The sequence below is a fragment of the Scyliorhinus torazame genome, chromosome 7 (genome assembly GCF_047496885.1).
Source record: "Scyliorhinus torazame isolate Kashiwa2021f chromosome 7, sScyTor2.1, whole genome shotgun sequence".
Classification (NCBI taxonomy): Eukaryota; Metazoa; Chordata; class Chondrichthyes; order Carcharhiniformes; family Scyliorhinidae; genus Scyliorhinus; species Scyliorhinus torazame.
Genome location: NC_092713.1, coordinates 180,825,793 through 181,402,508, shown reverse-complemented (window position 1 = coordinate 181,402,508; position 576,716 = coordinate 180,825,793). Strand labels below are relative to the sequence as shown.

General features: G+C 48.2%; 2 protein-coding genes and 2 long non-coding RNA genes across 4 annotated transcripts; 3 read left to right on the top strand and 1 right to left on the bottom strand.

Moving 5' to 3' along the window:
• The first annotated feature begins 126,076 nt into the window (after positions 1-126,076).
• Positions 126,077-232,771, top strand: LOC140427419 (uncharacterized). Its single transcript, XR_011948479.1, has 3 exons — positions 126,077-126,188; positions 158,093-158,182; positions 232,714-232,771. It is a non-coding gene; the product is annotated as an uncharacterized lncRNA (long non-coding RNA).
• A 79-nt stretch (positions 232,772-232,850) lies between these two features.
• LOC140427372 (putative ammonium transporter 1) lies at positions 232,851-381,961 on the top strand (the record flags this gene model as incomplete). The annotated part of the gene is made up of 8 exons (XM_072512919.1): positions 232,851-232,935; positions 234,632-234,705; positions 235,859-235,984; positions 239,467-239,691; positions 257,682-257,820; positions 279,684-279,763; positions 295,307-295,430; positions 381,592-381,961. Coding segments are annotated over 8 exons (933 nt in total), but the record flags the coding sequence as incomplete, so codon positions are not given.
• An 80,262-nt stretch (positions 381,962-462,223) lies between these two features.
• LOC140426732 (uncharacterized) lies at positions 462,224-556,188 on the bottom strand. The gene is made up of 3 exons (XR_011948287.1): positions 556,081-556,188; positions 502,151-502,302; positions 462,224-462,767 (listed from the first exon to the last, which is right to left on the bottom strand). It is a non-coding gene; the product is annotated as an uncharacterized lncRNA (long non-coding RNA).
• On the top strand, positions 550,791-574,246 carry LOC140426731 (E3 ubiquitin-protein ligase TRIM7-like). Its single transcript, XM_072511853.1, has 6 exons — positions 550,791-551,156; positions 554,949-555,044; positions 563,304-563,534; positions 564,212-564,234; positions 568,110-568,243; positions 573,634-574,246. The coding sequence occupies exons 1-6, from the start codon at positions 550,833-550,835 to the stop codon at positions 574,146-574,148; spliced, it is 1,323 nt and encodes a 440-aa protein (XP_072367954.1). The 5' UTR covers positions 550,791-550,832; the 3' UTR covers positions 574,149-574,246.
• Positions 574,247-576,716: the final 2,470 nt, after the last annotated feature.

Genomic DNA, 576,716 nt, shown 5'->3' with positions numbered 1-576,716 from the left:
TGTCAGAGATAGGTTCTTTACTCAGAGAGTAGTAAGGGTGTGGAATGCCCTGCCTGCAACAGTAGTGGACTCGCCCACACGAAGGGTATTCAAATGGTCATTGGATAGACATATGGACGATAAAGGAATCATGTAAATGGGCTTTAGAGTGGTTTCACAGGTCGGCGCAACATCAAGGGCTGAAGGGCCTGTACTGCGCTGTAATGTTCTATGTTCCTGGAGCAGCACATGGCAGTGGGCAAAATAGGACTGCACCATGCTACCACCGGAGCAGCAGCAGGGCCCATCCCAGATGACGGCCGCCACAGGATAACCAGATCACAGGGCGGAAATCACAGCAAGCTGCCTCCACTCCTGATGTACCATCTGGGGATCCAGTTCAGCGTAGCGGTAGGGTCCGTAAGGCCAGAAAAGTAGACAACAGTTAAGTTGGCACAGGTGCAGGGCACAGGTTACCGATAGGAGCTAGGGTATGAATCTGTATACATGTTTTCACATTAAATATCTGTGCGCGATATTACAACCTGACTTGGCGCTCTGTTAGATGGATGAGGGGGCTGGGCTGGGAGCAGAGCGGGCGAGGTGGGGGGGGGGGGGGAGGAGAATGGGCAGACGCTGGGGGTTGACTTGGCCCAGCGCTCACCACTCAGGTGCCACCCCCCCCTCATCAAACCCCCCGCCATCCCCACCCCAGGGATTTGATGGAACAGTGTGATGGAATGGCAGGGATCACCCAGGTGGACGGTGGGATGTGATCCTGTGGGCAGAAGTCAGACATTGTCAAACGGTGCGGAGAACCAGAGCTCATCGCAGAGTGGGTTGTCAGCATCCTCCATCCCATGGACCATACCCGCTGTTACTGCCAACCCCGGGCCCGCACCCTGGTGCAGAAGGTATGTATCATGGACGGGATAGCAGGGGGTGGAATGTATGTGGTGCGGGGTTGGGATGCCCTGTCTGTGCCCCAGTTCAGTCCTCCCCCAGTCGGTGAACATGGTGGCGATCAGAGCTTACCTTGTGCATTGCCCTGGCGCACACATTGTGCGGCCTCCTGTGCCTGCCTGCGCCCCATGTCCTGCCCATCCACACCCTCCCCTGCATCCTCCTCGTCGGACAAGGACGGCCGTTCATCCTCCTCCAGTACATCGCCCCTCTGCTGCGCGATGTTGTGGAGGGCACAGCAGGCCACCAAAATGTGGGAAACCCTCCTAGCGCTATATTGGAGGGCCACTCCAGAGTAGTCCAGGCACCCGAACCGCATCTTCGGCATGCCAAAGCAGCACTCGATCATATCCCGGTTCGTGGCATGCACGTCTTGTAGCGGGACTCCTCATCAGTCTGTTGGGCTGCAAGCTCTCTATTTTCACCAGCTGCCACCTGTTCCTCTAGTGCAGGCCCCGGTATCTCCAGAGCCCTGGCTCCATCAGCGCCTGTCCCTGCTGCCAGGGGTACCATTGGCCGGCCAAGCTCTTGCAAGCGTTATGCTCTGCAGGCCCCGTCCTACACCCCCCGTAGGGGCTACTGTGGGCTTTGCCCTTGGGTGGGCCCATGATGCCTTGTCGGTGGCGATGGCCAGTTTGGGGAGGGGTGCTATGGAGGAGGGTGGGGTGCGAGGGTGGGGGTTAGAACGCAGGGGTGGTGGGATGGAGGCTGGGGTGCGAGGGTGGTTGAGTGGGGGCACCCATACGACTGGTGGCACTCTGCAGAACCAGGAGCCAACATGGGTGGTCAGTGCGGTGTGCAACACGATGGCTGCCTCGCAGGCCACGGCAATGCCTGGACACCGCCCCAGGTCCCGTGTGGGGGGTGGGGGGCCAGCCCCATGGCCCATCCCCGGCAACAGCATTCACCCCCCCCCCCCCAAATCCTCAAGCCCTGCCACGGCCACCCCCCCAATCCAGCCAGCCTGGTCAGTGTAAGGATCAGAGCCCACGGTCAAGCCTCTGCATGTCCTACCTCCTCTCTCCCTCATCAGCCATGGCACCTGTGTGTTGTTCCTTGTGTCTGAATAACACTCATAGTCTTGAAGTTGAAGTAGATGCTTTATTGTGAGTTCATTTTCTCTTCAGTGCTTAACTTTAAGTTACATTTGAGCTGCCTGTCTGTGTCTTGCTACTAGCTCCCGTTCCTGTGAAGTGTGTGCTGACTTCCTGTTTGTGTGTTTTTATACCTCCCGTGCTCCCTCTAGCGCTTGCTCAGTTGTACTGCATCTACACAGATATACAATCACCACATCCCCCCTTTTTTCGTTACATATCTTCTGTACAGTGTTAAAGAAAACAGTTAGATTACTTATGATATGTGTATCTGTACAAGTGATGATGATATTGGATATTTTACAAAGCCAATTAATATTTAGGAGTCCAATCTTAATGAAGACATTTATGACTCCAAACTTGATGACTTTGTTCGTTGAGCTTTTTCTTTTTTCGTTGTTGACGTGGTGATATTGATATTGCAACTCTGTTGTGAATGTTGTCGGTGTTCTTGTTTTTGAGTAACCAACAAGTCTTCCCGAGATGTTTGAATGGTCGAACCACTGATGTTGACTGACATGGACTTTTTTCTGTGCTTGTGGTATCGATTTAGTGTGTCACCTGCCTTGAAAGCTGGTGTGCTTGTTTGTTCTGGAGCCGAAGTGAAATTGTACGATTCATTGTCATGCCATGGCATGTTTGTCGTCTCGTCATTGTTTTGCCGTGTGCTGTGGCATTGATCTTCATGTGCAGAGTTGTACCATCTCGTACAGGTTGTTGTTTCATTGTTGTTATTTCTGTCGTTTCTGTCTTTGCTGTTTTCGTTGTCATTCTTGTTGTTTCTATTTTTGTTGTTTTCATTGTTGTTCTTGCAGTTTTTGTTGTTGCTGCTGTTGTTCTCGTTTCTGCTGTGCTTCTTGCGGTTTTTGTTTTTCTTGTTGCGCTCAATGAGTGTTCCTTGTGGATAATTTGCGTAATTGGTGCGAGTGTCCTTTGTGGTATCTGTTACCTTGAGCGTTTCGTCTCGAGAATGGTCTGATGTTGCATTGATGTTGGTGACATCAGTCATTTGTGGTGGATTTGATTCCTCTTCTTTGCTTTGTTGGTGCCCCTGTTCTGGAATCATTTGTGGTGGATTTGATTCCTCTTCTTCGCTTTCTTGGTGCTTCTCTTCTGGAGTCAAAATCTTCACGATTTAATTTTCTTGTTGGTCTTGGTGGTCCTCTTCTGGAGTCAAAATCTTCAAGATTTCATTCTCTTGTGAGTCTTGGTGCTCCTCTTGTGGAGTCAAAATCTTCATGATTTCATTCTCTTGTGGGTCTTGGTGTTCCTCTTCTGGAGTCAAAATCTTCACGATTTCAATTGACGTGGTCTCTCTGGACTCATGAGTAGCCCTACTCTGATTGTTGAGTGCTTCTGTGCAGACGAGCTGAGATCTGTCAGTCGCGCTGTGATCCTGCACCTCCTGTATGTCGAGGTGATGACATTGTCACTGTTTTCGCATGCAGTGGGTAGACTTACATTGTCTTCTTCTTGATTATGTGAGCTTGGTAGATTTTCATAGTCTGCTTGTGGTTGCTCAGATACGGTGGATTGACCTTCATGGTCTTGCTCATGCATGGCGTTCGCAGTGGAGTGTTTGTTTGCTTCCATTTTGGAGTCTGTCAACAAGCTGTCCGTGGAGGCTTGCGTCGCTCCCTCTGTGGAGTCTTTCATCGTTCTCTCTGTGGAGTCGTGCAGTGTTCTCTCTGTGGAGTCTTTCTGTGCTCTCTCAACTGAGTCGTTCTGTGCTCTGTGTGTGGCGTTGTCTTCTTCTTGGGTATTGCTGTCATCCAATGTCTCGACGATCTGCCATGGCATCATGGCATTGGATTCATCTACCATGAGTAGAGTCATGTTGAGCTTTGCAACCATGTTGCTGATGCTGTGATCGGCATATCCGAATAACTCAGCCATGTCTAGGTAGTATTGTTCGAAAAACAAATCATCTGTTTTTGTTTCGGATTTGGAATTGTTCTCATCTTTTTTTGTTTTGGGTTTGTTATCGTTCTCGTCACTTTGGGTGATGCAGACTGCACCAGGTTCCAGGGTGTTGTGAAAGTTATCTTCCCCTGCTGGTATAAGTTCAGGCATTGTTCTGTCTTTTGAGGTAAGAAAATTGGATTTTACAGCTTTAAGTTTCTTGTTTTCAATTTTCGGGCATTTCCCTTTTAAGTGGACGTGAACCGGGTCCTCTGACATCATGACGTTCGTGACGGCATGCGTTGGGCTCGATTGCGCATGCGCAAATCGATCTTCCTTTACTCTCCGGTTTTTTGTACACTGTGCATGTGCGACTTGCGCATGCGCAGAACCATCATCGAATGGTGCGATCTTTTCTTTGAACTGGGCATATGTACATCGATCTTCCTTTATGGTGTGCTTTTTTGTGCACTGCGCATGTGCGGCTTCGGTTTCCTGCGCATGCGCAGACGCAGATTTTCGTCTTTTGTTGCCCGCAGACTGTACAATGTGCTCAGACGCCATTTTGGAGTGGATTTCAGCGTTTTTGCTTTGTAAGACATTAAAGTTACTTTTTCCTTTCGATCTGGACTTTTCAATCGCGATTTTCAGAGTTAACCCTTTCTGAAGAGCCGGTGCAGACTCAAACGGCCGAATGGCCTCCTTCTGCACTGTAAATTCAATGATAATCTATGATTAATCTAGGACAAAGGTTCGGCACAACATCGTGGGCCGAAGGGCCTGTTCTGTGCTGTATTTTCTATGTTCTATGTTCTATGTTCTGGTTTTGATTGTTTGAGTTTTGCATCACTCATTCCCTGTGCAATTTGGTCTCTGAGCATACAGTACTGTTCAAATTCCATACAGTGCTCTTCAAATGTATTTTAGTACTACTTCTAATTTGGTGCTGTCTTCGCCTTTCAAGTATTTAAAGCAATTATATATTTCTCTAGCTTCATGTCCTGCGATGAGCAGAGCTATTTTCATTTCTTCTGAGGCTGCTTTTAAATCATTAGCTATGATATATATATCGAACATTTGTTTAAATCTTTTCCAGTCATTACTTAAATTACCGGTTGTGTTCAGCTGAGGTGGGGTTCCAACAGATATCATCGAATTAGCGAAGTCTTCCCACGTCGAATGTCCGGTAGGAGTTTTCCTTGCCATTTTGGTCTTTTTGTGTCTGCTGCTCGTGTAATCTTATCGTAAGCTTTCTGAAGCCGGTCCTGGTACCATGTGTCTTGAAGTTGATGTAGATGCTTTATTGTGAGTTTGTTTTCTCTTCAGTGCTTAACTTTAAGTTACATTTGAGCTGCCTGTCTGTGTCTTGCTCCTCGCTCCCGTTCCTGTGAAGTGTGTCCTGACTTCCTGTTCGTGTGTTTTTATACCTCCCGGGCTCCCTCTAGTGCTTGCTCAGTTGTATTGCATCTACACAGATGTACAAGCACCACAACCTGTTTCCAGGTTTTTAAAAGCACAAGTGAACCTCATAACCGGGCATTCCCCCAATGGAGGCAGAGAATTGCGGAGGCACCAGAGAATATGGGGCAGCCCCGCTAATGACATGCAAATGCCGTTTACTGCACGTGCGGAGTGCGGAGTGGAACGCATTGACCCCGCTGTCGAGGCACCGGAGAATTGCGATTTGGCGTGTACCCGGCGTCCGCCACGATTTAGACATCAAACCAAATCCTCCGCCCAAAATCATTTCCCGATTTCGGTGCCAGCCGACGGAGAATCCCGTCCATGATTTGGAAAGTCATGTGTTCAGCAGATTTCAGTCAAAATAGTTGGTCCCAGACTATGAATGGGACTGAAAAAAATCTTCAAAGTTGGAACTGGCTGGCCTTTGGAAATGCTGGTGGAGCAGTGGGAGGAGGGGTATTGTATCCAATCTAGCGACATCAATATGAAGCAAATAGATGTATCAGTGTGAGTTTTATATTTACTGCAGCAAATACAAGCTGTTGCAAGTTTTGGCATTAATTATAAATAAAGAGGAAATGGCGTGGCAGTTTCTGGGCAATATCTGTCATACTACATTAGTTCAGTTGAACAATCTGAGTAACAGTGAGTCACTGAAAATCTGCACACCGTGAAGATAATCCATGTATGGAGAATGTCGAACTACATTATATTGACCACAGGCTTTAGAAGGATTGTCACTTGGAGAATCAGCCACGGTGTTCCAAATAGCGGGCAGCACAACAAGTGGCTAGCACTGTGGCTTCACAGCGCCAGGGTCCCAGGTTCAATTCCCCGCTGGGTCACTGTCTGTGTGGGGTGTGCACATTCTCCCCGTGTCTGCATGGGTTTCCTCCGGGTGCTCCGGTTTCCTCCCACAGTCCAAAGACATGCAGGTTAGGTGGATTGGCCATGATAAATTGCCCTTAGTGTCCAAAAAGGTTAGATGGGGTTATTGGGTAACGGGGACAGGGTGGAAGTAAGTGCTTAAGTGGGTCGGTGCAGACTCGATGGGCTGAATGGCCTCCTTCTTCACTCTATGTTCTATGTTCAATATTCACAATCTCAAAAGTACCAGATACTGTCCCATGAAACCCATATTAAAAAGTCATTCAAGGTGTTTGAGGGGGCTCACATGACAACCTCCCAGAGAATTGTGGCAAGGAAGGGATCTAATTGTACAGTAGTCTGTCTTGAGATGTAATCGGTTCTGCCAACTATACTGAATCCAAGACATAGGGCGTTATTGAACTAAATGGCAACAAAGTTCCATAGCGAACGCATTTAGCCGTGTGTTTCCTGGTGCTTGCAGCATCGAGAAACACACCTTGGCAATGTGAACCTGGCACTGGCCCTGCCAGCTCTGTCATCTGGGCACCTTGGCAGTGCCAGGCTGGTACCCAGATGACACCTCCAGGGTGCCAGGCTGGCACTGCCAGGGTGCCCAGGTGGCACCAGCAGTGCCAAGGTACCACCTGCCCAAAGGGCATGCACCTGGGGGCCTCACATCCCTTGGGAAACCCCCACGGGTGCCAATCCATCTAGTCCCCGTTTATGGAGACCAGTACTGAACGGCGCTCGCCTGAGGTCTCGGTGGCGAAGGAGATTGATTCCACATCTTGGGTAAATCGGGAATCTGCACATTAAAATTAGATCAGCTGTCTCGTTTAATATGCAGATTTAGTAAAAGGTGATGCCGTCCACATCTCGCGAGATCACATTAGATCTCGCAAAGCGTTGCGAGCCGGGTAGATCCCAGGTGCGGGGTCACTCGGCTTTTATTGATCATGCTGCGCCGTGGAGAGCTGCTTTTCAGGTGCAGCCTGGCTGTTCGATCGTGCCTATAAGAATAGCACAGAAGGGCACATTGACACCCTGTTACACTATACCTGAAATCCAGTTCCAGCTGGTGGGTCACAGACCTGTTTGATTCAATACTGCCTAATCCACACTATCCTCCAGGATGAGTTTCTTCCTCTAATTGTTTCAAATATTCCAATCAATTTCCTTTCATGTTAAATACAGGGGTGGAGGATCCTGATTTAGTCTCAGATTTTTTTGTGATTATACAGTGTGAGTGAGGATGGAAGTTGTGATATAAAAGATATGAATGATAGCCTTTCAGTCACTGTGGCTTTTGAGCTTGACCTAATTTAAGTGACCAATGCTCTTGCCGGAAACAGGTCAGAGCCTCGTGTGCAAATCAATGACTGAGATTTTCCAGCCCTGCCATGGCGGAGCCAGCCACAGGGATGCAACAGGGCAGCCAAAATCCATTACGTTTTGCCTGGGCTGGAAGATTCTGGTGGCAGGCAGGGCCGGAAAATCCCAGCCAATGTCTGGATCCTAAGATGCACTTCACTGAATCACAGAATCATTACCGAACAAGAAGCCTTATGACCCATCGCGTCTGTACCGGCTCTCCAAATAAGCAATTCACCTAATGCTATGGGGGAATAGCATTAGAACCTCCCCATAACCCTGCACATTTTCACTTTTCATATAACTATCTAATTCCCTCTTCCGTTCTTCGATTGAACCTGCCTCCATCATACTCTCAGACAATGCATTCTAGACCTTAACCACACGCTGTATGAAAAAATTTCACCTTATGCTTTGTTACTTCTTCTGTCAATTACCTGTCAATTAAAAATCATAATAATCTTTATTGTGTCACAAGTAGGCTTACATTACACTTTAATGAAGTTACTGTGAAAATCCCCTAGTTGCCACACTATGGCGCCTGTTCAGGTACACAGAGGGTGAATTTAGAATGTCCAATTCACCGAATAGCATGTCTTTTGGGACTTGTGGGAGGATACCGGAGCACCCGGAGGAAACCCACACAGACACGGGGAGAATGTGCAGACTACGCAGACAGTGATCCAATCCAGAAAATGAACTCGGGTGTCTGGTGCTGTGAAGGAACAGGGCTAACCACTGTGCTATCATGTCGCCCCTTAAATCTGTGCATTCTTGTTCTCTATCTTTCCATTGGTGGAGGCTGTTTCTCTTTATCTCCTCTGGCCAGATCCCTATATACTGAATACCTCCACCAAAACTCTTCGGAATCTTCACCACTTAGTCACTCAAGGCAAGAAGCTTCTTATGGAAAGTTTCAAATGTTCCGTTAACATTCTCCAGAGTGGACACTAGCCCACCATTCGAGTCTCTAACCTGAATAATCTCCCGAGAGGCCGTCTGCCGCCTCAGCTGGTGAGGTAAAAGACGGCTGGCTTTCTTTCCCCCCCATATTCGTAAATAACCCCCTCGAACGCTACAGGTAGTGTAACCCCTTACCCGTTGACAACAGATCAAACTGTTCTGCAGCTTCTTTCTGCTTGCCAGGAGCTCCGGGGTTGGGTCTTTCGAGTACCTGCGGTCCACCTCCATAATCTCGTCCACTAGCTTCTGGTGCTCCTCTCTAGACTCCTTATCCACATATGTTTTATGCGATATAATCTCCCTCTTAATACTGCCTTCAGTGCTTCCCATAAAATTCCCATTAAATCCTACGTACTCGTCTATAGCTTTTGATATACACCCACAGAACCCCATGTCCGTCAATAACACCACATCCAACCTCCACTCCGGGCACTAAACCGGGCCTATCTCCATTACCAAGTCCACCAAATGTGGAGTGTGGTCTGAAATTACTAGAGCTGAGTACTCTGCTTTCCTTACCCGGGAAGAATGGACCTTCCCACCATGAAAAAGTCTATCCTAGAACAGTATTTTTCAAACTTTTTTCCATGGGACCTACTTTTACCAACTGGTTAACCTTTGGGACTATGGCAGCCGACTTTCACGACCAATGGCGGTTGACCTTCGCAACCCAGGCCAGCTGATCTTCGCGGCACACATGGGTTGACCTTCGTGGCCCACCAGTATTTATTACTTTCCATGCAACAGGTGAACCTGCTTGATCCTCATAACCTCACTTGCTTTGTCATTCAAGGTTACATTTCTGCTAAGTGCTTGAGCTAACGATTTAAGTTCGTGCTGCATCTTATGAAAAAAATCAAGAGGTTTGTCCTCGGACTCGTCATGCTTTTGAGGTTTTCAGGGTTTTAAACTTTCATTTACCAGTACCTCCTGCATATAACACACGTGGGCTTTGCATCCTGATTTTCACTGGCACAATTAAGAAGGCCACACCTCAATAAATTATTTTTAGACTGCTTTGTAGTTTTTTTCTTTGTTGGGTGTTCACCAGAAGCCCTTGAGCTCTGCATGCAGCTCACACCAGCGCTGCTTTGTCTTTCCCTGGACCCTCCTGAGACGGTCTCTCCAGCAGATTTAGTTGTGAGAACCTGGCCTGTTTGTGACTCTGGCCCTCTCTTCCTTAATACAAAATGCCTATCTTCAGTTTTTCATACAGTCCTGTTGCTTGCTTGCTGGAAGCTACAAATGAAGGAATCTTTCTTCCATGATTTTGTGCCCAAATCACGGACGTACAGGGCGTTTGGCGTCAGTATACGTGCCGCGTTCGTGACTTGCTCTCTGCCACCGCTTCTGCCAGGAAGACTCCATCGTTTGGATTGAAAGGCCAATCGCAGCCAGCATTCTTAAATCCCGATCGCGGCCGTTGGAGGCTTCTCCCTTGATCAGAAATGCCGCGACTAATTGTTCGCCGACCCTCCCGACACTCACCCACGACCGACCCACAGGTCGCGACCCTGGGTTTGAAAAACCCTGTCCTAGAATATACCGAATGCACTGGGGAAAAGAATAAGAATTCTTTATCCCCAGGGTGCATAAACTGCTACGGATCTGCCGCTCTATCTTCTCCATAAATGTCAAAAGCGCCTTTGCCACCCCCCAAGGGGCCAACAACTTTGATTTAGAAGTCAAGTCTCGGGTCTAACACACAATAAAATCGCCCCCCCAAATCAGCTGATGCATGCCCAAGCCCAGTATTGAAGCCTACAGCTTCCTTATAAATGCCACATCATCCCAATTCGGGGCATATACATTTACCAGTATCACTAGCTCACCTGTCAGTGACTATCACATATCTACCACCCTGATCTGCCACCACCTCATCCACCAGAAAATGGACCCTTTTGTTTACAAAATTGCTACCACCTGAGTCCTATCGAAGTCTGAATGAATTACGTGGCTCACCCACCCCCTCCGGTGCCTGGTCTGGTCACTCACCCACAAGCGAGTCTCCATATCAGCCCCTAAATTCTTCAGATGAGAAAATACTCTTCACCTTTTCACCGGATCCCCCAACCATGTTCCAAGTGACAAGTCTCGTGAGGGGCCTCTCACCCCCCAGGTCAGCCATTTCCACTGTAGGTGTATCCAGTTCTAACGCCAAATACTTCAGCCCAATGCCCACTCAAGATGGTCACCAACCCCACCCAAAAGGCGAGACAAAGTAAAACCCCTGGTCACTTTCAGATCTCTCTCAACTCCAACCATACAACATATAAAAAATACAAACCATCTCAAACAAACCTTACCCTACCGCCCCCATCTAAGTTACAAATGAACCCTTTTAATTAAGTCCAAGTCACTGTCCCTTGACAAAAGCCACCGCCTCCTCCGATGCATTGAAAAAATGGTCTTTCGACCCAAAAGTGACTCTCATTCTCTCCGGGTACACCACTCCAAATCTTACTTTGCTGTACCAGCCTCCCCGAACAGGCACCGGAACGTGGCGACTAGGGGCTTTTCACAGTAACTTAATTGAAGCCTACTTGTGACAATAAGCTATTATTATTAATATTACTGACTTTGCTTTATTAAAGGCCACTCACCGCTTCGCCAAATCTGCTATGACATTCTGGTATATCCGGATAGTGTTTCCTTTTCACCTCGAGTCCAGAGTCTCTTTGGCCCATTGCAGAACCTGATCCTTCTTCTGGAAGCTGTGGAATCTAATAATCACCGCCCATGCTGGCTCACTTACTGGGGCTGCTGACCCCACCCCCAGACTTGGAGAACATCTGAGAAAAGTACTCAGTCGGCTTTGGGCCCTCCACCCCCTGCGACAACCCCATGATTTTGAGGTTCAGGGCAGCATGGTAGCCTTGTGGATAGCACAATTGCTTCACAGCTCCAGGGTCCCAGGTTCGATTCCGGCTTGGGTCACTGTCTGTGCGGAGTCTGCACATCCTCCCCGTGTGTGCGTGGGTTTCCTCCGGGTGCTCCGGTTTCCTCCCACAGTCCAAAGATGTGCGGCTTAGGTGGATTGGCCATGATAAATTGCCCTTAGTGTCCAAAATTGCCCTTAGTGTTGGGTGGGGTTACTGGGTTATGGGGATAGGGTGGCGGTGTTGACCTTGTGTAGGGTGCTCTTTCCAAGAGCCGGCGCAGACTCAATGGGCTGAATGGCCTCCTTCTGCTCTGTAAATTCTATGAAAATCTCCTCAGCTTGTTCTCCAGGTCATCCACCTTTGCTCTCAGGTTCTTGTTCCTCTCCTGATCTAGCAGTATCTCAGCATCCAACGAGGCGATTTGATCATGATGCCATGACTAGGCCAGCTCTGCGCCCTTCAGCGCCTCTCCATGTTCCTTCACAACCTCTGAGGTTTTCCAGTTTCCCCTGAATCAGGCCAAGTGTCTCCTCGATTTACGTTTTGTAGGTTACCATCATCACATTTCCTTACTTATCAAAATGTTTCTCGGATTGCTTTACAAATTCTTGCACCGACATCCCAGTCAGCATTTCCACCGTAAAGGACCGAGCTGTCCAAAGACGTGCAGGTTAGGTGGATTGGCCATGCTAAATTGCCCTTAGTGTCCAAAAAAGGTTAGGAGGGGTGATTGGGTTACGGGGATGGGGTGGAGGTGAGGGCTTAAGTGGATCGGTGCAGACTCGATGGGCCGAATGGCCTGCTTCTGCACTGTATGTTCTATGTACACTCGCTAAGGCCGTCCTCCAGCTTCTCTCCCAATCAGCCTTATGAACTTTCTGGCTGCATCGAAGGATTGCCACCTGTAGCCTTCTTGCCACCAAGCTTTTTTGTAACTTTAGACATTGTTTCAACGACAGATGCCTAATACGATTAGATGGGCCAGGTTTGATCACCAAAATCCCCTGGAAACAGAGCAAAAAGGATCAAAAAACAAGAACCCTGGCTGGAGCATAGATAAGATAGAATCATAGAATTTACAGTGCAGAAGGAGGCCATTCGGCCCATCGAGTCTACACCAGCTCTTTGAAAGAGCACCCTACCCAAGGTCAACACCTCCACCCTATCCCCAGAACCCAGTAACCCCACTCAACACTAAGGGCAATTTTGGACACGAAGGGCAATTTAGCATGGCCAATCCACCTAACCTGCACATCTTTGGGTTGTGGGAGGAAACCGGAGCACCCGGAGGAAATCCACGCACACATGGGGAGAACGTGCAGACTCTGCACAGTCAGAGACCCAAGCCGGGAATCGAACCTGGGATCCTGGAGCTGTGAAGCAATTGTGCTAACCACCATGCTACCGTGCTGCCCAAATAGATAGCGTGCTCTTGAGGGACAATTTTATCACACAGAGTGGGGAGTGTCTGGAACGAGCTGTCAGAGGCAGTAGTAGAGGCGGGTACAATTTTGTCTTTTAAAAAGCATTTAGACAGTTATATGGGTAAGGTGGGTATCGAGGGAGATAGGCCAAATGCAGGCAATTGGGGCTAGCTTAGGGTAAAAACTGGATGGCATGGACATGTTAGGCCGAAAAGCCTGTTTCTATGCTGTAAACCTCTATGATTCTAGGAGCTACCTTATGTGCGACCTTCTCTTGTATGCCACCACCAGAAGTCCATGTAAAAGTAATATTTACTGTGTAAATATAATCTTGTGTTGAAGTTTTCATTTCTTAATATATATAGAACATAGAACATAGACCATTACAGCGCAGAACAGGCCCTTCGGCCCTCAATGTTGTGCCGCCCTGTGAAACCACTCTAAAGCCCATCTACACTATTCCCTTATCGTCCATATGTCTATCCAATGACCATTTGAATGCCATAGTGTTGGCGAGTCCACTACTGTTGCAGGCAGGGCATTCCACACCCTTACTACTCTCTGAGTAAAGAACCTACCTCTGACATCTGTCCTATATCTATCTCCCCTCAATTTAAAGCTATGTCCCCCCGTGCAAGACATCACCATCCGAGGAAGAAGGCTATCACTATCCACCCTATCCAATCCACTGATCATCTTGTATGCCTCAATTAAGTCACCTCTTAACCTTCTTCTCTCCAACGAAAACAGCCTCAAGTCCCTCAGCCTTTCCTCATAAGATCTTCCCTCCATACCAGGCATTCTGGTAAATCTCCTCTGCACCCTTTCCAATGCTTCCACATCCTTCCTATAATGCGGCGACCAGAATTGCACGCAATACTCCAAATGCGGCCGCACCAGAGTTTTGTACAGCTGCAACATGGCATCATGGCTCCGGAACTCAATCCCTCTACCAATAAAAGCTAATACACCGTACGCCTTCTTAACAACCCTCTCAACCTGGGTGGCAACTTTCAGGGATCTATGTACATGGACACCGTGATCTCTCTGCTCATCCACACTGCCAAGAATCTTACCATTAGCCCAGTATTCTGTCTTCCTGTTATTCCTTCCAAAGTGAATCACCTCACACTTCTCTACATGAAACTCCATTTGCCACCTCTCAGCCCAGCGCTGCAGCTTATCTATGTCCCTCTGTAACTTGTAACATCCTTCCACACTGTCCACAACTCCACCGACTTTAGTGTCATCTGCAAATTTACTCACCCATCCTTCTATGCCCTCCGCCAGGTCATTTATAAAAATGACAAACAGCAGTGGCCCCAAAACAGATCCTTGTGGTACACCACTAGTAACTGGACTCCAGTCTGAACATTTCCCATCAACTAGCACCCTTTGTCTTCTTCCAGCTAGCCAATTTCTGGTCCAAACTGCTAAATCACCCTGAATCCCATGCCTCCGTATATGTTTGGATTTAAGATTTTAAAATCTAAAAAAGCATTACGGAATTAATAGCTCCTAACTTCAGTACACATATCTTCTCATCGTCAAGTACACATAGAACATAGAACATAGAACGATACAGCGCAGTACAGGCCCTTCGGCCCACGATGTTGCACCGAAACAAAAGCCATCTAACCTACACTATGCCATTATCATCCATATGTTTATCCAATAAACTTTTAAATGCCCTCAATGTTGGCGAGTTCACTACTGTAGCAGGTAGGGCATTCCACGGCCTCACTACTCTTTGCGTAAAGAACCTACCTCTGACCTCTGTCCTATATCTATTACCCCTCAGTTTAAAGCTATGTCCCCTCGTGCCAGCCATTTCCATCCGCGGGAGAAGGCTCTCACTGTCCACCCTATCTAACCCCCTGATCATTTTGTATGCCTCTATTAAGTCTCCTCTTAACCTTCTTCTCTCCAACGAAAACAACCTCAAGTCCATCAGCCTTTCCTCATAAGATTTTCCCTCCATACCAGGCAACATTCTGGTAAAATACTGGTAACATACAAAATAGTTGTGCTAACTTGTGAAGTTTCCTTTTGGGATTTGGTTTGTACAGCACTCTCCATCTGCCAATTCATTACACGAGGATCCTGTATTCTTTATTAACTGTTCTGTCAACCTGCCCTGCTGCCTTCAATGACTTATACACATATACAACCAGGTTCTTGTGCTCCTGCAACCCTTTTAGAAATGTACTCCATAATTTATACCAACTCTCCTGTTCTTTCTATCAATATTGATCACCCACACTTCTCTGTATTGAATTTCAGCTGACAGAGAATCCCAATAGTAGAGGAGGACATTCAGCCCATCGAGTCTGCATCGATCCTCTGAAAGAGCACCCTGCCCTATCCCCGTAACTCCAACTAACCTGCACATCTTTGGATACCAAGGGAGAAATTTAGCATGGCCAATCCACCTAACCTGTACATTTTTGGACTGTAGAAGGAAACTGGAACACCCGGAGGAAACCCACAGGCAGAACATGCAAACTCCACACAGATAGTCCCCCAAGATCGGAATTGAACACATGCCCCTGGTGCTGTGAGGCAGCAGTGCTAACCACTCTGCCACCGTGCTGCCCATTGTGCCACTTGTCCATCCATTCCACCAACTTATTTTTGTCCTTTAAGGATGAGGACCTCAACACAACTCACTTTTTCCATTGCACAAGCCCCATCCTGCAGAACTGATCATAGAGCTTCAAATTGACCATTAAAAACTACTCCAAAATTAGGATTGGAAGATTATTTTCATTATTTATGTTGCCTCTGGGGCCCTTCCTACTGCTATCTGCCTGCACACTCCTGTCAAATTTTCCAGCTATTTTGCTCTGCACATTAGCCACCCTGTTCGACCTTCCCCTCACCCCTTTGTCATGATATTCAAACACACACATCATGATAGACAGACCAACAGACAAATTAGCACACATAACACGACAGCCAATCACAGACAAGGACAGAGACAGTATAAGACAAGGAGCACGACACCTGGTGGCCAGTCCATCTAGAGACCAGGACAAGGACAGGACCTGATTAACAACACACTCAGGGAGTCACCACGTGCAGAGTATCAAGACCAATTTGTAAATAGCAAGTTGGAATAAAACAGCGTTGTACCAATTGCAACCGTGTTGGTTCATCTGTACCTCAGAGCACCCAACACCACATGGTACCAAGTGAGTGGATCGATACCTGCCGGCAAATCTGCCATCCTGAGCCATGGACATCAACAACAAACCGCAGCAGTAGCAAGTCGCTGGGAACCTGGGCACCAACTGGAAGCTCTTCAAGCAGCGATTTGAACTGTACATGCGAGCCAACGAAAAACAGGGTGCCTCGGATGAAACAAAGATTGCCATGCTCCCCACTACCGCAAGTCAGCACGCCATCGATGTATACAACTCCTTGGTGTTCGCGGAACGCGAGAACCAATCCAAATATGACACGATCCTCCTCAAGCTCGACCAGCACTTCAACGTTGAGGTAAATGAAAGCTTTGAGAGGTATATCTTTCAGCAACGCCTGCAAGGTAAGGGTGAGCTCTTTCAACCCTTTCTGACGCACCTCCGCATACTCGCACAGTCCTGCGGTTACGGCAACACCTCAGAGTCCATGATCCGGGACCAGATCGTTTTTGGCATTGCCTCCAGTGGCCTACGCCAGCAGCTTCTTAAAATTAAAGGCCTGACCTTAACATCTGCGGTGGAAGCCTGTGTCCTCCATGAAAATGCGACCAGCCGCTTTGCCCAATTTCAGGCGACCGAATCGGCACGGAGGGGGTCCCTAGCGATCGAATCGGCAAGCCAGGCCGCCTACGAAGCCGAACGCATCCAGGCAATCGAGTACCTCCCGGCCCGCGGCCCGGACGAGGGTGGCCGTTTTGCGTGCTTTTCGAGGTCTCCCGCGCTTGTGCGCGCCAAAACCACGGCAACATCGAGGGACGCACTGCGCAGGCGCGCCCGATGCAAGACCGAACTGTGCATGCGCAGTGGCGTAACGAACGCCGTGACGTCATGACATGCGGCAACTGTGGAGCTGCACATTTAAAAGGGCAATGTCCTGCAAAAAACCGACAATGCCTACGCTGTGGCAAGATGGGCCACTACAAAGAACAAAGAAATGTACAGCACAGGAACAGGCCCTTCGGCCCTCCAAGCCCGTGCCGACCATACTGCCCGACTAAACTACAATCTTCTACACTTCCTGGGTCCGTATCCTTCTATTCCCATCCTATTCATATATTTGTCAAGATGCCCCTTAAATGTCCCTATCGTCCCTGCCTCCACTACCTCCTCCGGTAGTGAGTTCCAGGCACCCACTACCCTCTGCGTAAAAAAACTTGCCTCGTACATCTACTCTAAACTTTGCCCCTCTCACCTTAAACCTATGCCCCCTAGTAATTGACCCCTCTACCCTGGGGAAAAGCCTCTGACTATCCACTCTGTCTATGCCCCTCATAATTTTGTATACCTCTATCAGGTCGCCCCTCAACCTCCTTCGTTCCAGTGAGAACAAACCGAGTTTATTCAATCGCTCCTCATAGCTTATGCCCTCCATACCAGGCAACATTCTGGTAAATCTCTTCTGCACCCTCTCTAAAGCCTCCACATCCTTCTGGTAGTGTGGCGACCAGAATTGAACACTATACTCCAAGTGTGGCCTAACTAAGGTTCTATACAGCTGCAACATGACTTGCCAATTCTTATACTCAATGCCCCGGCCAATGAAGGCAAGCATGCCGTATGCCTTCTTGACTACCTTCTCCACCTGTGTAGCCCCTTTCAGTGATCTGTGGACCTGTACTCCTAGATCTCTTTGACTTTCAATACTCTTGAGGGTTCTACCATTCACTGTATATTCCCTACCTGCATTAGCCCTTCCAAAATGCATTACCTCACATTTGTCCAGGTTAAACTCCATCTGCCATCTCTCCGCCCAAGTCTCCAGACAATCTAAATCCTGCTGTATCCTCAGACAGTCCTCATCGCTATCCGCAATTCCACCAACCTTTGTGTCGTCTGCAAACTTACTAATCAGACCAGTTACATTTTCCTCCAAATCATTTATATATACTACAAAGAGCAAAGGTCCCAGCACTGATCCCTGTGGAACACCACTGGTCACAGCCCTCCAATTAGAAAAGCATCCCTCCATTGCTACCCTCTGCCTTCTATGGCCTAGCCAATTCTGTATCCACCTTGCCAGTTCACCCCTGATCCCGTGTGACTTCACCTTTTGTACTAGTCTACCATGAGGGACCTTGTCAAAGGCCTTACTGAAGTCCATATAGACAACATCTACTGCCCTACCTGCATCAATCATCTTAGTGACCTCCTCGAAAAACTCTATCAAGTTAGTGAGACACGACCTCCCCTTCACAAAACCGTGCTGCCTCTCACTAATACGTCCATTTGCTTCCAAATGGGAGTAGATCCTGTCTCGAAGAATTCTCTCCAGTAATTTCCCTACCACTGAAGTAAGGCTCACCGGCCTGTAGTTCCCGGGATTATCCCTGCCACCCTTCTTAAACAGAGGAACAACATTGGCTATTCTCCAGTCCTCCGGGACATCCCCTGAAGACAGCGAGGATCCAAAGATTTCTGTCAAGGCCTCAGCAATTTCCTCTCCAGCCTCCTTCAGTATTCTGGGGTAGATCCCATCCGGCCCTGGGGACTTATTTACCTTAATATTTTTTAAGACACCCAACACCTCGTCTTTTTGGATCACAATGTGACCCAGGCTATCTACACCCCCTTCTCCAGACTCAACATCTACCAATTCCTTCTCTTTGGTGAATACTGATGCAAAGTATTCATTTAGTACCTCGCCCATTTCCTCTGGCTCCACACATAGATTCCCTTGCCTATCCTTCAGTGGGCCAACCCTTTCCCTGGCTACCCTCTTGCTTTTTATGTAAGTGTAAAAAGTCTTGGGATTTTCCTTAACCCTATTTGCCAATGACTTTTCATGACCCCTTCTAGCCCTCCTGACTCCCTGCTTAAGTTCCTTCCTACTTTCCTTATATGCCACACAGGCTTCGTCTGTTCCCAGCCTTTTAGCCCTGACAAATGCCTCCTTTTTCTTTTTGACGAGGCCTACAATATCATTCGTCATCCAAGGTTCCCGAAAATTGCCGTATTTATCTTTCTTCCTCACAGGAACATGCCTGTCCTGTATTCCTATCAACTGACACTTGAAAGCCTCCCACATGTCAGATGTTGATTTGCCCTCAAACATCCGCCCCCAATCTATGTTCTTCAGTTCCCGCCTAATATTGTTATAATTAGCCTTCCCCCAATTTAGCACATTCATCCTCGGACCACTCTTATCCTTGTCCACCAGTACTTTAAAACTTACTGAATTGTGGTCACTGTTACCGAAATGCTCCCCTACTGAAACATCTACCACCTGGCCGGGCTCATTCCCCAATACCAGGTCCAGTACCGCCTCTTCCCTAGTTGGACTGTTTACATATTGTTTTAAGAAGCCCTCCTGGATGCTCCTTACAAACTCTGCCCCGTCTAAGCCCCTGGCACTAAGTGAGTCCCAGTCAATATTGGGGAAGTTGAAGTCTCCCATCACCACAACCCTGTTGTTTTTACTCTTTTCCAAAATCTGTCTACCTATCTGCTCCTCTATCTCCCGCTGGCTGTTGGGAGGCCTGTAGTATACCCCCAACATTGTGACTGCACCCTTCTTATTCCTGATCTCTACCCATATAGCCTCACTGCCCTCTGAGGTGTCCTCTCGCTGTATAGCTGTGATACTCTCCTTAACAAGTAGCGCAACTCCGCCTCCCCTTTTACACCCCCCTCTATCCCGCCTGAAACATCTAAATCCTGGAACGTTTAGCTGCCAATCCTGCCCTTCCCTCAACCAGGTCTCTGTAATGGCAACAACATCATAGTTCCAAGTAGTAATCCAAGCTCTAAGTTCATCTGCCTTACCCGTAATGCTCCTTGCATTAAAACATATGCACTTCAGGCCACCAGACCCGCTGTGTTCAGCAACTTCTCCCCGTCTGCTCTGCCTCAGAGCCACACTGTCCCTATTCCCTAGTTCTCCCTCAACGCTCTCACCTTCTGACCTATTACTCCCGTGCCCACCCCCCTGCCATACTAGTTTAAACCCTCCCGTGTGACACTAGCAAATCTCGCGGCCAGGATATTTATGCCTCTCCGGTTTAGATGCAACCCGTCCATCTTATACAGGTCACACCTGCCCCGGAAGAGCTCCCAGTGGTCCAGATAACAGAAACCCTCCCTCCTACACCAGCTGTTTAGCCACGTGTTTGTCTGCTCTATCTTCCTATTTCTAGCCTCACTGGCACGTGGCACAGGGAGTAATCCCGAGATTACAACCCTCGAAGTCCTGTCTTTTAACTTTCTGCCTAGCTCCCTGAACTCCTGCTGCAGGACCTCATGCCCCTTCCTGCCTATGTCGTTAGTACCAATATGTACAACGACCTCTACCTGTTTGCCCTCCCCCTTCAGGATTCCCTCTACCCGTTCGGAGACATCCTGGACCCTGGCACCAGGGAGGCAACATACCATCCTGGAGTCTCTTTCACGTCCACAGAAGCGCCTATCTGTTCCCCTGACTATAGAGTCCCCTATAACTATTACTCTTCTGCGCTTTGACCCTCCCTTCTGAACATCAGAGCCAGCCGTGGTGCCACTGCTCTGGCTGCTGCTGTTTTCCCCTGATAGGCTATCCCCCCCGACAGTATCCAAAGGGGTATATCTGTTCGAGAGGGGGACAACCACAGGGGATTCCTGCACTGACTGCCTGCCCTTTCTGGTGGTCACCCATTTCTCTGCCTGCACCTTGGGTGTGACCACACTTACATAACTGCGATCTATGACGCTTTCCGCCACCTGCATGCTCCTAAGTGCATCCAATTGCTGCTCCAACCGAACCATGCGGTCTGTGAGGAGCTGCAGTTGGGTGCACTTTCTGCAGATGAAGCCATCCGGGACGCTGGAAGCCTCCCGGACCTGCCACATCTCACAGTCAGAGCACAGCACCCCTCTAACTGACATTGCGTCAATTAATTAAAATTAAAATTTGTCTTTTTTTTTTATAAATACTTTTTTTTTTTAAATTACAAAGTTACTGTCAACTATCTGTTTCCTAGCACTAGATTTAGAAATGCGATAGCTAACTATAATATCCTCCGATCTCTGGCTTAGATATCCTCTAAATTATAATTAAGTTATTATGTTTAATTAGTTCCCAAATACTCAAAAAAATTTAGGTTAGAATCCCAACCAGCCACTCAGGTCACAGCTTTTCTGTGATGTCACTTCAGTTTCCCCCCGACACACACAATTTGAAAAAAAGGTATAAAAGTAAAAATCACTTGCTTACCTTCTGAGATGTTCTCAGGTTCTCTCGCTGACAGAGACTGCTCCTCCACCTCCAATCCTTGGCCTGCACAATGCTAATAATATATAATATAATATGGCACTTACCTTACACCAATGGGTCTTATTATTAGGTTAGAGGAGGAGGGTGGGTGGGAGACACTACACGTGTAGTGTCTCGGGTTTCCTCTCCACCAGAATTTATTGGGGGGGGGGGGGGGGGACTTGCCAGAGGTCGAACTTCCGGTTCCCGCCGAAATCCAAAGGGCTGCTCCTGTAAAGGTAAGGTTTTTAAACTCACTACTCACCTCCAAGAAGGCCCCTGCGCACCGCTGCTGCCGAAATCCAAAGGGCTGCTCCTGTAAAGGTAAGAGCTTTTAAACTAACTACTCACCTCCCAGAAGGCCCCTGCGCACCGCTGCCGCCGAAATCCAAAGGGCTGCTCCTGTAAAGGTAAGGTTTTTAAACTCACTACTCACCTCCAAGAAGGCCCCTGCGCACCGCTGCTGCCGAAATCCAAAGGGCTGCTCCTGTAAAGGTAAGAGCTTTTAAACTAACTACTCACCTCCCAGAAGGCCCCTGCGCACCGCTGCCGCCGAAATCCAAAGGGCTGCTCCTGTAAAGGTAAGGTTTTTAAACTCACTACTCACCTCCAAGAAGGCCCCTGCGCACCGCTGCTGCCGAAATCCAAAGGGCTGCTCCTGTAAAGGTAAGAGCTTTTAAACTAACTACTCACCTCCCAGAAGGCCCCTGCGCACCGCTGCCGCCGAAATCCAAAGGGCTGCTCCTGTAAAGGTAAGGTTTTTAAACTCACTACTCACCTCCAAGAAGGCCCCTGCGCACCGCTGCTGCCGAATTCCAAAGGGCTGCTCCTGTAAAGGTAAGAGCTTTTAAACTAACTACTCACCTCCCAGAAGGCCCCTGCGCACCGCTGCCGCCGAAATCCAAAGGGCTGCTCCTGTAAAGGTAAGGTTTTTAAACTCACTACTCACCTCCAAGAAGGCCCCTGCGCACCGCTGCTGCCGAAATCCAAAGCTGCCTACTGTCGAGCGGTTCAACCGATGGATCCTACACATCTCCGACGACCTCGCAGACACGCGAGGACCATCCAGCCCACACATCAGGACATCCAACCCAACGACACAGATGACCAAGATGCCTTCCGGGTTGCAGTCATTGATGTGAACTGCGTCAACACCATTAATCCGGCCGATGAATGGAGTGCCACCCTGACGGTCAACTGATCGCAGATCACTTTCCGCCTGGACACAGGCGCATCCGCCAACCTTAAAGCGTATTCAGCATTCCATGCCATGAAGGTCAAACCACCTATGCAGCCATCCCGGTGCAAGATGGTCGACTACAACGGGAACGTTATCCCGGCCATGGGATCCTGCCAGCTCCAGGTGACACACAAAACGCACACGGCCACACTCTCGTTTGAAATAGTTGGCTTATCGAAGGATTCCTTCCTGGGCGCACAGGCATGTAAGGCTCTCCACCTTGTACAGCGAATTCTGTCTCTCTCTCCAGACGACACATCTGACTTCCCGGATGCTGAGTTCAACGCAAATCTACAATCGCTCCTCGCTCACAACCAGGAGACATTTGAAGGCATGGGAGCACTGCCATACACATACAAAATTTGCCTCAAACCGGACGCCATCCCGGTCGTTCACGCACCTCGCAGGGTTCCTGCGCCACTTAAAGACCGCCTCAAGCTGCAGCTGCAGGATCTCCAGGACCAAGGTGTCCTATCCAGGGTCACGGAGCCCACGCCATGGGTCAGCTCCATGGTGTGTGTCAAGAAGCCCTCTGGCGAGCTCCGCATCTGTATAGACCCTAAAGACCTAAATAATAACATTATGCGGGAACATTATCCCATACCTAAATGGGAGGAAATCACCAGTGAAATGGCCCAAGCCAAGATATTCACCAAACTGGATGCTTCTAAAGGATTTTGGCAGATCCAACTGGACCCGTCCAGCCGAAAGCTATGCAACTTTAACACCCCTTTCGGCAGATTCTGCTATAACCGGATGCCATTTGGCATCATCTCGGCATCCGAGGTCTTCCACATAATCATGGAGCAGATGATGGAAGGCATCGAAGGGGTGCGCGTATATGTGGACGATGTCATCATCTGGTCCACCACACCGCAGGAGCACATACATCGTCTCCAACGTGTTTTTGCCCGCATACGGGAAAATGGCCTGCGCCTCAACCGAGCCAAGTGTGCTTTTGGCCAGACCGAATTGAAGTTCCTGGGGGACCACATCTCCCGGTCAGGGGTCCGTCCGGATGCAGACAAGGTGAGCGCCATCGCAGCCATGCCGCGGCCGGCCGACAAGAAGGCTGTACTACGATTCCTGGGCATGGTCAACTTCCTCGGGAAATTCATTCCCAACCTTGCCTCCCACACAACGGCTCTGCGCCATCTCGTAAAAAAATCCACAGACTTCCAGTGGCAACATACACACCAGCTGGAATGGGAGCAGCTCAAATGCAAACTCACCACGGCACCAGTGTTGGCGTTCTTCGACACGTCTCGTCCCACACAAAAGAAGTGCAGACGGAGGGCCCGAGAGGCGGTATACTGGCCGGGCATCAGTGACGATATTGCCAACATGGTGATCAACTGTACAACCTGCCAAAGGTTTCAGCCGGCGCAACCTCCTGAGACGCTTCTGCCCCATGAGCTGGTGATGTCCCCCTGGGCGAAGGTGGGTGTCGACCTATTTTACGCGCTTGGCATGGACTAAGTTGTCATCATCAACTTCTCCAATTACCCAGAAGTCATACGCCTACACGATCTGACGTCGTCTGAGGTCATCAGGGCCTGCAAGGACACCTTTGCTTGCCACGGCATTCCGATGACTGTCATGTCGGACAATGGGCCCTGTTTTGCCAGCCATGAATGGTCGTCCTTTGCCGCCTCATATGGCTTCACACACGTGACGTCCAGCCTTCTGCATCCCCAGTCCAATGGAAAGGCGGAGAAGGGCGTTCACATTGCCAAGCGACTCCTCTGCAAGGCTGCTGCTGCCGGATCGGACTTTCACCTCGCCCTGCTGGCCTATCGCTCGGCCCCGCTAGCCACGGGTCTCTCGCCAGCACAGCTGCTGATGGGTCGCACCCTCAGAACAACTGTGCCTTCCATTCTGGCACCAACAACAGACCATGCTACGGCACTGCATAAGATGCAACTGCAGCGTGATCGCCAGAAGAGTTTGTACGACACAAGGGCAACTGATCTTCCCCCCCTGGCCCCTGGAGACAAAGTCCGCATGCACCTACCAGACGGTGACTGGTCAGCACCTGCCGAAGTTCTCCGACGCGTGGCTCCCCGCTCATTCCTAGTACGCATGCCGGATGAATCCGTGCGTAGGCGCAAGCGAGCCCTTCGCCTCCTTCCACGCTCGCAATGGAACAGTACACAGACGCCGGGTCCTCCACTGGTTCCTGATAGTGTCTTCGTGGAGCAGCCACAGACCATGCCCCTTCCATCGCCACCCGTGGCCAGGCTCGCACCTCAGCCGGTGGTTCTCGACCCACCCTTGAAGCGGTCAACCCGAATTCGTCGCACACCTACTAGACTGGACTTATGAGACTGTTCACACGTCAAAGTTTAGCAACTATTGTATTGTAACATGTTACTGTTTTATCATTCCAGATCTCGTTTGACCGGACCACACTTCAAAGTTTTTTTCTTGTTTTGTTATGATACAACCTCGTTAGCATGACACACCCAACATCGCCCCATGTATATAGTTACGACACATGTACATGCTGTAAATATCACGCACACACACTTTTAGCTGCACTCAGGACACATTCATATTTATAACCACGTAGGCACATAATCTTGTAAAAAAGGGGGGAATGTCATGATATTCAAACACACACATCATGATAGACAGACCAACAGACAAATTAGCACACATAACATGACAGCCAATCACAGACAAGGACAGAGACAGTATAAGACAAGGAACACGACACCTGGTGGCCAGTCCATCTAGAGACCAGGACAAGGACAGGACCTGATTAACAACACACTCAGGGAGTCACCACGTGCAGAGTATCAAGACAAATCTGTAAATAGCAAGTTGAAATAAAACAGCGTTATACCAATTGCAACCGTGTTGGTTCATCTGTACCTCAGAGCACCCAACACCACACCCTTCAGCACTGATGATCTTAGCAATTTTATTGAAAACCGCTTAATTAACAAAATTGATGGATGTCATTTCCTGGATGTCAATCTGAAGATGTTCTGTCTCAAGGATCCAAGGAAACGAAACTCAATGACACCACATCCTGAAATAATATTCAGGGAAACTGCTACAAAAGAAGAATGGGGACCAAAGCACGGTTAAAAACTGCAAATCTTGACCTAAAACAAAATGTATTATTGGGACCTCTTGACATTGCAGAATTGCAACAACCCACTAAGCAACAGCAACTAAGCCCACAAAAACCAACATGCATCACGTGTGTCATGATACACTGCTCTGATGAGATAAAAGAAAGGATGCTGATAAATACTGCCACACTGTTAATTAAACCAGCAAATTATTAGGTTAATAAAAGGTGTTAGCTGTGGGTCAGTGACTCCCATTTTCCAGTGCTAGTCACTCTCACCTGAGTCAGAAGGCTTGTGGGTTGTAGTTTCATTCCAGAGACTTCAGCACAAAATTAAGGTTGACACTTTGGTGCAGTATTGTGGGAGTGCTGCACTGGTAGGCTTAGTCCCCAAGAGGTAGAGGTAAGTAGCATAAATAGAGTGGGATGGCAGGAGTAGAGAGAAAATGGTGGGGGAGGGGGGGGAGGGAGCAGAGTCCAGGGATCGCAGTGAGATTAGAGATCAGTCTCAGTGTGGGAAGCAGCGACAGGTTACAAAGTGGGTGAGGTGCAAAGGCCCACGGATGCAGTTTTGAGACCAGTTATTTCACATTATGAAAAGAAAACGGGGGTGGGTGTTGCTATCAAAATCTGGGCAGTGAACCAATGCAGGAGAAGCAAACAGATTGGGTAGGATATGGGTATCAGATGCAGCCAGAAATGGGAAGCTGGAAATGATAAGGGAGGGTAGCAGACAAGAATGGTTCAAAATGCTCCATCTGTAGGGTAAAATATAGAATTGAAGTTTTAAACAACTGACAAAAATCTAAAAAATGAATTAACAAAATGGCTGATGGCGTTGGGAAACATAATTGTCAATTTAACAACACTACACCAGCCAATATTGAGAGACTACAAACTAACTACATTAGGACAACTGATTATTTAGTGACAGGATTTCAATTAAAATATTTGCATATGGATTTGTATTAGACTTCAAATATTTACATTGGCAGTTCCCATTACAAATGCTCACATGGAAAGCATCACAGGGAGCATTCTAGATAGAGGCTGTCCACCACATGTAGAGTCTTTAATAATATATAAAAGTACACTAATAGTCATAGAATGCTACCATGGCAGCAAAGTTCAGAATGTTCTTAGAATGCACGATGCTACTGGAAGCAGCTGTACACCTCCTTAGCTGAATTACTGATGATAGGGAAGTGAAAGTGTTAATAATACCCGGACAGTAATCTGATATCTGACCTTGAATATCAAACCACTAACTTGTGCAGTTTCGCTCTGGTGAGCATCCACTGTAACTGAGAGGTCTACAGTCAGCATTGCATGGAATCCGAGCCCCGCAATTCACGTTCATATGTTTTGGTCCTGTCCAAAGCTGGAGGGGTATTGGAGGGAGGTTTTAAGGGTAATTTCGAAAGTGGTACATGTGAGACATGACCATAAGACATGGGAGCAGAACTTGGCCATTCGGCCGATTGGGATTGCTCCGCCATTCAATCATGGCTGCTATGTTTCTCATTCCCATTCTCCTGCCTTCTCCCCATAACCCCTGATCCCTCTATCTTTTGAGTGGTCGCCGTCCGAGGGTTAAATGCTCCTCTTTCTGCCTGGTTTTCCAATGATAGTGTCAAACTCAGCCAACCTGCATGAATTTAAAAAAGAAATATTTTTATTCTCCTCCCTTTTCACAATTTCATCCAAACCCACCAACAAACAATCAACAATGACAAATACAATGTCAAACCCCTGGTCAACAATACCGTCCTCCCACAAGCTCCCACACAGCCCCCAACATTTTAAATACAAACATCAAAGGAAAGAATCAGGAATCCACCCATACATAGTCATCAACAACATACACAGTCCCAACACCCCCACGCGAACCCCTAATGTTCGATGTCATCCAATTCTTGAAAGTGCATAATGAACAAAGCTCATAAATTGTAGAACCCTTCCATCCTTCCCCTCAACTCAAACGTCATCTTCTCGAGTGTTAAAAACTTCAACAGATCCCCCCCGCCACGCCACGGCCCAGGGTGGAGAGACTGACCTCCTCCCCAACAAGATCAGCCTTCGGACGATCAGCGAGGCGAAGGCGAAACATCTGCCTCCAACCCCGGCCAATCCGATACCCCGAATATGGTCTCCAGAGGACCCGGTTCAGGTCTCACATGTGCCACTTTCGAAGTTACCCTTAAAACCTCCCTCCAATAACCCTCCAGCTTTGGACAGGACCAAAACATATGAACGTGATTGGCGGGGCTCCCCCCGCCACACTCACAAACATCCTCTACCCCTCAAAGAGTCGGCTCATCTTTGCCTTTGTGAGGTGTGCCCTATACACCACCTTCAGCTGTATCAGCCCCAACCTCGTGCACAAAGTTGAGGCATTCACCCCCTGAAGCACCTCACACTACAACCCCTCCTCCATGCCCTCTCCCAACCTTTCCTCCCACTTAATCCCCTCCAGCGGTTCTCCCAGAAACGCCCCATAAATCGCCCCCTTCTCCATTCCCCCTGGCGTCAGCACCTCCTCCAACAGTGTGGAGGCCTGCACCACCGGAAAGCTCTGTATCTCGTTCTTCGCGAATTCCTGGACCTGCATATCCCCAAACATTTCCCCCAGCCCCAACCCATATTTCGCTTCCAACTCCTTCAGTTCCGCAAACCAGCCCCCCAGAAACAAATCCTTTACTCCTTTCTCCTCCCATCTCCGAAAACACCCATCCCACTTCCCTGGCTCAAATCTGTGATTCCCCCGAATCGGCATTTCCCTTGACCCCTCCCCCAGCCTTAAGTGCTGGCGCAACTGCCTCCAGATTTTCAACGTGGCTACCACTAGTGGACTCTCCCAGTATTTTCTGGGGCCATCGGGAGCGGCGCTGTTGCCAACGCCCTCAGCCCCGACCCCTTGTACAGACTCTGCTCCATCCTGATCCACTGGGAGGCCCCCCTCTAACCCAGCTCCTCACCTTCTCCATGTTCGCCACCCAGTAATATTGTAGTAAATTCGGAAGACCCAACCCCCCCTGACCGCCGTCATCTCTGCAACAACACCTTTCTAATCCTAGCCAGCTTCCCCCCTCCCATATAAACGAGGTGATCATCTTTTAAACCTCCTTGAAAAATGCCTTTGGCAGAAAGATCGACAGGGACTGAAAAATAAACAAAAGCCGCGGCATACACATTCATTTTAACTGCCTGTACCCGACCTGCCAGCGACAGAGGGAGACCATCCCACCTTGTCAGATCTGCTTTCACCTTCCCCACCAAACTAGTAAAGTTATACCTATGGAGCGCCCCATATCCCATGTCAACTGCACCCCCAGATATCTAAAGTGAGTCCCCGTCATACTGAATGGTAGCCCCCACCCCTAGCCGAGACACCACAAAATATTCACTTTCCTATAAATTAAGTTTATATCCTGAAAAAGACGCAAATACTCGAAGCAACTCCAATATGCCCCACATGTTCCGATGCATACAACACCAAGTCGTCCGCATTCAAAGATACCCTATGCTCTACCGCCAAACCCCCCCGCCCCGCCCCCCCCCGCCCCGCCCCCCCCCGCCCGCGCGCCCCCCCCCCCACTCCCGCCCCGCCCCCCCCCCCCCGCCCCGCCCCGCCCCCCCCCCCGCCCCGCCCGCCCCCCCCCCCCGCCCCGCGCCCCCGCGCCCCCCCCCCCCCCCCCCCCCACTCCCGGCTCAATTGCAAGCTCGAACAACAGGAGGGACATAGGGCATTCCTGCCTGGTCCCACGTTGCAGAACAAAACATTTTGAATTCCTGTAATTCGTGCGGATACTCGCCCTTGGCTCCCTGATTGCCGTGGCCCAATCTACAAACCGTGGCCCAATCCCAAACTGCTCCAGAACTGCCATCAAATACCCCGATTCTACTCGGTCAAACGCCTTCTCGGCGCCCAATTCCACAACCACCTCTGTCTCCCTCCAATCCACCGGTGCCATAACCACATTACCAAAAGGATGTGGATGCTTTGGAGAAGGTTCACCAGGATGTTGCCTGGTATGGAGGGCGCTAGTATGAAGAGAGGTTGAGTAGGTTAGGATTATTTTCATTAGAAAGACGGAGGTTGAGGGGGGACCTCATTAAGGTCTACAAAATCATGAGAGGGAGAGGCAGGGTGGATTGCAAGAAGCTTTTTCCCCAGAGTGGGGGACTCAAGGAGAGTGGGGGACTCAAGGTGAGAGGGGAAAAGTTTAAGGGAGATATGCGTGGAAAGTTCTTTACGCAGTGGGTGGTGGGTGCCTGGAACGCATTGCCGGCGGAAGTGGTAGAGGCGGGCACGATAGCATCATTTAATAGCTATCTAGACAGATACATGAATGGGCAGGGAGCAGATCTGGATCGGCGCAGGCTTGGAGGGCCGAAGGGCCTGTTCCTGTGCTGTAATTTTTCTTTGTTCTTTGTTCTTTGTTCTCTTTGTTCTTATTCCCTCCTAATGTTCGAAAAGAGCTGCCTCCCCTTCACAAACCCCGCCTAATCTTGCGCCTGTCACCTTCAGGAGGCACTCCTCCAACCTACCCGCCAATACCTTTGCCAACATCTTTGCGTCCACATTCAAAAGTGATCTGGGCCTATACGACCCACATTCTGTCGGATCCTTATCCTTCTTGAGCAACAGGGAGATCGATGCCTGCCCCAAAGTCTGTGGCAACACCCCCTTCCCTATTGCCTCCTCAAACATCCTCACCATTAGTGGCGCCAACTAATCTTTAAATTTCTTGTGATACTCCACTTCCTGCTTCGCTATCGCCCCATCCAATATGTCCGTCCCGTTCCTCCACCCCCCCTCCCCCCGTCCCCGTCCCCCCCCGTCCCCCGTCCCCCCCCCCAGTGGCTCCAACCTATACAATCTCTCGTTAAACTCCTCAAACACCCTATTAATCTGATCCGGAGCCACCACCAACTTCCCTGCCTTATCCCGCACCTGAACAATTTCCCTCGCCGCTGCCACCCTCCCAAGCTGGCCTGCCAACATGCGCCCTCTCCTGCCTTCTGCCCATATTCATAAACCGCTCCCCTTGCCCGTCTCAATTGGTGCTCCGCCTTCCTTGTGGACAGCTGGTCAAAACTCGCCTGTAGCTCCTTCCTCTTTTCCAACTTCGCTGAATTCCCACCTTATGCATAACTCCTGCCTACCTCCAGTATCTCATCTATTACCCTTTGTCGCTCCACTCTCTCCTCCTTATCCACCTTTGACTTAAACGAGATCACCTCCCCCCTCACCATTGCCTTTAGAGCTTCCCAAATCACCGCCTGAGAAATCTCCCCTGTAAAATTGAACCCCACATATTCCTCGATTACTTTCCCAATCTTATCACAGAACCTTCAGTCCCCCAACAGCCCCACATCTAATCTCCACCCCAGCCCCTGCACTGCCCTCCGCTCCAACACCATATCCACCCAATGCGGCGCATGATCCGATATCGCAATTGCCAAGTATTCTGAACTCTTAACCCCTGCCAACAGGGCCTTCCCCACCCCAAAAAAGTCAATTTGCGAATAAACCTTGTGGACCAAGGAGAAAAAAAGAGTACTCCTGCTCCCCGGTACAGAAACCTCCAAGGGTCCATCCCTCCCATTTCCGCCATTAGTCCAGCCATTGCCTTTGCCCCCACTGACAGGACAGGCGAGCATGGCCGTGACCTGTCCAATCTCGGCTCCTGCACCAGGTTCCAGTCCCCCCCGCCCACTATCAATTTGTGTGAATCCAAGACGGGGAAAACCCCACACACCTTCTTCACAAATCCTACATCATTCCAGTTGAGACTATACACACTTACCAGCGCAACCTGCCTCCCCTCAAATGCCCCTCTCACTATCACATACCTGCCTCCCTGGTCTGTAACCACTTTCTCCATCTGGAACCATACTCTTTTACTAGCCAGGATCGCTACCCCTCGAGCCTGACCATCAAATCCCGAATGAAATACATGGCTGACGCAGCCCTTTCTAAGCCTCACCTGGTCCTTCACACTCAAGTGAGTATCCTGCAGCATCGCCACATCGGCCTTCAAACCTTTCAGATGCGCCAGCACCCTTGATCTCTTGACTGGGCCACCCAACCCCCTTAGCTATCCTAACCGGGTTCTCTCACCCCCCCCTCCCTTCTTATCCACCATCACCGTAACACCGGGCCCTGCTCCATGAGCCTGACCCACCCCTATCTATTGTTAACATCGAACCCCCTCCTCTCTCCTAAAATCCCCAGCGCATGAGGAGGATCTTTTGAACTCCCTTTTCAAAAGATTCCATCATGCAGGCCCAATGTTCATGACTCCTCTGAGGGGGCCATGAACCACAAATCTTTCAAAACCTGGCCCGACTCCATGAACATTGTGGAGGAGTAGAACATTTCTGTCCTCCAATGGCGTTTTCAGGAGTGCAGGTTGTGGGCTTTTGACAGGAATCATTCTGCACACTTTAAAGGCACTCCCAAAAATGAGGAATCCAGGAATGGTGTCGGAAATCCTGTCCGTCATTTTTAAAAGGCTCCCGAGTCATACGAACTCAGTGAAAATTCGGGTCTTGGGTTAGCAAATACTTTGGATCGAATCCGCCTGTAAAATACATTGGGCGCAAATTGGCATAGACATCGGCGGGGCTGTAGCCAATTGCCTACACGGCATGGGTTGGGGTGGGGGGGGGGGGGGTGGGGGGGCTGGAACGCGGAGAATCCTGCCCAATGTGTGTAGTTTGTTTCTAATTATTGTGTAAATCACACTGCAAATAATGGCAAGGAAGAACTAGCTTGAATGTTTGTGGTGTTTCGCTGTTAGCTTCACACAAAGTGCGGGTGGGTGGGAGGTGGTTTCTGCCCCCATTTCTGGTGGGCGAGAAAGATGGTGGGGGTGGAGAGTCCAATTGGAGTCCCCAAACAGCTTTTACACCTGCAGGATTTCCCATTCAATTGCCCTCACCCCCGTCAATGAAGTAATTGGCTTCCGCCATGAAGGGTCGGGAAGTCCTTTACCATGCATTAGTGGGTTTCCTTTCTGTATTATCCTCCATGTTAGGAATTCTTCCCAACAGGGATTACAACAGGTCCTGACAAAATGACCTGGCTACGAGAACTCTCCAGTGGCACGGAGGTAACTACAGCCCCCAGGAAGAGAGGGTCTTGCCCTGGCAGTACCCCCAGCAGTGCCCCAGCATTGGGGTTGGAGACATTCCATGGAGCGTGAGGGGTGTGGGGCCGTGTCTGTCAGTGGAGGGGGGTTCCCTTTCTATTTTTGATTACGGAGGTCATTCAGAACCAGCATCTTGACACCCCTTCCATTTCTTTTCTAAGTGTTTGGAAACACGCCAGTGAAACCTGGCAAGGCAGCCGGCAGGCTGCCCCCTGGAGACACAGAAAACAAATCGTAAAATCCGCACAAAGAATGCTTCATTAATTTCCCTGTTAGGAATTGCTGTATTAATAACACATTAATTACAAATTAAGCACACCACAGAGAGTTTGGGCTGGTACTTTAACAATATTAGTACAATTTTAATGAGAAGATTCCTGTATGAACACCCAAGCATATGAAATAGGAGTAGGAGTAAGCCATTTGGCCTTTTGGCGCTGCTCCGCCATTCAAACAGGTATGTTTGTGGTGAGCCTTGCATTCCCATCTGCCCCGGATAACCTTTGATTCCCTTGCCAATCTTCCATCTTAAAAATATTTAATGACCCCGCTGATGCTTGTCGGGTTTCAGAGCATCCTCCATTATAACTGTCGTGTATTAAATTGATGCACTAAGCATCAAGAACCACAAAGACATGTGAGACTTTAACTAAGGCTTTAATACACTACATAGGAAGCTTACCTGGCACAGATGACCCCAGACAAAATGGGTCCGGTCTCAGAAGTTGGTCTTATACTTAACTCCCGGGGGAGTGGCTAAGGCGGAGCTCTCCGTGGCCAGGTCAGGTTACATACAGGTGACCGAACCTCTACAGAGCTACAGTACAATACACAGTACCATACACAGGATTACAGGGCCACGTTACACACAACTATTATATAACTCTGTACAATGCTAGGGAAGTACAGTGGTGTATCACCACATTCACCCCTTGTTTAGAAGGAAGTCCGGGGTGAAAATATGGAGTAGCAAACACAGTGAACAAACAGGGAGTAATGAACAGAGTCCATCAGGAGGTTCCGTGTCGTCAGAGGTCGAGACGAACGATGGGTTTGGTCGGTCTCTTTGAACGTCGGAGCTGCGGCGCTGAGGTAGTGTCCGGCGGTATCCGTGCAGTCGGTGGTGCTGGGTCGCGAGGCGGCATGACGTCCCCCACCGCTTCGGCTGGCTCGAGGTAAAACTGCGGGATGACAGCGGCTGGCACGGAGTAGTAACAGGCCGAGGGATCGACGGGAGCAGAGAGGGAGCGGGGTGGAGGTTGCGGGGCGGGTGCGGCAGGTGCCCCAGAGGGGGCCAGGTCCTTGATGGAGACGGTCTCCTCACGCCCGTCGGGGTACGCTATGTATGCGTACTGTGGGTTGGCGTGGAGGAGACGGACTCTCTCCACCAGGGGCTCCGCCTTAGAGGTCCGCACGTGCTTGCGGAGCAGGACATCTCCCGGGGACAGGAGCCAGGACGGAAGCGATGTCACGGATGCCGATCTCCTGGAGAAGAGAAACATCCGCTCATGAGGGGTAGCATTCGTTGCAGTACACAAAAGGGACCGGATGGAGTGGAGTGCGGCAGGGAGGGCCTCCTGCCAACGGGAGACTGGTAGGCCTTTGGACTTGAGGGCTAGCAGCACGGCCTTCCAAACTGTCGCGTTCTCCCTCTCCACCTGTCTGTTCCCCTGGGGGTTGTAACTGGTCGTCCTGCTCGAGGCAACGCCCCTGGCGAGCAGGTACCGACGCAGCTCCTCACTCATGAAGGAGGAGCCCCGGTCACTGTGAATGTAATTGGGATAACCGAACAGCATGAAGAGGTCGTGCAACGCTTTGATGACGGTGGTGGAGGTCGTGTCGGGGCAGGGAATGGCGAAGGGGAACCGCGAGTACTCGTCGATGACATTGAGGAAGTACGTGTTGCGGTTGTGTGTGGGGAGGGGCCCTTTGAAGTCAATGCTGAGACGTTCAAAGGGGCGGGTAGCCTTGATTAGGTGCGCCTTGTCTGGCTTGTAGAATTGCGGCTTACACTCCGCACAGACTTGGCAGTCCCTAGTCATGGCCTTGACCTCCTCGACTGAGATGGGCAGGTTGTGGCCCTTGATGTAGTGGTAGAACCGCCTGATGCCCGGGTGACAGAGGTCATTATGTAGTGCCCGCAGTCGGTCATCCTGTGCGTTGGCACAGGTACTACGGGACAGGGCATCAGGAGGATCATTGAGCTTACCTGGCCGGTATAAGATACTATAATTGTAGGTGGAGAGTTCGATCCTCCACCGTAGTATCTTATCATTTTTGATTTTACCTCGTTGTTTGTTGTCGAACATGAACGCAACTGATCGTTGGTCAGTAACGAGGGTAAATGGTTTTCCGGCCAGGTAGTGCCTCCAGTGCTGGACGGCTTCCACTATGGCCTGTGCCTCCTTCTCAACAGAGGAGTGGCGGGTCTCGGGGCCTTGGAGTGTGCGGGAAAAGAAGGCGATGGGCCTGCCCGCCTGGTTGAGGCACCCAGGGCAAAGTCGGAGGCATCGCTCTCGACTTGGAATGGTGCAGACTCGTCTACCGCATGCATGGCGGCTTTGGCGATAGCGGTTTTTAGGAGGTGGAAGGCCTGGCAGGCCTCGGGCGGGAGGGGGAATGAGGGGGAATGGAGGAGGGGTCGGGCCTTGTCAGCGTACTCGGGCACCCACTGGGCATAGTAGGCAAAGAACCCGAGGCATCGCCTCAGTTCTTTGGGGCAGGTGGGAATGGGGAGTTCGAGAAGGGGGCGCAGACGGTCGGGATCGGGGCCGAGGACACCGTTCTCCACCACGTAGCCGAGTGGGTGGTGCCGAAAACACATTTTGCCTCGTTGTACGTGAGATTGCGGCGATTGGCAGTTTGGAGGAATTTAGTGAGGTTGATGTCATGGTCCTGCTGGTTGTGGCCGCAGATGGTGACCTTGTCCAGATACGGGAAGGTAGCCCGCAGTCTGTTCTGGTCCACCATTCGGTCCATCTCCCGTTGGAAGACCGAGACTCCATTGGTGATGCCAAAGGGTACCCTAAGAAACTGGTAGAGGCGGCCGTCCGCCTCGAAGGCTGTGAAGTTACGGTCCTCCGGGCGGATAGGGAGCTGGTGGTAGGCGGATTTCAAGTCTATGGTGGAGAACACCCGGTACTGTGCAATCCGATTGACCATGTCAGATATGCGGGGGAGTGGATACGCATCAAGCAGCGTGTACCGGTTGATGGCCTGACTGTAGTCAATGACCATGCGGTGTTTCTCGCTAGACTTGACTACCACCACTTGGGCTCGCCAGGGGCTGGTGCTGTGAGCAATGATATTTTCCGAGAGAAGGCGCTTAATCGCCGCTCGAATGAATTGCCGGTCCCCGAAACTGTAACACCAACTTTTAGTAGGCACGGGCTTGCAGTCGGGGATGAGATTAGCAAACAGTGAAGGGGGGGGATCCTGAGCGTGGAGAGACTACAGGTGGGACCCGGGGGGGGGATCAGGGAAGAACTGGGGGTTGGAGACCGTGAGGGGGGGGAGGGGGCCGTTAAAATGCAAGGTGAGGCAGCGCAGGTGGCATTGGAAGTCCAGGCCGAGGATCGCGGCGGCGCAGAGGTGAGGGAGGACCATGAATTTGAAATCCTGGAACACCGCGCCGTTCACTGAGAGGGTGACGATGCAGTAGCCCGAAACCTCGGCCGACTGGGAGTTGGAGGCCATGAAAATATGCCTGCGCGTGGGTAGTACCTTGAGGGAGCAGCGGCGCACGGTGTCCGGGTGGAGGAAACTCACCGTGCTGCCGCTGTCGAAGAGGCAGGTAACAGTGAAACTATTTACCTGAACCTCCATGGTGGATCTGGCGAGCTGATGCGATCGGTCCTGGTCGAGGACGATGGATGCGATGGTGGAGCTGTTGGAGAAGGGTGCCGGATCCGGGGAGCGGCCTGCGGAAGAAGGTGGCGGCGCCCAGGCGTCGTAGGCTGCTGTTGGAGGACAGGTTGCTGTCGCTGGCTGCATCTCACTTGTTTGCAGCATTTCGGTCGAATGCGCAGGACCGGAATTGACGATCGGCGGTGGACCGGAAGTGACGTAAGTCGGGGTTCCGGGCGGCGCCCATGCAGACCACGCGGAGGGGGGCCAGAGGTCGAGTGCGGAGGACCGGAAGTGACGATCGGCGGCGGGGCGGACCCGGAAGCGACGATCGGCGGCGGACCGGAAGTGACGTGCGTCGGACCGGAAGTGACGTCAGGCGGACCGGCAGTGAAGGAAGCCGGGCTGGGGATAATCAAAGATGGCGGCGCCCCTGCGTCGCACATGTCGAATAGCGAGCCGGGAACGGAGGATGGCGGCACCCAGGAGTAGCAGGCCGCGGTGATGGACCCCGAGGCAGCAGTGGAACGGTATAGAACATAGAACATAGAAAATACAGCACAGAACAGGCCCTTCGGCCCACAATGTTGTGCCGAACCTTTGTCCGAGATTAATCATAGATTATCATTGAATTTACAGTGCAGAAGGAGGCCATTCGGCCCTTTGAGTCTGCACCGGCTCCTGGAAAGAGCACCCTACCCAAACTCAACACCTCCACCCAACACCAAGGGCAATTTTGGACATTAAGGGCAATTTATCATTGGCCACTTCACCTAACCTGCACATCTTTGGACTGTGGGAGGAAACCGGAGCACCCGGAGGAAACCCACGCAGACACGGGGAGGACGTGCAGACTCCGCACAGACAGTGACCCAAGCCGGAATCGAACCTGGGACCCTGGAGCTGTGAAGCAATTGTGCTATCCACAATGCTACCGTGCTGCCCTTAAGAACAAATAAATCTGCACTATATCATTTTACCGTAATCCATGTACCTATCCAATAGCTGCTTGAAGGTCCCTAATGTTTCCGACTCAACTACTTCCACAGGCAGTGCATTCCATGCCCCCACTACTCTCTGGGTAAAGAACCTACCTCTGATATCCCTCCTATATCTTCCACCTTTCACCTTAAATTTATGTCCCCTTGTAATGGTTTGTTCCACCCGGGGAAAAGGTCTCTGACTGTCTACTCTATCTATTCCCCTGATCATCTTATAAACCTCTATCAAGTCGCCCCTCATCCTTCTCCGTTCTAATGAGAAAAGGCCTAGCATCCTCAACCTTTCCTCGTAAGACCTACTCTCCATTCCAGGCAACATCCTGGTAAATCTTCTTTGCACCTTTTCCAAAGCTTCCACATCCTTCCTAAAATGAGGCGACCAGAACTGTACACAGTACTCCAAATGTGGCCTTACCAAAGTTTTGTACAGCTGCATCATCACCTCACGGCTCTTAAATTCAATCCCTCTGTTAATGAACACCATAGGCCTTCTTCACAGCTCTATCCACTTGAGTGGCAACTTTCAAAGATGTATGAACATAGACCCCAAGATCTATCTGCTCCTCCACATTGCCAAGAACTCTACCGTTAACCCTGTATTCCGCATTCATATTTGTCCTTCCAAAATGGACAACCTAACACTTTTCAGGGTTAAACTCCATCTGCCACTTCTCAGCCCAGCTCTGCATCCTATCTATGTCTCTTTGCAGCCGACAACAGCCCTCCTCACTATCCACAACTCCACCAATCTTCGTATCGTCTGCAAATTTACTGACCCACCCTTCAACTCCCTCATCCAAGTCATTAATGAAAATCACAAACAGCAGAGGACCCAGAACTGATCCCTGTGGTACGCCACTGATAACTGGGATCCAGGCTGAATATTTGCCATCCACCACCACTCTCTGACTTCTATCGGTTAGCCAGTTCGTTATCCAACTGGCCAAATTTCCCACTATCCCATGTCTCCTTACTTTCTGCATAAGCCTACCATGGGGAACTTTATCAAATGCCTTACTAAAATCCATGTACACTACATCCACTGCTTTATCTTCATCCACATGCTTGGTCACCTCCTCAAAGAATTCAATAAGACTTGTAAGGCAAGACCTACCCCTCACAAATCCGTGCTGACTATCCCTAATCAAGCAGTGTCTTTTCAGATGCTCAGAAATCCTATCCTTCAGTACCCTTTCCATTACTTTGCCTATCACCGAAGTAAGACTAACTGGCCTGTAATTCCCAGGGTTATCCCTAGTCCCTTTTTTGAACAGGGGCACGACATTCGCCACTCTCCAATCCCCTGGTACCACCCCTGTTGACAGTGAGGACGAAAAGATCATTGCCAACGGCTCTGCAATTTCATCTCTTGCTTCCCATAGAATCCTTGGATACATCCCGTCAGGCCCGGGGGACTTGTCTATCCTCAAGTTTTTCAAAATGCCCAACACATCTTCCTTCCTCACAAGTATTTCCTCGAGCTTACCAATCTGTTTCACACTGTCCTCTCCAACAATATCACCCCTCTCATTTGTGAATACAGAAGAAAAGTACTCGTTCAAGACCTCTCCTATCTCTTCAGACTCAATACACAATCTCCCGCTACTGTCCTTGATCGGACATACCCTCGCTCTTGTCATTCTCATATTTCTCACATATGTGTAAAAGGCCTTGGGGTTTTCCTTGATCCTACCCGCCAAAGATTGTTCATGCCCTCTCTTAGCTGTCCTAATCCCTTTCTTCAGTTCCCTCCTGGCTATCTTGTATCCCTCCAATGCCCTGTCTGAACCTTGTTTCCTCAGCCTTACATAAGTCTCCTTTTTCCATCTTAACAAGACATTCAACCTCTCTTGTCAACCATGGCTCCCTCACTCGACCATCTCTTCCCTGCCTGACAGGGACATACATATCAAGGACACGTAGCACCTGTTCCTTGAACAAGTTCCACATTTCACTTGTGTCCTTCCCTGACAGCCTATGTTCCCAACTTATGCACTTCAATTCTTGTCTGACAACATCGTATTTACCCTTTGTAGAGGGTGCCATCTCTGCTACTCCACTACTGGGCCGATATCTGGGGTTTGAGTATCTGTGTGTGTCTCTCTCCAGCTGGCACTGAAACTTCAGAGGCCAGGGGATGCCGCACTGGGACACCTCCACGGAAGAGAGCACTGAATCAAGCCTGCCGTTTATCCCTAACCGGAAGCCTGAGGCTTATATCACACAGATATCCAGACCCCCACCAATGCCCAGGTGGTTCTCTCTCTTGCCGGTGGTGCAACACCCACCCGGTTCCTACTTCGCTGGAGTAGCTTTCCCAAGAGAGAGAATAGGACACTGCTGTTTATTACCTAACCAGCAGCCTGTCCTGAGTGAATCGTTCAAGATGACCCTAGATTCTCGAACCCGGAATTAAGGTGAGGAATATCTTAACAATGACTTGGTCAGAGATCGCTGGTGAGAGATTGAAGAATTTAAACGACTCCAATTATCAGCAAATCAAGGTTTATTGCAAAACCCAGGTCAAAATCATCAAACAGAAGAAATTATAATAAAATCTTAAACTCTAACACAAACTAAGTCTATTCAGAAAGTACTATAACGGACACAACGTAAAATCTTATTGTTACACAGTTTTAGCAATGACACAGAACACAAATCAAGTCCCCTTCCCCAAAGCCTCAACCACTATCAAGGTCAAGGGAGTTTCGCAAGCTGCTGCAGGGTACTTACAGTCACAGGCTGCAGGAGGTCAAGTCAAAGGTGGAGAGGTCAAGCCAACAGACCCTCAATCGAAACACAGCCCCTTTTATATCCGTTTTACCTGGCTTTTTCCTGTGTTCGGCCAGCCCCTTTTGCATTGAATTGGTAAGGTTTAAAGTTCCCGCTGGTCCCGCCCCCTTTGAGCCGGTCAGAGCTGTCGACTTCCGGGTTTTCCTCCCCCTTTGCGTTGTAATGGTCCAAGTTTAAAGTTCCCGCTGGTCCCGCCCCCTTTGAGCCGGTCAGAGCTGTTCGCTTCCGGGTTCTCCTCGCAGGTCCGCTCCTTCCAGCCAGGCAGACCTGCCGCGATTTGAATTTGGCGCCGACTCCGCCCCCTCCACCCAGTGAGTTCCTGCCGGTGGCTTCTGTCAGGATTGGAGTACCTCCCCCAGGTCCGCCTCCAACTTGGTTTTTTCTACCGTTTATCTTCAAGGGGCTTTTCCAGCACAATATACTGAGCCCAGACAGTCTGCTTTTTGGGATAACAAGGTTAAGCTCTCTTGTGAAGATTTTCAAAGTCTTCCAGCTGCTCCGGAGATGGCTGCTATTCTCACCTTGCTATGTTGATGGGGTGTTAATTGGATTCTGCTCTGGTGGAGGCCAAGTCATTTACATCTGCATGGGGCTATGACCATCCCATTGTCCTGCTTGCAGGCAGGCCCCTTACAGCATTACCATGCCCCTTTGTCTGTGTTTTAATCTCATCTAGTTGTCTGGCTCCTTCTTCCTTGTAGCTCCTGGGGGGGTTTGTAAATACCTATGCCCCTACTCAGCTCAGCGGACCAAGCCTGCTGGGAAATTTGGTTACGTTCCCTTGGCTGAAAAGTGTCCAGTTTACAGTCTCTGGGTTTTATCCTTGGGCAGTCCAAAAAGGGCCGAATTGCCCGAAAACCTTACACCTTCCCCCAATTGTAAACCATGCCCTGTTGCACGTACCTATCCCTCTCCATTACTAAAGTGAAAGTCACAGAATTGTGGTCACTATCTCCAAAATGCTCCCCCACTAACAAATCTATCACTTGCCCTGGTGCATTACCCAGTACTAAATCCAATATTGCACCTCCTCTGGTCGGACAATCTACATACTGTGTTAGAAAAGCTTCCTGGACACACTGCACAAACACCACCCCATCCAAACAATTTGATCTAAAGAGTTTCCACTCAATATTTGGGAAGTTAAAGTCGCCCATGACTACTACCCTATGACTTCTGCACCTTTCCAAAATCTGTTTCCCAATCTGTTCCTCCACATCTCTGCTACTATTGGGGCGCCTATAGAAAACTCCTAACAAGGTGACTGCTCCTTTCCTATTTCTGACTTCAACCCATACTACCTCAATAGGGTGATACTCCTCGAACTGCCTTTCTGCAGCTGTCATACTATCTCTAATTAATAATGCCACCCCCCCACCTCTTTTACCACCCTCCCTAATCTTATTGAAACATCTATAACCAGGGACCTCCAACAACCATTTCTGCCCCTCTTCTATCCAAGTTTCCGTGATGGCCACCACATCGTAGTCCCAAGTACCGAACCATGCCTTAAGTTCACCCACCTTATTCCTGATGCTTCTTGCGTTGAAGTATACACACTTCAACCCATCTCCGTGCCTGCAAGTACTCTCCTTTGTCAGTGTTCCCTTCCCCACTGCCTCATTACACGCTTTGGCGTCCTGAATATCGGCTACCTTAGTTGCTGGACTACAAATCCGGTTCCCATTCCCCTGCCAAATTAGTTTAAACCCTCCCGAAGAGTACTAGAAAACCTCCCTCCCAGGATATTGGTGCCCCTCTGGTTCAGATGCAACCCGTCCTGCTTGTACAGGTCCCACCTTCCCCAGAATGCGCTCCAATTATCCAAATACCTGAAGCCCTCCCTCCTACACCATTCCTGCAGCCACGTGTTCAACTGCACTCTCTCCCTATTCCTAGCCTTGCTATCATATGGCACCGGCAACAAACCAGAGATGACAACCCTGTCTGTCCTGGCTTTTAACTTCCAGCCTAACTCCCTAAACTTGTTTATTACCTCCACACCCCTTTTCCTACCTATGTCGTTGGTACCAATGTGCACCACGACTTCTGGCTGCTCCCCCTCCCCCTTAAGGATCCTGAAGACATGATCCGAGACATCCCTGGCCCTGGCACCCGGGAGGCAACATACCTTCCGGGAGTCTCGCTCGCGACCACAGAATCTCCTATCTACTCCCCTAACCATTGAATCTCCTACAACTATTGCTTTTCTATTCTCCCCCCTTCCCTTCTGAGCCCCAGAGCCAGACTCAGTGCCAGAGACCTGGTCGCTAGGGCCTTCCCCCGGTAGGTCATCCCCCCCAACAGCATCAAAAACGGTATACTTGTTTTGAAGGGGAACGGCCACGAGGGATCCCTGCACTGTCTGCCTGTTTGTTTTTTTCCCCCTGACTGTAACCCAGCTATTCTTGTCCTGTACCTTGGGTGTGGTTACCTCCCTGCAACTCTTCTCAATCACCCCCTCTGCCTCCCGGATGATCCGAAGTTCATCCAGCTTCAGCTCCAGTTCCCTAACACGGTCTTTGAGGAGCTGAAGTTGGGTGCACTTCCCGCAGGTATAGTCAGCGGGGACACCAGTGGTATCCCTCACCACCCACATCCTACAGGAGGAGCATGCAACTGGCCTAGCCTCCATCCCCTCTTACCTGACAGAATATAGCTGCCCTGTGGACTAACTAGATCTCCGCCCTCCGACTCTGCTCCCAGTCAGCTACACTTTCTGTAAACTCCTGGCTCTCTTCTCACTCTTTGCGGAAATGTCGGAAACAAAATGAAAGGAGCACCTTACTCCCTCCTCACCTAACTCCCTCGGTCACCAAACTCTCACTATAGCACTCAAATGCACCAAATTCAGCACTCCCTCAGACGTTTGCAAAATGGCCTTTCTTGCCACAGGCTGAACAGGTAGCATCTCTAGCAGGGCAGCATTTCCTGGGGTGTTTTGCCTGGCCACAAAAGTAACACTGGGGTCCAGGCATTATTTTTACTGCTGGTGTGGCTGGGTGGGCCGTGACTTGCAGGGGTTGTTGCTGGGAGGTAGCGGTCACGTAGGGAACGTGGGCAGGCGTATAGGAAGTTTGTGCAGGCGTGTAGGACGCCTTATTGTCATAGGCTGCCTGTTGGGCCTCTGCCATAGTGACTGCCGTGTCCAGAGTCAGGGTAGTTTGTGCCAGTAGGAGTTGGCGAATTGGGACGGAAGCGATGCCAGCTACAAAGGCTTCCAGCGCCAGGGCCTCAGTGTTCTGCTCAGCGGAGACTGCTGGCGCGTTGCAGGTGAGCGCGAGGGCACGGAGGTCCCGAATGAACACGGATAGGGGTTCACCTGGCTGCTGGTGCCGGGAGGCGAGGCGGTGGCGGGCGTAAATAGAATTAACAGTTCGTGCATACCGGCTTTTGAGCTTCACGATGGCGTCAGCGTAGGTCGTAGTTCCCATGATGAGGTCGAAAAGGCCGTAGTCGAGCCATGAGCACAGGAGGTTGAGTCAGTCAGCGTCCATTTTGGCGAAGGCGGAGGATGCTTCCAGGTAGGCCTCGAAACACCGGAGCCAGCAGGTGAAAATGTGATCCGTGCGTGGAGCGTGGGGGTCGCGCGAGAGCTTGTCGGGTTTCAGAGCATCCTCCATTATAACTGTAGTGTATTAAATTGATGCACTAAGCATCAAGAACCACAAAGACATGTGAGACTTTAACTAAGGCTTTAATACACTACATAGGAAGCTTACCTGACACAGACGTCCCCAGACAAAATGGGTCCGGTCTCAGAAGTTGGTCTTATACTGAACTCTCGGGGGAGTGGCCAAGGCGGAGCTCTCCGTGGCCAGGTCAGGTTACATACAGGTGACCGAACCTCTACAGAGCTACAGTACAATACACAGTACCATACACAGGATTACAGGGCCACGTTACACACAACTATTCTATAACTCTGTACAATGCTAGGGAAGTACAGTGGTGTATCACCACACCCGCCTCCACTGCCTTCTGAGGCAGAGAGTTCCAAAGTCGTACAACACTCAAAGAAAAAAATCTCCTCAAATCTATCCTGTAAGGGTGACCCCGAAGTTTAAAACAGTACACCCTGGGTTGGATTCTCTGGTTGACGATGGCGAAATCGCGTTCGGCGACAGGCCGGAGAATTCAAATTCATGACAGAATTCGGGGAGGCGCCGCTCCCACGATGCACCACCCCCTCCAAAGCAACGTACTCGCAGAGTACGCTGCGCCACGTATCCACGGCCTTAGGCCATTGGTTGATGCCCGATCCCGATGCTCTGCCCCCAACCGCCGGAGTTCCCGACGGCAAGGGACTCATGTAGTCTCACCCATCAGCAACTCGGCGTGGCGGCTACAGACTCAGTCCAGCGCCGCCGCCACAGTCAGGGGAGGGCCGATCCACGGGCAGGGGTGGACATATTCGGGGCTGGGGGCACTGTGGTGGGACGGTCCGGGTTGCACGAGCTTGCCGAAGGGGGGGGGGAACTGTTTTGTGGGCCGGGTCCGCGAGTGGCATCCGCCGTGAAGCACGGCTACGGCCCTGGCAATTCTCTAGGTTGTACCAGCAGCTAGAGCCGTGTGCTCTAGGCTGCCTTCCTGCTAGTCCCCAGCAAAACATGGAATCGGTGGTCATTTTACACCAGTTTTCCTGGCGTAAAACGCCACTGTTTCCACGCAGGAAACTGCTTTTCAGTTCAACTCCTCTTACAATAAAGGATAGCATTCCAGTAGCCTGGTTGATTCCATGCTGTACCTATATACTAATGTTTTGTGACCCATGCACTATAACACCTAGATTCCTCGACATCTTAGAATTTTGAGGTCAATCTCCGTTCAGATTTTTCATTCTTCTTGCCCAAGTGAAAAAATTCACATTTTCCCACATCTGCCATATTTTTGCCCACTCACTCAACCTATCTGTATGTGTCTGCAACATCTTTATGTTCTACTCATAAGATACTTTCCTACCAACCTTTGTGTTGTCTGCAAATTTAGCTATCTTGCCTTTGTTCGCCTCATTGAAATCATTATATAAATTGTAAAATGTTGAGGCTCCAGCACCGAACCCTGTGGGGTTCCAGGGGCTGGTTTAGCACAGTGGGCTAAACAGCTGGCTTGTAATGCAGAACAAGGCCAGCAGCGCAGGTTCAATTCCCCTACCGGCCTCACCGAACAGGCGTCAGAAGGTGGCAACTAGGGGCTTTTCACAGTAACTTCATTGAAGCTTACTTGTGACAATAAGCGATTATTATTATTATTTGTCACATCCTGCCAATCAAACAAAGGCCCATTTATGTATACTCTTTCTTTTCTGCCGACCAGCTAATCTTCCATCCATGCTAATATGTCACCCCTACACCATGAAGTTTTATTTTCTGTAATAACCTTTGACAGAGTATCTTATCAAATGCTTTCTGGAAATCGAAGTACAGTACATTCAGAGGCTCCCCATTATCCACAGCACATGTGACACCTTCAAAGAACTCCAATAAATTGGTTAAACATGATTTCCTTTCACAAAACCATGCTGACTCTTCCCAATTATCTGTTCTGCACAGACAATTTAAATCTGAATGGCCTTGAATGATCGCCAAAGCTAAGCAGACTTGGTGGGAGACTTCCTGGGAACATGAGGTGCAGTTGAATTTACTGCAGTGTTTCTGTGTTGTCGGAAAAACCTGGCTCACTGGGACAACAAAAATGCAATTAACTCAGAAATGAAAACCACACAGCTGTCTTCAACAGCGATGAAGTCTACAAAAAGGAATGGAACCGATGGACCACCAGGCATCGACCTAGGTGCTGGATACAATGACAAACCTGTTGACTATGCAAAGTCCTGCTTTACTAACATCTAGAGGCTTGTGCCAAAATTGGGTGAGCTGTCTCACAGACTAGTCAAGCAACAGCCTGACATAGTCATATTCATGGAATCATACCTTACAGACAATGACTCAGCCATCAGCATTACCATTCCTGGGTTTGTCTTGTCTCACTGGCAGGACAGACCAGCAAAAGTGGTGGCACAGTAGTATACTGTCGGGAGGACGTTGCCCTGGAAGTCCTTAATATTGATGCTCGGCCCCGTGAAGTCTCATGTCTTCAGGTAAAATATGGGCAAGGAAACCTCTTCATGATTGCCACATACCACCGATCGCTCATCCACTGAAGGAATCGATGTGCAAAAATGCAGAAAGACCTGGACAATATCCAGGATGACAAGTATCAAGTAACATTTGTGCTACATAAGTGCTAGGCAATGATGATCTCTAACAAGAGAGGATCTAACCATCGCCCCTTGACACTCAATAACATTTCCATCACGGAATCCCCCACTATTGACATCCTGGGGGCTACCATTGACCAGAAACTGAACTGGGCTAGCCATATGAATACTGTGGCTACAAGAACAGATCAGAGGCCAGGAATCCCATGGCGAGTATCCTTTTGCGGCAAGGAGTTCCACAGATTCACCGCCCTCTGGCTGAAGAAATTCCTTCTCATCTCAGTTTTAAATGATTGTACCTTCAGTCTGAGGCTGTGTCCTCAGGTTCTAGTCTCTCCTACTAGTGGAAACAATCTCTCCATGTCCACTCTATCTAGGCCTCTCAGTATTCTGTAAGTTTCAATGAGATCCCCACTCATTATTGAGTACAGATCCAGAGTTCTCAACTGCTCCTCATATGACAAGTCTTTCATTCCTGGGATCATTGTTGTGAATTTCCTCTGGACCCCCTCCAAGACCAGCTCATCCTTTCAGAGAGACAGGGCCCAAAACTACTCACAATATTATAAATGGGGTCTGATCAGAGCCTTATACAGCCTCATCAGTACATCCCTGCTCTTGTATTCTAGCCCTCTTAAAGTGAATGCTAACATTGTATTTGCCTTCCTAACTGCCAACTGAACCTGCATGTTAACCTTAAGAGAATCCTGCATTAGGACCCCTCAGTCCCTTTCCAAAGCCTTTCCCCATTTAGAAAATAGTCTATGCCTCTATTCTTCCTACTAAAGTGCATAACCTCACACTTTTCCACATTGTATACCATCTGTCACATCTTTGCCCACTCTCCTAGCCTGTCCAGGTCCTTCTGTAGCCTCCCCACTTCCTCAATACTACCTGTCCCTCTACATATTTTTATATCATCTGCAAACTTAGCAACAGTGCCTTCAGTTCCTTCTCCCAAATCATTAACGTATATTGCGAACAGTTGTGGCCCCAACACTGACCCCTGTGGAATACCACTAGTCATCGGCTGCCATCCTGAAAAGGACCCCTTTATCTCCACTCTCTGCCTTCTGCCAGCCAGCCAATCCTCTACCCATGCCAGTATCTTGCCCCTAACACCATGGGCTCTTATCTTATTTAGTAGCCTCCTGTACGGCACCAAACGCCTTCTGGAAATCCAAATAGATCACATCCACTGGCTCTCCTTTGTCTCACTTCCGTTTTACCTCCTCAAAGAATTCTAACAGATTTGTCAGACATGACCTCCCCTTGACGAATCCGTGTTGACTCAGTCCTATTTTACAATAGTCCTCCGCAATCTCATCTTTAATAATGGGCTCTAGACTTCCGGTGGCGGCAATGGAGGAGTAGGTCGCACATTTGATAGCTCCCGCCTGTAACCGACTTTTGGACCCTTTCCTCACGTTTTTCCTTGGATTTTATTGGATAAATCGGTGAAGAGTGAGACAGTGAAGAGAACCCCCCCTCCAGTGTATGGAGAATTGGACCAGAAGTGGTCGTGTGAGAAGACAAGTCCTACAAGGAAAACGCGAGCAGAGCTGGCAACGCGGGAAAGCATGGCTGAGAAGTAGGGCCGTGGGGAGACGGCACAGGGTCGACAGAGCATCTGGTGAAGTTTTTTGAAGATTGCTTCGTCAAGCTTAAGAAGGACATACTGGACCCGATCAATGCTTCGATTGATCAGGTGGTGCAGAATCAAGAAACCCACGGACGTGCAATCCAGGAGGTGGAGAAAAAGGTGGCCGAGCATGAGGAATACATAACCGTGCTGGAGACCAAGGTGGAGATGATGAATGACGCCAGAAAAGAATGCAGGAGAAGCTGGAGAACCTGGAGAACAGGACTAGGAGGCAGAATCTGAGAATCATCGGCCTCCCTGAAGGCAGTGAGGGACCAGATACGAGGGCCTATGTGACGAACATGCTGGAGAAGTTGATGGGGGCTGAGGCGTTCCCTCGGCTCCTGGAAGTGGATAGAGCGCACAGAGCCCTCGCCAAGAAGCCCCAAGTGAAAGAGGGCGATGGTGGTACTTTTACACCGATTCCTGGACAAGGAACACGCTCTGCGGTGGGCCAAGAAAGAACGGAGCAGCAAGTGGGAGAATTGTGAGCTGCGCATTTATCAAGACCTGGGCGCGGATTTGGCCAAGAGGTGAGCTGGGTTAAATCGGACAAAAACGGCCCACTTTAAGAAGGGGGTGAAGTTCGGGATGTTGTACCCCGGGGAGGCCGGGGGCGTGAGCTGGAGGCTGGCCTAAAAAGGGTGATGGCTAGTCGGCGGGAGGAGGAAGCCCCGACCAAGCTGATTACATGGAACGTCAGAGGGTTCAATGGGCCAGCCAAGAGGGCTCGCGTGTTTGCGCATTTGAGGGGGCTCAAGGTGGAAGTGGCAATTTTACAAGAGACACACCTAAAGGCTGTAGACCAGATGAGATTGAGAAAGGGGTGGGTTTGCCAAGTATTCCATCAGGGCTGGACTCAAAGACCAGGGGGGTAGCAATCTTGATCAATAAATGAGTGGCATTCGAGGCAGGGAGAATTGTGTCAGACATGGGGGGGTAGGTACATAATGGTGAGTGGGAAGTTGGAGGGGGTGCGGATGGTACTCGTAAACGTATATGCTCCGAATTGGGACGATGTGGAATTTATGAAGCGGGTGTTAGGTAAGATCCGAGACTTAGAGTCATATAACTTGATCATGGGGGGAGATTTTAATAGTCATTGATCCGGAATTGGACCGGTCAAAATCCAGGACAGGGAGGATGCCAGCCGCGGCAAAGGAATTGAAGGGGTTTATGGAACAGATAGGGGAAGTAGGTCCATGGAGGTTTGCACGGCCACGGGCGAAGGAGGTTTCTTTTTTCTCCCATGTTCGCAAGGTATACTCTCCCACAGTCAAAAGATGTGCAGGTTAGGTGGACTGGCCATGATAAATTGCCCTTCGTGTCCAAAATTGCCCTTAGTGTCCAAAATTGCCCTTAGTGTCCAAAATTGCCCTTAGTGTTGAGTGGGGTTACTGGGTTATGGGGATAGGGTGGAGGTGCTGACCTTGGGTAGGGTGCTCTTTCCAAGAGCCGATGCAGACTCGATGGGCCGAATGGCCTCCTTCTGCACTGTAAATTCTATGATACTCCCTTTATAATTGGTCACGATGTGTGACTCCCTCATTTTTTTCAAAAATCGAATTTTAGGACAAGACACACTTCCCAATAATGAACTAGTGCGAGCCGTCTCGCAGACTGCGCAATTTACCATCCAAATGTTTCAGGATGTAAATAGCATGTGGTTGGCAACCTAAGGGTTACCTGAAACAAAACAAAACTTATTGAACGAAAAGTGCCAAAATGAGGTGCGTATGGGCCGCGACGGGTAAGAGGTGGATGGAGTCCCCGGGTAGGACGGCTACCAATGCCGTGTCTTTCCTACCCGAACGTAGTTGTCGGGGGGGGGTTCCCAGGCAGGGCGGGTCCCAAGCCGTTTCTCCACATCAACTGCTTTACTCTCATCCACCTGTTTGGTCACCTTCTCAAAGAACTCTATAAGGTTTGTGAGGCACGACCTACCCTTCACAAAACCGTGTTGACTATCTCTAATCAAATTATTCCTTTCCAGATGATTATACATCCTATCTCTTATAAACCTTTCCAAGATTTTTCCCACAACAGAAGTAAGGCTCACTGGTCTATAATTACCAGGGTTATCTCTATTCCCCTTCTTGAACAAGGGGACAACATTTGCTATTCTCCATATAATTTGTGAACAGTAACATGCCACAAACAGCAGAGACAATCACCAGATATCTGCTCCATTGGTGTTGGTTGAAATATAAATATTGGCCTGGGCAGAATTACCTTGGTCCTCTTCGAATAGGACCAGGAGATCTTTTAGAGAGAGCAGACAGGGTCTGGGATTAATGCTTTTCTGAAAGACAATCGGAATCTACAATCCAGCACTTCCTCAGTACTGCACTGAAGGGCCAGTCTAGATTTTGTGCTTGGGTCTCTGTGCTGGAACCCACAACATTCTGACTCAGATCTGAGCATGCTACTCACTGATCTCATATTGGGCAATGAGCAGAAATTAATTTCCGCGTAAGGGGAATTTCGAGCTACTCAACACAACCTAATAATAATTTGCTCATTGAGAATGCTGAAAAGAGACACACTGTTGAAGCTTTCCGTCTTGCACTCATCGTGACCGATGCAAGAATACCAAATCTCAAAAGGATGAACAATTTATATTGCAAGAGAAAAGTGGTGATTAATTGGCAAATTGGTCAGGACTAGAGAGCTATTGTTTCCCATGCTTCTGTTTATTCAAAAAAGGTGTCTGGACATATTCTTTTCGCCTGCAGAGGGAAAGTCCCTGCGGAGGAATGTATGTAGCCTCCAGTCAGCGTAAATGAGCTACATTGTGAACTTGACTGATAATCTACAATTGTTCTTTAGTCTAACAATAATAATCTTTATTGTCACAAGTAGGCTTACATTGACACTGCAATAAAGTTACTGTGCAAATCCCCTAGTCGCCACACTACGGCGCCTGTTCGGATGCACTGAGGGAGAATTCAGAATGTCCAATGCACCTAAGAAGCAAGTCTTTTGAGACTAGTGGGAAGAAACCAGAGCACCTGGAGGAAACCCACGCAGACATAGGGAAAACGTGCAAACTCCGCACAGACAGTGACCCAAGCCAAGAATTGAACCCGGATCACTGGTGCTGTGAAGCAACAGTTCTAATGTGCCACCCAATTCTTAGTACACTCGGGATAGTTCAGCAGATGCACCCCAATCAGTTAATTGCACCTAATCATAGATGTCCAGGGTCTCCTGCTCCAGTTGCTTAGGGCGGGTTTGGTGGCGAGAGCGAAAAATATTATGAGGAGGTCAAAGGTGCATTTCATGATGATGTAAAAGCAGGAAGCAATTGTCCCCTCCCCTAGTCAGTGGTGGACCGCGTTTCCTGGCTTTCAATGTCGGGAACCTCATTTTGACAAATTAACATGAAATTATCAAGTCCATTAATGCACTATCAATTACAACGCGACGAGAGTAGAGAGTAATCGAAGCTTTATTAAGCAGAGATGTGTTGCCTCCTACAGCTGCTACCGAAATGGCGGCAGCTCGGTGAGTACACACATTTATACTCTGCCTACTGGGTGGAGCCAGCAGGTCGGGATCTACCCCCGTACCTGTAGTACAGGAGCATTACCGTATTGCCTCTTATACACGTATTATACAAACAATGGAGACTACCACATTCACCCCCTGTTAAAAAAAGGAGCCCAGCTGGGGTGGTGGAAAAACTATTTACAGGTATGTGAGAATTTTTAAAGTGCACAATTTGGTGGAAGTTGACAAATGTAGCCGGTCGGGTGCCTTAATCCTCCGCTGTGAGCGCCGCAGTCCAGGTGGTGATGCAGGCGCCGGCTTGGTCGCCTGTGACTCCGGGAGCATGTAGTCCACATCTTCATCCCCGGGTGGAACGAATGGGAGGACGGATCGTCCTGGGGCGGGGGATGTAGTGAGGTGCTGGGGGGAGGATGGGTGGCGCTGAGGCAATTGGAGGGGGGGATGGGGAACCAGCTAGTGCCAGGTCCCTGAGGGAGACTGTGTCTTGGCGGCTGTCGGGGTACACCACGTAGGCGTACTGTGGGTTCGCATGCAGCAGCTGTACCCTTTCGACCAACGGGTCCGCCTTGTGAAGCCGCACATGCTTGCAGAGGAGGACGGTTCCTGGGGCTGCCGGCCACGTTGGGAGCAAAACCCCGGAGGTGGACTTCCTAGGGAAGGCAAGGAGACATTCATGGGGGGTTTCATTAGTCGCAGTGCAAAGTAGCGAGCAGATGGAGTGGAGGACTTCCTGCCAGCGGGAGACCGGGAGATTTTTAGACGGTGGGGCCAGCAGGACGGCGTTCCAGACCGTCCCGTTCTCCCTCTCCACCTGCCCGTTTCCCCGGGGGCTGTAGCTGGTCGTCTTGCTTGAGGCAATGCATTTGCTGAGCAGGAATTGATGCAGCTCATCACTCATAAAGGAGGATTCCCGGTCGCTGTGGACGTAAGCGGGGAAACCGAATAGGGTGAAGATGCTATTGAGGGCCTTGGTGACTGTGGCAGATGTCATATCGGGACATGGGATGGCGAAGGGGAATCTGGAGTATTCGTCGACCACGTTAAGGAAGTACGTGTTTCGGTCGGAGGAGGGGAGGGGCCCTTTGAAGTCCATGCTGAGGCGTTCAAAGGGATGGGAGGCCTTCACCAGGTGCGCACGGTCTGGCTGGTAGAAGTGCGGTTTGCACTCCGCGCAGTCTTTGGTGACCGCCCTGACTTCCGCAATGGAGTAGGGTAGGTTGCGGGCCTTTATTAAGTGAATGAGCCGGGTGACCCCTGGGTGACAGAGACCATAGTGTAGGGCCCGGAGTCGGTCCAATCATGCGCTGGCACATGTACCGCGGGAAAGGCATCGGGGGGCTCATTGAGCTTATCGAGGCGATACAAAATCTCGTAATTGTAGGTCGAGAGCTCGATCCCCCACCTTAAGATTTTATCATTTTTGATCTTGCCCCGCTGTGTATTATTGAACATGAAGGCAACCGACCATTGGTCAGTGGGGAGAGTGAATCTCCTGCTGGCCAGGTAATGCCTCCAATGCCGCACAGCTTCTACGATGGCTTGGGCCTCCTTTTCGACGGAGGAGTGCCGAATTTCGGAGGCATGGAGGGTGCGGGAAAAGAATGCCACGGATCTACCTGCCTGGTTGAGGGTGGCGGCCAGAGCGACGTCTGATGCATCGCTCTCGGCCTGAAAGGGGAGGGTCTTGTCGACCGCATGCATCGCGGCCTTGGCGATGTCGGCCTTGATACGGTTGAACGCCTGGTGGGCCTCAGCCGTCAGGGGGAAAACTGTGGAGTGGATGAGTGGGTGGGCCTTGTCCGCATAGTTAGGGACCCACTGGACATAATAGGAGAAAAACCCCAGGCATCGTTTGAGGGCCTTGGGGCAGGGGGGAGAGGGAGTTCTAGGAGGGGGCGCATGCAATTGGGGTCGGGCCCTAGAACTCCATTTTGCACAACATAGCCAAGGATGGCTAAGCGGTTGGTGCTGAACACGCACTTCTCCTTGTTATACGTGAGGTTCAGGAGTTTGGAGGTGTGGAGAAAATTGAAAAGGTTTGCGTTGTGGTCCTGCTGGTCGTGGCTGCAGATGTTGACGTTATCTAGGTACGGGAAGGTAGCCCGCAGTCCGTACCGGTCAACCATTCGATCCACCTCCCGTTGGACAACCGAGACCCCATTAGTGATGCCGAAAGGAACCTAAGGAAGTGGTGAAAGCAGCAGTCTGCTTCGAACGCAGTGTATTGGCGGACCGCCTTGAGGATGGGGAGCTGGTGGTAGCAGATTTCAGGTCCACTGTAGAGAAGACCTGGTACTGTGCAATCTCATTGACCATATCAAATATGCATAGGGGGGGGGGGTTACGCGTCGATCTGCGTGTACCAATTGATGGTCTGACTGCAGTCAACAACCATCCTGTGTTTCTCCCCAGTCTTTCCAACTACTACTTGGGCTCTCCAGAGGCTGTTGCTAGCCTCAATGATGCCTTCCCGAAGTAGCCGCTGGACCTCCGACCTGATGAAGGTCCTGTCCTGCGCGCTGTACCGTCTGCTCCTGGTGGCGGCAGGTTTGCAATCCGGGGTGAGGTTGCAAACAGGGAAGGTGGGTCGACCTTATGGGTCGTGAGGCCGCATACGGTGAGGGGTGGTAGGGGTCCGCCGAATTTTATAGTTAGACTTTGGAGGTTGCACTGGAAGTCCAGGCCGAGTAGCAAGGCAGCGCAGAGGTTGGGGAGGACGTAGAGCCGGAAGTTGCTGAACTCTACACCCTGGACAGTGAGGGTGGCGATGTGGTACCCCCGGATTTCCACGGAGCCCAACGAGCAGGATGAGGTGCCCAACGAGCAGGGTTCCTGAGGCGCCATCCAAAATGGCACCGAAGATGGCAGCGCCCACCGGGCGCACATGGCGGGCGGCGTTAAAGGTGGCGGCGCCCACGGGCCGCACAAGGTCTGATGGGGGGGGAGAAGATGGCTGCGCCCATGGGTCGCAAGTGGGGGGTGCAGGAACAATGGGCCTGGGGTACAGCGGCGATCGACTGGGCCTGGCACACTGCAGCGAAATGTCCCTTCTTCCAGCAGGTCTTGCAGATTGCACTCCACGCCGGGCAGCGCTGCTGGGTCTACCCGCAAAAATAGCACTTGGGCCCCCCGGGGTTGGCTGGCTGCCGCGCGGCGCAGGCTTGGGGTTGGCTGGGGGCGGCCGCTGGTGGGGCCCACGTTGTCCATGAAGGGGGCGCCGTGCGGTCGGGGGCGTATGATTGTACATTACGGGAGGCTACCGTTAGTGAGGCTGCGAGTTGCTTGGTCGCCGTGAGGTCAAGCGTACCCCCTTCTAAGAGGCACTGGCGGATGTACGCCGACCCCATGCCCATAACGAAAGCGTCCCTGATTAAGAGTTCAGTATTATCAACGGCCGAAACTGCCTGGCAATCGCAGTTCCTCGCCAGAATGTGCAGGGCACGCCCAAAATCGTCCAATGACTCACCGGGGAGTTGTTGCCGCGTGGACAGGAGGTGCCTGGCGTAGAGTTTGTTGATCGGCCGGGTGTAGTTCCCTTTCAGAAGCGCCATGGCCTCAGTGTAGTTGGGCGCATCCCGGATAAGGGAAAAAATATCGGAGCTCACCCGTGAGTGCAGGATCTGGAGTTTCTGTGCTTCTGAGGGTTGTTCTGTCGCTGATCCGATGTAGGCTTCAAAGCAAGCTGGCCAATGGTCCAAGGCTGACGTGGCTTGAGGGTGCAGCTGCAGGCGATCCGGCTTGATGCGTAGTTCCATCGCTGTAATATCTCTGCTTAATAAATTGATGCACTATCAATTACGACGAGACGAGAGTAATCGAGGCTTTATTACGCAGAGATGTGTTGCCTCCTGCAGCTGCTACCGAAATGGCAGCAGCTCGGTGAGCACACACATTTATACTCCGCCTCCTGGGCAGAGCCAACAGGAAGGGATCTACCCCCGTACCTGTAGTACAGGAGCATTACCGTATTATCTCTAATACACGTATTATACAAACAGTGGTGACTACCACACCCATACGTCGGAATCATCATTCCATGTCAAAATCTCCATCCATGGGGGCATGGTGCCAGAATGGCGTTTAGCACACCTGGTCTCAAAAGACGTGCATTTGGCAAGCCGTACTCCCAGGGACCTCTTGAGGTGAGTGCAGTGCTCAAGCCGGAGAGAGCAGTGCTCAGGGTGGAGAGGGCAGTGCCCAGGGTAGTGCCAACTTGATGCCAGCTGAATGCCAGGGAGTGCCAGGTGAAGATTGTTTCCTGCTTTGCTCGCTGGGGTGGTCTTTTAAAACGGCGCTCGGAACATTGAGTTGCTGTTTTGATGGCGGGACAGGTGAATCAGAGGCCGCCTGCTAGCGACACGTCACTGAACCCGTACTTCAATTTATTTTCTGTGTCCCAAAACATATGGTGGTAAAGTCCCCATTGCCATCGACAGCCTTAATACCGCTTTTCTCGCCCGATATCGGCTTTTGCCAATTTCGGAGAAAATCTCGCCCATTAACTTCTGAGTTTTGCAAGCATTGTCTGGTTGAGTATGGACAGTATTCTGCCGATGTGAACAGCTGAAGGGACGTGTTGTTTGATATGATGCAAGTCATTAATATACACGGCTTCTGTACTTGGCGTCACACTGGACTGAAATTCAAATAGTACATTACTCATCTGGGTATAGACAGAATGTCTTCCTGGCAGCATCTGGCTCGTGACAAACCCAACCTTATTGCCAATGTAAGTAACAAACTGAAACTGCTAGCTGCACCTGTTGTTTTAATTTCTGAGACTTTCAGCCGGAGTCTCCTTTTCTGTTGACGCCGGGGCAGGATTAGTGGAGTTCCACAATAGCAAAACTGGTGCCGCACCTGGACCAATTCAACGAGCGTTAAGGGGCTAGCACCGGCGCCACGTGGAACACAAATCAATTCCAATCAGAAAAGGTGCCGGATTTGCTTGGTTCAGGATTGAAATTTAGGAGGCTGACAAGCTTATACACACTTCACTCTCCACACACACCATCCTAGCCAACAAGATAGCAGCAAGATTAATGGCACTGTGGTTTACCGATGTGGAACTGGAGACGCTTGTGGACGACGTGGAGGAGAGGCATGCGACCCTGTACCCCGGGTGGGCTGTTCGCCAGGCCGGGGCGCAGGTGGCAGAAGACATCAGCTCCGTGGATGTCTGGGCCGGCCAGCAATGCCAAAAGAAGCTGCACTACCTCCTCAGGGCGGCCAGGGTGAGTAGGCAGCACTATACTCCCGGCACCAACCCCCACCCCCACCCCACACACCCGTTAACCGCCCCCCCCCCCCCCCCTCAGGAGTTGGCCAAACACTCACCTTGCTCCACATGCTGGCACCATACCAGCTGCCATGGCCCGGTGCCCTGGCCAATGAAGCCACCAACCACCCACCCCACTGGCTGCATTCGTTCGAGTGTCTAACACTGTGCGTTTTCTGTTCCACCCCCCGCCCCCGACCAGGAGAAGGCTGTGCACAACCACCAAGAGCATGACTGGAGGGGGACTGCCGGACCTGCAGCCCCTTACCGCAGTGGACAGAGGGCATTGGAAGTGGTCTAAGGGCCTGAGGAAAGAGCAGTCGCTGGGGCGGAGGTCGGCATCGGGCGAGGAAGTGACACCCCACTAAATTGCGGTTCTCCATGACACGTGTCACCCCTCCCACCACCACCCCTCCACCCACACACACACACCACCCTCATACCCCCTCTCTACCACCCCTACACCTCCTCACTACCTCCAATCCCCCACTGCCCACGATGTGATCATGTGTCTTGACTCGTGTATTGCAGGAGCTGCTGGTGACAGCGCGGGCCCTTTTGGTGTCCCCTGAACCCAGCCACAACCAGAACCCCATGTGTCGACCAGCGACAAAGACAAGAAGGGGTGGGCTGGACTGGGCTGGCCGCAGAGGGGGTGGGGAATAATGGACAGACGTTGTGGGTGTGGTTGGCCCGGGGACTGCAGTTCAGCTTACATCTCCAATGTCCGTCCCCCCACCGCCCCCCAGGTGGATGGTGGAAAGTGCTACTGTGGGCAGGAATCAGATGTTGTCAAACAATGCGGAGCACCAGAGCTCATCCCAGAGCGGGTAGTCATCATCCTCCATCCTATGGGCCAGACCCGGTGTTATTGTCAACACAGGGCCTACAACCCGATGTTGCAAGCAGGGGGGGCTCGGACGAAGGCTGGCGTTAATTCTCCTGCTCCAGGACGTCACTCCTCTCCTCGATGTTCTGGAAGACACAGCAGGCCGGCACAATGTGGGAAACTCTCCTACCACTATGCTGGAGGGCCCTTCCTGAGCGGCCTAGGCACCTGAACCGCATTGTCAAGATGCTGTAGCACCGCTCGATCACACTCCTGGTAGCTGCATGGGCGTCGTTGTAGCGGGCCTCAGTGTCGGTCTGTGACCTCTGAAGAGATGTCATCAGCTTGGACCCAGCAGATAACCCCTGTCACCCAGAAGCCAACCCCCCAGCCGGAGGCACCTCGAAGAGGCCAGGAATCATCGAGTGTGCCAGGATGTAGGCGTTGCACACACTGCCCGGGTATCGGTCACACACCAGCTGCACGTTCTTTAAGAAGAACCCCTTTCAATTTGTGAAGAGCAGGTGCTCCTGGGGCGATATGCATCTCGTCGATCACCCCCTAGACTCAGGGCATCTTGGCGATGGCAGTGAACCCTGCTGCCTAGGCATCCAGATGGGCTCCATCCATATTGAAATGGATGTATTGTGCCGATTGTGCATATAGAGCCTCTGTGACGACCTGTGCACCGAGCTCTGTGAGATTCTGGACAGGTCCCCACCTGGAAGGACCCCGTGGCATAAAAGTTCAGGGTGACCGTCACCTTGACAGCCACCGTAGTGGGTGTTCCCCCCATCCTCCCGAGGTGCCAGCTGCACCATGATCCGGCAGATGTGTTGCACCGTGCCCCTGCTCAGCCGGAGTCTTCGATGGTATGCCCAGTCTGGCAGGTCCTCGAATGACAGGTGCTACCGATACATGCAAGGCCTCATGCGGTACCTCCTTTGCATCTCCTCTTCCGCCTCAGCCTGTTGGATGGCTGGCTCCCCATCCTCACCAGCTGCGTCCTGTTGCTACAGCGTCATCCTCTTCGAGCAGCTCCAGCTCGTAAAGCCTCAGTGCATCCCCCAGGGCCGCGGCGACTAGCAGGATAGCCACTATTGCTGGTTGAATTCCAATATCCATTGTCTGCAGGGGGAAAGGCAGACATGTTCGCATGGTGCGTACCCCCATGCCTAAGCAGGTCCAATGGGCTGCACGGTGGCCTCAACTGGCACTGCCAGCCCTCCCCCTGCATGTCCCTCCTCCCCTGCTCCCCCATCCCTGGCCCCGTCGGGGGCTTCTGGCCCTGGTGCCCGTCGCTGCTACCAAGGGTACCATGGGATGGCACTGCCCTTGCCAGCAGTGCACTCCATGGCCCCCGTCCGCTGTGCTTGGGTGGGCCATGTGATGCTCCGCCGACGGATGGTCTGTGGAGTGTGCAGTAAGATGGCTGCCTTGCAGTATGCAGCAATGGCAGTCCGTGCCTGGACAACACCGCAGTCCAGTGGTTGGGTCACCCCAGGCCAAATACCGGTCCCCTGGTCACCCCCCCCTTCCGGACCCTGGCAGGCCCCTCAGCCAACCAGACTGGCAGCTCACGTTTGCGCCTCTGCATATCCTATCTCCTCTCTCTCCCCCTCATCAGCCACGCCCTTTGTTTCCTGATTTTTAAAAGCACCAGTGAACCTCACTGTCGGTAATTTCCCCCCCCCCCATCCCGGTGGAGGCAGAGCATTGCGGAGACCCCAGAGAATATCAGATCAGGCCCGCCAATGGTATGCAAATGGAGTTTACTGTACATGTGGAGTGGAATGCATTTACATCGCTGTCGAGGCACCAGAACATTGTGATTTTGCGTGAACCTGGCGCCGGCCACAGTCAGCATCAAGACCAATTCTCCGCCCAATTATCTTTCCTGATTTCGGTGTCAGCCGACCGAGAATCACGCCCTTTATTCTTTGAGGGTAATTTGATGTAGACTGTGCACCGTTCATGTCAGAAATTGATGGATTTTGGCCTATTTGTGACAATGCATAATACACAGTGAGCTGATCAGGGTAATCCTTATCTCACAGGATAGCTTTAATACAATCTTTTTCAACATCAAGCTTTTCAACATCAAGCTTGTGCAGCATTTATTGACCAGTGAAGTAAGCTTAAATAAATGAGTAAAGGACTGCATTCCATTGTCTTCTTAATTACTTGCTTTGCCTGCACGTTAATCTCATTCGATTCATGGATGACACCTAAATCCTTCTTTATGCAGTATTGTGAAGTTTCTCTCCATTTAGGTGATATTGTTTTTCTATTCTTCCTGCTAAATGGACCTCACATTTTGCTCCATTGACCAAATTTTGCCCAAACGCTTAAAACTATCTATATCACGGTGGCACAGTGGTTAGCACTGCTACATCACAGCTCCAGGGACCCAGGTTTTATTTTGGCCTTGGGTCACTATTTGTGTGGTGTTTGCATTTTCTCCCCGTGTCTGTGTGGGTTTCCTCTGGGTGCTCCGGTTTTTTCCCACAGTCCAAAGATGTGCAGTTAGGTGGATTGGCCATGATAAATTGCCCCTTCATGTCCAAAGGTTAGGTGGGGTTCCTGGGTTGTGGGGATGGGGTGGAGGTGTGGACTTAAGTAGGGTACTCTTTCATGGGCCGGTGGAGGCTCATTGGGCCAAATGGCCTCCTTCTGCACTGTAAATTCTATGATATCCCTTTGCAGACTCTTTGCATTGTCTGCAAATCTTGTTTCACTATCTATCTTTGTATCATCAGCAAATTTGGCTACAATAGCATCGTTCCCTTCATCCAAGTCATTACTGTAAATAGTTGAGGCCCAACAAATCCCTGAGGCACTCCACTAGTTACAGTTTGCCAACCCCAAAATGATCCATTTATTCTGAATCTCGATTTCCTCTTAGTTAGCTAATCCTTGATATATGCTAATATATCAGCCCCAATGCCATGAGCTCTTAATTTGTGCAATAACCTTTTATGTGGCACCTTATCGAATGCCTTTTTGAAATCCAAATTTGCTACATCTACTGGTTCTCCTTTATACATCCTGCTGGTTAGGTCTGCAAAAAACTCTACTACATTTGTCAAACATAATTTTCTTTTAATAAAGGCAGTCTTATTGTCTTATGATTTTCTAAATATCTTGGTACCACCTCCTTTAAGAATGAATTCCAGCTTTTTCCAATGATAGATGTTAGACAATGATTTCCTGCTTTTGGTCTCCATCCTTTCGTAAATGGAGGTGCTATATTTGTGGTTTGCCAATTCGCTGGGACTTTTCTAGAACCGAGGGAATTTTGGAAAGATTACTGGAAATTATTGCCCATCCATAGTTGTTTGTTGGACCACTTCAGAGGACAATTATTAGTTAATCCCAGGGAGACTAGTAACACAAGGAGGCCAGGCTGCATCAGACAGCAGATTTCCTTCCCTGAAGGATATTAGTGACTGGTTGGGCTTTTTGAACAATGTAACAGCTTCATGGTCACATTTAGTGTCCCAGCTTTTTATTCAAGCTGAATTCAAAGTTACAAACTGTCAGGATGGCACTTCCTCTGATTGAGTAACATAGCCCCAACACCACCACACCACTGTTGCTAGGATATATTGTGCTTGGTATTTTGTGCTATGAAGTTGTGGTCACCTTTGCCATCCGGCTGCAGTTTTTAACTAAGGGCACACAGCCAGTATGTCGTGTTGGACGAGGTTTTGTCAGCTTGCTGTTTTGTAGATGTAGGTCAGAGTAAAGAACTTTTCCCCTCCCTGCAGAAAGGTATTTTCTTTTGCAACGAGAGGGAGGCATTTCTAGATTAGTTGTGGTAGGAACTTGTTCTTCACTAAGCCCAGGCTTCTTGTAACGAGTGGGCCAGTGAATTATATCTCAACTGCTGGGTGATTAGAGATGTTGGTGAAACAACTGCAGTTATATTACTTACTGTAGTGGTGGCAACTTTATTTAAAATGAAAGCGTGAACAGGAAATGTTGCCACACGTCAGGGAGGAAGAGGAAGAAGAACGTTGACTTTCAGAATGTGAGGCAGATTAACAAAATGTTAGGACACCCCAATAACTTCCTTTCTGAAGTTAATCTTACATACTTGAGGGCAGCACGGTAGCATTGTGGATAGCACAAATGCTTCACAGCTCCAGCGTCCCAGGTTCGATTCCGGCTTGGGTCACTGTCTGTGCGGAGTCTGCACATCCTCCCCGTGTGTGCGTGGGTTTCCTCCGGGTGCTCCGGTTTCCTCCCACAGTCCAAAGATGTGCGGGTTAGGTGGATTGGCCATGCTAAATTGCCCATAGTGTCCAAAATTGCCCTTGGTATAGGGTGGGGTTACTGGGTTGTGGGGAGAGGGTGGAGGTGTGGACCTTGGGTAGGGTGCTCTTTCCAAGAGCCGGTGCAGACTCGATGGGCCGAATGGCCTCCTTCTGCACTGTAAATTCTATGATACAACTACTGTATTCTCAAATAAATGCCTTGTTGAATCATTAATCTAATATTCTTCTAACTAGTAAAATTTCCATGGCATCGGTTGTGGAAATCTTCAGGGTATATTTTAATGGGCCAAGGAGAAACAGAAATTCTGATTCTGGCTCATAAGTTAAAACCCCCAGCCTGCTGCCAATGTGTTTGTGGCCCGGGATTACCAGGATCATCTTCCTTCCCCACACCCAGGACTCCACAACACCTGCCCTACTACCTACCGTTTTCCGGTTTCCCAACCGGCGAGCAACATCCATTTGACACCCACTCGCTGCTAGGATTTAGATGGTACGAAGTCTTACAACACCAGGTTAAAGTCCAACAGGTTTGTTTCGATGTCACGAGCTTTCGGAGCGCTGTTCCTTCCTCAGGTGAATGAAGAGGTCTGTTCCAGAAACACATATATAGACAAATTCAAAGATGCCAAACAATGCTAGGAATGCGAGCATTAGCAGGTGATTAAATCTTTACAGATACAGAGATGGGGTAACCCCAGGTTAAAGAGGTGTGAATTGTCTCAAGCCAGGACAGTTGGTAGGATTTCGCAGGCCAGATGGTGGGGGATGAATGTAATGTGACATGAATCCCAGGTCCCGGTTGAGGCCGCACTCATATGTGCGGAACTTGGCTATAAGTTTCTGCTCGGCGATTCTGCGTTGTCGCGGGTCCTGAAGGCCGCCTTGGAGAACGCTTACCCGGAGATCAGAGGCTGAATGCCCTTGACTGCTGAAGTGTTCCCCGACTGGAAGGGAACATTCCTGCCTGGTGATTGTTGCGCGATGTCCGTTCATTCGTTGTCGCAGCGTCTGCATGGTCTCGCCAATGTACCACGCTTCGGGACATCCTTTCCTGCAGCGTATGAGGTAGACAACGTTGGCCGAGTCGCACGAGTATGTACCGCGTACCTGGTGGGTGGTGTTCTCACGTGTAATAGTGGTATCCATGTCGATGATCTGGCACGTCTTGCAGAGATTGCCATGACAGGGTTGTGTGGTGTCGTGGTCACTGTTCTGAAGACTGGGTAGTTTGCTGCACACAATGATTCGTTTGAGGTTGCGCGGTTGTTTGAAGGCAAGTAGTGGGGGTGTGGGGATGACCTTGGCAAGATGTTCATCGTCATCAATGACGTGTTGAAGGCTGTGAAGAAGATGACGTAGTTTCTCCGCTCCGGGGAAGTACTGGACGATGAAGGGTATTCTGTCGGTTGTGTCCCATGTTTGTCTTCTGAGGAGGTCGGTCCGGTTTTTCGCTGTGGCGCGTTGGAACTGTCGATCGATGAGTCGAGTGCCATATCCCGTTCGTACGAGGGCATCTTTCAACGTCTGTAGATGTCTGTTACGCTCCAAGCACAACGCAATGCCATCCGCGCTCTCAAGACCAACCACAGCATCGTCATCAAACCAGCAGACAAAGGGGGGGCCACTGTCGTACTGAACAGAACGGACTACTGCAAAGAAGTATACCGACAACTGAACAACCAAGAACACTACAGACAGTTAGCCGCAGATCCGACCAAGGAACACATCCGCCAACTTAACAGACTGATCAAGACCTTGGATCCAGATCTTCAGAGCACCCTACGTGCTCTCATCCCACGTACTCCCCGCATTGGAGATCTCTACTGCCTCCCAAAAATACATAAGGCCAACACACCAGGCCGCCCTATCGTTTCAGGCAATGGGACCCTGTGTGAGAACCTCTCTGGCTACATCGAGGGCATCTTGAAACCCATCGTACAAGGTACACCCAGCTTCTGTCGCGACACGACGGACTTCCTACAGAAACTCAGCACCCATGGACCAGTTGAACCAGGAACATTCCTCGTCACAATGGACGTCTCGGCACTCTACACCAGCATCCCCCATGACGACGGCATTGCTGCAACAGCCTCAGTACTCAACACCGACAACTGCCAATCTCCAGACGCAATTCTGCAACTCATCCGCTTCATTCTGGATCACAACGTCTTCACCTTCGACAACAAGTTCTTCATCCAGACGCACGGAACAGCCATGGGGACCAAATTCGCACCCCAATACGCCACCATCTTCATGCACAGGTTTGAACAGGACCTACTCACCGCACAGGACCTTCAACCGATGTTATACACCAGATACATCGATGACATTTTTTTCCTTTGGACCCACGGCGAAGAATCACTGAAACGACTACACGATGACATTAATAAGTTCCATCCAACCATCAGACTTACCATGGACTACTCTCCAAAATCAGTTGCATTCTTGGACACACTCGTCTCCATCAAGGACGGTCACCTCAGCACTTCGCTTTACCGCAAACCCACGGATAACCTCATGATGCTCCACTTCTCCAGCTTCCACCCTAAACACATTAAAGAAGCCATCCCCTATGGACAAGCGCTCCGTATACACAGGATCTGCTCAGACGAGGAGGAGCGTAACAGACATCTACAGACGTTGAAAGATGCCCTCGTACGAACGGGATATGGCACTCTACTCATCGATGGACAGTTCCAACGCGCCACAGCGAAAAACCGGACCGACCTCCTCAGAAGACAAACATGGGACACAACCGACAGAATACCCTTCGTCGTCCAGTACTTCCCCGGAGCGGAGAAACTACGTCATCTTCTTCACAGCCTTCAACACGTCATTGATGACGATGAACATCTTGCCAAGGTCATCCCCACACCCCCACTACTTGCCTTCAAACAACCGCGCAACCTCAAACGAATCATTGTGTGCAGCAAACTACCCAGTCTTCAGAACAGTGACCACGACACCACACAACCCTGTCATGGCAATCTCTGCAAGACGTGCCAGATCATCGACATGGATACCACGTGAGAACACCACCCACCAGGTACGCGGTACATACTCGTGCGACTCGGCCAACGTTGTCTACCTCATACGCTGCAGGAAAGGATGTCCCGAAGCGTGGTACATTGGCGAGACCATGCAGACGCTGCGACAACGAATGAATGGACATCGCGCAACAATCACCAGGCAGGAATGTTCCCTTCCAGTCGGGGAACACTTCAGCAGTCAAGGGCATTCAGCCTCTGATCTCCGGGTAAGCGTTCTCCAAGGCGGCCTTCAGGACCCGCGACAACGCAGAATCGCCGAGCAGAAACTTATAGCCAAGTTCCGCACACATGAGTGCGGCCTCAACCGGGACCTGGGATTCATGTCACATTACATTCATCCCCCACCATCTGGCCTGCGAAATCCTACCAACTGTCCTGGCTTGAGACAATTTCTACCTCTTTAACCTGGGGTTACCCCATCTCTGGATCTGTAAAGATTTAATCACCTGCTAATGCTCGCATTCCTAGCATTGTTTGGCATCTTTGAATTTGTCTATATATGTGTTTCTCGAACAGACCTCTTCATTCACCTGAGGATGGAGCAGCGCTCCGAAAGCTAGTGACATCGAAACAAACCTGTTGGACTTTAACCTGGTGTTGTAAGACTTCGTACTGTGCTCACCCCAGTCCAACGCCGGCATCTCCACATCAGGATTTAGATGGGGCAGAGCTGGGCTGAGAGGTGGCAAATGGAGTTTAATGTAGAGATGTGTGAGGTGATTCACTTTGGAAGGAATAACAGGAATGCGGAATATTTGGCTAATGGTAAAGTTCTTGGAAGTGTGGATGAGCAGAGGGATCTAGGTGTCCATGTACATAGATCCCTGAAAGTTGCCACCCAGGTTGATAGGGTTGTGAAGAAGGCCTATGGAGTGTTGGCCTTTATTGGTAGAGGGATTGAGTTACGGAGTCAGGAGGTCATGTTGCAGCTGTACAGAACTCTGGTACGGCCGCATTTGGAGTATTGCGTACAGTTCTGGTCACCGCATTATAGGAAGGACGTGGAGGCTTTGGAGCGGGTGCAGAGGAGATTTACCAGGATTTGCCTGGTATGGAGGGAAAATCTTATGAGGAAAGGCTGATGGACTTGAGGTTGTTTTCGTTGGAGAGAAGAAGGTTAAGAGGAGACTTAATAGAGACATACAAAATGATCAGGGGGTTGGATAGGGTGGACAGTGAGAGCCTTCTCCCGCGGATGGAAATGGCTGGCATGAGGGGACATAGCTTTAAACTGAGGGGTAATAGATATAGGACAGAGGTCAGAGGTAGGTTCTTTACGCAAAGAGTAGTGAGGCCGTGGAATGCCCTACCTGCTACAGTAGTGAACTCGCCAACATTGAGGGCATTTAAAAGTTTATTGGATAAACATATGGATGATAATGGCATAGTGTAGGTTAGATGGCTTTTGTTTCGGTGCAACATCGTGGGCCGAAGGGCCTGTACTGCGCTGTATCGTTCTATGTTCTATGTTCTAAAACTAATAGCTTGAAACCTCATCTGGTCACGGATTAGGGCACAGAGTGTTCGTTTCACCAACGTTATGTCCAAGAGTTGATCTTTCCCCAGGCCAATGTGAGGTTGCAGCCTTTACAGCAGCTTTCCAACAGCCTATTAAAGGACCTTTACTGACCTACATTTTCAGAATCAGTATGATTAAGTCCTTTATATGATCCATTGGAAGCTGATCGTGATCCTGTGAATATAGTATTTGATGTGCCTGAGATATAACTTGCAATTATACTGACTGATTCAAAGCAGTGTGAGGTGTGAACCCGATTTCTGGGTATTAAATTGAGATTACCAGTTGCATGTAAGAATTGCATTACTGAAAGACACCAAGAGGAGGATAGAGGTTGTCACACCTCGAGGTGAAGGGGAAGAATAGATCAGGAATGGTTTCTTCCCTTTCGGGAGAGAGTTAGCTGGATCGTTCTTTCACCGTGCTAGAATCAAAACAGAAACCAAACTCAAACCTTGAAACTCTGAAAAAGCATCCCAGTGGAATAGGATCTAATCACACCCCGTTATTGGGCAAAGCACAGCCTTTTGAGCCAATTACATGGCCACCAGCCAATTAATCGTACTGAGTCCCAACCCATCTCTCTCTGTCACTAATGCCGGCAACTCTAGTTTAAACCAGAACAGCCTTCTGGATTCTTCCTGTTTGAATTAAAAATACAGGGTGCTTGCCTTAAAGTGGCATGTCCATTAATCATCCATGGATCAAAGATGTAACAGAAAAATTAAAAGAAAGAGGAAATAAAGGAACTATTCATTTTTGAATTCTGAAAGTGCTTCTCATTGTGGGGATAATCATCAAGGCAACCTTCCTGCAGCATTATTCTATTTTCAATCACAAAACGTTACATCGCAGGAGGCCATTCAGTCCATTGTGCATATGCTGGCTCATTGCAAGAACTATCAATGAGTCCCACTCTCATGTTCTCATTGTATCCTCCTGCACTTTCTCCCTTTACATGTGTCTGTAAAATTCTCTTTTGAAAAGAGCAGTCAGATCATAACTCGCTGTACGGAAATAAATTATCTTCCCCTCACCAGTTACTTTGCCAAAATAATTAAATCTGCATCATCTGATTCCTGGTGTTGCTGCCAGTTCACTTAATATGCTGGACGAGACAAAAAGATTTGATTTTTAGGCAGAAAGGGTATGGAGAGGCAATACAGTCTTAACAGCTCTCATGTATGCACAGGAACAGAGGGAGCTGGGGTTCAGGTGCATAGCTCTTTTTAGGTGGTCAGATGTATTGCATGATTAGCAAAGCACTTCAGATCTTGTGCTTCATAAATAGAGGCATTGAGTACAAAAACTGAGAAGTTATGCTGAACTCTTACGAAGCTCTGGTTCGGCCCCACCTAGAGTACTGTACCGCATTCTGGTCACTGCACCTAGGAAGGACGTGAGGGTCTTTGAGAGGGTTCAAAGGAGATTTACCAGAATTGTTCCAGGGATGAGGGAATGTAGTTACAAAATTAGTTTGGAGAAGCTGGTTGTTCTCGTTGGAGCAAAGGAGATTGAGGGAAGATTTGATAGGATTGTACAAGATTATGACAAGATTATCTGAAGGGACACAGATTTCAGCTCTTGGGCAAAAGATCCAGGGGTATTGCAAGGGAGAGTTTTTCTACACAGTGAGTGGTAATGACCTGGAACTCACTGCCACGAGGCTGGCAGAGACAGAAATGATCAATTATTTCAAAAGGAAATTAGATGGAGGCTTTGTCAAAGTCAATATTTTCGCTTCTGTGGTAGAAAAAATCAACACACTCGTTAACACAGAATAACAAGCTTTATTGTCGAAAACAACTGCATGCAGTAATGCCTGAAACTTGAAGTAAGAGGGCAGTCAACAAAACTGCTCAGTCTTTCACAAGTTCCGCGCTTTTCGCGGAGAATTACTTCAATATTTATACATTAACTTTATCAAGATTATGTGACAACAGTATGGTCAGGAGTTTGATTGGAAATACAAATGGAAGCAAATACCAGACCATGTTTGGTCATATCACTCATACCATTATTTACTCCTCGGAGGGAACATTGAAAGGTCAGAATAGACTTGTTTCTTCCTGAACTTATCTTTGTTTAGAATTCCTACGGCCCTGGGTTATGACGAGTTAGTTTTATCAGGAGTTGCCGAGGTCCGGTGTTTTGGAATGGCTCGTCCTTCGCTGATCTTTTCAGACTTCAAGTTATGCAGAGTTGGCCTACGGCCAAACTAGTCTGAAAATAGTTAGGGCAGCATTCTTTACCTGGGCCTGGGGAGCTGGAATGAGTAGTTTCAGTCTTTCTGGTATTGTATCAAACCTTTTGACCAGTCTTCCCATTGACCAGTTTTCCCATTATGCCATTACTTAATTCGTACCATATCACATTCCCTCCTTTTGTCATATCATGACAACTAGTTAAATAGGTATATCCATGACTCGTTGAAAAAGGAATTAAAAAAGCAACCAAGCAATCCTATCCCTAGTAGAATTAGTAGTAGTAGAATTAAGGCCTTAAAGATCCAATCAAATAATCCGTGACCCAACCATCCTAGCCAACCCGGCGGGTTATAGTCATGAAATTCACTGCCAATCTCTTGAATTTGAGCAGCCTGTCTCTTAATATGGTCGGCCAGGTTAGTGATATTTTCAGAGCCATCTGGAATATAAGTACAGCACTCCTGACCTATGATGGCGCACGTTCCTCCCTGCGAGGCTAACAGATAATCCAAAGCCAGTCGATTTTGTAATGCCACGGTCCGGACAGCTACTAGCTCAGCTGAGACCTCAGCCAGTGCCTGTCCAGCTTCCCTGGCTTCTGCTGCCGTTACGTTCGCCAGTTGTTCCAATGCTGTGGCCATGTGGATCAGTTCGTTGGATGCCTTGCCCGTTCCGTACAAGGGAAAGGCCATCATAAAGAACTGTTCCATTTTAGAAATAGTCCTTTTTGCTTGCGAGGGGGAGTGCTTAAGGGTGGGTAGGTGACGCATTTGAGGTACAACATATCCCAAAAAGCAGGATCCTGTCCAATCAATGGGGAGCCATGGATGTGCTTTAGTGCCGCATATGAAATAGGTTCCATTTTAGGCCGTAAAATCATCAGTTGATGTCATCCAGGGGATTGGGGATGTCTGTCACCATGAAATGTTAGAGGTTATATTCCATACCTTGGACCAATCCCAGTTAAACATGCCCTTGTTGGATATGCCTGGTACCGGTCCTTGCCAGTCAACTGTGAGGTTGCACCTACTTTGCCCCATTTCCTTTCCCTGATTTATTAAAACACATGGAACCTTGAACATTATACGAGTGGACAGTGAGGGAGGGTGGAGTCAAGGCATGATTATAGGTAGGTTGATACGAAGCTGAAAATTTAGTCACGTCATTGCCAGCAGATCTCCATATTTCCATATCTGCCCGATTTCCCCTGCTCCCTGTTTGATTTTGTCGTAAAATTCATTCAACCGTCTCTGCGATATGAAAGGGGAGGGATTGGAGAGGTATTCCTTCCCTTGAATGGACGGGGATGTGGGTACAAACCCAACACTTGCTTACGTTCAATTTTTTGGCATAAAGATATGACATATATAAATAGGTATTGGAAGGCAGGTCTCGTTTAGGTCATTTTTTTTTACTACCGAGTGGCCATTAAGGCTAAATAGTCCAGAGAGTCCAAAAATTATAATGAAGATCTTCATCCTGTGTTCTCGTCTGGGTTGGAGACTATCTTCTTGCAATCGGATAGATGTATCCAACTTGAACATCCTTCAAGTTTGACGGAAGTTGGTGTCGTCAGCAGTACGAGGAAGGGACCCTTCCTCCAGCGTTGTCCGAGTTCCTTTCTGTCCCAGTTTTTCACCAACACTTGATCTCCGGGTTTGATCACTGGATATCGAGGGACAGCTGTCCCTGCCGTTACTGGGAGATGTGCCTGTTTTACCTGTGAGTGGAGAAACTTCAGAGAAAGTGTTAATTGCTTCAAATAGTTCTGCATTTGTTCCCCCATCACGTGGAGGTCTACTCCCTCTAGGGGTTTTTCATGGGCATCCCAGGGAGTCCTCATTGGTCGACCATAGACTATCTCTGCAGCTGACAGTCCGGTCCGCGAATGGGGAGTCACTCGCATGTGAAACAGTGCCAAGGGTAATACTTTTCGCCAATTTCACCCAGTTTCTTCAGTTCATTTAGATAATTTCTCTTTTAAAGTCCCGCTGGCTCTTTCCACAATTCCTGCAGCCTGTGGGTGATATGCGCAGTGCAGTTGCTGTTTAATTACGAGTGCTTCGCACAATTCAGTATTGATCCGAGCTACAAAATATGGTCCACTGTCTGAGCTCACCATTTTGGGTACCCCAAAACGAGGAATGACTTCCGTTAACAACAACTTCACCACTGTATGTGCCGTACAATTAGTGGTGGGGAACGCTTCAATCCATTTACTAAACACATTGATTATTACTAAACAATATTTATAGCACTGTGCTTTTGGCAATTCGATAAAATGAAGCTGTATACAGGCAAAAGGGCCATCTGGCAAGGGAGTGGTTCCTGGAGGGCATTTAATGCCTTTACCCTTATTATGTTTCATGCAAATAATGCATCATTCCAGCAGCGTTTGCGTTGCTGTATTCAAATCTGGGTGCCACCAACTTTTCAGGAGTAGCTGTACCATTTCCTCCTTGCCAAAATGGGTACAAGAATGCAAATAATCAATAAGTACCGGCAATAAAGAATTCGGAATACAAACTTGACCAATGGGAGTAAGTCAGAGGTCTCGTGTCAAGGAGTGTGAACACCCCATTGACTTCCATAGTGTGCGCTCGGAATCAGAGGCGTCCCTCTGTAAATTTGGAACTTCAGTTATGTCTGGCATGCCCTTCGTTCCTAATGCAGGTCCCTGGTTCAGAGCCTGATTTGCCCCACTGGGAACAATCAGGGAGGCTGATATAGCCGCAGCCTTAGCAGCCGAATCAGCACGGGCATTTCCTAATTGAACAGGAGTGTCCCCCTTTGTGTGCGCAGCACATTTAAGAATTGCCAATTGATGGGGAAGCTGAATAGCATCGAGGAGATTTTTAATCCAAAGAGCATTTTGAATGGGAGCTCCCGCAGAGGTGAGAACGCCTCACTGTTGCCAGAGGCGACTGAAATCGTGGGTCACGCCAAAGGCATACCTAGAATCAGTGTAAACATTAGTACTTTTACCTGTGGCCAAAATACATGCTCGAGTAAGGGCAAATAGCTCGTTTTTTTCTGCGGAGACAGGGGTCTCGAAGGCTGCTGCTTCCTGCACGTCAGTGTCGGTTACCACAGCATATCCCGACTGTGGGATGCCAGTGAGAGAAATGGAGGAACTGCCATCAACATAAAAAATTAGATCAATAGGCCGGTCCGTTAAATCCGGGCGAGGCGCGGTAAGGAAGTAATTGCGAAGCAAACAATCGTGTTTCGGGTCCGCAAGGTTATTGGGGGGCTGTTCGAGGAACACAGCAGGATTTAAGGTAGAACAGTAATGAAAAGAGAGGTAGGGGTTTTGCAATAGTGAAACCTCATAGCGGCTCAAGCGGGCTTGAGTCAGATGCTGGGTTTGCTGAGGAGAGCCACAATAGAGTGCGAGATATCGACTTGTACTGGCTGGTGAAGGGTCAGATTAGAGGCTGCCTGTGCTAACAAATGGACAGCCGTAAGAATTTGGCTGCAGGGAGGTAGACCGCAAGCTACAGGATCCAATTTTGTAGAATAGTAGGCGACCGGGCGACGCCGGTCACCGTGTTCTTGTGTTAGAACACCAGTGGCACATTCATCAAGAACATTAACGTACAACTGAAAGGGTCTGTTATACATAGGTCGTCCTAGCGCTGGGGCGGTAGCCAGGGCGTTTTTGAGAGTAACAAAAGATTGTTTTGCTGAATCAGGAAGCTCAAACTTAAGAGGAGCATTTTGAGAGGAGTACGGAGTTAAATCTTTAGTATGGACAGTAACATTCAGAATCCATTGTCTGCAAAAGTTCACCAATCCTAAAAAGGCTTGCACCTGCTTGGACGAATTAGGAAATGGGGTCTGCAGTATAGGAGTAATGAGTTCCCGAGTAAGGGAGCGATCCGTAGCACTTATTAGGACACCCAAAACTTTTACCTGCCGTTGGCCTTTATGAACTTTAGTGGCCGGGATCACATATCCCCATGAATGGAGACGGATGAGCAGGTAAATGGTGTCACGCTGGTTAGCGTTGAAGTCTGGGCTGGCAAGGAGTAAGTCATCAACATATTGGATGATGGTGGAGCCACCAGGAGTTGATAATGTCGCTAACTGGGAGTGCAATGCTTGTGAGAAAAGGGTTGGAGAATAACACTCCGAATGGGATAATTTGCAGGGGGAGGTGGTAGCGGAAAAGTTTCCTCCTCCTTAGGTTGAAGTGATAAATCAAGAAAAGCCTGATTAACAGAGGTGAAGGGTTGTTCCATATTAACGGAGTGCGTGTTGCTACGGGGGATGCGTTAGCAGGAGTTTCATTGGCAGTGGGACCATAAGGGGGAGTCTGGACTTGGGATGGTGGAATTGTGGAATCAGGGTGTGCAGGATGAGGGTGGGGTCCAGGGGTTAAATCCTCCTCCTCTTCCGTATCGCCTGAATAGGGAAACATCGGCATTTCAGAGCAACTGGGAGGATCCTCCTTTCGTTAATTTGCTGGGCTAGCCCTCTCTGCATATTGGTTGGAGATTTTTTATTTTCGCCTTGTTGTTTATGCTTTCTATCCCAAAGTTCACATTCCAATTTTAAAGTCTCCCAATTTTTTGCTTTACCATCCACACAATCATCAATCCCTTTTCCATGGGCGTTATCTCTCCAACTCATTAATAGTGATTGTTTGTGGCGCTTACTGGACTGCTTCTTCCACTCTGAGATTTAAAACTTCCACTTAAAACCGGCGTTTCGCTGCCAAATGATTTTCGCAGCAGAAATGCAATTATCGTAGTTCCAAGTGCCCCCTAGTGGCCAAATATCGTTACCCAATTTATTGTTCAGCGCTGCAGATAATTTACGTAAATTACGTTCGTAGAGAAGGATTTTCAGAGCACATGAAAAATAGAGGGGAATTGCCCCCGGTTTTGTCTAAACTCTGTCCCATAATGTCACTAAAATGTGCCTCTGGCAATCAAAAAAAATCCCCGGTACCAAATCAAATTGCAGGGTCCATGACCCAAATTTAAACCTGCAAAACAAGCAAGAGGTCCCTGACCCCTAAGGCTAACCACAATTGGGGTCCCTGACCCGCAGTGCTCTACTAACAATTTAATAAGTACAATTTAGATTCGAGCACCGTCACCTGTTTAGTTACTTCTGTCAGGGATGAGGGGTCGAACCACTAATCCGAGAGAGAAAGAGAGAGAGAGACCAAGGTTAATCTTACCTTGTGCCGGCGTCTGTCTCTTTCCTCCGGGTCTGGCTCGATCACTTCTTCAGTCCCCCACGAAATTCACTCAGGATATTGGTAACTGCTCGCTTGCGCCAAATGTCAAAGTCAATATTTTCACTTCTGCGGTAGAAAAATTCAACACATTCCTTAAGACAGAATAACAAGCTTTATTGTCGAAAACAACTGCATGCAGTAATGGCTGAAACTTGAAGTAAGAGGGCAGTCAACAAAACTGCTCAGTCTTTCACAAGTTCCGCGCTTTTCGCGGAGAATTGGATCAATATTTATGCATTAACTTTATCAAGATTATGTGACAACAGTATGGTCAGGAATTTGATTGGAAATACAAACGGAAGCAAAGACCAGACCATACTTGGTCATATCACTCATACCATTATTTACTCCTCGGAGGGAACATTGAAAGGTCAGAATAGACTTGTTTCTTCCTGAATTTATCTTTTTTTAAATTCCTACGGCCCTGGGTTATGACGAGTTAGTTTTATCAGGAGTTGCCGAGGTCCAGTGTTTTGGAATGGCTCGACCTTCGCTGATCTTTTCAGACTTCAAGTTATGCAGAGTTGGCCTACGGCCATACTAGTCTGAAAATAGTTAGGGCAGCATTCTTTACCTGGGCCTGGGGAGCCTGAATGAGTAGTTTCAGTCTTTCTGGTATTGTGTCAAACCTTTTGTCCAGTCTTCCCATTGACCAGTTTTCCCATCATGCCATTACTTAATTCGTACCATATCACAGCTTAAAGGAAATAAACCTGCAGGGTTATGGGAATCGAACAGAAGAGTGGGACTGATTGGTTTGCTCCATGAGTGTCAGCATAGACTCAATGGGCTGAATGGCCTCCTTCTGTGCCATAAATGGATTCACTGTCTTTATGACACTGAGCTTCAATTAAAAAGGGACGACGTGCAGAGGAGATTCAGTAATGGTAAAATGCACTATTGAGTGGGAGCTGATGAAGAATTTGAGAGATTCCATGACTGTCAGTGATAGCGAATAACTATAGTTGTAGTCATACCTCTGAGGTGTTAAGCACTCTAAGAAATTTTGTTTTGGAGTCCTTAGGGGGCAAAGTCATTTTGTGAAAATGCTGAGTACATTGTGTGGGGCTTTGAGAAACTGTGTGACAGTAAAAATGGTGCTGACGGCATGGGTAAGTAAGAGAGGGTCAGTGTGAAGTTGCAGTGCAGCATGGCTACCTTTGAAGATTAGTTACTTTAACCGTCACTAAATGAGAAAAACTGAAACTCCATTAGCTAAAAATGTGAATTAACAAAAAAATGACCACTGTTTCTCTATTACATGTTGCATGAAGCACATTTAAGGCAAACTGCTGTTTAAGATACAGTCCCGAGAATACATACACATGCGCCTTGCCTCACTTTACATATTAGCTATCAGTTTGGTAATATCATGGATATTGGTGACTGTACCTGAATCATAGATTCATGGAATCCCTACAGTGCAGAAGGAGGCTATTCGCCCATTAAGTCTGCACCGACCCTCCGAAAGGGCACCCTACCTAGGCCCACTCCTTGCTCCATCCCCGCAACCCCATCTAACACTTTGGACACGGATGGGGCAATTTAGCATGGCTAATCCACTTAACCTGCACATCCCTGGACCGCGGGAGGAAGCCGGAGCACCCGGAGGAAACCCACATACCTCATCGAGTTGATATTTGCTCTGAATGAAATCTGTTAGCAGTTATATAGTACACTACTTATTTTGCCCACATAAACCAATAACGATGCATAACTGTAGTTGTAACAATGCTTCTGAAGTTCTTCTTTGGCGATCGCTCGCTAATGAGCATGATTGTCCACCTCAGAAACAGAAAATGGGTTTTGTGGATTCTTGCACGGCTGATGTGCATGATCCGAGAGCTGCATCTTCAACCACAGGAGTTCTGAGAAGATGGGATCAGTCCTTGGACAGGGGGAGGTGGTGAGGTAGTGGTATTGTCACTGGACTAGTAATCCAGAGACCCAGGATAATGATCTGCGGACCGGTGTTTGAATCCCACCATGGCAGGTGGTGGAATTTAAACTCTATAAAATATCTGGAATTAAAAGTCTAATGGTGATCATGAAACCATTGTCGATTATCGTAAAAACCCATCTGGTTCACTAATGTCCTTTAGGGAAGGAGATCTGCCCGAGGTTCCTTTTTGTATTCCAGTGCCTTCCCATCCTGATCCCTAAGGCCTTTTTAAGCGGGTCAGCAGGAGCATCATGGGATTCGTGTGGGCGAAAAAGACCCCGAGGGTGAGAAGGGTGTTTCTGGAACGGAGTAGGGACAGAGGAGGGTTAGCGTTGCCTAATCTGTGTGGGCTACCAATGTGGCGATGATATGCAAGTGGGTAATGGAGGGGGAGGGGACGGTGTGGAAGAGGCTGGAGATGGCGTCCTGTGTGGGCACGAGTCTGAGAGCGCTGGTGACAGCACCGCTGCCACTTCCGCCGACAAGGTATACCACGAGTCCGGTGATGGCGGCGACTTTGAAAATTTGGTTGCAGTGGAGACGCCACAGGGGTGGGGTAGAGGCTTCGGTTTGGTCCCCGATCCGAGAGAACCATCGGTTCGTTCTGAGGAGAATGGATGGAGGGTTCCTGAGCTGGCACAGGGCAGGAATTAGAAGGATGGGGGGCCTGTTTATGGATGGGACGTTTGCGAGCCTTGGGGCGCTGGAGGAAAGATTCGGGCTTCCCCCCGGAAATGCCTTCAGATACATGCAGGTAAGGGCGTTTGTAAGACGGCAGATGAGGGAGTTCCCACGGCTTCCAGCACGTAGGATCCAATATAGGGTGCTCTCGGGGGTGTTGGTTGGAGAAGGCAAGGTCTCGGCGATCTACCAGGAGATGCAGGTGGAGGAGGAGGAGCTAACGGGTAAATGGGAGGAGGAGCTTGGGGAGGAGATAGATGAGGATACGTGGGCGGACGCCCTGGGTAGGGTTAATTCTTCCTCCTCTTGCGCCAGGCTTAGCCTGATACAATTTAAGGTTCTTCACAGAGCGCATAGGACAGGGGCGAGGCTGAGCAGGTTCTTTGGGGTGGAGGACAAGTGTGTGAAGTGCTCGGGGAGCCCAGCAAATCACGCCCATATGTTCTGGGCGTGCCCGGCGCTGGATGGGTTCTGGAGGGGCGTTGCGAGGACGGTGTCTAAGGTGGTGAACACCCGGGCTAAGTCGAGCTGGGGGTGAGCACTATTTGGGGTATCGGACGAGCCGGGAGTGCAGGAGGCGAAAGAGGACGGTATTCTGGCCTTTGCGTCCGTGGTAGCCCAGCGGAGGATTCTGCTACAATGGAAAGATGCAAGGCGCCCAAGCGTGGAAGCCTGGGTCAGCGACATGGCAGGATTCATTAAATTGGAGAGGGTAAAATTTGCCTTGAGGGGGTCTGTGCAAGGGTTCTCCAGGCGATGGCAACCGTTCCTAGACTTTCTAGTGGAGCATTAGGAGGTGGTCAGCAGCAGCAGCAACCCAGGGCGGGGGGGGGGGGGGGGGGGGGGGGTACTTTGTGTTCACTACTGTGTTTATTATTGCTTAATGGGGGGGTTTGTATATTGGGGGAATTCGTGATGTAGTTGTAAGATGTTTATTTATGTGTTCTTTGTTTTTCTTTTTTCTGTAAGGTTTGTTGACAATATGTAAAAATTTGAATAAAAATATTTTTTTTAAAAAGGGAAGGAAATCTGCCATCCTCACCTGATCTGGCCTACATGTGACTCCAGATCCACAGCAAAGTGGCTGAGTCTTAAATGCCCCCCCCCCCCCCCCCCCAAGCCTCGCAAGCCACTCAATTGTATTCAACCGCTACAAAAACACAAAAAAGAAATGAAACCGGGCGGACCACCCAGCATCAGGGACTGCAGCAGTTCAAGAAGGCAACTCACCACCACCTCCCGAAGGGCAACTGGGGATGGACAATAACTGCTGGCCTGACCAGCGATGCCAACATCCCGTAAATGAATTTAACATTCAGGCTCCTTTTCCGGGCCTCCTCCTGCCTTGGATGGGGTGGAGGTGTGGACCTTGGGTAGGGTGCTCTTTCAAAGAGCCGGTGCAGACTTGATGGGCTGAATGGCCTCCTTCTGCACTGTAAATTCTATGATAAGTCCTATGAACACTTGTACTCCCCCAATCACCAGTTCATCGGGGGTGCCCTTCATCCATAGGAATGGCTTCCACTCCCTGACTGTGCAGTTGGTGTGTGACCACCAGCTGCACATCATGCAGGTCTGCGCCAGATATCCAGGCAGCGTGCACACCGCATACATCCTGACACACTTTTGAGGCTCTCCCTCAGGTGAGGGCTTGACTTTTGGGTGACAAGAGTGATAGAATCAACTATTTCCTGATAGATCTGATAGGTAAAAGGGCTATTTTAATGTAAATATTAAAACCCAGTTTTAACACCCATTTTAGAAAGAGGATTTCTGCACTCAAAACTTCAGGTCATGACAAAACACATAGCTTCAAAGAGACACAAAAAACCTGACACATGCATAAACTGATTAGAGATAAAAGCAACATTTTCACTAAGCAAGATGAAAAAGCTATTGACCTGATGAAAATATTTTCAAAGTCAGTTTGACATTAAGAAATGAGCTGTACCAGTAATCTAGATTAAGGTCGAAGCAAGCACCATAGCACCATGGAGGCACCATTGTTCACAATGTGGATAAAGCAAAGTCAGCAGAAAACCAGTAGGAACCAGTCTTTATAAAAGCACAGAATCACATTCCATAACATACACAAATATCCAAACATGAAACATTCAGAACTTATGTTGCACATTAAGGATTGACAGTTAACCATCGAATCAAATGTATTTGATTCTAACCCAAACCAATTAGGATGACATAGAGGTGTAGATAGATGCCTAAAGTCTGATAAAATTCTCTTTAAACATGATGGTCCGTACGGCCACCTTTAGCCAGGATCATCCTATACTTTGATCTAACTACTCGCTATCCTTATTTTCATATTTTCACTTTTCCACTCTAACTCTTGAAGTAAATGCAAGCTGTTTTGCCATAAGCAAACCATTTCTGTATTATTTTGAAAGTTAAATTGTTTATAAGTTACTTCTCTTTAAGTCATTTTGCTAGCCGGACTTTATTGAGAATAGATTTATGTTTCTCTCAATTGTAATCAAATAGAGGCAATAAAGATTCTTGTTTGTATCCGAGAAGTTTAACTCCAATTTCTACTGAGTTTTAGTGTTGCAAGACTTCACTAATTCCGCATGGTAGATCTCATCAATTTGGCGTAGTTTGGCAAAAGGGGAGGAGTGCAGAGTCGAAGGAAATCGGAAGACCGAAGAGAGACCAGAAGGGCGGAAGACCCAAAGACATCTATCCAGAAAACAACTAAGACTGGGGCAAGAAAATATCTTTTTCACTCATTAAAAGCCTTAAAGCCGCATCAAGTAGTGCTTCGACCCTTTAGAAAGGGCCTTTTTTTCAGACTGTGTTATTCAATCGGGCGCCAGCCGTTTAAACTCAAAATAACACATGACTGAAAGGTAAATAGTCGCGGTGGTGTACCAAGATTACACATACTGTGGTTGGCGACCAAAAAATTGAGTGTAAGGCTAAGTTTATGGCGGACATAAATCCTAAAATAATGAAATGAATGAAAATCACTTATTGTCACAAGTAGGTTTCAATGAAGTTACTGTGAAAAGCCCCTAGTCGCCACATTCCGGCGCCTGTTCGGGGAGGCTGTTACGGGAATTGAACCGTGCTGCTGGCTTGCCTTGGTCTGCATTCAAAGCCAGCGATTTAGCCCTGTGCTAAACAGCCCCAAGTTTCTCTCAATTGTAATCAATCAAAAATAGATTCAGAACCTTCAAATGGTAGAGAACTACTTCCCACTACTTCCAAGGGAGGTCGCTCTGTACCGGATGTCTCTATTGACGATATATTGGGAGATCTTAGATCTTTGATTTATAGACATTTTGGACTGTCTAAAGTAGCCCCAAACATTGAATCAAAATATGACATCCCCAAAGGGCAGTGGTCCCTTGACAAGACAAGAGGGCATGGGGAAAAACCACACACTTAAATAGGGGAAAACGTATGAAATGGTCTTTTGCAGTAATGGCACAGCTCCGCAGGCAAGAGACAATCGCAAAAACTAAAAGCGATCATGACCTTAAGTCCACTAAAGACCAACTAGCCACAGTTGTTGAAGAACTACGAGATGCAAAATCTAAACTTAAAAATGTGACCAGATTAAAACATCATTGGAAAATGAAACCTTTAAAAGTTCAACAACAATCATTTCAAATTGGTGAATTACAATAGTGTATCAGAGTCCAAACTTCAACAGTTAATATGAGAAAATGATGGTCTTAAAAGTCAAAATTGACAGTTACTTGAGGAAAAATGTATTTAGAAAGTGACATGGACAGCATGAAATGCCATAACAAATTACTGACAGACAAATTAACAGCGCCACCAATGGAAAGAGTTGAACTGATTTTAACTGAGGCCCAAGATGTACCAGTGATATCTAAATCAAATCCTACATTACTGCAAGCTGCTACTGACATGAAAACAATGAATACACTGATCGAAGTTCCACAGGGGGAGTCTGGCCAAATGGACTATCTGTCCTTTCCGGGTTCAAGGACACTTTTACCCCAGAATAAACCATTATCTTACTCTGAGACTGACCACGACATGCTGCTGGCCCCGATCCAAAAGCCTCTCATGGCAGCTTTAATAGACTGTGAATCTTTTAAACAAGAAAAGCCTGTTTGGTTCAGAAACGAGCCTAGTGGCAAACAAAGTGTAATACAACTTAACCCATTAAGCACCAAACAGCTTAGAGTTGAAGTGATAAAGACAACAACCTGGGTTTTAAACCATTTAAAAGATCTATCATCAAAAACCCATTTTGTCACTGGTTTAAAACCAGAACTGTCTGCAGCTTTAAACTTGATCCTACCCAGACCTCAGTCCGAAACTGCAACTGCTAAAAATAGCATGTCAATCATTGCTTCTCCTCCTCCATTAACGACAAATCTGACCCCTGTACGCACTTCGAAAAAGAATTCCAGAAAAGATATGAAATTCCTTTCTCGTGTTGAAGACGGCCATTTTGCGAATTTCAGGTTTCATGATTACAAACTGGACTCCGATGATGAAGGCCCGCCTCCTGGCTACAGGGATACGCCCCAAGTCACACATCGCTAAAAAAAGTTGTCAAGAACTGTTAAACTTGAGAAAACTGTCATTATTTTGAATGTTGCTTCATTAATTTTAAGAAATTAACAAATCTTGTTAGCTGTGCTTTCTTTAACAGAGTCGACGAATTCATCTACAGAAAACCAAATTCATTCAGCGTAAGATTGGTTCAGTCAGAAATTCAATAAGTTATTGCGTTTGTTATTTTAAAATAAATGTTTAAAATTAGCTTGGAAATTAAAACTTCAGACAATGTGGAAGCTGTTTTTAAGAAAAGCAACTCTGATTAAAAGCAAATCCATGGAGAAAACACACCGTTCTAAGACAATTGATAAAGGGAATTTGGCAGCAATCCAACTTTTACTCCCAGTCCATTTGAGTGACATATATTAAAAAAGTTTAGAGATGCAAATGGCATCATTCCAAGTTATCCATCCACTATACGCCCTCTTTTATCTCTGCAGGAAAATTAACCCTTTCAACAGGCTTTTGTGTATAATCCAGAAGATGTCAAATCTTGGCAATTCACATCCAATACAAAGTTTTTAAAAACTTGACCAACCCTTTCATTACACCCTTTGGGGTCGGCTTTCCAATTGGTTGGGTGGCACAGGAATTAACATCAATAAGGGACTTTATCTATTTTGCATATTTGGACTTATCATTTACGTACTAATGTTGCTGATCAGATACTTTGGCTAATGCATGCCTACCCATAGTGCCCCACCAATCCACATGGTTCATGTTTATTCATATGCACCACTAGCCAATAACATCAAAATTGATAGCTTTTGTTGAACTATTATTTACTGCATTATTATTCATTTATTAGTGAATTATTATTAATAATTTTATTACTAAATTACATAATCAATTTTGATAATCATTTTACCAATTATTACTAAATCGTATACTCAACTTGTTATTTTACTGTATAATCATTTTATTTGTATACATGAAATTATTATTATTGGTTTATTACTGAATTATGTAATCATGATATCAATTTTTAATCAGTATATCAATGTTTTAAGCAATACTAAGGAAAGAAAAGTTGGATCCACGCATCACATGTGAAGCGCACGTATAAGTATTAAGATCTGTAAATATGTTTGCTGTCATATTCATTTTCAGTTGTATAATTGACTTTGTAAATGTTGTACCAGAACTGAATGAGAACACATTCCTTTACACATCTAAGATATATGCTAAAAATTTCAACATTTCCAATTGGTATGCATTGCAACCCCATCTAACTCGGGAGAAGGTAATCCCTTCCTAACTATCCCCGTTAATGCTTCAGAAACAGCAGAATGGTACATCGCTCTGTAGTGGTCCGTTCTGGAGCATATTCATGAGAAAAAGAAATGTACAAGATTTATGTAAAGAAATTTATTAACTTATGAAAATCTGCAGGCTATCCACTAAACACCTTTTCAGGATGGCACTAACTTAAATATAACCCGAACAAAGATCCTCAATATATTAGCCTCCCTACTAATATTAAACAAAAAGGATCAATATGCCTCACTAGTAATCACTATAAAGGGATGAAAATGGGCAATAGTGTTTGTACAAATTATTTGGATGTTAACACAGCTTATAAATGTACTCAAAATTTATTACAAAGAACTGAATGGTCCTCACCAGTAACAGGCATACACAACATCACAAATAATAAAACATTCTCAGATCATTGGTACTTAGAAGATATTTACTTATCATAGAATTTACAGTGCAGAAGGAGGCCATTCGGCCCATCGAGTCTGCACTGGCTCTTGGAAAGAGCACCCTACCCAAGGTCAACACCGCCACCCTATCCCCATAACCCAGTAACCCCATAACCCAGTAACCCCATAACCCAGTAACCCCACCCAACACTAAGGGCAATTTTTGGACACTAAGGGCAATTTATCATGGCCAATCCGCCTAACCTGCACATCTTTGGACTGTGGGAGGAAACCGGAGCACCCGGAGGAAACCCACGCACACACGGGGAGGATGTGCAGACTCCGCACAGACAGTGACCCAAGCCGGGAATCGAACCTGGGACCCTGGAGCTGTGAAGCAATTGTGCTATCCACAAGGCTACCGTGCTGCCCCATATATACTCTGCTTATAATCAGACTTATTATATTTGTCATGACAACGCATATTCCTGGCTCCCAAAATATTTGTCAGGATCTTGCTACTTAGGATATATAGTACCTGCCATCCGTCATCTTCCTCATCTCCCTTATGTTTCAGATCCAACCACTCGAAGAAATAAACGTACCTTAACATTACGAGATGCAATTTATGCTAAAATTATTCCTTTCTATTGGGAAGTAAGGGTGGCCAATGAATTAAGTAAAATAACAACCATCATACAAAACGTAGCCGATTACACCGCCACTTCCTTAGATAGAATTTCTGACGAAATGCGAGCAATTCGAACCGTGGCATTACAAAATCGAATGGCACTTGACTATGTGCGAGCCGATAAAGGTGGCACCTGCGCCCTGATTGGTGCGGGGTGTTGCACTTTTATTCCAGATAACTCCAATGAAGTTAAAGATCTGGCATCACACATCCAAAAGGAAATCAAGAAACTTGATTCACCCCCAGATACCTCTATCTGGGAGAAACTTTGCGGGTGATTGGGGCCCACTGGAATGTCCACAGTAAGAATAATCTTTTTCTCCTGTGTAGCAGGATTCATCATTTACATAACCTACCAGTGTATCAAGTGCATTAAACAACTATTCACTAAACGCAAGGGGCCAACAGTCAGAATGATTCACACTAACCGCACTGCCACCACCATTAGATGAAATAGAACTGCAATATTATTGTTGAAATGTTACTGATCAATCAATTATTTGACTGTATTATTAACATATTGCTAATAGATTAATACTGAATCAGTCGAATCAAATTTGATTAATTGATTAATTCTTATTTTATAATAATGATTCTTTAAGAATTATAATAAGTTTTGCTGTAATGCCTGTAATGCAAAGCTTGCCCACTCTATTGTTTAAAACTGGAATGACAATATGAATGAGTTCTTCTTCGCGCTTTTACCTATCCTGTCGCATTTATCTTCTTGTGATATATCTCACTTGATCTTTCGATTCATCAAGGGCAGATAGATAGAATCAACTATTTCTTGATAGATGATAGGTAAAAAGGCTATTTTAATGCAAATATTAAGACCCAGTTTTAACACCCATTTTAGAAAGAGGATTTCAGCACTCATAACCTCAGGTCATGACAAAATACATAGCTTCAAAGAGACACAAAAAACCTGACACATGCATAAACTGATTAGAGATAAAAGCAACATTTTCACTAAGCAAGATGAAAAAGCTATTGAGCTGATGAAAATATTTTCAAAGTCAGTTTGACATTAAGAAATGAGCTGTACCAGTAATCCAGATCAAGGTATTGAAGCAAGCACCATAGCAACATGGAGGCCCCATTGTTCACAATGTGGATAAAGCAAAGTCAGCAGAAAGCAGTAGGAACCAGTCTTCATAAAAGCACAGAATCGCATTCCATAACATACACAAATATTCAAACATGAAACATTCAGAACTTATGTTGCACATTACGGATTGACAGTTAACCATCGAATCAAATGTATTTGATTCTAACCCAAACCAATTAGGACGACATAGAGGTGTAGATAGATGCCAAAAGTCTGATAAAATTCTCTTTAAACATGATGGTCCGCACGGCCATCTTTATCCAGGATTATCCTATACTTTGATCTAACTGCTCGCTATCCTTATTTTCATATTTTCACTTTTCCACTCTCACTCTTGAAGTAAATGCAAACTGTTTTGCCGTAAACAAGAAACCATTTCTGTATTATTTTGAATGTTAAATTGTTTATAAGTTACTTCTCTAAGTCCTTTTGCTAGCCGAACTTTATTGAGAATAGATTGAAGTTTCTCTCAATTGTAATCAAATAGAGGCAATAAAGATTCTTGTTTGCATCCGAGAAGTTTAACTCCAATTTCTACTGAGTTTTAGTGTTGCAAGACTTCACTAATTCCGCATGGTAGATCTCATCAAAGAGCTACCTATTGAGGCCATGGCTTATGATGCCAGTCCTGATGCACCAGACCGACGTGGAGATAATGGCCCCAATGCAGCAATCAGGAGAGTCACTGACTGGTGCATAGACATCCTTAAGATGCGCTTCCAATGCCGCTCCAGTGGGCTCTCCAATGTAGCCCCAGGAAGTCTCGAACTTCGTGCTATCCCTCATTTCTTCCCTCCACCTGCCCTGTAACTCACACCTTCCTTCAACCTGCCCTGTCCTTCATTTATTCCCTCCACCTGCCCTGGTCCTCACTCCTTCCCAAAAGTTACATGTCCCTTACTCCTTTTCTCCATCTTCCCTGTCCTTCACTCCTTCCCTTAACTTGTCCTGTCCCTCATTCCTTCCTTCCATCTTATCCGTTCCTCATTTCTTCACTCCACCTTCCCTGTGCTTCACTCCACTTCCCCCTATCCTTCCATTCTTTCCCACTACCAGAGCTCCTCCTCCCCTCTCCGAGGGTGATCCCTGCGTATTTGTTGGCCAATTCATCTGATAGGCCCATAAATACTTGGGGGAAGAGGTTCCAGGAGATGGTGAATGGTTAGGGCTCACCCATTGGGTAAGCTGTCATACAAGGCGGGCTCACACTTCTGGCTCTGTGCTCTGCCACGTACCGCTGAGGGTGCTACCATGTGGGACATTAATGTCATGGGGGCCCTGCCCCATCCTCCAGCAACACCCACCCCCCACCAGCATATCATCTACACCCAGACCCAGCCCATTCCTAACACCCGTCAGACAGAGGTTAGAGTCAGGTCGGACTGTTCGTGCAAAAATATAAGATGGCGAGTACATACATGGTTGTGTCTGAGCCCTAACTATCATCCATGTGCTACACCTATGCCAACTCAAGTATTATCTAACTTTCATATCTTCTGTGGCCTACCGCTCCTTCTAGATGTAACACCAGGTAGTACATCAGAAGTGGAGGTGGCCTGTGTGTCTCGCCCTCTGACCTCTGATGCCCTTGTTGGCCGTCCTCTGGGGGGCCTGGATGGACATTCGGGTCTCACAGTTGAAGATGTGCCACCCTGTTTTGCCCGCTGCCCATGAGATGTGTCAGCGTCATGTGGTGGGTGGGGGGGTTCGAAAGTTAAGTCGGTTCCAACATCTCCCCTGCGAGAGGTACAGGCATGGGTTCCATTACTTCATCCTCCCTTGGAGTGCTCGATGGCCCCTGGCGAACTCCATGGGATGGAGGTGAGGTCAGAGTGAGCCCCGCCATCACGTGGTGCTGCCATCCTGGAGGCCCACTCTCGTCTGAGCCATGGTCTTGATATCCTCAGCGATGAAGCACTGAGACTGGGACATGTACCTCAGCGAGTGAGACATGTCCCTCACTGCCTTGGTCTCGGGGTGCCACAGTGGTTAGCACTGCTGCCTCACAACGTCAGGGACCCAGGTTCGATTCCGACCTCGGGTAATTGTCGTGTGGAGTTTGCAGTCTGCATGGGAGTCCTCCGGATGCTCCGGGTTTCTCCCAGAGTACAAAGATATGCAGGTCAGGCGAGGTCATGGTGAATTGCCCCTTAGGGTGTGGTTGCAGGAATAGGACGAGAGATTGGACCTGCAAAAGGTCATTCAAAGGGTCAGTGCAGACGCGAGGGGCCGAATGGTCTCCTTCTGCACTGTCGGGTTTCTATGTCCCTCTGTGCCTGCGACATGTCCCTCTGTGACTGGCTAAGGTCAATCAATACCCGGTCAATGCTCTTGATGGCCTCAGCCTTGACCCTTTGTGAATGGGCCAAGCTCTGGAGCACTGCATCAATGTCCTTAGTGACCAAAATGGTTAGGAGGGGCAGCTCCAGCTTGTCAGGCTCTTCAGCGCTAATTCTGACTCCAGCAAATTAGATGCCAGCATGAATGGGAATTGCTCTCAATTCACATGGGCAGAGTGTTGGCCTCTTTGCATGTCCTGCATTGCTGAACAAATACTGCCTCCAATGGAAACGTGAATTGCATGTTATTCAGTTCCGGCGGGAACACTTATCTCCCAAACAGAGAATCTTGGCCAGTGTATTTGTAAATAAAAGCTTGTATCAAGACTTCACCACATAACTGTCTGAGTTATGGCATCCCATCCAGCATTCATCCCATAACCAGTATCATCAAAACAGGTTCTGTAGTCATTAACTTGTTGTTGATTGTAGAATCTTGCTGTGCACAAAAGTGGCTGCCACATTTCCATTACAGCAGTGACTGCACTTCAAAAAATACTTCATTGATTGTACTTTGTAACATTTGCAAGTGATGAAAAGTGCAATAGAAATACAATCATCTTATGTGGTTCCATCAGATGCAAGTGCTTAATATGAGTAGTGTGCGCAGTGTTCACGTTGCCTCCTCCTGATGGGGCACTGGACAAACTGATTCTCATGTCAGCATTGCCGAGCGCTCAGATAAAATAAGGGGATGCCTCCGTGTTTGAAAAGGATATATAATGTTCTCCCAACATGAAGTTTCCCCAAACTTCGACTGTCAAGCTGTAAGTGGTGTGATGCCATAAAGTTAAACCATATGTGAACAGCAGTCACTTGACAATCTCCTGAAAGCAAACACAATTCTGACACATTTGCTCACAGGCCGTTAGAACATAGAACATACAGTGCAGAAGGAGGCCATTCAGCCCATCAAGTCTGCACCGACCCACTCAAGCCCTCACTTCCACTCTATCCCTGTAACCCAATAACCCTTCCTAACCTTTTTGGTCACTAAGGGCAATTTATCATGGCCAATCCACCTAACCTGCGCGTCTTTGGACTGTGGGAGGAAACCGGAGCACCCGGAGGAACCCACACAGACACGGGGAGAACGTGCAGACTCCGCACAGACAGTGACCCAGCAGGGAATTGAACCTGGGACCTTGGCGCTGTGAAGCCACAGTGCTATCCACTTGTGCTACCGTCAGCATTCAGTTGCCTTGCAAGTTGCTGGAGAATGATGATAGAGCATTACAGAGTATTTGCAGTCCAGAATCAAGCCATTCGGCCTATTAGGGTCCCTTGTCAGAGTTCATACTTCGCAGGAGTATCCTTCAACATCACTTCACCTCATCATTCTCTTCCTTCCTGCTTTGTGTACCTGCCTAGATTCCTCTTAAATCCATTAATATTATTCACCTCAACTATTCTATATGGTAGTCAAGTTTCACATAACCACACAAAGAAATTTCTCCTAAATTCATATATATCCTATCCCACCTTGTCCAACACCAGCCTGTGGAGCTAAAGCTGCCAGGTTACCCTCTTGGTAGAAACTTAGCCCTGCTTTGGGTAAAATAGTAGCAATGGGGGGGGATGAAGAATTCAAGTGGCCACAATATGACCCGCCTCCCTTAAAATGGGGGAAAGGTTGAGGGCTGGGGTTAAACGATTGGGCAGGCCACATGCTGACTTTTACAGCATCCCTACCTTCGAGCACGTTGATGGCGTGTCACAGTAGATGGCATCAAAATATACATTCCAGTCAAATTGATGTCGAAGTGACTATCCAATTCAGATTTGTCTTTGGGGGGGAAAAAAACTGTCACTCTGTTTTAAAAGCAAATTACCACAGATGCTGGAAATCTAAAATAAAAACAGAAAATGTTCGAAATGCTCCACAATTCTGGGAGGATCTGATAAAGGGGTATCAACCTGAAATGTTAACTCTGTTTCTCTCTCCACAGATGCTGCAAGAATCTAAGCACACAAGTTTCAAATTGGAGTCACTTCCTATGATGCACATAAATATTTACTTTCCATTTGTTTCTTCATTATTCAGCTTAGTACATTACATAACAATGTTCCTTACAGTAGCTGGTTGCATTGACTGTTAACTTTCACTTCCAATTATTTAATCCCAAAAGCAGTCCTTAAAATAATTATAATGCTGAGTCCAGCAGAATTACAGAAACTGGAAGCCACAATTTTGGGAGAAAGAACTTGCCTTCCTATAACGCCTTTCATGACCTCAGGACATCTAAAGTACTTTAATGCAACTTTTGAAGTGAAGTAATGGTTCTAATATGAGAAATGACAGTCAAATTCTACATGCAGCAATGTACATCAACTGTAACCTTGAAGTCAGGTGCCAAAGAGAAGCAAAAACAGAAAGTGTTTTTTTTCGATGAGTTTGGTTTTGCTCCACCGCTTGGAGATGAGTTTCAGATGGAGTGAAACTGCAGATGATTTTCGATCAGCTCATCTGCCTGTTATGCTTGTGATTCTCTGATTATTTACCATTCAAAGAACTTTACAGAAATTGAGTCAGGTGCCCACAAGCTGTGTCACTATTACAATCTCAGGAGCCATGTACTTTCAAAAAATTGTGTGCTATAACTGGTGAAAGGAAACATATAGAGGGCTACGATCAAAATGTTGAAAATTTTCTTTCAACCTGAGGAAGGAGAAAAAAAATCATGAGCCAGATTCTCTGATTTTGAGGCTATGTCTTGAGGATCTATGGCGTTTTACGTGGGGAAAAAATCGGTGCCGCTTTCTGATCGATCCTCCGACCGGTGAGGGGCTAAGCAGCTGCATCACATAAAATGTCCGGCCTCCACAAAATAAATGGCTGGAGGATTGCCAGGTCCGTGGCCGCGCATGGCAACGACCTGCAGCAGTCGCACCATGCGTTGACCCTTTTGCCAGATTGTGCCCCCCTCGAAACTCCCTGGCCACTCCCCACCAGTCCCTCCAGTCCTCCCCGGACAGCAGCATGGTTCCAGCCCGACTGTGGTAAAAATAGATTCTCCGCCCGATCGGCGATTACGAAATCGGTGTCCGGAAACAGAGAACCTCGCCCCATGTTTCGGTCTCAAGATCAATTAAATATGGGTTCATCAAACCACTCAGGCTTGTCAGCTCGCTCCTAGGATTTCTAAACTTTACAGGCAATCTTTGACTTTACCACTTTCGAGTTACAACAGATGGCACTTACAAAGTTTATAAATGGACTCGAAATTTCAACTTCATGCCGCCAGGTCAGCAAGTTCATACATGACTTTCTGTGCCACCCATTTGTATGACTTGACAGGTCAACCATCTTTATTAGGTTGGAAAAAGTGTTTTATTCTGTTAAATTTATTTGGCGTAACCATCACAATTTTAATTCATTTTTCACTCGTATTTAATATCCGCTCAGACTTGCATAAGATCAAGGTTAAACATGCAACTGGCAGTGATCAAATGGCTTCTTTATTTAAAAAAATAAATTTTAGAGCACCCAATAATTTTTTTTCCAAGGAGCAATTTAGCATGACCAATCCATCTAACCTGCACATCTTTGGGTTGTGGGGGTGAAACCCACGCAGACACGAGGAGAGTGTGCAAACTCCACACGGACCGTGACCCAGGGCTTGGATTAGAACCCATGCCGTCAGCGCCGTAGGCAGCAGTGCTAACTACTGTGCCATATGCCGCCCTTAAATGGCTTCTTTCTATCCCTCACATTAACTGAGGAATTCAGGCTAAGGTGTGCAGAAATCACGTCACCCCAGCATCTTGACAGGGCAAGAGTTGAGAGCATTTTACACTGCCTGGAGCCCAATCAGTGATTTATAACCTGGAACCAATCCACTACTTAGATCATTGTTCCTATGGGAAAATCAGTCCCAACCTGTGATATTTTGACTTAAAACGCACTTTTCAGGAACCAATTCCGAGGACTGCCTGTAGTGGATTATGTAAACAATTGCAGTATTGCGGTAGAATGTACCATTGTTACAACCTCAGCTAGGGCGCAGTCAATTCCAGCATCCCTTGACCCAGAGTCGCAACTTAAGTGAATTAATCAATAATTCTTATAAACGTTTCAAGCCCTAGGCTGCTCCAATGACTTACAGGCATCAGATTTGTAAGTAAAAACACAATAGCTGTTTATTTATAACAAGAAAAGAGTTGAAACATACAATAATTGAACTAGAATAACGGCCTATTACCTTCCCCTTTGACCAGCCCATCTCAATCCCAAAACACACAAGAACGACGCACAGAGGAAGGGAAGGGATAAAATGATAGGGGATTAAAATATGAAAGATTTTTGTTGCTGATGTTGAATTCCGGGGACTCGACTGGCTCTTGGTGGTGGTGTTCAGGAATGTTCTGCCAAACTCAGAGGGGCCCCATTTTGTAGAGTGAAGTTGGCTATCTTCTCAGGACACAAAAGTGTTGAAAACCACCAGTTGGATTGGAACTTCTGGTATGTGCATTCAGTTAGAACTTGCAATTATCAGCCTTACCGAGGTAAGATTCGGGTTCTCCAATTATCTGATTTTAAAAGGAGGTTTTCAAATCACTCAGCCAGCCTGGTGCTGGTCTGGATCTTCCTGCAAGTTTAACTGGTTCTGAAGAGAGAATGACCTTTTCTTCATAACCTTAGGGAAATCATCAGGAGTGAGAGAGAAATGAGAACTGCGGCTCTCCAAGCCTCTTAAACATAAGTGAACTTCACTCTACAAAATGGGGCCCCTCTGAGTTTGGCAGAACATTCCTGAACACCAGCACTGATCACCATCAAGAGCCAGTCAAGTCCCCGCAATTCAACGTAGCCGACTGGCTGCCAGCCAAGTCCATCAAAATATGTCACCACTGGGCTAGACCAAATAGCACTGGTACCAGGGTGTTCTGAGGTCAAACCAAACAGCACATCTGCCGGGGGGGGGGGGGGGGGGGGGTGATTACCATCTTCAGTAACCATCCAGATACAAAAGTTACAACAGCCAAGATAACAAAAAAAAATCAGGTTGAAATAGAAGGATCCTTACACCATCAGCAATGTGACAATTTTAAAGATGCAAGGCAGGTGTAGTTATAGATGGTGGTGATTAGCAAAAGGTAATAGGACAAATAAACAAAAGATGGGTCTAGAGGAGGGGTAAATGGCAAGAGTGGAATCATTACCAACACTTGCTGTTTGAAAACAAAGAAGAAATGGTTATGATGTGAAACTGTCAAACGCAACAAGTGTTTGGCAGGTTGTAAAGCCTGAAACCAAAAGATCAAATGTGTTTCTCTGAGCTTTTGTTGAGCTTTATTGAAAGAGTCTAGTGAGCTTTATTGAAAGAGTGTAGGAAGGCAAGAACAGAGAGGTCAGAGAAAGAGTGGGTTGGAAAAATAAGCAAGTGACTGGAAACACAGGGTCATGCTTGCAGAATAAACGGATGTGTTTCACAAAGTAGTCATCCAATCTGCATTTAGTCTCCTTATGTAGAGGATATGTAGAGGAAATTGCATCAGAAGCAGCAAATTTTATATTGAAATAAGTACAAATAAATCACTTTTCGCCAAGGAGTGTAGAAGGCCCTGGATAATGGATTGTTACCACAATACCCAATGAGGTGAACCATGACAGATATATTTGCTATCATATCTTTCATTTATCCTGTGAAAATTATTTGTTAAGATCAATCATATTATTTTTGAATTTGAAAGGTACAATGAGAAAGAAACTGTGGATATGCAGAGAGAAACAGGGACAAGAATAGGCTATTCAGCCTCCGGAACGTATTATTTTCCTTAACAAGATTTTGGCTAATCTGTATCTTAATTCCTTCTATCCGTCTTGGTTCGGTGACCCTTAATACCCTTACTGAACAAACAATTCAGTTCTGAAATTTTCAATTGACCTAGTCTCAACTGTATACCATCAACAAGATGCACTGCAGCAACTCACAAAGGTTTCTTCAACAGCACCTTCCAAACTCCTGACCTCTACCACCGAGAAGGTCAAGGGCAGCAGATATATGGGGGCACTATCCTGACTTGGAAAGATATCGCCGTTCCTTCACTGTTGCTGGGTCAAAATCTTGGAACTCCCTCTAATAGCACTGTGGGTATACCTGGCCAACATGGATTGCAGCGGTTCAAGGCAGCTTACCACCACCTTCTCAAGGGCAATTAGGGATGGGCAACACATGCTGGTCTAGCCAGTGAAGCCACATCCCGTAAGAAATGAATTTTAAAAAGTCTCTAACATCATCCCTGATTCACAGAAAGAACCACTGTGGTGGTTTTACCAATCTACCCGACTGTGTTCTCAGTTCTCTCAGAGGATATTGAGAATCTGAATTCTCCATGTATTCCCTCAAACTCTGCTGGCAGAATGTGAATTGTCAGAGGCTATCAGTTCACGATCCAACCCATGTGCCTGACGAATTGGTCAATTCTTTTTGAAGTTTGCCGCCTTGTAGAAATGAGCATTCCTGTTCCTTCACACTCTTAACATGTTCTGTCCCTGCAAGATATCATCGTAGATGTGGTGTTTCCTCACAAAGTCGGCCTTGACAAGTTTTATTATGAATCCACACAGACTCTCAAGACTCTCCTGGGTATTCTGTGGTGATTATTGTAGTTTGGCATTTGACTGGAATGAAACCCATCCTCCTTTTCCTTCAGATCCATTCTCACGGTCTGGATGGAAATGATGATGCCAGCAGAGATTCCCTCTGCTCCTGCCAATGGATAGCGCGCATATTGCAATTAAATATCATCTCTTCCAATGATTTGAAGAACCCTGGCCACCAGATAGTATTTTTCATTGTGGCTCGACATTTCGTGATACCCAGGTGACTTTGGTGTAAGCTCTGAAATAAATCGAGTCATAGGACTCGAAATATAACCAGCTGCTCTTCATAAATTAACATATCAACAAGATATTGCCTCAGAAGAGGATTTTGTGGCATGTGAGAAGTGGTAAGGTGAGAGGCAGCATGGTGGCACAATGGCTAGTATTGCTGCCTCACAGTGCCAGGGACCTAGGTTCGATTTAATCCTTGGGTGACTATCTGTGTGGAGTTTGCAAGTTCTCCCCGTGTCTGCATGGGTCCAATATTATGGTTCATTCATGTTTTCTAAGTTGCACAAGAACTTCCCCATTTGATTCTCCCCCCACAAAAAAAAAATCGCTGGAGTTCCATGACATTTTGAAGAGGTGGAAATTCTTTGATCACTCTAGCTTAATGAGGATCTGCACGGACCTCCATTAATGTACAATATGTTCTCAGAATTTAAGTCAGTTGTGAGAATTCACATTTGTTCTTAAGGGTACGTCCTGCTTCTTGTGGATGTTGTAGCACAGATCTCACTGGTATTATGCTTGATTAAAGTGCAACCACGGGCGAGGACGTCATCCATGTGGAAAATTACTCACTCCAATCTTTCAAGGATACATGTTATTTGTCTGTTGGAATATCTCAGGAGGAGAGGTGAAACCAAAAGATAATCCATTAAAGCAAAATCTCCCAAATGATGTAGTAAAGGTTGGAAGTAATTTTGGTGCCTCATTTCTAAGGGCAGTTGCCAAAAAACAAAATTGTATCTAGCTTAGTAAAATTGGATTATTTCCCAGCTTTGTGTTACGATCCCAGTTGATGTTATAACTGGACGGCAAGATCCAAGAATGGAACCTTGGTTCAAAAGATCGTAACTTTTATTTTTTCTGAAGAAAACGTGGAGGAACAGAGTTACAGGACTGCCAATTGGTTTTAGCAATAAAAAACATTAAACATGAAAAGTTGGATTATTATACAACACCCGTCTTAGTTTAACAAACACACACAGATTTAAAGATTAACATGGATTACAAAGTACATCCTAAACTACACTGGTTTCATTGAACAGTGAATCCAGTCCAAGATTTCACACCAACCCATTTAGGATTTCTTTGTCTTCATTGTTGTGCAAATCACCTTTGATTCTCAGACGGTATTAAATTGACATCAAATGTTTGTCTACCTGAAGTCAGCTATCTCACTTTAAATTTAATTTAAATTTAGAACTCAAGACTTCTTAAAGATTCTTTCTGTCCCAATTCCCTGGTTATCTGGACTGTATCTTGTCCTTAGAAAGCCTGCATATTTGCAACTTCTGTCCAGCCTCTGCTGGCAGAGTTAAGAGCTGTTCACTTCTCCATGACATGGCTCCACTGCCTTGATTTCCAGTTAAAACTAAGAATAAAGGAAAGACCTTCCGTCTGGGCAATGGGCCCCTGTTGCTAAGCAATGCTCCTGCTACTACTATTTATTCTTCACACCGTAACCCTCTCTAAGCACAATACAAACACAGTTGGAACTTAACCAACTGCCATACATATAAACACCTTTTGTCCAGCATGAATCTAACTATAAGTTTTACCCTTCCAGGCACATAAACATTAAATTAAACCCACTTAAAACTACACCTTGTTTCTAATGTTTACAATACAAATATAAATCCCTTAAAACTACCTTTATTTCCCCAACATTTGACAAACTCTCAACCACAGACAATGTTGGATGAATTTGCCTTCCAACAGATTTAACTGTGCGAGATCTACATAGATCCTTTGGGATACATTAGATTTTGGTATTGGAATCATATATGAACAACAACTTGTAGGGAGTGTGTCAGATGAGATTATTCCGTAACTGCACTGTAAATTCTATGATAACATTGAGTCAACATCCTGCTTTACCTACTACAGAAACGGATGAGGAACCTTCCTCAATACACCGGCTTTGCCTCAGCACGAAAGGTGATGTAATGAGCTGTTTTCAGTTTCTCAACCCCTTTCAACAACTGTAGAAATTCAGCTCTAAAATCTTACGGCTGCCTGTGGTTTTTCAATTCCTTCACTCCATGGATCAATTGCAAATCTGTACTATCTCTTCTACATAAGAATGAACAATCCTGGTTCTGGATTACATACAAGATTTCAGTGATTCTCCTCTCCTTATATTAAAGTTTTAGAACATAGAACATTACAGCGCAGTACAGGCCCTTCGGCCCTCGATGTTGCGCCGACCTGTGAAACCACTCTAAAGTCCATCTACACTAATCCCTTATCATCCATATGTTTATCCAATGACTATTTAAATGCCCTTAATGTTGGCGAGTCCACTACTGTTGCAGGCAGGGCATTCCATGCCCTTACTACTCTCTGAGTAAAGAACCTACTTCTGAGATCTGTCCTATATCTATCTCCCTTCAATTTAAAGCTATGTCCCTCGTGCTAGACATCACCATCCGAGGAAAAAGACTCTCACTGTCCACCCTATCTAATCCTCTGATCATCTTGTATGCCTCAATTAAGTCACCTCTTAACCTTCTTCTCTCTAATGAAAACAGCCTCAAGTCCCTCAGCCTTCCCTCATAAGATCTTCCCTCCATACCAGGCAACATCCTAGTAAATCTCCTCTGCACCCTTTCCAATGCTTCCACATCCTTCCTATAATGCGGCGACCAGAATTGCACGCAATACTCCAAATGTGGCCGCACCAGAGTTTTGTACAGCTGCAACATGATCTCATGGCTCCGAAACTCAATCCCTCTACCAATAAAAGCTAACACACCGTACGCCTTCTTAACAACCCTCTCAACCTGGGTGGCAACTTTCAGGGATCTATGTACATGGACACCGAGATCTCTCTGCTCATCCACACTACCAAGAATCTTACCATTAGCCCAGTACTCTGTCTTCCTGCTATTCCTTCCAAAATGAATCACCTCACAATTTTCTGCATTAAATTCCATTTGCCACCTCTCAGCCCAGCGCTGCAGCTTATCTATGTCCCTCTGTAACTTGTAACATCCTTCCCCACTGTCCACAACTCCATCGACTTTAGTGTCATCTGCAAATTTACTCACCCATCCTTCTACGCCATCCTCCAGGTCATTTATAGAAATGACAAACAGCAGTGGCCCCAAAACAGATCCTTGTGGTACACCACTAGTAACTGGACTCCAGGCTGAACATTTCCCATCAACCACCACCCTTTGTCTTCTTCCAGCTAGCCAATTTCTGATCCAAACTGCTAAATCATCCTGAATCCCGCGCCTCCATATTTTCTGCAGTAGCCTACCATGGGGAACCTTATCAAACGCTTTACTGAAATCCATATACACCACATCAACTGCTTTACCCTCATCCACCTGTTTGGTCACCTTCTCAAAGAACTCTATAAGGTTTGTGAGGCACGACCTACCCTTCACAAAACCGTGTTGACTATCTCTAATCAAATTATTTCTTTCCAGGTGATTATACATCCTATCTCTTATAAACCTTTCCAAGACTTTGCCCACAACAGAAGTAAGGCTCACACATCTATAATTACCGGGGTTGTCTCTACTCCCCTTCTTGAACAAGAGGACAACATTTGCTATCCTCCAGTCTACTGGCACTATTCCTGTAGACAATGATGACATAAAGTTCAAAGACAAAGGCTCAGCAATCTCCTCCCTAGCTTCCCAGACAATCCTAGGATAAATCCCATCCAGCCCAGGGGACTTATCTATTTTCACACTTTCCAGAATTGCTAACACCTCCTCCTTATGAACCTCAAGCCCTTCTAGTCTAGTAGCCTGTATCTCAGTATTCTCCTTGACAACAATGTCTTTTCCCTGTGTGAATACTGACGAAAAATATTCATTTAGCACCTCTCCTATCTCCTCGGACTCCACGCACAACTTCCCACTACTGTCCTCGACTGGCCCTACTCTTACCCTGATCATTCTTTTATTCCTGACATATCTTTAGAAAGCTTCAGGGTTATCCTTGATCCTATCTGCCAAAGACTTCTCTTGTCCCCTCCTGGCTCTTCTTAGCTCTCTCTTTAGGTCCTTCCTAGTTAACTTGTAACTCTCGAGTGCCCTAACTGAACTTTCACGTCTCATCTTTACATACGCCCCCTTCTTCCTCTTGACAAGTGTTTTGACTGCTTTAGTAAACCACAGTTCCCTCACTTGACCACTTCCTCCCTGCCTGACAGGTGCATACTTATCAAGGACACGCAGTACCTGTTCCTTGAACAAGCTCCACATTTCAATTGTGCCCATCCCCTGCAGTTTCCCTCCCCATCCTATGGATCCTAAGTCTTGCCTCATCGCATCATAATTGCCTTTCCCCCAGCTATAGCTCTTTCCCTGCTGTATATACCTATCCCTTTCCATCGCTAAAGTAAACGTAATTGAATTGTGGTCACTATCACCAAAGTGCTCACCTACCTCCAAATCTAACACCTGTCCTGGTTCATTACCCAGTACCAAATCCAATATGGCCTCGCCTCTCGTAGACCTATCAACATACTGTGTCAGGAAACCCTCCAGCACACATTGGACAAAAACGGACCCATCTAAAGTGCTCGAACTATATCGTTTCCAGTCAATATTTGGAAAGTTAAAGTCCCCCATAACAACTACCCTGTTACTTTCGCTCCTATCCAGAATCATCTTTGCAATCCTTTCCTCTACATCTCTGGAACGTTTCGGAGACCTATAGAAAACCCCTAACAGGGTGACCTCTCCTTTCCTGTTTCTAACCTCAGCCCATACCACCTCAGTAGATGAGTCCTCATCAAACGTCCTTTCTGCCACCATAATAATGTCCTTGACTAACAATGCCACCCCTCCCCCTCTTTTACCACCTTCCCTGAGCTTACTGAAATATCTAACCCCCGACACCTGCAACAGCCATTCCAGTCCCTGCTCTATCCATGTCTCCGAAATGGCCACAACGTCGAAGTCCCAGGTACCAACCCATGCCGCAAATTCACCCACCTTATTCCGGATGCTCCTGGCATTGAAGTAGACACACTTTAAACCACCTTCCTGCCTGCTGGTACACTCCTGCAACTTTGAAACCTTACTCATGACCTCACTACTCTCAACCTCCTGTACACCGGAGCTACAATTCAGGTTCCCAACTCCCTGCTGAATTAGTTTAAACCCTCCCGAAGAGCATTAGCAAATTTCCCCCCCAGGATATTGGTACCCCTCTGGTCCAAGTGTAGACCATCCCGTTTGTAGAGGTCCCACCTACCCCAGAATGAGCCCCAATTATCCAGGTATCTGAAACCCTCCCTTCTGCACCATCCCTGTAGCCACGTGTTCAACTGCTCTCTCTCCCTATTCCTCATCTCGCTAGCACGTGGCATGGGTCACAACCCAGAGATAATAACTCTGTTCTAGATCTAAGTTTCCACCCTAGCTCCCTGAATTCCTGCCTTACATCCCTATCCCTTTTCCTACCTATGTCATTGGTGCCTATGTGGACCACGACTTGGGGCTGCTCCCCCTCCCCTTAAGGATCCCGAAGACACGGTCCGAGACATCGCGGACCCTGGCACCTGGGAGACAACACACCAAGTCTCTCTCGTTCCTACAGAATCTCCTATCTATCCCCCTAACAATGGAGTCTCCAATGACTAATGCTCTACTCCTCTCCCCCCTTCCCTTCTGAGCAACAGGGACAGACTTTGTGCCAGAGACCTGTACCCCATGGCTTACTCCTGGTAAGTCCCCCCCCCCCCCCCCCGAACAGTATCCAAAGCGGTATACTTGTTACTAAGGGGAACGACCATAGGGGATCCCTGTATTGACTGCTTCCTCCCAGTCCCTCTCACCGTCACCCATCTATCTTTATTCTTCGGAATAACTACATCCCTGAAGCTTCTATCCATGACCACCTTTGCCTCCCGAATGATCCGAAGTTCATCCAACTCCAGCTCCAGTTCCCAAACACGGTTTCTGAGGAGCTGGAGGTGGGTGCACTTCCTACAGGTGAAATCAGCAGGGACACTGATGGCGACCCTCACCTCAAACATTCTGCAGGAGGAACATTGCACTGCCTTCCCTGCCATCCCCTCTAGATAAAACAAGAAAAAGAAAGGAAGAGCTTACCTGAATTCACTCAACCCCTTAGGTTAGAGGAGGTGGAAGGGTGGGGGACACTACAAGTGGAGTGTCTCGGGTTTAGCAACTGCTCAACTTATTTTCAGGTACTAACAAATCTTCCCAGAAATTCCCACGGCCGACTTCCTGCAGCTCTGAAGGTAAGTTTTTTAAGAGGTAAATTTACCTTCCCGACAGACCCCTGGCCACTGCTCCCACCGAAAATCTGAAGGCCACTTCTCCTGCAAGGTAAGTTTTTAAAGGGTAAACGTACCTTCCCGACAGACCCCTGGCCACTGCTCCCGGTGAAAATCTGTAGTCATCTGTCCTGTGATGTTAAGTTGTTTGCCTCCTGCTCCATGGAGTTGTACCCTTGATTGGAGTGAGCAGCTCTCACTCCAATCATGATTCAGCATGAGAGAAAAACAAAACTCCAGTATGTAGTTTAAAACAGGTTTTATGCCCGTTCAATAAACTTTCAGCACTCCAATAATTTCCCATTGCCTCTTTCATCTCGCCCAGCAACAGCATGTGTAAATCATTAACATTTTCAAATGTTGAATTTTATTTACCAACATACATGAGAAAACGAAGGGTAAGTATGGGAAGTTTAGGGAGCCTTGGATAACAAGGGATATTGTGAACCGCGTCAAAAAGAAAATTGAGACTTTTGCACGGTCTAGAAGGGTGGGGACAGTCGAAACCCTTGAGGAGTATAAGAACGTAGGAAGGTACTGAAGCCGGAAATTAGGAGGGCTAGGAGGGGTTCATGAAAAATCCTTGGCAAATAGGATTATGGTGAATCCCAAAACCTTTTATTCATATGTAAAAAGGAAGAGGGTGGCGAGGGAAAGGATTGGACCACTTAAGGACAGTGGGGAGAAGCTATGTGTTGAGCCAGAGGAAATGGGCGAGGTACTAAATGAGTACTTTGCATCAGTGTTCACCAAAGAAAGGGACTTTGTGGAAGATGATTCTTGAGTAGGGTATGTGGACAGTCTGGATCATGTTAACATCGAAAAGGAGGTTGTATTGGGTCTTTTAAAAGATATCAAGATAGATAGTCTCCTGGCCGGATGGGATTTAGCCCAAAATACTGAAGGAAGCAAGAGAGGAAATTGCTGGGGCCTTGACTGACATATTTGTATCCTCATTGGCTACAGGTGAGATCCCAGAGGACTGGAGAATAGCTCATGTGACACCGTTGTTTAAGAAAAGTAGCAGGGATAATCCTGGAAACTATAGGCCGGTGAGCCTCATGTCGGTTGTCGGTAAATTATTGGAGAGAATTCTCAGGGACAGGATTTATACCCATTTGGAAACAAATGGACTCATTAGCGATAGACAGCATGGTTTTGTGAAGGGGAGGTCGTGCCTCACTAATTTAATCAAGTTTTTTGAGGAGGTGACAAAGATGATTGATGCGAGGGGAGGGCGGTGGATGTTGTTTACATGGACTTCAGTAAAGCCTTTGACAAGGTGCCTCATGGCAGACTGGTACAAAAGGTGAAGTCACAGTGGATCACAGGTGAGGTGGTAAGATGGATACAGACTGGTTCGTTCACAGAAGGTAAAGGGTAGCAGTAGAAGGGTGTTTTTCTGAATGTAGGGTTGTGACAGTGGTATTCCACAGGGATCTGTGCATGGGCCTTTGTTTGGAGGAAAATGTAGCCAGTCTGATTATTAAGTTTGGGGATGACACCAAGGTTGGTGGAGTGGCAGATAGTGTTGAGGATTGTCAGAAGATACAGCAGGACATAGATAGGTTGGAGACTTAGGCAGAGAAATGGCAAATGGAGTTTACTCCGGACAAATATGAGGTAATGCATTTTGGTAGGTCTGAGGGGAAATATACCGTCAATGGGTATATACTGTAGGGGCTGGTTTAGCACACTGGGCTAAATAGCTGGCTTTTAAAGCAGACCAAGGCAGGCCAGCAGCATGGTTCAATTCCCGTACCAGCCTCCCCGAACAGGTGCCGGAATGTGGCGACTAGGGGCTTTTCACAGTAACTTCATTGAAGCCTACTTGTGACAATAAGCAATTTTCATTTCAAATGGCAAAACTCTTAGAAATATAGAAAGTCAGAGAGATCTGGGCATGCATGTCCACAGATCTTTGAAGGTGGCAACACAAGTGAACAAGGTAGTCAAGAATGCATACGGAATGCTTGCCTTCATTGGACGGGGCATCGAGTATAAAAACTGGCAAGTCATGCTACAGTTGCACTTGGAATATTGCGCACAATTCTGGTCGTCACACTACCAGAAGAATGTGGAGGTTTTAGAGAGGGTGCAAAGGAGGTTTACCAGGATATTGCCTGGTCTGGAGGGTGTTAGCTATGTGGTGAGGCTGAATGGACACGGACACTTTTCATTAGAAAGATGGAAGTTGAGGGGTGACCTAATAGAGGTCTACAAGATTATGAGGGGCATGGATTATAGTGGATGGGCAGGCACTCTTTCCCAAAGTGGAGGGGTCAGTCATCAGGGGGCATAAGTTTAAGGTCCGTGAGGCAAAGTTTAGAGGAGACATGCGAGGCAGGTTTTTTTACGCCGAGGGTGGTGAGTGCCGGGAACGGGTTGCCAGGGGAGGTTGAGGAAGCAGATACATTATCGGCGTTCAAAAGGCATCTTGACAAATACATGGATAGGATGGGTATAGAGGGATACAGCACAAGGAAGTGATGAGGGTTTTGGCAAAGCTTGGTATCATGACCGGTACAGGCTTGGAGGGACGAAGGGCCTGTTCCTGTGCTGTATTGTTCTTTGTACATCCAAACAAAAGAATTAGGAGCAGGAATAGGACACTAGGCCCCTTGAGCTTGCCAAAACTTTCAATAAGATAATGGCTCATATGACTGTAACCTCAATCTCACATTTCCAACTACCCTGATAACCTTTCGCCCCTTGTCTATTAATACTCTATATAGCTGTCTGAAAAATATTCAGACTCCACTTCCATTGCCTTTTGAGGAAGAGTATTTCAAAGAACAAAGAACAAAGAAATGTACAGCACAGGAACAGGCCCTTCGGCCCTCCAAGCCCGTGCCGACCATGCTGCCCGACTAAACTACAATATTCTACACTTGCTGGGTCCGTATCCCTCTATTCCCATCCTATTCATGTATTTGTCAAGATGCCCCTTAAATGTCACTATCGTCCCTGCTTCCACCACCTCCTCCGGCAGTGAGTTCCAGGCACCCACTACCCTATGTGTAAAAAACTTGCCTCGTACATCCACCAAAACCTTGCCCCTCGCAGCTTAAACCTATACCCCCTAGTAATTGACCCCTCTACCCTGGGAAAAAGCCTCTGACTATCCACTCTGTCTATGCCCCTCATAATTTTGTAGACCTCTATCAGGTCGCCCCACAACCTCCATCGTTCCAGTGAGAACAAACCGAGTTTATTCAACCGCTCCTCATAGCTAATGCCCTCCATACCAGGCAACATCCTGGTAAATCTCTTGTGCACCCTCTCTAAAGCCTCCACATACTTCTGACAGTGTGGCCTAACTAAGGTTCTATACAGCTGCAACATGACTTGCCAATTCTTATACTCAATGCCCCGGCCAATGAAGGCAAGCATGCCGTATGCCTTCTTGACTACCTTCTCCACCTGTGTTGCCCCTTTCAGTGACCTGTGGACCTGTACTCCTAGATCTCTCTGACTTTCAATACTCTTGAGGGTTCGACCATTCACTGTATATTCCCTACCTGCATTAGACCTTCGAAAATGCATTACCTCACATTTGTCTGGATTAAACTCCATCTGGCATCTCTCCGCCCAAGTTTCCAAACGATCTACATCCTGCTGTATCCTCTGACAGTCCTCATCACTATCCGCAATTCCACCAACCTTTGTGTCGTCAGCAAACTTACTAATCAGACTAGTTACATTTTCCTCCAAATCATGTATATATACTACGAACAGCAACGGTCCCAGCACTGAACCCTGTGGAACACCACTAGTCACAGCCCTCCAATTAGAAAAGCACCCTTCCATTGCTACTCTCTGCCTTCTATGACCGAGCCAGTTCTGTATCCACCTTGCCAGCTCACCCCTGATCGCATGTGACTTCACCTTTTGTACTAGTCTACCATGAGGGACCTTGTCAAAGGCCTTATTGAAGTCCATATAGACAACATCTACTGCCCTGCCTGCATCAATCATCTTTGTGCCCTCTTCAAAAAACTCTATCAAGTTAGTGAGACACAACCTCCCCTTCACAAAACCATGCTGCCTCTCACTAATACGTCCATTTGCTTCCAAATTGGAGTAGATCCTGTCTCGAAGAATTCTCTCCAGTAATTTCCCTACCACTGACGTAAGGCTCACCGGCCTATAGTTCCCTGGATTATCCTTGCTACCCTTCTTAAACAAAGGAACAACATTGGCTATTCTCCAGTCCTCCGGGACATCACCTGAAGACAGTGAGGATCCAAAAATTTCTGTCAAGGCCTCAGCAATTTCCTCTCCAGCCTCCTTCAGTATTCTGGGGTAGATCCCATCAGGCCCTGGAGACTTATCTACCTTAATATTTTTTAAGACGCCCAACACCTCGTCTTTTTGGATCTCAATGTGACCCAGGCTATCTACACACCCTTCTCCAGACTCAACATTTACCAATTCCTTCTCTTTGGTGAATACTGATGCAAAGTATTCATTTAGTAAATGCTCAAAGACCTATGCACTTCCAAGAGAAAAATAATCTCTTCATCTCTGTCTTAAATGGGTGAGCCTTTATTTTTATTTTTAAACACCCTAGTTCTAGATTCTCCAACAAGAATAAACATTTAAGGGCGACACGGTGGACCAGCAGTTAGCACTGCTGTCTCGAAGTGCCAGGGACCAAGGTTCAATTCCAACTTTGGGTGACTGTGGTGAGTCTGCACATTCTCCGTGTCTGCGTGGGTTTCCTCCGGGTACCCCGGTTTCCTCCCACAGTCCACAAATGTGCAGGTTAGGTAGATTGGCAATCTAAATTGTCTCTTAGTGCCCAAAGCTTAGGTGGGGTTGAGGCTGGGGAATGGACCTAGGTAGTGTGCTCTTTCAGAGGGTTGAGGGAGACTCGATGGGCCAAATGGCCTGCTTCTGTACTGTAGGGATTCTAAATTCCAGGGGATAAAAGCCTAGCCTGACCAACCATTCCTCAACCCACGCATTCCAGGTATTAGTGTAGTAAACATTCTCTGAACTTCTTTCAACGCATTTACATCCTTCCTTAAATAAGGAGACTATACACAGTGCTCCAGATGTGATTTCACCAATGCACTGTCCAATCTCCCTACTTTTGTATTCAATTCCCTTTGCAATAGACAACAGTATACTATTATAACATAGAACATAGAACATAGAAAATACAGCACAGAACAGGCCCTTCGGCCCACGATGTTGTGCCGAACCTTTGTCCTAGATTAATCATAGATTATCATTGAATTTACAGTGCAGAAGGAGGCCATTCGGCCCTTTGAGTCTGCACCAGCTCTTGGAAAGAGCACCCTACCCAAACTCAACACCTCCACCCAACACCAAGGGCAATTTGGACATTAAGGGCAATTTATCATTGGCCAATTCACCTAACCTGCACATCTTTGGACTGTGGGAGGAAACCGGAGCACCCGGAGGAAACCCACGCAGACACGGGGAGGACGTGCAGACTCCGCACAGACAATGACCCAAGCCGGAATCGAACCTGGGACCATGGATCTGTGAAGCAATTGTGCTATCCACAATGCTACCGTGCTGCCCTTAAGAACAAATAAATCGACACTATATCATTTTCCCGTAATCCATGTACCTATCCAACAGCTGCTTGAAGGTCCCTAATGTTTCCGACTCAACTACTTCCACAGGCAGTGCATTCCATGCCCCCACTACTCTCTGGGTAAAGAACCTACCTCTGATATCCCTCCTATATCTTCCACCTTTCACCTTAAATTTATGTCCCCTTGTAATGGTGTGTTCCACCTGGGGAAAAAGTCTCTGACTGTCTACTCTATCTATTCCCCTGATCATCTTATAAACCTCTATCAAGTCGCCCCTCATCCTTCTCCGCTCTAATGAGAAAAGGCCTAGCACCCTCAACCTTTCCTCGTAAGACCTACTCTCCATTCCAGGCAACATCCTGGTAAATCTTCTTTGCACCTTTTCCAGGTTATCTTTTCTTTTTTTTCTTTTCTTATCCACCTTATCTTTTCTTTTTTTAAAGAAATGTAGAGTATCCAATTATTATGTGTTTTCCAATTAAAGGGCAATTTGGTGTGGCCAATCCACCTATCCTTGGGTTATGGGAGATGAAACCCACGAAGACACGGGGAGAATGTGCAACTATTATCTTTCCTAATTGATTTGATTTATTATTGTCACATGTATTTGTATACAGTGAAAAGTATTGTTTTTTGTATACTATACAGACAACACATACCGTACATAGGGAAGGAAGGAGAGACTACAGAATGTAATGTTACAGTCATAGCTAGGGCGAGAGAAAAGATCAACTTAATACGAGGTAGGTCCATTCAAAAGTCTGATGGCAGCAGGGAAGAAGCTGTTCTTGAGTCGGTTGGTAAGTGACCTCAAACTTTTGTATCTTTTTCCTGACGGAAGGTGGAGGAAGAGAGTATGTCCAGAGTGCGTGGGGTGCTTAATTATGCTGGTTGCCTTTCCGAGGCATCAGGAATTGTAGACAGCGTCAATGGATGGGAGGCTGGTTTGCGTGACAGACTGGGCTACATTCACGACCCTTTGTAATTTCCTACAGTCTTGGGCAGAGTAGGAACCATACCAAGCTGTGATACAACCAGAAACACTGTTTTCAATGATTCATCTGTAAAGGTAGCTGACATGCCAAATTTCCTTAGTCTTCTGAGAAAGTAGAGTCGTTGGTGGGCTTTTTTTACTATAGTGTTGGCATGGGGGGACCAGGACAGGTTGTTGGCAATCTGGACACCTAAAAACTTGAAGCTCTCGACCCTTTCTACTTCGTTCCCATTGATGTAGACATGGGTATGTCCTCCTCTACGCTTCCTGAAGTCGATGATAATCTCCTTTGTTTTGTTGGCATTGAGGGAGAGATTATTTTCGTCGCACCAGTTCACCAGATTTTCTATCTTATTCTTGTACTCGTCATTCTTTGAAATCCGATCCACTACGATGGTGTCATCAGCAAATTTGAAAATCGAGTTGGAGGGGAATTTAGTTACACAGTCATAGGTGTATAAGTATAGTAGGGGGCTGAGGACACAGCCTTGTGGGGCACCTCTGTTGAGGATGATCGTGGAGGAGGTGTTGTTGCCTATCCTTACTGATTGTGGTCTTGAGAGTTTGGCTCAAGATGGATTGGAACTTTATGGGAAAACAAAATGTTAGATAAAGCTTTGTGTGCTGGAATGTCAAGACAGGCTTTTGTAGCAAGCTGTAATCACTTCTGCTTTTGCACCAGACAAATTGCAGTAACGGCCTTGGGAATGGATGTATTAACTTTAAAGATAACTATAGCTAAGACTGAAAGCCAGGGGGCTGTTCTCAGAAATGAAACAGTGTCAAAATGTATATAAACTGCTGTTGGATGTATTAACTTCGGCTTGCTGTTGTAACTCTCCGAGATACAGTGGTTTAGCTCTGGCCGAGAATAAACATATGTTAACGAAACTTGGTGTTCGATTGATCATCCGGACTGAAGGGAAACAAAAATTAACATTTGGTGGCAGCGGTGGGATCTCAACGAGCCTCGCCAGGAGCAGTTGGTGTAACTGACAGATTGTGTCCGGAGGCGAAGGAGGGATCGGGCCCCCAAATGTGAGTATCCTTATTACCACTTTGGTTTCCCCCTCCGCTGTACCGAGCGCGACCTAGTCCTACCGTCTGTTTCTGGAGAGACTCTTAAGAGATCCAGGTCAGTCTGGCGAACCCGTTAGAGACAGGGTTAGAGGCCCGTAAGAGATTAGAGTCCTCTTCGAATCAGGGTTAGAGGCCCGTAAGAGGTTAGAGTCCTCTTCGAATCAGGGTTAGAGGCCCGTAAGAGGTTAGAGTCCTCTTCGAATCAGGGTTAGAGGCCCGTAAGAGGTTAGAGTCCTCTTCGAATCAGGGTTAGAGGCCCGTAAGGGGTTAGAGTCCTCTTCAAATCAGGGTTAGAGGCCCGTAAGAGGTTAGAGTCCTCTTCGAATCAGGGTTAGAGGCCCGTAAAGGGTTAGAGTCCTCTTCGAATTAGGGATAAAGGCCCGTGCGCGAGGGTTAGAGGCCCTCGGCCGAAGAAAGGTGCTTGGCTGTTGATGATCCTTCTGGTTGCTTGATACCTTCGCGATAAAAGGTTGCCCTTAAAACAAGTGATTGTCTCAACCGGTGTCTTGACTTGTTCGACACTCCGGGTTGACTATTGGCTACAGCGGAGAACGGATAACTCCGTCCAAATTATAGCACTTCCCATCAGGTGCGGATGACGCCTTAAACTCCACAATAAACAGGATTTCACCGTTGCGTACCCTGTCGGAACACTCAAACAATTGCCTAAGCCTCCTGATTGGGTAACGGGGCAGGATAACCCCGTTTAAATTCTTGATTGAATAAGCGATTTAGGATCGCCATCAAAATTAAGTAGATAACCACAAGGATCATCCGAGGATAGGAGACAATGGGTAATACTCTGGATAGCACCTCTGATAGTGGAAGCGCACTTCAGACTCTTTGCGAACAGTATCCGGAACATTCTAAGCAGCTGCGGCAGTTGTCGGGGTAACTGCACAAGAATTTGGGAAAGGGCCAATGGCCCCTGGGAGGATCAAAAAATTTGCCCACGGTTATGGAGGCACAGCAGATTATTTGGCGACATAACCGTAGCTCCACGGCTAAGAAATTGATTGAGTTATGGCGGGAGTACTGCCAAAAATTAAAAGATACATCTTTATTGGCTAGTTGGCAGGCTAACGCTTTAAAGTTGGGTATTGAATTAACAGAAGGGGGAATTGTTAAGACTGTGGAGGTTTTGAGAAAGGAATGTGCCCACCATAGAAAAAGGCCGAAGTCTGTAAAACCCCCTATTTCTAAATCGGGACCGTGCGGACAAATGGCCGGCCTTGCCTTGACCGAGGGAGACGATGAGGATGACCCTGAAAATTGGCAATATAGGGGACGACCGACCGTTACACCGCCACTACGACCGCCTCCACATTACATTCAAGCCCTTTATCCACCGCTCCCACCGCCACTACCACCACCTCTGCCGTCGCAAGGAGGTTCGGCGACTCGCACTCGTTCTAAAACCCGAGCTAATCAATTCCCACAGATGAATCAAGAGTTAGTCCCGGGAAAAGAGGGGGCACCAGAAGTGGATTTCCCCGATTACCCAGACGATTATCAGCCGCAGTGTCAGTTCCCCGTCCGGCAAGTTCCCAATATAGCATACAAGCCTGCCAACCCCCGGGGCCCAACAACCAGGCATTTCAAAATAATTATTATAATTAATAAATTAATCAAATTTGATACTACTGATTCAGTATTAATAAATTATACAATATGTTAATAATACAGTCAAACAGTTGATTGATCAGTAACATTTCAATAATAGTATTTGAGCTCAAACTCATCGATTGGGGGTACAGTTGGGTTGGTTTGAATCATTCTAATAGTTGGTCCCCTGCGTTTAGCGAATAGTTTTTTTATGCACTTAGCACATTGGTATGTTATGTAAATGATGAATACAGCTACACAGGAGAATAAGATTATTCTTATTGTGGACATTCCAGTGTGTCCAAGCCACCCACACATTTTATCCCAGAGAGAGATAAATTGGGGTGGATCAAGTTTTTTGATTTCTTTTTGGATATGTAATGCCAAATATTTAACTTCTTTAGAGTTATTGGGAATGAAAGTGCAACATTCTGCACTTTGACATCTTCTGGATTATACACAAAAGCTTGTTGAAAGGGTTAATTTTCTTGCAGAGACAAAAAGAGGCGTATAGCTTGGAATGATGCCATTCGCATCTCTAAACTTTAAAAAAAATATTTGTCACTCAAATGGACTGGGAGTAAAAGTTGGATTGCTGCCAAATTCCCGTTATCAAATGTCTTTGAACGATCTGTTCTTTTGGAATATAGGTTTGCTTTTAATCGGAGTTGTTTTTTTAAAAAACCAGCTTCCACATTGTTTGAAGTTTTAATTTACAGGCTAATTCTAAACATTTATTTTAAAATATCAAACGCAATAACTTATTAAACATATAACTGAACCAATCTCATGCTGTCTCTTGGTTCTCTGTAGATGAATTCGTCGATTCTATTAAAGAAAGCACTACTAACAAGATATGTTAATTTCTTAAAATTAATAAAGCAATATTCAGAATAATGACAGTTCTCTTAAGTTGACAGTTCTTGACTATCCCGCCTTCACTCAGATCCTTGCTTCTCTATTTATAACAGCCTCCAGTCGGCGGCTAACCTTACCCTCCAGCAGGACATTGTGGTTTACAGTTCCCACTCTGTCACGGCACTGCTCGGACAGCTCCAAACCCAACATTTAATCATGGCTCGGCAGAACAAATACGAGATTTATCTCCTGAATAATCCCAAGCTCCAATTTCGCCACTGCACCACTATCAATCCAGCAAGTTTTCTCTCCGAACCACCCTCGGAATGCTCACAGCCGGGCCACGATTGCCTGATGCTCCTCAGAGAGGAAGCCTCCGTGCGCGATGTAGACTTAACTGTTTTCACCGACGGCAGTGCTTCCGTCGGCGAAAGGGGGGATAGATTATCAGGGTACGCTATAGTTAATCGGCAGGGCGAAACCCTGGAAGCAGCAGCATTTGAAACACCGTTCTCCGCCCAACAAGCCGAGCTATTTGCACTTATCCGAGCGTGTTAGGAGAGAATAAGAAAATAAACATTTACACAGACTCCAGATACGCATTTGGAGTCACACACGACTTCGGTCAATTATGGAAGAAAAGGGGATTTCTTACAACTGCAGGCGCTCAGATATCCCACAAACAGTTAGTTACACAATTACTACAGGCTTTAATGCTCCCTAAACAAATAGCCGTAATAAAGTGCGCTGCCCATACGACAGGCAAAACCCTGGTGGACGCGGGTAATCGGCAGGTGGACCACCAAGCCAAAGAGGCTTCTTGCTTAAAAGACATGGTGGTACCAAAAATGATGAGCCAGACTAAAAGCTCTAAGGGTCAGTCTCCCCCTGAAAAGCCAATGCCGACCATCACTGACTTCATTCAGTTACAGGAGGATGCTCCTGCCTGTGTAAAAAGACTATGGGAAGAATTGGGATGTTGTTATGATCCTGTAAACAAATTGTGGGTCACCCCGGCAGGGCAAACTTGTATGCCCGATGCATTAGCAGCCTGGGTCACCGAATGTGTTCACTTTGCAACTCATTGTGGTGCGCGAGCTACGGGTGATGTATTGCTCAAGACTTGGTGGCATCCAAGACTGCAGGACATAGCGCAAAACATTAGCAGTCGTTGCCTCGTATGTCAGCAGTATAATCCTGGTAAAGCAATACCCTGTGAAATGGGTAAAACCCCGCTACCGGAAGGTCCCTTTGAGACACTCCAGATGGATTACATTGAGTTGGAAAGATGCCAATGTTATAAACATGTATTAGTTATTGTTGATGTATTTAGTAAATGGATAGAAGCTTACCCCACTGGAGATAACAAAGCTTCCACGGTAGTAAAAGTTTGAATGCGAGAAATTGTTCCTAGATTTGGGATTCCATATCGATTAAGCTCTGATAATGGACCTCATTTTGTGGGACAGATCAATGAGGAATTTTGTACTCAGCTGGTAATAAAACAACAATTACATTGCGCATACCGACCCCAAGCAGCGGGAATGGTAGACAGGGCTAATCAGACATTAAAAACGAAACTGGCAAAGCTACAGGCAGAGACTGGAGCCACTTGGCTCAAATTATTGCCGATTGCCCTCTTCCAAATACGTGCAACCCCAGCTAGAAAGACACGACTGAGTCCCGCCAAAATTTTATACGGAAGACCCTTGCGTACTCCTTGGGATCAAGGGAAACATAAGGAAGTACAGTTTCACCATATGACCACTGAAATGGCCAACTATGTGATAGCCTTGACTAAAGTACTAAAAGGCCTCCATTCACGGGTACGAGCCGCTTATGAGGAGATATCTCCCTTGAAGACGGATTCATCACCTGTGTCGAGGAGACACCTTACAATGCACCAGTCAAGGCCCAGGAGAAGGACCTTGGAACGCGACTCCTGCGGACGGATGTTCGGTCTATGTACAACGATGCAATCGGACCATACTCATCAGTGGAGTGACTAAGGGCAACCTACCCTGTCATCGGGTCAACTGTAAATGGGGCTATAGCTGCAGAAACAAAATTAAGACTTTACCCTTGGGATGCATTGCCCAAGGGAGGGTAAGAACAAAGAACAAAGAAATGTACAGCACAGGAACAGGCCCTTCGGCCCTCCAAGCCCGTGCCGACCATGCTGCCCGACTAAACTACAATCTTCTACACTTCCTGGGTCCGTATCCCTCTATTCCCATCCTATTCATGTATTTGTCAAGATGCCCCTTAAATGTCACGAACGTCCCTGCTTCCACCACCTCCTCCGGTAGTGAGTTCCAGGCACCCACTACCCTCTGCGTAACAAACTTGCCTCGTACATCGACTCTAAACCTTGCCCCTCTCACCTTAAACCTATGCCCCCTAGTAATTGACCCCTCTACCCTGGGGAAAAGCCTCTGACTATCCACTCTGTCTATGCCCCTCATAATTTTGTAGACCTCTATCAGGTCGCCCCTCAACCTCCTTCGTTCCAGTGAGAACAAACCGAGTTTATTCAACCGCTCCTCATAGCTAATGCCCTCCATACCAGGCAACATTCTGGTAAATCTCTTCTGCACCCTCTCTAAAGCCTCCACATCCTTCTGGTAGTGTGGCGACCAGAATTGAACACTATACTCCAAGTGTGGCCTAACTAAGGTTCTATACAGCTGCAACATGACTTGCCAATTCTTATACTCAATGCCCCGGCCAATGAAGGCAAGCATGCCGTATGCCTTCTTGACTACTTTCTCCACCTGTGTTGCCCCTTTCAGTGACCTGTGGACCTGTACTCCTAGATCTCTTTGACTTTCAATATTCTTGAGGGTTCTACCATTCACTGTATATTCCCTACCTGCATTAGAACTTCCAAAATGCATTACCTCACATTTGTCCGGATTAAACTCCATCTGCCATCTCTCCGCCCTAGTCTCCAAACAATCTAAATCCTGCTGCATCCTCTGACAGTCCTCATCGCTATCCGCAATTCCACCAACTTTTGTGTCGTCTGCAAACTTACTAATCAGACCAGTTACATTTTCCTCCAAATCATTTCTATATACTACAAACAGCAAAGGTCCCAGCACTGATCCCTGTGGAACACCACTGGTCACAGCCCTCCAATTAGAAAAGCACCCTTCCATTGCTACTCTCTGCCTTCTATGACATGGCCAGTTCTGTATCCACCTTGCCAGCTCACCCCTGATCCCATGTGACTTCACCTTTTGTACTAGTCTACCATGAGGGACCTTGTCAAAGGCCTTACTGAAGTCCATATAGACAACATCCACTGCCCTACCTGCATCAATCATCTTAGCGACCTCCTCGAAAAACTCTATCAAGTTAGTGAGACACAACCTCCCCTTCACAAAACCATGCTGCCTCTCACTAATACGTCCATTTGCTTCCAAATGGGAGTAGATCCTGTCTCGAAGAATTCTCTCCAGTAATTTCCCTACTACTGATGTAAGGCTCACCGGCCTGTAGTTCCCTGGATTATCCTTGCTACCCTTCTTAAACAGAGGAACAACATTGGCTATTCTCCTGTCACCTGAAGACAGTGAGGATCCAAAAATTTATGTCAAGGCCTCAGCAATTTCCTCTCCAGCCTCCTTCAGTGTTCTGGGGTAGATCCCATCAGGCCCTGGGGACTTATCTACCGTAATATTTTTTAAGACGCCCAACACCTCGTCTTTTTGGATCTCAATGTGACCCAGGCTATCTACACACCCTTCTCCAGATTCACCATCCACCAATTCCTTCTCTTTGGTGAATACTGATGCAAAGTATTCATTTAGTACCTCGCCCATTTCCTCTGGCTTCACACATAGATTCCCTTGCCTATCCTTCAGTGGGCCAACCCTTTCCCTGGCTACCCTCTTGCTTTTTATGTACATGTAAAAAGCCTTGGGATTTTCCTTAACCCTATTTGCCAATGACCTTCCGTGACCCGTTCCAGCCCTCCTGACTCCTTGCTTTCCTTATATTCCTTCTTACTTTCCTTATATTCCACACAGGCTTCGTCTGTTCCCAGCCTTTTCGCCCTGACAAATGCCTCCTTTTTCTTTTTGACGAGGCCTACAATATTTCTCGTTATCCAAGGTTCCCGAAAATTGCCGTATTTATCCTTCTTCCTGACAGGAACATGCCGGTCCTGAATTCCTTTCAACTGACACTTGAAAGCCTCCCACATGTCAGATGTTGATTTGCCCTCAACCATCCTCCCCCAATCTATGTTATTCAGTTCCCGCCTAATATTGTTATAATTAGCCTTCCCCCAATTTAGCACATTCATCCTAGGACCACTCTTATCCTTGTCCACCAGCACTTTAAAACTTACTGAATTGTGGTCACTGTTCCCGAAATGGTCCCCTCCTGAAACTTCTACCACCTGGCCGGGCTCATTCCCCAATACCACGTCCAGTACCGCCCCTTCCCTAGTTGGACTGTCCACATATTGTTTTAAGAAGCCCTCCTGGATGCTCCTTACAAACTCCGCCCCGTCTAAGCCCCTGGCACTAAGTGAGCCCCAGTCAATATTGGGGAAGTTGAAGTCTCCCATCACCACAACCCTGTTGTTTTTCCTCTTTTCCAAAATCTGTCTACCTATCTGCTCCTCTATCTCCCGCTGGCTGTTGGGAGGCCTGTAGTAAACCCCCAACATTGTGACTGCACCCTTCTTATTCCTGATCTCTACCCATATAGCCTCACTGCCCTCTGAGGTGTCCTCCCGCAGTACAGCTGTGATATTCTCCCTAACCAGTAGCGCAACTCCGCCACCCCTTTTACATCCCCCTCTATCCCACCTGAAACATCTAAATCCTGGAACGTTTAGCTGCCAATCCTGCCCTTCCCTCAACCAGGTCTCTGTAATGGCAACAACATCGTAGTTCCAAGTACTAATCCAAGCTCTAAGTTCATCTGCCCTACCCGTAATACTTCTTGCATTAAAACATATGCACTTCAGGCCACCAGACCCGCTGTGTTCAGCAACTTCTCCTTGTCTGCTCTGCCTCAGAGCCCCACTGTCCCTATTCCCTAGTTCTCCCTCAATGCTCTCACCTTCTGACCTATTGCTCCCGTGCCCACCCCCCTGCCATACTAGTTTAAACCCTCCAGTGTGACACTAGCAAACCTCGCGACCAGGATATTTATGCCTCTCCAGTTTAGATGCAACCTGTCCTTCTTATATAGGTCACACCTGCCCCGGAAGATCTCCCAGTGGTCCAGATAACGGAAACCCTCCCTCCTACACCAGCTGTTATGCCACGTGTTTAGCTGCTCTATCTTCCTATTTCTAGCCTCACTGGCACGTGGCTCAGGGAGTAATCCCGAGATTACAACCCTAGAGGTCCTGTCTTTTAACTTTCTGCCTCGCTCCCTGAACTCCTGCTGCAGGACCTCATGCCCCTTCCTGCCTATGTCGTTAGTACCAATATGTACAATGACCTCTGCCTGTTTGCCCTCCCCCTTCAGGATGCCCTCTACCCGTTCGGAGACATCCTGGACCCTGGCACCAGGGAGGCAACATACCATCCTGGAGTCTCTTTCACGTCCACAGAAGCGCCTATCTGTGCCCCTGACTATAGAGTCCCCTATTACTATTGCTCTTATGCGCTTTGACCCTCCCTTCTGAACATCAGAGCCAGCCGTGTTGCCACTGCTCTGGCTGCTGCTGTTTTCCCCTGATAGGCTATCCCCCCCGACAGTATCCAAAGGGGTATACCTGTTCGAGAGGGGGACAACCACAGGAGATTCCTGCGCTGACTGCCTGCCCTTTCTGGTGGTCACCCATTTCTCTGCCTGCACCTTGGGTGTGACCACATTTATATAACTGCGATCTATGACGCTTTCCGCCACCTGCATGCTCCTAAATGCATCCAATTGCTGCTCCAACCGAACCATGCGGTCTGTGAGGAGCTCCAGTTGGGTGCACTTTCTGCAGATGAAGCCATCCGGGACGCTGGAAGCCTCCCGGACCTGCCACATCTCACAGTCAGAGCACTGCACCCCTCTAACTGACATTGCGTCAATTAATTAAAATTAAAAGTTTTTTAAAAATTTTTTATATATATATTTTTTTTAAGTTACTGTTAACTATCTGTTTCCTAGCACTAGATTTCTAATATAAATGTGAAAGCTAAATATAGTACTCTTCGATCTCTGGCTTAGATACCCCTCTAAATTATAATTAAGTAATTATGTTTAATTAGTTACCAATGCTTAATTTTTTCAATTTAGTGTAGATTCCCAACCAGCCACTCAGGTCACAGCTTTTCTGTGATGTCACTTCAGTTTCCCCCCGACACACACAATTTGAAAAAGTCATAAAAGTAAAAATGAGTAAAAATCACTTACTTACCTTCTTACCTTCTGAGTGTCTTAAGGCTGCGGAAAAAAAGGGAATTACATGTAAACACGTATCTGTATATGTCATATGTGTATGCAAAGGATATGAATGTTTCTGGCTGCTGGGTATGCACACATATCCCGACCCATGCTAAGGGAGGGATCCCCCTCAGACCTGTTCCGCTTAACCTGTCAGAAACAGTAGAATGGTATATTTACCAGAATGGTACTCGTCAATCCCCCAGGACTATAAGAATTGCATCTATGGTAAGACACCCAAACGGTGGGGCAACTTCTAGTTTATCGTTTCTCCCCATATCCCCAAGACCTTGGAAAGAGGGGGGCTATCCAATGAACACCTTTGCGATGTGATGCCAACCAAGTTATAACAAATCCCACCAGCCTCCGTTTCTTACCCTCACTAATACCACCAACATGGGAAGACCACTGGGAATAATATGTTTAGTAAGGAATGTGGTTAAAGGGATATTCGAAGGTGCTAGTCAATGCAAGCACAAATTTGTACTGGCCAACATATCCGAGGTCTATCCCGTATATACGTCTCCTCAGTTTTATGGGTGTACACTGGACGTCCCCTACGCTAACGGGACAGGTACCTTCAAGTACTCCTTGATGGCTGAAGGGTTTGATGTGGACAAACTCACTTCGTACAATGAGACGTATTTTATTTGTGGCCACAAGGCATAGCCATGGCTGCCAGAGAATTGGACGGGATCCTGTTATCTGGGGTATGTAGTCCCCTTTATACATCACCTTGCCAATTTAGGCAACCATTACCAAATGATGAAGCGACAAAAAAGAGAGAAATAACCAAAACGCAACGATACTTTGGGATCCTGCTTCCCCCTATCGGGGCAGCTCTTGCAATGAAGGAAATAAGGAAGATAGCAAAAATCCTGGAGGAGGTAGCAAACGGCACCACTGAAGCATTGACTGAGATAAATAATGAAATGGTGGCAATAAGAACCGTAGCCCTACAAAACCGAATGGCCCTCGATTACCTCCTTGCAAACAAAGGTGGGACTTGTGCCGTGATCGGTTCGGAATGTTGCACCTACATCCCCGATAGTTCGGAGAACATCACCCACCTCGTGGATCATATCCGCAAAGAGGTTAAGAAACTGCATGAAATATCAAGAGATGGGTGGTTAGATTGGTTGTTTGCCGGATCATGGGGGTCTTACCTAGTGCATGGATTAATAATCCTGGTAGTTGTAATACTTGTAATAATAATAATAATAATAAAGTGAGCCTTGAAGAGTTAATGGATGTGAAAGAAAGTGCTGAGGAACATAAGAAAATGATAGAAGTACAGATAGAATGGGAGCGACTGAGACGAGTAGCTATGGATTAGAAGTTATCATGAAATGATTACAGGGGGGAATGAGAGTTTGGCTCAAGATGGATTGGAACTTTATGGGAAAACAAAATGTTAGATAAAGCTTTGTGTGCTGGAATGTCAAGACAGGCTTTTGTAGCAAGCTGTAATCACTTCTGCTTTTGCACCAGACAAATTGCAGTAACGGCCTTGGGAATGGATGTATTAACTTTAAAGATAACTATAGCTAAGACTGAAAGCCAGGGGGCTGTTCTCAGAAATGAAACAGTGTCAAAATGTATATAAACTGCTGTTGGATGTATTAACTTCGGCTTGCTGTTGCAACTCTCCGAGATACAGTGGTTTAGCTCTGGCCGAGAATAAACATATGTTAACGAAACTTGGTGTTCGATTGATCATCCGGACTGAAGGGAAACAAAAATTAACAGTCTGTGGTCTGTTGGTTAGAAAGTTCAGGATCCAGTTGCAGAGGGAGGAACCGAGGCCCAGGCCACGGATTTTGGAGATGAGTTCTAATGACTTGCTGTGTACTACTCATGTACCAGGACACCCAGATAGATCCCTCTGCATCTTAAGAGTTCTGAAATCTCTCACCATTTAGATATGTTCCTTTTTTATTTTTGTTGCCAAAATAATTACATATTTTTCCACATTATAACCATTTGCATTTTCTGCGGCCAGGGAGAAGATCACCTCTGGTGTTCTCTCCCCGGATGGGGTAATTATTACATTCAGCAGCCGCCTGATGTTCACAGTTAGCTGTGTATCCTTGACAAAGACCGTCAGGTCCTCTGCGGCCACCTCTGGTGCACAGTTGGATAGTCAGAGACTTTTTCCCAGGGTTGAGCGGTCAATTACTAGGGGGCATAGGTTTAAGGTGTGAGGGGCAAGGTTTAGAGGAGATGTACAAGGCAAGTTTCTTTTACACAGAGGGTAGTGGGTGCCTGGAACTCGCTGCCGGAGGAGATGGTGGAAGCAGGGACGATAGTGAAGTTTAAGGGGCATCTTGACAAATACATGAATAGAGGGATACGGATCCCGGAAGTGGAGAAGATTTTAGTTTAGACGGGCAGCATGGTCGGTGCAGGCTTGGAGGGCCGAAGGGCCTGTTCCTGTGCTGTACTTTTCTTTGTTCTTTGTTCTCCAGTCTCCTAGCCAGGACTTTTGCAAATATCTTTGTGTCCACATTGAGCAGCAAATGGGTTGGTATGACCTGCATTGTCTTTTTTGGGTATCAGCGGTATCGTGGCCTCTGTTAGCATTGGAGACAGGGTACCCCTCGCTAGCGAATCCACGAACATTTCCCGAAGGTGGGCCTGGATTGGTGCAAATTTTTTTGTAGCAGTCCCCTTTGCTGCCTGCATGGAGTTGATATTCTTCATGATCTCCACCAATCCTATTAGTGCTTCCAGTTCCCCTCGCCTATCGTCCCCCACGACTGGCATGTCTAGTCCGTTGAGGAACCATTTCATCCCCGGGTCCCCATCGGGGGTTCAGAGATGTACAGGCCTCAGTAGAAGGCTTCAAATGCTTGGTTCACCTCTTTGGGTTTGGCTACCAGTCCACCTCTGCTATCTTTCATCTGTGCTATCTCCCTCGTGACTGCCAACTTTTTCAGCTGGTGAGCCAGCAGGTGGCTAGCCTTCTTTCCATGTTCGTAGAAGGTTCCCCATGTCTGGCAGAGTTGGTGCACTGTTTTCCTGGTGGATTGCAGGTTAAAGTCCATTTGTAGCTTTTTCTATGTTGAGGTACTGGAGTGGTTTGGGCTAGGGACAGGGTTCACCTCGTGGGTGAAACGTCTGTAAAATACCCTCAAGGTGAGCGTTCGGACCAACACCACTAGCTCTGAATATTTCCAGCTGCACATAGGCACCAGGCAGGGATGCTCACTGTCCCCACTCCCGTTCGTCCCAGCAATCGAACCCCTGGCGATCACCCTGCGAGATGCGAAAGACTGGAAGGGCATCCAAAGAGGAGGCACTCTGTGCGGACGACCTGATCCTCTATATCGCGAACCCACAGAACGGCCTGAAAGTAATCATGAAGGTCCTGGAAGAGTCGGGGCTTCTCGGGCTACAAACTCAACCTGGGCAAGAGCGAGGCATTCCCAGTGTACCCGAATGGGGGAGGGACCCAAGCTGACACTGCAAAGGAGGAAAAACATGGGTGGCCTGGCCCTCCCGAACCTGCAATACTATCACTGAGCAGCCACAGCCGAGAAGGTGAGGGGATGGCTACGACAACCGAACCCGGAATGGGCGAGGTTGGAGGTTGGAGGGGTCCTGCTGCAACGGAATGATCCTCCGAGCCCCAGCCACGGCAGCGCTCCCATCTCTGCCGGCAAAATACACATCCTGCCCAGTGGTGGTAGCCATATTGAGGAGGAGGTGGAACCAAATGAGGCAACAGTTTGGTTTGATCGAGATGTCCTCCATCCCTTAATTAGGGTGCTCTTTCCAAGGACCGATGCAGACTTGATGGGCCAAAAGACCTCCTTCTGCATTGTAAATTCTATGATACTGGAGGGACTACTAAACATGGACAGCAAGGAAGGGGAACCGTGGGGACATCTTAAATAGAGTTAAGAGGGAAATCAGGAGGGCAAAAAGGGGACATGAAATTGCTTTGGCAAATAATGCAAGGGAGAATCCAAAGAGATTCTACAAATACATAAAGGGGAAAAGAGTAACAAGGGACAGAGTAGGGCCTCTTAAGGATCAACAAGGGCATCTATGTGCAGAGCCACAAGAGTTGGGTGAGATCCTGAATGAATATTTCTCATCGGTATTCATGGTGGAGAAAGGCATGGATGTTAGGAAAATAAAGGAAATAAATAGTGATGTCTTGAGAAGTGTGCATATTACAGAGGAGGAGGTGCTGGAAGTCTTAAAGCGCATCAAGGTAGATAAATCCCCGGGACCTGATGAAATGTATCCCAGGGTGTTGTGGGAGGCTAGGGAGGAAATTGCGGGTCCCCTAACAGAGATATTTGAATCATCGGCAGCCACAGGTGAGGTGCCTGAAGATTGGAGAGTGGCGAATGTTGTGCCCTTGTTTAAGAAGGGCAGCAGGGAAAAGCCTGGGAACTACAGACCGGTGAGCCTAACGTCTGTAGTAGGTAAGTTGCTAGAAGGTATTCTGAGAGACAGGATCTACAAGCATTTAGAGAGGCAAGGACTGATTCGGGGCAGTCAGCATGGTTTTGTGCGTGGAAAATCATGTCTCACAAATTTGATTGAGTTTTTTGAGGGGGTGACCAAGAAGGTAGATGAGGGCAGTGCAGTAGACGTTGTCTACATGGACTTTAGCAAAGCCTTTGACAAGGTACCGCATGGTAGGTTGTTGCAGAAGGTTAAAGCTCACGGGATCCGGGGCGAGGTTGCCAATTGGATTCAAAATTGGCTGGACGACAGAAGGCAGAGGGTGGTTGTAGAGGGTTGTTTTTCAAACTGGAGGCCTGTGACCAGTGGTGTGCCTCAGGGATCGGTGCTGGGTCCACTGTTATTTGTGATTTATATTAATGATTTGGATGAGAATTTAGGAGGCATGGTTAGTAAGTTTGCAGATGACACCAAGATTGGTGGCACAGTGGATGGTGAAGAAGGTTATCTAGGATTGCAACAGGATCTTGATCAATTAGGCCAGTGGGCCGACGAATGGCAGATGGAGTTTAATTTAGATAAATATGAGGTGATGCATTTTGGCAGATCGAATCAGGCCAGGACCTACTCAGTTAATGGTATGGCGTTGGGGAGAGTTATAGAACAAAGAGATCTAGGAGTACAGGTTCATAGCTCCTTGAAGGTGGAGTCGCAGGTGGACAGGGTGGTGAAGAAGGCATTCGGCATGCTTGGTTTCATTGGTCAGAACATTGAATACAGGAGTTGGGACGTCTTGTTGAAGTTGTACAAGACATTGGTACGGCCACACTTGGAATACTGTGTGCAGTTCTGGTCACCCTATTATAGGAAGGATATTATTAAACTGGAAAGAGTGCAGAAAAGATTTACTAGGATGTTGCCGGGACTTGATGGTTTGAGTTATAAGGAGAGGCTGGATAGACTGGGACTTTTTTCCTTGGAGCGTAGGAGGCTTAGGGGTGATCTTATAGAGGTCTATAAAATAATGAGGGGCATAGATCAGGTAGATAGTCAACATCTTTTCCCAAAGGTAGGGGAGTCTAAAACTAGAGGGCATAGGTTTAAGGTGAGGGGAGAGATTCAGAAGGGCCCAGAGGGGCAATTTCTTCACTCAGAGGGTAGTGAGGGGACTGAAAGGGGATTCCCTTTCCACCCCCACCCTCTCCTCTTCCACTTTTTCCCATGACACTCTCTGCTACTCCCCTGGGTTCTTTCCTTGCCTCCCCCCCCCCCCCCCCCGCCTCTGCTCTGTGTGCTCTTGTCTCCCCTGATCGGTCTCCCCCCCCCCCCCCCCCCCCCCCCCTTTGTTCCGAATCACAATTGGCTTTGAACAGGCTTTGTGGAAGCTCTCATCCACCCTCAGATGGTGTACTTGATCGTATCTTGGTGGCGAAACTCCGATAGGCCTGCCAGCCAGTCTGCAGCTGTGGTTGGTGTTGCTGATCGCCAGCTGAGCAGGATTCTCTGTTGTGCAATTAAGGAAGCATCTAGATAGGAATAATATGATCAGGGATAGTCAGCATGGCTTTGTGAAGGGTAGGTCATGCCTCACAAACCTTATTGAGTTCTTTGAGAAGGTGACTGAACAGGTAGATGAGGGTAGAGCAGTTGATGTGGTGTATATGGATTTCAGCAAAGCGTTTGATAAGGTTCCCCACGGTAGGCTATTGCAAAAAATACGGAGGCTGGGGATTGAGGGTGATTTAGAGATGTGGATCAGAAATTGGCTAGCTGAAAGAAGACAGAGGGTGGTGGTTGATGGGAAATGTTCAGAATGGAGTACAGTCACAAGTGGAGTACCACAAGGATCTGTTCTGGGGCCATTGCTGTTTGTCATTTTTATCAATGACCTAGAGGAAGGCGCAGAAGGGTGGGTGAGTAAATTTGCAGACGATACTAAAGTCGGTGGTGTTGTCGATAGTGTGGAAGGATGTAGCAGGTTACAGAGGGATATAGATAAGCTGCAGAGCTGGGTTGAGAGGTGGCAAATGGGTTTAATGTAGAGAAGTGTGAGGTGATTCACTTTGGAAGGAATAACAGGAATGCGGAATATTTGGCTAATGGTAAAGTTCTTGAAAGTGTGGATGAGCAGAGGGATCTAGGTGTCCATGTACATCGATCCCTGAAAGTTGCCACCCAGGTTGATAGGGTTGTGAAGAAGGCCTATGGAGTGTTGGCCTTTATTGGTAGAGGGATTGAGTTCCGGAGTCGGGAGGTCATGTTGCAGCTGTACAGAACTCTGGTACGGCCGCATTTGGAGTATTGCGTACAGTTCTGGTCACCGCATTATAGGAAGGACGTGGAGGCTTTGGAGCGGGTGCAGAGGAGATTTACCAGGATGTTGCCTGGTATGGAGGGAAAATCTTATGAGGAAAGGCTGATGGACTTGAGGTTGTTTTCGTTGGAGAGAAGAAGGTTAAGAGGAGACTTAATAGAGGCATACAAAATGATCAGGGGGTTGGATAGGGTGGACAGTGAGAGCCTTCTCCCACGGATGGATATGGCTGGCACGAGGGGACATAACTTTAAACTGAGGGGTAATAGATATAGGACAGAGGTCAGAGGTAGGTTCTTTACGCAAAGAGTAGTGAGGCCATGGAATGCCCTACCTGCTACAGTGGTGAACTCGCCAACATTGAAGGCATTTAAAAGTTTATTGGATAAACATATGGATGATAATGGCATAGTGTAGGTTGGATGGCTTTTGTTTCGGTGCAACATCGTGGGCCGAAGGGCCTGTACTGCGCTGTATTGTTCTATGTTCTAGATAGTTACATGGGTAAGATGGGTATAGAGGGTTATGGGCCAAGTGCGGGCTACTGGGACTAGCTTAATGGTAAAAACTGGGCGGCATGGACTGGTTGGGCCGAAGGGCCTGTTTCCATGCTGTAAACTTCTATGATTCTAAGGACGACTGTTGGAAAGGGCAAGCACACCATTGGACGAAGCTAGGCAGAAATGCGAGGACGGACTCAGGACGGAAGTGAGTTGGGGACTCTGGAGCGAGGCACACCACCTCCTCCTGCGCAAGGCTAAACCTCATGCAGTTTAAAATGGTGCACAGAGCTCACCAAACCAGAAACTGAATGAACAGGTTATTCCTGGAGGTGGAGGATAAATGTGAACTGTGCCAGAGATGCCCGGCCAACCTCGTCCATATGTTCTGGGCCTGCCCCAGACTTGTTGAGTTCTGGACAACCTTCATCGAGGCGATGTCCAATGTTGTGGGTGTGAGGGTGGAGCCATGCCCAAGAGTAGCAGTCATCAGGATATCGGACCAGGATATTGCTTCCTTAATCGCACAACAGAGAATCCTGCTCAGCTGGCGATCAGCAACACCAACCACAGCTGCAGACTGGCTGGCAGGCCTATTGGAGTTTCGCCACCAAGATACGATCAAGTACACCATCTGAGGGTGGATGAGAGCTTCCACAAAGCCTGTTCAAAGCCAATTGTGATTCGGAACAAAGGGGGGGAGGGGAGACCGATCAGGGGAGACAAGAGCACACAGAGCAGAGGCGGGGGGGGGGGGGGGGGGGGAGGCAAGGAAAGAACCCAGGGGAGTAGCAGAGAGTGTCATGGGAAAAAGTGGAAGAGGAGAGGGTGGGGGTGGAAAGGGAATCCCCCCCCAAAGCAGAGGAGAGGAGAGGGAGCCCCCCAAACAGAGGAGAGGAGAGGGAGAGGAGAGAGACCACCCCCCAAGCGAACTCACAAAGACAACAGGAACTGCATAAAAGAGCGAAATACAGCAATATGACATCCAGGGTGTGCCAGGAAGGAGCCTGACTACCAACAGGGGGGTGGGGGGAGGGGCAAGGGGTGGGTGTAAAATTGTCCATAAAGAACATCATACCTTGTAAATATTGCGTGCTCTATACGTTAAGCTGTTATACTGTTAAAATTGGAAAATGCCAATAAAAATTTTAAAAAACATTTGCCAGATCTTTGCCCACTCACTTAACCTAGCTATGTCCCGTTGTAGCCTCCTTACGTCCCCTTCACAACTTACTTCCTACCTATCTCTGTATCATCAATAAATCTAGCAACCATTCCTTCACTCCCTATATCCAACTTTGAGGCCTGGGCCTTGATCCCTTGTGTCACACAACTCATCTTGCCTACCAGAAACAGACCCATTTATGCCTCCTCTATTTCCTGTTAGCTAGTCGATCTTCAACCCATGCCAATGTTACCCCTATGCCATGAGCTTTTATTTTACTCAGTATCCTTTGATGTGGCACCTTATCAAATGCCTTCTGGAAATCGAAGTTCGACAAAACATTGACAGGTTCCCTTTAATCCACACACAGGTTTTCTTAAATGATTCTGTTTTCAGGATCCTAAAGGTCACTATAAGCAGTTTCACTCAACCTTTGACCAATAAGCAGAGAACAGAAGTTTGAAGAGGTAAATTCAAAACTAATCTGAGAAACCATGATCTCAAAGACGGAATAATCAACGGCTGGAATCTGGGTCATTAATAACTTATGTTGAGAAAAATCTACATAAACTTCAAAATGTAAAACTTGGGCTTTAGAGTAGGACTAAAAAATGAACAATGAAGGTGCTGGCCTTTGACTGTCACGTGGTGCTGGCTCCGGGCCGTTGGGCGCGGGTCACGTGGTGCTGGCTCCGGGCCGTTGGGCGCGGGTCACGTGGTGCTGGCTCCCGGCCGTGGGGCGCGGGTCACGTGGTGCTGGCTCCCGGCCGTGGGGCGCGGGTCACGTGATGCGGGTTCCCGGCCGTTGGGCGCGGGTCACGTGGTGCTGGCTTCCGGCCGTTGGGCGCGTGGCGCGCGGGCATTGTGAGAAGAGGCGCCATGAATGTCACGATTGACAAGGAATCGCTCAATGACAGCTTCGTCACCCTGTGTGGGATCTGGGTGCTGTGTGAGTCTGAACGCTGCTGTCTGTCCCTGGGAAACAGAACCGACACTGAACTGTAGCCCAGGGTTAAGGAGAGGGGGAAAGGATCGGGGAAACCTCTGTCCCATGGGGAGAGGTGCGAAGGGGAGAGGGCACCTCGATCCCCAAGGGGCGGTTGGACCACCATCGCGGGGGGCGGGGGGGACGACTTCAGTTCCGTTGTGGACAGGGAACCATATTCCTGAGGTAGGCGGCAGCGCAGCCATGTCCGCTCTTTGGGGAGAGCGGCACAGTCGAGTCATTGTGGGTGGATAATAATTATATAATTACACTGCAATGAAGTTACTGTGAAAATCTGTGATAACAGCTTCGCACTGCTCAGGAAAGAAGACCATAGTCACAGCTTAAACAGGGGCAGGGGGGTATTTTTCAGGATCTCATTCAGCCTTTACACAATATGTATTCACATGTACTTTCCAGGAAAGCTCTGGATGGATTAGAGTGATGATTCCCTTTTTTTACGATCGGTGTACCTGTATACACCCCTGCTGAGATTAGTAACCTGAGCTTTGGTTAGAATCAAAGCTACAGTTTTCCTGGTTGCACTTAAACACTGCTATGACATGTTTCATTTCCATATCTCCAAGGCTATTTCCAGCATAACCTTTTTCTACAGCATTTTTATTTTCACATTTCTGAACTATGTGACCATTCCGAGGTGTGAGAATAAATTCAGTCAAGGCCTCCATCTGGTTTTAGTAGTAACTAACTGGACTTAAATAGCAGTCAGTAAAATTGTTGTCTTTGATCGCTGCTCTGCAGGTATAACCTCATGTTTGCACCAGTATAAGTGGATCCCTCAGTATGTCTTACAAACAGCTCTCAATGTTCTGGCTGCTTGAGCATACAGTAGGGGGGAGGGAAAGGAATAAAAATAACGGATTGCGCAGCATGGTGGCATAGTGGTTAGCACTGCTACATCACAGCGCCGAGGTCCCAGGTTCGATCCCGGCTCTAGGTCTCTGTTTTCACATTCCCCCCATGTTTGCATGAATTTTGTCCCCACAACCCGTAGGTGGATTGGCCACACTAAATTGCCCCTTAATTGGAAAAAATGAATTGGGTACTCTAAATTTATTTTTAACAATTAATAATTAAAAAAAAAACAGGGATTAAAAGAGTTTGAGGATCGTCACTGCTGAGGTTGAGGTCCTTGAGGTTGAGGCGGTGATCTCTTCAGAATGCAAGTTGTTGCAAACCATTGGTGAGTTGAGATCTTTTAAGGACCATCATCCATTAGAACTCCCAGACTACGGGCTGGATTCTCCATCCTGCTGCGCCACATTTCTGTTTCAGCACACTGGCAGGATGCTCCGTTACGCCGGCTGGTCAATGGCGTTTCCCATTGTGAGGCAGCCCCAAGCCATCGGAAAACCCTTAGGCTGCTGGCAAAACGGAGCATCCCGCAGGCAAAGAATCCAGCCCTCGGTCTTTGTCTGGATAATCACCTTCACACAGGAGATTCAGGTCTGTGTAATTCTATCATGTGACCACCAGATGACCTCTAGGGTTGTAATCTCGGGATTACTCCCTGTGCCACGTGCCAGTGAGGCTAGAAATAGGAAGATAGAGCAGCTAAACATGTGGCTAAACAGCTGGTGTAGGAGGGAGGGTTTCCGTTAACTGGACCACTGGGAGCTCTTCCGGGGCAGGTGTGACCTATATAAGAAGGACAGGTTGCATCTAAACTGGAGAGGCATAAACATCCTGGCCGCGAGGTTTGCTAATGTCACACGGGAGGGTTTAAACTAGTATGGCAGGGGGGTGGGCACCGGAGCAATAGGTCAGAAGGTGAAAGCATTGAGGGAGAACTAGGGAATAGGGCCAGTATGGCTCTGAGGCAGAGCAGACAGGGAGATGTTGCTGAACACAGCGGGTCTGGTGGCCTACAGTGCATATGTTTTAATGCAAGAAGTATTGCGGGTAAGGCAGATGAACTTAGAGCTTGGATTAGTACTTGGAACTATGATGTTGTTGCCATTACAGAGACCTGGTTGAGGGAAGGACAGGATTGGCAGCTAAACGTTCCAGGATTTAGATGTTTCAGGCGGGATAGAGGGGGATGTAAAAGGGGTGGCGGAGTTGCGCTACTGGTTAGGGAGGATATCACAGCTGTACTATGGGAGGACACCTCAGAGGGCAGTGAGGCGATATGGGTAGAGATCAGGAATAAGAAGGGTGCAGTCACAATGTTGGGGGTTTACTACAGGCCTCCCAACAGCCAGCGGGAGATAGAGGAGCAGATAGGTAGACAGATTTTGGAAAAGAGTAAAAACAACAGGGTTGTTGTGATGGCAGACTTCAACCTCCCCAATATTGACTGGGACTCACAGTGCTAGGGGCTTAGACGGGGCAGAGTTTGTAAGGAGCATCCAGGAGGGCTTCTTAAAACAATATGTAGACAGTCCAACCAGGGAAGGGGCTGTACTGGACCTGGTATTGGGGAATGAGCACGGCCAGGTGGTAGAAGTTTCAGGAGGGGACCATTTCGGGAACAGTGACCACAATTCAGTAAGTTTTAAAGTGCTGGTGGACAAAGATAAGAGTGGTCCTAGGTTGAATGTACTTAATTGGGGGAAGGCTAATTATAACAATATTAGGCGGGAACTGAAGAACCTAGATTGGGGGCTGATGTTTGAGGGTAAATCAACATCTGACATTTGGGAGGCTTTCAAGTGTCAGTTGAAAGGAATTCAGGACCGGCATGTTCCTGTCAGGAAGAAGGATAAATACGGCAAATTTCGGGAATCTTGGATAACGAGAGATATTGTAGGCCTCGTCAAAAAGAAAAGGAGGCATTTGTCAGGGCTAGAAGGATGGGAACAGACAAAGCCTGTGTGGAATATAAGGAAAGTAGGAAGGAACTTAAGCAAGGAGTCAGGAGGGCTGGAACGGGTCACGAAAGGTCATTGGCAAAATGGGTTAAGGAAAATCCCAAGGCTTTTTACATGTACATAAAAAGCAAGAGGGTAGCCAGGGAAAGGGTTGGCCCACTGAAGGATAGGCAAGGGAATCTATGTGTGAAGCCAGAGGAAATGGGCGAGGTACTAAATGAATACTTTGCATCAGTATTCACCAAAGAGAAGGAATTGGTGGATGGTGAATCTGGAGAAGGGTGTGTAGATAGCCTGGGTCACATTGAGATCCAAAAAGACGAGGTGTTGGGCGTCTTAAAAAATATTACGGTAGATAAGTCCCCAGGGCCTGATGGGATCTACCCCAGAATACTGAAGGAGGCTGGAGAGGAAATTGCTGAGGCCTTGACATAAATTTTTGGATCCTCACTGTCTTCAGGTGACAGGAGAATAGCCAATGTTGTTCCTCTGTTTAAGAAGGGTAGCAAGGATAATCCAGGGAACTACAGGCCGGTGAGCCTTACATCAGTAGTAGGGAAATTACTGGAGAGAATTCTTCGAGACAGGATCTACTCCCATTTGGAAGCAAATGGACGTATTAGTGAGAGGCAGCATGGTTTTGTGAAGGGGAGGTTGTGTCTCACTAACTTGATAGTTTTTAGAGGAGGTCACTAAGATGATTGATGCAGGTAGGGCAGTGGATGTTGTCTATATGGACTTCAGTAAGGCCTTTGACAAGGTCCCTCATGGTAGACTAGTACAAAAGGTGAAGTCACACGGGATCAGGGGTGAGCTGGCAAGGTGGATACAGAACTGGCCATGTCATAGAAGGCAGAGAGTAGCAATGGAAGGGTGCTTTTCTAATTGGAGGGCTGTGACCAGTGGTGTTCCACAGGGATCAGTGCTGGGACCTTTGCTGTTTGTAGTATATAGAAATGATTTGGAGGAAAATGTAACTGGTCTGATTAGTAAGTTTGCAGACGACACAAAAGTTGGTGGAATTGCGGATAGCGATGAGGACTGTCAGAGGATACAGCAGGATTTAGATTGTTTGGAGACTTGGGCGGAGAGATGGCAGATGGAGTTTAATCCGGACAAATGTGAGGTAATGCATTTTGGAAGTTCTAATGCAGGTAGGGAATATACAGTGAATGGTAGAACCCTCAAGAATATTGAAAGTCAAAGAGATCTCGGAGTACAGGTCCACAGGTCACTGAAAGGGGCAACACAGGTGGAGAAAGTAGTCAAGAAGGCATACGGCATGCTTGCCTTCATTGGCCGGGGCATTGAGTATAAGAATTGGCAAGTCATGTTGCAGCTGTATAGAACCTTAGTTAGGCCACACTTGGAGTATAGTGTTCAATTCTGGTCGCCACACTACCAGAAGGATGTGGAGGCTTTAGAGAGGGTGCAGAAGAGATTTACCAGAATGTTGCCTGGTATGGAGGGCATTAGCTATGTGGAGCGGTTGAATAAACTCGGTTTGTTCTCACTGGAACGAAGGAGGTTGAGGGGCGATCTGATAGAGGTCTACAAAATTATGAGGGGCATAGACAGAGTGGATAGTCAGAGGCTTTTCCCCAGGGTAGAGGGGTCAATTACTAGGGGGTATAGGTTTAAGGTGCGAGGGGCAAGGTTTTGGTGGACGTACGAGGCAAGTTTTTTACACAGTGTAGTGGGTGCCTGGTACTCGCTGCCGGAGGAGGTGGTGGAAGCAGTGACGATAGTGACATTAAAGTGGCATCTTGACAAATACATGAACAGGATGGGAATAGAGGGATACGGACCCATGAAGTGCAGAAGATTGTAGTTTAGTTGGGCAGCATGGTCGGCATGGGCTTGGAGGGCCGAAGGGCCTGTTCCTTTTCTTTGTTCTAGAGGGACTCTCAGTCTCCCTGAGATATTACTGGAGTTTTCTACCTGAGAATTTACAGCAGATTTTACATTCACTCTGCCCTTCAACCACTTGTCTGATCGCTGCAGAGATTCTGGCTGTATCGTGAAGACAGTTCTCAGACTGGGCTTTTCCCAGCCATTCAGACAGAGGATTAAACTGCTACAGACCTGTTGGAAGAACCTACTCACAGTCTTTCAAACCAGTAGTCCCCCTCACAGGTCTGGTTTTGCGCCTCGTAAATCGCCTGGCTGAGAAAAAGCTGAGAGTGTGTGTCTTGAAGCTGCTTGGTGCTTGGATCTTTCACGTAACTAACAAAATGGGTCTTGCTTCTCCTGTTCCAGAGTTTCTGAAAAGCTCCATCAATCCCAAATGTGAATCGGTCCAAGGCCCAGATTTCAAACGAGCTGATTGGCTGCATACCAAGTCCATCAACATGACATCATGGGCTATGTCACAGAGCATACTGAATCAGAGGTGATCTGCTGGATCAGTCCACATAGTTTGTTGGAGATGTGGGGCGGGCGGGGGGGTTTCAGTTCAAAACCAACGGTCTTGTGATTTTAAAACCAGCCAGCAGGATAGGCATTGAACGAGAAACGCAAAACAGTTCTGGATTTAGCAAGTTCCTTACAAGATGCACCTGTTTTATTGAGCAGAAGATGGCAACTCTGCATTACTTGGCTGTTGGGGTGTGTAATGAGCTGTTAGCATATGGGAAAGTACCTGGCCTTATATCTTTGCCTCCCACTGACAATCAGTCAGACGCTGGAAATATGTGCTGTGTGTGAGCTGAGGAGAAAACCATTTCATCAGTTTGAAAACAATTTGTTTCATAAAAGTTCAGACATGATTCATTTATGTATGTGAGTAACATGGGAGCTTCACTATTGGCAGGTTATTCATACGGGTGTCTGTGACATAGTTACACAAAGTTCAGTGAGAAATGGCTCTTCAGCAGTAAATATACCAATTTTAGTGTAGAGGAAGATTGTGGCAAAAATTGTTGGGTGTCTCACCTAATGGAGAAAATGCTGCAATTGGAGATTTGGGGCAGCACGGTAGCACAAGTGGATAGCACTGTGGCTTCACAGCGCCAGGGTCCCAGGTTCGATTCCCCGCTGGGTCACTGTCTGTGTGGAGTCTGCACGTTCTTCCCATGTCTGCGTGGGTTTCCTCTGGGTGCTCCGGTTTCCTCCCACAGTCCAAAGATGTGCAGGTTAGGTGGATTGGCCATGATAAATTGCCCTTAGTGACCAAAAAGGTTAGGAGGGGTTATTGGGTTGCGGGGATAGGGTGGAAGTGAGGGCTTAAGTGGGTCGGTGCAGACTCGATGGGCCAAATGGGATCCTTCTGCACTGTATGTTCTATGTTCTGGCACTCCTATTAAATTTGTTTATATTTTGGTCACCATTTTACTTACTCTTGTGGTACATGCATCACTGGTCTGGCAAGATCAGCATTTATTGCTCATTCCCAATTTACCTAAGAAGATGATGCTGCAACTGGCTTACTGGACCATGTTGATGTGGGACTGGAGTCAGATAGACCAGACCGGGTGAAAGGACAGAATTTGCTTCCCTGAAGGGCATCAGTGAACTAGTTGGGTTTTGTGAAACCAAAATTCAAATTGGTAAACTGCCATGCTCATGTTTCACCTCTTATTCTCTGGATCATTTGTCCAGTAAAATAGCAGCATATTACTGTATCCCCACCTCCATGTTGGTAGTTGTCTACCTTTAACAATCCAGTTTGCATTAACAGTCTACCCTGATTCATATAGGCACTCTTTTTCCTCTCCCACATTCACACTTTTATCCCTCTACCCACTCAATTCACAGTGATGCTGTGCCCGTTTAGTTCCTGTCTCATGCTGCACTGAGGTTCTCTTGCCTTGACCTCTTGCTGACTCTCTGTCTTTGTGCTGTAAGTGCCTTGCATTTTGTTGTGTTCCCATTCATCTGCCTTTTTCCTTCTAGGTGGTAGAGGTCATTTGTTAGGATAGGTTTGTTGAAGAAACCTTGGTGAGTTGCTGCAAGTGCATATTGTAGATGGTACGCACTGTTGCCACTGTGTGTTAGTGGTGGAGGGTGTGAGTATTTAAGGTTGTGCATTGGGTGCTAGTCAAGCAGACTGCTTTGTCCTGGATGATGTTGAGCACCCTGAGTGCTGTTGGAGCTGCAAGTGTAGAGTATTTTATCATAGAGTTATTGAGTTTTACAGCACGGAAAGTGGCCTTTCAACCCATCAAGCACTTTTCTACTCTAATCTCATTTTCCAGCACTTGGTCCATAGCCTTTTATCCGTTCCAAGTGCTCATCTAAATGCTTCTTAAATGTTGTGAGGGTTCCCACCTCTACCACCCTTCCAGGCAGTGAGTTCTAGATTCCGACCACCCTCTGGGTGAAGAAGGTTTTCCTCACATTCTCTCAATCTATGCCCCCTCATTATTGACCCATCCGTTAAGTGGAAAAGTTCCTTCCTATCCAAACTATCCCCTTCATAATTTTATACACTTCAATCAGATCCCAACTCAGCCTTCTCTGCTCCAAGGAAAACAACCCCAACCTATCTTGATGGCTGAAATTCTCCAGTCCAGGAAACATCCAGATGAATCTCTTCTACACCCTCTCCAGTGAGTTTTAAAGTACTGGTGGACAAGGATAAGAGTGGTCCGAGGATGAATGTGCTAAATTGGGGGAAGGCTAATTATAACAATATTAGGCGGGAACTGAAGAACATAGATTGGGGGCGGATGTTTGAGGGCAAATCAACATCTGACATGTGGGAGGCTTTCAAGTGTCAGTTGAAAGGAATACAGGACAGGCATGTTCCTGTGAGGAAGAAAGATAAATACGGCAATTTTCGGGAACCTTGGATGACGAGTGATATTGTAGGCCTCGTCAAAAAGAAAAAGGAGGCACTTGTCAGGGCTAAAAGGTTGGGAACAGACGAAGCCTGTGTGGCATATAAGGAAAGTAGGAAGGAACTTAAGCAAGGAGTCAGGAGGGCTAGAAGGGGTCATGAAAAGTCATTGGCAAATAGGGTTAAGGAAAATCCCAAGGCTTTTTACACGTACATAAAAAGCAAGAGGGTAGCCAGGGAAAGGGTTGGCCCACTGAAGGATAGGCAAGGGAATCTATGTGTGGAGCCAGAGGAAATGGGCGAGGTACTAAGTGAATACTTTGCATCAGTATTCACCAAAGAGAAGGAATTGGTAGATGTTGAGTCTGGAGAAGGGGGTGTAGATAGCCTGGGTCACATTGTGATCCAAAAAGACGAGGTGTTGGGTGTCTTAAAAAATATTAAGGTAGATAAGTCCCCAGGGCCTGATGGGATCTACCCCAGAATACTGAAGGAAGCTGGAGAGGAAATTGCTGAGGCCTTGACAGAAATCTTTGGATCCTCGCTGTCTTCAGGGGATGTCCCGGAGGACTGGAGAATAGCCAATGTTGTTCCTCTGTTTAAGAAGGGTAGCAAGGATAATCCCGGGAACTACAGGCCGGTGAGCCTTACTTCAGTGGTAGGGAAATTACTGGAGAGAATTCTTCGAGACAGGATCTACTCCCATTTGGAAGCAAATGGACGTATTAGTGAGAGGCAGCACGGTTTTGTGAAGGGGAGGTCGTGTCTCACTAACTTGATAGAGTTTTTCGAGGAGGTCACTAAGATGATTGATGCAGGTAGGGCAGTAGATGTTGTCTATATGGACTTCAGTAAGGCCTTTGACAAGGTCCCTCATGGTAGACTAGTACAAAAGGTGAAGTCACACGGGATCAGGGGTGAACTGGCAAGGTGGATACAGAACTGGCTAGGCCATAGAAGGCAGAGGGTAGCAATGGAGGGATGCTTTTCTAATTGGAGGGCTGTGACCAGTGGTGTTCCACAGGGATCAGTGCTGGGACCTTTGCTCTTTGTAGTATATATAAATGATTTGGAGGAAAATGTAACTGGTCTGATTAGTAAGTTTGCAGACGACACAAAGGTTGGTGGAATTGCGGGTAGCGATGAGGAGTGTCTGAGGATACAGCAGGATTTAGATTGTCTGGAGACTTGGGCGGAGAGATGGCAGATGGAGTTTAATCCGGACAAATGTGAGGTAATGCACTTTGGAAGGGCTAATGCAGGTAGGGAATATACAGTGAATGGTAGAACCCTCAAGAGTATTGAAAGTCAAAGAGATCTAGGAGTACAGGTCCACAGGTCATTGAAAGGGGCAACACAGGTGGAGAAGGTAGTCAAGAAGGCATACGGCATGCTTGCCTTCATTGGCCGGGGCATTGAGTATAAGAATTGGCAAGTCATGTTGCAGCTGTATAGAACCTTAGTTAGGCCACACTTGGAGTATAGTGTTCAATTCTGGTCGCCACACTACCAGAAGGATGTGGAGGCTTTAGAGAGGGTGCAGAAGAGATTTACCAGAATGTTGCCTGGTATGGAGGGCATAAGCTATGAGGAGCGATTGAATAAACTCGGTTTGTTCTCACTGGAACGAAGGAGGTTGAGGGGCACCTGATAGAGGTATACAAAATTATGAAGGGCATAGACAGAGTGGATAGTCAGAGGCTTTTCCCCAGGGTAGAGGGGTCAATTACTAGGGGGCATAGGTTTAAGGTGAGAGGGGCAAGGTTTAGAGTAGATGTACGAGGCAAGTTTTTTACGCAGAGGGTAGTGGGTGCCTGGAGCTCACTACCGGAGGAGGTAGTGGAAGCAGGGACGATAGGGACATTCAAGGGGCATCTTGACAAATATATGAATAGGATGGGAATAGAAGGATACGGACCCAGGAAGTGTAGAAGATTGTAGTTTAGTCGGGCAGTATGGTCGCCACGGGCTTGGAGGGCCGAAGGGCCTGTTCCTGTGCTGTACATTTCTTTGTTCTTTGTTCTTGTTCAGTGCAATTATTTCTTTAACGTAGTGTGGCAACCAGAACTGCTGTGGCCTAACCAGTCTTTTAAACAGTTCCATCATAACCTCCCTGCTCTTGTATTCTATGTCTCGGCTAATAAAGGCAAGTATCTCACATGCTTTAACCATCTTATTTACCTGTCCTGTCGCAGAGATCAATGGACATGCGCACCAAGTTCCCTCTGATTCTCTGTACTTCCTAGATCCCACCATTCATTGTATATTCCCTTGCCCTGTAGTCCTCCCATTATCTCACACTTTTCAGGGTTAAATTACATTTACCACTGTTCTGCCCATCTCATCAGCCCGTGTCTATCGTCCTGTAATCTAAGACTTTCCTCCTCACTATTTACCACACTACTATTTACCACACCACCAATCTTTGTCTCATCTGCAAACTTACTGATCATAACTCCTACATTCACATTCAGATCATTAATGTACACGACAAACAGCAAGGGACCCAGCACCGATCCCTGCGGAACACCACTGAACTCCGGCTTCCAAGCACAAAAACAGTCTTCGACCATCACCCTCTGCCTCCTGCCAATAAACCAATTTTGGATCTATTTTGCCAAAGTGCCCTGGATCCCAAGGGCTATTACCTTCTTGACCAGTCTCCATGTGACACCTTGTCAAAAAACATTACGGAAGTCCATGTATACTATTATGGGCCAGGGTTTAGAAACTACAAAGTATATCATGGAGTTCACCTGACCCATGACTTTTAATAGATTTTGGTTATGGGGAGCACAAGGGACCACTCTCCAGGTGTTATGCAACAGAGACCTTAAGTATTTTTAAAACAAAACAATGTTTATTCTATGAACCCAGTTAACATTTTATAAACATGCAGTAAACATCTTATCAACTACCAACACACGTACCCCCACAGATACAATACTCTATAGGTAATCCTTAATACCTTTCCGAGCAACATCCATAAGCCAAACCCATTTTTAACAAAGACAGTGGGTGGGATTTTGCGATACCCCGCCGGGTTGGAGAATCCCCGGGGGGCGGTGCGAATCCCGCCCCGCCGCTCTGACGCCGGCTGCCATATTCTGTGGCCAGTGAAAATGTCCACTGACGGGAATCACGGCGCGCGCCTCGCAGAATGGTGAAAATTGGCGCGACGCGATGATCCATGGGGCTGCTGCAAATCTCCAGCCCGGATGGTTAGCATAAATCAAAGTAGGTCTGAAACGGCGTCAACCAGTCATGCTGGCTGACGCAAGCGAGTGAGGAGGTAGGGGTCGGCTTGGGGCGGCTGCCGGAGAGGAGACGGCATGGCCATGGCTGGGGGGGTGGGTGCCGGTAGAGGATGCTCCCCAGGGCCGGGGGTGGGGGTGCCGGGGATGGGAGTGCCGGGGGTGGGGGTGCCGGGGATGGGAGTGCCGGGGAGGGGATTGCCGGGGACGGGATCAGGGGTGCCGGGGAGAGGAGCGTCGGGGATGGGAGTGCCGAGAATGGGGGGGGGGGGGGGTTTGCCTGGCCAGGTGCCAGCTGGCAACAGTCGCGACCATGCAGCCCATGGCACCTGGCTGCGGAGGAGGGTATGGGCAATGATGACATGTCGTCTACCCCCACCCCCTGCAGACCATTATGTTTGGGCATCACCCAATGATGTTGGCCGCCGTAGCGGGAGCCACCCTTCTACATGTTGCCCTATGGCGCTGGACCAGGAGCGTGCCAGGGAGGCGGCGGAGGCCGCCGCAGAGGGGCAGGTGGCATCCGCCCAGGCTGGAGAGCCGCCCGCCCGACAGGACAAGGCGGAGGAGGAGGAGGTGGTGGTGGTGCCACAGCGACAGAGGCACCCGATGAGGCCCCGTGTGTACCGGCGCCGCTCATCGTACCAGGACCTTGCTGCTGACTTTTGCCTTAGTTTAATTGCTCAGTTTTATCACCTTTGCTCTTGAGTCGCCAGGTATCTTTCTGAAACTGCCACGTGGTTCAAGTCCGAGTAATGATCAATAATCCAATACACCGCTTTAAATCAAAGCACATTTATTATACACAGTAATCACTACTCATGCATAAATTCTACATCTAAGCTACTTCTACGACTAACAGGCCAATACTTAACTCTGAACTGGCCCACCAGGTCAGTGAAACGAATGGCCTTTTGTTCGGGTTCTGAGCCTGCGGGATTCGAAGTTGGTACAGATTGGTAGCTAGGAGCGCCTATCTCGTTGCGAGCGTTGAAGTAAGACTTACGGGATGTTTCGCAATGGCTGGACCGGTCACTGTCAAGGGTTGGTCTGCGTTGCTGAGTGACCCGGTCAGGAGAAGAAGCAGGAGGATGCAGAAGCGGTAGCAGAAGGGTCGATTTGAACTTGGACTCTATTCTTATAGTCCCCAGGGGCTTCCTGCCTTTCGGGGTGGATCCTGTACCTGGTTCCAAGTGATTGAACTTTGTCCCAATCACTTGGTTCGATATTCTCCAATGCTGGAGCGATTCCTTGATCGATGGGCGGTCTTGAGGTGATCGTTCACCTCCCTTTGTGTAGGCTTCTGCTGGCGCCGACGAGTCTGGGTTGGCTTTGTGTGTCTAAAATGTTGCACATTGTTCCCGGGGATTGCTCATTAGTATGCAGATGGCTGGTCTTTTGTTGTGCTGATGGTTACCGGTATCGATCTTGTCTGGCCTTCCCAGAGGTGAATACACAGTTTACCTGTAGCTGCTTGTTTTAGTCCTGTTGGCTGATTTTCCCATCAGCCTTTGCCGTTCGCCATTTTAAATTGGGGTTAACCATTCTAAATCGGGAGTTAGCCATTTTAACTGGCTACAACCTCACGGACCAGGCATGCAGGAGGAGACTCGGGATGAGCCGGGAAATTGTCGCCCATATCTGCCACCTGATGGCATACCTGGCACCGTGTGGGACTGGGGGTGGACACCCTTTCCCGGTGGCCGTCAAGGTGACGGCGGCCCTGAACCTCTACGCCACGGGGTCGTTCCAGTCTCCGAGTTGGGACCTGTCCGGTATCTCCCAGGCATCGGTGCATCCGTGCAGTGACTGACGCCCTGTACGACATTGCGCACCGCTACATCCAGTTCTCTGTGGACCGCGCCCACTACGATTCCCATGGCTTTCCTGCCATGGCCAGGATGCCCATGGTACAGGGGGTGATCGATGGGGTACACGTCGCCATGCGGCCACCAGCGGATAGCAGGGCCGTGTTCATGAACAGGAAGGGGTACCAATCCATGAAGATTCAGGTGGCCTCCGCATGAAGATCCTGCATGTCTGCGGCCGGTACCCGGGCAGTGTGCCTGACTCGTTCATATTGGCACAATCGTTCATCCCCGCCATGTTCGAGAGACACCCCCCCCCCCCCCGGCTGAGGGGCTGGTTGCTGGGCGACAAGGTTTACCCGTTGTGATCGTGGCTGATGACGCCTATACGGAGGTCACAGACTGACGCGGAGACCCGCTACATTGATGCCCATGCAGCGGCCAGGGGTATGGTCGAGAGGTGCTTTGGGCTGCTAAAGATGCGCTTTAGGTGCCTGGACCGCTCTGGAGGGGCCCTCCAGTACCCGTCGGAGAGGGTTTGCCGCATCGTTGTGGTCTGCAGCGTCCTGCACAACATTGCCCAGCAGAGGGGCGATGTGCTGGAGGCAGAGGAGGGGGAGGGGGAGGAGCAACACGACGAAGGGCAGGCCTCCCCAGATGAGGAGGGTGGGGGCAATGTACGGGACAGACGGGCTGGACAGGGACGGGAGGCTGCCCACAGTCACCGGCTAGGCCAGCGTGCACGGGACAGGTTGATAGCCGCACGGTTCACAGACTAGCGGGGGTGTGGGAATCGCCCAGTATAGACACGGACAGCACAGTACGGCACCAGCCCACCACCCTCACCCCGCCCACCACCAACCATTACCACCCTCCCCACCACCCTCACCCCGCCCACCACCACATCACCCGCATGCACACCACCTCTCCATTGCACATCCACCTGTGGCACAATGGGCAGGGCTCACAAGGTGGAAGTGGATCTATTGCATGCCATGGAGGATGATGACAACCCGATCTCCGATGAGCCCCGGGCTCTACATTGTTAGACAATCTCTGACTCACCCTCCACAGTAACACCCTCCACCTTGGCAGTCCATGCATGCGGCCTGGACACTGCAGCACACGGTCCCGTCCTCTGCCCGGGGGCAGGATGGCGAGGGAGACCCGGTGGGAGGGGGGGGCAAACTCACCTGAGCTCGACGTCCTACCACCCCTCACACACACGCACTGGCGCTCACCTCACACCCACCCATGCATGCATCGGACAGAGCACAGAGGCAGCTCCTGTAGGTGTGATAGTGATTTTAATGACAAACAGTTCATACATGTGCCCTAGCCCCTATAACTAGTCTGTGCCTTGCACCCGTTTCAACTTACTCAGTGTCTAATTTTTTGGCCTATGACTACATCTAGATGGTTCTCCAGACGGTACAGCAAAACTGGAGGTGGACTGCTGTGATTCCTGCCCTGTGACTATGGTCCCCTTTGGCGGCCTTTTCCTGGGGCGGCCCGGCCTGGATGGGCAATGCTGTGCCTCGGGCGAGCGGGGTGGCGAGCTGCCCACCAGATGCACCTGGGACGGCAGGAAGGGGAGTCCGAGTGTTGCCTTTTTTCCCCTGCTATAAATATGGCAGTCAATAAGGTTGCCCTTCTTTCTTTAGATATCGATACTATATTGCTTTCAGAGTCGCCAAGTATCAAATGATACCACCACAAGGTTCAACCGGATATCGATCAAAGAGCCAAACACCAGTTAGTTAGTTGAAGATCAATGGTACTTTATTTACACACAAGGTTAACATGCACATGCAATATAAACACTACTAGTTAAACTACACCTAACAACGATGACAACCTGTACTTAACTTCAGGCACCCAGGCTTAGGTCAGAGGAACAGTGGCCTTTCTTCGAATCTGGATCTACAGGGTCAGGAGAAGTAACTGCTTCTCAGCTGGGCTCATCCGTCTGGTAGCAGGCGTTGAACTTGAACTTTCTTCTGGCGGTGCTGCAATTGGAGATGGACGTTGCCGGTGTGCCAGGTCCAAAAGAGATCGAACACATGGCAGTGTCGCTCTTTATCCTTGGGGAGTTACGCACTCTTTTGGGCGGTCCTTAGGTTTGGATCCCATTAATTGGGCAGTTCTCGATCACTGTCTTCAATCTGAGCCATTAAATCTGAATCAATAAATCTGAGCCTTGATGGCTGGGCGTGTCCTAAGCGGTCATTGACCCTGTTGTTTATGCTTCCTGAGTAAAGGGAGTGGCGCCGAAATGTCTGGACTTGTATCGGTTACCTGAGTATCAATCCTTTGTCTTATGGAGATGAGCCATCAAAATGCTAAGCGGTTGGAGGTTTCGATGCTGTCTGGATTCTTTGCTCACAAATATACATTCAGGCTCTGTGCCTGCCTGAATCTTACATATTCCACATTTCCCTTTAGGCTTTGCAAACATCCATGTTTCTTGTAAATGGCCATCCCAGATGGCTACACGAGGTGTCGCGGTGTTCCGGGACCTTCCCTGCAGGGGGGCCCGGAACGGGTCCCAGCACCTCCTCCTCCCTCAAGGTGCCCGTTGGCTTCCGGGCCTCTCCATGAGTCAGACATGCGAACGGATGCAGCACCCGAAGCACCACCGGCACCTGGCACTGCCAGTCCTGGAGGCCCGCCCTGGTATCAACAAGGGCCTGCAGGTTTGGAGCCATGGAGCTCAGGGAGGTGTCCATCCCTGCCTGTGTCTGGGCGACGCCGGCCAGCACCTGCGCAATGGTGCTGATGCCCTCAGCGATGACTGGGCCACGGCGTTGATTGCCGCTGCGATCTGCAGCTGGCTGTCTCTTGGCTTCCTGTGAGAGGGCAGCCATTTCCCAGGCCATGGACGCCGCCTGCACGGAAAGCCCCAGGCCTTGCATACTGCGACCCATGTCTGACACCGTTGCGCCCATTGCCTCCACCGCGGATGCCACCCGTGCGGTTTCGGCCTGGGTGGCACACATGACTGACGCCACTCACTGCTCCTGCACAGGGGTGGAGTCTTCCACCTGTGTCTGCAGGTGCTGTAAGCCAGCAGTCACCCCCTTCGATTGTCACTGGGTCCGTGACTGCATCGGGTCTATGGATGGGTGTGGAACTCCAGGAACCCGGGACCCGTCTGAGCGGCAGCTGGTTGCTGACCTCCGACCATCCGGCCCCTCGGTTGCTCCTACCTCCACCTGCTGTACCGGGACGGTTGTGTGGTGCGCAGCAGTGAGTGTACCAGAAGCCCCATCGCTAAAGTGACCACCCAAGGTGAGAGTCTCTGCGATGGTGGAGGGTGTAGGAGATAACAGTGGCGTAATGTTGAGATCCTCATCGGACCCAAAGTCCGGGGTCCCCTGGGGTGGTGTTTCCTGTTCGTCCGTCCCCTGTCTTTGGGTGTCCTGGGTGTGTGTGTGGGTGTCCTGGGTGGTTGAGTCCTGTATGTCACTGTCCTGGGTGGGTGTGTTCTGTCTGTCAGTGTCCTGGGTCGACTGGGACAGGGGCCTGTTGGTGTGGCTGCCCTCCCCGTCACTGGATGTGGCACTACTGCGTCGGTGCACTGGCACTAGATGAGGGCGGCAGACACCTGATGGTCTGGGTCTATCCCTGGCTCGTGGGCGCCCCGGCACTGGGTGGCGGCGTCGTATGCCTGACAGCCCAGGTCGGTCCTGTTCCGTGGGCGCCCCGGCACAGGATGGGGGTGTCGTTTGCCTGACGGGCCAGGTCGGTCCCTGCCCTGTGGGCGCCCTGGCACTGGGTGAGGACGTCGTATGCCTGATGGCCCGGGTCATTTATGGGCGCCCTGGCAAGTCCTGGGGGCGGTCGGCATCCGCAGGGATGGGTGAGTCGACGTTTGGTCCTGCAATACACAATACAGCATGCATGCTTAGACACGCAGACGGGGGAGGGGAAGGGGAGATGGGGGAAAGGAGAGATAGGGAAGATGGAGGGAAGGGGAGATTGGGGGAGGGGAGAAGGGGGGCAGGCAGTGGGGGGTCTCACTTGGTGCTGCGCCCCCGACCTCTGCTTCCGCAACCTCCCGGTCCTCGGGTCCGCCTGCAAAGTCCAGGGCCCTCTCCTCATGAACGGTGAGTGGGCGCAATTCAGATTGATCCCCTCCGGTCCTCTCACGCTCCCGGTTGTTATGGGCATGCTTCTCCTGGGGGGGTGGGGGGGGGGGGGGGGGAGGGTGACAGAGATAAAGGACAACAGTGTTAGGTGGACATATACTTGCAGACCAGCGGTTGTGTGTATGTTGGCATAGGTTCACAGCCCATCCAGCCAATGCAGCCTGCATGGGTGGGTACAGCCATGTTGTTTTCAGCTAGGGCTGTGCCGCCATCCTGGGGGAAGGATGGGGCGGGGGGGGGGGTTACTCACCCTGGCTGTCGTGACTAGGTCATTGACCTTGTGGCACTGGCTGCCTGTCCTGGCTGTTACAGCCACGGCGCTGACGGCCTCTGCCACCTGCCTCCACAGGCGGTGACTGACGTGTGGTGCGACCCTGCAGCCGTGTCCCGGGATACAGGGCCTCCCTCCTCTGCTCCACTGCGTCCAGGTGCGCCTTGATGTCCCGCTCCTTGTTCCTCGGTGCTGCGCGGCAGGCGGCCATTTTGCCGAGTCTCCGGCGGTGGCGTCTTTTGTGGAGCGATGTCGCACGGGTCTGTGACTGGTCACGCCGTCGTGATTGGCGTCATGCCGGTGCTAGCCCAATACGGGGCGGAGGATTCCGCAACTTCCGGGTGGCCCGATGCCGGAATGGTTCGCGCCGATTTTGACGCTGGTGTCGGGCCATCGCGCCTATTTCAGAGAATCCCGCCTAGTAGGTTTGAATTCTCTACAGAAATAGGTATTACTTTGAAATCATCAAGTGATCTGAAGACATTCTTTAGCTCAGTGTTCTTCAAAGTTAGGGGCGCGACCCGCGGGTGGGTCACGGGCGGGTGTCGGGAGGGTTGCGGAGCCATCCTTTGTGGCGCTCCCGATCGCGCAAATCCCCGCGCAGCAGCCAGCTTTTAATAACGCCGGCTGCAAGCGGCCTTTAAAATGGCCGCGAACATGGAAAATAAATTTGGCCGCATTGCACATGCGCGCACGATCATCGGCGCGGTGCATGCGCAGTGCTGCCGCTATTTTTTTAAACGGTCGCAGCTTTTTGTTTTACAAGTTCGGGGGGTTTTATTCATTTCATTTTTATCTTTTTCATTCATTTTTTTTTTTTTATTCATTTATTTTATTCGTTTTGTTTTATTTTATTTTTTTACAAGTTCGGGTGGTGGGTTTATTTGATACAAGTTTTACAGGAAAAAAATGCAGAACTTTGGACAGATGGAGACTCCGTACTTTCCAACACTGGAAGGTTTCACCTTTATCCAACAGGTTCCATTGGAGGAGCGTGTACGAGGGCCAAAGGGACCCAAAACCATTTCCTCCATTTTTATCAGCAGCAAACAAGGTAAGAGAAAATGGTGGGTCGCTCAGGTCGGCCGGAGTGGGCCGCGAAGGTCGGCCGGGTAGGGTCCCGAAGGTTGGCCGGTTGGAAAAATGGGTCCCCGGAAAAAAAGTTTGAAGAACACTGCTTTAGCTTGTAGAGAGAGAGATTACACATCTGCTTGCTTTGAACACAGCTCTCCAACTCTGAAAACGAAACCAAAAACAGAGCCACAAAGCAGCTTTTCAGCTCAAAACAAATGTAAAAGACAGACAGACCAGCTCCACCCACACAATGACATCACTGCAGCTATTTGATAACATTTCTTAAAGGAACATGCACATGACAACACTACATCGACTGCATTACCCTCATATACACACCTAGTCACCTCAAAATTGGATCAAATTTGTATGACATGATCTCCCTTTGACAAAGCCATGCTGAGTTTACGTGATTAATCCTTGATTCCCCAAGCAGTGATTAATAATAATAATCTTTATTAGTGTCACAAGTAGGCTTGCATTAGGGCAGCACGGTGGCGCAGTGGGTTAGCACTGTGGCCTCACGTCGCTGAGGTCCCAGGTTCGATCCCGGCTCTGGGTCACTGTCCGTGTGGAGTTTGCACATTCTCCCCGTGTTTGCATGGGTTTCGCCCCCACAACCCAAAAATGTGCAAGCTAGTTGGATTGGCCATGCTAAATTGCCCATTAATTGGAAAAATGAATTGGGTACTCTAAATTTATTTTTAAATAAGTAGGCTTGCATTAACACTGCAATGACGTTACTGTGAAAATCCCCTGGTCGCCACATTATGGCGCCTGTTCGAGTACACAGAGGGAGAATTCAGAATGTCCAAGTCACCTAACAGGCACGTCTTTAGGGACTTGTGGGAGGAAACAGGAGCACCCGAAAGAAACCCACGCAGAAGCGTGCAGACTCCGCACAGACAGCGACCCAAGCCGGGAATCGAGCCCGGGTCCCTGCTGCTGTGAAGCAACAATGCTAACCACTATGCTACTGTGCCGCCCATTAATTCTGTCCCTCATAAATTTTTCCAATACTTTACCACTAAAATTAGACTCAATGGCCTGTAATTACTTGGTCTCTCCCTACCAGTCTTCTTGAATAATGTCCAGTCCTCTGGCACCTCTCTTGGGCCAGAGAAGATTTGAAAATTATTGTCAGAGCCTCTGCAATCTCCTCCCTTGCTTCCACAGCAGCCTGGGATACATCTTATCTGGGCCTGGGGATTTATCATAGAATCATAGAATTTACAGTGCAGAAGGAGGCCATTCGGCCCATCTAGTCTGCACCGGCTCTTGGAAAGAGCACCCTACCCAAGGTCCACACTTCTACCCTATCCCCATAACCCAACACTAAGGGCAATTTTGGACACTAAGGGCAATTTAGCTTGGCCGATCCACCCAATCTGCACATCTTTGGGCTGTGGGAGGAAACTGGAGCACCCGGAGGAAACCCACGCACACGGGGAGAACGTGCAGACTCCGCACAGACAGTGACCCAAGCCGGAAATCGAACCTGGGACCCTGGAGCTGTGAAGCAATTGTGCAAACCACAATGTTACCGTGTTGCCACTGTAAAAGTGGATAAGTGCTTCTCCACTTTTACGCCCACTAAAACCATTAATACCTCCTCTCTCAATGTTTAATTTGTTCAAATACATCACACTCCCCTTCCCTGATTTCTATACCTCCATCATCCTTCTCCATAGTGAACACGGATGCAGAGAACTAATTTAGAACCTCGCCTATGCATCGAGTTCCACACACACATTACCACGTTGGTCCCTAATGGGCCCTATTCTTTCCCTTGTCACTCATGTCCTTAATATACTTACGTTACACCTTTGGACGTTCCTTTATTTTACCTCCAGTATTTTTTCTTGCCTCTCTTCACTCTCCTAATCTCTTTACAACTAACCCCTTGCACTTTTGTGCTCCTCTAGATCTTCTGCAGTTTTGAGCCCACTGTATCTGCTTTAAGTCTCCCTTTTTTTCGTTATCCAACCCTGGATATCCTGTGACATCCAGGGTTCTCTGGACTTGTTGCTTCCTTCACATTTACTGGAACATGTTGGCCCTGTACTCTTTCCTTTATGAATGAATCCCACTGCTCTGATGTAGATTTTCCTCCAAGTAGCTGCTTCCAGTTGACTTTGGCCAGATCCTGTCTTACCCAATTAAAATTGGCCGTCCCCAATTCAAAACCTTTATTTCCAGTCCATCTATGTCCCTTTCCAGAATTAGGGGCAGCACGGTAGCATTGTGGATAGCACAAATGCTTCACAGCTCCAGGGTCCCAGGTTCGATTCCGGCTTGGGTCACTGTCTGTGCGGAGTCTGCACATCCTCCCCGTGTGTGCGTGGGTTTCCTCCGGGTGTTCCGGTTTCCTCCCACAGTCCAAAGATGTGCGGGTTAGGTGGATTGGCCATGCTAAATTGCCCATAGTGTCCAAAATTGCCCTTAGTGTAGGGTGGGGTTACTGGGTTATGGGGATAGGGTGGCGGTGTGGACCTTGGGTAGGGTGCTCTTTCCAAGAGCCGGTGCAGACTCGATGGGCCGAATGGCCTCCTTCTGCACTGTAAATTCTATGATTCTATGATTCTATACCATAAATCATATTGAGTTATGGCCACTATCACTAAAATGTTCCCCCACTGAAACGTCTACCACTTGTCCGACTTCATTCCCTAAAGCTAGGTCCAGCACTGCGCACTCTCTTGTCGGATATTCTGTGTACTGGCATAAACATTGGGCGGGATTCTCCGACCCCGTGATTCTCCACTCAACGGCCGCCCCCCCCCCACCCGGTGATTCTCCGTGCGTGATGGGCCGAGTGGCCGCCGAGATAGGCCGAGTCCCGCTGGCACTGTTCACGTGTGGTCCTACCCAGCGGGACCTCTGCGTTCATCCTGGGGGAGGGGGATTCCGACCCTGGAGGGGGGTGGGGGGCGGCCTCCACCGTGGTCTGGCCCGTGATCGGGGCCTACCGGTTGGTAGGCCGGCTTCTGGTGGGGGCCTATATTCCTCCGCGCCGGGCTCCTGTAGCTCTCCGCCATATTGCATCGGTGCCAGTGCGAAGAAGGCAACTAGCGTGCATGCGCGAGTTCGTGCCGGTCGAAACCGGCATGCGCGAATTTGCGCCGGCCGTAACGGGCATATGCAAATTCACGCCGGCCGTAGCGCGCATGCGCAGACCCGTAGCGCCGGTTCTGACGGCGTATCGGCAGCTGGAGCTGCGTGAGTCGCTCCAGTGCCGTGCTGGCCCCCTGTGCGGCGCAGGATCACTGCTCCTCGGGGCCTGTTGACGCTGTCATAAAACACGACAGGGCATCAACACTGACGGCCTCAGAATCAGAGAATCCCGCCCATTATTTAAAGCACTTTTATTCAGCAAATTTCCAACACAAAAACAACCCCACAACTCCTCCAGCACCACCTCTTCAACAGTCAACGGTAACCAACTCCTGAAAATGCATGATGAACAAGCCCCAACTATTGTAGAACCCCTCACTTGCGCCCCCCCTCAGCACAAACCTCACCTCCAGGGTCAAAGGTCAAAACTCCAGCAAGCCCCCCCCTCAATAACACTCACCTACGGGCAATCAGCGAGGCAAAGGATAAAACATCTGCCCCCACACCCGCATGCAGCTCCGACTGGTCCAACACCGCAAATATCACTTCTCGGCGATTGGGCTCAACATGTTAAACCGCCAAAATGGTGCGGAACAACATCCTCCAAAACCTTTCCAGCTTCGGTCAGGACCAAAACATATGCACATGGTTCGCAGGGACCCTCCCACACTGCTCACAGATATTCTCTACCCCCTCGAGCTTCCGGCTCATCCTTGATTTAAATTTTTTATAATTTAGAGTACCCAATTTTTTCCAATTAAGAGGCAATTTAGCGTAGCCAATTCACCTACTCTGCACATCTTTGGGTTGTCGGGGTGAGACCCTGCAGGCACTGGGAGAATGTTCAAACTCTACACGGCCAGTGACCCTGGGGCGGAATTGAACCTGGGTCCTTGGCGCCATGAGGCGGCAGTGCTAACCAGTGCACCACCCAGCCGCCCGATCCTTGGTTTTGTAAGGTGCGCCCTTACAGTACCTTCAGCTGTATCAACCCCAACCTCACACATTATGTTGAGGCACACACCTCAAACCACAGACCCTCCTCCAGCACAACCCCCAAATCTTCCTCCCATTTCGCTTTAACCGCCCTCCCCCACCCGCAGACACCCATCCTCCATAATCCTCCCATAAATCAGCAAGACGATCCCTGTCTCCAATCTCTCCACACAGACAGCATTGCCTCCAACAATGAAGAAGCAGACGCTATCGGGAAGGTTGGAAAGACCTTTTTCGCAAAATCCCATATCTGTATATACTTGCAACTTTCACCCTGAGCCAGTCCAACTCCTCCAAACTCGCAAACGCCCTCCCAGGAACAGATCCTTCATATCCTTAATCCCACTCTCTTCCCATCTCACTCATCCTATCCCTGAAACCTTGCATCCATCCTCCCTGGCTTGAACTCATGATTCCCCCTAATCGGCATCCCTCAGCCCTCAACCGAAATTGCTGTCTAAACTGCCTCTAAATCTTCAATGTGGCCGCCACCACCGGACTCACAAAATACTTCCCTGGGGCCATCGGGGGCGGCGCCGTTGCCAACGCCCGCAACCCTGACCCCCCCTGCAAGAGCCCGCCTCCATCCTCACCCACAGAGCACCCCCCCTCCCCTCGACTCCAGTCCCGCACCTTCTCTGCATTTGCCGCCCAATTGTAATATAACAAATTTGGGAGTCCTAACCACTCCCATGATGCCGTCCCCTCTGCAGTATCACCCTCCTAATCCTGGCCACCTTCCCTGCCCAAACAAAAGAAGAGATCAATCTGTCCATGCCCTGAAAAGTGCCTTGGGGCAATAAGACTGGCAGGCATTGAAATAAAAACAGGAATTGTGGCAAAAAATTCATCTTAACTGCCTGCACCTGGCTCGCCAACGACAGAGGGAGATTGTCCCACCTCAGCAAACCAGCCTTTACCCTCCCCACTAAACTGGTGAAGCCCTCCCTTATCCTGGGTCACCTACACCCCCAAATACCTAACATAAGACTCCGCCAGGCGGAATGGCAGCCTCTCTTTCCCCCCCCCCCCCCCCCCCCCCCCCGCCCGCCCCCCCACACACACACACCAGAGGGGAGACCACAAAATACTCACATTTCCCTAAATTCTGTTTCTACCCAGAAAATGCCCCAAATCTCTGGAGCAACCCCATTATACTCCCCAGTGAAGTGCTCGGCTCTGAAATATGCAGCAACAAATCATCGGCATATAAGGAAACTCTATGTTCCACCCCTCTCCCCATTATTCTCCTCCACCGAGTTCCTCAGCACAATAGCCAAGGGCTCTACAGCCAATGCAAAGAGAAGGGGGGACATGGGGCCTCGTACCCCGATGTAATACAAAATACCCTGAGTTCATACTGTTTATGCACACGCTCGCCATCGGCTCCTTATAGCAGCTGCACACATGCTACAAACTTTGGCTCAATCCCAAATTTCTCCAACAACACCATCAAATAACTTCACTCCACCCGATCAAACGCCTTCTCCGCATCGAACGCCACCACTACCTTTAATTTCCCTTCCCTCTGCTGGAGAAAGCACCACGTTCAGCAACCTCCTCACATTCGAGGGTAATGGTCTTCCCTTTACGAACCCGACTGGTCCTCCCCAATCATCTTTGGGAGACACCCTTCCAACCTTAACGCCTTTGTCACTATCTTGGCATTCAGCAGAGATATGGGTCTATACGACCCAGACTACACTGGTTCCTTGTGCTTATTTAACAACAGCGAGATGGAAGCCTGCCTCAATGTTCACGGCAAGACATCCCTACCCATCACGTCATCAAACATTCCCGCCATCAACGGCATCAACTTGTCTTTAAATCTTTTCTATGATTCGACCGGAAATTCATCGGGTCAAACCTCCTTCCCTGCCTGCTTCCTCCCAATTGCCACTTTAACCTCCTGCTTCCCCACCGGCACTTCCAACCCTGCCCTCTCTGCCTCTCCCAACCTCGGACACTCCAGCCCACCCAGAAACTCCCTCATCTCCCGCAGCTCCTCCGGTGGCTCCTACCTATACAGATCTCCATAAAACTCCTCAAACACTTCATTAATCTGTTTCGATACCACCACCAACTCCCCCGCCTTATCCTGCACCAAACTGTCTCCCTTCGGAGCTGACCTGCCAGCTTCTTCCCATACTCATGGACAGCTGCCCTCACCCTCCTCAGCTGATACACTGCTTTCCCCGTGGACAATAGATCAAACCTTGCCTGCGACTCCTTCCTCTTTGCCAGGAGACCTGTGTCTGGGTCTCCCATGTACCTTCCATCCACCTCCAAAATCTCTTCTAGTTGTCATTCCTCCCTCTCCTCCCTATCCATCTTCGCTTTAAACAAGATCACCTCCCCCCTCACCACCGTCCCCCAGACCACCGACCGCAAGACCTCCCCCATGCAATTAAACCCCACATACTCCTCAATCACCTTCCCTATCTTGTCACAGAAGTTCCGGTCCGCCAATAACCCCACATCCATTCTCCATCCTGGCGTCTGGGCTACCCACTTCTCCAAAACCAATGCAGGAGCGTGACCCGAGATCACAATTACAGAGTACTCCAACCTCTTAAGCTCAGCAAACAGGGCTTTCCACACCACAAAAAAGTCAACTTTCGAATACACCTTGTGCACCTGGGAGAAAAACGAATACTCTCGATCCCTTGGGGTGTAAAAACATCAACGGGTTAGCCCCTCCCATCTCCCTCATGAGCCCATCCAACGCTTTTGCAACCCGCCCACCTGCCTCTGCGACTGGGTCAGCGTGCTCGGCTCGCACCTGTCCACCCTTGGTTCCAACACTACGTTTCAGTCCTCCTCCCCATCCTACTATCAGCTCATGGGTGGCACGGTAGCACAGTGGTTAACACTGTTGCTTCACAGTGCCAGGGACCTGGGCTCAATTCCCGGCTTGGGTCACTCTGTGTGGAATCTGCACGTTCCTCCCGTGTCTTTGTGGGCTTCCTCGAGAGACTCTGGTTTTCTCCCATTTGTCCCAAAAGACGTGCTTGTTAGTTAATTTGACATTCTGAATTCTCCCTCAGTGTACCCGAACAGGCGCCGGAGTGTGGTGACTAGGGGATTTTTTTTCACAGTAACTTCATTGCATTGTTAATGTAAGCCTATTTGTGACACTAATAAGGATTATGATTATGATCATGGTTATCTAAATCCAGGATGGCGCTCAGCGCCCTCTTCACAAACCCGCATCATCCCAATTGGGGCCATATACGCTTGCCAGCACCACCAACCTCCCCTCTAACGGACCTATCACGTACCTGCCCCCCGATCAGACACCACCTTCTCCATCTGAAACCTCATCCTCTTGCCCGCCAATATCGCTACCCCCCCTCCCCGAGCTCTACTATCGAACCCCGAATGAAACACCTGACTCACCCAACCCTTCCTGAGCCACACCTGATCCTTCACCCTCAAATGCGTATCCTGCAGCATCACCACATCAGCTTTTAAACTCTTCAAATGAGCAAAAACTCTTGATCTCTTCACCGGCCCCCTAATCCCCCCACGTTCCATGCCACTGTTCTGACCAGAGATCTCTCGCACCCCTCCTGTCTGCTATCATTATAACCCGCGCCCTGCCCCTCTGGCCAGGCCTGCCCCAACCTTTTGTTACCGTTGAAGCCCCCCTCCCAGAATCCCCCCATCCACTTTCTCTTGCAAACACCTCTCCCAGTAATCATCCCCTCCCCCAATTTTCAACCTCACAGGCCCATTGAACCCTGTTCGACCAGGATCCAATGACCGCAGCCCCTCCCCCCACCACACCCCCGTTCACTAGCCAACCTTTGTTTGCTAGTGCAGTGACCCATGCCAGTGCTTCCCCTTCCTCAGTAAACCGGCTCCACATGCCCCAACAATCCCCCACCTCCCTCCTATTAAAGAACCGTGCCCACAGAAAAAATGAGTAAAACCAAAACTCAACACACGTGACCAACTGTAAACAAAACCTCCCCATTCAAGAGACAGAAAAAACAACAAAACCCCAAACAAATGGAAAACCCTCCATAAGAAAAAAACACCACCCCCATCCCCACAAACCAAGTCCAAGTCCCAACTCTCATCTCAGTCCCAGTCCTTCAACTTCACAAATGCCTCCACCGTCTCAAAATAAAAATTCCTCGAGTTGTGCGACACTCTCAACTTCGCAGGGTAGACCAAATCTCACTCCACTGCTATACAATGCCACATTCACCCGTCCAAAGGCCACCCGTCTTCTCGCCAGCTCCACCGTCTGGCCTTGGTATATTTGTATACCAACGCCTTCCCACTTCATCTCTTGTCTCTGCTTCACCCAGCTCAAGACCTCCTCCTTCACGTGGAACTTGTGAAAACAGATTATAACCTAGCTCCCTCAATTTTTATTGTCGGACCTGATCCCTTTTTCTACCTATGTCGTTGGTACCAAGGTGAACCACAACCTCTATTTGCTCTCCCCCATCAGAATGCCCTACAGCTGTTCAGTGACATCCCTGATCCTGGCACCAGGGAGACAACACACCATCCTTGAGTCATTTCTGCGGCCACAGAAATGCCTGACTGCTCCCCTCATATCCCTGAGTTGTCCCTTGTAACATTTGGGGAATCAAGATGTAGCTTAGGTACCCCAGAATGTCCAGCCGAAAATAACTTGCTATTGTAGAGATAGTAATCAGCTGGTCCAGTTCGGGTTCTGGTGAATGGTTAACCCCTCGGATGTTGTTAGTGGGGGAATTCAGCACTGGTAATGCCTTGAGGCAGTTAGATTCTGTCTTGTTGAAGATAGCCATTGTCTGTGTAAGGACCCTTCCTGTTGATTCCCTTAGTTCTTATTTCTTTTACTTTGTCTTTATCGTTTTTGGCCCATGGATCATTAGTGGAGAAATACCTTTAAGTCAATCAGAGGAAGTGAGGAACTCAAAGTGTCAAAATAGTACACTGTTATAAAGTTCTGTATTTTGGGCAGAAGAACACAGACTTTATGGCACCCAAGAGATTGGAGGGGTTTGTTTTGATTGGCCACCTGCCAACCAATGGACTGGCCATGGACAGTATTCTGCCTGCCAACCGACAGCAATTGGTTTATGTCAAGTGGGAGAACCCAAGAGAAGCCATTGGACCCTCCAGGTGGAAGCAGCTCTGCCGCCGACATTCTGAAGGCAGAAGCTTCCAGACCCTCAAAAAGGAAGCTTTGTCTCTCTCTTTCTTGAATGCTACCTGCTATTTCTGTGAGTCTACAGTGAAAACCATTACAAGGTGAAAGAAAAGATAACATTCATCAGGAAACCTAGACTGAAGAAGAAACTAACTTGAAGACATTCATCTGAATGAGTCTTATCCTTTTACTGTCATTACACCCTCTTTGCCCTCTGTATTTGTTTGCCGGTGTGTGTGTAGAGGGTGGGATGATAGTAGTTAACCAGTTGTATTTGTTGCCTATTTAATTATAGCTACTGTTAATAATAAAAATTAAATTGAGTTTAAATTTACAAACTATTCGTTGGGCAGCCGAAGACTTTGGGTATTTAAATATAAAAGTTAATTTCAACCGTGTTGGAACACCGTGTCAAGTGGGGCTGGAATTGACCTCACAGTGGCCCAGGGTGTCGAACACCTGGCACTTGTGTTGGGAATGTTACTTGCCATTTTTCAACCCAAACATGTTTATCAGTCCACCTGACGTCGGTAGTGGAGGGAAATTTAATAGCAGAGTACTTGAAAAATAGTGGCAGGATTGGACAGAGTCAGCATGGACTTACAAAAGAGAAATCATGCTTGACAAATCTGTTGGAATTCTTTCAGAGTGTAACTGGTAGAGTTGAAGTGGGGGAGCCAGTGGATGTGGTTTATTTGGACTTTCAGAAGGCTTTCGATAAAGTCCCACATCAGAGATTAGTGTTTAAAATTAAAGCACATGGGACATTGGTGGTTGTATATTGGGATTGGTAGAAAACTGGTTGGCAGACAGGAAACAAAGAGGAGGAGTAAACGGATCTTTTTACGAATGGCAGGCAGTAATGATTGGGGTACTACAGGGACCAATGCTGGGACCCCAGCTATTCACAATGTATATTAATGAATCAGATGAGGGAACTGAATGTAATATCTCCAAATTTAAAGATGACAAAGCTGGGTGGAAGGGTGAGCTGTGAGAAAGATGCAGAGATGCTTCAGTGTGATTGGGCAAATGCACTGCTGATGTAGTAAAATGTGGATAAATGTGAGGTTATCCACTTGGGAGCAAAAACAGAGGGTGGTATTCTCCCACAATTGGCGGGGCTGGCCGTTCCGGCGCCAAAGAGTGGCGTGAACCACTCCGGCGTCGGGCCGCCCGGAAGGTGCGGAATCCTCCGCACATCTGGGGGCTAGGCCGGCGCTGAAGGTGTTGGCGCTGCGCCAACCGGCGCCGAAGGGCTGCCATGGGCCGACGTGAGTTGGCACGTGCGCAGGGGGTTCTTCTCTGCGCCGGCTGTGGCGGAGCCTTACACAGGCCAGTGCGGAGGGAAAGGGTGCCCCCACGGCACAGGCCCGCCCGCAGATCGGTGGGCCCCGATCACGGGCCAGGCCACCCTGGCCCCCCCCGCCCCCCACCCCGGGCCGGATGCCCTGCGCTCCCCTGAGGACTCTGCAAGCCACCCTCAAAGCCAGGTCCTGCCGGGATGGACCATGTCTAATCCACGCCGGTGGGACTGCCGAAAATGGGTGGCCGCTCGGCCCATCGGGGCCCGGAGAATCGCTGGGGGGGCCACTGCCAACGGCCCCCGACCGGCGTGGCACGATCCCCGCCCCCGTACAAAAACTGGCGCCGGAGAATTCGGCAGCCGGCGGCGGGGCGAGATTCACCGACCCAGCGGGGGGTTGGAGAATCCCGCCCAAGAAGGCTAGTTATTATCTAAATGGCTAGAGATTGAGAGGGGAACGTGCACTGTATCCTTGTGCACCAGTTGCTGAAAGTAAGCACACAGGTGCAGCAGGCGGTGAAGAATGGAAATAGTATGTTGGCCTTCATAGCAAGAAGTTTTGCGCACTGGAATAGGGATACCTTGCTGTAGTTATACCGGGCCTTGGTGAGACCACGCCTGGAATAGTGTGTGGGGTTTTGGCCTCCTTATTTGAGGAAGGATGTTCTTGCTATAGAGGGAGTGCAGCAAAGGTTTACTGGACTGATTCCTGGGATGAGGAGCGATTGAGTCGGTTAGGATTTTATTTGCTGGAGTTTAGAAGAGTGAGGGGGATCTCATAGAAACCTATAAAATTCTAACAGGACTAGACAGAGTAGAAGCAGGAAAGATGTCCCCGATGGCAGGGGAGTCCAGAACCAGGTGTCAGTGCCTAAGGATACTGGGTAAACCATTTAGGTGAGGTTTTGGGGGTGGCTACAGGTGGGATTGAGCGGTTTGGGGACCTGTTTGTAGGGGACAGCTTTGCAAGCTTAGAATACCTGGAGGAGCTGTGAGCGACCTGGCGGAATTCCTGAGGTTGGAAAATATTATGTTTGTGTAAGAGGGGTGGTTTGCCCCGCTATGGAAGCTGTCCGTCGACTTCTTTAAGGAGGATTGAGGTGTCAGCAGCAGGTGACGGGGGGAAGGCTGGACAGGAGGAGGGGAGGGGCAGGGGGGATGGTGTTGGTTATTTATTATGTTGCACCAGTTTGCTCATGCTCTTGTGTGTTTGTTGTTTATATAAATGCCTCAATAAAATATTTTTAGAAGTGTTTTCCCATACTTCAAATCAAGTCATGTAAAATATGATTATGAATTAATTTTGTCTTTGAATATTGCTATTGATAACATGGTGTGTTGTGTTGCATTATTATTGTATCACCTTACCTTCATTGGAAGTTTAAATCATGTCTTTTTTTGTTTTAATTTCTATTGTTATTCCTTGTGTTGCCAAGCCATTACATTACATTACTTACAAAGGGCATCATATGGAATTACATCACCAACTATGTGAAGGCGGGGGAACATATAGAGATGGATACTATTAAATGTTTTCTGTGGAATGGACATTCTATATGTAACTAATCCTAATGATTTTTATCTCGTTGAGCAAAAAGCCTCATTCATGGAATACATTTGGTTGGACTTTACAAATTTATTTTCTCACACACCGTTACACCGATTTATTACAGAATTATCATTGCAGTAAGATTATTTGGTATTTATGTCTTTGCTTTTTCCATTAATTTCCCCTCTCCCCCCCCACCACTTTCTCTCCTGAAGGTGTTGGCTAAACTGCATTATAATTCCACAGGTGTCCGACATTCCAATCCCTGAACCAAGTGATTATTCTTAATATGTGGCACTGTAGCACAAATGCACTGTAGCACAAGTGGATAGCACTGTGGCTTCACAGCACCAGGGTCCCAGGTTCGATTCCCCGCTGGGTCACTGTGTGGAGTCTGCACGTTCTCCCCGTGTCTGCGTGGGTTTCCTCCCACAGTCCAAAGATGTGCTGGTTAGGTGGATTGGCCATAATAAATTGCCCTTAGTGACCAAAACGGTTAGGAGGGGTTATTGGGTTACGGGGATAGGGTTGAAGTGTGGGCTTAAGTGGGTCGGTGCAGATTCGATGGGCCGAATGGCCTTCTGCACTCTATGTACAATAGGTTATCCAGCTTTTGTGGATTTCGGAACCTGAAATCCAGACACCTACACATCCACAGGGATCACTGGATAGCAGCAAAGAAAAATATCCTTTTCCATTTTCCCCTCAATGCTCCAAGGCATTGAGGTTAATTTTAGGACTAATGCCTCATCTTAGACCAGCTAATTTAATGCAGACCAAGAATTTGAGTGTAATCTTCTTGGTACTGTGCAGGTGGGCTCGAAAGTGGGACTGGGAGGAATTTCATAGATGTTAGCTTCAGGACAGTAGGCAGATGTGTTCCCGCCACTGAAAGATCTTCTGCCCAGCAGCATCATGTTGCCGATCTGCATAATGAACTGTCCATTGAGGGCCAAGCCCAATGGGTGCATAGAGGTGGCTTGTTGTGGCTTGCCTAGGGGAGGTGCAGAGAGGCCTGCCCCTTCCCTAGTGAGCCACAGCAGTCGTTGGCATTCCGAAGAGGGATTTCCCTTTCAGAGGAGGTGGCCTTTCAGCCGTAGTGACTTTTTTTTCACCAAATCCAAACGTGTTCAGAAGGTGCTTCAAGATGGAGGCACTCTCACGTTGTTGCTCCTGTGACAGTGGCAGGGTCCACTTCTAGCAGTAGGGATGTCAGCCTTGCAAGACTGATGGCCTCAGATTGGGCCAGTGGCCTCAAGGACTGCCAACCTCATAATTGGCCCCTTCCAGGAAAATCTCCCAGGTGGGTGCCCTAATAGACAAGGGTCAGGAGCTGGAAGTGGTCCTGACTCCATGCTGATATCCTCGGAGCAGTAGATTCCACCACGCTCACTCTCTATGGCTGAGTTACTGATTGCTTTAGCCAGCGGAATTTGTTTAAATCTCCATTAAAAGCACTTGCACTCCTTTAGATACTTTAAACTCCAGTACTTGCAAGTAAATGTGGATTTCAGAAATAATCAGCTCCACTATGGTTTTATACAATTAAATGTTTTTTTTTCCACTTTTAATGCAGTTATGAAAGTTGGCTTAACTTGCTATGAGGTTGGAAGATCACCAGCACCAAGTACTGTTGCTATTCTGTTTAAAAATGTGGTAGATACATGTAAGTCATTTTTGTTTTTACCACTGAGAGTACTTGTTTTGGTTATTGGTATTACAGTTTAAAACTTTTTGCCACGTATTACATATTTCAAAAAGTATCGACAAATTATTTAAATTAAAATTGCTTTTGCATCCATTAGAGTAATTGTTAGCACATCTAGTAGTGAAGGCGGATTGTCATTGAAGTCACGCTCTCTGATTTCTATGATAAGTACTAAAGTTAGTGTCAGAAACACATTTCTATAGTCATTTCTGAATCCTGAAATTATGTTAGGTGCGAAGAGAAAAACAATTCGCTTTTTGTGTTTTCGGTCGGGAAAGAAAACGCTCAGTAACATTTGAAGGATAGGCTGCCCTCCTGTTTGTCCACGGGAGAACCCTGCCTCCACGATGCATGAAATGCCCAGTGTGTTCCTTGACTGTATATAAAGTGGGATTGCAATTATTAAAGTGAGCTTACATCACCTGATTCCATCATTTACCAACAACTAGAGGAGATGTGTTGGCTGCAGAGAGAGTCTCAGAGCTGACCATCCCGTCTCAACCGGACAGATTCTCGGTTGCCTTTCTGGAGCTTCTGTGGAAAATATGTACATATATTTTTGAAATGTATTTTAGTCAAGGCATTTTCAGATTACATACAAAACAGAATATAAAAAACTTTGTACAAGTATTTCTCTACAAATCCCCTCTGTCTTAAACTCTAACTGCCCCACTTTGTAACTATACTTTAAAAAATAGATAAAACGAACAAAAAAAACCCGAAAGGTCCCACTGCCGAACCCACCCCTTTGCTGACACTTAAGAATTCTTAAAGAAGGGAATGAATGGTTTCCACCGCGAATGGAAACCCTTCTCTGATCCCCTCATGGAAAACTTTATCTTTTCCAAATGGAGGAATTCTGCCATATCATCATCCATCCCTCTGCTTTCGGTAGCTCCGAGGCTCGCCAAACAAACAAGATTCTCCTCTGGGCTATCAGGGAGGCAAAGGCTAACACATTGGTCTCTCTCCCTGTCTGCAGTCTCAGATCCTCTGAAAATCGCCACCCATGGGCTCGGTTCTATTATCAGCCCTTAAAACCCTGATATAGTCCTTGCAAATGCTTCCCAAAACACCACCAGTTCCGGACAATATCAAACATATGGGTGTGGTCTGTTGGCCGACTGGAGCATCGCCCACATCCTCCACCTCTGGAAGAAAATTGACCCATATGGCGACTTTGTCATATGCACTCTATTCACCACCAGAAATTGTATTAACCTTAACCTCACATGAGGAAGTTGCATTTATCCTTCTCAATGCGTCACTCCAAATCCCTCATTCAAAGGTTTCCCCAAGTTCTTCCTCCCATTTCGTCCTAATCTGTTCCAACGACGCTTTCTCCCTTTCCATTAGTTGTCCATAAATGTCAGAATCTTACCCGCTCCAATCTCATCCTCTGACACAATCTTTCAATCAGTGACAGCAGAAACGTGGCCAACACTTTTTTTCAAAAATCTTTGATTTGCAGGTACCGTAATCTGTTTCCTTCCGGCAGGTGAAATTTCTCCACAAACTCGTCTAATTTTGCAAATCTCCCTTCCTCAAAAAGGTTTCTGAACCATTCTATCCTTTCTTGCCTCCACCCCTTATATGTTGAGTCCAGCCCTGCAGGGGTAAATCTCTGATTATTACAGATCCTAGCCCACAACGACACCCTTTATCCTAACATGTTTTCTGAGGTGGTTCCAGATCCTCAAAGAGGTGACAACCACTGGACTTATGGAGTACCTTGCTGGTGAGAATGGAAGGGGCGCTTACAGCAGCGCTCTCAGACTTGTCCCTCTACATGAGGCCTCCTGACTTCCGGGTGCGGCGATGACCAGCTGAGTCGCACGTTTCGGCAGCTCCCGGTGAAACGGACTTTTGGGCTCTTGATAGGAGCCCCAACGGCAATTTTGACGGCTAAAAATACTGTGTGGTAAACCAGAAGGGAATCCCCCCTGGATACGGATGGAAAAAGGAGGAGAAAGTGGCCGGATTGCAGTGGATCCTTTAGAACAGCAGCAAGGAAGGCAAGCAAAAACCAAGATGGCGTCGGAAGGTGGCAGTTTAACATGGGGCCCTGAACAACAAGAGTTCTTGAAATGCTGTGTGGAAGAGATCAAAAAGGAAATGAAGAAAGAGCTGTTGGCCCCGATACTACAGGCGATCGAAGGGCTAAAGGAGGAACAAAAGACCCAGGAGCGGGAGCTTCGGGTCGTGAAGGCAAAGGCAGCCGAGAATGAGGACGACATACAGGGCCTGGTGGTGAAGACAGACGCAGGAGGCACATCAGAAACAATGTGTGGAAAGGTTGGAGGCACTGGAAAACAACGCAAGGAGGAACAACCTGAGGATTCTTGGTCTTCCTGAAGGTGTGGAGGGAGCGGACGTCGGGGCATATGTGAGCACGATGCTGCACTCGTTAATGGGAGCGGAGGCCCCGGCGGGTCCGTTGGAGGTGGAGGGAGCATACCGAGTGATGGCGCGAGGACCGAGAGCAGGAGAAATTCCCAGAGCCATAGTGGTGAGATTCCTCCGTTTTAAGGATAGAGAAATGGTCCTTAGATGGGCGAAGAAAACTCGGAGCAGTAAATGGGAGAACGCGGTGATCCGCGTTTATCAAGACTGGAGTGCGGAGGTGGCGAGAAGGAGGGCGAGCTTTAATCGGGCCAAGGCGGTGCTTCATAAAAAGAAGATAAAATTTGGAATGCTGCAACCGGCAAGACTGTGGGTCACATATCGAGGGAGGCACCACTACTTTGAGACGGCGGATGAAGCGTGGACTTTTATTGTGGAAGAAAAACTGGAATGAGTGGGTTATTAAAAAGAACGTTTGAACAAAGTGGTGGGGCGAATGTGGGGGGCAAAGAGGGGGGTTAAAAAGGGGGGAAAGAGGAGTTTTATGTACTAATCCTGCGATGTGGTAACTTTTCTCTCTCCCACAGGTGGTGATGGGGGGAGGAGGGGAGGTGGAGGAGATGGGGCGTTGGCCATTGGGGGCGGGGCCAAGGGAGAAGCGCGGGCTTGGTTCCCGCGCTATGATAATCATGGCGGGAATAGAGAAGCAGGAAGGAGGGGGCGTCGCACGGTGCGAGCCGAGGTCACTGGGGGAAGCCGAGGTCGGCCAGAGTTTGCTGACTTCTGGGAGCAACATGGGGGGAGTAATTACGCTAGCGGGGGATCTAGCGGGGGGGGTGGGAGGGGGGAATTACTGGGTTGCTGCTGCTGGGGAGAGGGGGGAGCTGGTATGGGGGAGGATGGGCGGGGGGGCACCGCCTGGGGGAGATACAGCTGCGTGGGAACCGGGTGAGGAGCTGGAAAAAGGTGATGGCTAATCGACAAGGGGGGGGGGGGGGGGTAGGAAGCCCCCCAACGTGGAACGTGAGAGGGCTGAATGGGCCGATAAAGAGGGCACGGGTACTCGCACACCTTAAGAAACTTAAGGCAGATGTGGTTATGTTACAGGAAACGCACCTGAAACTGATAGACCAGGTTAGGCTACGCAAAGGATGGGTGGGGCAGGTGTTCCATTCGGGGCTAGATGCGAAAAACGGGGGTGGCTATATTAGTGGGGAAGCGGGTAATGTTCGAGGCAAAGACTATAGTGGCGGATAACGGGGGCAGATACGTGATGGTGAGTGGCAAACTACAGGGGGAGACGGTTTTGGTAAACGTATATGCCCCGAACTGGGATGATGCCAATTTTATGAGGCAGATGCTAGGACGCATTCCGGACCTAGAGATGGGAAGGCTGATAATGGGGGGAGATTTTAATACGGTGTTGGAACCAGGGCTGGATAGGTCGAAGTCCAGGACTGGAAGGAGGCCGGCAGCAGCCAAGGTACTTAAAGATTTTATGGAGCAGATGGGAGGTGTAGACCCGTGGAGATTTAGCAGACCTAGGAGTAAGGAGTTCTCGTTTTTCTCCTATGTCCATAAAGTCTACTCGCGAATAGACTTTTTTGTGCTGGGTAGGGCATTGATCCCGAAGGTGAGGGGAACGGAGTATACGGCTATAGCCATTTCGGATCACACTCCACACTGGGTGGACTTGGAGATAGGGGAGGAAACAGGAGGGCGCCCACCCTGGAGAATGGACATGGGACTAATGGCAGATGAGGGGGTGTGTCTAAGGGTGAGGGGGTGCATTGAAAAGTACTTGGAACTCAATGATAATGGGGAGGTCCAGGTGGGAGTGGTCTGGGAGGCGTTGAAGGCGGTGGTTAGAGGGGAGCTGATATCAATAAGGGCACATAAAGGGAAGCAGGAGAGTAAGGAACGGGAGCGGTTGCTGCAAGAACTTTTGAGGGTGGACAGACAATATGCGGAAGCACCGGAGGAGGGACTGTACAGGGAAAGGCAAAGGCTACATGTAGAATTTGACTTGCTGACTACGGGCACTGCAAAGGCACAATGGAGGAAGGCACAGGGTGTACAGTAGTGAATATGGGGAGAAGGCGAGCAGGTTGCTGGCACACCAATTGAGGAAAAGGGGAGCAGTGAGGGAAATAGGGGGAGTGAGGGATGAGGAAGGAGAGATGGAGCGGGGAGCGGAGAGAGTGAATGGAGTGTTCAAGACATTTTATAAAAAATTATATGAAGCTCAACCCCCGGATGGGAGGGAGAGAATGATGGGCTTCTTGGATCGGCTGGAATTTCCCAAGGTGGAAGAGCAGGAAAGGGTGGGACTGGGAGCACAGATCGAGGTAGAAGAAGTGGTGAAAGGAATTAGGAGCATGCAGGCGGGAAAGGCCCCGGGACCGGATAGATTCCCAGTCGAATTCTATAGAAAATATGTGGACTTGCTCGCCCCGGTACTGACGAGGACCTTTAATGAGGCAAAGGAAAGGGGACAACTGCCCCCGACTATGTCTGAAGCAACGATATCGCTTCTCTTAAAGAAGGAAAAGGACCCGCTACAATGCGGGTCCTATAGACCTATTTCCCTCCTAAATGTAGATGCCAAGATCCTGGCCAAGGTAATGGCAATGAGAATAGATGAATGTGTCCCGGGGGTGGTCCACGAGGACCAAACTGGGTTTGTGAAGGGGAGTCAGCTGAACACGAATATACGGAGGTTGTAAGGGGTAATGATGATGGCCCCACCAGAGGGCGAAACGGAGATAGTAGTGGCGATGGATGCCGAGAAAGCATTTGATAGAGTGGAGTGGGATTATTTGCGGGAGGTGTTGAGGAGATTTGGTTTTGGAGAGGGGTATGTTAGATGGGTGCAGCTGTTGTATAGGGCCCCAGTGGCGAGCGTGGTCACGAATGGACGGGGATCTGCATATTTTCGGCTCCATAGAGGGACAAGGCAGGGATGCCCTCTGTCCCCATTATTGTTTGCACTGGCGATTGAGCCCCTGGCGATAGCGTTGAGGGGTTCCAAGAAGTGGAGGGGAGTACTTAGGGGAGGAGAAGAACACCGGGTATCTTTGTTTGCGGACGGTTTGCTACTATACGTGGCAGACCCGGCGGAGGGGATGCCAGAAATAATGCGGATACTTGGGGAGTTTGGGGATTTTTCAGGGTATAAATTGAACATGGGGAAAAGTGAGTTGTTTGTGGTGCATCCAGGGGAGCAGAGTAGAGAAATAGAGGACCTACCGTTGAGGAAGGTAACAAGGGACTTTCGTTACCTGGGGATCCAGATAGCTAAGAATTGGGGCACATTGCATAGGTTAAATTTACATGAGGCCTCCTCCGTCTGTCTCCACATCGAACCCTCCTCTATAGCCGACTTCTGCACGTTCGCTGCCCAATAGTAATTTGGTAAAGCCAAACCGCCGACACTCTGTCCTGCTCCAAATACACCCTCCGGGTCCTAGGTATCTTCCCCACCCATATAAAGTTTGAGATCATCCGGTTCATCCTCATGAAAAAAGATCGGGAGGTTTGGAAGAGAAACAGAAACTCTGGGAGGACCGTCATCTTCACGATCTGGATCCGAGCCACCAGAAACAGCGGACAAACATCCCAGCTGTTGAAGTCTTCCTCCGTCCTATCTCGCAAACTGATAAGATTAAATTTATGTAGCTGTGCCCAGTTATGAGCTACCAGGAATCCTAGATACCGAGACTATATTTTAACCAGCTGAAAAGGTAGCATCTCCGAATCCCTCCCCTGTATCTGTGTATTGATCGCCAATACCTCGCTCTTTGCCACATGAAGCTTATATCCTGGTGTAGGTCGTGGTCCTTGCGGCACTGGAGGCCAGTCCTCTTGGTTATGTTTCCCCAGCTTACTGTCACTGCCACTTCGCCCCAGGCGGCATTGGCTGCCCTGTGGCTCACCCTCCAGAACTATCGGGGGAACAGGACATCCTTCCTGCCTCCCAGTGCATCTCGGAGCATCCCCAGGGCCACGCTTCCAAACCTGTATCAAAGTGTTTAAGTGCTGCTGAACCTGGTTAGCAGGGAGGCTGGCAAACAAGGTCGCGGCGAATCGGCTGGCGAGCCTTCATTTGCGGCGTGAAGCCCGTGAGACTTTGTTAAGTGGACCAATTAATGTTAACCGTGTTGCCAACCTCGCTGGGCCAAGCGTCAGGAAACCGGGGGCAGTTCCCGCTCGCTACCACACTTCGAAATCCTTCCGGAGAATCGTGCCCATAATCTGGATACCTTAACCCAAGTTATTTTAATAAAATTACTGCAACAGACATATAATACATAGAACAATTTCCTACATTCATTACACCATGAAGTCTCATTGCGTCAAGTCAAACATGGGCTAGGAAACCCGCTAATTACCATCTCCCAATTCCTCCAGATCTGATGAATCGGTACTTTTCCATGTTGAACACAAATTGGAAGAAGCACTGAGGGTGGCACAGTCAAAGAATATACTCTGGGTGGAGAGCTTGGATGACTACTGTTAGCGCGGGAGCTGCGAGTCGGAGCGGAGATTTAAAAAGCACGGGAGCTGCAAGTCGGAGCGGAGATTTAAAAAGCGCGCGAGCTGCGAGTCGGAGAGGAGATTTTAAAAGCGCGGGAGCTGCGAGTCGGAGCAGAGATTTTAAAAGCGCGGGAGCGGAGATTTAGAAAGAGCGGGAGCTGCGAGTTGGAGCGGAGATTTAAAAAGAGCGGGAGCTGCGAGTCGGAGCGGAGATTTAAAAAGAGCAGGAGCTGCGAGTCGGAGCGGAGATTTTAAAACATCGCGGCCTAGTTTCGGGAGCTGTTCGGAGGAGGAGCAGCAGTCTCTGTCAGGGAGAGAACCTGAGAACATCTAAGACCCTCAGAAGGTAAGAAAGTGATTTTTACTCATTTTTACTTTTATTACCTTTTCAAATTGTGTGTGTGGTTGGGGGGGGGGGGGGGGGGGGGGGGACTGAAGTGACATCACAGAAAAGCTGTGACCTGAGTGGCTGGTTGGGAATCTACACTAAATTTAAAAAAATTAAGCATTGGTAACTAATTAAACATTACTTAATTATAATTTAGAGGGGTATCTAAGCCAGAGATCGGAGAGTAGTATATTTAGCTTTCACATTTATAGTAGAAATCTAGTGCTAGGAAACAGATAGTTAACAGTAACTTTGAAAACATTTTTTTTTTTAACTTTTAATTTTAATTTGCTAATTAATTGATGCAATGTCAGTTAGAGGGGTGCAGTGCTCTGACTGTGAGATGTGGCAGGTCCGGGAGGCTTCCAGCGTCCCGGATGACTTCATCTGCAGAATGTGCACCCAACTGGAGCTCCTCACAGACCGCATGGTTCGGTTGGAGCAGTAATTGGATGCACGTAGGAGCATGCAGGTGGCGGAAAGTGTCATAGATGGCTGTTATATAAATGTGGTCACACCCAAGGTGCAGGCAGAGAAATGGGTGACCACCAGAAAGGGCAGGCAGTCAGTGCAGGAATCCCCTATGGTTGTCCCCCTCTCGAACAGGTATACCCCTTTGGATACTGTAGGGGGGGATAGCCTATCAGGGGAAAACAGCAGCAGCCAGAGCAGTGGCACCACGGCTGGCTCTGATGTTCAGAAGGGAGGGTCAAAGAGCAGAAGAGCAACTGTGATAGGGGACTCTAGTCAGGGGCACAGATAGGCGCTTCTGTGGACGTGAAAGAGACTCCAGGATGGTATGTTGCCTCCCTGGTGCCAGGGTCCAGGATGTCTCCGAATGGGTAGAGGGCATCCTGAAGGGGGAGGGCAAACAGGCAGAGGTCGTTGTACATATTGGTACTAACGACGTAGGCAGGAAGGGGCATGAGGTCCTGCAGCAGGAGTTCAGGGAGCTAGGCAGAAAGTTAAAAGACAGGACCCCTAGGGTTGTAATCTCGGGATTACTCCCTGTGCCACGTGCCAGTGAGGCTAGAAATAGGAAGATAGAGCAGCTAAACACGTGGCTAAACAGCTGGTGCAGGAGGGAGGGTTTCTGTTATCTGGACCACTGGGAGCTCTTCCGGCAAGTGTGACCTATATAAGAAGGACGGGTTGCATCTAAACTGGAGAGGCATAAATATCCTGGCCGCGAGGTTCGCTAGTGTCACACTGGAGGGTTTAAACTAGTATGGCAGGGGGGTGGGCACGGGAGCAATAGATCAGAAGGTGAGAGCATTGAGGGAGAACTAGGGAATAGGGACAGTGTGGCTCTGAGGCAGAGCAGGTAGGGAGAAATTGCTGAACACAGCGGGTCTGGTGGCCTGAAATGCATATGTTTTAATGCAAGAAGTATTACGGGTAAGGCAGATGAACTTTGAGCTTGGATTAGTACTTGGAACTATGATGTTGTTGCCATTACAGAGACCTGGTTGAGGGAAGGGCAGGATTGGCAGCTAAACGTTCCAGGATTTAGATGTTTCAGGTGGGATAGAGGGGGATGTAAAAGGGGTGGCGGAGTTGCACCACTGGTTAGGGAGAACATCACAGCTGTACTACGGGAGGACACCTCAGAGGGCAGTGAGGCGATATGGGTAGAGATCAGGAATAAGAAGGGTGCAGTCACAATGTTGGGGGTTTACTACAGGCCTCCCAACAGCCAGCGGGAGATAGAGGAGCAGATAGGTAGACAGATTTTGGAAAAGAGTAAAAACAACAGGGTTGTGGTGATGGGAGACTTCAACTTCCCCAATATTGACTGGGACTCACTTAGTGCCAGGGGCTCAGACGGGGCAGAGTTTGTAAGGAGCATCCAGGAGGGCTTCTTAAAACAATATGTAGACAGTCCAACTAGGGAAGGGGCGGTACTGGACGTGGTATTGGGGAATGAGCCCGGCCAGGTGGTAGAAGTTTCAGTAGGGGAGCATTTCGGGAACAGTAACCACAATTCAGTAAGTTTTAAAGTGCTGGTGGACAAGGATAAGAGTGGTCCTAGGATGAATGTGCTAAATTGAGGGAAGGCTAATTATAACAATATGAGGCGGGAACTGAAGAACCTAGATTGGGGGCGGATGTTTGAGGGCAAATCAACATCTGACATGTGGGAGGCTTTCAAGTGTCCGTTGAAAGGAATTCAGGACCGGCATGTTCCTGTGAGGAAGCAGGATAAATACGGCAATTTTCGGGAACCTTGGATGACGAGAGATATTGTAGGCCTCGTCAAAATGAAAAAGGAGGCATTTGTCAGGGCTAAAAGGCTGGGAACAGACGAAGCCTGTGTGGAATATAAGGAAAGTAGGAAGGAACTTAAGCAAGGAGTCAGGAGGGCTAGAAGGGGTCACGAAAAGTCATTGGCAAATAGGGTTAAGGAAAATCCCAAGGCTTTTTACACGTACATAAAAAGCAAGAGGGTAGCCAGGGAAAGGGTTGGCCCACTGAAGGATAGGCAAGGGAATCTATGTGTGGAGCCAGAGGAAATGGGCGAGGTACTAAATGAATACTTTGCATCAGTATTCACCAAAGAGAAGGAATTGGTAGATGTTGAGTCTGGAGAAGGGTGTGTAGATAGCCTGGGTCACATTGAGATCCAAAAAGACGAGGTGTTGGGTGTCTTAAAAAATATTAAGGGAGATAAGTCCCCAGGGCCTTATGGGATCTACCCCAGAATACTGAAGGAGGCTAGAGAGGAAATTGCTGAGGCCTTGACAGAAATCTTTGGATCCTCACTGTCTTTAGGTGATGTCCCGGAGGATAGGAGAATAGCCAATGTTGTTCCTCTGTTTAAGAAGGGTAGCAAGGATAATCCAGGGAACTACAGGCCGATGAGCCTTACTTCAGTGGTAGGGAAATTACTAGAGAGAATTCTTCGAGACAGGATCTATTCCCATTTGGAAGCAAATGGACGTATTAGTGAGAGGCGGCATGGTTTTGTGAAGGGGAGGTTGTGTCTCACTAACTTGATAAGAGTTTTTCGAGGAGGTCACGAAGATGATTGATGCAGGTAGGGCAGTGGATGTTGTCTCTCTGGACTTCAGTAAGGCCTTTGACAAGGTCCCTCATGGTAGACTAGTACAAAAGGTGAAGTCACACGGGATCAGGGGTGAGCTGGCAAGGTGGATACAGAACTGGCTATGCCATAGAAGGCAGAGAGTAGCAATGGAGGGATGCTTTTCTAATTGGAGGGCTGTGACCAGTGGTGTTCCACAGGGATCAGTGCTGGGACCTTTGCTCTTTGTAGTATATATAAATGATTTGGAGGAAAATGTAACTGGTCTGATTAGTAAGTTTGCAGACGATACAAAGGTTGGTGGAATTGCGGATAGCGATGAGGACTGTCAGAGGATACAGCAGGATTTAGATTGTTTGGAGACTTGGGCGGAGAGATGGCAGATGGAGTTTAATCCGGACAAATGTGAGGTAATGCATTTTGGAAGGTCTAATGCAGGTAGGGAATATACAGTGAATGGTAGAACCCTCAAGAATGTTGAAAGTCAGAGAGATCTAGGTGTACAGGTCCACAGGCAACTGAAAAGGGCAACACAGGTGAAGAAGGTACTCAAGAAGGCATACGGCATGCTTGCCTTCATTGGCCGGGGCATTGAGTATAAGAATTGGCAAGTCATGTTGCAGCTGTATAGAACCTTAGTTAGGCCACACTTGGAGTATAGTGTTAAATTCTGGTCACCACACTACCAGAAGGATGTGGAGGCTTTAGAGAGGGTGCAGAAGAGATTTACCAGAATGTTGCCTGGTATGGAGGGCATTAGCTGTGAGGAGCGGTTGAATAAACTCGGTTTGTTCTCACTGGAACGACGGAGTTGAGGGGCGACCTGATAGAGGTCTACAAAACTATGAGGGGCATAGACAGTGGATAGTCAGAGGCGTTTCCCCAGGGTAGAGGGGTTAATTGCTAGGGGGCATAGGGTTAAGGTGAGAGGGGCAAGGTTTAGAGTAGATGTACGAGGCAAGTTTATTACACAGAGGGTAGTGGATGCCTGGAACTCGCAACCGGAGGAGGTGGTGGAAGCAGAGACGATAGTGACATTCAAGGGCCATCTTGACAAATACATGAATAGGATGAGAATAGAGGGATACGGACCCAGGAAGTGTAGAAGATTGTAGTTTAGTCGGGCAGCATAGTCGCCACGGTCTTTGAGGGACGAAGGGCCTGTTCCTGTGCTGTACATTTCTTTGTTCTTTGTTGAGTGTCTCAGCACCATTACAGCCAAAGCTGACTGAGTGCTAAAGGACAAAGCTGCTTGACTGGGTGTGCAGCAAGTGGTAAGACAACCAACAAGACTGGAAAAAAGCTACTTCTCACCAACCTACCTGTCGCAGATGCATCTGTCCCTGATAGCATTGGTACAAGTGACCACTGCACAGTCCTTGTGGAAATGAAGTCTCATCTTTACATTGAGGATCCCCTCCATTGAGTTATGTGGCACTACCACCGTGCTTCGTCATGAATTGTAGTGGACAATTAAACAACTTATAGGAGGAGGAGGATATGCCACAGTTATCCCCAGTGATAGTGGAGCACAACAATGCTGAACGTAGGACATAGGAGCAGGAGCAAACCATTCAACTCATTGAACCTGCTCTGCCATTCAGGGACAATGGATGATCATCCACAGCAATGTGTTATTCCCCACACTATCCTCATATCCCTTTATGTCATTGATATTTAGAAATCTGTCAATCGCTGCGTTAAGCATACTCCATGAATGAGCTTCCAAAGCCATCTGGAGGAGAGAATTCCCAAGATTCACCCCCACTCTGAGTAAAAAAAATAAAAAATATCCTCACCTCAGTCTTAAGTGACTTCCCCAGATTCTGAAATTGTGCCCCCTGGTTCTACACGCCCCAATCAGTGGAAACATCTTCAATGAACTACCTTGTAAATCCCTTTACATATTTGGTAATTTTCAGTGCGATCAATAATCATTCTTGAAACTCGATAGAATTAAAGCACATGAGCTAGGAGGTAATATATTGGCATATAACCCGTGCCATATATTAGCTCCTATCCATGTACTTTAAGTTTGCTAACTGAGCTCTTGTGGGGGACTTGTATCAAAAACCGTCTGAAATATCAAAAACCTTCCGAAAATCCAAGTATTCTGTGTCCACTGACTTCCCTTTATCAATTCTGAAAATCCAAACAGATTGGTGAAAGATGATTTCCCATTCATAAATCCACCTCCTCACTTACAAACTGCCAGCTTAACACTCTGGCCAAGTAGCACTGAAGACTTCGATTTTTTTAAACTTCTGAACAACTGATTCACGTTTCTTTTTAAAAAAATCTTTTTATTGGCATTTTTGACAGTATGTACATTGACGTTCGTGTTTATTGTACAGTGTAAAGAAAAGGCTTTAATCTTGCGTTACTTTATTTACAGATTGCTGCAGTCTAGTTCGATGTGTCTTCTCTCCGGCCCCTCTTTCCCTAACGCCGCCCTGTCTTCCGCCCCCACCCCCTTTGCTATCCTCCCTGGTCAATCGGGGGGGGGGGGGGGGGGTGCTCCCCCTTCCCCTTGCTTCCCCCCCCCGCTTTCCCTTCTCCCTTTGTCGGCCTCAGCCGTGTTTTTCCGACTCTGCCTCTTTTACACCCCCCCCCCCCCCCCCCCACCCACCCTCTGGGTTGTGTGTCCCTGCCGTTCCTCCTTGTCTTTTGTTTTTTCCCTCTCTAGTCTTTCCAGTTTCCCTTCTTCTGGTTGTTGTTGGCCTCAAACAGGTTTTGGAACAGGCCGACAAATTGCCCCCATAAAGTAAGGAAGCCTTCCTCCGACCCTCAGATGCGTATTTTATCTTCTCCAGGTGGTGAAATTCCAATAGGTCAGCTTGCCAGTCTGCAGCTTGATGCACTATCAATTACCACAAAGACGAGAGTAGTGGAATAATCGAGGCTTTATTGAGCCAAGATGTTGTGCCTCCTGTAGCTGCTACCAGAATGGCTGCAGCACCGGCAAGCACACAAAAAGAACAAAGAAAAGTACAGCACAGGAACAAGCACGTGCCGACCATGCTGCCCGACGAAACTACAATCTTCTACACTTCCTGGGTCCGTATCCCTGTATTCCCATCCTATTCATGTATTTGTCAAGATGCCCCTTGAATGTCACTATCGTCCCTGCTTCCACCACCTCCTCCAGCAGCGAGTTCCAGGCACCCACTACCCTCTGTGTAAAAAAAAAAAAAAAAAAAAACTTGCCCCGTACATCTACTCTAAACCTTGCCCCTCGCACCTTAAACCTATGCCCCCTAGTAATTGACCCCTCTACCCTAGGGAAAAGCCTCTGACTATCCACTCTGTCTATGCCCCTCATAATTTTGTAGACCTCTATCAGGTCGCCCCTCAACCTCCGTTGTTCCAGTGAGAACAAACCGAGTTTATTCAACCGCTCCTCACAGCTAATGCCCTCCATACCAGGCAACATTCTGGTAAATCTCTTCTGCACCCTCTCTAAAGCCTCCACATCCTTCTGGTAGTGTGGCGACCAGGATTTAACACTATACTCCAAGTGTGGCCTAACTAAGGTTCTATACAACTGCAACATGACTTGCCAATTCTTATGCTGAATGCACCGGCCAATGAAGGCAAGCATGCCGTATGCCTTCTTGACTACCTTCTCCACCTGTGTTGCCCCTTTCAGTGACCTGTGGCCCTGTGCACCTAGATCTCTCTGACTTTCAATACTCTCGAGGGTTCTACCATTCACTATATATTCCCTACCTGCATTAGACCTTCCAAAATGCAGTACCTCACATTTGTCCGGATTAAACTCCATCTGCCATCTCTCCGCCCAAGTCTTCAAACAATCTAAATCCTGCTGTATCCTCTGACAGTCCTCATTGCTATCCGCAATTCCACCAACCTTTGTGTCGTCAGCAAACTTACTAATCAGACCAGTTACATTTTCCTCCTAATCAATTATAGATACTACAAACAGCAAAGATCCCAGCACTGATCCCTGCGGAACACCACTAGTCACTGCCCTCCAGTTAGAAAAGCATCCTTCCATTGCTACTCTCTGCCTTCTATGACATAGCCAGTTCTGTATCCACCTTGCCAGCACACCCCTGATCCCATGTGACTTCACCTTTTGTACTAGTCTACCATGAGGGACCGTGTCAAAGGCCTTACTGAAGTCCATGTAGACAACAATGCCCTACCTGCATTAGTCATCTTCGTGACCTCCTCAAAAAACTCTTATCAAGTTAGTGAGACACGACCTCCCCTTCACAAAACCATGCTGCTTCTCACTAATACGTCCATTTGTTCCAAATGGGAGTAGATCCTGTCTCGAAGAATTCTCTCCAGTAATTTCTCTACCACTGACGTAAGGCTCACCGGCCTGTAGTTCCCTGGATTATCCTTGCTACCCTTGTTAAACAGAGGAACAACATTGGCTATTCTCCAGTCCTCCGGGACATCACCTGAATGTGCACACATTTATACGCCGCTTACTGGGCGGAGCCAGCGGGCAGGGATTCACCCATGTACTTCGAGTATATGTGTCTTACTGTAATACGTATAATACAGCTAGTGGTGACTACCACATTCACCCACTGTTAAAAAAGAGGGTGGTGGGAAAAATAGTTTTACAAGTCCAGCGGGTGCCAGGTCCCGGAGGGAGACTGTGTCCTGGCGCCCGTCGGGGTGCGCCATGTAGGCATACTGCGGGTTCGCGTGTAGGAGGTGGACCCTTTCCACCAAAGGGTCCGATTTATGGGTCCGTACATGCTTCCGATGGAGGACGGGTCCAGGAGCTGTCAGCCATGTTGGGAGCGAGAACCCGGAGGTGGACTTCCGGGGGAATGCAAAAAGACGTTCATGGGGGGTCTCTGGTGCAGAGGAGCGATCGGATTGAGTAGAGAGCGTTGGGGAGGACCTCCTGCCAGCGGGAGACCGGGAGATTTTTAGACCGCAGGGCCAGCAGGACGACCTTCCAGACCGTCCCGTTATCCCTCTCCACCTGCCCATTTCCCCAGGGGTTGTAGCTGGTCGTCCTGCTCGAGGCAATGCCCTTGCTGAGCAGGAACTGACACAGCTCATCACTCATAAAGGAGGATCCCTGATCGCTGTGGACGTAGGTGGGGAAACCGAACAGAGTGAAGATACTGTGGAGGGCTTTAATGACCGTGGCAGAAGTACTATTGGGGCATGGGATAGCGAAAGGGAACCGAGAGTTCTCATCGACCATGTTCAGAAAGTACGTGTTGCGGTTGTTGGATGGGAGAGGTCCTTTTAAGTCCATGCTGAGGCGCTCAAAGTGGCGGGAGGCCTTCACCAGGTGCGCTCGATCAGGCCGGTAGAAGTGAGGCTTGCACTCTGCGTAGACCTGGCAGTCTCTAGTGACAGTCATGACCTCCTCAATGGAGTAGGGCAGGTTGCGGGCCTTGATGAAATGGAAGATCCGGGTGGCAGAGGCCATTGTGGAGAGCCCGGAGTCGGTCCACTTGTGCGCTGGCACATGTACCGCGGGCTAGGGCGTCAGGGGGCTCGTTGAGCTTCCCGGGGCGATACAAAATCTCGTAATTATATGTGGAGAGCTAGATCCTCCACCTCAAGATCTTATCGTTTTTGATCATGCCCCGCTGTGTATTATTGAACATGAAGGCAACCGACCGTTGGTCAGTGAAGACCAGGGCAGCACGGTAGCCTTGTGGATAGCACAATTGCTTCACAGCTCCAGGGTCCCAGGTTCGATTCCGGCTTGGGTCACTGTCTGTGCGGAGTCTGCACATCCTCCCCGTGTGTGCGTGGGTTTCCTCCGGGAGCTCCGGTTTCCTCCCACAGTCCAAAGATGTGCAGGTTAGGTGGTTTGGCCATGATAAATTGCCCTTAGTGTCCAAAATTGCCCTTAGTGTTGGGTGGGGTTACTGGGTTATGGGGATAGGGTGGCAGTGTTGACCTTGGGTAGGGTGCTCTTTCCAAGAGCTGGTGCAGACTCGATGGGCCGAATGGCCTCCTTCTGCACTGTAAATTCTATGATAATCTATGATAAGAGAGTGAATCTCCTGCCGGCCAGGTAATGCTTCCAATGCCACACAGCTTCCACAATGGCTTGGGTCTCCTTTTCAACAGAGGAGTGCCAAATCTCGGAGGCATGGAGGGTGCGGGAAAACAAGGCCACGGGCCTGCCCGCCTGGTTGAGGGTGGCGGCCAGAGCTACGTCCGATGCATCGCTCTCGACCTGGAAGGGGAGGGATTCGTCGACAGCGTGCATTGTGGCCTTGGCGATGTCTGCCTTGTTGCGGTTGAAGGCCTGGTGGGCCTCAGCCGTCAGGGGAAAAACTGTGGACTGAATGAGTGGGCGGGCCTTGTCCACATAGTTAGGGGCCCACTGGGCATAGTAGGAGAAAAACCCCAGACATCGTTTCAAGGCCTTGGGGCAGTGGGGGAGGGGGGGTTCCCTGAGGAGAATGCGGTCAGGGTCCGACCCTAGAACTCCATTTTGCACAACATACTCAAGGATGGCAAAGCGGTTGGTGCGGAACACGCATTTCTCCTTATTGTACGTGAGATTAAGGAGTTTGGCGGTCTGGAGGAATTTTAGGAGGTTAGCGTCGTGGTCCTGCTGATTGTGGTCGCAGATGGTGACGTTGTCTAGGTACGGGAAGGTGGCCTGCAGTCCGTACCGGTCAACCATTCGGTCCATCTACGTTGGAAGACCGAGACCCCATTAGTGGCACCGAAGGGAACACTAAGGAAGAGATACAGTTGGCCATCTGCTTCGAACGCAGTGTATTGGCGGTCCTCCGGGCGGATGGGAGTTGGTGCTAGGCGGACTTCAGGTCCATTGTGGAAAAGACCCGATACTGTGCAATCTGATTGACCATGTCGAGCTGTGTGTACCGATTGATGGTCTGACTGTAGTCAATGACCATCCTGTGCTTCTCCCGGTGTTTACTACTACCAGTTGGGCTCTCCAGGGGCTGTTGCTGGCCCCAGTTGTTAAGTAATGGGTTAAGAGACATTGCAATTAGTTGTCTCATTTATGTTAAGTATCCATTAATTGACACTGATATGTAAAGGGGCTTCAGGTGGCCTCTGTCAGGTGGTGTGTTAAGAGTTTTGTGCAGAGGCTGTGGAAGTGAAATAAAGGGTGTTTGGTGAAAAGGAACAAGAACTTTAGACTCTTCATGTCACAGCAACTAAAACGGCTAACAATTGGTAGCAGAGGATGGTTGCTGTGTAAATGTGAAGGGTTGAAAGATACAACTTTTCCAGATCAAACCAAGGAGTGAGTGAGTGAGAAAAGAAAAAAAAAAGGGATATATGACTGAACCGAGGATGAAGATGGCTGGATATGACTATCCTCCCTTATTTTCTGAAAGGGAATTGTACGACCAATGGAGAAGTGCAGTAGTTATGTGGACTAAGGTAACTGCTTTGGGAAAGAGAAAACAAGGTATGGCATTGGCTCTTTCTCTACCATATGGCAGTAAAATCCAAAACAAAGTGCTTTCTGAGCTGGAATCGGAAGAGTTAGCCTCAGAAGAAGGTCTGGAGACCTTCTTACATTATATGGATAAGATTTATAAGAAAGATGACTTGTTAAGTGCGTATGAAGCATGGTCGGATTTTGATAAGTTCCGGAAAATGGAGGATATCTCCATAGAAGACTATATAATGCAATTTGGCAGACTACATAAAAGGCTGCAGAAACACAATCTGGAAATTCCACAGTCTTTGTTGGCCTTTAAATTACTTGACTGTGCTAGAGTGAGCAACATGGATAGGCTCCTGGTTTTGACAGGAGTTCAGTTTACTGATAAGGATACCTTATTCGAACAGATGACAAAAGCTTTACAAACGTTTCTGGGGAAACATTCGATTCCGATGGCTCTGATGACCCAAATAGATCAGCCTGCAATAAGGCAGAATATGGAAGATGCACTAGTAACAGGATGGCGAAATCGTATCGCTACGAACAGGGCTCAAGACTACAGACGGAGACCGAGACAAGGAAATTATGAAGACAGAAACCCAGTTAGAACCTACAACAGGAAGATGAACCCCAGAAATGCACGGGGCATGATAAATCAATGTTTTCGATGTGACTCAATGCTTTCAACTGTCCAACTCGTTATGATAGAGTGTTTGAAGTGACACATGACACGGAAGAGTCAGAAAAGGAAAAAGATAGTGACCAGAAAGAAGGCATTGAAGGTGTTGGTTGCAGAATCCTTCAACTGTGCTGTATTGGACAGTGGCTGCACATCTACTGTGTGTGGAATTGACTGGTTAAAATTTTACCTGGACTTTTCGAATGCTGAAAATCGTAACAAGGTTAAGGAATTTGAAAGTTCCACAAGTTTCAGGTTTGGGGATGATAATACTCTAAAGTCGCTGAAAAGAGTGGTGATCCCTTGCAATATTGCCGGAGTGAATCATTTCATTAGCACGGATGTTGTATCAAGTGAGATACCTTTGCTTCTGAGCAGACCGCGATGAAGAAAGCACACATGAAACTGGATATGGAACAGGATAAGGCAACAGTTTTTGGAAAGACGGTGGACTTACAATTTACACAGTCGGGACACTATTGTATTCCATTACTGACAAATAATTTTTCAAGTAGAGTGGTTAGGGATGTGTTAATGACAGTTGAAAATGGGACTTTAGCTGATAAAAAGCTTGTGGTATTAAAACTGCATAGGCAATTTGCACATCCGTCTCCTTGGAGGCTGAAAAATGTATTAAAGGATGCAGGGGTAAGGGATGACGACTATACTAAACTAATAGAACAGGTTAGTGACCGCTGTGAAGTTTGTAGGAAGTACAGAAGGACACCAGCACGACCGATAGTAATCCTACCTTTGGCCATGGATTTTAACAACATTATGGCCATGGACCTTAAGATCTGGGATAAAGCAAATAATATATTTATTTTGTAGATTTAGCAACCAGATTTACTCAATCTTTTGTAATTCTGGATCAAATTGTGGAAAAATGGATAGGGACAGGAATGGGTCCACCAGCCAAATTCCTCATGGACAATGGGGGAGAATTTGCTAATGATGAGTTTAGGGATATGTGTGAAAACATGAATATCAGAGTTATGAATACGGCTGCAGAAAGCCCATTTAGTAATAGTGTCTGTGAAAGAAATCATGTTGTCATCGATGACATGCTTCAGAAAACTTTGGCAGATTGACCAAATTGCAGGCTAAATTCAGCTTTAGCATGGGCAGTACATGCAAAGAATTCATTGCAGATGGTTGGGGGCTATAGTCCTTATCAATTAGTGTTTGGTAGAAATCCTAAAATTCCGTCCATTTTGGATGACCAGCCTCCAGCTTGGGAGGGGACTACAATTAGCTCTGGTTTTGCTGAACATTTAAATGCATTACATAGCAGTAGAAAAGCTCTTTTGGAAGCAGAAGTCTCTGAAAGAATTTGCAGAGCTTTAAGACATTACGTACGGCCATCAGATGCCGTTTTTCAGCAAGGAGGCATGGTATACTATAAGAGAGACAATTCTAATGAATGGAAAGGCCCAGGGAAGATCATAGGCATAGATGGCAAAACAATTATTTTGCAACATGGTAATCAAACTGTTAGGGTACATTCATCAAGGATAATGGGTACAGATTACAAATTTTCAAATTTAGACAGAGCAGACAGACATGACGAGGAACCAGAGTCATCTGGTACGCATGTGTTACAGAACTATGAGGACCAATTAACTGATATAGACAGGATTTCTGTGGAGGAACACAACACTTCTGGTGAATTAGAACAGGCCATTTTTCCGAAAGGGCAACTGCCAAAAGTTGGTACAAAAGTGACATACTTGCCTGAAGGGTCTAGTCAATGGAAGGATGCAACTGTTATTAGTAGAGCAGGGAAGGCCACTGAAAAGTATAAACATTGGTTGAATGTACAGCATTCAAGGGAAGGAGTCAAGACAATGGATTTGAAAAACAAAGTTCAAAAATGGAGGGCACAGAAACGCAGTGCCGGTTCAGATAGTACATCGGATAGTGAACAGGTCCGCAGGAAAAGGTCGAGAACTATTGAAAGGATATCCCACAGCAGAAGGGAAAGATCAAGCAGTAGCAGTACAGAACGAGGTACCAGGCGGGAGAGGGGACGTAGTTTGTCAAGCTCGGAACATGAGTAAGACTACGAATACTAATAGGAGTAGAAGCCCACATGCACGTGAGATTTTGGTGGCTTCAAATAAATTAGATGAAAAAGTTATTAAAGAAGCAAAACAGCAAGAATTGCATAGTTGGAGTGAATTTGGGGGATACACAGAAGTACCGGATAGAGAGCTCTATCCTGCAAATGGATTTGCACGGAAAAGGTTTTTCCGGATGGAACTTATAAGGCAAAGGCCAGGCTTGTGGCAAGGGGATTTGAAGAAAACTTAGAAGATCAGGATTTAAGGGTAGATTCACCTACAGCAGGAAAGGTCATTTAAAAGATCTTCTTGGCTCTATTAGCCACAAAGGCATGGGAATGCAAATCTATAGATATTAAAGCTGCCTTTTTGCAGGGGCATCAGCTCCAGAGAGACATTTTTCTCCGTCCTCCTCAAGAAGCAGCTAACGCAGAAGGGGTACTCTGGAAGGTGAACAAATGTGCACATGGATTAAATGATGCATCTAGAGTCTGGTATTTTTCGGTAAGGTCAGTTTTGTTAAAGTTAGGCTGTTGCCAGTTGAAAGCAGATCCTGCAATGTTTTACTGGCACTATAAAGGAATTCCTTCTGGCATTTTTATGATGCATGTCGATGATTTTTTGTGGGGTGGGACTAGTGATTTTGAAGCTATTGTAACTCTGGTTTGAGGAAAGAATTCAGGGTTGGAAGTCAGGCTTCCGGTGCATTTAAATATATTGGACTGGAAATTGGACAGACTAAGTTAGGGGCAACGTTACGTCAGCAATCTTATTTGGAAAGCATCACCCCAATAGCAATTAGTCATGGCCGAGTTTCACAAAAAGTCGCAATGGTTTCAAAGATAGAAAAAGAGCAACTGCCAAGTTTAATTGGGCAACTGAACTAGACAGACTCGACCGGACATGAGTTTTGATGTCTTAGAGTTGAGTACAAAAATGAATGATCCCAAAGTGGAAGACATAATAAGAGCAAATAAAGCGTTGGCCAAACTAAACATGCAGGAGTGTGTTTTGAAGTTCCCGGTTTTAGGTGAGCTTAAGCACTTGAAACTCATAGTTTATAGTGATACATCCTATGCAAATTTATATGATGGGGTTTCAAGCGCAGGAGGTTTTATAATTTCCCTTTTGGGGAACAATGGTAAATGTTACCCGCTTATGTGGGAAACAAAGAAAATAAGGAGAGTGGTAAAAAGCCCTTTGACTGCTGAGACATTAAGCCTTGTAGAGGCGGTGGATATGGCCTTTTATATAAGTATGATACTGACAGAAATTTTGGGATTAGGGGATTTGGGTAATATACCTATTGACTGTCACATTGACAATAAATCCCTGTGGGCAAATGTGCACTCTACAAAAAGTGTCAATGAAAAGGGGTTACGGATAGACATCGCAAGTTTGAAGCAGATGTTGGACACGGGAAATAACAAAAATTAAATGGGTCGACAGGAGCTGTCAACTGTGAGACTGCTTTACGAAAAGAGGAGCGAGTTCCCAGAAAGTTTTGCATATTGTTAATGAAGGGTGCTTGTTTCTGTGACTTTTTTTTTCTTTCTCGTCCAAACAAAAAAAAAGGGAAATCATGTGTGTGTTTTTGAGTTTCTTGAAATTTGTTTTCACCTCATTATTTTTTTTTCTCCAAGGAAGGGGAGACTGTTAAATAATGGGTTAAGAGACATTTCAATTAGTTGTCTCATTTATGTTAAGTATCCATTAATTGACACTGATATGTAAAGGGGCTTCAGGTGGCCTCTGTCAGGTGGCGTGTTGTTAAGAGTTTTGTGCAGAGGCTGTGGATGTGAAATAAAGGGTGTTTAGTGAAAAGGAACAAGAACTTTAGACTCTTCATATCACAGCACCTAAAACGGCTAACACCAATGACCCCTTCCCGCAGAAGCCGTTGGATCTCCGACCTGATGAAGATCCTATCCTGGGCACTATACCATCTGCTCCTGGTGGCGACGGGTTTGCAATCCGGTGTGAGGTTCACAAACAAGGAAGGTGGATCGACCTTGAGTGTCGTGAAGCCGCATAAGGGTAGGGGTCTGCCGAATTTCACGGTTAAGCTTTGGAGGTGGCACTGGAAGTCCAAGCCGAGTAACAGGGCAGCGCAGAGGTGGGGGAGGACGTAGAGCCGGAAGTTGCTAAACTCTACGCCTTGGACGGTGAGGGTCGCGATGCAGTACCCCCGGATTTCCACAGAATGGGATCCGGAGGCCAGGGAGATCTGGGTGACTGGGTGTACTGCGAGGTAGCAGCACCTTAACATCGTTGGGTGGATGAAGCTCTCTGTGCTACCGGAGTCAAAAAGGCAGGATGTCTCGTGCCCATCGATTTTCACTGTTATCGTTGCGGTCATGAGGTTGCGGGGCCAGGACTGGTGCAGGGTGATCGAGGCGAGCTGCGGCAGATGCTGGGACGCCCTGGGCTGGTCAGCGGTGATGGAGGTAGCGGCAGGCGATGAACGGCCAGACGAGCTTCCAGACGAGCAGGGGTCCTGAGGAGCCGTCCAAAATGGCGTCGCCCACGGGCCGCATGTGGCTTGTGAGGGGGAAAATGGGTCGCCCCTGGGTCGCACGTCGGGGTGCAGGGATGCTGGGCCTAGAAACAGCGGCGACTGACCAGGCCTGGCAAACAGAAACAAAGTGTCCCTTCTTTCCACATCCGTTGCAGCTCGCGCTCCGCGCGGAGCAGCGCTGCCGGGAGTGTTTGTTCTGCCCGCAAAAATAGCATTTGGGCCCCCGAGGGTTGGCTGGCTGCTGCGCGGCGCAGGTTTGCGGGGAGCTGGAGTCGGCTGCTGGTGGGGCGCACGATGCCCATGAGGGTGCCGCTAGGTCGGGGGCGTACGACTGGATGTTACGGGAGGTCACTGTTAACGAGTTCGCGAGCTGCCTTGTTCCTGCAAGATCAAGCGTACCCCCTTCCAATAGGCGCTGGCGGACGTACGCAGTCCTCATGCCCGTAACGAAAGCGTCTCGGATTAAAGGTTCTGTGTGCTGGACTGCCGAAACTGCCTGGCAGTCACAGTTCCTCCCCAGGATGTGCAGGGCACGCCAGAAATCGTCCAGGGACTCACTGTGGAGTTGTCTCGTGGACAAGAGGTGCCTGGCGTATAGTTGATTGTCTAGCCGAACGTAATCTCCCTTCAGGAGCTCCATTGCATCGGAGTAAGTGGGCGCATCCCGGATGTGAGGAAAAATGTCAGGGCTCACCCGTGAATAAAGGACTTGATGCTTCTGCGTGTCCGAGGGTTCCTCAGCGGATGTTCGGAGGTAGCTTTAGAAGCAGGCTAGCCAGTGGTCAAAGGCGGACGTAGCTTTGGCTGCTTGAGGGCTCAGCTGCAGGCGATCAGGCTTGATGCGAAGATCCATCGTTTTAAAAATCTTTGCTCAATAAATTGCTGCACTATCAATTACCACAAAGACGAGAGTAGTGGAATAATCGAGGCTTCATTGAGCCATAGGGGCTGGTTTAGCACACTGGGCTAAATCGCTGGCTTTTAATGCAGGCCAGCAGCACGGTTCAATTCCCGTACCAGCCTCCCTGAACAGGCCCCGGAATGTGGCGACTAGGGACTTTTCACAGTAACTTCATTGAAGCCTAATTGTGACAATAAGCGATTGTCATTTCTTTCAAAGATGTTGTGCCTCCTGTAGCTGCTACTAGAATGGCTGCAGCACCGGCGAGCACACACCATTATACGCTGCCTACTCAGCGGAGCCAGCAGGCAGAGATTTACCATGTACCTTGTTGCTCTCTTTGGTGTTGTCTCTTAATTTGGCTCTGTTTTATTACGTTTGCTCAAGAGTCGCCAGGTATCTTTCGACACTGCCTCAAGGTTCAGAACCGAATGCTGATCAAAGACTCAATACACTAGTTAGTAAGTTCAAAAGCAATGCTCATTTATTTACACAGTCAAATCTACTCATGCATAAAACTCTACAACCAAAGCTATCACTATTACTAAAGCCGATACTAAGCTTCGGGTGCCCACTCAGTCAGAGGAACAATGGCTGTTGCTCGGTTCTGAGGCTGCTGGGTTGAGCTGTTTACAGGATAGCAACTAGGAGCGTCTATCTCGTAGCGTGCGTTGACTTGGAACTTACTTGGTCTGGCGTAGCTGCTAGGCTGGTCTTTCTTCGCTGAGAGCCAAGGCCAAAGAAGAAAGATTCTCTCTTGGGGTATACTTTTTATACCCGAAAGGGCTTCGCACGCTTTTGTGCAGGCATTGAACTTGGCCTCAATGAATTGGGTCTTTCCCAATCATTCTTATCGATCTTCCTCCAATAGAGGGGTGGGTTCCCTGGTTGCTGGGCGTGTCCTAGGTGGCCGTTGGGTTGCTTTGTTTGAGTCTCCTCTGGCACCGATGTGTCTGCCTTAACATTGTTTATCTAAATGTTTCCCTTTTGTCCCCCGAGATGGCTCATTAGTATGTAGATGGCTTAGCAGTTTCTGTCCTGTCTGAGAGCCAAGGCTCTAATCAACAGACAGACCTTGCACCTGCTTGTTTTTCAGTATTGTCCAATTTTTCCTGCATTCTTTGCAAGTGTCCATTTCGTAATTTGGACGTGGCCATCCCAGATGGCTATAACCTCTAGCATATGTGTCTTACCGTAATACAAATAATACAGCTAGTGGTGACTACCACACAGCTGTGGCTGATCGCCAGTCGAGCAGGATTCTCCGGCGTGCGATTAGGGAAACGAATGCTGGGGCGCGGACCTCTTCCCCATGTGTATTGTCCAATTTTCCCTGCATTCTTTGCAAGTGTCCATTTTGTAATTGGGACGTGGCCATCCCAGATGGCTGCACACCCTCCTTGTGATCCTCAACGCGAAGCATGAAGGATCACATTACTACGTCGTCTTCATCCTCTGACCAAACGGGGCAGCAATACTTAGGCTCTACACTGTCCTATCCTATGCAACACAATTTTACCTAAACCATTTTAAATACCATTTCATTATCATAAAACTCTACGGGGCACTATGACATTAATACATGCATTACAGAAAAGTAAAGAAACTGGAACCTCTAACTATTCTCAATAAACTATCCTCATTCAAACAATCCCAAAATAACCTATACATCTTAACCTGTACAAAATAGCAGCACACAAATTTCTCTGGCCTGGCAGTCAGACACAAGAGGTTTACATCTCTTTATTTCACATAATACATAAGGAAAAATGGATGCACTTTAATCCATCCCAAGGGATTCGGGGGTCTGGTGAAATCCAAAAATGAGGGACCTAAACCTGTATACCGGGGTGCGAGAGCGATATGCTCTTTTTCGCCATTTCCTAACTCTAAATGTTTGCAGGGCACTTCAAAGTATTGCCAGCACTAAGAATGCTTCGACTACATATGAGAGTGAGTACCAGGTGATAAACTTATCACACCAGGTTGGGGTATTGCTAGCTGTCGCGGGGGTAGTTATCTTGGGGTTCCGTGTATTGCAGGGGTGAGAATCATTTACGGTTTGTGTGGCAGGGGTCGGGGGGTAGCGTCCGCGCGCAACTGAAGTGATCCCGCTAAGATCCATATGAACACAAAGGCTGTCTTCATCTTTGGCTGTCTTCTTCTTTGTCTTCCTCTGAGGTTCGGGAGTTCTGTGAACACAAGCATAATTTCTGTTATTATCTTGCTTAAGATCTTGTATGTCTGTCTGTCTGTCCTTTATTGCCAATTTCCCTTTATAATTGGTCACCATCTGTGACTCACTCATTTTTTTTTAAACCAAATATTTTGGGACAAGACATCCAAGAAATTACTGACACTGCGAGCCGTCTCACAGCCTGTGTGATTTACCATCCCAGTGTTTGAGGATGTAAATAGCATACGGAAGCAACCTAAGGGTTGCCAAAACCAAACAAAAGAATTTTGAACGTAACACGCCAAAATGGGGCGCACATGAGCTGCGGCGGGTAAGAAATGGGTGGAATCCCCGAGTAGGACGGTGATCAATGCCGTTTGTGCTCCACCCCAGCGTAGCTGACCAGAGGGGGGGTCCTCAGGCAGGGCGGGGACCAGTGCCGTTTCTCCACTGCCTGAGCAACCGGCAAGAACTGTATGAATGGTCATCGTGGGGGCTGCATCTTGTGATCGACTCAGGAGAGTAGCTGTGAGTAGTGTTCTGTCGACAAACTAGTTCCTCTGAATGGTTGTCTGGGGACAAACTTGTTCCATTAACAGGCATTGGGCGTCAAAGGAGTGGTGACGTGGGGCCGTGAAAACTTTCGAGTTTACGAACAACACTTAACGTTAACACTAACGAACAAACATACAACGAAAATGGTGCAGGTTCCATCAGAAAGGACACCGTATCTCTCCATTGGTTCCTTTTTTTCTCCATCATCTGGACACCTCACTGCTCGATGGCGAACAGGGTCGCAAAGGGATTTGTTTGGTGGGAGTCAGACTAAGTCATCATCTTCTCCCGGCTGCCAAACTCTTGACTGTAGTAACCGTGCTAAAGCTGCTTAGGGCGAATTGGGGTCCATCCCATCATTCCGGATAAGCCTGAACGGATTGTCTCGGTGCCAGAATCGTGTGTCGAGGTTGGAGCTACTAATTTTCAACCCGTAATTGTTGGGCGGTGGGTCTGGGTCAGGGGCTTTGATATATGTAATTTCAAAGGGGTCAGTGGAATCATGCTCAGAATCGCTGGGAGTGGGGCCTGGTGCAGGGGTATAGTCGTAACGTGGTGTGCTGTGGCTATCGTCATCATGATCACTATCACTGTCGCTGTCGCTGCTGGTTGAAGGAAGGGAGAGGCGGAGTCGTGCCTCTGGGGGCGGAGTTTAAGTCGTGTCTGAGGGCGGGCTGGACTGGGTGGGGGAGGGTAGGAATACATAATCTATGGGCGGGGCGTGCTCTGCTGCTGAGAACAAGATGTGTGTGTGGTTATTCTGCGAGCCATAAGCCTTGAGCTGGTTTATATGAAACCACGCAGACTTACCATTGGGATATGTTATTTTGTATACCGAGGGGCTGACTTTGTCCGAAATGGAGTACGGTCCGGAAAATTTTGTGGAAAGTAATGAACTGGGGTTGTAAAGGGAAAGCATAACTTATTGCTCTACTGTATACTCAGCGGCGTGTACTGTTTTATCGAATCAAGCCTTAGAACATAGGACATAGAACAATACAGCGCAGTACAGGCCCTTTGGCCCACGATGTTGCACCGAAACAAAAGCCATCTAACCTACACTATGCCATTATCATCCATATGTTTATCCAATAAACTTTTAAATGCCCTCAATGTTGGCGAGTTCACTACTGTAGCAGGTAGGGCATTCCACGGCCTCACTACTCTTTGCGTAAAGAACCTACCTCTGACCTCTGTCCTATATCTATTACCCCTCAGTTTAAAGTTATGTCCCCTCGTGCCAGCCATTTCCATCCGCGGGAGAAGGCTCTCACTGTCCACCCTACCCAACCCCCTGATCATTTTGTATGCCTCTATTAAGTCTCCTCTTAACCTTTTTCTCTCCAACGAAAACAACCTCAAGTCCATCAGCCTTTCCTCATAAGATTTTCCCTCCATACCAGGCAACATCCTGGTAAATCTCCGCTGCACCCGCTCCAAAGCCTCCACGTCCTTCCTATAATGCGGTGACCAGAACTGTACGCAATACTCCAAATGCGGCCGTACCAGAGTTCTGTACAGCTGCAACATGACCTCCCGACTCCGGAACTCAATCCCTCTACCAATAAAGGCCAACACTCCATAGGCCTTCTTCACAACCCTATCAACCTGGGTGGCAACTTTCAGGGATCTATGTACATGGACACCTAGATCCCTCTGCTCATCCACACTTTCAAGTACTTTACCATTAGCCAAATATTCTGCATTCCTGTTATTCCTTCCAAAGTGAATCACCTCACACTTCTCTACATTAAACTCCATTTGCCACCTCTCAGCCCAGCTCTGCAGCTTATCTATATCCCTCTGTAACCTGCTACATCCTTCCACACTATCGACAACACCACCGACTTTAGTATCGTCTGCAAATTTACTCCCCCACCCTTCTGCGCCTTCCTCTAGGTCATTGATAAAAATGACAAACAGCAACGGCCCCAGAACAGATCCTTGTAGTACTCCACTTGTGACTGTACTCCATTCTGAACATTTCCCATCAACCACCACCCTCTGTCTTCTTTCAGCTAGCCAATTTCTGATCCACATCTCTAAATCACCCTCAATCCCCAGCCTCCGTATTTTTTGCAATAGCCTACCGTGGGGAACCTTATCAAACGCTTTGCTGAAATCCATATACACCACATCAACTGCTCTACCCTCGTCTACCTGTTCAGTCACCTTCTCAAAGAACTCAATAAGGTTTGTGAGGCATGACCTACCCTTCACAAAGCCATGCTGACTATCCCTGATCATATTATTCCTATCTAGATGATTATAAATCTTGTCTCTTATAATCCCCTCCAAGACTTTACCCACTACAGACGTGAGGCTCACCGGTCTATAGTTGCCGGGGTTGTCTCTGCTCCCCTTTTTGAACAAAGGGACCACATTTGCTGCCCTCCAGTCCTCTGGCACTATTCCAGTAGCCAATGATGACATAAAAATCAAAGCCAAAGGTCCAGCAATCTCTTCCCTAGCCTCCCAGAGAATCCTAGGATAAATCCCATCAGGTCCCGGGGACTTATCTATTTTCAGCCTGTCCAGAATTGCCAACACCTCTTCCCTACGTACCTCAATGCCATCTATTCTATTAGCCTGGGGCTCAGCATTCTCCTCCACAACATTATCTTTTTCCTGAGTGAATACTGACGAAAAATATTCATTTAGTATCTCGCCTATCTCTTCAGACTCCACACACAATTTCCCATCCCTGTCCTTGACTGGTCCTACTCTTTCCCTAGTCATTCGCTTATTCCTGACATACCTATAGAAAGCTTTTGAGTTTTCCTTGATCCTTCCTGCCAAATACTTCTCATGTCCCCTCCTTGCTCGTCTTAGCTCTCTCTTTAGATCTTTCCTTGCTACCTTGTAACTATCCATCGCCCCAACCGAAACTTCACACCTCATCTTCACATAGGCCTCCTTCTTCCTTTTAACAAGAGATTCCACTTCCTTGGTAAACCACGGTTCCCTCGCTCGACGCCTTCCTCCCTGTCTGACCGGTACATACTTATCAAGAACACGCAGTAGCTGATCCTTGAACAAGCCCCACTTATCCAGTGTGCCCAACACTTGCAGCCTACTTCTCCACCTTATCCCCCCCAAGTCACGTCTAATGGCATCATAATTGCCCTTCCCCCAGCTATAACTCTTGCCCTGCGGTGTATACTTATCCCTTTCCATCATTAACGTAAACTCTTGCTCTGTTTCTTCCTGGCTCCAAGTCTCACAGCTGCTGAGAGTTGGGCTGCCTTTATGTTCTCTAACAATTGTTGAACCGCATTTTCATGCATGAGGGCTGTGCCTGCGGGGCTAGCCAAATCCAGTCCTAATAAATACTCAGTGCCTTTCATGGGGCGTCCGGTCATGAGGGTCTGGGGGGTGTATCCTGTGGACGTAGATACCATGTTTCTTAAAAACATTAAAGCAAATGGGAGAACTGAATCCCAGGTGCTGTTATTCTGCTGTACCATCTTCCTGAGGGTGGCTTTTAATGTCCTATTCATCTGCTCTACAATACCACTTGACTAGGGGTGGTATGCAATGTGAAACGTTTGTCGAAAGCCAAAAATCATGGACGTTTTTCATTACACGTCCTGCGAAATGGGAGTCTTGATCTGACTCTGTACTGCGGGGGAGTCCCCATCTTGTAAAGATGTGTGTTAATATTTTAGCCGTTGTCTTCGCCGTATTAGTTCTCGATGGAAATGCTTCCATCATTTTGTGAAGGTGTCTATTACCACCAACACATACTTGTAACCATTTCTGCAAGGGGGTAGGGGTCGTATATAATCTATCTGGAGATTTGTCCCGGGTTCATTAACGGGGTGGGTATGACTAAGTTGAGCCTTTTTAGCATATCTGTCTGGATTGTTCTGGGCACAGATTAAGCAATTCTCTATGTAGTGCGTTACATCGGTTTTTAAATCAGGCCACCAACCGAGCGGTCTGAGGTGGGCTAGGGTAGGTTCAATTCCTTGGTGTCCATGATTGTCATGGAACTGACAAATGATCTGGCTCCTGTCCTGGCTGGGAACTATATAAATGCCATCCTTTAAAATCACACCATCATGTATGGTTATTGTGTTCTTGTATTTATCATATGGGGCTGGGAAGGTTCCCTTTAAAACTTCTCTGAGTTTCTCGTCCTCTTTCTGTGCCTTCGCTAGATCCTGAATATTGGTCTGTGAAACCTGAACTACATGTACTAGGGTGCTTTCAGGGGGGTTCCAAAAATAACCATGCCTGGAACCTGCCTTCGCTAGGGCGTCTGCTTTAACGTTACCAGGGGGGAAGAACGGTGATGACTGCGAACCTTAATTATTCCGTATTTCCTATCCTTCGCTGTCTCTAAGATATGGCGGAGTAATGGGGCTGAGGGTAGGGGTTTACCGTCCGCGGAAACAAATCCTCTTGTTTCCCACAGGGGTAGGAATTCCGTCAAACTATTACATACGTACAAGCTGTCCGAATAGATGTCTGCTGGGGTCGGGAATGAGTCGGGGTGGTCTACAATGTAAGCGATCGCTGCCAGCTCTGCTGCCTGCGAGCCTAAGTGTCCTGGCAACTTTCATGCAATCTCATCTAGGGCGCGTCCCTGTGCGTCCTCTACGTAAATACCGCAACCGGTAATTCTCTCCATTTAGCACTGTGGAGGAACCATCCACCTAAATCTTCAGGGGTGCGCACGTGTCTGGGGGCTGGGGCCTCTGGGGTGTACTACCTGCTTTCCTGGGAGGCGTTTTAGGAATAAATGGGCCTGTGTTCTGTTTCGTGGTGATGGTCTCACACTCAAGAGGGGTGCCTGAATACTGCAAATTATCGGCTAGGAAGGTGTGGGTCTTGGTTCGTTTTACCGTGATGTCCCATCCCTGTTAAAGAAGGGTCCAACGGGCTGCGCGGATTTGGCTGACTGTGCCATCCTTAAGTCGGCCATCTAACAATAGCTGTGTCGGGGTGTGTTCTGTGAGGATGGTGATGGGGTTGAGTCCTGTAATGTAGGCGAAGTATTGTACTGCCCAAAAAACTGCGAGCAGGTGCCTATCACAGGCAGAAAATCCTTGCTCCACGGGGTCTAACACGCGTGAGGCGTATGCTATGGGGCGTAATTGGTCATGGCGTTCCTGGATGATTACGGCCGAAAGGGTTCGGTCGGTGCTTGCAACTTCGATTGCATATGGGGAAAGTGGATCTTGGGACCTGTAGTGCGGGGGCTGTGCTGAGTGCTCTTTTTAAAGCATCCACGGCATCCGTATGCTGTGGAAGCCATTCCCAAGGTGCCTGCTTCTTGAGAAGTTCGGAAAGGGGAGCTGCTTTAGTGGCGGAACCATCGATATGGTTTCGGCAATAGCCAACCAGTCCTCAAAATGACCGGAGGGCTGAGACATTGTGGGGAAGGGGCAATTTGACGATCGAGTCAATTCTCTTTTGCTCGATCTTGCGTTTACCATGAGTGATCACTGTTCCCAAGTAAATCACTTTCTCTTTCAAAATTTGGGCCTTGGGGTTGACTTTACAACCAATTTCTTTTCGGAGTGCTCGGAGTTCGGCGAGAAGCGAAATGTGCTCTCCCTTTGTGTCCGTCTGTAGTAACAAGTCGTCTACATACTGGACCAGACAATTGGGGCGGGAAAATTTTGCTAATCCATTTGCCAGCTGTTGGTGGAAAATGGAGGGGGAGTTGTGGAAGCCTTGTGGAAGGCACGTCCACGTGTACTGTTGCCCTTGAAATGTAAAGGCGAATTTGTACTGGCACGCTTTAGCCAATGGAATGGACCAAAAGCCATTACTAATGTCCAGAATTTAAAAAAGTTTGACTGGAGTCCCTGTTTGAGCATGGTCTCGGGACTTGTGGCTACGATGGGGGCTGCTGCTGGGGTTACTTTGTTCAGTTCCCGGTAATCAATCGCAGTCGCCATGATCCATCCGGTTTCCTGACGGGCCAAATTGGTGCGTTGTTTGTGGAGGCTACTGATCTGAGTATGCCTTGATCCAACAAACTCTCTCTATGACTTTGGATATTTCTCCCTCTGCTTCCTGGGGAAATCCGTACTGCTTCTGGGGTTTAGGTTGGGACCCTGTAATGTTCACAAAGCCAGCCAAATTACCACAGTCGTGCTTGTGCTGTCCAAATGCTGCTTTATGTTCCTGCAGGACTGCCCTAACCTGTTTGTCTGCACTAATGGTTTGAGGGTCGAACCAGAAGTCTCCTACTGAGCTAATCCTGTTTACATATTCTCCTACTGTGAGCATGGCAGGGGCTTGTGCTGCCTTTGCCATTTTCCAAGCACACTTGTTAACTGGGTCAAAAGAAAGGTTATGGGAGCTCATGAAATCGATCCCAAGGATATGTTTTGCTGTTTGGGGCAGATCAACCAAAACTACGGGGTGCTTAGTTGTGATGTTACCTATTTGTATTGCTACAGGGGCTGTGATGTGTCCCTGTTGCAAATGACCTGGAAAGTCGCTGAGTGTGATGGTGTCTGTTGTGGGCCACGTGTCTCGCTGAAACATCGTGGAGGAATTGAGTGTGGTGCTGGACCCTCCTGTGTCCCAAAGAAATTCTACGGGGTGTCCCCGAACTTTGCCTGCCACTACCAGTCTACCGGACTTGTCCCAAAGGGTGTCGCAGACCCAAGTAGGGGAGCCCGAACATCGTCAGTCGGTGCCGTTCATGTCTGCATTCTCTGAACGGGCGCTAACGCTATGGATCGGCTTTGCCCTATTCCTGTTTAGGGTGCCTGTCTGTTGGCTTCTCTGCTGCTTTTGGGGCACATTGCACTCTTGTGCAAACTGTCCTAGCTGTCCACAGTTGGAACATTCCTGAGCTTTGGCCTGGGGTGGGCTGTTCCTGACCTCATTTACCCATGCGGGGTTCTGGTGCGCTTTAACTGGGTTCATCTCTGCCTGCTCTTCATCGGGCGTTATAAATGCGGTTTTGCCTGCAATTGATTGCTCCCAAGCGCGGGACAATCTTTTCAAAACCTATTTTTCATTGTGGGCCTCATCTGAGGGGGTCATAATTTGTGCAAGCTTTTCGTCCTGTGTCTGTGGCGTGTGAGACTGGAATTCGGGTCCATTTGGCCATATTATCTGGGGACAAATGGGCGCGGGCTAACTCTCCAAAAACTGCCGTGAAGTGTATCCACAAGCGTCCAGCAAACGCTGTGGGGTGCTCTGTCTTCTTTTGCCTACACTTATTTAGGCCTTCTACGGGGTCTCCTCTGTTAAAGCCGATCGCATCAAGGATCGCTGTGTGCATCTCTTGGAGTGTGCCTCCTCCTACACTCTGTGGGTCGGGAAGGGCTGCCACAACTGAAGGGTTGAGGCTCAAAACTGTGAGCTTCACTTGCTCCTTTTTGTCCAGGCCTTACATGGTAGCCTGCTGTTTGACTTTCGCAAACAATTGGTAGGGGTCTGATGTGGGAAGGAACGGTGTAATTTTTCCACACGCGTCCCGTAATTGGGTCACGGTTAACGGGGTTGTGTAAAGGAAATCTGCTTCTCCTGCGGCCCTGCAGTGTGTGGTTACAGGGTTCATGGGGGTGTGTTCTGCCTGTTCGGTTGGGGATTGGGGCGCTTCCCTTTTCTGGGGTTTTTCCTGCGTACATGTCCCATGTACGTATCTATGGGCAGTCTCGTTCAATTCCTGCCAGTCGGGGCTGTTTTCCTGATCTAATTGTGGTCCAAATGTGTTTTGAAACCCATTTTGAACAGAAAGCAGATTCTGCAATTTGCTTCCGGCACTTTGCGTGGTCTACGGAGCTCTGCCTTTGTTCCGTCGTAGAAGTATGGAGTGCTTCAAGGGCTGCTTTCAGATCATTGCACTGTTTCTGCAATTTCTCCACTTGCTGTTCTGTCTCTTGTCTTACCAAGACCGCATGTTGCGTGTCCTGGTAGGCCTTATCATATTGCGTCTGAAAACTGTTCAAATGCGCGAGACAAGACTGATGTGCCCTCTTGGCATCATCCACCTCCCTGTCCCTTGCTGCTAACTGCTCTTTTAAATCTCTATTCTCCTTCTCTACCTCGTCCACGTCTACCTCACTACTTCTGTCTCTCTCCTCTATCTCTCTACGGAGCGTCCTCATGACCTCTGTGCCTCGCAATTGTGCCAAACAGGACACGATTGCCATCGGCTTGCAAGCTTTCCCTAAGCTCTTCTTGTGTATCTCTGACAGGTTCTCCCACCAATTATGTCCTATACTCCCGGGTCCTGTTTCCTCATTATAGCAGAATTCACTCCAAAGGGGCCATCCTTTCCCTTTGAGATATTTCCTGATCTCATCTTCCCAAACGGGACACTGTCCTACTCTACTGGTCGCTGCGACCTCGAATACCTGGGGGTTCATAAGGCGTTCCATTGCCTTCATTGCCATTTTCTCTATCTAGGTTCTCTACCGAATTTGGAACAGGGGATGATAAAGTGGTGATGTAAACACGGGTACGGCTTACGCTAATTTCCGGCCTACAAAACTCCCGACAAAATCTCTCAGGTTTACCTTATATCCCTGTTAGTACGCATGCATTAACACACTTCCGAATCTCATTGGCTTGATCAGTACTGTTCTTACACTTGTGGTTTTTCTGTTTCTAATTGGATTCTCAATTCAAATTTGGGTTCTCTTGGAGTGGTTCGGCCACTTCTAAGTCGAGTCCCGTCAGATGTCGCCAGTAAATGTTGCTCTCTTTGGTGTTGTCTCTTAATTTGACTCTGTTTTATTACGTTTGCTCAAGAGTCGGCAGGTATCTTTCGACACCGCCACAAGGTTCAGAACCGAATACTGATCAAAGACTCAATACACTAGTTAGTAAGTTCAAAAGCAATGCTCATTTATTTACACAGTCAAATCTACTCATGCATAAAACTCTACAACCAAAACTATCATTATTACTAAAGCTTATACTAGGCTGCTAGGCTGGTCTTTCTTCGCTGAGAGCCAAGGCCAAAGAAGAAAGATTCTCTCTTGGGGTATACTTTTTATACCCGAAAGGGCTTCGCACGCTTTTGTGCGGGCCTTGAACTTGGCCTCAATGAATTGGGCCTTTCCCAATCATTCTTATCGATCTTCCTCCAATAGAGGGGTGGGTTCCCTGGTTGCTGGGCATGTCCTAGGTGGCTGTTGGGTTGCTTTGTTTGAATCTCCTTTGGCGCCGGTGTGTCTGCCTTAACATTGTTTATCTAAATGTTTCCCTTTTGTCCCCCAAGATGGCTCATTAGTATGTAGATGGCTTAGCAGTTTCTGTCCTGTCTGAGAGCCAAGGCTCTAATCAACAGACAGACCTTGCACCTGCTTGTTTTTCAGCATTGTCCAATTTTTCCTGCATTCTTTGCAAGTGTCCATTTTGTAATTTGGACGTGGCCATCCCAGATGTCTACAACCTCTAGTATATGTGTCTTACCGTAATACAAATAATACAGCTAGTGGTGACTACCACACAGCTGTGGGTGGTGCTGCTGATCGCCAGTCGAGCAGGATTCTCCGGCGTGCGATTAGGGATGCGAATGCTAGGGCGCGGCCCGTTTCCCCATGTGTAGCTCTAGCTGTTCTGATACCCCGAAGATTGCCACATTTGGGCATTGCTTCACCCTCACCCCACAACCTTGGACATTGCCTCAGAGAAGGCTGTCCAGAACCCAACAAGTCTGGGACATGTCCAGAACATGTGGGTGTGGTTGGCCGGGCCCCTCTGGCACCGTTCACATTTGGCCTTCACCTCCGGGAAGAACCTGCTCATTCGGGTTCTGGTCAGGTGTGCTCTGGCACCACTTTGAACTGCATGTGGCTGAGCCTTGCGCAGGATGAGGTGGAGTTAGTCCTGCTCAGTGCTTTGCTCCAGATTCCCGACCCCACTTCTGGCTCCAGTTCGTCCTCCCATTTCCGTCTTGTCTTGTCCAGTGGTGTTCGGGCTCTGTCCAGTAGCTGTCTGTATATTTTCCCACAGAATCCCCTCTCCTTACTGTCCATTGTCATTAGGTCCTCTAATTGTGTGGTCTCCGACTGTCCCTTTGCAGAGGAAGTGTTTCATTTTTAAATGTCTCATTTCCTGTCCTGTCGGCAATTCCAGTTCCTCCGTCAGTTCGTTCAGCTTCTTGAGTCTGTGCCCCAAGTGGAAGTCCCTAACTGTCAGCATTCCCCAGCCCTGTCTCCATTTTTTAAACATTGCATCTAGCATGGCTGGCGGGAATCTGTGGTTACGGCAAATGGGGAACATTTTGGTCAGCCCGAAGTGCTGTCTTTGTTGGCCATTACCACTGAGCTCGATCTGTATTTCGCCGAAGGGGATGGGAGTGCTGCCGTGGCCAGGGCTCGGACGGTCATTTCCTTACAGGAGGCTTCCTCCATCTGTACCTACTCCCAAGTTGTGTTCCTGCACCCATCCCCTCACTTTTTCCTCTGTTGCTGCCCAGTGGTAATATTGCAGGATGGCAGTGCCAGGCCTCCCTTAATTTTCCTCCTTTGCAGTGTTGATTTGATTTGGTAACCCTTGGATTCCTGCTCCCCACACACACAAATGTCATAATTAAGCTATCTAGGTTCTGGAAGAAGGCCTTGGGGATGAAGATCGGTATGGACCTAAACAGGGAGAGGAACCTTGGCAGTACGTTCATTTTGATCGTCTGCACTCTCCCTGACAGGGAGAGTGGGAGTGCATCCAACTCTGTAGGTCCTTTTTGACTTCACCCACCACGCTGGTCAGGTTCCACTTGTGGATCTGTGTCCAGTCTCTGGCTATTTGGATCCCCAGGTATCGGAATCTGTTTTGGGCTATTTTGAACGGGGGTCCCTCCAGCTCTGTCCCTCCCCTGTTTGGGTTCACTGGGAATGCCTCACTTTTGACCAGGTTGCATTTGTAACCTGGGAAGGTTCCGAACTCTTTTAAGACCTGCATGATTGCTTTCAGTCCTACCTGTGGCTTTGAGAGTTCCGTGATGTGTTGAGCAGACACACATAATGTGGCTCTCCTCCCAATCGGACCAAAAATAGCAAATTTTCCAGGCTTCTTGGCTCAAGAAGCCACCCATAAATCCTTAAAACGCAAAAGCCATTAGTAGCGAAGAAGCAGAGAAGAAGATGCCAGCAAACGGTAGCTCAAAGGGCCGGCGAGAAGGCAGAAGCGGCGGCAAGGGGCAGGAGCAACAAGCAGACGGACCAGCGGAGACACAAGGCGAGGCGGAGGCCCCGGCGAAACAGGACAGGAGGCGACCGGCCCTTTCAGAGGAACATGAACTGTGCAGCGACGCCCCCCACCACATCCGGGGAATGAATGGAAGACATTCCTAAAAAAAGAACTGGCTGCAATGAGGGAGGCAATCAAAATGTAACTCCAGGTGGTGATGAAAGAGGTGGTGACGGAAGCGTGGCCGCCCTCCAGCACACGATAGACGGCCTGGGAAGGAATGTGGAAGCCCAGGAAAGGACGATCCTGGACCTGGAAAGGGCAACAACCGAGCAGAGTGATAAGATCGTGGCTCTAGAGACCGAGGTGAAGAGGTGGTGGCGCCCAAGGGAACCTGAGGGGATGGTAGAGGACCAGGAAAACGGGTCCAGATGACAGAATGTTCGTATTGTGGGACTGCCGGACGGGGTGGAGGGAAGGGACTCAATGGCCTACATCGCCCGAATGCTGGGCAACTTGGTCGGGAGGGACATCTTCCCAAACCCCCCAGAACTCAACAGGGGACATAGGTTACTCCGACCAAAACCCACGACTAGGGAGCAACCGTGAGCGATCATTGCAAAGCTGCACCGGTACCAGGAGCGGGAAAAGATCCTGAGGTGGGCCCGACAGACAAAGTCGTGCTCGTGGGAATGACACAGAATCAGGACATTAGGGCAGACCACGTAAACAAAAGGGCCGAATTTAATAAGGCAAAATCGGCACTCGACAAGAGCAGGGTGAGGTTCGGCATGTTGTTCCCGACCAGACTGGGTAACTTATAAAGGGAAAGAACATTACTTCGGCACCCCGGCGGAGGCCGAAGAGTTTATGAGAACCAACAATCTAGAGAAGCAACAAACGCAGCAACAGTGAGGACAGCGTTGAAAAAGAACGGAAAGTGGAGGAAGAAACGGAACCAAGATCTGCTATACGGACTCTGTGTTTGCGCGGGACTGTGCTGCCTCGTTCTCGGACTAAAGTAGGAAGACAGAGACGGAAGCGAGGATAGGGGAAACAGGTGAGGGGCGAGGAAGGGAATGGAGGCAGGCAGACAGATCAGAGACCGGGTGAGACCAGCCCAGGGAGGGGAGCCACCGTACTAGCAGGGAGGGCGAGCACGGGAAGACAAGCAGTAAAGGGGTGAGGAGTGCCTGGCTGGGTGGCGGGGTGGGGGGGGCGAATACAGGGGGGGGGTAATGGGGGGGTGGACTGACAGAACAGAAAAGGGGCTGAAGGATAGGGAAGGGTTGGCAGCGAGACAGACACAGGCCTCACCAGGCATGGAGCAGGCCGAGAAATCAAGATGTCGCAGCAAGCAGCCACTTTGGAGGATCCCCAAACAAAGGGAGATCCCAGAGTGCAGGGGCGCACCCACATGGCATACACACAGTTGGCGGCCATGTTGGGTCCCCCTGGACAAAGGGAAACCCCGGGGCGCAGGGGCCTGACCTCATGGTGAGAACGGCGACCGTGGCCAATTTGGACAGCCCCCTAACAAAGGGAAACCCTGGAGTGCAGGGACTCATGCACCAGATGAGTATGGTTGATCCCACAGGACCGGGGGGGGGGGGGTCAGAAACCCTCCCCACCAGGATAATCACCTGGAACGTAAGGGACTTAACAGCCCAGTGAAAAGATCCAGAGTCTTTGTGTGGTAATCACCACTAGCAGTATTATATGTATTACGGTAAAACGCATATACTAGAGGTACATGGGTAAATCCTTGCCTGCTGGCTCTGCCCAGTGGGCGGCGTATAAATGTGTGTGTTCGCCGGTGCTGCAGCCATTGTGGTGGCAGCTCCAGGAGGCGCAACATCTTTGCTCAATAAAGCCTCGATTATTCCAGTACTCTCGTCTTTGTGGTAATTTATTGAGCAAAGATTTTTAAAACGATGGATCTTCGCAACAAGCCTGATCGCCTGCAGCTGAGCCCTCAAGCTGCCAAAGCTACGTCCGCTTTTGACCACTGGCTAGCCTGCTTCGAAAGCTACCTCCGAACATCTGCTGAGGAACCCTCGGACGCGCAGAAGCTCTAAGTCCTTTATTCACGGGTGAGCCCTGACATTTTTCCTCTCCTCCGGGATGCGCCCACTTACTCCGATACAATGGTGCTCCAGAAGGGACATTACGTGCGGCCAGTCAATCAAATATACGGCAGGCACCTCTTGTCCACGAGACAGGAACTCCCCGGTGAGTCCCTGGACGATTTCTGGCGTGCCCTGCACATCCTGTGGAGGAACTGTGACTGCCAGGCAGTTTCGGCAGTCCAGCACACACAACGTTTAATCCGAGATGCTTTCGTCACGGGCATGAGGTCTCGCACGTCCGCCAGCGCCTATTGGAAGGGGGTACGCTTGATCTTGCAGAAACTAGGCAGCTCGCAAACTTGTTAACAGTGGCCTCCCGTAACGTCCAGTTGCAGACCCCCGACCTAGCGGCACCCTCATGGGCATCGTGGGCCCCACCAGCTGCCGACTCCAGCTCACCACAAGGCTGCGCCACGCGGCAACCAGCTAACCCTGGGGGACCCAAATGCTATTTTTGCGGGCAGAACAAACACCCCTGGCAGTGCTGCAATGGATGTCGAAAGACGGGACACTTTGTTTCTGTTTGCCAGGCCCGGTCAATCGCCACTGTTTCTAGGCCCAGCGACCTTGCACCCCCCACGTGCGACCCAGGGATGCTGCCATTTTCCCCCTCGCAAACCACGTCGCGCCCGCGGGCGCTATCATCTTTGATGCCGCCCGCCATGTGCGTCCCGTGGGTGCCGCCATCTTCGGCGCCATTTTGGACGGCACCTCAGGACCCCTGCTCGCCTGGAAGCTCGTCTGGCCGTTCATCGCCTGCCGCTACCTCCACCACCGCTGACCAGCCCGGGCATCCCAGCATCTGCCGCAGCTTGCCTCGATTACCCTGGACCAGTCCCAGCCCCGCTTCCTCGCGACCGCAACAACAACGGTGAAAATCGCTGGGCACAAAACGTCCTGCCTTTTTGACTCTGGGAGCACAGAGAGCTTCATCCACCCCACAACGGTAAGGCGCTGCTCCCTCGCGGTACACCCCGTCTCCCAGAAGATCTCCCTGGCCTCCGGATCCCATTCTGTGGAAATCCGGGGGCACTGCATCGCGACCCTCACTGTACAAGGCGTAGAGTTTAGCAACTTTCGGCTCTACGTCCTCCCCCACCTCTGCGCTGCCCTGTTACTCGGCTTGGACTTCCAGTGCCACCTCCAAAGCTTAACCTTAAAATTCGGCGGACCCCTACCCCAGTATGTGGCCTCACCACCCTTAAGGTCGATCCACCTTCCTTGTTTGCGAACCTCACCCCGGATTGCAAACCCTTCGCCACCAGGAGCAGACAGTACAGTGCCCAGGACAGGACCTTCATCAGGTCGGAGATCCAGCGACTTCTGCGGGAAGGGGTCATTGAGGCCAGCAACAGCCCCTGGAGAGCCCAAGTGGTAGTAGTAAAGACCGAGGAGAAGCACAGGATGGTCATTGACTACAGTCAGACCATCAATCGGTACATGCAGCTCGAAGCGTACCCCCTCCCATGCATATCTGACATGGTCAATCGGATTGCGCAGTATCGGGTCTTTTCCACAGTGGACCTGAAGTCCGCCAACCACCAGCTCCCCGTCCGCCCGGAAGACCCAGGGATGGGTAATAATACACTGCTTTCGAAGCAGATGGCCGACTCTATCACTTCCTTAGGGTTCCCTTCGGCGTCGCGAATGGGGTCTCAGTCTTGCAACGTGAGATGGACCGAATGGTTGACCGGTACGGACTGCAGGCCACCTTACCATACCTAGACAATGTCACCATCTGCGGCCAAGATCAGCAGGACCACGATGCTAACCTCCTAAAATTCCTCCAGACTGCCAAACCCCTTAATCTCACGTACAATAAGGAGAAATGCGTGTTCCGCACCAACCGCTTAGCCATCCTTGGCTATGTCGTGGAAAATGGAGTTCTAGGGCCCGACCCCGACCGCATGCGCCCCCTCATGGAACTCCCCCTCCCCCACTGCCCCAAGGCCCTGAAACGATGCCTGGGGTTTTTCTCCTACTATGCCCAGTGGGTCCCTAACTATGCGGACAAGGCCCGCCCACTCATTCAGTCCACAGTTTTTCCCCTGACGGCTGAGGCCCGCCAGGACTTCAAACGCAACAAGGCAGAAATCGCCAAGGCCACGATGCACGCGGTCGAGAGCGATGCATCGGACGTAGCTCTGGCCGCCACCCTCAACCAGGCGGGCAGGCCCGTGGCATTCTTTTCCCGCACACTCCATGCCTCCGAAATTCAGCACTCCTCTGTTGAAAAGGAGGCCCAAACCATTGTGGAAGCTGTGCGGCATTGGAGGTATTACCTGGCCGGCAGGAGATTCACTCTCCTCACTGACCAACGGTCGGTTGCCTTCATGTTCAATAATACACAGCGGGGCAAGATCAAAAACGATAAGATCTTGAGGTGGAGGATCGAGCTCTCCACCTATTTTGTATCCATATTGTTCTCCACGAGATTTTGTATCGCCCCGGGAAGCTCAACGAGCCTCCTGACACCCTATCCCGCGGTACATGTGCCAGCGCACAAGTGGAGCGACTCCGGGCTCTCCACCCGGGGGTCACCCGGTTCTTCCATTTCATCAAGGCCCGCAACCTGCTCTACTCCATCGAGGAGGTCAGGACTGTCACCAGAGACTGCCAGGTTTGCGCGGAGTGCAAGCCGCACTTCTACCGGCCAGATCGAACGCACCTGGTGAAGGCCTGCCGCCCCTTTGAGCGACTCAGCATGGACTTCAAAGGGCCCCTCCCCTCCACCGACCGCAACACGTACTTCCTGAACGTGGTCGATGAGTACTCCCGGTTCCCTTTCACCATCCCATGCCCCGATATGACTTCTGCCACGGTCATTAAAGCCGTCCACAGCATCTTCACACCGTTCGGTTTCCCCACCTATGTCCACAGTGATCGTGGATCCTCCTTTATGAGTGATGAGCTGCGTCAGTTCCTGCTCAGCAAGGGCATTGCCTCGAGCAGGACGATCAGCTACAACCCCCGGGGAAACGGACAGGTGGAGAGGGAGAACGGGAAAGTCTGGAAGGCTGTCCTGCTGGCCCTGCGGTCTAAAAATCTCCCGGTCTCCTGCTGGCAGGATGTCCTCCCCGATGTGCTCCTCTCCATCCGATCGCTCCTCTGCACCACGACTAATGAAACCCCCCATGAACGTCTCTTTGCCTTCCCCAGGAAGTCCACCTCCGGGGTTTTGCTCACAACGTGGCTGACAATTCCTGGACCGGTGCTCTTTCACAAGCATGTGCAGACCCATAAGTCGGACCCTTTGGTCGAAAGGGTCCACCTCCTACACGCGAACCCGCAGTACGCCTATGTGGCGCACCCCGTCGGGTGCCAGGACATAGTCTCCCTCCGGGACCCGGCACCCGCTGGATCCCCACCCACGGCTCCCGACCCGACAACCCCCTCCCCCGGTTGCCTCATTCACCCCTGCGCCACTCACCCTCCCTCCAGGCGAACCTCACTGCAGCCCCCGCCCCAGGAGGATCCGTCCTCCCACTGGTTCCACTCGGGTGACGAAGATGAGGACAACACGCTCCCGGCGTCACAGGTGACCAAGTCGGCGCCCACATCACCACCAGGACTGAGGCGATCGCAGAGGAGGGTCAAGGCCCCCCGACAGACTGAACTTGTAATTTTTTTCTATCACCCCCGCCAGACTCTTTTTTTAACGGGGTGAATGTGGTAGTCATCGCTAGCAGTATTATATGTATTACAGTAAGACACATATACTAGATGAACATGGGTAAATCCCTGCCTGCTGGCTCCGCCCAGTAGGTGGCGTATAAATGTGTGCGCTCGCCGGTGCTGCAGCCATTCTGGTAGCAGCTACAGGAGGCACAACATCTTTGCTCAATAAAGCCTCGATTATTCCACTACAATCGTCCTTGTGTAATTGATAGTGCATCACTTTGCCCATCTGAGAAGCCTGAAGGCTGACATAGTCTACCTCCAGGAGACACACCTGAGTGAGAAGGACAGACTATTGGTAAGGAAGGGCTGGGTGGGACAGACGTACCATTCATGCCATGGGATGAGGGCTGGGAGAGTAGCCATACTGATCAGCAAGTGGACGAGATTTACTAAGACTGGGATGGTTACGGACCCAGGGGGACGGCACATCATAGCCAGAGGTGTCCTAAACGGGACACCGGTAATAATAATTTTTATTATCACAAGTAGGCTTACATTAACACTGCAATGATGTTACTGTGAAAAGCCCCTAGTAGTACTGGTAAATATGTACGCTTCCAACTGGGACGACATAGACTTCATAAAAAAGACCATGGCCGGAAATCCCCGATATTGACACGCACCGATTGATTATGGGGGGTGAATTTCACTGCGTACAGGACCCGGTCACTGATTGATCGAGCCCCAGAACGGGGTAAAAGACAGGCATGGCTAAGGAACTGGGAGAATTTATGGAGCAGATTGGGGCGATGGACCCGTGGAGGTTTCTACACCTGGGAGAAAAATAATTCTCTTTTTTTCGCAAGTGCACAAGGTATATACCCGTATCGACTTCTTTGTAGTGGGGATATCGGTGCTTCCAGGAATTATAGGAGTGGAGTTCTCCGTGATAGTCATCTCCGACCACGCTCCGCATTATGTGGATGTGAGGTTGGAGACGGGCCGTGCCCACCACCCCAAATGGAGTCTGGACACTGACCTCCTGGCCGACAAGGCCTTCTGCGAGAAAACATCGCAGGTGACTACGTGAATAGGTGACTATGTAATGAACAACCGGAACGGGGAAGTCTCATCTTCCACGTTCCGGGAGGCACTGAAGGCTGGGATCAGAGGGGAAATTATAGCCTACAAGGCATGTAGAGATAGGGAAGGAAGGGAGGCCAGGCAACAGCTGATCAACTCCATCTTGGAGGAAGACAGAATGTACTCCGAGGCCCCAACTGTAGAGCTGTTGGCAGAGAGGAAAAAGCTACAAATGCACTTTAACCTGCTATCCACCAGGAAAGCAGTGTACCAACTCCGCCAGACTTTTACGAACACGGAGAAAAGGCTGGCCGCCTACTGGCTCACCAGCTGAGAAAGCAGGCAGTCACGAGGGAAATTGGACAGCTGAAGGATAACAGGTAGCGGAACAAAAAGAGGTCCATCAAGTATTTGAGATCTTCTATCGAGGACTGTATACCTCCTCCGAACCCCCCAGACGAAGATGTAGGGATGAAACAGTTCCTCGACGGACTAGAAATGCTGGGTGTGGGGGAGGACAGATGGGTGGAGCTGGAAGCACCAATAGATCTGGGAGAAATCATGGAGAGCATCAGCTTCATGTAGGCGGGGAAGGGGCCGGGACCGGACGGGTTCCCGGTGGACTTCTACAAAAAATTCACACCGGCCCTGGCCCCACAATCTAAGGGACATGTTCGCAGACTCGCTGGCAAGGGGCTCTTTGCCTCCTATGGTAGAGCAGGCCACAATTTCATTGATACCCATGTGGTATCAGGTATTGCAGTACCTAAGAGGCTGATGACCATTGGTTAAACCTAGGAGTGTACCATTGGCTGTTGATACGTAGCTCCACCCTGACAGGCGGAGTATAAGAAACGGTGCCGTCCCAGCAGCCTTCACTTTCTGTACCGAAGCTGCTGGGGAACAAGTTCTAGTCGATTAAAGCCTTCAGTTATGAAATGACTTTGTCTTGAGTGTAATTGATCGTGCATCAATTTAATCGACTAGACTTAAGCTGGAAGGATGGATCTCCGAATCAAACCGGTTTGCCTACAACTCAGCCCCCACGCGGAGAACTCACCTGCAATATTTAAACACTGGCTGGTGTGCTTTAAAGGCTACCTCGAGACAGCCGGAGGCACCCCCTCAGAAGGACAAAAAATGCATCTCCTGCGCTCAAGGGTCAGCCCTGTGATCTACACCCTTATCGAGGAGGCGGAGGACTATGATGCCGCGATCGAACTGTTATATCCGTCCTGTAAATCAGGTCTACGCACGTCACCTGCTTGCAACTAGACGGCAAAGCCCCGGGGAATCGTTGGAGGGTTTCTACCGGGCGCTACTGGTGCTGGGCCGAAACTGTGGCTGCCCGCAAGTTTCATGGAGCGAGCACATGGAACTTTTAATCAGGGTTGCCTTCGTAGCAGGTATGAGCTCCTCAGTGATCCGCCAAAGACTCCTAGAAAAGGACACCCTGGGACTTAGAGAGTCACGGGCCCTGGCAGGGTCCATGGGTGAAGCCTCCCAAACGCGCAGTCCTATGCGCCCGACTGCGCGGCGGCCCCCTGGGCTGCATGGCACCCCGCAGCGGCAGCCCCACAGACCTTCCCCCTGACTCCGCTGGCCTGCGCTGCGCTGCCATTTTGTCCATCCCCGCCGCCATCTTGTTCATCCCCGGCCACCATGTGCGACCCATGGGAGACGCCATCTTGGATGGGGCCCCAGGCCCCCAGCACGGCCGACTACACGCTGCCCGATCAGAACTCGCAACTGTTTCATCTGGCCTCGGTGTCACTGGACCAAAGTCGACCTCGGACACTCGCAACAGCAACAACGACAGTCTTCATCAACGGCCACGAGACGTCTTGCCTGATTGACTCTGGGAGCACGGAAAGCTTTGTTCACCCCGACACGGTAAGGCGCTGTTCACTTGTTACCCACCCTGTAAACCAAAGGATCTCCCTGGCCTCTGGGTCACACTCGGTGGAGATAAAGGGGTTCTGCCTAGCGAACCTCACTGTCCAAGGCAGGAGATTCATAAATTTCTGCCTTTATGTACTGCTGCACCTCTGCACAGCTACCCTCCTGGGGTTGGTCTTCCAATGTAACTTGCAAAGCCTGACCTTTAAATTCGGCGGCCCTAAAACCCCCCTTACTGTCTGCGGCCTCGCGACCCTTAAGGTCGACCCGACTTCCCTGTTTGCGTACCTCACCCCGGATTGCAAACCCGTCGCCACCAGGAGCAGGCGGTACAGTGCCCAGGACCGGACCTTCATCAGGTCAGAGGTCCAAAGGTTGCTGAGGGAAGGGGTCATCGAAGCAAGCAACAGTCCCTGGAGAGCTCAAGTAGTGGTAAAAACCGGGGAGAAACATAGGATGGTCATTGACTACAGTCAGACCATCAACAGGTTTACGCAGCTGGACGCATACCCTCTCCCCCGTATAGCTGACCTGGTAAACAGGATCGCGCAATACAAGGTCTTCTCCACGGTGGATCTCAAGTCCGCCTACCACCAGCTACCCCTCCGTAATAGTGACCGCAAGTACACTGCCTTCGAAGAGTTCCCTTTGCTATCACTAATGGGGTCTCGGTCTTCCAGCGAGAGATGGACCGAATGGTTGACCGGTACGGCTTACACGCAACGTTCCCGTATCTGGATAACGTCACCATCTGCGGCCATGACCAGCAGGACCACGACACCAACCTCCGCAAATTTCTCTAGAAATCCACAATCCTTAACTTAACGTACAATAAGGATAAATGCGTATTTAGCACCGACCGTCTAGCCATTCTAGGCTACGTAGTGCGAAATGGAGTTATAGGCCCCGACCCTGAGCGCATGTGCCCCCTTATGGAGTTTCCCCTCCCTCACTGCCCCAAGGCCCTGAAGCGCTGCCTTGGGTTTTTCAGTTATTACGCACAGTGGGTCCCCAACTACGCAGACAAAGCCCGATCCCTAATCCAGTCCACAACCTTCCCCCTGTCGACGGAGGCCCGCCAGGCCTTCAGTCGCATCAAAGCAGACATTGCAAAGGCCACGATGCGCGCCATCGACGAGTCCCTCCCCTTCCAGGCGAGAGCGATGCGTCCGACGTAGCTCTGGCGGCCACCCTCAACCAAGCGGGCAGGCCCGTGGCCTTCTTCTCCCGTACCCTCCATGCTTCCGAAATTCGCCATTCCTCGGTCGAAAAAGAGGCACAAGCCATAGTGGAAGCTGTGAGACACTGGAGGCATTACCTGGCCGGCAGGAGATTCACTCTCATCACGGACCAACGGTCGGTTGCTTTCATGTTCGATAATGCACAGCGAGGCAAGATTTAAAACAAAAAGATCTTGCGGTGGAGGATAGAACTCTCCACCTTTGGTTAAACCGAGGAGTTTACCATTGGCTGTTGATACGTAGCCCCGCCCTGACAGGCGGAGTATAAGAAACGGTGCCGTCCCAGCAGCCTTCACTTTCTATACCGAAGCTGCTGGGGAACAAGTTCTAGTCAGCACGGTAGCTTTGTGGATAGCACAATTGCTTCACAGCTCCAGGGTCCCAGGTTCGATTCCCGGCTTGGGTCATTGTTTGTGCGGAGTCTGCACATCCTCCCCGTGTGTGCGTGGGTTTCCTCCGGATGCTCCGGTTTCCTCCCACAGTCCAAAGATGTGCAGGTTAGGTGGATTGGCCATGCTAAATTGCCCTTAGTGTCCAAAATTGCCCTTAGTGTTGGGTGGGTTTACTGGGCTATGGGGATAGGGTGGCGGTGTTGACCTTGGGTAGGGTGCTCTTTCCAAGAGCTGGTGCAGACTCGATGGGCCGAATGGCCTCCTTCTGCACTGTAAATTCTATGATAATAGTCGATTAAAGCCTTCAGTTATGAAATCATTTCGTCTTGAGTCGAATTGATCGTGCATTAACCCAAAAAAGACAAAGACCCGACAGAGTGTGAATCGTATAGACCCATTTCGCTACTGAATGTGGATGCAAAAATACTCGCCGTACTGGTGGTCGCGAAGACTCGCGAAGACCAAACGGGCTTTGTCAAGGGTAGGCAAATCACTGCGAACATCAGGCGGCTAATGAACGTAATAATGTTCCACACTGACAACACCACCGACTTTAGTATCGTCTGCAAATTTACTCACCCACCCTTCTGCGCCTTCCTCTAGGTCATTGATAAAAATGACAAACAGCAACGGCCCCAGAACAGATCCTTGTGGTACTCCACTTGTGACTGAACTCCATTCTGAACATTTCCCATCAACCACCACCCTCTGTCTTCTTTCAGCTAGCCAATTTCTGATCCACATCTCTAAATCACCCTCAATCCCCAGCCTCCGTATTTTCTGCAATAGCCACCGTGGGGAACCTTATCAAACGCTTTGCTGAAATCCATATACACCACATCAACTGCTCTACCCTCGTCTACCTGTTCAGTCACATTCTCAAAGAACTCGATAAGGTTTGTGAGGCATGACCTACCCTTCACAAAGCCATGCTGACTATCCCTGATCATATTATTCCTATCTAGATGATTATAAATCTTGTCTCTTATAATCCCCTCCAAGACTTTACCCACTACAGACGTGAGGCTCACCGGTCTATAGTTGCCGGGGCTGTCTCTGCTCCCCTTTTTGAACAAAGGGACCACATTTGCTATCCTCCAGTCCTCTGGCACTATTCCTGTAGCCAATGATGACATAAAAAAGCCAATGGTCCAGCAATCTCTTCCCTGGCCTCCCAGAGAATCCTAGGATAAATCCCATCAGGTCCCGGGGACTTATCTATTTTCAGCCTGTCCAGAATTGCCAACACCTCTTCCCTACGTACCTCAATGCCATCTAATCTATTTACCTGGAGCTCAGCATTCTCCTCCACAACATTATCTTTTTCCTGAGTGAATACTGACGAAAAATATTCATTTAGTATCTCGCCTATCTCTTCAGACTCTACACACAACTTCCCATCCCTGTCCTTGACTGGTCCTACTCTTTCCCTAGTCATTCGCTTATTCCTGACATACCTATAGAAAGCTTTTGGGTTTTCCTTGATCCTTCCTGCCAAATACTTCTCATGTCCCCTCCTTGCTCGTCTTAGCTCTCCCTTCCTCGCTACCTTGTAACTATCCATCGCCCCAACTGAAACTTCACACCTCATCTTCACATAGGCCTCCTTCTTCCTCTTAACAAGAGATTCCACTTCTTTGGTAAACCATGGTTCCCTCGCTCGGCACCTTCCTCCCTGCCTGACCGGTGCATACCTATCTAATTACTTAGCTGCTGCTGCTCTAAGAGAGCTTGTATACACCGGTTTAAGGCTGGAATAAACTTAACTTTGCTGTATTGAAAAAGGCTAGACTTAGACATTGACCCTGTAGATTCTCTCACTCACCAGACTGAGCAGCTCTCAGTTTAGTTGAAGCATTTGCAGCCATCTTCAGCCGTAAGTGGCTGGTGTATGATCCATCTTGGCTTCCTCATGAGGTTTATTTCAGAATTCAAATTCATCCACTCTGGTCAGATTTGAACCTGGAACACCAGAATATTACTCTAGTTGTTTACCAGTTCAGTGACCTATACCACTAGGCCACAAGAGGAACCCAAAGCAGTGCAAATTAGCAGGTAGTGAAGGAAGTCAGGATGTGGCTGTGTGTCCCTCAGCATCAGATGCCAGTCTTCAGCCAATTTGATTCACTCCATGTGAATCAACTGAAGGTACTGGATACTGCAAAGGCTATGGGCCCTAACAATATTCTGGCAATAGTACTTGTGTCCAAAGCTAGTTGCTATTAAGCGCCACTGTACACTGACACTTAATTTGGGCTCCTCCACGGCAACTCAGATCTTGACCTCATTACAGCCTATGTCCAAATGTGGAAAAAAGAACTGAACTCCAGAGGTGAACTGAGAGTGACTTCCCTTGACATCAAGGTAGTATTTGATCAAGTATTGCATCAAGGAGCGCTAACCAAGCTGAAGTCAATGGGAATCGGAGGGGAAACTCTCCACTGTTTGGAGTCATACCTAGTACAAAGGTTGTTGAAGGTCAATCATCCCAGTCCTGGGACATTGCTGCAGGAGTTCCTCAGGATAGTGCCTTACTCCCAATCATCTTCTACTGCTTCATAAGTGACCTTTTCTCTATCATAAAGTGAGGATGTTTGCTGATGATTTTACAATGTTCAGCACCACTTGCGACTCCTCAGATACTGAAGAAATCCATGTCCATGTGCAGTAAACCTGTACAAAGTGCTGGCTTTGAATGACAAGTGACATTTGCGCTAAAAAAGTGCCATGCAATGATCATTTCGAACAAAAGAGAATCCAACCATTTCCTCTTGACATTCAATGGCATTACATTCGTTGACTCCCCATCATCAATATGCTGGGGGTTACCATTTACGAGAAACTGAACTGGGCTAGTCATATAAATACTGTGGCTACAAGAGCCTTTCAGATGCTGAAAAGAGTAACTCGCAAAGTCTACTAAGAAGTCTTACAACTAGCTTTCAGAGCACTGCCCCTTCCTCAGGTGATTCACCTGAGTAAGGAGCAGTGCTCCGAAAGCTAGCTATTTGAAAATAACCTGTTGGACTTTAACCTGGTGTAAGACTTTTTACTGTGCTCACCCCAGTCCAATGCCAGCATCTCCACATCATGGTCCCCAAAGTCTGTCCATGGTAAACAAGACAAAATTCAGGCATATGATCGAATACTCTCCACTTGCCTGGATGAGTGCAACTCCAACAACACTCAATACCATCTGGAACAAAGCAGCTTGCTTGACTGGCGTCCTATGGTCCACCTTCAGCATTCGCTCCCTCCACCACCGGCACATTGTGGCAGCAATGTGTACCATCAACAAGATGAACTGCAGAAACTCACCAAGACGACTTTGACCGCACCTTCCCAACCCACAACTTCTACCACTTAGAAGTACAAGGGAAGCATTTGTATGGAAACAGTACTGCCTGCAAGTTCCTGTCTGAGCTACATGACACCCTGGCATGAAATTATATTGGGCATTCCTACACTCACTGGCTCAGAATCTTGGGTTTCCCAGCAGCACTGTGGGTGAGCCTACAGCACATGGACTGCAGCGATTCGAGAAAGCAACTTACCAGCACCTTCTGAAGTGCAATTAGGGATGGGCAATAGATTCTGGCCACCGAGTGACACTTGCATCCCATGAATGAATGAAAAAAGGTTCAATGAATTCACAAGAACGCTTTCACCAACTCTTTGCAATGCTCTTCACACACTGCCCTCATCACCTTTAACTATTACCTGTCTCCAACACATCCAACAATCTCAATGTCACACAAAACACCCGTTTCTCATAATAGCCTCTTCCTTTGCTCTCATCACACCACACACGTGCACCATTTTGTTCTCATCTGCTGCCATTATATAATCAACAACTACTTTCACCACTTCTGCCTCACAACTTCATGTGTACTTTCCTTTAATACCTCTCTATAATCATTCCATTCACATTGTTTCTAAGCCTATTACAACATCCATGATATACACCAGCCCCATTCACCTTTGCAACATATTTACTAACTTGCACCCTAACATGCTGCAGTACATCTTGTAAGGGAGAGGAACACGATATGCAAAGGGTCACCATCATTGCTGCGCACAGGCAGAGAAGTAAGTCGTGGAAAGCACTGGCCCAGGCAGGATCGTGAGCATTTGGAGAAGCAGAGGCTGGTGGCTTACCCAGATATGGGGCGGGGTTCTCCATTGGCCAATGCCAAAATTGGGAAAGGTGATTGGGCGGAGAATCAGTTTGCATGGCAAAATTGCAGGAGGCACCGATTTGACGGAAAATTGCAATTCTCCGTCACCTTGACAACGGCGACAATGAGTTCCGGAATGCATGTATAGTAGACACTGTTTGCATGTCATTAGCGGGCCTGACGTGATATTCTCTGGGGCCTCCGCGATTCTCCGCCTCTGATGGGCCAATGTTCCTGACGGCGTGGTTCACTTGTGGTTTTAAAAGTTCAGTTGCGAGTCAAATGCCTTCATCTAGTTGATATACCATCCGGCTTTCTTGGGGCCCACCAATACCTTGTATACAGAGGGCTGGCCTTATCTGTCCCGGATAAGATCCAGTGTATTTGGGGCCTGGTTGCTGCTCTGGGCCTGTTTCAGGTCTTCGACCTTGGTCTGACTGACACTAACAGCTTCAATGCATTCAGTGACGAGTGGTTGCCAAAATTCTCCCTCCCGGGCACCTTGTTTGACTTTTATTATTCCATATTCTCTGCCTTGGGTGGTCTGGAAAATGAATCTCAATAGTAGGGCTAATGGCAAGAGGATTTCCATCTGCCGAGATGAATCCCCATAGGGACATAAAATCCATTAAACTGTTATACATACTATCTGAATATATGTCTGCTGGCGTGGGAAACAGGTCGGGGCGGCTGACTACGTAAGCTATTGCTGCTAGCTCTTCAGCCTGGGCACTCGTGTTGCAGGACGTATTAGGGCTATCTCCCTCGGGCTTGCCTTCGTGGTCTTCAACATAGATGCCGCATCCCGTTTTCCTGTTTCCGTCCTCCACCATGGAGGATCCATCAACATAAATCTTTAAGCTGTTCTGAGTCTGTCTGGCTCCCCTGCTTTCTCCCCTCATTTGTTTAGGCAGAAATGGCCCCTTGGGGTCATTTACTGCAGGAATCAGGAATTCGTGGGGCTCCCCCTGTAATCTTATTATTTGGCTATCTTTGTCTTTAATTTGATTAAATCTACGACGAATGACCACAACAATGGCCATCACCAGCAACAGCCCCAAAGAAGGAAGGAAGAGCAGAGCCAGAGTATGACTCCAGCAATATTCTCCTTCAGATCCCAGATCCGGTTTTGGGGTTTCGCCCCACTGTACCCACTTGGGCCATTTACTGCTTTTATATGCGTGGAGGACATCCTCCCAGTGGCACGACTGGCCATCACTATTCTGCTAGGATTTGCTGAGAAAACAATTAGTCATAGATGTTTTCAGCATGGAAACAGGCCTTTTGGCCCAGCTTGTACCTGCTGCCCAGTTTCTATCACTAAGCTAGTCCCACTTGCTCGCATTTGGCCCATATCCCTCTATACCCACCCTGTCCATGTAATTGTCTCACTGTTTTTTAAAGGAAAATTGAAAAGACCCTCCTCTACCACTGCCTCTGGCAGCTCGTTCCGGTTGCTCACCACCCTCTGTGTGAAATAATTTCCCCTTTGGTCTTTTTTGTATCTCCCCTCTCACCTTAAACCTATGCCCCCTAGTTCTGGACTCTATCTTTGGGAAAAGATGTTGACTATCTAACTTATCTATGCTCCTCATTATTTTATAGACCTCTATAAGATCCCTATAAGCCTCCTACGCTCCAGGTAAAAAAAGTCCCAGCTTCTCCTTATAACTCAGACCATCAAGTCCTGGAGCATCCTCGTAAATCTCTTCTGCACTCTTTTTAGTTTAACAATAAAGGGTTAAGGGTCTGGTTTACACTAAATTCCCTCCCACAGAGTTCTTTCAAGTCCTGCAACTATCCTAGATCTTTTCTAAAGTTTGTACTCCTCACGTACCACACACCTAGTTTAACAGCTGGTCGAATCTGTATTAGTCCTTCACTCACTCAAGACTGGCCGTTACGTGGGCTTTTCTGCCCTGTTAATTCAGGCTCAAGACTGAGTGTTGGAGAATACTGGGTTGAAGGTTCGACTTCAGAGCAACGTATCGCTTATCTGTTATAACCTGGCTGGGAGCAATTGCAATCCCACAATCCTTAGTGAGTAAGAGCTTCCCCAATGAGGGGCGAAGAAATCATTAGCAGTCACCTGCATAAATAGAGCTGGCCAGTGTGGAACCAGCTGGAGAGGAGTGAGCAGTGGTGAAGTACTGCTGCTGTTATATCTATGCAATTGCAAATAAAGTGATTTCTTTCAATTCTACAAACTTGTGCTGGATTCTTCATGGCCCTCACAAAATTATCGAAGGACTGTCTGGAGTGCCAAAATGTTGTACCTGTCCAATTCAGATACTGCAACCAGCTCCTTAATTAAAGTTATCCGCTGCAGTCGTGGCTGCTGACGCCTATCCAGACGCCACATACTGATCCGGAGACTCGCCACAATGACGCACGTACAGTGGCCAGGGGCGTGATCAAGCAGTGCTTTGGCCTCCTGAAGATGCGGTTCAGGTGCCTGGACCACTCTGTATGATGCTGAGCGGGTCGCCTGCATCGTGGCAGCCTGCTGCGTCCTCCGCCACATCTCAGCAGAGGGGTGATGTGCTGGAAGAGGAACCCCAGACCTCGTCTGACGAGGAGGAGGTTGAGAGTGGGCAGAACATGGATCCCAGGCAGGCACGGGAGGCTGCATGACGTGCGCAGGGCCAACTTGTACGGTCCGCTCTGATCGTCTCCAGTTTCACCGACTAGGAGGGGGTGTAGAGGGTGAGGGAGGGACTGGTTGGGGCACAGGCACCACATCCCAACCCCACAGCCGCTCGCACCACCCCTGCCTGCAACCCCCTCCGTGATATAACCTGCCGCACTATGTGGTGGGGGCCCTGGGTTGACAGTAACACCGGATCTGGTCCATGGGATGGTGGATGATGACAACCCGCTCTGCGATGAGCTCTGGTGCTCCGCATCGTACGATGATGTCTGACTCCTGGCCATGGTCTCACTTTCTACGTCCACCTGCATGAGAGCTGGCCATTCCATCACATCGGATCCCTGGGGTTTTGGTGGTGGAGATGAGCCGCCCACAGAGTTCGTCCATTCCCCCCACCCCCCAACTTCTGCTCATTTCCCCTCCACCCCGGCCAGCCCAGACCATCCCGTAGTGATCTTTGTATGTGCATGTACATAAGAGGTTAATGCGTAATCGGAAGATTACAAGGGGGCAGCACTAACGGGTATAAAAGCCAGTCGCAGGCTGTTCCTCTCCTTTTGCTTGGATTGTGATGAGAGCAGGAGCACAGAGACTTAGCTCAGAGTGAATAGTGTAGTCAAACGTATTTAGATCTTGTAGCCTTTCTACTAGTATTAATCTTAAAGTAAAGAACACATGCAATTGTTAATTTAGTTACTCAATAAACAAAGAAATGTACAGCACAGGAACAGGCCCTTCGGCCCGCCAAGCCTGTGCCTATCATGATGCCATCACTAAAAAGAAAAGACCTTCTGCCCTTACTTGGTCCATATCCCTCTATTTCCTCCCTATTCATGTACTCATCCAGATGCCTCTTAAATGTTGCTAATGTGCCTGCATCCTCTGGCAGCGCGTCCCAGGCCCCCACTACTCTCTCTGTGAAAAACTTATCAAACTCTGAGACACATGCAGGCTGTTGATCTGAGCTCCTGCTGCTTCTGGCTGTAACCCTGCTTCAGGACCTGGTGCATTATTCTGTCTGCTCGCTGCCTTTTTTCCGACTTTGAAGCCAGAACTACGGCAAAGGAGAGAAGTGCTATGTTGGATGGAGGGCAGGAGGAGCCTGTTGCTGCTGCCTGTTATTACAGGAGAGAGAGAGGAGAGAGCTTGCCTGCCTGCAGTTGCCACGCCTGGGACTCGTACTTGTTACTGGGCGCCTTTCTACTTCTCGGCTGGGATTGGAGCAGACGGTGGATATTGGTTGGCCCGCAGCGGGGTTTCAAGTCGAGGAGAACGGACTCGCTTATGCAGTTTTGGACTGGATGGGGTGCAGAGACCGGGTTTTGGAACTGAGAGCAGCAGGGCGGTGGCCCAATTGACTATGTGGACTGCTTGTACTGATGGTTGGTTTTGTTTTATTGTTGGGGGATTGTATGGTTATTATTGTAGTGTTGTGTATTTATTTGTGCCTCGCGGCTGGGTGCTCGCCAGTTGCGGCCTCGCCTGCTTCTGCAACTGGGGGTTGAGGTACCCCTGCTGGTACCAGTGAGGGGGAGGGGTGTTCCCTTTCATTACTTCTGGACAACTTTGAGTCTTTTTCATCAAGATACAGAAAACCACATCAGCAACTGGATTGAGTAATGCATGTTCAGTAGTGTAAGCAAACACACTCTGAAATGATAACAAAAGATGGTACCAGGATAGTTGACTTTAAACAAACAATACCAGCTAGATTAGGTGAGACAAAAAGACAGAACAAAAGTACCAACTGTTCGACTGTGGAAGACCTCGCAGCATATGGATCCTCGATGACCGATGGATTCGATGGAACATGTTTGACCTCCATGGCAGCTGAAAACAACCGGTAACTTACATGATAACTGGAAACATTTTAAACAAATGTTCCAAATATATATGGCAGCTAATGATTTTAACACGGCCTCTGAAGACAAAAAAAAGCACTGCTACTAGCAATAGTAGATAGAGAGATCTATAACTTCTTTTAAAAAAATATATATTTTATTAAACTTTTTCGATCAAAAAGAATTTTCCATTTTTACAGCTTAGTAACAAAATATACGTTGATCGTTATTTAAATAATATATTAAACTAACAACAAGTGCAGAAAAAAAAAGAAATAATAATATAGAAGAAGTAAATATAAACAACTAGCATAGAAAAAAAAAGAAAAGAACAAAAAAAAACAAACAAACATGGAATAAACCCTCCCCCCCACCCACACACCCTGGGTTGCTGCTGCTGTCTTTCCTGTTTTCCATTATCGCTCCACAAGATAGTCAAGGAACGGTTGCCACCGCCTGGTGAACACCTGAGCCGAACCTCTTAGTGCATATTTTATTCGCTCCAATTTTATAAATCCTGCCATGTCGTTTATCCAGGCCTCCACGCCCGGGGGTTTCGCTTCTTTCCACATAAGTAGAATCCTTCGCCGGGCTACTAGGGACGCAAAGGCCAAAACGTCGGCCTCTCTCGCCTCCTGCACTCCCGGCTCTTCTGCGACCCCAAATATAGCTAACCCCCAGCCTGGTTTGACCCGGACCCCCACCACCTTTGAAATCACTCTTGCCACACCCACCCAGAACTCATGCAATGCCGAACATGACCAAAACATGTGGGTGTGGTTCGCCGAGCTTCCCGCGCACTCCCACACCCCAAAAAACCTGCTCAGTCTTGCTCCCGTCATATGCGCCCTGTGTAGAACCTTGAATTGGATCAGGCTAAGCCTGGCACACGAGGACGAGGAATTTACCCTACTTGGGGCAGCTGCCCACAGCCCCTCCTCAATCTCTTCCCCCAGCTCCTCCTCCCATTTACCCTTCAGCTCCTCTAGCATCGTCGCTCCCTCGTCTCTCATCTCCCTGTGTATATCAGACACTTTACCTTCACCAACCCATGCCCCCGAAATCACTCTATCCTGGATCCCTTGCGTCGGGAGCTGCGGAAATTCCCTCACCTGTTGCCTCGTAAATGCCCTCACTTGCATATATCGGAAAGCATTCCCTGGTGGCAACTTGTATTTTTCTACCAATGCTCACAGACTCGCAAATGTCCCGTCCACGAACAAGTCCTTCAACTTCCGGAGTCAGGAGGTCATGTTGCAGCTGTACAGAACTCTGGTACGGCCGCATTTGGAGTATTGCGTACAGTTCTGGTCACCGCATTATAGGAAGGACGTGGAGGCTTTGGAGCGGGTGCAGAGGAGATTTACCAGGATGTTGCCTGGTATGGAGGGAAAATCTTATGAGGAAAGGCTGATGGACTTGAGGTTGTTTTCGTTGGAGAGAAGAAGGTTAAGAGGAGACTTAATAGAGGCATACAAAATGAACAGGTGGTTGGATAGGGTGGACAGTGAGAGTCTTCTCCCGCGGATGGAAATGGCTGGCACGAGGGGACATAGCTTTAAACTGAGGGGTAATAGATATAGGACAGAGGTCAGAGGTAGGTTCTTTACGCAAAGAGTAGTGAGGCCGTGGAATGCCCTACCTGCTACAGTAGTGAACTCGCCAACATTGAGGGCATTTAAAAGTTTATTGGATAAACATATGGATGATAATGGCATAGTGTAGGTTAGATGGCTTTTGTTTCGGTGCAACATCGTGGGCCGAAGGGCCTGTACTGCGCTGTATTGTTCTATGTTCTAACTTACTAATTCCTGCTCGCTGCCAGGATTGAAATCCCCCATCTATCCTCCCCGGGATGAACCTGTGATTGTTCCTTATCGGGGACCACACCGAGGCACCCGTCACTCCCCTATGTCGTCTCCACTGCCCCCAGATCTTCAGAGTCGCCACCACCACTGGGTTTGTGGTGTATCTTTTCGGGGAGAACGGTAACGGCGCCGTCGCCAGTGCTTTTAGACTTGTTCCCTTACAGGATGCCATCTCCAGCCTTTTCCACGCCGCCCCTTCTTCTTCCCTCATCCACTTACATATCATAGACACGTTGGCGGCCCAATAATAGTCACTCAGACTCGGCAGTGCCAGTCCCCCTCTGTCCCTACTGCGCTGCAGGAAACCCTCTTTACCCTCGGGGTCTTCCCAGCCCACACATAGTTCATAATACTCCTGTCTACTTTCTTGAAAAAGGCCTTTGTAATCAGTATGGGGAGGCACTGAAACACGAAAAGAAACCTCGGGAGGACCACCATTTTAACCGCCTGTACTCTACCCGCCAATGACGGGCACCATGTCCCACCTCTTAAAGTCCTCCTCCATCTGCTCTACCAGTCGCGTCAAGTTAAGTTTATGCAAGGTTCCCCAGTTCCTGGCCACCTGAATCCCTAGATATTGAAAATCCCTTGCTACTCTCCTCAGCGGCAGATCGTCTATCCCCCTGCCCTGTTCCCCGGGGTGCATCACAAAAAGTTCACTCTTTCCCATATTCAATTTATATCCCGAGAACTCTCCAAACTCCCTGAGTATCTGCATTACCTCTGGCATCCCCTCCACTGGGTCCGCCACATATAGCAGCAAATCGTCTGCATATAATGACACCCGATGTTCCTCTCCTCCTCTGAGACTCCCCTCCACTTCTTAGAGTCCCTCAGCGCTATGGCCAATAGCTCGATTGCCAACGCGAACAGTAACGGGGACAGGGCACACCCCTGTCATGTGCCCCTATGTAATCGGAAATAGTCCGATCGTTGCCTATTTGTAACCACGCTTGCCACCGGGGCCCCGTACAGGAGCCGAACCCATCTGATGAACCCCTCTCCAAATCCAAATCTCAGCACCTCCCATAGGTAGTCCCACTCCACTCTATCAAATGCCTTCTCTGCATCCATCTCCACCACTATCTCCGCCTCCCCCTCCAGTGGGGGCATCATCATCACCCCCAGCAACCTTAGTATATTGGCATTCAATTGTCTCCCTTTAACAAACCCTGTCTGGTCGTCATGTACCACCCCTGGGACACAGTCCTCTATCCTTGTCGCCATCACTTTGGCCAGCAACTTGGCATCTACATTTAGGAGGGAGATGGCCTGTATGACCCGCACTGCAGCGGGTCTTTGTCTCGTTTCAGGATCAACGATATCGTCGCCTCCGACATTGTCGGGGATAGTGTCCCCCTTTCCTTAGCCTCATTGAAGGTTCTCGTCAGAAGTGGGGCCAGTAGGTCCACATATTTCCTGTAAAATTCCACCGGGAACCCATCTGGTCCCGGGGCCTTTCCTGCTTGCATGTTCCCAATTCCTTTAATCACCTCCTCCACCTCAATCTGCGCTCCCAGACCTGCCACCTCCTGCTCCTCCACCCTCGGGAACTCCAGCTGGTCCAGAAAGTGTATCATTCCCTCTTTCCCCTCCGGGGGTTGGGACTTGTACAGCCTCTCATAAAATGACTTAAACACCCCGTTCACCCTCCCCGCTCTCTGCTCCATCCTTCCCTCCCCGTCCCTAACTCCTCCGATCTCTCTCGCCGCCCCCCTCTTCCTAAGTTGTTGGGCCAACAATCGGCTCGCCTTTTCCCCGTATTCGTATTGTATTCCCTGTGCCTTCCTCCACTGCGTCTCCGCCTTACCCGTGGTCAGCAGGTCAAACTCCGTCTGTAGTCTCTGTCTTTCCCTGTATAGCCCTTCATCCGGGGCCTCCGCATATTGCCTATCCACCCTCAGAATCTCCCCAATCAATCTCTCCCTTTACCCTCTTGTTTCCCCTTGTGGGCTCTTATGGAAATCAGCTCCCCGCTAACCACCGCCTTCAGCGCCTCCCATACTACTCCTACCTGGACCTCTCCATCATCATTGACCTCTAGGTATCTTTCAATACATCCCCTCACCCTTCCACATACCCCCTCGTCCGCCAGTAGTCCCATGTCTAATCTCCGAAGTGGGCGCTGCTCCTTCTCCTCTCCTAGATCCAGATCCACCCAATGTGGGGCGTGATCTGAAAAGGCTATAGCCGAATATTCCGTTCCTGCCACTTTCTGGATCAGCGCCCGTCCTAGGACAAAAAAGTCTATCCGGGAGTATACTTTATGGACGTGGGAGAAGAAGGAAAACTCTTTACTCATCGGTCTGGCAAATCTCCAAGGATCTACTCCTCCCATCTGTTCCATAAATCCCTTAAGCACCTTGGCCGCTGCCGGCCTTCTCCCGGTCCTGGATCTAGACCGGTCCAGCCCTGGGTCCAGCACCGTGTTGAAGTCCCCCCCCCATTGCCAAATTTCCCATCTCCAGGTCCGGGATGAGTCCCAACATACACTTCATAAAACCCGCGTCATCCCAGTTCGGGGCATATACATTCACCAGCACCACCGCCTCACCTTGCAATCTGCCACTCACCATCACGTACCTGCCCCCACTGTCCACCACTATGGTCTTAGCCTCAAACGATACCCGTTTCCCCACCAGTATTGCCACCCCTCTATTTTTCGCAGCTAAGCCTGAGTGGAATACCTGTCCCACCCATCCTTTCCTTAATCTGACCTGATCCGCCAATTTCAGGTGCGTCTCCTGAAGCATAACAACATCCGCCTTCAGTCTCTTTAGGTGCACAAATACCCTTGCCCTCTTAATCGGCCCATTCAAACCTCTCACGTTCCACGTGATCAACCGGGTTGGGGGGCCCTTTACCCCCCCCCCTCATCGACTAGCCATCCCCTTTTTTAGCCAGCTCCTCACCCGGGTCCCACGCACCCGTTTGTCCCCCAGACGGCGCCCTCCCGTCCCGACCATCCCATCCCGTATCAGCTCCCCTTTACCCTCAGCAGCAGCAACCCAGTTAATCCCCCCCCCCGCTAGATTCCCTTCTAGCTTGATTGCTCCCCCCATATTGCTTCCAGGAGTCAGCAAACTCTGGCTGACCTCGGCTTCCCCCGTTTATCCTTGGCCTACCTGCGTGTGAGGCCCCCTTCCTTCCTGCGTCCATTTTTCCCGCCGCAATTTCCATAGCACGGGAAAGAACCCGCGCTTCCCTCTCGGCCCCGCCCCTAGTGGCGCAGCTCCCTTATTCCCCTTCCCTGTCCCCTTCCCCACCGGCGCCCACATTTCTTCGTGTGTGTCCCCCCCTGGGGGGGGGGGGGGGGGGGGGAGAAAAAATTCTCCCGTCTAACATTTTTACAGATTAGCCCTCCCTCTCCCCCTTTTGCATTTCTTTGCCACCACCTCGCTACCTCTTTCCAAACATCAATTCCTCAAATCTAGTCCAACTTCTCTTCTTGAATAAATGTCCATGCCTCCTCTGCCGTCTCGAAGTAGTGGTGTTTGCCCTGGTGTGTAACCCACAGTCTTGCCGGCTGCAGCATTCCGAATTTTACTTTCTTCCTGTGGAGCACCGCCTTGGCCCGATTAAAACTCGCCCTCCTTCTCGCCATCTCCGCACTCCAATCTTGATACATGCGGATCACCACGTTCTCCCACCTGCTACTCCGTGTCTTCTTAGCCCATCTCAGGACCATCTCCCTGTCCTTGTAGCGGTGGAACCTCACCACTATTGCTCGCGGTGTTTCCCCTGCCTTTGGTCTTCTCACGAGGACCCGGTATGCTCCCTCCACTTCCAGGGGGCCCGTCGGGGCCTCAGCTCCCATTAAAGTATGGAGCATCGTACTCACATTCGCCCCAACATCAGCTCCCTCTATCCCTTCGGGAAGACCCAAAATCCTTAGATTCTTCCTCCTCGAGTTCTCCAGGGCTTCCAGCCTTTCTATGCACCTCTTATGACGTGCCTCGTGTGTCTCCGTCTTCACCACCAAACCCTGTATCTCGTCTTCGTTCTCAGCTGCCTTTGCCTTCACTCCACGGAGCTCCATCGCCTGGATCTTTTGCGTCTCCTTCAATCCCTCGATTGCCAGCAACATCGGCGCCAGCACCTCTTTCTTGAGCTCCTCCACACATCGTCGGAGGAACTCCTGCTGTTCCTGGCCCCATACCATCTGGGCTCCCTCAGCCACCATCTTGCTTCTCCCTTCTCTTCCCTACCGCTGCTCCAGAGGATCCTCCGCAATCTGGCCACTACGATCGCTTCTTTCCATCCACACCCGGGGGGACTCCTTCCTTTGTCACCTCACACTGGGTTTGGCCGTAAAAAAATTCCGTTGGGGCTCCCGATAAGAGTCCAAAAGTCCGTTAAAACGGGAGGTGCCGAAACGTGCGGCTTAGCTGGTCATCGCTGCAACTGGAACCTCGATCTATAACTCCTTTAATTACTTGGAAGCTGAAGACAGAACTTAGCTGAAAGTGATACTCGAAAAATTTGAAGATCACTGTAACTCGTGCAATTATGCTGCTTTAAGACATTCAATGCTCAGAGACCAAATTGCATAGGGAATAAGTGATGTGGATCTCAGACAATCATTATTAAAACAGAAAGGTTTAACGCTGGAAATCGCGATTGAAAAGTGCATATCGCAAGAAAATATAATAATGAGTACCTTGAGCTTTCACAAACAAAGAACGCCGAAAAAGTTCTCCACGAGGCTGAGTCACTTAAAATGGTGTCCCTGTGTTCAAACCAACTTCTTCATCGTGGTGCCTCTATTTCAAAACTGTCCGCACATGCGCACATCAACAAAAGACGTAAACCGGCAAAATTCCATTCTGTGCATGCGCAGAAAACCAAAGCCACGCATGCGCAGTTGAGAATAGATGCATTGGGCTAAGATCGCTTGCGCGTGCCAGTTGAAGAAAAAGCGCACAACACCCGATGGTCGATTTACGCATGTGCAATCGATTAGTACGCATGACGTCACGAGCGTCATGTTGTCAGAAGATACAGAAACCAAAAAATTTAACCCCAAAAGGCACAACATTGCCTGAACTTCAACCAGCAGTTGAAAATAACTTCCGCAGTACCCTGGAACAAGCAGTTTGCAGCATCCAAAGTGAAGAGCAAATTAACAGATCCACAACTAAAGAAGATGATTTGTTAACTCAAAGTGACGAGCATAATAACAAATCCGAAACCAAAGAAGATGATTTGTTTATTGAAGAATATTACTCAGACATGGCTGAGTTATTCGGATATGATGATCATAGCGTCTTGTGAGAGTACCTTTAAAAAATGGGTGTTTTTTATAGAATAACTGTAGTGGGTGTACCTTTAAGAAATGGGTGTTTATTATTGCAGTGATGTCAGAGTATGGGTAGAGCTAGGCTGTCTGTCAGCTTTTAGTTTCACTTTGTGAAAAAGCTTGGGTGTGTTTGTTTTTTTGGTTTTGTTTCAGTGTTGGAGCTGCAGTCAGCCATAAAGGTGTAATGTTGTTTCTCCCTGCCATGTAAAGACTATTTTTTGATCATTTGGTGAGTTCAGAGTGATAACTGTTCTCAGTAGTGAATTTAAACCTTATGTGCTTCTATTAAAAGGTTTTTTTAAAAGTCTATCTATTGGATTGGCTTAGTGAACTTAAAGACAGTGAGGTGTGAGCATATTGTGGTTGTTTTTCAGGTGTTTTTCAGTTTAAGTAGGGAGTGTGTTGTGGACAATGGGTCTTTCAGAGACTCTGAAGTTTTTGGGGGTGGAGACGGTCAGACGCAGTACCTTCCCAACAGCGACTAAAAGCAGACTGTTAGATTTGGCAAAAACATTGCAGTTAACATTACATAACATTTTTCTCAAAGTGAAACTAAAAGCTGACAAAATGCGAAAAGATGAGGTAATTATGGCGATGGCTAAGCAGTAAAAGTTGCCTGAGATACAGTTTGACTCATTAGAAATGGCAAAAATTCAGTTACAAATTATACAAATGGAACATGAGAAAGAATTAAAGCAGCTTTAAAACAAAAGAGATAGAGAGGGAAATGAAAGAGGTAGAGAGGAAAAAGAAAGAGAGAGAGAGTTTGGACTTCTGGAAATGGCCATGAAACATGACGGTCAGTTAAAATTGGCGGATTTAAAGGGAAATGTACAGTTTGAGGATAGTGATGAGGATAGTGAGAAAGAGCGTCAAAGTCGAAGGCTTGGTGGGGATCTATTTAAATATGTCCAAGCATTGCCAAGGTTTGATGAGAAGGAGGTAGAAGCCTTTTTCATTTCATTTGAGAAGGTAGCTAAACAAATGAAATGGCCACAGGAGGTGTGGGTATTACTGATTCAAACAAAGCTGGTAGGTAGGGCTAGTGAAGTATTTGCATCACTACCGGAGGAGGTATCTGGGACGTATGAGGAGGTGAAAAAGTCCATCTTGGTTCATATGAACTAGTGCCTGAAGCCTACAGACAAAGGTTTAGAAATTTAAGGAAAGAATTTGGTCAAACATACATGGAGTTTGAAAGGATCAATCAGAGTAATTTTGATAGGTGGATAAGGGCTTTGAAAATAGACCAAACGTATGAAGCTCTCAGAGAAATTATAATTTCGGAGGAGTTTAAAAGTTCAATTACTGATGTAGTGAGAACTCATGTGGAAGAGAAGAGGGTTAAAACTGCGAGGTTAGCAGCAGAAATGTCAGATGATTATGAATTAGTTCACAAATCAAAGCTTGGTTTCCGACATCAGTTTCAGCCTGTGAGGGATAGAAACTGATGACATGAGAAATACTCAAGTGGTAGAAGCAAAGGTGATCTGATGGGAGATAATAAAGAGAGTGTACCTCAGATTAAAAAAGAAATCCAGGAGGGTGGAAAATAAATGAAAAGTTTCAAATGTTTTCACTGCAATAAACTAGGCCATGTAAAGTCACAGTGTTGGTGGTTGAAGAAAAGCACTGGGAAGGCTGATATGGTAAAACAGAATAAGACAGTGGGGTTTGTTAAAGTGGTAAAGGAAAGCCCAAGTGAAGTGAAGGAGGTGCAAAAGATTGTACAGCCTGATCAAGAGGTGATTGATAAGAAGGTGCCAGATCTCTTTAAAGAATTTACTTGTGTGGGTAAAGTTTACTCATGTGTATCAGGAGGAGCAGGTGAAGAAGTTACAATTTTAAGAGATACAGGAGCTAGTCAATCTTTAATGGTAAGAGATGAGGAGTTACGTAGTTTGTGAAGAATATTGCCAGAAAAGGTGGTAATATGTGGAATTCAGGGTGAGAGGAGCAGTGTTCCATTATATAAGGTACGGTTGGAAAGTCCAGTGAAGAGTGGTGAAGTGGTAGTAGGTGTAATAAAGAAACTATCTTGTCCAGGAATACAGTTTATCTTGGGTATTGATACAACTGGATCGCAGGTGGGAGTGATGTAACTCCCTACTGTGGTTGATAAGCCAGTGGGAAATCAGACAACTGAAGTGTTGAAGAACGAATATCCTGGGATTTTTCCGGATTGTGTCGTAACAAGGTTGCAAAGTCACAGGTTAAGACAAGAGGAGAAATCAGAAGATCAAGGTGAAGTGCCATTATCAGAAACGACTTTTGATCAGATGGTTGAAAAAGAACAAGAACAGATGGAGGATGAGGCAGATATCTTTAGTTCAGGAAAATTGGCGGAGTTACAACAGAAAGATGTAGAAATAAAACGGATGTATCAGAAAGCATACACGGAAGTGGAATCTGAGTGTATACCAGAGCGTTATTACCGTAAAAGTGATGTCTTGATGAGAAAATGGAGACCTTTACATATGCAGGCGGATGAAAAGTGGACAGAAGTTCAACAAGTAGTATTGCCGGTAGGGTATAGAAAGGAGGTATTGCGAGTTGCACATGAGGTACCAGTGGGCGGTCATTTGGGAGTAAGGAAAACACAAGCTAAAATCCAAAAACGTTTTTATTGGCCTGGACTACATAAAGATGTAGTTATATTTTGTCAATCATGTCACACATGTCAAGTGATAGGGATACCTCAAGCGGTGATAAAACCAGCACCTTTAATACCCATTCCAGCATTTGAGGAACGTTTTACAAGGGTCCTAATTGATTGCGTAGGACCGCTTCCTAAAACAAAAAGTGGGAATCAATATCTTTTGACGAGAATGGATGTGACTACTAGGTTTCCAGAGGCCATTGCAGTACGTAATATTACAGTTTAAAAAGGTTGTGGAGGAGTGACTTAAATTCTTTACTAGATATGGACTACCCACAGAAATACAATCGGATCAAGGATCAAATTTTACCTCAAGGTTATTTAAAGAAGTTATGGATAGCTTCGGAATAAAACAATTTAAATCAACTGCGTACCATCCAGAATCGCAGGGAGCGTTGGAAAGCTGGTATCAGACATTAAAGACAATGTTGAGGGCTTATTGTCACGATTATCCAGAGGATTGGGATAAAGGAATTCCATTCATACTGTTTGCAATTAGGGATGCACCTAATGAGTCATACAAATTCAGTCCTTTTGAACTAATTTTTGGTCATGAGGTAAGAGGACCACTTAAATTGATTGAGGAAAAATTGGTGAGTGAGAAATCGGAAATTATATTATTGGATTACGTGTCAAATTTTAGGGAATGATTCAATCGAGCAGGTGAATTGGCTAGACAGCATTTAAAAGTTGCACAAAATGTGATGAAACGGGTAACAGATAAGAAATCCAAAGTTCGTAGTTTTGCCAGTGGAGATAAAGTTTTAGTATTGTTACCAGTAGTAGGTGAACCTTTAAAAGCAAGGTTTTGTGGACCTTATCAGATTGAAAGGAAATTAAGTGAGGTGAATTATGTGGTAAAAACACCAGATAGAAGGAAAACTCACCGAGTGTGTCATGTGAATATGCTGAAAAGGTACTTTGAAAGGGAAGGCGAGAAAAAGGAGGAGGTTTTAATGATTCTAACTCAAAGTGACGAACCAAATCCAGATGACTGTGAATTTGACACACCTCAAATTAAATTGGAAAACGAGGATGTTCTTAAAAATTTGGATAAATTGTTGAGTTATCTTCCAGAGGAAAAACGGACTGACCTGAAAGAGTTATTGGTATCATATGGGCAAGTTTGTAGAGATAAATTGGGAAGTACTAAAATGGCTATACATGATGTAGATGTGGGAAATGCTGTTCCAATCAAACAAAATCCATATAGACTTAACCCTTTAAAATTGGCACAGGTTAACAAAAAGATTGAGAGTATACTTAAAAATGGCATAATTGAAGTGGGTTGCAGCCAATGGAGCTCACCCATAGTGATGGGACCTAAACCAGATGGTACCCAACGGTTATGTGTGGACTATAGAAAGATTGTAAGAAGTCTTACAACACCATGTTAAAGTCCAACAGGTTTGTTTCGATGTCACTAGCTTTCGGAGCGCTGCTCCTTCCTCAGGTGAATGAAGAGGTATGTTCCAGAAACACATATATAGACAAATTCAAAGATGCCAAACAATGCTTGGAATGCGACCATTAGCAGGTGATTAAATCTTTACAGATCCAGAGATGGGGTAACCCCAGGTTAAAGAGGTGTGAATTACATCAAGCCAGGACAGTTGGTAGGATTTCGCAGGCCAGATGGTGGGGGATGAATGTAATGTGACATGAATCCCAGGTCCCGGTTGAGGCCGCACTCATGTGTGCGGAACTTGACTATAAGTTTCTGCTCGGCGATTCTGCGTTGTTGCGCGTCCTGAAGGCCGCCTTGGAGAACGCTTACCCGGAGATCAGAGGCTGAATGCCCTTGACTGCTGAAGTGTTCTCCAACTGGAAGGGAACATTCCTGCCTGGTGATTGTTGCGCGATGTCCGTTCATTCGTTGTCGCAGCAGTCATTAAGAAATGAAATGAAATTAATTATAACTTGCTACAACTTGCAGGAGTAGCAGATTTAGTATCCAATAATGTAAAGATCCAGGGATGTAACATATCCCCATGTCCAGCAGGAAACAGGTCCTAACACAAAAGATTACAAAGACCTATGACATGCTGCCTGGAGAAGACCAGACTCCTCCCTGTCAACAGGGACCCAGGTTGCTGGGCAGGAATCACAGCAGGCCGCATCCGCTCCTGCTGTATCGTCTGGGGAACCAGCTAGACGTAGCATATGGGCCCGTAAGGCGAGGAATTTAGACACTATTTAAGTTGTCACGGGTGAAGGGCACAGTATAGTTATAGGAGCTAGGGCACAAATCTGTATATATTCATTCACATTAAACACCTGTTGCCACTGTTACAACCTGCCTCAGTACTGTGTCAGATGGGTGTGAGGGGTGTGCTGGGCTGGGCTGGCCCGTGGGGGGGTGGGGGGGAGGCGAGGGATGATGGAGATGGACGGATGTTGGGGGAAATGGGCGGACCCTCTGGGTGGCCTGTGTGATGATATGCATAATGTAAATTTGTACATAATGTTCTGTACACCCTCTGACCAGTAGGTGGCATTGTAAACCCATCATGTCACCATGTGATCTCGAGTTGGGAGTTGGTCGTGCTGAGAGATAGACGTATTTGCAGTAGTTCCATAATAGTTACTTAGCGTTAGTTGTTGTTTATTTTTTATTTATCCTAGTTATCTTACCACGCAGTTGTTCTACAATAAACGATATTAAATTATATGATCCGTAGTTCATCATTCACTGCGGCCAGTCTACAGAACATGACAGCCTGGGCTCTGCCACCCCAGGGATCTGATGGCACCGTGTGATGGAATGGCCAGCTCACATGTAGGGGTCACCCTGGTAGACTGTGGAAAATGCTACCATGTGCATGAGTCAAATGTTGCCATACAATGCGGAGTACCAGAGCTCATCACAGAGTGGATTGTCACCATCCTCCCATCCCCTGGACCAGACCTGCTGTTACTGCCAACCCAGGGCCCCCATCCCGTAGAGCGGCAGGTATGTATCGTGGAGGACGTTGCAGGCGGGGGGTGGCCGAGCTGGGGGTGGGGTAGGGAGTTAAGAGGTTTGCGGTTGGGATGCAGTGTCCGTGCCCCTGGCCAGCACCTCCCACCCCCATTCGGTGAACCTGGAGGCGATCAGAGCATTCCGTGTGCGTTGGCCCTGGCGCACACATCGTGCAGCCAACCCTGCCTGTCTGGGCTCCATGTCCTGCTCCCCTCCCCCGCATCCTCTTCGTCGGATGAGGCCTGCCATTCCTCTTCCTCCTCCAACACCACCCCTCTGCTGTGGAGGATGCAGAAGGCTGCCACGATGCGGGTGACCCTCTCAGCATCATACTGGGGGGCACCTCCAGAGTGGTCCAGGCACCTGAACCGCATCTTCAGGAGCCCAAAGCACTGGTTGATCATGCTCCTGGTCGCTGCATGGGCTTTGTTGTAGCGGGTCTCCGCGTCGGCCTGTGGCGTCATCATCCATGGCTGCAGTGGATAATCCCTGTCACCCAGGAGCCAGCTGGGGGGGCATCTTGAACATGTCGCGAATCGTCGAGTGTGCAAGGATGAAGGCATTGTGAACACTGCCCAGGTATCGGGCACAGATGTATATGATGTGCAGCTGATGGTCACATATCAGCTGCACGTTCATCGAGTGGAACTCCTTTTGGTTGGGGTAGAGAGGCCTGTTATCTGCAGATGCTTGCAGGGGTCATGCATCCCGTCGATCATACCCTGGATCTGGAGCATCCCGGTGATGGCGGCAAATGCCGTTGCCCAGGCACACTGGCAGGTTCGGTCCACATTGAAGTGGATGTATTGAGCCGCCTGGGCATACAGGGCCTCCGTGATGGCCCGGATGCACTTGTGCACTGAGGTCTGCGAGATCTCGGACAGGTCCCCACTCGGTGCCTGGAAAGACCTTGTCACGTAAAGGTTCAGGACGACAGTCACCTTGAGAGCCACAGGAAGCGTGTGTCCTCCCCCATACCCTCGCAGTGCCAGGTTGCCATCATCTGGCAGATATGGCGCACTGTCTCTCTGCTCAGCCGGAGTCTTCGGCATTCCCGGTCCGGCAGGTCCTCGAATGACAGGCGTTGCAGGTACACACGAGGCCTCATGCGGTGCCTCCTTTGTACCTCCTCCTCGGCCTGCTGGGCAGTCGGTTCTCCAACCTGGGCGGCTGCCACCTGTCCCTATGCTGCACGTTCCGTTGCTGCCCACTCTGCTGCTGCACACTCTGCTGCTGCAGCTTCCTCCTCCTCGAGCAGTGCCCGCTCATACAGCCGCAGGGCTGCGGCGACTAGCAGGAAGGCCACCATTGTTGGTTGAATTCCAATATCCATTGTCTGTAGGGGATGAAAGGCCAATGTGTTAGCATTGGTGTGTCCCTCCCATGCCCGGCCAGGTCCATTGGGTGACATGGTGGCCCCAGTTCGGCACTGCGGGCTCTACCCCTGCATGTCTCTCCCCCCCCCCCCCCCCCCCCCCCCCACACCCTTGGCACCGTTGGCAGATGGCACCGTGGGGGCTTCTGGCCCTGGTGCCCGTCCCTAATGCCACCTGGCACTCCGCTCGCCAGGGTTATGGACCGCGGCCCCTGTAGCGGCTGCTGTAGGTTTTGCCCTGTGTGGGCCATTGTTGGGTGGCGGCTGATTGTGTTTGGGGGGGGTGGGGGAGCCCATACAGCCGGTGTCACTCTGCAGAACCAGGGGCCAAGGTGGGTGGTTAGTGGGTGTGCAGCAAGATGGTCACCATCAAGGCGGTCCATGCCTGGGCACTGACCCAGTCCCGTGGGGGGCCACCCCGACCACCCGGCCTGTTCCCTCATCAGCCCCCCATCCCCCGGCCTTGGTAGGGCCCCTCCTACCCCAGCCAGCCCGGCCAGTGTCCGTCCCAGCAGCCCGCAGTCGCTCCTCTCCATGTCCTACCTCCTCTCTCTCCCCCTCAGCAGCCACCACGCCGGTTTCACGATTCTTGAAAGCCACAAGTGAACTGCGCTGTCAGGAACTCGGCCCGTTGGAGGAGGAGAATCACGGAGGCCCCGGAGAATACCAGGTTGGGCCCGCTAATAATGTGCAAACGGTGTTTACTGTACGTGCACCCGGAATGCTTTGGTGCTGCTGTCAAGGTGACGGAGAATTGCGATTTGGCGACAAATTGGCACGAGCCGCGATTTTGGCGTCGGAGCCTATTCTCCACCCAATTGCGTCGGCAAACTGAGAATCCCGCCCATGATGTTGAAGATTAATTCACTGACTTTAATCATTAGGTGAGGCCGTTAAACCGTTTGCACTGAGAGCCTAGGGATTACTCTTCTTGCATTGGCCATAAAATGTGCACCCATTTCTTTTTCACAGTTTATCTGAAGGGCCTTTGGATAAAGGGCATAGAACATAGAAAATACAGCACAGAACAGGCCCTTCGGCCCACGATGTTGTGCCGAACTTTTGTCCGAGATTAACAACAAATGAATCTACACCCCAGCATTCTACCGTAATCCATGTACCTATCCAATAGCCGCTTGAAGATCTCTAATGTTTCCGACTCAAATACTTCCACAGGCAGTGCATTCCATGCCCCCACTACTCTCTGGGTAAAGAACCTACCTCTGACATCCCCCCTATATCTTTCATCATTCACCTTAAATTTATGTCCCCTTGTAACGGTTTGTTCTACCTGAGGAAAAAGTCTCTGACTGTCTACTCTATCTATTCCCCTGATCATCTTATAAACCTCTATCAAGTCTCCCCTCATCCTTCTCCGTTCTAATGAGAAAAGGCCTAGCACCCTTAACCTTTCCTCCTAAGACCTACTCTCCATTCCAGGCAACATCCTGGTAAATATCCTTTGCACCTTTTCAAAAGCTTCCACATCCTTCTTAAAATTGGCGACCAGAACTGCACACAGTACTCCAAATGTAGCCTTACCAAGGTTTTGTGCAGCTGCATTATCACCTCATAGTTCTTAAATTCAATCCCTCTGCAAATGAACGCTAGCACACCATAGGCCTTCTTCACAGCTCTATCCACTTGAGTGGCAACTTTCAAAGATCTATGAACATAGACCTCAAGATCTCTCTGCTCCTTCACATTGCCAAGAACCCTACCGTTAACCCTGTATTTCACATTCATATTTGTCCTTCCAAAATGGACAACCTCACACTTTTCAGGGTTAAACTCCATCTGCCACTTCTCAGCCCAGCTCTGCATCCTATCTATGTCTCTTTGTAGCCGACAACAGCCCTTCTCACTATCCACAACTCCACCAATCTTCGTATCGTCTGCAAATTTACTGACCCACCCTTCAACTCCCTCATCAAAGTCATTAATGAAAATCACAAACAGCAGAGGACCCAGAACTGATCCCTGCAGTACGCCACTGGTAACTGGGCTCCAGGCTGAATATTTGCCATCCACCACCACTTCTATCGGTTAGCCAGTTCATTATCCAACTGGCCAAATTTCCCACTATCCAATGCCTTCTTACTTTCTGCATAAGCCTGACATGGGGAATCTTATCAAATGCCTTACTAAAATCCATGTACACTACATCCACTGCTTGACCTTCATCCACGTGCTTGGTCACCTCCTCAAAGAATTCAATAAGACTTGTGAGGCAAGACCTACCCCTCACAAATCCGTGCTGACTATCCCTAATCAAGCAGTGTCTTTCCAGATGCTCAGAAATCCTATCCCTCAGTATCCTTCCCATTACTTTGCCTACCACCGAAGTAAGACTAACTGGCCAGTAATTCCCAGGGTTATCCCTATTCCCTTTTTTGAACAGGGGCACGACATTCGCCACTCTCCAATTCCCTGGCATATCTCCTCTTCTCCACTTCCTGCACCAAAGCCTCCTGTGTATTTGAGCCTTGATGTGAACTCTCTGTCCTGTTTCCCCCATTAGTCACCGTTCTCTCTGCTCAGAATGCCTTGCCCAGCCAATTCCAGCATCTTTTCCAGCCAAAATGCACTTCTCCTCCAAGAGTTGCAAGTTGGCTTTAAATAGCCCAACCTAGCTTTAAATGGTACTGGCTTTGCACAAACTTGAGCCCCTGCTGAGACATGCAACACTTTCAGAGTCACACTTGGCTCTGGGCATTAGGCAGCTTCTATCTAAATCCACAGTCTGCACAAAGTTTATAAGCTACCTGCAACGGAAGAAACAGGCATGGAGTCATTGCACAATACGATCCCCATACTATTTGCACGGGCTATCCAATTTTGCTCCCTACATTTTCAAACAGCGCCTTAGAAAACTTTGCAAAAATAATTACATGCCGTAACAAAGTCCAATGCATAATTGGATCTGCCTGACTATCTTTGTATGGCTTTTTCCACTCATGCCCATTGAATACAACATTCCTAACACACAAAACTGCTAAATTGCCCTTCCAATTTAGTGCCCAAAATTGCCCTCAGTGTTGGGTGGGGTTACTGGGTTATGGGGATAGGGTGGAGGTGTGGGCTTGGGTAGGGTGCTCTTTCCAAGAGCCGGTGCAGACTCGATGGGCCGAATGGCCTTCTTCTGCACTGTAAATTCTATGAAATCTATGAAAACTATAAACAGATATTTAAAATGGTATTATACTTCAGATTGGTGAGACACACTACTTGGTACTCTAAAGCAAAATAACCCATATGTGAAAGTTTTTCACATGCATTTCACATGGAAAGATGTTACTTCTTACCATAAGTAACATCTGGACCACTGCAAGAAAAAAGGAAATATAACATGTTAAAAATTTTGGACTACAGTTGTGCAACTCCTTGACGCAGAACAATATAAAATGGGAGAATTCCTCTGAATTACTTACAAGCTGAACATATTCAATAAAACTTTGAATTTCTGTGAATGTTTCAGAAATAGTCAAACTAATTAGGAAATTGGCTTTTCAGTCACTGTAATCTGACTTAATTCTGTACAGCACTGAAAAATTAATTAATAAGAAGGTTTATTTTGTTTCGTAGTTGTGTCTTTACTTGCCTACTGGATACACGGCTATGCCTTTGCTTTTGGAGATCAAGAAAGAATTATTGGAAATAAGAATTTCTTTACTTTTGGAAATGTCAACTTTTCACACTTCTTTTTTAATTATGCAAGATGTTCTATTGTAACCACTATCGTATCAGGAGCTATTACACAAAGAACAGAGCCAATTGGTTACGTTATATCCAGCTACATTTTGGCAGGTAGTGTACATATTTTTTATGGCTATGCATCTATTGAAGTTTTAATGGACAGCAGAGATTATATTGCTTGCACATTTTAAAGAATGCAGCAAGATTGGTACCAACTCAATACCTTGCATTTGTGAATAACAACTAGATATTGGACTAGCAAAAATTATGCATTAACATGTATTGAGTTGTTCAATTGCAAAGAATACAGGGCTGTATTCTCCGTTGGTAGGATCCTCCGCTTTGCCGGCAGCGCACTCATGCCCGCGGATTTCCCAACAGCATGGTGGTGCCCACAACGGGAAACCCCATTGGCCGGCTGGCGAGATGGAGGGTCCCGCTGCCGGCGGGGGTGCGCCACACCAGAAAACGAGTACGAAGGGGTGGAGAATCCCACCCACAGTTTTAGCTGGCTACTGAATATATTTGATTTCCTTTTTTTGAAGACGCTCCTTATTTTTCTCTAAAATCAAGAAAATCACAGCGTTTATCAACATTGTAAATAATTTTTGTGCGGCAGGCAAAATCTGTGCTTTGAAACTTGAACGATGTTTCCTGGTTCTAGTGAGTCCATAGTATACGAATGTAAACGTGGCCAATTTTACAGGACCAGCTTATTTGACTAACTGGCATAAACTCATTGAGCTGTTCTCTCTGGCTTTTGCCAGTGGAGCGTGTTCAGCATCTAGACAGCAGTTTACATTTTAAATTAAATGGCTTCGTATGGGATCAAATATTGTTTGATCTTTTATAAAGAAAATTAATTATGTTTACCAGGCTTTTCCAGAGCTGTGCGAAGTAATGGGTACAAGGCCAGAATGGGGTGAAATAAAACCAACGGGGCAATACATTCCATCCCATGGAAAACTAATGAAGACCAGTGCAGCACATGGAAAACAAAGTAGGCATGCTACTGCATGCGATCAGTTGGTACCTTATTTTGTACTTGATTGTACCATCCTGAAGAAAATATACCTTTGCTTGCCAGGAGATGATGGCCTTGCTCAATGCTATTTTCAATACTTGGGTACATGCTCAGTATTCTTGGGAACCGAGCATCCCAAAAAAATCCTGGGCTGGATTCTCCATCGGCGGGTTCCTCCGTTGTGTTGGCAGTGCACCAACGCCCGCATGTTTCCCGGCGAGGTGGGGTGGCCACAATGGGAAATCCCATTGGAAGGTGGCGGGAATGGAGAACCCTGCTGCCGGCGAGGGCGCGCTGCCCAGGAATACTCGGCTGGCGGACTGGAGAATCCTGCACTTTGTGCTTTGGAAAGTTGAACTCCCATTTTCACAGAGATGGAGATGAACATGCTGCCCCATGCACACAAAGCCTTTGTTGATGGCCTGATTCATATATGGGCAGCCAAATGACTGATTTGGCATTTGTTATAGTGGCTTGGAATGATCCAAAGATGTGCCTGTTGACCTGTTGTCTGCAGATCATCTCCAAAATGGTGCCCACCTATGGAGTGGTTCATGAGTGAAACTGAGTTTGAGGCAGTAGGTGGTCATGGGGTAAGGACAAGAGAGCACATAACACGTGAGAAACATTGGTGCTGCCTACTCAAAAACTGCTGTTCCTTCTGAAGGAGTGAGAGTGAAATAGTGAGAGGAAAATTCTGGCATCTGTGTCTGGTTTATTGTTCACGTACTCTGTGAGCACTAAGTTAATTAATAGTCACATTTTAAATTTGCTTTGTTATAGGATTTGTTTATCCAATTGTTTCTCGATCCTTTTGGCATCAGTCAGGTCTTTTTTATCTAATTCTTCCAGTTGAGGCAAGTAAAATGCTAAACTCCTAAAATTTGAATGTATACGTAATTGTTAGGCCACTTAACAATTAGAAAATTATTTTATTATAGGTTGCATTGTACAAATTAAAAATTACAAATGTTCACCCCTTCAGCATCAAAAGTAGCAATGCTGTCCAAGTGTGACATAGTCATAGAATCAGACAGCACAGAAAAGGCCCTTTGACCCATCGCCTCTGCACTGGTCAAAAACAACCATCTGACCATTGTAATCCCATTTTCCAGCATTTGATATCTGTTACGTATTGGATTACATAACATAGTGTTGTTTGCTGTGGTTAATGCAATGTCACCTGTTGATTTGGCTCCTGCTTGTTGGTGTAATTTAGATAAACAAAACATGCAGAATTTTCACTGCATATGACACCCTGGGCAAGTGCGTGGTCAATTCCAGCCCACTCAGCCTGGAATCACAACACAATTGAATTAAGCAATAATACTCAAAGAGAAATACCCAAAGTCTTTGGCCCTTGGCTGCCCAATAATTACAGTCACCAGGTTTGTAAATGTAAACACAGTTACCCTTTATTAATAAGAACTATAAAGAAATATGCAGCATATACAGCTGGTTAACTGTTATCTAATTCCCCGCTTTAACTTGTTCCCCACCCTCTCCATGAATCATTAAATGGTTTCAAGAGGAGACAGATATACTTCTGATGAAAACAAACATATTAAAGGGATTTGGGGAACCAGCAGGGTGGTGGATTTGAGATTAGCCATCATCTGATAGAATGGCAGAGCAGGCTGGAAGGGCTGAATAACCTACTACTGCTCCTAATTCCTATGTTCCTATGTAGCAATTAGACAAAATCACCATTTCCTCTTTATTGGCAAGCTAAATGTTTAAACTGCCTGCAGCATAATTGGGCATGGTTTTTATGTAACGGCAGCCTATTCAAATTGGGAGGATGACTCCTATCAAATAGTCCAATATAGCTTATTGAACTGCAGATGTGCCCAGAACCATGGGCCAGTGCAATTTATGTTGTATCATTATCAGAAAATCAGGCTTCAAGTGTTTTCTTATGCTTTTACTGTCAGGATCTTTGAAATAACTAATATGTTCTATAACTACCACAATATATCCTTAACTAGTTGATCCATTTTATTTTGTAAGGATTATGCTGGAAGTGGAGTGGTATTCTTAGTCGGTGGCACAGCAGCACTGATTGCATCATTTGTCACAAATGCGTATGTTGCCCGCTGTGCAACACCTATCATCAATCAAGGCTATAGTTTACCTGTAAGTCAAGGAAAAGTAATACATTTTTAAACACTGAAATTGTTGGTAACATGCAACGTTAGAAGTTAAATCTATTTAACTTACTGTATTTAAAGGTCCTTATTTGCTTCATGTTTTTACCTTCCAACCCTCTTGGATTACTCTGTGATGGAGTATTATTTGCTCATATCCCAAATTAGGGGCTGGTTTAGCACAGGGCTAAATCGCTGGCTTTGAAAGCAGACCAAGACAGGCCAGCAGCACGGTTCAATTCCTGCACCAGCCTCCCCAAACAGGCGTTGGAATGTGGCGACTAGGGGCTTTCCACAGTAACATTATTTGAAGCCAACTTGTAACAGTAACATCATTTGAAGCGATTTTAATTTAATTTAATTTCAAATCCCTTGGGATAAATAGGGCCAGTTGTTTTAACGGCGTTGGCCAATTCCTGCAGGATCTGATGCAAGGATCATCTCCGATTCAGATGGTAAATCTTGACCCGTTAACTTTGAGTTCCTAACAAAGAAGGAAAAAAGGTTAAGAGGAGATTTGACAGAGGTATTCAAAATCATGAGGGGTATAGGCAGCGAGTAGATGGGGGAAACTGTTCCTTTGGCAGAAGGTACAAGCACCAGATAAATGAAAAGTAAATGGCAAAAGAAGCATTGGCGACATGAGGAAATGTTTTTCATGTAGCAAATGGTTAGGATCTGCAATGCACTGCCTGAGAGCATGGTAGAGGCACATTCAATTGAGGCTTTCAAAGGGATATTCGATTATTTGGAAAAACTAATTTGCAGGGCTATAAGGTGAAGACAAGGGTGTGGCATTAATGAGGTGAATTGCTTTTTTGGAGAGCCAGCACAGACATGACATGCCAAATGGCTTCCTTCTGTACTTTGACCATTCTGTGTCAGCAGAAATTCCATTGGGGGCATACTCAGTCAGCTTCTGTAACTTAGGTGGAAACCCTAGATAGACCATAAATGAAAATTCCAGCAAAGCCACAGGCCCTGATGTTCATTCCACTATCCATGTCAGAATAAAGACAAGAGATTTAAAAATGGCAGATGGGATCTGATTCTAGGATTCTTGCCCTCATTCCCATCATGCTGGATGTTTATGGCTCCAGGATAAAGTAATGGGTAGTAAGCTCGTATTCCGTAATCATGCTTGCTGACTCTACCCACTATTTTCATAGAGTTGGGACTATTTTGATAGATGATTTGCTTCACAGAATATCAGGGGCTGGATTCTCCGCCGGCGGGATGCTCCGTTTTGCCGGCAACCCAAGGGTTTCCTGATGGCGTGGGGCTGCCCCACAATGGGAAACCCCATTGACCAGCCGGCGTAACGGAGCATCCCGCCGGCATGCTGAAACAGAAATGTGGCGCGGCGGGAAGGAGAATCCAGCCCCAGAGGTGTTACGAACTATGGGGAAACCCAAGTCCCAAATTGGAAGGAGAGAAAAGTCACTTACGCCTGGAATTGGGTGGCACATAGCACTATTGCTTCACAGCGCCAAGGCCCCAGGTTCGATTCCGGCTTGGGTCACTGTCTGTGTGGACTTTGCATGTTCTCTCCATGTCTGCGTGGGTTTCCTCCCGCTTCTCCGGTTTCCTCCCACAAGTCCCGATAGACTGTTAGGTAATTTGGACATTCTGAATTATCCCTCCGCGTACCCGAACAGGCACTGGAATGTGGCAACGAGAGGCTTTTCACAGTAACTTCATTGAAGTGTTAATGTATGCCTACTTGTGACAATAAAGATTATTATTATTAATTCTTTCATTGACATGCTTGAAATATAAGACAAAAAGTGTACTTTTGGTTTCAATAGTTAGATGCTATATTGTTAGTTAGACGTGTTTTACTCCAGTGATTGATTATAACAATCTGTCCTGCAGACAAAAGTAAGAAGTCTTGCAACACCAGGTGAAAGTCCAACAGGCTTGTTTCGAATCACTAGCTTTCGGTGCGCAGCTCCTTCACCTGATGAAGGAGCTGCGATCTGAAAGCTAGTGATTCAAAACAAACCTGTTGGACTTTAACCTTGTGTTGTGAGACTTCTTACTGTGCCCACCCCAGTCCAACACCGGCATCTTCACATCATGGCTGCAAACAAAAGTTTACTAATACCTTGACCATCATTGTGTAAGTGTTAATACATGTTACAGTACTTTTTTCCCAATGGAGAAAGCACATAATGAATCAAAACTGTAGAAAAACGTGCTGGGAGACTTTTCTGTGATCCTTTGGACTGAGATTTCAATGACCGGCAATCTTTAGTTCTGAAAAAAATGGCCTTTTCTGTTGAATATTAAAATAAATCTGATATACTCCATTGATTGACAGGAAATATGCTTTGAAGTGAAAATGAAACAGCAGTTGCAACTTAAAAAAGGCCACTTGGTGTTTAATATTTTATGGATTCCATTGTTGACATTTCCCAAGAACTATTTAACTCAACAGAGGGGAAGTGTTTACATTTTGTTCGAAAGTTTTGAGAGGTTATTAAAGGATTATGTGTCTATCTTGTATGTAAAGTGTTTGTTTTTATAGCAGATTGACCACGTGAAGTGATATTCATTTTTGAATGGGATTTATGGATTACGTTTTTTCAGTTTGAAATGTATTTGGATATGACAGTTTAATTAGATTGTTGGATGTTTATATCTTTAAATTTCCATTTCAAATATTCCCTGAGCTCTGCCAATGGTAGATACTGACTGGGTTATGGAGAATACCATAAAAAGATATGGAGTGGATATGGAATTTATAGGGACATGGAGTGGGAATGGGATATATGGAAGTGGCAGGGCGTTATGGAAGGTATGGCGTATGGAGATGACGTGGGGGTATTGACTATGGTGGTTCGTCCTTATTGCCTTGCCCTATGTTTGTGGATTGATGCCTATTAAGCTATGTGCAACCAATTGTCTCTCTCTAGTGGGAAGAGATGTCTATGGTCCTTTGTGCGCTACAGCTAATTACCTAATCTTGTGGGTACCTGAGTCTGATATTGGACCCTGAAATAAAAAAAAAATTCCTCCATATAAGCATGACTCAATTTGATCCAAAAAAGTTCAATTCCCCCATATAAGACTCCTCAATTTGATCCAAAATTTGTAATTTTCTTCCTATGTTAAGAGAAATTTTCAGTCAACTACAATGCAAAAATGAAACTACATGGTTAACATTCTGAAGATCTAGACCATAGATCCGAATTATAGGAAGCCTCTTCCATCATAAGGGATCATTATCAAGTGAAATTTAAAGTAAAAGACAAGGAGCTGGATTTTCCGTCCCGCCGCTCTATATTTCTGTTTCACCCCGCCGACGAGATGCTCTGTTACGCCGGCTGGTCAATGGAGTTTCCCATTGTGGGGCAACCCCACGCCATTGGGAAACCCCCGGGCTGCCGGCAAAATGGAGCATCCCGCCAGCGGAGAATCCAACCCAAGATATACATATATGGTGACTTGTTCCTTTTTTTTTTAAAGCTTGCAGTCCTTGGAGCTTTTATGCAAATAATTGGCTCCTTAGGCTTTGTTGTTGGTGCACAAGGTCACATTACAGAGTCTGGAGATGGTCAGTTGGCCAGTCTTGCTGTGGTCAATACTCTGCTATCAACAGGATCTGCAGGTCTATATGGTTTGTTTTTCCTGAGAATGAGGAGAGACACCTACAGTATGCCACGATTTATTAATTCAGCACTAACTGGAATGGTAAGTATTCATATGTTTCAACTGAGACAAATATATTCATTACATGGTGTGTAGAATGTACAGGGCTAACAAAGACCAAAATAAGCAAAACATAGATCATAGAATTTATAGTGCAAAAGGAGGACAGTCAGTCCATTGGGTCTGCACTGGCCCTTGGAAATACCACCCTACTTAAGCCCATGCCTGCACCCTATCCCTGTAACCCAGTAACCCCCCCCCTAACCTCTTTGTACACTAAGGCAACTTAGCATGGCCAATCCACCTAACCTGCACATCTTTTGACTGTGGGCGGAAACCGGAGCACCCGGACGAAACCCACACAGACACGGGGAGGACGTGCAGACTCTGCACAGACAGTGACTCAGCTGAGAATCAAACCTGGGATCCTGCCATTGTGTAGCAACTGTGCTGCCCCTTTTTTTTTCGGTTTTATTTACAGGAACAGGGGTATATTTTTCCTGAACCACAAAAAATCAACCCAGGAAGGCACAAAAATGTTGAACCCGCTTTGTAGAATGAAGGTGAGGCTGCAGGACAGGGATGAAAGACCCTTTATCCTACAGGAGATCAAATTATTACATTAGAACATAGAACATAGACCGATACAGCGCAGTACAGGCCCTTCGGCCCACGATGTTGCACCGAAACAAAAGCCATCTAACCTACACTATGCCATTATCATTCATATGTTTATCCAATAAACTTTTAAATGCCCTCAATGTTGGCGAGTTCACTACTGTAGCAGGTAGGGCATTCCACGGCCTCACTACTCTTTGCGTAAAGAACCTACCTCTGACCTCTGTCCTATATCTATTACCCCTCAGTTTAAAGCTATGTCCCCTTGTGCCAGCCATTTCCATCCGCGGGAGAAGGCTCTCACTGTCCACCCTATCCAACCCCCTGAGCATTTTGTATGCCTCTATTAAGTCTCCTCTTAACCTTCTTCTCTCCAACGAAAACAACCTCAAGTCCATCAGCCTTTCCTCATAAGATTTTCCCTCCATACCAGGCAACATCCTGGTAAATCTCCTCTGCACCCGCTCCAAAGCCTCCACGTCCTTCCTATAATGCGGTGACCAGAACTGTACGCAATACTCCAAATGCGGCCGTACCAGAGTTCTGTACAGCTGCAACATGACCTCCTGACTCCGGAACTCAATCCCTCTACCAATAAAGGCCAACACTCCATAGGCCTTCTTCACAATCCTATCAACCTGGGTGGCAACTTTCAGGGATCTATGTACATGGACACCTAGATCCCTCTGCTCATCCACACTTCCAAGAACTTTACCATTAGCCAAATATTCCGCATTCCTGTTATTCCTTCCAAAGTGAATCACCTCAACTTCTCTACATTAAACTCCATTTGCCACCTCTCAGCCCAGCTCTGCAGCTTATCTATATCCCTCTGTAACCTGCTACATCCTTCCACACTATCGACAACACCACTGACTTTAGTATCGTCTGCAAATTTACTCACCCACCCTTCTGCGCCTTCCTCTAGGTCATTGATAAAAATGACAAACAGCAACGGCCCCAGAACAGATCCTTGTGGTACTCCACTTGTAACTGAACTCCATTCTGAACATTTCCCATCAACCACCACCCTCTGTCTTCTTTCAGCTAGCCAATTTCTGATCCACATCTCTAAATCACCCTCAATCCCCAGCCTCCGTATTTTCTGCAATAGCCTACCGTGGGGAACCTTATCAAACGCTTTGCTGAAATCCATATACACCACATCAACTGCTCTACCCTCATCTACCTGTTCAGTCACCTTCTCAAAGAACTCAATAAGGTTTGTGAGGCATGACCTACCCTTCACAAAGCCATGCTGACTATCCCTGATCATATTATTCCTATCTAGATGATTATAAATCTTGTCTCTTATAATCCCCTCCAAGACTTTACCCACTACAGACATGAGGCTCACCGGTCTATAGTTGCTGGGGTTGTCTCTGCTCCCCTTTTTGAACAAAGGGACCACATTTGCTATCCTCCAGTCCTCTGGCACTATTCCTGTAGCCAATGATGACATAAAAATCAAAGCCAAAGGTCCAGCAATCTCTTACCTGGCCTCCCAGAGAATCCTAGGATAAATCCCATCAGGACCCGGGGACTTATCTATTTTCAGCCTGTCCAGAATTGCCAACACCTCTTCCCTCCGTACCTCAATGCCATCTATTCTATTAGCATTCTCCTCCACCACATTATCTTTTTCCTGAGTGAATACTGACGAAAAATATTCATTTAGCATCTCGCCTATCTCTTCAGACTCCACACACAACTTCCCATCCCTGTCCTTGACTGGTCCTACTCTTTCCCTAGTCATTCGCTTATTCCTGACATACCTTTTGGGTTTCCCTTGATCCTACCTGCCAAATACTTCTCATGTCCCCTCCTTGCTCGTCTTAGCTCTCTCTTCAGATCCTTCCTCGCTACCTTGTAACTATCCATCGCCCCAACTGAAACTTCACACCTCATCTTCACATAGGCCTCCTTCTTCCTCTTAACAAGAGATTCCACTTCTTTGGTAAACCACGGTTCCCTCGCTCGACGCCTTCCTCCCTGCCTGACCGGTACATACTTATGAAGAACACGCAGTTGCTGATCCTTGAACAAGCTCCACTTATCCAGTCTGCCCAACACTTGCAGCCTACTTCTTGAGAGACCTTCATTGGTCTCTCAAAGCTTCTTTTTATGACATACATAGCAAACAGTTGCTCTTCTAAGAAGGTGTGTGTGTGCAGTAGAGCTGGAAAGAGAGCAGCATCTCAATATTCTATTTCTCAAACCTCTCCATGCTCTTTTCTACCAAATATTTATCCCATTGCCCTCTGGAATGTGATGACGTTATCACCTCCACAACCCTTTCAAGGTACATTGTTCCTTTCCTCTTTTCACCTTCAACCATCACCCCCACCCCCCTCCCACCCACCTAATTATAGAGCTTGTGATGATGTCAAATGTCAGACCATTTATAGTTTCGTATCTTAAATTTCTCAATAAAGATCTGCCTAACCTTTCTTTGCCGTAAAAACTGAAGGTTTTCCTCCTGGCCCAGATTCTTAATCCAAACTATCAGTTTAATTTTCCATCATAGATCCTTCTCCAGTGCCAGGCTGTCCCCAATATAGAATGATTATTATGAGTGTAAGCAGATGGTACAAGAGCAATGCTTTTCACAAGTTCATTCGCACAAACTATCTCTCCTGACTTACACCTGACAATTGTATTCCTCACTGCTGCCACACTTGCTAAATGGCCCTGTTTCCTCCCCTTTATGTTGTATAGATTATTACAAATAGATCTACTTTCACAATTGCTTTCCTGTCTCAGCAGTTTGCATCTATTCACATGGAACATTGTCAAATACCTGTCAGCTAAACTTCCTAATTCTTCTCTGTATCTCAGAAGTTGGTTCACTTATGTTTTTGGTAAATAACACCACTCCCCTCTTCCACTTTGGTAATTTGGCTGTGACCTCTTCCGGCAATAACTTGCATTTAAGCAAAATCAGATGCAGAGCTAAAATAAGAGATATTACAGGCGGTCAAACGTGTGGGCTGGGAATTTCCCTCCAAGTCCTGTGGTGGAGCAGGAAATCACGCTGAAGCGAGCAATTCTGGGCTCATTAATTTTGCAGCTGGAGGTTTCCCAATCTTGTTAGCCATAAAGCAGGCAGGAGGTTCGGCACCCTGCTGTTATATCCAGATACCATGGGCGGAATTCTCTGATAATGGGGCTATATCCCACGCCGACGAGCAAACGGGCGCGAATCACTCTGGACATTTTTCGAGAAAGTCCAGAGTGATTCTCCGTTTTGAAAGGGGCTAGCATGGCCCCGGAGTAGTCAACGCAGCTCCGGCTGCCGATACGGGGCCCTGCACTTCTGGCCGCGGGTCCTTGGATGCGCACGGCAGCCCCGCACAGCGGGCCGACCCCCACAATATAGGCTCCCCCCTCCAGATCACACGCGCCCGCCAATTGGAGGCCCTCGATTGCGAGCCTGGCCGTCCTGGAGGCCCCCCCGGTGACGGAACCCCCTGCCCCCCACCAGGGCGGACTGTGTCCGCAGCCGCCACTCCGCGTGCCTGCCGGGTGGAACCATGAGTGAACCATGCCGGCAGGAACTCAGGCAGTTGTCGGCAGAGAATCGCCACGGGGGCCTCTTTCAAGGACCGGCGCCGCGTCGACCGCGCACGCGTGACTGCCGGCTATTTTCCGGTCCGCGGAGAATCGCGGGAAGACGTTGGACCCGATTGCGGGTCTGACGCGCCATTCTCCGCCCCCGCGCCGAGTGTGATTTTGATGCGGAGGCTCGGAGAATCCCGTCCCATATTCCTAAAAGGAACCCAGACAGCTGCGGCTTCATCTCACTCTATACTTGGCTCCGGGAAATGACTTGGAGACCCCAAGCAGCACCGGCACCCAGATTCAGTGATGCATCCCTGGAAGCACTGCTGAATGCAGTGGAGGGATGTCCTCTTCCCCAGGGATGGGTGGAGGAGGCCCAACCGACTCACCAACCCTGCATGGGAGGCAGTCACTAGGGTGGTGAGTGTGAACAATATAGAACATAGAACATAGAAAATACAGCACAGAACAGGCCCTTCGGCCCACGATGTTGCGCCGAACCTTTGTCCTAGATTAATCATAGATTATCATTGAATTTACAGTGCAGAAGGAGGCCATTCGGCCCTTTGAGTCTGCACCGGCTCTTGGAAAGAGCACCCTACCCAAACTCAACACCTCCACCCAACACCAAGGGCAATTTTGGACATTAAGGGCAATTTATCATTGGCCAATTCACCTAACCAGCACATCTTTGGATTGTGGGAGGAAACCGGAGCACCCGGAGGAAACCCACGCAGACACGGGGAGGACGTGCAGACTCCGCACAGACAGTGACCCAAGCCGGAATCGAACCTGGGACCCTGGAGCTGTGAAGCAATTGTGCTATCCACAATGCTACCGTGCTGCCCTTAAGAACAAATAAATCTACACTATATAATTTTACTGTAATCTATGTACCTATCCAATAGCTGCTTGAAGGTCCCTAATGTTTCCGACTCAACTACTTCCACAGGCAGTGCATTCCATGCCCCCACTACTCTCTGGGTAAAGAACCTACCTCTGATATCCCTCCTATATCTTCCACCTTTCACCTTAAATTTATGTCCCCTTGTAATGGTTTGTTCCACCCGGGGAAAAAGTCTCTGACTGTCTACTCTATCTATTCCCCTGATCATCTTATAAACCTCTATCAAGTCGCCCCTCATCCTTCTCCGTTCTAATGAGAAAAGGCCTAGCACCCTCAACCTTTCCTCGTAAGACCTACTCTCCATTCCAGGCAACATCCTGGTAAATCTTCTTTGCACCTTTTCCAAAGCTTCCACATCCTTCCTAAAATGAGGCGACCAGAACTGTACACAGTACTCCAAATGTGGCCTTACCAAAGATTTTGTACAGCTGCATCATCACCTCACGGCTCTTAAATTCAATCCCTCTGTTAATGAACGCGAGCACACCATAGGCCTTCTTCACAGCTCTATCCACTTGAGTGGCAACTTTCAAAGATGTATGAACATAGACCCCAAGATCTATCTGCTCCTCCACATTGCCAAGAACTCTACCGTTAACCCTGTATTCCGCATTCATATTTGTCCTTCCAAAATGGACAACCTCACACTTTTCAGGGTTAAACTCCATCTGCCACTTCTCAGCGCAGCTCTGCATCCTATCTATGTCTCTTTGCAGCCGACAACAGCCCTCCTTACTATCCACAACTCCACCAATCTTCGTATCGTCTGCAAATTTACTGACCCACCCTTCAACTCCCTCATCCAAGTCATTAATGAAAATCACAAACAGCAGAGGACCCAGAACTGATCCCTGCGGTACGCCACTGGTAACTGGGATCCAGGCTGAATATTTGCCATCCACCACCACTCTCTGACTTCTATCGGTTAGCCAGTTCGTTATCCAACTGGCCAAATTTCCCACTACCCCATGCCTCCTTACTTTCTGCATAAGCCTACCATGGGGAACCTTATCAAATGCCTTACTAAAATCCATGTACACTACATCCACTGCTTTACCTTCATCCACATGCTTGGTCACCTCCTCAAAGAATTCAATAAGACTTGTAAGGCAAGACCTGCCCCTCACAAATCCGTGCTGACTATCCCTAATCAAGCAGTGTCTTTCCAGATGCTCAGAAATCCTATCCTTCAGTACCCTTTCCATTACTTTGCCTACCACCGAAGTAAGACTAACTGGCCTGTAATTCCCAAGGTTATCCCTAGTCCCTTTTTTGAACAGGGGCACGACATTCGCCACTCTCCAATCCCCTGGTACCACCCCTGTTGACAGTGAGGACGAAAAGATCATTGCCAACGGCTCTGCAATTTCATTTCTTGCTTCCCATAGAATCCTTGGATATATCCCGTCAGCCCCGGGGGACTTGTCTATCCTCAAGTTTTTCAAAATGCCCAACACATCTTCCTTCCTAACAAGTAGAACGTAGAACATTACAGCGCAGTACAGGCCCTTCGGCCCTCGATGTTGCGCCGATCTGTGAAATCACTCTAAAGCCCATCTACACTATCCCCTTATCGTCCATATGTCTATCCGATGACCATTTGAATGCCCTTAGTGTTGGCGAGTCCACTACAGTTGCAGGCAGGGCTACCTCTGACATCTGTCTTATATCTATCTGCCCTCAATTTAAAGCTATGTTCCCTCATGCTAGACTATTTCCTCGAGCTTACCAATCTGCTTCACACTGTCCTCTCCAACAATATCGCCCCTCTCATTTGTAAATACAGAAGAAAAGTACTCGTTCAAGACCTCTCCTATCTCTTCAGACTCAATACACAATCTCCCGCTACTGTCCTTGATCGGACCTACCCTCGCTCTAGTCATTCTCATATTTCTCACATATGTGTAAAAGGCCTTGGGGTTTTCCTTGATCCTACCCGCCAAAGATTGTTCATGCCCTCTCTTAGCTCTCCTAATCCCTTTCTTCAGTTCCCTCCTGGCTATCCTGTGTCCCTCCAATGCCCTGTCTGAACCTTGTTTCCTCAGCCTTACATAAGTCTCCTTTTTCCTCTTAACAAGACATTCAACCTCTCTTGTCAACCATGGTTCCCTCACTCGACCATCTCTTCCCTGCCTGACAGGGACATACATATCAAGGACACGTAGTACCTGTTCCTTGAACAAGTTCCACATTTCACTTGTGTCCTTCCCTGACAGCCTATGTTCCCAACTTATGCACTTCAATTCTTGTCTGACAACATCGTATTTACCCTTCCCCCAATTGTAAACCTTGCCCTGTTGCACGTACCTATCCCTCTCCATTACTAAAGTGAAAGTCACAGAATTGTGGTCACTATCTCTAAAATGCTCCCCCACTAACAAATCTATCACTTGCCCTGGTTCATTACCAAGTACTAAATCCAATATTGCCCCTCCTCTGGTCGGACAATCTACATACTGTGTTAGAAAAGCTTCCTGGACACACTGCACAAACACACCCCATCCAAACTATTTGATCTAAAGAGTTTCCACTCAATATTTGGGAAGTTAAAGTCGCCCATGACTACTACCCTATGACTTCTGCACCTTTCCAAAATCTGTTTCCCAATCTGTTCCTCCACATCTCTGCTACTATTGGGGGGCCTATAGAAAACTCCTAACAAGGTGACTGCTCCTTTCCTATTTCTGACTTCAACCCATACTACCTCATTAGGGTGATACTCCTCGAACTGCCTTTCTGCAGCTGTTATACTATCTCTAATTAATAATGCCACCCCCCCACCTCTTTTACCACCCTCCCTAATCTTATTGAAACATCTATAACCAGGGACCTCCAACAACCATTTCTGCCCCTCTTCTATCCAAGTTTCCGTGATGGCCACCACATCGTAGTCCCAAGTACCGATCCATGCCTTAAGTTCACCCACCTTATTCCTGATGCTTCTTGCGTTGAAGTATACACACTTCAACCCATCTCCGTGCCTGCAAGTACTCTCCTTTGTCAGTGTTCCCTTCCTCACTGCCTCATTACACGCTTTGGCGTCCTGAATATCGGCTACCTTAGTTGCTGGACTACAAATCCGGTTCCCATTCCCCTGCCAAATTAGTTTAAACCCTCCCGAAGAGTACTAGAAAACCTCCCTCCCAGGATATTGGTGCCCCTCTGGTTCAGATGCAACCCGTCCTGCTTGTACAGGTCCCACCTTCCCCAGAATGCGCTCCAATTATCCTGAAGCCCTCCCTCCTACACCATTCCTGCAGCCACGTGTTCAACTGTACTCTCTCCCTATTCCTAGCCTCGCTATCACGTGGCACCGGCAACAAACCAGAGATGACAACTCTGTCTGTCCTGGCTTTTAACTTCCAGCCTAACTCCCTAAATTTGTTTATTACCTCCACACCCCTTTTCCTACCTATGTCGTTGGTACCAATGTGCACCACGGCTTCTGGCTGCTCACCCTCCCCGTTAAGGATCCTGAAGACACGATCCGAGACATCCCTGGCCCTGGCACCCGGGAGGCAACATACCTTCCGGGAGTCTCGCTCGCGACCACAGAATCTCCTATCTATTCCCCTAACCATTGAATCTCCTACAACTATTGCTTTTCTATTCTCCCCCCTTCACTTCTGAGCCCCAGAGCCAGACTCAGTGCCAGAGACCTGGCCGCTAGGGCCTTCCCCGGTAGGTCATCCCCCCCAACAGCATCCAAAACGGTATACTTGTTTTGAAGGGGAACGGCCACGAGGGATCCCTGCACTGTCTGCCTGTTTGTTTTTTTCCCCCTGACTGTAACCCAGCTATTCTTGTCCTGTACCTTGGGTGTGGTTACCTCCCTGTAACTCTTCTCAATCACCCCCTCTCCCTCCCGGATGATCCGAAGTTCATCCATCTTCAGCTCCAGTTCCCTAACACGGTCTTTGAGGAGCTGAAGTTGGGTGCACTTCCCGCAGGTATAGTCAGCGGGAACATCAGTGGTATCCCTCACCACCCACATCCTACAGGAGGAGCATGCAACTGGCCTAGCCTCCATCCCCTCTTACCTTACAGAATATAGCTGCCCTGTGGACTAACTAGATCTCCGCCCTCCGACTCTGCTCCCACTCACCTACACTTTCTGTAAACTCCTGGCTCTCTTCACATTCTTTGCGGAAATGTCGGAAACAAAATGAAAGGAGCACCTTACTCCCTCCTCACCTAACTCCCTCGGTCACCAAACTCTTACTATAGCACTCAAAAAATATGTGCCAGAAGACAGGAAAAGGGTGAACAACCTCATTCGCACTGCCTTAGTCCTACATTCCTTCATAACTGTGGCGAATAAAAAACTATCGACCACTGTTTTAATATTAACAATTGGTCGAGCTTCAATTGCCGTTTGCAGAAACGAGTTGCAAGATTGTCTCACTCTTTGCTTTCACCCCTGAATGGGCAACATTAATTTTTTAGGCAATGCCCCTTAGTTTTAAACTCCCCCAACTAATGGAAGTTACTTCTTTCAACCTATTCTATCTGTTCCCCGTAATATTTGGAAAATTTTGAGTAAATTGCCATTCTCAATTCCAGGGAATACAATAATCTCTCACTGCAGTTTAATTCTTGGAGTCCATGTACCATTCTGATAAATCTTCACTGTGCACTCCCTCCATGGTCAATATTTCCTTCCTAAGATGTGGTGCACAGAACTGCTCATAGTACTCCTAGTGTGATCTAACTATGTCTTTGTACAGGCGAAGCATGACTTTTACTCCTTTGAATTCTGTTCCTCGACATATTAAGGCCAGCATTCCAATAGCCTTTTTGATCATTTTCTGTACCTGCTCATACCATGTTAATAATCTGTGTACATGGACACCCAAGTCTCTTTGGACTTCCCCTGTTTCTAGTTTTGCACCATTTAGAAAGTAACTGAAGTGGGAAACTAGAGAATGACCACGGATATCGTTTATATGACTTTCCAGATTACATTTAATACACTTCCATATAAGAGTCTGAGCTGATGTTAAAGTTTATGGAATTCAAGACCTGGTTAGATCGGTTGGGCAATTGAAGCTGGGAGTAGGGATAATGGGTATGTACTTGGGTTCAAATGAAGTAACTAGTGATGTCACATATGGATCTGTGCTGCAGGGAGTGCATAGTGAAAATATATCAGAATGGTACATTCACTCCAAGGGTTAAACTGCAAGGCGATATGATTTTATTCCCTGGAATTTGGCAAGTTAAGTGGAAGCTAGTCACTTACTAATAAGTTAAATAACACAATAGAGGGCCAGATAGTCAAGTTTTCCAACGACACAAAGATTGATGATATAGTAAGAAGTGTGGTTGGGATATTGATAGATAATGTGAAACTGCACCAGATCGATTTCAACTTAGGTGACCTTTTGGAACAAAATAGGACAGATCGCAGTGTTATTTAAATGTTGAGCAACTAGAAACATTGGATGCCCAAAGCGGTCTGAGTACCTTTTGTATACGGATTATGTCATAACCTGGGGTAAGCAGACCATGGGACACTAATGAAACCTTAAGCGTGTCATAGGATACTTATGAGACTGGGGAATTAATACTCCCAAAGGGGAATACACGCTCCCCCATTGAGGAGGACACACATCCTGTATAAAACCAGAGGGCCATGAACTGTGAGGGCTCATTGTAGTAAGAGTAACTGCTCTGTATAGAACCTTAGTTAGGCCACACTTGGAGTATAGTGTTCAATTCTGGTCGCCACACTACCAGAAGGATGTGGAGGCTTTAGAGAGGGTGCAGAAGAGATTTACCAGAATGTTGCCTGGTATGGAGGGCATAAGCTATGAGGAGCGATTGAATAAACTCGGTTTGTTCTCACTGGAATGAAGGAGGTTGAGGGGCGACCTGATAGAGGTATACAAAATTATGAGGGGCATAGACAGAGTGGATAGTCAGAGGCTTTTCCCCAGGGTCGAGGGGTCAATTACTAGGGGGCATAGGTTTAAGGTGAGAGGGGCAAGGTTTAGAGTAGATGTACGAGGCAAGTTTTTTACGCAGAGGGTAGTGGGTGCCTGGAACTCACTACCGGAGGAGGTAGTGGAAGCAGGGACGATAGGGACATTTAAGGGGCATCTTGACAAATATATGAATAGGATGGGAATAGAAGGATACGGACCCAGGAAGTGTAGAAGATTGTAGTTTCGTCGGGCCGTATGGTCGGCACGGGCTTGGAGGGCCGAAGGGCCTGTTCCTGTGCTGTACATTTCTTTGTTCTTTGTTCTTTGTTCTGTACTCTTGTTCTGTTGCATTAAACGTTTTTCCTTTGACTCAACCTGTTCGGCTCCGTATGGACTTCTTTCCGGGCTTTATAATAAATTGTTAAAATGTTTTAATACGGTAAAAACAAATCAAAAAGATGTATGGAATGTTATTCTTTGTAACTAAAATACAAAGAGCAGGAAATTTTCCATTAACTATACAAACCCCTATTTAGACATTCCAACTGTTCGCTGGCAGCGCATTCTCTGGTCCCGCCGGCAGCGAGGCTTTCTTGGCAGCCTGGGTAGCTTCAATGGGAATTCGCATTGACAGCGGCGAGGGCAGAGAGTTCCGCTGCCAGCGAATGGCGTGCCAGCGAATGGCGTACCACCTCCTGCTGCTGAGAAACATGCACCTGGGAGACTGGAGAATCCCACCCCACATCTGAAGTATTGTCTACAGTTCTGGATGCCACATATTAAGAAAGGATTTGTAGCTTTGGAAGGGGTGCAGGGACCCCAAGGGTTAGTTTATGATGAGAAATGACATAAACTTGGCTTGAATTCTCTGGAATGTAGATAACTAGGAAGGATAACTTGATCGAGATCGTTAGGATTTTGAAAGGAATTGAGTGGGTCGATAGAGACAATTTTTCTGCTGGTGAAGAAATCTAAGAAAAGGAGATATAACCTTAAAAGCAAAGCCAATCCATTTAAGGAGAGAATTTAGGAAACACTCCTTATACAAAGGTTGGTAGAAAGGTGAAATTCTCCCCAAAGGAATCTGTGGATGCTAGCTCAATTAATAACTTTAAATCAAATGTCAATTTTTGCTAGCCAAATTTATAGATTAATATGCAGCCAAGGTGCCTAAATGGGACTCAGATGCCAATCGGCCCTGAGCTCAGTGAGTGATGGAATAGGTTCAAAGTGCTGAATGGCCTACTCATGCTCCTATGTAGCAGGCTGCCCACATCTTTCCTCTCCCCCTGTCCTTATTGGGGCCTATGCCAACATATAAAATTAGTTTGGATAGATGGATGAAGAATACAGGAATTATCAATTTTCCTCTGCATGCTGGTCTCTCTACTGGTCTACTTTAATAAGACATGACTCAACTTTAGCATGTTGACATGTAGTTCTAACTAGTAATTAGGAAGACAAATGGAATGTTGGCCTTTATTGCAAGGGGGAATGGAGTATAAAAGTAGGCAAGTCTTGCTGAACTGTACAAGACATTGGTGAGACCACAACTGGGGAAGGTAGTGCAATGTTCCTCCTGCAGAATGTTTGAGGTGAGGGACGCCGACAGTGTCCCTGCTGATTTCATCTGTGGGAAGTGCACGCATCTCCAGCTCCTCAGAAATCGCGTTAGGGAATTGGAGCTGGAGCTGGATGAACTGCGGATCATTCGGGAGGCAGAGATGGTCATAGATAGAGGCTTCAGGGAAGTAGTTACTCCGAAGAATAAAGATAGATGGGTGACGGTGAGAGGGGCTGGAAGGAAGCAGTCAGTACAGGGATCCCCTGTGGTCGTTCCTCTTAGTAACAAGTATACCGCTTTGGATACTGTTGGGAAGGGGGGACTTACCAGGGGTAAGCCATGGGGTGCAAGTCTCTGGCATAGAGTCTGTCCCTGTTGCTCAGAAGGGAAGAGGGGAGAGGAGTAGAGCATTAGTCATTGGAGACTCCATAATTAGGGGGATAGATAGGAGATTCTGTGGGACCGATAGATACTCGCGGTTGGTGTGTTGCCTCCCAGGTGCCAGGGTGCGTGATGTCTCGGATCGTGTTTTCGGGATCCTTAAGGGGGAGGGGGAGCAGCCCCAAGTCGTGGTCCACATAGATACCAACGACATAGGTAGGAAAAGGGATAGGGATGTAAGGCAGGAATTCAGGGAGCTAGCGTGGAAACTTAGATCTAGGACAAAGAGAGTTATTATCTCTGGGTTGTTACCCGTGCCACGTGATAGCGAGACGAGGAATAGGGAAAGAGAGGAGTTGAACGCGTGGCTACAGGGATGGTGCAGGAGGGAGGGTTTCAGATTTCTGGATAATTGGGGCCGGTGGGACCTCTACAAACGGGATGGCCTACACCTGGACCAGAGGGGTACCAATATCCTGGGGGGGGGGGGAGATTTGCTAATGCTCTTCGGGAGGGTTTAAACTAGTTCAGCAGGGGCTTGGGAACCTGAATTGTAGCTCCAGTATACAGGAAGTTGAGAGTAGTGAGGTTATGAATAAGGTTTTAAAGTTGCAGGAGTGTACCGGCAGGCAGGAATGTGGTTTAAAGTGTGTCTTCTTCAATTCCAGGAACATCCGGAATAAGGTGGGTGAACTTGCGGCATGGGTTGGTACCTGGGACATCGATGTTGTGGCCATTTCAGAGACATGGATAGAGCAGGGACAGGAATGGTTGTTGCAGTTGCCGGGGTTTAGATATTTCAGTAAGCTCAGGGAAGGTGGTAAAAGAGGGGGAGGGGTGGCATTGTTAGTCAAGGACAGTATTACGGTGGCAGAAAGGACGTTTGATGAGGACTCGTCGATTGAGGTAGTATGGGCTGAGGTTAGATAGAGTTCAAGTGGATAGAGCTGTGAAGAAGGCCTATGGTGTGCTCGCGTTCATTAACAGAGGGATTGAATTTAAGAGCCGTGAGGTGATGATGCAGCTGTACAAAACTTTGGTAAGGCCACATTTGGAGTACTGTGTACAGTTCTGGTCGCCTCATTTTAGGAAGGATGTGGAAGCTCTGGAAAAGGTGCAAAGAAGATTTACCAGGATGTTGCCTGGAATGGAGAGTAGGTCTTACGAGGAAAGGTTGAGGGTGCTAGGCCTTTTCTCATTAGAACGGAGAAGGATGAGGGGCGACTTGATAGAGGTTTATAAGATGATCAGGGGAATAGATCGAGTAGACAGTCAGAGACTTTTTCCCCGGGTGGAACACACCATTACAAGTGGACATAAATTTAAGGTGAAAGGTGGAAGATATAGGAGGGATATCAGAGGTAGGTTCTTTACCCAGAGAGTAGTGGGGGCATGGAATGCACTGCCTGTGGAAGTAGTTGAGTCGGAAACATTAGGGACCTTCAAGCAGCTATTGGATAGGTACATGGATTACGGGAAAATGATATAGTGTAGATTTATTTGTTCTTAAGGGCAGCACGGTAGCATTGTGGATAGCACAATTGCTTCACAGCTCCATGGTCCCAGGTTCGATTGCGGCTTGGGTCATTGTCTGTGCGGAGTCTGCACGTCCTCCCCGTGTCTGCGTGGGTTTCCTCCGGGTGCTCCGGTTTCCTCCCACAGTCCAAAGATGTGCGGGTTAGGTGAATTGGCCAATGATAAATTGCCCTTAATGTCCAAATTGCCCTTGGTGTTGGGTGGAGGTGTTGAGTTTGGGTGGGGTGCTCTTTCCGGGGGCTGGTGCAGACTCGGGGGGCCGAGTGGCCTCCTTCTGCGCTGTGGGTTCGATGATAATCTATGATTAATCTAGGACAAAGGTTCGGCACAACATCGTGGGCCGAAGGGCCTGTTCTGTGCTGTATTTTCTATGTTCTATGTTAGAAACAGGAAAGGAGAGATCACCCTGTTAGGGGTTTTCTATAGGCCTCCGAAAAGTTCCAGAGATGTAGAGGAAAGGATTGCAAAGATGATTCTCGATAGGAGCGAAAGCAACAGGGTAGTATTTATGGGGGACTTTAACTTTCCAAATATTGACTGGAAACGCTATAGTTCGAGTACTATAGATGGGTCCATTTTTGTCCAATGTGTGCAGGAGGGTTTCCTGACACAGTATGTAGATAGGCCAATGAGAGGCGAGGCTGTATTGGATTTGGTACTGGGTAATGAACCAGGACAGGTGTTAGATTTGGAGGTAGGTGAGCACTTTGGTGATAGTGACCACAATTCGATTATGTTTACTTTAGTGATGGAAAGGGACAGGTATATACCGCAGGGCAAGAGTTATATCTGGGGAAAAGCAATTATGATGCGATGAGGCAAGACTTAGGATGCATCAGATGGAGAGGAAAACTGCAGGGGATGGGCACAATGGAAATGTGGAGCTTATTCAAGGAACAGCTACTGCGTGTCCTTGATAAGTATGTACCTGTCAGGCAGGGAGGACGTGGTCAAGCAAGGGAACCGTGGTTTACTAAGGCAGTCGAAACACTTGTCAAGAGGAAGAAGGAGGCTTATGTAAAGATGAGACATGAAGGTTCAGTAAGGGCGCTCGAGAGTTACAAGTTAGCTAGGAAGGACCTAAAGAGAGAGCTACGAAGATCCAGGAGGGGACATGAGAAGTAATTGGCAGGCAGGATCAAGGATAACCCTAAAGCTTTCTATATATATGTCAGGAATAAAAGAATGGCGAAGGTAAGAGTAGGGCCAGTCAAGGATAGTAGTGGGAAGTTGTGCTTGGAGTCCGAGGAGATAGGAGAGGTGCTAAATGAATATTTTTCGTCAGTATTCACACTGGAAAAAGACAATGTTGTCGAGGAGAATACTGAGATTCAGGCTGTTAGACTAGAAGGGCTTGAGGTTCATAAGGAGGAGGTGTTAACAATTCTGGAAAGGGTGAAAATAGATAAGTCACCTGGGCCGGATGGGAATTATCCTAGGATTCTCTGGGAAGCTAGGGAGGAGATTGCTGAGCCTATGGCTTTGATCTTTAAGTCATCTTTGTCAACAGGAATAGTGCCAGAAGACTGGAGGATAGCAAATGTTGTCCCCTTGTTCAAGAAGGGGAGTAGAGACAACCCCGGTAACTATAGACCAGTGAGCCTTACTTCTGTTGTGGGCAAAATCTTGGAAAGGTTTATAAGAGATAGGGTGTATAATCATCTGGAAAGGAATAATTTGATTAGACATAGTCAACACGGTTTCGTGAAGGGTAGGTCATGCCTCACAAACCTTATTGAGTTCTTTGAGAAGGTGACGAAACAAGTGGATGAGGGTAAAGCAGTTGATGTGGTGTATATGGATTTCAGTAAAGCGTTTGATATTGTTCCCCACGGTAGGCTACTGCAGAAAATACGGAAGCATAGGATTCAGGGAGATTTAGCAGTTTGGATCAGAAATTGGCTAGCTGGAAGAAGACAAAGGGTGGTGGTTGATGGGAAGTGTTCAGACTGGAGTCCAGTTACTAGTGGTGTACCACAAGGATCTGTTTTGGGGCCACTGCTGTTTGTCATTTTTATAAATGACCTGAGGAGGGCGTAGAAGGATGGGTGAGTAAATTTGCAGGTGACACTAAAGTCGGCGGAATTGTGGACAGTGCGGAAGGATGTTACAAGTTACAGAGGGACATAGATAAGCTGCAGCGCTGGGCTGAGAGGTGGCAAATGGAGTTTAATGCAGAAAAGTGTGAGGTGATTCATTTTGGAAGGAATAACAGGAAGACAGAGTACTGGGCTAATGGTAAGATTCTTGGCAGTGTGGATGAGCAGAGAGATCTCGGTGTCCATGTACATAGATCCCTGAAAGTTGCCACTCAGGTTGAGAGGGTTGTTAAGAAGGCGTACGGTGTGTTAGCCTTTATTGGTAGAGGGATTGAGTTTCGGAGCCATGAGGTCATGTTGCAGCTGTACAAAACTCTGGTGCGGCCGCATTTGGAGTATTGCGTGCAATTCTGGTCGCCGCATTCTCGGAAGGATGTGGAAGCATTGGAAAAGATGCAGAGGAGATTTACCAGAATGTTGCCTGGTATGGAGGGAAGATCTTATGAGGAAAGGCTGAGGGACTTGAGGCTGTTTTCGTTAGAGAGAAGAAGGTTAAGAGGTGACTTAATTGAGGCATACAAGATGATCAGAGGATTGGATAGGGTGGACAGTGAGAGCCTTTTTCCTCGGATGGTGATGTCTAGCACGAGGGGACATAGCTTTAAATTGAGGGGAGATAGATATAAGACAGATGTCAGAGGTAGGTTCTTTACTCAGAGAGTAGTAAGGGTGTGGAATGCTCTGCCTGCAACAGTAGTGGACTCGCCAACACTAAGGGTATTCAAATGGTCATTGGATAGACATATGGACGATAAGGGAATAGTGTAGATGGGCTTTAGAGTGGTTTCACAGGTCGGCGCAACATCGAGGGCCGAAGGGCCTGTACTGCGCTGTTATGTTCTATGTACAGCTTTTTTCTCCTTACTTAAGGAGGGATATACTTGCATGGAGGCAGTTCAGTGAAGGTTAACTGAGCTGATTCCTGGCATGAAGTCTTATGAGGAAAGGTTGAGCAAGTTGGCTCGAAAGGCTTCGAGTTCAGAGGAAATAGAGGCTCTTAGTGAAGCATATTAATATTGAGAGAGCTTGACATGGCAGGTGCTGGGAGGATGTTTCCCCTCATGGGGAAATCTCAACTAGCAGATGTAGTTTCTGAATAAGGGGTCATCAATTTAAGATGGCGAACAGGAGGAATTTCTTCTCTCAGAGGGTCGTGAATCTTTGTAATTCACTACCCTAGAGCCATTATCTTGATGAATAGTGTAACAGGCTCAAGGAGTTGTAAGACTGGCTCCTGCTCGTATATTTTAGTTCTGACAAAACATAATAACACCTCAGCCAGCAGGCCAACATACTCCAGCAGTCTGCTAACTAAAACCGATTCCATGTTTTAAATCATGAGCTGTGCCATGTTTATGGTTTTTTAAGTTTTTCTAAATGCATGCATTGTGCACAATATTTATCCACCCATTAATTCTTGTTTGCTTTGCTTTTGTCAGGTAGCGGTTTGTGGAGGTGCCAACAAGTACATGCCTGCACTGGCAGTAATGTGTGGGGCCTCAGCATCTCTATTATATATGGCACTTGAACATTTATGCACAGTTGCCAAGATTGATGACTCAACAGATACTATTGCCAGTAAGGTTCTTCACAAACTAATGCAGTATTATTTAGTAAGAGATTCTATTAATTTAGTACTTTTCTTGACCTCAGCATGTCCCAAAATACTTTCCAGCCATGTAAGTACTTTTTGCTATGTCGTCACTAAATTAGGAAAAAGCAACAATCAATGTTTATACAGAAAGATCCCACAAACAGTGTTGTCATAATGATCACATAATCTGTTTGAATAAGGTTATTTGAAGGATAAATTTTGACCAGGACATTGATCAGGTTCTCCTGATTGTCCTGATTCTGCTCAAAAGATTGATGGAAAACCTTTTTGCTCCCTATGTATGGGAAATTTCTGTCCATCTTCTATCCCAGAGCAGTCAATTGTGGGAACCCCAGTTGAAATTTGCTGTGCTGCCTTATAATTCCAATTTCAATTCCCTTTGCGCACCTGATGATGCACTAAGGCTAGTAATTCCCGGAACAGGTTGTTAGTCTGTCGCTAGGGATTCGTAGCTTATGGGGAGCCACTCCACATCAAGTGTGGTTAACAAGGAGTCTCTCCCGCTCTTACCGCCAGTCGTTGGTGTGTTTGGAATGATTTATGGACTGACACTCAACCTGTTGGCCATGTTATGAACACACCTTCCCTGGCCATCAAGTGCTGGGGTAGGACTCAAACCGGATCTTCTGGCTCAGAGGTCTTCACTGCGCCACAAGACCTCTATAAAGCACCTTGTAAATTTCACTTCCAAAAGACAGTTCAATACCTACATTATTATTTGAACACTACCCAATAGGCTAGTGGATAATAACCCTGAACAAAGTGTATAGAGTGAAAGTTCCTTTGTTCAGTTCCCAGTTTCTACATGAAGTGATCTTAGTCAGGACTAAGGAGGCACATGTCAGGCTAGGTTCTCGCTCTTCATGAGTAGCCATTGCAGGAAACAAGTCTCAGCTGCAATGGTCAATATAGTCAGATTGCCTTCCAATATCATGGGCTTGAAATTAACCCTCGTTCTCCCCACCCCCACCCCAACACACACACACACACACATATATCCTAAAATGGGTGGGAGTGAGTCATGGGGTTAAAATGCAATGGTCATGTAATCTTCCCCCAACGCAGTAAATGTATATCATTACCATTTCAATGGCAGCAGAAGTGATGGAATCAGAATGCCCTGCTATAGAGAGATGGAAGGTTCATAAAGATATTTAAGTTGGGGTTCAAATGCAATTCGTTGGCTAGAATACTTGATGGGAAATAATTATTTGGAAAGGTTTGAGGTGTACAGACAGAGAAGCGTATGATGGGTGGCCCCATGGCTCCTTGCAGTTTGACACGATGAGATGAATCAGGATCAACAACTGGAAAGGCATGTTGTGGAGGAAGGGAGGTAGTCAGCTGAGAAGGGAGAAATAGTGGGGATCAGTCTATCTAACAGGGTCTACACAGGTTCAGCTTCCTGTCAGACAAGCTGAGTATCTGCAGACTGAGCATGTCACATCCACTGCAGCTTGGAGGAGATCAGTGACACCTGATAAGCTCTCTAATCATCTACCTGTCATCAATTGGAAGCCCAGAGAAATATAAAAACTCTTTGTTTGCCATTTGGACTCAATAGTGTATCCAGATATAACTTCCACAGGGATGGTCTAATGCTCAGTGAAAGATTGGATGGATTGGATTGCATATGGATGCAAAGTCTTACGACATCTCTTGACAAGTGTTCAAGCAGGATTCCTCCACCCTCTGTGCCATTGTGGAAAGTGCCTTGCTAGTAACACATACCGGTGCTGCTGAGCCTCCAGCATTCTCCTCAATTAATGGCCCCAGATTCGGCATCACTGTCCAGTTGAGGAGTGCTGATGGGGTAGTAGAATCCCTACGGTGCAGAAGAAGGCCATTTGGCACCTCGAGTCTGCACCTATCCTTGGAAAAAACACTTTAACTAGGGCACATACCCTCCTCACTGGAATTGGGTTGCTCTTTGACACATTGCTCACCTTTGTTCTGCCATTAACACATTCTAATCTCAATGTGCCACTATCAGCACCTTCCTCAGCCTTAATTACCACCATTTACATTTCTTTTGTCTTTCTGTCCACAACACCTTTGTCAGTCGCCACCTATTTCTATCCCCCGATCCAACCCCACCGCACCCTGCCCCCCCGCAACAGTATAAATCTGATTTGATTTCCAATTCTCTCCAACTTTGACAAAGAGTCATCCACACGTGAAATGTTTTTTATCCACGGATGTTGTCAGACCTGCTGCGATTGCCCAGTAATTTCTGTTTTTGTTCAGATTCCAGCATCTGCAGTAATTTGCTTTTATCCAGATGACATGCGAAGATGCCTTGACATGTGACCATTAGATTTAATTAGGAACTGCTGCCGGGTCCTTGAATCCAGACGTTTTGAATTCACCTTCCTGGCCATCTGCTCCCAATCCCTTTTGAAGGCCATTCTTAAGAACCTCCCATGATTCTGCATGGACCATGGTGTCTCTCCATCAGCCCACCTCCACCACTAATGGCTCCAGAATCCTAAATAGGATACCAGAAGTAACAGTGAGAGTATGAAGAAAAGCCATTGTAGGTCTTACTTTAAGTATGACTGATTAGATGAAAAGTGGAACCAGATGAATGCAGTCCTATCCAGATGATCACCAGCAAAGAGGAGTTGGAGGAGGATGCTCTGATAAACCATGTCAAAGGCTGAAGACAGGTCAAAAAGGATGAGGAAGGTCCAGATTTTGCTGCATGTGGGCAAGGACTCCTGAGGAGTTAAAAATGGTACTGAGTACTGTGCAATCTTCAGGGAATTACCCCACTTGTGACCCGATGATTGTAGGAAGATCATTGAAGAAGCAAATGAAGATGTTTGGGTTTTGTACATTATCCTAAGGTGTCAGTTCTGAAATGTTGACCTCGGGCTGGGTTGAATGATCTCCATTGTGCTAGTTACAACTGCAACTAGTAGTTATTACTGATTTACCCCTCTGATTCCTGTTGACTTCAAATGCTACCTTACCACCCACCTTACTCTGGAATTCAACTCTTTTCTCCATGTTTGGAACTAAGCTATAATGAGGGTTGCAGCCAAGTAGTCCTGGAAGAATCCAAGCTAGTCATTAGTAAGCAGTTTATTTGTCTGTAAGTATTAAAGATTCCTTCGAGAACTTCCCTGATGCTTGCAGGTGGGCAGATTGTGTGATAATTGACCGGATTGGATTTGGACTGAAAGCTTTTGAAGTTCAGTCTCCAATCCTTAGCCTCTCATCTGGCATTCTACATGCTCTTCTCCTGCAAAGGTGGCTTGACGGACCTTTAAGTCACTGTCAAGCTTGTGTGCATCCAGTCAGGGTGTCAGTCAGATGCATCACAAATGGGACTGACAGAGATTTAAAAGAATGTGTTGACAGTGCCATTTCAGGATGAACATTGAGAATCAGGGAAACTGAATGAGATGGTATCAGATTACATGAAAATAGGGGTTATTGGTACTGGTGACTTAAGTAAAGGGGAGGTGAGGATGAGAGGGGAGTAAGGGTGAGAGTGTGTGCTTGTTTATGGGTGATAAAAGTGATGTGAGGAGTGCTGTGAATGAAATTCACTTGACAAGACAGATGAGAGGTCATGCCCTACAGGATCTCTATCGAACATTGCTGTTTAGGTCATTGGAAAGTTTGCAGTATTGGATCCAGGACCTTGAAGTAACTCTCCTGCCTATCGCTGTTGAGTCACCTCCAACTACACTTTCTTTCCGGTAGCAGCAGGTTTGTTTCTCCTATTGGTGGGAAACAGAATTCTTGTGCAGCGATAGCTCACTGAGTGTGAGCATACCCTTTGCTCTCTTTCCAGCCATCACCGTATCTTCTTGTCTTTTAAATTCACCATGTTGCAAACTGTCAGCCTCCTCTTTCATCTCTGAGCTGTTCATTAAATAAGAAATGGTGTCATGTAGGTTCCGAACACATCTGTTCACATACATTCGAGATGCAAATCAAACCTCCCCGTTGAAATTGGATATTCCCACATATCACACTTTGTTGCACATTTGTGATTTGCTGTTGCTTCTGTTGCTCTTATTAGCCTTAGTTTATTACCTCTGATTATGTCACCTTTGCTCATGAGTCGCCAGGTATCTTTCTGATACCGCCACGTGGTTCAAGCTCGAGTTATGATTAATATGTCAGCATACCGCTTAGTAAGATTGAAATCAACGGTCATTTATTATATACAACAAGTAATGCTTACACAATAATGCTACTCTCTATATAGAAACATTGAACATATAGAACATAGAACAATACAGCGCAGTACAGGCCCTTCGGCCCACGATGTTGCACCGAAACAAAAGCCATCTAACCTACACTATGCCATTATCATCCATATGTTTATCCAATAAACTTTTAAATGCCCTCAATGTTGGCGAGTTCACTACTGTAGCAGGTAGGGCATTCCACGGCCTCACTACTCTTTGCGTAAAGAACCTACCTCTGACCTCTGTCCTATATCTATTACCCCTCAGTTTAAAGTTATGTCCCCTCATGCCAGCCATTTCCATCCGCGGGAGAAGGCTCTCACTGTCCACCCTATCCAACCCCCTGATCATTTTGTATGCCTCTATTAAGTCTCCTCTTAACCTTCTTCTCTCCAACGAAAACAACCTCAAGTCCATCAGCCTTTCCTCATAAGATTTTCCCTCCATACCAGGCAACATCCTGGTAAATCTCCTCTGCACCCGCTCCAGAGCCTCCACGTCCTTGCTATAATGCGGTGACCAGAACTGTACGCAATACTCCAAATGCAGCCGTACCAGAGTTCTGTACAGCTGCAACATGACCTCCCGACTCCGGAACTCAATCCCTCTACCAATAAAGGCCAACACTCCATAGGCCTTCTTCACAACCCTATCAACCTGGGTGGCAACTTTCAGGGATCTATGTACATGGACACCTAGATCCCTCTGCTCATCCACACTTTCAAGAACTTTACCATTAGCCAAATATTCCGCATTCCTGTTATTCCTTCCAAAGTGAATCACCTCACACTTCTCTACATTAAACTCCATTTGCCACCTCTCAGCCCAGCTCTGCAGCTTATCTATATCCCTCTGTAACCTGCTACATCCTTCCACACTATCGACAACACCACCGACTTTAGTATCGTCTGCAAATTTACTCACCCACCCTTCTGCGCCTTCCTCTAGGTCATTGATAAAAATGACAAACAGCAACGGCCCCAGAACAGATCCTTGTGGTACTCCACTTGTGACTGTACTCCATTCTGAACATTTCCCATCAACCACCACCCTCTGTCTTCTTTCAGCTAGCCAATTTCTGATCCACATCTCTAAATCACCCTCAATCCCCAGCCTCCGTATTTTCTGCAATAGCCTACCGTGGGGAACCTTATCAAACGCTTTGCTGAAATCCATATACACCACATCAACTGCTCTACCCTCATCTACCTGTTCAGTCACCTTCTCAAAGAACTCGATAAGGTTTGTGAGGCATGACCTACCCTTCACAAAGCCATGCTGACTATCCCTGATCATATTATTCCTATCTAGATGATTATAAATCTGGTCTCTTATAATCCCCTCCAAGACTTTACCCACTACAGACGTGAGGCTCACCGGTCTATAGTTGCCGGGGTTGTCTCTGCTCCCCTTTTTGAACAAAGGGACCACATTTGCTGTCCTCCAGTCCTCTGGCACTATTCCTGTAGCCAATGATGACATAAAAATCAAAGCCAAAGGTCCATCAATCTCATCCCTGGCCTCCCAGAGAATCCTAGGATAAATCCCATCAGGTCCCGGGGACTTATCTATTTTCAGCCTGTCCAGAATTGCCAACACCTCTTCCCTACGTACCTCAATGCCATCTATTCTATTAGCCTGGGGCTCAGCATTCTCCTCCACAACATTATCTTTTTCCTGAGTGAATACTGACGAAAAATATTCATTTAGTATCTCTCCAGACTCCACACACAATTTCCCATCCCTGTCCTTGACTGGTCCTACTCTTTCCCTAGTCATTCGCTTATTCCTGACATACCTATAGAAAGCTTTTGGGTTTTCCTTGATCCTTCCTGCCAAATACTTCTCATGTCCCCTCCTTGCTCGTCTTAGCTCTCTCTTTTGATCCTTCCTCGCTACCTTGTAACTATCCATCGCCCCAACTGAAACTTCACACCTCATCTTCACATAGGCCTCCTTCTTCCTCTTAACAAGAGATTCCACTTCCTTGGTAAACCATGGTTCCCTCGCTCGACGCCTTCCTCCCTGCCTGACCGGTACATACTTATCAAGAACACGCAGTAGCTGATCCTTGAACAAGCCCCACTTATCCAGTGTGCCCAACACTTGCAGCCTACTTCTCCACCTTATCCCCCCCAAGTCACGTCTAATGGCATCATAATTGCCCTTCCCCCAGCTATAACTCTTGCCCTGCGGTGTATACTTATCCCTTTCCATCATTAACGTAAACGTCACCGAATTGTGGTCACTGTCCCCAAAGTGCTCTCCTACCTCCAAATCCAACACCTGGCCTGGTTCATTACCCAAAACCAAATCCAACGTGGCCTCGCCTCTTGTTGGCCTGTCAACATATTGTTTCAGGAAACCCTCCTGTACACACTGTACAAAAAACGACCCATCTATTGTACTCAAACTATATCTTTTCCAGTCAATATTTGGAAAGTTAAAGTCTCCCATAATAACTACCCTGTTACTTTCGCTCTTATCCAGAATCATCTTCGCCATCCTTTCCTCTACATCCCTAGAACTATTAGGAGGCCTATAAAAAAACTCCCAACAGGGTGACCTCTCCTTTCCTGTTTCTAACTTCAGCCCATACTACCTCGGAAGAAGAGTCCCCATCCAGCATCCTCTCCGCCACCGTAATACTGCTCTTGACTAGCAGCGCCACACCTCCCCCTCTTTTGCCGCCTCCTCTGAGCTTACTAAAACACCTAAACCCCGGAACCTGCAAAATCCATTCCTGTCCCTGCTCTATCCATGTCTCCGAAATGGCCACAACATCGAAGTCCCAGGTACCAACCCATGCTGCCAGTTCCCCTACCTTGTTTCGTATACTCCTGGCATTGAAGTAGACACACTTCAAACCACCTACCTGAACACTGGCCCCCTCCTGCGACGTCAAATCTGTGCTCCTGACCTCTATACTCTCATTCTCCCTTACCCTAAAACTACAATCCAGGTTCCCATGCCCTTGCTGCATTAGTTTAAACCCCCCCCTAAGAGCACTAACAAATCTCCCCCCCCCCCCCCCCCAGGATATTTGTGCCCCTCAGGTTCAGATGTAGACCATCCTGTCTGTAGAGGTCCCATCTTCCCCAGAAAGAGCCCCCGTTATCCAGAAATCTGAATCCCTCCCGCCTGCACCATCCCTGTAGCCACGTGTTTAAATGCTCTCTCTCCCTATTCCTCATCTCACTATCACGTGGCACGGGCAACAACCCAGAGATAACAACTCTGTTTGTTCTAGTTCTGAGCTTCCATCCTAGCTCCCTGAAAGCCTGCCTGACATCCTTATCCCCTTTCCTACCTATGTCGTTAGTGCCAATGTGGACCACGACTTGGGGCTGCTCCCCCTCCCCCCTAAGGACCCGGAAAACACGATCCGAGACATCACGTACCCTTGCACCTGGGAGGCAACATACCAAACGCTGTCACCTATCACTACTGGCCAATACTTAACTTTAGGAAAGGCCCACCAGGTCAGGGAAACGAATGGCTTATCGAATCGGATCTGGCCCGCGGGATTCAAAAGGCTGATACGGGTCGATGGCTAGGAGTCTCTATCGGGTAGCGATCGCTGGAGTCAAACTTACGCTTTCTGGTCGATGTTCTTGCGAAGGTCGCGAGCAGGCGAAGAAGGGAGAGAGAGAGCGCTCTGAACTTGGCCCCTTACTTTATAGTGCCCAGGGGCTTCCCGCCTCTCGGGGCGGCCCTTGACCCTGAGTCCCAAGTGATTGGACTTGTTCCCAATCACTGGGTTCGATACGTCCAATAACGGGGCGATTCCTCGATCGGGGGGTGGTCGTTCACCTGTCTTTGTTTCGGCCACTGCAGGCGCCGAGAGGTCTGGCCCGGCATTCAATTGCTAATATGTTGCAATTGTTCCCGGGGATAGCCGATTAAACTGCAGATGTCTGGTTGATGTGCTGCTGCTAATGGTCTTGAGTATCGAGCTGTGCCGACTTCCCCAGAGCCGAATGTGCTATTCTGTCTGCAGCTGTCCGTTTGTGTCCTGTTGGCTGCTTTTCCCACCAGCCTTTTCGGTGAGCCATTTTAAATCGGGTTTTGGCCAAATTAATAGGGAATCAGCCATTTTAGGTGGCTACACTGCCCTTCTCCGTGTTAATATCAGGGCTGATTTCGAGACACAAATGAAAGTGTTGCTCTTTTTAGCCTTAGTTTTATTAGCTCTGATTATGTCACCTTTGCTCACGAGTCGCCAGGTATCTTTCTGATACCGCCACGTGGTTCAAGCTCGATTATGATTAATAAGTCAGCACACCGCTTAGTAAGATTGAAATCAACGGTCATTTATTATGTACAGCAATAGATACTTACACAATAATCCTACTATCTATATCAAAACCTACCACTACTGACCAATACTTAACTTTTGGGGATGGCCCACCAGGTCAGGGAAACAAATGGTTTATCGAATTGGATCTGGCCTGCGGGAGTCAAAAGGCTGATACGGGTCAGTGGCTAGGAGTCTCTATCGGGTAGCGATCGCTGGAGTCAAACTTACGCTTTCTGGTTGATGTTCTTGCGAAGGTTGCGAGCAGGAGAAGAAGGGAGAGGGAGAGCTCTGATCTTGGCCCCTCAATTTATAGGGTCCAGGGGCTTCCCGCCTCTCGGGGCGGCCCTTGACCCTGAGTCCCAAGTGATTGGACTTGTTCCCAATCACTGGGTTCGATATGCTCCAATAATGGTGCGATTCCTTGATCGGGGGGTGGTCGTTCACCTGTCTTTGTTTCGGCCACTGCAGGCGCCGAGAGGTCTGGCCCGGCATTCAATTGCTAATATGTTGCAATTGTTCCCGGGGATAGCCGATTAAACTGCAGATGTCTGTGTTGATGTGCTGCTAATAGTCGTAGGTATCGATCTGGGCCGACTTCCCCAGAGCCGAATACGCTATTCTGCCTGCAGCTGTTCCTTTGTGCCCTGTTGGCTGCTTTTCCCATCAGCCTTTTCGGTTAGCCATTTTATATCGGGTTTTGGCCAAATTAATAGGGAATCAGCCATTTTAGGTGGCTACTAAAGATGCTGCTTTGAATGAATTATCATTGAGCTCATAGTAACCTTTTGAACACAACTTCGCTGAGGTCTGAATTCTTCAGCAACAGAAATCCTGCACCCTGTCCAGAACTACTTTGACCCCATGAAACCTCCTGGTGTCACACTATTTATCCAGTATGTGTAGCTAAACCCTTCAGCCGGGGATACTGTTGTACATTACCCTTATAAGGTGGCGATCTCGATGCTGATGCCAAGAATGCTGAAGTCTGGTAGGATTTTACAGAGCTGTAAGCATGGCATCGAAAGAAATTTTCCAGCATTTTATTTTTCGTTTCTGATTCCAGCATCTGCAGTAATTTGCTTTTATTATGTAAGCATGGCATCCCTTACCTATAACATTCCAATTGCTCTTTGTGTGCAGGTGGCTCCTGAGCATTACCACAGCTGAATCTTGGCTTGTGTCACCTAGGAAACGAGCAGATGGAACATTATGAATAAGGAATTCCATGCTTAGAGTACTAAAATGTCAGATCAATAAGTTTCCTCAAAATATCCATTCCTTGAAAAATATTATGATTTTTATCATCCCACCTGTAAGTAGGATTGTAAATCCCAGGGATTGCACACTTCTGCGTAACTGGCAATGTGGGCTGAGTTCTCATTTAAAATAATTAATTAGCCATTTGGCTACTTGCATTGACTATTATTGTCGATTCATCAGGATTGGCCAGATTTCATGAAGTAAAATGAGACCATAGCATCACAGAATTGTTATGGTGCAAAAGAAGGTAATTCGGCCCATCATGGGCTGGATTCTCCCCTATCGCACCTTTAGGGGCTAGGCCGGCCCCAGAGTGGTTTCTGCCATGCCGGCCGGCGGGAAAGGGGCTTGGCGCTACGCCAACCGTCGCCGAAGGGCCTCCGGCCGGCGCGAGTTGGCGCATGCGCGGGAGCGCCAGCGTGTGCTGGCGTCATCCCAGTGCATGTGCAGGGGGGATCATCTCCACGTCGGCCATGGCTGAGGACCACAGCGGCCGACGCGGAACAATAGAGTGCCCCCACGGCACAGGCCCGCCCGCGGATCGGTGGGCCCCGATCGCGGGCTAGGCCACCGTGGGGACACCCCCAGGGGCCATATTGCCCCACACCCCCCCGAGGACCCCGGAGGCCGCTCGCGCAGCCAGGTCCCGCCGACAAATACCTGGTGTAACATACGCTGGCGGGACTGGCCGAAAACGGGCGGCCACGCGGCCCATCGTGGGCTGGAGAATCGCCAAGGGGGCCGCTGCCAGCGGCCGTCGACCAGCGCGCCGCGATTCCCACCCCTGCCAAATCCCCGGCCCCGGAGAATTCGGCAGCAGGCAGGGGCGGGATTCACCAAACGAGCCACTATTTTATTGTTATTGCTGCAAATGTAGCACCCTCTTACAGCTGTATGTTTTGGAAATGCGTGTTATCTAGAACAATTCCAATGGATGGAATTGTCTGACTGTCTGATGACATAACTTGTCAGAATTAGAAAATACCCCATAGTTTTCCCCGGTAATAGTGGTTCTGATTTGAATGTGTAGTCATTTGATAAAATGCATCTCATCAACACTCAGGAAACTCAACACCATTCGGGACATGATAGTTGCTTGATCACTGCCTTCTGTCATCAGACACATTTTACATTTGAGATCAGGACCCCAGCATATTGGTATAGTCACATGGCACCCCATTTGTATTGAGGTAATTTGTATTTGTATGCAAGAAATCCAGGTACGACCTCCGCAAAGCCATCCGCGATGCCAAGAGAGAATATCAAACCAAGCTAGAGTCACAGACAGACTCTCGGCGGTTGTGGCAAGGACTAAACAACATAACGGGCTATAAAGCCAAGCTGAGCAGTATCTCTGGCAGCAGCGCACCCCTCCCCGATGAACTCAATGCATTCTCTGCTCGGTTCGAGCAGGTAACCAACAATCCGTTGTCGAGTGCCCCAGCAGCCCATAATTCACCCACACCCACCATCACAGCTTCCACAGGAGGGAGATAGAGAACCTAGTGGAGTGGTGTAGCGACAAAAACCTCTCCCTCAATGCTAGCCAAACTAAAGAGCTGGTCATTGACTTCAGGAAGCAAAGTACCGTACACACCCCTGTCAGCATCAACGGGGCCGAGGTGGAGATGGTTAGTAGTTTCAAATTCCTAGAGGTGCACATCTCCAAAAATCTGTCCTGGTCCACCCACGTCGACGCCTGGACGGGATCCCTGGTCGTGCACTCAGAGCCTGCGCGGACCAGCTGGCAGAGGTATTCGCAGACATCTTTAACCTGTCCCTACTCCACTCTGAGGTCCACACTTGCTTCAAGAAGACCACCATCATACCAGTACCAAAGAAGAGGCAACGTGCCTCAATGACTACCGTCCGGTGGCCCTGACTTCAGTCGTAATGAAGTGCTTCGAGAGGTTGATCATCAAGCGCATCACCTCCAAATTCCCAGAACGCCTTGATGCACTGCAATTTGCATATCGTTGCACCCAGTCCACATCAGACGCCATTTCCCTGGCCCTACACTCATCCCTAGAGCATCTCGAAAACAAGGACTCCTACATCAGACTCCTATTTATTGACTACAGCTCCGCCTTCAACACCATAATCCCAGCCAAGCTAATATCAAAGCTCCAAAACCTAGGACTTGGCTCCCCACTCTGCAACTGGATCCTCGATTTTCTGACCAACAGACCACAGTCAGTAAGAATGAACAACAACACCTCCTCCACAATAGTCCAATATACCGGGGCCCCGCTAGGCTGCGTACTTAGCCCCCTACTCTACTCCCTGTATACACACGACTGCGTGGCAAAACTTGGTTCCAACTCCATCTACAAGTTTGCTGACGATATGACCATAGTGGGCCGGATCTCGAGTAACGACGAGTCAGAATACAGAAGGGAGATAGAAAACCTAGTGGAGTGGTGTAGCGACAACAACCTCTCCCTCAATGTCAGCAAAACTAAAGAGCTGGTCATTGACTTCAGGAGGTGGAGATGATTAGCAGTTTCAAATTCCTACGGGTGCACATCTCCAAAAATCTGTCCTGGTCCACCCACGTCGACGCTACCACCAATCGGCCTTCCTGAAAGTGAACCCTCGGAAGGCGACGGGCCCGGACTGGATCCCTGGTCGTGCACTCAGAGCCTGCGCGGACCAGCTGGCAGAGGTATTCGCAGACATCTTTAACCTGTCCCTACTCCACTCTGAGGTCCACACTTACTTCAAGAAGACCACCATCATACCAGTACCAAAGAAGAACCAGGCAACGTGCCTTAATGACTACCGTCCGGTGGTCCTGACTTCAGTCGTAATGAAGTGCTTCGAGAGGTTGATCATCAAGCGCATCACCTCCAAATTCCCAGAACGCCTTGATGTACTGCGATTTGCATACCGTTGCACCCGGTCCATATCAAACGCCATTTCCCTGGCCCTACACTCACCCCTAGAGCATCTCGAAAACAAGGACTCCTACATCAGACTCCAATTTATTGACTACAGCTCCGCCTTCAACACCATAATCCCAGCCAAGCTAATATCAAAGCTCCAAAACCTAGGACTTGGCTCTCCACTCTGCAACTGGATCCTCGATTTTCTGACCAACAGACCACAATCAGTAAGAATGAACAACACCTCCTCCACAATAGTCCTCAATACCGGGGCCCCGCAAGGCTGCGTACTTAGCCCCCTACTCTACTCAAATTCCAAGGGGTGCACATCTCCAAAAATCTGTCCTGGTCCACCCACGTCGACGCTACCACCAAGAAAGCACAACAGCGCCTATACTTCCTCAGGAAACTAAGGAAATTCGGCATGTCGACATTAACCCTTACCAACTTTTACAGATGCACCATAGAAAGCATCCTATCTGGCTGCATCACAGCCTGGTACGGCAACTGCTCGGCCCAGGACCGCAAGAAACTTCAGAGAGTCGTGAACACCGCCCAGTCCATCACACGATCCTGCCTCCCATCCATTGACTCCATCTACACCTCCCGCTGCCTGGGGAAAGCGGGCAGCATAATCAAAGATCCCTCCCACCCTGCTTACTCACCCTTCCAACTTCTTCCATCAGGCAGGTGATACAGAAGTCTGAGAACACGCATGAACAGATTCAAAAACAGTTTCTTCCCCACTGTCACCAGACTCCTAAATGACCCTCTTATGGACTGACCTCATTAACACTACACCCTGTATGCTTCATCCGATGCCGGTGCTTACGTAGTTACATTGTGTACCTTGTGTTGCCCTATTATGTATTTTTTTAATGTGTTTTCTTTTATTTCCTTTTCTTTTCATGTACTTAATGATCTGTTGAGCTGCTCGCAGAAAAATACTTTTCACTGTACCTCCGGACACATGACAATAAACAAATCCAATCCAATCCAATCACGACTCCGGTGCATCGTTCTCCAGCCAAGGAAAGGTACAATGCTGCTCATGCTACCACATGCTCCCTCATAGAGCAGACTACTGCTGATACGATTCAGATTCCTGGACTGCTCTGGTGTCTTTCTGCAATATGCACCTGAGAGGGTTTGCCACATAATTGCAGTTTGCTGTAGACTGTAGGAGGAGCAGCCCTCCTCGGAAGATGAAGATGAGGAAGTGCAGGAAGCTTTGGAGGATTGTGAGGGACAGCATGATGAGCCTGTGTTACCTTCATAGCTGAAAGGTTCCAAGAGGTGTAAAGTGAAGTCCGATCATCAGAAGACAACTCTTCTCGCCCTCCAAGCCATTTTGTGAGTTCTGAGAGAATAAGTGAGAGGATGGTTCCTGCATCCACACTTGGGCTCTAAGTGCTCACAACTCACTGGGATCAGATCTTAGTTGTGGTCATCAATGCCCTGGTAATGTTCTTAATCTGTTAACTTAAAAGTCCAACAAAGAAGAGCAGTAATGTGAGTTGAGGCTGAATGCTTCCCACAACTTGCAAGGATGCAAACACTGATGTGAAGGAAGTGCGGACCAGGTTTGGGACACTGTCAGCTAGGAAATCCAGATGCGCAGAGAGTCACATATCTGATGAGCCCTTATCAGCCATTGCTATCCTTTGATTGAGAACTCACCTTACACTCCTTATAAAGAATTACACACATCTCCCTCACAATACACCAGCGTCTCATACCAAGTGGCTCAAAGGATGACATCACGTGAATGTTAATCTGAAAAGGGGCAGTGTGAGAAAGGTTGAACCTTGGAATAAGGACTAGAAAGATCTGAACCAAGATGCTTTAATCTGACTATTATATTCACAAACCCATGGAAAATTTTCATTAAGTGGAATTTATTCACAGTGGTAGAACACCCGGGACATCAAAACTTTTTAACTTTCTAAACACTACCACTACGCCTTTGTGCTGTTCTAGCATCTGCAGCAGGAGCAGAGGCAGCCTGTTGACTACCATGTCCTGATGCTGTGATGACCTTGGCGGACGTCCACTGGAGGCCTGTGAAGAGTCTCCTGCTCAGGGGCAGAAGCATCTTCACTGGCTTGCACTGCTGAAGTTGGTGCAGGCACAAGCAGAGGGGTCTCTGAATGGCTCCACACCCTTGGAATGTGCTGAGTGGCAACCCCCGTGGCATCCTACTGATGCTCATGCTCCTTGTGTGTGCCAGAGGGCCCAAGCATAGCTCCTGCAGCAGATGGGGACCCTAGAGATGCCTTGGCCTAAATCTTGGTGGTTCTCACCAGAGTGTGTGGCCATGAAGTGCATGAATGAGTACAAATCTGGCAGGGCCTGCTAGACCAAGGTCTCCATGGTGGTCGCCAACCTTCCCGATGTGGCCGCGAGGGGCTCGCATGTCGGAGCCATGACATCTGACAGAATGTGGGTGGACACCTCCATCATGTACACTACTCTTGACAAGTGAATGTCAAAGCTATGCCCAAAGTTCCACTGCATCCTTTTGCATTTCCATCAGTGAACTGACGGCCATTTCCAGAGGTTCATCATCTGACTGGGACTCTCCAGTCCTCCAAGTGCCGGAGATCTGGGCTATCCCTGCCTCTGACTGCTGCAGGGATGTGTTCTCCAGAAAGTAACCCCAAGTCTAACCTTACACTAAGCCCCACAGCTGTGTGTGTTTCTCTGCTGGTGGAGGGTGTGGGTGAGCGATGTGATTATTCTTCCTGAGCCCCCTCATGCTTCGAGGGCCTGGAGAGTAGCTGGCCGTGGTCTGCTTGTAGCTGCAAAAGACAAAAGGACGGTTTTAGTAGATGAGCTGAAGCTGATTCAAGCTTCATAGCACTCAGTGTGAATTACAGGATTGGGTGAAGTAATGGAGCTGAGATCCATGCTAGGTTGTTGCGGGAGACCAAGCTCTACGTCACCACAGAAATGATCCTGGTCCTCCACCGGCAAGACCTCCAGCAACCTCAAACTTGCTGAGGCCGATGATCTCTGTCATCCCACCCCCTGTCTGACCTCGCTCGCACTTGTTGTGCGCAAGTTTGGTCTATATGGAGACAAAAGAAAGAAAGGTGATCAGAGGGGGAGAAGCAGAAATTTGTTGAAATGCATGTACCCTGTGTGTGATGAGCCCTCCCCAGAAGGGACAGAGATTGGAGTTCGAACAACAAGACATGTAGGGTGTTGGTGTTGTGAAAATCCTGTTGAGAGAGAGAAAATGTTGATATGTGTCTCCAGCAGCTGAATGTGTGAAATCTGTGAAGAGAGTAGACATTTAAGTATGTAATGCCATGATGAGAGTTTGAAAGTACAGAGAACTGAGAGAGGACTTACCCTGATGGAGCAGATGACGTCATTCATCCGCATTCTGCACTGGATACAGCTTCATGGGCGGGTGACAGCAGCGCTGACCTGGGCAACGGCCTCCCAGTTGGGAGAGGTACGGTTTTAAATAGAATCATACAGAACAGGAAAGGCCCTTTAGCCCATTGTGTCTGCACTGGTCAAAAACATCCACCTGTGTCCTTTCTCGAGTTATCCAGGAGTCACCCACCATCGCACATAGGCTTCACCCACCATCATGGCCCCCATAGGGCCCTGGGGTTCACCTTGGGATGATGGAGTCACCCACAATCTTCCGGCCTCGTTACACTCGCGCTGAAGCGTAACGAGGCCGGTGAATAGCGGGAGAGGCCACAAACGAGAACTGCGCCAGGCGCCAAACAGTTTGCAATGCAACCAGCCTGCTCCTGTAGGCGAATTCGGAATCTCACCGTAGCGTGGCGAGAAACCAATTATCACCACTTAAGCCCTATTTCCATACCATCAACGAGAGCCACCCCTTATCCAATGGCCTCCCGTCATTCAGTGGCCTCCCCAGCAAGTGGTCACGCTGGTGCCGGTTAGTATTCCTTTTTAAAAAGGTGAACCTGACGGAAGGGCTTCTGTGGGGAGCCCAGTTTGTGAGTAGCCACCTTTGCTCACAGACAAAGAACCTGGGGATGCGGGGCTTGCCGCCTCTGTGCCAGGCAGGGGATGGGAACCCTCGACTGGGGATGGGGAAACCCTCTGCAGGGGTGGGACGCCATGGGAGGATGGGGGGAGATATCTGGGGAGGGCAACTGGGAGGGGGGGGCAATCGTTCTCGGCATCACTATGCAACCCCTGAATCCCAACCCCATTCTGGTGGCAACCCTTGTCCCTGCTCATCTGCCCCATTGATCACCCATAACACCCCCCCCCCCCACCCCCATCACCCCCCCCCCCCCCACTACTGAGGACTCTGGCTGTGCAGCTCAAGGCTATCGCTAATAGCGAATTGGCAGTCGTGGGTAAGTGACCACTTGATACATGCCAAGTGTATTCTCATGGGTGCGAGGGCCTTGTAGCATGTGAGAGTCATTAACTAGCATCCCAGTCACACCTTGGTGCCTGGACACTGCCTGAACACTGCGGGAAGCAACACCACATACGCAGAAGCCAACATCCAACACCCAAGGGATGGGACACAGCTCCGGGGACGTGTCCACGGCCGGAGGCTGGGGGAGCGCCACGGGGGGGGGGGGGCTGTTGCCTGGAGAGATGGGCAAAGGGGGTCATCCCACATTGCGTAAGAAAGTGACAGTGGCATCATAATAGTTGTGCAAAGCCCTCAGTGCTCCTCAACGTGCCTGGCCATCCTAGCTCTACCACTACGTCTTGTTTCCCCAGGATGCACATCTGAGGTGGAGGCAGTCAGCTGCTTACCTCGTCCCAATGCCCTTGATGCTGCTGGCGGGCGTGCTCTGGGGGCTCTGGGGCTGGAGGGCCCCGGCTCGCTTGTCGATGGCACATGCAGAGTCTTGCTGCCCTGTCCCATGTGTTGACCCCGAGATGCATCCTCATCAGAGGAGTGGAACTCTGGAGAGCTGGTGGCCACCGTCGCTGCCCCATAGGATGAGTCCAGGTTGGCACTCAGCACCCACTCTTCCGGTTGGTTTCCATAGGGCCCTGGGGTTCTCCTTGGGATGAAGGGGCAGCTGATTTGAGCCCCAGCTGCCCCTGTATCATTTGACTCTGCCAGCCCTGGCGGTTCCCCATGGTCCGCACCATCATTTGGGGCAGCACGGTAGCATTGTGGATAGCACAATTGCTTCACAGCTCCAGGGTCCCAGGTTCGATTCCGGCTAGGGTCACTGTCTGTGTGGAGTCTGCACATTCTCCCTGTGTCTGCGTGGGTTTCCTCCTGGTACTCCGGTTTCCTCCCACAGTCCAAAGATGTGCAGGGTAGGTGGATTGGCCATGATAAATTGCCCTTAGTGTCCAAAATTTCCCTTAGTGTTGGGTGGGGCTATTGTGTTATGGGGATTGGATGGAGGTGTGGACCTTGGTAGGGTGCTCTTTCCAAAAGCTGGTGCAGAGTCGACGGGTCGAATGGCCTCCTTCTGCACTGTAATTTCTATGATAATCATAAAATAAATAAATGTCAACACCCTCGGTAGGGCTCCTCAGTTATTGGGCCATGCTCTGCAGCGCCTCGGCCATGCCCATCTGAGAGCCTCATCAAGTCTGGCACTGGGTGACATCCCCCACCGAGGCAGACATACTGCTGAGACCCTCAGTCGTGGCCATCACCAACGCGACGTCTGGGACACCTTCACTCATGGTGCCGACGATGTGCACCAGGTTCTCCAATGCGGTTACCAACCTAGCAGTGTTGGCCTCTGTGCCCTCAATACCAGCGCCATGACCTGCGGCTGTAGCCTCTGGGACTCCTCCAAGTGACGATGGATCTGCTGGAGTGACACTGACATCTCCCTCTGGATGTCCCGGCCACGCCCTATCGATTCCATCAGCTCCGGGTAACCCTGTTCCAGATGCTAAAAAAAGGACTTAGGAGAGCTAGGAGGTGGCATGAGAAGTCCTTGGCGGGTCGGATCAAGGAAAACCGCAAGGCTTTTTACTCATATGTGAGAAATAAAAGAATGACCAGGGTGAGGTTAGGGCCGGCCAAGGACAGCAGTGGGAACTTGTGCATGGAGTCAGAAGAAATAGGAGAGGTGTTGAATGAATACTTTTCTTCAGTGTTCACCAAGAAGAGGGGCCATGTTTTTGAGGATGAGAGTGTGATACAGGCGGGTAGGCTGGAGGAGGTAGATGTTCTGAGGAAGGATGTATTAGCAATTTTGAAAAACCTTAGGGTCGACAAGTCCCCTGGGCCAGATGGGATATATCCAAGGATTCTTTGGGAGGCAAGAGATGAGATTGCAGTGCCTTTGGCGTTGATCTTTGGGTCCTCACTGTCCACGGGGATAGTGCCAGAGGACTGGAGAGTGGCAAATGTTGTTCCTCTGTTCAAGAAAGGGAATAGGAATGACCCTGGTAATTATAGGCCGGTTAGTCTTACTTCGGTGGTCGGTAAGTTAATGGAAAAGGTCCTGAAGGATAGGATTTATGACCATTTGGAAAGATGCAGCTCAATCCGGGATAGTCAACACGAATTCGTGAAGGGTAAGTCTTGTCTCACAAATTTGATTGAATTCTTTGAGGAGGTAACTAAGTGTGTAGATGAAGGTAGACCAGTTGATGTCGTATACATGGATTTTAGTAAGGCGTTTGATAAGGTTCCCCATGGTCGGCTTATGAAGAAAGTAAGGAGGTGTGGGATAGAGGGAAATTTAGCCAATTGGATAAGAAACTGGCTATCACAAAAGGGTGGTGGTGGATGGAAAATATTCAGACTGGAGACCAGTTACCAGTGTTGTACCACAGGGATCAGTGCTGGGTCCTCTGCTATTTGTGATTTTTATCAATGACTTGGTGGAGGGGGCTGATGGGTGGGTCAGTAAATTTGCTGATGACACCAGATTGGTGAAGTAGTGGATGAGGTGGAGGGCTGTTGTAGGCTGCAAAGAGACATTGATAGGATGCAGAACTGGGCCGAAAAATGGCAGATGGAGTTTAACCCTGATAAGTGTGAGGTGATTCATTTTGGTAGAAAAAATTTAAATGCGGATTACAGTGTCAACGGCAGGGTTGTGAGGAATGTGGAGGAACAGAGAGAACTTGGGGTTCATGTCCACAGATCTCTGAAGGTTGCCACTCAAGTGGATAGAGCCATGAAGAAGGCCTATAGTGTGTTAGCGTTTATTAACAGGGGGCTTGACTAAGAGCCGTGGGGTTATGCTGCAACTGTACATGACCCTGGTGAGACCACATTTGGAGTATTGTGTGCAGTTCTGGTCATCTCACTATAGGAAGGATGTGGAAGCATTGGAAAGGGTGCAAAGGAAATTTACCAGGATGCTGCCTGGTTTGCAGGATAGGTCTTATGAGGAAAGGTTGAGTGTGCTCGGACTTTTCTCTTTGGAGCGGAGGAGGATGATAGGTGACTTAATAGACGTTTATAAGATGATGAGAGGGATAGATAGAGTGGACGTTCAGAGACTATTTTCTCGGGTGGATGTAGCTGTTACAAGGGGGCATAACTATAAGGTTCAGGGTGGGAGATATAGGAGGGATGTCCGAGGTAGGTTCTTTACTCAAAGAGTGGTTAGGGTGTGGAATGGACTGCCTGCTGTGATAGTGGAGTCGGACACTTTAGGAACTTTCAAGCAGTTATTGGATAGGCACATGGAGCACACCAGAATGACAGGGAGTGGGATAGCTTGATCTTGGTTTCGGACAATGCTCGGCACAACATCGAGGGCCGAAGGGCCTGTTCTGTGCTGTACTGTTCTATGTTCTATGCTCAACTTCAAGCAGATCTCCAACAGCTGTCTCGCCTGGGGAGTCCTGCCTCCATCAGATGTGCATCATCAGCAGTGTGGTGATCACCATATTGTGCTCCAGAAACTGACCATTAACATGTCCCACCGAGGTGTGTGTATCTGCGCTGTTGGAGGGTGGTGATAGCAGCTGTGCCGGAACTATTAACAGTTGCATCTTCGGTGCTATCCTCCGAGGTGTTCTCCTCGGGGTCAGGAGAGGGTGCTGCCCGGGATGGGATGGCGTCGTCGGCTGCTGGACGTGCGGGAGAATGGACATGTGGTCAATGGGCGGGATGGGTCAGTCAGTAACGCAATCACTACTCACATTTGACAGGTCCTCCGGGTGGAGCCTGGTAGTTCCTCACCTCTGCGACCTCCGCCAGCCTCCGTGTTGGTGACCACCCTGTCCTTGGCCATACCCCTTCTCGAAGGAGGTGAGGATTCTCAAGTCCGGCACCCCACCGTCAGTCTGGGCCCTCTCCCACTGATTATGGGAGAGCTTTTCCTGAGGAGACGCAGAGAGGGCATCGTTAGCCACACCTCTGGTCCACAGTTATGGGGTGGAGGTGTGAAGGGAGGATTGGGTGGAGGGAGGGTTGAAGGGGTGGGTAGAGGTAGTGCTGAAGGGGGAGGGAGGGTTGGGGGTCGCTTGGTGGGGGTGGGATGTTGGTGTCTACTCACTCGTGCTGCCCGGTGTAGATCATTGACCTTCCAACACTGGAGGCCAGTCCTCCTGGTCACACTTCCCGAGCTGATCGCTGCTGCCGCTTCGCCCCAGTGGTGCCTTGTGGCTCACCCTCCGAGACCCTCGGGGGAACAGGACATCCCTCCTGGCCTCCACCGCATCCAGGAGCCTCCCCAGGTCAGCATCCCCGAATCTTCAGGCTGGTCTCCTCTGCGCCATTGTTGCGAGTTGGATGGAGTTGGTTGAGCAAGTGCAGCTTAAGTGCTGCTCGACCTTGTTGGTATTTGGAGCGAGAAGCCCGTGAGGCCTCATTAAGTAGACCAATTAACGTTGAATTGCGATGCCGGTTTCGCTGGGCCGAGCGACGGGAAACCTGCAGCAATTCCCACTGGCTACAACACTTGGAAATCTTTCCAGAAGATCGTGCCCATAGTCTCAAAATGGGAAAATCAGACCAAATGTTCCTATTCCCAGTGGATAGAGTACTTTGTTTTGTGGAAGTTTAACTGCATTTTATAATGAACTGAACCCAAATTGTTATGGAGAATCCAACATTCATAATTTACAGGCATGTTTGTAATTCCATTTATGGAATTTGTGTTTTTATTATTTGAAATAAATCATTCAGAGAACATTAGGCATATGAACATATGAAATTAATAGTTTGAACAGAGGTAACAATTGTCAGTAAAATATTTTTATATATTTTGTTCTAGTCTATCTGAGTGGAGGCTCATTGGGCCTGATATTTGCTGGATTATTTACAGACAAGAGAAATAATCAAGGACAAGCCGTGGTAAGAAATAAACGATCCAAAGATTATAAAATACCTTAACTCATTTTTAATTATTAAATGGAATGCTGAACAACTGATTGAAAATATAAATTAACCAATAAACTAAAGCCAATGTTCATAGATTATAATATGATTGAGAGAATAACCTTTGTAAGGTTAAAAATGAATAACTTTTGTCCAAGCTCTAACATGTTAGGAACACAAGAATATGAATACGCCATTCAGCCCGTCAGGCCTCCCCTGCCATTTAATATGATCATGGCTGATCGGACACTTCAATGCCCTTTTTCACACACTATCCCAATATAATTAGAGGTACAGATAGGCGGTTCTGTGGCAACGATAGAGGCTCACGGTTGGTGTGTTGCCTCCCGGGTGCCAAGGTCCGTGACGTCTCTGATTGTGTTTTCAGGATCCTTAAGGGGGAAGGGGAGCAGCCACAAGTCGTGGTCCATATCGGGACCAACGACATAGGTAGGAAAAGGGACGGGGATGTAAAACAGAAATTCAGGGAGCTAGGGTGGAAGCGGAGAGCCAGGACAGACCGTGTTGTCATCTCTGGTTTGCTGCCAGTGCCATGTGCTAGCGAGGCGAGGAACAGGGAGAGAGTGCAGTTAAACACGTGGCGACAGGGATGGTGTAGGAGGGAGGGTTTCAGTTACTTGGATATTTGGAGCACATAATGGGAAAGGTGGGACCTGTACAAACAGGACGGGTTACACCTGAACCAGAGGGGCACCAATATCCTGGGAGGGAAATTTGTTACAGCTCTTCGGGGGGGGTTTAAACTAATTTGGCAGGGGGATGGGAAACTGATTTGTAGTCCAAGAGATAGCGTTGCTGGAGTTCAGGAAGTTGAGGGTAGTGCAGTACTGAGGAAGGTACCAAGGTCACAAGAGTGGACCTGCAGGCATGAAGGTGGTTTGAATTGTGTCTACTTCAATACGAGGAGCATCAGGAATAAGGTTGGTGAGCTTGAAGCATGGATTGGTACCTGGGACTACGATGTTGTGGCCATTACGGAGATGTGGTTAGAACAGGTGTAGGAATGGTTGTTGGAGGTTCTGGGGTTTTAGTAAGATTAGGGAAGGTGGTAAAAGGTGGAGGAGTAGCATTGTTAATCAAGGATAGTATAATGGCTGCAGAAAGGCAGTTTGAGGAGGATCTGTCTACTGAGGTAGTGTGGGCTGTTAGAAATAGGAAAGGAGCGGTCGCTTTGTTCGGGGTTTTCTATAGGACCCCAAACAGTAACAGAGATGTGGAGGAAAAGATTGCAATGCAGATTTTGGATAGGTGCGGTAGTCACAGGGTAGTTGTCATGGGTGACTTTAACTTTCCAAATATTGATTGGAACCACTATAATTCGAATAGTTTGGATGGGGCTGTTTTTATCCAGTGTGCGCAGGAGGGTTTCCTCACACAATATGTGGATAGAATGACAAGAGGCGGGGCCACATTGGATTTGGTACTGGGTAATGAACCGGGCCAAGTGTTAGATTTCTGGATAACTGGGGCTCTTTCTGGGGAAGGTGGTACCTCTACAGACAGGATGGTCTACATCTGAACCTGAGGGGCACAAATATCCTGGGGGGGGGGGAAGATTTGTTAGTGCTCTTTGGGGGGGTTTAAACTAATACAGCAGGGGCATGGGAACCTGGATTGTAGTTTTAGGGTACGGGAGAATGAGAGTATAGAGGTCAGGAGCACAGATTTGACTTCGCAGGAGGGGGCCAGTGTTCAGGTAGGTGGTTTGAAGTGTGTCTACTTCAATGCCAGGAGTATACGAAATAAGGTAGGGGTACTGGCAGCATGGGTTGGTACCTGGGACTTCGATGTTGTGGCCATTTCGGAGACATGGATAGAGCAGGGACAGGAATGGTTGTTGCAGGTTCCGGGGTTTAGGTGTTTTAGTAAACTCAGAGAAGGAGGCAAAGAGGGGGAGGTGTGGCACTGCTAGTCAAAAACAGTATTACGGTGGCGGAGATGATACTAGATGGGGACTCTTCTTCCGAGGTAGTATGGGCTGAGGTTAGAAACAGGAAAGGAGAGGTCATCCTGTTGGGAGTTTTCTATAGGCCTCCAAATAGTTCTAGGGATGTAGAGGAAAGGATGGCGAAGATGATTTTGGATAAGAGCGAAAGTAACAGGGTAGTTATTATGGGAGACTTTAATTTTCCAAATATTGACTGGAAAAGATATAGTTCGAGTACATTAGATGGGTCGTTTTTTGTACAATGTGTGCAGGAGGGTTTCCTGACACAATATGTTGACAGGCCAACAAGAGGAGAGGCCACATTGGATTTGGTTTTGGGTAATGAACCGGGCCAGGTGTTAGATTTGGAGGTAGGTGAGCACTTTGGGGACAGTGACTACAATTCGGTGACATTTACGTTAGTGATGGAAAGCGATAAGTATACCCCGCAGGGCAAGAGCTATAGCTGGGGGAAGGGCAATTTTGATGCCATTAGACATGACTTGGGGGTGATAGGTTGGAGAAGTAGGCTGCAAGTGTTGTGCACACTGGATATGTGGAGCTGGTTTAAGGAACAGCTACTGTGTGTTCTTGATAAGTACGTACCGGTCAGGCAGGGAGGAAGGCGTCGAGCGAGGGAACCGTGGTTTACCAAAGAAGTGGAATCTCGTGTTAAGAGGAAGAAGGAGGCCTATGTGAAGATGAGGAGTGAAGTTTCAGTTGGGGCGCTTGATAGTTACAAGGTAGGAAGGATCTGAAGAGAGAGCTAAGACGAGCAAGGAGGGGACATGAGAAGTATTTGGCAGGTAGGATCAAGGAAAACCCAAAAGCTTTCTATAGGTATGTCAGGAATAAAAGAATGACTAGGGTAAGAGTAGGGCCAGTCAAGGACAGGGATGGGAAGTTGTGTGTGGAGTCTGAAGAGATAGGCGAGATACTAAATGAATATTTTTCGTCAGTATTCACTCAGGAAAAGATAATGTTGTGGAGGAGAATGCTGAGACCCAGGCTATTAGAATAGATGGCATTGAGGTACGTAGGGAAGAGGTGTTGGCGATTCTGGACAGGCTGAAAATAGATAAGTCCCCTGGGCCTGATGGGATTTATCCTAGGATTCTCTGGGAAGCCAGGGAAGAGATTGCTGGGCCTTTGGCTTTGATTTTTAGTACGAAGTCTTACAACACCAGGTTAAAGTCCAACAGGTTTGTTTCGATGTCACTAGCTTTCGGAGCGCAGCTCCTTCCTCAGGTGAATCTTGATTTTTATGTCATCATTGGCTACAGGAATAATGCCAGAGGACTGGAGGATAGCAAATGTGGTCCCTTTGTTCAAGAAGGGGAGTAGAGACAACCCCGGCAACTATAGACCGGTGAGCCTCACGTCTGTTGTGGGTAAAGTCTTGGAGGGGATTATAAGAGACAAGATTTATAATCATCTAGATAGGAATAATATGATTAGGGATAGTCAGCATGGCTTTGAGAAGGGTAGGTCATGCCTCACAAACCTTATCGAGTTCTTTGAGAAGGTGACTGAACAGGTAGATGAGGGTAGAGCAGTTGATGTGGTGTATATGGATTTCAGTAAAGCGTTTGATAAGGTTCCCCACGGTAGGCTATTGCAGAAAATACGGAGGCTGGGGATTGAGGGTGATTTAGAGATGTGGATCAGAAATTGGCTAGCTGAAAGAAGACAGAGGGTGGTGATTGATGGGAAATGTTCAGAATGGAGTTCAGTTACAAGTGGCGTACCACAAAGATCTGTTCTGGGGCCGTTGCTGTTTGTCATTTTTATCAATGACCTAGAGGAGGGCGCAGAAGGGTGGGTGAGTAAATTTTCAGACGACACTAAAGTCGGTGGTGTTGTCGACAGTGCGGAAGGATGTAGCAGGTTACAGAGGGACATAGATAAGCTGCAGAGCTGGGCTGAGAGGTGGCAAATGGGTTTAATGTAGAGAAGTGTGAGGTGATTCACTTTGGAAGGAATAACAGGAATGCGGAATATTTGGCTAATGGTAAAGTTCTTGGAAGTGTGGATGAGCAGAGGGATCTAGGTGTCCATGTACATAGATCCCTGAAAGTTGCCACCCAGGTTGATAGGGTTGTGAAGAAGGCCTATGGAGTGTTGGCCTTTATTGGTAGAGGGATTGAGTTCCGGAGTCATGAGGTCATGTTGCAGCTGTACAAAACTCTGGTATGGCCGCATTTGGAGTATTGCGTACAGTTCTGGTCACCGCATTATAGGAAGGACGTGGAGGCTTTGGAGGGGCTGCAGAGGAGATTTACCAGGATGTTGCCTGGTATGGAGGGAAAATCTTATGAGGAAAGGCTGATGGACTTGAGGTTGTTTTCGTTAGAGAGAAGAAGGTTAAGAGGAGACTTAATAGAGGCATACAAAATGATCAGGGGGTTAGATAGGGTGGACAGTGAGAGCCTTCTCCCGCGGATGGAAATGGCTAGCACGAGGGGACATAGCCTTAAACTGAGGGGTAATAGATATAGGACAGAGGTTAGAGGTAGGTTCTTTACGCAAAGAGTGGGGAGGCCATGGAATGCCCTACCTGCAACAGTAGTGAACTTGCCAACATTGAGGGCATTAAAAAATTCATTGGACAAGCATATGGATGATAATGGCATAGTGTAGGTTAGATGGCTTTTGTTTTTTGACTTCCCATGTCGGTGCAACATTGTGGGCCGAAGGGCCTGTACTGCGCTGTATCGTTCTATGTTCTATTTGGTTGTGGGAGAGCACTTTGGAGATAGTGACCACAATTCGGTGACTTTCACTGTAGCAATGGGGAGGGATAGGAACATACGGCAGGGCAAGGTTTATAACTGGGGGAAGGGTAATTACAATGCAATTGGGCAAGAATTGGGGAGCATAAGATGGAAACAGGAACTGTCAGGGATAGGCACAATTGAGATGTGGAGCTTGTTCAAGGAGCAAATGCTGCATGTCCTTGATATGTATGTCCCTGTCAGGCAGGGAGGAAATGGTCGAGTGAGGGAACCATGGTTTACAAAAGAGGTTGAATGTCTTGTCAAGAGGAAGAAGGGGGCTTATGTAAGGATGAGAAAACAAGGTTCAGTTAGGGCACTTGCGGGATACAAGATAGCTGGGAAGGAGCTCAAGAAAGGGCTTAGGAGAGCTAGGAGGGGGCATGAGAAGTCCTTGGCGGGTAGGATCAAGGAAAACCCCAAGCACTTATGTGAGGAATAAAAGAATGACCAAGGTGAAGTTAGGGCCGGCCAAGGACAGTGGTGGGAACGTGTGCATGGAGTCTGAAGATATAGGAGAGGCCCTAAATGAATAATTTTCTTCAGTGTTCACAAAGGAGAGGGGCCATGTTGTTGAGGAGGATAGTGCAATACAGGCTGGTAGGCTGGAGGAGGTTGATATTCGGAAGGAAGATGTGTTATAAATTTTGAGAAGACTGAGGATAGATAAGTCCCCTGGGCCTGATGGGATATGTCCTAGGATTCTTTGGGAGGCGAGGGATGAGATTGCAGAGCCTTTGGCTTTGATCTTTATGTCCTCACTGTCTACAGGAATAGTGCCAGAAGACTGGAGAGAGGCGAATGTTGTCCCCTTGTTCAAGAAAGGGAATAGGTATATCCCTGGGAATTATAGGCCGGTTAGTCTCATTTCGGTCATAGGTAAATTATTGGAAAGGGTCCTGAGGAATAGGATTTATGATAATTTAGAAAGATACTGCTTAATCCAGGATAGTCAGCATGGATTTGTGAGGCGTAAATTTTGCCTCACAAGTTTGATTGTATTCTTTGAGGAGGTAACTAAGTACATAGATGAAGGTACAGCAGTTGATGTCGTATACATGGATTTTAGTAAGCCGTTTGATAAGGTGCCCCATGGTCGGCCCATGCAGAAAGTAAGGAGGCATGGCATAGAGGGAAATTTGGCCGATTGGATCAGTAACTGGCTATCACATAGAAGACAGAGGGTGGTGGTAGATGGTAAATTTTCATCCTGGAGCCCAGTTACCAGCGGTGTACCACAGGGATCAGTGCTGGGTCCTCTGCTATTTGTGATTTTTATCAATGATTTGGATGATGGAATTGAAGGTTGGGTTAGTAAATTTGCTGATGACATCAAGATTGGTGGAGTAGTGGATAATGTGGAGGGCTGTTGTAGGCTACAAAGAGACATTGATAGGATGCAGAGCTGGGCTGAAAAGTGGCAGATGGAATTTAACCCTGATAAGTGTGAGGTGATTCATTTTGGTGGGACAAATTTGAATGCGGATTACAGGGTTAACGGCAAGGTTCTGAGGAATGTGGAGGAGCAGAGAGACCTCGGAGTTCATGTCTATAGATCTTTGAAAGTTGCCTCCCAAGCGGATAGAGCCATGAAGAAAGTCCATAGTGTGTCAGCATTTCTTAACAGGGGAATTGAGTTTAAGAGCCGTGAGGTTATGCTGCAACTGTACAAGACCTTGGCTAGACCACATTTGGAGTATTGTGTGCAGTTCTGGTCACCTCATTATGGGAAGGATGTGGAAGCATTGGAGAGGGTGCAAAGAAGATTTACCAGGATGCTGCCTGGATTGGAGGGTAGGTCTTATGAGGAAAGGTTGAGGGAGCTAGGGCTTTTCTCATTGGAGCGAAGGAGGATGAGAGGTGACTTAATTGTGGTGTATAAGATGATGAGAGGGATAGATAGAGCGGTCGTTCAGCGACTTTTTCCTCCTCGGGTAGCTGTTACAAGGGGTCATAACTATAAGGTTCATGGTGGAAGATATAGGAGGGATGTCAGAGGTAGGTTCTTTACTCAAAGAGTGGTTGGGGCGTGGAACGCACTCCCAGCTATGGTAGTGGAGTCGGACACTTTAGGAACTTTCAAGCGGTTATTGGAGCGGCATATGGAGTGCACTAGAATGATTGGGAGTAGGTTGATTTGATTTTAGTTTCACAGGGCTAAATCGCTGGCTTTGAAAGCAGACCAAGGCAGGCCAGCAGCACGGTTCAATTCCCGTACCAGCCTCCCCGAACAGGCGCCGGAATGTGGCGACTAGGGGCTTTTCACAGTAACTTCATTTGAAGCCTACTTGTGACAATAAGCGATTTTCATTTAATTTCATTTCACAACATCATCGGCCGAAGAGCCTGTACTGTGCTAAAAAGTTCTATGTTCTTTGTTCTATTACCCTTTATGTTATCAGTGGGCAAGATTCTCCATTTGGGAGACTGGGCTGGATTCTTTGTTTCAGTGACTAGAACAAAGAACAAAGAACAAAGACATGTACAGCACAGGAACAGGCCCTTCGGCCCTCCAAGCCCATGCCGACCATGCTGCACGACTAAACTACAATCTTCTACACTTCCTGGGTCCGTATCCCTCTATTCCCATCCTATTCATGTATCTGTCAAGATGCCCCTTAAATGTCATTATCATTCCTGCTTCCACCACCTCCTCCGGTAGCGAGTTCCAGGCACCCACTACCCTCTGTGTAAAAAAACTTGCCTCGTAAATCTACTCCAAACCTTCCCCCTCTCACCTTAAACCTATGCCCCCTAGTAATTCACCCCCCTACCCTGGGGAAAAGCCTCTGACTATCCACTCTGTCTATGCCCCTCATAATTTTGTAGACCTCTATCAGGTCGCCCCTCAACTCCGTCGTTCCAGTGAGAACAAACCGAGTTTATTCAACCGCTCCTCATAGCTAATGCCCTCCATACCAGGCAACATTCTGGTAAATCTCTTCTGCACCCTCTCTAAAACCTCTACATCCTTCTGGTAGTGTGGCGACCAGAATTGAACACTATACTCCAAGTGTGGCCCAACTAAGGTTCTATACAGCTGCAACATGACTTGCCAATTCTTATACTCAATGCCCCGGCCAATGAAGGCAAGCATCCCGTATGCCTTCTTGACTACCTTCTCCACCTGTGTTGCCTCTTTCAGTGACCTGTGGACCTGCACACCTAGATCTCTCTGACTTTCAATACTCTTGAGGGTTCTACCATTCACTGTATATTCCCTACCTGCATTAGACCTTCCAAAATGCATTACCTCACATTTGGATTCTCCCACCCGGCCTACTGCAAGATCGACACGGGCGGGATGCGGACCATGTACAGGTGGTGGGCATGGCTGGAGAATCCCACCCTAAGCGCTGATGCCGGGACTGAATCGATGGTGTTCCACGACCACAGAATCGGTGCTGGTCCCGTGCAATTCAGGATCCGTTAATGGGCTGGCACCGGCGCCACATGGAACTAGAGCAATTCAAATGAAAAACGGTGTCCGATTCGCCTAGGTACTCGGAAGGCTAACAAGCTGCAGCCGCATATGAGAACTCCACTCCCCACACACTCATTCCAGCCAACAAGATGGCAGCCCAAAGACTGGCATCGTGGTTTGCAGATGCGGAGCTCGAGATCCTGTTGGACACCATGGAGGAGAGATAGGGCACCCTGATCCCCAGGGTGGGAAGGATGCTCCCACGCGCCGTCATACATTGCGTCTGGGCAGAGGCCGTGGGCCTCACCTCCAGGACCGGCTAGCAGTGTCGCAAGAAGCTGCATGACCTCCTCAGGGCGGCCACAGTGACTAGCCAGCACCTTTCCTTTGGCACCAACCGCTGTCTCACAAACCAGTAACCCTGTCACCAGAGAGCGACCAAACCCCCACCCTGCGCCAGATGCCAGCACCCATACTACCCGCTTGTTCACAGATCCCTCCAGCTACCAACCCCCTGTTCTTCCTGCGTCGGACTGCCTAACACTGCATTTTCTCTCCCCACCCCCCCGCCCCCGAGGAGAAGGTGGCGCATAACCGGAGGGAGAGGGAGAAGACTGGAAGGGGCCCCTCACCGTCGTGGAGTGGCGGGCACTGGATCTGATCAGTGGGCCAGGGAGAGGGTAGTCACTGAGGCGGAAATTGACATCGGGGAACCAAGCGAGTTGCGGTGTCCCTATGGCACGCGTACCACCTCCCCCACACCACACCACTCCCCTACACCATCCCAATCCCAGCATCCCACCACTCACACATCATCTCCCTTTCACCGCCCTACCTCCCCCACACCACACCACCAACCCGCGATCCAACCATGTGTCATGTCTTGTGTCTTGCAGGATCACCTGGCGACGAGACTGACCCTTCTGGTATTCTCCAGTCACAAACTCAGGACACGTCCAGCGAGGAGGCAGCAACAGTCAACGGCACGAGCCCCCAAATGCCAGTCCGTGATACCCTGAAGCACCAGTCCGGGGGTGACACCAATCTCCCGTCACAGCTGTCTCCAACACCCTCCACCATCCCAGAGGCACTCCCCTCGGTTGGGCATGTTAGTGAAGAGGTTCCTGGGGCACTATCTGGTGTTCACCATACATGTGCAGTGCCACATCAGGTGCAGGTAGGAACTCTCGAGGGGGCAGACGGTCGAAGGGTGCCCTGACCCCAATGTCTAGCTGCTGTCCAGACAGGTCTCAGGCTTCTGAAAATTGCGGTCTCATGGATGCTGAAGATGCAGACTGAGAGCCAGGGACTACATGAGCGGTTGTCAGCAACCATCCAGCGCCTGTAGATGCAGTTGGAGGAGTCCAACCGCCTGCAGGGCAGGAGGCGGTGCCGACCATGCGTGCCAACCAGGCCACCCAGGCCAACAGTGCAAAGGATGGTGTCTGGTGGAAGTCTTGGGAGCGAAGTTATTGACCATGGGTCAAGATGTCCAAAGCCCGGGGCACTCTGTGCGGTAGTGGCTGAGGTACAGGACAGGGCTGCCCTGTCACAGGCAGCTATGTTCCAAGGCCACCTGGACATTGCAGTGGTGCTCCAGATCATGGCTCAGTGACAACGGGTCACGGTTGTGGGTGTTGATGGCATTGCCCATGCGCTGGCTTGCCTGTGAAACTCACAGAGGGACGTGGCATACTCCCAAAGGGAGATGGCCCAGTCTCTGTGCTCCATGGCCACGAGCATTGAGACTCTGGGCCTCCAGGACTGGCAGCGCCTCCGGCCATACCCCTATCCCAAGGAGTAGCCCGGGGCCATCAGGCACCCCAAGGGTGGAAGCGGTGATGGGGCCCATACCAGTGACCCCCGCAGTAGAGGTGCTAGAACATTTCAGTGCCTTGGACCACCGCCGCACAGTGCAGCACACAAGATAGCGTTAGGGGTTACGGCACAAATCTGTAGATACAGGTTCACCTGTTCACAATAAAACTGCTCACCAACGTTTCAACCTGCCCTGGTGCTCTATCAGAAGGTTGTGAGGGATGGGCTGGCTGGAGAGGGGGTGCTGAATAGGGAGAAGGGTGACCTTTGGAGGGTGCCACGGGCCAGGGCCTCCAGCTGAGCCACCGCTCACCTTCCCGGTACCCGGTACCACACCCGTCCCAACCCAAACCTCCTCCCACCCCCAACCCCCATGGAGCACCAGAGTTCATCATAGAGTGGATCGTCATCATCCTCCATCCCATGGACCAGACCCACTTTTACAACCAACCCAGTGCCTGCACCACTTCGTGAGACAGGTAGGAATCACAGAGGGGATAGCAGGTGCAGGGGAGTGGGGGTGGGACGGGATGTTCATGCTGCCATCGGCCAGGCTTCTTAGTCGGCGAACCTGGAGGCAATTACGGCGTTCTGTGCGCGCCAGCCCTGGCACACACGTTGTGCGGCCTCCTGTACCTGCCCAGACCCCATGCCCTGCCCATCCTGGCCCTCGGCAGACGAAGCCTGGCGTTCATCCTCCTCCTCCAGCATATCGCCCCTCTGCTGTGCGATGTTGTGGAGGTTGCAGCAGGACACCACAATGTGGGAGACTCTACTGGAGGGCCCCTCCAGAGTGGTCAAGGCACCTGAACCAGGACGCCGATGCACCACTCGATCATCTCCTGGTCGTTTCATGGGCGTTGTTGTAGCGGGTCTCCGCGTCGGTCTGTGGTCTGTGGCCTCCAGATAAGCGTCATCAGCCACGAGCGCAGTGGATAACCCCTGTCACCCAGGGGCCAACCCCTACTTGGAACGACCCCGTGGCAAAGACGTTCAGGGTGAACATCACCTTGACGCCCACCGTGGGTTGGTGACCTCCCCATACCCTGTGGTTTCAGGTGCACTTTGATCCGGCAGATATGCTGTACGGTCTCCAAGCTCAGTCGGAGTCTTCAACGGTATGCCTAGTCCGGCAAGTCCTCGAATGACAGGTGCTAGCGATACACACGAGGTCTAATGCGCGTCTCCTTCCCACCTCCTCCTTGGCCAGTTGGGCGGCCAGCTCTCCATCCGCATCAGCTGGCTCTTGTGCCTCTGGGCCAAGCTCCGCTGTTTCTGGGCCCTCCCTGAGCAGCTCCTGCTCTTACAGCCTCAGTACTTTGCCCAGGGCTCCGGCGGCAACCATTCCTAGTTGGATTCCGAAATCCACTGTCTGCAGGTGAAAGGCAGACATATTAGCATGGTGGGTACCCCCGTGCACAAACAGTTTCAACAGACCGTACGCTGGTCCTGGCCTGCACTGCAACCCCTGCTCGACCACCTCCCCCCCTCCCTCCTACCCCATCCTCACACCCACCCCTGGCCGTTCCCCCGGCATTCTGCCCTCTGCAACGCACCCCTGGCCCCATCGGTGGCCGGCACCACGGGGGCCTCTGAGCCCCGGCACCCATCTCCGCCAGCAATGTGCCATCCATGTTACAGGCACGCTCTGTGGTCCCCATCTGGCACCCTCCTATCCGGGCTACTATGGTTGTTGCCCTTGGGTGGGTCACGTGATGCTCCACCGGTGGGTGGTGCCTGTTTGTGCGTGGGGATATGTGGGGTGGAAGGAGGGGTTGGGGGAAGTTTGGGTGGGCTTCAGTGGGTGATCAGTTGGGTATGCAGCAAGGTGGCTGCGTTGCAGGCAGTCCAAGCCCGGACAACCCGGTCCCGGAGGTCAAACCAACTGGTCAACCCTCACTACACCCTCTCTCTGGCAGACACAGTGCGTTGCATTCAGTCGGGTGCCCGGAGCCAACCTCCATTTTCGGCTGATGCCGAATCCTCTGCGTATTTGTGTTTCCTGACTCCGGCGTCGGCCGATGGAAAATCCCGTTCTATACACTCTCACCAAAGCTGAATCGCACCTGATTTCCGCTCTCAGGAAACGAGTCCCAATCCTTTGCCGTGCAAATTTATGCATCCCGCTATTGGGCCGCCACTTTGAGCGGACTGCCCCCGCAATACAATTCAGTATTGCCCCCTCCCCCGACAGTATGAGAGTGATCCTACCCCTCCACCAGAGAGCCCCCACCAGACACCTCCTAATTGGAGAGACCCTCACCAGAGGCCCCCAATTAGAGAGAGCCCCACCAGAGAACCCCCCAATTAGAGTGACCCCCATGAGAGACCCTGTAATTTCAGAGACCCCCACCAGAGACCCCCCCATAAAAGAGACTCCTGCCTGAAAGCCCCCCCCCCCCCCCAATAAGAGAGACTGTTGCCTGGAAGCTAGAGAGCAGTCCAGGTAGAGGCAGTGAAAAATATCACTGCTTTAAAATTCACCTGTACAATACAGCTGCTGGCTCAGGCAGAGAAAGCAGCACGTGTCAATTCCTGGACAGAAAAAAGCAGTCAGCTGGTTTTAAACCCCCTCAGATATTTGATCTGCAAGCATTTGATTCATTTCTCTGTGAAATTGCTTTTATTAGGTTATGATTAACAATTTTCACACACAGCTGTCTGCATTTTTCATTCATCTTCCTTCACGCGTGAGTGGCTTCGAAGTAGCCAGCTTTGAAACTAACAAAAAGCACTTCATTGTATTTGATGTGGTCCAGGAGCTGTGAAACTGCAAAACAACAGATAGACCTGGCCTCACCCCTTAATTACATAATAATGCATTCTTCAGTCTCCGCCCAGTAAGATGTTCCATGACCTGTTTATCCAGGACTATGCATCATCCCTCATAAATTATCTACACTCCAGGAATCCTCCAAAATCAAACCAATATTCCATTTGCCATCTATCTGTAAATAGTTGAAACCGATGATTACCTCACTTTATAACCCCGTAATCATAGATTTAACAAACATACTACCTGTATGTATCTTAAGTCAGGGTTTTTAATAGCATTACTACAATAAGTATCAAAATATAATATATAACAATTTCCTAAATTTATCACTATATCGCCAGCCCTGTGTGCATCTGCCTCTTCACCAGCTTTCATATTCTAACTCACACCATGTCCTGCTCACTGTTGCCTCATCCGCACTGATCATGATTGGTTTCTGGTTCCCCAATGTTTCCATTTGACAATACATCCCTTTCCTTAAAGTTTTCAATGGCTTATCTTTTCTGTGGAGCTTCTTGAAGCAGTGCAACTCCCAACCCCGCCAACCCTTGGCCCTCACAGCTCTTAATTCAATTTCTGTTTTTAGTGCCTTTGCCTCATTAGTGGTGGCTGTGCCTTTGGTCAGTTGAGGTCTACGCTCTAGAGTATTTTACTCAGTCCTCCCACCAACTTCTCACAAACCCTGACTTGGTCTCCATAATACAGGGGATTACCTTTCCTTAGGTCTATTGAGGCACTCACTGCCCAGTTAAGTGGCAATAAAGGATCTTAATCCGCCTCCACCTCTATAATGCATTGGGCCTTGGAAGGCTGGCAAGACTGGTGAGCCCTTTTTTCACTAAGGTTGGGTATAATACACTTCTTTGTGGGCCTTGGTGCAGTCCCAGCAACTGCCACTACTCTCCTTTTAAAATCAGTTTGTGACCGACCTTTCTTCCGGGGGAGCAGCAGCAGTACTTCTGGGAAATTCACCACGTTGAACAGTTAATTTGCATCAGATTTGACCAGGGATATCAAAAAGGTCAACAGGACATTGGAAGAAGAGATTAAAAATGGTAGGAAGACATCCAAGATGAAAAAGGGGTTTAATTAGTAAACTAGCTAAATTTAGGGAGGATAAAATCCTGTGTGAGAATGAGTGGCAATTGTGCATACTCAAAGCGTCATTGTCATTTTCAGTGGCTATGATGAAAATTACCAGAACAACTATCAGGAAAGACTGAACAGGTTGATGTTCTTTTCTCTGGAAATGAGGGGCGAAATTCTCCAGAAACGGCACGATGTCCGCCGACTGGCGCCCAAAACGGCGCAAATCAGACGGGCATCGCGCCACCCCAAAGGTGCGGAATGCTCCGCATCTTTGGGGGGGCGAGCCCCAACCTTAAGGGACTAGGCCGGCGCCGGACGAATTTCCGCCCCGCCAGCTAGCGGAAAAGGCCTTTGGTGCCCCGCTAGCTGGCGCGGAAATGACATCTCCGGGCGGCGCATGCGCGGGAGCGCTAGCGGCCACTGACGGCATTCCCGCGCATGCGCAGTGGAAGGAGTCTCTTCCGCCTCCGCCATGGTGGAGACCGTGGCGAAGGCGGAAGGGAAAGAGTGCCCCCACGGCACAGGCCCGCCCGCGGATCTAGCACCCCCCGGGCTAGATCGTCCCGCGCCCCCCCCAGGACCCCGGAGCCCGCCCGCGCCGCCTTGTCCCGCCGGTAAGGTACGTGGTTTAATCTACGCCGGCGGGACAGGCATTTTAGCGGCGGGACTTCGGTCCATTCGGGCCGGAGAATTGCGGGGGGGAGCCCAGCAACCGGCGCGGCGCGATTCCCGCCCCCGCCGAATATCCGGTGGTGGAGAATTCGGCAACCGGCGGGGGCGGGATTCACGCCAGCCCCCGGCGATTCTCCGACCCGGCGGGGGGGTCGGAGAATCTCGCCCGAGAAGTCTGAGGAGTTGGTGAGAGAATGTTCTACAATTATGAAGGGGGTTGGTAGGGTAGACGTACAGAAGTCATTTCTACCTGTGGGAGAGACCAGAAATAATGGCTGTAAATATGAGAGAGTCACAAGTAAAACCAACAAGGAATTCAGGAGAAACATTTTCATGCAGTGATGTGGGTGGGAGATAGCTTGTATGAAACTAGCATACTGTCATTTACCTATTTGGTTGAATGAGTCATTTTCGTGATGCAAACTTTTATGTAATTCTATTACGCTGACATTTTTGTAATGTTATGGAAATAAAATTTGGATGTTTGCAGTGTATGAATACATAAATAATGGGACAGAAATCACAGTGCAATAGTCCACACAATTCCTTGAACAGATTATGCACATAACACATCAATTATACTTCAGTCTAGAGAATTCTTGAGACATCAACATACCTCTTGCAGAAGGAGTATATGTAATTGTTATTTTAAAATCAATTTTTCTTCAGAATGATCATGTTTGCAGTGTGTTTCAAACCATTTGCCACTCTTAAGTTTGTATGTATGTTTTGTGTGCAAAATATGTGTGCAAAGATTTGTCAACATTGTCCAACATGACACAGGCTTCTATTGTGGGTGCTCCTCTCCCTTGGTTCAGTTGCTGTGTGCCACCTGATTTCCTTTCAAAAAAGACATTGTGTAATATGCATGCCTCTGAACTTCAGAATTAGCTTTACAAGTTTGTGATACATAACAATTGTACATTCAATCAGTTGATTGAAATAGTGACTCAATATGTCAAGTTTTGTATCAAAATAATGCTCAATGTTTTGAAAGAATTATTTCCATTTGTTGCAGACTATTGAATATAATTGTCTTGCAATTTGTGCTGTGATGGTTTGGACTACATTTGTTATGGGTTTTGTATATCTCTTGCTGAAATTTGTTGGAATTCTAAAGCCATTTCCAAAAATAGAACAAGGTAGGTTTATGGATATTTTAATATTTCATAGAACTCTTACAACGTATGTTATTAATTATTTTGCTGTGAAATAAAAACATAAAATGCTGAAATCAGTATCTGTGGAATAAGAAACAAATTTAACAACTAGATTTTACAGAGGTAGGTGGGGGGAAATTGCATCAAAACATAAGACTCATAAAAGTCAATGCTTTCCACCCCACCCCATGTTGTTTGGCCGGCTTGCTCCGCAGCCATTCCCACTGAAAGGATTTGAAGTTGTAGCCATCTGGGATGGCCACGTCCCGATTACAAAATGGACACTTGCAAAGAATGCAGGGAAAATTGGACAATACCGAAAAAGCAAGCAGGTGCAAGGACTGTCTGTTGATTAGAGCTGTAGCTCTCAGACAGGACCGATACTGCAGAACCATCTACATACTAATGAGCCATTCCCAGGAACAAAAGGCAACATTTAGGTAAACAATGCTAAGACAGACATCCCGGCGCCAGAGGAGACTAAAACAAAGCAGACCAACGGCCACCTAGCAACCAGGGAACCCACCCCTCTATTGGAGGAAAATCGATAAGGACAAATGGGAAACGGCCCAATTAATTGGGGCCAAGTTCAAGGCCCGCCCAAAAGCACGCAAAACCCTTTTGGGGTATAAAAAGGACTTCCCAAGAGAGGATCTCTCTCTTGGCCTTGGCTCTCAGCGAGTAGAGACCCACCAAAGCTACACCAGACCAAGTAAGTTCCAAGTCAACGCATGCTACGCGATAGAAGCTCCTAGTTGCTATCCTGGAAACAGCTCAACCCAGCAGCCTCAGAACCGAGCAATGGCCATTGTTCCTCTGACTGAGTGGGCACCCGAAGCTAAGTATAGGCTTTAAGTAATAGTGATAGTTTAGGTCGTAGAGTTTTATGCATGAGTAGATTTGACTGTGTGTAAATAAATGAGCATTGCCATTGAACTTACTAACTGGTGTATCGAGTCTTTGATCAGTATTCGGTTTTGAACCTTGTGGCGATATCGAAAGATACCTGGCGACTGTTGAGCAAACGTAATTAAACAGAGCCAAATTAAGAGAGAACAGCAAGTTAGTAACATTTATTGCCAACATGTGATGGGACTCGATTTAGAAGTGGCCTAACACCTCCGAGAGAACCCAAATTTGAATTGGAATCCAATTGGAAACAGAAAAACCACAAGCGTGAGAACAGTATTGATCAAGCCTCTGAGATTCGGAAGTGTGTTAATGCATGCGTACTAACAGGGATATAAGGTAAACCTGAGAGATTTTGTTGCGTAAAACTGTCGGGAGTTTTGTAGGCCGGAAATTAGCGTAAGCCGTACCCGTGTTTACATCACCACTTTATCACGCCCTTTTCCAAATTCAGTAGAGAACCTAGATAGAGAAAATGGCAATGAAGGCAATGGAATACCTTATGAACCCCCAGGAATTCGAGGTCTCAGCGACCAGTAGAGTAGGATAGTGTCCCGTTTGAGAAGTTGAGATCAGGAAATATCTCAAAGGGAAAGGATGGCCCCTTTGGAGTGAATTCTGCGCGAATGAGGAAACAGGTCCCGGGAGTATAGGACATACTTGGTGGGAGAACCTGTCAGACATCCACAAGAAGAGCTGCGGGAAAGCTTGCAAGCCGATGGCAATCGTGTCCTACTTCGCACAATTGCGAGGCACAGAGGAGCTACATAGAGAGATAGAGGAGAGAGACAGAAATACATAGAACATAGAACGATACAGCGCAGTACAGGCCCTTCGGCCCACGATGTTGCACCGAAACAAAAGCCATCTAACCTACACTATGCCATTATCAGTAGACATAAACGAAGTAGAGAAGGAGAATAAAGATTTAAGAGAGCAGTTAGCAGCAAGGGACAGAGAGGTGGATGACACCAAGAGGGCACACCAGTCTTGTCTCGCGCATTTGAGTAGCTTCCAAACGCAATACGATAAGGCCTACCAGGACACGCAACGTGCGGTCTTGGTAAGACAAGAGACCGAGCAAAAAGTTGAGAAATTGCAGAAACAGGGCAATGATCTGAAAGCAGCCCTACGAGCACTCCATTCTTCCACAACGGACTAAAGGTAGAGCAAAAGTCAAATAGCAGGCTACCATGGACGAAAAGGAGCAAGTGAAGCTCCCAGTTTTAAGCCTCGTCCCTTCAGCCGTGGCAGCCCTTCCCGACCCACAGAATGTAGGAGGAGGCACACTCCAAGAGGTGAACACAGTGATCCTTGATGCAATCAGCTACAACAGAGGAGACCCTATAGAAGGCCTAAACAAGTGTAGGCAAAAGAAAACAGAGCACCCCACAGCGTTTGCTGGACGCTTGTGGATACACTTCACAGCAGTTTTCAGAGAGTTAGCCTGCGCCCATTTGTCCCCAGATAATATGGCCAAATGGACTCAAATCCTCGACTCACACGCAACAGACGCAGGACAGAAAGCTTGCGCAAATTATGACCCCTCAGATGAGGCCCACAACGAGAAATGGGTTTTGAGGAGATTGTTCCGCGCTTGGGAGCAGTCAGTCCAAAGCAAAATCGCATTTATAAAACCCGATGAAGAGCAGGCAGATACGAATCCAGTTAAAGCGCACCAGAACCCCGCATGGGTAAATGAGGGCAGGAACAGCCCACCCCAGCCCTAAGCTCAGGAATGTTACAATTGTGGACAGTTAGGACACTGCATGAGAGTGCAACGTGTACATTTCGCTTCTCGCCGAACTCCTAGGACTCCTAAAAGAAATTGGTTGTAAAGTCAACTCCAAGAAGGCCCAGATTTTGAAAGAGAAAGTGATCATACATGGTAAACGCGAGATCGAGCAAAAGAGAATTGACTCGATCGTCAAATTGCCCCTTCCCCACAATGTCTCAGCCCTCCGGTCATTTTTAGGACTGGTTGGCTACTGCTGAAACCATATTGATGGTTTCGCCACTAAAGCAGCGCCCCTATCCGAACTTCTCAAGAATCAGGCACCTTGGGAATGGCTTCCACAGCATACAGATGCCGTGGATGCTTTAAAAAAAAGCACTCAGCACAGCCCCCGCAATACAGGTGCCAGATCCACATTCCCCATATGCAATCGAAGTTGCAAGCACCGACCGAACCCTTTCGGCTGTGCTCCTCCAGGAACGCCATGACCAATTACGCCCGGTAGCATACGTCTCACGCGTGTTAGACCCCGTAGAGCAAGGATTTTCTGCCTGTGAAAGGCACCTACTCGCAGTTTTTTGGGCAGTAGAATACTTCGCCTACATTACAGGACTCAACCCCATCACCATCCTCACAGAACATACCCCGACACAACTATTGTTAGACGGCCGACTTAAGGATGGCACAGTCAGCCAAATCTGCGCAGCCCGTTGGACCCTTCTTTTACAGGGACGGGGCATTACAGTGAAAAGAACCAAGACCCACACCTTCCTTGCTGATAATTTGCAGTATGCAGGCACCCCTCATGAGTATGAGATCATCACCACAAAACAGAACACAGGCCCATTTATTCCCAAAACACCTCCCAGGAAAAAAGGTAGTACACCCCCGAGACCCCAGCCCACAGAAACGTGCGCACCCCTGAAGATTTATGTGGATGGCTCCTCCACAGTGTTAAATGGAAAGAGAATTACTGGTTGCGGTATTTACGTAGAGGACGCACAGGGACGTGCCCTAGATGAGATTGCATTAAAGCTGCCAGCACACATAGGCTCACAGGCAGCAGAGCTAGCAGCAATCACTTATATTGTAGACCACCCCGACTCGTTCCCGACCCCAGCTGACATCTATTCGGACAGATTGTATGTATGTAATAGTTTGACGGAACTCCTACCCCGATGGAAAACGAGAGGATTTGATTCCGTGGATGGTAAACCCCTACCCTCAGCCCCATTACTCCGCCATATCTTAGAGACAGCGAAGGATAGAAAATATGGAATAATTAAGGTTCGCAGTCATCACCGTTCTTCCCCCCCCTGGTAACGTTTAAGCAGACGCCCTAGTGAAGGCAGGCTCCAGGCATGGTTATTTTTGGAACCCCACCGAAAGCACCCCAATAAACGCAGTTCAGGTTTCACAGACCAACATTCAGAATCTAGCGAAGGCACAGAAAGAGGACGAGAAACTTCAGGGACGTTTTAAAGGGTATCTTCCCAGCCCCGTATGATAAATACAAGAATGCAATAACCACACATGACGGTGTGATTTTAAAGGATGGCATTTATATAGTTCCCAGCCAGGACAGGAACCAGATCATTTGTCAGTTCCATCACAATCATAGAACATAGAACAATACAGCGCAGTACAGGCCCTTCGGCCCACGATGTTGCACCGAAACAAAAGCCATCTAACCTACACTATACCATTATCATCCATATGTTTATCCAATAAACTTTTGAATGCCCTCAATGTTGGCGAGTTCACTACTTTAGCAGGTAGGGCATTCCACGGCCTCACTACTCTTTGTGTAAAGAACCTACCTCTGACCTCTGTCCTATATCTATTACCCCTCAGTTTAAAGCTATGTCCCCTCGTGCCAGCCATTTCCATCCGCGGGAGAAGGCTCTCACTGCCCACCCTATCCAACCCCCTGATCATTTTGTATGCCTCTATTAAGTCTCCTCTTAACCTTCTTCTCTCCAACGAAAACAACCTCAAGTCCATCAGCCTTTCCTCATAAGATTTTCCCTCCATACCAGGCAACATCCTGGTAAATCTCCTCTGCAGCCCCTCCAAAGCCTCCACGTCCTTCCTATAATGCGGTGACCAGAACTGTACGCAATACTCCAAATGCGGCCGTACCAGAGTTCTGTACAGCTGCAACATGACCTCCTGACTCCGGAACTCAATCCCTCTACCAATAAAGGCCAACACTCCATAGGCCTTCTTCACCACCCTATCAACCTGGGTGGCAACTTTCAGGGATCTATGTACATGGACACCTAGATCCCTCTGCTCATCCACACTTTCAAGTACTTTACCATTAGCCAAATATTCCACATTCCTGTTATTCCTTCCAAAGTGAATCACCTCACACTTCTCTACATTAAACTCCATTTGCCACCTCTCAGCCCAGCTCTGCAGCTTATCTATATCCCTCTGTAACCTGCTACATCCTTCCACACTATCGACAACACCACCGACTTTAGTATCGTCTGCAAATTTACTCACCCACCCTTCTGCGCCTTCCTCTAGATCATTGATAAAAATGACAAACAGCAACGGCCCCAGAACAGATCCTTGTGGTACTCCACTTGTGACTGAACTCCATTCTGAACATTTCCCATCAACCACCACCCTCTGTCTTCTTTCAGCTAGCCAATTTCTGATCCACATCTCTAAATCACCCTAAATCCCCAGCCTCCGTATTTTCTGCAACAGCCTACCGTGGGGAACCTTATCAAACGCTTTGCTGAAATCCATATACACCACATCAACTGCTCTACCCTCGTCTACCTGTTCAGTCACCTTCGCAAAGAACTCGATAAGGTTTGTGAGGCATGACCTACCCTTCACAAAGCCATGCTGACTATCCCTGATCATATTATTCCTATCTAGATGATTATAAATCTTGTCTCTTATAATCCCCTCCAAGACTTTACCCACTACAGACGTGAGGCTCACCGGTCTATAGTTGCCGGGGTTGTCTCTGCTCCCCTTTTTGAACAAAGGGACCACATTTGCTATCCTCCAGTCCTCTGGCACTATTCCTGTATCCAATGATGACAAAAAATCAAAGCCAATGGTCCAGCAATCTCTTCCCTGGCCTCCCAGAGAATCCTAGGATAAATCCCATCAGGTCCCGGGGACTTATCTATTTTCAGCCTGTCCAGAATTGCCAACACCTCTCCCCTACGTACCTCAATGCCATCTAATCTATTTACCTGGAGCTCAGCATTCTCCTCCACAACATTGTCTTTTTCCTGAGTGAATACTGACGAAAAATATTCATTTAGTATCTCGCCTATCTCTTCAGATTCTACACACAACTTCCCATCCCTGTCCTTGACTGGTCCTACTCTTTCCCTAGTCATTCGCCTATTCCTGACATACCTATAGAAAGCTTTTGGGTTTTCCTTGATCCTTCCTGCCAAATACTTCTCATGTCCCCTCCTTGCTCGTCTTAACTCTCTCTTTAGATCCTTCCTCGCTACCTTGCAACTATCCATCGCCCCAACTGAAACTTCACACCTCATCTTCACATAGGCCTCCTTCTTCCTCTTAACAAGAGATTCCACTTCTTTGGTAAACCACGGTTCCCTCGCTCGGCACCTTCCTCCCTGCCTGACCGGTACATACTTATCAAGAACACGCAGTAGCTGATCCTTGAACAAGCTCCACTTATCCAGTGTGTCCAACACTTGCAGCCTACTTCTCCACCTTATCCCCCCCAAGTCACGTCTAATGGCATCATAATTTCCCTGCCCCCAGCTATAACTCTTGCCCTGCAGTGTATACTTATCCCTTTCCATCCTTAACGTAAACATCACCGAATTGTGGTCACTGTCCCCAAAGTGCTCACCTACCTCCAAATCCAACACCTGGCCTGGTTCATTACCCAAAACCAAATCCAATGTGGCCTCGCCTCTTGTTGGCCTGTCAACAAACTGTGTCAGGAAACCCTCCTGCACACACTGTACAAAAAACGACCCATCTAATGTACTCGAACTGTATCTTTTCCAGTCAATATTTGGAAAGTTAAAGTCTCCCATAATAACTACCCTGTTACTTTCGCTCTTATCCAGGATCATCCTCGCCATCCTTTCCTCTACATCCCTAGAACTATTTGGAGGCCTATAGAAGACTCCCAACAGTGTGACCTCTCCTTTCATGTTTCTAACCTCAGCCCATACTACCTCGGAAGATGAGTCCCCATCTAGCATCCTCTCCGCCACCGTGATACTGCTCTTGACTAGCAGCGCCACCCCTCCCCCCCTTTTGCCTCCTTCTCTGAGCTTACTAAAACACCTAAACCCCGGAACCTGCAACATCCATTCCTGTCCCTGCTCTATCCATGTCTCCGAAATGGCCACAACATCGAAGTCCCAGGTACCAACCCATGCTGCCAGTTCCCCTACCTTATTTCGTATACTCCTGGCATTGAAGTAGACACACTTCAAACCACCTACCTGAACACTGGCCCCCTCCTGCGACATCAAATCTGTGCTCCTGACCTCTATACTCTCATTCTCCCTTACCCTAAAACTACAATCCAGGTTCCCATGCCCCTGCTGCATTAGTTTAAACCCCCCCAAAGAGCACTACAAATCTCCCCCCCCAGGATATTTGTGCCCACAGGTTCAGATGTAGACCATCCTGTCTGTAGAGGTCCCACCTTCCCAGAAAGAGCCCCAGTTATCCAGAAATCTGAATCCCTCCCGCCTGCACCATCCCTGTAGCCACGTGTTTAATTGCTCTCTCTCCCTATTCCTCATCTCATTATCACGTGGCACGGGCAACAACCCAGAGATAACAACTCTGTTTGTTCTAGTTCTGAGCTTCCATCCTAGCTCCCTAAAAGCCTGCCTGACATCCTTATCCCCTTTCCTACCTATTACGTTAGTGCCAATGTGGACCACGACTTGGGGCTGCTCCCCCTCCCCCCCTAAGGACCCGGAAAACACGATCCGAGACATCACGTACCCTTGTACCTGGGAGGCAACATACCAAACGTGAGTCTCTCACGCTCCCACAAAATCTCCTATCTGCGCCCCTGACTATCGAGTCCCCAATTACTAATGCTCTGCTCCTCTCCCCCCTTCCCTTCTGAGCAACAACTCCGTGCCAGAGGCCCGTACCCCATGGCTTACCACTGGTAAGTCGTCCCCCCCACAAGTATCCAAAGCGGTATACTTGTTTCTCAGGGGAACGACCGCAGGGGATCCCTGCACTGACTGCTTTTTCCCAGTCCCTCTTACAGTTACCCATCTGTCTCCAATCTTTGGTGTAACTAATTCCCTGAAGCTGCTATCTATGACCTCCCTCTGCCTCCCGAATGATCCAAAGTTCTTCCAACTCCAGCTCCAGTTCCCTAACTCGGTCTTGGAGGAGCTGGAGATGGCAGCACTTCCTGCAGGTTAAATCAGCAGGGACACGAACGGCATCCCTCACTTCAAACATCCTGCAGGAGGAACATTGCACTCCCTTCCCTGCCATCCCTCTAACTTTCTACCAAGATCTGGCTAACAACTAAATTAAATTTTAAAAACAAAAAAAAAATATTAATAACAATAATAAAATATGGTACTTACCTCACACCAATGGGTTTTATTATTAGGTTAGAGGAGGAGGGCGGGTGGGAGACACTACACGTGTAGTGTCTCGGGTTTCGTCTCCACCAGAATTTATTGGTGAGGGTCTTCCCAGAAGTCCGCGGGTCGACTTCCTGTTCCCACCTTAAACACTAAAATTTAAAAAAAAAAATTTTTTAAATTTAAAGGAGAGACTTACCTCCCAGAAATCACTTCCGCACTGCCCCCGCTGAAATGGACTAGCCTGCTCCGCTCCTGCTGAAATCGACTGGGCCTGCAAGGTAAGTAAGTAGTTAATCAGTACTTACCTCACCCAGGCAGCGACCTTTTAAACGGTCCCCTCTGCCTCATGGACACCAAGGAATTGAACCCACCCTAGCCCACCTCAGGCTGCTCTGCTGGTGGCCTGATTTAAAAGCCAATGTTACCCACTACATAGAGAATTGCTTGATCTGTGCCAAGAACAATCCGGACAGATATGCGAAAAAGGCTCAACTTAGTCATACCCGTCCCGTTAATGGACCCTGGACAAATCTCCAGATAGATTATATAGGACCTCCTTGCAGAAATGATTATAAGTATCTGTTGGTGGTCATAGACACCTTCACAAAATGGGTGTAAGCATTTCCATCGAGAACTAATACGGCCAAGACAACGGCTAAAATATTAACACACCACAACTTTACAAGATGGGGTCTCCCCCGCAGTATAGAATCCGATCAAGGCTCCCATTTCACTGGACGTGTAATGAAAAACGTCCTCACGATTTTCGGCATTCGACAAAAGTTTCACACAGCATACCACCCCCAGTCAAGTGGTATTGTAGAGAGGATGAACAGGACATTAAAAGCCACCCTCAGGAAAATGGTTCAGCAGAATAACAGCACCTGGGATTCAGTTCTCCCATTTGCTTTAATGTTTATAAGGAACACGGTATCCACGTCCACAGGGTACACCACCCACATCCTCATGACCGGACGCCCCATGAAAGGCACTGAGTATTTATTCGGACTGGATTTGGCCAGTCCCGCAGTCACAGCCCTCATGCATGAAAATGCGGTTCAACAATTGTTAGAGAACATAAAGGTGGCCCAACTCGCAGCAGCTGTGAGACTTGGAACCAGGAAGAAACAGAGCAAGGCTTGTTTCGACAAAACAGTACACGCCACTGAGTTTGTGGTAGGGCAGCAAGTCATGCTTTCCCTATGCAACCCCAGTTCATTCCTTTTCCCTAAATTCTCCGGACCGTACACCATTTCGGACAAAGTCAGCCCCTCGGTACACAAGATTACATATCCCAATGGCAAGTCTGCGTGGTTTCACATAAACCAGTTCAAGGCTTACGGCTTGCAGCAAAGCGTATTTCAGGCAAAGGAAGTAGTCTACCTAGGTTATCGGGTGGGCCGTGAAGGTTTGCACCCCGTCGCAGAGAAGGTGCGTGCAATTCAACAGGCCCCCGCCCTGACTGACACTTCGCATCTTTGTTCTTTTCTCGGTCTCGTAAACTATTACGGGATGTTCCTCCCCAATCTGGCAACTACGCTGGCCCCTTTGCACCTTCTGCTAAAGAAAAATCACACCTGGGTTTGGGGTCAGCCGCAGGAAACCGCTTTCCGGCGGGTAAAGCAACAATTGTCGTCGTCTGGGTTACTAACCCACTATGATCCTGGAAAGCCTTTGCTCGTCACATGTGATGCATCCCCGTATGGTATTGGGGCCGTCCTGTCCCACAAGATGGAGAACGGGGCCGAGCGACCGATAGTTTTCGCCTCCCGCACATTGACTGCAGCGGAGAAAAAGTACGCGCAGATCGAGAAGGAGGGCCTGGCAGTGGTTTTTGCGGTGAAACGCTTCCACCAGTACGTGTATGGCCGCCATTTCACTATCGTGACTGATCATAAGCCTCTGCTGGGACTTTTCAGAGAGGATAAGCCAATACCGCCCATTGCTTCCGCACGGACCCAGCGCTGGGCTTTGTTGCTTGCTGCATACGAGTATTCTCTGGAGCACAAACCAGGTATGCAGATAACAAATGCCGACGCACTGAGCCGATTGCCTTTATCGACCGGCCCCATGTCGACCCCCACGACCGGTGAGGTGGTTGCAACCCTAAATTTTATGGACACCTTGCCTGTCACGGCATCACAGATCCGTGAGTGGACCCAGACAGAGCCAGTCCTGTCAAAGGTTCGGCACATAGTCCTGTATGGTGGGCAGCATAGACAGCTCCCAGGCGAGTTGCGGGCATTTTCCTCCAAGCTGTCAGAATTCAGCGTGGAAGACGGCATCCTCTTGTGGGGGACGCGTGTGATTTTCCCGGAAAAAGGCCAGGAGCTGATACTAACAGACTTGCACAATGGGCATCCAGGTGTGACCAAAATGAAAATGTTGGCCTGGAGTTATGTCTGGTGGCCAGGCCTCGACACCGACATTGAGAAGGTGCCCAAAACTGCTCCATTTGCCAGGAGCATCAGAAGCTTCCGCCGGCCGCGCCCCTACATCACCGGGAATGGCCAGGGGGGCCTTGGGCACGCTTGCATGCAGATCTCGCAGGCCCTTTTCAAGGATCCATGTTCCTTCTATTAATTGACGCCCAGTCTAAATGGCTAGAGGTGCATAAGATGCAGGGGACAACGTCCTGCGCAACAATTGCAAAGATGCGTTTGTCGTTTAGTACGCATGGCCTCCTCGAGGTGCTGGTCACGGATAACAGCACTCCATTCACGAGTGAGGAGTTTGCGAGGTTCACGAAGATGAACGGCATACGCCATATCCGCACTGCCCCTTACCACCCGGCTTCAAATGGGTTAGCAGAGAGAAGAGGCCTAAAGAAGCAGTCTTCCGGATCAATGGACACGAGACTGGCTCGCTTTTTGTTTACGTATAGGACCACCCCCCATGCGGTGACTGGGGTAGCTCCCGCAGAACTCCTAAGGGCCGGAGACTTCGCACCCGCCTTAGTATGATTTTCCCGGACATTGGCGCAAAAGTACACCCCACACAAGAACGGCAGGGACAGGGATTTTCTCGGCATCGGCCGATTTGGCAGTTTGCGCCCGGTGACCCAGTGTTCGTTCGGAATTTTGCTGATGGTGCCCAGTGGGTTCCTGGTGTAATCTTTTGCCAAACGGGCCCTATATCTTACCAGGTGCAAACCCAGGGTTGTCTCCAGTGCAAACACGTAGACCACGTTCAGTCCAGAAGACTATCGCCTCAACAGATTCCCCTCCCCCGGAGCTCATTTCTACAGCCGCAGAGACCAGAGACAAGGGAAGGTAGTCCTCACAATCTTCCACTGGTGCCTCACTCGAAGCCTGCGCAGGTCGTTACGGGACCGAATGGAGATAGAGACGCTGACATGACGGAGGCAGCAGACTCTGATTCCGAGATGGAGACACAGGATGCATCAGAGGGGGAATCCTCGGGTCCACGGGCCGTGAATGTACAACCGTTGCGCCGTTCATAACGGAAGCGCCGGTCTCCGTCTCGTTACACGCCGCCTGATCCAGCGCCGCGTTCAAATGGTGTCCGGCCTGCGGCAAAACGAGTCCGACGCCCTCCTTCGCCAGGGTCTTCGGTGGATTCCTTGGATTTTGGGGGGGAGGGATGTTCTAACCTGCCTACTTACCATTGGCTGGAGACTAATGACAATCCCACAATCCTGTGGGAGTATGAGCTTCCCCAATGAGGGGGGGCGGAGAAACCATTAGTAAACTCCAAGTATAAATAAAGCTGGCCAGTTTGGAAACAGCAGGAGGAGTGTGCAGCAAGGGAAGTTGCTGCTGCTGTTATATATATATATATGTTATTGTAAATAAACATTATTACTTTGTATCCTTAAAACTCGTGCAAGATTCTTCGTGGCTCTCACAAAACTCGGGTTCAGCATGCGGAACAGGGAGGCACGGCGAGGCATGTGCCAGTCGGCAGAGGTCCTCCAGCCCCAAGCCCTGCAGAGGACGCCTGTCAGGGGCTTGTGCACAGGATGCGATAGGCATAAGGCTGAATCCAACTCTGATGTGCATCCTGGGGAAACACCTAAACATAGCGGTAGAGCACAGAGGGCTAATCAGTTTGAGGATCACTGAGAGGGCACTAGGGGGATGGGGGGGGGAGGGTGTGCTGGCACCATCGGGAGCAAGGGACAGTTGGGGTCACGATTGTGCACCATTAAATATACATTGCACTCGAGATGTGAAGCCTCTGTCCCGTTATTCCGCACTGCGGTCCGGCCTGCGCATCCTTCCCCAGTTGCGCTCCCCCGGCCCGAGCTCCCTGCTACTGGACCTAGGCAACCCACCCATCCTCCCCTGGCCAAGACATACCACGTGCAGGTGATTGATGTGAGCGCGCACTCAGACAGGAGTCAGACTATGGCATAGATTGAAGAGCACCAGAGTTCAGCTCACAGCAGGTTATCATCACCCTCCTGCCTTTTATATTGACCCGCCGACAGTGCTGACACAGGTCCATCACCCTGGAGTGGTGAACACATGGGAGGGTGGAACAGGGTGATGAGGGGGAGGGGGAGGAGGGAAGGGGCAGGGCATTGGGGATGGGGGGACGGTGAGTGAGAGGGGGTGAAAGAACTCTCCTATGTGAAGGGGGTGAGGATGGGGACCTCCCTGGTTCTCTGGGTCCTCCCCTTGCTCACCCTCCATCCCCCCGTGTTCCAGCTCCTCCTTGTCTTCTCCTCGCAAATGGCCGCATGTTCCTTCTCCTCCACCTCCGCTGATGTGCCAGGTTGTGGAGGGCACTGCAGACCACCACCAAGCGGATGACCCTCCAGGAGTGTACTGCAGTGCACCGCCAAAGAGGTCGAGGCATTGGAACTGCATTTCTAGCAGTCCAGTGCACCGCTCAATGACAGCCCGGGTGGGCACGTGAGCCTCGTTATATCAGGTCTCCGCATCGGCATCGGCCTCCCTACTGGCATCATCAGCCAGGTCCTAAGCAGGTACTCCTTATCCCCCAAGAGCCAATTGATCACCCTGTGGTGTGTCTTGAAGATGCCGGGTATCTCAGGCTGCCCCAGAATGAAGCTGTCATGCACATCCCTGGGATGCGTGTACACACGTGCATGATCTTCATGTGGTGGTCGCACCCAAGTTGGACGTTCAGGGAGTTGAAACCTTTCCTGTTAATGAAGGGCACTCCGGACCATTTGGTGCATGCAAGTGACATGCATGCCATCTATTACCCCCTGTACCTCGGGGCTCCCGCCGATGGCGGAGAATCTTGCTGCCTGGGCATCTTGCTGGGCTTGGTTTAGGTCAAAGTTAATGTGGTTGGCTGCCGAGCAAACAGGGCATCCGTGACTTCCCGGCACACTTGTAGGCTATTGACTGGGATATGCCACACAAGTCCCTACTTGAGCCCTGGAATGATCCTGCGGTGTAAAGGTTCAGGGCTGCAGTGACCTTGACGGCTACCGGGAGCGGGTATCCTCCTCCACGGAATGCCAAGTCTGCAAGGACATGGCACAGGTGCCACACTGTCTCCTTGTTGAGGCGGAGCCTCTTGAGGCACATGCTGCCCGTCATCTGTTTGAAAGACCAGCGATGCCTGCACACCTTGGGTCGCCACTGGCGTCCCCCTCTGGGTACCTCTCTGGCCTGATGGGTGACAGGGTCTTCAGAGTGTGCAGAAGGCCCCTCCACATGGGCTGTCGCCTCGAGCTTCTGTTGATGTTTCTGCCACCGCCTTCACCAATGTCCGGCCGCCTGCCACAAGCACCGTGATGGCAGTTTCCACTGGGTCCACTATATCACCCATAATGTAATATTTGCAAGAGATTGGAGAGGGTGTGAGACGAATGAACAGCTATAGCTTCTCCCCAGAACCCTCTGATTGCCCAAGCGTCCCCCACCCTCACGTACCCTGACAATACTCAGGGTGCCATCCAACTTGCCCTGCACATCCACCCTCGGCCGCAACAGGGGCCCCTGGGCGCTGGACCCAGACACCCACTGGGAATGTTAGCTGGACTGGCGCTGGTTCCCTCCCCAGTCCACACACATACCATCTGGTAGTGAGATTTCCCAGTGCTGAAGCTCAGCTCCTGGGTGTGTGAATGTTGGCTGCTGCCTCTGTAGTGTTGATCCCTCCAGAGTTCAGGCATAGTGTCCAGGCCTCTCAGTGTGATTGGGATGCGAGGCAGTAACAACCGCCTCCTTCATTACACGCATACCTACGGGAATCCACTTGGGATCTGTGAAGTGCTCAGATACTAGTCTTACCAATTCCCCATTTGCAATGGGCTTTCAGCTGTGTGGCCACCGGTCAGTGGGAGTTAAAGTGACCATCACCATATTACACGGATGGGGCTCTGTCCTGGGGGTGTTCGGTGGGACAGAAAGGCAGCAGCTGGAGCTGCCCCGTTTTGGGTATACACCAGAGAAACTCCTGGTACTGGACTCCCCTGCCATTGGAACATCGGTGGCACAGTGGTTAGCACTGCTGTTCACAGCGCCAGGGACCCGGGTTCAATTCCGGCCTCGGGTAACTGTGTGGAATTTGTGCTTTCTTCCCGTGACTGCGTGGGTTTCCTCTGGTGCTCTGGTTTCATCCCACCGTCCAAAGATGTACAGGTTAGGTGGATTGGCCATCCTAAATTCCCCCTTAGTATCCAAAAGATTAGTTGGGGTTACGGGGATAGGGAAGGGCTTTTTCAGAGGGTCGTGCAGACTCGATGGGCTGAATAGCTTCCTTCTGCAATGTAGGGATTCTAACCTTCCTGCAACCCTGTCTAATTCTGTTAGAATTTTATAGGTTTCTATGAGATCCCCCTCATTCTTCTGAACTCCAGCATATATAATTCTAACTGACTCAATCTCTCCTCATACGTCAGTCCTGCCATCCCAGGAATCAGCCTAATCAACCTTTGCCTGACTCCCTCTATACCAAGTACATCCTTCCTCAGATCAGGAGACTAAAACTGTACACAATATTCCAGGTGTGGTCTCATTAAGTCCCTGTGTAATTGCAGAAAGACATTCCTGCTCCAGTACTCGAATCCTCTCGCTATGAAGGTCAACAAACCATTTGCCTTCTTTACCATCAGCTGCACCTGCATGTTTACTTTCAGCGACTGGTGGATAACGATAGCCAGATCTCGTTGCACATTGCCCTCTCTCAATCTCTCACCAAGCAGATAATCATCTGCCTTCCTCCTTTTGTTACCAATGTGGAAAATCTTGTATTTATCCACACTATTCTGCATCTGACATGCATTTGCCCACTAACGCAACTTTTCCAAATCACACCGAAGAATCTCTGCATCCCTCTCCTGTTGTGTTGAGCGCTCTGGATCCGTGGAACACAAACAGGTCACCAACACTTGAAATAGTGCAACACTATTTTATTAGTCATTAACAGTTTAACATACTCTCACTGTGGGTTAACACGATACTAGCTTTAACTAAAGAGCTTTACCTTGTCCTAACCAGTCGATGCACTCAGCACATGGTGAATGTCTGTGCTGCAGGCTGTGAGCTCTGTCCTACTAGGAAGCTGCAGCTCGAATGAGCGGGAACTCTGATGCCCCCTGTCTTTATAGTGTATGTGCTCTAACTGGTGATTGACTGCGGTGTTGTGTGTGTTGATTGGTCCCACTGTGTGTACATCAGTATGTGTGTCTACACCATGATATACTGGTGTATATTATGACATCCCCCTTTTATAAAAGAATGTACATGTGCGGCAATAAATAGTGTATGGTGAGACTTGCCCTAACGACGTGTGTGCGAAAGACATATTTACAGGACTATGTACATGAGAACTAAGCTATTTACATGGGAAGGTGCCTGGTGCAGGAAAACAGTATGCAACAAGAATAACGAGATGAACACTACATACAAACCATGTAAACGATCAAACGGAAGAACAGAACAATTCAGAAATTCTATAAGTCCACAAAGTTCACAAATTAAGTCTCTGAGGTGGGCGACGAATTCTGGTTGACCGCCTCAAGGGTGGGTCAGGAGCCGCCGGCTGAGGAGCGGGCTGGACTGCGTCAGAGTGAGGAGGATGCAGAGTGACAGGGATCTCTGCATAGTCCATGGCAGGGTCAGCAGGAGGGCAAGGCGACAGTGGAGGATCACGAGCGTGGAACGAGACGAAGGGCGCATCGATTGCGGCACAGAATGGAGCCATCCTGTAGATGAACCAGGAACGAGCGGGGGGCCATCTGCCGAAGGACAACAGCGGTTGCAGACCAGCCACCATCCGGAAGATGGATGCGGACATTGTCACCTGGAGCCAGAGAAGGGAGATCAGCTGCACGGGAGTCATGAGCCGCCTTGTGCTGTGCACGAGACAGCTGCATCCGTCGAAGGACCGGAACGTGGTCGAGGTCTGGGACATGAATGGATGGCACCGTCGTCCTCAGGGTACGACCCATGAGCAATTGGGCTGACGACAGGCCAGTGGACAGTGGGGCGGAGCAATAGGCGAGGTAAAAATCGGACCCAGCATCAGCAGCCTTGCAGAGGAGCCGTTTGACTACATGGACTCCCTTCTCAGCTTTGCCGTTGGATTGGGGGTACAGGGAACTGGATGTCACACGGGCAAAATTGTACCGCCTGGCAAAGTTGGACAATTCCTGGCTTGCGAAGCAGGGGCCATTGTCCGACATAACCGTGAGTGGGATGCTATGTCGAGCAAAGGTGTCCTTACAGGCACGGATGACTGCAGACGATGTGATATCGTGCAACCGTATCACCTCCGGGTAATTTGAAAAGTAGTCCACGATCAGGACATAGTCTCTACCCAGCGCGTGGAACAGGTCACTGCCCACCTGGTCCAAGGTGACGTGACCAACTCATGGGGCTGCAGGGTCTCGCGCGGTTGGGCCGGCTGGAAGCGCTGACAAGTGGGGCAGTTGAGCACTGTGTTGGCTATGTCTTCATTAATGCCGGGCCAGTACACTGCTTCTCGGGCCCGTCGGCGGCACTTTTCCACGCCAAGATGGCCGTCGTGTAGCTGTTCCAAGACGAGCTGGCGCATGCTTTGCGGGATGACAATGCGGTCCAGTTTCAGAAGAACCCCGTCTACAACCCCATCTCTGACATTATAGAACTGAGGGCATTGGCCCTTGAGCCACCCGTCTGTTAGGTGGCGCATGACACGCTGTAGCAAAGGGTCAGCTGTTGTCTCGCGGCGAATTTGGACGAGGCGTTCATCCGTGGCAGGTAGATTGGAGGCCACGAAGGCCACATGGGCGTCAACCTGGCAGACGAATCCCACTGGGTCACATAGACTGTTGACTGCCCTGGAAAGAGCGTCAGCAATACATAGAACATACAGTGCAGAAGGAGGCCTTTCAGCCCATCAAGTCTGCACCGACCCACTTAAGCCCTCACTTCCACACTATCCCCATAACCCAATAACCCCACCTAACCCTTTTTTTGGTCACGAAGGGCACTTTAGCATGGCCAATCCATCTAATGATGAGGTCTTTGCGCCTGGGTTATATACCAGCTGGAAGTCATATCGCCGGAGCTTGAGAAGAATATGCTGGAAGTGAGGCGTCATGTCGTTCAAGTCTTTCTGTATTATATTGACCAGCGGGCGATGGTCGGTCTCGACGGTGAATTGAGGAAGTCCGTACACATAATCGTGAAACTTAACCACACCGGTCAGAAAGCCCAGGCATTCCTTTTCTATCTGCACGTAGCGCTGTGCGGTACGCTGTTGCATATGCAACAGGGGCCCATGATGAGGCCTCATTGCGTTGCAGGAGCACTGCCCCAATGCCGGATAGGCTGGCATCGGTCAAAACGTTGGTCTCTTTTGCTGGATCAAAGAAAGCTAAGACCGGGGCCGTGGTGAGTTTGGTTTTGAGTTCCCTCCATTTACGCTCGTGGGCAGGGAGCCATTGGAATTCTGCCGTTTTCCTGACCAGGTTCCTGAGAGCCGTGGTATGAGAGGCGAGGTTAGGGATGAACTTCCCTAAAAAGTTGACCATGCCCAGAAATCGCAGGACCGCCTTCTTGTCCTCTGGCGTTTTCATGGCTGTGATAGCAGCCACCTTGTCTGCATCCGGCCGCACACCCAACTGGGAGATGTGGTCCCCGAGGAACTTGAGTTCCGTCTGACCAAAAGAGCATTTGGCCCTGTTGAGGCGGAGGTCCTGCTCACGTGAATAGGCGCTGGAGGCGACTGACATGCTCCTGCGGGGTGGTGGACAAAATGATTATGTCGTCAACATAGACGCGAACACCTTCAATGCCTTCCATCATTTATTCCATAATCCTATGGAACACTTCTGAAGCAGATATGATCCCAAACGGCATCCTGTTGTAACAATATCTGCCAAAGGGGGTATGAAATGTGCACAGTTTCCTGCTGGATTTGTCGAGCTGGATTTGCCAGAATCCTTTTGAGGCGTCGAGTTTGGTGAAGAGCTTGGCGCGAGCCATCTCGCATGTGATCTCTTCGCGCTTGGGAATTGGATAATGCTCCCTCATGATATTGAGATTTAGATCCTTGGGATCAATGCAAATTCTCAATTCGCCGGAAGGCTTATTTACACATACCATGGAACTGACCCAGTCGGTTGGTTCCGTGACTCTGGAAATCACTCCTGGAGGTCCTGCAGCTGCTGCTTGAGGCGGTACTTTGTCGTGGATTTAGGTTATTTCGGATCTGATAATACTCTATTACTAACCTATGCCCTAGATTAACCTATTAAAAGAGGGAAACCTGTTTTCCTGCCAAGACTCAGAATAGATCTCAGGAAGGGAGAATGCTTTTCCGGGTCTCAGACAGTTAAACAGGATTTCAGTTACTTTCTAGAGGGAGAGTTCAAATTCGTCACTCATAACTAAATTGATACCTCTTGAGGTTGTGGGTCCGACCGCCTACTTTGGCTTCCTAAATGAGTGTCTAGGAGATCAACCTCGAGATTAATTTTCACACAGAATGATTTTAATTAAAGTATCTTTATTGTGAAAATACTACCAATAGATACATACTGAATTGCAGAGTTACAGTATAAGTGGACTAAACAGTCCTTCTAGTTATCTACTAACATACTAACTTCTCTCAATCGAATGAGATATCTAAACATGGAAAAATCCTTAAAGCATCTCAATCAGTTTCTTAGTACATTTCTAAGAAGTTATTGCAAAACCATACTTACAACAGGTTTTGTCCGACGAGACAAGCTTCCTAAGAACAGAACTGACTCTCGCCCTAAGAGGGGGGTCAGGATCAGAGAGAGATACTTCTGCTAAAATGCCTTCTCCTTTTATACATTGTAGCACACAATGACTTACGAGAGAGACGAGTAGAGATGAAGTCGATGAGGCTTTATTAAGCGAGACTTGTCCCCAGCAGTTCAGCAACAGAATGGAGCGGCGGGGAGAAGCTCGGGCTCTTATACTCCGCCTTCAGGGCGGAGCCAGGAGTCAGCAGCCAACCAGGACCCGGGATCTGTCAGCCAATAGCATCACGGCTTCACAGTCCCACATGAACCCTAATACATACTACCACATACATTAAACTTGCTTATCGGTTCAGGAAGGCATTTGTTACCTTGGCATTTATTGTTGGTTAATTACCTATAGCCAAATGGCTAATTGGATGTACTATCATTGATAGATCTTTTAATGGTTGTAGTGTCTGTGTAATTGTCCAGGGTTCTAAGATATATTGGCAAGGGAGCCACTGGTTGGTGCCTGCCTCTTGTCAGGGTGACATCCTCTCCAGATATCAAAACAGATACTTTTGTGAAGGTGTCTAAAGGTATAGTTTGAGAAAGATTTGTGTATCTATTTATCTGGAGAATTCCCTGTCCTTATATTTTGAATACTTCTCGGGAGGGGAGTTTGTCTCAAAGGATTTATGGTCTATCAAAGAAGAGCGTTTAATTGTTTGATACTAATGAGTCCTTGGAACCAGCTTTTTAAGGCCATAGCAAGTTCCATTTTCATGTGGCGTCAACATCCATGTTCCTGGAGCAAGTTGACAGTCATCACAACACTCAGAGGTGAGTATCGCTACTGATCCATTGCCCAGAATGTGAATTCTAGCTAGTTTTTCAAAAATAGGGGTTACAACCACTGAACAGGATGCATTCCTACAATCATGGTGTTTTTGCCAATCAAAACATAAGGGTAGGATTGTCCCTATACACATGTCAGCGGAAAAATATTCTAATGGCTGTAAGGAAGTTCTATTAAATCCAGCCTGACCAATTAAAGTGTACGGAGTGTGAACTCGTACATGTGCTTTTAAATTTCCTGTGGAAGCAATCTGTCCGAGTTGGACACGGTTATAAATCTGAAAATAACATTTGTCCGATTGTATACTTGGCACGGACACTATTAAAGAAATTCTCCATACTCTGTATTTAAACCACCACAGAGTACCAACTCTGTCAGGTTTATGCTGTTCAATTTCGCTCATTCTGAGTAACATGACTCTAGAAGTGGATTTCTGCAATACCTTCAACTGCCGAATAGTTGAGAGATATTTAAATATGGTGGAAACAAGAGGATCTGGGAGCTCTCCTCTAACTACTTGATGTAGGGTATTTTTGATTGCTTCGGCCATACAGCTAGCTTTAACGAGATCATTATTTGCCAATGTTTGGTCTCGAAGTACTACCAGTGAGTCTGTAGTCAGACTCGTCATTCTAGTGACATATGAAGATATATTTTTGAGATTCGAAGTGTTCTCACTTAACCGCTGCGAGAAAATTTCTAAGGCTTGTAAGACTGAAGAGGTAGCTGAGGTTAGAAGTTTAGTGTTTTTTAATTGTACACTCATCAGCCTCCGTCTTTGATGGGCGGAGCGTGGTACCAAATACGATGTGTTTGGTTTCTTCGATTTAGGGGTGACAAAATCCTGCCAAGTGTCATTCTTCAATATGACCCTAAAAGGTGGCGGAGCCTCAAGTAGAGAAATCAGAGACGATTCCTGCTTACTATTGATTGGTGAGGTACTATTTCCACAGTTAGGATAGCTTCGTAAGCATCCTCGCAGTCTATCAGCATAATTCACTTTAAGATTTCGATGAATTAGCTCAGGGGGTAATACAAGAAGATTTTTAAATAAATCAGTCCGTTTAACTAAGGGATTCTGTTTAAAATACCATCCTATGGAGTAGACGGCCTGAATGGTGTGACTAGAATGATTAGCAGGTTTCCAATCATAAATGGAGAAGTTATTAGATACCCATACCATGCGTCGAGCATCTTCGCTAGTCAGCCATCCAGGTCACAGTGACATTTCTGGAGTGTGCCTCGATAGTGTGGTTTACAGAATACTGAATATTGATTAGAAGGTCTAGCCGGGTCAGAATCATTAGTGGAACAATGACTCTCATAAAGGGTTTTGTTTACTCCAAATACTATATCATATAGGGCACATGTCTGTTTCGGTCCTAGGATGCGGAACAAAGACATGAGGTCGGTTTCATTCTGCTGATTGCTGTGATCATCATTCTTTTGACGTGTCTCAACTGGATCTGTGAGCCAGGAGGAATAACATTCTCTTTTAAGTTTTCCCGTAAAATTAGTGTCATTTGTTTGTTGACCACTTTGATCTCGGTATTGTGAAATTTTTTCTTCCCATTTTTTATCGGGGTCTCCTGACTGGTAGTACCAGCTGTTATATAGTAAAGATGAACAAACTATAGTGACGTTGCCAGGATTTTCGAGTACATTTGTTTTAAAAAAATTAAATTCTGAAGGTATTAGTCCAAACATTACCTGATTCCAGGCTGAAATTGACCAATCATATACTAAGTTGTGATAATAGAGATTGATGGGGTAATCATGTCCGATGACATAGCCTTTATAGTCACCTAGGACAGATGTACAATGAGAGAATTTAAAATGAGAGCTGAGAGATGGATCTATCTTTTTGATTCCTGTCCACTCTATGAAATAGCAATGTCTATACTGATCCAAAAGGTGTTCCTGGGGATCTGTGAGAGATGGATCGATCATATCATAAGATATTTCTGGAGAACATTCTTTGAGAAACTTCATTGTTTCCTCTAATTCTTTCATGAGGAAAATTTGGCCGTCATGGGAAATTATTTGGTGATTATCTATCAATTTTCCCAAATTGACAATTATATTTAGTGGAATGAGAACCTTTCCTGGGGAAAGACAGGTTGGTTCCAGGACAGGTGTCCATATATTTCCCTCGGGAATGGAAAATTTTGTATAGTCCAATTTATGAGGTGTGGATCGCGCAACTCTTTGAATAGTTTGGCCCGAAGTTAATTGAGTCGGGGCCTGGGGTTCTTTCCCTAGAAAAACTGTTTGTTGGAGGGTTTCATTCCCTATCACGATTACTACTGTCCATACAATTAAAGTTATGGGTTGGGATTCTCCGACCCCCCGCCGGGTCGGAGAATCACCGGGGGCTGGCGTGAATCCTGTCCCCGCCGTGTCCTGAAGTCTCCGCCACCAGAGATTCGGCGGGGGCGGGAATTGCGCCGCGCCGGTTCGGCGGGCCCATCCCCGCCGATTCTCCGGCCCGCGATGGGCCGAAGTCCCGCTGCTGGAATGCCTGTCCCGCCAGCGTGGATTAAACCACCTTTTGAACGGCGGGACAAGGCGGTGCGGGCGGGCTCCAGGGGTGCCCCCATGGTGGCCTGGCTCGCGATCGGGCCCCACCGATCCGCGGGCGGTTCTGTGCCTTGGGGGCACTCTTTTTCTTCCACCTTCGCCATTGTCTTCACTATGGCAGAGGCGGAAGAGACCCCCTCTCCTGCGCATGCGCGGGGATGACGTCAGCAGCCGCTGACACTCCCACGCATGCACGGACCCGCGTCGCCGGCGAAGACCTTTCGATCCCGGCTGGCGTGGCGCCAAAGGCCTTTCCCGCCATCCGGTGGAGCGGAAACCGCTCCGGCGCGGGCCTAGCCCCTCAAGGCGAGGGTTCCGCACCTTTGGGGCGGCCCGACGCCGGAGTGGTTCCCGCCACTCCATCACGCCGGGACCCCCCGCCCCGCCGGGTAGGGGAGAATCCCGCCCACGGTAACCAGCATAAAAAGGAACAGTAGTGCACAATGTCGACAAATGTTTTGACATCTTTTCTTATTAGACCATCTTCCGAGGGTGCGGCATACTTCGTGCCTCTCATCAGACTCTGCTGATGGATTGAAATTGTCAAGAATCATTTCCACAGAAGTGTGTTCTGTGATCGCTGAGCTATCAATCTGCCGTGGGGGAGGGCTGGCTGCAGCTGTACTGGCTGCCTGCAAGGGCTGACCTTTAAACTGGTGAATTGTGACAGGCTTGTGAGCCGTCCTTTTGAGAATGTCTTTGGATTGTTTAGTTTCTTTTAATTCATCATTAATTTGGGGAGGAGTTTGCTCTATAGTGTTGCTAACTTTTGCCTTAGTTTAATTGCTCTGTTTTATCACCTCTGCTCTTGAGTCGCCAGGTATCTTTCTGATACCGCCACGTGGTTCAAGTCCGAGTAATGATCAATAATCCAATACACCGCTTAGTAAGATTTAAATCAAAGCACATTTATTATACACAGTAATCGCTACTCATGTACAAATTCTACGTCTAAGCTACTTCTACGACCTACAAGCCAATACTTAACTTGGAACTGGCCCACCAGGTCAGGGAAACAAATGGCCTTTCGTTCGGGTTCTGAGCCTGCGGGATTCGAAGTTGGTACAGATTGGTAGCTAGGAGCGCCTATCTCGTAGTGAGCATTGAAGTAAGACTTACTGGATATCAGCGGCGGCTGGACCGGTCACTGTCAAGGGTTGGTTCGCGTTGCTGAGTGACCCGGTCAAGAAGAACGATTTGAACTTGGGCTTGATTCTTATAGTCCCCAGGGTCTTCCCGCTTTTCAGGGCGGACCCTGTACCTGGTTCCAAGTGATTGGACTTTGTCCCAATCACTTGGTCCGATTTTCTCCGATGCTTCAGCGGTTCCCTGATCGATGGGCGGCCCTGAGGTGGTCGTTCACCTCCCATTGTGTAGGCTTCTGCTGGCGCCAAAGAGTCTGGTTTGGCTTTATGTGTCTAAATGTTGCTCATTGTTCCCGGGGATTGCTCATTAAAATGCAGATGGCTGGTGTTTTATTATGCTGATGGTTGCTGGTATTGATCTTGTCTGGCCTTTCCAGAGGTAAATACACACTCAACCTGCAGCTGCTCGTTTGTGGCCTGTTGGCTGATTTTCTCATCAGCCTTTGCCGTTCGCCATTTTAAATCGGGAGTTACCCATTCTAAATCGGGAGTTAGCCATTCTAAATCGGGAGTTAGCCATTTTAACTGGCTATATTACCTCCTTGTGATCCTAACGTGAAGCGTGAAGGATCACATAACAATGTCGCTTTTCATTCCCTGACCTGGGGGGGACACTTCTTTCATGGCTTCTGTACTGACCATAGCTATGCAAAAAGATTTTAACTAACAATTCTAAGGGCGCTATGTCAAACAGGGACATGCATTACAAAACAGTAAACTGGGAACCTTCAACTATTCTTAATACACTACACTCACTTAAACATTTCATTATCCTACCTTCCTCAATCATACAACAAAATCATAGTATTTTATACATCAGTCTTCCTGGCTTGGCAGTCAAGCTCAGGATCATACAATTTACTCATGAACAGTTCTTTACATTTCTTTATTTACAATAAACGCAAGTGAATGCACTTTATTATAGATCAGGGGGTCGGGGGTCTGGTCGTATCCGAACATAGGGGATCTGATCCTATATACCGGGGTTCGAGCGCGGTAGGCTCTCCTTCTCCATTTCCGTAGACGCATAGTCTGCACAATGCAGCAGAGTATCGCTAATGCTAGTAAAGTTTCTATTACACAAGACAGGGAATACCAGGTTATAAACCTGGCACACCAGGATGATGTGGTGTCGCTGGTGACTGGGCTCTGGGTACTGCGGGGCTGGGGGGCTTGAAGTCATGGGGTTCGCGTTCACGCGCAACCAAAAGTCCATAAACATGATGCTGATCCATATGAAGGAAGTCCTCATTGCTCTTCTCTTTCCTTTTCTTTCTTCTCTTCTCTGGTCCTGGAGCTTCTGTGGAAACAAGCATAGTGTCTGTAACTATCTTTGTTTAATATCTCGTACGATAGTGTGTCTGTCCTGTAGTGCCAATTACTCCCTTTATAATTGGTCACTATGTGTGACTCCCTCATTTTTTTTTTCCAAAATCAAATTTTAGGACAAGACACACTTCCCAATAATGAACCAGTGCGAGCCGTCTCGCAGACTGTGCAATTTACCATCAGGATGTAAATAGCATGTGGTTGGCAACCTAAAGGTTACCTGAAACAAAACAAAACTTTTTGAACGAAAAGTGCCAAAATGACGTGCGTATGGGCCCCGACATGTACGATTTGGATGGAGTCCCCGGGTAGGACGACTACCAATGCCGTATCTCTCCTACCCGAGCGTAGTTGACCAGAGGGGAGGTTCCCAGGCAGGGCGGGTCCCAAGCCGTTTCTCCACTGCCTGAGCAACCGACGAGAATGGGCAAGAAATGTAGTCATCGTGGTGGGGCTGCCGTAGTGGTTCTTTCCTTCGAACCAGAAGGGCAGTTACGAACGGGCGTCTGGTTCCTTAACCAGTCTCTGCAGACAAGCTAGTTCCGCTGAACTAGTGTCCGGCAATAGTGAGTCTCTGTAGGCAAGTCCTCAGAGGTTTCAGCCGAATAGGCGTGGGGCAGTGAGAAAAATTCTCCTGTCGGACATACAACATTTAACAAACGTACAAACAACATAAAACATTCTGCAGTTTCCATCAGAAAGGACAACACTTCTCCCAAGCGGTTCCTTTTAAAACATCATCTGGACACCTCAGTTCTCCGTTGCAAACAGGGTCGCAAAGGGGTTCTCGGTTTGGGAGTCAGACCCAAGGTCGTCATCGTCTCCCGTGTGCCACACTCTTGAGTGTATCAGGGCTGAAAGGGCTGCATGGTGTGAGGTGGGGTTGCTCTCGTCGTTGCGGACGAGTCTGAACGAGTTATCTCGGTGCCAGTAATTGGTGTCTAGCTGTGTGGGCACAAAATCGGGGTCGTGAGTGTGGTTCGGTGGTCGGGGTGGGGTTTATTTAGGAAAGTGATCATGAAGGGATCACTTGGATCGTAGTCGGAATCGCTGGGTGTGGGACCTGTTGCATGGGGACAGTAGGGAGGCGTGCTGTGGCTATCGTCCGAGTCACAGTCGCTGTCTCTGCTGCTGCAGTCTGTGGGCGTTCCGGGGCGGAGTGCATATTTCGGGGGTGGAGTCGAGGTCGAGTCCGTGGCTGGGCTGGACATGTTGGGGGATGGTAGGGTTACGTTGGCTGTGGGTGGGGTGTGGTGTGCTGCGTCAAGCATGACGTGGTGTGCGTGGTTCGACTGTGTCCCATATGCCTTCAGCTGGTTTATATGAAACCACGCAGTCTTACCGTTGGGGTACTTTATTTTATAAACGGAAGGGCTTACTTTGCCCGCAATGGAATACGGACCCGAGTATTTTGGTGACAGGAATGTGCTGGGGTTATATGCAGAGAGCATAACTTGTCCTATACTGTACTCAGTCGCATGCACTGTCTTGTCGAAACAAGCCTTGCTCTGTTTCTTCCTGGTGCCCAATTTTACTGCGGCTGCTAGCTGAGGCATTTTAACATTTTCCACTAATTGTTCTACTGCTTTCTCGTGTGTGAGGGCCGTCCCTTCGGGGCTGGTCAAGTCCAAACCCATCAAATATTCTGTGCCTTTCATGGGGCGTCCGGTCATGAGGGAGTGTGGGGTGTAACCTGTGGAAGCAGAAATTGTGTTACGCAAAAACATCAGCGCAAAAGGGAGGACTGAGTCCCAAGTGGTGTTGTTTTGCTGCACCATTTTTCTGAGGGTGGATTTTAGGGTCCGATTCATGCGCTCCACGATACCACTCGTCTGTGGGTGGTATGCTGTGTGGAATTTTTGGGTTATGCCAAATATCGTGAGGACGTTCTGCATGACACGTCCCATAAAATGGGAACCTTGGTCTGATTCAATGCTGCGGGGGAGTCCCTATCTTGTAAAGATGTGGTGGGTCAAAATCTTGGCTGTGGTTTTTACAGTGTTTGTGCGGGCTGGGAATGCTTCCACCCATTTTGTAAATGTGTCAATTACCACAAGTACATATTTATAGCCATTCCTGCAAGGGGGCAATGGTCCTATAAAATCAATCTGGAGGTTAGTCCAGGGGCCGTTAACGGGTCGGGTGTGGCTGAGTTGAGCCTCTTTGGCATATCTGTCCGGATTATTCTGGGCACAGATAAGACAATTTTCTCTGTAATGGTTTACATCTTCCTTTAAATTCGGCCACCAACAAATCTGCTTGAGATGGGCTGTAGTGGGATCGATTCCCTGATGTCCATAACCGTCCTGGAACAAGCAAATCAATTGATTCCTGTCCTGTTCAGGAACCACATAAAGGGTGTCTTTTAACACCACACCATCATGCGTGGTCAGTGCATTTCTAAACCTCTCATAGGGTGCTGGACAGTTGCCTTTTACAATCTCCCTGAGATTGGTGTCCTGCTTCTGGGCCTCCACTAGACCCTCGATCTTTGTCTCAACTGCACCCACTGGTGCGCTTTCGGGGGGTGTCCAAAAGTATCCGTGTCTGGAACCTGCTTTAGCCAGTGCGTCGGCTTTCACATTTCCAGAGGGGGAGGAATGATGGTGACTGCGGACTTTGATTATCCCAAAAGTCCTGTTCTGGGCTCTTTCTAAAATATGATGGAGCAATGGGGCTGAGGGGAGGGGTTTTCCGTCTGCGGAAACAAATCCTCTTGCTTTCCACAGGGGCAGAAATTCCGTGAGGCTGTTGCAGACATAGAGGCTGTCCGAGTATATGTCTGCTGGGCTGGGGAAGGAATCTGGGTGCTCAACTATATATGCGACGGCCGCGCACTCTGCTGCCTGCGCGCCTAAGTGTCCTGGAAGTTTTAACGATATTTCCTCGAGGGCGCGTCCCTGCGTGTCCTCGACATAGATACTGCAACCTGTTATGCACTTCCCATCCAAGACTGTGGAAGATCCATCCACATAGATCTTTATGGGCTCACACGTGTCCGTGTGCTGGGGGCTCTGGTTTGAACTACCTATCTTTCTGGGGGGTGTTTTTGCAATAAAGGGGCCTGTGTTGTGGTGTGGAGAGATAATTTCGCATTCATGGGGGGTTCCGGGGTACTGTAAGTTGTCGGCTAAGTAGGTGTGCGTCTTTGTCCTTTTCACAGTGATATCCCGTCCCTGCAAGAGAAGGGTTCATCTAGCTGCTCTTATTTGACTGACGGTACCGTCCTTGAGTCATCCGTCCAGTAAACGTTGGGTGGGGGTGTGTTCGGTGAGAATTGTGATGGGGTTCAGTCCGGTAATATATGAAAAATACTGGACTGCCCAGAATACTGCGAGCAGGTGCCTCTCACAGGCTGAAAATCCCTGCTCCACAGCATCTAAAAGTCTGGAGGCATAAGCTATGGGCCTTAACTGGTCGTGCCGTTCCTGGAGGAGCACGGCTGAAAGGGTGCGGTCTGTGGTCGCTACCCCGATGGATTAAGGGGAAAGCGGGTCTAGAACTTGTAGTGCGGGGGCTGCTATGAGTGCCTGTTTTAAAGAGTCCACAGCATCCGTATGCTGCGGAAGCCATTCCCAGGGGGCTCCCTTCTTTAGGAGGTCTGAGAGGGGTGCTGCCTTGCTGGCGAAACCGTCAATGTGGTTTCGGCAGTAGCCACCAGTCCTAAAAACGACCGGAGGGCTGAAACGTTCTGGGGAAGGGGCAATTTAGCAATCGAGTCAATCCTTTTATGCTCGATCTCGCGTTTACCGTGCGTGATAATTGTTCCCAAATATATCACCTTTTCTTCCAAAATCTGGGCCTTTTTGGGGTTGACTTTACAACCAATTGAGTGTAAGAGTTCCAGGAGTTTTGACAGAAGCTCAGTGTGCTCTGCCTTGGTGTCTGTCTGCAGTAGTAGGTCGTCTACATACTGTACCAGGCATTCGGGGCGAGAGAATTTGGCTAAACCATTTGCCAGCTGTCGGTGGAAAATGGAGGGGGAGTTGTGGAAGCCTTGTGGCAGGCATGTCCACGTGTACTGCTGTGCTTTAAAGGTGAAGGCAAATTTGTACTGGCACGCCTTTGCCAATGGAATGGACCAGAATCCATACTGACATCCAAAACCGTAAAGAATCGGGAATTGAGTCCCTGCTTGAGCATGGTCTCGGGACTTGTTGCTACTGTGGGGGCTGCTGCGGGGGTGACTGGTGAGTTCCCGGTAATCGATGGTCAGTCGCCATGATCCATCGGGCTTTCTCACTGGCTAAATCGGGGCATTATTAGTGGAGGCCACTGATCTAAGTACGCCCTGCTCTAATAAACTTTCTATTTCCTTGGAGATTTCTTCCTCTGCCTCTTGGGGAAATCCATACTGTTTTTGGGGTCTAGGGTCAGGTCCTGTTACTTGTACGGAGCCAGTCATCCGTCCACAGTCGTGCTTGTGGGTCGCGAATGCTGCCCTGTTCTTTTGCAGAACTGCCCTAACCTGCTTGTCCGTACTAAGTGTGGCCGGGTTGAACCAAAATTCGCCTACTGCGCTAATTTTGTTCATGTACTCTCCTATGTTGAGCGTTGCGGGGGCTCTTGCGGATTTTGCCATCTTCCAGACACACTGGTTGACTGGATCGAATGAAAGATTATGGGACTTCATGAAATCGATTCCCAGAATGTGTTCTGCTGTGTGGGGCAGATCAACTAAAACTACGGGATGCTTGGTGATGGTGCCGATTTGAATGGGCACAGGGGCTGTGATGTGTCCCTGCTGTGAGTGGCCTGTAAAGCCGTTGAGGGTGATAGTGGCTGTAGTGGGCCAAGTGTCTTTTTGAAACAGGGTGGAGGAATTTATTGTGGTGCGGGACCCTCCCTTGTCCCAGAGAAATTCGATGGGCTGTCCACGAATTTTTGCTGCAACTACCGGTCGTCCGGACCTATCACAAAGGGTGTCGCAGACCCAACTGGGGGAGCCCGTACACCATCAGTCCGTTCCGGTGAAGTCCACCTGATCTGAACGGGCGCTAACGCTATGAATGGGCTCTGTCTTCTTCTTAATCAGAGTGTCCGTCTGCTGGGCTCTCTGTGGCTTTTTAGGGGCATTGCATTCCCTTGTGAAGTGTCCCAACTGTCCGCAGTTGTAACACTCCTGTGACTTGGGTGGGGGGCTGTTCTTTCCCTCATTCACCCATGCGGGGTCGTGGTGTGTTGTCTTTACTGCCTGCATACCTGCGCCGGCCTGCTTTTCCTCAGTATTCTTAATTGCGGGTTTACTTTGAACAGATTGATCCCAAGCGCGGGATAATCTTTTCACTACCCACTTCTCGTTATGGGCCTCCTCTGAGGGATCATAACCTGCGCAGGCTTTCTGTCCTGTTTCTGTGGCATGGGAGATAAGGGTGCGGGTCCATTTGGCCATGTTGTCTGGGGACAAATGGACACTAAGTCTCCAAAGACTGCTGCAAAGTGAATCCACAGGCGTCCAGCAAACGCTGTGGGGTGCTCGGATTTCTTTTGCCTACATTTGTTGAGGCCATCTACGGGGTCACCCCGGTTATACCCGATCGCATCCAGGATCGCGGTATGCATTTCTGCAAAAATGCCTCCTCCTACATTCTGTGGGTCGGGAAGGGCTGCTGCTACTGACGGGTCTAAACCTAAAATGGTGAACTTTACATGCTCTCGCTCATCCAGGCCGTATATGATCGTCTGATGTTTAACTGTGGCAAAGAAATGGTGGGGGTCTGAGGTGGGGAGGAACGGTGTGGTTTTATCGCACGGGTCCCATAATTGGGTCACTGTTAAGGGGGTGGAATATAGAAATTCCGCATCGTCCGATGTGGCTGTGCGGTGGGTGGTTACAGGGTTCATTGGAGCTTGAACTATCTGCTGTGTAGGGGGTTGGGGTGCTTTTCTCTTTTGTGGTTTTCCCTGCGCACATGTTCCCTGAACACATCTCTGCGCTGTTTCATTCAATTCTTCCCAATCAGGGCCGTCTTCCTGATCTAATCTTTCTCCAAAGGTTTCCTGAAAACCTTTTTGAACAGAAAGCAGTGATTGCAGCTCTGCAATCTGCTTCCGGCACTTTGCGTGGTCTAATGTGCTTTGTCTTTGTTCTGTGGTGGCAGCATGGAGTGCCCTTAATGCTGCCTTGAGGTCACTACACTGTTTTTGTAATGCCTCTCCCTGTTTTTCCGTTTCTTCTCGTACCAGGACTGCACGTTGCGTGTCCTGATAGGCCTTTTCGTATTGAGACTGGGAGCTGCTTAAGTGCGCCAGACAAGACTGGTGAGCCCTTTTGGCGTCATCCACCTCTCCATCTTTTGCTGTCAATTTCCTTCTCAATTCCAAATTCTCCTTTTCTACCTCGCTTACATCGACCTTACTCATCCGATGTATGCCCTCTACTTCTTTCCGGAGCGTCCTAACGACCTCCTCTGTGCCTCGCAATTGTGCCAAGCAGGACACGATTGCCATCGGCTTGCGAGCTTTCCCTAAGCTCTTTTTGTGGATCTCGCTCAGGTTCTCCCACCAAGTATGTCCTATACTCCCGGGACCTGATTCCTCGTTATCACAGAATTCATTCCAAATTAGCCATCCTTTCCCTTTGAGATATTTCCTGATCTCTTCCTCCCAAATGGGACATTGTCCCACTCTACTGCTGCTGGTCGCTGCGACTGCAAATTCCTCGGGGTTCATTAGGCGCTGCATTGCCATCTTTCCTATCCGAATGCTTCTTTTAAATTTGGAACAGGGGAGCTAAGGCGGTGCTGTAAATACGGGTACGGCTTTCGCTACTTTCCGAAATACAAACTTCCGACAGTTTTGACGCAACAAAAATCTATCAGTTTTACCTTATCGCCCTGTTAGTTACACATGCATACACACACTTACGAATTATGACTATTGATCAGAACTGCTTGAACACTTGTGGTTTTCTGTTTCCAATTGGATCTCTAATTCAAATTCTGGGTTCTCCCGGCATGGTTTTCCACTTCTAGATCGGATCCCGTCAGGATGTCGCCAAATAACGTTGCTAACTTTTGCCTTAGTGTAATTGCTCTGTTTTATCACCTTTGCTCTTGAGTCGCCAAGTATCTTTCTGATACCGCCACGTGGTTCAAGTCCGAGTAATGATCAATAATCCAATACACCGCTTAGTAAGATTTAAATCAAAGCACATTTATTATACACAGTAATCACTACTCATGTACAAATTTACGTTGAAGTATGACTTACTGGATATAAGCGGCGTCTGGACCGGTCACTGTCAAGATTTGGTTCGCGTTGCTGAGTGACCCGGTCAAGAAGAACGATTTGAACTTGGGCTTGATTCTTATAGTCCCCAGGGGCTTCCCGCCTTTCGGGGTGGACCCTATACCTGGTTCCAAGTGATTGGACTTTGTCCCAATCACTTGGTTCGATTTTCTCCAATGCTGGAGCGGTTCCCTGATCGATGGGCGGTCCTGAGGTGGTCGTTCACCTCCCATTGTGTAGGCTTCTGCTGGCGCCAAAGAGTCTGGTTTGGCTTTATGTGTCTAAATGTTGCTCATTGTTCCCAGGGATTGCTCATTAATATGCAGATGGCTGGTGTTTTGTTATGCTGATGGTTGCTGGTATTGATCTTGTCTGGCCTTTCCAGAGGTAAATACACACTCAACCTGCAGCTGCTCGTTTGTGTCCTGTTGGCTGACTTTCCCATCAGCCTTTGCCGTTCGCCATTTTAAATCGGGAGTTAGCCATTCTAAATCGGGTGTTAGCCATTCTAAATCGGGAGTTAGCCATTTTAACTGGCTATAATAGGGGGTCCATACAGACCTAAATATGGATTGTCATGATCCATTTTGTTTCAGGTTCAAAGTACCTGGGTGCTGACTTTAAATTATCCACAGATACTGTTCTCTGAGTGGTTCGGTCCCCTCTTCCTGCTTCAATCACCACAGTTCTCTCGTTGAGTACCTGCGTGATGACGCAAGGGGGTTTCCATTTAGCTCTTAAGACTGATTCTTTGGTCTGTTTTTTCTCCTGCACCCACTCACCTACTTGAGGCATCCAAGTGCCTGGTGGGGGAATTGTCACTTCAGAGGTTACAGAAATTAGTGATCTTGGTTCCTTAGTGAGCTCTGGCTCAGGCTCCGGAAGGGGTATCGAAGCATTTTGGGATAAAGGGGCATTCATGTGTATCCCATACATTAAACGGTAGGGTGTAATTTTTCGATGCACGCCTAACTGAGCTAAAGGCATGTTATTAAGACACATTTGCACCTCAGGTACCAGGTTAGCCCACTTTGATCCCCTGATCATCATCAGTTTTGCCAGGCCTCTCTTTATTTCTTGATTCCGACGCTCCACCATCCCACTAGATCTGGGATGGTACGGAGTACTGAATTCCAATTGTATACCTGATCGTTCACACGTGTCTCTGAAACCCTTACCAATGAAGGCTGAGCCTCGGTCAGCATGTATGCAGGCTGGTAATCCAGTAACAGGGAACAGTGAGTGCGAGAGTGCTGTGGTGGTTGCGAGTTCTGAACAGCGGGCGGTCGGGACTAACCAGGTAAATGCGGTACAACAATCTACCACTACCAAGATGTATTGGTTCTTTTGCTTTTGTGAGGGCCACGAAGAAACCAGCACGAGTTTCAAGGATACAAAGAAATAACATTTATTTACAATAACATATATATACACAACAGCAGCAACCTCGCTTGCTGCTCACTCCTTCCTGCTGGTTCCAAACTGGCCTGCTTTATTTATACAGGGAGTATGCGAATGATTTCTCCGCCCCCCTCATTGGGGAAGCTCATACAGGATTGTGGGATTGTCATTAGTCCCCAGCCAATGGTAAGCGGGCAGGTTATAACGTCCCTGCCCCCCAAAGTCCAAGGAATCCACCGAAGATCCTGGCGAAGGAGGGCGTCGGACTCGTTTCGCCGCAGGCCGGACCCCATTTACACGAGGCGCTGGATCGGGCGGCGTGTAACGAGACGGAGACCGGCGCTTCCGTGATGAACGGCGTAACGGTTGTACATTCACGGCCCGTGGGCCCGAGGATTCCCCCTCTGATGCGTCCTTTGTCTCCATCTCGGAGTCAGAGTCTGCTGCCTCTGTCATCTCGGCGTCTCTATCTCCGTGCGGTTCTGTAAAGCAGGCTTTGCGTGAGGCACCAGAGGAAGATTGTGAGAACTACTTTCCATTCTCTCTGGTCTCTGCGGTTGTAAAAATGAGCTCCGGGGGCGGGGAATCTTTGGAAGGGATAGTCTTCTGGACCGAACGTGGTCTACATGTTTGTGCTGGAGACGACCCTGGGCTTGCACCTGGTAAGATATAGGGCCTGTTTGGCGAAAGATTACGCCACGCACCCACTGGGCACCACCAGCAAAATTGCGAACAAACACTGGGTCACCGGGCGCAAACTGCCGAATCGGCTGATGCCGAGAAAAACCTGCCGTTCTTGTGTGCGCCGTACTTTTGTGCCCATGTCCGGGAAAACCATACTAAGGCGGGTGCGAAGTCTCCGGCCCATTAGGAGTTCTGCGGGAGCTACCCCAGTCACCGCATGGGGGTTGGTCCTATACGAAAACAAAAAGCGAGCCAGTCTCGTGTCCATTGACCCGGAAGACTGCTTCTTTAGGCCTCATTTGAATGTCTGCACTGCGTGCTCCGCCAACCCATTTGAAGCCGGGTGGTAAGGGGCAGTGCGGATATGGCGTATGCCGTTCATCTTCATGAACCTCGCAAACTCCTCACTGGTGAATGGAGTGGCGTTATCTGTGACCAGCACCTCGGGGAGGCCATGTGTACTAAAAGACAAACGCAGCTTCTCAATTGTTGCGCAGGAGGTTGTGCCTAGCATCTTATGCACCTCTAGTAATTTAGACTGGGCGTTGATTAATAAAAGGAACATGGATCCTTGAAAAGGCCCCGAAAAATCCGCAGCAATCACGCCCAAGGCCGCCCTGGCCATTCCCAGTGATGTAGGGGCGCGGCCGGCAGAAGCTTCTGATGCTCCTGACAAATGGAGCAGTTTTGGGCCACCTTCTCAATGTCGGCGTTGAGGCCTGGCCACCAAACATAACTCCGGGCCAACATTTTCATTTTGGTCACACCTGGATGCCCATTGTGCAAGTCTCTTAGTATCAGCTCCTGTCCTTTTTCCGGGACAATCACACGCGTCCCCCACAAGAGGATGCTGTCTTCCACGCTGAATTCTGACAACTTGGAGGAAAATGCCCGCAACTCGCCTGGGAGCTGTCTATGCTGCCCACCATACAGGACTATGCGTCGAACCTTTGACAGGACTGGCTCCGTCTGGGTCCACTCACGGATCTGTGATGCTGTGACAGGCAAGGTGTCCATAAAATTTAGGGTTGCAACCACCTTACCGGTCGTGGGGGTCGACATGGGGCAGGTCAATAAAGGCAATTGGCTCAGTGCGTCGGCATTCGCTATCTGCATTCCTCGTTTGTGCTCCAGAGAATACTCGTATGCAGCGAGCAACAAAGCCCAGCACTGGATCCGTACGGAAGCAATGGGCGGTATTCGCTTATCCTCTCTGAAAAGTTCCAGCAGAGGCTTATGATCAGTCACGATAGTGAAGTGGCGGCCATACACGTACTGGTGGAAACGTTTCACCGCAAAGACCACTGCCAGGCCCTCCTTCTCGATCTACGCGTACTTTTTTTCCGCTGCAGTCAATGTGCGGGAGGCGAAAGCTATCGGCCGCTTGGCCCCGTTCTCCATCTTGTGGGACAGGACGGCCCCAATACCATACGGGGATGCATCACGTGACGAGCAAAGGCTTTCCAGGATCATAGTGGGTTAATAACCCAGACGACGACAACTGTTTTTTTACCCGCCAGAAAGCAGTTTCTTGCGGCTGACCCCAAACCCAGGTGTGATTTTTCTTTAGCAGAAGATGCAACTATGATTGGGGAGGAACTTCCCGTAATAGTTTACGAGGCCGAGAAAAGAACGAAGATGCGAAGTGTCAGTCGGGGAGGGGGCCTGTTGAATCGCGCGCACCTTCTCTGCGACGGGGTGCAAACCTTCGCGGTCCACCCGATAACCCAGGTAGACTACTTCCTTCGCCTGAAAGACGCGTTTTGTGCGACGTAAACGGACTCCAGCCTCCGAAAAGCATCTAAGGACAGCCTCCAGATTTTCCAAATGTTCCTGCTCCGACATCCCTGTGATCAAAACGTCATCGAAGTAGACAGTAACACGCGGTAAACCTCTCAAAATGCCCTCCATAACGCGTTGAAAATAGCGCAGGCAGAGGATACTCCAAAGGGCAAACGTGTATATTCATACAGGCCCCGGTGTGGATTAACCGTTACATATGGTCTGGAGGCAGGGTCCAGCTCCAACTGTAGGTAGGCGTGACTCATATCTAATTTTGTGAACAAGAGTCCACCTGCAAGCTTTGCGTAGAGATCCTCTATGCGAGGCATTGGATATCGGTTGAGTCGGGAAGCCGTATTCACTGTAAGTTTATAGTCGCCGCACAAGCGAACTGTGGCATCTGGCTTCATTACAGGTACAATTGGTGCCTGTGGTGCCAATTGGACAGCGAAACGGACGGGCCTGATAAAACCCAAAGTTTCCAAACGAGTGAGCTCCCCTTCTACCTTCTCGAGCAAGGCATAAGGCACCGGGCGCGCCCGGAAATAGCGCGGCGTGGCTCCTGGTTCGACTTGGATACGGGCTACGGCCCCTTTTATTTTCCCCAAACCGGGCTGGAATACATCTGGGTATCGTCCTAGCACCTCAGTCAACCCTCCAGAAACTGTTTGTAGGATGTGCTGCCACTGCAAGAGCAAATGGCGCAACCAGTCCCGACCCAACAGGCTGGGCCCATGGCCGCGCACCACGATAAGTGGGAAATGCCCCTCCTGGCGTCCATAAACAACAGGGGTCATCGTAGTTCCTGCAATGTCCAATGGTTCCCCCGTGTAGGTGGCCAACCTGGCCTGTGTGTCGGTTAATGTAAGGGTCTGTATACCCTGCTTGATGCGGTCGAATGTCCTCTGGGCGATCATGGAGACCGCTGCTCCAGTGTCCAACTCCATCTCAAGTGGGTGACCATTGACCCGTACTGTCACCTTAATGGGGGCCACACGGGGAGCTGCCACACAATGCAGCTGCAGGCAGTCGTCCTCCGTCTCCACGTCCTCAGGAGTAGTCGCCGCAGGTTCATCCACATGGAAGGTACAGCACTTGGGCTGGTCCCAGTTTCGGTCGGAACGACGACGCCTCTGGCGCCCCCAGGACCGGCGTCCACGACGGGGTCGGCGCCTACAAGTCTGACACGGACATGGCTCCTCATCCATTGGTTCTGGAGAAGGCTCCCTTCGGGGAGGAATGTCCGACGGCCACTGCCGTCGATCCGGACGTCGTCTCGCCCAAGGTACCGCAGGAGTGCGGGGGGGCGTTTTTGGAAGGAAGGAGTTGCGCCCCAAGGCATGCACTTCCATTCCCTGTATCTCCTGCACTCCTCGTTCTGCGCTCTCTCGGGACAATGCTATTTGAATGGCCTGTTGAAAAGTCAATGTTGGCTGAGCTAACAACTTTCTCTGGGTGGCCGCATTGTTAATACCGCAAACCAAACGGTCACGTAACATTTCTGATAAGGTCTCACCATAGTCACAGTACTCTGCAATCCTGCATAGCCTGGATAGAAAGTCGGCAAGGGATTCCCCTGGGGTCTTCTCAGCGGTATTAAACCAGTAACGTTGAACTATCATGGACGGGGTTGGGTTAAAATGCTGCCCCACTATATTCGTAAGTTCATCAAACGTTTTGTTGTCCGGCGCAGCTGGGTACGTAAGGCTCCTAATCACCCCAAACGTATGCGGGCCGCAGGCGGGGAGCAATATGATCACCTGGCACTCGTTTTCGGTGATATTGTTTGCCCGGAAATAGTAGCGCATCCGTTGTGCATACTGGTTCCAGCTTTCCAGCGCAGCATCAAAAACATCCAAACGTCCGTACAGAGGCATGGTGTAATAGAAAACAACTTCCAACCTGTATCCAACAAAAAGCCAGGGAGGTGGCTTCAGCAGTGTAGACAGCTATTCACTTTAACCCTCGTTACCAGTTTTGTGAGGGCCACGAAGAAACCAGCATGAGTTTCAAGGATACAAAGAAATAACATTTATTTACAATAACATATATATACACAACAGCAGCAACCTCGCTTGCTGCTTACTCCTTCCTGCTGGTTCCAAACTGGCCTGCTTTATTTATACAGGGAGTCTGCTAATGATTTCTCCGCCCCCCTCATTGGGGAAGCTCATACTCCCACAGGATTGTGGGATTGTCATGAGTCCCCAGCCAATGGTAAGCAGGCAGGTTATAACATTTGCCCATAAGGTTTTTTACCCACAGAACGGGTGAATGGTCCAATATAATTAATTTGACATTTTACCATTGGCTGGTCTGGTTTGGCAGGCCGAATCAAAGGTGGCCTTGTGACTGCTCCTTTATTATGGAGGAGACACGGTTTGCAATTTGCAACAAATCGTTTACAATCAGTTATCATGTATGGCCACCAATAGTGCATTCCTAATTGTGCACATGTGGCTTGGGCACCTCCATGGAGATGACCTTGACCTTGGTGAGCTTCCCTTATTAATTCCAATCGTTTTGTTCTAGGAGGGATCACTCGGTCTGATTTTTTGGGCCTTGATACCAAGACCTTCCCTTATAAGAACATAAGAACTAGGAGCAGGAGCAGGCCATCTGGCCCCTCGAGCCTGCTCCGCCATTCAATGAGATCATGGCTGATCTTTTATGGACTCAGCTCCACTTTCCGGCCTGAACACCATAACCCTTAATCCCTTTATTCTTCAAAAAACTATCTATCTTTATCTTAAAAACATTTAATGAAGGAGCCTCTACTGCTTCACTGGGCAAGGAATTCCATAGATTCACAACCCTTTGGGTGAAGAAGTTCCTCCTAAACTCAGTCCTAAATCTACTTCCCCTTATTTTGAGGCTATGCCCCCTAGTTCTGCTTTCACCCGCCAGTGGAAACAACCTGCCCGCATCTATCCTATCTATTCCCTTCATAATCTTATATGTTTCTATAAGATCCCCCCTCATCCTTCTAAATTCCAACGAGTACAGTCCCAGTCTACTCAACCTCTCCTCGTAATCCAACCCGTTCAGCTCTGGGATTAACCTAGTGAATCTCCTCTGCACACCCTCCAGTGCCAGTACGTCCTTTCTCAAGTAAGGAGACCAAAACTGAACACAATACTCCAGGTGTGGCCTCACTAACACCTTATACAATTGCAGCAGAACCTCTCTCGTCTTAAACTCCATCCCTCTAGCAATGAAGGACAAAATTCCATTTGCCTTCTTAATCACCTGTTGCACCTGAAAACCAACTTTTTGCGACTCATGCATTTGTTTGATAGAGATACTTTAAAGGATATCCAGGTGGGTTTTCTTTATATGGGTCTAGCAGTATTTTTAATTCATCATCTTGATTTTCTGCTATTTGTTGTCTAGTTATGACATTGACCCTGGCCTCCCTAACCTCAGTTAGGTACATCCCTACAGCTTGTTGTGCTTGCTTGTCTGCTAAGTTATTTCCGTAGCTGTGCTGCTGGCCCTTGGTGTGTCCGGGGATGTGTAATACCTGTATGTTTGGCTTGTCTGTTCTCAACATAGCTACTGTTTGCCATATGGACTTATGATTGATAATCTTATTTCTATATGTCTTCCATTTAGTTCTTTCCCATATGGGGAGGTCTCTCTCATATGCATTTCTCGCATATGCTGAATTGGTACATATTAGTACTGGATTTTTAGAATCTGCCCGTTACATTGCTTCTTTTAATGCCATTGCTTCTGCATATTGTGCAGCGTGAGGTCCTAGAGGGATCGCAATCGTTTGTCCTTGGATATATCTGGACTCCTGAAATTGCCTATCCCTGCAGAGGATTTTATTAATCCATCTGGTTGATGTATTTTCATTGAAGAGCCATCACAATACCAGACTTCTTTGTAGTTTGCTAGATTGTGTTGGGGTACATTCTCTCTCTCACTCTCTGGATCTCCATCTTCCATTTGAGGAAGGAATTGTAAGTCAAATTGTTCTGGGGTGACTTCCCACTCAAGTGTATGGTCGTGGAGAAGTGCTCACCACTTACCATATCTAATGGCTGTCGCCTTTCTTTCATTCTCTGGCAGCTTGTTTAAATCTTTCAAAGCGTGACAAGCAGTCTGTATCAGAATTGGCTTTGCCAAGGCCTGACTTTAATTAAAACTTGTAAGATAAAAGTCAGGGTTCGCTCAGTAGCATTATATCGCTGTTCGGTGGATGTAAAATTGTAGGAATAGAAAACTACAGGAATTATTTCACCAGTGTTGTAGGCGATCGCTATCCCTGTCTTTGATCCAATTTTAATTTGAAGGATCAATTACAAAGAACAAAGAAATGTACAGCACAGGAACAGGCCCTTCGGCCCTCCAAGCCCGTGCCGACCATACTGCCCGACTAAACTACAATCTTCTACACTTCCTGGGTCCGTATCCTTCTATTCCCATCCTATTCATATATTTGTCAAGATGCCCCTTAAATGTCCCTATCGTCCCTGCTTCCACTACCTCCTCCGGTAGTGAGTTCCAGGCACCCACTACCCTCTGCGTAAAAAACTTGCCTCGTACATCTACTCTAAACCTTGCCCCTCTCACCTTAAACCTATGCCCCCTAGTAATTGACCCCTCTACCCTGGGGAAAAGCCTCTGACTATCCACTCTGTCTATGCCCCTGATAATTTTGTATACCTCTATCAGGTCGCCCCTCAACCTCCTTCGTTCCAGTGAGAACAAACCGAGTTTATTCAATCGCTCCTCATAGCTTATGCCCTCCATACCAGGCAACATTCTGGTAAATCTCTTCTGCACCCTCTCTAAAGCCTCCACATCCTTCTGGTAGTGTGGCGACCAGAATTGAACACTATACTCCAAGTGTGGCCTAACTAAGGTTCTATACAGCTGCAACATGACTTGCCAATTCTTATACTCAATGCCCCGGCCAATGAAGGCAAGCATGCCGTATGCCTTCTTGACTACCTTCTCCACCTGTGTTGCCCCTTTCAATGACCTGTGGACCTGTACTCCTAGATCTCTTTGACTTTCAATTGCAGGATGCTATTTCTGGTATTCAAATCGATGGCCTTTTGCACAGCATAATGAGGTTTAGCTAATGCAGAATAATTTGGGATGACTGCCTTCGCATAATTTAACAATCCTAAAATTGACTGAAGCTCTTTGAGTTTCGTGGGCATTTGAATGCGTGAAACTTTCGCTCTAAAATCATTTGTCAGCCCTCTGCCGGTGTCTGTGACACTTAGGCCAAGGAAGTTGACTGTTTGTTTGCATAGCTGAGACTTTTTAAGATTGATTAAATAGCCATTGTCAGCGAGTCGCTTAAAAACTTCATTCAAAAGTTCAAAGTGTTCATCTAAATTGTCTGTTGTCAGGTAGATGTCATCTACATAGCTAGTGACTTGTGGTAAGTCTGACAATATTTCCATTACTCTGGCTGAAATGATTTGTGGAGAATTTCTAAATCCCTGTGGAAGGCGAGTTCACACATATTGATATCCATTGGGTGCTGTGAAAGCCGTATATTGCTGATCACTTTCCTTAATTGGGTGTGACCAAAAGCCATTGGCCAGGTCCACGCAAGACTTGTATGTTTTTCTAACTAATTGACTTACCATCTGTTGGGCATTTGCCTGCTGAGCTGAGTTTGGCTCAGTGTATTTGTTTAATTTTGTATAGTCAATCACAAGACGCCATTTGTTGTCGGCTTTAGCAACGCTGAACATTGGGGAATTGTATCATGATGGCTTTTTAATTAAAACCCCTTGTTGTTCAAGTGAGTCAATTGTTTTAATAAGATTGGTTCTCCTGTGATGTTCTGGAATGTGTCATTGCTTTTGGACAGGGAATGGGTTAACTCCTAGTGGGGTAGGCTCAATTTGCAACTTGCCGCAATGGTTTGCGTGCTGCTGCAGAGATTCCCAGTGATGGTTTAAGAGGTGTTTTAATTTTGCTTGCACCGTGGAGTCAGTCTGGTATTCGAGCTGTTTGGTGACGTGTTCAGCTCTTTCATCTATGTCAGAATTAACAGGAAAAGTGTTGAACCACAATTTTGAATCTTTAGTTCCAATTAATAACAAGACCTTTTGACAAGAAGGTGATATTTGATTGATGTCTATCATTGCAGTCTTTAAAGTGTGCTGCATGCCATTTAATTCGACTGGGCAGTCAAACATTTGAGTTGACTGTGATTGTCCTGTTATACCCACAATTTCAATTTCATCTAGGGGGCCTTTTAACTGACACTTGGAGCTTACTTGATCTACAATTGAAATGTCTGACCCTGTATCAATTGATGCTGTTCCAAATAAATCCCTGATTTTAATATCTACGTAAGGGTAATGATTCTGATGCCTTGGGCTGGGTGAGTCAATTTTTTGTTGTTTAATCTGATGCTGGGAATTCCCTGGCTGTTTAATTGTTACCATATTAGTCCGGGCATGTGTTGGAGTCTGCTGGACTTTGGGTGTTTGACTCTGGTGATTTCCATTTCTTCCCTGCCTTGTAGGTCTGTCCTTGATTTTCCCACTGGCTACCGTAATATCTGGAATTTGGAATTCTATTTCTAGGGGGTAGCTGTCTCTGTGGTTGTTGTCGAGGAGAATCCTCCGGAGAGTAATTGTCATTTATATGACTGAGATCTCTGTGATTTACAGTTATCACTTTTAGGAGATTGTCTTTTAAATCGTTTGCTGCTATGAGTCCACTATCTTTTAGCTCTCTTTTTATTTATTTATTTGCCTATTCATAACCAATGGCAATTTTTGTTACTTGACAAAGTTTCAAAAAGGTTTTTAATAGTTTTCTTTTAAAACTTAAAATGTTTGAAAATTCAAATTGAATTACTGCAAACTGCAAGCTTAGTTCTGATCTCAACTCATAACTGAATTTAAGATTTGCTTAACACAAACTTGTATAACTTTTACAACTTAATTAATTCTTTATCTTAACAATTTTTCTTTTAACAAGTTTTTCTTACATTCACAAAATGTTGGCTGCTATCAATGAGGGAGCAGTTAGCTACGGTGATTTATACTGGAGTAAAGTCAACTGTCATCTCCAGATTAACACTTTTTAAAATGGAGTCAGTGAGTTTCTTTAAGTTTCTATTAATTCACAAATAAAATGAAATAAACATTATTTCAAGTAATTCAAATTTAAGATTCTGGCAATTTCACTCAATTGCTTGCTAAAATAATTAACTTTTATCAAAGAGGTGGAGAAATCCATTGGTTTCCTTTAATTAATTCAAAACATAACTTTGCTGGAGTTTCACTGACTCGAAAGAAAGGTATCCGATAACACCACAGGCTGCCTGTTATCTCAAGGCCTGTGTGATAAGCACTGTCTGTAGTCTTTAACTTTGGCTGCTGTTAACCCTTTGAGAGACTTCTGCTTTAACTAACATGCAGCATCCAGTTCTATGGATGTATCTTTGTTTTAACATTTTCAGGGTAAACAATTAATTGTCTGCAACTTGGAATAGGGCAGTTCCATTTATTAGTTCATTTATTCCTTGGGCAACTTTATATATTCTCCCCGCATTTGGGGTAATTGCCATGTTTACAGGTTCGAAAGCTTTCTATTTTAGGGATCACACCATTTTTTTCCTCTGCTTTATTTTAAAATATTACTTTTTAATATTTAATATTTTTATGAGGATATTAATATTGCCTCATGTTATGGGCACCAACTGTCGTGGATTTAGGTTATTCCGGATCTGATAATACTCTATTACTAACCTATGCCCTAGATTAACCTATTAAAAGAGGGAAACCTGTTTTCCTGCCAAGACTCAGAATAGATCTCAGGAAGGGAGAATGCTTTTCCGGGTCTCAGACAGTTAAACAGGATTTCTGTTACTTTCTATAGGGAGAGTTCAGATTCGTCACTCATAACTAAATCGATACCTCTTGAGGTTGTGGGTCCTATCGCCTACTTAGGCTTCCTAAATGAGTGTCCAGGAGATCAACCTCGAGATTAATTTTCCCACAGTATGATTTTAATTAAAGTATCTTTATTGTGAAAATACTCCCAATAGATACATACTGAATTGCAGAGTTAAAGTATAAGTGGACTAAACAGTCCTTCTAGTTATCTACTAACATACTAACTTGCCTCAATCGAATGAGATATCTAAACATGGAAAAATCCTTAAAGCATCTCTATCAGTTTCTTAGTACATTTCTAAGAAGTTATTGCAAAACCATACTTACAACAGGTTTTGTCCGGCGAGACAAGCTTCCTAAGAACAGAACTGACTCTCGCCCTAAGAGGGGGGTCAGGATCACAGAGAGATACTTCTGCTAAAATGTCTTCTCTTTTTATACATTAAACTTGCTTATTGGTTCAGGAAGGCATTTGTTACCTTGGCATTTATTGTTGGTTAATTACCTGTAGCCAAATGGCTAATTGGATGTACTATCACTGATAGATCTTTTAATGGTTGTAGTGTCTGTTTAATTGTCCAGGGTTCTAAGATATATTGGCAAGGGAGGCACTGGTTGGTGCCTGCCTCTTGTCAGGGTGACATCCTCTCCAAATATCAAAACAGATACTTTTGTGAAGGTGTTATCGGAAGTGTCCAAAGGTATAGTTTGAGAAAGATTTGTGTATCTAGAGAATTCCCTGTCCTTATATTTTGAATACTTCTCGGGAGGGGAGTTTGTCTCAAAGGATTTATGGTCTATCAAAGAAGAGTCTTTAATTGTTTGATACTACTGAGTCCTTAGAACCAGCTTGGAGTCTCTCCCATCAGGTGGAAACCTCTATCTGACCTTTAGCTGGAGTGGTTTTATTCCATCTTGAATTAGTATGCTGTTTGCATTACTGCCTTATTTTTAATCCGAATTCTGCAGTGGACGTGATATCCATCACACCTTGAGGGGTGCTGGGGCCCTGTGGTGTGTGCACCACAGGCGTGGCATTCTGTTTCAATAAGATCTTGTAGGTGTATGGGAGCATGCCCATGCCTTCGAAGACGTCGTGGTGCTGGTTGATGATGGCGTCGAGTTGCGCCCTGAAGTCGGTGTCCTGAAAGGCAGACGTGTCATCAGGAGAGAGAGAGTGAACTCTCTGAACTAGGTTCAACAGCTTGCATGCCTGCGCGCCAAGAAGGGAGGCTTTCGAAGAGCCCACAATTTCAAAAGGAATGATGGCTTTGCGTGACCTGTGCGTCACTTCAAGTTGGCACGAGCCGCTGGCATCAATGGCATTGCCATTGTAATCCAATAGCTGGCAGGCTGATGGAAGGATGGCTGGTTTGACACAAAGGCTTTGGAAGTCAGACAATGAGATTGGCAGTGGCACCAGTGTCCAGGCGGAATCGTATTTGGGACCGGTTGACCGTCAGGGTGGCACACCACTCATCGTCTGGATCGGTGCTGTATACCGACAGCGGCTAATGTCTTTGCTTCGGGGACATCCTGTTTTTTGTCACAATACCGACTCGTAAAGGCGCCTTCGGGTCCTCGGTGTCACTGCTGCGTGGGAGGTCCGCATCGGACTTGGTGACCGTGGGTTGAATTGCCCGGACATTCCTGCGAGGCTGGCTGGAGCGATATGAATTGGCAGGCTGAGCTGCTCGGCATAAGGCAGCATAGTGGCCAAGTCTGCCATATCTTAGGCATTGTCGAGATTTGGCAGGGCATTGCCGTTTTAAATGGGCGGAGCCAAAGTTGCCGCACGTTGTAGCGTCAGCATGTTCACTGTGCCACCGCGCATGCGCGGTGCGGTCATGCGTGGTGCGTGACTGCGCATTACGTTCTTCGATGTCGCCGTCCCCTTGTTTGGTGCGCACAAGCGCGGGAGTCCGCGAAAAGCGTGCGAAATGGCCGCCCTCATCCAGGCTGAGGCCCTGGAGTTGCTCAATTGCTTGGACCCATTCCGCCTCGTGGGGACCGTGCCGTGCCGTTTCAGCCGCTTGGATGTGGGAATACCGACTCATGGCGTTTTTGTGTAGGACACAGGTCTCAATGGCGGTCGCTAGGGTGAGCTGCTTTACTTTGAGGAGCTGCTGTCGTAGGGGGTCCGACTGAACACCGAAAACGATCTGGTTGCATATCATGGAGTAGGAGTTGGGCCCGTAGCTGCAAGACTGCGCAAGGATGCGGAGGTGAGTGAGAAAGGATTGGAAACGTTCATCCTTACCCTGCAACGATGTAGGAACACGTAGCGCTCGAAATTTTCATTCACCTCTATGTTGCAGTGAGTGTCAAACTTGAGGAGGACCGTCTTGAACTTTGTTTTATCTTCATCATCCGCAAAGGTGAGAGAATTGAAAATGTGGATGGCATGGTCCCCGGCCGTGGATAGGAGGAGAGCAATCTTCCTTGTATCCGAGGCGTCCTCCCTGTCTGTGGCCTCAAGGAAGAGCTGGAAGCGCTTTTTGAATATCTTCCAGTTGGCCCCGAGGTTGCCGGCGATGGGGAGCGGCGGCGGCGGGCAGATGTTGTCCATGTTGCAGGATGACGGAATGCTGGCAGAAGGCAGATCACTTGCAGGTAGGTCTAAGAAGTGCTAATATCCCACAACGCCTGGTATCATGTTGTGTTGGGCGCTCTGGATCCGTGGAACACATACAGGTCACCAACACTTGAAATAGTGCAACACTATTTTATTAGTCATTAACAGTTTAACATACTCTCACTGTGGGTTAACATGATACTAGCTTTAACTAAAGACCTTTGCCTTGTCCTAACCAGTCGATGCACTCAGCACATGGTGAATGTCTGTGCTGCAGGCTGTGAGCTCTGTCCTACTAGGAAGCTGCAGCTCGAATGAGCGGGAACTCTGATGCCCCCTGTCTTTATAGTGCGTGTGTTCTAACTGGTGATTGGCTGCGGTGTTGTGTGTGTTGATTGGTCCCACTGTGTGTCCATCAGTGTGTGTCTGCACCATGATATACTGATGTATATTATGACCACCCAGCTTTGTGTCATCTGCAAAGTTGAAGATATTACATTCAATTCCCTCAGATAAATCATTAATATATATGTGAATAACTGGGGTCCTAGCACTGATCTCTGCAGTACCCTAATAATCACTGCCTGCCATTTGGAAAAAGGCCTGTTTATTCCTACTCTTTGATTCCTAACTGCCATCCAGTTTTCTGTCCATTTCAGTACCACACGCCTAATCCCATGCGCTTTAATTTTACACGCTGACCTCTGATGTGGGACTTCGTCGAAAGCCTCTGAAAGCCCAAACATCCACTGGCTCCCCCTTGTCAACTCTACTAGTTACATCCTCGAAGAATTCCAGTGGATTTGCCAAGCATGTAAATCCATGCTGCTTGCCACTGTTTTCAAAATGCTCCGACAATACATCTTTTATAATGGGCTCTCGCATTTCCCCCACTACTGATATCAGGCTGACTGGTTTATACCTCACTTTTTAAAAACTGGCGTTACATTAGCTACCCTCCAATCTGTAGCAGCTGCTCCAGAATCTAGAATGTTGGAAGATTTTTATTTTATAAATATTTTTATTAAACTTTCCATTTTTACACAGATGGATGAAACGGTTATTATTTACAATTTACGCGTTGTTCCTTTTCGGCACCCCCTCTCCAGCCCTCCTTTGTTTCCCCCCCTCTGCTCCCCCCCCTCCCCTTTTCTACTGTCTCCGGATCTTATCTTAGGCCTTTCCCTTCACCCTAGATGGTTTGTTTTGTCATTTGTTTTGCTCTTATAGCTTTGTGAGGGGCCCTCTGGTCCCCATGTTGGTGTCTCCCTGGATTCCCTCCTGCCGTTTCCTTGGGTCTCCCCCCTGTTGCCCCCCCATCCCCGTTGCTGTCTGCATTCCATGGCCTTGGTGGTTCCCATGCGTCTCCCCCCTGCCCCCCTCCCACCCGTTCTATCCATTGTTGGCTTCAAACAGGTCTTGGAACAGGCTGACAAATAGCCCCCACGCTTTGAGGAAACTATTGTCCGACCCTCGGATGGTCTATTTGATCTTCTTCAGTTGGAGAAATTCCGGAGGGCCATTCCCGTGTAGGAAGACTCCTCCATCCTCAGCCAGTCTGAGCTGTGGGTGGTGTTGCCGATTGCCAGTCGCTGCAGGATTCTCTGGCGGGCGATTAGGGCAGCAAATGCAAGGGTGTCAGCCCTCTTCACCATATGAAATTCTGGTTGGTCCGATGCACCAAAGGCTGCCACTCTCAGGCACTCCACCCTCACCCCCACAATCTTGGATGAAGAAGCTGTCCAGAACCCGACTAGCCTTCCGCGGGAGGAGGTGGAGTTGGCCCTGCTTAGTGCTTTGCTCCAGGGTCCCCAGCCTACTTCTGTCCCTAATTCTGCCTCCCATTTCTCCCTTGTTCCGTCCAGTTATGGACGCGTCCTTTTTAAAAGTCATCCATATACATCCCCGCAGTTCCCTATTTCCATACTGTCCGCGTCCAGTTGGTCCTCCAGCATTGTTTCTCTCAGGGCTAGCGGGTACCTTGCGGTGAAAGCTTTTGACTTGTAAATGTCGGAGTTCCTGTCCATTTGGTTGTTCCAGTTTCTCCGTCAGATCTTCTAAGGTAGCAAGTCTGTACCCGTGTAAAAATCCCTGCTAGCGGCCCCTGTCCTGTCTCCACCTCTTAAAGGTGATGTCAAGCATGGCTGGTGAGAACCTTGTGGTTGCCGCAGATGGGGGCAATGGTGGACACCTCGGTTAAATCGAAATGTTGTCTCATCTGGTTCCAGGTTCTTAATGTTGCTACTACCACTGGGCTGGATGTGTGTTTTGCCGGCGAGATGGGAACACTGTCATGGCGAGGGCTCGGAGGGTCGTTCCCGTGCAGGAAGACTCCTCCATCCCCACCCATTCCATGTTCGGTTCCCATACCCATCCCCTCACTCTCGGCCATGGCTGCCTGTTGATAGTATTGCAGGTACGGGAGGGCCAGGCCTCCCACTCAAACATCATAATCATTTTGTCTTTTTTTTGGCCTTTTAATGAAGATCGGTATGGATCTAAACAGGAAGCAGAATCTTGGCAGTACGTTCAGCTTGATCATCTGCACCCTTCCACCAGGGAAAGCGGGAGTGCATCCCATCTCTGCAGGTCCTTTTTAACTTCCTCCACCAGACTAGTCAGATTCCACTAGTGGATCCGTGTCCAATCGTGGGCTATCTGGATCCCCAGGTAGTGGAATTTGTTTTGGGCTATTTTAAATGGGAGACCTTCCAGCTCTGCGCCCCCCTCTCTCGGATTCACCGGGAAACCTCACTTTTGCCCAGGTTGAATTTGTAGCCGGAGAAGGCCCTGAACTCTTCTAGGAGCTTCAAGATTTCTTTCATGCCGCTTTGCGAGTCCAAGATGTAGAGGAGCAGATCATCCTCATAGAGTGAGACTCTCTGCTCTCTGCCTTCTCTTCGGATACCCTTTCAACCTCTTGCGTTTCACAGGGCGATAACCAGGGGTTCAATTGCCAGGGTGAACAGAAGCGGGGATAGCGGTGGTGCCTGCCTTGTGCCTTTGTGCAGCTGAAAGTATTTAGAGTTGGTGGTGTTTTTCCATACGCTCGTCATGGGAGCCTTATACGAAGTTTTACCCATGAGGTGAACCCTGTCCTTAGCCCAAACCATTCCAGTACCTCAATGAGGTACTTCAATCGACTCTGTCGAAGGCCTTTTCTGCGTCCAGGGAGATGATCACCTCTGGTGTCCTCTCCCCAGATGGGGTCATTATTACATTCAGCAGCCGCCTGATGTTCGCAGTTAGCTGTCTACCCTTGATAAAGCATGTCTGGTCCTCTGCGACCACCTCCGAAATGCAGTTCTCCAGTCTCCTGGCCAGGGCTTTTGCGAGTATGTTTGCGTCCACATTGAACAGCGAAATGGGTCTATATGATCTACATTCCATTGGGTCTTTGTCTTTTTTGGGTATCAGCGATATGGCAGCCTGTGTTAGCTTTGGAGGCAAGATGCCCCTCACTAGCGAGTCTGCAAACATCTGTAGATGCGGGGCGAGAGCCGGTGTAAATATTTTGTAGAAGTCTTACGGGAACCCGTCAGAAACCAGCACCTTCCCCGTTTGCAGGAGTTGATACTCTCCATGACCTCTCCCAGTTCTATTGGTGCTTCCAGCTCCCCCCGTCTGTCGTCCCCCAAGACTGGCATGTCCAGTCCTTCGAGGAACTATTTTATCACCGAGTCCCCGTCGGGGGTTCAGAGGTGGACAGTCCCGGGAGAAGGCCTTAAATGCTTTGTTGACCTTTTTTGGTTCGGCTGCCAGACCGCCTCTGCTGTCCTTTACCTGTGCTATTTCCCTCGTGGCTAACCTGCTTTCTCAGCTGGTGAGCCAGCAGGCGGCTGGCCTGCTCTCCCTGTTCATAAAAGGTCCCCCGTGTCTGCCGGTGTTGGTACACTGCAGGATAGCAGGTTAAAGTCCATTTGTAGGTTTTTCCTTTCCACCAGAAGCTCTACGGTCGGGGCCTCCGAGTACCTTCTGTCTACCTCCAGGATTTGTCGCCGTAAACCCAGTCCTCTTGCTTATCAGAATAGCTATCCCTTTAGCTTTTGTCCCATAGCAGGAATGGCAAGTCTGACACCCAGCCCTTCCTTACCCGCAATTGGTCCTTCTCCCTCAGGTGAGTCTCTTGGAGGAAGACTATGTCGGCTTTCAAACTTCTCAGTTGAACAAAGACTTTGATCTTTTCATTGGGCCGTTAAGTCCCCTAATGTTCCAGGTGACTATCCTGGTGGGGGGTTTCTGTTCCCCCCCCACTTTTGCGGGATCAACCATTCTTAGCTTGTGGATGCGCCCCTGCACTCCGAGTTTTCCTTTTGTGAGGGGGCCATCCAAAATTGCCGCGGTCACCATACTCACCATGAGGCTGGGCCCCTACGCTCCGGGGTTTTTCTTTGTCCAGGGTCACCCAACATATCTGCCAACTGTGCGTACGCCACATGGGTGAGCCCCCTGCACTCGGGGTTCCCCATTTGTTCAGGGACCATCCAAAGCGGCTGCTTACGGTGTCATCTTGTTCCTTCAACCAAACCTGACCTGCTGAAGCCAATCTAAAACCCTTCCCTTCCTTTATTAATCAAAATTTGGGTTCTGGTCCAGACTCATAATAATTGGGGGAACTTTGACGGGATTTAAAAAGTATAATTCCTTGTTTGGTTTAGGAGTATTGAATTAAAAGACAGCGCGCATTTCAAGCTGTTGTTGGCAGGTGTGGATACTCTGCCAATTTAATATGGAGTGACTTGTAAAATGGCTCTTTCAGGGCTCAGTCCCCTGGGTGTTTAAGAGATATCTCGGGGTGGTTTACAAAAGGTGGTTAAAACAAAACCTTTAGAATGGGCAGTCAAGTTGCAGTTGAATTTATCTGCGGGACAAGGAAGGTAGAGATAATTGAAACGATCACTCATCATTTAAATTTGGAAAGAAACAAAACCTGGATCATGATAAGAATCAGTGAAATTAGGTAAAATTCAATTACAAATAAATTACAAATTACATGCATAGCCTGCATTCATTGGAGTTTAGGAGAATGAGGGGCGACCTTATTGAGACATATAGGGCTGGATTTTTCCACCCCGCCCGCCGCAAGATCGCCACAGGCGAGGATTATGTTATATCAGTCTTGATTTAATTGAATGGCAGTGCAGACTTGATGGACCAAATGGCCTACTTCTGCTCCTACATCTTATGGTCTTGTAGATAGGTTAAGTGAGTGGGCACAAATCTGGAAAATGGAGAAAATTTTGGACAAATTGTCCATTTTGGCAGGAAGAATTAAATGAGCTTATTATCTAAATGGTGAGAGATTGCAGAGCTCTGAGGTGGAGAGAGATCTGGATGTCCTTGCCCATGAATCACAAATAGTTAGTATACAGGAACAGCACGTAATTAGGAAAACTTTGAAAATGTTATTGTTTATTGTGAGGGCAATTGCTTTCAAAAGTAGGGAGGTTATCATAGATCATAGAATTTACAGTGCAGAAGGAGGCCATTCGGCCCATCGAGTCTGCACCGGCTCTTGGAAAGAGCAACCTACCCAAGGTCCACACCCACCCTATCCCCATAACCCAGCAACCCCACCCAACACTATGGGCAATTTTGGACACTAAAGGCAATTTAGCATGGCCAATCCACCTAACCTGCACATCTTTGGACTGTGGGAGGAAACCGGAGCACCCGGAGGAAACCCACGCACACACGGGGAGGATATGCAGACTCCGCACAGACAGTGACCCAAGCCGGAATCGAACCTGGGACCCTGGAGCTGTGAAGCAATTGTGCTAACCACTATGCTACCGTGCTGCCCATGATGCCTATTATGTTTCAGTTGTACAGGGCACTGATGAGACCACATAGAGTCATAGAAGTTTACAGCATGGAAAGAGGCCCTTCGGCCCATCACACAGCGTCAACCATCAAACACCTAATTATTCTAATCCCATGTTCCAGCACTTAGTCCGTAGCCTTGTATGCAATGGCATTTCAAATGCTCATCTAAATACTTCTTAAAAGTTGTCAGGGTTCCCGCCTCTACGTCCATAAAAAGCAAGAGGGTAGCCAGGGAAAGGGTTGGCCCATTGAAGGACAGGCGAGGGAATCTATGTGTGGAGCCAGAGGAAATTGGGCAAGGTACTAAATGAATACTTTACATCAGTATTCATCAAAGAGAAGGAATTGGTGGATGTTGAGTCTGGAGAAGGATGCCTGGGTCAAATTGAGATCCAAAAAGACGAGGTGTTGGGCGTCTTGAAAAATATTAAGGTAAATAAGTCCCCAGGGCCTGATGAGATCTACCCCAGAATACTGAAGGAGGCTAGAGAGGAAATTGCTGAGGCCTTGACAGAAATCTTTGGATCCTCACTGTCTTCAGGTGATGTCCCGGAGGACTGGAGAATAGCCAATGTTGTCCCTTTGTTTAAGAAGGATAGCAAGGATAATCCAGGGAACTACAGGCCAGTGAGCCTTATGTCAGTGGTAGGGAAATTACTGGAGAGAATGTTTCGAGACAGGATCTGCTCACACCCGGAAGCAAATGGACGTATTAGCGAGAGGCAGCACAGTTTTGTGAAGGGGAGGTCGTGTCTCACTAACTTGATAGAGTTTTTCGAGGAGGTCACAAAGATGATTGATGCAGGTAGGGCAGTGGATGTTGTCTATATGGACTTCAGTAAGGTCTTTGACAAAGTCCTCATGGCAGATTGGTACAAAAGGTGAAATCACACGGGATCAGGGGTAAGCTGGCAAGATGGATACAGAGCTGGCTAGGTCAGAGAAGGCAGAGAGTAGCAATAGAAGGGTGCTTTCCTAATTGGAGGGCTGTGACTAGTGGTGTTCCACAGGGATCAGTGCTGGGACCTTTGCTGTTCATAGTATATATAAATGATTTGGTGGAAAATGTAAGTGGTCTGATTAGTACGTTTGCAGACGACACAAAGGTTGGTGGAATTGCGGATCGCGATGAGGACTGTAAGACGATACAGCAGGATTTAGATCGATTGGAGACTTGGGCCGACAGATGGCAGATGGAGTTTAACCCGGACAAATGTGAGTTAATGCATTTTGGAAGGTCTAATGCAGGTAGGGAATATACAGTGAATGGTATAACCCTCAAGAGTATTGAAAGTCAGAGAGATCTAGGTGTACAGGTCCACAGGTCACTGAAAGAGGGGCAACACAGGTGGAGAAGGTAGTCAAGAAGGCATACGGCATGCTTGCCTACATTGGCCGGGGCATTGAGTATAAAAATTGGCAAGTCATGTTGCAGCTGTATAGAACCTTAGTTAGGCCACCCTTGGAGTATAGTGTTCAATTCTGGTCGCCACACTACCAGAAGGATGTGGAGGCTTTAGAGAGGGTGCAGAAGAGATTTACCATGATGTTGCCTTGTTATGGAGGGCATTAGCTATGAGGAGAGGTTGAATAAACTCGGTTTGTTCTCACTGGAACAACGGAGGTTGACAGGCGACCTGATAGAGGTCTACAAAATTATGAGGCGCATAGACGGAGTGGATAGTCAGAGGCTTTTCCCCAGGGTCAATGGGTCAATTACTAGGGGGCATAGGTTTAAGGTGAGAGGGGCAAGGTTTAGAGTAGATGTACGAGGCAAGTTTTTTACGCAGACGGTAGTGGGTGCCTGGAACTCGCTGACGGAGGAGGTGGTGGAAGGAGGGACGAGAGTGACGTTTAAGCGGCATCTTGACAAATACATGAATAGGATGGGAACAGAGGGATACGGACCCCGGAAGTGCAGAAGATTTTAGTTTAGTTGGGCAGCATGGTTGGCACAGGCTTGGAGGGCGGAAGGGCCTGTTCCTGTGCTGTACTTTTCTTTGTTCTTTGTTCTACCACTCTTTCAGGCAGTGAGTTCCAGATTCTAACCACCATCTGAGTGAAAAAGTGTTTCCTCACATTTCCTCTAAACCTCCTGCCCATTTAAAAAAATCTTTGCCCCCTGGTTACTGACCGCTCCACCAAGGGGAAAAGTTCCTTCCTGTCCACCCTATCTATGTCCCTCCTAATTTTATACACCTCAATCAGGTACCCCTCAGCCTTCTCTGCCCCTGGGAAAACAACCTCAGCCTATCCAGTCTCTCTTGATAGCTGAAATGATCCAGACCATGCAACATCCTGGTGAATCTCCTCTGCAACCTCTCCAGTGCAATCACTTCCTTTCTATAGTGTGGTGACCTTTAGTCTGAGATTGTGTCCTCTGGTTCTAGTTTTTCCCACAAGTGGAACATCCTCTCCACGTCCACTCTATCCAGGCCTCGCAGTCCTGTAATCTAAGGCCTTGCTCCTCACTATTTATCACACCACCAATGTTTGTCATCTGCGAACTAATCATACATAAGAACATAAGAACTAGGAGCAGGAGTAGGCCATCTGGCCCCTCGAGCCTGCTCCGCCATTCAATGAGATCATGGCTGATCTTTTGTGGACTCAGCTCCACTTTCCGGCCCGAACACCATAACCCTTAATCCCTTTATTCTTCAAAAAACTATCTATCTTTATCTTAAAAACATTTAATGAAGGAGCCTCTACTGCTTCACTGGGCAAGGAATTCCATAGATTCACAACCCTTTGGGTGAAGAAGTTCCTCCTAAACTCAGTCCTAAATCTACTTCCCCTTATTTTGAGGCTATGCCCCCTAGTTCTGCTTTCACCCGCCAGTGGAAACAACCTGCCCGCATCTATCCTATCGATTCCCTTCATAATTTTATATGTTTCTATAAGATCCCCCCTCATCCTTCTAAATTCCAACGAGTACAGTCCCAGTCTACTCAACCTCTCCTCGTAATCCAACCCGTTCAGCTCTGGGATTAACCTAGTGAATCTCCTCTGCACACCCTCCAGTGCCAGTACGTCCTTTCTCAAGTAAGGAGACCAAAACTGAACACAATACTCCAGGTGTGGCCTCACTAACACCTTATACAATTGCAGCATAACCTCCCTAGTCTTAAACTCCATCCCTCTAGCAATGAAGGACAAAATTCCATTTGCCTTCTTAATCACCTGTCAAAGGCTTTCTGGAAATCCAGATATACCACATCCATTGGCTCCCCGTTATCTACCGCACTGTTAATGTCCTCAAAAAATTCCACTAAATTAGTTAGGCACGACCTGCCCTTTATGAACCCATGCTGCGTCTGTCCAATGGGACAATTTCCATCCAGATGCCTCGCTATTTCTTCCTTGATAATAGATTCCAGCATCTTCCCTACTACCGAAGTTAAGCTCACTGGCCTATAATTACCCACTTTCTGCCTACCTCCTTTTTTAAACAGTGGTGTCACCTCCCACATTCACATCCAGATCATTAATGTATACTGCAAACAACAAAGGACCCAACACCGATCCCTGCGGAACACCACTGGACACAAGTTTTCAGTCACAAAAACAACCTTCAACCATCACCCTCTGCCTCCTACAACTAAACCAGTTTTGGATCCAGTTTGCCAAATTTCGATGGTTCCCATGGGCTCTTACCTTTTACACCAGCCTTCCATGTGGGACCTTGTCAAAAGCCTTACTAAAGTCCACGAAGACTATCAACCGCTCTATCCTCATCTACGCACCTCAAAAAATTCAGTCAAATTTGTAAGACCTTGAGCGAGATTCTCCGACCCCCCCGCCGGGGCTGGCGTGAGTCTCGCCCCCGCTGGTTGCCGAAGTCTCCGGCACCGGATATTCGTCGGGGGCGGGAATCGCGGCGCGCCGGTTGGCGGGCCCCCCCGCTCGATTCTCCGGCCCGGATGGGCCGAAGTCCCGCCCCTAAAATGCCCGTCCCTCCGGCGTAAATTAAACCACCTACCTTACCGGCGGGACAAGGCGGCGCGAGCGGGCTCCGCAGAGTGTCCTGGGGGGGGGGGGGGGGGCGATCTGGCCCCAGGGGTGCCCCCACGGTGGCCTGGCCCGCGATCGGGGCCCACCGATCCGCGGGCGGGCCTGTGCCGTGGGGGCACTCTTTCCCTTCCGCCTCCATCACGGTCTCCACCATGGCGGAGGCAGAAGAGACTCCCTCCAATGCGCATGCGCGGGAATGCCGTCAGCGGCTGCTGACGCTCCCGCGCATGCGCCGCCCGGAGATGTCATTTCCGCACCAGCTGGCGGGGCAACAAAGGCCTTTTCCGCCAGCTGGCGGGGCGGAAATTCGTCCGGCGCCGACCTAGCCCCTCAAGGTTGGGGCTCGGCCCCCAAAGATGCGCACCTTTGGGGCGACGCGATGCCCGTCTGATTTGCGCCGTTTTGGGCGCCAGTCGGCGGACATCGCGCCGTTTCCGGAGAATTTCGCCCCTGATCTCTCTTTGACAAAACAATGCTCACTGACCTTGATTAATCCTTGCCTCTCCAGGTGGAGAATAATTCTGTCCCTCAGAACCTTTTCCAGTAGTTTCTCTGCCACCAAAGTTACACTTACTGGTCTGCAAGTTCCTTTATCGTCCCTACTTCCCTTCTTGAATAATAGACATCTGGAGTATTGGGAACACGTGTTGATTTTATTTTTTGAAAGATGTAAATGCATTAGATGCAGTTCAGAGAAGGTTTACTAGTCTCATACCAGGGATTGGTGGGTTGTCTTCTGAGTAAAGGTTGGAGAAGTAACTTTTTTTTTTCCATTCGGCTTTAGAAGACTAAGAGGCGACTTGATCAACACATTTAAGATCCTGACCTGTCAGGGTGGATGTGAAGAGGATGTTTCTTCTTGGAGAATCTAGAATCAGGGGCCACTGTTTAAAAATAAGGGGCCACTCATTTAGGTCAGAGATGAGGAGAAATATTGGGCTGGATTCTCCGTCGGTGGGATACTCGGTTTCTCCGGCAGCACACTCACTCCCGCGGATTTCCCGACGGACTAGACAGCTGCCGGGACTGAGAATCCCGGTGCCGGCGAGGATGCGCCGCTCCAGAAAGCGGGTGCAGCAAGACGAAGAATCCCACCCATTGTCTCTCAGAGGGCCTCGGGTCTCTGGAATTCTCTTCCTCACGAGGCGGTGGAAACAGTCTTTGAATATTTACAAGGCAGAACTAGATAGATTTGTGATTAACATGAGGGTAAAATGTTACAGGGGATAGGCAGGAATGCGGGGTTGAGGTTAAAACCAGATCAGCCACAATGGCGAAGCAGGCTCAAGGGGCCGAGTGGCCTATACCTGCTCATAATTTGCAACTTCATATGTTAATTAGGCCATACTTAAGAGTATTGCATGCAATTCCAGTCACCTTATTACATAAAGGATATCAAGGTACTGGGGAGGGTGTAGAGAAGATTTGTGACACGGTAGAACAGTGGTTAGCACTGTTGCTTCACAACGCCAGAGACCTAGTTTCAATTCCCGGCATGTCTGTGCGGAGTCTGCACGTTCTCCCCCCTGGATGTGTGGGTTTCCTCCAGGTGCTCCAGTTTCTGCCCACAGTCCAAAGATGTGCAGGTTAGGTGGATTGGCCATATTAAATTGCCCTTAGTGTTCCCAAAGGTTAGGTGAGGTTACTGGGTGATGGGATAGGGCTGGTGCAGACTCAATGGGCTGTAAATTCTATGATCCTAATTCTATTCTAAGAATGCCATGATGCTAGAAATGCATGCTATACATATCAAAAAAGGATCGAAAGGCTGGTTCTTGGAAAATAAATGGCTAAAGTGGTTAGAGGAGAAGAATATCTTGGATACAGATACACCAATCATTAAAATTAGGAGGTTAATAAGGCCATAAAATAGCAAACAAAGTATTTGGGTTTATTTCTGGAGGAACTGAAAAATAGTGAAATTATATTAAACTTGGACAGATTTTGGTTAGAAGATACTTGGGAGTACAGTGAACAACCCTGGTCTCTTATGAAAAAGATAAAGCGGCACTGGGGAAGGTGCAAAACAGATTTAATAGAGTGATATCAAAACTGAGGCTATATCTACCTGGAAAGATTTAATAGAGGGCAGTTCTCTCAAAGAAAAGACTGGTCTTCTGGTGGTGGCAATGTGCTGAGCGGACGCACATCAGGTGGCTCTCCTCCTAGTTGGACCCAACACAGTAAATCTTTTGGCTCTAAAAGCCACCTGAAACCTACCCAAATACAAAAGGCACCAACAGGGCGAGGAAAAAAAAGAGGATGCCAATGAACAGCAGCTTGAGGGGACGGCGAGAAGTCAGAAGCAGAAGTGGAGGAAAGGGGCAGGAGCAACAGGCGAGCGGACCGGCAGGCCCACGAGGCGAGGCGGAGGCCCAGGTGAACCAGGAGGGGGAAAGATCGGCGGAGGAGGAGCAGACAACGACATACCCCTGCCCCTCCACATGTTAAGGAATGAGTTAAGAGACATTCCAATTAAATGGCTCATTTACGTTAAGTATCCAGTAATTGACACTGATATGTAAAGAAGCTTCAGGTGGCCTTTGGGGCATGTGATGTGATGATAGAGTTTTTGTACAGAGTTGTGTTGAAGGAAAATAAAGGTGTTTGTGAGAAGGAGTAGAACTTTTGACTCTATACAACAGCAACTAAACAGCTAACACCACACAGGGAGAAGGATGGAGGATTGTTTTGAAAAGGAATTGACCGCTATGAAGGAAGTGATGAAGACGGAGTTCCAGGTGGTGATGAAGGAGGTGGTGATGGAAGCGATAGCCACCCTTCAGCGTATGATAGAGGGCCTGGGACGGAAAGTGGAGGCCCAGGAGAAGATGATCCTGGACCTGGAGAAGGCAGCAACAGACCAGAGTGACAGGATCGTGGCTCTGGAGGCAGAGGTAAAGAGGTTGGTGCTGGCACAGGGGAACCTAAAAGGGAAGGTCGAGGACCAGAAAATAGGTCCAGGCGATAAAATGTCCGCATCGTGGATCTGCCAGAGTGGATTGAGGGAAGGGATCCAACAGACTACATCGCCCAAATACTGGGCAAACAAGTTGGGATAGAAGGCTTTCCAAACCCCCCCAGAGATGGACAGGGCACACAGGTTGCTCCGGCCTGAACCCAAAACCTGTGAGCAGCCGAGGGCGATAATTGGAAAGATGCACCGATTCCAGGACCGGGAAAAACTCCTGAGGTGGGCCCAATATACAAAATCATGCTTGTGGGAAGGGCACAGAATCAGAGTCTACCAGAACATTGGAGTGGATCTGGCAAAAATAGGGCTGAATTCAACAGAGCGAAATCGGCGCTGTACAAAAAAAGCGGTGTGATTCAGCATGCTATTCCCAGCTAAACTCTGGGTGATATACCAGGGGAAGGAACATTACTTCAGCACCCAGGCGGAGGCCGATGAGTTCGGAAGAACGAACAACCTGGAGGGAGAGCAGACGCAGCAGCGGTGAAAACGGTGAAAGAGGAAGAAAGGGAATGAGAGTGGAGGACGGAAAACAAAGACTATAATATGGACTATGTTTTTGTGTGGGACTGTGCTGCCTCGTTTTCGTGTCCGTCTCTTTTCTCAATTTGAAGAAGGAAAACAGAAAGGGGAGCGAGAATAGGGGAAGCAGGCAAGGGGGTGAGACAGGGGGTGGAGATGGGTAGGTAAAACAGGGCCAGGGCTAGACCAGGACTGGGAGTGAAGCCACCGTACTAGCGAGGAGGGCTAGAACGGGAAGACAGCTCGCCTGCCTCAACGACTACCGACCGGTGGCCCTGTTATCATGAAATGCTTCGAGCGGCTAGTCATGACACAAATCAACGCCAGTCACCCAGATGGTCTCAATCCATTACAGTTTGCCTATCACCGCAACCGGTCCACAGCAGGTGCTATCTCCCTGGCTCTACAATCAACACTCAAACACCTCGACAACAAGGACACCTATGTAAGACTGCTGTTCATCGACTACAGCTCCGCCTTCAACACCATTATCCCGAAAAGACATAACCAAACGAAAACCGCGCGGGAGCAGAGAGAGCCGGGACAGCGAAAACAGTGCCGGAGGAGAGAGCCGGGAGATTTAAAAAGCGCGGGAGGAGAGAGCCGGGACAGCGAAAACAGCGCGGGAGCAGAGAGAGCCGGGACAGCGAAAACAGTGCCGGAGGAGAGAGCCGGGAGAGGTTCGATTAAGAATATTTTTTAAAAATATATATATTTAAATGAATTAACTAGTTGAATATGGCTGGACAGGTGATGTGCTGTTGCTGTATGATGATGGAACTGGTGGATCCCATTGAGACCGTCAGTGACCACATCTGCAGCAAGTGTTGGCTGCTCGAGGAACTTCGGCTCAGAATTGATGAGCTGGAGACCGAGCTGCACACACTGCGGCACATCAGGGCGGGGGAACATTACCTGGACGCTTTGTTTCAGGAGGCAGTCACACCCGGTAGAATACGTTCTGTTGATTCGGACAGTGTGGTGTGACTGCAAGGGAGGCAGGTAAGTGAATCCTGAGTTTAGGAGTTGAGGAGCCTCAGCCCTTGACCTTGTCCAACAGGTATGAGGTACCTGCTCCCTGTGTGGATGCGGAAGAGGGCTGTAGGGAGGATGCGTTGACTGACCACTGCACCATGGTACAGGAAGCCATTCAAGAGGGGGGAGCAAAAAGACAAGTGGTAGTTGTGTAGAATCCCAAGTTTCCTTTACCAGTCAGTCTGGCCTCAATAAAAGTAGAGATGGATTTGCAGGTACAGCATTAGTTATTTTATTTAGTTTGCAAGCTTTTCCTCAATTCTCAGGAGCACGAAGCACATCCTGCTCCGTAGACTTCTGGAATCAAGTGAGGATGTGGAACAAAGGAGTTTGTACTGATACATTCAAATGGCATCAAGTTTCACATACACGATGCCCATAGGTCATCCTATATCCCTCCTGACCTGTTGATCTATTCTGATTGGCTCACTTCCAATCCCTTCCTCTGGCCCCTATTACCCAGCATCCTTTTCTCCTCCTTTGGTGGACACACCTCTTCCTGCTTTGCCACGTGGTCTGAAATCCTTTGTCTGTGAACTCACCAGAATTAGATTGGCCTACCTCTACATTACATTAACTAATATCTCTAAAGTAACTATTTTATATCACATTCGTCATTCCCTCCTTTTATCATTCCATGATAACAGAACTATCTAATCCATAGCTACGGTTCCTCATCTAAAAAGATCCGTCGCTGCATTTCCAATTCCTGGCTTAGCCCCCCTTCATCTGCTGCACCCTCATGGATTTTAACAGTTAAGATTTTAGGGGTGTTGATCTGTTCCAGTGCACCCCACATTCTACCCATCACACATTTAAGGATGGCTAGGCCCACAAAGATGCAGCCGATAGCCACCACTAAATACATGGCCATATTTAGCAACCAGTCCTTCCAACCTCCAAATCCCCAGTTACCCCAAGAGCCAGGATCCTGCATTCCGTTCAGGTGATCCCGTATGTGATCCATAAATTTAGTGATGTTAGCGGTCAAGTCCTGAACTTCCATGATACACTTGCCCTGCACTATGGCGCATACCCCACCCTCACGGGCCAGAAGATAGTCAAGAGCATACCGGTTCTGCATTGCAAACAACCGTAGCTGAGACAATTCCTTGGTTATTGCCCCGAGGGCTCCCAAGGTTTCATTTCCCAAGATGGTAAGGCCACAAATAAAATAATTCCTATCACTGACAGCCAAGGAACCCCGCACACCTCCCAGTGTCAAGACGCTCAGAATCCCCCACCCGGCTGAGTGGCCCCGGTTGGGTGCGAGAACCTGAGGTTTTTTCCAGTTCTCGCAAAATTCAGCCGAGACTGCCCAGCGTGCGAACTGATTATGCAGCTTCCACGCCGAAGGGCAGGGGACTGTGGTAGGGACTAGAGTCCCTATAGCAATTTGGCGGGGAAATGGGGGTGACAAAACGTTGGTCGCTGTGCCATTAAATAAAAAGTAGTATCCTTGTTCCGTGTGCAGGCTAGTATCACAATCAGTATATCGGTTGCGTAGGGATCCCCCAGTAGCCCAGTTTATCCAGCTTCGAAATGCCCATTCGGGCCGCCTAGCAATGCGGAAAGCCCTAGTCCCAACAGTGATATGAGAGACATTCGCCCAGCCACAAAGGAGCTGGAGGCCAGCGTTCAATGGAACGCAAGTGGTGTTGTAACAAATGCATTGGCCAGACGCCTGGGTGATATGGCACCTCCTGTCCGTACAGGTGGGGAACAGACATGTTATATTCGTTTCCAGTGAAGTGGAAGTGAGTGAAGTGGCTAGGTATATACGCCCTCCACCGTTGCAGCCTATCATACTGTGAATGGGAATTATCCCGAGGAAGGGGAAGGCAAATAGCCGGTGGTGCTGAACCCGGATCGTAAGGAAGAGTGACTTGCTCGGGCAGTGGCTCGGAATGCTGACAATGAACCACCGTTTGGGGAGTGCCCCAAAGCGGTGAAACAGAAAATAACCTAGACACTGCTGCGGGGTTCGGGTAGCAGACAACCCGTCCGTGGCCATACAAGCGATGGTAAATCTGGTAGAAGAGATTCATACTACCCAGGTTTTCCTCAGTTTGGCCTTTAACTAACTTAAGTGTATCTCCCGGTAACCTACGTTCTAGCTGTACTTCTCTTCTCACATGCCCCGTCCTCTCTCTAGTCCCTCTCTCTTTCTCATAGCCTCTTCCTACGCTCTCCTGACGGCCTGATGTTACCTTTATTGCACCAATCTTAACACATCCAAAATCAAATTTACATGTATTCCAAAAACAAGGCAATGTCCATATAATATTCCCTTCCCATCGCCGGGACCGGTGCAATTACTTCATGAGTCCTTCATTCTCCTTAACTTTGACGACCTTCCACGAGTCGATACCATGTCCTCGTATATGGGGGCAGCGATGAACATCACCTTTGCATAGGTGATGTATCCTTGTAGATTGGTTGGGGTTACAAATAGAGATAATATTCCCCTTTTCCATGTCCGTCGCCAATAACACTCCAAGCGAAGTGAGGCCAAATATCACAGACAGTGCGTAGCCACCCCATCATGCTCCACACCTGGAAAATAGCACTGGAGAAGGGAGGTTAGTATCCGACCTTTTACAGTAGTGGAGATGGACTCAATTTACAGTGATGAAGGTGGACCCAAGCACTTCGCCCCTCCACTTTAACTGCTGTGGGGGTGGTAAGGAGAACTTGGAAGGGCCCATCCCATCGCGGCTCCGACCCCTTCTTAGTCCAATTTTTGACCATGACATAACTGCCAGGCTGGACTGAAAGTGAGCTAGGTACTGGGGTCGATGGCTGGTGAGCCGCGCGGACCTGGCCATGGAGCTCCTTGAGCACCTGCGTGAGGGCTAGAACATAGGTGGTCATCTCTTCAGTCATATGGTGAAACTGAACCAGTCTGGGAACCTGCAGGCTCCAGGGAGTTCTAAGAGGCCTGCCATAAAGAATCTCTGCAGGAGAGAGCCGGGCCGGTCCCGCAGGTGTAACCCGCAGCTGGAAGAGGGCTACGGGGAGCAACTTAAGCCATGTCAGTCCCGTGTCTGCTCTTAATTTAGCCAATTTAGTTTTGAGGGTCTGATTGTGTCTCTCAACCAACCCGGCCGCCTGCGGTCTGTAAGCACAGTGTAACTGCTGGCGTATGCCCAACTGGGAGCAAAACTCCTTGTTAATTTGTCCAATAAAATGAGGCCAATTATCAGAACTTAACTGAGCTGGTATCCCGTACCGGGGAATGATTTCCCGAATCAAGACTTTAACCACAGTAGCAGCTTTATTATCGATAGTCGGATACACCTCGACCCATCTGCTGAACACATCCACAATGACCAAAACATATTTATAACATTGACACCTTTCCAACTCAATGTAATCCATTTGGAGCGTCTCAAAGGGACCACTGGGCAACGGGGTTTGCCCCTTCCCACAAGGGATACCTTTTCCGGTGTTATATTGCTGACAAATGAAACACCGATTACTGATACTCTGGGCCAACCCCTGCATTTTAGGGTGCCACCAAGTGTCCAGCAACAAATCACTAGTCCCTCGAGCCCCACAATGAGTTGCAAAGTACACATTCAATGACCCATAAAGCCAGTACATCAGACATACAAGTCTGATGTGCTGGCGTGGTCCATAAAGAGGAAACAGAATCATATGTACAACCTAACCGTTTCCACATTTGTTTATCACTCTCAGGAGCGTCCTCCTGTAACCTTATGACGTCTTGGATGGTTGGCATTGACTGGTCAGAAGCAGACATATTTATAGTAGATAGTTTAGTCTGACTTAACATTTTAGGCACCATCACTTGCTGAATTTGCGCGGCTGTCCGCACTGCACAATCTGCTCGTTCATTACCAACGTCAACTGGGGTCTTACCATCTGTGTGGGCAGTGCATTTAATAACGGAAATCTGCGCGGGCATAAGGAGGGCCTGCAGTAGGTCATTAACTAAACCCCGGTGGGATATTTCCGTGCCTGCCGAGGTAAGGAATCCCCTATTCTTCCAGAGTTGTCCGAAGTCATGAACTACCCCGAAAGCATATCGGGATGCAGTGTAAATATTTACCCGACGATCTCCCCCAAGTATACATGCACGGGTGAGGGCAAAAAGTTTGGCTTGTTGAGCTGAATAAGGGGTCTGGAAAGCTGCCGCTTCTAGAATCAGACCATCTTGTTCTACAATTGCATAACCGGACAATCTCCGGCCAGTGGGGCTTACTAATGCACTGCCATCAACATACATAATCATGTCAGGTTGTTCTAACGGAATATCACTCAGATCGTCCCTTATTGTTGTAGTTTCCTGAATCAAGGCTAAACAGTCGTGACCAGGTGTGTCCTCATGGACAGGGGGACCGCTAAGAAAACAGGCTGGATTGATAGTGGCACAATATTTAAATGTCAGACATGGATTGTTCAAAAGGTATATCTCATACCTATTCTGACGAGCTGCGGTAAGATGCTGAGTCTGCAGTTGCCCCAATAGTGCGATTACCGAGTGGGAGCTATACACCGTAATATCCTGTTGGAGAGTGATATTGGCAGCAGCCTGCAAACTATTGTATATCGCTGCCAAGATCTGGGTGCAAACAGGGTGGCCCAACGCCACTGGGTCGAGTTTGGAAGAGTAATATGCTACGGGCCGGTGCTTGTCCCTATGTTGCTGGGTGAGTACCGCTGTTGAACATCCTTCCAGAACAGTACAGTATATCTGGAATGGTCGGTCGTACAAGGGCCTCCCGAGGGCCGGTGCTTGTAACAAGGCCTGCTTCAGGCAACGGAAGGCCTCGAGTGCCTCGGTGGTGAGGGTAAAGTTCCCCTCTTCACTAGTGTAAGGCGTCAGCAGCTTTGTATAGACAGCGATGTTTGGTATCCACTGCCGACAATAATTCACCATTCCCAGCCAATGACGAACCTCCTTGGCTATTGTAGGGGCGGGGAATTGGCATATTGGTTCAATCCTACTGGGTTCGAGACTTCTTTCTGTGGCTGTAAGTAAAACTCCTAAGAACTTAACCTTTCTCTGAGCCACCAAGACCTTTGCTTGTGAGACAACATAACCCAACGAGGATAGGTGGTTCAATGAGTGGATCACATAATCCCTATTACTGGGCTCGTCAGGACTTGCCACCAATATGTCATCTACATACTGCACTAGAGTGGAACCATGCTCCAATGTCAAGGCCTGGAGTTGGGTCTGCAGACATCTGGAGAAGAGTGTAGGTGAGTTGACGAACCCCTGTGGCAGTCGGGTCCAGGTATACTGCTGCCCATTGTAAGTGAAGGTAAACAAATATTGGCTTTCAGTTGCAAGTGGGAGGGCAAAGAAGGCGTGCTGAAGGTGAATTACGGCGAAGACCCGGGCTTGAGCCAGTATGTGGGCAGGGTTAGGGACGAGAGCATGTAACGGCTGTACAATGGCATTGATTGAACGTAAATCCTGTACTAATCGGTACTGGTCTGGTTTGGCTGGTTTAGGCACAGCAAGTATGGGGGTGTTACATTCTGATTGGCAAGGGACCAAAATACCCTGTTTCAACAGCTCTTGAATTAATTTATCTATTGATGGAGCAGCTTGAGATTTCAGGGGGTATTGCCAAATGGAAGGTAGCTTTACATGATCCTTAATCATTACCTTAATAGGTGTAACATTTGTCTTTCCCACTTGTGATGGGTATTCCGCCCAGACCTGTGGATTGACATATTCCAACACATCATGTCCCCAATGATGCTGCAGTCGAGTGTTAATTGTTTCAGGGACCTCAAAATATTTTATGGTAGTGCCGTCCGGCATGACTTGAAGTGCGTACTCTGTTGGATCCGAATGATCCACTGCCCTCCTTACCATTTGCCCCAGATCCCTGGCATGGTACTGGTCGTGGACCTGACGTGTAATATGAGGGCTTACCGAAGCTGACTGTGGCCATAAATTTGGTGATATTGTAACAAAATCGGCTGTACCTTCTTTTCCCGTGACTGTGGCTGTAACCTTGACTGGCCATTCGGTCCCAATTAATGGCCGGTATTTGTCCTCCAACTCGCTGTTTTGTCCAGTTCTGTCATAGGCCAGGGTAACGTGATGCAGTGAATGTTCAATGTCTAACGTCCACCACTGGGGGGTGATAGAAATATAGCACTGTTGTCTCATCCTCCATGATTTAACCATTACCCCCTCGTCTCCGCACTCTAGCTGTAGCTGGAAGATACACAGTAAATCTCGGGCCAACAAGTTACAGTCCAATCCAGTAGTCACTACAAACTGATGATCTGCAGACTTATTCTTGTAAGTGACTGTCACAGGTTCAGAAATAGGATACTCACACACCTGTCCTTGGAACCCCGACAATTGCTGCGTGTGGTCGGATAGTGGTAGTCGAAGTTCTGATTGCACAGAAGACATGGCTGCTCCAGTGTCGATTACAAATGAGTGACGTTGATCTCCTATCTGCAGAGAGATAATAGGTTCCCTGTCCGATTGGAGAGTCCTTATGACTAAATTAGCTAGTCAATCCTGTGTTGGGAAAGGGTTTGCCTGGGAGAAGTCAGTGTATCTCGTCTGTACTCCCCTTGGTGGGTACCCCCTCCTTTGGGTCGGATAATCTCCTTCTACTGCCTGTCTTTTAAAAGGGCATTCCTGTTGCCAGTGATCTGCACGGCCGCAATTAAAACATGCATTGCTCCCTCTATATCTGCCCCGTCCTCTTCTCCCAGTAGACCAATGGCCGCTCAGAGGGGGCGGCGGTTGTAAAGCTGTTGATGCATACGGTGGGCCATAAAAAGGAGCCGAGGGTCCCTTTGGGTGGGTTTGGTATCCTCCCCCTCGCTGATCCACCCACCCAAAGTCACAATATTGGGGCTCCTGCTGGTAAACTACCATTTCTGCCGCTTGTTGGGGTCGCAGATCATCCTTTTTCATTACATACTCAGTCTTAACCTTTGTAACTGAGCCTCCTTCCTGGCCTACACCCTCCTTCCAATAAAATCTGACTGCCCTTGCCATCTGGGAAGGATCGTTCTCTGTCCAATTCATGTTATTACATTTCACAGCAGTAGCCACAGAAGGTGGTAGGCAATGCATTAACATAGCACAATATTGAGGGGAATTCTGACCATTTTGATATAGCAAGTCGCCTGACTGCCCACGGTAGATTTCATTAAAACGCTCCAGAAATTCCTCTGGCTCTTCAATCTTCTTAGGTTTTAGGTCTAAGATAACAGAAAGATTTATGGGCTTTTGAAATGTGCTATTCAACGCATTCAGGATCTGTGTCCTTCTATCGTCGTCTTAACGCATGGGCTTGCTGAAGTGCGGCGTGGCTAGCATAATTCAAGTGATTAAGATAATTGCGGTACTCTGCTGGGGTTAAAACCTGCTGGACTAGGGCCCAGAGGTCCCTAGAATCAGCTTGATAAATTGAGATGGTAGTTCAAGGAATCCACGAAAGCAGCAGGAGATTTTTTTCTATCTGGGATTGTAGCCATAATAGCCATCATCTCACTGGGTGTCCATGGGAAGTAAACATCTATCGTGGGTTGCGCCCCGGCAGTCACCGCGTCCGGGTTTGGTATCTTCCTAATCGGCAACTGTCTCCGAATCTCACCAGGGGGCACTCTAGCTATTTCCTCTGGTTCTTCCAAGACTTCGACGTCTCTCCCTGTCACTAGTGGGAGTTCTTTCTCTTCCAAATCATCTGTTGCAGCTCCCTTTGTTCTCGAACCTTGCGGTTTCTCCTTAGTTTGGAGGGACATAGGTGGTATACTTAATTGTTTCTGGTTAGGATCAAGCCCTTCTCTCGCTGTCCGAGATCTGGTCCTAGAGCTAACTGGGCTTGCGGAACAGAGCTCCTCTTTCTCTACTGATCGTGAAGATAGTGTAGGTCCTGATATACTATCACCCAAAAGGGCTTGAGTTACTATCACCCAAAAGGGCTTGAGTTACTGGCATAATTGGAATCTGGGGAGCAGTGACTGGATAAAAATTATTATACTCTGGTGGTTCTGGAATTAGTGCAGACAATGCTACAGGTGCAGTCGGAACTTTTAGTGACTTTTTAAAATTATTCAATTTATCATTTTCTGTCAATTCAAGGCCAGCCATTGAACTACGTAGCTCATCTTTTGTTTGACCCGCACCTTTCCTGTCTCTACTTGTGCGTTTTATGAATGCGCATTCCTTTTCCAAGACCTGTAATGTTTTTAGGTTACCCTGTTCACTAATTGGAATTCCCATTTTAAAGGCATTGTCTTGCCAACTTGATAACATGATCTTATCTCTTTCCTCTTGACAATATTGCCTCCATAATCCAATTAATTCTTTTGCTTTCATACTTTGACTCTTTTTCCAGATGTGTCCCTGGATTTTCTTAACAATCTCTAGGTCTTTGGTGCCCCCTAGTGGCCATTCATCCCCCATTTTACTTCTTAACTGTGCTGACATTTTTCTAAAATCCTTTGCTTTATCCGGATACATATCGCATAATATTTGCAGGGGCATGCCTGGATCATTTGTGCTATCCAAGGAATTCCCCATAATCTCAACTAGTCCTCGGAACTGCGTTTTTCGCCACTACAGTCCAAGGGGACAATTTTAGCTTAATCAACTATAGATTTAAAACACTCACACATGGAATTGAATCATCTTCAGATTTAAAAACAGTTATACTGGACTGAACCTCCACTCCTGAAGTCTCATCAGCCCTTAAACACATATACTGGACTGAACCTCCACTACTGAAGTCTCATCAGCCATTAAAAACACTTATACTTGGAATTGAATCATCATTTTAGATGTCCCATCAACCCAAAAACCTAACCCAAGCCGAATCAACAATATGAAATCCATCAATTAAATTTCTAATCCCCAGACTGACCTTTGATTTCGTCGAGACGATCTTTCCGTACCAACCGCGAGTGACCAGACTAATCAGACGATAAGAAGAGGGGAAAAATCAATGCGTGGTCATTTTCCAGCTCTACTTTGTGGGCCCTTTTTCCCCATCCTCCTGTTCATAATCAGTCTAATTCTGATTTCGCAGTTGGTCAGAACCGTCTTGAGAAATCCCGGGTTTTCGGCACCAATTGTAGAATCCCAAGTTTCTTTACCCGTCAGTCTGGCCTTAATAAAAGTCGAGATGGATTTGCAGGTACAGCATTAGTTATTTTATTCAGCTTGCAAGCTTTTCCTCAATTCTCAGGAGCACGAAGCACATCCTGCTCCGTAGACTTCTGGAATCAAGTGAGGATGTGGAACAAAGGAGTTTGTACTGATACATTCAAATGGCATCAAGTTTCACATACACGATGCCCATAGGTCATCCTATATCCCTCCTGACCTGTTGATCTATTCTGATTGGCTCACTTCCAATCCCTTCCTCTGGCTCCTATTACCCAGCATCCTTTTCTCCTCCTTTGGTGGACACACCTCTTCCTGCTTTGCCACGTGGTCTGAAATCCTTTGTCTGTAAACTCACCAGAATTAGACTGGCCTACCTCTACATTACATTAACTAATATCTCTAAAGTAACTATTTTATATCACATTCGTCAGTTGTAGGGGATTCTATAATTAGGGGGATTGATGGCATCCTTTGTAAGCCAGATCGAGAGTCCCGCATGGTATGTTGCCTGCCCGGTGCCAGGGTGAAGGACATCTCTGATCGGCTTGAAAGGATTTTGGAGAGGGAGGGGGAGGATCCAGTTGTTGTGGTCCACATTGGGACTAACAACATAGGTAAGACTAGGAAAGAGGACCTGTTTGGGGATTATCAAACACTAGGGACTAAATTAAAGAGCAGGTCCTCCAGGGTTATAATCTCTGGATTACTACCCGAGCCACGTGCCAATTGGCATAGGGTTGAGAAAATTAGAGAAGTTAACACGTGGCTAAAGGAGTGGTGCGGGAAAGAGGGATTCCATTTCATGGGGCATTGGCATCAGTACTGGGGCAGGAGGGACCTGTACCGTTGGGACGGTCTTCACCTGAACCATTCTGGGACCAGTGTTCTAGCGAATAGGATAAATAGGTTGGTCACAAGGACTGTCAACAAGCAAGTTGGGGGGGGGGGGGGGGGGGGAAGGGAAATGTAAAGCTATGGACAGTATAATGGTTAATGGAGATCAAGGCAGCAGGTTACGTGACAGGTTATTATGTAGAGATATGGGTTCAAAGACAAGGAAAATTAGGAGAAAGGGTAAGAGGAAAAATAAATTGCGAAAAGTTACTGATCAAGGTGTTAGGATTCATAACAAAGACATAAAAAACAGCATAAGTGTACTTTACCTGAATGCTCGTAGTATACGAAATAAGGTAAATGAGTTGATGGTGCAAATCATCGTGAATGACTATGATTTAGAGGCCATTACTAAAACATGGTTAAAAGATGGTCACGACTGGGAGTTAAATATCTACGGGTATCAGACTATACGAAAGGATAGAATGGACGGTAAGTGCGGTGGTGTAGCTTTGTTGTTTAAGGATGGCATCCGGGCAATAGTAAGGGATGATATTGGTGCTATGGAGGACAAGGTTGAATCAATTTGGGTGGAAATCAAGAATCGTAAGTCGAAAAGGTCACTGATAGGAGTAGTCTATAGGCCACCAAATAGTAACAGGATGGTAGGGCAGGCAATAAGCAAAGAAATAACGGATGCATGTAGAAATGGTACAGCGGTTATAATGGGAGATTTTAAATCTGTATATCGATTGGTTTAACCAGGTTGGTAAAGGCAGCCTTGAGGAGGAGTTTATAGAATGTGCCTGGGATAATTTCCCGGAACAGTATGTAATGGAACCTACAAGGGAACAAGCGGTCCTAGATCTGGACCTGTGAAATGAGGCAGGATTGATTAATGATCTCATAGGGGGCAGCACGGTAGCATTGTGGATAGCACAATTGCTTCACAGCTCCAGGGTCCCAAGTTCGATTCTGGCTTGGGTCACTGTGCGGAGTCTGCACATCCTCCCCGTGTGTGCGTGGGTTTCCTCCGGGTGCTCCGGTTTCCTCCCACAGTCCAAAGATGTGCAGGTTAGGTGGATTAGCCATGATAAATTGCCCTTAGTGTTGGGTGGGGTTACTGGGTTATGGGGATAGGGTGGAGGTGTTGACCTTGGGTTGGGTGCTCTTTCCAAGAGCTGGTACAGTCTCGATGGGCCGAATGGCCTCCTTCTGCACTGTAAATTCTATGTTAGTTCGGGATCCTCTTGGAAGGAGCGACCTGTTGCTCTTTCTAGCTTTAGTCTATTTGCTCTGTTTAGGTCACCTTTGCTCATGAGTCGCCTGGTATCTTTATGATACCGCCACGTGGTTCAAGTTCAGGTTATGATTAATAACACAGCACACCGCTTAGTAAGGATTAAAATAACGGTCATTTATTATATACAACAAGCAATATTAGTACCCTAATACTACTTTCTACATAACAAACCTATCACTACTGGCCAATACTTAACTTAGGAAGAGCCCACCAGGTCAGGGAAACAAATGGATTGTCCAATCAAATCTGGCCCGCGGGATTCAAAAGGCTGCGACAGGTCAGTGGCTAGGTGTCTCTACCGGATAACGATCGTTGGATTCAAACTTACGATACACGGTGGCTGGTCTTGTGAAGGTCTCGAGCAGGCGAAGATGAGAGACAGAGAGCGATCGGAACTTGGACCTTCACTTTTATAGGGCCCAGGGGCTTCCGGCCTCCCCGGACGGCCCTTGACCCTGAGTCCCAAGTGATTGGATTCTGTCCCCAGTCTCTGGGGTCAATGTGTCCAATGGTGAGGCGATTCCTCGATCGGGGGGTGGTCGCTCACCTGTCTTTGTTTCGGCCACTGCAGGCGCCGACAGGTCTGGCCCGGTATTCAATTGCTAATATGTTGCAATTGTTCCCGGGGATAGCCGATTTAACTGTGGATGTCTGAGTAGATTAGGTGTAAACAGTCCTGAATGCAACTGCGGATACCTGGGTTGATGGGCTGTTGATAGCCCCGAGTATCAATCTGGGCTACATTCCCAGAGCTGAATATGCAAACCTCTCTGCAGCTGCCTGCTTGTGTCTTCTTGGCTGCTTTTCCCAGCAGTCTTTCGGGTTAGCCATTTTAAACTGGGTTTTGGCCAGATTAATCGGAACGCAGCCATCTTACATGGCTACGGACCACAATATGGTGGAATTTAAAATACAGTTGGAGGATGACAAGGTAAAATCAAACACTAGTGTTTTGTGCTTAAACAAAGGAGATTACAATGGGATGAGAGAAGAACTAGCTAAGGTAGACTGGGAGCAAAGACTTCATGGTGAAGCAGTTGAGGAACAGTGGAGAACCTTCCGAGCGATCTTTCACAGTGTTTAGAAAAGGTTCATACCGACAAAGAAAGACGGTAGAAAGGGGAAAAAAATCGACCGTGGATATCTAAGGAGGTGAGGGAGAGTATAAAATTGAAGGAAAAAACATACAAAGTGGCAAAAATTAGTGGGAGACGAGAGGACTGGGAAGTCTTTAGGGGACAACAGAAAGCTACTAAAAAAGCCATAAAGAAGAGTAAGGAAGACTATGAAAGTAAACTGGCTCAGAACATAAAAGCAGATAGTAAAAGCTTCTACAAATATATAAGACAAAAAAGAGTGGCTAAGGTAAATATTGGTCCTTTGGAAGATGAGAAGGGAGATTTAATAATAGGAGACGGGGAAATGGCGGAGGAGCTGAACAGGTTTTTTGGGTCAGTCTTCACAGTGGAGGACACAAATAACATGCCAGTGACTGATGGAAATAAGGATATGATAGGTGAGGACCTTGAGATGATTGTAATCACTAAGGAGGCAGTATTGGGCAAGCTAATGGGGCTAAAGGTAGACAAGTCTCCTGGCCCTGATGGGATGCATCCCAGAGTGTTAAAAGAGATGGCTAGGGAAATTGTAAACGCACTAGTGATAATTTATCAAAATTCACTAGACTCTGGGGTGGTCCCAGAGGATTGGAAAGTAGCAAACGTGACACCACTGTTTAAAAAAGGAGGTCGGCAGAAAGCGGGTAATTATAGGCCGGTAAGCTTAACTTCGGTTGTAGGGAAAATGCTGGAATCTATCATTAAGGAGGAAATAGCGGGGCACCTGGAGGGAAATTGTCCCATTGGGCAGATGCAGCATGGGTTCAAAGGGTAGGTCGTGTCTGACTAATTTGGTAGAATTTTGAGGCCGTTACCAGTGCAGTAGATAACGGGGAGCCAATGGATGTGGTATATCTGGATTTCCAGAAAGCTTTTGACAAGGTGCCACACAAAAGATTGCTGCATAAACTAAAGATGCATGGCATTGAGGGTAAAGTGGTAGCATGGGTAGAGGATTGGTTAACTAACAGAAAGCAGAGAGTGGGGATAAATGGGTGTTTCTCTGGTTGGCAACCTGTAACTAGTGGGGTCCCTCAAGGATCAGTGTTGGGCCCGCAGTTGTTCACAATTTACATAGACGATTTGGAGTTGGGGACCAAGTGCAATGTGTCAAAGTTTGCAGACGACACTAAGATGAGTGGTAAAGCAAAAAGTGCAGAGGATACCAGAAGTCTGCAGAAGGATTTGGATAGGTTAGGTGAATGGGCTAGGGTCTGGCAGATGGAATTCAATGTTGCCAAGTGTGAGGCTATCCATTTTGGGAGGAATAACAGCAGAATGGATTATTATTTAAACGGTAAGATGTTAAAACATGCTGCTGTGCAGAGGGACCTGTGTGTGCAGGTTCAACAGGTGATTAAGAAGGCTAATCGAGTTTTGTCTTTCATTGCTAGAGGGATGGAGTTCAAGACTAGTGAGGTTATGCTGCAATTGTATCGGGTGTTGGTGAGGCCGCATCTGGAGTATTGTGTTCAGTTTTGGTCTCCTTACCTGAGAAAGGACATATTGGCACTGGAGGGTGTGCAGAGGAGATTCACGAGGTTGATCCCAGAGTTGAGGGGATTCGATTATGACGAGAGGTTGAGGAGACTGGGACTGTACTCATTGGAATTTAGAAGGATGAGGGGGGATCTTATAGAAACATATAAAATTATGAAGGGAATCGATAGGATAGATGCGGGCAGGTTGTTTCCACTGGCGGGTGAAAGCAGAACTAGGGGGCATAGCCTCAAAATAAGGGGAAGTAGATTTAGGACTGAGTTTAGGAGGAACTTCTTCACCCAAAGGGTTGTGAATCTATGGAATTCCTTGCCCAGTGAAGCAGTTGAGGCTCCTTCTTTAAACGTTTTTCAGAAAAAGATAGATGCCTTTCTAAAGAATAAAGGGATTCAGGGATATGGTGTACGGGCCGGAAAGTGGAGCTGAGTCCACAAAGATCAGCCATGATCTCATTAAATGGCGGAGCAGGCTCGAGGGGCCAGATGGCCTACTCCTGTTCCTAATTCTTATGTTCTTATGTTCTGCAACCTTGGACTTGACCCTTCACTGTGCAGCTGGGTCCTTGACTTCCTCACCAACAGATCGCAATCTGTCAGGATAGGCAACAGCACCTCCTCCACAATAGTCCTCAACACCGGGGCCCCGAAAGGATGTGTGCTCAGTCCTCTACTGTACTCCTATACACACACGACTGTGTGGCAAGATTTAACTCCAACTCAATCTATAAGTTTGCGGATGATATGACTGTGGTGGGTCGTATCTCAAACAATGACGAATCAAACTACAGAAGGGAGATAAATCACTTAGTTGCATGGTGTACGACCTCTCTCTAAATGTCGAAAAGACCAAGGAACTGATTATCGACTTCAGGACGCGTAGCACGACACCCCCTGCATCAATGGCTCCGAAGTGGAAATGGTCTATAGCTTTAAGTTCTTGGGGGTCATCATCACCAACAGTCTGTCCTGGTCCACTCACGTTGATGCAACAGTCAAGAAAGCCCAACAACGTCTCTACTTCCTACAGAAGCTAAAGAAATTTGGCATGTCTGCATCGACGCTCGCAAACTTCTACAGAGGTGCAATAGGGAACATCTTTTCCGGCTGCATCACAGCTTGGTATGGTACTGCTCGGCCTAAGATCACAAGAAACTGCAGAGTGTGGTGAACTCAGCCCAACACATCACACAAGCTTGCCACCCGCACATTGATTCTGTCTACACATCCCGCTGCCTCAGGAAGGCAAACAACATTATCAGAGACTCCTCCCAATCAGGCTTTGCCTTCTTCCAGGCCCTTCCATCAGGCAGAAGATACAGAAGTCTGAAGACCCGCACACCCAGACATAGGAACAACTTCTTCCGCATTGTAACCAATCACTGTTTGTTGATGTACCATTTGTCAATGTACTCTGTGGATTATTCTTTTTTTTGTCTCCTATGTATGTACTGTGTGCGTTCCCTTGGCTGGAGAAAAATACTTTTCACTGTACATCGGTTCATGTGACAATAAATCAAAAAAGGCAAGGGTGGCCGTGGCACACCCTTCAGGGGAGAGGGAGGTTCTGGCCACAATGGTGGTGTGGGGGGGGGGGGGGGGGTGGAGAGAACAGGGCAGAAGGGGAAACGGAGATGGGGAGGACGCACAGAACAGAAAGGGAACAAAAAGACGGATAAGGATAGGCAACGAGACAGACATAGGCCTTGGTAGGCATGGTGCAGGCCGAGGCACCAAGATGGGACTGCAAGGGAGGGCCCCTGGGCAAAGGGAGACCCCGGAGTGCAGGGGCGCATCCACATAGCGTACACATAGTTGGCGGCCATGTTGGGTGCCCCCTGGACAAAGGAAAACCCCGGAGTGCAGGGATTCGACCTCATAGTGAGAGCGCGACCACGGCCATTTTGAACAGCCTCCGAACAAGGGGAAACCCCGGAGTGCAGGGGGGTGTCCACCAGGTAAGTATGGTTGATCATGCAGGACTGACGGGGTCATAAACCCCCCCACCAGGATTGTTACCTGCAACGTAATGGCCAGTGAAAAGATCCAGAGTCTGCTCACCTCAAGGCCGACATAGTTTACCTACAGGAGACATACCTGAAGGAGAAGGACCGACTGGGCAGCACAAGTGGATAGCACAGTGGCTTCACAGCGCCAGATTCCCTGCTGGGACTCTGTCTGTGCGGAGTCTGCACGTTCTCCCAGTGTCTGCGTGGGTTTCCTCCAGGTGCTCTGGTTTCCTCCCACAGTCCAAAGACGTGCAGGTTAAGTGGATTGGCCATGCTAAATTGCCTTTAGTGCCCAAAAAGTTTAGGTGGGGTTATTGGATTACAGGGATAGGGTTGAAGTGTGGGCTTAAGTGGGTCTGTGCATACTCGAAGGGCCGAATGGCCTCCTTCAGCACTGAATGTTCTATGTTCTATGACTCCTGGATAAGGAAGGGCTGGGTGGGACAGACGTACCATTCATGCTACGGACGTGGGCTAGGGGAGTAGCCATACTGCTCAGCAAGAGAACAAGATTTACAGAGACCAAGACGGTTACGGACCCAGGGGGATGGTACGTCATGGTCAACCATGTCCTGGAAGAGCCACCGGTGATGCTGGTAAATGTGTACGCTTCCAACTGGGATGACACAGAATTTATAAAAAGGACCATGGCGGAAATCCCCAACATCGGCACTCACCAATTATGGGGGGGGGGGGGGGGGGGATGACTTCAACTGTGCACAGGACCCGCTGACCGATCGATCAAACCCCAGAATAAAGAGAAAGGCAGGCATGGCCAGGGAGTTGAGAATATTCATGGAGCAGATGGGGGTGGTGGAGGTTGACACCCGGAAGAAAAGGCGTTCTCATTCTTTTTGCAGATGCACAGAGTGTACACCCGCATTGACTTCTTTGCAGTGGGGAAATCAATGCTTCCAGGAATCATGGGAGTGGAATATTCCACGATCGTCACCGCTGACCACGCTCCACATTACATGGATGTGAGGTTGGAGACGGGCTGCGCCCAGCGCCCCACGCGGAGGCTGGACATGGTCCTCCTGGCTGACAAGGCTTTCTGACTTAATCGCATATGGCCGGCGATGTTATGTTATTAACAACCAGAATGGGGAGGTCTCACCCTCCACATTCTTGGAGGCACTGAGGGCTGTGATTAGAGGAGCGATCATAGCCTACAAGGCATGCAGAGATAGGGAAGAGAGGGTGGCCAGGCAGCAGCTGGTTGACTCCATTCTGGAGTTCGACAGAAAGTACTCCGAGGCCCCGACCGTAGAGCTCTTGGCAGAGAGGAAAAAGCTACAAATGGACTTTAACCTGCTGTCCGCCAGCAAAGCATTACACCAACTCCGCTAGACACGGGGGACCTTCAATGAACATGGGGACAAGGCTGGCCGCCTACTGGCTCACCAGCTGAGAAAGCAGGCAGCCACAAGGGAAATAGCACAGGTAAAGAATAACAGAGGCAGACTGGTAGCAGAACCAAAAGAAGTCATTCGAGACCTACCAAGGGCTGTACACCTCCAAGCCCCTCGACGGGGTCGCGGGGATGAAACAGTTCCTTGACGGACAGGAACTAACAGTCGTGGGGGAAGACAGACTGCACCAATAGATCTGGGAGAAATCATCGATGAGTTCCCGGCGGACCTCTGTCCAAAATTCGCACCAGCCCTTGCCCCACCCCTAAGGGACATGTTCGCGGATTCGCTGGCAAGGATCACTTTGCCTCCCACGATAGCGCAGGCCATAATCTCACTGATACCCAAAAAGGATAAAGACCCAATGGATTGCAGATCATATAGACGCGAAAATACTCGCAAACGTCTTGGCCAAAAGGCTGGAAAGCTGCATACCAGAGGTGGTCGGAGAGGACTAAACGGGCTTTGTCAAGGGTAGGCACCTCACTGCGAACATCAGGCAGCTGCTGAATGTAATAATGACCCCCCCCCCTCCCCCAAGGGAGAGAACACCAGAGGTGATCGTCCCCCTGGATGCAGAAAAGGCCTTTGTCAGAGTCGAATGTAAGTACCTCCTCGAGGTACTGGAACGGTTTGGGCTAGGAGCGGGATTCACCGCCTGGGTGAGACTCCTGTACAACGCTCCCAAGGCAAGATTTTGAACCAATACCACCAACTCTGAATGCTTCCAGCTACAAAGAGGCACAAGGCAAGGATGTCTGTTGTCCCCGCTCTTGTTCGCGCTAGCAATCAAACCCCTGGCGATAGCCCTGCGAAAAGCTGGAGGACCATCCAGAGAGCATAGAGTCTCACTATGTGGATGACCTGCTCCTGTATGTCTTGAAGCCGCAGAAAGGACTGAAGGCAATCATGCAGATCCTGAAAGAGTTCGGAACCTTCTCAGATTATAAACTCAACCTGGGCAAAAGTGAGGCATTCCCAGTGAACCCAAACGGGGGAGGGACAGAGCTGGAGGGACCCCTGTTTAAAACAGCCCAGAAGCCAATACCTGGGGATCCAAATAGCCAGAGACTGGTCACAGATCCACAAGTGGAACCTGACCTGTCTGGTGGAGGAAGTGAAAAAGGACCTACAAAGGTGGGGCTCACTCCCACTCTCCTTAGAGGGGAGAGTGCAGGCAATCAAGATGAACATGCTGCCAATGTTCCTCTTCCTGTTTAGATCCATACCGATCTTCATCCCCAAGGCCTTTTCCCAGCTTAATTATGGCGTTTGTGTGTGTGCTGCGGGTGGGCGCTGGGGTGAAGAGCCTCAGAATTCCCAAACCGACACTGCAAAGGAGGAAAATAAAATGTGGCTTGGCATTACCAAACCTGCAGTACTATCACTGGGCAGCAACAGCGGAAAGAGTGAGGGGATGGGTAAACAAACCCAACTCAGTGGGTGCGGATGGAGGAGGCCTCCTGCAAGGGGATGACCCTCAAGGCCTTGGATACAGTAGCACTCCCATCCCCGTCGGCAAAATACACATCAAGCCCAGTGGCTGACTAGGGTATCCCTCTTGGCACCCATCTGCATCAATCACAAATTCCCCCAGCCATGCTAGACAGCATCTTCAGAAAATGGAGATGGATGGGGGTACACTGACAGTTAGGGACTTTTACGTAGGGCACAGACTAGCAACACTGGACGAACTGATGGAGGAGTGGGAACTGCAGGCAGGACAGTTTGCCGGCAGGGATCCAGTTTGAAGGCCATAGTGATCGCTCCGCTGCCGTTAGCTCCAGGGAAATATACGGGGCGCCCGGTGGTACAGTCAACGGTCAGGGTGGAGAATCAGCTGAGGAGGCACTGTAAGTTGGAGGGGATGTTGGTGTTGATGCCACTTTGCGGGAACCACAGGTTTAAGCCGGGGGAGATATATGGGAAGTAGAGGGAGGCGGGATGGACATGTATCTGGAAGGGCAGTTTGTGGGTCTGGATGAGCTGCAATAGAGGTTTGAGTTGCCGAGGGGGAGTGAATTTAGATATATGCAGGTGAAGGACTTTGCACAAAAGGAATGGAGGGCATTTCTCAGGTTGCCGGGGTATACCCTACTGGAGCAACTGCTGCTCCCAGAGGAGTCAGGAGAGGATAGAATTGGGGACATATATGGGTGGTTGGGGGAGCTGGGGGGGTGGAGCAAGTGGTGAGGATTAAGAGCAAGTGGAAGGAGGAGTTGGGGGGGGAAAATAGACGGGTCTGTGATGTGAGACGATGTGTAGGGTGAATTCAACCTCATCTTGCGCGAGGATGAGCTCGATTCAGTTCAAGGTGGTGCACAGGGTACATACGACTCAGGCGAGGATGAGTAAGTTCTTTCAAGGGCTGGCCAACGAGTGCGGGCGAGGGGGCGACGAATCATGCGCACACCTGCGATTGCGAGAAGTTGGAGGTACTGGGAAGAGGTGTTTGGGACGCTAATTAAAATCAGGGGGGTGGAGGTCAGACCCAATGGTGATGATCTTTGTGGTATTGGAAAAGGAGGAGCTGATTGAGGGGAAGGGGACCGATGTGGTCTTCACCTCTCTAATTGCCCATCGAAGGATCTTGCTGAATTGAACTCAGATATGTCACCAGGGGTGGCAGCCCGGCTGGGAGACCTGTATGACTTTCCCCGGTTGAAATTTGTGTTGAGGGGGTCTGCGGAGGGCTTTGAGACACTTGGGGTTGTTAATGACAATGTTTGAGGAACTGTTCGTCACAGGGGAGGGAATGGGAAAGGGGGGGGTAAAAGGGGAAAACTTGTAAAAACTGGATTGTGAAGGGTTTTTGCACATGTTTGTCATAAATCTGGCCAAATCATATCTGATCCTATTAAAATCGGCCTTCCCCAAGTTTAGAACTTTGAAAACAGGCCCGTCCTTGTCCTTAACAATCTTGAACGTAGTGGAGGTATGATCATGTCTGTAAAATGCTCCCCCACTGATACAACCACTTTCCACTTTCCCAGCTTAGTTACTGAAAATTAAGTCCTTTCTTGTAGGGATGCATTTTAAGAATTCCGCACCACCTACACCTTTGACACTATGACAACCCCAATTAATTAAGGAAAGTTGAAATTCCCCCCTATCACTTTAACAATTCTCAGAAATTTGCCTACATATCTGCTATTCTGTTTCTCTTGGACTGTTAGGGGGATCTATAGAACACTACCCCCAATGTAATTGCTCCTTTTTGTTTTTTTAATTTCTGCCTATATGGCTTCAGTTCAAGAGCCTTTTAAGATGTCGTCCCTCCTTACTGCTGTAATTAACTCCCTGATCAAAATTGCGACACCCCTCTTTTTTCTACCTCCTATCTCGGCTGAAGATCCTGTATCCTGGAATATTGAGGTGCCAATCCTGTCCCTCTCTCCACCATGTCTCAGTGACAGCAATGACGTCATACACCCATGTTTTAATTTATGCCTTCAATTCATCTGCCTGGATCATCAGACTACTGGATTTAAAATAAATACCATCCAATCTTGCCAAGCTCCCTTGTGGCATAATTGATCTCGACATTATAATCCTTCCTGACTCACTTGATGTCTCTTCCAATTTTGGCTGTGTATCTGTCCCTGCTGGACCTTCTCTCAGGATCCCAGGCCCCTGCCAGGTTAGTTTAAACCCTCCTCAACAGCACTAGCAAACTTTCTTGCACGGACTCTGGTCCCATTTCGGTTCAGGTGTAAACTGTCCACATTGTACAGGTCCCACCGTCCCCAAAAATGGTCCCAATGTCCTAGAAATCTAAAACCCTTCCTTCGGTGCTGGAAGTAATCCTGAGATTACTACCTTCTGAGTCCTCTGTTTTAATCGACTTCCTAGCTCCCTAAATTCTGCTTTCAGGGCCTCATCCCCTTTTCTGCCTGTATCGTTGGTACCAATGTCTGTTTGCCCTTCTCCTTCAGTATGCCCTGTAGCTGTTCAGCTGGCACCAGGGAGGCAACATACCATCCTGGACTCTCTTTTGCGGCCACAGAAACGCCTATCTGTTCCCCTTACAATTGAATCCCGACCACTTTAGCCCTGACATTCGTCCTCCTTCCCTCTTGTGCAGTAAAGAAATTGGCTAGCACTGCTTTACCCTACAGTCATCTCCCCCAACAGCATCCAAAATGGTATATCTGATAGAAAGGGGGGTGGCTACAGGGGATTCCTGCACTACCTGCCTTCCTCTTCTCTGCCTGGTGGTCACCCATACCCTCTCTGCCTGTTCAATCCTCACAAGCAGTGTGACCATCTCACTGAATGTGCTATCCATGACCTGCTCAGCATCATGGATGCTCCACAGCTACTCCACCCTCAGCTCCATCTCCGAAATGCGGTTAGCCAATAGTTGCAGTTGGACACTTCCTGTACTGGACGAAACACTGTACTTAACATATGCAACACTGTGCATTCCTAGCAGAAATAACTTGCAAGTAAAATATAAAACATATACACTATTTTAAAAAATTACAGCATTAACTGAGGGTGGACAGTGAGAGCCTTCTCCCGCGGATGGAAATGGCTGGCACGAGGGGACATAGCTTTAAACTGAGGGGTAATAGATATAGGACAGAGGTCAGAGGTAGGTTCTTTACGCAAAGAGTAGTGAGGCTGTGGAATGCCCTACCTGCAACAGTAGTGAACTCGCCAACATTGAGGTCATTTAAAAGTTTATTGGATAAGCATATGGATGATATTGGCATAGTGTAGGTTACATGGCTTTTGTTTCGGTGCAACATCGTGGGCCAAAGGGCCTGTACTGCGCTGTATCGTTCTATGTTCTGTGTTCAGTACCATACTCATAAATTGACCAGGCTCAATCTAGTGGCAAAGGTTGCTCACTCCAGGGACCTGCACTGACCAACTTCTGGCTCTAGATGGAGACCAGATTTTCAGTGTGAGTCAGAACCAGGAGCGCAGCAGCTGACCCTGGGACTGAAGATAAGAACAGAGGACTGGAGGCAGACTGGTTGGGGAGAAACACGGGAGGCAATACCAGGGGGCAAAGGCGAAAACTGCAGAGGAAGAGGAACTGAGCATGGGGGCAGAATTGCTGTGGGAAAGGTTTCATTCTCAGGCAAAGTTAATGAAGTCAAAGTGAAACCAGAAACATTAAATGCAGATATGGACACAACTTCATTAGCGATGTTAAAGTGAAACAATGTTAAGCAGGTGTGCTAATACCAGGTATTGCGGTACCGGAGAGGCCAACGCCATTGGTTGAGACCCTGGAGTCTACCATTGGCTGTGTGAAGTAGCTCTGCCCTGAAGGCGGGGTATAAGAGATGATGCCATCCCAGCAGCCTTCACTTTGTTACGAAGCTGCTGGGGATCAGTTCTAGTGCATTAAAGCCTCAGTTACTGAATACCTTTGTCTCATGTATATTGATTGCTCATCAATTTAATGCACTACAACTAATCTGGAAGATGGATCTCCGTATCAAGCCAGAGTGCCTCCAACTCAGCCCCCACGCGGAAAACACGGCCGCTATATTTAAACACTGGCTGGCGTGTTTTAAGGGTTATCTGGAGACGGCCGAAGGAGAGCCCACTGAAGGTCAGAAAATGCATCCCCTGCGATCAAGGGTCAGCCCTGGGATCTATCCCCTTATCGAGGAGGCGGCGAACTACGATGCCGCCATCCTATTACTGGAAGGACATTATATCCACCCTGTTAACCAGGTCTACGTTCGCCACGAGGCGGCAAAGCCCCGGGGAATCACTGGAAGATTTCTACCGGGCGCTACTGGTGCTGGGCCAAAGCTGCGGCAGCCCACCAGTTTCGGGGAGCGAGCACACTGAACTTTTAATATGAGATGCTTTCGTGGCAGCAATGAGCTCCTCTGATATCCGCAGGAGGCTCCTGGAGAAGGACACACTTGGGCTCAGAGAGGCACGGGCCCTGGCTGGGTCCATGGACATCGCATACCAAAACGCGCAAGCCTACGCTCCCGACCGCGCGTTCGCATACCAAAACGCGCAAGCCTACGCTCCTGACCGCGCGTCCGACCCCTGGCCTGCATGGCACCCCGCTGCGGCACCCCCCCAGATCTTCCCCTGACCCCGCTGGCCTGCACTACCGGACGGCCAGCTAACGCAGTCGGAGCCCGCTGCTTTTTCTGCGGGCAGGCAGGTCATCCGCGCGCACGCTGCCCGGCCCGCACCGCCACCTGCAAAGGGTGCGGTAAGAAGGGCCACTACGTAGGGGTCTGTCAGGCCCGCGCCGTTGCCGCGCTCTCCAGTGGCTCCGGATCGCCGCGGCAAAACCCCCCCCCCCCAGGTCCCGGCCGACCAGCGCTCCTTCCCTCGAGCCATGTGCGACCCAAGGGCGTGGCCATTTTGCGCCCCGATCACCGCGCCGCCATTTTGTCCATCCCCGCCGCCATCTTGGGGTACCCCGGACACCATGAGCGACCCGTGGGTGACACCTTCTTGGATGGGGCCCCAGGCCCCCAGCTTGGCTGACTACACGCTGCCCGACCAGAGCTCACAGCTGCTTCATCTGGCATCGGTGACGTTGGACCAAAGTCGCCCCCGGACACTCGAAGGCTACAACAACGGTCCTCGTCAACGGCCGCAAGGCGCCCTGTTTGATTGACTCCGGGAGCACGGAAAGCTTCGTCCACCCTGACACGGTAAGGCGCTGTTCACTCGTGACCCACCCTGTAAGCCAAAAGATCTCCCTGGCCTCCGGGTCACATTCGGTGGAAATAAAGGGGCCGTTGACGAGGACCGTTGTTGTAGCCTTCGAGTGTCCGGGGGCGACTTCCTGGTCCAACGTCACCGATGCCAGATGAAGCAGCTGCGAGCTCTGGTCGGGCAGCGTGTAGTCAGCCAAGCTGGGGGCCTGGGGCCCCATCCAAGAAGGCGTCACCCACGGGTCGCTCATGGTGTCCGGGGTACCCCAAGATGGCGGCGGGGATGGACAAAATGGCGGCGCGGTGATCGGGGCGCAAAATGGCCACGCCCTTGGGTCGCACATGGCCCGAGGGAAGGAGCGCTGGTCGGCCGGGACCTGGGGGGGGGGGGGGTGGTTTTGCCTGGCGAACCTCACTGTCCAGGGTCGGAAATTCGATAATTTCCGCCTGTATGTCCTGCCGCAACTCTGCTGGTAATACCAGGTATTGCGGTACCTGAGAGGCCGACGCCATTGGTTGAGACCCTGGAGAGTACCATTGGCTGTGTGAAGTAGCTCCGCCCTGAAGGTGGGGTATAAGAGATGATGCCGTCCCAGCAGCCTTCACTTTCTGTTACGAAGCTGCGGGGGATCAGTTCTAGTGCATTAAAGCCTCAGTTCCTGAATACCTTTGTCTCGTGTATATTGATTGCTCATCAGCAGGGACATACCATAGTGAATTTGAGGAAATAGAACTAGTGAGTCACACTGCACAGCACATGCCAAGAAATGATAGAAAAATAACAGGCTTGCTGGATCGCCTATCCTTTGCGGCGAGTGCACCTGTGGAATTTGGGAAGGAAATGGAGTATTTAATATGGTAATTATAATAGTGAAACACTGTAGCATAATATAAAGAGAAGTCAGCACATGGGAATTGAATATTGGAGCTATTTACTGGAGTATTTACATTTTGATCCTGTTTTACAGCTATTGACAAATACAAACAGGAAACTAACTTTGCTCCAGAGAAGTGTGAAGTATCAGTTAACAAGATTAAAAGAAAATGACTATTTTCATGAAGGAGGATCCTGTTTATTACCTGCCTTTTTTTGTTTGTGGTAATGTAATCTTCTGCATTTTAATATTACAAATTATTACTAGCTTCTTGGCATCTAAATCTTAGTTGTCTTTTGACATTTGCTACAAGGCTTGATTTTATGTAAATTTTTGATCTTTAATATTATAAAGAAGAATTCTAAAAAATGTGCATAACTGAATTGCATTTTTGAACACTAGTGAAATCTTGTCAGTGTTAAACAGCGTTTTTGATACTGAAATTGTACTCACCAATTCACAACAAAATGTTAACACTTTTTTCTTTTAAATTTTTGTTCTTTGACAAAAGGTATTGGAAGGGAGTCTTATTATAGAGTAAGGTTTTGATGTATTTTTAAGCCTGCTTGTAATAATAATTACCCCAAAATATGGTAGATACTTTGACAGACCAAATTAATTACAATTTTCCGACACTGATATTGGTTTAAAGGTCAAACAATGTCAAGAACACAAAGCTCCTGGCCCTGCTGTAATGCAAAATATTATCTAGATCAGTGTTTTTCAAACTTTTTTTCCGGGGACCCATTTTACCAATTGGCCGACCTTCGGGATCCATGCCGGCCGACATTTGCGACCCATCATTTTCTCTTACCTTTAATGTGAGAGGTGAGCCTGCTTGGTCCTCATTTACTCGTTTGCTGCTGACAAAATGGAGGATTGCCCAAAGCACGTGACATCAGCATTCGGAGCGCGTGACCTGCTTTCTGCCTCAGTTCAGGCAGGAAGATTACAATGAATTTTTTAAAAAATCTTCTCCTGCGTCAGCGCGCTGACGTCAGGAGGAGGCGGTGCTTCTCGTCTGGTTCTGCACATGATGAGCGGGCACGCGTGCGCAGTGCGCCTGCATTTTTTATATGGTCGCAGCCGTCATTTTCAAAGCCACTCGCAGCCGCCATTGTTAAAAGCCGGCTGCTGCAGCCAAATTTGCATGATTGGGAACGCCGCAATGGACGGATCCGCGACCTTCCCGAGACCTGCCAGCGACCCACCCGCAAGTCACGACCCCCACTTTGAAAATGCCTGATCTAGATTACACTTGTTTCTGCTGCTGTGTTTAGTGTAAATTATCACCAAGACAGGACTCCTACATGCTTCATAGTTCAGTGTGAAATAGCACCGGAACTAGCTTTGAGCCGTCATTTGCTTAGTTTGAAGTATCTATAAGATTACACTGTGTCCGCCCCTGGGTTTAGAGTGAAATATCATCTAACTGCACTCCTTTCAGATCTCCGGATGAGTCACATTTCGTCCAGACTACAATCCTCTCTACCCCTGGGATTAATGTGAAATATTCTTGAGACTGCACTCCTCTTTGTCCCTGGGATTAGTGTGAAATATCACCTAGATTGCACTCCTCTCTGCCCCTGGGATTAAAGTGAAATATCATCTAGCCTACACACCTGTTCCTGGGATTAAAGTAAAATTTAATCTAGACTGCTCTCCCTTTTGCCTCGGGATTATTATGAAATATAGTCGAGACTCGTGTGCATCCTCCCCTTACATCGTGCCACCAGACGTCCCATGAAAAGGGAAGTTGAGTAGGATGGACCTATACTCATTGGAATTTAGAAGACTGAGAAGTCTCAGTATAAACCATCAATCTCATAAGACATTGATTTGCGCAGTGGTGCTCAACTCTGCGTTAAACATTGCATGGTGTGGCTCAGGAGCCCCACTTTGGCCTGGCCATTCCTGTCAAATTTGCTGAAAGGAAGACAGTGGGCTGAGGAGATTCACTGACCTGTTTTTCTGGGTTCTCTCCTCAGCTGGCTGGGCCTTTCTTTTCCTCTCGCCTCTTCCAATGCCCTTCCAAACAGTTAGTCTCCTGAGATCACGCTGTCAATGACTGTCCCCCAGTTGGCAGTGTCAATGTTCGTTATCTTCATATTTCACATGTTTTTTACATCTTTCATATTTGCCAGATCTTGGTTGGAAGTTAGAGGGATGGCAGGGAAGGGAGTGCAATGTTCCTCCTGCAGGATGTTTGAGGTGAGGGATGCTGTTAGTGCCCCTGCTGATTTTACCTGCAGGAAGTGCTGCCATCTCCAGCTCCTCCAAGACCGAGTTAGGGAACTGGAGCTGGAGTTGGAAGAACTTCGGATCATTCGGGAGGCAGAGGGGGTCATAGATAGCAGCTTCAGGGAATTAGTTACACCAAAGATTGGAGATAGATGGGTAACTGTAAGAGGGACGGGGAAAAAACAGTCAGTGCAGGGATCCCCTGCGGTCGTTCCCCTGAGAAACAAGTATACCGCTTTGGATACTTGTGGGGGGGGACGACTTACCAGGGGTAAGCCATGGGGTACGGACCAAATTCAAATTTCAGCTTCGCTGGTGGGATTCGAACCCAGGTCCCCAGAGCATTATTCTGGTTCTCTGGATTACTAGTCCAGCCACAGTACCACAACGCCACTGCCTTCCCTACCTTCCCAATAAAACATTTTTTTTTTAATATATAAAAAATTTAATTTAGTTTAGAATTTAGTTGTTAGCCAGATCTTGGTAGAAAGTTAGAGGAATGGCAGGGAAGGGAGTGCAATGTTCCTCCTGCAGGATGTTTGAGGTGAGGGATGCCGTTAGTGTCCCTGCTGATTTTACCTGCAGGAAGTGCTGCCATCTCCAGCTCCTCCAAGACCGAGTTAGGGAACTGGAGCTGGAGTTGGATGAACTTCGGTTCATTCGGGAGGCAGAGGGGGTCATAGATAGCAGCTTCAGGGAATTAGTTACACCAAAGATTGGAGATAGGTGGGTAACTGTAAGAGGGACTGGGAAAAAGCAGTCAGTGCAGGGATCCCCTGCGGCCGTTCCCCTGAGAAACAAGTATACCGCTTTGGATACTTGTGTGGGGGGGGGGGGGGGGGAAATTACCAGGGGTAAGCCATGGGGTACGGGTCTGGCACGGAGTCTGTCCCTGTTGCTCAGAAGGGAAGGGGGGAGAGGAGCAGAGCATTAGTAATTGGGGACTCGATAGTCAGGGGCACAGATAGGAGATTTTGTGGGAGCGTGAGAGACTCACGTTTGGTATGTTGCCTCCCAGGTGCAAGGGTACGTGATGTCTCGGATCGTGTTTTCCGGGCCCTTAAGGGGGGAGGGGGAGCAGCCCCAAGTCGTGGTCCACATTGGCACTAACGACATCGGTAGGAAAGGGGACAATGATGTCAGGCAGGCTTTCAGGGAGCTAGGATGGAAGCTCAGATCAAGAACAAACAGTTGTTATCTCTGGGTTGTTGCCCGTGCCACGTGATAATGAGATGAGGAATAGGGAGAGAGAGCAATTAAACACGTGGCTACAGGGATGGTGCAGGTGGGAGGGATTCAGATTTCTAGATAACTGGGGCTCTTTCTGGGGAAGGTGGGACCTCTACAGACAGGATGGTCTACATCTGAACCTGCGGGGCACAAATATCCTGGGGGGGGAGATTTGTTAGTGCTCTTTGGGGTGTTTAAACTAATGCAGCAGGGGCATGGGAACCTGGATTGTAGTTTTAGGGTAAGGGAGAATGAGTATAGAGGTCAGGAGCTCAGATTTGACGTCGCAGGAGGGGGCCAGTGTTCAGGTAGGTGGTTTGAAGTGTGTCTACTTCAATGCCAGGAGTATACGAAATAAGGTAGGGCAACTGGCAGCATGGGTTGGTGCCTGGGACTTCGATGTTGTGGCCATTTCGGAGACATGGATAGAGCAGGGACAGGAATGGGTGTTGCAGGTTCCGGGGTTTAGGTGTTTTAGTAAGCTCAGAGAAGGAGGCAAAAGAGGGGGAGGTGTGGCGCTGCTAGTCAAGAGCAGTATTACGGTGGCGGAGAAGATGCTAGATGGGGACTCTTCTTCCGAGGTAGTATGGGCTGAGGTTAGAAACAGGAAAGGAGAGGTCACCCTGTTGGGAGTTTTCTATAGGCCTCCAAATAGTTCTAGGGATGTAGAGGAAAGGATGGCAAAGATGATTCTGGATAAGAGCGAAAGTAACAGGGTAGTTATTATGGGAGACTTTAACTTTCCAAATATTGACTGGAAAAGATATAGTTCGAGTACATTAGATGGGTCGTTTTTTGTACAATGTGTGCAGGAGGGTTTCCTGACACAATATGTTGACAGGCCAACAAGAGGAGAGGCCACTTTGGATTTGGTTTTGGGTAATGAAACAGGCCAGGTGTTGGATTGGGAGGTAGGAGAGCACTTTGGGGACAGTGACCACAATTCGGTGATGTTTACGTTAGTGATGGAAAGGGATAAGTATACACCGCAGGGCAAGAGTTATAGCTGGGGGAAGGGCAATTATGATGCCATTAGACATGACTTGGGGGGGGGGGGGGGGGGGCGGGGGGAGATAGGTTGGAGAAGTAGGCTGCAAGTGTTGGGCACACTGGATAAGTGGAGCTTGTTCAGGGAACAGCTACTGCGTGTACTTGATAAGTACGTACCGGTCAGGCAGGGAGGAAGGCATCAAGCGAGGGAACCGTGGTTTACCAAAGAAGTGGAATCGCTTGTTAAGAGGAAGAAGGAGGCCGATGTGAAGATGAGGTGTGAAGTTTCAGTTGGGGCGATTGATAGTTACAAGGAAGCATCTAAAGAGAGAGCTAAGACGAGCAAGATGGGGACATGAGAAGTATTTGGCAGGTAGGATCAAGGAAAACCCAAAAGCTTTCTATAGGTATGTCAGGAATAAAAGAATGACTAGGGTAAGAGTAGGGCCAGTCAAGGACAGGGATGGGAAGTTGTGTGTGGAGTCTGAAGAGATAGGCGAGATACTAAATGAATATTTTTTTTGTCAGTATTCACTCAGTAAAAAGATAATGTTGTGGAGGAGAATGCTGAGACCCAGGCTATTAGAATAGATGGCATTGAGGTACGTAGGGAAGAGGTGTTGGCAATTCTGGACAGGCTGAAAATAGATAAGTCCCCGGGGCCTGATGGGATTTATCCTAGGATTCTCTGGGAAGCCAGGGAAGAGATTGCTGGGCCTTTGGCTTTGATTTTTATGTCATCATTGGCTACAGGAAATGTGCCAGAGGACTGGAGAATAGCAAATGTGGTCCCTTTGTTCAAAAAGGGGAGTAGAGACAACCCCGGCAACTATAGACCGGTGAGCCTCACGTCTGTTGTGGGTAAAGTCTTGGAGGGGATTATAAGAGACAAGATTTATAATCATCTAGATAGGAATAATATGATCAGGGATAGTCAGCATGGCTTTGTGAAGGATAGGTCATGCCTCACAAACCTTATCGAGTTCTTTGAGAAGGTGACTGAACAGGTAGACGAGGGTAGAGCAGCTGATGTGGTGTATATGGATTTCAGTAAAGCGTTTGATAGGGTTCCCCATGGTAGGCTATTGCAGAAAATACAGAGGCTGGGGATTGAGGGTGATTTAGAGATGTGGATCAAAAATTGGCTAGCTGAAAGACAGAGGGTGGTGATTGATGGGAAATGTTCAGAATGGAGTTCAGTTACAAGTGGCGTACCACAAGGATCTGTTCTGGGGCCGTTGCTGTTTGTCATGTTTATCAACGACCTAGAGGAGGGCGCAGAAGGGTGGGTGAGTAAATTTGCAGACGACACTAAAGTCGGTGTTGTTGTCGACAGTGCGGAAGGATGTAGCAGGTTACAGAGGGACATAGATAAGCTGCAGAGCTGGGCTGAGAGGTGGCAAATGGAGTTTAATGTAGAGAAGTGTGAGGTGATTCACTTTGGAAGGAATAACAGGAATCCGGAATATTTGGCTAATGGTAAAGTTCTTGAAAGTGTGGATGAGCAGAGGGATCTAGGTGTCCATGTACATGGATCCCTGAAAGTTGCCACCCAGGTTGATAGGGTTGTGAAGAAGGCCTATGGAGTGTTGGCCTTTATTGGTAGAGGGATTGAGTTCCGGAGTCGGGAGGTCATGTTGCAGCTGTACAGAACTCTGGTACGGCCACATTTGGAGTATTGCGTAGAGTTCTGGTCACCACATTATAGGAAGGACGTGGAGGCTTTGGAGCGGGTGCAGAGGAGATTTACCAGGATGTTGCCTGGTATGGAGGGAAAATCTTATGAGGAAAGGCTGATGGACTTGAGGTTGTTTTTGTTGGAGAGAAGAAGGTTAAGAGGAGACTTAATAGAGGCATACAAAATGATCAGGGGGTTGGATAGGGTGGACAGTGAGAGCCTTCTCCCGCAGATGGAAATGGCTGGCACGAGGGGACATAGCTTTAAACTGAGGGGTAATAGATATAGGACAGAGGTCAGAGGTAGGTTCTTTACGCAAAGAGTGGTGAGGCTGTGGGATGCCCTACCTGCAACAGTAGTGAACTCGCCAACATTGAGGGCATTTAAAAGTTTATTGGATAAGCATATGGATGATAATGGCATAATGTAGGTTAGATGGCTTTTGTTTCGGTGCAATATCGTGGGCCGAAGGGCCTGTACTGCGCTGTATCGTTCTATGTTCTATGTAGGTGTCCCTGTATTGGAGATAAGGATGCCCAGGAGGTCGTGACCCAGGGTGGCATGGTTCCTGTACAGAAGGTCATTGGGTATATAGCCATATTCCATCCGATGACCATGGTCAAGTCAGTGTAGACGTCATTGACTTAGCAATGAGTATATTGCTGAGCAGAGTCCAGGACTTCTGAATTGGTGACCTAGTCCTGTTAGGATATGCCGAGGATACGTCTGAGACAGTGAAGGTGGAAACTACTCAAGACTTTCCTCCTGCCTAGCATGTGTTGTCCAGGTCTTAGCACTGTAGTGGTGTGCACTGAGGATGCAGACTTGGTAGGACTCACAGTTTGGTGTTCTCAGTCCGGTTGCTGTTGTTCCACACACCTCTTACTCAGTTTTGAAGTACCAGCTGCAGCTTTTGTGATGCAGGATATCATAGTTATACTGGTGATTCTGGGACCTAGATATATGTGATGCTATCAGCAATCTCCAGTCTCCCATTGTTAATGCTGGTATAGCAACATCCTGGACCATGACATTTGCCTTCCTGATGTTGATGGGATGAGAGTTTTTTTTAATAGAAACATACAATTCTGAGACGACTTGGCAAGGTAAATGTTGAGACAATGCTTTCCTGTAGTGGGAATCTAGAAATAGAGGCAAATTTCAAAATAAGGGGTCTCCTATTTAAGATGGAGATGAGGAGGAATTACATTAGTTGAAAATTCTCTTCCAGAGAGGATGGAGGCTGAGTCATTGAATTTATTCAATACTGAGTCAGACAGTTTTTTAATCTACAACGATTATTTGGGGGGGGGGGGACAGACATGAAAATAAAATTAAGGCCACAATCAGATCCGCCATGATCCTTTTGAATAGTGGAGTAAGCTTTGTGCATCAAATGGCCTACTCCTGCTCCTATTTCTTATAAATTTGATAGTAACAGGGGGGAATATAGTCAGGGGGATAGATACTGTTCTCTGCAGCAGTGACCTGGAATCCCGAAGATTGTGTCACCTGCCTAGTGCCAGCAGTAAAGACAAATCCTCGCAGCTGGAGATGTTCTTGGAGTGGGAGGGTGTGTGATCCATCACTGGATTGTTACCTGATCCCCATTCCAATTGGGTCAGGCAGATTAGAGAATTAAATTCTTATGTGACAGAATGGTGTGGGAAGTGGTTTAAATTCATGGAATCCCTACAGTGCGAAAGGAGGCTATTCAGCCCACCTACTCTGCACCAACCCTCCGAGAGAGCACCCTACCTAGGCCCACTCCCCACCATAGTCCAACGCATTGATCATGGCCAAGTCACCTAACCAACACTTCTTTGGACATTAAAGGGGCAATTTAGCATGGCCAATCCATCTAACTTGCACAAATGGGAGGAAGTCAGAGCACCCGGAAGAAACTCACGCAGACACGGGGAGAACATCCAAACTCCACATTCACCCAGGGCTGAAATTGAACCCGGGTCCCTTGTAATGTGCTAACCACTATGTAACCCAGTACTAGCAAAAGATTAAGTTGTCCCATTAGGATGGGCTCCACTTAAATCAAGCTGGGATCAGTGCACTAGTGAATTGTACAATTGGCCTGCGGGTAGAGCTTTAAACTAAGAGTAGTCTGACAGACGTCTCTTAGATTAAAGCTCTACCCGCAGGCCAGTTGTACAATTCACTAGTGCACTGATCCCAGTCACTCAAAGGCCACTTAAGGATTTCCACCACAATAATAGTGGGCAGTGAAAGCAGGTGCTGATGCAGCCCAGCATTTGCCAGCTCAGGGTAACTAGTAGGATCCTTTTGAGGATCTCCTGGATCCTTCCATACTGGTAGCATGGTAGCACAGTGGTTAGCACTGTGACTGCACAGCGCCAGCATCTCAGGTTCGATTCCTGGCTGGGTCACTGCCTGTGCAGAGTCTGCACGTTCTCCCAGTGTCTGCGTGGATTTCCTCCGGGTGCTCCGGTTTCCTCCCACTAGTCCCGAAAGACGTGCTGTTAGGTAATCTGGACATTCTGAATTCTCCCTGTGTACCCGAACAGGCGCCGGATTTTGTAGCGACTAGGGGCTTTTCACAGTAACTTAAATGCAATGGAAGCCTACTTGTGACAATAAAGATTATTTTTAAAAAAAGAATGCTCCCCCACCCCAATCACTCCTCTCACATGCTAGGGTAATCACTCCCTCCCTGACCAAAATTTCTGGACTTCACTTTGCACTCTTTTGTGACTACCCAGCTGCCAGCCAATCAGATTGGTTTGCAGCCCTTGAGGTGGGTGCTCCTGTAGTCTCACTTGAACCTTGTTAAGGCCATCCCCAGTGTATCATCACTGCGGGACAACTTATTTTAAAGTCCAGGGGTCGATCAGCTTTTTGACCTGAAGGGTGAGGGAACTGTACTTGCTCCAGTATAAAATTCATCCAATCGTTTTAAAATGTCCAAAGTTGTTAAATAAACATTACACATTAGACATTTTAAAAATATAGACAGAATGGAAAAGCAGTAGCCCAGATATTAAATGATGACATAAGGACATTAGTGAGAAAGGATTAAAAGCAGAAAATATTGGATAGGTCTACATGACTCATACGGATTAGAAATGTAAACTGTTTCTCACCACAGATGCTGTGGTTATCCAGCATTTTCTAGTTTTAATTCCAATTTCCAGCATCCACAGTATTTCACTTTTATGTTGATGAGAAAGAATCTTGGCTCAGAAGATCTGGAAATAGAATCAATACGGAAGATTAAGGAATGAAAAGCATCAGAAAATGCTGGTGGAAGTGGTTCATTGGCAACTGAACAGTAGTTATACCCGGGTGGAAAGCCTTCTAATACTTAGAGCCGCATACAATAATCTTCAAGAGCCGTAAAGCACAGACAATATTTAGACAGTTTTATTACTATTGCACAAATTTATGGGAGTAAATCTTCAGCTCTTTCCCTTCTCTTCCAGGCTCCCTTCACACACACCTGATTGTGTCAAAAACACATTTGCTTCACTGACACACAAAGCTGACACATCCCCACTCCTTAACTTTGGCAGTTTTGCTGATCTGATGTAGAAAATCAATCAAGAGGTTCAAAAAAGACTGATTTTACTTGAGTTGAAACCACCCACTGAACAATAGATTTGAATAATGGTGCCTGTGTCCCAGTACAGTAGATTCTGACATTGCTTGTCTGTATGAAACTGTTCCCTTACGTTCCAAACAGAAACTGCAAGTTAGAAGGCTAGTAGCAAGAGAGGGTGCGTTAGGCAGCCAGGATAAATGGTGCTGGGGGTGTCATGTTGCCCTACACAGGTTCAACAGGAAACTGAAATAAATCTTGAGACAATACTGGCATGAGTCATTGATCTGAACCCTTCTCTCTCCTCCCAGTGCTCTCCTGTTCTCTCCCTTTGTGAAGCTGTTCATGGCTGAGGCTGCACCCTGCTGTTTACTTCCCTCCAGTGCACAATTTAATAGGTTTTGCAGCTCAAGGAATAGGCTGCATGCTGTCTGTCGAAATACTGCATGCAACTTGTGAGCCATGGTTTGGCCACTCCTGAGTCACAGCATTGGACAGAGTATTAAACAAGAAATGAATAGAACTTGTAACAAAGTCAATGCCATTATGTTGTGGAAATATATTACCATAGAACAGCACAGTACAGGCCCTTCGGCCCACGATGTTGTGCCGACCAATTATCCTAATATAAGATCAACCAATAGAACAGTACGGCACAGTATCCCTTCGGCCCATGATGTTGTGCCCACCATTTAATCTATTCTTCAATCAGATTTCAGCAATCAATTTGGAAAGGATGTTCTGGAAGGTAAGTTTGTAGAATGCTTTTGTGAATTTCCTGGACCAACAAGACAGTGTTATGGGTCAGGGTTTAGAGAACCCCAAAGTGTATCATGGAGTTCACCCGACCCACAACTTTTAATAGATTGTGGTATGGGGAGCATACGGCCCACTCTACAGGTGTGATACAGCAGAAATTGAAAAGTATTTTTTTAAAGCAAAACAATGTTTATTCTATGAACTCAAGTTAACCTTTTTAAAACATAGTGAACATCTTAGCAACCATTAATTCAAATACAACCCCCAAAGAATACAACACTAAGTAATCCTTTAAAGCAAAAAGTGTAGAGGATACTGGAAGTCTGCAGAGGGATTTGGATAGGCTAAGTGAATGGGCTAGGGTCTGGCAGATGGAATACAATGTTGACAAATGTGAGGTTATCCATTTTGGTAGGAATAACAGCAAAAGGGATTATTATTTAAATGATAAAATATTAAAACATGCTGCTGTGCAGAGAGACCTGGGTGTGCTAGTGCATGAGTCGCAAAAAGTTGGTTCTCAGGTGCAACAGGTGATTAAGAAGGCAAATGGAATTTTGTCCTTCATTGCTAGAGGGATGGAGTTTAAGACTAGGGAGGTTATGCTGCAATTGTATAAGGTGTTAGTGAGGCCACACCTGGAGTATTGTGTTCAGTTTTGGTCTCCTTACTTGAGAAAGGACGTACTGGCACTGGAGGGTGTGCAGAGGAGATTCACTAGGTTAATCCCAGAGCTGAACGGGTTGGATTACGAGGAGAGGTTGAGTAGACTGGGACTGTACTCGTTGGAATTTAGAAGGATGAGGGGGGATCTTATAGAAACATATAAAATTATGAAGGGAATCGATAGGATAGATGCGGGCAGGTTGTTTCCACTGGCGGGTGAAAGCAGAACTAGGGGGCATAGCCTCAAAATAAGGGGAAGTAGATTTAGGACTGAGTTTAGGAGGAACTTCTTCACCCAAAGGGTTGTGAATCTATGGAATTCCTTGCCCAGTGAAGCAGTAGAGGCTCCTTCATTAAATGTTTTTAAGATAAAGATAGATAGTTTTTTGAAGAATAAAGGGATTAAGGGTTATGGTGTTCGGGCCGGAAAGTGGAGCTGAGTCCACAAAAGATCAGCCATGATCTCATTGAACGGTGGAGCAGGCTTGAGGGGCCAGATGGCCTACTCCTGCTCCTAGTTCTTATGTTCTTAAGTGTTCCTTTTAACGTCCATAAGACTTAAAACACCTTTTACCAGAAGCACATCAGGTTAAAGTCATTACTGTTATTAGTTTTAAATCACCAGGATTGATTTACATTTTTTATATTACAGAGAGAGACTCTAATAGACCTTCTGGCTGTGACTGCAGCTATCCAGCTCTGAAAACGAAACTAAAACACACCCTGCAGCAAACAGCAAACAAAAGTAAAAAGCTGACAGACAGCCCAGCTCCACCCACTCTCTGACATCACTGCAGTAATAAACATCCATTTCTTAAAGGTACTCTCACTACAGATACTTATATACACACCAATTTATAAACACCCATTTCTTAAAGATACTCTCACATGACAACAGTTGGACTAAAAATAGCTTTGAGACAAGTTTAATTTGTCATATAGTAAAAGATACATTGGAAAAAAAAGTAATGCAATTAAATTCTAAATTATGTTGTCAAAATGTTCAACAATACATTTTATTAAAAAACATAAACCAGCAAGCAAGACCCATCCGAGGCTTAATGGGGAGGTTAGAGATATTTGATTGAAAAAATGCTTATAATGTTGCAATGATTCCTATTAAGTCTGAGTATTGGGAGTGTTTTAGAAACAAGCAAAAGAAGAGCAAAGAGAGATTGAAATTGGGATCAAGAATGGTGGGAGGTAGTCTATAATAAGGAACATCATCCTTGGGTGAAAATCTTCTTGAAGCAGGACGCCTCCCAAGCCGACATGGAATTCCACACACCCAAGCAGGAAATGACATCCAAATCCCCAAAATATGAAGTAATGTCACTAAGTGTTAATTTAACCAAGATTAATTTAACAGTTTTATTGTTTTGGACCAACAAGGAATGCCGAAAATGTGATTTGAAATGTATCGGTGGGTCAGTGGCCTGGTGAAATGACAATGTCCCAGCCTCATAGTCCAACTGGACTCATATCCTGGAGTTAGACTGCATATGTCCGAGGGGATAGCTCTGGAAATTGTGTCGGGCACGGAGACAATTAAAATAATAATATAAATACCAGGATTTACTATTCCTCCCCATATAACACTTGCTCTCTCTCCACATTCTCATACATAATTCCGATTGCCCAATGACACCCATCAGTCTCTACAGCCCAGGAATGGGATCCTGAGGAGAAGCTCTGGGAACAGAGAACTTGGAGTCGGTCCTTAAATCTCTCTGGGAGACTTCCGGTTGCGGCGATGACTAGCTAAGCTGCACGTTTCGGCGGCTGCAGCTCCAACGGACCTTCGGGCTCTTTTAAGAGCCCCAACGGGAAATTTTCGCGCGACGAAACCCGGTGTGGGGTGAGTGAATAGGGAGTACCCCCCCAACGAACGAGGAAAATATCGGCGGCGGTGGCTGCAGCGCGAGGAATCCTCGACGAGAGGGACAGAAAGGGAGAGGACAAGATGGCGGCGGAGAAAGCCCAGGCGGCATGGGGGCCCGAGCAAGATGAATTCTTGAGAAGGTGTGTGGAGCTACTAAAGAGGGAGGTGCTGACCCCGATGCTACAGGCAATTGAGGGGCTCAAGGAGGCACAAAGGACCCAGGAGACAGAGCTCCTCGTGGTGGAGCAGAAGGTGACGGATAATGAGGAGGAGATCCTGGGCCTGGCGGTCAAAACACAGACGCACGAGGCGCTCCACAAAAAGTGCATTGAAAGGATTGAGGCCCTAGAAAACAGAGCGCGAAGGAAGAACCTTCGGATACTGGGTCTCCCTGAGGGAGTGGAAGGAGCGGATTGCGGGGCTTATGTAAGCACGATGCTAAGCTCGTTGATGGGAGCTGAGGCCCCTGCGGGCCCCTTAGAGGTGGAGGGGGCACATCGGAGCGAGAAGACCAAAAGCGGGAGAACCACCTAGGGCAACAATCGTGCGATTTCACCACCTTAAAGATAGAGAAGAGGTCCTGAGATGGGCTAAAAAAGTACGGAGTAGCAGATGGGAGAATGCAGTGGTACGGGTGTACCAGGATTGGAGTGCGGAGGTGGCGAGAAGGAGGGCGAGTTTTAACCGAGCCAAGGAGGTGTTACACAAAAAGAAGGTGAAGTTCGGGATGCTGCAGCCGGCACGACTATGGGTCATGTACCAGGAGAGACATCACTATTTCGAGACGGCAGAAGAAGCATGGACCTTTATTAAAGAGGAGAAATTGGATCGGAACTGAGGGACTGATACTGTAGGGAATGTTATTGTCAATGTAAATAGAGAAGTTAATTGGGAAGGGGGGAGACACTAAGAAATGTGGGCGCCGGTGAGGGGGGGAAAGGAGGGACATAGGCGGAGAATGAGGAATGGGAGTGGGAGGGGAAAGGGAGCTGCGCCACAAGAGGCGGGTCAGATAAAGGGATGTTCCCACGCCAGAAAAATAAGTGCGGCAAGACAGGCGCAAGGCAGATGGGAGTTCCCCACACGGGGGGGGGGGGGGGGGGGGGTCAAGGAGGGCGCAGGAGTAGCCGGGGTCAGTTGAAGTCAGCTGACTTACGGAAGTGATATGGGGGGAGCAATCAAGCTAGATAGGGATCTAGCGGGGGGAGGAGGGGGGGGGGGGGGGGGGGAGAAGGGGACAACTGGGTTGCTGCTGCGGAAATCAAAGAGGAAATGGCTAAAGAGTGGGTGGACGGGGATGGAATGCGACGCCTAGGGAGCGAGTGGGAGCGCGGAGGCGGGATACGGGACTGGCCTAGAGAAGGTGATGGCTAGTCGACACGGGAAGGGGGCAGGTAGCCCCCTAGTGAGGCTGATCACGTGGAACGTGAGAGGCCTGAATGGACCGATTAAAAGGGCCCGAGTGCTCGCGCATTTGAAAGGACTAAGGGCAGACTTGGCTATGTTCCAGGAGACGCACCTGAAGGTGGCGGACCAAGTTAGGTTAAGGAAAGGATGGGTGGGACAGGTGTTCCACTCAGGACTAGATGCGAAGAATAGAGGGGTGGTCATATTGGTGGGGAAACGGGTAGCATTTGAAGCAAGGAGCACTGTAGCAGATAGCTGAGGTAGATATGTAATGGTGAGTGGCAGGATGGAGGGAATGGAGGTCGTGCTGGTTAATGTATATGCCCCGAATTGGGACGATGCGGGATTTATGAGACGGATGTTGGGTCGTATACCGGACCTGGAGGTAGGAAACTTGATATTGGGAGGGGACTTCAACACCGTGCTGGACCCAGGGTTAGATAGATCCAGATCGAAGACCGGAAGAAGGCCGGCAGCAGCCAAGGTGCTCAAGGGGTTTATGGACCAAATGGGGGGAGTGGATCCATGGCAATTTCTTAGGCCGAGGGCCAGGGAGTTCTCCTTCTCCCATGTCCATAAAGTGTACTCCCGGATAGATTTTTTTGTTCTGGGAAGGTCGTTGATCTCAAGGGTGGAAGAAGCTGAGTATTCAGCCATTGCGGTTTCGGACCATGCCCCACACTGGGTGGACCTGGAACTAGGAGAGGAAAGGGAGCAGCGAGCACTCTGGCGATTGGATGTGGGATTGATGGCGGATGAGGGAGTGTGTGGAAGAGTGCGGGGATGTATTGAGATATTGGGGTACCTGGAGGCCAATGACGACGGGGAGGTCCGAGTGGGAGTGGTATGGGAAGCACTAAAAGCGGTGGTCAGAGGAGAGCTGATCTCCATTGGGGCCCACAAAAGGAAAACAGAGGCCAAGGAAAGGGAAAGATTACGGCAGGAGATTTTAAGGGTGGACAGGGAATTTGCGGAAACCCCGGAGGAGGGACTGTACAGGGAGAGAAGACGACTCCAGACGGAGTTCGACCTTTTGACTACCAGAAGGGCGGAGTTGCTGTGGAGGAAGGCACAGGGGAGGAGGGATGAATATGGGGAAAAGGCTAGTCGTCTGCTGGCCCATCAACTGCGAAAGAGGACAGCGGCGAGGGAGATAGGGGGAATTAGAGACGAAAAGGGAGCTACGGTGCGGAGAGCAGGGAAGATAAACGAGGTGTTCAAGACCTTTTATGAAGGACTGTATAGGTCCCAACCCCCGGAGGGAATGCGGCAGTTCCTGGATCAATTGAGGTTCCCGAGGGTGGAGGAGCAGGAGGTGGAAGGCCTGGGGGCACCGATTGAGGTGGACGAGGTTATTAAGGGGCTGGGGAATATGCAGGCAGGGAAGGCTCCAGGACCAGACGGGTTCCCGGTGGAATTTTATAGAAAGTACGTGGACTTGTTGGCCCCGCTGTTGGTGAGGACGTTTAATGAGGCCAGGGAAGGAGGGACTTTACCCCCGACAATGTCGGAGGCGACGATATCGCTAATTCTGAAGCAGGAGAAAGATCCGTTGCAGTGCGGGTCCTATAGACCTATTTCATTATTGAATGTGGACGCCAAATTGCTGGCAAAGGTACTGGCATCGAGGATAGAGGACTGTGTCCCAGGGGTGGTGCACGAAGACCAGACAGAGTTCGTAAAGGGGAGACAACTGAATGTCACTGTGCGACGACTATTAGGGGTGATAATGATGCCCCCAGTGGAGGGGGAGGCAGAGATAGTGGCGGCAATGAATGCAGAGAACATAAGAACTAGGAGCAGGAGAAGGCCATCTGGCCCCTCGAGCCTGCTCCGCCATTCAATGAGATCATGGCTGATCTTTTGTGGACTCAGCTCCACTTTCCGGCCCGAACACCATAACCCTTAATCCCTTTATTCTTCAAAAAACTATCTATCTTTATCTTAAAAACATTTAATGAAGGAGCCTCTACTGCTTCACTGGGCAAGGAATTCCATAGATTCACAACCCTTTGGGTGAAGAAGTTCCTCCTAAACTCAGTCCTAAATCTACTTCCCCTTATTTTGAGGCTATGCCCCCTAGTTCTGCTTTCACCCGCCAGTGGAAACAACCTGCCCGCATCTATCCTATCGATTCCCTTCATAATTTTATATGTTTCTATAAGATCCCCCCTCATCCTTCTAAATTCCAACGAGTACAGTCCCAGTCTACTCAACCTCTCCTCGTAATCCAACCCGTTCAGCTCTGGGATTAACCTAGTGAATTTCCTCTGCACACCCTCCAGTGCCAGTACGTCCTTTCTCAAGTAAGGAGACCAAAACTGAACACAATACTCCAGGTGTGGCCTCACTAACACCTTATACAATTGCAGCATAACCTCCCTAGTCTTAAAACTCCATCCCTCTAGCAATGAAGGACAAAATTCCATTTGCCTTCTTAATCACCTGTTGCACCTGAAAACCAACTTTCTGCGACTCATGCACGAGCACACCCAGGTCTCTCTGCACAGCAGCATGTTTTAATATTTTATCATTTAAATAATAATCCCTTTTTCCGTTATTCTTACCAAAATGGATAACCTCACTTTTGTCAACATTGTATTCCATCTGCCAGACCCTAGCCCATTCACTTAGCCTGTCCAAATCCCTCTGCAGACTTCCAGTATCCTCTGCACTTTTTGCTTTACCACTTATCCTAGTGTAGTCTGCAAACTTGGACACATTGCCCTTGGTCCCCAACTCCAAATCATCTATGTAATTTGTGAACAGTTGTGGGCCCAACACTGATCCCTGAGGGACACCACTAGCTACTGATTGCCAACCAGAGAAACACCCATTAATCCCCACTCTTTGCTTTCTATTAATTAACCAATCCTCTATCCATGCTCCTACTTTCCCCTTAATGCCATGCATCTTTATCTTATGCAACAACCTTTTGTGTGGCACCTTGTCAAAGGCTTTCTGGAAATCCAGATATACCACATCCATTGGCTCCCCGTTATCTACCGCACTGTTAATGTCCTCAAAAAATTCCACTAAATTAGTTAGGCACGACCTGCCCTTTATGAACCCATGCTGCGTCTGTCCAATGGGACAATTTCCATCCAGATGCCTCGCTATTTCTTCCTTGATAATAGATTCCAGCATCTTCCCTACTACCGAAGTTAAGCTAACTGGCCTATAATTACCCGCTTTCTGCCTGCCTCCTTTTTTTTAAACAGTGGTGTCACGTTTGCTAATTTCCAATCCGCCGGGACCACCCCAGAGTCTAGTGAATTTTGGTAAATTATCACTAGTGCATTTGCAATTTCCCTAGCCATCTGGGATGCATTCCATCAGGGCCAGGAGACTTGTCTACCTTTAGCCCCATTAGCTTGCCCATCACTACCTCCTTGGTGATATCAATCCTCTCAAGGTCCTCACCTGTCATAGCCTCATTTCCATCAGTCACTGGCATGTTATTTGTGTCTTTCACTGTGAAGACCGACCCAAAAAACCTGTTCAGTTCCTCAGCCATTTCCTCATCTCCCATTATTAAATCTCCCTTCTCATCCTCGAAAGGACCAATATTTACCTTAGCCACTTTTTTGTTTTATGTATTTGTAGAAACTTTTACTATCTGTTTTTATATTCTGAGCAAGTTTACTCTCATAATCTATCTTACTCTTCTTTATAGCTTTTTTAGTAGCTTTCTGTTGCCCCCTAAAGATTTCCCAGTCCTCTAGTCTCCCACTGATCTTTGCTACTTTGTATGTTTTTTCCTTCAATTTGATACTCTCCCTTATTTCCTTAGATATCCACGGTCGATTGTCCCTCTTTTTACCGTCCTTCCTTTTTGTTGGTATAAACCTTTGCTGGGCACTGAAAAATCACTTGGAAGGTTCTCCACTGTTCCACCATAAAGTCTTTGCTCCCAGTCTACCTTAGCTAGTTCTTCTCTCATCCCATTATAATCTCCTTTGTTTAAGCACAAAACACTAGTGCTTGATTTTACCTTCTCACCCTCCATCTGTATTTTAAATTCCACCATATTGTGATCGCTCCTTCCGAGAGGATCCCTAACTAGGAGATCCTGAATCAATCCTGTCTCATTACACAGGACCAGATCTAGGACCGCTTGTTCCCTCGTAGGTTCCATTACATACTGTTCTAGGAAACTATCGCGGATACATTCTATAAACTCCTCCTCAAGGCTGCCTTGACCGACCTGGTTAAACCAATCAACATGTAGATTAAAATCCCCCATGATAACTGCTGAACTATTTCTACATGCATCTGTTATTTCTTTGTTTATAGCCTGCCCCACCATAATGTTACTATTTGGTGGCCTATAGATTACTCCTATCAGTGACTTTTTCGCCTTACTATTCCAGATTTCCACCCAAATGGATTCAACCTTATCCTCCATAGCACCGATGTCATCCCTTATGTTGCCCGGATTTCATCCTCAAATAACAGAGCTACACCACCTCCCTTACCATCCACTCTGTCCTTCAGAAAAGTTTGATACCCTCGGATATTTAACTCCCAGTCGTGACCATCCTTTAACCATGTTTCAGTAATGGCCACTAAATCATAGTCATTCACGATGATTTGCGCCATCAACTCATTTACCTTATTCCGAATACTACGAGCATTCAGGTAAAGTACACTTATGTTGGCTTTTTTTACCTCTGTTCTTAATCTTAACACCTCGATCAGTAACCTCTCCTAAGTTATATTTCCTCTTAACCTTTCTCCTAATTTTCCTTGTCGTCGAACCCACATCTTCCTGTAACAACCTGCCGCATTGCTTACCATTAATGTTTTCACTTCCCGTTTTATTTCTTTTAGTATTCCTGGTCCTATTCACTGAGTTCCCCTCAGTCACTGTACCTTGTACTGTCGCCCTTTGATTTTTGACTATGGCTTCTCTGCCTTACACTTTCCCCCTTACTGCCTTTTATTTCTGTCCCTGTTTTACTACCTTCCAACTTCCTGCATCGGTTCCAATCCCCCTGCCACATTAGTTTAAACTCTCCCCAACAGCTCTGGCAAACACCCCCCCTAGGACATAGGTTCCAGTCCTGCCCAGGTGCAGACCGTCCGGTTTGTACTGGTCCCACCTCCCCCAGAATCGGTTCCAATGTCCCAGGAATTTGAATCCCTCCCTCTTGCACCATCTCTCGAGCCACGTATTCATCCTCTCTATCCTGACATTCCTACTCTGACTAGCTCGTGGCACTGGTAGCAATCCTGAGATTACTACCTTTGAGGTCCTACTTTTTAGTTTAACTCCTAGCTCCCTAAATTCAGCGTGTAGGACCTCGTCCCATTTTTTACCTATATCGTTGGTGCCTACGTGCACCACGACAGCTGGCTGTTCACCCTCCCCCCCCAGAATGTCCTGCAGCCGCTCAGAGACATCCTTGACCCTTGCACCAGGGAGGCAACATACCATCCTGGAGTCTCGATTTCATCCGCAGAACCGCCTGTCTATTCCCCTTACAATTGAGTCCCCTATCACTATAGCTCTGCCATTCTTCTTCCTGCCCAGCAGAGCCAGCCACGGTGCCATGAACCTGGCTGCTGCCGCCTTCCCCTGGTGAGCCATCTCCCTCAACAGTATCCAAAGCGGTATATCCGTTTTGCAGGGAGATGACCGCAGAGGACACCTGCACTGCCTTCCTACTCTTGCTCTGTCTTTTGGTCACCCATTTACTATCTCCCTCAGTACCTTTCACCTGCGGTGTAACCAACTCGCTAAACGTGCTATCCACGGCGTCCTCAGCATTGCGGACGCTCCAAAGTGAGTCCATCCGCAGCTCCAGAGCCGTCAAGCGGTCTAACAGGAGCTGCAACTGGACACACTTCTTGCACATGAAGGAGCCAGGGACAGTGGACGTGTCCCTGAGCTCCCACATCGCACACGAGGAGCATGACACGGGTCTGAGATCTCCTGCCATGTCTTAAACCTTCGGTTAACTTGAATAATTTCAATTTCCCCAGAAAAAATTTAAATAAATAAATAAACAATGAAGAAAAAAATAAATAAATATACCAATGAAAAGAAACAGAAAAACAGAAACACTACTTACCAGGGATAAAAAGCATTTCCTCCCCACCCAGCTTTGAATTCTCACCTCGATTCAAATTCCCAAACTCACTCTTTGCTGTCTCACTCTGGCTGTCTTCTCTGTCTCACTGGGAGAAAATTACAAGTTGCTCTTTTTAAACTGACCTGAATTGACTCCCCTCCCCCACCTGCTTTCAGATCAAAGTAGATTAAAGTGACTGACACTTAACTGCCAACCAGTTATGTGAGTGGGTGGGACAGCCCTTGTTAACCTACACTGCCCAATGCCCAATACTAGCTTAATATAAATTAATTTAAACTCCTGAAATTTAAAAGGAGCTGCCTTACTGATTCAATTTAATTCAATTCAATTCAATTCCCACCTCGATTCAAATTCCCAAACTCACTCTTTGCTGTCTCACTCTGGCTGTCTTCTCTGTCTCACTGGGAGAACTCATTTGATAGGGTGGAGTGGGAGTACCTATGGGAGGTGCTAAGGAGGTTTGGGTTCGGGAATGGGTTTATTAGCTGGGTCAAACTCCTTTATGGGGCCCCAACGGCAAGTGTGGTCACGGGTCGGCAAAGATCGGAGTATTTCCGACTATATAGGGGAACAAGACAGGGATGCCCGCTGTCTCCATTGTTGTTCGCGTTGGCAATTGAACCTCTGGCCATGGCGTTGAGAGACTCCAGGAAATGGAGAGGGGTGATTAGAGGGGGAGAAGAACACCGAGTGTTGCTATACGCAGATGACCTACTGTTGTATGTGTCGGACCCAGTGGGGGGATGACAGAGGTCATGCAGATATTGAGGGAGTTCGGAGATTTCTCGGGATATAGGCTTAACATGGGGAAGAGTGAACTATTCGTGATACACCCTGGGGACCAGAGTAGAGAGATAGAAAGCCTGCCTCTAAGGAAAGTGGAAAGAAACTTCCGATACCTGGGGATTCAGATTGCTAGGAGCTGGGGAACCTTACACAGACTTAATCTGACACGATTGGTAGAACAAATGGAGGAGGCCTTCAAGAGGTGGGACATGCAGCCTCTGTCGTTGGCGGGCAGAGTGCAGGCAATTAAGATGATGGTCCTCCCGAGGTTCTTATTTGTATTTCAATGTCTCCCTATACTAATCACTAAGACCTTTTTTTAAAAAATAGACAGGACCATCACGAGCTTCGTGTGGGCAGGGAAAGTCCCGAGGGTAAGAAGGGGGTTCCTACAACGTAGCAGAGACAGAGGAGGATTGGCGCTACCGAATTTGGGTGACTACTATTGGGCCGCCAATGTGGCGATGATTCGTAAATGGATGATGGAGGGAGCGGCGTGGAAAAGACTGGAGAGAAAGTCCTGTAAAGGGACGAGCCTGGAGGCGCTGGTGACGGCGCCGCTACCGCTCTCACCAAAAAAGTTTACCACGAACCCAGTGGTGGCGGCAACATTGAATATTTTTGGACAATGGAGGAGACAGAGAGGTGCGCGGGGAGCCCTAGTGGGGTCCCCAATCAGGAACAACCTCAGGTTTGCCCCAGGAAGGATGGATGGAGGATTTCAGAGCTGGCACCAGTTGGGAATTAGGAGGGTGGGAGATTTATTTATAGATGGGACGTTTGCGAGCTTGGGAGCATTGGAGGAAAAGTATAAGTTGCCCCGGGGAAACTTCCTTAGCTATATGCAGGTGAGGGCGTTCACAAGACAACAGGTGAGGGAATTTCCGCTGCTCCCGGCACAGGGGATCCAGGACAGAGTGCTTTCGGGGGGTGTGGGTCGGGGAGGGCAAGGTGTCAGAGATATACCGAGAGATGAGGGAAGAGGGGGAGGAGCTGGTGGGCGAGTTAAAAGGAAAGTGGGAAGAAGAGCTAGGGGAGGAGATAGAGGAGGGTATGTGGACGGATGCCCTAAGCAGGGTAAATTCCTCTTCCTCGTGCGCCAGGCTTAGCCTGATTCAATTCAAGGTGCTACATAGAGCACACATAACGGGAGAAAGATTGAGCAGGTTCTTTGGAGTGGAGGACAAGTGTGGGAGGTGCGGCGGAAGCCCGGCAAACCACGCACATATGTTTTGGTCGTGCCCGGCACTGGAGGGGTATTGGAAGGGAGTGACGGGAGTGATCTCGAAGGTGGTGAAGGTCCGGGTCAAACCAGGCTGGGGGCTAGCTTTATTTGGAGTTGCGGATAAGCCGGGAGTGCAGGAGGCGAAAGAGGCTGACGTTGTGGCCTTTGCGTCCCTAGTAGCCCGGCGTAGGATTTTACTCATGTGGAAGGAAGCGAAGCGCCCCGGACTGGAGGCCTGGATAAACGATATGGCGGGGTTCATAAAATTGGAGCAGATGAAGTTTGCGCTGAGAGGATGTGCTCAAGGGTTCACCAGGCGGTGGCAGCCATTCCTCGACTACCCAGGGGAACGTTAGAGGGAAGACAGATGACCAGCAGCAGCAACCCAGGTGGGGGGGGGGGGGGGGGGTGGAAAGTTTTAGTTTATGTTAAATGATTAGTTTACCATGTTGATTAGCCATTTGTTCACTGTTAAATTTTCTTTTTTGTTATGTTTGATTTGTAAGGGGAAAAAATTGTGATCGAAACATTTTCAATAAAATATATTTATAAAAAATTTTAAAAAATCTCTCTGGGTGAGGTGGGTAAGGCTGTTTCTGTTTAGTCCATGTTACTGATCTCAGATTATCAGACAGAACCAAGTTGTAATTTGCTGTCTTTGGATCCAGGCTCATTGAGCTCCCTAGAGAGGAGAGAAGAGATTAGTCAGACTGGGTTATTCCATTCAGATCAATGATTGAAAGCTGCAGGGTAGGGGAGTCAGTATTTCCCAGACACCGTCAGCCCCATATTACCTGTTAGACTGTATTCTTCCCAGGTGAAATAAATGACCTTAAACTGGAATCCCTTTTAAATAGCAGTGTGTGGCTCCCAATGCAAACACTGCAGTGAGACACACAGGAGCAGTCAGTTTAATCACACAAACCCCTGGCACTGGGAACATGTTCTCCCAGGCACAATGAAGGGTTTCACTGACACACAACACATCCCACAGCCTCACATTTACAGCCCCACAATCTCAGCACTGGCTGTACAGGGAATACACAGCTCACAGGAGTCCTGAGCTCTCTCCCTCCGAAATACAGGAGCGTGGCCTGAGTGCACTCTCTACTGTTATTTTAAATGTAAATCAGGGCAATTAGGACATGAAGGTAGGGCTAGATAAAGTGAACTGGCAAATATGGTTCAGGGATGGGTCAATGAAAATGCAGTGGCAGACATTAAAAGCGATATTTCAGAATACACAGAATAGATAGATTTCAATGAGAAAGAAAAATTCCACATTCTGTGCATATCTAAAAATGTTAAAGATAGTATCAAACTTAAAGCAAAAGCATATAATTGTGCTAAGATTTGTATCAAGTCAGAAGACTGGACAGACAATAAAGAACCGCAAATATGAGAAAAACCTACGAAGGAGGGAAAAGTTAGAGTATGAGAGGAAGTTAGCTAGAAATACAAAGATGATGAGTAAGTTTCTATAGACATTTAAGTAAGAAAGGATTTAACAAAGTGAGCATTGGTCCTATAGAAAGTGATTCTGGGGAATTAAAAAGGGAAATAAGGAGATGGTAGATGAATTAAACAGGTATTTTGGTTACTGTAGAAGATACAAGTAACATCCTAGAAATAGCTGCAAATCAGGAATTGGAAGGGAGGTAGGAAATCAAGAAAATTTAAATCACCAGGAAGTGGTACTTAGAAAATTGTTGTGGCCATGGACTGATAAATCCCCAGGTCCCAATGAACTTCATCCTAGGGTCTTAAAATAAGCAGCTATTGAGATTGCTCAGGGGAGGCCATGGCGTAGTGGTATTGTCACTGGATTAGTAATCCAGAGACCCAGAGTACTCTGGGGCCCCAGGTTCAAATCCCACATTGCAGATGGTGAAATTTGAATTCAATAAAATTCTGGAATTAAAAGCCTAGTGATGACCATGAAACCATTGTCGATTGCCGTAAAATCCCACCTGGTTCATTAATGCCCTTTAGGGAAGGAAATCTACCATCCTTACCTGGTCTGGCCTATATGTGACTCCAGACCCACAGCAATGTGGTTGACTCTTAACTGCCCCTCAAGAGCAATTAGGGATGGACAATAAATGCTGGCACAGCCAGCGACATCCACCTCCCAGGAACAAATAATTTAAAAAAGTTGATGCATTTGGTTTTAATTTTCCAAAATTCCCTAGATTCGGGGAAGACGCCATTGGATTGACAATTAGTAAATTGACCTCCCAGGAAGGGAGAGAGAGAGCAGAAACTACAGGGTAGTTAGTTTAACATCAGTTATTGGGAAAATGTTGGAAGTGATTATTAAAGATGTGATAGCAAGACACTGAGAAAACTTCAAGGCAATCAGGCGGAGTCAACATGGTTTTGGGAAAGGGAAATCATGTTTAACCATAATAAAAGAAAGAGTGGAGCTGGGAAGATAAAAGAGTGCACGAGAAAGAGTGAGACTGAGAATGGAGCAGGGAAGATAAAAGAGGATGAGAAAGTGCGAGACTAAGTGAAGTCAGGAAATAAAGGAGCGAGAGTAAGAGCAGAGCTATGGAAATAGAAGATTGCGAGAAAAAGCGAGTGTGAGAGTTTATTCCGGAGATAAAACAGCGCAGGAACAAGCGCAACTAAGAGCACAGCCCAGAGAATAAATGCATAAGAAAGAGTGAGAGTGGAGCAGAGAGATAAAAGAGCACAAGAAAAGACATAAAAGAGTGCATGAACGATCGGGACTGAGAGCGGAGCCAGAAGGATAAAAGTGTGGAGGAGGGAAACTAAGAGCATGAGAAAAAGTAAGACTGAGCGAAGCTGGGAGGATAAAAGAGTGTGATTATTATTTAAGTAAAGATAAATACAAAGTTAAATACCTAAGACACATATCTGTGTAATTAGTTGTAGATGGTGCTAGCTTTAATAAGCACAAAAATTGTAACATACATAGGAATTATTCTGAGTTAATTAAGAAAGTAATTAAAGAAAATAACCCAAGAACAATTGTCAGACAGGTGTTACGTTGCAACTGTGGAATATGGGAGCTTTTGGAAATCAAGGCAATCCAGGACAAACATGACTGCAGAAAGTATAAGCAGCCAGAGGAATTCTGGATCAGAATTATTGAGCTGGAAGCGAAACTGCAGACACCATACATTATGTATTTATGTTGAGTGTTAGTTGCTGCAGTGAGCACTGTGTATTAATATAGTCATGTCTTCACCGGAAGTGATGTCACAAGTTGCTAGCTCAGGAAACTGTCTGAGTGAAGAAGCAGCCTGTGGTGAAAATACCTTGTGAATAAAGCTCTTTTAGTCTTTAACCCTCGGTGCTTCCTGGCGTCAATTCTCCACAATACAAAAACTGACAATGAGAATTTTGAATGGAGGGTGGGCACGGTGGCACAATGATTAGCACTGCTGCCTCACAGCACCAAGGACCCAGGTTCGATCCTGGCCCTGGGTCACTATCCGTGTGGAGTTTGCACATTCTCCCCATGGCTGCATGGGTCTCACCCCCACAACCCAAATATGTGCAGGCTATGTGGATTGGCCAAGCATAATTGCCCCTTAATTGGAAAAAAAATAATTGGGTACTCTAAATTTATTTAAAAAGAGAGAACTTTAAATGGTGCTTGTTCGCCACCCAGGAGGAAAAAGAAATGAATGAAAAAGTTAAAAAAAGCTCTCACATTTGCTCTGGACAGGTGAGGTGACTGTGAGTTATGATACTAAAGAGCTGGGGTATTTTTAAGAAAGGCTGGAGCGCAGGTTGTTGTCTTGTTTAAACAGGAAAAGCAAGATAGCTGTTGAAAACATATTTCCAAGTATGCATACGGGGAACCTCCATTAGGAAGAAAATGGTGGGAGTTTTCAGCGCTGGGGGACCCTTCAATAAAAATGTGGAACAAAGGGGCTCCTATACTAAGCGCCTTGACTATTTTCTGCAAGCAAACAAAATAGGAGATATTAGTGTTCCCATGTTCCTAAGTGTGATGTGGGGAGGAACGTTCAATCTCCTCAGTTTAATGCAACAGGAGAAACCAGGAACTAAAACACAAACAAATTGTTGAGATCCTGCAAGCTGAAGCCTTTAGTGATTGCAGAGTGCTTCAGATTCCACAAAAGACACCCAGAAGAGGGGAATCTATTGTGAAATGCGTAGCTGTATTAAAAAGATTTATAGCACACTGCGAGTTCAGTGATATGCTGAATGATATAATTTGAGACAGATTGGTCTGTGATCTGCGATGTGAGGCAATACAGAAATGGTTATTAACCGAGAGTAACCTTAATCTGAAAAAGGATATGGAAATTGCTGTTTTGATGGAGCTGACTCAATCTCGGGATTACTCCCTGTGCCACGTGCCAGTGAGGCTACAAATAGGAAGATAGAGCAGCTAAACACGTGGCTAAACAGCTGGTGTAGGAGGGAGGGTTTCCGTTATCTGGATCACTGGGAGCTCTTCCGGGGCAGGTGTGACCTATATAAGGACGGGTTGCATCTAAACTGGAGAGGCATAAATATCCTGGCCGCGAGGTTTGCTAGTGTCACACGAGAGGGTTTAAACTAATATGGCAGGGGGGTGGGCATGGGAGCAATAGGTCTGAAGGTGAGAGCATTGAGGGAGAACTAGGGAATAGGGACAGTGGGGCTCTGAGGCAGAGCAGACAGGGAGAAGTTGCTGAACACAGCGGGTCTGGTGGCCTGAAGTGCATATGTTTTAATGCAAGAAGTATTACGGGTAAGGCAGATGAACTTAGAGCTTGGATTAGTACTTAGAACTATGATGTTGTTGCCATTACAGAGACCTGGTTGAGGGAAGGGCAGGATTGGCAGCTAAACGTTCCAGGATTTAGATGTTTCAGGCGGGATAGAGGGGGATGTAAAAGGGGTGGCGGAGTTGCGCTACTGGTTAGGGAGAATATCACAGCTGTACTGCGGGAGGACATCTCAGAGGGCAGTGAGGCTATATGGGTAGAGATCAGGAATAAGAAGGGTGCAGTCACAATGTTGGGGGTTTACTACAGGCCTCCCAACAGCCAGCGGGAGATAGAGGAGCAGATAGGTAGACAGATTTTGGAAAAGAGTAAAAACAACAGGGTTGTGGTGATGGGAGACTTCAACCTCCCCAATATTGACTGGGACTCACTTAGTGCCAGGGACTTAGACGGGGCGGAGTTTGTAAGGAGCATCCAGGAGGGCTTCTTAAAACAATATGTGGACAGTCCAACTCGGGCAGGGGCGGTACTGGACCTGGTATTGGGGAATGAGCCCGGCCAGGTGGTAGATGTTTCAGTAGGGGAGCATTTCGGGAACAGTGACCACAATTCAGTAAGTTTTAAAGTGCTGGTGGACAAGGATAAGAGTGGTCCTAGGATGAATGTGCTAAATTGGGGGAAGGCTAATTATAACAATATTAGGCGGGAACTGAAGAACCTAGATTGGGGGCGGATGTTTGAGGGCAAATCAACATCTGACATGTGGGAGGCTTTCAAGTGTCAGTTGAAAGGAATTCAGGACCGGCATGTTCCTGTCAGGAAGAAGGATAAATACGGCAATTTTCGGGAACCTTGGATAACGAGAGATATTGTAGGCCTCGTCAAAAAGAAAAAGGAGGCATTTGTCAGGGCTAAAAGGCTGGGAACAGACGAAGCCTGTGTGGAATATAAGGAAAGTAGGAAGGAATTTAAGCAAGGAGTCAGGAGGGCTAGAAGGGGTCACGAAAAGTCATTGGCAAATAGGGTTAATGAAAATCCCAAGGCTTTTTACACGTACATAAAAAGCAAGAGGGTAGCCAGGGAAAGGGTTGGCCCACTGAAGGATAGGCAAGGGAATCTATGTGTGGAGCCAGAGGAAATGGGCGAGGTACTAAATGAATACTTTGCATCAGTATTCACCAAAGAGAAGAAATTGGTAGATGTTGAGTCTGGAGAAGGGTGTGTAGATAGCCTGGGTCACATTGAGATCCAAAAAGACGAGGTGTTGGGTGTCTTAAAAAATATTAAGGTAGATAAGTCCCCAGAGCCTGATGGGATATACCCCAGAATACTGAAGGAGGCTGGAGAGGAAATTGCTGAGGCCTTGACAGAAATCTTTGGATCCTCACTGTCTTCAGGTGATGTCCCGGAGGACTGGAGAATAGCCACCGTTGTTCCTCTGTTTAAGAAGGGTAGCAAGGATAATCCAGGGTACTACAGGCCTTACTTCAGTGGTAGGGAAATTACTGGAGAGAATTCTTCGAGACAGGATCTACTCCCATTTGGAAGCAAATGGACGTATTAGTGAGAGGCAGCATGGTTTTGTGAAGGGGAGGTCGTGTCTCACTAACTTGATAGAGTTTTTCGAGGAGGTCACTAAGATGATTGATGCTGGTAGGGCAGTGGATGTTGTCTATATGTACTTCAGTAAGGCCTTTGACAAGGTCCCTCATGGTAGACTAGTACAAAAGGTGAAGTCACACGGGATCAGGGGTGAGCTGGCAAGGTGGATACAGAACTGGCTAGGTCATAGAAGGCAGAGAATGGAAGGATGCTTTTCTAATTGGAGGGCTGTGACCAGTGGTGTTCCACAGGGATCAGTGCTGGGACCTTTGCTGTTTGTAGCATATATAAATGATTTGGAGGAAAATGTAACTGGTCTGATTAGTAAGTTTGCAGACGACACAAAGGTTGGTGGAATTGCGGATAGCGATGAGGACTGTCAGAGGATACAGCAGGATTTAGATTGTTTGGAGACTTGGGCGGAGAGATGGCAGATGGAGTTTAATCCGGACAAATGTGAGGTAATGCATTTTGGAAGGTCTAATGCAGGTAGGGAATATACAGTGAATGGTAGAACCCTCAAGAGTATTGAAAGTCAAAGAGATCTAGGAGTACAGGTCCACAGGTCATTGAAAGGGGCAACACAGGTGGAGAAGGTAGTCAAGAAGGCATACGGCATGCTTGCCTTCATTGGCCGGGGCATTGAGTATAAGAATTGGCAAGTCATGTTGCAGCTGTATAGAACCTTAGTTAGGCCACCCTTGGAGTATAGTGTTTAATTCTGGTCGCCACACTACCAGAAGGATGTGGAGGCTTTAGAGAGGGTGCAGAAGAGATTTACCAGAATGTTGCCTGGTATGGAGGGCATTAGCTATGAGGAGCGGTTGAATAAACTCGGTTTGTTCTCACTGGAACGAAGGAGGTTGAGGGGCGACCTGATAGAGGTCTACAAAATTATGAGGGGCATAGACAGAGTGGATAGTCAGAGGCTTTTCCCCGGGGTAGAGGAGTCAATTCCTAGGGGGCATAGGTTTAAGGTGAGAGGGGCAAGGTTTAGAGTAGATTTACGAGGCAAGTTTTTTACGCAGAGGGTAGTGGGTGCCTGGAACTCGCTACCGGAGGAGGTGGTGGAAGCAGGGACGATAGTGACATTTAAGGGGCATCTTGACAAATACATGAATAGGATGGGAATAGAGGGATACGGACCCAGGAAGTGTAGAAGATTGTAGTTTAGTCGGGCAGCATTGTCGGCACGGGCTTGGAGGGCCGAAGGGCCTGTTCCCGGGCTGTACATTTCTTTGTTCTTTGTTCTTGACTGCGAAAGAAGCTCAGCAACCAAGTTTGAATACTCGGATACACAAAATGTCAGCTGAATCTACATCCAAGGGTTTTGAAACTTGTACATGTCACGGGCATCCACCTGGGGAATGCTGGTGCAAGGATATAATATGCAGAAGCTATGGGAAAAACAGATTGTATAGAGCATGCCTGCTGGAAGAGCAAGCTATGAGCAAAAATAATCGAGCAAGAACAAACCAAAACAGCATATAAGCAGAACAAAAGAAGTGCTCATGTTGTGCAAAGGGTCAAGAGAAACAAGGCGACTCGCAGTCTGTAGACAAATTCATAGAATCCCTACAGTGTAGGAGGACATTCAGCCCATTGAGTCTGCACCAGCCCTTGGAAAGAGCACCCTACTTAAGACCACGCCTCCACCCTATCCCCGTAACCCCATCTAACCTTTTGGATACTAAAGGCAATTTAGCATGGCCAATCCACTGAACCTGCACATCTTTGGAGTGTGGGAGGAAACTGGAGCACCCGGAGAAAACCCACACAGACATGGGGAGAACGTGCAAACTTCATGCAGTCACCTGAGGCCGGAATCAAACCCAGATCCCTGGAGCTGTGATTGTCACTGAATGTGCGAGCCGTTGCTGGTGCTACGAACAGATACTGGGTCACTGGATGGACAGCCAATAAGGATGCAAATCGGCACTGCGGCAGCAGTCTTGCTAGTGCAAGAGACTGTCTATAAGAAAAAATGCAGACACATTCCCATGAAACCTTCAATAGTGTTGAAGACACACACTGGTGAAGTGGTTCCACTGAAGGGCCGGATTGACATAGCTGTGCAACTTAGGCAAACAGCAGATTTGTCTCTACATGTAGTAAAGAGCAATTATCCAGCATCGATGGGACGAACATGGTTAGAAGAGATTCGATTGATGTGGGCCGAAGTCAACCTGATGACGAATGAAATATCTGGATTTACAAAAACTCTAAAGAAGCACACTGTTGTTTTTGATAGAGAACCGGGGAGTATGAAAGACATCACAGTCAAATTGAAAATTAAAGAATGAAGTCAAGCAAAATGCTTGAAAACCCGGGGCGGGATTCTACCCTACCCGGCGGGGCGGGGGGGTGTCCCGGCGTGATGGAGTGGCGAGAACCAATTCGGCGTCGGGCCGCCCCAAAGGTGCAGAAGTTTCCGCACCTTTAGGGGCCAAGCCCTCACCTTGAGGGTCTAGGCCCGCACCAGAGCGGTTTCCGCTCCACCGGCTGGCGGGAAAGGCCTTTGGCGCCACCCCAGCCGGGGCCAAAAGGTCTTCGCCGGGCGACGCAAGTCCACGCATGCGTGGGAGTGTCAGCGGCTGCTGATGTCGTCCCCGCGCATGCGCAGGGGAGAGGGTCTCTTCCTCCTCCGCCATAGTGAAGACCATGGCGAAGGCGGAAGAAAAAGAGTGCCCCCACGGCACAGGCCCGCCCGCGTATCGGTGGGCCCCGATTGCGGGCCAGGCCACCGTGGGGGCACCCCCCCGGGGCCAGATCGCCCTGCGCCCCGGAGCCCGCCCACGCCGCCTTGTCGCGCCATTCAAAAGGTGGTTTAATCCATGCTGGCGGGACAGGCATTCCAGCAGCGGTTCTTTGGCCCATCGCGGGCTGGAGAATCGGCGGGGGTGGGCCCGCTGACCAGCGCAGCGCGATTCCTGCCCCCGTTGAATCTCTGGTGGCGGAGACTTCGGGACACGGCGTGGGCGGGATTCACGCCAACCCCCCCCCCCCCCCGGCGATTCTCCGACCCGGCGGGGGGTAGGAGAATCCCGCCCCCGGTCAGCATCCTGTGCTATCAGGCCAAAAGTGGAAGCTGACTTGGAAGGACTGGTGAAGATAGGAGTCTTGGAACCTGTCACTTTTAGTGAATGGGCTACACACAGTGAGCTACCAGTCATCAAAATGGACGGATCCGCATGGATTTAAAGCAAGACCTCACTACTGTACCCAAATACTCTTGCAATAAAGGCTAACATTCCACTAGCCTGCATGCTGCCTTCAGTGACTTATGGACAAGGACACTCAGGTCCCTTTGTACATCTACACTTTCTTACCATTTAGGAAATACTCCGCACATCTGTTCCTGCAACCAAAGTGGATTACATCACATTTTTACACATTATATTCCATCTGCCATTTTCTTGCCCACTTACCAAAACCTTCTATAAATACTTTATAGCTGTCTTCACTATAGAAGATAAAAGAAACATTCCAGTAATAGCTGTAAATCATGACATCGGTGAGAGTTTTGTGCCGATTTTTCTGTCGTGGAACACCACGGATTCTCCCTTGGCGCCGGCACTTAGCCTCAGAAACGGAGAATCCAGCCCATGGTGTCAGAAATGAACTAACGCAACAATGGCAGGCGTGATCTAATGGCCACGCCCGATTCAGGACGTGACGTGGCTAGTAAAACTTGGCTCGTTACGCCTCGCTTGATCTAACAGGATCTCACATTGCATCATAATCTGGATCCTGCCCACAATGGGTGGGACTCTGATTTACATATTCTTTTAAAAAAAATAATTTTTATTAAGGTTTTCATTAAATAGCAATAACAAAATGAAAAAAGAACCCAACAGGGTTAAGTACAAAACACAATCTCGAAAAGCAACCCTCCATACCCCCCTCCCCCCTGCACATAGATAATAAATTAACATTAACACCCCGACTTAAGACAACAGGTATATACCCCTCAGACCCTTCAGTGTAAATAACAAAAACAAAAATAAAGTAAACCACCCCCCCACTCCGAGTTGCTGCTGCCATTGACCAATGTCTACCGTTCTGCCAGGAAGTCTAAGAACGGTTGCCACCGCCTAAAGAACCCTTGTACTTACCCTCTCAAGGCAAATTTCACTCTCTCCAATTTAATGAACCCCGCCATTTCGCTGATCCAGGATTCCACCATTGGAGGCCTCACATCCTTCCACTGAAGAAGAATCCTTCGCCGGGCTACCAGGGACGCAAAGGACAGAATACCGGCCTCTTTCGCCTTCTGCACTCCCGGCTCCTCTGCCACCCCAAATATTGCGAGTCCCCAGCCCGGTTTGACCCTGGATCCTACCACCCTCGACACCGTCCTCGCTACGCCCTTCCAAAATTCCTCCAGCGCTGGGCATGCCCAGAACACATGGGTGTGATTTGCTGGGCTCCCTGAGCACCTAACACACCTGTCCTCACCCCCAAAAAACCGGCTCATCCTTGTCCCGGTCATGTGTGCCCTGTGCAGCCCTGAGCCTCACGCACAATGAGGAAGAGTTCACCCTCCCTAGAGCATCTGCCCACGTCCCTTCCTCAATCTCCTCTCCCAACTCCTCCTCCCACTTACCTTTCACCTCCACCACCGAGGCCTCCTCCTGCATCACCTGGTAAGTTTCCGAGATCGTCCCCACTCCCACCCACCCTTCCGAGAGCACCCTGTCCTGTACTGTGTGTGGCAGTAGCTGCGGGAATTCCACCACCTGCCGTCTGGCAAACGCCCTTACCTGTAAGTACCTGAAGGTGTTCCCTGGGGGGGAGCCCGTACTTCTCCTCCAGCTCACCCAGGCTCGCGAACATCCCGTCCACAAACAGGTCCCCCAACTTTCGTATCCCTGCCCTGTGCCACCCCGAAAACCCTCCACCTGTTCTCCCTGGGGCGAACCGGTTGTTCCCCCGTATTGGGGTCCACGCCGAGGCCCCAACTTCCCCCCCCCCTATGCCGCCTCGACTGCCCCCCAATTTTTTTTTTTTTAAATATATTTTATTCAAGTTTTTTGGCCAAACATAACAATACGTAGTGTTTCTTTTACACAACAATAAAGCAATATAAATAACCGTGGCCAGTTTTAAACAAATAAATAAATAATAAATATAAACAAAAACAAAAGAAAAGCAAAACAAAATGGCAACTGCCTTGTCCAAAATAAATACTCACCAAAATTACAGTCCAACAGTCCAATATACAATTACATGTACCAAATACCTATACATATACAATAACATCCCTGAGAGTCCGTCCGATTCCTCCCCCCCACCCTCCCCCCCCCCCCCTCCCCCTGGGTTGCTGCTGTTATCTACTTCTTTTCCATTCCCTCTATCTTTCTGTGAGGTTGTCGACGAACGGTTGCCACCGCCTGGTGAACCCCTGAGCCGAACCCCTTAACACAAACTTAATCCGTTCTAACTTTATGAACCCTGCCATATCGTTTATCCAGGTCTCCACACCCGGGGGTTTGGCTTCCTTCCACATTAACAATATCCTGCGCCGGGCTACAAGGGACGCAAAGGCCAACACGTCAGCCTCTCTCGCCTCCTGCACTCCCGGCTCTTCTGCAACCCCAAATATAGCCAACCCCCAGCTTGGTTCGACCTGGACCCCCACCACCTTCGAAAGCACCTTTGCCACCCCCACCCAAAACCCCTGTAGTGCCGGGCATGACCAGAACATGTGGGTGTGATTCGCTGGGCTTCTCGAGCATCTTGCACACCTATCCTCTATCCCAAAAAATTTACTGAGCCGTGCTCCAGTCATATGCGCCCTGTGTAACACCTTAATTTGTATCAGGCTTAGCCTGGCACACGAGGACGATGAGTTTACCCTACGTAGGGCATCAGCCCACAGCCCCTCCTCAATCTCCCCCAGTTCTTCTTCCCATTTCCCTTTCAGCTCATCTACCATGATCTCCCCCTCGTCCCTCATCTCCCTGTATATGTCCGCCACCTTACCGTCCCCCACCCATGTCTCTGAGATCACTCTATCCTGCACTTCCTGCATCGGGAGCTGCGGGAATTCCCTCACCTGTTGCCTCGCAAAAGCCCTCAATTGCATGTACCGAAATGTATTCCCTTGGGGCAACCCATATTTCTCCGTCAGCGCTCCCAGACTCGCAAACGTCCCATCTACAAATAGATCTCTTAATTGTACTACCCCAGCTCTTTGCCATGCTCCAAATCCCCCATCCATTCTCCCCGGAACGAACCTATGATTGTTTCTTATCGGGGACCGCACCGAAGCTCCCGTCCCTCCCCTATGCCATCTCCACTGCCCCCAAATTTTCAATGTAGCCACCGCCACCGGGCTTGTGGTGTATTTCTTTGGTGAGAACGGCAACGGCGCCGTCACCATTGCTTGCAGGCTAGTCCCCCTGCAGGACGCCCTCTCCAATCTCTTCCACGCCGCTCCCTCCCCTTCTCCCATCCACTTACACGCCATTGAAACATTGGCGGCCCAGTAGTACTCACTTAGGCTCGGTAGTGCCAGCCCCCCCCCTGTCCCTACTACGCTGCAAGAATCCCCGCCTCACTCTCGGGGTCTTCCCAGCCCACACAAAACTCATAATGCTCTTCTCAATTCTTTTGAAAAAAGCCTTCGTGATCACCACCGGGAGGCACTGGAACACAAAAAGGAATCTCGGGAGGACCACCATTTTAACCGCCTGCACCCTACCTGCCAATAACAGGGACACCATGTCCCATCTCTTGAAATCCTCCTCCATCTGTTCCACCAACCGTGTTAAATTAAGCCTATGTAATGTACCCCAATTCTTGGCTATCTGGATCCCCAGGTACCGGAAGTCCCTTGTTACCTTCCTCAACGGTAAATCCTCTATCTCTCTGCTCTGCTCCCCCGGATGCACCACAAATAACTCACTTTTCCTCATGTTCAGTTTATACCCTGAAAAATCCCCAAACTCCCCAAGTATCCGCATTATCTCTGGCATCCCCTCCGCCAGGTCCGCCACATATAGCAACAAATCATCCGCATACAGAGATACCCGGTGTTCTTCTCCCCCCCTAAGTACTCCCCTCCACTTCCTGGCACCCCTCAGTGCCATGGCCAGGGGTTCAATCGCCAATGCAAACAATAACGGGGACAGAGGACATCACTGCCTCGTCCCTCTATGGAGCCGAAAATAGTCAGACCCCCGTCCATTCGTGACCACGCTCGCCATCGGGGCCCTATACAGCAACTACCCACCTGATATACCCGTCCCCAAAGCCAAATCTCCTCAACACCTCCCACAAATAATACCGCTCCACTCTATCAAATGCTTTCTCGGCATCCATCGCCACCACTATCTCCGCTTCCCCCTCTGGTGGGGGCATCATCATTACCCCTAACAGCCTCCGTATATTTGTATTTAGCTGTCTCCCCTTCACAAACCCAGTTTGGTCCTCATGGACCACCCCCGGGACACAATCCTCTATCCTCATTGCCATTACCTTGGCCAAAATCTTAGCAACCACATTCAGGAGGGAAGTGGGCCTGTATGACACGCATTGCAGCGGGTCTTTTTCCTTCTTTAGGAGGAGCGATATCGTTGCCTCTGACATAGTCGGGGGCAGCTGCCCCCTTTCCCTCGCCTCATTAAAGGTTCTCATCAGTAGCGGGGCCAGCAAGTCCAAATATTTCTTATAGAATTCAACTGGGAATCCGTCTGGTCCCGGGGCCTTCCCCGCCTGCATGCTTCCAATCCCTTTCACTACTTCCTCCGTCTCAATCTGTGCTCCCAACCCCACTCTCTCCTGTTCCTCCACCTTAGGAAATTCCAGCTGATCCAGAAAGCACATCATTCTCTCCTTCCCGTCCGGGGGCTGCGCTTCATATAATCTTTCATAAAATGCCTTGAACACTCCATTCACTCTCTCCGCTCCCCGCTCTATCTCTCCCTCCTCATCTCTCACCCCCCCTTATCTCCCTCGCTGCTCCCCTTTTCCTCAGTTGGTGGGCCAACAACCTACTCGCCTTCTCCCCATATTCGTACTGTACTCCCTGTGCCTTCCTCCATTATGCCTTACCCGTAGTCAACAAGTCAAATTCTACATGTAGCCTTTGCCTTTCCCTGTATAGTCCCTCCTCCGGTGCCTCCGCGTATTGTCTGTCCACCCTCAGAAGTTCTTTCAACAACCGCTCCCTTTCCCTACCCTCCTGCTTTCCTTTATGTGCCCTAATAGATATCAGCTCCCCTCTAACCTCTGCCTTCAGTGCCTCCCAGACCACTCCCACCTGTACCTCCCCATTATCATTATGTTCCAAGTACCTTTCAATACACCCCCTCACCCTTAAACACACCCCCTCATCTGCCAATAATCCCATGTCCATTCTCCAGGGTGGAAGCTGTTGTTTTTCTTCCCCTATCTCCAGGTCCACCCAGTGTGGAGCATGATACGAGATGGTTATAGCCGTGATCTCCGTCCCCGTCACCTTTGGGATCAGTGCCCTTCCCAAAACCAAAAAATCTATTCGTGAAAATGCTTTATGTACATAGGAGAAAAACGAAAACTCCTTACTCCTAGGTCTACTAAATCTCCAGGGATCTACTCCTCCCATCTGCACCATAAAATCCTTAAGCACCCTAGCTGTAGCCGGCCTCCTTCCGGTCCTGGACCTCGATCTGTCCAGCCCTGGGTCCAGCACCGTATTAAAGTCTCCAGCCATTACCAACTTCCCCACTTCTAGGTCCGGGATTCGTCCTAACATACGCCTCATAAAATTGGCATCATCCCAGTTCGGGGCATACACGTTCACTAATACCACCGCCTCCCCTTGCAGTTTGCCACTCACCATCACGTATCTGCCCCCACTATCCGCCACTATAGTCTTTGCCTCAAACATTACCCGCTTCCCCACTAGTATGGCCACCCCCCTGTTTTTTGCATCTAGCCCCGAATGAAACACCTGCCCCACCCATCCTTTGCGAAGTCTAACCTGGTCTGTCAGCTTCACATGCGTCTCCTGAAGCATAACCACATCTGCCTTAAGTTTCTTTAGGTGTGCGAGTACCCATGCCCTCTTAATCGGCCTGTTCAGCCCTCTCACATTCCACGTGATCAACCGGGTTGGGGGGCTCTTTACCACCACCACCACCCCCCCCCCCCCCCCCCCCCCCTGACGACTAGCCATTTCCTTTTTCAATCCAGCTCCTCACCCGGTTCCCACGTAGCTGTATCCCCCCCAGGCGGCGCCCCCCCACCCCGACTCCCCCCTCCCATACCAGCTCCCCCTTCTCCTCAGCAGCAGCAACCCAGTTAACCCACCCCCCCACCGCTAGATCCCAAGCTAGCGTAATTGCACCCCCCATGTTGCTCCCAGAAGTCAGCAAACTCTGGCCGACCTCGGCTTCCCCCCGTGACCTCGGCTCACACTGTGCGAGTCCCCCTCCTTCCTGCTTCCCTGTTCCCGCCATGATTACCATAGCGCGGGAACAAAGCCCGCGCTTCCCCTTTTGGCCCCGCCCCCAATGGCCGGCGCCCACAGCATCTCATCCTCCCTCACCCCCTCCCCCACGACATGGGGAAGAGAGAGAAGTTACAGGGTCGCAGGTTTAACAACCTGGGAAGTCCTCTCTTCCCCCTTTTCCCCCCTTCATCCCACAAATTCACCCCCCCCCCCCCCCCCCACTTTTGTCCCAAACATTCTTTTTCTGGCCCGCTCACTCCAGCTTCTCCTCGACAATAAATGTCCACGCCTCGTCTGCCGTTTCGAAATAGTGGTGTTTCCCTAGATGTGTGACCCACAGTCTTGCCTGTTGCAATATTCCGAATTTGACCTTCCTTTTATGCAACACCGCCTTGGCCCGATTAAAGCTTGCCCTCCTTCTCGCCACCTCCGCACTCCAAACTTGATACACGCGGATCACCGCATTCTCCCACCTACTGTTCCGAGTTTTCTTGGCCCATCTGAGGACCATCTCTCTGTCCTTGTATCGGAGAAATCTCACAACTATTGCTCGAGGAATTTCTCCAGCCCTCGGTCTTCGCGCCATAACCCGATAGGCTCCCTCCACCTCCAGCGGACCCGTCGGGGCCTCCGATCCCATTAACGAATGCAGCATCGTGCTCACATATGCCCCGACGTCCGCCCCTTCTGCACCTTCGGGAAGACCAAGAATCCTTAAGTTCTTCCTCCTCGCATTGTTCTCCAGCACCTCCAGCCTTTCCACACATCTTTTGTGTTGTGCCTTGTGGATCTCCGTTTTCACCACCAGGCCCTGTATGTCGTCCTCATTTTCAGCAGCCTTTGCCTTCACGACCCGAAGCTCCTGTTCCTGGGTCTTTTGCTCCTCCTTTAGCCCCTCAATCGCTTGTAATATCGGGGCCAGCAGCTCCTTCTTCATCTCCTTTTTGATTTCATCAACGCAACGCCGCAGGAACTCTTGTTGGTCAGGGCCCCATATTAAACTGCCTCCTTCCGACGCCATCTTGCTTTGTGCCTGCCTTCCTGGCCGCTGCTCTTGAGGATCCACCGCAATCCGGCTACTTTCCTCTCTTTTTTCCATCCGTGTCCAGGGGGGATTCCCTTCTGGATTACCGCACAGTGTTATTTGCCGTTAAAATTGCCGATGGGGCTCCTATTAAGAGCCCAAAAGTCCGTTCCACCGGGAGCTGCCGAAACGTGCGACTTAGCTGGTCATCGCCGCACCCGGAAGTCGACTGCCCCCAAATTTTGAGGGCAGCCGCCACCACCTCCTTGGAGGGAGCAGCAGCGGCGCCGTTGCCAGCGCCCCCAGACTCGTACCCACACAAGACGCCGTCTCCAGCCTCTTCCATGCATCACCCACTTGCGCACCATCATCGCATTGGCGGCCCAGTAGTACCCACAGAGGTTGCGCAGCGCCAGTCCCCCCCCTATCTCTACTCCGCTCCAGGAACATCCTTCTCACCCTCGGAGTCCCTCGTCCCTCGAGGTGAGTACAGATTAACTTACTTACCTTGCAGGTCAGCTGTTGAGTTCGGGAGTGAGAGCTGGGACCTTAGAATCAGCGCGGGAATTTTGAAAAAGCGCGGGGGCTGCGAGGCAGAGGGGACCATTTAAAAGGTCGCTGTCTGTGGTGAGGTGAGTACAGATTAACTTACTTACCTTGCAGGTCAGCTGTTGAGTTCGGGAGTGAGAGCTGGGACCTTAGAATCAGCGCGGGAATTTTGAAAAAGCGCGGGGGCTGCGAGGCAGAGGGGACCATTTAAAAGGTCGCTGTCTGTGGTGAGGTGAGTACAGATTAACTTACTTACCTTGCAGGTCAGCTGTTGAGTTCGGGAGTGAGAGCTGGGACCTTAGAATCAGCGCGGGAATTTTGAAAAAGCGCGGGGGCTGCGAGGCAGAGGGGACCATTTAAAAGGTCGCTGTCTGTGGTGAGGTGAGTACAGATTAACTTACTTACCTTGCAGGTCAGCTGTTGAGTTCGGGAGTGAGAGCTGGGACCTTAGAATCAGTGCGGGAATTTTGAAAAAGCGCGGGGGCTGCGAGGCAGAGGGGACCATTTAAAAGGTCGCTGTCTGTGGTGAGGTGAGTACAGATTAACAACTTGCTTACCTTGCAGGCCAAGTCGATTTCAGCAGGAGCGGAGCAGGCTAGTCCATTTCAGCGGGGGCAGTGCGGAAGTGATTTCTGGGAGGTAAGTTTCTCCTTTAAATAAATTTTTTTTTTTTAAATTCTAGTGTTTAAGGTGGGAACAGGAAGTCGACCCGCGGACTTCTGGGAAGACCCTCACCAATAAATTCTGGTGGAGAGGAAACCCGAGACACTACACGTGTAGTGTCTCCCACCCGCCCTCCTCCTCTAACCTAATAATAAAACCCTTTGGTGTGAGGTAAGTACCATATTTTATTATTGTTATTAATAATATTTTTTTTTTATCTATAAAAAAAATTTAATTTAGTTGTTAGCCAGATCTTGGTAGAAAGTCAGAGGAATGGCAGGGAAGGGAGTGCAATGTTCCTCCTGCAGGATGTTTGAGGTGAGGGATGCCGTTAGTGTCCCTGCTGATTTTACCTGCAGGAAGTGCTGCCATCTCCAGCTCCTCCAAGACCGAGTTAGGGAACTGGAGCTGGAGTTGGAAGAACTTCGGATCATTCGGGAGGCAGAGGGGGTCATAGATAGCAGCTTCAGGGAATTAGTTACACCAAAGATTGGAGATAGATGGGTAACTGTAAGAGGGACGGGGAAAAAACAGTGCAGGGATCCCCTGCGGTCGTTCCCCTGAGAAACAAGTATACCGCTTTGGATACTTGTGGGGGGGACGACTTACCAGGGGTAAGCCATGGGGTACGGACCTCTGGCACAGAGTCTGTCCCTGTTGCTCAGAAGGGAAGGGGGGAGAGGAGCAGAGCATTAGTAATTGGGGACTCTATAGTCAGGGGCACAGATAGGAGATTTTGTGGGAGCGTGAGAGACTCACGTTTGGTATGTTGCCTCCCAGGTGCAAGGGTACGTGATGTCTCGGATCGTGTTTTCCGGGTCCTTAAGGGGGAGGGGGAGCAGCCCCAAGTCGTGGTCCACATTGGCACTAACGACATAGGTAGGAAAGGGGATAAAGATGTCAGGCAGGCTTTCAGGGAGCTAGGATGGAAGCTCAGAACTAGAACAAACAGAGTTGTTATCTCTGGGTTGTTGCCCGTGCCACGTGATAGTGAGATGAGGAATAGGGAGCGAGAGCAATTAAACACGTGGCTACAGGGATGGTGCAGGCGGGAGGGATTCAGATTTCTGGATAACTGGGGCTCTTTCTGGGGAAGGTGGGACCTCTACAGACAGGATGGTCTACATCTGAACCTGCGGGGCACAAATATCCTGGGGGGGAGATTTGTTAGTGCTCTTTGGGGGGGTTTAAACTAATGCAGCAGGGGCATGGGAACCTGGATTGTAGTTTTAGGGTAAGGGAGAATGAGAGTATAGAGGTCAGGAGCTCAGATTTGACGTCGCAGGAGGGGGCCAGTGTTCAGGTAGGTGGTTTGAAGTGTGTCTACTTCAATGCCAGGAGTATACGAAATAAGGTAGGGGAACTGGCAGCATGGGTTGGTACCTGGGACTTCGATGTTGTGGCCATTTCGGAGACATGGATAGAGCAGGGACAGGAATGGATGTTGCAGGTTCTGGGGTTTAGGTGTTTTAGTAAGCTCCGAGAAGGAGGCAAAAGAGGGGGAGGTGTGGCGCTGCGAGTCAAGAGCAGTATTACGGTGGCGGAGAGGATGCTAGATGGGGACTCATCTTCCGAGGTAGTATGGGCTGAGGTTAGAAACAGGAAAGGAGAGGTCACCCTGTTGGGAGTTTTCTATAGGCCTCCAAATAGTTCTAGGGATGTAGAGGAAAGGATGGCGAGGATGATCCTGGATAAGAGCGAAAGTAATAGGGTAGTTATTATGGGAGACTTTAACTTTCCAAATATTGACTGGAAAAGATATAGTTTGAGTACATTAGATGGGTCGTTTTTTGTACAGTGTGTGCAGGAGGGTTTCCTGACACAGTTTGTTGACAGGCCAACAAGAGGCGAGGCCACATTGGATTTGGTTTTGGGTAATGAACCAGGCCAGGTGTTGGATTTGGAGGTAGGTGAGCACTTTGAGGACAGTGACCACAATTCGGTGACGTTTACGTTAAGGATGGAAAGGGCTAAGTATACACCGCAGGGCAAGAGTTATAGCTGGGGGAAGGGAAATTATGATGCCATTAGACGTGACTTGGGGGGATAAGGTGGAGAAGTAGGCTGCAAGTTTTGGACACACTGGATAAGTGGAGCTTGTTCAAGGATCAGCTACTGCGTGTTCTTGATAAGTATGTACCGGTCAGGCAGGGAGGAAGGTGCCGAGCGAGGGAACCGTGGTTTACCAAGGAAGTGGAATCTCTTGTTAAGAGGAAGAAGGAGGCCTATGTGAAGATGAGGTGTGAAGTTTCAGTTGGGGCGATGGATAGTTACAAGGTAGCGAGGAAGGATCTAAAGAGAGAGCTAAGACGAGCAAGGAGGGGACATGAGAAGTATTTGGCAGGAAGGATCAAGGAAAACCCAAAAGCTTTCTATAGGTATGTCAGGAATAAGCGAATGACTAGGGACAGAGTAGGACCAGTCAAGGACAGGGATGGGAAGTTGTGTGTAGAGTCTCAAGAGATAGGCGAGATACTAAATGAATATTTTTCGTCAGTATTCACTCAGGAAAAAGATAATGTTGTGGAGGAGAATGCTGAGCTCCAGGTAAATAGATTAGATGGCATTGAGGTACGTAGGGAAGAGGTGTTGGCAATTCTGGACAGGCTGAAAATAGATAAGTCCCCGGGACCTGATGGGATTTATCCTAGGATTCTCTGGGAGGCCAGGGAAGAGATTGCTGGACCATTGGCTTTGATTTTTATGTCATCATTGGATACAGGAATAGTGCCAGAGGACTGGAGGATAGCAAATGTGGTCCCTTTGTTCAAAAAGGGGAGCAGAGACAACCCCGGCAACTATAGACCGGTGAGCCTCACGTCTGTAGTGGGTAAAGTCTTGGAGGGGATTATAAGAGACAAGATTTATAATCATCTAGATAGGAATAATATGATCAGGGATAGTCAGCATGGCTTTGTGAAGGGTAGGTCATGCCTCACAAACCTTATCGAGTTCTTTGAGAAGGTGACTGAACAGGTAGACGAGGGTAGAGCAGTTGATGTGGTGTATATGGATTTCAGCAAAGCGTTTGATAAGGTTCCCCACAGTAGGCTATTGCAGAAAATACGGAGGCTGGGGATTGAGGGTGATTTAGAGATGTGGATCAGAAATTGGCTAGCTGAAAGAAGACAGAGGGTGGTGGTTGATGGGAAATGTTCAGAATGGAGTTCTGTCACAAGTGGAGTACCACAAGGATCTGTTCTGGGGCCGTTGCTGTTTGTCATTTTTATCAATGACCTAGAGGAAGGCGCAGAAGGGTGGGTGAGTAAATTTGCAGACGATACTAAAGTTGGTGGTGTTGTCGATAGTGTGGAAGGAAGTAGCAGGTTACAGAGGGATATAGATAAGCTGCAGTGCTGGGCTGAGAGGTGGCAAATGGAGTTTAATGTAGAGAAGTGTGAGGTGATTCACTTTGGTAGGAAAAACAGGAATGTGGAATATTTGGCTAATGGAAAAGTTCTTGAAAGTGTGGATGAGCAGAGGGATCTAGGTGTCCATGTACATAGATCCCTGAAAGTTGCCACCCAGGTTGATAGGGTGGTGAAGAAGGCCTATGGAGTGTTGGCCTTTATTGGTAGAGGGATTGAGTTCCGGAGTCAGGAGGTCATGTTGCAGCTGTACAGAACTCTGGTACGGCCGCATTTGGAGTATTGCGTACAGTTCTGGTCACCGCATTATAGGAAGGACGTGGAGGCTTTGGAACGGGTGCAGAGGAGATTTACCAGGATGTTGCCTGGTATGGAGGGAAAATCTTATGAGGAAAGGCTGATGGACTTGAGGTTGTTTTCGTTAGAGAGAAGAAGGTTAAGAGGAGACTTAATAGAGGCATACAAAATGATCAGAGGGATAGATAGGGTGGACAGTGAGAGCCTTCTCCCGCGGATGGAAATGGCTAGCACGAGGGGACATAGCCTTAAACTGAGGGGTAATAGATATAGGACAGAGGTCAGGGGTAGGTTCTTTACGCAAAGAGTAGTGAGGCCGTGGAATGCCCTACCTGCTACAGTAGTGAACTCGCCAACATTGAGGGCATTTAAAAGTTTATTGGATAAACATATGAATGATAATGGTATAGTGTAGGTTAGATGGCTTTTGTTTCGGTGCAACATCGTGGGCCGAAGGGCCTGTACTGCGCTGTATTGTTCTATGTTCTATGTTCTATGTGCCCACACAAACCCCATTATACTCCTGTTAACCCGCCTAAAAAAAGCCTTCGGGAGGCACTGGAACAGGAACAAAAACCTTGGGAGCGCCGTCATTTTGATTGACTGCACCCTACCCGCCAAGGACAGCGGCAACGCGTCCCACCTCTTGAACTCCTCCTCCACTTGCTCCACCAGCCTTGTAAAATTAAGGCTATGCAGGGCCCCCCCCAGCTCCTGGCCACCTGGACCCCCAAATACCTGAAGCTCCTCTCCGCCCTTTTTAGTGGGAGCTCGCCAATCCCCCTCTCCTGGGTGAACCACGAACAGCTCGCTCTTCCCCATGTTGAGCTTGTACCCCGAAAAGTCCCCGAATTCCCTAAGAATCCTCATTACCTCCGGCATTCCCCCACCGGGTCCGCCACATACAGCAGCAGGTCGTCCACATAGAGCGACACCCTATGCTCCTCCCCACCTCGCACCAACCCCCTCCAGTTCCTTGACTCCCTCAGTGCCATAGCCAGAGGTTCAATCGCCAGTGCGAAGTGCAGGGGGGACAGGGGACACTCCTGCCTCGTCCCTCGGTGCAACCGAAAGTACCAGGACCTCCACCTGTTTGTGGCCACACTCGCCATCGGGACCTCATACAACAGCCTAACCCACCTGACAAACCCCTCCCCAAACCCAAACCTCTTCAGCACCTCCTACAGGTATCCCCACTCTACCCTATCGAAGACTTTCTCAGCGTCCATCGCCGCCACTATCTCCGCCTCCCCCTCCCTCGCCGGCACCATGATAACATTCAAAAATCTCCGCACATTCGCGTTCAACTGCCTCCCCTTCACAAACCCCGTCTGGTCTTAATGGATGATCTGCGGCACACAGTCCTCAATCCTCGTGGCTAAGACTTTCGCCAGCACCTTGGCATCTACATTTAGCAAGGAAATCGGTCTGCAGCACCCACATTGCAGGGGATCCTTGTCCCGCTTCAAGATCAAGGAGATCAATGCTCGGGACATCGTCGGGGGCAAAGCCCCCCCTCCCTTGCCTCATTGAAGGTCCTGACTAGCAACAGGCCCAACAGGTCCATATATTTTTCATAGAATTCGACCGGGAAACCATCCGGCCCCGGTGCCTTCCCTGCCTGCATGTTTCCTATCCCTTTGGTCAGCTCCTCCAGCCCAATCGGGGCCCCCAATCCCGCCACCAGTCCCTCTTCCACCTTTGGAAACCTCAATTGGTCCAGGAAGCGGCCCATCCCTCCCTCCTCCCGTGGGGGCTCGGATCGGTACAATTCCTTGTAAAAGTCCCTGAAGACCCCATTGATGCCAACCCCACTCCGCATCACACTCCCTCCCCTGTCCTTAACTCCCCCAATCTCCCTAGCTGCGTCCCGCTTCCGAAGCTAATGCGCCAGCATCTGGCTTGCCTTTTCCCCATACTCGTAATTCGCCCCTTAGGCCTTCCTCCACTGCACCTCCGCCTTCCTGGTGGTCACCAGGTTGAATTTGGCCTGAAGGCTGCACCTCTTCCTCAACAATCCTTCCTCGGGCACCTCCGCTTACCTCCTGTATACACTCACCATCTCCCCCACCAGCCTATTCCTCTCCCCACGCTCCCTCCGCTCCTTGTGGGCCCTAATGGAGATCAGCTCTCCTCTCACCACCGCCTTCAGCGCCTCCCATACCATCCCCACTCGGACCTCCCCGTTGTCGTTGGTCTCCAAGTACCTCTCTATACTTCCTCGGACCCGCTCGCTCACCTTGTCCGCCAAAAGCCCAACCTCCAAGCGCCACACCGGGCGCTGGTCCCTCTCCTCCCCCATCTCCAAGTCTTAACTGGCCCATTCAGTCCCCTTACATTCCAGGTTATCAGCCGGATTAGGGGGCTACCCACCCCCCTCCCCCGCCGACGAGCCATGACCCCTCCTCGGCTAGCCACGCGCCCGCACCCCACACCTGGCCCGTTCCCCACAGCGGCATACCCCCGTCTCGACCCCCCCCCCCCCCCCCCACTCGCCCCAGCTCCTCCTTGACCATAGCAGCAGCAACTCGATCCCCCCCCCTTCCCGGCTAGGACCCATCCTAGCTGATTTACTTCCCCCATTGCACTTCCACAAGTCAGCTGACTCCTGCTGACCCCGGCCACTCCTGCCTCTCCTTCGACTCCTCCCATTGTGTGACACACCCTCCTCTCCCGTTCCCCATCCATAGGCTCTCCCCCTCCCCCTTCCATTCTGAGCGCGGGAAACAACCCTCGCTTCCCTGCCAGGCCCCGCCCCCTCCAGGCTTCAGTACGGGAAAAAGCCCGCGCTTTCCACCTACCCGGCCCCACCACCTCTGACGCAGCTCCTTTTACAGGCCCAGTCCCCTCACCCCCGACTCAGGCCTCCCCCTCCCCTGCGGGGCCCCATCTCACCGCCGTCCACTACCCCCGTTCTGTTTACCTACCCCACTCCAAGAGCCCCCCCCCCCCCCGACCAACCCACCCAAAACAGTGCCCAACCCGCCCCAACCACCCTCTCCGACCCGAAAGAGAAAAACACAGAGAAAAAGAAACCAGGAGCAAAGCAAAGGCCCCCCCCCCCCTCAAAAAAAATAAAAATAACATATCAACCGCAGTCCCCAATCGCCCATCCCGACCCTCAATCTGTGTCCAACTTCTCGGCCTGAACAAAGGCCCACTCCTCCGCCGGAGACTCAAAATAATGGTGCCAGTCCTTGTAGGTGACCCACAGTCGCACCGGCTGCAACATGCCAAACTTCACCCCCTTCCTGTGCAGCACCGCCTTCGCTCGATTGTACCCGGCCCTCCTCTTCGCCACCTCCGCACTCCGGTCCTGGTATATTCGAGCCTCCGCGTTCTCCCACCTGCTGCTCCTCTCCTTCTAGGCCCACCTGAGCACACACTCCCGAGCGACGAACCGATGGAACCTCACCAGCACCGCCCGCGGAGGCACGTTAGCCTTGGGCCTCCTCGCCAGCACTCTATGGGCCCCTTCCAGCTCCAGGGGCCCCTGGAAGGACCCCGCTCCCATAGAACATAGAAAATACAGCACAGAAGAGGCCCTTCGGCCCACGATGTTGTGCCGAACCTTTGTCCTAGATTAATCATAGATTATCATTGAATTTACAGTGCAGAAGGAGGCCATTCGGCCCCCTGAGTCTGCACCGGCTCTTGGAAAGAGCACCCCACCCAAACTCACACCTCCACCCAACACCAAGGGCAATTTTGGACACTAAGGGCAATTTATCATGGCCAATCCACCTACCCTGCACATCTTTGGACTGTGGGAGGAAACCGGAGCACCCGGAGGAAACCCACGCAGACACGGGGAGGGCGTGCAGACTCTGCACAGACAGTGACCCAAGCCGGAATCGAACCTGGGACCCTGGAGCTGTGAAGCAATTGTGCTATCCACAATGCTACCGTGCTGCCCTTAAAAACAAATAAATCTACACTATATCATTTTACCGTAATCCATGTACCTATCCAATAGCTGCTTGAAGGTCTCTAATGTTTCCAATTCAACTACTTCCACAGGCAGTGCATTCCATGCCCCCACTACTCTCTGGGTAAAGAACCGACCTCTGATATCCCTCCTATATCTTCCACCTTTCACCTTAAATTTATGTCCCCTTGTAATGGTTTGTTCCACCCGGGGAAAAAGTCTCTGACTGTCTACTCTATCTATTCCCCTGATCATCTTATAAACCTCTATCAAGTCGCCCCTCGTCCTTCTCCGTTCTAATGAGAAAAGGCCTGGCACCCTCAACCTTTCCTCGTAAGACCTACTCTCCATTCCAGGTAAGATCCTGGTAAATCTTCTTTGCACCTTTTCCAAAGCTTCCACATCCTTCCTAAAATGAGGTGACCAGAACTGTACACAGTACTCCAAATGTGGCCTTACCAAAGTTTTGTACAGCTGCATCATCACCTCACGGCTCTTAAATTCAATCCCTCTGTTAATGAACGCGAGCACACCATAGGCCTTCTTCACAGCTCTATCCACTTGAGTGGCAACTTTCAAAGATGTATGAACATAGACCCCCAAGATCTCTCTGCTCCTCCACATTGCCAAGAACTCTACCGTTAACCCTGTATTCTGCATTCATATTTGTCCTTCCAAAATGGACAACCTCACACTTTTCAGGGTTAAACTCCATCTGCCACTTCGCAGCCCAGCTCTGCATCCTATCTATGTCTCTTTGCAGCCGACAACAGCCCTCCTTACTATCCACAACTCCACCAATCTTCGTATCGTCTGCATATTTATTGACCCACCCTTCAACTCCCTCATCCAAGTCATTAATGAAAATCACAAACAGCAGAGGACCCAGAACTGATCCCTGCGGTACGCCACTGGTAACTGGGATCCAGGCTGAATATTTGCCATCCACCACCACTCTCTGACTTCTATCGGTTAGCCAGTTCGTTATCCAACTGGCCAAATTTCCCACTATCCCATGCCTCCTTACTTTCTGCAGAAGCCTACCATGGGGAACCTTATCAAATGCCTTACTAAAATCCATGTACACTACATCCACTGCTTTACCTTCATCCACATGCTTGGTCACCTCCTCAAAGAATTCAATAAGATTTGTAAGGCAAGACCTACCCCTCACAAATCCGTGCTGACTATCCCTAATCAAGCAGTGTCTTTCCAGATGCTCAGAAATCCTATCCTTCAGTACCCTTTCCATTACTTTGCCTACCACCGAAGTAAGACTAACTGGCCTGTAATTCCCAGGGTTATCCCTAGTCCCTTTTTTGAACAGGGGCACGACATTCGCCACTCTCCAATCCCCTGGTACCACCCCTGTTGACAGTGAGGACGAAAAGATCATTGCCAACGGCTCTGCAATTTCATCTCTTGCTTCCCATAGAATCCTTGGATATATCCCGTCAGGCCCGGGGGACTTGTCTATCCTCAAGTTTTTCAAAATGCCCAACACATCTTCCTTCCTAACAAGTATTTTCTCGAGCTTACCAGTCTGTTTCACACTGTCCTCTCCAACAATATCGCCCCTCTCATTTGTAAATACAGAAGAAAAGTACTCGTTCAAGACCTCTCCTATCTCTTCAGACTCAATACACAATCTCCCGCTACTGTCCTTGATCGGACCTACCCTCGCTCTAGTCATTCTCATATTTCTCACATATGTGTAAAAGGCCTTGGGGTTTTCCTTGATCCTACCCGCCAAAGATTGTTCATGCCCTCTCTTAGCTCTCCTAATCCCTTTCTTCAGTTCCCTCCTGGCTATCTTGTATCCCTCCAATGCCCTGTCTGAACCTTGTTTCCTCAGCCTTACATAAGTCTCCTTTCTCCTCTTAACAAGACATTCAACCTCTCTTGTCAACCATGGTTCCCTCACTCGACCATCTCTTCCCTGCCTGACAGGGACATACATATCAAGGACACGTAGTACCTGTTCCTTGAACAAGTTCCACATTTCACTTGTGTCCTTCCCTGACAGCCTATGTTCCCAACTTATGCACTTCAATTCTTGTCTGACAACATCGTATTTACCCTTCCCCCAATTGTAAACCTTGCCCTGTTGCACGCACCTATCCCTCTCCATTACTAAAGTGAAAGTCACAGAATTGTGGTCACTATCTCCAAAATGCTCCCCCACTAACAAATCTATCACTTGCCCTGGTTCATTACCAAGTACTAAATCCAATATTGCCCCTCCTCTGGTCGGACAATCTACATACTGTGTTAGAAAAGCTTCCTGGACACACTGCACAAACACCACCCCATCCAAACTATTTGATCTAAAGAGTTTCCACTCAATGTTTGGGAAGTTAAAGTCACCCATGACTACTACCCTGTGACTTCTGCACCTTTCCAAAATCTGTCTCCCAATCTGTTCCTCCATATCTCTGCTACTATTGGGGGGCCTATAGAAAACTCCTAACAAGGTGACTGCTCCTTTCCTATTTCTGACTTCAACCCATACTACCTCATTAGGGTGATACTCCTCGAACTGCCTTTCTGCAGCTGTTATACTATCTCTAATTAACAATGCCATGCCCCCACCTCTTTTACTACCCTCCCTAATCTTATTGAAACATCTATAACCAGGGACCTCCAACAACCATTTCTGCCCCTCTTCTATCCAAATTTCCGTGATGGCCACCACATCGTAGTCCCAAGTACCGATCCATGCCTTAAGTTCACCCACCTTATTCCTGATGCTTCTTGCGTTGAAGTATACACACTTCAACCCATCTCCGTGCCTGCAAGTACTCTCCTTTGTCAGTGTCACACTTCATATGAATAGGATGGGAATAGAAGGATACGGACCCAGGAAGTGTAGAAGATTGTAGTTTAGTCGGGCAGTATGGTCGGCACGGGCTTGGAGGGCCGAAGGGCCTGTTCCTTTGCTGTACATTTCTTTGTTTCTTTGTTTCTTTGTTCCCTTCCCCACTGCCTCATTACACGCTTTGGCGTCCTGAATATCGGCTACCTTAGTTGCTGGACTACAAATCCGGTTCCCATTCCCCTGCCAAATTAGTTTAAACCCTCCCGAAGAGTACTAGAAAACCTCCCTCCCAGGATATTGGTGCCCCTCTGGTTCAGATGCAACCCGTCCTGCTTGTACAGGTCCCACCTTCCCCAGAATGCGCTCCAATTATCCAAATACCTGAAGCCCTCCCTCCTACACCATTCCTGCAGCCACGTGTTCAACTGCACTCTCTCCCTATTCCTAGCCTCGCTATCACGTGGCACCGGCAACAAACCAGAGATGACAACTCTGTCTGTCCTGGCTTTTAACTTCCAGCCTAACTCCCTAAACTTGTTTATTACCTCCACACCCCTTTTCCTACCTATGTCGTTGGTACCAATGTGCACCACGACTTCTGGCTGCTCGCCCTCCCCCTTAAGGATCCTGAAGACACGATCTGAGACATCCCTGACCCTGGCACCCGGGAGGCAACATACCTTACGGGAGTCTCGCTCGCGACCACAGAATCTCCTATCTATTCCCCTAACCATTGAATCTCCTGCAACTATTGCTTTTCTATTCTCCCCCCTTCCCTTCTGAGCCCCAGAGCCAGACTCAGTGCCAGAGACCTGGCCGCTAGGGCCTTCCCCCGGTAGGTCATCCCCCCCCAACAGCATCCAAAACGGTATACTTGTTTTGAAGGGGAATGGCCACGAGGGATCCCTGCACTGTCTGCCTGTTTGTTTTTTTCCCCCTGACGGTAACCCAGCTATTCTTGTCCTGTACCTTGGGTGTGGTTACCTCCCTGTAACTCTTCTCAATCACCCCCTCTGCCTCCCGGATGATCCGAAGTTCATCCATCTTCAGCTCCAGTTCCCTAACACGGTCTTTGATGAGCTGAAGTTGGGTGCACTTCCCGCAGGTATAGTCAGCGGGGTGGTATCCCTCACCACCCACATCCTACAGGAGGAGCATGCAACTGGCCTAGCCTCCATCCCCTCTTACCTGACAGAATATAGCTGCCCTGTGGACTAACTAGATCTCTGCCCTCCGACTCTGCTCCCAGTCAGCTACACTTTCTGTAAACTCCTGGCTCTCTTCTCACTCTTTGCGGAAATGTCGGAAACAAAATGAAAGGAGAACCTTACTCCCTCCTCACCTAACTCCCTCGGTCACCAAACTCTTACTATAGCACTCAAAATGCACCAAATGCACCCATCAGCGAGTTCAACATGGTGACCACATAGGCCCCCACATCCAGCCCCTCCGGGACACCCAGAATCCGCAGATTCTTACACCTCGACCGATTCTCCATCTCCTCGAACCGCTCCTGCCATTTCTTGTGGAGCGCCTCATGGGCCTCCACCTTTACCGCCAGGCCTAAGATCTCGTCCTCGTTGTCGGAGCTTTTTTGTCGAGCCTCATGCATCGCCACCCCCTGGGCCGTCTGTGTCTCCAGCAGCTTATCAATAGAAGCCTTCATCGGCTCTAGCAGGTCCACTTTAATCTCTCTGAAGAAATGCTGGATACCCTCCTGCTGCTCCTCCGCCCACTGCATCCATGCTGCCTGGTCTCCGCCCGCCTCCATTTTGTTCTGCTCCCTCGCACCTTCTTCGGGTCCACCACCACCTTTTTAGTCGCCCCGCTCCTAGTAGAAGCCATATACTATCGGGGAGCTGTTATAAACTCCTTCCCACAAAAATGGGCCGTTGGGGGCCCTGTAAAGAGCCCAGAAGTCCGTTTTTGCGGGAGCCGCCGAATGTGCGACTTAGCTCCGCATAGCCGCAACTGGAAGTCCTGATTTACATATTCAACTAAGTAGTTAACCTCACTTGAATATGTCTACACTGGATCTACTCAGCGCCTGCGATCAAATCCCACCCGCCTTGGAGACCTTGAGCCGGCGGCGTTTCTCACTGGTCTCCACAAACATGGACCAGGTGGAATGGCACGGGAGGGAGGGGAGTGTCTCCCAGGCGATTGGACGGGTTCCCGGGTGGTCTGTTAAATTGTGCCCTGAGATTCTGAAACCACCAACAGATCTCAGTTTGGAGGGCAATCTCTCAGAAAACTGGAGGAGATTCTGGCAGTGCTTCGGCCTGTACCTCACAAAAACAGACACTGATCAGAAATACCCAGTGACGAATGTATTGCGTTAACCATGTATGCAACTGTATCACGCTGTTGCCCATGAGGACTCCACCTATGGACCATTGTAAGGTATTACCTGTGATGTATCATGTTGGTGCCTTTGTGGGCTCCGCCCCTGGCTCCTCCCCTTGAGGGGAGGTATAAAGAGCAGTAGCCTTGTTGGCGGCTCCCAGTAGCAGAGCAGTCGCAGGCAGGCACTGTTCTAGTCAATTAAAGCCACAGTTTACTTCTACTCCTTGTTTCGTGTGAATTGATGGTCGCATCAATTTAATTGACTACAACACAATGGAATCGGCCCTCAAACCAGACGGACTGGAACTCGACCCGCAAGCCGCGGAGGCGAAAGGGATTTTTTCGCACTGGCTCAGCTGTTTCGAGGCCTAACACGCAGCCTCCTCCTCGCCTTCCGTCTACGACGATCAGAAGCTGAGCCTCCTCCACACCCGGGTGAGCCATCGAATCTCTGTTCAACTCGAGGAAGCTTCCAGCTATGCAGACGCGCTCGCGATGTTGAAGCGCCTATATGTAAGGCCGGTGAACGAGGTGTACGCTCGGCATCTCCTCACTACGCGCCGCCAACGCCCCGGGGAATCGCTAGAGGAATACCTATGCGACCTCAAAATCCTTGCGCGAAGTTGCAACTACCAGTTGGATAAACATATGGATGATAATGGTATAGTGTAGGTTAGATGGCTTTTGTTTCGGTGCAACATCGTGGGCCGAAGGGCCTGTACTGCGCTGTATTGTTCTATGTTCTATGTACCAGGCCGTTACGGCCACTCAACATATGGACCTCGCAGTCTGGAACGCCTACGTGGCTGGAGTCCGGCCCAACTACGTGAGACAGCGCCTACTCGAGAAGGGTGCCATAGGCCTGGAAGAGTTGGTAAAGCTAGCCTCCTCCCTAGAAGTGGCGTTCCAAAGCCTCAATGCCTTCCCGTCTGATCACGCGACCCCCTCGTGGACCCCCGACCAAAGAGTACCCCAGGCCTGTGCCGCGACGCTTCCCGCCCAACACACGGGGCTACCTTGCTATTTCTGAGGCCAGCATCAGCACCCCAGGCAGCGCTGCCCGGCCCGGAACGCGAACTGCAGCGACTGCAGGAAAAAAGGACATTTTGCTCAGGTTTGCCTGGCCAGGTCCAAAACCTCAAAATCGCAGGCCCGACCCTCAGACTCACAGGCCCGCAGTGTAGCAGCTTGCCTGACGGCTCCGCCCTGGGACGCGTCATCGGCCTCGTGCAGCCATCTTCAAGCCCGCACAACATGTGCAACCGACGGGGGCCGCCATCTGCAATGCCGCACGACACGTGTGACCGACGGGGGCAGCCGTCTTGGGACCACTTCAGCACCTCCGACCACACCGGTTACCCGTAACTCAGCGCTGTCACCCTGGACCAGTCGCGACCCAAACACCTCCGGAGCTCCATGATGACCGTCCGGGTAAATGGACACGAAACACCTTGCCTGTTCGACTCCAGGAGCACGGAGAGCTTTATTCACCCAGACATGGTAAGATGCTGCTCGCTCCCAATCTTCCCGGCACACCAAACCATCTCCCTCGCTTCTGGGTCGCACTCGGTGCAGATCCGGGAGTGCACCACTGCAACCCTAGCAATACAGGGCGGCGAGTACGCCGATTTTAAGCTATATGTACTCCCTGATCTCTGCGCTCCTCTCCTGTTGGGACTGGATTTCCAGTGTAACCTCAAAAGCCTGACCCTGAAATTCGGCGGGCCCCTACCCCCAATTACCGTATGTAGCCTCGCGACACTAAAAGTCGACCTTCCCCCGCTCTTCACAAACCTCACCGCCGACTGTATGCCAGTCGCCACCAGAAGCAGGCAGTATAGCATTCAGGACAGGACTTTTATCAGGTCCGAGGTCCAACGACTCTTGCGGCAGGGGATCATTGAGGCCAGGAATAGCCCCTGGAGAGCCCAGGTGGTGGTCGTCAGGACCGGGGAAAAGAACCAGATGGTTGTAGATTACAGCCAAACCATAAACCGGTACACACACCTTGATGCGTACCCCCTTCCCCGGATCGCAGACATGGTTAACCAGATTGCGCACTACTGGGTGTTCTCCACGGTGGATCTGAAGTCTGCATGCCTCCAGCTCCCAATCCGCCCGGGGGACCGCTACTACACGGCCTTTGAGGCAGACGGCCGCCTCTTCCACTTCCTCCGGGTCCCCTTCGGCGTCACAAACGGGGTCTCGGTCTTTCAAAGAACCATGGACCGAATGGTGGACCAGTACGGGCTGCGGGCCACGTTTCTGTACTTGGACAACGTCACCATCTGCGGCCATGATCAGTAGGACCACGATGCCAAACTCCAGCGATTTCTCCAGACCGCCCAAACCCTTAAACTCACTTACAACTAGGAGAAATGCATTTTCCGCACAACCAGGCTAGCCAGCCTCAGCTACGTGGGAAAACGGGGTTCTAGGACCCGACCCTGACCGTATGCGCCCCCTCTTGCAACTCCCTCTTCCCCACTGCCCTAAGGCCCTGAAAAGGTACCTCGGGTTCTTTTCCTATTATGCCCAGTGGGTCCCCAACTATGTGGACAAAGCCCACCCACTAATCAAGGCCATTACCTTCCCACTGGTGGCCGAGGCCCGCCAGGCCTTCAGCTGCATCAAGACGGACATCGCCAAAGCCGCAATGCGTGCGGTGGACGAGTCCGTCCCCTTCCAGGGGGAGAGCGAGGCGTCAGATGTCGCTCTCGCCTCTACCCTCAATCAGGCAGGCAGGCCAGTAGCATTTTTTTCACGCACCCTCACCGCCTCTGAAATTCGACACTCTTCGGTCGAAAAAGGAGCCCAAGCCATTGTGGAAGCCGTGTGGCACTGGAGGCACTATCTCGCTTGGAGGAGGTTTACCCTCGTCACCGACCAACGATCGGTAGCCTTCATGTTCGATAATATGCAGCGGGGCAAAATCAAGAAGGATAAGATCTTGAGGTGGAGCATTGAACTCTCCACCTATAATTACGATATAGTATATCGCCCTGGGAAGCTCAACGAGCCCCCAGATGCCCTGTCCCACGGCACATGAGCCAGCGCGCAAGAGGACCGACTCCTGGCTATCCACGCTGACCTCTGCCACCCAGGGGTTACCCGGCTTCTCCACTACATCAAGGCCCGCAACCTGCCCTACTCCACTAAGGAGGTCAGAGCCATGACCAGGGACTGCCCGATCTGCGCGGAGTGCAAGCCGCACTTCTATCGTCCGGATAAGGCCCACCTGGTAAAGGCATCCCGGCCCTTTGAGCACCTCAGTATCGATTTCAAAGGGCCCCTCCCCTCCACCAACAGTAACACATATTTCCTCAATGTCATTGACGAATTCTCCCGCTTCCCCTTTGCAATCCCCTGCCCCGACATGACCGCCGCCACCGTCATTAAAGCCCTACATAGTGTCTTCACCCTGTTTGGTTTCCCCATGTATGTTCACAGTGACCGAGGCTCGCCGTTCATGAGCGACGAACTGTGTCAGTACCTGCTCAGTAAGGGCATCGCCTCGAGCAGGACTACCAGTTATAACCCCCGGGGAAACGGGCAGGTGTAGAGGGAGAACGCGACGGTCTGGAAGACTGTCCTCCTGGCCCTACGGTCTAGGAATCTCCAGTTTCCCACTGGCAGAAGGTCCTCCCCGACGCGCTCCACTCCATTAGGTCCTTCCTTTGCACGGCCATCATGACCGCCTGTTTGTTTTCCCCAGGAAATCCACCTCCGGGGCCTCGCTTCCGTCCTGGCTGAAGACACCGGGGCACGTCTACTCCGCAAACATGTCAGGAGCCATAAGTCCGACCCCCTGGTTGAGATGGCCCAGCTCCTACACACCAACCCCCAGTACGCATACATAGAACACCCCGACGGCCGACAGGATACGGTTTCCCTCCGGGACCTAGCGCCCGCAGGTCTATGTCCAGGGTCATAAGCAGTCTACCTACTGCCCCCCCAGCAGTAGATCCATTCCTAAAGCTGCTTAACTCACAAATACCGGATGGCCCAATGGTCATCATACAGGAGGCATTAGTCCTTACATATACTAATTGGGACATTGAGAAACAGATAAAACACCTCCCATTTTGAGTCAATAGACACTTCCTATATGGGAGAGAATATGGGAGAGAATTCTTTACTGTATTAGGCGAGACCATGAAGAACGCCTTCCCGACACTACCACATGCATTCTCCTCTATTATTGACTTCGCCGTCAACACGGCCTCCAGAATGCTTAACTGGTTTGGCGATATGTTAGGAATGGGAAAAAAACTAAAATATGGTTCGATTGGGGTTGCAGGCATAGTACTGATACGTTTCCTCTGCCCCAATAGATAATTGACAGTTATGGATCAATACCAAAAGAGAGACGAGGACATAATTCACGAATTCACTTTCCAATCCTACTTCTCTTCCCAGTCATAAACGGAATTATATGAACAAGCTCTTGTCAAGCTTTCACTAAATACTAACGCCGGCACAGGAGATATGTATCCACGATGTATGAGCTCCAATGGTTCCATTTCAGGCGCTCTTCCGAGTCAGGCCGTCATTATGGTTCCCAGTCCCACTTGACCGTTTTGCATTAGAGAACTCACCTTCAATACAAGTGAGCATCCTTGGCTATTACCATACCCCTCCATGCGCTGCGCCTTTCACGCCACACGCCTCGCACGATGTGGCTTCTACCTCTGCTTTATTGACAGATAATCGTGACTCTTCGCTGAGAGAAGAGCTTAGCATTGGACTTAGACTGGATGTACTTCCAGGACTAGAAGACGTTGATGTCAATACGTTCGACTGTGACTTCGATGTGTCTCTCTCTGACTAAAAATTATAAGACGAAAGAACAGTTTTTACAACCATTCAGCTTCCCCTTTTTGGTTCCTTGCACACTAGTATTTCCACTGGTCTGCTCAGAAGCCTAGGTGGCCAAGAGGAGGATATGACCAGCACCTTGTGAATTATGACTTGCAGATTATGTCCCCCTAGTCTGCCTCACCTTTCTGTAACACTTTCCCAATTTCCCAATATGTAGTATTGACCTAACACTTTCCCAATCTTGTATTCTCCATTGCCATATGAATAAAGAACTTGGATATTATTAAAGGAGGATATATTGTGGCATTTGCCTTTATACCTCTTACCCTGATTATAATGCGCCTTATTAATACTAGATTGGCCCAGATAACCTTGGAGCTCCAACTGCCAAAGCCAAAATTTGAACCAAAGCAGAAGACCAACTGAAAACAAATCTACAAACCATTATGTCTGATAATCCAACCTTCTGCTCCCCCGACTGCACCGTCCTCCAGCAATGGGGCTCAGCAAATCAATACTACTCAATCCAAACCGATCAACAAAGACAAGAGACCCTCTATACTCTGCAAAAGCTGTAACAATTATTGCTTGAGCATCGCGCCCCCTTATGCGGAGAATTGATATACCAATTCCTACATCCACGCTGGACCGAGGACTGGACCTCTTGCCTCACCTTGATGATGACGCCAAAGGATGATCATCTAAATTTCAACTTCTATACGCACCACCTGGAAAACTTGGATAACGACCCTGGACATAGAGACACGTTAACCTTTTGCAGATCGAACATTGGCACCTTCACTTGCAACAAAGTGCAGTTCCATGTTGGAGTAACTAAAGGAGAAACTTCTCAATCCTATACTTGTCCTTACATCCCAGAGCGACCGGAAGAAACCCTTTTGCAAGGACTTATGAGTAAGGCCTTCCTGAAAGCCCATACTAGCCATTGTAATCTAACCACAGGAATGCCTATGTTTGCCCACAATCATCCCGTGAAGCAAAGGCACCTTACACAATTCCAGTGTGTAACCTGTTCCAACCAGAATATTTACTGAAAGTACTCTCCCATTTGTCTGCACTGTTTGATCCAATCATGGGAATTTAATATGGAGATAGAAATTTGTTTTAACTACGATCCGAGGTCCTCCGACCCAATAATTTCAGATCCCCAGGTACCTGACAACTATGAAGCCGACTCTAGGCTGGCAGAAAAGATAATCCTGAAATTAACTTCTTATAAAATAGCACCTCAAATAGGATGTACCCCTGAACAAGCCCTCAAAGTACTGACCATGGAAAATGAAACAGGTCAGCAAAACTCATTCAATTTAATATGTACAGTCTGGGCAGGAGGATATGCCAACTGCCTCCAAACCAGACATAGCTACCCAAATACCATGACACTAGCAGAGCTCCTACAGACAGACACCTTCTGTATGATCGATCCAGATGATGGTAGATGGATGCTCTGCCTGGAAAGGATAGTGTCCTTTAGAGGACAAGAAGACATACATCAAGAAATAATACAAGCTGATACCCAAAACTTCCAAGAAATATTTTCAGTCCTTTCAGAATGGGAAAATATCCTCTGTGCCAAGAACACCCGAGATGACAACAGATTAATTGATCAATTTAAGAAAGGATTCAAGGAATTCTCCCTCTGTCATGGGTGGGGACACAACCAAACCCCATGCCCCCTGGCCTATGAGCACACGGAAGCTAAATTTTCCAACCTTACGCTGAAAATGGTCTGTGACGAAGTAAATCACGAAATTGGATTTGGTCCATGGCAATTGGATGCCCCAAAAATACACCAAATGGAAATAGCCAAATTAACCATGTATGGTCATTCTCCACTCCATGTGAGTACCTACCAAACCTACCTGAACGACCCCAGATCATCAAACCAGACTTTTGCTGATTGGGTAAAAAACAAAGAAAACCTGCTGCCAGGAACTGGCCGAATGGATTTAGAGCGCTGCAGAAAGCCACACTAAGATAAGCAAGTAGTGATGTCCACCAGAGATAGGATAGATGGAACTTACTCCACCGAGGCACTAACTCTAACTGACTAGACCTGCCTTATCTTTCCAGATTGGCCAACCCGGCTATGTCTCCATACTCAGCCTATGGAGAAAAGATCATGCATCTATGATTTTAATCCTAATTAGCATCAGAAAACCTTAGTAATAGCTTGCCTTATAACAGGAAACTGTAACATTATTATTAAATGCATTAACCTTAGATTACTGTACCTTCGAAACAGAAATCGATTTCCTGAACAAAATACCCATAGTCCATATCTTGCTAAAAGGAAACTGCCTGTAACACTAATCCCAGAATCACACTCAGCATGAGGACAAATTACAAAGCAAAACTCCTCTTGGGATTCTGTTGTTATCTCCTCTTATTATGGAGCCTCAAAAGCTGGACTGAACCGCCTATTCGGAAATCAGAAGCATATAGCATGGGAAAAACACCCATGAAGGACTGGTGGCAGAATCAACCTTTTTCCAAAAAATTAGAAGGAAAAGAGGAATGCAACAAAGATGAACATTCATTCAATATGAACCATGACCATAAAAAGCGAAACTCAAGGACATTCATCCAAAAAACTATGCGAAGAAGATATTAGCCACCAGACTTATTTCGTTCAAGAGGAGGATGTGGCGGTATCCACTTATGTTAAAGGCTGATCAGAACTGATTTTATATTAAATCATATATTCACTTTATATTAAAAACTGATCAGAGATGATGCTATATTAAATCATGCATTTAACCCGATATTAAAAACTGATGACTGATGGAAGTCAATTATTCCTTGTAAACCATTACTTATCGCAACAATGTTTTTCAACAAGTGTTACAGACATTATCTTTGTAAGAGCCCAGATGTAGTGAACTCATTAAGTCTTGTGACCTTGTCTGGAAATAAGTTCTGCCAACTAAGGAGGATATCACTTGTCTAGTGGCCTTGCCAATATGGGGGGCTACTGCTTGGCAAAAGACCATGCCAAGAAGGGAGGCTGGTGTTTTTCTGGAGATAGTTACCTGAGGTATCAACCTCGTATCTTTAAGGACAGGTGTCTTGCTGGACCTCCCTAGAAACCAAAGTCTTGCTGACCAAGAGACTGTTCTTTGTCTCAAAATAACTGGGGAGTCAAACTCCCGAAGTAAGAAAAGAACCTAAATGTTTAAACACAGGCTCCGAAAGTGAGAGTTTCACTTGGAGAGCTGTTTAGGAGATTACTGAGTGTTTATTTGACTAAGCTGCTATCTCGACCCATAGAGTTCTGCTCTTGATTGTGTATTGAGCTCCGAGGCTACTAGTCGATATAAGTATGAGATGTTAATAGCTTACGCAATTATGTAGTTAGGGAGGTAACAGGCTAACTCATCACATATCCTGTATTTGTCAAACTGTATCATTTATCAAAAACACTTGTATTACCCTTTTTTCGTTAAGTAAATTATGTATATATTTTACCATACAGATTTGTGTCTATTTTAATAAATAAGAGTGACATTTAACTAAGACTCATCATATTCTCACCCTTTGAGTCTATCTGAAGGGTTACTTGCCCATGCCTGGCTCTCAAGAATTAAAAATATTTAGTCGACGTTAAGGAAAAGATAGCATCTAAGTCACAGTCTATCCTGCACACTGAAGGTAGTGAACGCAAGGCACATTGTGGATACTATGATTAGAACTCCCAAATAGCGAGCCTTACTTTAGATATTCACAAGACCTTTTCTGGTAGCTTACAACCTCGACTAATCGGGAAGATCTTAGATAGAATACTCCTCAACTGTCACAGCCCATGATGTGTTTTAATCTTTGGACAAGGTCGGAGGGGTAGGTAGAGCAAAGGATAGTTCAGAGGGTGGGGAGGATAAATGACAAAGTTGTCATGGATGAAAAGGCAGAAAGAGTGCGAATGCTAGCAGTAAAGGAACAAAGAATTGGCCAGAATAGGTGTTAATAACAGAATAAAGGTCAGTGCTGCTTGAAAATAGAACATGAGAAACTAAATAATGGGAAGAAGGGTGTCAAAGTTAAAGGAGAAGGTAGAAGTGCAGGTTAATGACAAGGACTTTAAACTAGTTAAAGGAGGCGAGGACTCAGGAGAGGTTAGTAAACTTACCAGAACGTGTAATATAACAAAGAGTATAGAAGGTGGTAAACTTCAGCCAGAGCAAAAAAAGGCAACAAATACGAGGTCCATGCAGGGCTGAGGGTATTGTACCTAAATGTGCGCAGCATACGGAACAAGGCAAATGAGCTTGTTGCACACTTGAAATTGGCTGGTACGATGTTGAGGGCATCACAGGGACGTGGCTGCAAGGGGATCAGGGCTGGGATCTAAATATCCAAGGATATGCGTCGTATCGAAAGGACAGATGGGCAGATATTTTTGGGGTGAAACATTTATCTCCTCATCTGAGTTTTTGGAACTACCGCTTGTATTTCCACTTTCAGAAACTGAGTATGGGACATCACTGACCCCATGAACTGATTGGTTTTTGCTAGCCTTTGGGATTGCAGAACCACAACATGGTTCTCCATCCACCATCTCCTCAATGTTCAAAAGTAATTGATGGCCAATTACTTCACCTTCCTGGCTATCTACTTTTTTAAAAAAAATCTTTTTATTGCAGTTTTTCATATTTAGAAACAATTGTATATATACATCGCATTTTTTTTAACCACGTTAATTTACTTTATTGTACAGAAAGGTTTCTCCCATCCTTCCTTTAATTAACCCTACATATATTTTGCCACCCTCTGGTTCGGCCTATGGTCCCTTCTGTCTCTCCCCCTTGCCCCCCCCCCCCCCCCCCCCCCCGAAGTGGCGCTGTTAACCTTCAAAAGGATGTGATCTAGCCAACCGCTTGCTTGGTATCACTTCACAGTTCTTACTGTCCTCGTCCTGACTAACTGATGCCCTGCAGTCAGGTATCCTTTCCTTCAGAGCAAGCCTGCTGCAAGAAACTGTTTATAATAAGCCTTGATGTGGAGATGCCGGCATTGAACTGGGGTGAGCACAGTAAGAAGTCTTACAACACCAGGTTAAAATCCAATAGGTTTGTTTCGAATCACTAGCTTTCGGGTCACAGCTCCTTCCTCCGGGTTTATAATAAAAGAGATAAACATGCAATGGAAATAGTAGAACAATGGCCTACTGGTCTAGCTATTCTCCAATCCCCATCTTACTCTCCATCCAGACACACAGAAGACAGACACACAGTGGGCGGGAAGAGAAAGTTAAAAAAAATAACGGGTTAAAAGGCTGGGATGAATCTTTGCTACTGAGGTATAATCTTTGTAGTCGGCGATCTTGAAATCATCACTTGGTTTGGATCTTTTAGAATCTGCCTTCAATTAGAATATGCAAGCTGTAGAATTCTCTCTGGGGAGTCACTTGTAGTTGCACAGTCCTCCACCAGACTGACTGTCAGGCTTACAAAGATAAAATTAGAATTCTCTACCTGAGAATTCTTTTAAAGGTTGTCCATCCACTCCACTTATCGAATGTTTGTCTGCCGTTTCTGAACAGTAAAGTGAATTAAAAACAAAGACAATTCTCCTTTCCAGCCCCTCTTCCACAGGTTTATGAATGGCTCCAACAATCCCAATCTAAGATAGATGATGTCCCGGAATTTCAGGAGTGGATTAGCTGATAGCCAAGTCCATCAGAATGAAATCATGAGCTATGCCACAGAGCACGCTGCATCAAGGAGTTCCTGGATCAGTCCAAATAGCAGTTTGTGGGGGGGGGGGACTCAATTCAAAAACAAAAGTCTGTGCTTTTCCGTACTCGTGTGCGGAACTTGGCTATATGTTTCTGCTCGGCGATTCTGCGTCGACACCACACAACCCTGCCATGGCAACCCTGCAAGACGTGCTAGATCATTGACATGGATACCACCATTACACATGAGAACACCATCCACCAGGTACGCGATACATACTCGTGCGACTCGGTCAACGTTGTCTACCTCATACGCTGCAGGAAAGGATGTCCCAAAGCGTGGTACATTGGTGAAACCATGCAGAAGCTGCGACAACGGATGAACGGACATAGCGCGACAATCGGCAGGTAGGAATGGTCCCTTCCAGTCGGGGAACGCTTCAGCAGTCAAGGGCATTCAGCTGATCTTCGGGTAAGCGTTCTCCAAGGCAGCCTTCAGGACGCACGACAACGCAGAATCGCCGAGCAGAAACATATAGCCAAGTTCCGCACACATGAGTACGGCCTCAACCGGGACCTTGGATTCATGTTACATTACATTCACCCCCCACAATCTGGCCTGGGCTTGCGAAATCCTACCAACTGTCCTGGCTTGAGACAATTCACACCTCTTTAACCTGTGATTACCCCTCTCTCTGGATCTGTAAAGACTTAATTATCTGCAACGGCTCGCATTCAAAGTATCGTCTTGCATCTTTGACTTTGTCTATATATATGTTTCTGGAACCTACCTCTTCATTCACCTGAGGAAGGAGCAGTACTCCGAAAGCTAGTGATTCGAAACAAACCAGTTGGACTTTAATCTGGTGTTGTAATACTTTTTACTGTGCTCACCCCAGTCCAACGCCGGCATCTCCACATCAAGAAGAAGTTAGACATAGCTCTTGGGGCTAAATAGATCAAGGGGTATGGGGGAAGACGGGATCAGGGTATTGAACTTGTTGATCAGCCATGATCATAATGAATGGCAGAGCAGGCCCGAAGGGCCAAACAGACTCCTCCTCCTTCTATTTTCTATGTATGTTTCTATATGCTCATTCAGCACCCGTGGGACCCGAGGTTCTGGCGACAGAGAACAGAACGCCATTCACGAGGGAGGAGTTTGCCACATTCACTAAACTGAATGGCCACCGGCACATCAGAACCGCCCTGTACCATCCTTCATCTAACAGCCTGGCTGAAGAGCGGTTAAGATATGCTTTTATTTTTAAAATAATCTTTATTAGCACACTGGGCTAAATTGCTGGCTTTGAAAGCCGACCAAGGCTGGCCAGCAGCACGGTTCAATTCCCGTAACAGCCTCCCCGAACATGCGCCGGAATGTGGCGACTAGGGGCTTTTCACAGTAACTTCATTGAAGCCTACTTGTGACAATAAGCGATTTTCATTTCATTTAATTTCATTTCATTATTGTCACAAGTAGGCTTACATTAACACTGAAATGAAGTCACTGTGAAAAGCCCCTAGTCGCCACGTTCCGACACCTGTTCGGGTACACGGAGGGAGAATTCAGAGTGTCCAAATTACCTAACAGCATGTCTTTCAGGACTTGTGGGAGAAAACCGGAGCACCCGAAGGAAACCCATTCAGACACAGGTAGAACGTGCAGACTTCGCACAGACAGTGACCCAAGCCAGGAATCGAACCAGGGATCTTGGCGCTGTGAAGCAACAGTGCTAACCACTGTGCTACAGTGCAGACCATAGACTCCGGAGCCACACGACTGGCACGGTTCCTTATTAATTAACAGACAATGACATGTGACAACGGGGGTACCACCAGCAGAACAGCTCAGGACCCAGGTGAGCCTGACTTTCCAGAACCTGGAACGTGGAAGTGCAGCAACAAGAATAGAAACAGCACCATGACCGCCAGATGCCAGTGCAGACATTCCAATTCGGGGAAACAGTCTACACCCACAACTTTGGAGACGGGGCTCTCTGGCTCCCTGGAGTCTTCATCGAGAGGCCGGGCCATCTCCTATGAAGTCAAAGTCTAAGGGAAAATCCAACGAAAACATGTGGACAACCAAAAACGTCGACGTCTCCACCGTGCCAAGAACCACCCACCAGCCAAAGAATCCATCCAGCCATATTACAGCAACTAACCAGCAGGAGCAAGAGAACCCCGACTCGGATATGGACACAGAGGCACATGCGTAGACAGACGATGTTGTGTCTGGGGCCAAGGTACTGGCAATAGCCATCCGGAAGTCGGGTCAGAAAAAGGCGGTCAACCAACCGTTACACACCATCGGACCCAGGCACACTGCAGACAGGCTCAGCCTCGTGCAAAGGAGCGGAGAAGGCCCCCATTGATGGCGGCAGAGGGGGAATTGCGGGGTGGAGGGAGGGGGGTTGGAAGGAGGGATGCCATAACCGAAGGCCCATGGGGAAACCATTATCATGCTCCCCGTGGGCTCGTGGAACAAAGAACAATACAGAACAGGAACTGGCCCGTTGACTCTCCAAGCCTGTACTGGTCATGATGCTAACCTTTGCCAAAACCCTCAGCACTTCTTTGTGCCGCATCCCTCTATACCCATCCTATCCATGTGTTTGTCAAGATGCCTTTTGAACGTCGTTAATTTATCTGCTCCTGCAACCTCCCCTGGTAACGGGTTCCAGGCATTCACCGCCCTCTGTGTAAAAATCTTGCCTTGCACCTCTCCTCTAATCTTTGCCTCACGGAGCTTAAAGCTATATCGCTTGGTGACTGACCCCTCCACCTGGGAAAGAGTGCCTGCCCATCCACTCTATCCATGCCCCTCAATCTTGTAGACCTCTATCAGGTCACCCCTCAACCTCCGTTGTTCTAATGAAAACTGTCTACGTCTATTCAGCCTCTCCTCATAGCTAACACCCTCCAGACAAGGCATCAGCCTGGTAAATCTCATCTGCACCCTCTCCAAAGCTTCCACATCCTTCTGGTAGTGTGGCGAAAAGAATTGTGCGCAATATTCCAATGACGGCCTTACCAAGGTTCAATACAACTGCAGCATGACTTGCCAGTTTTTATACTCGATGCCCCGTCCAATGAAGGCAAGCATTCCGTATGCTTTCTTGACTACCTTGTCCACTTGTGTTGCCACCTTCAAAGATCTGTGAACCTGCACGCCCAGAACTTTCTGACTTTGTATATTCAAAAGAGTTTTTCCATTTACTGTATATTTACCCTCCATGTTAGTCCTACCAAAATGCATTACCTCACATTTGTCCGGTTTAAACTCCATTTGCCATTTCTCTGCCCAAGGGCTGGTTTCTCTGATTCTCAGGTCATGTCCTGACGCCGGCGTGGGAACGGTGTCCATTTACGACCGACAATTTGGCGCAAAAGGCCACCAATTCTCCGTTTGGTTGTGGACTAGCAGGAAGGCAGCGTAGAGCACCCAGCTCTCACTGCAGATACGGCCCAGAGATTTGCCGGGTCCGTGGCCACGCATCCGCACACCGGTGGCCTGTGGGTGCACCGTGCAACATGGCGCCGGCCGCACGCGGACCTGGCCTGCAAAATAGTGGCAGCTATTGGCCAGCCTATGGCCAGCTCGCGAGCCTCGGACCACAACCCAATAGTGCCTCCCAGCCCCTGCCAAAGTCCCCCCTGCCCGCGGATCGGCTCTCCCTCCAACTGTGCCGGTGCTGGACTGAGTCCGCAGCCACCACGCCGAGATCCCGACAGGTAATACCATGAGAGACCCACGTCGTCGGGAACTTAGCCGATCAGGGGCAGAGCATCGGGGGAGGGCCCCAGGCTACGTCCTAAGGCCGTTGGTATGGCGTGCGCCATACTCCTAAAGTACGCCACTTTGGCGGGGACGGAGCATCACAAAAGCGGCACCGTTCCCGATTTAGTCGGAAACGGGGATTCTCCGGCTGATCGGCGAACACGTTCTTCGGCATCAGCGACCGGAGAATCCAGCCCCAAGTCTCCAACCTATCTATGTCCTGCTGTATTCTCTGACAATCCTCAATACTATCTGCCACACCACCAACCTTGGTGTCATCCACGAACTTACAAATCAGACCAGCTACATTTTCCTCTAAATCGTTTGTATACTACAAACAAGAGAGGCCCCAGCACAGATCCCGGTGGAACACCACTTTCACAACCTTCCATTCAGAAAAACACCCTTCTACTTTCCGTGACCAAGTCAGTTCTGTCTCCATCTTACCCCTCACCTTTGATCCCGTCTGACTTACCAGTCTGCCATGAGGTACCTTGTCAAAGGCATTACTGAAGTCCATGTAAACAACATCCATCGCCCTTCCCTCATCAATCATCTTTGTCACCTCCTCAAAGAACTCATCCAAGTTAGTGAGGCACGACCTCCCCTTCATAAAACCATGCTGTTTATCGCTAATGAGTCCATTTGTTTCCAAATAGGTATAAATACTGTCCCTCAGGTGGCACATGGCAGTGGTTAGCACTGCTGTCTACGGCGCTGAGGACCGGGGTTCAAATCCCTGCTCTGGGTCACTGTCCGTGTGGAGTTTGCACATTCTCCTCGTGTCTGTGTGGATTTCACCCCCACAACCCAAAGATGTGCAGGCTAGGTGGATTGGCCATGCTAAATTGCACCTTAATTGGGGAAAAAAAATAATTCGGCACTCTAATTTTATAATAAATAAATAAATAAATCCTGTCCCTGATATTTCTCTCCAATAATTTACCTACTACCGATGTGAGGCTCATTGGCCTATAGTTTCCAGGATTATCCCTGCTACCTTTCTCAAATAGTGGTACCATATTAGCTATTCTCCAGTCCTCTGGGATCTCACTTGTAGCCAATAAGGATACAAAGATGTCTGTCAAGGCCCCAGCAATTTCTTCGCTTGCTTCACTTAATAAGTGGATCAGGGATTATGTGGAAAAGGCAGGAGAATGGGAATGAGAAAAATATAAGCCATGATTGAATGGTGGAGTAGACTCGATGGGCCGGGTGGCCTAATTCTGCTCCTATGCCTTATGCACCACTCCCATCGGCCACCAGCCAATCAATCGAGTCCCAATCCCATCTCCCTCTTTGGAGCCAGCAAGTCTGCAGCTTTTGCTTAAACCAGCACAGCCTTCTGGATTCTTCCTGCTTGAATTAAAGATACGGGCTGCTTGCCTTAAATTGACATGTCCATTGATCATCCATGGATCAAAAATCTAACAGCAAAAAATAAATGAAAGGGGAAATAAGGAAATAAACAGGAAGGACCCTCACGCCCACCTTAGACTTAAAATGGGCTTGAGAACTGTCCCGTGAGCTCGCAGAGAAAGGAGTGGAGGAGCTGCAGCGGTTCATGTGTGGCCAAAGGACACGGGATAGTCAGAGCCCCCAAATGCAGTGCAGAGAATGCAGTCCAAGACAGCCGCCTAGATCACTGCAAGTCAGGGCCTGGCACATGCTCCCCATTCCCCGGATGAGGAGTGGAGAACCTGCAGGGGTCCATGGACTATGGCATTCATAGTTTGGCCCTCCCTCCATTTCAAACTCCCACTTCACCAGGCAATGCCAGTTAAGCTAGATGTTCTCTCAAAGGGCAGCCGCCGAGATCACTGCAAGCCAGGACTTGGCACATGCTCTCCTCCGCCGGATGAGGAAGACTGTTTGATGCAGCTGAACTGCGTCATAGCCCCGAAGGTAGCCGATCAAGGTCACATTGCAAGTAAATGGTCACGCTGTAGTAATGGAAATGGAGCTGCTGTCACCATTATGGCCCATCAGACGTTTTGACGACTTCGCACATGGACCATGCCACTGACATTACAAGACACCAATGCGACGTTGCTGACCTATACCGGTGTGCCATTGGGCATCATGGGGACCACCATAACTCCAGTAACACACGGGCAACAGGCAGTCTATCTTCCCTTGGTTGTGGTACGAAGGCAGAGCTCAATTTGCTGGAGCGTGACTAAAGAACAAAGAAAAGTACAGCACAGGAACAGGCCCTTCGGCCCTCCAAGACTGTGCCGACCATGCTGCCCGTCTAAACTAAAATCTCCTGCACATCCGGGGTCCGTATCCCTCTATTCCCATCCTATTCATGTATTTGTCAAGATGCCCCTTAAACGTCACTATCGTCCCTCCTTCCACCACCTCCTCCGTCAGCGAGTTCCAGGCACCCACTACCCTCTGTGTAAAAAACTTTCCTCGTACATCTCCTCTAAACCTTGCCCCTCGCACCTTAAACCTATGCCCCCTAGTAATTGACCCCTCGATGCTGGGAAAAAGCCTCTGACTATCTACTCTGTCTATGCCCCTCATAATTTTGTAGACCTCTATCATGTCGCCCCTCAACCTCCATCGTTCCAGTAAGAACAAACCGAGTATATTCAACCGCTCCTCATAGCTAATGCCCTCCATACCAGGCAATATCCTGGTAAATCTCTTCTGCACCCTCTCTAAAGCCTCCACATCTTTCTGGTAGTGTGGTGACCAGAATTGAACACTATACTCCAAATTTAGAACTAAGTTTCTATACAGCTGCAACATGACTTGCCAATTCTTATACTCAATGCCCCGGCCAATGAAAGCAAGCATGCGGTATGCCTTGACTACCTTCTCCACCTGTGTTGCCTCTTTCAGTGACCTGTGGACCTGTACTCCTAGATCTCTCTGACTTTCAATACTCTTGAGGGTTCTACCATTCACTGTATATTCCCTACCTACATTAAACCTTACAAAATGCATTACCTCACATTTGTCCGGATTAAACTCCATCTGCCTTCTCTCCGCCCAAGTCTCCAAACGATCTAAATCCTGCTGTATCCTCTGACAGTCCTCATTGCTATCCACAATTCGACCAACCTTTGTGTTGTCTGCAAACTTACTAATCAGACCAGTTACATTTTCCTCCAAATCGTTTATATATACTACGAACATCAAAGGTCCCAGCCGCTGATCCCTGCGGAACACCACTAGTCACAGCCCTCCAATTAGAAAAGCACCCTTCCATTGCTACTCTCCGCCTTCTATGACCTAGCCAGTTCTGTATCCATCTTGCCAGCTCACCCCTGATCCCGTGTGACTTCACCTTTTGTACCTGTCTAACATGAGAGACCTTGTCAAAGGCTTTACTGCAGTCCATATAGACAACATCCACTGCCCTACCTGCATCAATCATCTTTGTGACCTCTTCGAAAAACTATCAAGTTAGTGAGTTGCCTCTTGCTAATACGTCCATTTGCTTCCAAATGGGAATAGATCCTGTCTCGAAGAATTCTCTCCAGTAATTTCCCTAACACTAAGGCTCACCAGCTTGTAGTTCCCTGGATTATCCTTGCTACCCTTCTTAAACAAAGGAACAACATTGGCTATTCTCCAGTCCTCTGGGACATCACCTGAAGACAGCGAGTATCCAAAGATTTCTGTCAAGGCCTCAGCAATTTCCTCTCTAGCCTCCTTAAGTATTCTGGGGTAGATCCCATCAGGCCCTGGGGACTTATCTACCTTAATATTTTTCAAGGCGCCCAACACCTCGTTTTTTTGGATCTCAATGTGACCTTGGCTATCTACACACCCTTCTCCAGACTCAACATCCACTAATTCCTTCTCTTTGGTGAATACTGATGCAAAGTATTCATTTAGTACCTCGCCCATTTCCTCTGGCTCTACACATAAATTCCATTTCCTATCCTTCAGTGGGCCAACCCTTTTCCTGGCTACCCTCTTGCTTTTTATGTACGTGTAGAAAGCCTTGGGATTTTCCTTAACCATGTTTGCCAATTACTTTTCGTGGCCCCTTCTAGCCCTCCTGACTCCTTGCTTAAGTTCCTTCCTTCTTTCCTTATATTCCACACAGGCTTCGTCTGTTCCCAGCCTTCTAGCCCTGACAAATGCCTCCTTTTTCTTTTTGACGAGGCCTACAATATCTCTCGTTATCCAAGGTTCCCGAAATTTGCCGTATTTATCCTTCTTCCACACAGGAACATGCCGGTCCTGAATTCCTTTCAACTGCCACTTGAAAGCCTCCCACATGTCAGATGTTGATTTGCCCTCAAACATCCGCCCCCAATCTATGTTCTTCAGTTCCCGCCTAATATTGTTATAATTAGCCTTCCCCCAATTTAGCACATTCATCCTCGGACCACTCTTATCCTTGTCCACCAGTACTTTAAAACTTACTGAATTGTGGTCACTGTTACCGAAATGCTCCCCTACTGAAACATCTACCACCTGGCCGGGCTCATTCCCCAATACCAGGTCCAGTACCGCCCCTTCCTTAGTTGGACTATCTACATATTGTTTTAAGAAGCCCTCCTGGATGCTCCTTACAAACACTGCCCCGTCTAAGCCCCTAGCACTAAGTGAGTCCCAGTCAATATTGGGGAAGTTGAAGTCTCCCATCACAACCCTGTTGTTTTTACTCGTTTCCAAAATCTGTCTACCTATCTGCTCCTCTATCTCCTGCTGACTGTTGGGAGGCCTGTAGTAAACCCCCAACATTGTGCCTGCACCCTTCTTATTCCTGATCTCTACCCATATAGCCTCGCTGCCCTCTGAGGGGTCCTCCCGCAGTACAGCTGTGATATTTTCCCTAACCAGTAGCGTAACTCCGCCACCGTTTTTACATCCCCCTCTATCCCGCCTGAAACATCTAAATCCTGGAACGTTTAGCTGCCGATCCTGTCCTTCCCTCAACCAGGTCTCTGTAATGGCAACAACATCATAGTTCCAAGTACTAATCCAAGCTCTAAGTTCATCTGCCTTCTTGTGTTAAAACATGTGCACTTCAGGTGACCAGACCCACTGTTTTCAGGAACATCTCCCTGTCTGCTCTTCCTTAGAGCCATACTAGCCCTATTCCCTAGTTCTCCCTCAATGCTCTCACCTTCTGACCTATTGCTCCAGTACCCACCCCCCTGCCATATTAGTTTAAACCCTCCCATGTGACACTAGCAAACTTCGCGGCCAGGATATTTATGCCTCTCCAGTTTAGATGCAACCCGTCCTTCTTATACAGGTCACACCTGCCCCGGAAGAGCTCCCAGTGTTCCAGTTAACGGAAACTCTCCCTCCTACACCAACTGTTTAGCCACATGTTTAGCTGCTCTACCTTCCTATTTCTAGCTTCACTGGCACGTGGCACAGGGAGTAATCCCGAGATTACACCCTAGACGTCCTGTCATTTAACTTTCTGCCTAGCTCCCTGAACTCCTGCTGCAGGACCTCATGTCCCTTCCTGCCTATGTCGTTAGTACCAATATGTACAATGACCTCTGCCTGTTTGCCCTCCCCCTTCAGGATGCGCGCTACCCGTGCTCAGACATCCTGGACCCTGGCACCAGGGATGCAACATACCATCCTGGAGTCTCTTTCACGTCCACAGAAGCGCCTATCTGTGCCCCTGACTATAGAGTCCCTATTACTATTGCTCTTCTGCGCTTTGACCCTCCCTGCTGAACATCAGAGCCAGCCGTGGTGCCACTGCTCTGGCTGCTGCTGTTTTCCCCTGATAGGCTATCCCACCGACAGTATCCAAAGGGGTATACCTGTTCGAGAGGGGGACAACCGCAGGGGATTCCTGCACTGACTGCCTGCCTCTTCTGGTGGTCACCCATTTCTCTGCCTGCACCTTGGGTGTGACCACATTTATATAACTGCTATCTATGATGCTTTCCGCCACCTGCATGCTGCTAAGTGCATCCAACTGCTGCTCCAACCGAACCATGCGATCTGTGAGGAGCTCTAGTTGGGTGTACTTTCTGCAGATGAAGCCATCCTGGATGCTGGAAGCTTCCCAGACCTGTCACATCTCACAGTCAGAGCACTGCACCCCTCTAATTGACATTGGGACAATTAATTAGGGAATTACATTTAAAAACATTTTTTTTTTAAAGTTACTGTTAACTATATGTTTCCTAGCACTAGATTTCTACTATAAATATGAAAGCTAAATACAGTACTCTCCGATCTCTGGCTTAGATACCCCTCTAAATTATAAATAAGTAATTATGTTTAATTAGTTTAACAATGATTAATTTTTAAATTTAGTGTAGATTCCCTACCAGCTAATCAGGTCACAGCTTTACTGTGATGTCACTTCAGTTCCCCCCCCCCCCCCCCCCCCCCCCCCGGCCCACACACAAAGTGAAAAGGTAATAAAAATGTTAAAATCACTTACCTTCCCAGGATGCTCTCTGGTTCTCTCCCTGCAGATTAAAAGTTCCAGTCCAGAAGAAAGAACAAAACGGTCGTGAAAAAGCACCTTCTCCCACTCTGCACCGAATTACCTCACTGCACCAAATTACCAGGTTGCAATTCCCACTTTGGATGAGTCTCACTCACTCAGGATGTGTCTCCTTGACCTGCAGTTGAGAGTACTCCATTTCAACTGGCAACAGGTTTTTTGATGGGCACCAGTACTGAGCGAATACCCCAAACTTTTCCAGGAAGGTGTGGAAAAGATAAAAGGGACCAAGGCCTGTAACTATGTGGATCCTGATACTGAGCCCCGGTACTTTAGGACGAGGCTTGTCCCATACACTTTGCTTGCCAAGGTTGACACAGAGTTTCAGCACCTGAAGGGTCTAGGGTTATATGCCCCGTACATTTTGCGGAGTGTGTCACACCTGTGATGCCTGTAATGAAGCCCGACAAATCTACCCGACACTGCGGGGCTTACAAGCTCACAGTAGAACAAAGAACAATACAGCACAGGAACAAGCCCTTCGGCCCTCCAAGCCTGCGCCGACCATGGTACCTGCCTAAACTAAAACCGTATGCACTTATGGAGTCTGTATCCTTCCATTCCCACCCTATTCATATATTTGTCTAGATGCCCCTTAAATGCCGCTATCGTACCTGCTCCCACCACCTCCCCAGGCAGTGCGTTCCATATATTTACCACCCTCTGTGTAAAAAAACCTGCCTCGCACATCTGTTCTAAACTTTTCCCTGCGCCATTTCTCCGCTCAAGACTCCAACTAGTTTATATCCTGCTGTATCCTCTGACAATCCTCTTCACTATCTGCAACTCCACCAATTTTTGTGTCATCTGTGACACAAGTAAACAGAGCTTCACATCTGGACCAGCCCCGGTACTTTAGGGCGAAACTTGTCCCATACCCTTTGCTTGCCAAGGTTGACACAGAGCTTCAGCACCTGAAGGGTCTAGGGATTATATGCCTGTACATTTTGCGGAGTGTGCCGCACCTGTGATGCCTGTAATGAAGCCCGACAAATCTGCCCGACACTGCGGGGCTTACAAGCTCACAGTAGAACAAAGAACGTACAGCACAGGAACAGGCCCTTCGGCCCTCCAAGCCTGCGCCGACCATTTAGGTACTACCTAAACAAAAACCGTATGCACTTATGGAGTCCGTATCCTTCCATTCCCACCCATTTCATATATTTGTGTAGATTCCCCTTAAATGCCGCTATCGTAACTGCTCCCACCACCTACCCAGGCAGCGTGTTCCATATATTTACCACCCTCTGTGTAAAAAACCTGCCTCGCACATCTGTTGTAAACTTTTCCCTGTGCCATTTCTCCGCCCAAAACTCCCGTACCAGCCTCCCCGAACAGGCGCCGGAATGTGGCGACTAGGGGCTTTTCACAGTAACTTCATTTGAAGCCTACTTGTGACAATAAGCGATTTTCATTTTCATTTCATTTCAACTAGTTTATATCCTGCTGTATCCTCTGACAATCCTCTTCACTATCTACAACTCCACCAATTTTTGTGTCATCTGCGACACAAGTAAACAGAGCTTCACATCTGGACCAGCACCAGGTGCCTAGAATGGGGTGTTTTTTTCCAAAGCTTGACATGCATATGCCTATTTATAGATGGGGCTCGATCCAGCGTCCATAAACTTTACAATCATAAACACCCATAGGAGGTTATTTGAGTATGCCCTCGTTTGGCGTCTCATCTGCCCCGCTGATTTTCTAGCATGTAATGGACAATATCCTGCAGGGTCTGCTGAAGGTGGCCATCTATCTAGATGATGTGCACATTATGGACACCATGGAGGAGCATATGGACACGCTGCAAGAATTCAGGCGCTTTTCCCAAGTAAGTGCCGACCTAAAGAGGAACAAGCTTGTGTTCCGCACTAGAGTGGTAACTTAGTTAGGATGCAAAGTGGACAGGGCTGGTCGAAACCCAGTGGAAAACAAGCTTTGAGCCATAACATTCTGATCCCAAAGAATGCCACTGAATTCTGGTCATGCCTAGGCCTGGTAAATTATTGTGGAAAGTTCATTGCCAACCTGGCAACCTTATTGGCTCCACTCCACATACTATTGAAGGACCAGAAGTGACTCTGGGGTGCCTCATAAGACAAAGCATTCACCAGAGTAAAACAGCACCTGTCATCCACACAGCTCTTCAGTCACAATGATCCAGCTCAGCCACTATTCCTAACGTGCAATGCCTCCCCATATAGCATTGTGGCGGTGCTGGCCCCCAGATGGGATGATGGCACAAATGCCCCATCGCTTTCGCCTCAAGGACCCTGGCAGACGCTGAGCGATGGTATTCTCAAATTGAGGAGGCTGGCTTGGCGGTAATATTTGGAGTCAAGAAATTCCACCAATATGTTTATGGGTGGCACTTCTCTATTGTGACTGACCACAAGCCCCTGCTTGGCCTTTTTGGGAATGATAAGGGAATCCCACACATCACATCAGTTAGAATTCAACGTTGGATGCTTCTACTCGCCTCTCATAAGAATATTTGTTTTAACAACGCCCAGGTCGGCAGATTGCCTATGCCAATGTTCTCAGTCATCTCCCATTACCCACAAGTTCACCATCCCCACCAGTGGTGGATGAAATGGTTGCAACTCTTAACTTTAAGATACATTGCCAGTGATGGCTACTCAGGTACGTGCATAGATGCAGTGGGATCAGAGACTGGCCAAACTCCACCACATGCTTTTGAGCGGTGGAATGCAGGGGTCCCTTCTTGTAGCCCTACAGTCTTTTGCCCAGAAGCTCTCGGCTCAGCATGGAGCAGCAATTTTCAAAGTGGGGGTCACGACCTGCGGATGGTGTAAAATGGGTCACCAAAAGGTCACCAAAATGATCCCCAAAGATTGGCTGACCATGTTTACCGTTTTCTCTCTAGGTAAATTCTCACTGCAGTACAGTGGATGACCGCACAAAGCTGATGTCGAAGCCGGTGCCCTGGTCTTCCTTGCCTCTCTGGACCAGAGTGTAGTTGGGCAGTTTGTAGTAAGAGACGTGTAAAATTCTCTTTGGGTAGCATATCCTGCTACTGTGTTCAGCGTCCGGATCTGTATTATTTCTTGAGTTCAGTGTGGTATTATTTCTTGAGTTCGGTGTGTCACTAACAAACTTTTATCATTCTCTCAGTTAACCTGGACATACAGCCACCTCCAGCCTTACAAGCCCCTATGTCCACTCCTTCCACTTCCAAATTGTCTCTCCACACCCAGGCTCTTCTCTTCAAGGTATTCGTCCCCAAGCATTCATCTCTGCCATGTGACTATATGGATCCATCAGTTGAATCGGTTCCTCTATCGCAAGGACTTTTGCATCTACATTTATCAGGGCTTGAATTGTTTGTCAAGGATAGCATTAGCTGGCAACTAAACTATACTCATGTGTATAGGAACCGTTAAAAATGCAGGTGTATGGGATGCGTCAGCATGATTTGCATATTGGTCAGCTGAGCTGTGCCCAACATTGTTTTTTTTAAGCATGTTTTCAAGTCTGTTACATAATTACCTGGAAACGGCACTGATAGGCGTCTGGTGACATTCTGTCTGACCGTATTCTTAGTTCAACAGTTAGGGCTCCTGTTTCTGAAGTTGAGGTTTTGAGTTTACCCAAGGTCGTGTTAGGTTTTGAACGCGTGAACATGACGTTGTTAAAACTGCAATTTTGAACATGTTACTCCTTCCAGCGCTTGCAGACAATTTTCCAAATGCTAACAATGGTTGTGAAAAAATAAAATAATCAAATAATCCTGAGTTACATCCTTTAGCCAACTGTCAGGGTGGAGCTCTTGTGCAAGGTGAAACAGCAGCTCAATTTACAATTTTTGCATTCAATAATACAGAAGTGCCAACAATGAGTGAGACGTTTTTAAAAGTAATTATGGAGAATCTTTTGTAAATGTGGCGTGGGTCACAATAGTTGGACAATCTGTAAATGTGGGCCGCTGGAAAAATGTTTGAAAATCACTGCGTGGAGGATGGTGTCATATTGTCAGGAGCTCGCATAATAATCCCTGCGCAGAGTCAGGAGTCCCTGCTGATGGACCTACCCAGTGGGCACCCAGGCTCCTCTGGAATGACGATGTTGGCCTGTAGTTATGTCTGGTGGCCCGGTATCGATGGGGACATTGAGAAGGTTGTCTGCAGCTGCCTGGTGTACCAAGAGAATCAGAAGCTCCAGCTGGCAACCTCCCTTCATCCATGGGAATAGCCGGGACTCGCATGAGTGCACGCAGACTTCGCGGGGCCTTTCATGGGATCCATGTAACTCAGCATCGTAGATGCCCACTCGAAGTGGCTTGGCGTGTACAGGATGGCCTTGACAAAGTCCAAGGCCACGGTAGAAAAACTCCGGTGCTCCTTCAGCATCCATGGCATCCCTGCGGTCAATCATATGCCCTTCACGATTGAGGAGTTTGCCACGTTTACAAAACGGAACAGAGCGAAGAGTCAGGTAATTAGAGGGCAGTTTAGAATAGAGAGCTGGGAGTTGGGTAATCAAGGGAATTAGAGAAGGAAAGGAAAGAGATGCAGTTTTGCTTTCTGCTTTCTAACTTTCTCATTTCAGGAAATGGTCTTATTCTGCTACAGAAGTTAGATATTTAGTGAATGTCTAGTAAGTGATGAAGGTTTACTCTATTCCTAAGATTCAAAATAGGACAAAGCGGGCGGCACAGTAACACAATGGTTAGCACTATTGCTTCACAGGTCCATGGTCCGAGGTTCGATTCCTGGCTTGGGTCACTGTCTGTGCAGAGTCTGCACGTTCTCCCCGTGTCTGCGTGGGTTTCCTCCGTGTGCTCCGGTTACCTCCTTGACAAAGTTTTCTGCTTTGACAAAGGTTTCTGCTGTGACAAAGGGTCACCTGGACTCGAAACGTTAGCTCCTTTCTCTCCCTACAGATGCTGCCAGACCTGCTGAGATTTTCCAGCATTTTCTCTTTGAGATCTATATCCAAGTGCCTGTCTCAATTGGAGGAAGATGACTCCCTGCTCAGAGGTGCCTGTGCAGACAGATGACATTGTGTCTGAGCTCCCAACGATAAGACTTCGGAGGTCGGCCAGAAAGAGGCGGTCAATGAACTGATGTACACCACCCGACCCAGAGCTGCCACAAGCTGAAGCACAGAGTTGGGCAGAGCGGTGCAGAAGTCCCCACCCTTGGTGGCTGAAGGGAAATCGGACTGGGGGGGATTACCATAACCTCCTCAAGGACCACGGAGAATCCACTGTTGATTTCCCCATGGGACCCGTGGAGTACGAGCTTCTCGGTTAGGGGGCAGCGGGCACCCAGCTGGAGCTTTTTAAAGACTGCACATAAAAGCTGGCTCAAGTAGGGCCCACAGTTGTTGGTTGTCCCGACAAGGTCTGGATTGGGAGAGTTACTGCCGTGGCAGAGTATTGTACATGGTTCAATAAATCCTTGTTCCACTACCGCTGGCTTCCTCAAGCTGCTGAAGCAATCTTGTGTGTTTAAGTTTTCTCTTTGCTAATAAATGTTTTAATTCTGGGAGGAACGGTAGCACAGTAGTTAGCACTGTTGCTTCACAGAGCGAGGGACCTGGGTTTGATTCCCAGCTTGGGTCACTGTCTTTGTGGAGTCTGAACGTTCTCCCCTTGTCTGTGTGGGTTTTCTCCGGGTGCTCAGGTTTCCTCCCACAGCCCAAAGATGTGCAGGTTAGGTGGATTGGCCATGCTAAATTGCCCTCAGAGTCCAAAAAAGTTGGGTGGGGTTATTGGATTACGGGGATGGGGTGGAGGTGTGGGCTTAAGTAGGGTGCTCTTTCCAATGGCCGTTGCAGACTCGATGAGCCGATTGGCCTCCTTCTACACTGTAGATTCTATGAACTCTCAAGGACCACGTGGGATCACTATTCGATCTCCCTGTGAGAATCGTAGAGTACAAGTTCCCGTGGTAGTGGGTGGAGGCCCATCCAGCCGGGAGTTCAGATGGTCCCGGGCTAGGATATTTATGTTGTGTACCGCAGCAGTGGCTTTATCCTTTAATGTTAAAATAAACCTGTTCAGCAGTCTTCTTCATGTCCCCTGGATTATTAGAAATTCAATGTTTAAAATCTCCAAAATAGGTTTTGCAATTCTTGCTCCGGACTTCACACACATCACATACCTTAGAATAGAATCACAGAATCCCTACTGTGCAGAAGGAGGTGATTCAGCCCATCGATTTTGCCTTTGAAGTCAACCCTTTGAAAGAGCCATGTTCATTCTCTTGCCCTATCCCAATAACCGCTTAACCTCACCCAAACATCTTTGGACACTATGGTGTAATTTAGCATGGCCAATCCACCTAACCTGCACATCTTTGGACTGTGGGGGGAAACCAGAGCACCTGTAGAAAACTCATGCAGACACAGGGAGAATGTGCAAACTCCACAGTCACCCAAGAATCGAATCCAAGTCCCTGGCGCTATGAGGCAGCTGCGCTAACCACTGTGCACCCCAGAAGAGAGGCCTGAAAAACTCAGCAGAGATCTCAACTTGAGATACATGGGGGAAGCTGGCCATCATGAAATTTGGACAAAGGTGCTGGTCTGGAATTTGATAATCTCTAATGCAGTGATTTTCAAAGTGGGGGTTGCGGAATGGTGTTGTTGCTCTATTTATTTATCTCGGTGAACCACGAGCCTTTCCCTTATATCGATCAAATGACCACACAACCAGTTAGTTAGTTCAAAAGATGGTTTATTTGCATACACAAGAGTTATCTCAACATGCAAACACAATATCTACTATGAGTTAAACTACACCAATCAGCTACAATAACCTATACTTAACTTCAGGGAGAACGGCACTGTGCAAATGGATAAAGGTCTTTATCTGGATTTCACTTGGTGGTTCGAAGAAAGTGGCTCTGTCTCTGCTGGGCTCATCCGTCAGGTAGCGATCGTTGGTCTTGAACTTAGCTGACTGTTCCTGCTGCAATTGAATTAGGCAGAGGCCGGATCCAAGAGAGACAGAACACATGGCTGCGCTCTCTTTTATCCCCCTGGGATTTTGCGCTCTTTGGGGGCGATCCTTAACCGTGGACCCAATAGTTCGACAGGGCTCTGATCACTCTCTTCGATTTTGGCCAATAAATCGGCGGGGTGCCTTGGTAACTGGGTGGGTCCTTAGCAGTCATTGACCTTGGCAGTTGTGCTTTCTGAGCAAGGGGAGTGGCGCCGATCAGTCTGTGGCTGTACCGGTTGCTTCATTGGAGTTCTATTGTCCTGGGAAAATGAGCCATTAAAATGTAAACGAGTGGGGGTTTCGGTCAGGTCTGGTTACCTGTGTTTTAGATACACGTAGGCTGTGTATCTGTCTGAGTCCTGGGTTGGCCATAATTTCCATGGTCCTTTGCAGGTGGCCATCTTAGATGGCTACAATGTAGAATGGGTTCCCAAAAGGTCACCAGAAATGATCATTTTTGATGGCCAAAAAAGGTCACCAAAGATCGCCTGGCCATTTTTTCCGCTTTTTCTCTGGGCAAATTCTTACTGCAGTACTGTGTATGACCACATGAGGCTGATGTAGAAGCAGGGCCTTGGACTTCCTTGCCTTTCTGGAACACAATGTAATTGGGGCAGTTTGCAGCCAGTGATCTGTAAAATACTTCTTGTGTGGCATATCCTGCTACTGTAAGTGTCGGGATCTGTATCATTTCTTGAGTTCAGTGTGTCACGAACAAACCATGTATGCACTTTATCATTCTCTCAGTTAACCCAGGCGTACAACTTCCTCCACTGCTACAAGCCTCTAGATCCACTTCCGAATTATTGTCTCTCCACACAGGGCTCTTGTCTTTCAAGAATGGTTCTTTTTTTCATCAACTCCCTGCTGCTATCCACCCCCTCTTACCAGGTACTTATTCCCAAGTATCTGTCTCTGCCATGTGGCTACATAGAACATAGAACATAGAACAATACAGCGCAGTACAGGCCTTTCGGCCCACGATGTTGCACCGAAACAAAAGCCATCTAACCTACACTATGCCATTATCATCCATATGTTTATCCAATAAACTTCTAAATGCCCTCAATGTTGGCGAGTTCACTACTGTAGCAGGTAGGGCATTCCACGGCCTCACTACTCTTTGCGTAAAGAACCTACCTCTGACCTCTGTCCTATATCTATTACCCCTCAGTTTAAAGTTATGTCCCCTCGTGTCAGCCATATCCATCCGCGGGAGAAGGCTCTCACTGTCCACCCTATCCAACCCCCTGATCATTTTGTATGCCTCTATTAAGTCTCCTCTTAACCTTCTTCTCTCCAACGAAAACAACCTCAAGTCCATCAGCCTTTCCTCATAAGATTTTCCCTCCATACCAGGCAACATCCTGGTAAATCTCCTCTGCACCCTCTCCAAAGCCTCCACGTCCTTCCTATAATGCGGTGACCAGAACTGTACGCAATACTCCAAATGCGGCCGTACCAGAGTTCTGTACAGCTGCAACATGACCTCCCGACTCCGGAACTCAATCCCTCTACCAATAAAGGCCAACACTCTATAGGTCTTCTTCACAACCCTATCAACCTGGGTGGCAACTTTCAGGGATCTATGTACATGGACACCTAGATCCCTCTGCTCATCCACACTTTCAAGAACTTTACCATTAGCCAAATATTCCGCATTCCTGTTATTCCTTCCAAAGTGAATCACCTCACACTTCTCTACATTAAACTCCATTTGCCACCTCTCAGCCCAGCTCTGCAGCTTATCTATATCCCTCTGTAACCTGCTACATGCTTCCACACTATCGACAACACCACCGACTTTAGTATCGTCTGCAAATTTACTCACCCACCCTTCTGCTTCTTCCTCTAGGTCATTGATAAAAATGACAAACAGCAACGGCCCCAGAACAGATCCTTGTGGTACTCCACTTGTGACTGTACTCCATTCTGAACATTTCCCATCAACCACCACCCTCTGTCTTCTTTCAGCTAGCCAATTTCCGATCCACATCTCTAAATCACCCTCAATCCCCAGCCTCCGTATTTTCTGCAATAGCCGACCGTGGGGAACCTTATCAAACGCTTTGCTGAAATCCATATACACCACATCAACTGCTCTACCCTCGTCTACCTGTTCAGTCACCTTCTCAAAGAACTCAATAAGGTTTGTGAGGCATGACCTACCCTTCACAAAGCCATGCTGACTATCCCTGATCATATTATTCCTATCTAGATGATTATAAATCTTGTCTCTTATAATCCCCTCCAAGACTTTACCCACTACAGACGTGAGGCTCACCGGTCTATAGTTGCCGGGGTTGTCTCTGCTCCCCTTTTTGAACAAAGGACCACATTTGCTGTCCTCTGGCACTATTCCTGTAGCCAATGATGACATAAAAATCAAAGCCAAAGGTCCAGCAATCTCTTCCCTGGCCTCCCAGAGAATCCTAGGATAAATCCCATCAGGTTCCGGGGACTTATCTATTTTCAGCCTGTCCAGAATTGCCAACACCTCTTCCCTACGTACCTCAATGCCATCTATTCTATTAGCCTGGGGCTCAGCATTCTCTTCCACAACATTCTCTTTTTCCTGAGTGAATCCTGACGAAAAATATTCATTTAGTATCTCGCCTATCTCTTCAGACTCCACACACAATTTCCCATCCCTGTCCTTGACTGGTCCTACTCTTTCCCTAGTCATTTGCTTATTCCTGACATACCTATAGAAAGCTTTTGGGTTTTCCTTGATCCTTCCTGCCAAATACTTCTCATGTCCCCTCCTTGCTCGTCTTAGCTCTCTCTTTAGATCCTTCCTCGCTACCTTGTAACTATCCATCGCCCCAACCGAAACTTCACACTTCATCTTCACATAGGCCTTCTTCTTCCTCTTAACAAGAGATTCCACTTCCTTGGTAAACCACGGTTCCCTCGCTCGACGCCTTCCTCCCTGTCTGACCGGTACATACTTATCAAGAACACGCAGTAGCTGATCCTTGAACAAGCCCCACTTATCCAGTGTGCCCAACACTTGCAGCCTACTTCTCCACCTTATCCCCCCCAAGTCACGTCTAATGGCATCATAATTGCCCTTCCCCCAGCTATAACTCTTGCCCTGCGGTGTATACTTATCCCTTTCCATCATTAACGTAAACGTCACCGAATTGTGGTCACTGTCCCCAAAGTGCTCTCCTACCTCCAAATCCAACACCTGGCCTGGTTCATTACCCAAAACCAAATCCAACGTGGCCTCGCCTCTTGTTGGCCTGTCAACATATTGTTTCAGGAAACCCTCCTGCACACACTGTACAAAAAACGACCCATCTATTGTACTCGAACTATATCTTTTCCAGTCAATATTTGGAAAGTTAAAGTCTCCCATAATAACTACCCTGTTACTTTCGCTCATATCCAGAATCATCTTCGCCATCCTTTCCTCTACATCCCTAGAACTATTAGGAGGCCTATAAAAAACTCCCAACAGGGTGACCTCTCCTTTCCTGTTTCTAACTTCAGCCCATACTACCTCGGAAGAAGAGTCCCCATCTAGCATCCTCTCCGCCACCGTAATACTGCTCTTGACTAGCAGCGCCACACCTCCCCCTCTTTTGCCTCCTTCTCTGAGCTTACTAAAACACCTAAACCCCGGAACCTGCAACATCCATTCCTGTCCCTGCTCTATCCATGTCTCCGAAATGGCCACAACATCGAAGTCCCAGGTACCAACCCACGCTGCCAGTTCCCCTACCTTGTTTCGTATACTCCTGGCATTGAAGTAGACACACTTCAAACCACCTACCTGAACACTGGCCCCCTCCTGCGACGTCAAATCTGTGCTCCTGACCTCTATACTCTCATTCTCCCTTACCCTAAAACTACAATCCAGGTTCCCATGCCCCTGCTGCATTAGTTTAAACCCCCCCAAAGAGCACTAACAAATCTCCCCCCCAGGATATTTGTGCCCCTCAGGTTCAGATGTAGACCATCCTGTCTGTAGAGGTGCCACCTTCCCCAGAAAGAGCCCCAGTTATCCAAAAATCTGAATCCCTCCCGCCTGCACCATCCCTGTAGCCACGTGTTTAAATGCTCTCTCTCCTTATTCCTCATCTCACTATCACGTGGCACGGGCAACAACCCAGAGATAACAACTCTGTTTGTTCTAGTTCTGAGCTTCCATCCTAGCTCCCTGAAAGCCTGCCTGACATCCTTGTCCCCTTTCCTACCTATGTCGTTGGTGCCAATGTGGACCACGACTTGGGGCTGCTCCCCCTCCCCCCTAAGGACCCGGAAAACACGATCTGAGACATCACGTACCCTTGCACCTGGGAGGCAACATACCAAACGTGAGTCTCTCACGCTCCCACAAAATCTCCTATCTGTGCCCCTGACTATAGAGTCCCCAATTACTAATGCTCTGCTCCTCTTCCCCCTTCCCTTCTGAGCAACAGGGACAGACTCCGTGCCAGAGGCCCGTACCCCATGGCTTACCCCTGGTAAGTCGTCCCCCCCACAAGTATCCAAAGCGGTATACTTGTTTCTCAGGGGAACGACCGCAGGGGATCCCTGCACTGATTGCTTTTTCCCAGTCCCTCTTACAGTTACCCACCTATCTCCAATCTTTGGTGTAACTAATTCCCTGAAGCTGCTAGCTATGACCCCTTCTGCCTCCCGAATGATCCGAAGTTCTTCCAACTCCAGCTCCAGTTCCCTAACTCGGTCTTGGAGGAGCTGGAGATGGCAGCACTTCCTGCAGGTAAAATCATCAGGGACACTAACTGCATCCCTCACCTCAAACATCCTGCAGGAGGAACATTGCACTCCCTTCCCTGCCATTACTCTAACTTTCTACCAAGATCTGGCTAACAACTAAATTAAATTTTTTAATAAAAAATAATAATAATATAATAAAATATGGTACTTACCTCAGACCAATGGGTTTTATTATTAGGTTAGAGGAGTAGGGCGGGTGGGAGACACTACACGTGTAGTGTCTCGGGTTTCCTCTCCACCAGAATTTATTGGTGAGGGTCTTACCAGACGTCCGCAGGTCGACTTCCTGTTCCCGCCTAAACCACTAATTTAAAAAATGGACTCCATCAGCTGAATTGGTTCCTGTACTGCAAGGATATTTGCATCAACCTTTATCAGGACTTCAATTGTCCACCAAGAATGGCAATAGCTGGCAACTTAACTACACTCATGTGTACAGGAGCCAGTAAAATGTTGCAAGTGTATGGAATGGAACCTCTTTGCACATTTTGCATATTGGTCAGCTGAGCTGTGCCCAGCATGTTTTTTTAAGCATGTTTTCTGTCTGTTACCTGGGAAACGGTACTGACAGACACCCAGTGACATTCTGTCTGATTGTGTTTTTAGTTCAGCCGTTAGGGCTCTTTTTTCTGAAGTGAAAGTTTTAAGTTTAACTTCCTATCCGAGGTAATGTCAGGTTTTGAACGAGTGAACATGACATTGTTAAAACTGTAATATTGAGCCTGTTAATCTTTCCAGGGCTTGCACGCACTTATGCAAATGCTAACAATGGGTGTGAAGATATAAAATAATCCTGAGTTACACCCTGTAGCAAGGTGTCAGGGTAGAGCTGTCCTTTAAGGTGAAAGAGCAGCGCAAATTACAACTTTTACATTTAATAATACAGAAGTCCCAACAATGTGTGACAATTTTAAAAGTAACTATGGAGAATCTATTGCGAATCTGATGTGGGTCACAAGAGGCGACCATTCTGTAAAAATTGGTCACCAGAAAAACGTTTGAAAAACACTTCTCTAATGGGACAGACTGATTTTGTTCTGGATCCGAATCGAGATTTGAGAGGGAATGGCTTCACCAGTGTTTCTCTTTCTTATATTTAAAGAGGTGAGCATTAATAGGTCACTTTAAAAATATTTTACAATTAACTGCTGCACTTGCCAAAGGGCTTCATCACCTATTTGATGCTTGCATCAGAATAAAAATGATAAAGAGGTTTAAATTATGATGTAAATTGTGTCATTACATCTGCTTTTGTGTAAGTCTAAATACTTCACGAGAATGTAAATTTATTAAATTAATTTGATAAAGCTCACAGAAAAAGCAGGCTGTAAACAGGTTCAACCAACAACTGTATGGGAAAAGGTTTAAAGTTCTGTTGAAGGATTACTGTCAAAACAATGTTACTTGGATTTTTCTTTCAACAGCTGATCCATCTTTTTTATTTTAGAATCCTGTTTTAATTTTAGATCTCCACAATTAAAAGTCCCCTTGTCAAACAGTAGAGCCCTAAACTTCAATCGAATGGGATTCATATTTGTCCACATCTGCTTTTAATAGCATAACGGTGCTTGTTAATTAGTAGTCTGAACTGGGTCCAATGAATGCTTAACAAACATGAGCAGTCAAGAGGGTAACACAAATCTTTATGTTGGTACTTAACTACTCTTTGATATGTTCTATAAAGATGCATTACATGATGTTATATGACGGCTTAATATGATCAAATTAAAATAAATAGTTTAGGTGAGTGCTGCAACTAAAAAAAAAGAGGGTTTTATTGCAACACATTAAATGATCATAAAATAATAGTGAAGTATGTACTCACCACAACATTTATCGCCTATATTTCTGTTATATTTTCCTTTCCTCCAGTTCTTTTTGTAAATCAGATTTTTCTTTAATTGTGTGAATATTTGCTGTCTCTACCTTTCACAAAGATTGGTGCCTAGGATAGTGCCTCGGATTGTCAGAGGATACAACAGGATATAGATAGATTGGAGACTTGGGCACAGAAATGGCAGATGAAGTTTAATCCGGACAAATGCAAGGTGATGCATTTTGGAGGATCAAATCTAGGTATGAATTATACTATAAATGGCAGAACCATCAGGAGCATAGAAACACAGAGAGATCTGGGTGTGCAGGTCCACAGATCCTTAAAAGTGGTATCACAGGTGGAAATGGTGGTAAAGAAAACATATGGCATGCTTGCCTTCATAGGACGGGATATTGAGTATAAAAGCTCAAAAATTATGTTACAATTTTATAGAATTTTGGTTTGGCCACATTTGGAATACTACGTCTAATTCTGGTCATCACACTACCAGAAGGACATGGAGGCTTTGGAGAGAGTACAGAAAACGTTTATCAGGATGTGCCTGGTATGGGGGGTATGAACTATGTGGAGAGATTGAATGAACTGGGATTGTTCTCCCTAGAGAGATGGAGACTGAGGGGCGACCTGGTAAAAGTTTGTAAAATTATTAGGGGTATAGATAGGGTGAACAGTTGGAGGCTTTTTCCCAGGGTGGAAATGACAATTACAAGGGGGCACAGGTTCAAGGTGAGGGGGGGAAAGGTTCAGTGGAGGGGATGTGAGGGGGAATTTTTTTTACACAGAGGGTGGTGGTGGCCTGGAATGAACTGCCAAGTGAGGTGGCTGAGGCAGATACGTTAGCGACCTTTAAGACTTATTTATGAACAGACGGGGTATAGAAGGATACAGGCTTCAGATCTACAGATCTAGATAGGACACGTGATTGGGGCAGGCTTGGAGGGCCGAAGGTCCTGTTCCTGTGCTGTATTGTTCTTTGTTGTTTAACCCTTAAGAACACTAACATACAGAGGGATCTGGGCGTGCAGGTCCACAATTTCCTAAAAGTGGCAACACAGGTGGCCAAGGTGATTAAGATGGCATATGGCATGCTTGCATTCATCAGCTGGGGCATTGAGTACAACAGATGGGAAATCATGTTGTAGCTATATAAAACCTTGGTTAGGCCGCATTTTGGTATTGCGTGCAGTTCTGGTCACCACATTATCAGAAGGATATGGAACCTTTGGAGACAGTGCAAAGAATGTTCACCAGGACATTGCCTGGTCTTGAGAGTGTTGGCTATGAGGAGAGGTTGAATAAACTAGGATTGTTTTCACTGGAAAGACGGAGGCTGAAGGGAGACCTGATAGACGTCTACAAAATTATGAGACATAGACAGGGTGGACAGTCAGAGGCTTTTTCCAAGGGTGAAAGTGTCAATTACAAGGGGGCACAGGTTTAAGGTGAGAGGAGGAACGTTTAAGGGAGATGCAAGGGGTACGTTTTTCACGCAGAAAGTGATGGCTGCCTGGAACGCGCTGCCAGAGGATGTGGTGGAAGCAGGCACATTAGCAACATTTAAGTGGCATATATGAAGAGGGAGGAAATAGAGGGATACAGACCGAGTAAGGGCAGAAGGTTTTTTTTTAGTTAGGGCATCATGATCGGCTCAGGCTTGGAGGGTCGAAGGGCCTGTTGCTGGGCTGGTCTTACAACACCAGGTTAAAGTCCAACCGGTTTGTTTTGAATCACTAGCTTTTGGAGCACTGCTCCTTCCTCAGGTGACTTTTCTTTGTTGTATAGAACATAGAACATAGAACAATACAGCGCAGTACAGGCCCTTCGGCCCACGATGTTGCACCGAAACAAAAGCCATCTAACCTACACTATGCCATTATCATCCATATGTTGATCCAATAAACTTTTAAATGCCCTCAATGTTGGCGAGTTCACTACTGTAGCAGGTAGGGCATTCCACGGCCTCACTACTCTTTGCGTAAAGAACCTACCTCTGACCTCTGTCCTATATCTATTACCCCTCAGTTTAAAGTTATGTCCCCTCGTGCCAGCCATATCCATCCGCGGGAGAAGGCTCTCACTGTCCACCCTATCCAACCCCCTGATCATTTTGTATGCATCTTTCTCTCACCCTCCATAAATTTCTGTTGAACTAAAATGTTGCCCACAATCACGTAAATTTCATAACTTAAAAATAAAAACAAGACTGTAAGGGATTAATGGAGGCAGCCGAAGGTTGACTGATGTTAATACACAGACCAGGAGGGCAAAAACGCTGCTGAGGCTGGAGTGGGAAAAAATGCTGCTGAGGCTGGAATAAGAGTGCAGGACATGGAGGACTGGAAAGTGCCATGATGAGTTATCTACATTGAGGGCAGCATGGTAGCATTGTGGATGGCACAATTGCTTCACAGCTCCAGGGTCCCAGGTTCGATTCCGGCTTGGGTCACTGTCTGTGCGGAGTCTGCACATCCTCCCCGTGTGTGCATGGGTTTCCCCCGGGTGCTCCGGTTTCCTCCCACAGTCCAAAGATGTGCAGGTTAGGTGGATTGGCCATTAGAAATTGCCCTTAGTGTCCAAAATTGCCCTTAGGGTTGGGTGGGGTTACTGGGTTATGGGGATAGGGTGGAGGTGTTGACCTTGGGTGCTCTTTCCAAGAGCCGGTGCAGACTCGATTGGCCGAATGGCCTCCTTCTACATTGTAAAGTCTATGAAATTCTATGAAACCACAAACGTAAAAATAATTTAGGAGACCGTGAAAAATTTCTTAGTCAAAGAAGCAGTAAAGATTGGGGCTAATGTCAGGGCTCACGACCTTTGTAAAACAGTTAAGATTTTCACAAGAACCTAATATTCTCTTTAACATTTGAAAATTCTTAAAGCAACGTGCAAATAAGCTATTTTCTTTTGATATGATCAGTATCTCTCTTTCTATGTGTTTTTAATGCAGTCATTGAAATCAAAAACAGGAGAATTCATTTCAATTAGACAGTGAAGGAGGAAAATAAAAATATATTTAATGAAGTTAAAACTCTTAGATCTTCAGACAAGCTATTAATATGTGTTAGCTAATATGAAATCATTTAAAATTCAAAGCATTATTCAATTTATACTAAATACGTTGAACTTTTCTTTTGCTAACAGCAGTCATGTCCTCAAATCCTCCACTGAAACAAAATCATTGTTGATTCATGGTCAAACATATTGGACCAATCTTGAAACATTTCCAATACATAACCAGAGGTTTGAGTAATTTGGATTATTGTGATATCTCATTCTGAAACCCCCCAACCGATTAGCATTTTAATGGGCCATCTCTGTATGACAAAAAATTGATACTCAGGTAACCGATACAAGTCCAGACATTTCGGCACCACTCCCTTTACTCAGGAAGCATAAAACAGCAAGGTCAATGACAGCTTAGGACATGCCCAGCCATCAAGGCATCCTCCCCTTTATTGGCTCAGATCAAAAGCAGTGATCGAGAACTGCCCAATTAATTGGGTCCAAACCTAAGGACCGCCCAAAAGAGCGCAACCCCCCCCCAAGGATAAAGAGAGACACTGCCGTGTGTTCGATCTCTTTTCGGCCTGGCGCTCCGGCAACATCCATCTCCAATCGCAGCACCACGACCAGAAGCAAGTCCAAGTTCAAAACCAGACGGATGAGCCCAGCTGAACAGCAGTTACTGCTCCAGACCCTGCGGGTCCAGATTTGATCAAAGGCCACTGTTCCTCTGACCTAAGCCTGAAGTTAAGTACAGGTTGTCATAGTTGTTAGGTGTATTTTAAGTAGTAGTGTTCATGTTGCATGTATAAGTAACCTTGTGTGTAAATAAAGTATTATTGAACTTGAACTAACTAACTGGTTGTTTTCTTTGATCGATATCCGGTTGAACCTTGTGGTGGTATCATTTGATACCTGGTGAATCTGAAAGCAATATAATATCAGTTTCTAGACAACCAAGGGCAACCTTATTTTTAATTAAAAAAAAAAAAATTTAGAGTATCCAATTATTTTTTTCCAATTAAGGGGCAATTTAGCGTGTTCAATCTACCTAGCCTGCACATCTTTTGGGTTGTGGGGGTGAAACCCACGCAAACACGGGGAGAATGTGAAACCTCCACACAGACAGTGACCCAGAGCCGGGATCGAACCTGGGACCTCGGCGTAAGGGCAACCTTATTGACTGCCATATTTATAGCGAGTAAAAAAGTCAAGTTATTGGTGACTGGTGGGATTCGACCCAGAAGTGATTTTGTCACTCCGAGAGAACCCACAAAACGTTTGAATTAGAAATCAAAATTGGAAAAGTAAAAGAAACCACAAGCGTAAGACCAGTATCGATCAAACCTCCAAGATTCGGACGTGTGTAACTTGCATGCGTATTAACAAAGGATATAACTTAAACTCGATAGATTTTCTTGCGTGAAACTTTCGGGAGTTGTGTGAACCGGAAAATAGCCTAGGCCATACCCGCTGTTTGCATCACAGCTTTATTCCCTCTGGCCCAAATTCCCGGTAGAGATACAGAGATTACAGTAGAGATACAGAGATTACGGTAGAGATGGAAATGAAGGCAATGTACCCAAAGGAACACGAGGTCGCAGCGGCCAATAGAGCAGAACAGTGTCCCATATGGGAAGAGGAAATTAGGAAGTACCTAAAGGGGAAAGGACCCTTTGGTCTGAGTTTTGTGCAAATGAAGAGACAGGTCCTGGTAGTATAGGATAAACTTGGTGGGATAACCTGACCGAGATCCATAAAAAGAATTTAAGTAGAGTTTGTAAGCCGATGGCAATCGTGTCCTGTTTGGCACAACTGCGACGCACAAAGGAGGTCATGAGGATGCTCCGCAGACAGCTTGACGGGAAAGAGAAGAGTAGTGAGGGAAATGTTAGCGAGTGTGAGAAAGTAAATGAGCAACTCTGAGAGCAGCTAGCAGCGAAGGACAAGGAGATGGCTGATGTCAAACGGGCACACCAATCTTGTCTCGCCCACCTAAGCAGCTTTCAGATCCAATATGATAAGGCCTACCAAGACACGCAACGTGCAGTTTTGGTAAGAGAAGAAACAGAACACCAAGTCGAACAATTGAAAAAGCAATGCGGGAACTTAAAGGCAGCCCTACGAACACTCCACAGTTCCACGATGGAACAAAGGCAGAGTTCGGTCGACCATGACAAATGCAGGCAGCAAATTGCAAGATTGCAATCACTGCTCTCAGTTCAGAATGGGTTCAGAGATACCTTTGGACCAAATTTAGACCAGGAAGATGGCCCCGATTGGCAGGAACTTAACAAAATTGCCCATCGATATGTAAATGAGACAAATTCAGAATAGAGCCCCCCAGGTCCCGAAAAGGAAAGCACCCGCACCACCGACTGCACAGGCAGCACCCAACACTATGAATCCAGTCACCACGCAGCGCAGAGGACCTACAGAAGACCAACCCGATTTTGTGTACACGACCCCACTAACCAGGCCCATGATAAAATAGAAACCTTTCACCCCACATCAGACCCACACCATTTCTTTGAGCGAGTTAGGTAACAGACAGTCATGTACGGTCTGGACGAGCAGGAAGAAATGAAACTCATAGTAATGAGCCTTGACCCGTCTGTTAGTTCAGCCCTTCCCGACCCACAAAATGTAGGAGGAGGTAGCCTCCAGGATATGAAAACAGCCATCCTAGATGCAATTGGCTATAATATTCCTTTGGATTCCTTTGGATACTGTCGGGGGGGATAGCCTATCAGGGGAAAACAGCAGCAGCCAGAGCAGTGGCACCACGGCTGGCTCTGATGTTCAGAAGGAAGGGTCAAAGCGCAGAAGAGTAATAGTAATAGGGGACTCAATAGTCAGGGGCACAGATAGGCGCTTCTGTGGACGTGAAAGAGACTCCAGGATGGTATGTTGCCTCCCTGGTGCCAGGGTCCAGGATGTCTCCGAACGGGTAGAGGGCATCCTGAAGGGGGAGGGCAAACAGGCAGAGGTCGTTGTACATATTGGTACTAACGACATAGGCAGGAAGGGGCATGAGGTCCTGCAGCAGGAGTTCAGGGAGCTAGGCAGAAAGTTAAAAGACAGGACCTCTCGGGTTGTAATCTCGGGATTACTCCCTGTGCCACGTGCCAGTGAGGCTAGAAATAGGAAGATAGAGCAGCTAAACACGTGGCTAAACAGCTGGTGTAGGAGGGAGGGTTTCCATTATCTGGACCACTGGGAGTTCTTCCGGGGCAGGTGTGACCTGTATAAGAAGGACGGGTTGCATCTAAACCGGAGAGGCATAAATATCCTGGCCGCGAGGTTTGCTAGTGTCACATGGGAGGGTTTAAACTAGTATGCCAGGGGGGTGGGCACGGGAGCAATAGGTCAGAAGGTGAGAGCATTGAGGGAGAATTAGGGAATAGGGACAGTGTGGCTCTGAGGCAGAGCAGACAGGGAGAAGTTGCTGAACACAGCGGGTCTAGTGGCCTGAAGTGCATATGTTTTAATGCAAGGAGCATTACGGGTAAGGCAGATGAACTTAGAGCTTGGATTAGTACTTGGAACTATGATGTTGTTGCCATTACAGAGACCTGGTTGAGGGAAGGGCAGGATTGGCAGCTAAACGTTCCAGGATTTAGATGTTTCAGGCGGGATAGAGGGGGATGTAAAAGGGGAGGCGGAGTTGCGCTACTTGTTCGGGAGAATATCACAGCTGTACTGCGAGAGGACACCTCAGAGGGCAGTGAGGCTATATGGGTAGAGATCAGGAATAAGAAGGGTGCAGTCGCAATGTTGGGGGTATACTACAGGCCTCCCAACAGCCAGCGGGAGATAGAGGAGCAGATAGGTAGACAGATTTTGGAAAAGAGTAAAAACAACAGGGTTGTGGTGATGGGAGACTTCAACTTCCCCAATATTGACTGGGACTCACTTAGTGCCAGGGGCTTAGACGGGGCGGAGTTTGTAAGGAGCATCCAGGAGGGCTTCTTAAAACAATATGTAGACAGTCCAACTAGGGAAGGGGCGGTACTGGACCTGGTATTGGGGAATGAGCCCGGCCAGGTGGTAGATGTTTCAGTAGGGGAGCATTTCGGTAACAGTGACCACAATTCAGTAAGTTTTAAAGTACTGGTGGACAAGGATAAGAGTGGTCCGAGGATGAATGTGCTAAATTGGGGGAAGGCTAATTATAACAATATTAGGCGGGAACTGAAGAACATAGATTGGGGGCGGATGTTTGAGGGCAAATCAACATCTGACATGTGGGAGGCTTTCAAGTGGCAGTTGAAAGGAATACAGGACCGGCATGTTCCTGTGAGGAAGAAAGATAAATACGGCAATTTTCGGGAACCTTGGATGACGAGTGATATTGTAGGCCTCGTCAAAAAGAAAAAGGAGGCATTTGTCAGGGCTAAAAGGCTGGGAACAGACGAAGCCTGCGTGGAATATAGGGAAAGTAGGAAGGAACTTTAGCAAGGAGTCAGGAGGGCTAGAAGGGGTCACGAAAAGTAATTGGCAAATAGGGTTAAGGAAAATCCCAAGGCTTTTTACACGTACATAAAAAGCAAGAGGGTAGCCAGGGAAAGGGTTGGCCCACTGAAGGATAGGCAAGGGAATCTATGTGTGGAGCCAGAGGAAATGGGTGAGGTACTAAATGAATACTTTGCATCAATATTCACCAAAGAGAAGGAATTGGTAGATGTTGAGTCTGGAGAAGGGGGTGTAGATAGCCTGGGTCACATTGTGATCCAAAAAGACGAGGTGTTGGGTGTCCCCGGTAGATAAGTCCCCAGGGCCTGATGGGATCTACCCCAGAATACTGAAGGAGGCTGGAGAGGAAATTGCTGAGGCCTTGACAGAAATCTTTGGATCCTCGCTGTCTTCAGGGGATGTCCCGGAGGACTGGAGAATAGCCAATGTTGTTCCTCTGTTTAAGAAGGGTAGCAAGGATAATCCCGGGAACTACAGGCCGGTGAGCCTTACTTCAGTGGTAGGGAAATTACTGGAGAGAATTCTTCGAGACAGGATCTACTCCCATTTGGAAGCAAATGGACGTATTAGTGAGAGGCAGCATGGTTTTGTGAAGGGGAGGTCGTGTCTCACTAACTTGATAGAGTTTTTCGAGGAGGTCACTAAGATGATTGATGCAGGTAGGGCAGTAGATGTTGTCTATATGGACTTCAGTAAGGCCTTTGACAAGGTCCCTCATGGTAGACTAGTACAAAAGGTGAAGTCACACGGGATCAGGGGTGAGCTGGCAAGGTGGATACAGAACTGGCTAGGCCATAGAAGGCAGAGAGTAGCACTGGAGGGATGCGTTTCTAATTGGAGGGCTGTGACCAGTGGTGTTCCACAGGGATCAGTGCTGGGACCTTTGCTCTTTGTAGTATATATAAATGATTTGGAGGAAAATGTAACTGGTCTGATTAGTAAGTTTGCAGATGACACAAAGGTTGGTGGAATTGCGGATAGCGATGAAGACTGTCGGAGGATACAGCAGGATTTAGATTGTCTGGAGACTTGGGCGGAGAGATGGCAGATGGAGTTTAATCCGGACAAATGTGAGGTAATGCATTTTGGAAGGTCTAATGCAGGTAGGGAATATACAGTGAATGGTAGAACCCTCAAGAGTATTGAAAGTCAAAGAGATCTAGGAGTACAGGTCTACAGGTCATTGAAAGGGGCAACACAGGTGGAGAAGGTAGTCAAGAAGGCATACGGCATGCTTGCCTTCATTGGCCAGGGCATTGAGTATAAAAATTGGCAAGTCATGTTGCAGCTGTATAGAACCTTAGTTAGGCCACACTTGGAGTATAGTGTTCAATTCTGGTCGCCACACTACCAGAAGGATGTGGAGGCTTTAGAGAGGGTGCAGAAGAGATTTACCAGAATGTTGCCTGGTATGGAGGGCATTAGATATGAGGAGCGGATGAATAAACTCGGTTTGTTCTCACTGGAATGAAGGAGGTTGAGGGCAGACCTGATAGAGGTATACAAAATTATGAGGGGCATAGACAGAGTGGATAGTCAGAGGCTTTTCCCCAGGGTAGAGGGGTCAATTACTAGGGGGCATAGGTTTAAGGTGAGAGGGGCAAGGTTTTGAGTAGATGTACGAGGCAAGTTTTTTACGCAGAGTGTAGTGGGTGCCTGGAACTCGCTACCGGAGGAGGTAGTGGAAGCAGGGACGATAGGGACATTTAAGGGGCATCTTGACAAATATATGAATAGGATGGGAGTAGAAGGATACGGACCCAGGAAGTGTAGAAGATTGTAGTTTAGTCGGGCAGCATGGTCGGCACGGGCTTGGAGGGCCGAAGGGCCTGTTCCTGTGCTGTACATTTCTTTGTTCTTTGTTTGTTTGTATAATAGAGGAGATCCAGTAGAAGGACTCAACCGATGTAGGCAGAAGAAAGGAGGGCATCCAACAGCATTTGCTGGATGCCTCTGGATACACTGCACAGCAGTATTTGGTGATTTAACTTGCGCCCATTTAACTGCAGACAATACAGCCAAATGTACCCATATTTTAATCTTCCACGCCACGGAGGCAGGACAAAAGGCATGTACAAATTACGACCCCTCAGATCCTGCAAACAATGAAGTGTGGGTCCTGAAGAGACTCTCTAGAGCTTGGCAACAATCCCTATATAACAAGGCAGAGCAGGAGAAAGTAGACGCCAACATGAATCCAGTAAGGACACATCAAGACCCCGCATGGGTAAATGAAGGTAGAAATAACGCACAGCACCATAAAGCATAGAAATGCTATAATTGTGGACAGAAGGGACATTACTCCCGAGAATGCAATGCCCCCCCGAAACAGCAACAGAATCAGCCCACAAATGCCCAACATAGAAACAATGCCAGGCCTGTCCACAGCGTTAGCGCCCGTTCAGACAATTTGGCCATAAATGGCACTGATTGACAGTGTTCGGACTCCCCAACTTGGGTCTGCGACACGCTTTGGGACAAGTCCGGAAGACGGCAGTCACGGGCACAATCTGGGGACACCCAGTAGAATTCCTTTGGGACACAGGAGGGTCCAGAATCACGTTAAACTCCTCCACGATGTACCAACGAGATATATGGCCCACTACAGACACTATCACTCTTAGTGGATTTACAGGACACCCCCAGCAGGGACACATTACGGCCCCTGTGGATATTCAGATCGGTAACATTAGAACTAAGCACTCAGTCGTTTTGGTAGATTTACCCCAGACAGCAGAGAACATTTTGGGGATAGATTTCATGAGCTCACACAACCTTTCTTTCAACCCTGTAAATAAGTGTGTGTGGAAAATGGCTAGAGCAGCATGAGCCCCGCCACGCTCACAGGAGACTACGAATACAGGATTAGCTCAGTGGGAGATTACTGGTTTGATCCACCAACCATTACCATGGACAAAACAGTTAGGGAAGTCTTGAAGAGACACAAAGCATCTTTTGCCCAGCACAAGCACGATTCCAGTAAAATTCCAGGAATGGCCACCATAACAGGTCCCGATCCCAAGCCCCAGAAACAATACGGTTTTCCACAGCAAGCCAAGGGAGAGGTAGCTAAGGTGATTCAAAGTTTATTGGATCAAGGTCTAATTCGGCCCGTAGCCTGAACAAACAATGCCCCGATTTGGCCCGTAAGAAAACCAGATGGTTCATGGAGACTGACCATCAATGAGAGAGAATTAAACAAAGTAACTCTGTTAGCAGCCTCCACCGTTGCCATGAGTCCCGAGACCATGTTAAAGCAGGGACTACAGTCAAAACTTTTCACGGTTCTGGACATTAGCAATGGCTTTTGGTCCATTCCACTGGATAAAATATGCCAGTATAAATTTGCGTTCACCTTCCAGGGACAGCAGTCCACATGGACATGTCTTCCACAACTCCTCCTCCATTTTTCACCGCCATTTGGCGAACGGATTAGCAAAAGTTTCCCGACCCGAATGCCTCGTTCAGTATGTGGACGACTTGCTCCTACAGACTGACACCAAGGAAGAGCACATTTCGCTTCTTTCAGAACTACTCACTCTCCTAAAAGAAATTGGATGTAAAATCAACCCCCAAAAAGCCCAAATTCTCCAAGAAAAGGTCACTTATTTAGGAACAGTCATAACGCATGGTAAGCGTGAGATAGAGCAAAAATGCATAGATTCAATTGTTAAATTGCCCTTGCCCCATAATGTTACAGCACTCTGGTCATTTTTAGGACTGGTTGGTTACTGCAGGAACCATATAGACGATTTCGCCACAAAGGAAGCCCCATTTTCCGAACTCCTTAAGAAACAGGCCCCATGGAAATGGCTTCCACAGCACACGGATGCTGTTGATACATTGAAACGCACCCTAAGTACAGCCCTCCCTTTGCAGGCACCAGATCCACACTCCCCATCCGCAATAGAGGTAGCGACCACCGACCGAACCCTTTTGGCCGTACTTCTCCAGGAAAGGCACGATTGTTTAGGACCCGTAGCCTATGCCTCACGAGTTTTAGATTTGGTAGAGCAAGGATTTTCAGCCTGCGAAAGGCACTTGCTCACAGTTTTTTGGGCTGTTCAGTACTTGTCGTACATAACAGGACTCAACCCCGTAACCATTTTGACCGAGCACAACCCGACACAGCTACTGTTAGACGGTAGGCTAAAAGACGGGACAGTAAGCCAAATTCGAGCAGCGTGTAGGACCCTACTCCTACAAGGACGCAACATTGCGGTAAAGAGGACAAAGACGCACACGGTTCGGGCCTATAATTTACAATATGCAGGAACCCCATATGAGTGTGAAATCATTGCAGCCAAGCACAACACAGGACCCTTTATCCCCAAATCGTTACCGAAAAAGACAGGCATCCGACCACAGAGAACCCAGCCCATAGATAAAGCTCTAAAAACTTACGTAGACGACACCTCTCTGAATTTAGGGAGTTAGGAGTTAAACTAAAAAGTAGGACCTCAAAGGTAGTAATCTCAGGATTGCTACCAGTGCCACGTGATAGTCAGAGTAGGAATGACAGGATAGCTAGGATGAATACGTGGCTTGAGAGATGGTGCAAGAGGGAGGGTTTCAAATTCCTGGGACATTGGGACCGGTTCTGGGGGAGGTGCGACCTGTACAAATCGGACGGTCTGCATCTGGGTGGGACCGGAACCAATGTTCTCGGGGGTGTGTTTGCTAGTGCAGTTGGGGAGGGTTTAAACTAATGTGGCAGGGGGATGGGAACCGATGTAGGAAGTCAGTGGGGACAGAAACAAAAGGCAGGAAGGGAGAGTGTGTAAAGCATGACCAGAGAAAGCAGGGCAGAGAGCAAGGAAAGTCTACATTAAACTGCATTTATTTCAATGCAAGGGGCCTGACGGGCAAAGCGGATGAACTCAGGGCATGGACGGGCACATGGGACTGGGATATTATAGCTATGACTGAAACATGGCTAAGGGAGGGGCAGGACTGGCAGCTCAATGTTCCGGGGTACAGATGCTATAGAAAGGACAGAACAGGAGGTAAGAGAGGAGGGGGAGTGGCATTTTGATTAGGGAGAACATCACGGCAGTACTTAGAGGGGATATATCCGAGGGTTCGCCCACTGAGTCTATATGGGTGGAACTGAAAAATAAGAAGGGAGAGATCACCTTGGTAGGATTGTACTACAGGCCCCCAAATAGTCAGCGGGAAATTGAGGAGCAAATATGTAAGGAGATTACAGATAGCTGCAAGAATAATAGGGTGGTAGTAGTAGGGGACTTTAACTTTCCCAACATTGACTGTGACAGCCATAGCATTAGGGGCTTGGATGGAGGGAAATTTGTTAAGCGTATTCAGGAGGAATTTCTCATTCAGTATGTGGATGGTCCGACTAGAGAGGGGGCAAAACTTGACCTCGTCTTGGGAAATAAGGAAGGGCAAGTGACAGAAGTGTTAGTGAGGGATCACTTTGGGACAAGTGACCATAACTCCATTAGTTTTAAGATAGCTATGGAGAATGATAGGTCTGACCCAAGAGTTAACATTCTTAATTGGGGCAAGGCCAATTTTGATGGTATCAGACAGGAACTTGCAGAGGTAGATTGGGGGAGACTGTTGGCAGGCAAAGGGACGGCTGGTAAATGGGAGGCTTTTAAAAATGTGTTAACCAGGGTGCAGGGTAAGCACATTCCCTTTAGAGTGAAGGGCAAGGCTGGTAGAAGTAGGGAACCCTGGATGACTCGAGATATTGAGACTCTGGTCAAAAAGAAGAAGGAGGCATATGACGTACATAAGCAACTGGGATCAAGTGGATCCCTTGAAGAGTATGGAGATTGTCGAAATAGAGTTAAGAGGGAAATCAGGAGGGCAAAAAAGGGACATGAAATTGCTTTGGCAAATAATGCAAGGGAGAATCCAAAGAGATTCTACAGATACATAAAGGGGAAAAGAGTAACTAGGGACAGAGTAGGGCCTCTTAAGGATCAACAAGGACATCTATGTGCAGAGCCACAAGAGTTGGGTGAGATCCTGAATGAATATTTCTCATCGGTATTCACGGTGGAGAAAGGCATGGATGTTAGGAAACTAAGGGAAATAAATAGTGATGTCTTGAGAAGTGTGCATATTACAGAGGAGGAGTTGCTGGAAGTCTTAAAGCGCATCAAGGTAGATAAATCCCCGGGACCTGATGAAATGTATCCCAGGATGTTGTGGGAGGCTAGGGAGGAAATTGCGGGTCCCCTAACAGAGATATTTGAATCATCGGCAGCCACAGGTGAGGTGCCTGAAGATTGGAGAGTGGCGAATGTTGTGCCCTTGTTTAAGAAGGGCAGCAGGGAAAAGCCTGGGAACTACAGACCGGTGAGCCTAACGCCTGTAGTAGGTAAATTGCTAGAAGGTATTCTGAGAGACAGGATCTACAAGCATTTAGAGAGGCAAGGACTGATTTGGGGCAGTCAGCATGGCTTTGTGCGTGGAAAATCATGTCTCACAAATTTGATAGAGTTTTTTGAGGGGGTGACCAAGAAGGTAGATGAGGGCAGTGCAGTAGACGTTGTCTACATGGACTTTAGCAAAGCCTTTGACAAGGTACCGCATGGTAGGTTGTTGCAGAAGGTTAAAGCTCACGGGATCCAGGGTGAGGTTGCCAATTGGATTCAAAATTGGCTGGACGACAGAAGGCAGAGGGTGGTTGTAGAGGGTTGTTTTTCAAACTGGAGGCCTGTGACCAGTGGTGTGCCTCAGGGATCGGTGCTGGGTCCACTGTTATTTGTGATTTATATTAATGATTTGGATGAGAATTTAGGAGGCATGGTTAGTATGTTTGCAGATGATACCAAGATTGGTGGCACAGTGGATAGTGAAGAAGGTTATCTAGGATTGCAACGGGATCTTGATCAATTAGGCCAGTGGGCCGACGAATGGCAGATGGAGTTTAATTTAGATAAATGTGAGGTGATGCATTTTGGCAGATCGAATCAGGCCAGGACATACTCAGTTCATGGTATGGCGTTGGGGAGAGTTATAGAACAAAGAGATCTAGGAGTACAGGTTCATAGCTCCTTGAAGGTGGAGTCGCAGGTGGACAGGGTGGTGAAGAAGGCATTCGGCATGCTTGGTTTCATTGGTCAGAATATTGAATACAGGAGTTGGGACGTCTTGTTGAAGTTGTACAAGACATTGGTACGGCCACACTTGGAATACTGTGTGCAGTTCTGGTCACCCTATTATAGAAAGGATATTATTAAAATAGAAAGAGTGCAGAAAAGATTTACTAGGATGTTGCCGGGACTTGATGGTTTGAGTTATAAGGAGAGGCTGGATAGACTGGGACATTTTTCCCTGGAGCGTAGGAGGCTTAGGGGTGATCTTATAGAGGTCTATAAAATAATGAGGGGCATAGATCAGGTAGATAGTCAACATCTTTTCCCAAAGGTAGGGGAGTCTATAACTAGAGGGCATCGGTTTAAGGTGAGAGGGGAGAGATTCAGAAGGACCCAGAGGGGCAATTTCTTCACTCAGAGGGTAGTGAGTGTCTGGAATGGGCTGCCAGAGGTAGTAGTAGAGGCGGGTACAATTGTGTCTTTTAAAAAGCATTTAGATAGTTACATGGGTAAGATGGGTATAGAGGGTTATGGGCCAAGTGCGGGCAACTGGGACTCGCTTAATGGTAAAAACTGGGCGGCATGGACTGGTTGGGCCGAAGTGCCTGTTTCCATGCTGTAAACTTCTATGATTCTCCACCATTGATAATGGAAAATGGATTACAGGATGTGGCATATATGTAGAGGATGCGCAGGGACGTGCATTAGAGGAGATATCGTTAAAGTTGCCAGGACATTTAGGTTCGCAGGCAGCCGAGTTAGCAGCCATTGCAAACATTGTACAGCACCCAGATTCATTCCCGACCCCAGCAGACATTTATTCGGACAGTTTGCATGTTTGCAACAGCTTGACAGAATTCCTGTCCCTGTGGGAATCTAGAGGATTTATATCCGCCGACGGAAAACCCCTACCCTCAGCGCCATTACTGAAACACATTCTCAAAGAAGCTAATGATCGCAAATATGGAATCATAAAAGTTAGAAGCCATCATCGTTCCTCCCCACCCGGTAACGTAAAAGCAGGCACCCTAGCAAAAGCAGGCTCACGACATGGCCACTTTTGGCAACCCCCCGAGAATGCCCCAGTACACGCGGTCCAGGTCTCACAGACTAATATTCAAGATTTGGCACAGGCACAAAAGGAAGACGACACGCTTAAAGAAATTTTGAAAGGAGACTTCCCAGCTCCCTATGATAGGTTCAAAGACACTTTAACGGTACACGACAGAATCATATTAAAGAATGGTATTTATGTGGTCCCCACCCAGGACAGGCACGAGATTACTTGTAAATTCCATGATGGACACGAACACCTAGGGATAGAACCCACCCTTGCCCACCACAGACCTCTTTGCTGGTGGCCCGATTTAAAAACTGATGTAACCCACTCCATTGAAAATTGTTTAATTTGCACCCAGACAGATACGCAAAGAAAGGTCAGCTAAGACACACCCGCCCTGTTAATGGCCCATGGACGAACTTACAATTAGATTACATTGATCCCCTCCCCCCCTGCAGAAATGGATTGAAATATGTGTTGGTTGTGATCGACACCTTCACAAAATGGGTGGAAGCATTTCCTTCCAGGACGAACATGACTAAAACGACAGCAAAAATTCTAACCCAGCAAATTTTCACTAGATGGGGACTCCCTCGTAGTATTGAGTCGGACCAAGGTTCACACTTCACAGGAAGAGTAATGAAAAACGTCCTAACAATTTTCGGAATTAAACAGAAGTTTCACATTGCCTATCACCCACAATCCAGTGGCATTGTGGAACGCATGAACCGAACCCCAAAGGCAACACTTAGGAAGATGGTGCAACAACATAATACAACATGGGACACAGTTCTCCCATTTGCACTGATGTTTATTAGAAACACGGTGTCGAGTTCGACAGGATACACCCCCCACACCCTCATGATCGGACTACCCATGAAGGGTGCCGAGTATTTATTTGGACTTGATTTGGCCACCCCCACAGTCACCGCCCCTACCCACGAAAAAGCAGTCCAACAAGTTATGGAGAATATTAAAGCAGCACAGCTCACTGTAGCTGTTCGACTAGGCGCTAGGAAAAAGCAGAGTAAGGCCTGCTTTGATAAAACAGTACACCTGGTAGAATATACAGTCGGACAGCATGGTCTCCATGTACAATCCTAGTTCATTCCTCTTCCCCAAATTTGCAGGACCCTGCTCAATTTCTGATAAAGTAAGCCCCTCAGTTTACAAGATTACGTATCCAAATGGAAAGTCAGGATGATTTCACATAAACTAACTTAAGGTTTATGGATCTCAGTGCAGCCACTCACACCACATTTCACTGGCAATAGCAGACGACTACGACCCGCTCACTGGCAACCCAATCCAACCCACCCCCAGCCAGGACAGTGCGTCCATAGACACGACCTTGACTCCGCCCCCAGAGACGAATTTCAGCCTCACACTTGATTCGGCCGCTAGCGATAGCGACAACACAGCAGACGTACTTGAAATTCCCAACCAATGGAAAAACAGACCAGGCCCCAGTCACTGCAGCTCCAGTGACACTGACCACGATATGTTCAGCCCCTCAGAGACCATTTATTTGCCACTACCAGAACCTGACCCACCGCCCGCCGATAGCGACTCCCCATTTGCCGTTACCGCCCTACAAAATAAGAAACAATGGCACCGCAACAATTCTTATCGACTGATAAGAAACAACGAGATGGATCCCACATCGGCCCAGGCCGCCTTGGCACAGAAACTCCAGTCACGAGTTTGGCAACCGGGAGATGCTGATGACTCAGATTTTGACTCCCACCATGCTAACCCCTTTACGACCCTTTTCAGAATGGAACCCTGAGGTGTCCAGATGATGAGAACAAGGAACCAATTGAGATTTACGGTGTCCTATTCCCTGATGGAGCATGCCCGCTTTCTTTCTTCAGTTTGTTTTTTAATGTTGAATGTTTCTCTCTGGTACGTCGATCTCATGCAAAATTTCTTGATACAGTTATAAAACTACTCTTTTGACACCACAATGGTAGTTAAAGGAACAAGTTTGTCGGAAGTCCATAGATATTCAAATTCATACCGTTCTTGTAAGGTCACCCAGGCAGTGGAGTAACGGCACTGATCCCCACCCTGCCTGAGGACCCCCTATGTATTTGGTCAGCCAAGCTCGGGTAGTGGAGCAACGGCACTGATCACCGCCGTATACAGGGATTCCACCCATTCTTGCCCTGCACCCTCATACACACCCCATTTGGAAGGTTCCTTTTGAAACTCTTTTACTGTTCTTTTAAAGTGTGGTTCCAAGAATGCATTTTGCCACAATTTTTGTTTGCTTTCCAGCGACCCTTCGGCTGCTGACCCCCACCTGCTATTTACATGTTCAAACACTTGGTTGAAACAAATTTGCTGCTAGGAACAAACTACCTCAACACTGGACGGAGAAATTGTCCGCCCACTCAGCCCATCAAACGCAGGCTGCGAGAATGTCTTTCTCCGATGTCTTGTCTCCCAAATGGTTGGTTTTAAAAAAAACGCTCAGAGTCACATATGGTGACGATTCTAAATGGGAAATTGATGTGAAGGAGAAACAGACAGACAAACGAGATATTAAACAACAAGATAATAACAGGTATTATGCTTGTACCCCCAGGAATATACGAATATACCAGGAGACAGAGGAAGACAAAGACAAAATGAAGACGGACCTGATGACCTGCATCATGATCGTTGTCGGAGCACAGTTGCACGTGTTATCAGCCCTATATCCTTCACCACACAGGCCCTAAACATGATCACCCAACACGATACCCCTAGCCCGGACACACCACCACACATAGAAACAGCCACTGATACCCCAACATGGTGCGATAATATCATAAAGTGGTATTCCCTTTCGTACACGGTAGAAGCCCTATTGATTATAGCAATACTTTGCAGTGTCGTCCAGACACTCAGACTTCGGAAATGGCGAAGGAGAGCCTCCCGCCCTCCAGTATACACACTCAGAGCCCCTTTTCTCGGACTTCAACAGACCCCACACTCTTTTTGAACCCTTTTTCTCCCTAATAAATTCTGCGGTTTTACTAAAATTACTTTCTCTGTAAATGGCATAAGTGTTAAGTAGAAATGTGATACTGCTATTGTTTATTTTGTACTGTAATAGAAGTTCTTTGGTTATTAGCTAGCAGCAGAAGTGTAGTTTAGGTAAGGACAGTTAGAGGTTCCCCTTTGTGTAAAGAAATTGAAATGTATGATTGAATGTTATAGTGCCCCCTCAGAATTTTATAGATGTGTGTTGTATTAAAAAACATAGGTAAATGTTCCAATCCATAGGACAGAGTCAGATCGAACCTGTCCTTGATTGACGATACCCGGCACACCAGAGAACAGAAGAAGATTCAGTAGTGTGGTCCATCACGCTTCGTGTTTAAGATCAAGAGGACGTAGCCATCTGGGATGGCCACTTACAACATGGACGTTCGCAAAGCCTAAAGGGAAATATGGCCAATGTAAGATTCAGGCAGGCACAGAGCCTGAATGTATATTAGTGAGCAAAGAATCCAGACAGCATCGAAACCCCCAACCGATTAGCATTTTAATGGTCCACCTCCGTAAGACAAAGGATTGATACTCAGGTAACCGATAAAGTCCAGACATTTATGCGCCACTCCCTTTACTCAGGAAGCATAAACAACAGGGTCAATGACAGCTTAGGACGCGCCCAGCCATCAAGGCACCTGCCCCTTTATTGGCTCAGATCGAAGGCAGTGATCGAGAACTGCCCAATTAATTGGGTCCAAACCTAAGGACCGCCCAAAAGAGCACAAACCCCCCCGCAAGGATAAAGAGACACTGCCATGTGTTCGATCTCTTTTGGACATGGCGCTCCGGCAACGTCCATCACCAATCGCAGCACCACGACCAGAAGCAAGTCCAAGTTCAACGCCCGCTACCAGACGGATGAGCCCAGCTGAACAACAGTTACTGCTCCAGACCCACTTGGATCCAGATTCAAACAAAGGCCACTGTTCCTCTGACCTAAGCTGGGTGCCTGAAGTAAGTACAGGTTGTCATAGTTGTTCGGTGTAGTTTAACTAGTAGTGTTCATGTTGCATGTATAAGTAACCTTGTGTGTAAATAAAGTATTATTGAACTTGAACTAACTAACTGGTTGTTGGGTCTTTGATCGATATCCGGTTGAACATTGTGGTGGTATCATTTGATACCTGGCGACTCTGAAAGCAATATAATATCAATATCTAGCCAAAGAAGGGCAACCTTATTGACTGCCATATTTATAGTGAGTAAAAACGGCAATACCTAGTAGTATGGGCAGCACGGTAACCCAGTAGTTAGCACTGTTGCTTCACAGCGCCAGGGACCCGGGTTTGATTCCCGACTTGGATCACTGTCTGTGCGGAGTCTGCATGTTCTCCCTGTGTCTATGTGGTTTCCTCTGGGTGCTCTGTGTGACACTAATGAAGATTATTATAGCGGATGGGAAGATGGTTGTGTTTTTTTTCTTTCTTTAAATGGGACATGGGTTTGCCAGCTGGGCCAGCATTTATTGCCCACCCCCAATTGCCATTGAGGGGGTAGTTAAGATTCAACCACATTGGAGCCATATGCAGGCAAGGGGCAGATTTCCATCCCTAAAGAACATTCCTGAACCAGATGGGATTTTACAACAATCAACAAAGGTTCATTATTATCATTAGATTTTTTAAAAATTGAGTTCAAATTTCACCATCTGCCAAGGTGGGATTCGAATATCGGTCCCCAGATCATTACCCTGGCTCTCTGGATTACTATTCCAGTGACAATACCACTAGACCACTATCTGCTTACATTGTTGAATGTCAATCATCTCAGTCTCAGGGCATCACTGCCTGAGTTTCTTAGGGTAGTGTCCTCGGTCCAAACGTATTCAGCTGCTTCATCAATGAATTTTTATCATAAAGTGAGAAGCTTTAGGGCAGCACGGTGGCCCACTGATAAGCACTGCTGCCTATGGTGCTCAGGGCCTGAGTTCGATCCCGGCCCCGGGTCACTGTCTGTGTGGAGTGTGCACATTCTCCCCATGTCTGCGTGGGTTTCACCCACATGCTAAATTGCCCCTTAACAAAAAATAATAATTGGGTACTCAAAATTTATTTAAAAATAAATAAATAAATGTCTCAATAAACTATTTTCTAAAAAAAAACAAAGTGAGAAGCTGGGGATATTCATTGATGATTGCATAGTGTTCAGCACCTTTTGCTCATATACTGAAGCAGTCCTTGCTCATGTGCAAAAAAACCTGGACAATATTCAGGTTTGGGCTAATAAGTGGCAAGTGACATTTGCAGCACACAAGTGCCAGAGTCATAGATGTTTACAGAATGGAAAGAGGCCCTTCAGCCCAGCTTGTCCATGCTGCCCAGTTTCTATCATTAATAATAATAATCACTTATTGTCACAAGTAGGCTTCAATGAAGTTACTGTGAAAAGTCCCTAATCACCACATTCCAGCGCCTGTTTGGGGAGGCCGGTACGGGAATTGAACCCGCGCTGCTGGCATTGTTCTGCATTACAAGCCAGCTGTTTAGTCCACTGTGCTAAACCAGCCACCAAGCTAGTCCCACTTACCCGCATTTGGCCCATATCCCTCTATACCCACTCTGCCCATGTAACTGTCTGGTTTTTTAATAGAGTCATAGATGTTTATAGCATGGAAACAGGCCCTTCACAGCATGGAAACAGGCCAGACAATGACCATCTCCAACAAGAGCAAATCCAAACATTGCCCCTTGACAGTCAATGGCATCACCATCGCTGAATCCCCCACCATCAACATCCTGAGTGTTACCATTGACCATTGAAAGGCCAAACGGCAGAGAAACTAAAATCAGAGGGTAAGCTGTGACTGATGTAGATGTGGAGGGAAGGGGGACATGGGTGGGAGAGAGGTAAAATGAGTAAGGGGGGGAGCAAAAGGGAATTAGACAGGATATATTTTTTTCCACTGACACACGTGCGATTGACCAAATAGCCTGCAGTGCCACTAGAAAAATCTTCATGAAAATATATTTTACTTGAATCTTGAAATTTGATTTGGGCATCCTACAGTCACTCCACAGTCATATTTTGGTTTACCTTGCTTGTCCTATGCTCGAGTATAGGAGATTGAGGGGTGCTCTGATTGGGGTGTTTAAAATGTTAAAATGATCGAAATTAATTATTTCTTCTGATGTTGGAATTGAGAACAAACAAACCCAATCTTAAAATTAGATGAGAATTAGAGTTCAAATTGCCACACGGTTAGAGGAATTTGAGAGGTGGGGCAAAGACACCAAGGTACTTAAAATTGAGAACAACCATTTTCAATTCAATTATTTGGGGACGGTGGATAGTGTACTTTAGCAGAATCCATGAGTAGATTACCTTGAATGCCCTGGCGGCATGGTAGCACAATGGTTAGCACTGTTGCTTCACAGCTCCACGGTCCCAGGTTCGATTCCCGGCTTGGGTCACCGTCTGTGCGGAGTCTGCATGTTCTCCCCGTGTCTGCGTGGGTTTTCTACGAGTGCTCCGGTTTCCTCCCACAGTCTAAAGATGTGCAGGTTAGATGGATTGGCCATGCTAAATTGCCCTTAGTGTCCAAAAAGATTAGTTGGTGTTACGGCGATAGGGTGGAGGCGTGGGCTTAAGGAGGGTGCTCTTCCCAAGGACCGGTTGCAGACTCGATCGGCCGAATGACCTCCTTCTGCACTGTAAATTCTATGATTCTATAAGAAAGGGGGAAGAGTGGGGGGGAAATATATATAAAGAAAGAAATAAAAGATAAAAGACAGTTAAAGTGAAATGGAATGAAAACAAAGTGGTCAAGGTGGGGTAGAGCTAATCACTGAAGTTTGTTAACTCGATGTTGAGCCCGGAAGGCTGTAGCGTGCCTAACTGGAAGATGAGATGCTGTTCCTCCAGTTTGTGTTGAGCTTCACTGGATCATTGCAGCAGGCCAAGGACAGACATGTGGGACTGGGAGCAACGGGACGATCAGGGTCCTGAATGCACTAAGACCGAAGGTGCTCAGCAAAGCGATCAACCAGTCTATGTTTGGTCTCTCCGATATAGAGGAGACCACATTGGGAGCAGTGAGTGCAATAGACCAAATTGAAAGAGGTGCAAGTGAAACGCTGCTTAACCTGAAATGAGGTTTTGGGCCTGGACGTTAAGCATGGAAGAGGTAAAGGAGCAGGTGTTACACCTTCTGTGATTGCATGGGAAGGTGCCATGGGTGATGGGAGAGATGTTGGGTATGGTGGAGGAGTGGACTAGATTATCCTGCAGGGAACGGTCTCTGCTGACAGAGGGAGTGAAGGGAAGATGTGTTTGGTCGTAGCATCACGCTGGAGTTGCGCAGGACTACAGCTCTTCGCACCCTACATCCTGCAAGGACTCCATCCCTTTCTCTCAGCTCCGTCGCATTTGTTCCGATGATATCACTTCGAAAGTGGTGGTTCAAAAATGTGTTCCTTCCTCCTTAACCGTGATTTTCCATCTACAGTTGTTGACAGCGTGCGGTCCATCTCCCACGTCACTACCCTCGCCCCCTCCCCGCCATCACAGATCAAAGATAGAGTCCCCCTCATTCTCACATTTCACCCACCAGCCTCTGTTTGCAAAGTAAATTCCTCCACGATCTTCGCCAACTCCAGCATGAACTCACAAAGGCTCCTTTGATAGCACCTTCCAAACCTGTGACCTGTACCTCATAGGACAAAGGCAGTAGACTCATGGGAACACCGCTACTTGCAAGTTTCTCTCCAAGCCACACAATATCCTGACTTGAAACTACATCGCTGCTCCTTCAACTTCACTGGCTCAAAATCCTAGATTTCTTTCCCAACATCACAGTGGGTCTTCCTCCAACACATGAAGTGCAGCGGTTCAAGAAGGTTGCTCACCACCATCTTAAGAACAATTGGGAATGGGCGATGAAAATACTAGCTAGGAACATTCACATCCCGTGAAAGAATAAAAAGCGATAGAGAATGAGGATGCATAGAAATGATCCTTTTCAACAAGAACAATGTGCTTATTACCTGCGAGGAAATGGATAAAAACGGTTGGAAACACACAGAATGTGAACCTTTGCACTTTGCAGAAAACTGTCCACAGTGGAGAGAAGTGAAGGAGACCAAAAATGCGATGGTTATATGTGCTTCAATAATTAAGAGGATTGAGAGCCCCACATGGCATTTTGCCAAATTGATGCCTAGATAAGGGACATCTTGAATTGGCTTGAAAGGATATTGGAAAGCGAGGGGAAGGATCTAGTCCTTTGGACCAAAATCTTAGGGAAGAGTAGATAGAAATTCTGTTTTGAGAGCGTCCGTACAAAGAACAATACAGCACAGGAACAGGCTCTTCGGCCCACCGCCTGCGCCGATCACGTGTCCTATTAAGACAAACCACCTTTATTCTTCTATACCCCGTCTGTTCATGTGCCGAACCAGATAATCATAAGTAGCTAAAGTAAAGAACGGGACTTCAAAGGTATAACCCTTACCACATGCAAATTCATGTCTATATGTGTCTATATATATGTTTCTGGAACATACCTCTTCATTCACCTGAGGAAGGAGCTGCGCTCCGAAAGCTAGTGACATCAAAACAAACCTGTTGGACTTTAACCTGGTGTTGTAAGACTTCGTACTGTGCTCACCCCAGTCCAACCCCGGCATCTCCACATCATACATGCAAATTGGCACAGGGATAAACAGATTTGGGTAGTGCACAGGTGGCTGAAAGAATGGTTCAGGAATAGGATCCATTAGACAGGACACAGGCACCAGTAATGAGGCTATGGTAGAAAATGGTCACGGCTGACATATGCATCTTCGGTCAGACGCACATGAAGGAGTCAACGAAGAGGTAGAGTTCCAGGATTGAGTGGTTGAAGCAGGAGGTAATCAGCCTGGATCCTCGTCTCAGTCAGGCCTTCGAAAACCCGATCCTGCAGATGTACAAAGAGGAGGGTGTCACGTCTGCATCAATCATGGTGCTCTGTTCACTACCTGCAGTGAGAATGCTCTTAGAAATTTATATGAGGTCCGACTGAAGGTTGGCCCGGAGGCCTCTGATCAGCTCAATGTTCTGGTCTGCCTGGCGCAGCTGACAGGCACCCTCGATCAGCTTGAGAGACATGTCCCTGAGGCTGGAGAAGTTGGCCATGGAGTTCCATAGGGTGTTTTGAAATATCCTGAGGAATGACGTGTTTGTGTGGGGAATCTGGGGGAAAGTCTAGTGATCAAGAAAATGCCCCTCTCATGGCTCATCATTGTCTTGTTGCTCCTCGAGTGATCTCCCCATTTAAGAACTGGCTTTCGGTCTCCCTTCTCATTAGGGACTACAAGATTTTTTCTCGGACCATGTCTGCTCATTTTGACACTTTGCTGACCCACAATGAATAGACCGACATGATCCCAGGCTGAACAATCTACGATAAGATCCGGGACCTAATCAACCATTTCCCAAAAAACGGTTATCATCCTTTCCCTGGATCAGGAGAATTTGTTCGACAGAGTGGATCATGAGTACTTATTCAGGACGCTGTGGTTATTTGGGTTTGGAATGTATTTTATCACCCAAATAGAGTACTCCACCACAGTGTCTGATTCAGGTTGAGGGGTCCTTGCTGGTGCCCTTCACTTCTGGAGAGGATTGTGTCACCATGTCCACCCAGTTATGTTCCATCTGTGTGGAGTCTATCCTGTACCTCTTATGGAGGGATTTGGTGGAACTGGCTCTCTAAAGAGTGGGCATGGAGGTCATCTGCTTGCCTGAACCATGTTGTGCTCTTCATAGTCATGGATCATAATGACCTGCTGAGGATGCACAAGTCAATTCTGCAGGTATTATTTTGTATTATATATACACAATAGAAATATTTAAATTAAAATATCTTTTGCAGCGTCCTCCGCCAAGATCAACTGGGAAAAGTGTTCTGGATTCCAGTGGCAGCTGGGCTCTGTAGCAGAGCCTGAAGCGCCACCCACCCTTTACCCAAAAGTCTTCCTGAGCCCTGCTAAGGATGCATGGTCACCGAATCTTTATTAGTGTCACAATTTGCCTTACATTAACACTTCAATGAAGTTACTGTGAAAATCCCCATGTCACCTCACCACACTACGGCACCTGTTCGTGGGGGAATTCAGAATGTCCAAGTCACCTAACAGGCACATCTTTCAAGACTTGTGGGGGTAAACCGGAGCACCCGTAGGAACATAGAACATACAGTGCAGAAGGAGGCCATTCGGCCCATCGAGTGTGCACCGACCACTAAAGCCCTCACTTCCACTCTATCCCCGTAACCCAATAACCCCTCCTAACCTTTTTGGACACTAAGGGCAATTTAGCATGGCCAATCCACCTAACCTGCATGTCTTTAGACTGTGTGAGGAAACCGGAGCACCCGGAGGAAACCCATGCAGACACGGGGAGAACGAACAGACTCCACACAGACAGTGACCCAGCAGGGAAATGAACCTGGGACCCTGGCGCTGTGAAGCCGCAGTGCTATCCACTTGTGCTACCGTGCTACCCGGAGGAAACCCACGCAGACATGGGGAAAACATGCAGATTTCGTCCGCACAGATCGTGACCTAAGCTGGGAATCGAACCCATGTCCCTCACATTGTGAAGCAACAGTGTTCAGCCCTGTGCTACCATGCTGCCCATAACTGTAACTGGCAAAAGTTATAGGCCAAAGTCCCCATTCATCTCAGGCACTGGACAGGACTCATCCACGTGCTGTCGGGTAGGGGTTGTGTACTGGTCATAATCCAACTAGTGGCCACCATGTGGTACTGGTTGGTCACTTTGATCCTGCCCCTGAGTTTGTTATTAAGATACCAAGGAAGCCCATTCAAATCCTTTGGGAACAAAAGACCATGCAGTATCTCTCCCGTGGCATTGTTTCTCCTGCTCAGGCCATCTAGCTGCAGCTTATGGCTTCTAGACCCTGCAGAGATGCTTAAACAATAAACCGCTTTCTCGATGGTATGAACACAGGTGCCTATTTCCTTAGCTAACTGCACAGCATCAAATTACAACACATAGATATTAGTTTTAAACCTAGTGGGTCTCTATGCCCCCTTGTAGAAGTCATCCGTCTTTTACCAGGAACTATTTAGGATCAGGAACTCGGGTCACCTCCAGCTGGTGGTATCAGGAATGAAGCCATCATCTGGGAACTGTTGCTCAGGAGTCTGCACCTATATCAGTATGAATTTATGTGGTGGGTGGAGATGTGGTAGGTGGAGAGGATCCCGACTGCCAAGGTAACTAGACGGCGATAGATTGGATGGTGTAGAACTGGATAGATGCTGACTGATGAGACAGCATGCATCCCTGGGTAGTTTTGTACCCAAAGCCAGTCTTGCAAAATGTGGTACTTGGCCGTAACTGTAGTACCACTACTATTTGGTAGCCTACAAACAAATTCTTCCATGGTTTGCTGAGCTTCGCTGTTTCTTAGCTCCACCAAAACTGCTTTTAAATCTAGAAATTCCAATCAATTATTAACAGTGCACCCCACCTCCTTTTCCTTTTTGGCTATCCTTCCTAAATGGTGTATATGCTAGGCGTTTCTGATCCCAGCCTTGGCCTGTAGCCACATCTCTGAAATTGCAATTACATCATTATTAGTACAGGTTGTGCTTTCCTTAAGGATTGTTGTTTAAGGATAAAGGAATGTGCACCAAGCTGGTTAACTAAGTCTCCTATTGTTTCTGGGACCTGTTTTTGCATTTGGGATTAAAGTCGCTTCTCTCTCGCCTGTAAGAGGCCCACATGAGATCAATTTGGACTGAGCTCAATCCACACACTATGAGGTGCGATCCAGGATATAAACAGCAACTTTTATCCAGAGCTGCTCGTTTCACCTCTGTTGTTTTGAGGAGGCAGTAAACACAAATCAGACAGGAGTTGCAAACTATGAAAATGATGATCTAACTCTCACGAATTTGGAAATGGATATACTCCTACTGAAAGTCACTCCATAACATTCTCGATGAGCCACCCCCACCCAGTTTTGGAGATTCCCAAAGCTGGGAATTGGGACAAGTTTCCTGCTGCCTTCATGGGGCTGCCCTCCCAGTGATGAAATAGTGAAAGGAGCAGGTTCCATGGATAGGGAGACACAGGGACAATCTTAAACTGCTCACTTGGGAAACTCTGGGAGTTGATCTGTTGATATAAAAGCTTGTTACCTGGCCTCCTACAGCATTTCAAATTTGTGACCAATTTGAACTAAGTTGTGATTCCTAATCTAACTTCTCTCTCTCTCCAAAATGCTCACCGAGAGATTGGCCCCTGACCCAATCACCGCCTCATTGTTCCTCACACATTTGCAGCAAGCCGGGGAATGGGGCTGCCACAATGCTTACTCTGATTTCCATGCCTGATTTCTCTCTCTCTCTCTAGGGACGGGGCTGAGCTGCTCCGTCCACTCGGCTTCAACCAGCCCAGTGGGAACTTTGCGCAGGTGCAGGGGAAAGTGCGGGCTGAGGGCTCCAACCGCCCAGATTTAAATCGCAGCGCGAGGCCACTATGCGCCGCGGCCATCGGCTCAGAGTCACGAGCACCAACCAGTGGCTGTGGTTCCCGCTGTGCCGCCATTTTGAATGTTGGTACCCTGCGGCGGTTTTTCCCAGTGATCGGAGCAGAACAATCCAGGGAAAGAGCGTTACCACAGGGGAGCAATCCAAGGAAAAAGCGTTGCCGCAGGGAAGCAATTCAGAGAAAGAGCGTTACCACAGGAGGAGCAATCCAGGGAAAGTGCGTCACCACAGGAGGAGCAATCCAGGGAAAGAGCGTTACCACAGGAGGAGCAATCCAGGGAAAGAGCGTCACCACAGGAGGAGCAATCCAGGGAAAGAGCATTACCACAGGAGGAGCAATCCAGGGAAAGAGCGTCACCACAGGAGGAGCAATCCAGGCAAAGAGCGTTACCACAGGAGGAGCAATCCAGGGAAAGAGCGTTACCACAGGAGGAGCAATCCAGGGAAAGAGCGTTATCACAGGAGGAGCAATCCAGGGAAAGAGCGTCACCACAGGGGAGGAGATTCAACAACAAACAGCCATAACTTACCCCATTTAAGCCCCATCTCCTTTCCCTTGGGTAACAAGGCCTCTCTTTGTGCTGCCTCAGCTTAGTTGTTGCTGAACCCCTCAACCAACTCCTAGATTTGAATGTTACACATTCTCTCTCCATTAATCCTCTTTCTCACTCAATGAGAGGTAACAGGATAACTGGGTGAATAAGGCCATTAGATCCTTCATATCAGCCTGAAATTTGAACCTATGTTTCCTTGGATAGTGGGTGGCTGGTTTTTCTCGGTACTGGTCCAAGCTCACATGTGCCTCCATCGCTCCATACTGGACAAGAAACGAGTGTGGTCTCGGCAGATTCTTCCCTTTGATGCCAGAGGTAGTAGCAGAGGCGGGTACAATTGTGTCTTTTAAAAAGCATTTAGATAGTTAGAACATAGAACATAGAACAATACAGCGCAGTACAGGCCCTTCGGCCCACAATGTTGCACCGAAACAAAAAGCCATCTAACCTACACTATACCATTATCATCCATATGTTTATCCAATAAACTTTTAAATGCCCTCAATGTTGGCGAGTTCACTACTGTAGCAGGTAGGGCATTCCACGGCCTCACTACTCTTTGCGTAGAGAACCTACCTCTGACCTCTGTCCTATATCTATTACCCCTCAGTTTAAAGTTATGTCCCCTCGTGCCAGCCATTTCCATCCGCGGGAGAAGGCTCTCACTGTCCACCCTATCCAACCCCCTGATCATTTTGTATGCCTCTATTAAGTCTCCTCTTAACCTTCTTTTCTCCAACGAAAACAACCTCAAGTCCATCAGCCTTTCCTCATAAGATTTTCCCTCCATACCAGGCAACATCCTGGTAAATCTCCTCTGCACCCGCTCCAAAGCCTTCACGTCCTTCCTATAATGCGGTGACCAGAACTGTACGCAATACTCCAAATGCGGCCGTACCAGAGTTCTGTACAGCTGCAACATGACCTCCTGACTCCGGAACTCAATCCCTCTACCAATAAAGGCCAACACTCCATAGGCCTTCTTCACCACCCTATCAACCTGGGTGGCAACTTTCAGGGATCTATGTACATGGACACCTAGATCCCTCTGCTCATCCACACTTCCAAGAACTTTACCATTAGCCAAATATTCCGCATTCCTGTTATTCCTTCCAAAGTGAATCACCTCACACTTCTCTACATTAAACTCCATTTGCCACCTCTCAGCCCAGCTCTGCAGCTTATCTATATCCCTCTGTAACCTGCTACTTCCTTCCACACTATCGACAACACCACCGACTTTAGTATCGTCTGCAAATTTACTCACCCACCCTTCTGCGCCTTCCTCTAGGTCATTGATAAAAATGACAAACAGCAACGGCCCCAGAACAGATCCTTGTGGTACTCCACTTGTGACTGAACTCCATTCTGAACATTTCCCATCAACCACCACCCTCTGTCTTCTTTCAGCTAGCCAATTTCTGATCCACATCTCTAAATCACCCTCAATCCCCAGCCTCCGTATTTTCTGCAATAGCCTACCGTGGGGAACCTTATCAAACGCTTTGCTGAAATCCATATACACCACATCAACTGCTCTACCCTCGTCTACCTGTTCAGTCACCTTCTCAAAGAACTCGATAAGGTTTGTGAGGCATGACCTACCCTTCACAAAGCCATGCTGACTATCCCTGATCATATTATTCCTATCTAGATCATTATAAATCTTGTCTCTTATAATACCCTCCAAGACTTTACCCACTACAGACGTGAGGCTCACCGGTCTATAGTTGCCGGGGTTGTCTCTGCTCCCCTTTTTGAACAAGGGACCACATTTGCTGTCCTCTGGCACTATTCCTGTAGCCAATGATGACATAAAAATCAAAGCCAAAGGTCCAGCAATCTCTTCCCTGGCCTCCCAGAGAATCCTAGGATAAATCCCATCAGGTTCCGGGGACTTATCTATTTTCAGCCTGTCCAGAATTGCCAACACCTCTTCCCTACGTACCTCAATGCCATCTATTCTATTAGCCTGGGGCTCAGCATTCTCTTCCACAACATTCTCTTTTTCCTGAGTGAATACTGACGAAAAATATTCATTTAGTATCTCGCCTATCTCTTCAGACTCTACACACAACTTCCCATCCCTGTCCTTGACTGGTCCTACTCTTTCCCTAGTCATTCGCTTATTCCTGACATACCTATAGAAAGCTTTTGGGTTTTCCTTGATCCTTCCTGCCAAATACTTCTCATGTCCCCTCCTTGCTCGTCTTGGCTCTCTCTTTAGATCCTTCCTCGCTACCTTGTAACTATCCATCGCCCCAACTGAAACTTCACACCTCATCTTCACATAGGCCTCCTTCTTTCTCTTAACAAGAGATTCCACTTCTTTGGTAAACCACGGTTCCCTCGCTCGGCACCTTCCTCCCTGCCTGACCGGTACATACTTATCAAGAACACGCAGTAGCTGATCCTTGAACAAGCTCCACTTATCCAGTGTGTCCAACACTTGCAGCCTACTTCTCCACCTTATCCCTCCCAAGTCACGTCTAATGGCATCATAATTTCCCTTCCCCCAGCTATAACTCTTGCCCTGCGGTGTATACTTATCCCTTTCCATCCTTAACGTAAACGTCACCGAATTGTGGTCACTGTCCCCAAAGTGCTCACCTACCTCCAAATCCAACACCTAGCCTGGTTCATTACCCAAAACCAAATCCAATGTGGCCTCGCCTCTTGTTGGTCTGTCAACAAGCTGTGTCAGGAAACCCTCCTGCACACACTGTACAAAAAACGACCCATCTAATGTACTCGAACTATATCTTTTCCAGTCAATATTTGGAAAGTTAAAGTCTCCCATAATAACTACCCTGTTACTTTCGCTCTTATCCAGGATCATCTTCGCCATCCTTTCCTCTACATCCCTAGAACTATTTGGAGGCCTATAGAAAACTCCCAACAGGGTGACCTCTCCTTTCCTGTTTCTAACCTCAGCCCATACTTCCTCGGAAGATGAGTCCCCATCTAGCATCCTCTCCGCCACCGTAATACTGCTCTTGACTAGCAGCGCCACACCTCCCCCTCTTTTGCCTCCTTCTCTGAGCTTACTAAAACACCTAAACCCCGGAACCTGCAACATCCATTCCTGTCCCTGCTCTATCATGTCTCCGAAATGGCCACAACATCGAAGTCCCAGGTACCAACCCATGCTGCCAATTCCCCTACCTTATTTCGTATACTCCTGGCATTGAAGTAGACACACTTCAAACCACCTCCTGAACACTGGCCCCCTCCTGCGACGTCAAATCTGAGCTCCTGACCTCTATACTCTCATTCTCCTGTACCCTAAAACTACAATCCAGGTTCCCATGCCCCTGCTGCATTAGTTTAAACCCCCCCCAAAGAGCACTAACAAATCTCCCCCCCAGGATATTTGTGCCCCTCAGGTTCAGATGTAGACCATCCTGTCTGTAGAGGTCCCACCTTCCCCAGAAAGAGCCCCAGTTATCCAGAAATCTGAATCCCTCCCGCCTGCACCATCCCTGTAGCCATGTGTTTAATTGCTCTCTCTCCCTATTCCTCATCTCACTATCACGTGGCACGGGCAACAACCCAGAGATAACAACTCTGTTTGTTCTAGTTCTGAGCTTCCATCCTAGCTCCCTGAAAGCCTGCCTGACATCCTTATCCCCTTTCCTACCTATGTCGTTAGTGCCAATGTGGACCACGACTTGGGGCTGCTCCCCCTCCCCCTTAAGGACCCGGAAAACACGATCCGAGACATCACGTACCCTTGCACCTGGGAGGCAACATACCAAACGTGAGTCTCTCACGCTCCCACAAAATCTCCTATCTGTGCCCCTGACTATAGAGTCCCCAATTACTAATGCTCTGCTCCTCTCCCCCCTTCCCTTCTGAGCAACAGGGACAGACTCCGTGCCAGAGGCCCGTACCCCATGGCTTACCACTGGTAAGTCCCCCCCCCCACAAGTATCCAAAGCGGTATACTTGTTTCTCAGGGGAACGACCGCAGGGGATCCCTGCACTGACTGCTTTTTCCCAGTCCCTCTTACAGTTACCCATCTATCTCCAATCTTTGGTGTAACTAATTCCCTGAAGCTGCTATCTATGACCCCCTCTGCCTCCCGAATGATCCGAAGTTCTTCCAACTCCAGCTCCAGTTCCCTAACTCGGTCTTGGAGGAGCTGGAGATGGCAGCACTTCCTGCAGGTAAAATCAGCAGGGACACTAACGGCATCCCTCACCTCAAACATCCTGCAGGAGGAACATTGCACTCCCTTCCCTGCCATCCCTCTAACTTTCTACCAAGATCTGGCTAACAACTAAATTAAATTTTTTATATAAAAAAAATATTAATAACAATAATAAAATATGGTACTTACCTCACACCAAAGGGTGTTATTATTCGGTTAGAGGAGGAGGGCGGGTGGGAGACACTACACGTGTAGTGTCTCGGGTTTCCTCTCCACCAGAATTTATTGGTGATGGTCTTCCCAGATGTCCGCGGGTCGACTTCCTGTTCCCACCTTAAACACTAAAATTAAAAAAAGAAAATTAAAAAAAAAAAATTTAAAGGAGAGACTTACCTCCCAGAAATCACTTCCGCACTGCCCCCGCTGGGTAAGATGGGTATAGAGGGTTATGGGCCAAGTGCGGGCAACTGGGACTAGCTTAGTGGTAAAAACTGGGCGGCATGGACTGGTTGGGCCGAAGGGCCTGTTTCCATGTTGTAAACTTCTATGATTCTATGACTTCTATGATCACAACCTCTTCAACTGTTGTGGCCTGGGCTTCCTGTGTGGAAAACATTCATTTCCAGATGGGGTGTAGGTTGTTTTTGAAAACTCACCACTATTCTTAGAATTCCCCCTATACCAAAAAGGGCCGATATTCTAAATGGTGATCAGGGATTCTCACTCCCCGACTCAGATGCAAGCTTCAGTGGGTGCTATTCAGGTCAAACTATATTTTCAAGTTATCCCCCGGTATAACCCATACCTTCACCGAAGATTTCATCTACTTACCACTTAGTAGCATCGATTTTGGGTCCCGCATTGCTAAGTAAGTAAAGTAGAATAACCACTGTTTCAGGTTAAAACTTTTAAGTTATTTTATTATTATATTTGTTTTTTCTCTTTTTAAAAGATGCAATCACTGCTTTACAGAAAAGTAAAAAGATCTTCTGGATCCTTCTGGTTGGTTGAAGGGACCTTCAGGCCCAACTTGACAATCAATCTTCTTTTTAAAATCTGGTCTTCTTTAGATGTATTTGCTGATGAGCTCGGTTGCTGTGTCCTATCTTTCCCATGTACAGAGCTGTGAGAGCTATCTCTGAGCTGACTCTGCCTACTTTTTAAATTCTAGTCTTCCTTAGATGTACTTAGCTCGGCTGCTCTACCCTGTCTCTTTGCCATGACCGAGCTGACTGTAATCTGTCTCTGCTTCTCCCCTCTCTCTCTCTCTGAGTTCTGGTTGTCGTTCTGGTAGTTCCTGCCCTGGTCTCTCGGTTTATATTCTCTTTCTAACAATTACGTTTTTATGACGTTATTGTAAAGTAACTCTTATTTTCTTTGATTGTAAAAAGCATCTTTGATCTAAACCTTTTAATCCAACTAAGTATTCATTTTGACATGACTTCATCTCATAGATCTGATTACATTGTTTCCTTTGTGATGTTCAAAATGCTTTGACTTCAAGAAGTGTTACTTTTAATTCCTGTCATTTCTATAGTTTTATTTTCCAATTGTGTCCTCAGCTCAATATTGACTTTGATTTTGGCTTTGAATTATGTTTCTCGTAGACTGATAGTCTCCAGTTTTCTTTAATTTACCTGGTATTAGCAAATTTTCACACCTAGAATTATCACCAAATTCAACTGAACCTCATCCATTCTTTTCCAGATCCTTACTAAGTTAGTTACTTTCAATGAAGGTGTGAGCCATTGTTTTTGGCTTCATTCAAAATCCTGTTTGTCTTGTTTGCTAAGACTGCTTGACCAAGGATATCTGCATTTTGCCATCCTTCCCTGGTAGCTGCTGTTAACCCTTTGTGGGATCTTTCCCTGCATCCTCTCAAGTTTCTCTCAGACCAGATATTGCCAGACTTCCATGTTTCAAATGACACAGCTTTCCATATTTTCAATAACAAGGTGAGCAGCACTTTTTCAGTTAAAAGTGCAGTGTAGATTAGTGTCTGATTGGCTGAAGCTGCCCCCACCATAAACTTAAATTAAACTAATTAATTAATTAGTGATGGCTGGTCAGGTGATGTGCTTGAGCTGCTTGATGTGGGAGCTGGCAGATCCCATTGCGAGCTGCAACGACCACATCTGCAGTAAGTGTTGGCTGCTCGAAGAGCTCCGGCTCAGAGTTGATAAGCTGGAGTCTGAGCTTCAAACACTGAGGCACATCCGAGAGGGGGAGACTTACTTGGACACTGTGTTTCAGGAGGCAGTCACACCTGTCAGAGTAAGTAGTTTAAATCCTGCCAGTGGCCAGGGACAGCAGGGTGTGACTGCAAGCCAGGCAGGTAAAGGGAACCAGCAGTCAGGAACTCAGGAGCCTCAGCCCTTGACTCTGTCCAACAGGTATGAGGCACTTGCTCCCTGTGTGGATGGCAAACAGGGCTGCAGGAAGGATGAGTCAGCTGACCAAGGCACCATGGTTCAGCAGGCCATTCAAGGGGAGGGAGTAAATAGGCAAGTTGTAGTTGTAGGGGATTCTATTATCAGAGGGATAGATAGTATCCTTTGTGAGCAGGATAAAGAGTCCCGCATGGTATGTTGCCTGCCCGGTGCTAGGGTGCGGGACATCTCTGACCGGCTTGAAAGGATACTGGAGAGGGAGGGGGAGGATCCAGTTGTTGTGGTCCATGTCAACCTATCGAAAAGACAGAGAGGTGGGCAGAGGGGGCGGGGTTGCCTTGTTAATTAGGAATGAAATTAAATCAATAGCACTAAACGACATAGGGTCAGATGATGTGGAGTCTGTGTGGGTAGAGTTGAGGAACCACAAAGGCAAAAAAAACATAATGGGAGTTATGTACAGGCCTCCTAACGGTGGTCAGGACCGGGGGCACAAAATTCACCACAAAATAGAAAGTGCATGTCAGAAAGGCAAGGTCACAGTGATCATGGGGGACTTCAATATGCAGGTGGACTGGGTAAATAATGCTGCCAGTGGACCCAAGGAAAGGGAATTCATTGAATGTTTACAGGAGGGCTTTTTGGAACAGCTTGTGATGGAGCCCACGAGGGAACAGGCCATTCTGGACTTAGTGTTATGTAATGTGCCAGACTTGATTAAAGATCTTAAAGTAAGGGAGCACTTAGGAGGCAGTGATCATAATATGGTCGAATTCAATCTCCAATTTGAAAGAAAGAAGGTAAAATCAGATGTAAAGGTGTTACAGTTAAATAAAGGTAACTACAGGGGCATGAGGGAGGAACTGATGAAAATCAACTGGGAGCAGAGCCTAGTGGGAAAGACAGTAGAACAGCAATGGCAGGAGTTTCTGGGAGTAATTGAGGACACAGTACAGAGGTTCATCCCAAAGAAAAGAAAGGTTATCAGCGGGGGGATTAGGCAGCCATGGCTGACAAAGGAAGTTAGGGAATGCATCAAAGCAAAAGAGAAAGCCTATAATGTGGCAAAGAATAGTGGGAAGTCAGAAGATTGGGAAGACTACAAAAACAAACAGAGGATAACAAAGAGAGAAATAAGGAAAGAGAGGATCAAATTTGAAGGTAGGCTAGCCAGTAACATTAGGAATGATAGTAAAAGTTTATTTAAATACATTAAAAACAAACGGGAGGCAAAAGTAGACATTGGGCTGCTCCAAAATGACGCTGGTAATTTAGTGATGGGAGACAAGGAAATAGCTGAGGAACTGAATAAGTACTTTGCGTCAGTCTTCACAGTAGAAGACATGAGTAATATCCCAACAATTCCGGAGAGTCAGGGGGCAGAGTTGAATATGGTAGCCACCACAAAGGAGAAAGTGCTAGAGAAACTAAGAGGTCTAAAAATTGATAAATCCCCAGGCGCAGATGGGCTACATCCTAGAGTTCTAAAGGAGATAGCTGAAGAAATAGTGGAGGCGTTAGTTATGATCTTTCAAAAGTCACTGGAGTCAGGGAAAGTCCCAGAGGATTGGAAAATCGCTGTTGTAACCCCCCCTGTTCAAGAAGGGAACAAGGAAAAAGGTGGAAAATTATAGGCCAATTAGCCTAACCTCGGTTGTTGGCAAGATTCTAGAATCCATTGTTAAGGATGAGATTTCTAAATTCTTGGAAGTGCAGGGTCGGATTAGGACAAGTCAGCATGGATTTAGTAAGGGGAGGTCGTGCCTGACAAACCTTTTAGAGTTCTTTGAAAAGATAACAAATAGGTTCGACCAAGGAGAGCCAATGGATGTTATCTATCTTGACTTCCAAAAGGCCTTTGATAAGGTGCCTCACGGGAGACTGCTGAGTAAAATAAGGGCCCATGGTATTTGAGGCAAGGTACTAACATGGATTGACGATTGGCTGTCAGGCAGAAGGCAGAAAGTTGGGATAAAAGGTTCTTTTTCGGAATGGAAACCGGTGACGAGTGGTGTCCCGCAGGGTTCAGTGTTGGGGCCACAGCTGTTTTCTTTATATATTAACGATCTAGATGACGGGACTGGGGGCATTCTGGCTAAGTTTGCCGATGATACAAAGCTAGGTGGAGGGGCAGGTAGTATGGAGGAGGTGGGGAGGCTGCAGAAAGATTTAGACAGTTTAGGAGAGTGGTCCAAGAAATGGCTGATGAAATTCAACGTGGGCAAGTGCGAGGTCTTGCACTTTGGAAAAAAGAATAGAGGCATGGACTATTTTCTAAACGGTGACAAAATTCATAATGCTGAAATGCAAAGGGACTTGGGAGTCCTAGTCCAGGATTCTCTAAAGGTAAACTTGCAGGTTGAGTCGTAATTAAGAAAGCAAATGCAATGTTGTCATTCATCTCAAGAGGCTTGGAATATAAAAGCAGGGATGTACTTCTGAAGCTTTATCAAGCATTAGTTAGGCCCCATTTAGAATACTGTGAGCAATTTTGGGCCCCACACCTCAGGAAGGACATACTGGCACTGGAGCGGGTCCAGCGGAGATTCACACGAATGATCCCAGGAATGGTAGGCCTAACATACGATGAACGTCTGAGGATCCTGGGATTATATTCATGGGAGTTTAGGAGGTTGAGGGGATATCTAATTGAAACTTACAAGATAATGAATGGCTTAGATAGGGTGGATGTAGGGAAGTTGTTTCCATTAGCAGGGGAGACTAGGACCCGGGGGCACAGCCTTAGAATAAAAGGGAGTCACTTTAGAACAGAGATGAGGAGAAATGTCTTCAGTCAGAGAGTGGTGGGTCTGTAGAATTCATTGCCACAGAGGGCGGTGGAGGCCGGGACGTTGAGTGTCTTTAAGACAGAAGTTGATAAATTCTTGATTTCTCAAGGAATTAAGGGCTATGGAGAGAGAGCGGGTAAATGGAGTTGAAATCAGCCATGATTGAATGGTGGAGTGGACTCGATGGGCCGAATGGCCTTACTTCCACTCCTATGTCTTATGGTCTTATGGTCTTACGGGGGTAACATTTCAAATATCTGAGAGTTGGGCAGAAGGAGGTTATAGAAATAAGGAAAGGCAAGACCAAGGAGGGAAATAAAAAAGATGACATATAAGATGTACTGAAAGACATATAAGATGAAATTTTAAAAAGGCAGCATGATAGCATAGTGGTTAACATTATGGCTTCACAGCGCCAGGGTCTCAGGTTTGATTCCCGGCTCGCGTCACTGTCTGCAGAGTCTGCACGTTTTCCCTGTGTCTGCGTGGGTTTCCTCCTGGTGCTCCGGTTTCCTCCCACAAGTCCCGAAAGATGTGCTGTTATGTAATTTGATAAATCTGAATTCTCTCTCTCTGTACCTGAACAAGTGCCGCAATGTGGTGACTAGGGGCTTTTCACAGTAACTTCATTGCAGTGTTAATGTAAGCCTACTTGTGACTATAAAGATTTATTATTTTAACAATCAAGGCTTTGTTTAACTGGGAGTCAGTATAGATAAGTGAGAACAAGGGTGACCAGAAACTGAACCAGCTAGATAAATACTCTCAATTACATGAGCAGGTCAGGGTCTGGCAATAAAAACAAAATGCTGATAGAATTCAGGAAGTCTGGCAGCATTTGTGAAGAGAGAAACAGTTAACATTTTGGATCCATATGACTTCAGAGCTAAAGAGAGGGAAAAATGTGCTGGGTTTTATACTGTTAAAGAAAGGGTGGAGCAAAATCGATGGTCGGGGATAGGTGGAAGCTCAGAAGAGATTTGACAAAGATGTCATTGACACAAGGCAAAGGGAGTGGTACTAATGATTGTGTTGAAGTTAAGGAAGGTGCTCCTTGTGGCTGAAAGGTCAGATAGCAGAATATGTTACTCGCAGAACAATAGTCGTCACTTTCAAAGCAAAACATAAGAACAAGTTATAGACTGGCCCTGTTGGGATTTGTAGGTACGGGGGGACATGCGGGTGGGGAAAAAAACATCAAAATGCAGAGTAGAGTTCAGGGTCTGAAGTTGAACTAAATGATAAATCTAGAAGGCTGTAAAGTGCCTAATTGGAAGATGCTGTTCCTCCAGCTCCAGTTTCCATTGGGCTCCACGGGAACATTGCACTAGGCAAAGGACAGACATGTGGTCATGAGAACAAAGTGGTGAATTGAAATGGAAAGTGACACGATGGTCAAGCTCATGCTTGCAAACTCCGTGAAGGTGTCCAGTGAAGTGGTCACCCAGCATGTGCTAAATCTCCCGATGCAGAGGACAACACATTGTGAGCAGCAAATGCAGTAGACTAAATTGAATGAATCATTGCTTCACCTTGAACGAGCTGTTACCCCTCCTGTGATTACATGGGAAGGTGACCATGGGTAGGGGGTGAGTTGTTGGGGGTGATGGAGGAGTGGACCAATATGTTATGGAGGGACCTGTCCCTATAAATGCTGACAGGGGAGCTGAGCGGGAATATTTTGGTGATGGCATCAGGCTGGCATTGGCAGAAAGGACAGAGGATGAATTCGGGGCTGGTGGGTGACAAGTGGCGGCAAGGGGAACCCTATCATAGTGTTGGGAGGGAGGGGAAGAGGTGAGGACAAAAGTGCAGGCGATCTTGTTTTTTATTTTTTTCTCTAGCAGCATGGTAGCACAGTGGTTAGCCCTATGGCTTCACAGCACCAGGGCCCCAGTTTCGATTCCCCACTGGGTCACTCTGTACAGAGTCTGCACGTTCTCCCCGTGTCTGCGTGGGTTTCCTCCGGGTGCTCCGGTTTCCTCCCACAGTCTAAAGATGTGAGGTTAGGTGGATTGGCCATGATAAATTACCCTTAGTGTCCAAAAAGGTGAGATGGGGTTATTGGGTTATGGGGGTAGGGTGGAAGTGAGGGCTTAAGTGGGTAGGTGCAGTCTCGATGGGCCAAATGGCCTCCTTCGGCACTGTATGTTCTATGAATTGGACACAGTTGAGGACCACAGTTGGAGGGGAAAATCAGGAAAAAGGCAGACATGTCAGGAGCGCCATTTTAAAGGCAGCATAATCAGAACCGATGCAACGGAGGAGAAACTGGGAGAATGGGTGGAGTCTTTAGCGCAATCAGGGTGCGAGGATCTGCAGTCGAGGTAACTGTGGGTGATGGTGGGCTTGTAATGAATGTTGGTGGTCTATCGCTGGAAATGGAGACGGAAGGAAAGGGAAGTGTCAGAGATAGATCATGTGAAAGTGAGAGAGGGGTGGAAATTGAAATCACAATTTATAAATGTTTCCAGGTCCAGGCGAGGGCAGGAAGCGGCATTGCTACACTCATTTATGTAACAGAAAGAAGACATGTGGGAGCAGGCCTGAATAGGACTAGAACAAGAACGTGGATAGGTTGGAAGTGTGGGCTTAAGTGGGGTGCTCTTTCCAAGGGTCGGTGTAGACTCGCTGAGCCAAATGGCTTCCATCTACACTGTAAATTCTATGATATGAAGGAGTGCCACATGCCACACAAAAAAACAGGCATAATTAGGGCCCATGCAAGTTCCCAGAGGCTTGCAATTTTGTGGTGAGTAGCTCATCTGATTCTCCAAAGCCTGTCCACCATCTACAAGCCACGTGTCAGGAGTGTGACAGAATAATCCAGTCGTCTGGATGAGTGCAGATCCAACAGCAATTGAGAAGATCACTTCAATCCAGGTCAAAGCAGCCTGCTTGATTGGCACCCGATCAATCACCTTAAACATTAATTCCCTCCACCACCAAAGCACGATAGCAGCCGTGTGTACTATTTACAAGATGCACTGCTGCAACTCACCAGGCCACCTTCAACAGCACCTTCCAAACCCACAACACATTGCCTCAAAAGACAAGGGCTGCAGGTGAATGCAGACACCTAGAACATTCCCCTTTAAGCCATTCTGACTGGGCACGATCTACTGGCCGCATCCCGCCCGAACGGGGGTGCGACACAGCTGATAGATGCCAGAAGAGACCTCTTCTGGGATTTGCCTGCCACGACTCGCGGGATCTAATGGGATCTTGTGAGACATCACAATCTGGATCCCGTCCATTGTGGCAGCTAGTCTGACTAATATGCAGCGAGCCTGATCGACCCAAGGCGTTGGGATCTAACCCCTTTGTCTTGAATATCTTAGGCGAGCGCCGTTCAATACTGGTCCGCACAAACGAGGACCAGGTGGAACGACACTTGGGCGGGGGGGGGGGGAGGGGGGGGGGGGGAGGGGCGAGTCTCTCAGGGGATCGTTGACCTCACCCTTGTCTCATGATACTGCTGCTTGTGGGGTCTTCTCAAGGACAATTAGGGATGGGCAGTAAAAATGCTGGCTTAGTCATGGTCCAATCCATGACAGAATTGTTTAAAAAGGTGAGTACATTTCAAACTGTATCAAGGAAATATTTTGGGACTTGAGTTTATGAAAGGTGCAGTTGAAATGTCAGTAATTTCTCATTACTCCTGGTTAAGTTCCACAGCCACATCACCACTGTTCTCACATGTCAGGGTCTAAGGCACTTTCCTGAATGTTCTCATCCTGCTGAGGCTCTCAGCTTTTCTGAAGTAACTTTACTTGGTCTTCTTAGTTGCCATGTATTTAAAATAATTGGAAATCCTTCAGATGAGCTGTTATCTAAACAATCCTACTCCCCTCTTCTCACTGCCTCTGTGACCCTTTGAGAACACCAAACATTCTGGACCGTTTCCTGGTCTAACATTGCAAGGTGAAATGGTTCTTTTTCCTCAAATCACTACACAGCTGTCTGTCTACAGAACCTATGGCTCGGATTTTTTTGCACCCCCTCCGGCTGGTGTTTACATGAGGGGAGATTTGGAAAGTTAAAGAGAAAGAAGATGCCAATAGTCCAGGATAGCTCTTATGGGTAATAATAATCAGAGTATGTCAGGAAGGCACAGAACATACATGTGTACCAGAAAATAAGATTAAGAGTAGGGGAAATGGTAAAAAGACATGTATGCAGCATTCATAATAAAATGGATAAATTGATAGCATGTATAGGAATCACAGAATCATAGAATTTACAATGCAGAAGCAGGCCATTTGGCTCATCATGTTTACACTGGCCCCTGAAAGAGCACCCTACCTAAGCCCACACCTCCACCCTATCCCCGTAACTGAGCAACCCCACCTTACTTTTGGACACTACGGGGCAATTTAGTGTGACCAATCCACCTTACCTGCACATCTTTGGACTGTAGAATTAATCGGTATGATATGAGACATATAGAGACGCAGTTACAGAGTGACCAAGGCTGGGACCTGAATATTCAAGGGTATTTGACATTTTGGAATGGCATGAAGAAAGGAAAAAGATGTGAGGTAGCTCTTTTAACAAAGGATGAGATCAGCAAACTAATGTCTTGAACTGAGCTAAAACCAATTACAGGGTATGAAGACGATGTTGGCTCAGCATGGACTGGAAAAATAGGTAAAAATGTAAGACAGTAGAGAAGCAGTGCAAACATTTAAGGAAACATTTCATAACTCAATAAAAATATATTTCATACAGAAAGATAGACTGTGCAAGAAGGATCCATCATCCGTGGCGAACTGAGGAAGTTAAGGATGGTATCAAATTGAAAGAAAAAACAATGCTGTGAATCATAGAATCCTTACAGTGCAGAAGGCGGTCATTCGGCCCATGAAATCTACACCAGCCCTTGGAACGAGCTCCCTACTAAAGCCCACACCTCCACCCTATCCCTGTAACCCAGTAACTCTACCTAACCTTTTGAACACTAAGGGAAAATTTAGCATGGCCAATCCACCTAACCTGCACATCTTTGGACTGTGGGAGGAAACTGGAGCACCCAGAGGAAATCCAGGCAGATGGGGAAAAGTGCAAACTCCACACAAACAGTAACCCGAGACTGGAATTGAACCCAGCGCTGTGAGGCATCAGTGCTAACCACTGTGCCATCTCACATACTCCCTAAGTTTTCCCCACTTACTTCCCATATTTTCCCCACATTAGCGATAGTCTACAGGATTGTGATTTTTTTAGAAACCACAAAGGATAACTTAAAAAAAGGAAAAGAATCAGTATGAGAGAAAAGTAGTAAGAAATATAAAAACAGACATAGCTAGATGTTGGTCCCGTAGAGGTTGAGAGTTAGAGGGAATTAACAATGAGAAAGAAGGCAATGGTAGAGACTTTGAACGAGCATTTTGCATGTGCCTGCACAATGAGAGACGCAAAACCTATCACAGGAATAGTAGAGAATCAAGAGGCAATAAGGAGGAACTTAAAGTAATCACAATCAGTAGAGAAAAATGGACTTAAAGGCTGACAAGTCCCCTGGACCTGATGGCCTGCATCCTTAAGGTCTTGAAAGAAGTGGCTGCAGAGATAGTGGATGTATTATAGTCTTCCAAAGATTCTGAAAAGGTTCCAATGAATTGAAAAATCACCATATCTACCAAGAAAGAAGTCACAAAGCAGGAAATGATTCGCTAGTTAGCTTAATGTATGTCAGTAGGAAAATACTCAAATCCATTAAGGAGATGGTAGCAGGACTTTCAGAAAATCATATTATGATCAGGCAGAATAAATATGGTTCTGTGAAAGGGAAATCATGTTTCACTAATTTATTAGAGTTTCTTTGGCATGTAACAGACAGTTACTCAGCCAGTAGATGTAGTGTTTTGGATTTGAAAAGGCATTCAATAAAGTGCCTCATTAAAATATTACTACACAAGATAAGAGCTTATGGAGTTGGGGGGTAGTATATTAACATTGTTAGAGGATTGGCTAACTAATAGGAAACAGCCAGTTAAATGGGTCGCTTTCAACTTGACAAATTGTAACCAGTGCAGTGGCACAGGGATTTTTGCTGGGACTTAAACTGTTCACTATCTATATTGATGACTTGGATGAAGGGACCAACTACATTGAATCAAAATATGCTGATGATATATAAATAGGTAGGAAACCGGTACAAAGAGTCTGCAAAGATAGAGGTCGGTAAAATGAATAGGCAAAAATTGGCAGATGGTGTATAACGTAGGAAAATGTGAACTTGTCAACTTTGGCATGGAGAATAGAAAAGCAGAATATTTTTATGTGGAGGGAGAGAAAGAGAGATTGCAGAATGTTGCAGCATAGAGGGTTCTGACAGTCCTAGTACACAAATCATAAAAAGTTAACATGCAACGAGATCAATGAATTAGGAAAACAAATAGAATGTTGACCTCTGCTGCAAAGGGGGAAGAAGTGTAAAAGTGAAGGGGTATTACTGCAGCTGCACAGAGCATTGGTGGGACCACACCTAGAGTAACAGTAACATAGCTGCTGGAAAGTCTCTGATTTTCAGTTCATGGGATGGCCTTGCAAGATGTAAAGTAAAGTCGCCATAGTTTCAGATGATCATAGGCTGATTTCCACTTTGAGGGGGAGAGCTGACTGATGGCGATTTGAAGGCTCGGTTTCAGATTGCATCTCCTCAGTATGAGTGGCTGCAAGGGCACTGATGGAGTGGTAGTGGTAGAAATACAAAAGCTGTCACCTTGAGAGAGGACGGCAGGTTTATTCTCTATGCAGACACCTCCTGCCCTGAGATGGTGTCGCGAGAATCCTAATATTCGACTGAAGCACAGATGTTTGCACTGATGTAAGACCCTACAAGCCCTTTTGAATGCTGGTATTTGTAGCTGCGCTGGCAGCAGTCTTTGAGTTTGATTGGCACCTAGCTGGCCTTGGATGACAACAAGTATAGATCCCATGAGCTCAGTCTGTGCTTCCACTGCAGTATTGAAATGTTGGCTGGCTTCTGCTTGTGCTGTAATGGGAGCTGAGACATTGAATCAGGACTGAGTCCACAGGTGCTGCCATGGAGTTGGCTACCATTTGCACACTGGAAAGGATGGCCTCTGAGCTCTGCACAAAGCCCTGAACAAATTGAAGTTGGACTCCTCCATTCACCTTGACAATGACAACCGGCTCTGTGACAGGCCCGTCAATGTACCAAGCATTTTAGAGTGTATCTTGTAAAGAGTTTGTTAAATCCTTGTCTGCTCCATGTTTCTCTTTTTTAATTCCTGTCCTGCAACATTACAGACTTTTGGTTTTGAGCTGAAGCTCATCCACTCCCCTCGCCCGCTGCAAGTTGCTATTTGGACTGACCAGGCAGGCTCCTTGATTCAGTAAGTTCTGTGGCATGGCCCGTGATGTAATTTTGATGGACTTTGCAAACAGCCAATCAACACTTTTGAATTTTGGGTCTTTGTCAGATTCTCAATGGGGTTTGGTGGAGCCTTTCAGAAAATTCTGGAACAGAAGGCAGTCTCCATGTTTGTCTCAGTTCTGTGAAAACCTTGGGAGGAGACAGTTTAAAACTCTCTCCATCAGCTCTTGAGGTGAAGGAACTCTGAGGAGGCAGTAACCACAATATGGTAGAATTTATCCTGTAGTTTGAGAGGGAGAAGGTAGAATCAGATGTAACGGTATTACAATTGAATAAAGATAACTACAAAGACATGAGGGAGGAGTTGGCCAGAGTTAATTGGAAAGGGAGCCTAGCAGGGAAGTCAATGGAATAGCAATGACAGGAGTTTTAGGGCGTTATTCGGGAGGCACAACAGAAAAGCATGCTAGGGGGAGGCACCCATGGCTGATGAGGGGCATCAAGGACAGCATAAAAGTAAAAGTATACAAAGTGGCGAGTCTTAGTGGGAAGCCAGAGGATGGGAACCCTTTAAAAGAAAGCAGAGGACAACTAAAATAGTGATAAAGGGGGAGAAGATGAAATTGGTGGATACAGAACTGGCTGGTGGATACAGAACTGGCTAGGTCATAGAAGGCAGAGAGTAGCAATGGAAGGATGCTTTTCTAATTGGAGGGCTGTGACTAGTGGTGTTCCGCAGCGATCAGTGCTGGGACCTTTGCTCTTTGTAGTTATATATAAATGATTTGGAGGAAAATGTAACTGGTCTGATTAGAAAGTTTGCAGACGACACAAAGGTTGGTGGAATTGCTGATAGCGATGAGGACTGTCAGAGGATACAGCAGGATTTAGATTGTCTGGAGACTTGGGCGGAGAGATGGCAGATGGGGTTTAATCCGGACAAATGTGAGGTGATGCATTTTGGAAGGTCTAATGCAGGTAGGGAATATACAGTGAATTGTAGAACCCTCAAGAGTATTGAAAGTCAGAGAGATCTAGGTGTACAGGTCCACAGGTCACTGAAAGGGGCAACACAGGTGGAGAAGGTAGTCAAGAAGACACACAGCATGCTTGCCTTCATTGGTCGGGGCATTGAGTATAAGAATTGGCAAGTCATGATGCAGCTGTATAGAACCTTAGTTAGGCCACACTTGGAGTATAGTGTTCAATTCTGGTCGCCACACTACCAGAAGGATGTGCAGGCTTTAGAGAGGGTGCAGAAGAGATTTACCAGGATGTTGCTTGGTATGGAGGGCATTAGCTATGAGGAGCGGTTGAATAAACTCGGTTTGTTCTCACTGGAATGATGGAGGTTGAGGGGCGACCTGATAGAGGTCTACAAAATTATGAGGGGCATAGACAGAGTGGATAGTCAGAGGCTTTTCCCCAGGGTAGAGGGGTCAATTATTAGGGGGCATAGGTTTAAGGTGCGAGGGGCAAGGTTTAGAGTAGATGTACGAGGCAAGTTTTCTACACAGAGGGTAGTGGGTGCCTGGAACTCGCTGCCAGGTGGTGGAAGCAGGGACGATAGTGACATTTAAGGGGCATCTTGACAAATACATGAATAGGATGCGAATAGAGGGATACGGACCCAGGAAGTGTAGAAGATTGTAGTTTAGTTGGGAAAGCTTGGTCGGCACAGGCTTGGAGGGCCGAAGGGCCTGTTTCTATGCTGTACTTTTCTTTGTTCTTTGTTTTTTGAAATATGCTAGTTAGTAATATAAAAGAACATAGCAAGAGGTGGCCAGCATAGTAGCACAGTGGTTAGCACAATTGCTTCAGGCTCCAGGGTTCCAGGTTCGATTCCCGCCTTGGGTCACTGTCTGTGTGGATTCTGCATTTTCTCCCCGTGTCTGCGTAAATTTCCTCCGGGTGTTCCGGTTTCCTCCCACAGTCCAAAGATGTGCAGGTTAGGTGGATTGGCCATGAAAAATTTCCCTCAGTATCCAAAAACGTTTGATGGGTTACGGGGATACGGTGGAGGCATGGGCTTAAGTAGGGTGCTCTTTCTAAGGGCCGGTGCAGAACCTATGGGCCGAATGGCCTCCTTGTGTAATGTAAATTCGAAGAGTTTTTTTCAATACATACAAGGTAAGAGAGAGGCCAGAATAGACATTGGCCCACTGGAAAATGAGGCTGGAGAAGTAGTCATAGGAATCATTGAATTTACAGTACAGAAGGATGCCATTCGGCCCATCGAGTCTGCACTGGCTCTTGGAAAGTGCGCCCTACCCAGGCCCACATCTCCACCCTATCCCCATAACCCAGTAACCCCACCCAACACTAAGGGCAATTTTGGACACTCAGTGCAATTTAGCATGGCCAATCCACCTAACCTGCACATCTTTGGACTGTGGGAGGAAACCGGAACACCCGGAGGAAACCCACACACACACGGGTAGAACGTGCAGGCTCCGCACAGACAGTGACCCAAGCCGGGAATCAAACCTGGGACCCTGGAGCTGTGAAGCAATTGTGCTAACCACTACGCTACCGTGCTGCCCCAAAGAAATGGCAGAGGAACTGAATAGTTACTTTGCATCAGTCTTCACGGTGGCAGACACTGGTGGGATACCAGAACTTCAGGAGAATCGGGGCAGAGGTGAGTGTAGTGGCCATCACTGAGGAGAAAGGTCTGGGGAAACTGAAAGGGCTCAAGGTGGATAATTCACCTGGACTGGATGGACTACATCCCAGGCTTGTAAAGGAGATAGCTAAGGATATTGTGGAGGCATTGGTGATGATCTTTCAGGAATCACTGGAGGCAGGGAGGGTCCCGGAGGACTATAAAATAGTTAATGTAACACCCCTGTTTAAGAAGGGAGGGAGGCAGAAGATGGGAAACTTTAGGCTGGTTAGCCTGACTTCGGTCATTGGAAAGATTTTAGAGTCCATTATTAAAGATGAGATTGCAGAGTACTTGGAAGCGCATTATAAAATAGGACTGAGTCAGCACGGCTTAGTCAAAGAGAGGCCATATCTGACAAATCAAGTTCTTTTTTAAAATAAATTTAACAGTACCCAATTTTTTTCCAATTAAGCAGCAATTTAGTATGGCCAATCCACCTACCCTACGCATCTTTAGTTTATTGGGGTGAGACCCATGCAGAGAATGTGCAAACTCTGCACAGACAGTGACCCGGGGTCGGGATTGAAACCAGGTCCTCTGCCCCATGAGGCAGCAGTGCTAACCACTGCGCCATGGCGCCGCCCCAATCTGTTGGATTCTTTGAGGAGGTAACAAAGAAGTTAGACAAAGGAGAACCACAGGACGTGATCTATTTAGATTTCAGAAGGCCTTGGGCAAGGTGCCGTACAGGAGGTTGCTAAATAAGCTAAGAGCCCATGGTGTTAAGGGTAAGATCCTGGCATGGATAGAGGATTGGCCGACTGGCAGAAGGTAGAGGATAAAGGGGTCTTTTTCTGGATGGCAGCCGGTGACTAGTGGTGTACCTCAGGGGTACGCTTTGGAACCACAACTTTCACAATATACATTAATGATCTGGAAAAAGGAACTGAGGGAACTATTCCCACGTTTGCAGATGATGCAAAGATATGTAGAGGGACAGGTAGTATTGAGGAAGCAGGGGGGGCTGCAGAAGGACTTGGACAGGCTAGGAGAATGGGCATAGAAGTGGCAAATGGAATACTATGTGGAAAAGTGCGAGGTTATGCACTTTAGTAGGAAGAATGGAGGCATAAACTATTTTCTAAATGGGGATATGCTTAGGAAATCAGAAGCACAAAGGGACTATGGCTACGTATGGCTACGAACAGGGCTCAAGACTATAGACGGAGACCGAGACAAGGAAATTATGAAGACAGAAACCCAGTTAGAACCTACAATAGGAAGATGAACCCCAGAAATGCACGGGGCATGATAAATCAATGTTTTCGATGTGACTCTCAATACCATTATGCTTTCAACTGTCCAACTCGTTATGATAGGGGGCGTCATTCTCCGACCCCCCAGCGGGTCGGAGAATGGCCGTTGGCCGCCGTGAATCCCGCCCCCGCCGGTTGCCGAAGTCTCCGAAGGTAGAAAAGTCGGCGGGGCGTTAATGGCGCCGCAGACGTCGGAGAATGGCACGGGAGTGCGCAAGGCAGCCGATTTTGGGCCTGCCGATATTCTCCCTTCCGGATGGGCCGAAGTCCCGTCGACGTGATGACCGGTCACGTCGACGTAAATCAAACCTCCTTTTCATAGGCGTGAACCTGTGCTCCAGGTTCACGCCGGCCAGCGTGGAGCTGAGTGACGGCCTGGGGGGTTGGCCGCTGGGCAGGCGATGGCGTGGCCGCAGTCTGAATGTGTGGGGAGAGGTGTGTCTAGGGTTGTGTGTGTGTGTGTGTGCGGCGGGGGTGGGGGGGGGGGGTGGTTAGAGTGGGCTGGGCTCCGGCGGAGTGCCGGGAGGGGGGTCCGTGCCGGAGAGGAGGATTGGAGGTCCGTGCCGGGGAGGGGGATGGGGGGGGGGTCCGTGCCGGGGAGGGGGATGGGAGGGGTCCGTGCCGGGGAGGAGGATGGGAGGTCCGTGCCGGGGAGGGGGGTCCGTGCCGGGGAGGGGGATGGGGGGGGGTTCGTGCCGGGGAGGGAGATGGGGGGGTGGTCCGTGCCGGGGAGAGGGATGGGGGGTGGGGGGTCCGTGCCGGGGAGGGGGATGGGAGGTCCGTGCCGGGGAGGGGGATGGGGGGGCGGGGAGTCCGTGCCGGGGAGGGGGATGGGGTCCGTGCCGGGGAGGAGGATGGGGCGGGGGGTCCGTGCCGGGGAGGGGGATGGGGGGGGGGGTCCGTGCCGGGGAGGGGGATGGGGGGGGGGTCCGTGCCGGGGAGGAGGATGGGGAGGGGGGTCCGTGCCGGGTAGGAGGATGGGGGGGTCCGTGCCGGGGAGGGGGCTGGGGGGGGGGGGGGGCATCCGTGCCGGGGAGGGGGATGCGAGGGCAAGTGAGTTGGTCCACCTGGCCAGGTGCCAGCCTCCAACAATTGGACCCATGCGGTCCATGCCACCTGGCTCGGGGGAAGGAGGGGATATGGGCAATGATGACATGTCGTCGTTCCCACCCCACCCCCCCAGCAGGCCGCCATGTTTTCCGATCATCCAGCGATGTTGGCCGCTGTGGCGGCAGCCGCTAATGTCTATGTTGCCCTGGATGAGGAGGAGGAGCGTGCCAGAGAGGCGGCGCAGGCTGCCGCAGAGGGGCAGGCGGCAGCCGCCCAGGCTGGAGGGACACCTGACCGACAGGACGAGGAGGGGGAGGAGGACGTCGCGGCCCCACGGCAACGGAGGCACCTGAGGGCGCCCCGTGTGTACCGGCCCCGGCAGTCATACCAGGACCTCACGGACCGGGAATGCAGGAGGAGACTCCGGATGAGGCGGGAAACCGTGGCACACATCTGCCACCTGCTGGCACACCTGTCACCGCGTGGCACTGGCAGGGGACACCCTCTCCCCGTGTCCGTCAAGGTTACGGTGGCCCTGAACTTTTATGCAACGGGGTCATTCCAGGCACCGAGTGGGGACCTGTCGGGCATATCGCAGTCATCGGTGCATCGGTGCATCCGGGCAGTGACAGATGCCCTATATGCCATGCCACACAATGAGGCGGAGAACCGCTACAATGATGCCCATGTAGCGACAAGGGGAGTGATAGAGAGGTGCTTTGGCGTGCTGAAGATGCGTTTCAGGTGCCTGGACCTCTCTGGGGGCGCCCTCCAGTATCGGTCAGATAGGGTCGGCCGCATCATTGTGGTGTGCTGCGTCCTGCACAACATAGCCCAACAGAGGGGCGATGTGCCGCAGACAGAGGAGGGCGGAGTGGAGGAGCAGCAGGAAGAGGCGCAGTCCTCCCAAGATGAGGGGGATGGGGGCAATGGTCAGGGCAGACGGGCTAGACACAGGCGGGTGGCTGTCCACCGTTACCGGCTGGCCCAGCGGGCACGGGACAGACTGATAGCCGCCCGCTTCACTGACTAGATGGGCGTGGGAATCGGGTAGTGTGGCCACAGACCGCACACCATGGCAACAGCCGACCACCCACACCCCCCACCCATCCACCCACCCAGCACCTTCCCCCCCCTCCCCAACCCCACCCACCCCACCCGCATGCACACCACCCCCCCCATTGCCGATCCACCTGTTGCACAATGGCCGGGCTCACACAGTTGCGGGTGGACGCGTGTCTATTGCAGGCCATGCAGGATGATGACAACCCGCCCTGCGATGAGCTCCTGGCTCCACACCGTTGGACTATGTCTGACTTATGGCCACAGTACCACCATCCACCCGGACCATCCCTGCATGCGGCTGTGACACTGCAGCGCACGGTCCCGTCCTTTGCCCGGGGGGGATGTTGATGGCGGCCCAGGGGGAAGGGGGCAGACTCACCTGGGGCTGAGGTAAGACCACCCCTCACACACACACTTGCGCTCAACGTACATGACACCCCCGCACGCTTTGGACAGAGCACAAAGGCAGCTTCTGTAGGTGTAACATTGACTTTAATAACCAAAGGAGTTCATGCACGTGCCCTAGCCCCTAAAACTCATCTGTTCCCTGCACCCGTGCCAACTTACTCAGTGTCTAATTGTTTGGCCTTACGGGCCCTTTGACTACGTCTACGTGGTTCCCCAGACGGTACAGCAGAACTGGAGGTGGACTCCTGTGATTCCTGCCCTCTGACACAGGATTCCTTTGGCGGCCGTTTCCTGGGGTGTCCTGGCCTAGATGGGCCAGGCTGCGGCCCGGGCGACTGGGATGGCGAGCTGCCAGCCTGTCCTGCCCGTTGCCCACCCGATGCACCTGGGACGGAAGGGGGGGAGTCCGAGGTGTCGCAGTGTTCCGGGACCTCCCCTACAGGGGGAGCCGGGACGGACCACACCACCTCCTCCTCCCTCGGGGTGCCCGATGGCCCCCAGGCCTCTACATGGGTGGGGGATGCGAACGGACCGACACGCCCCCGACATCTGGCGCTGCCAGTCCTGGAGGCCCATGCTGGTATCGACAGGGGTCTGCAGGTTTGCAGCCATGGAGCCCAGGGGGTTGGCAAACCCTGTCTGTGACTGTGCGACGCCGGCTCGCACATGGCCACTGGCGCCGAAGCCCTCAGCGATGGCCTGCTGAGACTGGACCATGGCCTGCAGAGACTGGGCTATGGCCTGCTGAGACTGGGCTTTGGCCTGCTGAGACTGGGCCATGGCCTGCAGAGACTGGGCTATGGCTTGCTGAGACTGGGCCATGGCGTTGAGCGCCTCTGCCATCTGCCGCTGGCACTGGATCATGGCCTCCTGTGAGAGGGCAGCCATGTCCTGGGCCACAGACGCCGCCTGCACGGAAAGCCCCAGGCCTCGCAAACCGTTCCCCATGTCTGACACCGTCGCACCCATTGCCTCCACCGCGGACGCCACCCGTGCGGTGTCGGCCTGGGTGGCACGCATGACCGGCACCACTCCCAGCTCCTGGACGCGGGTGGACTCCTCCACCTGCGACTGCAGCCGCCGCAAGCCGGCCATCACCCTCTTCGCTGGTCTCCGGTTCGGTGGTTGCATCGGATCTATGGGTGGGTGTGGTAACTCCAGGAACCCGGGATCCATCTGGGCGGCAGATGTTCGCTTGGGCTGGGCTGCCCTCCGACCGCCCGGCCCCTCTGCTGCTCCTACCTCCACCTGCTGTACCGGGACGGCTGTGTTGTGCGCACCAGTGAGTGTACCAGATGCCTCATCACTAAAGTGCCCAACCGAGGTGAGTGTTACTGCGATGATGGAGGGTGTTGGTGACAGCAGTGGCGTTGTGTCGTGCTCTTCGTCCCACTCTGAGTCCATGGCACTTTGAGGTGGGGGTTCGTCGCCACCCATCCACTCTGAGTCACTGTCCGGTATTTCGTCTTCCTGGGTAGTGCTGTCCCGGGTAGGGGTGTCCCGGGTAGGGGTGTCCTGGGTAGTGGTGACCTGGGTAGTGGTGTCCTGGGTAGTGGTGTCCTGGCTCGGCTGTGACAGGGGCCTGTGGCTGCCCCTCTCGTCGCTGGGTGGCACACTCCTGCGTCGTCGCACCCACACGTGACGGGGGCGTCGTCTCCCTGTTGCTCCAGGTCTCTCCGTCTCCCTTGGTGTGCGAGGGGCATCCTGCCGGCGTCGCATGCTGGAGGGTCCGGGTCTCTCCGTCTCCCGTGGTGTGCGAGGGGCATCCTGCGGGCGTCGCATGCCGGAGGGTCCGGGTCTCTCTGTCTCCCGTGGTGTGCGAGGGGCATCCTGCCGGCGTCGCATGCTGGAGGGTCCGGGTCTCTCCGTCTCCCGTGGTGTGCGAGGGGCATCCCGCGGACGTCGCATGCCGGAGGGTCCGGGTCTCTCCGTCTCCCGTGGTGTGTGAGGGGCATCCTGCGGGCGTCGCATGCCGGAGGGTCCGGGTCTCTCCGTCTCCCGTGGCCTCCGAGGGGCATCGTGCGGGCAGTCTGCATCTGCGGGGATGGGTGCCTCGATGTTTGCTCCTGCGATACACAATGAAGCATGCATGGTTAGACACGCAGGCAGTGATCAGGTGATATGGGGGAGGGGGATATAGGGGAGGGGGGATATGGGGACGGGCTGTCGGTGGCTCACTTGCTAGTACGCCCCCGACCTCTGCATCAGCAACCTCCCGGTCCTCAAGTCCGCCAGCCAGTTCCAGGGCCCTTTCCTCGTGTTCGGTCAGTGGCCTCTCATCAGCGGGGCCTCCTCCAGTCCTCACATACTCCCTGGTGTGTGCGCGTTTCTCCTGTGGTGGGGTGGGGGGAGGTGGTGGCAGGGGTAGAAGGCAACAGTGTTAGGCAGGTATATGAATGCACGCCATCGGTTGCGCGTGTATTGCAGAGGTTAAGGTTAGGGCTGGATTCACTTGGGGATATGAGGGAGGGGGAATATGGGGGAGTGGGGATATGGGGAGGGGGGATATGGGGGAGGGGGGATATGGGGGAGGGGGGATATGGGGAGGGGGGATATGGGGAGGGGGGATATGGGGGACGGGAGGATATGGGGGACGGGGGGATATGGGGAGGGGGGATATGGGGAGGGGGATATGGGGGAGGGGGAATATGGGGGAGGGGGATATGGGGGAGGGGGGATATGGGGGAGGGGGGATATGGGGGCGGGGGGATATGGGGAGGGGGGATATGGGGGAGGGGGGATATGGGGGAGGGGAGGATATGGGGGACGGGGGGATATGGGGAGTGGGGATATGGGAGACGGGGGGATATGGGGGAGGGGGGATATGGGGGAGGGGGGATATGGGGAGGGGATATGGGGGAGGGGGATATGGGGGAGGGGGGATATGGGGAGGGGGGATATGGGGGAGGAGGAATATGGGGGAGGGGGGAAATGGGGGAGGGGGGATATGGGGGAGGGGGGAAATGGGGAGGGGGGATATGGGGGAGGGGGGAAATATGGATATCGGGCGGGGGGAGGCTCACCCTGCCTGCTCTGACGAGGTCGTTCACCTTCTTGTGGCACTGGGTGCCTGTCCGTGGTGTCAGGGCCGCAGCGATGACGGCCTCTGCCACCTCCCTCCACAGACGCCGGCTGTGGTGTGGGGCAACTCTGCGGCCGTGCCCGGGATACAGGGCCTCCCTCCTCTGCTCCACTGCGTCCAGGAGCGCCTCCACATCCCGTGACTGGAACTCGGGTCTGAGCGGCGGCCAGCCATCCAGTCGGGTGTTCCGGTCGGGTGGGGGGGAGCAGCGCGTCCTTATGAGCCGTCACGCCCTGCGGCGTGTATGACGCTGCACGGCGTGAACCACGTGCGCAAGCGCGGATCCCGTCACGTCGCTGCTAGCCCATTTCGGGCCAGAGACTTTGCAACGATTTTTCCGGCGTGACGCAAGTCAGATTTGTGCCGTTTTTTGCGCCGATCGGCGGACTTTGCGTCGATAACGGAGAATTTCGCCCAGAGTGTTTGAAGCGACACATGACACGGAAGAATCAGAAGAGGAAAAAGATAGTGACCAGAAAGAAGGCATTGTCCTATTGACAAGCAGTTTTACGCCGGTAATGAGGGTGTTGGTTGCAGAATCTTTCTACTGTGCTGCATTGGACAGTGGCTGCACATCTACTGTGTGTGGTATTCACTGGTTAAAATGTTACCTGGACTCTGAATGCTGAAAATCGTAACAAGGTTAAGGAATTTGAAAGTTCCACAAGTTCCAGGTTTGGGGATGATAATACTCTGAAGTCGCTGAAAAGAGTGGTGATCCCTTGCAATATTGCCGGAGTGAATCATTTCATTAGCGCGGATGTTGTATCAAATGAGATACCTTTGCTTCTGAGCAGACCGTCGATGAAGAAAGTACACATGAAACTGGATATGGAACAGGATAAGGCAACAGTTTTTGGAAAGACGGTGGACTTACAATTTACACAGTCGGGCACTATTGTATTCCATTACTGACAAATAATTTTTCAAGTAGAGTGGTTAAGGATGTGTTAATGGCAGTTGAAAATGGGACTTTAGCTGATATAAAGCTTGTGATATTAAAACTGCAGAGACAATTTGCACATCCGTCTCCTCGGAGGCTGAAAAATTTATTAAAGGATGCAGGGGTAAGGGATGATGACTATACTAAACTGATAGAACACGTTAGTGATGGCTGTGAAGTTTGTAGGAAGTACAGAAGGACACCGATAGTAACCCAACCTTTGGCCAGGGATTTTAACGACATTGTGGCCATGGACCTTAAGATCTGAGATAAAGCAAATAATATATTTATTTTGCATTTTGTAGATTTAACAACCAGATTTAGTCAATCAACGATTGTACGAAGTAAAGAAAAGAGAGTAATTCTGGATCAAATCGTGGAAAAATGGATAGGGACAGGAATGGATCCACCGGCAAAATTCCTTACGGACAATGGGGGAGAATTTGTTAATGATGAGTTTAGGGATATGTGTGAAAGCATGAATATCAGAGTTATGAATACGGCTGCAGAAAGCCCATTTAGTAATGGTGTCTGTGAAAGAAATCATGCTGTCATCGATGACATGCTTCGGAAAATTTTGGCAGATCGACCAAATTGCACGCAAAATTCAGCTTTAGCATGGGCAGTACATGCAAAGAATTCATTGCAGATGGTTGGGGGCTATAGTCCTTATCAATTAGTGTTTGGTAGAAATCCTAAAATTCCGTCCATTTTGGATGACCAGCCTCCAGCTTGGGAGGGGACTACAATTAGCTCTGGTTTTGCTGAACATTTAAATGCATTACATAGCAGTAGAAAAGCTTTTTTGGAAGCAGAAGTCTCTGAAAGAATTCGCAGAGCTTTAAGACATAACGTACAGCCATCACATGCCGTTTTTCAGCAAGGAGGCATGGTACACTATAAGAGAGGCAATTCTAATGAATGGAAAGGCCCAGGGAAGATCATAGGCATAGATGGCAAAACAATTATTTTGCAACATGGTAATCAAACTGTTAGGGTACATTCATCAAGGATAATGGGTACAGATTACAAATTTTCAAATTTAGACAGAGCAGACAGACATGATGAGGAAACAGAGTCATCTGGTACGCATGGTTACAGAACTATGAGGACCAATTAACTGATATAGACAGGGTTTCTGTGAAGGAACACAACACGTCTGGTGAATTAGAACAGGCCATTTTTCCGAAAGGGCAACTGCCAAAAGTTGGTACAAAAGTGACATACTTGCCTGAAGGGTCTAGTCAATGGAAGGATGCAACTGTTATTAGTAGAGCAGGGAAGGCCACTGGAAAGTATAAACATTGGTTGAATGTACAGCATTCAGGGGAAGGAGTCAAGACAATGGATTGGGAAAACAAAGTTCAAAAATGGAGGGCACAGAAACGCAGTGCCAGTTCAGATAGTACATCGGATAGTGAACAGGTCCGCAGGAAAAGGTCGAGAACTATTGAAAGGACATCCCACAGCAGAAGGGAAAGATCAAGCAGTAGCAGTACAGAACGAGATACCAGGAGGGAGAGGGGACGTAGTTTATCAAGATCTCGGAACATGAGTAAGACTACGAATACTAATAGGAGTAGAAGCCCACATGCACGTGAGATTTTGGTGGCTTCAAATAAATTCGATGAAAAAGTTATTAAAGAAGCTAAACAGCAAGAATTGCATAGTTGGAGTGAATTTGGGGGATACATGGAAGTACCGGATAGGGGACAAAGAGCTCTATCTCACAGATGGATTTGCACGGAAAAGGTTCTTCCGGATGGAACTTATAAGGCAAAGGCCAGGCTTGTGGCAAGGGGATTTGAAGAAAACTTAGAAGATCAGGATTTAAGGGTAGATTCACCTCCAGCAGGAAAAGTTATTTTAAAGATCTTCTTGGCTCTATTAGCCACAAAGGCATGGGAATGCAAATCTATAGATATAAAAGCTGCCTTTTTGCAGGGGCATCAGCTCCAGAGAGACATTTTTCTCCGTCCTCCTAAAGAAGCAGCTAACACAGAAGGGGTACTCTGGACGTTGAACAAATGTGTATATGGATTAAATGATGCATCTAGAGTCTGGTATTTTTCGGTAAGGTCAGTTTTGTTAAAGTTAGGCTGTTGCCAGTTGAAAGCAGATCCTGCAATGTTTTACTAGCACTATAAAGGAAATCTTTCTGGCATTTTTATGATGCATGTCGATGATTTTTTGTGGGGTGGGACTATTGATTTTGAAGCTACTGTAATCTCTGGTTTGAGGAAAGAATTCAGGTTTGGAAGTCAGGCTTCCGGTGCATGTAAATATATTGGACTGGAAATTGGACAGACCAAGTTAGGGGCAACTTTACATTAGCAATCTTATTTGGAAAGCATCACCCCAATAGCAATTAGTCATGGTCGAGTTTCACAAAAAGACGCAATGGTTTCAAAGATAGAAAAAGAGCAAGTTTAATTGGGCAACTGAACTGATTAGGTAGACATACTAGACCGGACGTGAGTTTTGATGTCTTAGAGTTGAGTACAAAAATGAATGATCCCAAAGTGGAAGACATAATAAGAGCAAATAAAGCGTTGGCCAAACTAAAAATGCAGGAGTGTGTTTTGAAGTTCCCGGTTTTAGGTGACTTTAAGCACTTGAAACTCATAGTTTATAGTGATGCGTCCTACGCAAATTTATGTGATGGGGTTTCAAGCGCAGGAGGTTTTATAATTTTCCTTTTGGGGAACAATGGTAAATGTTGCCCGCTTGTGTGGGAAACAAAGAAAATAACGAGAGTGGTATAAAGCACTATGGCTGCTGAGACGTTAAGCCTTGTAGAGACGGTGGATATGGCCTTTTATATAAGTATGATATTGACAGAAATTTTGGGATTAGGGGATTTGGGTAATATACCTATTGACTGTCACATTGACAATAAATCCCTGTGGGAAAATGTGCACTCTACAAAAAGTGTCAATGAAAAGAGGTTACGGATAGACATCGCAAGTTTGAAGCAGATGTTGGACAGAGGGAAAATAACAAAAATTAAATGGGTCGACAGGAGCTATCAACTGTCAGACTGTTTTACGAAACGAGGGGCGAGTTCACAGAAACTTTTGCATATTGTTAATGAAGGGCGTTTGTTTCTGTGACTTTTTTTCTCGTCCAAACAAAAAAAAATGGGGGGGGGAAATCAAGTCTGTGTTTTTGAGTTTCTTGAAATTTTGTTTTGACCTCATTATTTTATTTCTCCAAGGAAGGGGAGACTGTTAAGTAATGGGTTAAGAGACATTGCAATTAGTTGTCTCATTTATGTTAAGTATCCATTAATTGACACTGATATGTAATGGGGCTTCAGCTGGCCTCTGTCAGGTGGTGTGTTGTTAAGAGTTTTGTGCAGAGGCTGTGGAAGTGAAATAAATGGTGTTTGGTGAAAAGAAACAAGAACTTTAGACTCTTCATATCACAGCAACTAAAATGGCTAACACTGTCCAGCTCTATTTATACAGCTGCACTGCTAATGATTGCCCCGTACCCTGTACCCCCCCAACTCATTGGGGGAGCTCATATCTGCCAAGGATCATGGGGTAAACAATTGTCCCCAGCCAATAGGATCGGGCAGTTTATAACAGTTTGCCACACCTGAAGAACATCATCTACAAAGACTACAACCTCAGCAGTGAAGGTACTCACCTCTCATTTCCCTGTTATTTTGATGCTTTCCTACCTCTCACCATGTGTGTGTCTTGTATGTCTGGGGAGAGGGTGGGACAGGGTTGGGGGAATAGTTACTTTAGCAGACCATTGTTCTGTTTTTGCCATTACATGTGCTTATTTCTTCTCATGTTATAAATAAACAGTTTAAAAAATATATTTTACTTGCAAAGCTGGTGCCTGTAACTCATTGGAACAGTCAAGAGTCAAAAGTCTCAGGAAAGTACACAAATTATTTGTTAATTCACTTATGCTGGGCCTCCAAGGTCTGTGGGGCTTGAATTGATCGTGCACTCACCCAGTGTGTCGTAACAATTTCCATCAGCCTTTTCCTGTGCAATGGCCCATATAATTCCTCATCTGGGTTCTCTGAAGCAGAACATAGAACATAGTGCAGAAGGAGGCCATTCGGCCCATCGAGTCTGCCCCGACCCACTTAAGTCCTCACTTCCACCCTATCCCCGTAACCCAATAACCCCATCTAACCTTTTTGGTCACTAAGGGCAATTTATCATGGCCAATCCACCTAACCTGCACATCTTTGGACTGTGGGAGGAAACCGGAGCACCCGGAAGAAACCCACAAACACACGGGGAGAACGTGCAGACTCCGCACAGACAGTTTCGAATCGAACCTGCGACCCTGGCGCTGTGAAGCCACTGTGCTATCCACTTGTGCTGCCATGCTGCCCTTAAGAACTCGTCCTCCGTTAGGTTGTTCACATTCTATCCCTCTCCCGGTTTTGTTGACGTGCACTCATACCTGGTGACTCAGCACATGCTAATCCTGCCTCTATACCACCTTGTAAAATGGCTGTGAGTGTTAGATGGCAACTGCTCGGCCCAAGATTGCAGGAGTGTAGTATTAATCAGGTCAGTCCATAAGAGGGTCCTTTAGTAGTCTGGTAACTCCTAAAGTTACCAGAAACTTCAGAGAGTCGTGAACACCACCCAGTCCATCACATAGATACATAGAACATACAGTGCAGAAGGAGGCCATTCGGCCCATCGAGTCTGCACCGACCCACATTAATCCCTCACTTCCACCTTATCCCCGCAACCCAATAACCCCTCCCAACCCTTATGAACACTACGGGTAATTTAGCATGGCCAATCCACCTAACCTGCACGTCTTTGGACTGTGGGAGGAAACCGGAGCACCCGGAGGAAACCCACGCGGACACGGGGAGAACGTGCAAACTCCGCACAGACAGTGACCCAGCGGGGAATCGAACCTGGGACCCTGGCGCTGTGAAGCCACAGTGCTAATCACTTGTGCTACCGTGCATGAACCTGCCTCCCACCCATTGAGTCTATCTCCACCTCCCTCTGCCTTGGGAAAGCGGGCAGCATAATCAAAGACCCCTCCCACCCGGCTTATTCACTCTTCCAACTTCTTCCATCGGGCAGGAGATACAAAAGTCTGAGAACATGCACAAACAGACTCAAAAACAGCTTCCTCCCCGCTGTTACCAGACTCCTAAAGGACCCTCTTCTGGACTGACCTGATTAATACTACACTCCAGTGAGCTTCACTCGATGCCAGTGTTTATGTAGTTACATTGTGTACCTTGTGTTGCCCTATTATGTATTTTCTTTGTATTTTCTTTTCTTTTCATGTACGAAATGATCAGTTTGAACTGCTCGCAGAAAAGTACTTTTCACTGTACCTCAGTGCATGTGACAATAAAATCCAATACAATCAAGTTGTGAGGCTTCTTCATCAAATGTCTGCTTTTCTCACTCTTCATCCTCAAGCTTTATTGGCTGGCCAGGTGGCAGATCTTGGCTGTTTAAAAGCAAAAATGCAAAACGGGAGGATCGGGATGAAGACAGAAGGAGTGGGTGGAAAGCAGGGGCTTATGATCCCAACATTTGCAGCTTGTATTTCACACCATATTGTCAGATGAGGGTGAAGTGATGTTTGAAAGGTGCATCAGGCAGATACATGCTATCATCCAGGATGATTTCAGTGACATTAATTGCAATGGTCTCAGTGACTGCTCCATAATAATTTAAACTGCTCTTTCACCCAGAGACCCAGATAAAGCCACCGTGCTCTACTCTTTCCCACAGGTTCTCTGCTGCTCCCTCCTGCTATCAACTGTTTGTCCCACCTGTGAGAGGGTCAGTGAGTGTGTTGTAATGTGTTTGTGTGATGTCTGTCAGACTGAATGACTAGAAGTATTGAGAAGCTGTGAGATGTGGGGTGTGAGGCTTGCAGCAGTAATTAGTGTGTGAAGATGAGGTGGTGTGTGTGAATGTTAGGTATGAATTCTGAATGTTGATGGGTGAGTAATGAGCATGTACAGCAATGAGCAGTGTGTGTGCGGGTGCTGGTGTGAATAGGAGATGGCATTTGAACATGTGTTCACTGACGTTGATCAATCAACCTTTTCCATTCTGTAGCCAGGCCCTCAAAGCCAAACTCGTTATGTTGATCACCATCGCTAATCTGCACCTATTCCCTTTCTCTGTATGTCTGGAGGGCCTCTTGCAGAAACATGATGGCTGGGATTTTCAATCCCATCGTGATCATTCCCAGCACAGGCAGAACTGGAAAATCACAACTGATGTCTCCTTCTTTCCACCTCCTGTGCTCAGGCCTCCAGTATTGCATGGAGAACTTGGGAGCTCTGTCTTCCTGTGAGAAACACTACCACTAACTGTTCAACACCTGCTGCAGTCAGGATGCAATTTCACCAAAACCATAATGCAGCATCTGATGTCCGATGTCTTTGTTTCTATAAGGTCATACTGAAGACACATAATCTCAGCTTGAAGTAATCAAATCTGGTTATGATTGGATATCAGTGCCTGGATATCAGTACTTCTGGATACTGTAGTGATCTCTGTATAGGTAAATACATAGAGTCATAGAATTTACAGTGCAGAAGGAGGCCATTCGGCCCATCATGTCTGCACCGGCTCTTGGAAAGAGCACCCTACCCAAGGTCAACACTGCCACCCCATTCCCATAACCCAGTAACCCCACCTAACACTAAGGGCAATTTTTTTGGACACTAAGGGCAATTTATCATGGCCAATCCACCTAACCTGCACATCTTTGGACTGTGGGAGGAAACCGGAGCACCCGGAGGAAACCCACGCACACACGGGGAGGATGTGCAGACTCCGCACAGACAGTGACCCAAGCTGGAATCGAACTTGGGACCCTAGAGCTGTGAAGCAATTGTGCTATCCACAAGGCTACCGTGCTGCCCCATGAATGGTTAATGTGCAGTCAGTCCAGTCAGATGATCACTCGAGGGCAACACTAACAGGGAATATAAAAACAAGCTCAAGCTGTTTTCCTGCTCTCTTCCTGTGTGTTGTAGCTAGAGAACAGAAGTGTAGTGAGCTCAAGAGTGTAGAGTATTATATTCATTGTTAATCTAATCTTGTTTAATTTGACTACTAGTAAAAGTATTGAAGAAAAGAACTCATGTAAATTAATTAGTTGCTCAATAAATAATTTGTTATCACTGGAAGACTTTGAGTATTCATCATCAAAATTAAGTTTAACTCGGCATAAACAAATGAGTAACATATATTACTCCCAAATAATATAACAGATACTAATTTGCAAAGGAGCTTCTCGGATGTCACAGCAGTTCAGCAATCTGTTCTCGTAACACAGGATTAAAATTGCTGAGGGGCTGCCCTGGGAGAATGGTAGTGGCTCCATTGAGCACCAGCCTGCTATCATCCCTCAAGATGATAGCATTTGTGCTCTTAGTGTTGTTAGTCTGTCAGTATCTCTGCTGAATCATGTCAGTCACCCAGCCCAGACTGCAGAGGTTTGCTAGTGTCACACAGGAGGGTTTAAAATAATGTGGCAGGGGGTTGGGAACTGGAGCAATAGGTCAGAAGGTGAGGGGCTGTTTAGCACAGGGCTAAATTGCTGGCTTTGAAAGCAGACCAAGGCAGGCCAGCAGCACAGTTCAATTCCCGTAGCAGCCTCCCCGAACAGGCGCCGGAATGTGGCGACTAGGGGCTTTTCACAGTAACTTCATTGAAGCCTACTTGTGACAATAAGCGATTTTCATTTCAAATAACTGATGAGGAACTTGGGAATAGGGCCAGTAATACTCAGAAGAAGAGCAGGCAGGGAGATGTTGCTGAACACAGCAGGACTGGTGGTCTAAAGTGCATTTGTTTCAATGCGAGAAGTGTAACAGGTAAGGCAGATGAACTTAGAGCTTGGATTAGTACTTGGAACTATGATGTTGTTGGCTTGACAGAGACTTGGTTGAGGGAGGGACAGGATTGGCAGCTAAACATTCCAGGATACAGATGTTTCAGATGGGTGAGGGGGGGGATGTAAATGGGGTGGGGGAGTTGCACTACTGGTTAAGGAGAATATCACAGCTGTACTGAGGGAGGATACCTCCGAGGGCTCATGCTGCGAGGCAGTATGGGTAGAACTCAGGAATAGGAAAGGTGCAGTCACAATGTTGAGGGTTTACTACAGGCCTTCCAACAGCCAGCGGGAGATAGAAGAGCAGATATGTAGGAAGATTTTGGAAAGGTCTCACTCACTGGAACGAAGGAGGTTGAGGGGCGACCTGATAGAGGTATACAAAATTATGAGGGGCATAGACAGAGTGGATAGTCAGAGGCTTTTCCCCAGGGTAGAGGGGTCAATTACTAGGGGGCATAGGTTTAAGGTGAGAGGGGCAAAGTTTAGAGTAGATGTACGAGGCAAGTTTTTTACGCAGAGGGTAGTGGGTGCCTGGAACTCACTACCGGAGGAGGTAGTGGAGGCAGGGACGATAGGGACATTTAAGGGGCATCTTGACAAATATATGAATAGGATGGGAATAGAAGGATACGGACCCAGGAAGTGTAGAAGATTGTAGTTTAGTCGGGCAGTATGGTCGGCACGGGCTTGGAGGGCCGAAGGGCCTGTTCCTGTGCTGTACATTTCTTTGTTCTTTGTTTGTTCTTTGTGTAAAAGCAACAGAGTTGTTGTGGTGGGTGATTTTAACTTCCCTTATATTGACTGGGACTGGCTTAGTTCTAGGGACTGGGATGGGGCAGAGTTTGTAAGGAGCATCCAGGAGGGCTTCTTGAAACAATATGTAAACAGTACAACTAGAGAAGGGACTGGACCTGGCGTTGGGGATTGAGCCCGGCCAGGTGGTCAAAATTTCAGTAGGAGAGCATAATTGGGAATCATTGAATCATAGAATTTACAGTGCAGAAGGAGGCCATTCGGCCCATCGAGTCTGCACTTGCCCTTGGAAAGAGCACCTGACTCAAGCGCACGCCTCCATACTATCCCCGTAACCCCACTTAACCTATTTGGACACTAAGGGCAATTTTAGCATGCCAATCCACCTAACCCGCACATCTTTGGACTGTGGGAGAAAACCGGAGCACCTGGAGGAAACCCACGCAGACATGGGGAGAACGTGCAGACTCCGCGCAGACAGAGACCCAAGCTGTTAATCGAACCTGGGACCCTGGCGCTGTGAAGCAATTGTGCCCTCTGGGCGGCACGGTAGCACAGTGGGTAGCACTGTTGCTTCACAGCTCCAGGGTCCCAGGTTCGATTCCCGGCTTGGGTCACTGTCTGTGTGGAGTCTGCACGTTCTCCCTGTGTCTGCGGGGGTTCCCTCCGGGTGCTCCAAAGATGTGCAGGTTAGGTAGGTTGGCCATGCTAAAATTGCCCTTAATGTCAAAAAAAAGATTAGGTAGGGTTACTGGGTTATGGGGATGGGGTGGAGGCGTGGGCTTTTCAAGAGCCAGCGCAGACTTGGTAGGCAAAATAACCTGCTTCTGCACTGTAAATACTATGATTCCTTGATTCTCCCCATTCCACCCACTGGCTTCCCGCCCGACTGTCCCCCCGATTCTGTTACATCACTCCAGGGTGATGAGCCAGTGTCGGCACTGTCAGCGGGTCAATATACAAGGCAGGAGGATGATGATAACCCGCTGTGAGCTGAGCTCTGGTGCTTCTCAATCAATCTCATAGTTTAACTCCTGTCTGTCTGCTGACCGCACGTTCACACCCATCACCTGTATGTGATATGCCTTGGTGAGAGGCTGATCCAGGACCATTGTGTCCAGCTGGCTGGGGCTGGTGGACGGCGGAGGGCGAATGGAGGAGGGGGTTGCAGGCTGGCCCGCAGTGCGGAATAAAGTGGCAGAAGTTTTGCATGTCTCTGGCATAAAGGGTTTATATAGTGTACAATTGTAACCCTAACTGTCCCTAGCTACTGATGGTGCCATTCCCCGCCTCCTCCCCCCGTCCAGTCTCAGTGATCCTCAATCTCCTTAGATCTCCGTGTTCTGCTGCTATGTTTATGTGTATCACCAGGATGCACATCAGAGGTGGAGTCAGCCTGCTGCTTACCATGCCCTGTGGCCTTTGATGCCCCTTGTGGGAGGGACTGGGGCCTCGCCGTGCCCACTGACCCAAGATGCGCCGTTGTCAGGAGGAGGGGATTTGGGAGAGCTTGGACCGCAGTCGACTCCCTGGGGGCGGCTCCAGGTTGTCCCCCAGCTCTCCCTCCTCCCGGTCGGTGCCCGTATGGCCCTGCGGTTTATCTTGGGATGGATGGGCAGCTGGATTGAGCTCAAGCGGCCCCTGCCCCACCTGGCTCTGCCATCCCTGGTGACTCCCCATTGTCCGCACCATGGTGTTGATGCCCTCAGTCATCCCCCTCTGTAAATGGGCCATGCTATGCAGTGCCTCGCCAATGCCGACTTGCATCTGTGACATGGCCCCCAGTGACTGGAAAATTCTCCAGAGACACCACCCTCATGCTGCTGATGTTATGCTACAGGCTCTCCACTGCGGTTGCCACCTTACTGTCATGATATTCAGATAAACATATCATGGTGCAAACACACATACACACTGATGGACAGATCAACGGACCAATCAACACACACGCAACATCACAGCCAATCGCCAGTGAGAGCACACGCACTATAAAACGGGGAACACCACAGTTCCCGCTCATTCCAGCAGGAGACAGCTCAGGGCACAGAGCTCACAGCATGCCGCTCAGACATACACCATGTGCTGAGTGCCTCTCTAAGATAGTGTTAGGGCTAGGTCCACAGGTTAACGGGTAAATTACGAACCAAAGTCATAAGTTTACAGATGTTATTAAGAGTAATAAAACAGAGTTGTACCATCTACAACAGTGTCGGTTCGTCTGTATAGCGGAACACCCAACACGACATAGTACCAGGATTGGAACCCAGCAACTGTGAGACCTACCTGCACATCTTCAGGGATCCGCCATCCTACGCCATGGACACCATCAGCCTGCCGCAGCAGCTCCAAATCGCTGGAAACCTCGGCGTCAACTGGAAGCTGTTTAAACAGCGCTTCCAGTTTTTCCTAGAAGCCACAGAAAGGGAGAATGCATCGGACAGCAGGAAAATCGCCCTCCTCCTCTCCACGGCAGGGCAACACGCCATCCACATCTACAACTCCTTGGTGTTCGCGGAAGGTGAGGACAAGACGAAGTACAAGAAGGTCCTTCTAAAACTTGAGCAACACTTCAGCATCAAGGTGAACGAGAGCTTCGAGAGGTACCTCTTCCAGCAGCGCCCGTCGGGTAAGGATGAGCCTTTTCAATCTTTCCTGACACACCTCCGTATCCTCGCGCAGTCCTGCGGCTAGGAGGCCACCTCCGATTCCATGATTCGGGACCAGATAGTTTTTGGGGTCACCTCAGGTGTAGGTCACCCTACGCCAGCAGCTCCTCAAAATTAAGAGCCTCACCCGAGCCACCGCCATCAAAGCCTGCGTCCTCCATGAAAACGCGACCAGCCGGTCCTGCCAATACCAGCCGGCCGAATCGGCACGGCAGGGGTCCTATGAGGCCGAGCGGGTCAAGTCGATCGAGTTCCTCCCGGCCCACGGCCCGGACGAGGGTGGCCATTTCGCGCGCTTTCCGTGGCTTCCCGTGCTTGTACGCGCCAAAAGAGACGTCGACGCAGAGGGACGTGACGCGCAGGTGCGCTCTGCGCAGGACTGAACTGCGCTTGCGCGGTGGCGCAACGAACGCCATGACGTCACGGCGTGCGGCAACTGTGGATCCGCACATTTAAAGCGGCAATGTCCAGCAAAGAATCGACAATGCCTCCGCTGTGGCAAGGTGGGACACTACGCTGCCTGCTGTCGAGCAGCTCAACCTGCCAACGCTCCCCAATTCCGCCAGCCTCGCAGGGACGTGCGGGTCATTCAGCCTCCATACACTGAGTCATACCCTCACGACGTACAGACTGGTGATACCGATGACCGGGAAGGCTTCCGCGTTGCGGTCATTGACAGGAATCGGATGTCCCCACCAGCCGATGCCAGTGAACAGCGTTAATCCAGGTGATGAATGGTGTGCCACCCTAACGGTCAACCAATCACCAATCACATTCCGTTTAGACACTGGTGCCTCCGCCAACCTTATTGCATGGTCAGCCTTCTACGCCTTGAAGGTCAAACCACCAATTCGGCCATCCCGCTGTCAGATGGTCAATTACAATGGAAATGTTATCCCGGCCATGGGATCCTGCCAGCTCGAGGTTACACACAATGCATACATAGCCACACTGTCCTTTGAGATAGTTGGATCATCGAAGGACTCCCTGCTAGGCGCACAGGCATGCAAGGTTCGCCACCTCGTTCAACGGGTACACACTCTGTCTCCAGAAGGCACGTCCGACTTCCCGGATGCAGATTTTAGGGCACAGCTCCACTCGCTCCTCGCCCACAACCAGGAGGCATTCGAGGGCATGGGCACACTGCCCTACACTTACAGAATACGGCTCAAACCGGACGCCACCCCGGTCATTCACGCACCTCGTAGATTCCCAGCACCACTCAAAGACCGCCTCAAGCAGCAGCTGCAGGATCTCCAGGACCAAAGAGTGCTTTCCCGGGTCACGGAGCCCACGCCATGGGTCAGCTCCATGGTGTGCATAAAAAACTGGCGAACTCCGGATCTGCATCGACCCGAAAGACCTGAAGAACAACATCATGAGGGAACACTACCCCATACTCAAACGGGAAGAGATCACGAGCGAAATGGCCCGGGCTAAAATTTTTACAAAGCTTGATGCCTTGAAGGGTTTTTGGCAGATTCAACTGGATCAGTCCAGCAGGAAGCTGTGCACCTTCAACACTCCCTTTGGCAGGTTCTGCTACAATAGAATGCCGTTTGGCATCATCTCGGCATCCGAGGTGTTTCACAGAATCATGGAACAGTTGATGGAGGGCATTGAAGGGGTGCACGTCTATATTGACGACGTCATCATCTGATCCACCACACCACAGGAGCACATCAGTCGTCTCCAGCGCGTCTTTGCTCGGATACTAGAGCACGGCCTGGCCCTCAACCGAGCCAAGTGTTCTTTTGGCCAAACTGAGCTAAAGTTTCTGGGGGCCCACATATCCCGGTCAGGAGTGCGTCCGGATGCAGACAAAGTGACAGCTATTACAGCCATTCCGCAGCCAGCAGACAAGAAGGCAGTGCTACGCTTTCTCAGGATGGTCAACTTCCTGGGGAAGTTCATTCCCAACCTTGCCTCCCACACAACGGCTCTTCGCCACCTAGTGAAGAAGACTACGGAGTTCCAGTGGCTGCCCGCACACCAGAAGGAATGGGAGGAGCTCAAGATTAAGCTCACCACAGCCCCGGTATTGGCGTTCTTCGACACTTCTCGAGATACGGAGATCTCGACTGATGCCAGCCAATCCGGCATTGGGGTTGTACTTCTGCAACGGGACGACACTGCATCATGGGCCCCGGTCGCCTATGCCTCGCGGGCCATGACCCCTACAGAACAGCGCTATGCGCAGATTGAGAAGGAGTGCCTGGGTTTGTTAACCGGCATAGATAAGTTCCACGACTATGTGTATGGTCTCCCTCAGTTCACCGTGGAAACCGACCATCGCCTCCTGGTCAGCATCATACAAAAGGACCTGAATGAGATGACCCCTCGCCTCCAGCGCATTCTGCTCAAGCTCTGGAGGTACGACCTCCAACTGGTCTACACCCCGGGAAAGGACCTCATCATCGCGGATGCCCTGTCCAGAGCAGTGAGCACACCGCCCGAATCGGAGGGGTTCGTATGTCAGGTCGAAGCGCATGTGGCTTTCAGATCGGCCAATCTGCCAGCTATTGATGCAAGTCTGGCCCGTATACGCCGGGAGACTGCGGCTGACCCCCTTCTACAACGTGTGATGCGCCACATGACGGAAGGGTGGCTCAAAGGACAGTGCCCACAATTCTACAATGTCCGGGACGACTTGGCCGTCATTGACGGTGTCCTCCTAAAGCTGGACCGGATTTTGATTCCACACAGCATGCACAGGTTGGTCCTCGAACAATTACACGAAGGCCATCTCGGGGTCGAGAAGTGCAGGCGGAGGGCCCGAGAAGCTGTATACTGGCCGGGCATCAGCGACGACATCGCCAACATGGTGCTCAACTGCCCCACCTGCCAAAGGTTTCAGCCGGCGCAACCCCCTGAGACGCTTCAGCCCCATGAGTTGGTAATGTCCCCCTGGGCGAAGGTGGGTGTGGACCTTCTTCATGCGCTCGGCAGGGACTACGTCATCATAATTGATAATTTTTCAAATTATCCAGAGGTCGTACGCCTGCACGATTTGACATCATCAGCTGTCATCAGAGCATGCAAGGAAACCTTCGCTCGCCATGGCATTCCGCTTACCGTCATGTCGGACAATGGGCCCTGTTTTGCGAGCCAAGAATGGTCTTCTTTTGCCGCTTCGTATGGCTTCACACACGTGACGTCCAGCCCTCTGCATCCCCAGTCAAATGGCAAGGCGGAAAAGGGCGTCCATATCGTCAAGCGGCTCCTCTGCAAGGCTGCTGATGCCGGATCGGATTTCTGTTTCGCCCTGCTGGCCTATCGCTCGGCCCCACTGTCCACTGGCCTCTCGCCAGCCCAGCTGTTAATGGGTCGCGCCCTCAGGATCACTGTACCGTCCATTCATGTTCCTAAACCCGGCCATGCTCCAGTACTGCAAAGGATGCGACAGCAGCGCGCTCAGCAGAAGGTGGCACATGACACTCGGGCAACTGATCTTCCTGCCTTGACGCCTGGAGACAACATCCGCATCCACCTACTAGAGGGTGGCTGGTCGGCAACTGCCGAAGTTCTTCGCTGCGTGGCTCCCCGCTCGTTCCTGGTTCGCATGCCTGATGGCTCCATTCGCCGGCGTAATCGCCGGGCTCTTCGGCTGCTTCTGCGCTCGCTACGACCGTGCACGCCCTCCTGTTGTCCCTGATGTCGACTTTGTGGAGCTTGCTGCCACTATGCCTATTCCTCTATCGCCTGTGGCCAGGCCCATTCCTCAGCCGGTGGATCCTAACCCACCCTTGAGGCGGTCAACCCGAATTCGTCACCCACCTACTAGGCTGGACTTATGAGCCTGTTTGCACATTGGAATCACTAAAGTGTTATGCCACAATGTTAATGTGTTTCTCTTTTTGTCGTTACAGGAGTTCGTTTTCGATGTTTGATGATTGCACTTGTTTTGTTTGTGGTACAGCATCGTTGCTATGTTGCACCTGACACCTTCCTATGTATATAGTTTAGCCTCATGTACATGTTGTAGATATTGCACACACATATTCAGCTGCACTCAGTACACACCAATATTTATTACCACATAGGCACATATTCTTGTAAAAAGGGGGATGTCATGATATTCAGATAAACATATCATGGTGCAAACACACATACACACTGATGGACAGATCAATGGACCAATCAACACACACGCAACATCACAGCCAATCGCCAGTGAGAGCACACGCACTATAAAACGGGGAACACCACAGTTCCCGCTCATTCCAGCAGGAGACAGCTCAGGGCACAGAGCTCACAGCATGCCACTCAGACATACACCATGTGCTGAGTGCCTCTCTAAGATAGTGTTAGGGCTAGGTCCACAGGTAAACGGGTAAATTACGAACCACAGTCATAAGTTTACAGATGTTGTTATTAAGAGTAATAAAACAGAGTTGTACCATCTACAACTGTGTTGGTTCGTCTGTATAGCGGAACACCCATCACGACACTTACCAATGTTGGCCTTGGTGCCACGCAATACAGGCACCATCTCCTGTGCCCTTAGCCATTTGGATTCCTCCCAAGTGGCTATGAACTTGCAGGAGTGTCGCTGACATCTCCCTCTGAATGTCACACCCTAGTGTCTGTATTTGCTCCAGGATAACCTGGTCCAGAGGCTGAATGTCACACTGGGACCCGGCTGATCCTGGGATCTGGCAGACCTCCGACTGCTGACCCCCATGGCCGCCCTGCCTCCACCTGATGTGAATCAGCAACTGTGTGGTGCTCACCAGATTGTGCCACAGAAACCTGTCCACTACTTCCGGCCGCCGAGGTGTGTGTCTCTGCGCCGGGCGAGGATGAGGATGACAGCTGTGACGCCTCAATGGTGACATCCTCAGAGCTCTCCTCCGAGGTGTTTTCATGGACGGCAGGGAGGAGCACTCCGGATGAGCCAGCAACGTCCAATGGAGATCCTGTGGGAGAGTGGTCAGTGAGTGGGGAGGATTATTATGCCTGGCATTAACAATACAAGTGTGACAGGTCATTTGGGTGGGGCTGGTGGATACTCACCTCTACGGCACAGCCCAAGGTCGACCACAGTGACTGATCTGTCCTTGGGCACCCCCACAACCTCCGGGGTCTGTTCCTCATAGGGGTTGAGGACTCTGATGTCCAGTGCCCCGCCGCCCCTGTGGGCCCTCTCCTGTCTATTGTGGGCCAACTTCTTTTGTGAGACACAGAGGGGCATCGTGAGCTGCTTGCTTCATGCATTGCAGGGCGCTGGGGTAGGGCGTTATGGCAGGGGTCAGGTGTCCTGCTGGAATTGGGTTGGGTGCGCAGGTGGGTGCCAGTGTGTGCTTGGGCACAGGCATGATATGGTGCTGGGGGTGGGATAGGGGGCGGTGGTGGTGCACTCCCATTGCAGAAGCCATGACAGGGAGGGGGCATTGGATGGAGTGAGGGTGTGGCAGGCAGGATTGGTGCCAAGGGGCTGCTGCCTTCCCACCTGTGCGGCCCGGTGGGGCTGTTTACGGCACAGGGTGCAGGTCCTCGTGATAACATTCCCGGCGCTGCCGGCCGCTGCCACTGCCTCCCAGGCAGCACGTTGCCCTGTAGCTGACCCTCCGACCCCTTGGGGGAACAGGGTATCCCATCTGGACTACACTGCGTCCAACTGTCAGCCCAGGTTGACATCTCCGAATCGTGGTACAGGTCTCCTCGGTGTCATGGCTGCTGCTGTCTGGGGTTTGCTCTGCGGGATCGGTTTAAGTGCCACTCCCCATTAGTGGGGACCTGCCAAAAGTGATCCAGGCAAAGTAGCTGGCAGAACAGTCTTTTCCAGTGTGAAGCCCGTGGGGCATTATTAAGTGCCCTAATTAATGTTAGATACCAGTGACGGCCTCACCGGGTTGACCATCAGGAAACACCTGGCAGCTCCCGCTCGCTACCGCACTTCAAAATATTTCCATTAGATCATGCCCCTAGTCTCAGTAATGGGCTCTGTGCAACGATTGTTGCACAAACCCATCTGGTTCACTAATGTCCTTTGGGGAAGGAAATCTGCCGTCCTTACCTGGTCTGGCCGACAAGTGATTTCAGATCCACAGCAATGTGGTTAACTCTTAACGTCCTTCTGAAATGACCTAAGACGCCTAAGAAGTTTAATGGCAATTAGGGATGGGCAACAAATGCTGGTCCAGCCAGTGACGCCCACACCATAGTGTCGCAGATGCATCTGTCTATCATAGCATGACAGCATTGGAAAGATAAGTTCCTGTCTTCACAGTGAGGACACCACATGGGCTGGATTCTCCACTGTTGGGATTCTTCATTGCGCCGGCAGCCAACAGATTTCCCGATGGCGTGGGGCTGCCCCAAATGGGAAACCCCATTGGCTGGCTAGCGAGACGGAGAATCCCGGGGGTGTGCAGCACCAGAAATCTGGTGCCACGGGACGGAGAATCCCACCCCATATCATGTTGTGCGACATTGCCACCGTCCTAAATGAACAGACCTTGCAACTCAACACTGGGCCTCCATGGGGCACTGTTGGCCATTGGCAACAGAAGAATTGTATTTAGCCATAAGTGGTTCAACAAAGAGTGCAGGTGAGCATGCCAGAAGCTGCACTAGGCATTCCGAAAAATGAGCTGTCAACCTGTTACAACACAGAACTATTTATGTGCCAAACAGTGTAAGCAGTTTGCAATAGACAAGAGTTAAACAATCTGACAATCAATAGATCAAATCTAAGCTCTGCAGTTCCGCTGCACCCAGTAGTAAATGTGGTGGACAATTAAATAACACACTGCAGAGGAGGCTCCACAAGTATCCTAATCTTCAATGATGGGAGGAGAATCCAGCACATCAGTGCAAAAGACAGGAGTGAAACATTTGCAACCATCTTCAACCAGAAATGTGATGAGGATGATCCATCTCGGTCTCCTCCTGAGGTTCCCAGAATACCAGCCTTCAACTTAATTTGATTCCCTCCACATGATATCAAGAGATGGCTTAAGGCACTGGAGACTGAAAAGGTTATGGACTCTGATAATATTCCAATAATAGTACTGAAAACTTGTGCCCCGGAACTAGATGTACTATAGCCAAGCTTTTCCAATGCAGCTGCAACATTGGTATCTGGAAAATTGCCCAGTTATGTCCTGTCGACAAAAGTCTGGACAAATCGAATTCAGTCAATAATGATCAGTCTCCTCCGAATCATCTGCAAAGTGATGGAAACTGTCGTTGACAGTGCTATCAAGTGGCAGTTATACAGCAATAACCTGTTCACTGACACTCAGTTTGGTTTCCACCAGGCCACTCAGCTCCTGAACTCATTAGAGCCTTGATACAAACATGGACAAAATAACTAAATGCTAGGGTGAGACTAATTGCCCTTGATATCAAGACAACATTTGGCCAAGTGTAAAATCAAGGAACCTTAGCATAACTGAAGTTAATGAGAAACAGGGTGAAAATTCTCCACTAATACACAGGTCTGAGGTCAATCATCTCAGTCCCTGGACATCACTGCAGTGGTTCATCAGCGTAGAGTCCTAGACCCAACCATCTTCAGCTGCTTCATTAATGACCTTCCTTCCAATGGAAGGTCAGAAGTGGAGATGTTTGCTGATGATTGCACAATGTTCAGCAGTATTCACAACTCCTCAGATAGTTTGTGTCCAAATGCAACGAGACCTGGACAACATGCATGCTTGGGCTGACAAGTGGTAAGTAACATTTATGCCACACAAGCATCAGGCAATGATCATCTCGAACATGAGGCAGCACGATGGCACAGTGGCTAGCACAGTTGCTTCACAGCTCCAGGGTCCCAGGTTCAATTCCCGGCTTGGGTCACTGTCTGTGCAGAGTCTGCACTTTCTCCCCGTGTCTGCGTGGGTTTCCTCCGGGCACTCCGGTTTACTCCTACAGTCCAAAGATGTGCAGGTTAGGTGGATCGGCCATGCCAAATTGCCCTTAGTGTCCAAAAAGGTGGGGTGGGGTGACTGGGTTACGGGAATGGGGTGGGATGTGGGCTTGTGTGGGGTGCTCTTTCCAAGGGCTGGTGCAGGCTCGATGGGTTGAATGGCCTTCTTCTGCATTGTAAATTCTATGATTCTCTGATGAGAGTATCTAACCATCTCCCCATGACTTTTAATTACATTGCCATAACTGCATATGCCACTATCACGGTAACACAGTGTTTAGCACTTTTGCTTCAAACGCTAGGGTCCCGGGTTCAATTCCCGCTTGGGTCACTGTCTGTGCGGTTGTTCTCCCTTTGTCTGTGTTGGCTTCCTCCCGGTGCTCCGGTTTCCTCACCAAGTCCGAAAGACTTGCTGTTAGGTGATTTGGACATTCTGAATTCTCCCTCCATGTACCCGAACAGGTGCCATAGTGTGGCGACTGGGGTATTTCACAGTCACTTCATTGCAGTGTTAATGTAAGCCTACTGGTGACAATAAAAATATGATTTATTTATTTATTTATTCATTTATTATTTATCAATAGCTTGGGGGTTACCATTGACCAGAAACTGAACTGACACTAGCCATATAAATACCATGGCTATAAAAGCAGGTCAGAAGCTGGGAATCCTGTGGTAAGTAACTCACCACCTGACTCCCCAAAGCCTGTTCACCATTTACAAGGCACAAGTCAGGAGTGTGAAGAAATACTCTCCACTTGCCTGAATGAGTGTGGCTCCAACAGCAAGTTTAACACCAATGCAGGAAAATGCAGTTCACTTGATTGGCACCCCATCTGCCATCTTAAGCATTCAATCCCTTCACCACCGATGCACGGTGACAGCCTTGTGTACCATCTACAACTGCCCTGCCGCAACTCACCAAGGTTCCTTTGGCAGCACCTTCCAAATCCATGACCTAGAAGGACAAGGGCAGCAGATGCATGAGAACACCACCATGTGGACGCTCCCTTGCAAGTCACACATCATCCTGTCTTGAAACTATATTGCTGCTCCTTCATTGTCGCTGGGTCAAAATTCTGGAACTCCCTCCCTAACAGCAATATGGGTGTACCTGCAACAGTTTGAGAGGGTGGCTTACCACCATCTTCTTAAAGACAATTAGGGAAAGGCCATAAATACTGCCCTAAGCAGTGACACCCACATCCCATGAACCAATCTGTCTCTCTCTCTGTCCCCGTTCAATCCCATCTAAACTGCATTCAGTTCTTACTCCTACTCCTTGGCCTGAGAGTGGGTGTCGCACGTGTTCATCAGAATAATGCCTGGGTCAAAAGTTCTAGATTATGAGATTAGGTTGCATAGATGAGGCTTGTCGTAGGCAGCACGGTAGCAGAAGTGGATAGCACTGTGGCTTCACAGCGCCAGGGTCCCAGGTTCGATTCAAGGTGGGATTGAATAGACACAGTGCTCGAGGAGGGACTCAACTGGACACAGTAATCGAAGAGGGACTGAATTGGACACAGCACCCAAAGTGAGATGAACTGGACACAGTACTCGTGGCAGTTCTAAGCAGGAACCTTTGATCGTGACTTTCTCTGACTATTCTATGATGGGTTTATCATCAAAATTATTTTTTCTTTGTTGTTACAGCTCTGTGTTGTTTAGCCATGTTTTGTGTTGAGTTTACTGAGACTTGTGTCCTCTGATTTGCTTTTTCACATCTCTCATTGCCCCTTTGCTAAAACTTACTTTTTCTGTATATTTCTCTATTCCTCCCAGAGAGCTCCTTCAGCTTCCACTCTGCAGGCTTTGTAAATATAATTTTTCCTCTTTTTTACCAGTTTTAATGTGATTATGTGGTGGTATGTATTAGGGGTAATACGGTACACCACGTGTCGACAGGCTATTGGTGGAGGGATGCCAGGTCCTGATAGGATCTGCCACCTACTGGACTCCACCCAGAAATGCCGGTAAAAGAACCCAGTTTTTCCCTCCATTTCCCTCAGCAGCTGCATTCTGTAACCACGCTGCTGGGGATAAAGTTCTGCTTAATAAAGCCTTCAATTGACATACCTCAACCTGCCTCGCGTCATATTGACGGTGCTACAATTTATTAAGCAGAATTTAAATTGAAGAAAACGACGTGGGAACATGGAGCTCCGAATCACCCCGGAGTGCTTGCGCATCGCACCCCAAGCAGTTAACTCAGCCTCTATCTTCAAGCACTGGATGGCATGCTTTGAGGGCTACCTCCGAACGGCCCCCGGCACACCGACTGACGAACAAAAGGTGCAGGTCCTCTATTCCAGGGTGAGTCCTGACGTCTACTCCCTTATCGAGGACGAGGGCGGTTTCACCGGTGCCATCGCCGCGCTGAAGGATATCTACATCTGGCCCGTCAACCAGGTTTTTGCTCGCTACCAGCTCGCCACACGACGGCAATTTCCGGGGGAATCGCTGGACGAGTTTTATAACGCCCTGCAGATCCTGGGTCGAAACTGCAACTGCCCGGCGGTAACAGCGAGTGAACACACAGAGCTCCTGGTCCGCGATGCGTATGTGGCAGGTTTGGCCTTTTCCCTGATCCGCCAGAGGCTTCTGGAGAAAGAATCTCTAGGACTTACAGAAGCTCGGGCCCTGGCGGCATCCCTCAATGTGGCCTCGCGTAACGCCCGCGCCTATGCCCCCGACCGCACTACAGCCCCTTGGGCTCCGTGGACCCCCGCTGCGGTCGACTCTCCGACACCCCCCCCCACCCCCGCAAACCTGCGCGGCCAAAACACCAGACCAACCGGGGGGGCCCCGCTGCTATTTTTGCGGCCAGCCGAAACACCCTCGGCAGCAATGCCCGGCCCGCGCGGCTACCTGCAAAAGCTGCGGGAAGAAGGGCCACTATGCGATCGTGTGCAAGTCCCGCGGGGTCGCCGCTATCTCCGGGGAAGAAACAGGACCACAGACCCAGCTCCCCCAGCGATCCACATGTGACCAACGGACGCCGCCATTTTGGACTCCGGACGCCACGAGGGAGAGATGGGCGCCGCCATTTTGTCCACCCCCGACCGCGCTCGATCCGTGGATGCCGCCATCTTGGCTGAAGGACCCCGACACAGACGGCCACATACTGCCTGATTACGATGCTCAACTTCAACAACCACGTCTGGCTTCGACGACCCTCGACCAGTCACGACCCCGGACGCTCCAGACTGCAACCACTACAGTCCTAGTGAATGGCTACGAGACGCCGTGTCTTATCGACTCTGGGAGCACGGAGAGCTTCATTCATCCGGACACGGTAAGACGCTGTTCACTCGTAATTCGGCCAAGCACCCAGAACATTTTCCTGGCGGCGGGATCCCACTCCGTTCAGATCACGGGGTTCTGCATCGCTAACCTAACGGTGCAGGGGAGGGAGTTCCGAAATTACCGGCTGTATGTCCTCCCCCTTCTCTGTGCGCCCACACTCCTAGGGTTGGACTTCCAATGCAACCTCCAGAGTTTAACATTTAAATTTGGTGGCCCTATACCCCCACTGACTGTCTGCAGCCTCGCGACCCTCAAGGTTGAACCGCCTTCCTTGTTTGCGAACCTCACCCCGGATTGCAAACCCGTCGCCACAAGGAGCAGATGGTACAGCGCCCAGGACCGAGCATTTATCCGGTCCGAAGTCCAGAGGCTGCTGAAGGAAGGCATCATCCAGGCTAGCAACAGTCCCTGGAGAGCCCAGGTGGTAGTTGTTAAGACCGGGGTGAAACAGAGGATGGTCATTGACGAGAGTCAGACCATCAACAGGTACACTCAGCTAGATGCGTACCCTCTCCCCTGCATATCCGACATGGTCAATCGGATTGCACAGCACAAGGTCTTTTCCACCGTGGACCTCAAGTCCGCCTACCACCAGCTCCCCAACCGTCCCGGTGACCGCAACTATACTGCCTTCGAAGCAGACGGGCAGTTATACCACTTTTTAAGGGTTCCATTCGGCGTCACGAACGTAGTCTCGGTCTTCCAACGAGAGATGGACCGAATGGTTGACCAGCACGGTTTACGGGCCACGTTCCCGTATCTCGACAACGTCACAATCTGCGGCCACGACCAGCAGGACCACGACGCCAATCGGCCACGACCAGCAGGACCACGACGCCAATCTCCAAAAATTCCTCCAGACCGCTCACGCCCTGAACCTCACTTACAACAAAGAAAAATGCGTGTTCCGCACCGATCGTCTAGCCATCCTGGGCTACGTAGTGCATAATGGAGTGATAGGCCCCGACCCTGAACGCATGCGCCCCTTCATGGAGTTCCCTCTCCCCCACTGTGCCAAAGCCCTGAAACATTGCCTGGGCTTCTTTTCTTATTACGACCCACTGGTCCCCCAAAACGCAGCCAAGGCCCGTGCACTAATCCAGTCCACTACTTTTCCCCTGACGACAGAGGCATGCCAGGCCTTTAGCCGCATCAAAGCGGATATCGCAAAGGCCACGATGCGCGCCATCGACGAGTCCCTCCCCTTCCAGGTCGAGAGCGACGCATCGGATGTAGCTCTGGCGGCCACCCTCAACCAAGCAGGCAGACCTGTGGCCTTCTTCTCCCGAACCCTCCACGCTTCAGAAATCCACCACTCCTCAGTGGAAAAGGAGGCACAAGCAATAGTGGAAGCTGTACGACACTGGAGGCATTACCTGGCCGGTAGGAGATTCACTCTCCTCACTGACCAATGGTCGGTTGCCTTCATGTTCGATAATGCACAGCGGGGCAAAATCAAGAACGACAAGATCTTGCGGTGGAGGATCAAACTCTCCACCTTCAATTATGAGATCTTGTATCGTCCCGGAAAGCTGAACGAGCCATCCGATGCCCTATCTCGCGGCACATGTGCCAATGTACAAGTGGACCGTCTACAAGCCCTCCACGAGGACCTCTGCCATCCGGGGGTCACTCGTTTCTACCACCTCCTTAAGGCCCGCAACCTCTCTTACTCCGTCGAGGACGTCCGAACAGTCCCCAGAAACTGCCAGATCTGCGCTGAGTGCAAACCGCACTTTTTCAGGCCAGATAGAGTGCACCTGGTTAAGGCCTCTCGACCCTTTGAACGCCTCAGTTTGGATTTCAAAGGCCCCCTCTCCTCCACCGATCGCAACGCATACTTCCTGAACGTCGTTGACGAATACTCCCGTTTCCCTTTCGCCATCCCCTGCCCCGACATGACAGCGTCCACGGTCATTAAAGCCCTCGGTACCATTTTTACACTGTTCGGTTTCCCCGACTATATCCATAGCGACAGGGGGTCCTCCTTTATGAGTGACGAACTGCGTCAATTCCTGCTCAGCAGGGGCATAGTCTCGAGCAGGACGACCAGTTACAACCCCTGGGGGAACGGGCAGGTAGAAAGGGAGAATGGAACGGTCTGGAAGGCCATCCTAGCCCTCCGGTCTAGGAGCCTCCCAATGTCCCGCTGGCAGGAAGTCCTCCCGGATGCCCTTCACTCTACCCGGTCCCTGCTGTGCACCACCAGGAATCAAACGCCTCACAAGCGCCTCCTCCTCTTTCCTAGGAAGTCCTCCTCTGGAACGCCACTTCCGACCTGGCTAGCAGCTCCGGAAACATGTGCGGGCGCACAAGTCAGATCCGTTGGTGGAACGGGTGCATTTCCTTCACGCCAACCCGCAATACGCCTATGTGGAGTACCCCGATGGCCGACAGGACACGGTCTCCCTGCGAGATCTGGCACCCGCCGGAGCTACCCACACCCCCCCAACGCCAATCACCACCTCCTCACTCCCGCCGGTTCATCCTGCAGCCACCCCCTTCCCGGGGGGTTCGGTTCTCCTCCCAGACCCGCACAGGAGTAAGGACACAGGGGACAGCGCTACGCTCCCAGAGTCAACGGGACTCGAGCCAGCGCCATCACCACCACGCCCGAGACGATCGGAAAGGACGACCAGGGCGCCCATCCGGCTCATCGAATCCTTTAACTCTCAACGTTTTCAGTTATTGTGTCTTGTTATAGTTATGGCATCATGCCGACCCTGTTTGGCCCGTTGGCCCAGTTGAAGCGATAATTTTGTGTTTTGTTCAAAGTTACGGCACAGGACCAACTCTGTAAACCCCTACCACCATGCGAACCACCAACCCGCCGGGTTTTTTTCAACAAGGGGTGAATGTGGTGGTATGTATTAGGGGTAATACGGTACACCACGTGTCGACAGGCTATTGGTGGAGGGATGCCAGGTCCTGATAGGATCTGCCACCTACTGGACTCCACCCAGAAATGCCGGTATAAGAACCCAGTTTTTCCCTCCATTTCCCTCAGCAGCTGCATTCTGTAACCACGCTGCTGGGGATAAAGTTCTGCTTAATAAAGCCTTCAATTGACATTACCTGAACCTGCCTCGTGTCATATTGACGGTGCTACAGATTATTAAACTATTTTGGGTCTGGTCTGAGCTGATTAGTTCTGTGTCTGTGTTTACTGAGCTCAGATTGCTGTATTCTGGCTCCATATTGTAAAATTGCAGTCTTGTTTTTCAGATTTTGGTTCTAAGTGGCACAGACGTCAATGGGTTAATGTTCAGCAAGAGTGAGTCATAAAAGTAAAGCTAACATTGCCACTCCCTGCATGGAGTGTTTATAAGAATTTCACTTCCTGTTCCTCACTCTCTCGAGTTGTGTGTGAAAATTACATCAGGATCTGTAAGGATGGAGGCTACAGCTGGTTCAGCTCGCGTTGTGTGTGAATACTGCATTGAGAATCCAACCACAGCTGTGAAGACCTGTCTGAAATGTGAAATTTCCTTTTGTCCCCTTCATTTAAAATCACATCTACTGGAAGAGGCCTCCAAAGATCACAAGCTAATTGACCTGGTGTCTGAAGTTACAGATAGACACTGCCCTGACCACAAGAAGCTCCTAGAGTTTTACTGTAAAGATGATGCAAAGTGTATGTGCATTTCCTGCACAATCATGGGCAAGCATAAATCCCACACATTGCTGAGCCTGGAGAAGGCACAAGTTGCAATTAAGGTGAGTAATACCATTTCTGATATTAAATATAGTATGCTGTGGGTTGAGGTCACAGAAGTTCAAAATAATTAGTTTTAGACACAAACATTGGAGTTGACATTGAGTGTATTTTTTCAGATCTCAGCCAGTGCTGTGGAATGATGCATTGTTACTTTGCTGCATTGATTGTTCTACAGTAGTCTGTGACGTGGCAATATGTTTACCTACGTATGGCAGTCGAGTTCCTAAATCAGTTTGGAATAATGTGTCAATGGCCGGGATTTTCCCCTCCTGTTTCGTTGGGCGGGTTCAGCAACGGGAGCAGAAAATCTCACAAGATATCAAAATTGCGTTTCATGCCAATGTATAAGCGTGATGCGATTATTCCCTCCCCTGGCCAGTGATGTAGTGTGTTTAACATCAGGAACATCATTTATAATTACCGGGCCTCTATACCTGAATCATCCCCCCGCTCCCCCGCCGAACCTAGTAAGAACTTCCATTCAAGTTGGTGTGAAGGCAAAGAGGCATGAAACCCGACCAATCTCCTAAAGTGTGCACACCTCCCAGAAGAGCTCAGGTGAGTGCATTGCTCAAGGGGGAGAGGGTCATGCTCGGACATCTGGGCACTGCCCCTGCACAGCACACTGCCTGGGCATGCCATGAACAGTGCTGAGGGGTTTATGTGCGGGTGTGGGGTTGTGTGATGGAGGGCTACATTGGGGGGGGGGGGGGGGGGTTTATAATCTATAGGCCACCAAATAATAACATTATGGTGGGGCAGGCAATAAACAAAGAAATAACAGATGCATGTAGAAATGGTACAGCAGTTATCATGGGGGATTTTAATCTACATGTTGATTGGTTTAACCAGGTCAGTCAAGGCAGCCTTGAGGAGGAGTTTATAGAATGTATCCGCGATAGTTTCCTCGAACAGTATGTAATGGAACCTACGAGGGAACAAGCGGTCCTAGATCTGGTCCTGTGTAATGAGACAGGATTGATTCATGATCTCGGAAGGAGCGATCACAATATGGTGGAATTTAAAATACAGATGGAGGGTGAGAAGGTAAAATCAAGCACTAGTGTTTTGTGCTTAAACAAAGGAGATTACAATGGGATGAGAGAAGAACTAGCTAAGGTAGACTGGGAGCAAAGACTTTGTGGTGAAACAGTTGAGGAACAGTGGAGAACCTTCCAAGTGATTTTTCACAGTGCCCAGCAAAGGTTTATACCAACAAAAAGGAAGGACGGTAAAAAGAGGGAAAATCGACTGGATATCTAAGGAAATAAGGGAGAGTATCAAATTGAAGGAAAAAACATACAAAGTAGCAAAGATCAGTGGGAGACTAGAGGACTGGGAAATCTTTAGGGGGCAACAGAAAGCTACTAAAAAAGCTATAAAGAGTAAGATAGATTATGAGAGTAAACTTGCTCAGAATATAAAAACAGATAGTAAAAGTTTCTACAAATACATAAAACAAAAAAGAGTGGCTAAGGTAAATATTGGTCCTTTAGAGGATGAGAAGGGAGATTTAATAATGGGAGATGAGGAAATGGCTGAGGAACTGAACAGGTTTTTTGGATCGGTCTTCACAGTGGAAGACACAAATAACATGCCAGTGACTGATGGAAATGAGGCTATGACAGGTGAGGACCTTGAGAGGATTGATATCACCAAGGAGGTAGTGATGGGCAAGCTAATGGGGCTAAAGGTAGACAAGTCTCCTGGCCCTGATGGAATGCATCCCAGAGTGCTAAAAGAGATGGCTAGGGAAATTGCAAATGCACTAGTGATAATTTACCAAAATTCACTAGACTCTGGGGTGGTCCCGGCGGATTGGAAATTAGCAAATGAGACACCACTGTTTAAAAAAGGAGGTAGGCAGAAAGTGGGTAATTATAGGCCAGTGAGCTTAACTTCGGTAGTAGGGAAGATGCTGGAATCTATCATCAAGGAAGAAATAGCGAGGCATCTGGATGGAAATTGTCCCATTGGACAGACGCAGCATGGGTTCATAAAGGGCAGGTCGTGCCTAACTAATTTATTGGAATTTTTTGAGGACATTAACAGTGCGGTAGATAACGGGGAGCCAATGGATGTGGTATATCTGGATTTCCAGAAAGCCTTTGACAAGGTGCCACACAAAAGGTTGTTGCATAAGATAAAGATGCATGGCATTAAGGGGAAAGTAGTAGCATGGATAGAGGATTGGTTAATTAATAGAAAGCAAAGAGTGGGGATTAATGGGTGTTTCTCTGGTTGGCAATCAGTAGCTAGTGGTGTCCCTCAGGGATCAGTGTTGGGCCCACAACTGTCCACAATTTACATAGATGATTTGGAGTTGGGGACCAAGGGCAATGTGTCTAAGTTTGCAGACGACACTAAGATAAGTGGTAAAGCAAAAAGTGCAGAGGATACTGGAAGTCTGCAGAGGGATTTGGATAGGCTAAGTGAATGGGCTAGGGTCTGGCAGATGGAATACAATGTTGACAAATGTGAGGTTATCTATTTTGGTAGGAATAACAGCAAAAGGGATTATTATTTAAATGATAAAATATTAAAACATGCTGCTATGCAGAGAGACCTGGGTGTGCTAGTGCATGAGTCGCAGAAAGTTGGTTTTCAGGTGCAACAGGTGATTAAGAAGGCAAATGGAATTTTGTCCTTCATTGCTAGAGGGATGGAGTTTAAGACTAGGGAGGTTATGCTGCAATTGTATAAGGTGTTAGTGAGGCCACACCTGGAGTATTGTGTTCAGTTTTGGCCTCCTTACTTGAGAAAGGACGTACTGGCACTGGAGGGTGTGCAGAGGAGATTCACTAGGTTAATCCCAGAGCTGAAGGGGTTGGATTACGAGGAGAGGTTGAGTAGACTGGGACTGTACTCGTTGGAATTTAGAAGAATGAGGGGGGATCTTATAGAAACATATAAGATTATGAAGGGAATAGATAGGATAGATGCGGGCAGGTTGTTTCCACTGGCGGGTGAAAGCAGAACTAGGGGCATAGCCTCAAAATAAGGGGAAGTAGATTTAGGACTGAGTTTAGGAGGAACTTCTTCACCCAAAGGGTTGTGAATCTATGGAATTCCTTGCCCAGTGAAGCAGTAGAGGCTCCTTCATTAAATGTTTTTAAGATAAAGATAGATAGTTTTTTGAAGAATAAAGGGATTAAGGGTTATGGTGTTCGGGCTGGAAAGTGGAGCTGAGTCCACAAAAGATCAGCCATGATCTCATTGAATGGTGGAGCAGGCTCGAGGGGCCAGATGGCCTACTCCTGCTCCTAGTTCTTATGTTCTTATGTTCTTATGGCATAAGACTGTGGAGCAGAACATGTTGTAGCTCTGTGTCACACTGGGAGATTCTGCCCTCTGAACAGCAGGAATAGGACCATTTTTGTTGGGGGGGGTGAGGAACGGGGTGTATGAAGGACACCTGTGGGGAGACTCAGGCACTGGGTAGAAAAACTGCTCCTCACAACCAGAGGGAATTGTTTTTTGAGAAATGCTTATGTGTATGAGTCTGTCTCCCTTTCCCTTCAGTGGATTCCTGGAAATGGAGGAGCTGAGTCCTTGTGAAAATGCAGCACATGGTGTTAAAACTAATAAGTGAATTGAAGCTTGTGTGTGTGGTTACTCAGTTTATACAGGACAGGGAGTGTCTCTTTACTGGGACCTGTAGGAGGGAATAATTCTGCTCATGAACCAGATACTTTCTATGCACACCAAGTGGGGTCACTCCTGGAAGAGAACAATTTTCCTTTTAAATCCAGTTTGAATCAATTTTAAACACTTTCTAAATGTCTTTATAGGAAGAATTAGAGAGAGAAATCGAAAAGCTTCGGAAAATCCAGCAGAATTGTTCCAACAAACAACAAGACTTGGAGAGATCAGAAACTGAAATAAAGGTAGGGAAAAGTGGAACTGGATTTCGAAAGGGTTTCTCTCCTCACTGAGTCACAAAGCACATCAGAAACGACCCTTCCAAACCAGGCTGGTTCTGTTAGGGCCGAGTCACTGATGACATTGAGTTCCCGTGTGTTTGATGTGAGGGGAGCTGCTTAACTCTAACTTTTACTCCCAGGGAATATTATTCCATCACTTGGACACTGGATTTATTGAGAGAGACACAGCCAGAGGCTGGCAGCTGAAGACTTGTCCTGAAGCCTGAACCAGATGAACATAGAGAGTGTCACGTGAGAGTATCTTTAATAAATGGGTGTATATATAAATATCTGTAGAGTACCTTTAAGAAATGGGTGTTTATTACTGCAGTAATGTCAGAGAGTGGTTGGAGCTGGGCTGTCTGTCAGCTTTTTACTTTCAGTTTAGACTGTTTGCTGCAGGGTGTGTTTTAGTTTTGGTTTTCAGAGCTGGATAGCTGCAGTCACAGCCAGAAGGTGTATGAGTCTCTCTCACTGTAATCTAAAAACTGTAAATCGATCCTTTGGCGATTTAAAACTAATAAGTGCTCTCAGTAGTGACTTTAACCTGATGTGCTTCTGTTAAGAGTTCTTTTTAAAGTCTTATGGATGTTAAAAGGACAGCTTAAGGATTACTTTGTGTTGTATTCTTTGGAGGTTGTATTTGAATGAATGGTTGCTAAGATGTTCATTGTATGTTTTACAAAGGTTGACTTGAGTTCATAGAATAAACATTGTTTTGCTTTAAAAAATACTTTTCCATTTCTGCTGTACCACACCTGTAGAGTGGGCCGTGTGCTCCCCATACCACAATCTATTAAAAGTTGTGGGTCAGGTGAACTCCATGATACACTTTGGGGTTCTCTAAACCCTGGCACATAACAAGAGGAAGAGGAAGAAAAGCCCATTTGTCTCAGTGTGGCTGCCCCATGCAGACAGGGTTCAATCCCACACACACCACTGATTCACGCTGAATCCTGTACTCACCTGGGAGACACAAACAGAAGAGAGAATAAAATACCTGCAGCCAATTTCCTCGGGGAAATTCCTCTCCAGCTCCCTTTTAAAGGGTGGTAGTGACTCCATACCCACGACATGTTCAGGGAGTCTGTTCCAGAAATCAAGGACTCTAGTGTCTAACCTAACTCTGTGTCAATGGATTTTATACACAGACTCTCTAGTCCTATCATCCTGAACAAGTGAGTCCAATAGGAGTAAAAACACTGTGCTGGACAAAGGTCGGCGTTAAATGCAGAATAAAAGACAGCAATGTCTGAAATGAGGAAAACAAGATACAGAGTGGCAGTTGGCACAAAGTGCAAATTAAAGTGGGTAACAAAGTTCACTGTCTCAAATTGTTGAATTTAATGTTTAATCCAAAAGGCTGTAAAGTCCCAGGAATGAGTACTTCAGGCCTTGTATATGAGGAGAGAGGAGGTAAAGAGACCGGTGTTCTTCTCTTCTCCTTCTTGGGCAGTCCCTCAGGGTCGAGGATGACTTGCTTTTACTCCGGGTAGGTGGATTCTGCGGAGGCTGATTAGTCCGATCCTGGGTCCGCAGACTCTGCCACAGGTTTGGCAGGTGGTGCTTGATGAGGTGGGTGGGACGTTCTGGATTCTGTGCTCTCCTTCTGCTGTTTACACTTGGCTTCCGCGTGCTCCTCTCTATGATGCTTAAAGTGATTGGCGCCTTCGCAGATGCTTTTTCTCCATCTTATGCCTTGTAAGGTAAGCGGTTTCTACGTGTTGGTGGGGATGTTGCATTTATTTAGGGAGGCTTTCAGAGTGTCCTTCTAGCATGTCCTCTGCCCTCTTAGTGGTCCTTTGCCATTGCGGGGCTCGGGGTAGAGCACTTGTTTTGGGAGTCTTGTCTTGGGCATGTGGGCAATGTGGCCCGCCCATCGCAGCTGGTCAGGCATGACCAGCACCTCGATACTGCGGATATTGGCCTGGGAGAGGACACTCGTGTTGGTACACCAGTGGATTTGCAGGATTTTGCAGAGGCAGCATTGGTGATATCTCTCCAAGGATTTGATGTGTCTGCTATACATTGTCCAATTTTCTGATGCATACAAAAGGGCGGGGACCACGGCTGCTCTGTAGACCATGAGCCTGGTTTTGGGTTTGAGGTCTCTGTCTTTCAATACTCTGATCCTCAGGCGTCGATGCTGGATTTCGTTGTCAATGTCTGCTCAAATCGAGAGGATGCTCAGAGGTATGGGAAATGATCTACATTGTCCAAGGTCTCACCGTGGATCTTGATGGTTGGGGGGTTGTTTTGTTTGGCCGGAGTGGACTGCTAGAGAAACTTTGATTTCCAGATGTTTTGTCTGAGGCCAATTCTCTCATATGCCTCAGTGAATGCGTCGACAATAGTTTGTAGCTCGGCCTTTCAATGGGCGCACACACAGACATCGTCTGTGTATTGTAGTTTGATGACAGAGGTTGAGGTGGTCTTGGTTCTGGCCTGGAGGCATCCGAGGTTGAACAGTTTCCTGCTTGTCCAGTAGGTTGGCTCCACTCCAGCGGGGAGCTACAGGATGACGGGAGTGTTGCTGCAAGGAAGATGGAGAAGACTGTTGGTGCAATGACGCTTCCCTGTTTGATCCCAGTCTGCACACGTATTGGGTCTGTCGTGGTTCCATTGGTGAGAATCATGGCTTGCATTTCATCGTGGAGCAGGCGGAGAATGGTGAAGGCAGCTGAATTTGAGGAGAATGCTCTACAGTCCGTCATGATTGAAACAGTCAAAGGATTTTGCGAGAGTGAAGAACAACAAAGAACAAAGAACCAAGAAAATTACAGCACAGGAACGGCCCAGGCCCTTCGGCCCTCCCAGCCTGCGCCGATCCAGATCCTTCATCTAAACCTGTCACCTATTTTCCAAGGATCTACTTCCCTCTGTTCCCTGCCAGTTCATATATCTGTCTAGATACATCTGAAATGATGCTATTGTGCCCGCCTCTACCACCTCCGCTGGCAAAGCATTCCAGGCACCCACCACCCTCTGCATAAAAAACTTTCCACGCACATCTGTGTCTGCGTGGGTTTCCTCTGGGTGCTCCGGCTTCCTCCCACAAGTCCTGAAAGGCGTGCTGTTAGCTGAATTGGATATTCTGAGTTCTCCCTCTGTGCACCCAAACAGGCGCCGGAATGTGGTGACTGGGAGATTTTCAAGGTAACTTCTTTGCAGTGTTAATGTAAGCCTACTTGTGACAATAATAAAGATTATAGAAAGATTACACATTGTAAAATCATCAGCAAACATCCCCACTTTATGACAGAGAAAAGGTCACTTATGAAACAGTTGAAGATGATTGGGAGTTGTGCATTATTATTATTTTGGCTCCCAGTTGTGTGGGCCCCTGGATACTTGGACTGTAGATGGTTTTGATTGTGCTGAAGAAGTGTGCACATTGTGGTTGTCAGTGAGTTGCTGAGTCTCCTGCGGTCTTTCTACCCACCGTCTGTCCTTTAGGTCGTGAGGTATTTTCTGAAAATATTTTATTAAGGCATATATAATTTTTAACACCAATTTTTCAGGAGGAAAAAAACAGAACAAATAACACCAACACAACCAACAACCAAACCCAGCCAATGTGGCTTACATACGCAATTCCCCAGGTCATCTTTCCCACTAACTATTTGCCCACTTCAAACATCCCGCTGCTGAGACCTCCTCCGTATCATTTATCTTCACATACCTCCGAAAGGCCTCCCTCACCTGCACACACAAGTCCTCCTCCACTAATAGTGCTCCATCTAACCTCCTGTGCGGGCACTGGCCCCCTCCTTACTCTCCCGTAAGTCATCCCAGTGTGGGGCATGATCCAACATCACTATCGCCGAGTACTCAACGTCCACCATCCCTGCCAACAACGTCCTATCCTTAACAAAAAAGTCAATCCGGGAGTACACTTTGTGTACATGGGAACAAAATAAGTACTCTTTCGTTCTCGGCCGCCCACACCTCCACGGATCTACCTGTCCTTCTGTTCCATAAACCCATTTAGTTCCTTCACAGCCGCTGACACCCTCCCTGTCCTCGAACTCGACCGATCCAGCCTTGGATCCATAACCGTATTAAAGTCTCCCCCATAATCAAACGATGCAAGTCCAGGGCAGGGATCTTCCCCAATACCCACCTCATGAGCTCTATGTAGTCCCAGTTCGGTGCATAAATGTTCACCAGCACCACCGGCATCCCTTCAAACTTCCCGCTCACCATAACGTATCTTCCCGCCCAAGTCCGCCACTCTACTTCCCACTTCGAATGCCACCTGCTTATTAATCAGAATCGCCAGTCCCCTTGTTTTTCAATCCAGCCCCGAATGGAATACCTGTCCTACCCACCCCTTCCTCAGCCTAGTCTGATCCACCACCCTCAGGTGTGTCTCCTGTATCATTGCCACGTCCGCCTTTAAGCTTTTCAGATGTGCGAACACAAGGACCCTCTTGACTGGCCCATTCAACCCTCTCACAATCCATGTGATCAGCCTGGTTTGGGGGTAACCCCCCCCCTGCTGACAGCCCTTCCTGGACCAGCCTGCTTGTCTATATTTAACAGGTGACCTAAACAAACTGTCCCATCTCTGGAAAGTTCCGTGTGCTCAGGGTTGTGGTGTTATCACACACAAAGAACAAAGAAAAATTACAGCACAGGAACAGGCCCTTCGGCCCTTCAAGCCTGCGCCGATCCAGACCCTCTATCTAAAGGTAATGTAAGGGTTAATGAAATATGTACAGAAAGCCACTAGAGGGAGCAATCCTAGCAGTATCTAGGGGATGATGCAGAGCCTTGTGGGACAGAAGGTTGGAATAGGTGGTAGGCGCAGGAGCTGAGCTAGGAGTACTGAAGATAGTGAGAGAGCATGAGAGTAGTTAATGAGTTAGATAAGTAAAGTTTATGTGTGTTTAATCAACTGTTAGTTTTTTAAGGATAACATACATAGGAACATAGAATCTGCAGTGCAGAAGGACGCCACTCGGCCAATCGAGTCTGCACCGGTCCCTGGAGTGTTGTATCCAATTGTAGTGTTTAATAAATAGTTTTGTTAGTTTACAAGACTCGTTGTTCTCTGATTAACACACTTCAAAGCCATCTCGTTAGAGCAAGGCTGAGATCAACACATGATTACCAGGAGTGCACACCGTTAAATAGTAAGTTTCCAACACATGGGACTCGGAGTTTGTCCCTAAAAACTAGAATGGGTAGATTAGCAAAGACACAATAAAACAAGAAGATTGAATGAAGCAATCAAGCCTCTAAATCTAAAAGAACATCCAAGAAGCATGATGGAGATTCTGCGGAAACCGGGTCATCTCGCTAGGATGTTAAAATATGGAAAAACTGGGCGTTCTTCAAGCAGCAGTTTGAAAATTTTCTGTCTGCACTTGAAAATGCCTCAGAACCAAGGAAAGTAGCACTCCTCTGACATTTGGCTGGACCGCTGGCTGTAAAGCCGTATAATGTATTCTATTTTGAGAATGAGGATCAGAAAAACCAGTTTAAAATTGTCATGGAAAAATTTGATGAGTATTGTGGGCTTCCAACAGAGAAAAAGCCAAGTAAAAGACTGCCAAAGCAAAAAAAGTAATGCTGGAAGATTCTGTTAAAAAGGCCCGTGCGAGCAGAGCAACTACAAATAGATGCACAAAAATGCTGAAACAGGAAAGTGGTGGAAGTTCTCGCGTGCGTTGGGGCTGTGGCGCAGCAAAAATGTCCGCGCGCCGGAAGTGAAGGTCAGTTTGTGCAAGCGCACCTGTTCAAAACGTGCAATTCGGAGTTTGAACGTTCTGCGCATGTGCGGGACCAGATCGCACATGCGCACATTGAAAGGTCGCGATTTGGAGAATTACCGTTCTGCGCATGTGCGAGGAGTTGCACAGGCATACTTGAAAAAAGAGCACAGGCTGAGGATCGTTTTGCGCACTGGAAGTTTGCGTATGACGCCACTGACATGAAGATGTCAGAATGTTGTAGCTCCGCCCTCTTAGGGCCCGGCAATGGAAAAAACAGTTTTAAAGTGCAGAAAACTGAGAGGATCTCCAACAGCAGCAGAACAACACTTGTGCAGCAGTAGTAACATGACAGTATACAGCGTGGAAGAAGCAGTTGTTCAGGAAATGAAGAATCTTAGACTGACTACAGGAAGATCAGAAGTGTCCTTAAAAAAGGCAAAGAGTTGGAAAACTCAACTCAAGAAGTGAACACGAGCAGTTCGGAGAAGAGGACACCTTCCTGGTAGCGACAGTCACCGAGGTTTCAAGTGAGGAATCCACTACCCCTCTCCAACAAAAGAAGTCCGAGATGGACTGTAAATCTCAATCTGAATGGCATAGCAACACCATTTAGCATTGATACAGGTGCCGAAGCGAATATGATTTTGCGGAAGTAATTACTGCAAGCAAATAACACACCGACCATAGGGAAGTCTAGATGTTGACTGGTGGACTACCATTGGAACACAGTCGTCACGGAAGGTACATGGCTCTAGACTTTGAGATGGTCAGTGATGAACAGAAATCGGTAATAGATGTGCAAACTTGTACAGCATTGGATCTGGTCCGGAGAGTGTATGAGACAGATACGGCGACGGATCAAGAAGAAGACTGGGAAAGTCTAGCATATTTATTTGAAGAGCCAGAAAAAAAAGACTGAAAGTCTATCCCCTGTATTTGCCAGTAAGTCAACAGTGAAGAAACAGATGATGAGCAACAAAAAGGAGACTACGAAGGTCTTTCCATTTTAATTGCGACTAGTGACGAAGTGATCACAAGTAGCATACAAGCTGTGCAGGACAAAAGCGAGACTGACAGATCTCAGCTGGATTGTACAAAGGCTGACAATGACAGTGCAACAGTGTACAGATCAGTTGAGAGCACATCAATTGTGGACAGCCAGCAAGAAAATGACACCTTGCAGAAGTTGACTCCAGATGAGAAGCACCAGGAGCTCAACGATACATCAGATCATCCACAGGAACCTGATATCATAAAGTTCAAAGATATATCAGATAATCCTGAGAGCACGGATGGTAGCCAAGGTGAATTTGAATTGATAGGGCAACAAGGAACAGATCCTGAGTGCACCAAGAATGGTTCGGGTACCACAGAATATACTCAGAGGTACAACTGTGATACAACTGGACAATTCGATGGCAGATGGCACTTGTATGGCAGGAAAGTGTTGGAACTGGCAGTTATGCTTGACAACAAGACAAGGAACTGCAGCACAGTGTGTGCAACACAACTACCATTCAAAGTAGAACAGCGTGTGTTGACAAGGCCAAGTTCAAGAGTAATGGCACCAATGTCAGGAAGAATAGGACATTGTTTAAGAAACAACAACATTTCACTGGTCGGGAAGTGGTGATTCTTGCTCGTCAACCAGATACCAAGCAGGTTTGGAAGGCTCAAGAAATACGAAAGCACAGGAAGAAACCAACTCAGATGACAACATGGTTCAACCATTCAAACTTTTGACTGATGGGACTGATGCTTTCTTGGTGATGTGACCATTACCGCAGTGAAGACTGACTGCTTACTGAAGGTTATGGACTAAAAAGTTTGATCAGTTTAAAACAAAAATTTGTTAGTCACTACTCAAAGACTTGTAATGACAAGACAATGATTTTGCTGTTTTTATTTTTAACGATCTCCATTTATCTTAAAGATGAGAATAGAACGATAGGGGGGTAATAGGTTATGTAGTCATTCACACTGCATGCCTGATTATACTGCATGCTATAAGGATGTAAGAAAAATGTCTTAAAGTGTAATAATTTTTCTTTAGAAAAAAGGAGGGATGTGGGTATTATCATACATGAAGGTAATGTAAGGATTAATGAAATGTGCACAGACAGCCACTGGAGGGAGCACTCCTAGATGTATCTCGGGGATGATGCAGAGCCTTGTCTTCCAGAAGGTTTGGAGTAGGTGGTAGGAGCAGGAGCTGAGCTAGGAGTACTGAAGAGAGTGAGAGAGCATGAGAGTAGTTAATGAGTTAGTGAGTTAGATGTTAGATGAGTATAGTTTAAAAAGTGTTTAATCAACTGTTAGTTTCTTAAGGATAAGTGTTGAATCCAATTGTAATGTTTAATAAATAGTTTTTTTAGTTCACAAGACTTGTTCTCTGATCAACACTACACATCAAAGCCATCTATTTAGAGTAAGGCAGAGAACAACACAAGGGTAACAGCTGTGTGAAAGGGCTGTTTGTAATGAGAGTTGGTTTGGGTTTCAGAAACAAATCAATGATCTGAAAGAAAAGTTCTCGAACAGCTTCTCTGAATGGAGGGGAAAGATGGAAGAAGATGAAGAATCCATACTGAAACTGATTGATGAGGAGGGTCTCCGAGCTCTCTCACAGATTAGAAGCTGTTCTGAAGCAATACACAAGAGGATGGCACAGATTACATTAATAGATGGAGAAACCCAGAGTGTGGCACAGATGGACCCTCTCTCCTTTTTTCAGGTACATCTTCAATATAAACAGGGTCACGGCTGGGAATTGGGGGTGGCGGGATTATCTGTGCCCCCTCACCCCAGTTACATGTTTCACAACCTGACTCACCGGATGAAAGAGTTGCGCTCTGAAAGCTAGTGATTCCAAATAAACCTGTTGGACTTTAACCTGGTGTTGTAATGGTTCACAACGGCAGACGTGACCCGCTATTGGCTGGCGGCGGGATCTTCTGGTCCCGCAACTGTCACAGGGTTTCCGTGTTATATGCACACACTGCCACCAGGAAACCAGTGGCAGGGTTTCGCTGTTGGCAGAACTGGAAGATCCCGCCGACAGGAATGGCTGGAAAATTCCAGCTGGGCTTTCTGTGAAGCTAGTGTGAAGCTAAATTATTGGCGGGGCCATTGTTTGTGCTGCCCCCTCTGCCTTGCCCTAGGAGCGTTGGTGCTGCTCCCTCAATCCTGCCCTCGGGAGTGTTGGTGCTGCCCCCTCAGCCCCGCCCACGGAGTGTTGGTGCTATCCCAGGATGGAGTGCAGTGAAATGTGGGATTATTCACCATTCCTGTGACTGGCTCCACCTACTGTTACACACTGAACTCTTTCCTCTCAATCCCAAATTCACTGTTTGGTTCCATTTGGAGTTGGTTTGTTCGTTGACTGATTTGATCTCCTCTCTTTATTCACAGAACTTGAAGCAGCTCCTTTCCAGGTAAGTTCCTCTCACTCATACAGGACCTACTGCTGATAGGAAATCTTCACCTTTATCCGGGAGTAGAGTGAAAGGAGAATCATGGCTTGCATACCTTCCCAGATAAGTTGCTTTCAAATGGTGGGAATATTGAGAGATGTTTAACTGTGATTTGAGGGGTTATTGGCTCAGACAGTCTCTGGGGTGGGCAGTGACATGGCCTGTTCCATCAATGTGTCAGGCCATGATCTCGCTGCACATTATTGTGACCCTGGGCCAGACCCCCAAGGTTTTGTACTTCCTAATCGGGAGCAGTAACGTTTGATTAAAAGTAGAGAAAGTTTGAAATCCCAGGAACTTACTGAGAGAATAAGACCACAATATTCTAATTGTTAAATAAACAAAATAAACTTTACAAAGGCAGATAGAGAAAACAATTGACAATATAATCTAATATTCAGAATCAACATGAAATACATGTGAATTAACAGTTAGCTGTAATTGGAACAGACGGCACTGCATAATAAATGGCACATGCGACCAAGACAAACCCCACAGATTTTTCAGCAGCCCACTCGAATGTGGGTAAACACTGTGAATCAACCAGTCCTGTTGAAACTCTGTCTCTGTCATGAGGGGTTCCAAAGCTTTCACTTTTGAAGATCTAGACATGGAATTCCCTCCAAAAGTCACTCCCACTCAGAATGCTGGCTCACCTCGCAGGGTTTCAGACAAGTTTCTCAAGACTCTGTTTCCCTGGATACCTGAGTATGCACTCAAACACCAGCTCACAAATACAACTTTAGCTCCTCAGCCATGGCAAGCAGAATCCCATGACTCCAACACCTGCAGAATGAAATCACCAACTTTCCACTGCCCTTTAAGTTCCCTTCTGCTTCTCCTGAATTATTAGAAGACTGCCAACTGCAACATTTTTACTACTTGGAGCCTCTTTCCTTGCCCCTTTTCCCGGTGGTTCCTCCTTTCTGTGGCCCCCTCTCTGGTTCTCCTTCTTGCTCTGTGTGGTTCCATTTGGGAAGGAACTTAAAGGGCAGTGGAAAGTTGGTGATTTCATTCTGCAGGTGTTGGAGTCATGGGATTCTGCTTGCCATGGCTGAGGAGCTAAAGTTGTATTTGTGAGCTGGTGTTTGAGTGCATACTGTGTGGGACTCCTTTATGACTAAAACAGACTGCCTCTGAATTGCATGCAATTGAATTGAATTGAATTATCAGAGAGTCCTGCTCGTGTTACTAGTGTTACGACACCCTTGGCTAGTTCGCAGTCAATTCCAGCCCCACATGCCCCAGAGTCACAATGCAAGTGAATTAACCAATAATTCTTATAAAAATACCCAAAGTCTTTGGCCCTTGGCTGTCCAATAATCACAGTCACCAGGTTTGTAAATGCGAACACGATCACTGTTTATAACCAGGACTAAAATGAAACATGCAAAAAATACAACTGGTTAACTATTAGTTAATACCGAATACCCACTTTAACTGCCCCACCCTCGATACCCACACAAGACACAAACACCGAGGGGTGGAAAGGGGTAATCATAAGTGGAGGGAAGAAAGATTCTTTGTTCCAGGTGATGGTTTTCACACACTTTTCTTCACAACAAGCTTGCAGATTAAAGTCTTTGGTTCGCAGCCTGTAATGATCTTCTTTGTGGACCCATTCAATCAGATTTTTTGTAGTTTAGAAATGCATTACTCACAGCTTTTTCTGGAGAGGCATTTTATTCTGTTCAAACGTTGCTTTCAGTTCGAGGTTTGTCTTCAGGCCCCTGTAGGTTCAAGAATATCACACCCACAGGCTTTCTGGAGTGAGACAGCCCTGACAGGAGCCCTCTGGACAGAGTTAACTGGATCCCCTTTCCATGCTACCAAAATCAAAACTGAAACCAAACTGAAACCTAGGACTGTGAAGACCATTCCAGTCAGATCAGATCCAATCACCACAGGTTACCAGGCAGAGCACAGCCTTTTGGGCCACCAGCCAATCAATAAACCGAGTCCCAACCCAACTCCCTTTTTGGAGCCGGCAAATCTGCGGGTTCTGTTGAAACGATTACAGTCTTCCTACTTGAATTAAAGATACAAGCAACCTGCCTTAAATTGACATATCCATTAATCATCCATGGATCAAAAATGTAACAGCAAAAAATAAAAGAAAGTGGAAATAAGGGAACAAACAGGAAGGACCCTTACACTAGGCGGGAACAAATGTAACAAGCATTGAAACAGACTGATAGTTCACGTAGGACACAAGAACACAAAAATTGGATTTTATCACAATGCGTGGAGATCGGTGTGAATACAGGGAGACCATAAATCCTGGGATTGTGCCATTTTCAGGATGGGTTGCAGAGGGGGTCAGTACGAGCATTAGAAAGGTTCCAGCTGTTACTCTGATCACTCATTCATAAGAACAGAAAAACATAAGAACTAGGAACAGGAGTAGGCCACCTGGCATTCAATGAGATCATGGTGATCTTTTGTGGACTCAGCTCCACTTTCCGGCCCGAACACCATAATCCTTAAATCCTTTATTCTTCAAAAAACTATCTTATCTTTATCTTAAAAACATTTAATGAAGGAGCCTCAACTGCTTCACTGGGCAAGGAATTCCATAGATTCACAACCCTTTGGGTGAAGAAGTTCCTCCTAAACTCAGTCTTAAATCTACTTCCCCTTATTTTGAGCCTATGCCCCCTAGTTCTGCTTTCACCCGCCAGTGGAAACAATCTGCCCGCATCTATCCTATCTATTCCCTTCATAATCTTATATGTTTCTATAAGATCCCCCTCATCCTTCTAAATTCCAACGAGTACAGTCCCAGTCTACTCAACCTCTCCTCGTAATCCAACCCCTTCAGCTCTGGGATTAACCTAGTGAATCTCCTCTGCACACCCTCCAGCGGCAGTACGTCCTTTCTCAGGTAAGGAGACCAAAACCGAACACAATATTCCAGGTGTGGCCTCACTGACACCTTATACAATTGCAGCATAACCTCTCTAATCTTAAACTCCATCCCTCTAGCAATGAAGGACAAAATTCCATTTGCCTTCTTAATCACCTGTTGCACCTGTAAACCAACTTTTTGCGACTCATGCACTAGCACACCCAGGTCTCTGCACAGCAGCATGTTTCAATATTTTATCATTTAATTAATAATCCCTTTTGCTGTTATTCCTAATAAAATGGATAACCTCCCATTTGTCAACATTGTATTCCATCTGCCAGACCTTAGCCCATTCACTTAACTTATCCAAATCCCTCTGCACTTTTTGCTTTACCACTCATCTTAGTGTCGTCTGCAAACTTGGACACATTGCCCTTGATCCCCAACTCCAAATCATCGATGTAAATTGTGAACAATTGTGGGCCCAACACTGATCCCTGAGGGACACCACTAGCTACTGATTGCCAACCAGAGAAACACCCATTAATCCCCACTCTTTGCTTTCTATTAATTAACCTATCCTCTATCCATGCTACTACTTTCCCCTTAATGCCATGCATCTTTATCTTATGCAGCAACCTTTTGTGTGGCACCTTGTCAAAGGCTTTCTGGAAATCCAGATATACCACATCCATTGGCTCCCCGTTATCTACCGCATTGGTAATGTCCTCAAAAAATTCCACTAAATTAGTTAGGCACGACCTGCCCTTTATGAACCCATGCTGCGTCTGCCCAATGGGACAGTTTCCATCCAGATGCCTCGCTATTTCTTTCTTGATAGATTCCAGCATCTTCCCTACTACCGAAGTTAAGCTCACTGGCCTATAATTACCCACTTTCTGCCTACCTCCTTTTTTAAACATTCCCCTTTGGGTTTTCTGCTCTGAAATATCCCCACTGATAAAAACATTCTCTCCTTTCATTACAGAGTGACTGAGAGTCAGAGCATCCCAGACCCAGATGTTCCAACGCTCACCCTGAACCTATCCAATATATCTCAACTTAACCAGACAAAGCTGAGTGGATGGAAAAAGTACCAAGCAGACATATTGGGAATCATCAGTAAGAGCATGTAACTGTTCGCCAATATAAGAGCAGGTCGAATTAGTTGTGTTCAGACAACTGTGAATATTCCTGAACTTTAATATCATCTTGTTGTGTGTGTGGATCAGGAACCTGAGATTAATCCTCAGTCCCCAGACTCAGTAATAGCAGTACAGTTCATTAACTCAGCAGCAGATGGTGATTCATTTCAGACACCACGAGTGTAATTAAACAAAAAAAAATCTACGTCCAATTTTGGGCACATTTAGTGGGGTATTTCTCAGCTACAGCACCAAAGAATACCCTGTTATTCAATGGCACTGACATAGATACATAGAAGATAGGAGCAGGAGGAGGCCATTTGGCCCTTCGAGCCTGCTCCGCCATTCATCACGATCATGGCTGATCATCCAACTCAATAGCCTAATCCTGCTTTCTTCCTTTGATCCCATTCTCCCCAAGTGCTATATCTAGCCGCCTCTTGAATATATTCAATGTTTTAGCATCAACTACTTCCTGTGGTAATGAATTCCACAGGCTCACCACTCTTTGGGTGAAGAAATGTCTCCTTATATCTGTCCGAAATGGTTTATCCTGAATCCTCAGACTGTGACCACTGGTTCTGAACACACCCATCATTGGTAACATCTTCCCTGCATCTACCCTGTCTAGTCCCTTTAAAATTTTATAAGTCTTTATGAGATCCCCCCTCATTCTTCTGAACTCCAGCGAGAACAATCCCAGCCTAGTCAATCTCCTCACTGTCATATGAATTCCCTGCTTTCTCTCTACCTCCCTTTTTGAATATTGGAGTGACATCAGCTACTCTCCAATCTGCAGGGACAGTCCCAGAGTCTATAGAATCCTGGAAGATGACCACCAATGCATCCACCATTTCCAGAGCCACCTCCTTAAGCATTCTGGGATGCAGATTCTTAGGCCCTGGGGATTATTTCTGCCTTCAATCCCATCAATTTTTCCAGCACCATTTCTCTACTAAAGTTGATCTCCCTCAGTTCTTCCCTCTCACTAAACATTTCATTCTCCAACATTTCTGGTATCTGATTTGTGTCCTCTTTTGTGAAGACAGAACCAAAGTATGTATTCAATTGCTCAGCCATTTCTTTGTCCCTTATCATGCATTCCCCTGTTTCTGTCTGTAGGGTGCCTACATTTGTTTTTACCAATCTCTTTCTCTTCACATATCTATAGAAATTCTTAGTGTCAGTCTTCATGTTCCCTGCAAGCTTCCTTTCGTACTGTACTTTCCCCTTCTTAATCAATCCCTTCGTCCTTCTTTGCTGAATTCTAAACTGCTCCCAATCCTCAGACCTATTATTTTTCTTGGCCAATCTGTATGCTTCTTCCTTGGATCGGATACTATTTCTAATTTCCTTTTTAAGCCATGGATTGGCGTCTTACCCCCTTTGCTTTTGTGCCAGACAATAATGAACAGTTGCTGTACTTCCCCCATGCATTCCTTGAATGTTTGCCATTGTCTATCCGCTGTCATCCCTTTAGGTAACTCTCCCCAATCTATCAAGGCCAACTCACGCCTCATATCTTCATAGTTCCCTTTATTAAGATTCAGCAACCTAGTCTCCGAATCAATTACTTTACTCTCCACCTTGATAAAAAATTCTATCATGTTATGGTCGCTCATCCTCAAGGGGTCTCGTACAGCCAGATTGGCAATGATTCCCTTCTCATTACACAGTACCCAGTCTAAAATGGCCAGCTCTCCAGTTGGTTCCTCCACATATTGGTCAAGAAAACTATCCCGTATACACTCCAGAAATTCCTCCTCTACGGCATTGTGGCTAATTTGATTTGTCCAATCTATGTGAATAGTAAAATCACCCATGATCACCAATATTCCCTTATTACATGCATCTCTAATTTTACTTTATTTTAAAAAAAAAGTATTTTTATTAAGGTTTTGCAGAATTTCTCATAATAAAACAGTAGTAACAATAATAACAAAACAAACTAGAGTGAACATTAACATAGTGCAAAAAGAGAATATACAATAACAATTAAATAGACATTACCCCACGCGACTCAGTCTTCCCAATGAAGCACTCACCCCCCCCCCCCCCCCCCCCACCCCCTACGGATTGCTGCTGCTGACATTTTAATTTTCCCCGAGAAAGTCGACGAACGGCTGCCACCTCCGAGAGAACCCTAGCGTAGACCCTCTTAAGGCAAACTTTATTTTCTTGAGGCTGAGAAACCCAGCCATGTCGTTAACCCAAGTCTCTACAATCGGGGGCTTCGAGTCCCTCCACATTAATAAAATCCATTCTAATTTTATGTTTAATGCCATTCCCAACCTCGCCACTGCAGTTTGGGGGTCTATATATGACACCCACAAATGTTTTTTGCACCTTGGTATTTCTAAACTCTACCCATACAGATTCTACATTGTCAGAGCTAATATCCTTTCTCGCTACTGTGTTAATTTCCTCTTTAACCAACAGTGCCACACCACCACCTTTTCTTTTATGCCTGTCTTTCCTAAATACTGAAAACCCTGGGACATTCAGTTCCCATCCCTGGTCACCCTGCAGCCATGTCTCTGTAATCCCAATTATATCATATCCATTTATATCTATCTGCGATTAGTTCATCCACTTTATTGCAAATGCTCTGTGCATTAAGGCACAGAGCCTTTTAAGTTTGTCTTTTTCACATTGTTTGTCTTGCTCTCAATATTTTTCTCTATTGCCCTGTTTGAATTTTGTCCTTCGTTTCTCCGCCTATCACTTTTCTTATTCACTTTTCTACCTTTTTTCTTGTCCTTGCTCCCACTTTCTCAGACTCCTTGCATAGCTTCCCATCCCCCTGGCATATTAATTTAAACCCTCCCCAACCGCTCTAGCAAATAGCCCACCTCGGACATCAGTTCCAGTCCTGCCCAGGTGTAACCCGTCCAGTTTGTACAGGTCCCACCTCCCCCAGCACCAGTCCCAATTCCCTAGGAATCTGAAACATCCCCCTGATACCATCTCTTCAGCCACGTATTCATCCCATGATAGGCTATTGCAGAAAATACGGAGGCATGGAATTCAGGGTGATTTAGCAGTTTGGATCAGAAATTGGCTAGCTGAAAGATGACAAAGAGTGGTGGTTGATGGGAAATGTTCAGCCTGGAGTTCAGTTACTAGTGGTGTACCACAAGGATCTGTTTTGGGGCCACTGCTGTTTGTCATTTTTATAAATGACCTGGAGGAGGGCATAGAAGGATGGGTGAGTAAATTTGCAGATGACACTAATGTCGGTGGAGTTGTGGACAGTGAGGAAGGATGTTGCAAGTTACAGAGGGACATAGATAAGCTGCCGAGCTGGACTGAGAATTGGCAAATGGAGTTTAATGCAGAAAAGTGTGAGGTGATTCATTTTGGAAGGAATAACAGGAAGACAGAGTACTGGGCTAATGGTAAGATTCTTGGCAGTGTGGATGACAGAGAGATCTCGGTGTCCATGTACATAGATCCTTGAAAGTTACCACCCAGGTTGATAGGGTTGTTAAGAAGGCGTACGGTGTGTTAGCTTTTATTGGTGGAGGTATTGAGTGTCGGAGCCATGAGGTCATGTTGCAGCTGTACAAAACTCTGGTGCGGCCGCATTTGGAGTATTGCATGCAGTTCTGGTTGCCGCAATATAGGAAGGATGTGGAAGCATTGGAAAGGGTGCAGAGGAGATTTACCAGGATGTTGCCTGGTATGGAGGGAAGATCTTATGAGGGAAGGCTGAGGGACTTGAGGCTGTTTTCGTTAGAGTGAAGAAGGTTCAGAGGTGACTTAATTGAGACATACAAGATAATCAGACGATTAGATAGGGTGGACAGTGAGATCCTTTTTCCTTGGATGGTGATGTCTAGCACGAGGGGACATAGCTTTAAATTGAGGGGAGATAGATATAGGACAGATGTCAGAGGTAGGTTCTTTACTCAGAGAGTAGTAAGGGCGTGGAATGCCCTGCCTGCAACAGTAGTGGACTCGCCAACATTAAGGGCATTTAAATGGTCATTGGATAAACATATGGATGATAAGGGAATAGGGTAGATGGGCTTTAGAGAGATTTCACCGTTCGCCGCAAATTTGAGGGCCGAAGTGCCTGTACTGCGCTGTAATGTTCTATGTTCTATCCTATATATCCTGGGTTTGTTGGATCTTTTTGCTTCGGGGAGTTTCGCTCCACCGAGAGTCATTCCTTGCGGGCGAGCCCAGCAGGAAAGGTTCCTCACAGACCATTTTGTCTGGCTGACCCAATCCCCCCCCCCATCCAACCTCAGGGAGGCCCCCGGAACACCCCTTGACTCCTACGAGCCTCATCCTTTACATCCTGGCACTGCCAGCCAAGCAACCATAGCAGTGCCCCTGCCAGTCTGGCAGTGCTACCCAGGATGGCACTGTCAGGGTGCCGAGGTGGCTCTTCCAGGGTGCCAGAATGACAGTGTCAAGGTGCCTGGATGCCAAAGAGAGTGCCAGGTTGTACCCTGCCCTTTCCCTGACCACCTGAGAGTCTCTAATGGCCTGGGAGTTCCTCCCGGTACTAGTATAACTGGTCCACGTTTGTGGAAACCAAGACTAAACGGTGCCCTGGCAGGGTATCCCAGTCGTGGCCATTAGGTCCCGGGTACCAAGAGAATCCCGTAAATGCACATTTAAATGAGCCTAATGGCTTATTTAAATATGCGGATCTGGATCATGCCCAGCAAGGGCGAGATCCAGATCATGACGTCTCGTGAAGTTTTGTTAAATCTCACGAGTCTTTTCGAACCTTATCCTGACATAAAGTCAGGCACGACGACGACGCTAAATCGTGCCCAAATCTTCTGTTATAATTCACTGTTTCTACTGGGACTTTCATTTTTCCCATCTGATTATACAACTCACAATCTTAGTCTTTACCTTGCTGTTCCCATTGTGTCTGAGGATTCCAGCCGTATGTTGGGAGCATGCCCAGTTTAATAAAACACACTACAGACTTCACCCACCCTCCTCATGGGATTCCAGCAGTATGTTGGGAGCATGCCCAGTTTAATAAAACACACTCTCCAGACTTCACCCACCCACCCTCCTAATACTGACCGGGTACAAGCTCCATTTCCTGCGACAGACACTGCCTACACCCGTATAATACCCACTGTGTACTGGACATGTGGCTAATGATGGAGCAGATACACAGTTCTGTTCACACCGAATATACAGCACTGGGAGCTACACGTTGCTATTTAACAGGTATTCTGATTGAAGGCCGTTTATTCAAGCTGGGAAAAGACAGTCTAACAGATAATATGGGGCTGATAGTATCTGGGAATTCTGACTCTCCTAACCTGCAGCTGTCAATCATTGATCTGAGTGGAATAACCCTGTCTGACTAATCTCCTGCCTCCTCTCTAGGGAGCTCTTTGAGCCTGGACCCAAACACAGCAAACGACTATCTGATTCTGTCTGATGATCTAAGATCAGTAACTCTCGCTGAAGAGGAGCAGTCCTACCTACCTCATCCAGAGAGGTTTGAAGACTTTTACCAAGTTCTGTCTTCGCAGAGCTTCTCGTCAGGAACCCATTCTTGGGATGGAGAGAGTGATGGGAAAGAATGGGGAATGGGAATTGTGTATGGAAGTATTGATAAAGTGGGGCAGTATTCTTGGTTTGGGGAAAGCAGTAATTCCTGGTGTTTATATCTTCGTACTGATGAGGTCACGTTCTGGCACGATGATGAACGTACCAACCTCCATCTGATCCCATTGAACGCCAGGATCCGAGTTCAGTTGGACTATGAAACTGGGACATTGTCATTTTACCAGGTCACTGATTCACTGAAGCATTTATTAACAATTCAAAACACATTCACTGAACCCGTGTTTCCAGCATTTTGTTGTTATGACAAATCCTTAAAACTGGTAAATTAAACCTGATATCTGAGGTTCATTTCTGATTAATCTGTGATAATCTGCCTGCCAATGATTATCAATTTTAATATCATGTCATTAAAGATTGAGTGACTGAGCATTTGTGACATTCATGTCTGACCAGGGAGCGTCAGTATGGTTTTGTAAAGATAATTCTTGTCTGATTAGGGAGAGTCAGTATTGTTTTGTTCAAGGTAATGCTTGTCTGTTTAATCTAGTTGAAATTCTCGAAGAAACTACCATTAAAGGCATATATAAAGTGAATATATGAACTTCCCAAAGACATTCAGTAAGATGTCACACAAACATTTTTGGCAAAAATTAGAGCTATTGCAATTAGATGTTGAATTTTGACATGATCTGGAAGTTAATTGACAGTCAGAGACAGTGTGGACATAAATGGCATCTATTCAGGTTGGTAAGATGTTAAAGGGGTAACGGAAGGAGTTAAAATTATTGCAGCTGCAAAGCCTCAACTAAACTTCTGGGACTGCTGAAAAATAAGGGGACAATAGACAAAGAGGAACTTTGATAGACCACCAGACTGCCATAAACTGAAAACAGTCAAGGACACATAGATGGGTGCCTGTTTGTATCATTTAATGATTGGATATTTTGAGTTCTCGTTGATCTTGAAAGCAATGCCGTCAGGAATATTAAGCTCCTGGTAGGGTCACCCATGAAAGTACAGTTGCAGGGGAGGAACCAGGCAAAGTGCAATCCTCAACAATTCCTCACGGCAGATCAGGCGGAAGATATTCATATGGTATCAATGACTGTGATGGCGGATGAAAGCTGCAGCAGCAGGGCAATCTCCAGTCGTCCCACACCAGGCGTCTCCCGAGAAGAACGCCCCCACACACATGGACAGGCCTTGCAGCGAGAGGTGACGGTCAGGACTAGCACAATCTAATAGCCATTACAAAGACATGGCTGCAGGGTGGCATAGATTGGCACCTGAATATTGAAAGGTCTTTTAGGAAGGATAGGAAGTTAGGAAAAGGTGGAGAGATGGATCTGTTAATTAAAAACAACATTAATGCAATAGAGAAGGATGATCTAAGTTCAGGAAATCAGTACATAGAAACAGTTTGGCTAGTGATGAGAAATGATAACGGTAAGAATTTGTTTGTGGGAGGTGTGTCCAGGTTCTCTAACAGTATTCACATGGTAGGACTGGGTATATCAAAGAAGAAATAATGTGTGCTTGCCCATGGCAGATTTTAATCTAAATATATTCTGGAACAATCAAATGACAAAAGTAGCACAGATACGAATTCAGAGAATGTTTTGCGGATGATTTTCTCGATCAACACATTCTGGAGCCAACCAGACAGCAGGGTATACTTGTGCAACGGGATAGGATTAGTTAATGACGCATAGTGAAGCTAGCAGCGATCATAATATGACTGAATTTTACGTTGTTTGAGGGAGCGTAGAGTGGGTCTCAGACCAGTATGTTAAACTTTAATAAGGGTAATTATGAGGGCTTGAAAGCAGAACTTGCTAAAGTGAATTTTTTAAATGAGGTTAAGGGATGGGTCAATAGAGATGCAGTGGCAGACATTTAAAGGGATATTTCAGAATACACAGAAATAGATACATTTTAATGAGGAAGAAAAATGCGAAGGGGAGGATCCAACATCTATGGTCAACTAAAAGAAGTAAAGGTAGTATCAAGCTACCTGCACTGGATTGCACCTTTAGTCCGCACAGAGTGCAAAAGTTAGAGTTTGGTGACTGAGGGAGGTCAGTGAGGAGACAGCAGGTGATCCTTTTCTACCTTTCCTCAGAAAGAATGGTGCCAGCCTTAGGACGTAGGACCTGGTGAGTATTTCTACTGTCCATAATATATCCCAAACTAAAAGTAAAGGGAGTAATTTAAGCGTAAGTCATGGTAGGGCAGCTCAATCATGTGGAATGCTCCTCTTGTACAATGTGGAAAGTGAGGGACACTTCCAGTGTCTGGGATGGCCGTGTGTACAGAAGTGTCTCCAGTTGCATCTACTCAAAATCCGTGTTTTGGATCTGGAGCAGTGGCTGCAGACACTGTGGAGCATCGCACGGCTGCACATACAGTGAAATGGACACGCCACAGATAAGGAATGCATAAGCAGAGAGGAAATGTAACCTCCAGACAGTAAAACCACTAGGCAGATAGCGCAGGAATTCCTTGGGTTCATCCCCCTCTCTAACTGTTTTGCTGGCAAGGTGGTTTCACAGGGAAAAATAGAACCAGGTCCATGGCACCATGAGTGGCTCAGCTGCACAATGGGGGAGAAAACAGAGTGGGAAGGCAATAATGTTAGGGGATTCTATCTTAAGGGAACAGATAGAGGTTTCTGCAGCCATAGACATCAGGATGGTATGTTGCCTTCAAGGATGTCACTGAGTGACTGCAGGACATTCTGAATGGGGGAAGGTGAACAGCCAGAGATTGTGGTCCATATTGTTATAAGTAAGAAGAAGGATGAAGTCCAGAAAGTTGAATACAGCAAACTAGGAAATTGGGACAGATTCTGGGAAAGATGGGACCTGTACAAGCTGGACAGGTGTGTGAACCATCAG

Bases quoted from the DNA above. Each gene is read 5' to 3' on its own strand.
- LOC140426731 (XM_072511853.1), top strand. From the start codon at position 550,833: ATGGAGGCTACAGCTGGTTCAGCTCGCGTTGTGTGTGAATACTGCATT. The intron at 551,157-554,948 runs GTGAGTAATACC...ATGTCTTTATAG, and splicing joins AGGCACAAGTTGCAATTAAG to GAAGAATTAGAGAGAGAAAT. The intron at 563,535-564,211 runs GTACATCTTCAA...CTTTATTCACAG, and splicing joins ACCCTCTCTCCTTTTTTCAG to AACTTGAAGCAGCTCCTTTC.